Genomic DNA, 544,659 nt, shown 5'->3' with positions numbered 1-544,659 from the left:
CAGTTCTTGCCACTATGATCTTTGGTTCACATGCTTATCTCACTCATCATCCTTGATGTGAGAAGGGTCTGGGAGGAGCCCATGTGTGGGAAGGATAAACTTTGCACTTTTCCCACAGTCTCTGGCTGTCTATAGAAATCAATAAGAACTATGTTAACAGCAGCTAACGTGGATGGAACACTTACTAGACCCATTTTATAGATGAAAAATTGAGGTCCAGAAAAGTTAAGTGTCATACTCAAATTCCTAAAGTTTGTGAATGCTTCAACCAGGAATCAAACCCAAGAATGTGATTCTAGAGTCTAGTTCATAACTAATACATTAACACTGGCTTGCAGACTCTTCTTTTTCCATGTAATGCTCCACTGACAAATATCAGAACCATTCTGCCTGCCTATGGTTATGAATTTCATCTATTTGGGAAACATTGTATCACTCAACAGAGGATTCCTTAGGGGAAGAGGTTTTCCTGGAAAAGAAATTCCTGACTCTAATGTTCCAAATATTGATCAAATGCTGGGCAGCAGTAGTTTACACAGCCAAGGAGGCTGAGCTCTGAAGAGCTGAGATCTTCACAGCCTGGGAAGAAAATTCTTGTCGCCAATTAAACCAGTAAAAAGACAGAGATGGAGATGTGTCCTACATGGTCGAGTGCTAGTCTTGAGCAAAAAAGCCAAGACAGTGAGAGGTCCTGAGTTCAACCCTCAGTACCGGCACATACATACACCCACAAAAAAATCTTATCTTGGTCAGCTTAACAGCCTCAGCTTTGTCTGCTTTTCTGCTGCACAATCTTATTAATCAAAACAATGAAGGATTGCTGGCATAGGCCAACAGCTGCTTCACCAAACTTAGGCTTGAAATCAGGGAATGGGAATGGGGGAGAAAATTGATTAGAATGAGTCCGGATCCAAGTACTAGCCTGCTGGATGGAAAAACCTCTATCCTCTCTGTTTAAACCCTCAACCTATGGCTTTAACTCCTTTACTTATTTCACAAGCAAACAAAGGCTAACCTTTGCTTCTCCGAACCATTCAGCTCCCCTGTAGGAAAAAACTACTGGTATTCTGAAACAGGAATGTAGTGCCCTTCCCTGAACCGGCCAGGGTAATATCCCAGGGCAGGACCCCTTCCTAAGAATGCTAGTGTCGCCTGTCTTCACTTTACCTCTGCAATGCACAAGGCATTGATTAGGATTGATTTACCCGACATGGTGATAAGGAGCCACCATGGTCCCTAGGTGAAAGGAAACTAAGTCATAGCCAAAGTTCTCTGGAATCTCAGCGTTGCCAGTGTGGGTCAGACAGGCAGCCTTTGGAATTTTAATCAGCCCATTGACACCATGGGCTTTTCATCTGTTAACATCAGGCCATTTTTAATCTAAGCACACGGCATCTACATTCCAGGTGTGAGTTAGCAGGCTACACCAAGAAGCTTAATGATTACTAAGGATCACGTGCATTTGGACTCACCTAGCCTCACCCACCCCCCCCATTTTATAAAATGAAGATAAAAATAGATTAATTTACCATTCCTTATCTGATTATTTCCAATTCAATTCTTGCAATATTTCACCCTAATTAAAGCTCTATAAAGCTATTGAAAGATATCTAGGTATGAGTTTTACCAACTCAGGTTTTACTTAAGAACATACATAAGGGTTAATACTGACAAGTGGTTTCAACTAAAGCAGATTATTCCTGTAAAAAGAGACTCTCGTTTCTTTTTTCTTTTTCTTTCTTCCTTTCTTTCCCTTTCCTCCCTCCCTTTCTCTCTTTCGTCTCTCCCTCCCTCTCTTCTCTCTTTCTCTCTGTTTCTGTCTCTGTCTGTCTGTCTCTCTCTCTCTCCCCACCTCTCTTTCTGTTTTGGTGTCAGTCCTGGGGCTTGAACTCAGGGCCTGCTGGCTTCAACCATAATCTTTAGATCTCAGCTTCCTGAGTAGCTAAGACTACAGGTATGAGTCAAAAATGTCTGGCTTTTTTTTTCCCCTTTGTCAATACTGGGGTTTGAACTCAGGGCTTCTTACTTGCTAGGCAGGCATTCTGCTTGAGTCATGCCCCCTACCTGTATCTGCTTGAATAGGATAGGAAATCCAGAAAGTCTAATAGCATTTTCTGCTGATTTAGCAAACACTGTGCCTACTTAGTGCTTTACAGTATTAATTCCCCAAATGACTATCGTTCTTCCCATTTTAGAGATGGAGAAGCTTAGTCTCAAAGCCCCACTAGTGGATGTGTCAGGATGCACGCATCTGGCTCCAGAGTCATGCTGTGCTGCACTGGCTCTGACTACCCTGAGGAAAGACATGAGGAAATCAGGGGATTGAGGTAGAAAAGGCCCTGGAAATCACATGGGCCCTGGGTTCTCACTTCAGCCCCTCTGTCCTGAAAGATAGGTCAAGTTCACATGTATAAGGGGTTCCTAGCCACCTCAGTGGTCTCTCTGACAATGAAGGCAAATTGATGAGGTCACACAAAGGAAGGCAGGTGCCACACTGGACATGCTGACTGCATCTCCTGAATCTAAACCTTCACTGGTCCAGGGACCTTTCATCAAACTCCTCTGCCATCTCAGACCAATTGTTTTCTCAGAACAAGAACATGTGCGCAGCCCTTTTGGTCCAATCAGTTCAACACAATCATGAATCGATTTTGGGGGATGCTAGGAACAGTGAGGAATTTCATAAAAGTTCTGCTTCCATTACTAAACAAGTAGATCTTGAATTCTGCACAGTATTCTTTTGAATGGGAAGTTAAGTTGTCCATAAATCAGTGTGACTTGTTGGTATTTCACTTGCCACAAAAGAATGAGTGTGTGAGAACCAATGTCCATAAAAAAAAAAATCAATGTAGAAACTTCCGAACTCTGCCAGTACTTACAGTTACTATGGTGTCTCCATGGAAGCAGCCACAAATGCAACAGAAATGTTAACTTCAGAAAGTTTTAAAAGAATGCCGCTAGCCAATGTTATACATTTATTACCAACCCAGAGGAGGTCATTAATTTATAATACAACCTTTTTTCCCAACAGTACATTAAGAGTTATATTTGCAAAACATACATGTCAAGAAAACAAGCTATACAAGGAAAAGCATTTTGTATGGATTTTAACATTTATCAGCAAAATTTAATCCAAATTGCACAAAAATAACTACCTTCTAAAAGAAAATGCGATTTCTGGTTGACTATGAGATAAACCCAAGAGGATAGAGAAACAGAAAATAGTGACCAATAAGTGATCTTAATACAAAAGAAAGCTGATGAAGAAGTAAGATCTTAGCAGAGGAAACACTGAATCTAAGTGCTTGGCCACTTTTGAGAAGTCTGTCTTGTAACCCTGTCTGATTTATTACCTATGGTTAATAATAATAATAAATCGAAAGAAATTTCAAAAACAAAAATGTTAAATTATGCAGCATAGTTGACACAGGGTTCTCAGTTCTGCAGTGTGGTCAGTTGTATCTGTATCATTGTTATGATCCACCATGTGTTTCCCTGCCCTTAATTTTGTGAAAATACACTATGGCCCCCCAAAAGCAAAAAAGCCCCAAAAGGTCACATGATATGCTTAATGAAATTAAATTATGAAGCGACAACTTGGGATGTGTTGAGAGGTGACATGTCTTTAGCAGTAGCCAGACGTGGCTAGGGGAGAATGGATCAAGAATCCATAGTATTTTAATCCTAGCTACTCAGGAGGCTGAGATCTGAGGGTCACGGTTCAAAGCCAGCCCAAGCAAGGAAAGTCCGTGAGACTCTTATCTCCAATAAACCACTAGAAAACCGGAAGTGGCATTGTGGCTCAATCAGTAGAGCGCTCTCCTTGAGCTGAAGAGCTGAGGGACAGCGCCCAAGCCCAGAGTTCAAGCCTCACGACCAACCAAAAAAAAAAAAGAATCCATAGGATTCGAGGTGAAGAGTAGGAAGGAAGATCTAATTTTTGGAGAGCAATATTCATGTGAACAGCAGTGATTTTTGTGACAATCATGTAATCCACTCCCTGTTATTTCAAGTTATGGATAATACTCAGACTCACTGTACATATGGTGCTGGTAAATTGAATAATTGTTAGAAAGTTGCACTCCATCCACATCCTGAGCACTGTGGATTTTTCTGTGATGGTCTCATTGCAAATACAAAACCACAGATTTCAAAAAACCACAGATACAAAAAGAAGCAATTAGACTTCAGGGCCAGGCCCCTCTTGCCCTTCTAGGAGACTAGATGTTTATTCTTTGGTGACACTGAATCTAGTAGCTCTGGGCCCTGGGGTCAGCAGGCACCATGGAAGGCGGGAGTGAAGAGTCAAAACGAAATAGGGCACTTTTCCCTCCCCCTTTCCTTGTCAGATGTGCTTTTCCACCATACATGGTGGGGGCAGCAGATCGGTAAATGAACTTCTTTTCCTGCCTGAAAAATGAAAAAAAAAAAAAAAAAGAATGAAATAGGGCATCCAAATGAACCCTTCACCTCAAACAATGATCCCTGAACTAAGCTTTTCCATTTAGTCTCCTCTTGACACCTATCCAAGAGCATCCCTTTCTACCCTCCCTGAGAATCTTCTTTTTCCCCTGGTAAAACTAAATGGCCTCCAATAGAAAATGTAAAGATTGCCTTGTGAATAAAGCAAAACTATAGGAACAGAAAGCAGGTCAGTGGTAGCCAGGGGTCTGGAGAGAGCAGAGGTTAGATAAGCTTGGGGCTGGGAAGATTAGGGTGGTGAATGATTCTGTATGATACTAGAAAAAATGAGCACAGAGAACTTTATAGCACAGAGGTGTGTGTGGGGGGGGGGGTGTTGTTAATGATAATGATGATCAATCCCAGGGCCTTATATGCCGGGTAAGCACTCTACCACTTGATCCCTCATGAATTAAAAAAAATCAGATTAGAGATGCAACACAAACTGTGACTAAAGAATCTAATGTTGGCTGGGTGTCAGTTGCCCATATCTGTAATCCTAGCTACTTGGGCAGCTGAGTTCTGAGGATCACAGTTCAAAGCCAAACAGGGCAGTAAAGTCTGTGAGATTCTCACCTCCAATTAACTAGCAAAAAGCTGGACATAGAGCTGTGTCTCAAGAAGTAAAGTGCCAGTCTTCAGTGAAAAAACTAAAGGATAATGCTCAGGTTCTGAGTTCAAGCTCCAATACTATTACAAAAAAAGAAAAGAAAGAAAGAAAGAAAAAGAATATGTTGGTATTACCAACATATAAAGTAGCCTAACTAATTGAGGGGGGAGAACAGGTGTCAGCCTAGCTAATGTTTGTGTCAAGTCAGTAAGTCAGAAAGCAAAAGGAGCTACATGTAGCACCATACTTTGGTTGATAAAATTATTGCAGTTTTTAATTTGGGTGTGTGTGTGTGTGTGTGTGTGTGTGTGTGTGTGTGTGTGTGTGTGTGTGTGTGTCTGTGTGTCTGTGTGTCTGTGTGTCTGTGTGTCTGTGTGTGTCTGTGTGTGTGTATGTGTATGTGCTAGTATGGGGCTTGAACTTGGGGCTTTGAACTCTTGCTTGGCTAAAAGTTGAGCCATGATAAAGCTGTTTGCCAAAAATTATGACCCACCAATTCTGAAAACACTAGCCATGGACACTGGCACCAAATAATCAAGTAAACAGATGGTAGACGGTAGGAGGTAAGTTTTGTGCTGATGAAATGAGAGAATTCAGACAAGCAAGAGAAGGCTGGAACGGGCTGTGTTACTGGACATCAATATAAACTCATGTTTAGCTTTACATAGACGGCTAAGTAGTGGGATCTATGTACATAGGTTAATGTATATATTTCCCCAGAGCAACAAGCACATGTAGTGGCCAGATTATGGTTTCCAACATTCTGAAAACAAACAAACAATAGCAGCAACAACAACAACAAAACCAACCCAAACCATAAATATATCACTGTGATGTGAAAGAGTCAGGAACCCTAACCTGTTATCATTTCAAATTAAATTTACTTTAAATTAATTTAAATCTGGAAAGCTACAAATACTGGGAAAAGCTTTACTCTGATATTCTTTTTTTTGGGGGGGGGGGGGGAGTCCGGTCATGGGGCCTGAACTCTAGGCCTGGGTGCTGTCCCTCAGCTCTTCAGCTCAAGGCTAGCGCTCTACCACTTGAGCCACAGCGCCACTTCCGGCCCTTTTCTTTTTGCTTATGTGCTGAGGAATCGAACCCAGGGCCTCATGCTTGCAAGGCAAGCACTCTACCACTGAGCCACCTTCCCAGCCCTACTATGATATTCTGTATCTGCCTAACAGCCAACACATCAAAGGAGCATTTACCTTTCCTACCTTCCCAGAGTTCTTATCAAATAAGCTCATCTCTGCAAGGAAGAAAGACTAAAGAATGTAACAAAAGCTAGAAGGATTTTGGTTGTAAGCTATTACTGTCCATCTCTTCAGGCCATTCAACAACCAGAGAGAATCATTTACTATTATCTGAGCATTAAGACCACTCATTCACTAAAATCATTTACTACTCACCCAAACTGTCCCATTCCCCATCTCCTTATTAAAATGAGTGTCCTAGCATCTGAACATCACCACATTATTAAGTCACCACAGTCTTATGACAGTCCTAAGCACAATAGACATATACCTCCCTCTCCTATTATTCTGTCTACTATCACTTCATTCCAGCAAACTTTCAAAGGGTAAAAGAGAAGTTTTCCTTTGCTTCTACAGAAGTAAGGAAATGATGTAAGAAACAAAACACAAAAATGATAAGGTTATCAAAGACACAAGAACCAACTGAAAGAGTTCCTAAAAGTTCCTTGTTCAATTTGAGCAAGAAAATAAAGCGTTATTGGATTAGAACCCAAAGTATAAAAATAAACTCTCCACACGGCGCCGGTGGCTCACGCCTATAATCCTAGCAACTCAGAAGGCCGAGATCTGAGGATCTCAGTTCAAAGCTAGTCTGGGCAGGAAAAGTCCATGAGACTCTAATCTCCAATAAACCAGGAGAAAACCTGAAGTGGCACTGTGGCTCAAGTGGTAGAGCACTTGCCTTGATCTGAAGAACTGAGGGACAGCGCCCAGGCCCAGAGTTCCAGCCCCACAACCAACAAAATAAATGAATAAATAAATAAATATAAATAGATAATATTAAAACAAACTTTCCTTAGCCTATATTGACATAATAATTGACTAAATTATAGAAATACAAAGAAAAATATAAGTCTCCCATGCAGAAAATCCAAATAATTTAAGTAGATACTTTACCTCAAAGAGGTAGAATATAACTAGACTTCTGAAGAGGGAGGCCAGGCTCAGTGGTAAACATCTATTATCCCAGCTTCTCAGAAAGCAGTGGTAGGAGGATCCAGGTCCAAAGCCTGCCTAAGCAAAAGCGTGATACTCTCTCAGAAAAACAAACTAAAAGCAAAAAGAACTTGGCAGCATGGTTCAACTGGCAAGTGCTCGCTTAGCAAATACAAGACTACAAGTTTAATCCCCAGTATTGCAAAAAAAATCAAATTCTTTGTAAGCCACATTTCTGCACATTAATTTTAATTTGCATGTATAAACCGAATTATTTTATTTTAGTGCTACAAATTGAACCTAGGGCCTATGCACATTATGCAAGCTCTCTACTTCTTATCTTAACTACAGCCTCACTTAAGCCATTCTTTTTTTTTTTTTTTTTGTCAGTCATGAAGCTTGAACTCGGCCTGGCTGCTGTACCTCAGCTCTTCAGCTCAAGGCAAGTGCTCTACCCCTTGAGCCACAGAGCCACTTCCGGTTTTCTGGTGGTTAATTGGAAATGAAAATCTCACAAACTTTCCTGCCCCAGGCTGGCTTTGGACCTCAATCCTCAGATCTCAGCCTCCTGAGTAGCTAGGATTACAGGCCCAAGCTACTGGCACCCAGCTTAAAATTTTTTATTAAAGGAATACACAAAGAAACATTTTTTGCCTAGCACTGGTGGCTCAAGCCTGTAATCCTAGCTACTTAGAAGGCTGAGATCTGAGGACTGAGGTTCAAAGCCAGGCAAGGCAGAAAAGTCCTGTGAAACTCTTATCTCCAATTAACAGCTCAAAAACTGGAAATGGTGCTGTGGCTCACATGGTAGAGCATTAGTCTTGAGCACAAAGAGGCCTATAATCCTAGCTACTGAGAAAGATGAAATAGGAAAGATCAAGATTCAAGCTCAACCCAGGAAAAAAAGTTCTCAAGATCCCCTCTTCACCAATAGCTGGATCTGGTGGCATGCATCTGTCATTCTAACTTTATAGGAAGTATAGATAGAATCATGATCCAGGTGCATACCCACATAGGAAGTAAGACCCTATCTCAACAGTAAGCAGTGCAGGGGAATGTGGCTTAGTGGTAGAGTGCTTGCCTAGCGTGCATGATGCTCTAGGTTCAGTTCCTTAGCACCACATAATCAGAAAAGGCTGGAAGTGGCACTGTGGTTCAAATGGTAAAGTACTAGCCTTGAGCAAAAGAAGCCCAGGGATAGTGCCTAGGTCTTGAGTCTAAGCCCCAGGACTAGCAAAAAAAAAAGTAACTAGTGCCAAAAAGGACTGGAAATATGGCTCACTGGTGGATACAATATTTGCTTTGCAAATGCTAGACTAAGTTCAAACTCTAGCACTGACCAGCTGGGAAGTTGGCTCAGTGGTAGAGCGCTTGCCTTGCATGCATGAGGCTCTGGGTTCAATTCCTCAGCACCACATAAGCAAAAAGAAAAAAGCCGGAAGTGGCGCTGTGGCTCAAGTGGTAGAGTGCTGGCCTTGAGCTGAAGAGCTGAAGGACAGTGCCCAGGCCCAGAGTTCAGACCCCACAACCGAACCCAAAAAAAAAAAAAAAAAAGTCTAGCACTGACCAAAAAAACAAAAAAGTTAAATCCTCTTCTACTACATTTTTTCTTTTGCAATACTAGGGATTGAATTTGGAGCCCTGTGTTTGCTAAGCAAGTACTTGAGCCATTTACCCTCAGTCCAGACTCTTTCTTCTTTTTGCTAATTCCAGCTACTCAGGAGTAGGAAAGGAGCATCTCAAGTTTGAGGCCAGCCTGGGAAAAATTGCAAGACCCTGTTCAAAAAACAAATATGCTGGGGCTGGGAATGTGGCTCAGTGGTAGAGTGCTTGTCTAGCATGCATGAAGCCCTGGGATCAATTCCTCAGAACCACAAAAAAAAAAAAAGCCAGAAATGCCTCTGTGGCTCAAGTGGTAGAGGGTGAGCCTTAAACAAAAGAAGCTTAGGGACAGTGCCCAGGCCCTGAGTTCAAGCCCCAGGACTGGCAAAACAAAAAACAAAAAAGCAAAAAACAAAAGCATGGCAGGAACTGGTGGCTTATGCTTATAATCCTAGCTACTCAGGAGGCTGAGATCTGAGGATCAAGGTTCAAAGCCAGCCTGGGCAGGTGCTTAAGACTCTATCTCCAATTAACCACCAGAAAAGTGAAAGTGGTTCTGTGGCTCCAAGTGGTAGCACTGCTAGCATTGAGCAAAAGTGCTCAGGGACAGCACTTAGGCCCTAAGTTCAAGCCCCATGACCGACAACCAATCAAACAAAAGAGTGGAGGATCATGGGTTGCTTTACAAAAAAAAAAAAAGGTTTTTTTTCTCTAACATTATTTTGCTCATAAAGGCAGTTATTATTTTTCAATTGTGTATAAAACTGCCCCACTGTCTTCAATGATAGATGTTTAGAGAACAGTAATCACCCAGAAATGTGTATAAACATTACAATCTCCGTTCAGGTTAATTATATTCTAAAGCTCTGAAAGAGGAAGAGTATCTCAGCATGACTCATTTGCCAGTAGTAGGAAACTGCGACTTTTCATTTTATCATAATAGGCTTGAGTTTGACACACATAGAATGGCTGCATTAGAATTAAAAGTCCTGGTTCTGGGCACAAGAAACTTTGATAGTTTGTGATGATCATTTTGTCTATCTGTGATTCATAGTAAGTCATTTTTCCAATGCTACTGGAAAAATGTTCCAGTGCCCATTTGTAGCTTTTTACTCTTCCAGAGATATAATTAATATACAAATAATTAAAATCATTGGCTATTACTGCTGGCCAATTATGTTCTAACCACATTTCTTGAAGTTATCCAAGTACATAGTGACAGATCTGAAGTGAGCCTCCTCAGCCCCACTTCACATTGATCACACCAATCCACGATGAGCTTTCAGGCAGGCATTTCAAAACCTATTAGAAGACCACATTGGGGTGGGAGAAGTGCTGGGTTTTAGAAAAGGGAAAAGCATAACTATAATGCAATATATAACTGGAAGTAAACCAGCAGAGCCCACCCAAAGGATGACATGTCAAACTTACACAGATACAGAAGGCAAAGCTGCTTGCATGATTACAATTTTAAGCCCACCGCCGATATATCCAGGGCCACTCCAGTTCTGTTTTTCCTGTTTTGTCTCCCCAGAGGTTATCTTGTTTTTGTATCTTCTGCTTAACCTCACTGCCCTCCTGTCCCCAAAGGGTTAAAGAGCAATCTATTTATCACTGTTCCTCAACATTCTTTAGCTAAGTGCTCAAGCAGCTTTCCATTATAGCTCTACCACCACCTCCCTTACCTGAGGCTTTACAAACTTTTAACTTGCCCAAGTTTGTAAGAGCTTCGTTTCTTTTCCCATTTCACCAACTCCAGCCCCCAACTGAAAAAAAAAGGGAGAATGAACAATAATACTCCTTAAAGTCATATGTCTTAGATATAATGGGACAAAATCTGCTCTCCAGTTCCATTTATGGGCATTTTGTGAGACTACCTGGGCAAGAATGGCTGCCTGTTATTTTGTAAGTCACAGAGAAAAGCAAGTCTTTTGCTAGGCATCAAATCTAGGTCCTTGCTCATACTAGACAAGCACTCTATTGCTGAGTCACAGCCTCAGCCTGACAACAGCTAATTCCAGAAGCCAGAGTTGTCTGAATAGAGGGTAGCAAATGAAGTACAGCCTTCTTGGAACTTCACCACCCTTTATCCATGGCCAAGGGAAAGTCAGTTCCACCTGCTCAGTCTTTATGCCCACAAAAGCAAGGTCTAAAGAATGAAGACTAATCACCATTAAATGAAATGTCATCCTTATTCTGAACTAACAAAGGAAAAAATCTTGGCAAATTTGGCTCTGTTCTCTGGTCCAATTTGATCCAAATCACATTTAATCTCTCCTTTGGAGGAGTCAGCCTCAATCTAACAGTAGCTAGAATTAACTCAGCTTTTTGGTATGACCTGAGAGTTCATTTCACAGCCAGAATAGACCTAAACCTTCTGGTTCATTTATACAACACTTTGTGTACCAGACCATGGACTAAGTAAGTACACCATCCTATTTAATCTCTCCAAGAACTGAGGAGACACAAATTGTCCACCTTCAGAGGCAGAGACCAAGGCCAGTGAGGACAAGGTTATAAGGCTACCAGTGATAGAAAGGCTGTCCAACACCAAAGCTGACACCTTTTAACTCTTGTTACCTGTTTTTCCTAACCAGGGTTCAAAACCTTGTTGGACAAATAGAGGTCACTATATTCATCAGGCTGACCTTTGGACAGGGATGACCATGCCTTGGAAAACAGCTCACTGTACTACTTATCACTCCCTCCTTAGTCTACTTCTACCATTTACCTCTACAATCCTATCCATTCATTCCAAGACTGTGTGTGCTTTGCTATAATCCAGACACTAGATACAGCAGTGAATGAGAGACACCTTTCTTATCAAGTAGCCGCAATATTTAACTTGTTAACTTGTCTCCCCTACCAAAATAGGAGCTCCATGAGGGTGTCTCTTCAGCTCTTAAAATAGCCTCTGATACATGAGTACAACAGACCAATTTTTGCCTAAGAATTCCATCCACAGAGCAGGAAATGTGTCCAACTTACCAAACCGATTTCATTTCCATGCTTATAAGCATGGAAGTACAGTGTCTTAGTACTATTTTACACGAATAAAATCTCTAAAACAATGCTCTTTAATATACATATTTATTTTTGTCAGTGATAGGGCCTGAACTCTGGGCCGGGGCACTGTCCCTCAGCTCTTCCTCTCAAGGCTGGCGCTTTACCACTTGAGCCACAATGCCACTTCCAGCTTTTCTGCTTATGTGGTGCTGGAGGAATCGAACCCAGGGCCTCATGCATGCAAGGCAAGCACTCCGCCGCTGAGCCACCTTCCCCGCCCTAAAAAATATTTTTAAATTTATTTTTTCCTTGATAAGAATGTCTGCTAGAGTGCATCAGTGAATTCCTCTGGTCTCTGGTCCTTAGATTTAGATTTCCTTTTTGTTTTTTTTGGTGTTAGTGCTGGGGCTTGAACTTAGCACTATCTCTGAGCTTTTTTCCTCAAGGCTAGCATTCTACCACTTGAACCACAGACCCACTTCTAGCTTTTTGGTAGTTTAATGCCGAGAAGAGTCTCCTGGACTTTCCTTTGAAACCTGAAAGGCTTCAAACCATGATCCTCAGATCTCAACCTGAGTAGCTAGGATTACAGGCATGAGCCACCAGTGGCTCGCCATTGCAGTATCTTTTTAATGTTGGAAGAGTAGTTTAGTTACATTTTGTGTGTGTGTGTATGTGCCAGTCCTGGGGCTTGAACTCAGGGCCTAGGCACTGTCCCTGGGCTTTTTTTTTTTTTTGGGGGGGGGAGAGTCCGGTCGTGGGGCCTGAACTCTGGGCCTAGGCGCTGTCCCTCAGCTTTCAGCTCAAGGCTAGCACTCTACCACTTGAGCCATAGTGCCACTTCGGGCTTTTTTCTTTTTGCTTATGTGGTGCTGGGGAATCGAACCCAAGGCCTCAGGCATGCAAGGCAAGCTCTCTACCACTGAGCCACCTTCCCAGCCCTCCCTGGGCTTCTTTTGCTCAAGGTTAGCACTCTACCACTTGAGCCACAGCACCACTTCTGGCTTTTGCTGTTTATGAGGTACTGAGGAATTCAACCCAGGGCTTCATGCATGTTAAGTTTGCACTCAACCACTAAGCCACATTCCCAGGCCCTAGTCACATTTTTTGAATGTATGTATACATGTACTAGTCTTGAACTCAGGGCTTTAAGCTCATTTGGCTTTTTTGATCCAACTGGAGCTGTACCACCAAACCTCTACTTCCAGCTTTTTACCCATTATTAGGAGAAAAGTCTTACAGGTTTGTCTGCCCAGGCTGGCTTCAACCTGCCATCCTCAGATCTTAGCCTCTTGAGTAGCTAGGATCATAGGCAAGAACAACCAGTGTCCAGCTCAGTTTAATCATCCTTAAAGGTTCATTTTTCTGTGAAAAAAAAATCTAGTATAAAATGCACAATACTATCGTAGGCAGTAATTCCTATGAGCAAAAGGATTTAAAAGTTTTTTTTTATTTGTAAAAACTAAAAAACAAAAAATCTATTCAGAATTGGGTTCCTTCTTCTTCCTTCTTGACCCTTTTGAGTTGAGTCCAGGCTCAGTTCTTTCTTTGTTCTGTTCAGTTTGCTGAGTCAGCCACTCTTTCTCAAGCTGCTTCAGCATGTCTGGAGTGAGGAGTCCTTGTTTCACCAGCCTGGAAGCCAGGGAGATCTCGCTGGCACTGGTGCTGGGAGGCTCAGCAGCTTTGCCTACTGTAGTTTTAGTGCTGCGTAACCTTCTTGATTGGCTCTTCAAGGTTCCCGACAAGCTCTCCAAATTCAATAGCTTCCGTGACTCAGAGATTTTAATCAGTTTGGTGATGTTGTGCACACCATCTTGGATAATCTTATCTAGTTCTTTCTGGAGGTCTCGAACAACGCTGGCATCTGGAAACATATCCATAAATCGGTAGCTGGGAAAAGGACACAATACATTACAGTAACAGCTTTGAAAGAACTCAGCAATAGACCTACATTTTTGACACTACTAAGATTCCAAACGTTCTCTTTCTGCACACTCTGTCCAATGGCTAACCTGTATTTTTTCCCTAACACATCTGAGGATTAATTAATAGAGAGTGGGTGAGTGCTCTATCTCAGGTAATTGTGATATGATCTCCGAGGGGGCCATGCCTCTCCTTTAAGAAGCCTCTCCAAAGCATAGGTTCTCAAATTTTAAGGTACAAGTGAATAGCCTGAAGAGCTTGTTAATGTACAATTAAGTCTGGGAGGGGGACTGGGAAAGTGGCTCATGGTAGAGTGCTCGCCTTGCATGCATGAGACCCTAGGTTTAATTCCTCAGCACCACATAAGCAAAAAAAGCTGGAAATGGCACTGTGGCTCAAGTGGTAGAGTGCTAGCCTTGAGCTGAAGAGCTGAGGGACAGCACCTAGGCCCAGAGTTCAGGCCCCATGACCAACAACAACAAAAAAAGTCTGGGAGGGGCCTTTGATTCTTCAGTTCTATAAAGTTCCAAGGTGGCAGTGATGCTTTTGGTTTAAGAATCACTCTAGGTACAAGGTTGGACCCTCTCACTTGGCTATCTGAAAAAGAATCTCAAAGACTCCTGAAGGCTTTTTTTGGAATGAGCGTAAGTTAAAACTTAAATGCCTTCTGCCAAACTCCAAGCATGGGACTAGTCAGTTCAGGGCACTGGATGAGAACATGTGACTGAAGGAGCCCCCCACCTCTGGGATTAAGTTAATAGACTTCAGCTCACTCTGTTCTGTTCCATCCCATCCTGAAGGGAGGGAGACTGGCATAGGATGAGTTAACTGTCTCTCCATACTCTGCTTTTGATTAACCATTCAATATACCTGTGTCCTACAGAGGACGGGGGCAGCTGAGAATACCTCCCAGGCTGGTCCCTGTGGATTCCCTAACCTATTACCTCCCCTGCAGATTGTAACTGTGCTCTTCATGGGAGAGAAATAAAGCTTTTGTTCCTACCTATACTTAAAAAAAAAGGAAATGCTTTACTTGCAAATATGTACCTAGTTGAACATAAAACCCTAGTTTTGCCCAATAAAAAAAATTAGAGCATATAAAGGAAAAAGTGTGGTACCTCAGCCACAGGTAAAGATCCAAGACATCATGGACAGCTTCAAGATCCATAAGGTCCTTAATATTTTTAGGTGGAAGTAAAGGCCATTTGATGTATCGGCGTAACCATGCAAAGGTCAGTGGCTGATTTCTGCTAAACTGCCTGGCAAACTGAGAGAAAAGCTAGAACTCAGTAGAAGAATTAAAATTCCTTTAAGTCCATGATTAGAAAGGAAAGATGCAAAACATTAACATTAATTGTGAGAGTATTTCAGCAGAAAAGTTACTTTCCTGCTTGACACTTTTCTCTATTTTTTGTCGTGGTGGTTGTTTTGCTAGTACTGGGACTTAAACTCCGCCTCATGCTATCACTTGGCTTTTTTGTTGCTGTTTTTGCCAATCCTGGGGCTTGAACTCAGAGTCTGGGTACTGTCCCTGAGCCTCTCTGTGCTACCACTTGGGCCACAGCACCATTTCTGGCTTTTTCTTTTTGTGAGAGATAGAATTTTTGTTGTTGTTGTAGTGGGGCTTGAACTCTGGGCTTGGGCGCTGTCCTCACACTCTTCAGCTCAAGGCGAGCACTCTACCTACCGCTTGAGCCACAGCGTCACTTCCTCTCGCTTTTTCTTTTTATGTGGTACTGAGGAATTGAGCCCAGGGCTTCATGCATACTAGGCAAGCATAATATATGCATCAGAAGATGTATAAAAACTGCCAGGTATAATCCTAGCTTCTCAGTAGACAGAACTAGAGGACTGCAGATGGAGGATGACTCAAGTAAAAAGTTCACAGGAGCCAGGCACCAATGGCTCCCGCCTGTAATCCTAGCTACTCAGGAGGCTAAATCTGAGGATCTCCAATAAACCACCAGAAAACCAGAAGTGGTGCTATAGCTCAAGTGGTAGAGCGCTCGCCTTAAGCTGAAGAGCTGAGGGACAGCACTCAGGCTCAGAGTTCAAGCCCCATGACCTACAAAAAAAAAAAAAGTTCACAGGAGGCCATCTCAAGTAACAGCTGAGTACTGTGGTAGTTACCTGTCATTTCAGCTACTCAGGAGACCAAGACTGTGAGGATCATGGTTCTAGGCCGTTTACATGGTCAAAAAAGATTGCTAGACCTATCTTATATAATAAAAATATCTCAGCTATGCCGGGCGCTGGTGGCTCATGCCTGTAATCCTAGCTACTCAGGAGGCTGAGATCTGAGGATCGCAGTTCAAAGCCAGCCCGGGCAGGAGAGACCGTGAGACTCCTATCTCCAATAAACCACCAGAAAACCAGAAGTGGCGCTGTAGCTCAAGTGGTAGAGCGCTCGCCTTGAGCTGAAGAGCTGAGGGACAGCGCCCAGGCCCAGAGTTCAAGCCCCACGACCGACAAAAAAAAAAAAAAAATCTCAGCTATGTGGAAAGTGTATCATAGTCCAGGAAAGAAAATCATAGTCCAGATGGCTAGACAAAAAAGCAAGACCCTATTCAAAAAATAATGAAAGCAATAAGGCTACTAGTGGCACATGACTGTAATCCTAGCTATTCAGGAGGTTGAGATCTGAGGATCATAGTTCAAAGCCAGCTCAGGCAGAAAAGTCTAAGACTCTTATCTTCAAGTGACCAGCAAAAAGCCAGAACTAGAGACTGTGGTTCAAGTGGCAGAGCACTAGCTTTCAGGAAAAAAGCTAAGGAACAGCCAGGTACCAGTGGCTCACACCTATAATCCTAACTACTAAGGAGTCTGAGATCTGAGCATTGCGGTTCAAGCCAGTCTGGGCAGGAAAGTCCATGAGATGCTCATCTCCAATAACCACCAGAAAACTGGAAGTGGCACTGTGGCTCAGGAGGAGTGTGCTCACCTTGAGCTGAAGAGCTCAGTGACACTGCCCAGGCCCAGAGTTCAAGCCCCATGACTGACCAAAAAAAAAAAAAGCTAATGGACAGCATGCAGGCCCTAAGTTCAAGCTCAGTACTTGCAAAAAAAAAACCTACACACACACACACACACAATTTCTGTAAGAGAAAGTTCCTTTATATTTAAGTTTTTATGAAGTCTCTCATATTGCAGAGTTCTCTCCTGAAGTGTTTAATTTTGAACTAACTAGTGTTTGGATAAAACACATCAATCATGAACAACTCAGAATCAAAAGAAAAAGGCTTACCTGTAACAATGAGGAACAGACAAAAGGCTGCTTCTTGTTGATAGGAGCTGTGCAGAACACATACCTCACTCGCAGACTTAATGGAATATGCTGGATCAACTCTGCAGAAAATTTAAAATCATCCATATTGCAGACAAAGTACTGTCCATCAACTTGTGAAAAGTCTACAAAAATATCCTGGGGGGAAAGGATATATGAAATTACTAGACTGCCGGGCTACACAAGTAAAGGGCTGAAGTCTACGGAAAACCATTTTTTTAATCCAAAGCAGACTTCCAGAGAGGACTGCTTTTGGCCCCTGCCTATTCAAGTGAAAGAGATTTTTTTTCCCCATAATATTCAGAAAATTCCTCAGGACAAAACTCTCAGATACTCTGGTTTGGTTTTGTTTTGGGTCTTGTTAGGTAGCCAACAGCCAAGACTGGCCTCAAGCTCTTGATCTTCTTGTCTCCACAACACAGATTACTGGCATGTGCCACTGTGACTGCCACTCCCAGAAGACTCTGAAAGAAAGTTGCCACTACAAGATACATTTCATAGGGGCTGCACACGTCTGAATCCTGTAATCCTAACTTCTTGGGAGGCAAATATCAGAGAGCATCCAAGTTCCAAAGAAAGCACAATGGTTGGGAACAGTGGCACGTTTCTATCATCCCCAGTAACATGAGAAGCACATGGAAGCTCCAGCCAAAAGAAAAAAGGGTTGTGGGTGTGGCTTAAGTGGTAGAACATCTGTCTAGCAAATGCAAACCCTAAGTGCAAACCCCTGTACTGAAAAAAAAACAAACAAGGTGATACTTAAAAATCAATTTCCACTTACAATGAGATTAGAAAGGGTTGTATCCGGGAGATGGTAGGCAAACATTTCAATCTGCTCAGCAGTTGGATGAAGACCGGCTGCCTTTAATGAAAGGAAAAATTGTGAATTTTTTCCCCTAGTTTTTGAAAAAAGTTTTCCCATTTCAAAATAAAATCCTATGTTCAAGTGAAGTGCTCAGGAAATTAATTCCATGCCAAGAATTTAGATAAAATAGAGAAAAGGACGTACTACTTTACCATTTACTGTCAATTTTAAAAGCTGGTGACTTAATAAAAATGACAGATTGTATTCACTGAACGAAGTCCTTGACTTATGTGTTAGTCATATTTCTAAAATCTATTATGATATGATGATATATATAAGATGCTTTCCAGGACATAATGACTTTCTTTGCTTTTCTTTTTCTTTTTTTTTGGTTGGTCATGGGGCTTGAACTCTGGGCTTGGGCACTGTCCGTGTGCTCTTCAGCTCAAGGCTAGTGCTCTACCGCTTGAGCCACAGCACCACTTCCAGTTCTCTAGTGGTTTATTGGAGATACGAGTCTCCTGGGCTTTCCTGCCCAGGCTGGCTTTGAACCTCAATCCTCAGATCTCAGCCTCTGAGTAGCTAGGATTACAGGCGTGAGCCACCGGCACCCGGGCTGACAGAATTTTTTAAGTGTCACTTCTCCTTACTAAATGAAAACAAACAAGGAAAACCCAGCTGCTTTAAGTAGTGTAATAAAACTTATATACATGCACACATGACCAAGTGTCTAAACTGGAGGTAACATCTCTGTATACATATGTGCAGTTAAGAAACACCCCCAGGTAGTTGTAAGGAAAGCAGCAAGGGGAGAAAAGCAGCAAGAGATCTCATTCCTAAGGAAAGGAAGATGAATTTAAATGTAAGAAGTGAGGTACATGGGCAGGAAATAGGGTATAATTATCAAGTGCACTGTGGCTTCCTGTGAAGCTTACCATACTCTTAACAAAAGCTTTTGCACAAGTGATTCCCATCAGGGAGTATTTTTCTTATACTGTCTTTAGTGTTACTGGCAAATGGAAATGTGCCATGGAAGTGCCCAAGCTATTTTAAAGTATTTTTCTAAATGTTTAAAATATATATACTTCTGATTCAGTAACTAATATTAAGCAAAATATAATATTGTTCTTAGTGTCTCAGTGCTGGGAGTTTTTCCTAATCAAGCTCCTGCTTATTTGCTGGTCACACAAAGAAACTGTATCCCTCTACCCACAGCTGCTGCTACAATTCTAGGAAGAACTAAAGGAAAGTCAATCTGGACATCTCATTGGAACAAGGGGTCTCAATGCCTCTCCAAGACAATGAAGACGAAGGGCTTTCTTGGTACGGTCTTTATTATGCAAACTTCTCTTGGGCTCATTTCTAGGTGTCTGTCATAGGAGTCTGGGTATAATGATGTGCTTCATCTTACCTTTATTGGATCCAAAGGCCTATTCAAAATTTCCTTTAATAAACTGAGGTCTTCTCGATTCATAGTTGTCACTTCTCCTTCTTTAAACTGTGAGCTGAACCTCCCAGCTCTTCCAGCAATCTGCAGAGCTTGCGAGGTAGTGATTGGTTCTAGTTCTTTCTCTCCCTTTTCATTGATACTGGGCTTTATAAGGGAGTAAAATATGATTCTCCTTATGCTCCTGAAATAGAAATAAAAATGACCCCACAGCCTGCTTAAATCTCTGCCACCTGGGTCACCACAGAAATGTTCACTCCAACTCTAATTTAAGCTAACTTGGAAACTTGTTGCCATTTAAATATAAGGAAAAGTTTGATAATAGTTTTCTTCCCTTTGAGCAGTAATAACAATTACTATATTTACTAAAACTCATGAAACTGTACTATGGGTAAACTATATGGTATACAAATTATACTTTTAAGCTAGATAGAAAATGTCTTTTTATTATAGTAATCCTCTGTACATCACCTCTATAATAACAATTTTTTAAATGATAATAAAAAAAAAAAGAAAATGACTTTTTAAAGCTGGGTGCTAGTGGCTCATGTTTGTAATCCTAGCTACTCAGGAGGCTGACATCTGAGGATTGTGGTTCGAAGTCAGTCCATGAGACTCTTTATCTCCAATAAGCTATTCAGAAAAAGCCAGAGTGGCACTGTGGCTCAAGTGGTAGACCGCTAGCCTTGAGCACAGAGATTCAGGGACAGCACCCAGGCTCAGAATTCAAGGCCCAGGACCACAAAAAACAAAACAAAACAAAAAACTTTTTAAACAATGACCCAAATAAAGCATCTGGCTTTAAAAAATAAGCTTCACTGGGACTGGTTGTGTACCACCACAGTCCCAGGTACTCGGGAGGCCAAAACAGGAGTATCTCTTCAGCCCTGGAGTTCAAGCCCAGCAAAAAAAAAAAAAAAAAGTTAGTTGCTAAGCTGTTATTAATTCCTTTTGATTTCTGACGGTATCCCTCCTCCGTCAGCTAAGGCAGAACATGTAGGCTTAACATTGTTATCACTAAGAACAATGACTACCATACATGTATACTGACAAAGGAACTGGAAACAAAGCCAGGTAATGACAAACAACATTTAAAAGTCTTTCCACAATAGGATTTTTTTTAAATCTTAAGGTATAAGCAAGATCATACTGCAGTGTTAGGTCATTAATGCCAGCTAGAAAACTGAAAACAAAACAATGGCCATCTAGCCCACTGAATGTCCATGCTTACTGAAAACAAATTACTTACAAATTAAGCCCCATGCCAATTGCATCTGTGGCAACCAGGATTTTGCATGGATCATTAGGATCATTAAATTTTTTTGCTTGAGCAAGTTTGGTCCCTAAAATAGAAACAGTTTTTTTGTTAATTAATGTTCTCAATCTTTTACCACAACATACTAAATGTATCTGTGCTCTTTTTGGATTTATGGGTAAACTTTTACTGTTTCAAACTGCATTCCTTTAATACTCAAGAGTCCCTATCCTACTTCCACTGCTTTCAACAGCCCCTCAGGAAGCAGCTGTCCAACAGACCGCAACATTCACACAACAGTCCCTCAACACTCACTTAATAGACCCCAATACTCATGCAGTAATAGTCCTCATGCATATAAGAGTTCCTCAACATTTGCCTATCATATCTAAGGCCGCTTGGTAAATTTCAGGACTACAACTTGAGTTTACCAGGTGCATAGTTTAATGACACTTCATAAGAAAATCATAAATTCAACATTTAAAAAGTAGTTTAATAACAGCAAATGACACAGGCTATAAATGATTTAAATACTTCTATTTCCATTTTCCTAGTGGAAAATGTTTATGTCATTTAACCTATAACCTAAGCTGTGATATATTGGTACTTTATAATAGGTCACATGAAGTAAACATTTCTTTTACTACTGTGCATGTCAACATAAATGGCAAAAGTGAAGAGATTTCATATTTTTTCATGATGAAAACCAGTATTTACCAGGTGGGAGACTGCCATATATAACAGCTGATTCCAACCCTCGAATTTCAATCTGTCGACTCACAGAATAAATGTCATTCTTGCTAAAACAGACAATGCAGTCTCCAGGCCGAAGGTTATCTAAAGATTCTAGGGCACGGTCCAGAACGGAGATGGGAGTTAGCCTCTCATAGCTTTGAACCTAAATAAAGACAGGAAATGGTAAAACAACACATTCAATTTTTTGTGACTAACCACTAAGAAGCTTACAAAATAATCAATAAGGGAAAAACAAATCAAGGGAAAAACAAAAAATAATTTTGATACTGTATTACTATTATTAGTTCTCACTGATTTTTGTTTTTTGAAAGTTTTACTATAACTTGGTCAAGGAAATATGAGCTAAAGACTCCCTCACTGGTATTTATACAGTAGCAGAACGTCATACTGTGTTTCAATCCAGAATTTCTTCCCCTGAATTCTACTCTCTCACCCTAAATGCTGAGCATAAAACTAAAGCATTGGGACAATTTAAAAATATTTCTTCATCTTAATATCTTGTTGAAAAACTCCAGTAAAAGAAAAGCAGGGCTAGGAATCTGGCTTAGTGGTAGAGTGATTGCCTAGCATGCATAAGGCCCTGGGTTCGATTCCTTAGTACCACATAAACAAAAAATGAATAAAATTTTTAAAAATGAAAAGAAAAGCAGTATACAAAGAAAACTAGTAATTTGTACATGTGAAACTGTGCCTGACACTAATGGACAGTAAAACCTCCAACAGGTTAATACAACAGACTTTGGATTGGATCTCACACTTGAATGTCCCGATGGGTAATTCGATCTAAAGCAATTTGCTCACCCCAGGTTTATAAGGAAAGATGGAGATTCTCCCTTACTCTTGGAATACCTAAGGTGTCACACGTCATGGCAGCTCTGTCAGGATTTCCTGTTGTGTATAATATATATGAGAAAGAGATAGCCAGCCAGTAACTACAAGAATATGAAGTCTATGATCTAGTACCTCCACCTCCTCCCCAGTTGTGTAGAGCAGCTCAGTGACCAGATCGATAGCAGCAGATTCTCCACATAAATGAACTTCTTCAGCACAGAGTCCTGGAAATGCAGTTATTACTTTGCTTTATAGTTTAAAATTTTATAATACACAATATTTACATAGCAAAATTACTTTATCTAATAATGTGTTGGGACTTATTTTTGGTGCCAGTCCTGGGACTTGAACTCAGGGCCTAGGCACTGTCTGTCCCTGAGCTTCTTTTGCTCTAGGCTAGCACTCTACCACTTGAGCCATAAAGCCACTTTCGGCTTTTTCTGTTTATGTGGTACTGAGGAATCAAACCCAGGGCTTCATGCATGCTAGACAAGCATTCTGCCACTAAGCCACATTCCCAGCATACATAATAATGTTTTGTAACTCTACAAAATGTTTTCACAAATATCGTCTCTTGGATGCAAACCTCAAAATCACTATCTTCTAATGTGCAAAAAACATTTTTTTAAATAAATCTCAAGTCTCTTAAATTGCTCAAGGCCAAGATTTCAAGTTTATTATGGTCTTAAGCCAGCCAGGACTAGACTGTGGCATCTTGATGCTCAGTGCTGAATGCCTGTCCTATAATTACATTCTTCAAATTAGGCTCCACAGACTCAAAGTAAGGGCTGGAAGGTGAAAGTAAACCTGAGCTTCTTAACTCCTGAGCACATTCACTTCTGTCTAATTTGTAACAGGCTTCAATGTTAACTTAAAGAATGATTTTAGTTGCTTTTAAATTTGAAAACATCTGCCAGGAATCAATGGCTCGTGTCTATAATCCCAGCTACTCAGGAGACTTAACAACTGAAGATCATAGTTCAAACCCAGTCCAGGTAGGAAAGTCTGTGAGACCTTTAATCTCCAATTAACCACCAAAAAGCCAGAAGTGGGGCTATGGTTCAAGTGGCACAAAAGCTAAAGGACAGCACCCAGGCCAAATTCAAGTCCCAGTACTGACGCACACACACACACAAAAAATATGCCTTAAAATTTCACTCAAGCTGGCATAATAGTACATGCCTGTAAACCTAGCATTCAGGAGGCTAAGGCAAGAAGGATCTCAAGTTCAAGGTCACCCCTGAGCCACCCAGTGACATTCTGTCTCAAGGAAAACAAAAACAGAAAAATCACTCCAAAATCAAGCAGTAGAAATGTTTATACACATCAGTGGACTTGAAGAATCCACTTCCAAGAACCTGTCCTAAAGAAATAAACAGCCGGGCGCTGGTGGCTCACGCCTGTAATCCTAGCTACTCAGGAGGCTGAGATCTGAGGATCGCAGTTCAAAGCCAGCCCAGGCAGGAGAGACTGTGAGACTCCTATCTCCAATAAACCACCAGAAAACCGGAAGTGGCGCTGTAGCTCAAGTGGTAGAGCGCTCGCCTTGAGCTGAAGAGCTGAGGGACAGCACCCAGGCCCAGAGTTCAAGCCCCACGACCGACAAAAAAAAAAAAAGAAATAAACATACAAAAGCAAGACACTATGGCCATAACATTTTTATTGAACCATTATTAATAACGGGGAAACTGTTTAATTCCATAGAATAAGTTTTGTACTGCTCTTCAATGTAGAATATGCAGTCAATTACTATGTAATATAAAAAAATTTATAAAACAAGAGAACTGAAAAAAAAACAAAAGCCAAAGGTAGACACAAAATCCCATATTCTTAAAAAGTCACATGCATAAGAAGGAGACTGGGTGCCAGATGCTGGTGGCTCACACCTATAATCCTAGCTACTCGAGGCTAAGATCTGAGGATCGCGGTTCAAAGCCAGTCTGGCAGGAAAGTCTGTGAGACTCTTATCTCCAATTAACCACCAGAAAACTGGAAGTGGCGCTGTGGCTCAAGTGGTAGATCACTTGCCTTGAGCTGAAGAGCTGAGGGACAGTGCCCAGGCCCAGAGTTCAAGCCCTATGACCAGCCAAAACCAAACAAACAAAAAGACCGGCCTCAAGCATGCCAAAGTAGTAATAGCAATTGTGTAAAGATGGCACAATTTTTTTTTCTTGAGGTGCTGAAATTAAAATCAGGACTTCTCACAAGCCTGGAGAACACTCTACCACTAAACGACATGCTCAGCCCAGAGACTTGAACTTTGTAACTTTTAATTGCATGGTTATGCTAGCTTTATAACAGCAACAAAAAGAACTAACCATTATTAAGTAATATATATAAAAAAAAACCTCACACTTGACTGATGTTTTTGGTTGACTTTTGTCAATAAGAGGATCTAAAGACTACTATCTCATAAGGGCAACAAATAAATCTCAATGCAGACATCACAAAGCTCAGGTTTTAGAAAATTAAAATGACCAACCTAGGAGTGCTCTGGTCCAGGCCCATCCTCTGGCAGGATCTCTAATCATCTGAATTTCATCTATTACAGCCACTTCATCTTAAAACAGAAAACAAACAAAAAACAAAACCTGTCATGAGCAATATACTCTACTTAAACAATACTATGAACTAATTGCCACACCAAAATTTAAGCTTTTATCACATCATTACCAATATTGCTTACTGAGGACTTCTTTCTGGCAGACTTAAGCTAAGTGACAAAGAGTAAACTGAGGATAAGAGAAGTCGCTAGCCCAAGGTTAGACAATAACCATGGGAATGAAATTCAAACCCAGGTCATGCAGTAGTAAAGACTGCATTCCTAGCCACTCCACTGCAGAGAGAAGCCACTCCACTGTCCCAGAGCTGAAAAGCACTACATCTCCTGTTCCCCATAACCTCAGACCCAGATTATTTCCACAACAGCAAAGAAAATGAAAAAGATTTACATTTCTAGAAAAGAAGCAGAGACAGCCCCTCATTCACTGAAGAAGCTTCCTCACAAAGGAAAAGCAGGCAGCTTTCAGAAATGAAGTGGAGGGGCTGGGAAGGTGGCTCAGTAGTAGAGTGCTTGCCTTGCATGCATGAGGCCCTGGGTTCGATTCCTCAGCACATAAGCAGAAAAAGCTGGAAGTGGCGCTGTGGCTCAAGTGGTAGAGCACTAGCCTTGAACTGAAGAGCTGAGCGACAGCGCCCAGGCTGAGTTCAAGCCCCACGACTGACTAAAAAAAAAAAAAAAAAAAAAAAAGAAGTGAAGTGGAAGGCATGATTCCTCAGGATTCAGCTCTGTTCACTCTTAGGAGCTGTAAGCCTATCATGGGTAATGATCCTTATTTAAGAATCATGTATCAGCAAAGCCAATATAGCAAAATTAGTAGCTATTCTATATAGGGTGAGCAATAAATCAAGAAAATAATCTTATTCACAATAGCCTCCAAAACAGCAAAATATCTACATTAATCAAGGAAGTAAAAGGCTAAAAGGCCTCTATAATGAAAACTCTAAGACCTTGAAAAAAGTTGGGTATCAGAAGATAGAGACATTCAGTGCTGGTGGATTGACAAAATTAATACTGTAAAAATCACTATACTGCCAAAAGCAATATAAAAATTCAATGCAATACCCATTAAAAAAATCACTTATAGCCAGGCACCAGTAGCTCATGCCTGTAATCCTACTCAGGAGGCTGAGGTCTGAGGATCATGGTTCAAAGCCAGCCTGGGCAGGAAAGTCCATGAGACTCTTATCTCCTATAAACCACAAGAAAACTTGAAGTGGCATTGTGGCTCAAGTGGTAGAGTACTAGCTTTGAGCTGAAGAGCTCAGGGACAGTGCCCAGGCCCTGAATTCAAGCCCCATGACTGATTTAAAAAAAAAAAAATCCCACAGAATTACAGAAATCAATGCAAAAGTTCATATGGAGGGAAAAACTATTAGAATATTTGCCGCAAGCAAACTCTAAACCATAAAAAAAGAGTGAGACCCAAGCCCAGAGTGCAAGCCCCACGACCGACCAAAAAACAAAAACAAAAAAACAAACAAACAAAGAGTGAGAGAGAAAGAAAATGAACATACAGAAGTCTGACAACGTTTGTCCCTTTTTATCAGTGGTAGGCTCTAAATGTTTGTTTTACTAGATGTGCTAGATTCTAGATTTTAATGGCTTTCACAATAAAAAATATAATTTGTAAGTTCAATTGTATCTTCTTAAAATAGCAAACCATCATTTTTATTTGTTTTCATTTTTGCCAGTCCTGGGGCTGGAACTCAGGGCCTGGGCTCTGTCCCTGAGTCTCTTTGTGCTCAAGGCTAGTGCTCTACCACTTCAGCCACAGTGCCACTTCTGGCTTTTTCTGTTTATGTGGTACAAAGGAATCAAACCCAGGGCTTCATGCATGCTAGGCAAGCACTCTACCACTAAGGCATATTCCTAGTCACAAACCATCATTTTTAGAAAAGCATTTACGTACAAGGAGTCGTAACACTGCACATCTCAACAGTACAGGAAACATGGGCAGCTTGTCTCCCATCGGCCGCCACTGTCACACGCTCTTCGCCTGTCACCAAGTCACATGGTATGCCCTAGAATGACAAAGAAGAACCTGGACTTATTTCTATCTTGGAAACAATAGCAGAAAAAACTGCTGAGTGTTTATAATAAAGTATTCTCTCCATTATCATAAATTTGAGAGTTGAAATACAGTATTCTCAATGCTTACAGTAACAGCTACTTCTTTATATAACTTGTAAAATAAGAACTATCCCAAATCAACTAAATCCTCAGGTTAAGAACAGCATGAGAAATTGCAGTAGTCTCACTTTTTTAACTTTGTACATTTCCATACTACTAAGAATTAAATAAAATTTAAGATGTATTCTGATATACTTTAGGGCTATGGTATCTCAGGTTGAACAATCATCCCACCTTGCCCAGGATTGAAATGTCCCCAGAATGAAGGGAGAAAAGGCCAGGCAAATGTGGAGGACTGATCACTCCTAGTGGTCTGAATAGAATGAAAAATTTTTGTTTTGAGGAAAAACATTCTCAAAAATTTACGAACAGCCAGGCGCTAGTGGCTTACACCTGTAATCACAGCTACTCAGGAGGCTAAGATCTGAGGATCATGGTTCCAAGCCAGCCCGAGCAGGAAAGTCTATGAGACTCTTATCTCCAATTAACCATCAGAAAACTGTCAGTGGTGCTGTGGCTCACGTGGTAGAGCGCTAGCCTTGAGCTGAAGAGCTGAGGAACAGCGCCCAGGCCCAGAGTTCAAGCCCCACGACTGACAAAAAATAAAAATAAAAATACGAATAAAGAGCTACTGTGTATACAAATTACTCAAATTATTCAAAGAAACATAGAATGAAAATTATCTAACCCAAACTGGATAATTATAAAGCCAAAATGATACATAAATATATAAAGTAATAAAATAATATATACAACTGCTTTATTACAGTCATAATAAAATAAGCCAAAATGCAGCTTATTTGGTAAAATTATACCACAGACAACAGGCTTACTTGGTTTTGAAAAAGTGGCTTTAGTCTTTTTTTCATTAGTTCCAGTTGACAACATCAAAACTCTGTAAGGAGGGAAATAAACATTCCAACAGAGCACTGATTAGCTCTGAGGAAGTAAAGCAGTTCAAGAGGACTTTCAACTCGCCAGGAATATTTTTTTTTTTTTTGGGTCCGGTCATGGGGCCTGAACTCTGGGCCTGGGCACTATCCCTCAGCTCTTCAGCTCAAGACTAGTGCTCTACCACTTGAGCCACAGCACCACTTCCGGCTTTTTTTTCTTTTTGCATATGTGGTGCTAAGGAATTGAACCCAGGGCCTCAGGCATGCAAGGCAGGCACTCTACCACTGAGCCACTTTCCCAGCCCTCGCCAGGAATATTTTCTCTTTTCAATAAAAGTAAATAAGCCAGGTGCTAATGGCTCAAGCCTGTAATCCTAGCTACTCAGGAGGCTGAGATGTGAGGATTGTGGCTCAAAGCCAGCCCAGGCAGAAAAGTCTGTGAGACTCTTATCTCCAATTAACCACCAAAAAGCCAGAAGAGGGCTGTAGCTCAAGTGGTAGGAGCACAAAAGCTCAGGGACAGCACCCAAGCCCTGAATTCAAGCCCCTGGACCAGCACCGAAAAAAAAAAAAAAAGTTAAATAAAGCTGGGTGTGATAAGTTAGTGTGATCATAGTTATTCATGTTATTTCCTGAATTTCTATCTATATGTGAAATTTTCTTTGTCAATCACTGCATTATATACTTTTTTCTCACATTTTTTGTTTATTTTTTCAAGTCAAGGTCTCACTATGTAACTCAGGCTGGCTCACCTCAGGACTCTGCCTCTACCTGCCAACTGCTGGATATAGGCACATACCAACAAGCTCTGCTTTATTTTTCCACGTTTTAGTTTCTTTGCATTGCCATGCAGCTTAAGTACTGATGGCATGTTAGAGGTCAGCAGGCTTTTCCTTGATTACAACTTAAATTAGTGCAGTGAAATATGGTCATTTCCATTTAACAGTAAATAACTACCTATATCTTCCCCATTTTATCTTCATCACCCAAAAGAAAGCAAAAATAACAAGAAAAAAAGACCATATATCTCGTAATACACTGACAGCAGTATTACTCTTTTCGAAGATCTCATGGGCCAGTAATTTTAAAGGGCCACAATATACTCCAGACTTGGCTGAGAAGTATTTCTGGATCGCGTGGTAAGTCTTTCCACTGTTTGTGGGGCCCGAATGAAATACTATCTTCCGACGTATGGCTCTGGCTTCTGGGTACCTAAATAATGAGTAGACAAAACTGAATTTCATTTATCTGAAAATATATCTTGGCAAATAGTAACTAAGCAAAATTCCAAATAAAGCATATTCTCAACTCAAATGCAAATAAATTTCTTGGTTGTTTTCTTTTCTATACAACTCTCTTTTCCTCAGGAGTTACAAGTAAGTGTAACTGCTGTTAATAAGTTCACATCACCCCCACAGAACTAAACACGAGACTCTAAAAGCAAGCACTGGTAGGCCTCTGCACTGCCATTTATACAAATAAAACCTGTGCATCTTTTGCTTCTGGCTAGGAAGGATTAACTGATGATGGGTAGACTTGCCTATAAGCAAATGCAAAACAAGGCAACTACTTGCATGGACAAAGGCAGTCAGAAACATCTGGGAGGAGGAACGTGACCGGAGGTGGTTTTTTTTGCATTAAACAGGACATGGGGAGGTGTCATTCAAAAATACCATAGTGCCCCCTCAACAAAGCAACAGAGGCTTCAATGCAGTTGAAGCAGCTAGATTCTTCTGAGAGGGAGATGTGGAAAAGCAATAGGGTGCAGTGAAGGGAAGTTCCTGAAGTCTGTGTGGGGAATCCCTGGGGGTTGTTGGACAAGAGCTGCACTATACATGTGCCATGAGGAAATTGGAAAAGCCTAGCAAGCAGCCAACCAAGTATTTGAAAAGGAAGTCTCAAAGGGGTCTTCCAGTGCACTGCACTGCAGGAGTCTAGCTCAGCCATGGTGGAAAGGACTCATTACAAACATTCTGCTGAGACACCAGGAATGCCTAAAAAGACCTCAGGAAAATACCTGGAAGTAGGGCAACTACAGATCTGCCCTACTCAAACCAAAATTAAAGCTCAAAGGCTCAGGAGGACACTTCAATTAACAGCTTGGTTTTCTTCAGGGAAAACAACAAAATCCAAACTCTTTCTAAAAAATCTGCTTCTAGCATACAATAAGTAATATTTTTTTTGTAGGTCATGGGGCTTGCACTCTGGGCTTGGGTGCTGTTTCTGAGCTCTTCAGCTCAAGGCAAATGCTCTACCACTTCAGCCACAACTCACTTCTGGTTTTCTGGTGATTAGTTTGACTTATCTCATGGACTTTCCTGCTTGGGCTGGCTTTGAACCACAATCCTTAGATCTCAGCCTCCTGAGTAGTCAGTATTATAGGCATAAGCCTCCAGCGTCCAGCAATAATAATTATTATTATAGAAACAATCATTCATTTTTTCCAAATTAGAACCTGAACATTGTAAATCCACAGCTGAAGGAACTAACCAGTTAGGTGGTATTCTTAAGTCACTGATTTTACGTAGATCATCCTTACACTCCAACACAGGAAATATTTGTTTGGCATGTCTCAGGAAAAATGGAAATAAGTCATCCACATGGGCTAGAAAACAAAACGATACATTAACATGTACAATCCACATGCTATCCACAACTGAAACTTCGGTTTATTTAGACAAGGTCACACTATATAACCCAGGCCTGGCCCAAACACAGGAGCCAGCTTTAACCTTCTGAATATTAGGCAAACCTTTTCTTAGTAAGGTGAGTTACAGAAGCATTGCCAGGATAAAAAGGAAAGTCCTGGAGCAAGAGACCCCTTCCTTTTCTGTGTCTGTGCTTTGTCTTTCTTTACCCTCCAAACATCAATTGTATTTTGGGGAAAACAGAAAACTGGCTGTTAGCCACTATGTTTATTCCTCCAGTGCAAACTCGTAAAGATTAACACTGGTGGAAATTACACTAAAAATTAAGAGTCTAGACACATACAGAGAAAGCCAACAGTTACATGAAGAGAACTAAGGTGCAAATTTCTCTTTTTTTTTTTTATGTCGAGGACTGAACCCAGGGCCTTGCACATGCTAAGTACGTGCTCTACTACTGAGCTACACCCCTCAGCTCAGTATAAACACTTTTAAGACTTCAAAAACCACAAAGAGCCACTTTCATCATGTAAGTAAATTGACTCTTCAGCAAGTTTCCTACACATTAATAGCTCTAAGAGGAGAGTGGAGCCAAGCATTGGTGGCTCACGCGTGTAATCCTAGTTACTCGAAACTGAGATCTGAGAATTGCAGTTCAAAGCCAGCCCATGCAGTAAAGTCTGTGTGACTCTTTAACTCCAATTAACCACCAGAACACCAGAAGTAGCACTATGGCTCAAAGGTGTAGAGTGCTAGACTTGAGTGAAAAAGTTCAGGGACAGCACTCAGGCACTGAATTCAAGTCCCCTGACCCAAAAAAAAAAAAAAATGGAGAATAGGACAAGTCCCATTTGCTCTGTATCTAGGCTCCCCTCCAGACCTGGCATAAGATTAAGATCTGAGAGTCAAATACATTTAAAACTTATAACCTTAATGGGCTGAAGGTATGGCTCAGTGGTATAGTGGCTGCTTAGCAAGTTTGAGGTTGTGAGTTCAAACCCCAGTGCCAGGAAAAAAAAAGTTATAACTTGTATGTTTGTTATCCCAGCACTCAGAAGGTTGAGACAGCCTAAAGTTCAATGTCATCCTGAGCTATGTAGTGAGGATCTGCCTCAAAAAAATCAGCAAAATAAAAAGCTAACGTATCAATGGGAATAGAATGATGATGCTCTGAACTGTATCCTGAAGAAGCCAATGGCAGAACCACATGGAATCACCATGTACTAATTAATGTGATGTCAGAGCTGGTTTCAATGTGGCCATCCATGCTGACACTAGCAGAGAGCAGAAGATGACTGATCAAGGGCCCCATCTATACACAACTTAGTGACTCACTGAGGAACCAATATAAAAAGCAACAGTGACCCAGTAGGCCTCCCATGAAAGCAATGAATTACTCACAGACCCCATTCTAAAACAAGTCCTGAGAAAAATAAACATGATATATGAGAAAAAAAATGGAAAGTATATCTAAAGAATTGAAACAATTCTCTCAACACTTGCCTGCACTGAAGCAAATGTCATTCAAAACAATGTGAATGTCCACATCCAGGGAATGAGACTGCAGAATGTAATTTCTGAAGCTGATGAAAGCTTGGTGAAACAGACGAGCTGTGGAAAATATAAATCAAAGTATGTAAGATTTAGTTTTCTTTCAGTTCTCATCTTAAAATCACACACACACACACACACACACACACACACACACACACACACACACACACACACACACACACACACACACACACACACACACACCCCACATGTTATTTTGGCAGTATAGCTGATTTACTATGATCTGAACTAAAGCTGAAATCCTTGTACTATGTGGAACAAGGCTGAAGGCACAGCTCCTCTGGTGTGCAGTTGGACTCACCAGGTGAACTTTGCCAGGTGAGCTCTGCCTGGAGAAACCAAGGCCAAGAACTAGTTTATCTCTAGACCACGTACTTTTAAGAAACAACACAACTCTAGAAAGAAGCTATTGGCCTTACCATCGAGTCCATAATCAGCACCCAGTTTTTGAATTTCTTTCCTTTTATAAAACTTGTCTAAGATCTTCTTTACTTCATCTAGAAAATAAAAATTTAACATTTATTTCCTAGTTTAGACAAACATCCAAAAAGGAAAAGAAACCTGAGGATTCATTACATTAAATGTTACAAGAACTTGAAGGTTTTAGGTGATCTCTCTTCATGGGCATAGTGAGCAAAGTATATAGAAACTGAAAATCAATGCACCATTCCTGCTGTACAAAAGAGGAGTGAATGAGATGTGACAGGCTCGGAATAAATCTCCACCTTTCTCAGGCTGCTTTAGAGAATGGGCTATCCAGTATGTATAGCAAGTAGTCAGCAGCACAAACCCAACCAAAAAGACTACCAGCCTCTATGCAAACAAGAAAAACTGAGATGATCTTTAGTTTATAAATGATTGATTTTACAGAGAACATGCTATTCTTGCTTTGTTGGAGACCACATAACTATAGTCAGTAGGAAATAAGGGAAGATTTTAGTGCAATTTATACAAGAACTTCCAAACAGTCAGAATATTGAAAAGGGACTGTCCCACAAAAATAAGAGCTCCTTGTGATTGGGTGTACTCAAGCAAGGGCTAATGGCTGAATTTCAAGAGTAATAGCACAGGGATTTCTATGCTTCAAACGAGGTTGAAGTAGGTGTCTGCTGAGCTGACATACCACCATGAATCAATAATCCCCTAAGTAGAAATAATTTAAACTGAGATTGTATGAAAGTTACACATGTTAGAATACAACTGTATTATTCTGAAAAGATGAGTTTCCTCGGCCAGCCACATACACATTTCTGTGAAGAAAAGCCAAAATTGATGGTACAGTCCTTGCACCTGAAAGATAGAAAGGCAAAGTGGCCTGGATCCATGTGTATCACCCACATGCTGAAGAAATTAGGCTTGAACATAGCATCCACTTAAAAAAACTTTGCTTTATATAATGAGGAAGTTATAAAGCTGATGGTTGTCACTAGATTTTTTTCCACAGCTAATGAGAAGACAGACACCCATTCTTTGGAAGATAGGTAGCTGTCTTGATATTTTGGGGTTGTGGCTACTCTTATAGACTAAGAAGCACAATAGCTTCTTAGTATCAACAGTAGAAAAATCAGTGACAAAAAAAAGTCTTGGCAAAAGCATGAGAAAATTCTGCTTGAGAAAATTCTACCAACCTATAAGCTCAATACAAACTAAAGACAAATCACATTTATTCAGAGTTAACCTATGTTCTAAATAGCTAGGATTACAGGTGTGGAGCCACTGGGACTGGGCATATCTTACAACTCCAGTGTTATATAAGAATCATGGTATTTTTTTCAACTTAAAATAATTCAAGCCAGACATCAGTGGCTCACACCTGTAAGCCTAGCTACTCAGGAAGCTGAGATCTGAGGGTCAAGGTTCAAAGATAGCCTGGGCAGAAAAGTCATGAGACTTTCATTTCAATTAACATGGTAGAGTGCCAGCCTTAAGCAAAAAAGCTAAGGGACAGTATACCCAGAGTTCAAGTTCTAATGATGGCACAAAATAAACAACAACAACAAAAAGACTTAAAAACATGACATTTTTCATGATAATAAGTAAAAGAAATCAATCACAAAAGACCATAGATTACATATGATTTACATGCCATGTACAAAATAGGCAAATCTACAGAGACAGAATATGGATTAGTAGTTACTTAGAGCTAATAGGAGACTGGAGACTAGAAGATGAAAAGTGACTGCTAAATCAGGCATGGTCACACATGCCTAATTCAGGAGAATGAAGAAGGATCACAAATTGAGTCCAGCCTGTACTACATAGTGATAACCTGTTTAAAAAAAGGGTGGGAGAGGGAGGGCGAAAGGCACTAATTACTGACACCTGTTTCTCTAGTTACTGAGGAAGCTGAAACCTGGAGGTTCAATGTTTGAAGTCAATTTGGGCAGAAAAGTCTTCAAAACTCTACCTCCTGCCTGGTGGCTCACACCTGTAATCCTAGCTTCTCAGGAAGCTGAGATCTGAAGATCATGGTTCAAAGCCAGCCCGGGCAGGAAAGTCTGTGAGACTCTTATCTCCAATTAACCACCAGAAAACCGGGCGTGGCAAAGTGGCTCAAGTGGTAGAGTGCTTGCCTTGAGCTGAAGAGCTGAGGGACAGCACCCAGGCCCAGAGTTCAAGACCCATGACCAAAATAAAACAAAACAAAACCAAAAAAACTCCATCTCCAATGAACCACCAAAATGTCAGACTGCATGGCTCAAGTGGTAAAGTCCCAGCTGTGAGCAAGAAAGCTGAGCAAGGGGGGCTGGGAAGGTGGCTCAGTGGTAGAGTGTTTGCCTGGCATGCATCAGCACCAGATAAGCAGAAAAAAAAAAAGCTGGAAGTGGTTCTATGGCTCAAGTGGTAAAGCGCTAGCCTTGAGCTGAAGAGCTGAGGGACAGCACCCAGGCCCAGAGTTCAAGTCCCACGACCGGACCAAAAAAAAAAAAAGAAAGCTGAGCAAGAGGTTGAGGCCCTGAGTTCAAAGTACAGAAAGAAGGAAAGGAGGGAGAGAGAGAGGAAAGAAAAGAAAGGAAGGACAGGGAAGGATGGAAAAAAGAAGACAAGCAAAATATAAGGCAAAAAGTCTTAGAACTTACTACATGCCTTTAAATAATATGGAATGGGAAAATTGTTGTTTAGTGCATAAACTTGTTAAGTCCCAATTTTGCACGACAATGAGATGTTTTACAATGTCAATATACTTAACTTAGCTGAACTATACACATAAAACTGGTTGAGATCAGCAGGACATGGGGGAGGGACCCTCACACCTCTATTCCTTGCTACTCAAGAGAATGAGAGCTGCAGGACTGTGGCAGAAATGTCCGTGAGACTCCATCTCCAAAGTAACCAGAAAAATTTGTACTGGAGGAATGGCTCAAGCAGTAAAGGGCTACCCAACCAAGCAAGTCAAGAGGCAGAGTTTAAATCCCAGTACCAGAAAAAAAAAAAAAAAAAAGGCTAAGATGAAGAGGTTGACATGGCTCAAGCATGGAGGCCCTGAATTCAAACTCTAGTACCATCAGGAAAAGATTAAAGTTAACATGGTTACTTGTGTTATATTTTCAAAATAAAAACGTAAACATTATTGGGTGTTTATGAAAGTAATAACTCTAAGTAGAAAGCTTTGTGTAAACTGGCAGCAACAAGTCAGACAATAATATGTCCAATTACATTTTTAGTGCAAGTGATGTGGCTTATAAAGCTATGAAAAGCTCTCTGTTCATTTTCCAGCTCTCTCTCTCTCTCTTGCTCTTCTTTTCTAGCTCTCTCTGCTCTAGCTCTTTCCTCTCTCTTTCCCAGCCACGTGGAGTGCCAACCTTGCCTGGTCCCAGCAGGTCTACTGAATAAACCTACCCCTTACCTGAATACCACATGAGTGCTACTGTTCTTACCCCTCTCTCTGCTCTTTTCTAGCTCTTTCCTCTCTTTCCCAGCTCTCTCTCATTCCCAGGCCTTTCCCAGCCATGTGGAGTGCCAACCTTGCCTGGTCCCAGCAGGTCTACTGAATAAACCTACCCCTTACCTGAAAAAATAAATAAATAAAGCTATGAAAAACAAGACTGTCCTACAGTACAGTAAGACATGTATACTTTCAAATTACAATACAAGGCACCACTTTTGCTTGCTGAAGTGAGTGTCTGGAGGTAGTTACCAGACAGCTAGGGCCTGAAACGGGCCCATGGCATTCCTTCAGCCTCCCAGAATTTCATTTCACCAAAGGAAACCTTTCATCTTCATTAACTCAGAAGCGAAGGTGCAGTCATAGAATCTGAAAGCTCCCCTTGAAAGCATCCACACACTTCTGTCGAATCCATCAAAGTAAGCCACAGCAACTCTGCGACGCTAAGCTTTTGCTTCCTCTCTGGAGGTTGGGATGGTGAGGGTATCTACCACTTTCGGCGAGGACCTCCTTATCAAGTTCTACCTTGCATTATTGCTGGTCATCCACCTATCCGGTGGAGAGGAGGTGACGAGGAGCTGAGACTCGTTGCTCTTGGCAACCACCATGCAGCTAACAGTGTCAGGATTGTCAGTGGACAAGAGCCCTAAAAAAAAAAATAAATCCTCTGGCTGTTCACTGCTTTACCCCTTTGCCTCTTCTTAGAGGCAACAGTTCTGGAGGTCCAAGGAGGAAATAAGAAGAGTGCTAGGAAAGGCGGTGAACTTCCTGATGACTAGAAGAGTGAATCACCCCAACACAAGAAACAGAGATGAAACCATTCAAAGAGAAGCTGAAAGGGAAAGCGCCACTATAGGGCGAGAGGGTGAGGAGGAATTCCACACTCACACGCCACAGTACCCCAGAAGCCCAGACACGACCCCGGCCGCCGCGGCTCCGGCACTCACTCTTGTCCAGAGGCCTGGTCAGCTCGGCCCCGACGTCGCCATCGGCGCTGGGGCCCTGAGGTTTCACAGTCAGGGGCACGAACAAGGACGTGTTCGGGGCTTTGGAGCCACCCGACGCCGAGGAGGCGTTGAGGGCGGGAGCGCGCCCCAGCGGCCCAGGAAAGGCTCCAATGTGGACGCCAACGGTAGAGCACACGGCCGCCCGCTGGCCGGCCCGTCGCCCCACCGGGAGCCGGGCCCACAGCAGGGCACACCGGGGTAAAGACATGGAGGCCACACGCTCTAACCAAGCCTGGAAGGACCAGGGGACACGGGGGTGGGCCGTGACGAAGACGCTGCGCCTGCGGCTCGGAAAGACCCAAGGTGACCAGAGAGGTGCCTGAGCAAATTGCCTGACCAGTAAGGCAACGACGGTGCCGAGAGGCTGCTCTCCCAGTAAGGGGGAGCTCGCGGGGAGAGCTTGCTCAGCTGGTTTACGGTCCTCTCTGTCTCTAGCTCTTAGGAACAGCAGCCTCCCCGCACCGCCCCCAACCAAAAGGACTAATAACCAGCCATCTCCAGGGATGTCACTGAAGAGAGAAGGGGGCCTTGGCGAGCTGTCACGTGACGCAAACGGGCGGTCCGCCGTGCTGGGCGGTCCGCCGTGCTGGGAGGTAGTCTCTGAAGTGCCCAGGCGACGGGCGTTGCTTGCTGGCCACGCCGTGAGAGGGCGTTTGAGCTTGCCGCATTGTTAACCTCTTTCCTACTAGAGAGCAGAAATTGATCTTCCGCTTGCAAGGGTTGTGGGGAAGTTGGTTTATAGTACAGTAGACGCACGTGGACTTAAGTACACTGACTCTTAGCTGCTGGGGTGCGTCATCCTAGCAAGAGAAAAGTCGCAACCACGTGGCAAAGGTGTGTGCGGTGTCCAGGGCTAAAGATGAATTTCATTGGCATGGCGTGGGTTAATCAAGATTAAAAAAAAAAAAGGATGAATGCTGTCCAAATAGGTCATTTGCATCTGTGAAAAAAAGAGAAAGAAACCTATTGAATTTGTTTTAGCAATTGGGAAAGAGAGTGATGGAGGGATTGGATTAATTGGACTACCTTGTAAACCTGTGTGTTAAGGTAATAACCCTCCCCCATAACTAATGTATACTTTTTTAAAACTCAAAAAAAATTCCATTGATGCTTGATACCGTGTCCTCATGAAGCTGCACCATGTTCAAATTAAGCTGTTGATGGGGCTGGGAAGGTGGCTCAGTGGTAGAGCGCTTGCCTTGTGTGCGTGAGGCCCTGGGTTTGGTTCCTCAGCACCACATAAGCAGGAAAAAAAAAAAAAACAGAAGTGGAGCTGAGTCTCAATTGGTATTGCTCTAGCCTTGAGCTGAAGAGCTGAGAGACAGTACCCAGGCCCAAAGTTCAGGCCCCAGGACCAATAACAGCAATAAAAGCCGTTGATGTGCCACATCCACCTTCCTTCATACTTAAGATCTTGCTATTTAAAGGATCATAGTAATCTGTAACATTGTGTGTTTTATTGAGTCCAGTACATTTTCTACATTCTTTTTGAGACATCAGAGTTAGAGAGCAGGCCTTATTCTCAAGTTCTCATCTGGTTTGTGCTAATTGGCACATATTAACTAACATAAATACATTAGAATATTGACAGTTCCGAAAAAGAAGCAACTGTAGAGCAGTAATAACTGAAAATATATAGAGAAGTGGTAAGTAGTCAGGACAAACGATAAGTTCTAACTATGGAAAAGATATATTGAAAAAATTTAAATGCTAGTTAAGAGTTAAGGCAGGTTTCATTCTATGGCTTATGTAGTCATCACTTTTTTTGGGGGGGGAGAGGGACGGGTCAGTCTTGGGGCCTAAAATCTGGGCCTGGGTGCTGTCCCTAAGCTCAAGGTTAGCACTTTACCACTTGAGCCACAACACCACTTTGGCTTTTTCTGCTTATGTGGTGCTGAGGAATTGAACCCAGGGGCTCATGCATGCAAGCAAGCACTATACCACTGAGCCACCTTCCCAGCCCATCACATTTTTTGTAAAGAGAAATTACTTAGAAAATGCTGAGAATACTCTGGAACAAAAATATGTAGAAAAGACCATTTTAGCAATTTTAGCTGTCACTGAAGGTGGAGGATTAGTGTGTCCAAATTATGCTAGAATACAAATAGGTAGGATAGAATTTACAAAGCAATCTTTATACCATTTAGTGAGTGACTAAATATGGTAGGAGATAGCACTGAACAAGAGTGTCATCATATTTGCAAACTAGGAGCATGAGGGATAAGCCAGATGTTTTTTTATGCAGCAGCTGTTAGTTCAATGTGGTCTTCCTTTTAGTCTGACCATGTTAGTGACAATGACTTAGGACAGGCATCTAGGTGTTATGGAACTTGTACAGATAACACCTACCTAATCCCGCTCTGCTGTCTAGCTCTCTTCAGGTCCTAATAACTCTAGACAACCTGGCCCATGTCTTTTACATTAATACTGAAGTGCATGTGTTCTTATGTATCACTTTATTACATATTAGGCCCACAATTTTTCTAAAAGGGGGAATTGTTTTTTTTTTTTTTTTTTTACTTTTTTATTGTAAAGATACTATACAGAGAGTTACAGTTACATGAGCAAGGTAATGAGTACACTTCCTATTGAGCATTGTTACCCCCTCCATTGTTTTCCCCCTACCATCCCTTCCTTCCTCTACCTTCCCCAAGGTTTGTTTTTTTTTAATTGTGATCAAGTGATTATATAATTTCCCAAATTTCACAGTATTGTGGAATAATGATGCTCATTTAAAGTCACAAGTTCAGTCTAACTTTCCTGGAGCAAATTGTCTATCACAGTCTATAACGGTGTACACATATACACCATACATGTGATCAGCAGCATGGGGATATTTAGTAGTGGTTCGACCAGATGAGTGGGAGTTCTTTGTTTCTTAAGTCCTGTTAATTTTGTCGTATCACCTAACATTTTGGATTTAACATCCACTTATCAGGGAGACCATGTACCGTTTGTCTCTTTGCTCTTGGCTTACCTCGCTCAACATGATTCCTTCTAGCTCCATCCATTTCCCTGCAAATGCCATTATGTTGTCATTTCTAATGGCTGCATAATATTCCATTGTGTATAGATACCACAATTATTGGATCCATTCATCTGTGGTGGGGCATCTGGGTTGTTTCCATATCCTAGCTATTGTGAACAGTGCTGCAATAAACATGGAGATGCACGTGTCCTTGTATATTGGTTCCTGTTATTCAGGGTAGATGCCTAGAAGTGGTATGACTGGGTTGTAAGGGAGGTCAATCTTTAGCTTTCTAAGGACCCTCCAGACTGCTTTCCAAAGTGGTTGTGTAAGTGTACATTCCCACCAGCAGTGTAATAGGGTTCCTCTTTCTCCACATCCCCTCCAGCATTTGTCATTGGCTGCTTTGTGGATGTAGGACATTCTGACTGGGGTAAGGTGGTATCTCAGGGTTGTCTTTATTTGCATTTCCTTCACCACCAGGGATGATGAACATTGGGGGAATTGTTTTTTGTTTTTTGGCCAGTCCTTGGGTTTGAACTCAAAGCCTGAGCACTGTCTTTGAGCTTTTTGCTCAATGCTGATCCTCTACCATTTAAGCCACAATGCCACTTCTGGCTTTTTCTGTGTATGTGGTAATACGAATAAAAACTAGGGCTTCGCCAGGCGCCGGTGGGTGGCTCACGCCTATAATCCTAGCTACTCAGGAGGCTGAGATCTGAGGATTGCGGTTCAAGGCCAGCCAGAGCACCAAAGTCCGTGAGACTCATCTCCAATAAACCAATAGAAAACCAGAAGTGGTACTGTGGCTCAAGTGATAGAGCGCTCACCTTGAGTTGAAGAGCGCAGGGACAGTGCCCAAGCCCAGAGTTCAAGCCCCGCAACGGACAAAAAAAACAACTTCATGCATGCTAGGCAAGCACTAGCTTCATGCATGCTAGGCAAGCACTCTACCACTAAGTCACATTCCCAGCCCAAAATGGGCATTTTTATTTTCATAGTTCCATTGAGCTCTTTTGGCTTACACTTATAATCTTAGCTATTCAGGAGACAGATCTGAGGGATCTGGCTTCAAAACCAGCCAGAACAGAAAAGTCTGTAACTCTCATTCCCAATTAACTGGCAAAGTGCCAGACTGGAGGACTAACTCAAGTAGTTAATCACCAGGAATGGGCAAAAAAGTTGAGTGAGAAGCCTAAGTACATGCTCTGATACTAGCACCAAAAACAAAAAATTATCTGGAAAAGTAAGGTTCATTCATTTATTCAAATAGTTTGTGATGAATACAATATAGCAAAACACTGTGAATCCCCCAAAGACTTAAAAGTGGGAGAGTTTATTAAGTGCAGTCAGTATAGCTCCAAAGGTATGCACAGCATGTCTTAGAAGTACAAGGGGACAATTCTTTGACTTAGAAATGAAGACAGTATCATGCAAAATTTGTGAGGGTAGTTTTTCTTCCCCACCTCTACTAGTAGAAAGAACTCTCCATTTATGGGGGAAATAACAATTTAAATATTTTATATCCATGTTTTTCAACTCTAGCTTTTTAAAATTTTTTTCTGCCGGTCCTGGGGTTGAACTCTGGGCCTGGGCACTGTCCCTGAACTTTTAACACTCAGGCTAGTGCTCTACAATGTGAGCCACCATGCAATTTCCAGCTTTTTTGGAGGTTTTTTTTTTTTTTTTTGTCAGTTGTAGGGCTTGAACTCTGTGCCTGGATATTGACCCTCAGCTTAAGGCAAGCACTCTACCACTGGAGCCACAGTGCCACTTCGTTTTCTGGTGGTTAACTGGAGGTGAGTCTTATGGACTTTCCTGTCCAAGCTGGCTTTGAACTGTGATCCTCAGATCTCAGCCTCCTGAGTAGCTAGGATTAAAGTGTGAGCCACCAGCACCAGGCTTTCTGAGTAGTTTTTATTGGAGATTAGAGTCTCACAGACTTTCCTGTCCAGGCTGGCTTCAAACCACAATCCTTTTACCTCATTCTCCTGAGTAGCTAGGATTACAGGTGCGAGCCACTGGTGTGTCTTTTTCTTTTTTATGTCAATCCTGGGGCTTGAACTCAGGGCTTGGGCATTGTCCCCAACCTCTCTGTGTTCAAGGTTAGCACTTTACCACTTGAGTCACAGCGCCACTTTTGGCCTTTTATGTGGTACTTAGAAATCGAAACCAGGGCTTCATGCATACTAGGCAAGCACTCTGCCACTAAGCCACATTCCCAGCCCTCTTTTCTTTTCTTTTTGGTAGTTGTATCTTAATGCTGATGTCTGAGCCCCTGAGACTTTAATTTTATTGGTCTGGGTGGGTCCAATATGTGATAAAGATATACATTATTAAATATTGAATTCAGATTTTTTCAAATTGGTTATGCAAAAGCCTCCATGAAAAAGCATCACGTATATGACTTTTTATTTTTATTTTTTTAATTTTTTTTGGGGGGGGGTCTGGTCGTGGGGCCTGAACTCTGGGCCTAGGCGCTGTCCCTCAGCTCTTCAGATCAAAGCTAGCGCTCTACCACTTGAGCCACAGCGCCACTTCCGGCTTTTTTCTTTATGCTTATGTGGTGCTGAGGAATGGAACCCAGGGCCTCGTGCATGCAAGGCAAATGCTCTACCACTGAGCCACCTTCCCAGCCCCTGTATATGACTGTTTTAAGCCAACTAATTAGAAGTACTATGTAACTTTAATATTGAAACTAGTACTATTTATAAAAACTCATTATTAAAATTATTGATACCTGGCTGGGAAAGTGGCTCAGTGGCACAGTGCTTGCCTTGCATGCATAAGGCCCTGGGTTCGATTCCTCAGCACCACATAAGCAGAAAAACCAGAAGTGGCACTGTGGCTCAAGTGGTAGAGCGCTAGCCTTGACCTGAAGAGCTAAGGGACAGTGCTCAGGCCCAGCGTTCAGGCCCCATGGCTGACAAAAAAAAGAAAAAAATATATAATATATAGATAGATACCTAAACTATTGTAAAAATCCTATCTTTTCACAATAAAACTTAATGATATGTGAGAATAAAGCTATTTTATCAGGCAATAGCAAGCTCAATTTCTGTTTCAAATTCTTTATTATACATCATGGTTGCACAATTTGAGGTTGGTTAAGTACAATTGGTTTTCAGAATCTTGACTATTTTCTAGATTACTGCATGCAAGTGACCATGAAAATATTTGGCATTTTAAAATTTTGAAACTCTGAACAGGCACTTACATGAAAGATAACATTACCATTTATAGATGCTCCAGCACATGGTACATGGAACCTTTGGCCAGTAAAGAAGTTGGTTACTGACTTATCAAAGTGCCATAGTAGTAAAATAGGCTTAAAGAAATGTAATTTGCGTTATTTAGCTTACTCATAAGGTAAGGTTAACCAACTTGCACTGAAGTATATTAAAAAATATTGGTACAAAAACCAATGAACTTTATTAAGTGAAAGTAGTTTTCACATAGCAGGCCTCGTTTTGGTTCCCACAGTCCACATTTAGTGTATTTGCCACCAGACTCCATGCATTTGAACAGATGATTGCAATCTTTGCTATAGACACTGAATTTAGTGTTAAAGAAAAATAAGAATAGGGTGAAGTTTAAATGTGACTTTGAACTAGCTAAAGATCCACGTAACACAAAATTGTCCAGGTCTAGTTAACTATAGATGTGTCATCGGACCTGCTAAGTCCACCAACCCCGATTTTCTACTGAAAAGTAAATAAACCTGTAAAATCAAGAAAATGGTATTTGCATACACATGGCAAAAATATTTCTTAAATTAAAAAATATACATGTTTCAAAGAATTTATGGAAAAATTACATAGTTTTAATAAGTTCTAATATGCCAACATATGTCACCTCTATATTGCAACAAATGTCCTGCTGGAGAGTAGCGGAATGGCTACTTAATATGGGGGGAAAGAGTGCCACAATGACATGCCACATAATCCCTTGGCAAAAAAAATTTAATAGTTATGTTGTAGAAGACTCCAAAAAGAGATCAAATGCAAGAAGCCATGAAATGGTAGGCCCAAAACATCTACAGTGAAACATTCCACATACATTTCTGAAATGCATATGTAAAAATACAATTTTCAAGAAATATTGTGAAGGTATGTTTTAAAACTATAGAATGTAAGGGCCACTCAGATTTTATAATTGTATTTGAACATAAAAAATTAATTTTTTGCATGAAGAGAAGAGGTAATCTTAGCATGAAAAAGGAGGCCTTAAAATCAACATTATTCAGAAAGAAAGCAAAATTTACAAATACCAGCCAACTCACATGGAAATCCTTAAATGGCTATGCTAACGCATATCTGAGTGCTTATCAGTGTGCAGTAAAAAAAAAAAAAGGCAGCTTAAGAAATCTCCAGTGTTTCAAAGCACTTTTTAAAATGTACAATACATGAAAAACATTTAGTTACACTATAAAATAAAAATGCAGCACTGTAAGATAAAAGGAAGACTATTATATGTGGAATTTTGGCCTTTTTCCTGCTACAAAGCTGCAACCATCTTGAACCTGCTCAACTTAAAGGTTACAGTTTTTTGTTGTTCTTGCTTCCTCCTATTCAGTTCACATTTCAGGCTGCTCAGCAGATGCTTGTGATTCTGGAGATTCAAATCGCTGGTGAAAGTTTGTTCTCTGTTTCCTCAGTTTTTCAGGAGCTTTTCTCCACAAAATAATCTCCTAGAAAACCAAATTAATATTTTCAAGAAATTAATGTTCTCCATCATGCCTCAAATTTTCACCACAGAAATATGAACTGCAACTTATCCTCCCCAATTTCAATATTTAATATTTCAATATTTAATATTTAAATATTTAATAATTAGATTCATTCAGAAGATAAAGGACTGTTATACATTCACCAAGGGCTTAAATTTCCCATGAAGAACAAGTTCTAGAACACTTTAGTATTAAAAAAAGAGTATTAAGCCGGGCGCTGGTGGCTCACGCCTGTAATCCTAGCTACTCAAGAGGCTGAGATCTGAGGATCGCGGTTCAAAGCCAGCCCGGGCAGGAAAGACCGTGAGACTCCTATCTCCAATAAACCACCAGAAACCCGGAAGTGGCGCTATAACTCAAGTGGTAGAGCGCTAGCCTTGAGCTGAAGAGCTGAGGGACAGCGCCCAGGCCCAGAGTTCAAGCCCCACGACAAAAAAAAAAAAAGAGTATTAGAATTGGATCATCTCACGGACATTTATAACAAAAACCCCCAAATCTATTAAATAAATACAGCCATTAAAAGTAGTAACTGGATCCGGGCACTAGTGGCTTATTCCTATAATCCTAGCTACTCAGGAGGCTGAGATCTAAGGACCGCAGTTCAAAGCCAGCCAGAAAAAGTCCATGACACTTATCTCCAATTAATTGTCAGAAAACCCAGAAATGGACCTGTGGCTTAAATGGTACAGTGCTTGCTTTGGGCAAAGCTAGCTCAGGAAAGTGTCTAAGGCCCTGAGTTCAAACTCCAGGACCAACACACATGCACACGCACACACACAGTAGTAACTGGGCTAGGCACGGTGGTTCATGCCTGATGTCTAACTATTTGGAAGACAAATCAAATTTCAGTGCCAGGTTGGGTGGGAACTTAGCTAGCCCCTACCTCAACAAACCATGATGACATGTGCCTATCATCCCAGCTACACTGAAAGTATGAGTAGGAAGAATGTGGTCTGAGACCAGCCCTAGGCAAAAACACAAATCATTGTCTAACAACTGAAGCCGGGCACTGGTGGCTCACAACTATAATCCTAACTACTCAGGAAGCTGAGCTGAGGATCACAGTTCAAAGCCAGCCCAAGCAAGAAAGTCCATGAGACTTCCTCCCCGCCCCGCCCCCAACCCATTCCTGGAGCTTGAACGTGGCTTGGGCACTGTCCCTAACCTTTTTTGTGCTCAAGGCTGGTGCTCTACCACAGCGTCACTTCCAGCTTTTTCTGAGTATTTTATTGGAGGTAAGAGTCTCACGGACTTTCCTGTCTGAGCTGGCTTCAAACTGTGATCCTCAGATGTCAGCCTCCTAAATCGCTAGAATTACAAGTGTGGGCCACCAGTACTTAGCCTCCACGAGACTCTTGTCTCCAATTAACTATCAAAAGAAAAAACAAAGCTGGAAGTGGAGCTGTAGCTCAAGTGGTAGAATGCTAGTCGAGCAAAAAAAGCTCAGGGACAGTGCCCAGGACCTGTTAAAAAAACAAAAAACAAAAAAAACTTTACAAATTAGCTAACTTTATAGAGTCTTGCAGAATGATCATGGTGGAATCAATCATAATAGCTACATTTTTAATATACCTTCAGTGTTTTAGAAATGCTAATTTAATACAATAAAACTTAAAAAAAAAAAAAAAAAAAGCCAGGAGCTAGTGGCTCACGCCACCTACTCAGGAGGCTGAGATCTGAGGATTGCGGTTCAAAGCCAACCCGGGCAGGAAAGTCTGTGAAACTCTTATCTCCAATGAACCAACAGAAAACTGGAAGTGGTGCTGTCATTCAAGTGCACACTAGCCTTGAGCTGAAGAGCTGAGGGACAGCGCCCAGGCCCAGAGTTCAAGCCCCACAACAGACCAAAAAAAAAAAAGACAACTTTAAAAAGTGTACTGTCTAGGTGTTTTTAGATCTGCTGCAGAATCAAAGATCAGCATGGGTAGCACCTTACCTGCTGCTTGAAGTACCTTCTGTCTTCCTCATCAACAAGTACTAGGTTCAAAAAATACCTTACTGAAAATTTTTTATTCACATCTCTCATTGTTGGAGTTGGGTCATATCCTGCTAAAAACAATCTTATTGGAATTGATTCACCTGAAAGAAAAGAAATTTCTATTTAATGTAAATGATGATTTACAGTCACCCAAAACCTAGTATTAATTAAGCATTACAGTAAATATCAGTGTTTTGGTTCCTTATAATACAGAACAACAGCATTTCTCTGGCACTATATAATTTGGGGCCAGAAATTCTTTCTGTGGAGAGGTCTTATCCATATTTATTAGCAGCCTGGCTTCTACCAGAAACACTTATCAACATGATACCAGAAACACTTATCAACATGACATTCCAAAATCTCCACAATGTTAAATATCCCTTGGAATGAGAACCACTGCTCTAAGAAAGCCTGCCTAGCAAGCTCAAGACCCTGAGTTCAAACCCAATAAACAACAACAAAAATGTCATGATAAGCATTGCTTTAAGAATTTAAAAAAAAAAAAAAAGAAAATATTTCTTCTGAGACTTAAATACGTAGGGACACACAAAACTGTTAGCAATTACTCATTTATAAAGTTTGGAGATTGTAACAACAACAACAAAAAAAAAAGAATTAAAAAAAAATAAGCTGGGAGTCAATGGCTCACCCCTGTCATCTAGTTACTCAGGAAGCTGAGATCTGAGGATCAGGTGGTCCAAAGCCAGCCTGGAGAGGAAAATCCATGAGACTCTTATATCCAATAAACTACCCACAAAGCCAGTCGTAGAGCCCATGGAAGAGTACTAGCTTTGAGCAGAAGCAGCTCAGGGACAGCACTCAGGCCCTGAGTTCAAGCCCCAGGACTGGCAGGAAAAAAAATCAAAACTAGTTTCACACTGAATGCTCACTTACTCTTTTTTTTTTGGTCAGTTGTGGGGCTTGACCTATGGGCCTGAGTGCTGGTCCTTCAGTTCTTCAGCTCAAGGCTAGTACTCTATCACTTGAGCCACAAGGCCACTTCTGGCTTTTTCTGTTTATATGGTGCTGAGGAATCGAAGCAAGAGTCTCATGCATGAGAGGCAAGTACTTTACCACTGAGCCACCTTCCCAGCTCCTCACTTATTCTTAAACTGTCATAAACACTGCCATTGGCACTATAGAAAGTAATAAATGCAAGTGGGTACCTTTAACTGGTGCACCATCCATTATTTCATATTTGGCAATTGTTTCCGTTTCTGTAGTGGTACTGGGTCCTAATGCAGTAAGGTAAATAATGTTAATTAATTTCCAAAATATTATACCCAGCCCTGTTTCTTCATCCTATTTTCTAACACATTAATACATTTTATCTTCCTATTTTGTGAAAGTATTCATTCTTTTCTAATTTTTAATCTCTACATAACATCCTCATCACTACCAAATGCTTTACACTCTTCTTTCCAAAAGTAATACGCAATTCAGAAAGTATCATCTTCATGTAGTTCACTTAAAATATCTGGTAAACAGAACTAGAAATGCCTATCAGAATTAACAATTATATTCAGGTTTTCTCTACAACTCCAAACTGTCTTCTTGGGAAATTAATTTGAACATAGAACACCAAACTGTGTAGCTAACTAATATATATGCATAAATGTTAAGATCTACCTCCTAAGAAATTATTTGAACTCAAAACATTTAGGTGCTGGTGGCTCATGCCCATAATCTGAGCTACTTAAGAGACTGAGTTCTGAGAGGATCCCACTTCAAGGCCAGCCCAGGCAGGAAAGTTCATGAAGATGCTTATTTACAATTAACTACCAAAGGCTAGAAGTAGAACTATGGCTCAAGTGGTATGTGTCAGATTTGAGCAAAAAGAGCCAAGGGACAGCCCCAGGCCCTGAGTTCAAGCCCCATTACTGGCACAAAATAAAAAAATGTAAAGTCAATGTTAATTTATACCAAGAGCTGGGAAGTGGGGATAGCTCAGTGGTAGAACACTTGCCTACTATACAAGAGAAGGCCCTAAATTCAATCTCTAACACCAGAAAAAACAATTACATATTTGTGTGTACACATACACATTCATATATACATGACCATGCACACATTTGTTTCAGGCAAGTGCTACCATACCTACTTTGTGATTTCTTAATCTCAACTTTTCTACCTGCTAGTAAAAATTTAAGTGGTTTTAGCCAGGTGCCGGTGGCTCATGCCTGTAATCCTAGCTACTCAGGAGGCTGAGATCTAAGGATCTCAGTTAAAAGCCAGCCCAGGCACAAAAGTCTGTCAGACTCTTATCTCCAATAAACCTTTAGAAAACCAGAAGTGGAGCTGTGGCTCAAGTGGTAGAGTGCTCACCTTGAGCTGAAGAGCGCAGGGACAGCGCCCAAGCCCAGAGTTCAAGCCCCATGACCAACCAAAAAAAAACCACATTAAATTGTTTTAAGGTACTAAAACTTTAGCCAAGAGTATCTGGGAGGCTGAAACAGGAGGATCATGAGCATATGGCCAGCTGAGAGGTACATAGTGAGACCTTGACTCAAGGGAAAAAAAGAGACAAGAGTCTCACCATGCTACTCAGGCTGATCTTGAACTCACCTCAAATCATTCTCCCGCCCAAACCTCTTAAATAGCTAAGTCTAAAGGTGCATCCCCCTGCATCTCATACATTTATTGTCAAAAAAAAGCATTATTTAGCCATTTATTAAGTAACAAAGTTAGTAGGTGGATATCAATTTTATGTTTAAAGAATTTAAGATTTCCAAAGTTTTAGCCAGGCACTGCAGTGGCTTACCTGTAATCTTAGTTAGTTACTCAGGAGGCTGAGATCTGAGGATCATAGTTTGGAGCCAGCCCAAGCAGACAAACCTGATAAGACTCTTATCCCCAATTAACCACCCCAAAAAAATGGAAGTGGAGCTCTTGCTCAAGTGGTAGAATGCTAAGCCTTGTGTACAATAGCTCAAGAACACTGCCCATGGGCTAGGATGGTGGCTCAGTGGTAGATTGCTTGCCTTGCATGTACAAGGCCCTGGGTTCCATTCCTCAGTACCATATAAGCAGAAAAAGCCGGAAGTGGAGCTGAAGCTCAAGTGGTAGGATGCTAGCCTTGAGCTGAAGGACAGCATCCAGGCCCAGAGTTCAGGCGCCAGGACAGGAAAAAAAAAAAAAAAGATTTCCAAAGTTTCAACTAACATTTTATTATAAATATTTCTCAACTTACCTATTCCTGTGATCTCTTTTTTTATTAGTTGTAATTCCATGTGCTGTATTTTTATTCTTACTAATAGGAAGTAAATTTTTCCAACAATCACATCCTTTAAATGATACCTATGAGAAAAAATATATATCATTATCACTTTCAAAACAAAAATAGTGAAATAGGCTGTGAAAGGTTTTAATAGGTGCCTTTAAGATATTTAAGAATATCACTTGACAATTCATATTGTTTTAATTTCCCTCTTTTTAAAAAAAGTAACTGGCCAGGTGCCAGTTACTAGCTACTCCTAGCTAGTAACTACTAGCTACTCGGGAGGCTGAGATCTGAGAATCGAGGTTCAAAGCCAGCCATGAGACTCTTATCTCCAATAAACCAGAAAACCGGAAGTGGTGCTGTGACTCAAGTGGTAAAGCACTCATGTTGAGCTGAGGGAGAGCACCCAGGCCTAGAGTTCAAGCCCTACTACAATAAAAAAAAAGTAACTGCTTCATTATGCAAATAAGCTTTTATTTGACCATCAAAATATCTCAGCAGGAATAACTAGCTTTATTAATCATTGTCCTACTTACAACTCAGTTTTCAGAAAAGCTAAGTACTTAATGGAATTTTCCCCCTCTGGTCCTGAAGCTTGAACTCTAGGTCTGGGTACTGTAGTATGCTACCATTTGAGCCACCTTCACACTTCCAACTTTTTCTTTCTTTCTTTCTTTGGTCATGGGCCACCTTGACGCTTCCAACTCCTTCCTTCCTTCCTTCCCTTTCTTTCTTTCTTTCTTTCTTTTGTCGGTCATGGGGCCTGAACTCTGGGCCTGGGCGCTGTCCTTCAGCTCTTCAGCTTAAGGCTAGCACTCTACCATTTGAGCCACAGCTCCACTTCCAGCTTTTTCTGCTTATGTGGTATTGAGGAATCGAGCCCAAGGCCTTATGCACGCAAGGCAAGCACCCTACCACTAAGCCACCTTCCCAGCCCCTCTTGTAGATTTTTCTGTAACTAACTGGAGATAAGAATCTCACCAACTTTCCTGCCCAGGCTGGCTTTGAACTATAATCCTCAGGTATCAGCCTCCTGAGTTGCTGGGATTCCAGGCATGACCCAGTAGGCACCCAGCTTAATGGAAAAATGGTATGCTTGAATTTTTTTTTTTCTGGTTAGTCATGGGGCCTAAACTCGGTCTGGTCACTATCCCTCATCTCTTCAGCTCAAGGCTTGTGCTCTACCACTTAAGCCACAGTGCCACTTCTGGCTTTTTCTGCTTATGTGGTGCTGAGGAATTGAACCCAGGGCCTCACGCATGCAAGGCAAGCGCTCTACCACTGAGCCACCTTCCCAGCCCCCTTAAAAAAAAAAGTTTATATTTATTTATATTTTTATGTGGTATTGAGGATTCAAATCCAGGTCTCATGCATGCTAGGCAAGCACTCTACCACTATTCCCAGGCCCCCACCCTTTCTTTTTTCTGCCAGTCCTGGGGTTTGACCTCAGGGCCTGGGAGCTGTCCCTAAACTTCTTTGCTCAGGCTAGTGCTCTACCACTTGAGCCACAACTCGCCACCAGGGGCTTTTTCTGAGTAGTTTATTAGAGATAAGTCTCACAACCTTTCTGCCTGGGCTGGCTTTGAATTGTGATCCTCATATCTTAGCTTCCTGAGTAGCTAAGATAACATGCATGAACCACCAACTCCTGGCTTGAAATTTTTATTTCAAGCAAAAAGTATGATGATATTTTTCAATATTGAAAGAGATTAGTATGGTTAGTACTGAAAGTGCCAAACAGAGCAACTAACGCAAGTTATCTGGGCACAAAAAGATTAACAGGGGCAATACATTCCCATTGGACTTGCTGCTATAATATCTGATAAGCAAAAGCCATTTATAGGATCTTTAAAAGCATCTGGTAGCAAACTTGAGGATCCTACAATAATCAGAAAAAAGCTTCTTCCCAAAGCTGAATCCCAAAGTAACATTCTAAGAATCGATTAATACAATTATGTAAGTCTGAAGGGAGGCTTCAATGACAAGTTTTGAGGCAAGTGACAAATAATAAATCACATCATAGAGTAATATGGAGGATAAAAGAAGGTACACTGTTTCTTAAAAAAAAAAAAAAAAACAGAAAACTTTGTCAGGTGCTAGTGGCTCACACTTACAACCTAGCTACTCGGGGAGGCTGAGATACGAGCAACACGGTTCAGAGCCAGCCCAGTCAGCAAAGTCTGTGAGACTCTTATCTCCAATTAACTACCAGAAAACCAGAAGTAGAACTGTTGCTCAGAGATAGAGCAATAGCCTTGAGCAAAAAAAACAGCTCAGGTACAGTGCTCAGGCCCTGAGTTCAAGCCCCACAACAAAACCAAAACAACAACAACAAAACAAAACACCACATTTTTAATAAATACATACTTCCCCTTCCTTCTTTCTGAAGAGGATTATTAATAGTGGCTAAATGGTAAAAATTTTAACATCCTTCAAATTGCCAATAAATAAAATGCATTGCTTAGGTAATGTCAAAAAAACAAAAAGATTTTATTAGTTTTAAAGAAATGCCCAGGACAAAGTGATATCAAGCTATAATAAATGATTACAGATGAGCCGGGCGCTAGTGGCTCACGCCTGTAATCCTAGCTACTCAGGAGGCTGAGATCTGAGGATTGCGGTTCAAAGCCAGCCCAGGCAGGGGAGACTGTGAGACTCCTATCTCCAATAAACCACCAGAAAACCGGAAGTGGCGCTGTAGCTCAAGTGGTAGAGTGCTCACTTTGAGCTGCAGAGCTGAGGGACAGCGCCCAGGCCCAAAGTTCAAGCCCCAGGACCGACAAAAAATAAATAAATAAATAAATGATTACAGATATAATGGTACTGGTTGCCTTCTGAGACAGTGAGATCCTCTACATGAAGTAGTCAAGCAGAGTCTCATCAAGAATAGAATATAAAACACACCTGCACTGGAAGCCAAATTTTGTTAGGCTGTTAGCATCAGTTAATGCCAATTCTATCCTTAAATTGGTCAATTTACAAAGTTCTTTAAAAGTCTCCTACATTAATCTGTGAAGGGTACTTACTTTGATTTATTATATTCAAACTCTATATGTAGACAATCTTCAATACCCACTTCCATCTTAATGGAGTTGTTAACATCAGGATAAGTGGCAAGCTGGTGAACAATAAGATCATACTCTTTCACCATATCTGTCAGTCTCCTCACTATTGTCACCTTAAGAAAATACCTATAAAGTTCAATGAAAAGAGTGATAAAAAAAACACGTAATAAATTTAAGTGTTTTAAATAAGGAAGCATAAACTACTCGCTGGAACTCCTTTGGTATCAACTTACTTCATTCAAAGCATTCATGTAAAGGAGTTCCTTTCTGAGGGGATAGAGGGGTGTCCTAGAGTTTGAACCCAGGGTCTCATGCAAGGTAATCACATGCTCTATCACTAAGTTATACCCTGAGTCCTCAGTTTTGTGTGTTTATGTGGTATGTGTAGGTATGTTTAATATTCTCAACACAGAAAAAAAAATTCAATTCTAAGAAAACATTTCAGATGTATTTGAAGGGCTATCATCAAACCTACTGGTGGAAAACTCTTCATATGACTGTTCTTTTTAGGTTGTTTAATCCCTTATTAAGGCACAACTGTTTGACATTCGAGCTGTCAAACCCAGTACTCAAATGGATACAGAAAAAGCAGGCTGTTGGACTTGATGCTTTTATCTCAGGTATTTCTGGCTTTTTGCATGAAGACTTGGTGAAGAGAAAGGCCACTGGACTGGAAAATTAAAACTGGTTCCTCCTTCAGTTTGTTACTCATTCCTTTTGCACAAGTTAGTCTCTGGGTTAAGACCTTATACTGAATGAGATTTGTAAGGTAACCAATGGATCTGGAGAGTAAATAAGTTTATATAGCAAAGGACAAATAATTTACATAAAACTTCTTATGATGGGTTGATCTGAATGTATGTTAGAAAGTCCTTACTGAGCTCATCATTAGCCAGATAAAACAAAATGTGGCAGAATGTTTTAAATTTTAAGTCTTTCATTCCAGAATTGTAACTGAAAGTTCAAATAAGACATCAATAGTAGCCACTACTTTCTGACTGACTCTGCTTAGAGTTTATAATATGCACTCGTACCTCAAGCGGACATTGGCACCAATGTAAGACTCATATGGCTTTTCAACTTGCATAAATTCAAAATCATAACTTCTGCTCTGAGTCAGTTCTCCAGGTAGGGCTAGTTCTTTCACTAGATTTACAAATTCGTGAGTATTACTCTTGTCATTGAAAAGTTCTAAGATTTAAAAAAGCAAAAAGAACAGTTATATTTAGTATCTATTTCAATAAACCCAAACTTCTATCTCAAAGCAAGTAATTTTACCAAAAGAATGAAGCTGATTTGTCTCTGATAAACTAGAGCTATAATCTGAATTTAATTACCCTCATTATTATGCTCCATTTTGGCATAAATTCGAAGAAACATAACACAATGATGTTTCTACTAGAAATGAGTTTCATTCCTTCAATGTAATTATAATTAGGCCTCTCCCAATGTGAAGCTGTTTGACACATTACCAGGAATAATTTGAATATTTCTCTTTAAGACAATAATTCTGTTGTCATTTTATTGATCAAACTATAACATATACAAGAATAAAACTAACCATCAGTTAATTACTGTAACTTTCCCCTTAAGCAGGATCTCATACAAAATAGGTATGTCCACTCATTAGTGTACAGTAAAACTTAGCTAGATTTTAAACCTACACTATAAAGATATGCTTTCTTTTCTCTATCTGTGAGACTAAAATATTTATATACAGATATGTATAATTTAACCCGCTACTAAATCAAGAATGTCTTTGAAATCATGTATGAAAATGTATACAATCTGACCTAAGTCAAGGATAAATTACTCCTTTCCTTTTCATATGTAATTTTCTGTTGACAGGTGAGTCTGACTGCAGGTACACACTAGGTCAGAAAGACAAATGGCATGGGTAATTAGCAAATGAAAGATGAAGGTGATGTTGGTAATTGTAAGGCTGATGAAAAACAATGGAAGTTTCATCAAGTCAGCTGATTTATGCAACACCTTTCATTTTCAGTAATGAACCCAATAGCAAAGGCAGAATGATTCAAACATTATTCCATACAATTGAGAGACACATGATTAAATACACTGTCTCCTCTTACGCAAAATCAACTCCTTCCTTCCATAAAGTTAAGCTCTAATGAAATTATTTAACCACCACATCCAACCCTTTTGAAACTCAGTTATCAAAGAAAAAAATATGCTATTTTAAAACTCACCAATTTGACCTACAAATTCAATTCTAATTCCTTGGTGTTCTAGCCTCTTTCCAGGTTGCTTAAAGGCTAGGTTTACCTGCCAAAACATGAAATTATAAGAGATGTTAACAGTTCTTTAAGTGGGCCTACTAGATTCCTTCCAGATGAAGGCAATACAAAAGTATTTCAGATATTAGTTTATGAAGTATAAGATGCCACCACATACTTAGAGTAGGATGACCTAGTAACACCAAAAGAGGTGTAATTTATTCATACAAAATCACTAATGAACCTATTACTTATACACTTACTTAAACACCAACTTTATTAGGAAGGAATCCCTCATCATAGCTGCAAAAAGTACAAAAAGAGGGGAAACAAAGGAGGAGGCTACAAAGCGTGATAAGAAATGTACTCATTATCTTGCCCATGTAATTGTAACCCCTCTGTACAGTATTTTCACAATAAAAAATAAATTTTAAAAAAAGTACAAAAAGATTCAGAGAGCTGAGGTCATGGCTCAAGTGGTAGAGGGCCTGCATAGTAAACCTAAGGCCCCAAGTTCAAAGCCCTAGTGCCACCAAAAAAAAAAGACTCAAAAGGAAAATCCTTCAACTATTTCTGTGTTTTCTGGCCATATAATAAAGCAGTTCTAGGACTAATAGCATTTTAATATGAAGTAATCACTAATTCCAAGAACAGACCTAAAAGATCATTTTCAGTTTTCTGTAGGCAAAAATATATTGCATAATATTTGCATAATAATTGCTGTAATTCCTAACCTTAAAAGTTAATGCTTACACTGTCCAAAAAGAAATGTACTCATTACCAGACTTATTTAACTGTAACCCCTCTGTATATCACCCTTATAGTAACAATTAAAAATAAAGGAAAAGCAATGCTTATTGCTCTGAGTCTGAAACTCATCCTAAAAACATAATGTCTTCAGGTTTAAATTTTAGATATTCTTTGTCTTACATGTTTGGAATTAATATATAATGTCAGAATCCTTTAGTCATATACCTGTCGAGCAGAAACCTTAAACTTATAAATTTTGATTTAAAAAGTATCTTGTAGCTGTGTGTAGGGAATCATGCCTATAAATCCTAGCTGCTCTAGAGGCTGAGATCTGAGGATTTGCTGCTCAGATTTGTCTGTCTAGGCTGGCTTTATACCATGATCCTCGGATGTCCTGAGTAATAGCTAAGATTACAGGTGTAAGCCACCAGCACCTGGTCCTGAGAATCTTATCTACAATTAACTAGCAAAAAGCTGGAAGTAAAGTATGTCTTAAGTGTCAGATCAACAGATGTGGAAAGAAAAAGTGCAAGAGTCCTGGAGTTCAAGCTCAGTGCCAACACACACACACACCCCTTGGGTTATTAGTGCTGAAGCTCAGTGCCAACACACACACACACACACACACACACACACACACACACACACACTCTTGGGTTATTAGTGCTGAAGCTCAGTGCCAACACACACACACACACACACACACACACACACACACACACACACACCCCTTGGGTTATTAGTGCTGAAGCTCAGTGCCAACACACACACACACACACACACACCCTTGGGTTATTAGTGCTGAAGCTCAGTGCCAACACACACACACACACACACACACACACACACACACACACACACACACACACACACACACACACACACACACACACACACACACACACACACACACACACACACACACACACACACACACACACACACACCCCTTGGGTTATTAGTGCTGAGAATTAAACCCAGGGCATTGCACATGTAATACACATGCTATACCATACCACACTACATTTCTGGGCCCCTGCTTTCTTTACTATAACAAATATTGGTAATGTGATCCTAAAAAGCTTTTCTTCAGTCAATCTTCTCAAAAGATTGTTTGAGGACCAATAACAAACTACTTTTGCAGAATGGATTATTATATGTCCCCTTCTATACTTATATCTTATAGTCAATGTGAAGTTACTTGCCTTAAAAATTAACATCTCAGAAGTAAATACATGTAGTGTATCATATGATAGAATATTAAAAGTTTAATAGAATGGAAGTTTTTAATGATGTGGGAAGATGTACATGGTATGTTACATGAAAAAAGCACAGTGAATTGTATACAAGTATAATGCCAATTAAACACTTTGAAACTACACAAGGAAAAAAAAATTTTTTTTGGTTCAGATCCTGGGGCTTGAACTCAGGGTCTAGATGCTGTCCCTGAGCTTTGATGTTCAAGGCTACTACCACTTCAGCCACAGCTCTACTTATTATCTTCTTATATCTTTTTTGGTAGCTAAGTGAAGAGTCTCACAGACTTACCTGCCTAGGCTGGCTTTGAACTGATATCCTTAGATCTCAGCCTCCTGAGTAGCTAGGATTGTTAAGTGTGAACTACTAGCACCTGGTTACAAAGAAGGTTACAAAGAAAATATTCTTAAAATCAGTTGCTTCTGGAATGATTATAAGTAATTTTTTTCTCTTCTTTGTAGCTGGGTTTGTGTGTGTATATGCATGTGTGTGTATGCATGCACACGCTGTAAGACATCCCTTCTATTTATAGTCTGTATTTAATGCAAATCAATGCTGTAACATAAAAAACTAGTATGAATCAAACAATACACAAATAACAATCCAAATAGATGCACAACATTCAGGTATGAAGCAAAAGCAGATGTTCATTCATACATATTGAAACTTCAGATCTATATGATCTGGTTGCCTCTGTATAGGTTTCTACAGATATAAAAAAAATATTTGCCAGGCGCTGGTGACTCACACCTGTAATTCTAGCTACTCGGGAGGCTGAGATATGAGAATCACGGTTCAAAGCCAGCCGGGGCAGAAAGTCCATAGACTCCTAAGTCCAATAAACCAACAAAGTAGCCCTGTGGCTCCAGTGGTAGAGCACTAGCCTTGAGCTGAAGAGCTGAAGGACAGCACCCAGGCCCAGAGTTCAAGCCCCATGACCCACAGGGAGGGGAAGGGGGAGAGTTTAAGACAGCTATAGCCACATTTGATTTTTTTTAACGGTGTGTGTATCAAGACAGTTATAAAAGATTTACTACAGAATCAAAAACCCATTTTTAGGCCTGATAGCAGACAGTTTCCAAATGTTGCTATTCTGTTGCATAACTATAGCTTAACTATTTACAGTAAAGTATAAATAGTCTTAAATTTAAGGATTTTAAAGAAAGCATCAGGTCTTACTTCCCAAATGTATACTTCACAGTTTTGGCTCCTTTACATATTTTCTTTTCTAATTTCAAGATCTGTAATTGTATCTTCAAAATAGATTATTTTTAATTGTGAAACTTATCCAACACATACAGAAATCAAAAGCAGCATTTTGAAATTAGTTGAGGCCAATGCAAGTCTACTCTTTGGAATCAGTTTGGCTAAATGAATCTGATACTCTTATAATGAGACAGGGAAAATACCCTATCATTATCTTGGCACATCAATTACTACATAAAAGTCAAATATACTTCAAGCTCCAAGACCACACACACCAAATCCAAAGCCCTACAGGAAAGGAAAAAAAATTATCTTTTTGCTAGTCCTTGGACTTAAACTCAGGGCCTGGGCACTGTCCTTATACCTCTTTGTGCTTAAGGTTAACACTCTACCACTTGAGCCATAGCGCCACTTCTGGCTTTTTTTTCTTTTTTGTCGGTCATGGGGCTTGAACTCTGAGCTTGGGTGTTGTCCCTCAGTTCTTCAGCTCAAGGCGAGCACTCTCCCACTTGAGCCACAGTGCCACTTCTGGCTTTCTAGTGGTTTATTGGAGATACGAGTCTCATGGGCTTTCCTGCCCAGGCTGGCTTTGAACCACAATCCTCAGACCTCAGCCTCCTGAGTAGCTAGGCTTACAGGTGTGAGCCACTGGCGCCTGACTCTGGCATTTTTTTTTTTTTTTTAGTAGTTTACTGGAGATAAGAGTCTCACAGGGACTTTTCTGCTTGGGCTGGCTTGGAACAGTAATCCTCAGATCTCAGCCTCCTCAGTAACTAGGATTAAGGAGTAAGCACTGGCCCCCAGTTTTGGAAGGAAAAGAGAGTTCCATTTCCTTGAGAGCTGTGATGGCTTAACAATGTGAAACTATCTAAAATGAATTAAGTAGAGCACCAGTGGCTCGTGCCTCTAATCCTACTATCCATGAAGCTGAGATCTGAGAATCAAGGTTCAATGCCAGCCTGGGCAGACTAATCTGAGCAGACAAATCTGAGAAACTCTAATCGCCAATTAACAACCAAAAAGTATTAATGGAGCTGTGGCTCAAACAATATAACACTAGCCTTGAGCAAAAAAGATCAGGGGCCATAGCCAGGTCCAGAGCTCAAGCTTCAGGACAGAGAGACACACAGACACACACACATATTTTTTAAAAGTACAGATCAATTTGTAGAGTGCCCTTTGTTTTTGATATTTGACCATAATTAGAGCATTTTAGCAAGACTGTTACAGAAGAAAAGCTGTGTTCTTTTCAGAGCCTTATGTCAGAAGCACCCAGTACTAGTTCATACCTGCACTGGTGACATTAACTGTGATCTTGTTTAAATGAAGGGCATCTACCTCATTTCTCCAATTTAAAGTTACAATTTTCCCTTTGTTATTATTAATAAGGAATTTATGTGGAGAAATATGAGACTACGTATGTTTAAAAATCCATGAAAACTAAAGGCAAGGAAAACAAATCTGTATATAAAACATCTATCCTACAATAAACCAGTCTCAAAGCTCACACTAATTAAATATATGTCAATGTACTATGAACCATTTAGTGTTTAGAGACACCAAAATATCTGTATACTATTGTTACTCAATAATGTGACTATCTAAGATTATGTTCCCAAGTGCTACCAACACATCCATATCAATGAGAGAGAGTACAAAAATATTCCCTATTTAAACAATGAACCAAACAGATGCCTTTGCTCACTTTTGCAACAAAGTACAGACACGCAGTTTAGTGTGGGTGTCTTGGCATTCACACTATTACTTCACCATATTCCACAGAGCAATCTAGCCACTTTATGAAGAAAAATAAAATAGTAAAAATGTCTATAAATGGAAGAAACAGTAAAATTTGATCTCCACAATAATTTATCACTTTGAAACAAATACCAATTGCTCCCTCTTCACCTTAATGTGATCCAGTAAGCAAAATATGCTTCAGGAAGGCTATGATCAAATGGTAGTGCTTGGCTAAGCACAAGGCCCTATGTGCAACCCTTAGAACCACAAAAAAACAAAACATAAGCCAGGCGCCAGTGGCTCACGCCTGTAATCCTAGCTACTCAGGAGGCTGAGATCTGAGGATTACGGTTCAAAGCCAGCCCAAGCAGGAAAAGTCCATGAAACTCTTTTTTTTTTGGGTCCGGTCATGGGGCCTGAACTCTGGGCCTGGGCGCTGTCCCTCAGCTCTTCAGCTCAAGGCTAGCACTCTACCACTTGAGCCACAGCGCCACTTCCAGCTTTTTTCTTTTTGCTTATGTGGTGCTGAGGAATTGAACCCTGGGCCTCAGGCACGCAAGGCAAGCGCTCTACCACTGAGCCACCTTCTCAGCCCCCATGAAACTCTTATCTCCAATAAACCACCAGAAAACTGGAAGTGGTGCTGTGGCTCAAGTGGTAGAGTGCTCGCCTTGAGCTGAAGAGCTAAGGGACAGCAAGCAGGCCCAGAGTTCAAACCCCATGACCGACAAAAAACAAAAAACAAACAAAACAAACACTCACAATGGATAAGGAAAAAACAATTCCTTCTGAAAACTGAGTAAAGGAGGTAAGTTCTCTTGGTTAAAAAAGTTTTTATTTCCTGCATTTCATTAGAAATTTGAAACACAAAGCAAAGGTAAGATATCAATTAATCTGTACACAAACAATAATTTTAATGATATTTGAGGGAACTATCTTTTTAAAGAATGTCCTGGGAAAGAATTTATGGACCCTTCCCCCTCCAAAAAAAACTCCCAGATAAATTACTAGCTAAAAATATCACAATTTCAAAAACTTTACCTGAATTAATTAAACAGAATAAGATTCTGTATTTTTTTTTAAACAAGAAAAAAACTAGGCTTGATTGATTTATGGCAATACTGAGGTTTTGAACTTGGGCATTTTGTTAGGCAGGTATCTTATCATTATACAAATGTGTTACTGTATTGTACATTTTATTTATTTTTTTTTTTTTTGAGTCCAGTCGTGGGGCCTGAACTCTGGGCCTGGACGCTGTCCCTCAGCTCTTCAGCTCAAGGCTAGCGCTCTACCACTTGAGCCACAGCGCCACTTCCGGCTCTTTTCTTTTTGCTTATGTGGTACTGAGGAATTGAACCCAGGGCCTCAGGCATGCAAGGCAAGCGCTCTACCTCTGGGCCACCTTCCCAGCCCTGTATTGTACATTTTAATAAGGATGGAATACCAAGATATATTTTCCTACAGTTAAAATTTAATAATGGGGAGGTAGGGACTGGGGTGTAGCTCAGTGTCAGAGAAATTGCCTAGTATACATTAGACCCTGTGTGCACACACATGTGTACACACACAGCACATATGGGGAGGGGCAGGGGGAAGTAGCTCATCTGCAATTCTAGCTAGATCAGAAGGTAGGTGGGAAGATGGTGGTTCAACATTAGCCTAGGCAAAAAACTTCACAAAACTTCATCTTAACCAATAAAAATCTGGGCATGCTGGTAGCCATCTTTACAGCTACATAGAAACCATACATAGGAGGATCAAAGTCCAGGTCAGCTAGGGCATAAATGCAAGATCCTATCCCAAAAATAACTGAAGGAAAACAGCACAAGCATGGCTCAAATGGTAGACTGTATGAATGCTTGCCTAGTAATCACAAAGCCCTAAGTTCAAACTTAAAAATTTTTGTGGTCCTTTATATATAAATTTTAAAGGGTCATGACATAAAGAAGCTTGAAAACCTCTATAGTAATGTACTTATTTCTATATGTCACATGAAAGAAACAAAGAGACCATGTGAAGGGTGTTTTCACATTTCTTTTTTTTTTTTTTTTTTTTGGTCCGGTCGTGGGGCCTGAACTCTGGGCCTGGGCGCTGTCCCTCAGCTCTTCAGCTCAAGGCACCACTTCTGCCTTTTTTTCTTTTTGCTTATGTGGTGCTGGAGAATCGAACCCAGGGCCTCATGCATGCAAGGCAAGCACTCTACCACTGAGCCACCTTCCCAGCCCCATGTTTTCACATTTCTACATAGAATTGTATATCCTATTTATTCCAAATTATTTCCACCAATGACTATTACATTAATCCAAAGTACTTATTTTAGAATATGTAAAACAAAATCACAGCTGAGAATTGGTAATCCTAGCTACTTGGAAAACTGAGAATGGGAATAACAAGGTTGGCCCAGGGAGAAAAATTCACAAGAGTGCCTCTCTCAATACATAGCTGAATGCAGTGGAATACATCTGTCATCTTAAATTACATGGGTGGTTGAGATTGGGTGAATTACTGTTCCAGGCTACTCAGAGCAGAAAAGTCCAGGATTCTCCATAACAACAAAGAGAAGCCAGATGTAGTGGCACATGCCTGTCATCCCAGCAATAAGAAGCCTAAAATAAGCAGATCAGGGTTCAGGAATAAACCATGGCAGGAAATGAGAGTGTATCTCAAAGATAACTAGCAAGGGTGAAGTTATGGCTATGCAATAGAGTGCCAGCCTATTAAGCTTGAGGCCCTGAGTTAAAACCTTAGTTCTCTGGGCATATGGCTTAGTGGTAGAGTGCTTGCCTAGCATGCACGAAGCCCTGGGTTCCATTCCTCAGTACCACATAAACAGAAAAAGCTGGAAGTGGTGCTGTGGCTCAAGTGGTAGAGTGCACAGAGGCCCAAGAATAGAGCCCAGGCCCTGAGTTCAAGCCCCAGGACTGGCAAAAAAAAAAAAAAAAAAAGATCTCACTACTGTCAAAAAAAGAACACAATGAAACTTTTTGAAGTATTTTTCACATAGAAATGAAGATACTGTCTTATAACCTGTTTTATTCACACCAATAACTGTATAATCACAAACAAGCTACTCAACAAGGAGCTACTATTCCCTCATCTATAAAACAAAACATTAACTGTGGGTAGAAGCTACGCGGGAAGTTCTAGCTACTTGGGAGACTAGACAGAATCCTGCCTAAGCCTAGGAATTCAAGGTCAGCCTGGCAAACAGCTAAACTTTGGAGAGAGGGAGGGGGGAGGGAGAAAAGGAGAGAGAGAAACAGACACATACACATATACATCACAATACCTGTATCTCATTAAGTTCTTGAGATGTCAAGAACTTAGATAGAGCCCAATGGTGGCTCGTGTTGTAATCCTAGCTACTCCTACTCAGGAAGCTGAGATCTGAGGATCATGGTTTGAATCCAGCTGGGGCAGCAAAGTCCATGAGACTCTTATCTCCAATCAGCTACTCAGAAAAACCTGAAAGTGGCACTGTGGCTCAAGTTGTAGAGCACTAGCCTTGAACACAAAGAGGCTCAGGGACAGTGTCCAGGCCCTGAGTTATGACCAAGACCAGGAAAAAAAAAAACTTAGATGAGTCGCACTAATTCCAGATACTCAGGGGCTGAGGTCTGAGGACTGAGGTTGGAAGCCAGCCTGGCAAATAAATTTAAGAGACTCTTAACTCTAATAAATCAGCAAAAAGCCAGAATTGGAGGAAAGGTTCAAGTAGGAGAGCACCAGCATTAAGCTACACAGCTAAGCAAGACCTTAAGACCCTAGTACAGGCACATGCCTTATAGCCCAACTTAGTCCTTCAGTAGATGCTTTAGAAGGCATTGTATAAAATGACAGCTACAGCTGGGCGCCAGTGGCTCACACCTGTAATCCTAGCTACTCAGGAGGCTGAGATCTGAGGATCACAGTTCAAAGCCAGCCTAGGCAGGAAAGTTCAGGAGACTCTTATCTCCAATTAACCACCAAAAACCGGAAGTGGTATTGTGGCTCAAAGTGGCAAGGTGCTGGACTTGAGCTGTAAAAGCTCAGGGAAAGCGCCCACGTCCAGAGTTCAAGTCCCATGACCAACAAAAACAAAACTGACAGCTCCAAGCAAGTTGCTGCTCCGAGAAGATCTTCCAATAAATAACACACAAGATGAGGAAGTGAAAGACACTGATACTGATGATGCTAATTGTGCAGGCCTCTGCTAATGTGCATTTGTGTCCTAGTGGAGATGGGAGGGAAGGGATGGTAGGGGAAAAACAAAGGAGGAGGCAACAATGCTTGATAAGAAATGTACTCATTACCTTGCTCAAATGATTGTAACTCCTCTGTACAGTCTTTTCCCAAAAAAAGACTTATTAAAAAAAAAAGCTCAACAACAGCATCCAAGCCCTAAGTTCAAGCCCCAGGACCAGCAGACACACAAAAAATGTTTATAAATAAGATTTTTTTTTTAGGTGGTACTGGGGCTTGAGCTCAGGGCTTAACACTTGAACACACTCCCAGTTCTTTCACTTTCTGGTTTCACTATTTTTTCTTGCCTTTTTCCCAGGCCAACCTAGACCACATTCTTCCCCATCTCAACCTCCTGAGTAGTTATCATTACAGATATGAGTCATCAATGCCTTGCCTAGAAGATTAATAAAATTTAATTAGGCTATACCATGTAGGCTAAGTGTACAGAAGGCTGTACTACCTATATCTAAGTACATTCCACATTCACATAATGATGAAACTGCCTAAAGACACATTTGTCAAAAACATATCTCTACAAAAAAAAAAAAAAAAATGTATCCAGATGTAGGGCACCTGCTTGCAAATGTGAAAGCCTGAGTTCAAACCCTAGCAATGCCAAAAAAGAAAACAAATCACCCAGAAATGTATCCCTGTCATTAGACTACATATGACTGTATTTCAAATACACAGAAACTAAGAGATATATCCAGAATTCAATAGTAAATTTATTTCTATGATGGGATTCTGTCGGATTTACCAAACTTTTTATACATGTAGGTATTACTTTAATGCAGAAGAAAAATTATAGTGTTCCATATTTTAAATATTTTTAGCTTTTTCTCTATTCCCTAGTATTGAAGGCTAATGAGTACTAATCACATTCCCAAATGTCTAAGAATGATCTTATACATCACTGGATGAGAAAAAGGAAAAAGAAGTCTTACAGAATGTATCCTTAATATATCTGACCATGCACAGACATATTCCCAAAGTATATAGGCCCTCAATAGAATACCAAGAAATGACACCACGAGACACAATGGTAGTTCAATGAGGTACGCTACCAAGAATGACAAGGAAAGCCTTTGAATATTTTACCAGAAAATTAATCCCAATCTCTAGAACTCAACTGTTAGGGGAGAAGCATACTTTGAGGGTATCACAGCCATGTTCTGGAGAAACTAACACTAGACATAGTTACAGTCATAAACAGAAAATTTTGTGGAATTTAAACACTTTGTCCCACTTGTGGGAGTTGGGGATCAAGAGGAGAAGGAGGGTAGACAAATGAAGAAAGGGAAGAATGCAGTCTTAATACCCAATACATATCCTGTGAAACTAGGAACACTGAGGGGAGGGTTTGGGAAGGATGGGGAAATGATGAAAGGATAATATCAATCAAGATGCACTATATTCATAACTGATTTGCTCAATGGCAACTCCTTTGTACAAACTACTTAAAGATAATAAAAATATAATTATAAAAAACACTTTGCCCCTGAATCTCTTTTAGGGTTAAGAAGTTTCTCCTAAATCTGTCTGATGAATCAAAGATTTTAGCTGACCTTCAAGGGAAAAAAATGTCCATTTCTAAGAAAATCATTCAAATTTAGACATAGTACAGACCATCTTAATTTTAATATCCTACAACTAGGTACTCTCCAAACAAAAATTTACCTTTCCTGAAACAGATTCTCCATCATAGAAGAGATAGTGCTTTTCTACTTTGCCATCTTCGGTTTTCATTTCTGCCATTTTTCTGGTTTCCTCATCATTAAGGACAACATCAATCTCACAAATGGGACCAAAAAAACCTCCAAGGAAACTCTGAAATAAAAGTAAAATACTCATAATTATCATGTTTAGTTACTCACTACATTTTATAATTCAAATTTAATTACCTGTGACCTAAAGCTAAACAGACTACAAATCTGAATTTACAAGGAAATAACATATCATTCTATGTCAAACAGAACTATGTGGAACAATGTGCATAGTTTCCAAGATTGTAATTACATACAAACATTTGTTCAACGTAGATTTCATATTGTTTTACAATTTCAAGAAACTCTCTAAAGAAATGTAAAAAATCAATACTTTCAATCATTTCCATAGGTAACCATTCTAAATAATCAGATACTAATATATCAGAAACTTAGAATTTTTTTTTTTTGCCAGTCCTGGGGCTTAAACTCAGGGCCTGGGCACTGTCCCTGAGCTTCTTTTTACTCAAGGCTAGTACTTTACCACATGAGCCACAGCACCACTTCCGGCTTTTTCTGTTCATGTGCTACTGAGGAATGGAACCCAAGACTTCATGCATGCTAGGCAAGTAATCTCTCACTAAGCCACATTCCCAGCTCCCAAACAATCAGACTTACCCCTCTATCAGTCTCCCTCTTTGTCCTCCCCCTTTGCCCCCCCGCTTTTTTTTTTGCCAGTCCTGGGGCTGGCAATGCCTGAGCCACAGCACCACTTGAGCCACAACACCACGTTCAGCTTTTTCTGTGTATGTGGTACTGGGGAATAGAACTCAGGGATTCATGAATGCTAGGCAAGCACTCTACCATGAAGCCACATTCCCAGCCCTCTCCAGCCCTCCCCCAACACTTTCTGATGTCCTTTATATTTTGGTCATAGTTAGGATTTATGGAACCATGCTTATAAAATTTTACAGCAATTTCATTAGTTTCCTAATGGAAACTTCATTATGAAGGGCTTCTCTAATGTAACACATCCTGTTCAAACTTAACATAGTAGATCTGTAGTATCTGTAGTAAGTAGCACTTTCATAGTCAATAGCATTTTATTTGTATAATAAATAGCACTTTGAAGTAATTCATTTAGGCTTGAATGAGTAATTTGTATTGTATATTAAAAGAACCTCTTAGCAGAATAATGAAAAGTAAGCCTTTTTTTTCTTTTGGTTGTATTGAGGTATGAATGTAGGGCTTTTAGTTAGCTTAGGTAGGCATTGTACTGCTGAGCCAACTGGAAAAAAAAAGATACATTGTTTGCATACATGGACATGTCAAAATGAAATCCCCTTGTACAATGAATCAATGCTAAGGAAAATCAGGAAAAATTAATCACATATGTATATAAATTGTTTATCAATACTAAAACATGTTAGTTGGCAATAACCAACTAATAATTAACAGAATTCATTAACAATCTAATACTAGTTAAGTTATAGATTTTTATTTTTATTTTTGGCTGGTTCTGTGGCTTCAGCTCTGGGATTGGGCATTGTCATTAAGCTCCTTTTTGCTCAAGGCTAGCACTCTACCACTTGATCCACAATGTCATTTCCAGCTTTGTCTGGTATTAATTGGAGGTAAGAGTCTCACACACTTTCTTGCCCAGGCTGGCTTTCAACCTTGATCCCTAGATCTTAGTATCCTGAGTAGCTAGGATTACAGGTGTGAGACGCTGGTGTCCCGCTATGTTGTTTTTTTTTTTTTTGGTCAGTCTTGGGGCTTGAACTCTGGGCCTGGACGCTGTCCCTCAGCTCTTCAGCTCAAGGCAAGTGCTCTACCACTTGAGCCATAGTATCACTTCTGGTTTTCTGGTGGTTAATTGGAAATAAGAGTCTCACAGACTTTCCTGCCCGAGCTGGCTTTCAACCACAATTCTCAGACCTCAGCCTCCTGAAAAGCTAGGATTACAGATGTGAGCCATTGGTGCCAGGCTCCATTATGGATTATTTTTATCACCTATGAAAGATACACAGGTAATGAAATTTACACAGGTAACAGTCTCCTATCATGCCATCTTACATCCCTTTTTGTCTGTTTTGTTTTTGTTTTGTTTTGTTTTTTTGGTCCAGTTGTGGGGCCTGAACTCTGGGCCTGGGTGCTGACCCTCAGCTCTTCAGCTCAAGGCTAGCACTCTACCACTTAAGCCACAGCGCTACTTCCGGCTTTTTTCTTTTTGCTTATGTGGTGCTGAGGAATCGAACCCAGGGCCTCATGCATGCAAGGCAAGCACTCTACCACTGAGCCACCTTCCCAGCCCTGTTTTGTTTTTTTTTTGTTTTTTTTTTAAGATAGAGTCCAAGTCCATGTTGTTCAAGCTGGAGGAACTCAAGGGACTCAGGTTATCCTTCCAACTTAGCTGGGACTACATGTGCAAACCACTGCATGGATTCCTATAGCTCCTCCTTATGCTTCCCTACAAAAACCTAAAGCAATGTTTTTTTTTTGTTTTTTTTGGTTCCGGTCGTGGGGCCTGAACTCTGGGCCTGGGCGCTGTCCCTCAGCTCTTCAGCTCAAGGCTAGCGCTCTACCACTTGAGCCACAGCTCCACTTCCGGCTTTTTTCCTTCTGCTTACGTGGTGCTGAGGAATCGAACCCAGGGCCTCAGGCATGCAAGGCAAGCGCTCTACCACTGAGCCACCTTCCCAGCCCCCTAGAGCAATGTTTTTAAGCATTAATTTCATCATTATTATTCAATGTCTATGTTCTTTCTCCAACAACTCATCAGATTTTCCAATTTCCTTCTTGCCCTAGAATCAAGCAAAATACCTTAACTAATTCATTCATCCTCGGAATTTCAGAATGGCTATTTCCATAAGGCTTTCCCTAACTCAATAATCCAAGTTGAATTTTCTAAACTTAGGTCTCACAGGATGACTTTATTTAATCTTACTCTACTACTGGCCTTGATCATTTATCCTTTGCTCATCACTGAAGACACAATGTTAGCCAGACACTGGTGGCTCATGCCTGTAATCTTAACTACTCAGAAGGCCGAGATCTGGGCTGGGAAGGTGGCTCAGTAGTAGAGAGCTTGCCTTCCATGCCTGAAGCCCTGGGTTTGATTCCTCAGCACCACATAAGCAAAAAGAAAAAAGCCAGAAGTGGCACTGTAGCTCAAGTGGTAGAGCGCTAGCCTTGAGCTGAAGAGCTGAGGGACAGCACCCAGGCCCAGAGTTCAGGCCCCACGACCGAATTCCCCCCCCCCCCCCATAAAAAAAGGAAAAAGAAGAAAAAAGAAGGCTGAGATCTGAGGATCCTGGTGCAAAGGCAGCCCTGACAGAAAAGTCCCCCTGAGATTCTTATCTCTGATTAACCACTCAAAACCTGGAAGTGGCACTATGGCTCAAGGGGTAGAGCATGAGCCTTGAGCACGAAGAGGCTCAGGGACAGTGCTCAAGTCCTGAGTTAAAGCCCCACAACTGACCAAAAAAAAAAAAAAGTGCTAAAAGCAGTGTGGCATTCAAGCAGTTGAATGTTAAATTAATGCTTAATACACATATCAAACTAATATGGAAAAAAGTCTAATATGGAAAAAAAAGATACATACTTAAAAAAAAAACTGGCTGAAATCTGGAAGGATTGGGTAAATAAAACTAGTCCTTCTAAGCAATTAGCATTAACAGGGTAGCAAAGTCTAAAGTACTAAACTTGCATTAAGTCTCAGGTCTGTCCTTGGAGGTAGCCAGGTAACAACAAACACACAGAGCCTCCTAAGGCTCATAGGTGATAGTCACAGGTGATACTAAAATGAAGTTAAGAATGTTCTCAAATTTTAGGTTTCTTTGTTTTCATTACTCTTATATTTCTGAGGGAGGGGGGGGTCCAGTTGTGTGGCCTGAACTCTGGGCCTGGGCGCTGTCCCTCAGCTCTTCAGCTCAAGGCTAGTGCTCTACCACTTGAGCCACAGTGCCACTTCCGGCTTTTTTCTTTTTGCTTATGTGATTCTGGGGAATGGAACCCAGGGCCTCATGCATGCAAGGCAAGCGCTCTACCACTGAGCCACCTTCCCAGCCCCTCATTACTCTCATATTAACAAGTGAGATTATGGTTTCAAGAAAACTACTGAAGCTAGGCACCAGTGGTTCATGCCGGTAATCCTAGCTACTCAGGAGGCTGAGACCCTCCGATCTCAGGTAAAAGCCAGCTCAGGCAGAAAAGTCTGTGAAAGTCTTATCTCCAGTTAACAACCAGAAACTGGAAATGGTACTGTGGCTCAAGTGGCAGGGCACCTGCCTTGAGCCAAAGAGTTGAGGGATAGGGCCCAGGCCCAGAGTTCAAGCCCCATGACCAACAAAAGAAAAAAGAAAAAAAGAAAAGAACTGAATCACCACATTAGTACTTCTGACATATTCCAAAGACACATCTTTATTCTTTATGATGTGATACTTTAATCCTTCTGGCAACATTATAATTTGTAATCAGAAGACTAATTTTGACCAGAAGTATAATAACTATTTTAGAAAAGAGAGAATGAAAAACATGAAACAGAGGTTATTTGCACTACCCATTTCCAGTCAGCTTTTTTTTTTTTTTTAAAGGTAGCAACAGTTAAATCCAGAGCCTCATTTGTACTAGGAAAGCTTTCTACCACTGTGCTACAACCTCTACCCCTTTTAAAATTTTGAGACAGTGTCTCATCAAGTAGCAGACTGGTCTCAAACTTGGGATTCTCCTGCTTCAGCTTCCAAAGCAGATGAGGTTATAAACTGTGCCATCATACCCAGTACCTTAGTTGATTTCACTCTTCAATTCAAAATTTGCTCAAAATGGTAAATTTTTCAACAGTACATTTTCTCATGAGATGCATAGCAACTCAAAACTAATCAGTACTTACTAATAGCCAGAAGGGAGGGAAACTGCTGTGAGAAAACTGCAAACAGATGAAAGGCAACATTTACAAGGAGCTACCTACTTTATATGGGGAAGCAAAGTCCAACGCATTAAAAGATATGTCAAGGCCAGGTACTGACATTATCTAGCTACATTATCTACCTACTCAGAAGCCTGAGATCTGCGAATTGCAGTTCAAAGCCAGCCCAGGCAGGAAAGTCCGTTGGGACTTATCTCCAATTAACCACCATAAAATTGGACGTGGCACCATGCCTCAGAGAGATAGTATGCCAGCCTTGAGCAAAAAGAGCTGGGAGACAGAACCCAAGTCCCAAGTTCAAACCCTACAACATACAAAAAAAAAGAAAGAAAGATATTGTCAATTCTCAATGGGAATAAATGAGCTCTTCTTCCTTGAAGACACTCACATGAGTTCATCTGAGTTGCAACTTAAAAGTAGGTAACTAAATATTCATTTCCTCCTCTAACTTGATACTTTTCCTAGAGCTACTTCAAGGAAAAATATAACTATAAAAATTGTTTTACAGCTAGGCACTGGTAGCTCACACCTGTAATCCTAGTTACTTAGGAGACTGAGATCTGAGAATCAAAGTTCAAAGCCAGCCCTGGCAAGAAAGTCTATTAGACTCTTCAATTAACCACCAGAAAACCGGAAGTGGTGCTGTGGCTCAAGTGGTAGAGCGCTCGCCTTGAGCTGAAGAGCTCAGGGGCAGCAGCGCCCAGGCTCAGAGTTCAAGCCCCATGACCAAAAAAAAAGGCTACTTTTTTCCACATATACTTTATAATACATTAAATTGTCCTTGGTATTTGAAAACTGACACTTAAAAGACCAAATAATCAAAAATTACATGCAATTAAGCAAAAATTAAAACTGCCATTAAAGTTGCTAACATACACAGTTTTACAAAACTTCACAACTAAGAAACAATAAGTATTATTCTGGCATAATTTTTGGGGGGGTGTATACATGTATGAGACATGAATTCATGCTTCAAGCTCTCCCAAGACTTTCTTGCTCACAGCTCACAGGGCTTTAGCCTGACACAATTTTTAAAACCTTTTAAATTCATAGGAATTAAAAATGTATGCAAAAACTATGTGTTATATACTTTTTTTCTTGTCTGTACTAGGGACTAGGATTTAAACTTAGGGCCTGCACTTCTTCAGCTGGTGCTCTATTATTGGAACCATGTCTCTAAACTGGCTTTTGGCTGGGTTGGGGGGGAAGGAGAAGAGATCCAGGGCTTGAACTCAGGGCCTGGAAGCTGTCCATTAGCTTTTCTGCTCAAGGCTATAGCAGTCTACCACTTGAGCCCCAGCTCTACTTCTGGTTTCTTTAGTGGTTAATTGGAGGTAAGAGTCTTAAGATTTTCCTGATTGGACTGGCTTCCCACCACAATCTTCAGATTTCAGCCTCCTAGGATTATAGGCAGGAGCAACTAGATGCTGGCTTTGGCTGATTATTTGGAGATGCAGTCTCAAGAACTATACTTACAAATTGGAACACTTTAATAAATTAACTATACCCTTAAAAACTAGCAAACAAACTACTTTTAGTCACTAAGAAACCTCCAGAAAATTATGGATGCCTCGTATTTAACAAGTCAATGACAGAAAGAAAAAATACAACTTTGCTGTCGTTTTGGTGTTCTTTCTAAAGGGAAATAAAAGCTTTTTTTTGGGGGGGGGGGTTGGTTTGTATTGGTAGTATGGGTTATTTTGTTTTTGAGACAGGGTCTCATTCGGTACCTCAGGCTGTCCTGGAGCTACATAGGTAGCTCAAACTGACCTCCAACTTCTAAATGCTGAAATGACAAGCATGCACGAGCCTACCTGGCTTAACAAAAACATTCTCCACCTGAAGTCTTGCTTTCAAATATTTTATTTCAAGATCTGCATAGTCTACTATTTCAAATAAAAAAGTTATGAAATTCAATTTTGGGGAACTGGGAATGTGGGAATGTGTAGAGTACTTGCTTAGCATGCATGAAGCCCTGGGTTTGATTCCTCAGTACCACATAAACAGAAAAAGGCAGAAGTGGCCCTGTGGCTCAAGTGGTAAGAGTGCTAGCAAGCTCAGGGATAGTGTCCTGACCCTGAGTTCAAGCCCCATGACTAGGAAGGAAAGGAGGAAGGGAGGAAAGGAGGAAGGGAGGAAAGGAGGAAAGGAGGAAGGAAGGAAGGAAGGAAGGAAGGAAGGAAGGAAGGAAGGAAGGAAGGAAGGAAGGAAGGAAGGAAAAGAAAGAAATGAAGGGAGGGAGGGATGAAGGGAGGGAGGGAGGAAGGAAGGGAGGGAGGGAGGAAGGAAAGGAGGGAGGGAGGGAGGGAGGGAAGGAGGGAGGGAAGGAGAGCGAAGGAAAGAGGAGACAGCCAATTTTGTAGTTTTGGTTTTGTTTTTTTTTTGGGGGGGGGGGGGGTCGGTCGTGGGGCACTGGGCACTGTCCCTCAGCTCTCAGCTCAAGGCCAACACTCTACCACTTGAACCACAGTGTCACTTCAGGTCTTCTAGTGGTTAACTGGAGATAAGAGTCTCATGGACTTTCTTGCCCAAGCTGGCTTTTAACTGAGATCCTCAGATCTCAGCCTCCTGAGTAGCTAGGATTACAGGTGTGAGCCACCAGCGCCCATCTAATTTTGTATTTTTTTTTCAAAACCAAATTATAATACTTCTGACATATTAAATAAGTGAAATACAGGGAGAGAATAAAAATGTAAAGAGAGTTAGCATTCACTAATGTGAACTGATACCAAAATTACAGTGATTTTGAGTTCATTTAAGTTAAAGAATACTGCTCAGTTCTTTTGGAAAAGACAGCTTCAAGTTAACAATCACAGTGGATTTTTGTACTGGGGAGGTTAAGGCAGAAGGAGAGGAAGTGTCGTGTCAGGCCAGGCCAGGCCAGGTGCTCAGTGGTGAAGTACTTGCCTAATGTGGAAGGCTCTGGGTTCCAGACTCAGCACCACAACAAAAAAATTTTTTTTCCAAGGACTAGCCAATTAATAAACAAGTTGAGGCTCTTCAGTAACTTATAAATAACTACACTAAAATATATATTACTAACAAAACCTTCTGATACTTGTTTTTACAAGTTTTCTGTTAGCCTAATCCTCCCATCACTGAAGTTAGGTTAATTTAAGTTTTTGCAAATAATTTGTAAACCCTGTAGCAAGCATTAACATCTAGCAAAATTATGTATTAATATATAATCAAAAAGCTTTTTCATTCTAAGAAATTTAGTCCAGTGGCTAAAATAAAGTGGAGGGGAAATGAAATGGAGGTTTTCAGAATTTATTTCACACAACCTACACACAATGAAACAGCACATTTTCATACATACGTTGCAGATGAGTCCATCTCAATGTTTCAAAGCTTCACAATTTCATTCGTGTTTAACGAGTTACTAATTACACGCGGGCAAAAACTGGGAGGACAAGCTTTCTTTTAAAATTATAGTTAAAGAAGTCTTCCCTAACTCCCGGACAGGCAAGGTCTCCCAGTTCCTTTTTTCTCCGAATTTATCACAATTGTAATTCCACTTTAAACTCATTTATACATAAATTATTACCTCTCCCTAGACTGTAAGTTATCAAAGAGTAAGTAGTTTTGCTTCACCCGGTATACACCCAAGTATTCCTCGAATGAAAGGGAAAAAAAAGCTCTAGGAATGAACACATTTTTTTTAAAATTAAATCAATACAATTATTACCTCTGAAAAGCGGTTATTACAATACGATTTCTGCCTTTAATGTATATTCCAAATAGCTAGGGTTTTCCTTTTTTATTTTTAAATTAACTTGGCGTGGCCTTCACCAAAAGTATCTAGCCATTTCTTGAACTGGTGAACTTTAGGAAGAGGCAGAATCCAGGAGAGCACACAGTAGGTGCTCAAGGTGGACGTGCCACGGGTCCTGAGTTCGGGGCTGAGTCACACGGGGAAGGGAGGCACGCAGAGAAGCTCCCACCCACGGATCCCCACCGGGACCCCAGGATGGCTGCGACTCGGGTGTCCCCCCTGGGTGGCAGGGCAACTGCAACATCGCCGAGCGCCAACTTAGACGTATAAGGGCTCCACCAGGAAGAGAGAGAGCCAGTGGAATTGGCCGCCTCCAACTACAGAGTTTGGGGTGAACGCCGCTCCCCACGCCGACACCCTTTTCCTCCTCGTCTCTCCAGTTCTACAAGTGTCACCAGCCAGCCTCCACTGGAGGCCACGGAAGCGCAGGACGTCCACCCGTCCGGGTTAAAAAAAATATACCACAGTTTATCAAGCTCGTGACCCAGAGATAGGAATCAAGTCCTGCCAGAGTGCGGGACTGAGGGGCTCCCGGGCCCCCCAACCGCGCACGGAAGCAGCGCAGCCAGGAAGCCGCGGAGGGAGCGGCACAAGGACCGGCTACCTTGGGAGAGGAGGCGGCCGCGAGCGCCCGCGCAGGCGGGGTCCGGGTGCCCAGCCAGGGCCCCCACAGCCGGTCGAGGAAAGTGGGCAGCGGCTCCGACATGGCCCGAAGAGCTTGCCGCCGTCCGCAGGTGCTCGGGCCTGGCCCGGACCGGGAAGAGGTGGCGCCGCCCCGCTCCCCGGCCCCGTGGTAGCCAGACAGGCCTAACCCGCTCCGCGCCCAGCGCGCCCGCCCCTTCCTACTCCGACCCGGCTCCTGCCGTTGGCCGCTCCGCCGCCGCGCGCACCGAGGCCCGGACGGGAGACAGCCACGCAGGCCGCCGCGCACTCACCATTGTCAAAGCCGCCGCCGCCGCCGCGTCCCCCCCCCACTTCACTCGGCTTCCCCCAGAAGAACTCCCGGACCGGTTCCCTCCACCAGGACGCCCCGTCACGTGACCCCAGGCAGCCCACCGCACGTGACCACTGCGCTCCTTCCCGCCCCTCCCCTGCACCGGGGGCTCCGCCCGAGCCTCTCGCCCCGCCCCCCTGGCCCTGCCGGGCCCTCCAGGAAGGCCGTTTAGAGGCGGGGCTTCGTACCCCTCCTTTCGGCCGCAGGGGGCGGAGCCTCTGTGATGACGTTATGGGCGGGGCCTTAGGTAGATCGCTTTCGGCATCCCCCGTCCGGGGGGCGGGGCCCCCACCCGCTGGCTGGATCACGTGACGGGCAGTGGGGTGGTGGGGCTCCTGGGCCACGCCCAGTTCGTCCGCCCCGCGCAAGTTTTGGGGGCTAGCGAAGGAGGAGGTTCTCTTTCTCTGGACTGCTGGGTTAAAAGGGCGGCCTGCTTAGGAGACCTGCTCCCTTCCTGGGGTGGGGGGCCTTTTATCTGCCAAGGGCCATTTGGGTATTTGTAACGTCGTTTCGGGCCATAGGAAATAATCGGTTCGCGCAGATGGCCTAGAGCCGTCGAGAAGAATCTGTGTGTCCCTCCTTCTTGTGCCAAGGGATTTCCGGGATTTAGCGAGCAGATCGGCCAGCAGAAGGGTCCCCACCTCTCCTGACCGCGATGCACTCCCCTCCCCTCCTCTCCCCCATTGAGGGTTTCTGTTTTGAAAACTCCGTAGCTTTCTCGCCTCTGAAGAATAGAACAATATGAAAAAAAAAAAATCACAGAGACCCTATCCGTTGCTTCCCCAAGTCCACGGGTAGCTCGGTGACTCCTCTACTCCAGTCTGACCTTCTAGTAAGAGAGAAAGTCCCTGGAGCTGGCAAATACCGAGTGCTTAATTATGGTGCAAACCTAGAGGACCTCCAGAGAAATGCAGTATTGTTCAGGCAGCACATACACTCCAAACACAACCAAAGCAGAAAAAAAAATATCTCATATAACAGCAGCAACAACAAAGGTCTGTAAAGGAAGTCTCAAATTTGAAAGGATTGAAATTGGAGTATAGCTTCAACCAACCATGATATAATTAAACTAGATATTTAATGACATCAAAAAGCTAGAATGGGGCTGGGAAGTTGGCTCAGTGGTAGAGTGCTTGCCTCCCATGCATGAGGCCCTGGGTTCGATTCCTCAGCACCACATAAGCAGAAAAAACAAAGTGGTGCTGTGGCTCAAGAGGTAAAGCGCTAGCCTTGAGCTGAAGATGTGAAGGACAGTGCCCAGGCCCAGAGTTCAGCCCCCATGACCGGATCCAAAAAAAAAAAAAAAAAAGCTAGAATGTTCCAATATTTGGAAAGCAGGCAACATAATTCTAAACCTCTAGGTTAAAAAGAGATCAAGAAGAGGCCTGGGAATGTGGTGACATGGTAGAGCACTTGCCTAGCATGTTGGAAAACCTAGGTTCAATCCCAGCACACACACACACACACACACACACACACACACACACACAAAGAGATCAATGGGGATGTAAATAGTTTGAAGTAAAATATATTAGTTTGAACTAACATCAGAGACTGAAGTCCTAGCCTGAGCACTAGAATGCTTGTGAAGCATGTGCAAAGCCCTAAGTTCAGTTCTCGATACCCTAAAAATTCTTAAATTTGGGGGGAAAAGTGTTAAAAAATGAATATGAATATGTCTCTATGTGAGGAAGCTTCTTTGTTTGTGTACAGGAGATTGAACCCAGGACCCTCCCCCACCATGCTAAGGAAGTGCTCAACTATTTGAGCCACCACCTTGTTTGTATTTTGTTTTAAATATGGGGTCTCCTTATGTAGTCCAGGCTGGTCTCAAACTTTCCATTTCCTGCCTCTGCCTCCCAAGTGCAGGGATTACTGGTGAGTCCCATCTGACTAGGAGACCTTTTTTTGAGGGGGGGGGGGGTCCAGTCATGGGGCCTGAACTCTGGGCCTGGGCACTGTCCCTCAGCTCTTCAGCTCAAGGCTAGTGCTCTACCACTTGAGCCACAGCGCCACTTCCAGCTTTTTATATGTGGTGCTGAGAATCGAACCCAGGGCCTCAGGCATGCAAGGCACGCACTCTACCACTGAGCCACCTTCCCAGCTCATAGGAGACCTTTTTATAAACAATTTACTAGCCTCTGTTTTGTTATTGTTTCATTTTGTGGTGCCAAGTGCTCTCACTGAGTTACATCTCTAGCCTACAAGTAATTTTTTTTCTTTCTTTCTGAGGAAACTTTTTTTAAAGTAAATTAACATGTGGATAGAGAAAGCATATAATTCAATTTTGCTGTGAACTTAAAACTATGCTTTAAAAATAGCCTACTTTGGGGCCTGGGAAGGTGGCCCAGTGGTAGAGTGCAGGCCTCGCATGCATGAGGCCCTGGGTTTGATTCCTCAGCACCACATACATGGAAAAAGCTGGAAATGGTACTGAGGCTCAAGTGGTAGAATGCTAGCCTTCAGCTCAAGAGCTGAGGGACAGTGTCCAGCTCCAGTGTTCAAGCACCATGACTGGCATAAATAAGTAAATAAATAAACAGCCTGCTTTTTTAAAGCTTTTTCATCAAGTAACTTTGACCAACGCGCCCAAACAACTCAATGACAAAATGACAGTCTCCTCAAAAATTAGGTTGTGGCCAGACACCAGTGGCTCACACCTGTAATCCTAGCTACTCAGGAGGCTGAGATCTGAGGATCACAGTTCAAAGCCAGCCTGGGCAGGAAAGTCTGTGAGACTCTTTATTTCCAGTAAACCACCAGAAAACCAGAAGTCGTGCAGTGGCTCAGGTGGTAGCCTTGAGCTGAAGAGCTCAGTGAGTTTAAGCCCAAGACTGACCAAAAAAAAAAAAGAAGGTTGGTTGCCTGATATCCAGCCTGTAATATAGCTATTTAGGAGGCTGAGACTTGATAATCATGGTTCAAAGCCAGCTGAGGAAGAAAAGTCCAGGAGATTCTATCTCCAATTAGCCATCAAAATACCAGACTGGATATATGGCTTAAGGGGTAGTGTGCCAGGTATAAGCAAAGAAGACAAATGAGATTGTGAGACCCTGAGTTCAAGCTCTATGTCAACACACACACACACACACACACACACACACACACACACACACACTGTATGTTGGTCTTGGTTTGGGAGTTTGGCAGTACTGGGGTAATATCTTAGAGCCTTCTGCATGCTAGACAAGTGTTGTACCACTTGAAGCAAATGTTAATCCTTTTGGGTCACATGCTTTTTCCCAGGCTGGCCTCACACCTCAATACTCTACTTCATCTTCCTAAGTAGTTGCAATTGCAGGTATATACTACAGTGCCAAGCCCTATATGTGACTTTTCTTTATTGACTTTGTATCTTGAAGCTTTTCTAAATTTCCTTGGTGATTTCCCTCCATCTTTTTCCTCTCTCTTACTGGATCTTGTGTTTCTTTACACTGCTAGGAATTGAACCCAGAGCCTCATGCATGCTAGGCAAGCACACTTCCACTGAGTTAAATCCCCAGTCCTCCTCTTTGGTCTTCTATTAGTTATCTGCTGAACTTCCGAATTGACTTTTCTTGTTTTTCTCTCCTATTTCCCATCTATTTTTTTTTAATACTAGGCCTTGGTATATAGTCCAGGCTGGCCTCAAATTTGTCCTCTTCTTGCTAAAGCCTCCTAAGTGCTGATATTGCAAGTATGTGCTATCCTGTTCAACCTTTTTGTTCTCCCACATGATTTCCCCATCTCCTGCTGCAACACTTGGAGTGATTTTTTTAATTACCATATAATGTAGCCAGTACCTATTGTGGCCCTCAATGACCCTTGCCTTCCAGTATTTGTGCCCTTGTAAAATCCCTTCTCAAATTCGGGTGGGTTTGTGTGACCAATTGAAGTGGTGATGTATGATTTCTGAAACTGCTGCTGACTTGCTTCTTCTTGGATCCCTCAGTCATGAAGAAGTCAGATGGCCTCTCATGTATCCCAACAGAGAGGTGTTCAGACTCTGAGCCAGCTATGTGAGGTTGCCAGCTTGTGTTCTGGGAGTCCTGTTTCATTAATATATTGTCTTTGTTGAAGACACACAAAACACTAGCAATCAACATCAAGCGTTGAAAAGTGTCAATTTGAGCAGACCTCACTGGAACAATTTCTTCCATAACAAAATAGCTGAAGGGTGGGGGCGGGGCTGGGAAGGTGGCTCAGTGGTAGAGCGCTTGCCTTGCATGCATGAGGCCCTGGGTTCAATTCCTCAGCACCACATAAGCAGGGAAAAAAAAGCCAGAAGTGGCGCTGTGGCTCAAGTGGTAGAGCGCTAGCCTTGAGCTGAAGAGCTGAGGGACAACACCCAGGCCCAGAGTTCAGGCCCCACAACCGGCAAAAAAAAAAAAAAATAGCTGAAGGGTTTTTGTTGTTGTTGTTTCAGTCCTGGGGCTTGAACTCTGGGCCTGGGCACTGTCTTTGAGCTCTTCAGCTCAAAGTGAGCACACCTCTACCACCTGAGCCACAGTGCCACTTCCTGTTTTCTGGTGGTTTATTGCAGATAAGAGTCTAACAGACACCTGCCCAGGCTGGCTTTGAAAAGTAATCCTCAGATCTCAGCTTCCTGAGTAGCTAGGATTACAGGCATGAGCCACCAGCACCCAGCTCTGAATGGTTTTAAAAATAAATTTCCTACTTCTTCCAGACTAATGCTACATCATATTCAGCCATTAAAGATGGGAGTGTAGGGGCTGGGAAGGTGGCTCAGTGGTAGAACGCTTGCCTTGCATGCATGAGGCCCTGGGTTCAATTCCTCAGCACCACATAAGCAAAAAGAAAAAAGCCGGAAGTGGCGCTGTGGCTCAAGTGGCAGAGGGCTAGCCTTGAGCTGAAGAGCTGAGGGACAGCGCCCAGGCCCAGAGTTCAGGCCCCATGACTGGACCCCCTCCCCAAAAAAAGATGGGAGTGTAACTGATGAGACCTGAACCCAGAAATATCTATCAGTGGTTCTCGGAGCTGCTGGGGGTGGGGATTAGGGGGGTGTTATTTGGAGATGTCTGGAGACTTTCTGGTTTCCAGTTAGGAGGAGGAGGATTCTGGAAATCTCATGGGTATAGATCAGAAATTAAACATCTCAATAAATAGGACAGCTCTGTGCCCCCAACCTCCCCGCAGCAGAGAAACAATGTTCAAGAGGCCTATAATAATGATGAGGCTGAGAAGCTTTGGTTGCCTGAATGCCTAAATAGAGTTCTGAAAGATCAATCATATGAATATTTTAAACAGTGACTCAAATACTGAAACAGTGAACATGTCAAGAGAATGAAGACCCAGCCAGGGCTCCTGAGTGATGGATCACCCTCCCCTTAGCTGACTTAGCAACTTCCCTTATAATCATTGTGGATTGGAACAGTAAGAAATGTGCAACAGAGAAGGGAGCACAGCACTCTGCGTTTCCTCCACTACATTAGGAGTTGTAGGAAATGTTAATTCCTAATGGTTTGGTACTTAGTAAGAACAGGGAAGGGAAGTGACTATGAACGAGAGTCACTCAGAATGACAGACTGGAAGATCCCAATCCTTCACTCTCCAAAGAATCCTTAGAATTAGACAATACATAGAACTCAAAGGTAAAAGAGTAAGCATTAGAAAGAATATACACCTGCTATATGCCAGTTCCCTATGTGCCTGCTATTTGCTTCTGTCTACCTTCTTTTGTGCCTAGCAAGACTGACACATTGCATACACTAGCATTCATTCCTTACCTGGCTCCAAGCTCAAGGACAAAGCACCTAGAACATAGGTGGGATCTTGGAAATAATCGTATGAAGTAGCTATAACACACATTTTCATGATCAGAATTGTTAGGGGATCACTAGCGCCATGTAGGGAACTAACCATATCACCTATGTTTGCCCCAGTGTTCACAACTAAAGGCAAAACCTGTTAACTTATGTAAAGCTCGTAAAAATAACCCACGTTTATTGATCATTCCCTCAGTGGCATTGTTCCCAGTACTTTACATACCTTCACTTAGTTATTTGTCTCAACAAATGCTATATGATAGGTATTAATATTATTCTCCTTTTTTCCCAGTCCTGGGGCTTGAACTCCAGGCCTAGATGCTGTCTCTGAGTTCTTCTGCTCAAAGCTAACACTCTACCACTGGAGCCACAGCAGCACTTCCACCCTTTTCTGTGATTAATTGGAGATAAGAGTCTCCTGGACTTTCCTGCCCTGGCTGGCTTTGAACCGCTATCCTCGTATTTCAGCCTCCTGAGTAGTTAGGATTATGGGCATGAACTGCCAGCACCCAGCTTATTCTTCTTTTAAAGAGGAAGACACAAGCCAGGCACAGTGGTACACACCAAGAAGCTCAACACTGGGAAGCTGAGGAAGGAAGACTGGGATTGGGAGATCAATTTGGGCTATATAGGGCAGAGAGATTAAGTAACTCAACCAAGACTACCTAGTAAGTGACAGAGCTTTGAACCCAGATCATGTGGTTCCAGAATTATGCTATATGCTATATGCTCTTCAAAAAAGCTGAACTTAGATCACTGGCCTGAAGTTGTACTCCTAGTACAGAGTGAAACTGATGTTTATGCCAGGATTTGCAATTCTAAAGTGTAAACTCTGTCAGAGATAGAAGCATTTGATAGACACACACCCTTTGTCTCTCATTATATGATGCCTTGTGCTGCCTCTGGACCCTGCCAGCAAGCAGGCCATCCAGGGACAGCCCCTTAGCCTTCCACTAAAGCCAAGAGCCAAAATCAATCTTATTGGAAGGTACATAACAATAAGAAGGGGTTGGGAAGGTGGCTCAGTGGTAGAGCACTTGCCTTGCATGCATGAGACCCTGGGTTCGATTCCTCAGCACCACATAAGCAAAAAGAAAAAAGCCGGAAGTGGCGCTGTGGCTCAAGTGGTAGAGCACTAGCCTTGAGCTGAATAGCTGAGGGACAGCGCTCAGGCCCAGAGTTCAGGCCCCACGACCGGATCCCAAAAAACAAAACAGAACAGAAAAACAATAAGAACCCCAAACCAGAACATTCTGTCTTTCCTTGTGGCAAATTTATGACCTTTCTTATACATCATCAATCTAGTCTACCTATACCTCCCCTCAAGGTGAATAAAACCTAGTACTTTTGAGAACGCAAAGCAGAACATCCATTGTCTCAAAGACTCCAACTTACAGGAATCATCTTTATAACATTTTACTCAGTGACCTTGATCTTCCCCTTAATATTTCTATTGTTATTTAACAGGAATTTAGTGAAGTTTTTTCTTTAACCCGCGCTTTGGCTTGAGCTGAGGTCTTGGGCACTGTTCCTGAGCTTTTGTGCTCAAGGCTAGTGCTCTACCACTTTGAGCCACAGCACCATTTCTGGCTTTTTAGTAGTTTATTGAAGATAAGAATCTCATAGATTTTCCTGCCAAGGCTGGCTTTGAACTGCACTCCCCAGAGCTCAGCCACCTGAGGAGATAGGCTTACAGGAGTGAGCCACTGATGCCTGGATTTATTGAGTTTTTATGCCCAGTGTGTATTATTATCTATTATCATGAGACCCATTCTTGGCTCCTGTAACTATTCTAAGATAGCAGAGAAAATAACACAACTTTTAGACAATAGATGCACTGTACACATAAATAGACATACTAAATTGCATTCCCCTTGTATAACTACTCGAAAATACATATTAAAAAATAAAAAAGTATTTGTCAGGCCATTGAGTGGTAAGCATGTACCTGAAGGTGAGTAACACTGCACTAACAAAGAATGACAGCTAGTACAGCCTATTTAGTAGAGCTACCATATGACCAAACTTGTGATAGCTCATTATGATCATCTGATTTTTTTTTTCAAGGTCCAGCCTGGTAAATTAAATGGAAACACACTGGAGACTGGTATTAATGTGTTCTTTAGTTTTTGTTGTTATTTCTGTGCCAGTACCAGGGCTTGAACTCAGGGTCCTGTGCTCTTTCAGTTTTTTTGCTCATAGCTGGTACATGACTTTTTTTTTTTGGGTCCGGTCGTGGGGCGTGAACTCTGGGCTTGAGCGCTGTCCCTCAGCTCTTCAGCTCAAGGCTGGCGCTCTACCACTTGAGCCACAGCACCACTTCCGACTTTTTTTTTCCTGCTTATGTGATGCTGAGGAATCGAACCCAGGGCCTCATGCATGCAAGGCAAGCGCTCTACCAGTGAGCCACCTTCCCAGCCCTGGTACGTGACTTTTTGAGCGACAGTTCCAGTCCAGCTTTTTGTCTAGTTACTTGGAGACAGATTCTCATGGACTTTTCTATCAGGGCTGGCTTTGAATCAGCTACCAGCACCCACCTTGTTCTTTTGGTTTTTGAAGAAATTAACAAGCTCTAATACCCCCCCAAAAAAACACAAAATACTGCTTTTGATTTATCAGCAGATAGAGAAGAGCACAGCTTGCTTCTGGCTGGTCTTCCTAATTGCAATAGCTCTTATTACAATCATCAAGAAACTGAAGCTGGATATGACCACACAATCCTTAATCCCAGCATGCAAAATGCTGAAGCAGGAACATCATGAGTTCAAAGCCTAGGCTACCCAATGAGACTCTATCTCAAAACCTCCTTTTTCATCTGCAGAGAGAGAGAGAGAGAGGAGGAAGGAAAGGAAGAAGGAAGGAAGGGAAGAAGGGGGGAAGGAGGGAGGGAAGGAGAAAAGGAGGGAAAGAAAAAATGAAGGAAGGCCGGGTGCTGGTGGCTCATGCCTGTAATCCTAGCTACTCAGGAGGAAAGTTCATCTCTGATAAACCACCAGAAAACTGGAAGTGGCGCTGTGGCTCAAGTGGTAGAGTGCTAGCCTTGAGCTGAATAGCTGAGGGACAATGCCCAGGCCCAGAGTTTAAGCCCCACAACCGACAAAAAAAAAAGAAGAAGAAGGAAGGGAAAGAAGGAAAGGAGGGAGGAAGGCAGAGAGGGAGGGATATCGGTGTGGAGGTTATGCTAAATACCAAGTATTCCATTTAATTACATATTCAGGATGAGAAAATGAACACTGTAAACTAGATCTAGGCTGAGAATCCATTAAATTGAGTACTTATCACTAACAGGTAATCCAGGACTTAAAGCCCAAAGATATTTCATTATAAAAGTATCTTCTGGAGAAATAGCTGATTAAAAAAAAAAAAAGCAGTTATTTCCCAAGCATAAAACAAGACATCCCAGACAGTTTAATCCTTTGTTATACTTCTACTTTAATAGAATGACACTGGAAAGTAGACAGATGTTCAGAGAAAAAGGCAAAGCAGTCTGAGGTATGAGACCACACCTATGTTTTAATGGAGCCTTTGGTGTCTAATATTAACAACACCCCCCCCCCCCCCCCCGGTAAACAGCGTCCACTAGCTCTGTGACACCTCCACACACGAAACAGAGTCACATCCCCCGCACTCTAAACTCCCCATGTTTCCACTTACTTGTCTTTGTTTTTCAGTTTCTTGAAATTTTTATTATGAAATATCACATAAGCATTTGCTTTGAAATTTAAAATGTCAAAATCCCTGGATTCAATTTTCTTTTTTTTTTTTTTTTTTGGGTCCGGTCGTGGGGCCTGAACTCTGGGCCTGGGCGCTGTCCCTCAGCTCTTCAGCTCAAGGCTAGCGCTCTACCACTTGAGCCACAGCGCCACTTCCGGCTTTTTTCTGTTTTGCTTATGTGGTGCTGAGAAATCGAACCCAGGGCCTCAGGCATGCAAGGCAAGCGCTTTACCACTGAGCCACTTTCCCAGCCCCGGATTCAATTTTCTTTAAAGTGATTGTGTGTGTATGCATGTAGTGTGTGTGTGTGTGTGTGTGTGTGTGTGTGTGTGTGTGTGTGTGTGTGTGTGTGTGTGTGTGTGTGTGTGTGTATGCCAGTAGTAGGGCTTGAACTTGGGACTTGTGTGCCCCTGAGCTCTTTTTTTTTTTTTTCTCAAGGCTAGTGCTTTACCACTTAAACCACAGCTCTATTTGTGGTTCATTGGAGATAAGAGGCTCTTGAACTTTTCCTGTCTGGCCTGGCTTTGAACCATGATCCTCAGATTTCAGCCTCCTGAGTAGCTAGGATTACAGGTGTGAGCCACTGGCACCCAAAGAAGTGATTTTTTTTTTTTAATAGATACTAGTTAGTTTCATGATGTTGGTTGGGTATGATACCAAAAAACGACAGTATTTTCTCGAGTACTAAGATATATAACAGCATTAAAGCATGATCCTTGAAGAATTAACACAAAAAAACAAGTGACAGAATTTAGGGTTCTTTTTCAGAGGGTTTAAAATTTCTTTGAAACTTCCCCTCCCCCACAAGCCAAATGATTGATCATGGTACAGAAAGCATACTGAATACATTGCCTGGTGTCAAGGTGGGAACCCCCTCACTTTTATATAATAAAATCTTCTTCCAACCCGTTATGACCGGAGTCCACGTTGTCTAAGGGTACCTTCGTTTTGGGAGACCTAAAGTTGTAATAGAAAACATCATTTTCATCTAGGGACTGGTATTCCCATTCTCCTTCAGGTAGGAAGCCACTTCCAGAGCCTGAGCCAGAGCCGGATCCAGAACCTGATCCAGAACCTGAACCAGAACCAGATCCAGAATAGTCTTCAGAAAGAGGAAAGTCATCATTCATGCTCTGGATTCTTGTCATTCTGAAATATGAAAGAAAAAAAATACAGTAAAGTTTGATTCATAAAGACTAGAATTATTATATATATATTATACAACATATAATATAATACATATTATATAATATATCATATATTATAATATATTTAAGATAAAGAAATAATGAGGCCATTTATTTACTTAAAAGAGTTCAAAAGCGCCGGGCACTGGTGGCTCACGCCTGTAATCTTAGCTACTCAGGAGGCTGAGATCTGAGGATCGCGGTTCAAAGCCAGCCCGGGCAGGAGAGACCGTGAGACTCCTATCTCCAATAAACCACCAGAAAACCAGAAGTGGCGCTGTAGCTCAAGTGGTAGAGCACTCGCCTTGAGCTGAAGAGCTGAGGGACAGCGCCCAGGCCCAGAGTTCAAGCCCCACGACCGACCAAAAAAAAAAAAAGCTTCTGAATTAGTTAACATTTTCTATGTGTCTAAGGGTGTGTGCTCACATGTGTGCACCTATTCTAGTCTTGAACTCAGAATCTGGGCACTGTCCTTGAGATTTTTTGTTCAAGGCTAGCACTTTACCACTGGAACCATAGCTCTACTTCCAGCTTTTTATTAGCTAATTACAGATAAAAGTCTCAGAGACTTTTTTTTTTCAGTTGTGGGACTTGAACTCTGGACCTGGGTGCTGTCCCTCAGCTCTTCAGCTCAAGGTCATTTCTCTATTGAACCACAGTGCCACTTCTGGTTTTCTGGTGGTTTATTGGAGATAAGAGTTTCACAGAGGGGCTGGGAAGGTGGCTCAGTGGTAGAGCGCTTGCCTTGCATGCCTGAGGCCCTGGGTTCGATTCCTCAGCACCACATAAGCAAAAAGAGAAAAGCCGGAAGTGGCGCTGTGGTTCAGCTGGTAGAGCGCTAGCCTTGAGCTGAAGAGCTGAGGGACAGCGTCCAGGCCCAGAGTTCAGGCCCCACAACCGGACCCAAAAAAAAAAAAACAAAAAGAGTTTCACAGACTTTCCTGCCCCGGCTGGTTTTGAACCGTGATCCTTAGATCTCAGCCTCCTGAGTAGTTAGAATTTCAGGAGTGAGCCACCAGTGCCTGGCTTCTTGGGGACGTTAACACCAGGGCTGGCTTCAAATCATAATCCTCAGATCTCCTGAGTAGCTAGGATTATAGGCATCATATCTCCTGAGTACTCCTGAGTAGCTAGGATTACAGGCTTGAGTCCCCAGTGCCAGCTGAAAAGTTTTAAATCTTATTTCGTTTTGCTACAAACTATTTTATTTTGATTTTCATCAAAATGAAGGATTCTAATAGAATTCAAGTTTTTATCACCTAAGAATTCTTATTGGATGTTTCACAAGTTTTATTTGAGCTAGACACAGTTTGATTTGTGTTTGACAGTTATGACCATTAATATCTTCCTTTCCCTAATTCCTCTTTTTATTCACCACTAATTCTAAAGTATTTTTTAATTACCCCTTCCCCCCACAGAAAGCCATAGCTTAATCAAAACTATAGAAAACCTTGGCCGGACACCCTTGGCTTACACCTGTAATCCTAGCCACTCAGAGGCTGAGATCTGAAGTTTGAGGTTCAAAGCCAGCCCAGGCAAGCAAAGTCTGTAAGACTGATATCTCCAATTAACCACCAGAAAACTGGAAGTGGTGCTGTGGCTCAAGTGGTAGAGTGCTTGCCTTGAGCTGAAGAGCTGAGGGACAGCGCCCAGGCCCAGAGTTCAGGTCCCACGACTGACAAAAATCAAAAAACAAAAACAATAAATGAAAACCTTACTCTCTATCCCCAGCCCCTAAGAACCACAAATTGACTTTCTGCTTCTAGGACATTGCTTATTCTGGACAATTTATATCAATGGTATCACATAATATTAATTTCTTCTACTTCACTTAATATTTTCAAGGTTTACCTATGTATCAGTACTTCTATTTCTTTTGTTTTATTGTTGTTTTTCAGACAGGGTCTTACTATATAGCACAGCCTAGCCACAAATGTAAGATCCTCCTTCCCTAGCCTCCTGAGTGCTGACAGTAGAGGATGCCACACCTAGTTCTATTATATTCCTTTTTAATAGCCAAATAGTATTCCATTCTACTGATATTCCTCCTCCTCCTCCTCCTCCTCTTCCTCCTCCTTCTTCTTCCTCTTCTTCTTCTTCTTTTTTGCCAGTTTTGGGGCTTGAACTCAGGGCCTGGGCACTGTCCCTGAACTTCTTTTGCTCAAGGCTAGCACTCTACCACTTGATCCGCAGCACCACTTCCGGCTTTTTCTGTTTAATGTGGTACTGAGGTATTGAACCCAGGGTTTCATGTATGTTAAGCAAGCACTCTACCACTAAGCCACTTTCCCACTAATCCACATTCCCAGCCCCTCCACCTTTATTTATTCATTCAATTGATCAAATCCTATTCTATTTTAGCATGTAATATGGTAAATGAATAAAACAATCTTCAGTTATTTTTATTATGTGTTAGGGAAGAATATTCAACGCTCATTTCTGCCACCCATGAAAAAAGTTACAAAAACATAGATGGATCAGTATGTTTGCACACCTCATTGCACGTGTACATATATGGCACAGTTTGTTTGTTTTTTGTCAATCATGGGGCCTGAACTCTGGGCCTGGGCGCTGTCCTACACAGTTTTGTTTTTGTCATGGGTCTTGGTCTCTGGGCCTGGGCACTGTCCTTCTGCTCTTCAGCTCCAGTTTAGCGCTTTACCGCTTGAGCCACAGCACCACTTCTGGTTTTCTGGTGGTTTATTGGAGATAAGAGTCTCAGACTTTCCTGCCTGGGCTGGCTTTGAACCATGAATCCTCAGATCCCAACCTCCTGAGTAGCTAGGATTACAGGTGTGAGCTACTGACCCCCGGCTTATGGCACAGTTTTGTCATGTGTTGTGCAACAAAAGCCCAACTATTCAAAGTGATAGATTCAAGGAAAAACTGACAGTCCCACTGCCTGCCCACCAAGATTTCGACAGAGGTTGTGACAGCAACATCAGAGAAAAGTCCAGTCCACTTACGAGACAGGGTCAGTCCTTTCTGGGAGGATCCTGTTGGTCTCACCGGGCGGTAGATCAAACAATGGGCCCTTTTCATCAATGCAGTTGGCAGAATTGCTGTCTGGACTGCAGCGTACCCACTGGTATCTGGCCCTCCGCATAGGATACCCTGCAAACAAGGACCCACATGAGTGGTAAGGATCTCTTCTACAGCTTCTAATTGCTAAGGCCCTAGGAAGGTTTTAATTACATACTTTCTAACCTTGGCAGAAAGTAAAGTATGGCCAGCTTTAACAGAACAGCAGCACCCGCTGTGTGCTAGCCTTTTGTATATAATGTTCTTATGGCAACACTGCTATAAAATGGTGGAGAGTTAAAGACTGGAATAAGCTTTGGAGTCAGCTATCTGTAGTAATATCCAGGTTACTACGGAAACTCGAAACTTTAACTTACCTGAAACTACACACACAAACACACACACACACACACACACACACACACACACACACACTATAAACTGATCTAATAGTATCATAAGCTTATCTCATACACATACACACAAAGAACATAACCTAGCCAGGTGCAGTGGCTCATGCCTATAATCTCAGCTACTTAGGAGGCTGATATCTAGAGGATTGCAGTTCAAAGTAAGCCTAGGCAAAAATGTCTTGTGAGACTCCATCTCCAACTAACAGAAAAATGTCTGACTAGAGCTCAAGTGGTAGAGCGTCAGCCATAAGCAAACAAGCTGATTGAGGGTGTGAGGCTCTGAGTTCAAGCTCTGGAATTTAGAGGAGAAAAAAGCTGGGCACAGTGGAATGCTCCTGTAATCTCAGCTTTGTGGGAAGTTTAAATAGGAGGGTTGTCATCCATTTCAGCTTGGGCAAAAAGTGAGGCCGGGTGCCGGTGGCTCACATCTGTAATCCTAACTACTCAGGAGGCTGAGATCTGAGGATGGCCAGCCCAAGCAGGAATGTCCATGAGACTCTTACCTCCAATTAGCCACCAGAAAACCGAAAGTGGCGCTGTGGCTCAAGTGGTAGGGAACTGGCCTTGAGCTGAAGAGCACAGGGACAGCGTCCAGGCCCAGAGTTCAAGCCCCACAACAAATCCCCTCCTCCCCCCAAAAAAGTGAGACCCTATTCAAAAACTAACCAAAGCAAAAAGGACTGGGGGCATATCTCAAGTGTCAAGTGCTTGTGTAGCAGGAACACGATCCTGAGTTCAAAGCCAGGGCCACTTTCATACCAAAGACATAGACATTAGACATGTAGTAAGCACTTGATAATAATAACTGTTGTTTTTGCTTTGATTTGTGTTTGGAGACAGAATCGTGCTATGTAGCCCAGATTGGCTTTAGAATCTGCAACCCTCCCACCTCAGTCTACTGAGTACTAAGATTACAGATGTGCACCATTACAGCCTGAACTATTATCATTTTTGTATTGTTATTTCCACTTTGCACAAAGAAAAATTTACACAGAAGTCGGGATTCCAACTAGTAACTCATCCCCAAATCTGCCTTTATTCATAAAAATGAGTCAAATTCCAGTTCAGAAAAGTTGAGTACATAGGAACATCCAAGGTATTACAGAGGCCAGATCTTAGGGCTCTGTTTTAGGACTCTGCAGTGTTAAGAGTTATTAAGTTACTGGGCACCGGGAGCTTACACCTGTTCTCCTAGCTATTCAGGAGTCTGAAATCTGAGGGTCACAGTTTAATGCCAGCCAAGGCAAGAAAATCTGTGAGGCTCTTATAATCTAATTAACTATCCAAAAAAAGCCGGAAGTGGAGCTATGGCCCAACTAGTAGAGTGACAGCCTTGAGTAAAACTAAAGGGACATGAAGTCCTAAGTTCAAGCCCTAGTACTAGTGCACAGACACAGACAACACACACACATACACACATACACACACACAATTAAACGTAGATCAAAGCTTATTCTCTATGTATTCAGATTTTACAAGAAAAAGGCTACGGAGGGCTAGACAGGTTGGATTCTCTTCTTGCTTCTTTGGAATTACTAAAAAGTTTCCAAACATAGCAGTTTTCAAATTCTGCAGTTATATTGTTGACCCTTTACTATTTCAGAATGAAGTACACTCTTAATAACTCAGTGTAGCAAGAGCAGAGACCTGCTGGTGAGAAATACTACACCAGCCTTCAAATGCATCGTCTCTTCCCCACCCAAGGGCATGCTTTATTCAACAACATGATAGTATTTTGGGGGAAATGGAAGAAAATATACAAAAATGACTATGGTTATAGAGTTGGCATTTTTCTCATTTTTAAAGCAACTGTTTTAATAAATAATAGTCCTCTAAAATATAAACATTGAAAAGACCACAGTATGCGAGGGTCCAGTGGTTAACACCTGTAATCCTAGCTACTCAAGAGGCCGAGATCTTAAGTTTGAGTTTTGAAGCCAGCCAGGATATGAAAGTCTGTGAGCTCTTAATCACTTAAAAGCTAGTTGAGGAAGATGCGCTCTGTGATCTGAAAGTAGATAGGAAGACTGGAATTTAAATTCCCATCTACTACTTAGTGTCTTTCTTATTCTCAATTGATCACATGTTAAATGTGAGGAATTTTAAGGCAGAGTTCTTGTTTAAATAGATAAAAGTAATCAAACAAAAGCAAGCCTTTTCATACGGCAAGTATTAAATACATTCTAACTTATTCTTCCCCCCTCCTTAATCCCCCCACCATCCCCTTTTCTGATTCTTTTCCCTTCAGGCAGCATTAGTCTGGCATCCGGTTACTGCCTAGGAGCCTCTTGTAGGTAGGACAATGAGTGTCTTGCCCAGCAGAGGGCGATGGCTTTGCACCTCTGAGCTCTAGACCAGCCAGCACTGTCCTATGGAAAGGATGCCAACTTGACAGGGAGTCTGAAATGTTTTACAAAGTAAAAGGAAACGGGTAACATTTATTTATTTAACTCAGAATATTAAAATTCTGTTGCCAGGCCTGGGTGTCTCACAACTGTAATCCCAGCTACACCTGGGCAGGGAAGTTTACAAGACTTTTATTTCTGGCTAGAGATAGAGCTATAATAGAGTGGCAGCCTTGAGCCAAAAAGCTCAGGGACAACACTCAAGCCTTGAGTTCAAGCCCCCCCCCCCCCCCCACACACACACACAATGGTAGTCTTCAGCATGTGGGTTATCTACACTGGAGTTGCTTCCTACTGTCACTTTCACAGAGAGATAACTTCCCCTCCTTTTGCATAGTCTGAGAAGTTGCAAAAAGCTCCACGTTTACTTTCAATTTCTCCCTCAACTCAGTAGTAAACAGCAAAAGTCAACAGCAAGGATTATTATTATTATTATTATTTTGTCATCGTGGTACTTGAACTCTGGGCCTGAGTGCTATCCCTCAGCTCTTCAGCTCTAGGCTAATGTCTACCATTTGAGCCACAGTGCTACTTCCAGTGTTCTGAGTGGTTAATTGGAGATAAGAGTCTCATAGACTGTCCTGTCCTGGCTGGCTTTGAACCATGATCCTCAGATCTCAGCCTCCTGAGTAGCTAGGATTACAGGCATGAGCCATCTGCACCTGGCTAGGATTCTGTTTTAAATAAAGAAAATGTCTAGGGTTGGAGTAGGAAACTAATTCTGATCTTAAAATCCACTGACTAGTTCTGCTATGAGCCTCACACAACAGTCACAGGTTGTTTGCCAGTACAAGTGAGAGGACAGAGCCCATCTCTTCCTCCATCAGTTGGAGCTGATTCGTCCTCACTGAGAATAGGACGGTAATGTGACAGAAAATAAATGTGAAATCACTGGATAAACAGCCACACATGCGGTGGCATCCATGTCATCACTAAGATCTAGGAGACTGACAAGAACTCTTGGGCTAGTCCTGGCTCCTTGGCCATACTTCCTCTCTCCAGGGGCATCTTTGAAAATGAGAGAGAGGACTCACAGGCCTCATCCACAATCTCCCAGACCTCATGTTAACTAGACCTGCTGCCATCTGTGTACTTTATTATCTACCCCTTGCTGCTAAATTCCCACTCCTTTGTACTTAGTAGATACAGTTCAACATCATGTGTTAAATTGAATTGCATGAAAAAATATGCTATGAGCTGAATTATGTCCCTTGCAAGGTTCACACATTGAAACCCTAACCCACAATTTCTCCTAATGTGACATTATTTGGAAATAGGATTATGGTAGATGTAGTTAATTAAGATGAGGCCAGTAGGGTGGCCTCTAACCTAATCTTTTACAAGACAAGGATAGTATGCAGGGTGTGGTAGTACACACTTATAATCTCAGCACTTGGACAGCAAAGAAAGCAGTAGCTTGAGTTGAAGGCCTTCCTGGGCTAGATAATCTCTTGATTATCTGTCTCAAAAAGTCCCCTCCTCAAAAAAAAAAAAAAAAAAAAAAAAAAAGGAGAAGGTGGCATCTATAAGCTAAGGAGGAAGGAGTCAGAATGAAAACAGATTTGCCAACACCTTGATCTTAGATGCTAGACTCCAGAACTATGAGGAAATCAACTTGTGCAAATTACCCAGTCTGTGGCACTTAGTGAAGTCACCACAAGCAAATTAACACAGTAACCTAATATGGACTGAGCCTATTCATGCCAAGGAAAAGCAAGCTAAAAGCCCAGTTCATTTGATTGGCCAAACCAATGAGCTAAGAAAACAATTTATCTTAAACCATTTTTTTTTAAGATAAGGAGGGAATGTACTTGAATCACATCTGGCATCTTACGGAGGAGTGATGAAATCATGTCACAGCTCAACACAGCAGCCTCTCTGAGGTCATTAGCATTGGGTCTAGTTCCCTTGTGAGCCCTTAGAAATATGCTCCTTTTCCAGTTCCCTCATTGTCTCTTTTTTGGTTTATTTCTTTCCAACAAAGAGATGAAATCCATCAGATGATGACATAAATGCTAGTATTTTGTACACCTTCAACATGCTTCTTTCTCCATCATTTCTTTCTAATGAATATGTATAGAAGGAAAGACTTTTGGGAAGTGGCGCTGTAGCTCAAGTGGTAGAGCGCTCGCCTTGAGCTGAAGAGCTGAGGGACAGCGCCCAGGCCCAGAATTCAAGCCCCATGACTGACAAAAAAAAAAAAAAAAAAAGGAAAGACTTGTTCTCATTCTAGTTTTGCCTATAGCAATAGTCAGTGCATAATGGGAGTGTCCTAGGGAATTTTTGAAGCTCCTAAGATTTGCATAGCTCTGGGAGCTATGAGACCAACTGGTCACTAACATCTGTGTCACAGAGGGACTACATCGCTCTCAATGTTACCAGAACACATGGTCATTAGGGAATCATTACATTTAGCCGAAGATCTCCATGAGAAAAACCCAAATAAAAGTTTATTCTTTAGGTTTTATTTTATTTATTTATTTTTTGCGTCCATTCATGGGGCCTGAACTCTGAGCTTGGGCGCTGTCCCTCAGCTCTTCAGCTCAAGGCTAGCGCTCTACCACTTGAGCCACAACGCCACTTCCAGCTTTTTTCTTTTTGCTTATGTGGTGCTGAGGAATCGAACCCAGGGCCTCAGGCATGCAAGGCAAGCGCTCTACCACTGAGCCACCTTCCCAGCCCTCGTTAGGTTTTATACTATAAAAACAAACAGATTAACGGTCACATTTCAACCACATTACTTGTTTTTATTTTCCTATCTAATGTTTGCATCACTAGAAGAAAGCAATTTTTTTAACATAAATTTCCAAGATGTAAGAAATTTCTGTGAGATCATCTGGAAGATTTCGGTTCCACCGGAAGTAAGAAGATGAAGACAGTTAGAAGTCACTTTGCAGAAACAAATCCAGGACACGTGTGATGTTATGACTCAACGTTTCCTTTACCATTTTGGTGGGGGGCCGAGGGAGCAGGGGGAGGACTTGGTGTTTTTCTACCATATATTTTTGCCATCTAGTTATCAGACCAAACCCTTCTTTCTGCCTTATTTAGAACTAAATAAGGCAGAAAAAGAAATTGTACTACAGGAAAAGAAATAATACTTTTCTTAGAGATTTATTTTTTTCATTTCTTGGCCATTAAAAGCTTTTAAGCTGTGTTAGTCTGACTAAACAGCTCCAAATGATAGAGAAACATAAGAAATTATTTCCAAATGTGATGTCCTCAGAGCAACAGCTCAAATATTAACACTCTTTGGGCTTTTTTCCTTAATCTGAGGTTTGTGTTATCTATGTTTAAACATAATCAAAATTTCAGTAAAAACTAAAGAAAAAAAAAAAAAAAGCCTGATACCAGTGACTCACACCTGTAATCCTAGCTACTCAGGAAACTGAGATCTGAGGATCACGGTTCAAAGCCAGCCCAGGCAGGAAAGTCCATGAGACTCTTATCTCCAATTAACTGGAAGTGATTCTGTGGTTCAAGTGGTAGAGCGTTTGCTTTGTGCTGAAGAGCTAAGGGACAGTGCCTAGGCCCAGAGTTCAAGCCTCACAATGGACAAAAAATAAAAGGGGGGGGGCGGAATCTGGGGGAATGTGGTCTAGTGATAGAATGCTTAAGTAGCATTCATGAAGCCCTGGGTTCAATTCCTTAGTACCACATAAACAGAAAAATCCGGAAGTGATGCTGTGACTCAAGTGGTGGAGTCCTAAGTTAGCCTTGAGCAAACAGAAGCTCAGGGCCAGTGTCTAGGCTCTGAGTTCAAGCCCCAAGACTGGCAAGAAAAAGAAGTGGGGTGAGGGGCGAGAGATGCAGACATTTTTTTCAGTTAAAAAATTAGCATAGGGGCTGGGAAGGTGGCTCAGTGGTAGAGCGCTTGCCTCGCATGCATGAGGCCCTGGGTTTGATTCCTCAGCACCACATAAGCAAAAAGAAAAAAGCCAGAAGTGGCACTGTGGCTCAAGTGGTAGAGTGCTAGCCTTGAGCTGAAGAACTGAGGGACAGCGTCCAGGCCCAGAGTTCAGGCTCCATGACTGGACCCCCCCCCCCCAAAAAAAAAATTAGCATCTACCAGAGCTAAAATCATAATAACTCAAATGTGGGATTGGAATAGACACTCCCGGGAAGGTAGATATTCCAGAATATTCCATGGTGCTATCTGCATTAGACACATGAATCATTTTCTTTCTGCCTTTTCTAAGCTCTTTAAATTGAGAATCCACCCATTTTCACCCCCAAAATAAACTATGTTTCAATCATTGTGAAACTTAAAAGGCTGCACCTGTCTCAAGAGTTTAATTTTTCTTGGTACTAAACTCAGCTGAACGCAAACCATAGGATTCCACCACCCCAAATTCTTCTTTTCCTCCACTCCCATAGTATGATTCATGTGGTACCTTCAAGCGAACACCGTTATTTGCATGGTCCCTGGAGATTTCAAAGATTAGAGGGGAGCAAGATTCCCAGGTCTTACCTTGAACGGAAGATTCCAGAATCAGAACGAGCAGGAGAGCCAGGACAAGCCTACTGCCCTTGAGGATCTTGTGCATCCTGAACAGCTCAATGCAGCTCGCCAGCCCCACAATGAAGAAATACAGCAGGGTGCTCTCTGTCCCTTTTAGACAAGGCTCCAAAACCTCAAACCCTGCCCAGAACACACGTCACAATTTCCTGAACAAATAGAAAGAGATCCACATCAACACCCAGCAAGAAAGAAAAGGAAAACAGCAAAAATGACTATTCATAGCCATTATGAAACTGCACTGGACTCTCCCCAGGCCTTGCTTCTTCAAGGTTGTCTGTTTATTTTCTTTTTCCTCCCATCAAAACAGTAGACTCAGCATTCAGAGCACTTTGGTTTTCCCTTTCTTCAGGTAGCAATCTAAACAGGGCCAAGAGGCCTGCCCTACTAGATAAGTAATAGCTTCCTTCATCATCCAGCACCTTCAACACAAAACGTTCTTGCATGCTCTTTCTCATCAATGAGTACCAGGATTCCCTGAGCCGAGCTCAAAACAAGAAACTTCCATACTGAATTGTCCTCTGCCAGAAGGATTTGTCTGAGTTCACATAAGCAGTATTTTTCTCCTTGGATCCAATGTTGACATTGGATCATTGGCTCTCCCTCTACCTCAAAAATAATGATGAGGGTTTGGGGTTACAGGGGGGAGAAAAACAAAAAACGGAAGATAGAAAAAATGTTTTGCATTCCTTTTGCCCTTTTCCCCCTCTTCACAATCCGTTTCTCCTGATTTGAGTCCATGTATCTTTTTATCTTTTGGCTTAAAAAAAAAAATCAACTTTTTTTTTTTGGCAGTGTGGGGTGGGGTGGGGTTAGGGTGGGGTGGGGTTGGGGTGTCTTCTAGCCTTGAATAAGGCAGAAATCAGGACCAAGGGCAAGTTCCTCCCAACAAGGGGCTGTGAGATGTAAGAACACACACACACACACACACACACACACCTGCTTCTATAACATGTTCCTTGGTCCTGCAAAGAGGCAGATTTCTGGAAGGTTATGGTTGCACGGGAGCTGGCTAAGGGTAGCTGGTGAGGCTCCTAGTCCCTAGCCGCAAGCATATACTTTCCCTGAACTTCCTTTGAAGCTTCCGCTCTCCAATTTGGCCTGCCCGGCCTACAACCTCCCCAGACTCCAGGGAGCACACACCCACTTTCCATTTCACCCCCCATTGACCGGAGGGAGGGAGGAGTTTTCCTTCCCCGGCGTTGGGCTTCCTGCTGACTCCTTGCCATTTCCTGCGAAGGATGGGACCTCGGCGTCTAATGGCTGAGAGCTGCAGAGAGTGGGTTCTGGATTCGCCTGTCCTCAGAATCCCGGCTGCAGCCTGCCCGGGGTGGGTCTTACCACCCAGGGGGTCATCGGAATCTCCGGATTGACAAAGCCAGCCAGCCAGCTCGGCCCTCTGGAGTGGCAGTGTCAGCCTGGGTCCCTTGAAACGCCTAGCACTAAAGCAGCAGTCCTTGTGCAAAGAAAGCTCCAATATGTTTCCTGCAAGGCCCTACCCGTAGGTTAGAACCTACTAGTAGGAAATGCGGGAAAACGAGCATTCAAGGGATTTTTCTCATTTGGATACTTCTTCCCTCCAACCCCCAGTCTGGGTCATGGCAATTTCTTAAAATGTAAAAAAAAAAAATCGGATTGTATAATAAGCATTTGCTCTTCCCTACTACACTAAGACCCAACAATTTCTTTTAGCTAACAGCCTTCCTGCTGTCAGTGTCCAGGCCTCTCTTCCAGAGATAAAGGGGCAGGGCTAGGGCCTGAAGCAGAGGAAAGTCCTGGGTCTCAGCTTGTCTCACACACACACACACACACACACACACACTCTGGGTTCTATGGATAGAACCTATGGGAAGGGTTCTATGCAACAGGCACCAGGGAAAGGGGCTCACAAAAGCACATGGTAAGCTGGGTGCTGGTGGTTCATGCCTGTAATCCTAGCCACTCAGGAAGCTGAGATCTGAGGATCACAGTTCAAATCCAGCCTGGGCAGGAAAGTCCTTAAGACTCTTTTTTTTTTTTTGTCGGTTGTGGGACTTGAACTCTGGGCCTCGGCGCTGTCCCTCAGCTCTTCAGCTCAAGGCAAGCGCTCTACCACTTGAGCTACAGCACCACTTCTGGTTTTCTGGTGGTTTATTGGAGATAGGAGTCTCACAGTCTCTCCTGCCCAGGCTGGCTTTGAACCGCGATCCTCAGATCGCAGCCTCCTGAGTAGCTAGGATTACAGGCGTGAGCCCTATCTCCAATAAACTACCAGAAAACCAGAAGTGGTGCTAAGGCTCAAGTGGTAGATCACTCACCTTGAACTGAAGAGCTGAGAGACAGCTCCCAGGCCCAGAATTCAAGCTCCACGGGGTGGGGGGTGGGAGGTGTCAGGAATTGGAGACTTTTAAGGAAGAATTGGGAGAAGAAAAAAAAAAAAAAAGGCTAAATCCCTTGTCATCTCCTATCCAGAGATGACAATGTCATTCTGCCTCCAGAAATTCAAAGCTTACACACACCACATCCTAGCACATGGGGGCCCTTTTCATCTCCCTTTAATGCTTTTATTTATTTGTTTATTTATTTATTTTATTGGTCGCGGGGCTTGGACTCTGGGCCTGGGCGCTGTCCCTCAACTCTTCAGCTCTAAGCAAGTGTTCTACCACTTGAGCCACAGCACCACTTCCAGTTTTCTGGTGGTTTATTGGAGATAAGAGTTTCGTGGACTTTCCTACTTGGGCTGGCTTTGAACCATAATCCTCAGATCTCAGCCTCCTAAGTAACTAGGATTTCAGGATGAGCCACCGGCGCCTGGCCTATTGCTTTTATTTTATACAGTGCTCTGTGGTACTATGTAGCCCACTGATGTCCCCAAAACTAACTTGGTCCTTGCTTCCCACCAATCCTATAACTCATCCACTTCAGCTGGGCATTGTGATCTATGCCTATAATCCCAGCTACTTTTGAGGCAAAGGCAGGAAGACGGATGAAAGAAATTCTGGGCTGGACCTGGCAAATTATTAAGGCTCCAGCTCAAAAATAAAATACAAACTAAATAGCTTGAGGGCATGACTTAGGTACCTATAGAGTAATTTCCTAGCAAGGATCTGGGTTCAACTTCCAATTAAATTAAAAAAAAAAAAGACTACCACCTCATCTTTAAACTGTCTCTGGAATAATCTGTCCAAGTTCCTAAACTCAACAACCAAATTTCTTAAGCTTCAAATCCAACATGTATCTGAAAGTCACATTCACACACAGGCCATTCTATTTAAGCTTCTCAGTCACTAAGGAAGAGGGAAGTTCCTACCCTTAATGTGTAACCACAGGACAACAGCCAGATACATCTTCAACGGCCTTTATGTTTCAGTCTCCAGGGACTGACCACAATAACCAATTAAGTTACTACATTTTAGTGGTTGATTTGCTCCCTCCCTTTCTCTCTCTCCCCGCTTCCAAGATCTGCACTATATACTATGTATTGAAGGCTAGCCTGGAACTATAACTCTATCTTAAGATTCTTCTGCCTCTTTCCATAATTGCTGGGATTACAGGCATGCATGAACTACCATGTTCTCCACATGTTTACCAAAGAATGAAAGAATACAAAAACCCTCCATTCAAAAACACAACATCTAGTGCTAGAGAGAGTTGTTTCTCTTCTGATTTTAATGATATGTTTTGTATTTTGATGATATTTATTTGGTTGATTATATCCCCAAATTTACTGAATATACAGATTACATCAGAATACTAGAACTAAGTTATCTGAACTGAAAGAGCTCACTGAAGGCTAGCTCTAAGGAAGTTCCTAACCATACTGCTTTGAAGCAATGCTACTATATTTCAGTATCCAAGCAGAAACCAAAAAGACTTTGTTTCTCATCCTTACCACACTTTAATAATCTAGTCTCAGCTGATAATCAGGGAATACAAACCCAATATTTGCACCTTTTTCTTTTATTTCTTGTTGTTATTGTATTTGAGACAGTGTCTAAAAGGTCTAATTTGAGATGTGTTATATTTGTAAAACAAAATATTGGATTTGCAGGACCACTCAAGAAGCTGAGGCTGAGGTTCATGATTTGAAGCCAGCCGAGGCAGATAAATCCATGAGACCTATTTCCATTTAACCATCAAAAAGTCAGAAATGGAGCTGTGGCTCCAAGTGATAGAATGTTAGCACTGAACAAAGAAAGCTCAGGAATATCGAGCACTAGCCTTGACACAAAGAGGCTCAGGGAGAGCACCCAGGTACTAAGTTCAAGCCCCACAACTGACAAACAAATAAATAAATAAAAGCTCAGAACAATGCCTGGGCCCTGAGTTCAAGCCCCAGTACTGGCACAAATAAAATAAACAAAAAAGATTAGATTTGCATATAGCAGGGAAACGGAATGGAAATATTTTGGGCATTTTGTTTTGTTTTGTCTTCTAGAGACAAAGTTTTGCTATGTAGCACTGGCTGGCCTTGAACTCTGGATCTTCCTGCCTCAGTTTCCAAAGATCTGGGATTGCATGTGTTCACTTTTATACCTCTCTCTGGAATAGTATTTTGAATATGCTGTGCTGACATATATCATAAAAACATTTTCTTGTTTTTCTTTATTTTAGTTGTCATAAAAGTATATCATTTAAATTAATTTTACCTGCTGCTTTTATATCTTAAAATAACTCTTGGGTGCTGATGGCTTATTCCTATAATCCTGGCTACCCAGGAGGCTGAGCTCTAAGGATCCTGATTTGAAGCCAGCCCAGGCAGAAAAGCCCATGGTACTCTTATCTCTAATTAACAACCAAAAAGCTGGAAACGAAGCTGTGGCTCAAGTGACAGAGCTTTGAGCAAAATAACTCAGACACAAAATGCAGGCCATGAGTTCAAGCCCTAGGACTGGCACAGACTAAAAATAAACAGAACTTTTTATAGTTGTTTTTTTTTTTTTCCTAGAGCTGAGTACCAAACTCAGGGCCTTGCTCTTCCACTTAGCTAAATCCCCAACTCGCTAAGACCCAAACTCTTGCTAAGTATAGTAGTAGACACCTGCAATCCTAGCATCAACCCAGTACTGGGGAGGGTGAAGTAGGAGGGTCATGTGTTAACTGAAGTTACATAGTTAGGCCCTAGGAAAGAAAAAGGAAAGAGAGAGAGAGAGAGAGAGAGAGAGAGAGAGAGAGAGAGAGAGAGAGACAAGCAAGCTACTAAAAATTAGGATTAAAAATGGCAACCATATGAAAAATATGAAATTCTGTTTGCAGTTTGCATTATATTTCTACTGGACAACATTCATTAGAAAGTGGTGGTTCTTTTAAAGTTAAGGAAAATCTTGGTTAGGAAGGAAAGAGATACATTACCTGAGAGTTTACCTACACTTAAAAAATTGTCCCCTAAATATGCTGTCCTCAATAGAAAACATTCACACACTCTTTGGGAGAAGGCAGTAGAACAGGCAGGCACCTTCTGAGGAGTGTTTGTCACTTGCTTATCCCAACTGCCCTGGATGTGTGCATGACTTCATAGCTACCGTAAAGAAGCACGGAGAAATCTCCACACGGGTGGGATGTGGCTTTTGGCGATCTCACTCTGACCCTTGACTCTTGGGCATTCGGTGACCCCTCACAGAACCTCTCCTTTGTTCTAGAAGGGGATTTTTTTTGTCAGTCTGTTTTCCAGGCAAGCCCATCTTCCCTTTATCTTTTTTCAATTAAAAAACCCCCATACTCCATCCATCCTGAGAAAGGAAAGCAGCTCCCTGTAGCCATGGCCAGAATCCAAGTGGGGACAAAACCAAGGATGTGCCAGCCTGATCTCTCCAATCACTTCTTTGGCAATCTATGGGTTGGTGAGCACACAATTTTCCATTTCTGATCCCTCCCGCCAAAAGGTTAACTTGGCCACTTCTTTTTTTGTTTGTTAAATTGTGAAAGAACTTTTTTTTTCCCCTCACCATTTGAGTAGTACTTTCTAAATGTTCCCAATGGGCAGACTCACAGTTGCTACTTGTGGATTCTCCCTGGCAGGAAACCCCCAAAACACAGTTCCCAAAAAGCACAGGCTGCAGTGCTGCAGAGAGCAATGCGGGGGGGGGGGGGGGGGAGGCATTGCTGGGGTCTGAACGTTGAGGCAGATGCTCACTTGATATGCTCCCAGCCATTCTCAAAATTTCACCTTGAGGCGTCAGGCTCTCTGGGGGACTGACAGGAAAACATTCTCTTTTTTTACTGCATTGTCTATTTTGTCCCAAACGAAGGCTATGCTCTGCCTTTTTTTTTCCTTAGAAGCCACTGAAGTAAGAGGGGTTTGCTTTTGATATTAAAAAGATGTAATAAGGGGGCTGGGAAGGTAGCTCAGCGGTAGAGTGCATGCCTTGCAAGCATGAGGCCCTGGGTTCGATTCCTCAGCACCACATAAACAGAAAAAGCCGGAAGTGGCGCTGTGGCTCAAGTGGTAGAGCGTTAGCCTTGAGCTGAAGAGCTGAGGGACAGTGCCCAGGTCCAGAGTTCAGACCTCATGACTGGTAAAAAAAAAAAAAAAAAAAGATGTAATAAGCTGGGAGTTGGTGGCTCATACCTGAAATTCTAGGCACTAGAGAGGCTGAGATCTGAGGATCACCACTTGAAGCTAGCCCTGGCAGAAAAGTCTGTGAAATTCTTATCTCCAATTAACTGGCAAAAAGCTGGAAGTAGAGCTATGGTTCAAGTGGAAAAGTGCCAGCCTTGAGCAATGTCCAGCTAAGGGACAATGTCCAGGCCCTGAGTTTAAGCACCAGTACCAGGACACACACACATACACACACACACACACACACACAATAAATAACAAGAATAGAATAGAATAACTAGCTTATTCATCCTGGAAAGATGCTGCAATGCCATCTTATTGCTAACGTAATTTATCATGGTTACAAAGAACTCTCAGGACCTGCAGTCCTAAGGCCAGTGGGTACCCAGACATTAGCCATTTCCTTATCCAGCTTGACCACTGGGTCCAGTTTAGAGCAAAGTACTTACTCAAGGCCATGGTCTGATTGCAAAAGAACCTGGATCACAGTTATTTTCATCAGCCACATTGGTGTGATGTCTGTTGCCCAGGAAGTTGCACACAGCGGGTCCCCTGAACCCTCAGGAGGGCCTATGCAATCAGCATGGGCATGGAGCCTTCCTTCCCTTTCCTTTCCCATTCTCAAACTCCTTATCTTTTGGATGACCTCTTCCTGCTGTTTATGTTGGATTTTGTTTCTTTTAGGCTCTAGCTGTTTTGCAGGCTTGAAGCAATCTATTCCCACATGTTGCCAAAGTTCCATTCCTTACCTTCATCAAGTATTGGCTTTAATCTGTCTCACCTTGCTATGAAGCCAAGGCTGACCCCTCAATGTAGTACACCTACCCCACCCACAACATTCCCCTCCCCAGCTCTCCTTCCCTACCCTCTCCTCCTAGTGATGCTAATTCATTGCATACCCCTACCAGAATGCGAGCTTCATGGGGACAGGACCTAGGCCCACTGATGTATCTCTCCATGCCTAAAGACACCTTGGCCCAGTGGTCACTACCTGAGTGCTTGCTAGCCTTGTTCAGAATGAATGTTAGTTGTTCTTGTTGCTGAGTCTTTTACATCAAAATCAGATTCATCTGACATCAGGAAAAGTAAAGCAGTTAGTTGGTACTCAGTAAATATGGGCTGAAATGGAAATTGTTCAAAACTGTTTGTTTTTGATACCTATACTGAGGCTTGAACTCAGGACCAAAGGGCTGTCCTTTAGCTATCTTACTCAAGGCTGGCATCCTACCATTTGAGTCACATCTCCACCTCTGGCTTTTTGTGGGTTAATTGGAGATAAGGGTCTCATGGACTTTCCTTCCAGGCTGGCTTTGAATTGCAGTCCTCAGATCTCAGCCTCCTGAGTAGCTAGGATTATAGGCATGAGCCACCACTGGCTTCAAAGCTGGTTTTGATGCTTTGCAAACCTCAGAGCAAGGATCAGGAGAGGTGACCTGCTGTGCCCCTGAACAGTCCTACAGGCCCTAAAGACCCTTGGTTCTAAGTAAACTCTCACTTATATAAAATGCCTGAGAGAGGTCTGGGATGTAGCTCAGTGGTAGAGTTTGCCTGGGATCAGAGAGGCCCTGGGTTTGATCCTCTGTGTCATTTAAGTTGGGAAAGGAGAGATGATGGAAAGCATTCCTTTATCTTCTTCTTTTCCACCTCTTCCTCCTCCACTTCCTCCTCCCCTTCTTCCTCCTCCTCCTCCTCTTTCATCTGTCATGGCCTGGGTGCTGACCTTAAGCTCTTCAACTCAAGGCTAGCACTCTACCACTTGAGCCACAGCACCACTTCTGGTTTTCTGGTGGTTCATTGGAGATAAAAGTCTCATGGACTTTCTGCCCAGGCTGGCTTTGAACTGTGATCCTCAGATCTCAGCCTCCTGAGTAGCTAGGATTACAGGCATGAACCACCAGTGCCTGCCTTTCTTTTCTTCTTTGATTTTATCCTGAAACATTTTAGAATGTAAAAATAACACAATAAACTCAAACAAAATTCTGCGTGGCTAGGATGGGAATTCATTATGTACATCACTTAGTCAGTGGAAGGTAAGAGCCCAGACCATGCTGGCCCCTTTCCTCAGGGCTGGGGACAGGAAGCCAGCCTAGGGAAAGGAGCCAGGTCCCTCTAGCTGCAGAAAGAATAAGCTCAGATACACTTTGGAACACCAGGAGATTATTTTCAAGCCTTGAAAGGAACATACTGATCAGCAGTTTTCCTGCTCCACAGATGATAAGCAAGAGAAAATAAGCCTATTTTTGAGCACAGAGAGTTCAATGAGATTTTTCTAAAGTATGCCTCATTTAGAAGATCAAGCACTGGCCGACTATAGCCAGGGGTGCCAGGGAACACTAGCTCATCGTGCTTATAATCCTAGCTACCCAGGAGGCTGAGAGCTAAGGGTTATGATTCAAAGCCAAGAAGAAAAGGCTATGAGACTCTTCTACTACTTTTTTTCCACTAAAAAGCCAGAAGGGGAGCTACGGTTCAGGTGGTAGAGCACCAGCCTTGAGTGAAAAAAGCTAAGAGATAGTGCCCAGCCTCTGAATTTAAGACTCAATATTAGCACAACAAAGGAGAGGTGTGTGTGTGTGTGTGTGTGTGTATGTCTCTGTGTGTGTGTGTGTGTGTGTGTGTGTGTGAGAGAGAGAGAGACATTTTAAACTCTAGAGAGAAAAGTATCTTTCCATTAAAAAGAAAAGAGAAAACGAAGGGCTGACATTTCTTTTCCAAATTGCTGTGGATGGGGCTGGGAAGGTGGCTCAGTGGTAGAGCGCTTGCTTGCATGCATGAGGTCCTGGGTTCGATTCCTCAGCACCACATAAGCAAAAAGAAAAAAGCTGGAAGTGGTGCTGTGGCTCAAGTGGTAGAGCGCTAGGCTTGAGTTGAAGAGCTGAGGGACAGCACCCAGGCCCAGAGTTCAGGCCCCATGACTGGATCCAAAACAAAAAACAAAAAACAAAATTGCTGTGGGTTGTAAACATTAGAATTCAACTGTATGGGTGAGACTCCGTGGATTTCAACTCAGCACCTGCAATCCTGGGCATGTTATTTAACGTCCAGGAGCCTCAGTTTTCCTCTCTCTGAAATGGGATAAAATGGCACCATCCGCATGTAAATACTATGTGGACTAAACGAGCACAACCATGTGAAGACTTGGCACATGGTTACTGCAAACGATGCCAGCCACCATCAGTGCCCATTAAGTAAGCACTGTCACTACTAGGGGTAGAAGGTCCAGGAAGTCACACATCATTTCCAGACATGAGGGATGAAATAGGAGGCCAAGAGCATGAGCCTTGCACAGAAGCTGGGAAATAGCTGCTTACTTAGACAGATCAGGGAGCTAGAGGACGGGAAGCTGACACAAAAGTGTGCGGAGTTGGGAAGTCAAGAAGGAAAAACAGAAGTAAAACTTTCCCCAGAAATCTTGAGCCTCTTCTCTTTGATTGTCTTCAGAGAAGGGATCTTTCATGTGCTAGGCAGAGGGTGGGTTGTGAGATCTCACTGAGACCTCAGATAGCTCAATCAAGTTAGCCATCCCACCTCTACTCATCATGGCTGTCTGGTAAAGGGGAGGGAGCAGAGGGGACTCAGATCTCCCCCCATCTCTGTTCAGGAGGCCAGGTGTAATTATAATCACCTTACATAAAACAGGGGCAGGAGAAGTGGTAGAGCACTAGCCTTGAGCCCAAAAGCTATAGACAGTGCCCAGGCCCTGAGTTCAAACGCCAGGAGAGGTGCATGCCCGTGTGTGTGTGTGTGTGTGTGTGTGTGTGTGTGTGCGCACGCGCGCGCTTGCACGCGCTCACGCGTACACACACACACACACAAAACCAAGGACCGGGCCTGTTCTAGGCAGGGTCTAGAGTATGTGAAATCCTCTTTACAGCCCCTCCCCTTCCTCCTAAAAGCTGAGGATATCATTTAGTCCTCCAGATGGCAAAGCCCAAGGAGATCTGTCCAACCCAGGGCCACCAGAGCTCCAGCTGAGCAGTGTCTATTTAATTGCCCCCAAACTCTCCCCAGGCTGGGTAGTCAAACACCTTTACCACCACCAGAAATTTCTATTTAAGCTTCATAATCCTGTCCTCAAAAATCTCCTGGGGCGTGGCCTGTCATTTGAAAGGGTCCCCTGACAGCATCTCCACTCCTTCAGAGTGCGCATGTGTGAAGCAGAGATAGGGAAAGCCTATCACACAATCAGTGTGTGACACAAGGCCCCTGCAGAGGTCCAAGTCCAGAGATAAGCAGGCCCTCAAGACGTGTAGCTACTTGCTTCAGTCCCCAAGGAGGGTAATTATTACCTCAGGGTGGCCACACAGGATGAGGAGGGTCACCCTTGTTTGCCCATCGCAGGCCACAGAAACTAGAGTCAGGGTGGCTTCCTGCTGGGGGCCCCAGACCCCTCCACATATACCCCCTCCATCTCTACATGGTCCTGTGTGATGATGTCAGCATGTGAGCCCCTATGGGACAAGGACTGTCCACACCAGGACAATTGTGTGTGTCTGGTACACACACACACACACACACACACACGTGTTTGAGGCTCATAATTGGCCAGATCCAGCACTAACTATTAACTGCATGGTGGTGAAGAGTAGGACAGAGCGAGCTGTTCTGGTCCCCTCCAGCTCTGACAACCACCATCCAAATGCCTTGAAGAGCTATTGGCCCTCCTGCGCTCCAGTGACCATACCTGTTCCTATGGAGATGCTCTGAGGGTTGAGACAGGAAACTCTCAAAGTGCTCCATGGTGTCAGTTACCAATTCACATGACTATAGTTAGTGCCATGCTGTCAGGCCAATACATTATCTGAGACTCTATTTCTGTTTTTATAAACCAGGGATATTACCTCCCTCACAAGGCTGCTAGGAAGCCTGAAAAAGGATGTGGTGTATAAATGCATTGCTATCATAAGAGACCGGTAGCCTCTGTGTTGTACCCCCTTCTTCAGGGTGTCAAAAGAAGACACCATATACCTGTGCAATTCATTACCAGCAATCTAAATAGACTCTCCACAAACGAGGATTTGTCTGAGCTATCCTAGCAGGGATGATTCCCAGACACTATTCCCTCCAATATAATTCCAGAGTTAGTTGGGCCCCAGTGGCTTATACTTGTCATCCTAGCTACTTAAGAAACTGAGATCTGAGGCTGGGAATGTGGCTTAGTGGTAGAGTTTTTGCCTGGCATGCATGAAGCCCTGGGTTCAATTCCTCAGAACCACATAAACAGAAAAAACTGGAAGTAGCACTGTGGGGTGCCACTGTAGAGTGCTAGTCTTAAACAAAAGCTCAGGGACAGTGCCCAGGCCCTGAGTTCAAGTCCTAAGACAGGCAAAAAAAAAAAAAAAAAGCTGAGATCTGAGGACTGCCATTCAAAGCCAGCCCAGGCAGGAAAGCCCATATGACTCTGATAGCCAATGAAAAACGAGGGGAGCTATGGCTTAAATGGTAGAGCATCAGCTTTGAGCAAAAGAAACTCCTGCCCAGGCCCCAAGTGCAAGCAAGAGGGACACAAAAGAGTTATATGTCTTTATAAGAACTGTAATAAAGAGGGGGAATTCTACTCACAAGTTGTAGCCACCAGCAGAACCAAACACAACAAACACAAAAACAACAAACAGAAAACATTTCCCAGCTAGGCGCTAGTGGCTCACGCCTGTAATCCTAGCTACTCAGGAGGCTGAGATCTGAGGCTTGCTATTCAAAGCCAGCCTGGGCAAGAAAGTCCAGGAGACTCTTATTTGTAATTAACCATCAGAAAACCAGAAGTTGCCGGGCGCTAGTGGCTCACGCCTGTAATCCTAGCTACTCAGGAGGCTGAAATCTGAGGATCGCGGTTCAAAGCCAGCCCGGGCAAGAGAGACCGTGAGACTCCTATCTCCAATAAACCACCAGAAAACTGGAAGTGGCGCTGTAGCTCAAGTGGTAGAACCCTCACCTTGAGCTGAAGAGCTGAGGGATAGCGCCCAGGCCCAGAGTTCAAGCCCCACGACCGACAAAAAAAAAAAAGAAAACCAGAAGTGGTGCAGTGGCTCAAGCAGTAGAGCGCTAGCCTTGAGCTGAAGAGTGCAGGGACAGAGCCCAGGCCCAGAGCTCAAGCTCCATGACCGACAAATTAAAAAACAAACAAACAAAAATTCCCCAGAGTGGGGCTGGGAAGGTGGCTCAGTGGTAGAGCGCTTGCCTTGCATGCCAGAGGCCCTGGGTTCGATTCCTCAGTACCACATAAGCAAAAAGAAAAAAAGCCGGAAGTGGTGCTGTGGCTCAAGTGGTAGAGTGCTAGCCTTGAGCTGAAGAGCTGAGGGACAGCGCCTAGGCCCAGAGTTCAGGCCCCATGACCCAACCCAAAAAAAATTCCCCAAAGTTACCTGTGGTTCTTTTTCCATGGGAGGAATGGTGAGACTCCTTTTCTAGGTCTATGCCTGAGCAGAGTTTTATAGAGTTCAGTTCTCAGACTATCGGTGCATTTCAGATATGGGGTGGTAAACATGAGAATGTTTGGAGGGGAGGCTTTTACACTTCAGCATGTGCTACACTAACCAAACCAAACAACGTCTTATTTGCTCCTCCTTGACAAGCCAACTTGTCAAAGATCCTGACACAAAGACCCCGAGGAGGCAGAAATCATTATGGACACCATGGACAAAAGCACCAGGACCCCATGCAGGAAAAGAAGGCAGTGAACAGTTCCCTTTCCCGCCTCCCCCACTCAACTCCACAGATGGCCATGTTGAACTGGGAAGGTTCACAGGTACCTCCCCCACTCAGCTCCACAGATGGCCATGTTGAGCTGGGAAGGTTCACTCTGTGATGAACTTAACATCAGTTAGCAGTGGCTCCATTCCCCCAGCAGGGTTTGCTCTGGACTCTGAACCCAGAATGAGGTCCCTTATCTGACCAAGGCTTTTGCCTCCTTTCTTGTGGTTTTATTTACAGGTGAAAAAGGTTAGAGGTATAAATAAAGAAGTAATTTGGTTACACATAAAAAGGTTAGAGATATAAATGAGTAAGTAACTTGGTTACACATTTACTGTACTTCTTCACTAAAAAGATTGACTTACAAGCAAGCAAGATGAGAGATTCTTCGGTTCCCGTAATTCTAGTTCCAGTGCCAGAAATGACAAAACTATCCTCCTAGTGTTGGATTTTGGATTTTCCGGGTTGAGGGCTTCTCTCCCTGCCCCGCTTTTTTTCTGCAGGAGGTGTTGGTAGGGATTTTTCAGGCAAGATCTTACTATATAGCCTGGACTGGTTTTGAACTCATGATTCTACCTCAGCCTCTTGATTGCCGGGATTGTAGGTGTGGATCACAAGAGCCCACTTTTGTTTTGTGTTTTATTATTTTTGCTCTGTAGTTGTGGAAAACTGCAGTTTCATAGACTTAGTAATGCCTCTTTCTCTGCATGTCCTGTGGAGATCACTATGGTTTAAGGGTCCAACCATAGGCCACAGTGGCTCACAGATTATAAGGTCCCATTGGTCCTTAAAGACAAAAGGAACACTAACAGACTATTTCAGGAAAACATGAAATTTCCAAGATAAGCACCAGCAGCTCTTGCCTGTAACCCTAGCTACTCAGAAGGCTCAGATCTGAGGATTGTGGTTTGAAGTCAGCCTGGGCAGGAAAGTCTATGAGATGCTTATCTCCAATTAACCACCAAAAAAGCTGGAAGTAGAGCTGTGGCTCAAGTATTAGAGTAGAGCACTAGCCTTGAGCATACAAGCTCAGGGATAGTACCTAGGCCTCTAAGTTCAAGTCCCAGGATGGACACACACACAAAGTGAAAATTCTTTGGAAATCATATAACATGAATCACACGAAAAGGTCAAACAAGAAGGACACAAAAGAGTTATATGTCTTTAGAAGAACTGTAATAAAGAGGGGGAATTCTGCTCACAAGTTGCAGCCACCAGCAGAACTAAAACTTCTTCCATGTAAGGTTATATGCTAACTTTTCTGATCTCACTGGCACCTGGGGATAAACCACTCACATTTACTTCAGATGAATTCTCTAACCCTACTAACCATCCAGGAAATTCCAGACCCTCTCCTGAATACCAGGAATATAAGTTAAGGTTTAAGTTCAGCATGGATTAGATTTCCACCTTAAATATTTTTTCTAGCTTACTTAGAAATAGAAATTAGACTCCAAGTGGGGCACTGGGGGCTCATGTCAGTAATCCTAGCCACTCAGAAGGCTGAGAGCTGAGGATCGCCATTTGAAGCCAGCTGGGGCAGGAAACTTCATGAGATTCTTGTTGCCAATAAACTACTCAGAAAAAGCCAAAAGTGGTGTTATGGCTTAAGTGGCAGAGTGCTAGCCTTGAGCACAACGAAGCTTAGGGACAGGACCCAGGCCCTGAGTTCAAGCCCTAGGACTGGCAAAAAGAAAGGAAGGAACGAAGGAAGGAAAGAAGGAAGGAAGGAAGGATGGGAGAGAGGGAGAGAGGGAGAGAAAGAGAGAACGAGAGAAAGAAAGAAAGAAAGAAAGAAAGAAGGAAGGAAGGAAGGAAGGAAGGAAGGAAGGAAGGAAGGAAGGAAGGAAGAAAGGAAGGAAGAGAGGGAGAGAGGGAGAGAAAGAGAGAAAGAGAGAAAGAAAGAAAGAAAGAAAGAAGGAAGGAAGGAAGGAAGGAAGGAAGGAAGGAAGAAAGGAAGGAAGGAAGGAAGGGAGAGAGGGAGAGAGGGAGAGAAAGAGAGAAAGAGAGAAAGAAAGAAAGAAAGAAAGAAAGAAAGAAAGAAAGAAAGAAAGAAAGAAAGAAAGAAAGAAAGAAAGAAGGAAAGAAAGATAGAAAGAGAGAGGGAGGGAGGGAGGGAGGGAAGGAAGGAAAGAAGGAAGGAAGGAAGGAAGGAAGGAAGGAAGGAAGGAAGGAAGGAAGGAAGGAAGGAAAGAAGGAAGGAAGGAAGGGACTTCAGAGGCTGAGGCAGGGGAATCGCAAATTCAAGGCTAACCTGAGTTACATAGCAAAACCAAAGATGCGGCACTGGGAATGTGGCTTAGTGGTAGAATGCTTTCTTAGCATGCATGAAGCCCTGGGTTCGAGTCAGTACCACATAAGCAGAAAAAGCTGGAAGTGACGTTGTGGCTCAAGTGGAAGTGTGCTTGCCTTGAGCAAAAGAAGCTCAGGGACAGTACCCAGGCCCTGAGCTCAAGCCCTAGGACAGGCAAAAAAACAAAAAGCCCAGCTGGAAACTCAGATATTCTAGGACAAGTTTGTGAGTATATGGGGTAGGGTGGGGGTGGCATTTCTTCCTCTGAGTGCAACAGTATGGGGAAGAGACAGATGCTTTTTGGTCAAATTTACCCTTCTGGAAATATCTACACAGCAGACCTCAAGGCTATCTGCAGTGTTTTGCTGGCCTTGGGGCATTTGCCAGAGCATTTATCACACAGGGTCCCACTGCACTGTGAAGAACAGTTTACTTCATCTTAGGAAGCCTCAGTTCTGAGAGGCCCCAGAACCCAAATCACAGCTTAGTCAGTATTCTAGCATCAGTAAATAAGGAGCCCTTTCTGAAAGATTCATCTCTTCTGGTCTATATTAGATAAAGTATACAGGAAAAATCACATCCAGTTCCAGTCAGTCCTGACAATGATAAAACACCCACAAGAGCTACATACTAAGTACATCTAACTCCTTGGGCTGGCATTCTCTGGAGGGTAGCTCAGTGGCAGACCATGTGTTGGGCATGTACAAGGCCCTAGGTTCGATTCCCCAACACCAAAACAGAGCCAAACAAACCATCACAAAACACAAAATCCCCCTTGACTCAGATCAAGAATAGGGGATCCCCAATGGTGCTCAGTAGGAGTTAGATAAGTATACATTGACAAAGCCCAGGGTCCTGGGAAGGCATCTGTAAAGAATTCCTGATTACAGCCAGAAAGATCACAGAGCAGAAGCTCTGAAATGTTCGCCCCTTGGTTTCCTAACTTGCCTAGGTAATGAGGAGCTGAGGGCTTTCAGAAATCCTGGTGACAAGGGAATGAAGAACAGCCAGGAATGTGGCAAAGCAAGCAAACTGCAATGTGCATGGTAGGATCAGGGTAGGCAGCAGCCCACTGTAGGATTCTGCCCATTCTGCCATATATAGCAACATTTTCAAAATGTCATACACCCTTCCAAGAATTGCTGTTTTAATAGGCAAATGCTTTCTTGGGATTCTGATACTTGCTGAGTTGGAATCACTGAAGAACTCTGAGGACAGACTAGACCTGATTCCAGGACCTCCTGAATTAGGCCCTGGGGATCTGCTTCTGGTGTGAGCCAAGATATGGACTCTGGGTACTTCTCACTCAGGTCAAGTGTGGAGCCCTTGGAGTGCTAAGCCTCTGCCAAGGCTGCTGTGTCCCAGAAAACGAGCAGGTTGGGACTTGGTCCTTTGGCTCCTTGCTCTACTGAGGTCTCTCCTCGGCCTCTGACTGGGTGGTTTATGGGCACCCTTACTTTAGTCTTTGGTTCTGCATCTCTGTCTCTCTGTCTCTCACTCTCTCTTTATCCCTCAGTGAGAAGAGAGTTCTATACCTCACAGGGTCAAGTTTTGTCAGCCTCAAACCAACTTTACTTACAAATGAAGAGCACTTATGGAATCCAAGCATGAGAAGTGTAGCTCCCTGCTGTACCACCAGCTTACCCATGCCCTTGAATTGTTAGAGATGGCTGAGGAGCTTGGGGCGGTAAATAAAGGTACAGCCTCCTTCTCACCTTCCTTGTCTAAAAAGACTCAGGAAATAGTGCCTGGACATATTTAAAAGAAGGGAAAGAATGTACTAAACTCTGGTGGCTCACATCTATAATCCTAATTACTCAGGAGGCTGAGATCTAAGGATTGAGATGCAAAGTCAACCTAGACAGGAAAGTCCAAGAGACTTTAATCTCCAATTAACTACCAAAAAAGCTTGATGTGGAGCTGTGGCTCAAGTTGGCAGAATTCTAGCTTTGAGGGAAAAAAACAAAAAACTAAGGAATAGCACCCAGGCCCAGAGTTCAAGTCTTTTAAAAAAGAAAATTTTTTTGTTGGTCTTGGGGCTTGAACTCTGGGCCTGGGCGCTGTCCCTCAGCTCTTCAGCTCAAGGCTAGCACTCTACCACTTGAGCCACAGTGCCACTTCCAGCTTTTTCTGTTTATGTGGTGCTGAGGATCAAACCCAGGGCCTCATGCATTCAAGGCAAGCACTCTACCACTGAGCCACCTTCCCAGCCCAGAGTTCAAGTCTTAGTAACAACATAAAAAAATGGGTGGAAGGAGAGAGAATGAGACAGGGCCAATCAGAGGCTCTGGATTTGGGAAGTTCCTCAAAATAATCATTTAGTATTTTACTTTCCTTTGGCCCCAGGATTCTCCCATGACAGCAGGTTTCAATGTAAAGGAAAAATGCCTCATGCCAGCCAATGAGACAAAGGACAGGCCCTCCTCCCAGGCAATGAAACAAGGATCCATCCTCCCAGACATGTCACTGAGCTCCTAGGAGAAAGAGTGAATAGCTTGCTAGAACTCCAAGTGGATTAGGGTCCCTCTTACAGGTGAGGAAACTAAGACTCCACACATACAATAACTTGCTCCAGATCATGTATTAGGCAAGGGGAGAGTCAGGATTCAAACAAGGCTCTATCTTTAAAGACCAAGCCCTTCAGCTGGAGGGTCATCAAGCTAAGTCCTCAGTCCAGGCCTCTAGACTCTAACTCTGGTGCTTGTTCCTGATAGGTACCACACAAATGAAAGTCAAAGCCAGTAGGGGAGAAGAGAGTGAAAGTATGCAGGCCAGAGCACAGAAGGGACCATGCTTCTGAGAGAAGCCTGAAGGCAGTTCACAGCCTCCTCGTTGTCTCTGCAACATCTCAGCCTGCCCGGCCTTGAAGCCAGCTCTTCCTTTCTCTACTACTTATTTCCCTGATCTTTAGCTTGGATTTGTCCTGGCCAAAGTGACTGAGTGCTACAACACAAAGACTTGCCTAGTGGTCTTTTCCTTTTCTTTCTTTTTTTAAATTAATTTACTTTGTGGTTATTATAGAGGTGATACGCAGAGGGGTTACATTTACACACAGCAGGTAATAAGTACATTTCTTTTTTTTTGGGGGGGGTCCAGTCGTGGGGCCTGAACTCTGGGCCTGGGCGCTGTCCCTCAGCTCTTCAGCTCAAGGCTAGTAGTACTCTACCACTTGAGCCACAGCGCCACTTCCGGCTTTTTTTTCTTTCTGCTTATGTGGTGCTGAGGAATCGAACCCAGGGCCTCATGCATGCAAGGCAAGCGCTCTACCACTGAGCCACCTGCCCAGCCCCAGTACATTTCCTTTCATACAGTGTCATCTGTTCCCTCATCTCTCCCATTTCCAACCACGACTTGTATAGTTCACTTTCATCAATGTCCAGTGCACTCCACCTGCCCAGCCCCAGTACATTTCCTTTCATACAGTGTCATCTGTTCCCTCATCTCTCCCATTTCCAACCACGACTTGTATAGTTCACTTTCATCAATGTCCAGTGCACTCCACTGCGGCACTTTTTCACCCTTTTTACTCAGATTCTGTGCCCTTCTCTTTTTCTTTCTCCCCCTACCCCTTTTTGCCAATCTTGGGGCTTGAACTCAGAGCCTGAGCACTGTCCCTGAGCTTCTTTTGCTCAAGGTTAACACTCTGCCACTTGAGCCACAGCACCATTTCTGGCTTTTTCTGTTTATGTGGTGTTGAAGAATTGAACCCAGGGATTCATGCATGCCAGGCAAGCACTTTACTACTAAGCCACATTCCCAGCCCCTGATCTTTTTCTTTCTCTCTTTCTTTTTTTAAAAGCTGGGAATGTGGCGTAGTGGTAGAGTGCTTGCCTAACATGCATGAAGCACTGAGTTTGATTCCTCAGTATCACAGAAACAGAGAAAGTAGGAAATAGTGCTGTGGCTCAAGTGGTATAGTGCTAGCCTTGAGCAAAAGAAGCCCAGGCCTTGAGTTCAAGCCCCAGGACTGGCAAAAAAAAAAAAAAAGAAAGAAAGAAAAAGAAAAAAATTTTACTTTGTGCTAAACCAAGGTTCCCCTCCCGCATTTGTAGGAGAATCACAAAGTCATGTTCAGAAAAGGCATGAAAGTACAAACCTCTAGCCACTCACCAGTGTCTGCCACCTGTACCTGTCCTGCTGATGGCTGGATAAGAGGAAGGTTTCTGACCCCTGGGGATCCTGTCTTCCAGGGAAAGAGCTGGAGTCTCTGGGTATCTGACAAACTCATATAGGGAAAGCTTAACAGTCTTTTACATACAATAGGACCATTTTCAATCAGCTGATTCTCTGGTCCAACCAACAGGCTCAGAGATTGCACGTCAATGTCTACCTGACCAGAGGGCCTGACTGAGAAATCCTCCTGGAGGGGAAGGCTCTCAGCCACAGAGCCAGTGTCCTGGGTTCTTTATGGGATTAGGGTTAACTTTCTGCATTTGGGACTTAGTAAAAAGAGACTTAGAGGGCTGGGGGCATAGCTCAGTGATGGTTATTTTTCTTATTTATTTATTAGGTCTGAGACTGAGATTCAAACTCAGTATCTAAAGCTTTCACTCATTGGCTGGCACTCTACCAACCTCATCAGTAGTGGTCAGAATGTTTACCTAGCATAAGCAAGGTAATCTTTAGGAACACCTCCCCACACCCCCCCCCCCACACACACACAAAGCACTGATAAACATGCTACTCAGTAACTGACTGTAATCATGAAATTATTCCTATATTTTTAGGCATTATACTTTTCCCAATCCAAGACTCAGCTTCTCCATCTATACGATGAACTCTCTAGACTTATTTGGCCATAAGAACCCTGAATCCCTCTCACATCTCAAAGATAGTGATTTCAGAATCCCCCCCACCTGCCCACAGTTGTCTGAGATCACATATGGAAGAAAGCAGTGAACATCTCCAACCATTGTCCTAGGAAGAGATAATGGAAAGAATACCTGTCCCAGCCCAAGATACAGTCAGCCTTTTCCAAGGACAAAGGTTGCTTGGACCTGACAGGAATAAGCCTCTTAGAAAGGCAAGGGACAAGGGGCCACCATGTTCCTGGAAGTCAGCTTGAACCTTCTTCAAATGAATTCTCTCAATCAGCAAATAATGACTGGGGGAAATTCTGGGGAGGTGAGTAAGCCAGAGGAAGGCTCTGACCTCATGGAAGAGCAGATCGATCTTTGGTTGACATAAGTGAAGAAGAGAATAATGCCCATGGAATACTCCTTACTGTAGGGCTATAGAAAAGCTGACATGAGCGATTAGACCTGATATTCTACTTCATTCCCCATTAGCCAGGATGACAGATGGGCATCACCTACCCCAGCCAATGGTTAAGATGGAAGCTCTGAAATTTTTTGTCTTGGCTGGCCTTAATGATCCTCCCTCATCTCCAACTCCCAAGTAGCTAGGATTACAGGCTTGAGTCACCAAACCAGTTCATATTTAGTCTTCACAAAGGTGCAATGAATCACAAGCTTGCCTTTGGGTGTGTGTAGGTCTCTTCTTCAAATGAACTTCATTAAGGAGGAGTTGCTTATTTGTATTTTTAAAAATATTATAGCCAGGCACCAGTGGCTCACGCCTGTAATCCTAGCTACTCAGGAGGCTGAGATCTGAGGATCGTGGTTCAAAGCCAACCCGGGTAAGAAGATCTGTGAGACTCTTATCTCCAATTAACCACCAGAAAATTGGAAGAAGTAGCACTGTGGCTCAAGTGGTAGAGCACTAGCCTTGAGCTGAAGAGCTCAGGGACAGCACCTAGGCCCCAAGTTCAAACCCCATGGCTGACAAAAAAAAAAATTACAGGCTTTTCCCACAGTAATGAGCAAGAATCTAAAAATGAAAGCTATAGCTAGATAAATGAAGTGGTATTCATTTTTATTCTGTGGAAATTCCAAGAGGCAGAGAGGACTGTTGTTTCAGAGTTCAGGGCTGTTGAGAGTTCAGCCTGAGTCCTACCTGCTCTGCATTACAGTGGCATTATGATGCCAGGACAGGAGAAGGCCAGGAATATGAGTTTAGACTTGAGACAGCTTGTCCAGCTTTGCAAAGATGAGCCTGAACTTAACATTTGCTTAGCAAACTTATGAGACAGAACAAATGCATTTACAAACCAGATCAAAGAGCCAGGTCCTAAAGATCCATGGAATCACTACTCAGTCTGCATTTTGTCTCTATATTGATCAAATTTGACCATGAAATAAAAAAACTGGTTAAGGCACAAAGAAAGGGGTGGCTCTCCTTTGCTGGTGACTCACAATGGACACAGAAGAGGAATGAGCTGGTCCATCTTGAACAACAATGAGCAGGAACTGATGAGGTCCAGAGAAGGAAGGCGGGGGGAAACTTCAATCCCTGTACTCCTCTATCCCAGACTATGAACCAGGACTTTGGTGAGACCCGAATGACAATTGTTTCTCACTCAGTAACTGGAGGGTGCTAGCATGTATAAAATAAGCAGACTCAGGAAACTCAGAACCTCAGGTATGATTCCTTGGAAGCCCACCCTGGAACCCCTGCAGCCTGATGTCCTTTGGGGGGGATGGGACAGAGTCATCCCAGTTCTGACAAGGGATGTCAAAGAATCAGACATTCTTATCCTTTTCCCTTTATTTGGGAGGTAGCAGCAGCTGAGGGATGGTGGACCATTCTCCACTTATTTGTAGTACACTCCTTCGTTCGTAGTAGCCCTTCCACTAGGGCCAAGAGGAGTCCCAGAAGAGGGAAGAGGAGTCTCACCTGGTTGTGGGACTCCTGCTGTGAGAACACCACTTGCAGGCAGCTGTGAGCAAACGCCTCTGACCACTTCCCCCTCAGGTTCCAGCAAAGGTGGACACTCTGAGATCACTGTGGTTTGGTTCTTGTATTGGTCTGGTTCTGAAATCAAGAAGTCGGTGGGGGGAAGTGGCATTATGGCTCAGGGGATAGAGCACTAGCTTTGAGCTGAAGAGCTGAGGGACAGCGTCCAGGCCCAGAGTTCAAGACCCATGCCCCCCCCCCCCCAAAAAAAAGAAGAAGTCAGGGAGGAGGCTGAGAACTAGGGAGGAACCAAGGCCTCTGCTCCCTTTGGTCCTGTGTGTATTTCTAACAACTAGTATGCGCATGCGCGCGCGCGCACACACACACACACACACACACACACACACACACACACACACACACACACACACACCCATACCATTGTGAAGTGTGGGCTACCTCTACCCCCATTCTACTTCCTCCTCTCTGAGACAGTGAAGGAAAGGAGAAGGCAGGAAGGGGGGTAACATGACACCACGTTCTGCCACCATCCAGCACGTCCACTGATGGTGGGGCTGTCATGCACCTCTCTCTAGCTTGCTTGCTTGCTTTTTCTTTCTTTCTTTCTTTCTTCTTCCTTTCACCTCTCTCTCTACCTTCCTTCCTTCCTTCCTTCCTTCCTCCCTCCCTCCCTCCCTCCCTTCTTTCTTTTTCTCTTTCTTTCTTTCTCTTTCTCTCTTTCTCTCTCTCTTTCTTTCTTTCTCTCTCTCTCTTTCTCTCTTTCTCTCTCTTTCTTTCTTTCTCTCTCTCTTTCTTTCTTTCTTTCTTCCGTTGTAGGGCTTGAAATTAGAGCCTGGGTGCTAGCCCTGAGCCTCTTTGTACTCAAGGATAGTACTTTACCACTTGTGCCACAGCACCACTTCTGGTTTTTGAGTCATTTATTGGAGATAAGAGTCTCACAGGAACTGTTCTGCCTGGGCTGACTTCAAACCACAATCCTTAGATCTCAGCCTCCTGAGTAGCTAGGATTATAGGCATAAGCCACCAGTGTACAATTCTCTCTAGCTTTCTTCTTCCTCCTCCCCATCATCTTTGAATGACGTGGTCTAAGCCAGTGCACAGAATTCAGGTCACATATATGCTTTCCCTGGGGACTGGAATAACTTCCTGACCTCAAGAAGGAGAAAGGTCATGTCTCAGGACCTTGTTTCTGGTTGCTGCTAGCATGGCAGTTCAGCCATGGATGCAGATGCCCAGATCTCTTGCCATCCATAACTCTCCCTTAGACTTGAATAAAACTTTTTTTTTTCAGGCATGGGGCTTGGAACTCGGCCTGGGCGCTGTCCCTCAGCTCTTCAGCTCGGGGTGAGCGCTCTACCACCTGAGCCACAGCGCCACTTCCAATTTCTAGTGGTTTATTTCCTGCCTGGGCTGGCTTTGAACCGTGATCCTCAGATCTCAGCCTCCTGAGTAGCTAGGATTACAGGCGTGAGCCACCAGCGCCGGCCATGCTTTGTTTTTGCTGCTGGGCAGAGAGGTCAACTTCCCCATAGTGACACCACCTATTGTGTCACGCCCCATAGTGTACATGCAGTCCCCCTACATGGAGTTGGGCAGTTGGGTGGGGACAGACCAAAGACGCATTGTAAGCTCAGTCACCAAGCCTCTGGCCTCTTCTCTGGCCCAAGACCTGTTCCTCAAGCAGAGAAGGGTTCAGGGCTCAAATGAGATGGGAACGCCAGTGATTGCATGTCCACCTTCCCTACCTGAAAGGGAAATGGGCCCGAGGGCTTGCACCGGCTGCCTGGACATGGCTTCCTCTCAGCAGGAGCAGAGCAGCACAGGCCAGACGTGCGTTTCAGCCTCCCCTTGCCCCTGTTCCCTTCCCACAAAGCCTCTTAGCCTCGCTGAGCCCTAGCTGGGCCTGAGGGGCCCTGGGAAGTTGCCCCAGCTGGTTCTGCTTTGCCTGTGGCACACCGGCACCAGCCCCAGCTGGCGTGCCTTTCATCTTGGCTACTCCTAGCCCCATTCCTGGCTGGCTGAGCTCCCTGGGGTGGACTGTAGCTCACACACACGCCAAGTGTCCCTAGAGATGAACATGGTCCCTGGAGGAGGCCAATGAAAAGCAGAGCTGCCCTTTTCCTTTCTTTGGGTCTAAATGCTGCTAAATCAGAGAGGGTGGAATGTGAGGGGCAGCTTAGAGCCGGCTGAGACTCGAGAGAGCTCTTCTGACCAACAGCTCTTTTATTTTGTTTTTCTTTGCTGGTCCTGGGGCTTGAACTCAGGGCCTGGGCACCATCCCCGAGCTTCATTTGCTCAAGGCTTGAGCTCTACCACTTGAGCCACAAGCACCACTTCCAGCCTTTTCTGTGTTTATGGTACTGAGGAATCAAACCCAGGGCTTCATGCATGCTAGGCGAGCACTCTACCACTAAGCCACATTCCCAGCCCTGGCCAACTGTTCTTATTTCCTCCCTGGGGGGCCCTGACCAGGCTTGGCTGGGCAGAAGTAAAAGGCTGTACTGGGCCTCCTCTGGCCATGGTAGGCTGGTGGGGAGGGTGTGCGCTTCCTCCAAGAAATGAGAAGCAAGTTGAATGGGGGAACCCAGCCTCAGGGAGGGCTGTTTATTCATTTGTGGTCTGACCTGCAACCCCAGAGGACAAGACAGGGATTTACTGTTTCTACCACATGCCACTTTGCTTCCCATGGGGACAGGGAGCCCCCTTACTTGCTTTAGTTAGGGATCCATTGGCTGTATGAGGAACTCATAGACCCTCATGCTGAGAAGGGAGAACATTAGTGTTGAAAATTGAGCCCAGGACCTCATGCATACTAAGCACGAACTCTACCCACTTAGCCACATCCCAGTTCTGAAGCTGAAATGAGCACAATAACTATTTCAGGATTCCCACAACAACCACAAAGCGATAAGAAAATATCTGCGATTTCTCTAGGTGACAAAGTCACAGGTACTGTGGACACTGCTGTGGCTTGACATGTGTCTATATAGATAAGGGTTTATGAAATTTAAGGTGTAGTTTATTTCTGTTCAAATTCAGGGGTTCCTTTGAATTTTATCTGTACAGCTACAAGATTAAGAATTCTGAACCTAGAGGCTGGGGATGTGGCTTAGTGGAAGAGTGCTTGCCTAACATGCATGAAGCCCTGAGTTCAATTCTTCAGTACCACATACACAGAAGAGGCTGGAAGTTGCACTGTGGCTCAAGTGGTAGAGTGCGGGGCTGGGAAGGTGGCTCAGTGGTAGAGCGCTTGCCTTGCATGCCTGAGGCCCTGGGTTCCATTCCTCAGTACCACATAAGCAAAAAGAAAAAAGCCGGAAGTGGCGCTGTGGCTCAAGTGGTAGAGTGCGAGCCTTGAGCTGAAGAGCTGAGGGACAGCGCCCAGGCCCAGAGTTCAGGCCCCATGACCGGACCCAAAAAAAAAAAACAAACAAGTGGTAGAGTGCTAGCCTTGAGCAAAAAGAAGCTCAGGGACAGTGCCCAGGCCCTGAGTTCAAGGGCCCAGGACTGGCAAAAAAAAAAAGAATTCTGATCCTGGATCCTTCCATAGTCAGGTGGAAGCCTCTAGAACAGCTGTTCTCAAACCCGGCTCACAACCAAATCACCCGATGGCATCTGAACACTGGAATTGGGCTCTCAGAGTCAGTGGTTGAAAATTCCCTAAAGGAATTCAGACCTCCCAAGAAAGCAGAGAGAAAGGGACACCCCCACCCAGGACCTTGAGCCAGTCCCCAGGAGCCTGCCCACACAGAGGCTTCATCTACAGAGGGTGCTGGTATGGGCCAGGCCTGGTACTGGGCATAGGAACAGCATCCATGGAACTCAAGTCTCCTAAAAGGCTCCCAGTAGTACATCTAGCCCGTCCTCATCTTTAAGGAACTTTCTACGTCGCTGGCCACATGACTTCCAGAAGCTTTTTACAAAGATTTCCCAGCCCATCTTGTCACTACGCCTTCCAGAAAAAGGAACTGATGAGCCTTTAAAACCAGGCCGAACACTATATTGAAACCAAACTTTACAACTTGAGCAGGAGGGGGAGAGGGGAATGGGGAGTTGGGGAGGTGGGGAGGGAAGGGATGGTAGGGGGAAAACAAAGGAGGGGGTAGCAATGCTCGATAGGAAATGGACTTATTACCTTACTCATGTAACTGTAAACCCTCTGTACAGTATTTTTACAATAAAATACATAAAACAAAATAAAACACAGGCTGGTATGACTGAGAGGAAAGGGAGGTGGGTTATCATAGCATACCCCCATCTGATTCCCACACAGTGCCACACAGGCTGAGGTCCAATGTTCCAGCCACATTTTCACAAAGTGAGAAGAAATAGACGAAAAAGAAAAAGGGTAGTTTTTTTTTCTGTTTTCAGTTCTAGGCATAGGACCCAGGGCCTTGTACACACTAGGCAAATTTTCTGAGCTACAACCCAGGACCTGGGTACTGTCCTTTAGCTTTTGTGCTCAAGGCTAATGCTCTACCACTTGAGCCACAGCTCCACTTTCAATTTTTTGGGTGCTTAATTAGAAATAAGAGTCTCATGGACTCTCCTGCCTAGGCTGGCTTTAAATGCAATCCTCAGATCTCAGCCTACTGAGCCACCAGTGCCAGGCCCGACACTAATTTTAATAGTGTATTTTAACTTGAAATCTCTAACTTGTGTTTTAGTATCTACTGAGTATAAAAATTAATGAGATGTTTTATTTATTTATTTTTGGTCTTGGGGAGTGAGCCAGGGCCTTGTATAAAGCTAGCTCTTAGCTTATTCTTCGACCATAACTCTTCCATTCTGCTTTACCCTTCAGCCTGGAGTTCAGAGTAGACATGTTTCAAGCGCTTTACAGCTTCCCATAGCTGGAGGCCAGCACTCTGGATGGGGCATCAGCAAAGACTCCTCAGCATACTGGGGGGGCTTCCCATGTCCCAGGGGACCCCAAGACTTGCTGGCAGAATTGTGGGAAATCCACAGATTTCTCCAAGATTGTTGGGCCAGGATTTGGGTGCTGTTCTTTTTTTCTTTTCTTTTTTTTTCTTTAGGTCATGGGGCTTGAACTCTGGACCTGGACTCTGTCCCTCAGCTCTTCAGCTCAAGGCTAGCACTCTACAACGCCACTTTTGGTTTTCTGGTGGCCAATTGGAAATAAGAGTTTCACAGACTTTCCTGCCCAGGCTGGCTTTGAACCACGATCCTCAGATCTCAGTTTCCTGAGTAGCTAGGATTACAGGCATGAGCCACCAGCAACCCCACTCTGCTGTTCTTTTCTTCTTCAGGAGAGGGGTATTTGATTTTCAAAGGGGTCCAGGTCCCCAAAAGGCTGTACAGATGCACAGACTGAAGATGCAGTCTCCCCCTCTGCAGGACAGAAGTCTACGGTCTGAGAAAGGAGTGCCTGTGTTGGGGGAATGCAGCAGCTCATGACCCTGTGCACCAGCTCAGGGTCAGCTGACATTCTCAGCATGACATCAGCAGAGAGAGAGAGAGAGAGAGAGAGAGAGAGAGAGAGAGAGCACATGTGGCCATTTCCACAACCCCTGCCTGTAAGGGTGACACATTCTGGGCTCAACGTGGTTCACACAAGTTTTGGCAGCACGCAGCTTCCTCCTTTTGCTTTCCCATGTCACTTATACAGAGCCACCAATTCCATTGGTAGGTTTTGCCCTGCCCTGCGCCTCAGAGGCTGGTGCCTAGTAGAGACCCTTCCTGTCCACCCCCAGGCATACCTGCCAGAGAGCTCTGTGCAAAGTGACCCAGTCTAGCTGTCACTAGAATTACTTCTGGGCCCGGCACTCCTCCACTGTCTGCTGGCCAGGTGATGGTGTTCTTTGCTTTGGGTTTTTCCTGAGGGAGGGAGCTGTGGCTGAGCAAAGCTGGCCTTTGCAGTCACCTGGATATAGAAGTCACACTCTGGTCACTTCCAGCTCCATGGCCTAAGGCAAGTTTGTTAGCCCTGCGGGTTTTTATTTGGTGCCCTGAAGAATGAAGATAACATGAGATTCAATGATTCCTAGCTGAGAGGGCTCTGCCTTGTGTTTGATCCTCCCTCCTAGCCCCTGCAGCCTTCTTCCCTGTCTCTTTTGTCTAACAGAGGAGCATGCTCCAGGAGTTCCTACAAATAAGCACCCAAATGTGTCAGACTACATTTTGGTTCAAGGTTCTTCCTTGAGTTCCCTCTTTGTTTTATTTCCATCACTGGAACAAAATGCCTGAGAGAAAGCAACTTAAATAACAAAAAGGTTGTAGAGTTAGGGTCCTCATGATCCAGTCATCCCCCCAGAGCCCCATCTCTGAATACTGCTGCACTAGGGACCCAGTCTTTAACATACGGGCTTTATGTGCAAACCACCATAACCATGATACCAAAACATAGGCAGCTATACTTATTGTCTTCCTCCAAAGGATGGGAAAGACAATTTCTGCAGCCAATTTCAGCTCTGTGTGTGTGTGTGGGGGGGGGGGGGGGGAACATTGGGGTTTGAACTCAGGCCTGGGTGCTGTCCCTTAGCTTTTTCCCTCAAGGCTGGTGTTCTACCAGTTGAACCACAGCTCCACTTCCAGTTTTTTTGGTGGTTAATTGGAGATAAGAGTCTCACAAACTTTTCTGCCTGGCTTTGAATTGTGATCTTTAGATCTCAGCTTCCTGAATTGCTAAGATTACAAGTATGAACTTCAGACATCCAGCCAGTTTCAGTATCTTGACATGAACCTAAGGTCCAATCCTATGTGCAAACCCAGGCATTCAATGCTGACCTGCCACTTCCCACCCAGTCTGAGCAGAGGACCTGGGATTTCCACTGAACAGAAATGGCAATACTGACCATGACATTCTTACTGAGAGAAATGTTTTTAAGTAGGTAAATTTCCAAGTGGCAAATTGTTTCAGATACCCCCATTCTGGATTGCTCCAAAGATCTCCTAAAGAAGATGAGAGCCAAGCATGGAGCTCCCTGACTCCAAGGTACTGATGACCATTGACAGGCAGGCCAGGGGCAGCCTGGCCTTCCTGGGCATACTGATATTCCCACCCCTTCCCTTCCTCCCCTTGGGGGACTTCCACCCTAAGCAGGCCCACCTCCTCCTGGTGCCTGAACATGGCTGGACCACGCCAGCCTGAGTCCTTGTCTTCATATATGGCTTCTTTTTCTCCCTCCTGCGTCCTCCTCCTAAAATCCCACATTCTCCATTCTCCATGACGTTTCCATGTTCCTTTGTCCCCCTGAGTTTGCAGACTTCCTCCTTTGAGTTTCCAAAGCCTGGACTTCCTGCCCTTCTTCCTTGGCCCCCTAGTTCTGGAAGCTGGAAAGCCTAGGTTTCCCAGACAAAGCTTGGCACAGAAGGAATGCCCAGTAAAGCCGTACCAAGAAGTGGAAGTGGAAAATCAACTCGACTTGTGGCCCAGACCTAAGTTAGATCGGCCTGAGGACTGGGCTCATACATTGCCTGGGTAGGTCAAGTCACACTGAACTTGAAATTGCAAAAGAGAGGAAGTGAGTGTTGCTACAAAACGGCCTAACCACAGTGCACACAACTTGTTTGTTATCTGTGTGTGACGTTTTCTGGTTTCAGAAACACAGACACGCCGTCCTTTTGCAAGATCAGTGCTCTGGCCAGAAACTAAATCTCTATTGGATCAGCAGGAAATGGTGCAGGGGAAGTGGGACTTACTTGGGGAAGACCCTGTTATATTTAGAAAGACGTTTCCCCCAGTGGTCTTCTCTCCTGTAAAATGCATAACCAGATCAAGAAAGAAACAGAAAGAGAAGGGGGAAAATAAGTCCTGCACACTTGTTTCTCCTGAGCAATTATCATTTTTTTGGGGGGGGTCCGGTCGTGGGCCTGAACTCTGGGCCTGGGCGCTGTCCCTCAGCCCTTCAGCTCAAGGCTAGCGCTCCACCACTTGAGCCACAGCGCCACTTCCGGCTTTTTTCTTTTTGCTTATGTGGTGCTGAGGAATCGAACCCAGGGCCTCAGGCATGCAAGGCAAGCGCTCTACCACTGAGCCACCTTCCCAGCCCCAATTAGCATTGTTTTATTTCATGAATGACCATGTTGAATTGGGTTATTGGTCCAATTGCCATTTTCTCCTGAGTTTCAAGAAAGCTCAGCGCCAATCCTACAACCTGCCAAAGTGAGGAGTGTGTTTCTCTGTGAGTCTCTCAGGTGCCTCCATCTTCAGGATTTTCTTATCAACTGGCTGGGATTTGTCTTCAGTTCTCTGAAGGATCAGGAGGAGGGTAAGGGGACAGGGAGAAGAACCTCATCCTTGAGTAATCAGTGATATAAGTTAGTAAAGCGATAAGTAACAATAATGGCAATAATCCTGCAGAGGATAAGGTTTTACTTAGCACTTCTGTGAGGGGCCATGGTATGTGTCCACTCACTAAATCCCCCATCAGCTCCATCTGTGAAAGTACAGAAGCAGAGAGAGGTTAAGTCACAAGCCACGGTTACAATTGGTGAATGTTATGACAGGATGTAAGCCCAGGCCTAGCTGGGGCTGGAACTACAGCTCAGAGTTCATTGACCAAAACCACACATGAGGGGTAGAGAGAGGAGGTGCTGGAGTGGGGTGAACAGAGCTGGGGGCTGGAAGGTCCTCTTCCTGCAGCCTACTCTATGTTTTCCATTCATGTAGAAATCATTACTAAGTTCATCAGGCCGTGGTTGTAACTAATTCAGTCTGAGGTGCAAATTTTTTTTGTGTGTGTGGTGGTACTGGGGTTTGAACTCAGGGCCTTGCGCTTGCTAAACAGGCCCTCTACCACTTGAGTTATACCTCCTACTCTCCAGCTTTGGCTCTTCTGTCTCAGCCTCCAAATGCTGGGATTACACACATGTGCAACCATACCCAGTCTCACTAAATTCCCCATTGGCCTCAATACTGATGATGCTCATCACTTCCCTTCACACCCAGGGAGACAATGCACTGCACGCTCCCCAGGGCAACCACCGTGCAGTGCTCCCTATGGGGGCCCAGGGTGCAGCCAGGGCCTGGCATGGAGCAGGCTTGGCTGTGTGTGCAGAAGCAGCAAGGGAATGAGCAGGTTCCTGACACTTTGCAATCACGATTGACTCTGCTCAGCTGCGGCTCAGCTGCGCTGCACAGCAGCTGGGTCTCTCGTGCTTACTGGAGGAGCTAGGTGGGTTCTACCGCCAGCTCGTCATGCTGGTCCCCACTGTGCTTCTCATTTTAACCTACTGACCATAGCCTTCTGCTTAGCCCTACATCCAGGGCAAGCTCCATGACCCACACACCCCAGCCGTCCATGGAGTTAATTCAAGGCCCTGACCTCAAACAGCACACGCTCAGCCCGTCTGCTTGATTCCAGTGCAACTCCAATTCAACTCATGAATTTTACAGGGTGGATGAAGCTCGTTACTACAGTGCTCACTCAGCATGTAAAAAGTCCTGGGTTCAATCCCCATCTCATGGGCATGCATGCATAGGTGTGCACATACACAGACACACAGACAGACACACACAGACACACAGAGCGGGGAATGGGGGTGGGAACAGCAAAAACAAGAAGAAGCTCATGGACAGTGCCCAGATCTGCTCCAAGGCAGGCAGAAGAGTCAAGAGTTTTGGTGGAGCTCACACTACCTTCATATAGTGAAGGCTAGTTTCTAGCCTTGAAGAATGCTGGAGATGGGCTGGGAAGGTGGGTCAGTGGTAGAGCGCTTGCCTTGCATGCCTGAGGCCCTGGGTTCGCTTCCTCAGCACCACATAAGCAAAAAGAAAAAAGCCAGAAGTGGCGCTGTGGCTCAAGTGGGACAGTGCCCAGGCCCAGAGTTGAGGCCCCATGACCAGACCCAAAAAAAAAAAGAATGCTGGAGTTGAGGTGGGATCAAAAAGGCCCAGAGGGACTTCCCCCTGGGTGAGGACATAGGTGTATGCACATTTCATCCCCAGTGCTTTGCTTGGCCAAGTCCTGGTTTAACTGTTACAAGTTAGAAGCATTTATGTATGTGTATATACATACCTAAATTATATAGTGTATACACACACGGTGACGTAGGCCATGGAACATTTTGGTCAGTGATGAATCACATATATGATGGTGCCCTCATAAGATTATAAAAGAAACCAGGTACCTGAGGCACATGCTTGAAATACTAGCTATTCAGAAGGTTGAGATCTAGAAGATCATGGTTCAAAGCCAGCCTGGGCAGAAAGTCTTTAAGTCTCACTCTCTAAGATAAGCAGCAAAACAGTGCAGTTGGAAATGTGGCTCAAGTGGTAGACAGCCAAGCAAGCAAGCCAAGCAAGCATGAGGCCCTGAGTTCAAACCTTCCCTCTGCCAAAAAAAGAATGATGGCCCTTTGTTCCAGATCAGTCTGTGCAATTACTGTACCAATTCCTTATTTGGGTGGTTCTGGAGATCAAACCCAGCCACTTTTGCATGGTGAACAAGTAATCCACCATTGAGTCACATCCATTAATCTTTTCTTTTTAAATTTTCTTTTTGAGGCAGAGTCTCACTAAATTTCTATCATCTTCCTACCTCCGCCTCCCGAGTAGCTAAGATTACAGGCTTGTTCAGCTTGTGTAAGTACATTCTATGGTGTTGGCACAACCAACAAGACACTTCTCTGAATGTATCGCTATCTTGATGGTGGCTTATTTATTTGGGGGAAGTGTCCGTGTTACTGTGGCACTGACAAGTCTCAAATGTGCAGGGTTGTCTGGGAGAACAGAAGTTCTGGCAGAATTAATATTTCACAGGCGATCTGGAGCCAGAATTCCTCCCTCCTCAGTCTTTTCAGCCTTCAGTTGATGAGGTGAGTTCCACCCCATTGTGGATGGCTATCTATTTTATCTAAATCTACTGAAGGTTACTCTCATCCCCTAAATACCTTTACAAAACCATCTAGAACAATGTCATACAAGTGACAAGCAAGTGCTCTACCCCAAGCTCCACCCTCAGTCTGAGACCAATGCTCAACAATGAATAACTGCACCTCAGCCTAGGGAGGCTGACACACTAATGGCTACAGGAGCCCCCTGGCTTAGGCCTGGGTCTAGAGAAAAGGCAAGTTCTAGAAAGGTGTTGGAAGGCTGGACAAGGGGCACACAGGTGTGTGTATGTGTGTGTGTGTGTGGCACAATCTGTCAGGTTGTGAGGCTCTTTAGGTTAGTGAGGGCCCCTGGCATCAGAATGTGAAGGGCTGACTCAGGCTGCTGGAGTCCTAGCTGTGGGGCCATGGCCGTCTGGGAGGAAGGCCCAGCAGTGCCGCTCCACCTCGTGTCAGGAGCTGCACTCCATTCAGAGGCTGGAGTTGCTCTACTGCTCCTCCCCGAGGACAGCAATGCAATATACCTACAGAAGGGCAGGCTCCAGTGACAAATCAACTAGTCTTTGACGACTTAAAGGACCAGGCCCTCAGATGCAGCCATTCAAGAAATCCTTGCCAAAGGCCCTCCACAAAAGTTTCCTGTTGCACGTTAAGGTACAAAAGCACATCTTATAGCAGAAGAACGTTTTGTTTATTTGGATCTCTTGCCAGGCCCAGCCTGTCCTTGAACTAGCAAGCCTCCTGCCTCAATCTCTTGAACACTGACTCTGCAGCCAAAAGCCATTAAGTCTGGATAAGAGATTTTCTCATCAGGTGCTGGTAGCTCACACATGTAATCCTAGCTACCCAGGAGGCTGAGATCTGAGAATCAAAGCCAGACCCAGGCAGGAAAGTCCAAGAGACTCTTATCTCCAATTAACCACTCAAAAAACCAGAAGTAGAGTTGTGGCTCAAAGTGGTAGAGTACTAGCCTTGAGCACCTAAGCCCTGAGTTCAAGCAGAAAACAAATAAAAAATCCTAAAGAAAGAAAAAAAAAGAAATTCCCTAAGAGTTGGCATTCAATCCAGGGCAGGAAAGTCTCTTATCTCCAATAACCACCAGAAAAATGGAAGTGGTGCTGTGGCTGAAGTGTTAGAGCACTAACCTTGAGTTGATAGAGCTCAAGGACAGTGTCCAAGCCCCATGACTGACCAAAAAAAAAGTATACAGAACTTTCTAGAACTCCACTATCCAAGTTTCTAGACATTAGCATTGTTTTAAAATACTTGAAATTAAACACATATAGTGAGTTCCAAGCCAGCCTGGGTGACTTAGCAAGACAGTGTTTCAAACAAACAAGGAAACAAAGGATTGGCCAGGCATGGTGATGCATGCCTACAATCCCAGCACTTGAGCAGCTGAGGATCATGAGTTTGAGGTCAGTCTGGACTACATAGTGAGGGAGGGAGGGAGCATATTATTACAACATCTCCAAGTAACCACCAAAAGACAGTTTAACGGGCTTCCTCGTGGGAGTGGTTGGGGGGAGTAAGTAGGGAAGAATAATTCTGGGGAATATTATTTTTTTATTTTAAACTCTTGAAACTACTTTTTAAAATTAAGAGCCCCACCCCAGGCTACAATTCTCCTATCTGTGCTTCCTTTTGTCTCTGGGATGATAGGCATGCTTCCCCTCACCCAGCCATGGTCACATCAGTGTCATGAACTTTTTGACCAGGATGGCCTCAAATTGTGGTATTATGATGTCTGCCTCCCAAGTAGCTAGGATTATAAGCTTGAACTACTGCCCCTGGACTGTTCGTTTGTTTTGAGACAGGGTCTCCTTATATATATATAGTCCATGCTGACTTGGAACTCCCTAACCTCCTACCTTAGCCTCCCAAGTGCTGGGATTATGGGGAAGGGGAGGTGGGGGAGAGACAGAAACAGAGAGAATTCAGTAAATGCCACATAGCAAGATCCTGCCTAAAGCAAAAAACAAACCCAAATCCCCCAAGAATTGCTGCTTGCCTACTATTTTCCCAAACAATTTGCCTTTGCCTTCCCTCGCTTCCCTTGAGGCAACTTAGAATATTCCTCAGAGGTCACCTGGGAATTACTTTTGAGCTAAGAGACTTCCCCTTGGGCACTGAGACCCAGTATCATAGTTACCACTTCAGCCCCAGCTAGCATGCACTCAGTAGAATCCTATCAGGGCAGAGCACCAAGAAGAGGAGTGCTACGGCTCCTAGATAGCGAAAGCAGCTGGGAATGCTCATCCCCGGGCAGGATGCCGCGGGCGCCAGTCACAGGATGAACTTTCTGGGTCAGGATACCTTTCCCAGTAAGACACTGTATACATGCTCTCCCCACAGCTTCGCTCTTCTAACTCCACAGCAGGTGCTCTAGCTGCAGTGCTGTGAAGAATCAGCCGGCATTCTATCCAAGATGTTGACTCCCACAGATGTTGAGTTTTGTGGAGTTTCTGAGGGCTGGCTAGAGACTGGAAATCTGCATTTTTAAGATGTATCTCAAACGATACTGAAGCAGGAAGTTCAAGACCTTGTGTCTAGGGCTGGGAAGGTGGCTCAGTGGTAAAGCACTTGCCTTGCATGCCTGAGGCCCTGGGTTCCATTCCTCAGCACCACATAAGCAAAAAGAAAAAAGCCGGGAGTGGTGCTGGGCTCAAGTGGTAGAGCTAGCCTTGAGCTGAAGAGCTGAGGGACAGCGCCCAGGCCCAGAGTTCAGGCCCCACGACCGGACCCCCCCCCCCCAAAAAAAAAAAGAACTTGTGTCTAGGAAACAATGCCTTATACATACATAACTATTCCTAAAAATATGATCTCAAACATAGTTTATTATTTACTGTCAACAAATTATCCCATACAGAAACCCATGAGCACCCAGGACACTGCAGCCCATGTGAGAAGCAGCTTCACTAACAGCAAACAGGACTTCAAATTTGGATCCTAGTTGAGACCTATGTGTTTTCTGTGTAAAGGCAAAGTGATTAAGATCACCAGCAGAACCTCAGTGAGATGCTCACACCTATAATCTGAGCTACTCAGGAGAAGGAGATCAGGATGGTATTTCAGGCCAGCTTGAGCAAAACATCTGGGAGACTTGGTTTCAACTAACAGCTAGGTGAGGTGGCATATACCTGTCACTCCAGCTACACAAGTTAAGTATATAAAGAATCATGGTCCAAGCCAGCTAGAGAATATATAGCATTAGACCCTACTGGAAAACTTAATTAGAGCAAAAAAGGACTAGTGTGGCTCAACCGATAGAACACTACCTAGTAAGTGTCAAGTTCTGAGTTCAAACCATAGTACTGCCAACAAAGAAAAAAATATAACCAGACAAAAAGTGAGTGGGGCAATTCAAAAGGACGTGGGGGCTGGGCTGCTGAGTGGGGTTTATAGCGTGTGTCCCATCCTCTGCCGAACAGCAGCCCTCCAGCCCCTGGCAGCTACTACAATCTGTGTTTTAGGGATCTACTTGGTTCTCTAAGCACCCAGAGGTAACTCTTAGTGACTCCTTTAAAATGTATATTTCACTAGGTGCCAGTGGCTCATACCTGTAATCCTAGCTACTCAGGAGGCTGAGACCTGAAGATCATGGTTCAAAGCCAGCCCAGGCAGGAAAGTCCATGAAACTCTTTTTTTTGTTGTTGTTGGCCGTGGGGCCTGAACTCTGGGCCTGGACGCTGTCCCTCAGCTTTTCAGCTCAAGGCTAGCGCTCTACCACTTGAGCCACAATGCCACTTCCGGCTTTTTTCTTTTTGCTTATGTGGTGCTGAGGAATGGAACCCAGGGCCTCAGGCATACAAGGCAAGTGCTCTACCACTGAGCCACCTTCCCAGTCCTTTTTGGAGTAGTTTATTGGAGATAAGAGTCTCACAGAGCTTCCTGCTCAGGCTGGCTTTGAACTATGATCCTCAGATCTCAACCTCCTGAGTTGCTAGGATTACAGCTGTGTGCCACTGGCACCCAATGTAATATGTTATTTTTTTAATTAAGAAGGTAAAATTGCTTTTTACCTGTAGGATTAATAACTTTTTTCAAGTTGGGGCACTCTGCCACATCCTCAGTGAATGGAACTGCTTTCCTGGCCTGCTTGGGAAATGTTTCCATTATCGGTGAATGTGGGTTCTAGACACAGAGAAAACTAAACAACAATTTAGAAACAGAGTTTACAACTGCTGAGTATAAAAGCGCAAGTTCATGACAGAAAGCTCCCATCAAGTCTTCCACAATCAGGAAGCCTGGAGATGATTTGGTGTTCATTGTTAACATGTCTTCTATGATTTAGACCATTCTCTTTGCATCCCAGCCATTAGCTGTTGGATGAATATTAAAGAGGGTAAAAATTACCCACACGAGATGACAGCTGATGGATGGTGATGAGCCAGGATACCAGGGTAGTAACAGGAAGGCAAAACCATGAAGATAGGAGTGGAGAAAGAGAACAGTAGTTGTGAAGTGGGGGAGAGTGCTGGCCTATGGCATGGTGAAGGTTATGGCATATTTGGCAACTCACTATCAACATCTTCTCATGTTTGCTTTCCTTAACTCTACTTTTCAATCCATTCTGACAGAGAGCGTTCTTATAAAGCCTTCCTCTGTCTCCTGTAGATAAAAAGAAATTCAGTTCATGACCTTCCTGAGAGATTGCTGGCCTTGAAGAGTCTGGTTGGGTTATGGCTAGAGGGGAGATACAGAAGAGATGTCATCTCTTTGGATTTTCTTCTTGATATGTAGTTATCTGATTGTTTCCTGGAAATCCTTTTTTCCTGTCCTAGTTGTTTGATAAATCTTAAAAAATACAGGCTAGAGGTGCAACAGGAGAAATTGCGCTTAGCATGTGCAAAATGCCCTGGGTTCAATCTCCAACCCACATACACATGCACACACACAAGGCCTAATGATGATAAATAACCAAAATAGAAATAATGCATTCCATTTTTTCAAAGAGATTACATCTCTTTGAGCCCAAGGCCTGCTTGTATATTGCTGTTTGCAATATAAATACATATATGTATACTGGGCCCTTAAAAAAAAATGTCATTGTTAGTTAAGCGCCAGTGGCTCACGCCTGTAATCCTAGCTACTCAGGAGGCTGAGATCTGAGGATTGCGGTTCAAAGCCAGCCTGGGCAGGAAACTGTCCATGAGACTGTTATCTCCAATAAACCACCAGAAAACTGGAAGTGGTGCTATGGCTCAAGTGGTAGAGTACGCGCCTTGAGATAAAGAGTACAGGGACAGCGCCCAGACCCAGAGTTCAAGCCCCATGACGGGCAAAAAAAGAAGTCATTGTTACTGTAGTATATCTGAGTTTTGTTTTCATCACTCATGATTAATAACCAATTGTGATCCTCAAAAACCAGATGTGCACTTTAAAAAGCAACACGGAGAATTCAAAACAACTTCTGTATGTTTTTGTAATGCTGATTTGGACCTTGTGTGGTTTGGGTTGATTTGCCTTTTTTGTTGTTGTTGTTGTTGGTCATGGGGCCTGAATTCTGGGCCTGGGCACTATCTCTCAGCTCTTCAGCTCAAGGATAGTGCTCTACCACTTGAGCCACAACGCCATTTCCAGATTTTTCTGCTTATGTGGTGCTGAGGAATCAAACCCAGGGCCTCATGCATGCAAGGCAAGCACTCTACCACTGAGCCACCTTCCCAGCCCTGATTTCCCTTTTTTTTTGGTCAGTTGTGGGGCTTGAACTCTGGGCTTGGGCGCTGTCCCTGTGCTCTTCAGCTCAAGGCGAGCGTTCTACCGCTTGTGTCACAGAGCCACTTCTGGTTTTCTAATGGTTTACTGGAGATAAGAGTCTCATGGACTTTCCTGCCCAGGCTGCCTTTGAACCATGATCCTCAGATCTCAGCCTCCTGAGTAGCTAGGATTACAGGGGTGAGCCACCTACACCCAGCTGATTTCCCCTTATTATGGCTTCTGCCTGAGATGGTGGCTTATAAGCAATCTTATTTGAGGCATAGCTGTCCCTTCTCACAGTGCATCCAAACTAAACTGATGGAACAAGCAACTTAACTCTTCAGGATACTGACCTTGGTTCAGAGAAGTCTGCCACTCACTGAGTAGCCTTGGATGATCCACCAAGGTACCCTGGATCTCCGGGTCACGTGGGGGTAAATGGAGCTTTTGAAACAAGTGCAGAGCATGCATGTGAGCAATGATGAACAGCTCCACTGGATGGTGCTCAACAGAATTAGCTTGAATAAAAAATTCCTATGGGTCTTGAAGACATGGTAGAGGTGGTAGAGCACCATGCAATGAGTAAAATGTCAGATGCTCAGTTTGTTTGTGTGTGTGTGTGTGTGTGTGTGCGCGCGAGAGCAAATGCACATGTGTATAGTGGGGCATGAACTCAGGACCTTGTTCTCTTCATTGGCTTTCTTGCTCAAGTCTGGTGTTGTACAACCTGAGACACACCACTTCTGGCTTTTTACTGGTTATTTGAAGATAAGAGAGTCTCCCAGATTTATCTGCTCTGATTCACTTGGAACCCTCTCAGCTCTCAGGTTCATGAATAGCTAGCCAGCACCTAGACTGATGCTTAGTGTGCAAGAGTATTTTCATTGTATTTCACAGACTGCTACATGATTGGTAATATTCAGTTTTCTGTTAAGATGCATTCAATATATGTTGAGTAAGCAAAAAATTAAGGGAATGAAGAAATGAATTAATGATGACTTAAGCCTATTTGTTATCTAAACTAGCAAGACTAAGAAGTAATTTGCAAAGGATTTCCATGCCAAAGGAGGAGTTTTATCAGCTCAGTATGTAATCTTTGTCCCAGTAACTGAGTTTAGGGATAGAGGAAAAAGGAACAAAAAATTTACTTTGTGGTCTGGCAAGTGACTAACTCTGACCCAGATTCTATCATGTTAGCACACAGAAGGAGCTCCATTAACAGTTCGGTGAATGAACACATTAAAGAAGTTATTAAACTGATGATGGTTATAGAATGGCCTATCAAGGGAGGATCAGAGCAGGGCACCTGCTGTCATCAAAAGGAGCCAGGATGCACACTGGCCTCAAAAAATCTCCCTGCCCTTACCTCCTTGTAAGCCTCCTACATTTCCTTTTAAGAAAGATGTGATAAGCTGGCACCAGTGGCTCACACCTCTAATCCTAGCTACTCAGGAGGCTGAGATTGAGGGTTGTGGTTTGAAGCCAGCCCGGGCAGAAAAGTTCATGAGACTCCAGTAAACCATTCAAAAACTGTAAGTGGTGCTCTGGCTCAAGTGGTAGAGTGCTAGCCTTGAGCAAAAGAGCTCAGGGACAGTGCTCAGACCCTGAGTTCAAACCCTATGACTAACATCTTTTTTTTCCTTCCTTTCTTTCCCTCCCTCCCTCCCTTCCTCCTTTTTTCCTTCTTTTCTTCCTTCCTTCCTCTCTCCCCTTTTTTTCTTTTTCCTTTTCTTTGTTTTTTTTTGGTCCAGTCGTGGGGCCTGAACTCTGGGCCTGGGCACTGTCCCTCAGCTCTTCAGCTCAAGGCTAGTGCTCTACCACTTGAGCCACAGCACCACTTCTGGCTTTTTTCTTTTTGCTTATGTGGTGCTGAGGAATCGAACCCAGGGCCTCATGCATGCAAGGCAAGCACTCTCCCACTAAGCCACCTTCCCAGTCCCCTCCCCCCTTTTTTTTTTCTTAGTAAGGGTAATGTTACTATAGAGACCAGGCTAGCCTAGAACTAAGATCCTCCAGACCTCTGAGTGCTGGGATTACAGGAGTGCACCACCAAGCCTAGTGAAATATTAAGCAGCGATCATTTCAACTCAAGCTTAAAATGCTAAACTCACCATGATCTAAATAAAGCCCCACAAACCCCCATGTGAACACACTGATCAAACCTTTCCTCACCTCTACTTGGTTATTGATTCTTTGCCTCTCATGCACTACACATAACCCTCTAGCAAGTCCTGTGGTTTTGCTCCCAAATATATCCTGCACATATCCATCTCCATCCCTACCCCACTACCCTGCTCTCCCGAAGTCTTTCACTTGGACTAATCTTTTTTTTTTTTTTTTGCCAGTCTGGGGTTTGAACTCCCTGAGCACTGTCTTTGAGCTTCTTTTTTTGTTCAAGGCTAGCACTCTACCACTTGAGCCATGGCACCACTTCCAGATTTTTCTGTGTATGTGATACTGAGGAATTGAACCCAGGGTTTCATGCATGTTAGGCAAGCGCTCTACCACCAAGCCACATTCCTTGAATTAATAATAAAAACTAGTTTCTCTCTTTCTGCTTCTCTTCTGCTCTTCCACTCTTCCATCTTGTCTCCCCATAGAAACCATTAACCATTCTCCCCTTAAAAACTCCACATTCACATCATGCCAGTAGAAGTCTTTAGCATTACCTACAAGGTTATCTTGACTTTCTATGCCTGGATCATCCCATCCCTTAATCTTCTTCAGCCTTACCTCCTATTCTTTATTTGAAGTGTTGGGGTTTGACCTCTGGACTTTAAGGCTTGCTAGGCACCCACCTGGCTTTACTACTTGAGCCACCTCCCTAGCCCTTTTTAATTTTTTCAGTTAGCACCAATTTGCCTGGGGCCAGCCTCAGAGATCCTCCTACTTAGGCCTCCTTTGTAGCCAGGATCACAGGTATCTATCACTATACCCAGATAGCTGGTGGAGATGGGTCTTGCTAACTTTTTGCCAAGTATGGCTTTGAACCTTGATCCTCCTGATATCCACTTTCTGGGCAGCTAGGATTACAGGTGTGAGCCACTAGGCTCAGCCAAGCTAATACTTTTTTTTGTTTTTGTTTTTTGTACTGGGCTTGAACTATGACCTGGGCACTGTCCTTTTCACTTCTGGCTTTTTGGTGGCTAATTGGAAATAAGAATCTCACTGACTTTCCTGGCTGTGATACTCAGCCACTGAGTAACCAGGATTACAGGGATGAGCAACCAGTGCCTAGTTCTTTTAAAAAATTTTTTCCCTGGTTTCTGGGACTTGAATTCAGTGCTTCTAACTCTTACTCAGCGTGTTAACTTACAGCTGGCACGCTACCACTGGCTTATTGCTGATTAGCTAGGGGTGCGGTGTTAAGGACTTGTCTGCCTTTGTTAGTTTTAATACGTGATCTTCCAGGTCTTAGTCTCCCGAGTAGCTAGGATTACTGGTATAAACCAGTGAGCTTAGCCAAGTTAATACCTTTGAAGTTATCAAGAAGACCAATTTTTACAAAGCAAAAGAAAAATCAAGTTTTTCTTAGTTGAAATAAGTCAGTTTATTATATTTCCAAGGCCTTTACCCTATAGTTAATATAAACCATTTTACAACACTTTACAACAATATAACTTAGTTTTTAGTATTTTGAAAAGGGAAAGATTTCTTTGGACTTTAGTAAATATTTTAGAAAGAATAACTATAGGAAGTTATTATTTCAAATTTAGTACAGTAACAGGTTTGTCTACCAGGTATATCACCCAGTATTTTTTCTTGTGAGAAATCTAGCAAATATCAACCACCAAATAATCTATATTTAGAAATAGAGGCAAGAAATATTTATCTATATCTACATATGTATTATTATATGTATGTATATAACAATACGTGTATAACATACATGTTATTATTTTTTTTCTATTTGAGACAGATCTCAATATGTAGCTCAGGTTGGCTTTGAACTCACTATATAGCCAGGCTGGTCTCAAACTCTAGATCTCCCTGCCTCTGCCCCCCAAGATCCGAGATTACAGGCATGCAATACCATGCCTAGCACAGGGGATGCTTCTATTTAAATAGGAAACAAGCAATATAAAGTGCAAATCACATGTCACTTGAACAAGACAATTTACATAATCAGGTATAAATTATTAACTTTCTATTGCTGAGGTGGTCTGGCTGTACCCCACATTACACTGTACTCATCTGGCCCTGAGGGGAAGTGTCACAATGGAATTGGGTCTGCCTGAATACAGGAGGAAAATAAATCACCAGTAGAGAATATTTCCTATCTTAAAAATAAAAATTAAGTCAGGGCCATCTTGGTTCTGAATCTCTCCATTTTTGTTGGGAGAAGACTGACCATCTCTTTACTAAGTTCCAGCTCAACTTCAATTTCCTGGGCCGCCTCAGGGTGCTTTTCACAGTAATCGACAATAAATTTGTAATGCTCCAATGATGTTGCCAAATTCTCTAGCTCTTTCTTGGGATCAGCAGTGATGATTTTGCCATAGAGACGAGCAACGCGGAACTTAGCGAGCATGGCGGGGCGAAGAACATCCTCCCCTAGATGCTCAGGAAATACTTTATTTGGGTCCCTCAGGGAGTCTAAGAAGAGCTGGTAGTACTTCAGCGCTGACTTATTAAGGTTATTTATTTTTTTTACAATGTGTGAATCAGGATCCCTCAGCTTGTCAGCAATGGCAACCTTCAAATCCATCATATCATAATAAGCATGTGCAATCTCAAACTGAATCTGCCTGTTGATCAATAGGTAATACTGTGGATTCAGGTCCACCGTGAGGGGCTCTAACATAGCTATTCTGCGTTTATGCATCTTGCACCGTCTCTCCATGTCAGTTTCAAAGAAGGCCAGGACCTTGAACAGAGCGCTGTGGTCTTGGACAACTTCAATATGGTCAGTGACATACCCATCAATTTGGAAGAACTCTTTTGCCTCAGAGACATAGTGCTGACCGAGTAAGAAAAGTTCTCTGGCTTCTTCAAAGTCTAAAGGTCTCAAATATCTCACTTTCTCCTCCACTGCAGAGATGGCATCACACAGCTCCCCTGTTCCAAACTGCACAGCTTTCTTCCTGATGCTCTCTTCCTCATCTAGTTCCTTTTTCCGTAAAGCACGAAGTTCAGATTGTTTGTCAAAATCCAGCTCGCCTATGTTGTCCTGAAAGAGGTAAGTTATGGTTAAGTAGGATATTTATTTCCTGCTGTCCAATAAAATTTAAAAAACAAAGCTAGATATAAAGAAAACTCGGGGCTGGGAAGGTGGCTCAGTGGTAGAGCGCTTGCCTTGCATGCATGAGGCCCTGGGTTCGATTCCTCAGTACCATATAAGCAAAAAGAAAAAAGCCGGAAGTGGTGCTGTGGCTCAAGTGGTAGAACACTAGCCTCGAGCTGAAGAGCTGAGGGACAGCGCCCAGGCCCAGAGTTCAGGCCCCACAACCGGACTCCCCCCCCCCCCCCCCAAAAAAAATAAAGAGCTGAAGGACAACACCCAGGCCCAGAGTTCAGGCCCCACGACTGATAATAAAATAAAAAAAGAAAACTCTTTCTTCCCAGCCTAGCTGAGGGGGAAATTATATTTTGTTTTGGCGTTAGGGGTGGAACCACGGGACTTCAGCAAGTTAGGCAAATGTTCCACCACTGAGCTGTATTACCAGCCCACAGATGGCACTATAGTCTTCAATTTTATGTTTTTGAGACAATCTTACCATGTAGTTTAAGAATACCTTGAACTCGCAATCATCCTGTCTCAGGCTTTTGGAGTTCTGGGACTAAACGCATGCACACCAGCCTCACATTAAACTTTTTTTAAACTTCTTTCTTTCTTCCAATTATATGTATTAGAAATCAAAAAATAAGACTGGGAATGTGGCTTAATGGTTGAATGCTTGCCTAGCATGCACAAAGCCCTGGATTGGATTCCTTACTACCATATATACAGAAGCCAGAGTTGGCACTGTGGCTCAAGAGGTAGAGTGCTAGCCTTGAGCAAAAGAAGCTCAGGGACAGTGCCCAGGCCCTGAGTTCAAGCCCCAGGAAGGATTGGCAAAAAAATAAAATAAAATAAATAAATAAAATCAAGAAATAGCTGGATAGCTGGGCGCCGGTGGCTCATGCCTGTAATCCTAGCTACTCAGGAGGCTGAGATCTGAGGATCGCGGTTCAAAGCCAGCCTAGGTAGGAAGGTCCGTGAGACTCTTAGCTCCAATAAACCACTAGAAAACTGGAAGTGGCGCTGTGGCTCAAGTGGTAGAGTGCTCATCTTGAGCTGAAGAGCACAGGACAGTGCTCAAGCCCAGAGTTCAAGCCCTACGATCGACCAAAAAAAAAAGAAAGAAAAAAGAAAAAAGAAATAGCTGGCACCAGAGGCTCACATCTATAATCCTAGCTACTCAAGAGGTTAAGATGTGAGGATCACAGTTCAAAGCCAGCCCAAGCAGGAAGTCCATGAGACTCTTCTCTCCAATTAAACACAGAAGAAGATGGAAGCAGAGCTGTGGCACAAGTGGTAGAGCGCTAGCTGTCAGGAAAAGGAGCTCGAGGACAGTGCCCAGACCCTGAGTTTAAGCCCCAGAAGTGGGGAAAAAAAAAAATCAAGAAATGTGAAAAAGTATTTATTTACTTATTATTTTATTTTTTTTGTCGGTCATGGGCCTAAACTCTGGGACTGGGCGCTGTCCCTTAGCTCTTTAGCTCAAGGCTAGCACTCTACACTTGAGTCACAGCACCACACTGGCCTTTTCTGCTTATGTGGTGCTGAGGAATCGAACCCAGGGCCTCATTCATGCAAGGCAAGCACTCTACCACTAAGCCACCTTCCTAGCCCCTGAAAATGTATTTAAATACAGAAAACAGAAAAACCACTGTATAATGCCTTTTTTGATGTACTCAAACTCTTCTCTTTTCATCATGGGTCTTGAACTCAGGGTCTGGGCACTGTTCTTGAGCTCTTTTGCTCAAAGCTAGCTCTCTACCACTTTCAACTATAGCTCCACTTGTTTTTTGGGTTTTTTTTTGTCAGTCATGGGGCTTGAACTCTGGGCCTGGGCACTGTCCCTGTGCTCTTCAGTTCAAGGCGAGCGCTCTACCGCTTGAGCCACAGCACCACTTCCAGTTTTCTAGTGGTTAATTGGAGATAAGAGTCTCACGGACTTTTCTGCCCAGGCTGGCTTTGAACCATGATCCTCAGATCTCAGCCTCTTCAGTAGCTAAGAGTACAGGTGTGAGCCACTGGTGCCCGGCCCACTTCTAGTTTTTTTTATGATTAATTGGAGAGAAGAATCTCATGGAGTTTCCTGCCCAGGTTGGCTCCTGAGTAGCTAAAATTCAGGAATGAGCTACCAGTATCCAGCCATGACTACTCCTTTAAATAGGATGAATGCTACCTAAGTATTTCTAAAATTGTGAAATCCTATATACATGTGATATATTAGTAATAGTTATATTTTAGCATTATAGTGACTTCTAAAAACATTTCACAGGGATGTTAAGATTTTTGAAATGTTATTATAGAAAATGTTCTAGGTGTTCTAAAGACACTAAAAATGAAGACAATTAGATCTCCTTTCACATCTAAAGTGACCTTCCTCACTTGGTTCTTGACCAGAGGCTGAGGCCTGCCTAGCATGCGTGACGTTCAATACCCAGCATGCAAGGGGAAAAAAAGAGTAAACTCTTTTTCACCAGCAAATTTATACATTAGAACCTTCAGTGTCCAGCCTAAGGCTTTTCTTTCCTCTTCTCTTTTCACTCAATATTGCCTCCCAACTGATGACTCTAAACGTCTCCCAATGTTCTTCAACCCCAACTCTATCCTTTATCACAGGTGCTCCTGCCCTGCCTCAGCCTCACTGGCCTTTCACAGTCCTCTGACGCCACTCTCCTTCATGTCACACACTTCTAAGCATGCCGCTCCTTAAAATGGAGCAGCTTGCTTTCCCCAAGCCAAGTACCTCCTACTCATCCCTGGGAGCTGCTTCAAGTATCATCCCCCCTGCTGTCCCTTAAACCTCGGATAAAATAAAAATTTAAGTAAATACATTTACATATGTTTTAAAGAATAAACTGAAAAAAAGTTTTTCAGATAAATACACATATGGTCTAAGAATGAAGTTAAAAGAAAAAAAGAGCTGAGTGCTGGCGGCTCACACCTGAATTGCAGCCACAAAGAAGGCTGAGATCCAGAGGACTGTAGTTCAAAGCCAGCCTGGGGCCCGAGCAGAAAGTCTGTGAAACTCCCAATTCAAAAAAAACAAAAACAGGGCTGGGAAGCTGGCTCAGTGGTAGAGTGCTTGCCTTGCAGGCATGAGGCCCTGAGTTCGATTCCTCAGTACCACATAAGCAGAAAAAGCTGGAAGTGGCACTGTGGCTCAAATGGTAAGAGCTGAAGAGCTGAGGTACAGCGCCCAGGCCTAGAGTTCAGGCCCCACAATCAACACCAACACCACCAACAACAAGAAGAAAACAAAAACAAAACAAGAAAAAGCAGTGTTAGAGGTGTGGCTCAAGTGATAAGAGAGAGCAAGCCCCAGGACAGGTGTGTGGGTATGCGCACGCATGCACGCACGCGCACACACACAAAAGAATGAAAGAAAAAGAAAAAATATATAGTCCTTGAATGATGGATATGATTTTAGCAAAAACTGCAAGAGTTTCATGGTCTAAAGAGAAACCAGAGTATGATAAGTTACATTTTAAAAGGTGGTGATAGGCCAGGTACTGGTGGTTCACACCTGTAATCCTAACTATTCAGGAGGCTGAGATCTGAGGATTGCAGTTCAAAGCCAGCTCAGGAAGCTACTAGAAAACCGGAAGTGGTATTGTGGCTCAAGAGGTAGAACGCTAGCCTTGAACTTCATGAAGAGTTGAGGGACAGCGCCCAGCCCCAGAGTTCAAGCCTCACGACCAACAACAACAACAACAACAAAGTGGTGATGAGGGCAAGAAACAAATATTTGTGAGAGCATACTACATGTCTTCTTTTTTTTTTTTTTTTTTTTGTCGGTCGTGGGGCTTGAACTCTGGGCCTGGGCGCTGTCCCTCAGCTCTTCAGCTCAAGGCGAGCGCTCTACCACTTGAGCTACAGCACCACTTCCGGTTTTCTGGTGGTTTATTAGAGATAGGAGTCTCACGGTCTTTCCTGCCCGGGCTGGCTTTGAACCGCGATCCTCAGATCTCAGCCTCCTGAGTAGCTAGGATTACAGGCGTGAGCCACCAGCGCCCGGCTACTACATGTCTTCTATAATTAACTCACAATAAACTCAAAGAATCACAATCCCCATGGTAAGCTTTCATTTACGTCCTGCTCATGAAAGGAGAACAAGGTAACCTGGGCCTGCATTACCTGCATGGAAAGCTGGGCATTTTGCATGAGAGTCAAGCAGTACTTGATCCAGCATCTTGCTATCTCCCCTTTCCTCTGATGATACAGCTCTGGCACATCCCCTTCTGATTCAGGAGCTAAAAAACACATGACTGTGTAGTAAGCTCAAAGTTATAAGTGTGGTTTTTCAGTGTATACTGTATTCAATAGCACCTGGGGACACTGCTAGGTTATTTCTACAGATTGCTTTCTACATTTTTTCTTATGCTTTATTTGTATTAAAAATAATAAGGTCATAGTATGTAGCCAACTTTGAGCATAACTTTTCCTTCACACATTATACCATCAACCCTTAGAACATAACATTATCAACTCTTTAGCTTTTTTAGTATAGCATTATAAAATATCCATTAAATAAGTATTTCATACTTTAGCCCCTCTAATATAGGGAGTTCATTGTTTCTAGTTCCTTACTATTACCGACAACTTAAAACATGACAATCTTTGTGCCTAAACCTGTCTGGTTTTGAATTACAACCTTAGCACAGATTCCTATAAATGGAATTCCTAGGATGGTAAAAGAATTTACACAATTTTAAGTTTGTTTGTTTGTTTCTTTTCTTTTTTGCCAGTCCTAGGGCTTGAACTCAGGGCCTGGGCACTGTCCCTAAGCTTCTTTTGCTCAAGGCAGGCACTCTTACCACTTGAGCCACAGCACCACTTCTAGCTTTTTACTGTTTATGTGGTACAGAACTAAACCCAGGGCTTCATGCATGCTAGGCAAGCTCTCTACCACTAAGCCACATTCCCAGTCCCCAATTTTAAATTTCTTTCTTTTTTTTTTTTTTGGGTCCGGTCATGGGGCCTAAACTCTGGGCCTGGGCGCTGTCCCTCAGCTCTTCAGCTCAAGGCTAGCACTCAACCATTTGAGCCACAGCACCACTTCCGGCTTTTTTCTTATGTGGTGCTGAGGAATCAAACCCAGGGCCTCAGGCATGCAAGGCAAGCGCTCTACCACTGAGCCACCTTCCCAGCCCCAATTTTAAATTTCTTAACTAACTCTGCCCAACCATATTTAAGGTGTTTGTAGAAAGCATTCTGAAAACATTGTCACTTTTTCAGCTTTTTTCTTGCTCTTTGGTACTGAGGAATGCACCCAGAGCCCTGGCCATCTCAGCACAGATTCTTCCTGCATCCTCAGCCCCTACAACTTCTATCTTGAGAAGTAAGAACAAAATGGTGCTTTCACGGAGGCTTAGTTTATTTTTAGATAAATGTCTTTTGAGAATTCCAACTGACCTACAATTAATCCAAGACAGCAAATAAAGGAAACAAAACAATTATTCCATTTGATACTGCACGTTCTTCTAATTCTTCAGAGGCTCTGCCCTGTTCTCAATTAAAACATTTGTTTTCTTTTTGGGTGGTACTGGAGGAGTTTGAACTCAGGGCCTCCTGCCTGATAGACAGTCACTCTATCACTGGGCCATACTCCCACTACTAGTTCTTTTGGCTTTATTTTTCAGATAGGGTCTCAGGCTTTTTGTCCAGGGCTATCTGGAAGGTGATCCTCCTACTTATGTCTCCTGTGAAGCTGGGATTATAGGCCACTGCACCCAGCTCTAGAACATTCCATTTGTACAGAAACATGGTGTTTCAAAACCTAAAACCTTTTTAAGACTGCAGATTGCTCAATGATAAGTGACAAAATCATAGAATAAAAATGGCAAATTTACTGCTGAACTTGTTAAATGATTCAAATATACGTGTTAACCATGATTTTTTGCAGGCTAAACAAAACATGTTAAGTGCTGGGGATGTAGGCCCATCGTAGAGTATTTGCATAGTATACAAAAGGTCTTAGGTTCAATCCCAGCATTGCAAACAAAAAGTTAAAAAGTTAAAAGTTAAAAAAGACAGATGTGGGGCTGGGCAGGTGGATCAATGGTAGAGCGCTTATCTTGCATGCATGAGGCCCTGGGTTTGATTCCTCAGCACCACGTAAACAGAAAAAAGCCAGAAGTGGTGCTATAGCTCAAGTGGTAGAGCACTAGCCTTGAGCTGAAGAGCTGAGGGACAGAGCCCAGGCCCAGAATTCAGGCTCCATGACCAAAAAAAAAAAAAAGGACAGCTGTAAGGTCATACCACTTATATGTGTAATATTCTAAAACAAAATGTATCATCTCAATACTGGCTAAAGGAAATAGCATACAAACCCCAACTGATGAAATCCTATGAAATAACTGTATCCTCCTAAAACATTAAATGATGAAGGAGAAAGGCTGAGGACTGTACCATAGGACAGAAGAATAAGAAGGGGCTAAGAAGGGGTGACAAGAGATGGCAATCTTAAACTCTAATCCAGGACTGAAAAAAAAATTGTTATAAAGGACATTATAGAGACAATTGTTTAAAGAAAAATAAGATTCTTAAAAATTTTATCAAGTGTTTCATTTCCTGAATATTCTAACTGTTCTATGATTATGCAAGAAGGTATTCTTGTTCTTGGGAAATGTATATGCAATCATTTCTTAAATGGCCGGGCACTGGTTGCTCATGCCTATAATCCTACCTACTCAGGAGGCTGAGATCCAGGGATCACAATTCAAAGCCAGTCTGGGCAGGAAAGTCTGTGAGACTCTTATCTCCAATTAACCATGAGAAAACTAGAAGTAGAGCTGTGGCTCAAACTGGCAGAACCCTAGTCTTGAGCAAAAGAGTGTTGGGACAGCACCCAGGTCCTGAGATCAAGCCCCACAACCAACAACAACAAAAAAAAGTGACATCTAAATATTACCTCAATATGTGGCTGAAATGAGGCAAGTATTAAAATTGGTGAATTTAAGTTAAGCCTGGTGGCACACATCTGTAGTTCTAGCTATTTAAAAGGCTGTGACAGAAGGGTCACAAGGAGTTTAAGGCCAGCTTGTGTTAGACAAGACCTTGTCCAAAAAAAGCAACAACAACAACAAAAATGGTAAATTTAGTTGGGGACTATGGTAGTTTCTTGTTCTACTTTCTTAAAATTTTAAATGTTAAATATTAAAAGATTAAACATCAGGGGCTGGGAAGGTGGCTTAGTGGTAGAGTGCTTACTTGCATGCATGAGGCCCTGGGTTTGATTCCTCAGCACCATATAAGCAGAAAAAGCTGGAAGTGGTGCTGTGGCTCAAATGGTAAGAGTGCTAGCCTTGAGCTGAAGAGCTGAGGGGCAGGCAGCGCTCAGGCCTGGAGTTCAGGCCCCACGATCAGGAAAAAAAAAAAAAGATTAAAATTCAAAATAAAAAAAATTAAAGCTTATAAAGTGACCTAGGTCTATAATCCCAGAACTTGGGAGGATGGATTACATAGCAAGACCCTATCTCAAAAAACAGCTATATGAAACATGCACATGTAAACTTACTGTCTTCTGTGGCTGGAATTTTCCCAATTTGACCAAAAATAACATTAGCAGCTGATAAACAGTGTCTGGCCTCCATAAAGCATAGCTGTTGGGAAAATAAATGAGAAAAAATCTAAGTATCATGAAGTCTTATTTACAACTTATATTTGCCTATTTATATGGGAAAAACTATACTATCAGGTGAGATCCACTATGAAGGAGGCACTGTACAGGTGCTAAGCAGCAGAAAGGTATGAAAGGCACATTACAGTACTATCTGATAAAAAGATACCTCAGAGATTAAAATAACAATACCCAAATGCTTAAAAATAACGAACGGGCACAAGGATAACTATGGACTGAAAGTCAGCTGTCCTCGCATAACCAGTACGTACATGAACAGCTCTTATCCCAAATTCAAACCACGTCAGTAACACTCAGTCTAAATAACCAAAGGTCCATCACAATAAATTTTTACATTCTGTCAGAGTAATGAAGATTTAATTTTTCTACCATTCAAAGGCAAAAAGAAGAGTCTTCACACATTAAATTAATATCTAGATGTTTTAACACTATAAACATTCATGGAGTTTTGTTTTTGTTGTTGTTTGTGTCTTGAACTCTGGGCCTGGATGCTGTCGCCGAGCTTTTTGGCTCAAGGCTAGGGTTCTCCCACTTGAGCCACATCTCCACTTGTAGCTTTTTTGCTGGTTAAATGGAGATAAGAATCTCATGAACTTTCCTGCCCAGCCTTGATTTGAATGGCAATCCTCAGATCTCAGCCTCTTGAGTAGTGAGAATTACAGGCCTGCCTGAGCCATGGGTGCCTGGCAAATGGAGTTATCAGTGTGAATTAAAATAATAATGAATATGTAATTTTAAAACTGCTAACCAAGTGTTCTACAAATAGCTGTAACAGAGAAGCTACAAGCAGAGGCAGGTTTTCTGAGGGCCACAGTAGAAAGGATTCATAGGAATTAGGCTTAATTGGATGCTCAATTTCTGAGGCTTACGAATAAGAAATATAAATGAAAAGCAATTTTTATTGGTGAGGTATCTTACTAAGAATGGAACATTTGGTTGGAAAAGGTAGCTTATAACTGGCTTAGCATTAGAAACTGAAGGACGACAGAACTAATGGATCTATACAAGCATAGCAAATTGATTCTAAGGAATTCTGATGAAACAACCAAGGAGCATAAATTTGTCCCTGTGTAACAGTTCAGAAGTAGTCATAAAAACCTGGAACTATGGAAATCAGCAGAGACATTTACAATATCCACACTCCTATAGAACAGTTCATTCTGAAAGATAACTGAAATGTATCACATGCTTTTACCAAAGCCCACACATTTAACAGTTGACTTCCTCAGATAAATTCTCATTGCAGATTACCATTACATAGATAAAATTCTATCTACCACAAGATAAAATCTGCAACAAAAGGTAACATATAACTACAGTAAATTTAAATAGTATGCTCATCATCAAAAAAGAACTGAAAGCCATGGATCATGCCTATAATCCTAGCTACTCAGGAGTCTGTGATCAGCCCAGGCAAGAAAGTCCATGAGACTCCTATCTCCAGTTAAGCACCAAAAAAGGCTATAAGTGGAACTATGGCTAGGCTCTGAGTTGAAGCCTCAGGACACGGACACACACACACACACACACACACACACACACACACACACACACACACACACACACACACACACACACACACACACACACACACACACACACACACACACACACACACACACACACACACACACACACACACACACTTAATATACTAGCAGGTAACAAATTGGGCTGCATTTTCCTGTGTAGTTTATGTCACAAAATACAAGCTACTTTTCTTTTTTTTTTTAATTGTTATTATAAAGGTAATGTACAGAGGGGTTAGAGTGAAATAGGTCAATTAAAGAGGACATTTGTTTTTGGACAATATCACGCCTTCCCTTACTTTCTCCCAATTTTTCCCTCCTATCCTTGCCCACAAGTTGTATAGTTCATTTTCAACATAGTGTTAAGTGAGTACCACTGCTGTATGCATTCACCATTTGTCCCTCCATTTCTGTGCCCCAACTTACCTTCCCAAAGACAGATAAGCAAACAAGACAAGAAAACAAAAATAATATAAATAAAACCTCGTTTCCATTTCCTGGAGTTTGTTCCAATAAATATGATTTTATATGATCGGAGGCATACAACCATTGTACCTTTGTATTAAGCCACTTGTTTTTCTTTTTCTGTTTGTTTTGTTTTTGTCTGTAATGGGGTCTGAACTCTGGGCCTGGGTGCTGTCCCTGAACTCCTCAGCTCAAGGCTAGCACTCTACCACTTGAGCCACAGTGCCACTCCTGGCTTTTTCTGCTTGTGTGGTGCTGAAGAATCGAACTCAGGGCTTCATGCATGCAAGGCAAGCAAGCACTCTACCACTGAGCCCCTTCCCAGTCCTTTGTTTTTCTTTTTATCTTTATTTTTTTGCCAGTCCTGGGACTTGAACTCAGGGCTTGAGTTTCTTTTTGCTTAAGGCTAGCACTCTACCACTTCAAGCCACAGTACCACTTCTGGCTTTTTCTGTTTATGTGCACGGGGGAATCAAACTTAGGGTTTCATGCATGCTAGGCAAGCACCCTAAAAGCCACATTCCCAGCCCAAGCCACTTGTTTTTAAAGGATGGTATTGTCAGGCTATAACTGGCTCCTTTTTAGGTAACTACTTACCTTATTGATATAAAACTGTGACAAGGTAGCAGCATTAATAGCCCACTCCATAGGATGATAGGCATTGTGCTCAAGCTGTCGCTTCAGTGTGCTGTGGCAATAGTGAGCAGCCTTCTCAAACATTTCCATATGCTGGTAGACTTGAGCCAGGTAATACAGGTTATGAGTATAAACCTTCTCAAATCTGTGAAGAAAAAGTATTGTACAATGGCTTGTTTTGTTGGTCTTAGGGCTTGAATTCAGGGGCTGGGTACTGTCCCTGAGCGCTGTTTGCTCAAGGCTAGTGCTCTACCACTTTGAGCCACAGTGCCACTTCCAGTTTTCTGGTGGTTAACTGGAGATAAGAGTCTCATGGGAGCCGGGCGCTAGTGGCTCACGCCTGTAATCCTAGCTACTCAGGAGGCTGAGATCTGAGGATCGCAGTTCAAAGCCAGCCCAGGCAGGAGAGACCGTGAGACTCCTATCTCCAATAAACCACCAGAAAACTGGAAGTGGCGCTGTAGCTCAAGTGGTAGAGCGCTCGCCTTGAGCTGAAGAGCTGAGGGACAGCGCCCAGGCCCAGAGTTCAAGCCCCATGACCGACCAAAAAAAAAAAAAAGAGTCTCATGGGCTTTCCTACCTGGGCTAGTTTTGAACCATGATCCTAGGATCCCAGCCTCCTGAGTAGCTAGGGTTGCAGGTGTGAGCAACCAGTGCCCAGTTTGTAAGTAAATTTCATACGTAATTTTCTTAATCCTCCCACCAATCCTTTGAGTTGTGTCTGGTACATGTAGTTTTATGACAGGAAACAGTCTCAAATCTGACCAAGGCCATGTAACTTGTAAGTGGCAAATGGAGTAGGGTTGGGGCATAGCTCAAATGGTAAAGTGCTTGCCAAGCAAGCCCAAGGTCCTGAGTTCAAACCTCGTACTACAGGGGTTGGAGGTAATCCACCGTTTCACTTGAATGACTTCTAAGCAGCAAATGTAAGGCTTTTTTGAACTATCATTTTGTGGTAACACATGTTGATTTCTATACCAACTAACCTTTTTGATCTCTCCTGTTCAGTGAGCTTCTCTTCTTCAGGAAGAAAGTGTTCTGTCGGATCAAAAGGAGGACTCCCAATCTATGATTAAATAATAAAAGCCCTTTAAAAATTTGAACTATGAACATCAAGCACCCTCTTCTGGGGAAAAGGAGAAATCAATTTCAAGTTGCTGGGTTTTTGTTTTCTCTCTCTCTTTTGGGGGGATATACGGAGAAAGGGTTTCACTACATAATTCATGCTAACTTTGAATGCTCTATCCTCCTTCCTGCCTCAGACTCTTGAGTTCTGGGATTAAAGGTGTGTATCTGGGAATATGACTGGGAATATGGCTTGATGGTAGAGAACTTGCCTAGCATGCATGAAGCACTGGGTTCGATTCCTCAGTATCACATAAACAGAAAAAGCTGTAAGTGGCACTATGGCTCAAGTGGTAGAGTGCTAGCCTTGATCAAGGAGAGTGCCCAGGCCCTGAGTTCAAGCCCCTGGACTGGCAAAACAAACAAACAAACAAATAATGGTGTGCATTACTTCTCCCAGTGAATGTGTGAACTGTTCTTAAACTATAATTTTCTAAGTATATAGCTATAATCCTAGCACTTGAGAAGCTTGAGGCAGGATGATCATGAGTTTGGGGTGGAGGATCAAAGTGTCTACATAGACTTTACCAAAAAAAAAATCTGCTGGGCACTGGTGGCTCATGCCTGTAATCCTAGTTACTCTGGAGGCTGAGATCTGAGAATTGAGGTTCAAAGCCAGCCTGGGCAGGAAAGTCTGTCAGGTTTTTTTGTTTTGTTTTTGTTTTTTTTTTGATCCAGTCGTGGGGCCTGAACTCTGGGCCTGGGCGCTGTCCCTCAGCTCTTCAGCTCAAGGCTAGTGCTCTACCACTTGAGCCACAGCGCCACTTCCGGCTTTTTTCTTTTTGCGTATGTGGTGCTAAGGAATCGAACCCAGGGCCTCATGCATGCAAGGCAAGCACTCTACCACTGAGCCACCTTCCCAGCCCTGTGAGATTCTTATCTCCAATTAACCACCAGAAAACCAGAAGTAGTGCTGTGGCTCACGTGGTATTGCATTAGCCTTGTGCTGAAGAGCTCAGGGACAGCTCCCATGCCCAGAGCTCAAGCCCCACAACTGACCAAAAAAAAGGGGGGGGAGGCATATAATCTTACTAATATTATGATGTCATCATTTTAGAAAATGTGAGATATGTTGTTTTGTAGCCACACATCCTGATGGTTACATTAGCAAACACATTTTTTTTGGTTTGTTTGTTTTTTTGGGTCCGGTCATGGGGCCTGAACGCTGTCCCTCAGCTCTTTAGCTCAAGGCTAGCACAAAAACAAAAACAAAACAAAACAAAAAGTTGCCTAATAATTCCTTTCATGTAAAATAAAGTTTATTAAGCCAGAGTTAGTGGCTTAATATGAGCACAATATCTGAACTCTTTGAGGCACACATTCCTCTTGCTTTCTTTTAGTACTATTTTTAGTGAAATTGAAGTAGAAATTTTGAACACAAATACAAAAATACACAAGTGGTATTTGAGGATAACATTAAACTATTTCCTTGGTGATTATATTCAACTGTAGGCTACCATTATTCCCTACCCAAGGCTTATTTTTAAAAACCAAAGTCTTCACTATACAGTAATTTCAGCTATAGAAATTCTTGGGTTCACATCATTGTGAGTGAAGAATTCTTCTTTCCGCTCTTGACTACTTGCAGCCCAAATTTAAATTTTAATCTGGCATACAACATACCTCTTTCATATATTGATTATACAGAGCTTCTGACGATTCTAGGTAAGCCCGTGCAGTTTCAATTTCTTCCCTTTCAGACCATAAGATGCCCAGGTTATTCTGCAAGGTAGAGAAACAGACAACTTAAGACTTAAAGTAATATCCACAAATTGTTTTAAGAAAGGGTGAGAGAAGTAAAGTGATACAGGAGGTGAAGTTGATGAGGTACATTCTATGATTATTTCACATGGAAATGTCACAATGAATTCTCACTCTTACATAACTAATGTATGTTAATAAACAAAAATTAAAGTAGCATTTATAATTTCAGAGGATTTATTTTGGTGGGGATGGGGTTTAGACTAAGAGCTTGGAGCTTGCTAGGCTGGTCCAATATCCCTGAGCCACACCTTTAGCCCTAACACCCAAAATTTTAATGTTACTACTTACTGACTAGTAATGGAATTTGGTTAGCAATATGTTACTCATAATACTGACACACTGTGATAGACAGCTGCTAAGATAGACATACAGTGACCCCTGCCTTCTGGTACTCCTTGCGCTAATCTCTTCAGCATGAGCACGAGCAAGTAGCGATTTGCTGCTAAAAACTGGAATACGGGAGAAGTGATGGAAAATCACACTAAGATTAGGCTACAAAATACTATGGCATGCACTTATTATTTTATATAATAAAACAGGTTTACATTCTAGAGTGTTTTTGAGACAAAATCTTGCTATGTTATCCAGATTGGCCTCGAACTAATGTCCCTCTTGAGTTTTGTAATTAACCAAAGTGTACCACCATAGCTAGCTTTGAGTGTTCTTAAAATTGTTATAAAATTGCTGGGCACCTCATGTCTATGAAATCTGAAATCTGAGGATTGGGGTTCCAAGCCAGTCAGAGCAAAGATCCTTTTTTTTTTTTTTTTTTCCCTTTCCATGTGGGGCTTGAGCTCTGAGCCTGGGCACTGTCCCTCAGCAATTCAGGTCAAGGCTAGTGCTCTGCCACTTGAGCTACAGTGCAGTTTCCAGTTTTCTGGTGGTTTATTGGAGATAAGAGATCTCAGACTTTCTTGCCTGGGCTGGCTTTGAACCACAATCCTCAGGTCTCAGCCTCTGAGTAACTAGGATTACAGGCATGAGCCACCAGCTCATGACTGTAAGGTTCTTATCTTCAATTAACCAACAAAAAGCGACAGGTGGATTGCTAGCCTTGAGCAAAAAGCACAAGGATCTGAGTTCAAGTCACATGACTGGTTAACACACACAAAAAATATCCCATTAGCTGGGTGCCAGTGGCTCATGCCGTAAACCTAGCTACTCAGGAGGCTGAGATCTGAGAACCGAGGTTCAAAGCCAGCCCAGGCAGGAATATTCCTCCAATTAACAACCAGAAAATAGGAAGTGGTGCTGTGGCTCAAGTGGTAGAGCACTTGCCTTAAGCTAAAGAGCTAAAGAGCACCCAGGCCCAGAGTTCAAGCCCCACGACCGACCAAAAGAATAAAAAATAAAAAATTCCATCAAAGTCATTGATTCTTCTTTCTTCATTTTTTTCCTTATTGAGCTCTTCTTTTTGGTTTCCATTGTACTTAACTTCCTTCTGCTACCACAGATAATGCCAAGTATATTGTTGACTGAAAAGATCAGAAGGAATACCAGAGAAATTATTCCTACGCCACCAGAACCTAGTGAAGGTTTAACAATCATCTATGATGATCCTGTAGTTCCCCCAAAGACAACAGATTGAGACGATGCACTTAAATATCATGAATTCCTATGACACCAAACATTTTACCCCAAAAGTAATCTTTCATAGATTATCAAGGGAGAGTTTGATATTTTACCATGAGAAGACATTACAAATGTCAGGTGGGGTGTCACGCCTGAAAACTCAGCATCTGGGAAGCAGAAGAACCAGGATCACAAGTTCAAGGGAGCCAGGGCTATGGAGTGAGACACTGTCACAAAATAAAAATAAGTCTCAACTAAAAGACACCATTATTGTACGAACAAGAAAACACTGCCAAGAAAACTCTAATACATAGCCGATCAATTCATAAGGTTCATCTCCATTTCAAAGATACTAAAATGTGAAAGATTGTAAATTTTTTGTTCTGCTCCCAGGGCTAAAGGTCTGGGCTTTGTCCCCGAACTTTTGCGGTCGAGCCTGGTGCTGAAATCCTCAGCTCTCACTCAGTCTGCTGAGTAGCTGGGATGACAGGCGTGAGCCTCCAGCGTGGGCCACGGGCCTGGAGGCCGCCGCCCCCGCCCCTCTCACCTGCGCCTGCACGTAGAGCGAGACGCAGCAGTGCGAGAGCCGGTACCGGCTCAGCAGCCTCAGGCTCTTCACCAGGTGCTCCTCCCCGGCCGACAGCTCCTCCGTGTCGATGTGGTTCACCCCGAGGTGGAACTCGAGAACCGCCAGCCGCACGGCCCGCTGAGCGGCGGGCCCCTCGGGCTCCACGGCCTCGGTGGGCGGCCCCAGGGCGTGGTCCCCCGCGCCCAAGCCCTCGTCGGCCGAAGGCCTCTCGTCCTCATCCTCCGGCGCGGGGCCGAGCAGCGCCTTGACCTCCTCCAGCAGCGCCCGGGCGCTGTATTTGGACTTGTACGGCTCCTTCTCCGGGTTTTTATGTAATTCCACCCGCGACAGGGCCAGGGCAGCCTGGAATTTCTCGCGGATCTCGGCCCAGGGAGCGGTAGCCATAGCGGCCTCCAAACTGGGCGGCCTCGAAGCTTGCCGTCGGCCCTCCCGCCTTCCTTCTGCTTCACGACATTTCACTTACGGCTGGAGGCAGGGCGAGAGCGCTGTGGAACGGCAACCAATGAGGTCCGCCAATGGAACCGCAGTATGCTGGGGAGTGGCCAATGGGAAGGCATAGTGGTCTCTATAGCAGTTATCGCCATGGAGACAGGGCTGCCAATGACTCCTCCTCCAGGACTAACCCCGGTAGTGACTTCTCGTGACTGGATGGATTGATGGATGTGGTGTACATAAAAATGATGGGCAATCGGGCACTGGTGGCTCACGCCTGTAATCCTAGCTATTCAGGAGGCTGAGATCTGAGGATCACGGTTCAAAACCATCCGTGATACTATTTAACTCCAATTTACCACTAGAAAACCTAAGTGGAGCTCTGGCTCCAAGTGGTGAAGCACTAGCTTTGAGCAGAAGAGCTCAGGGACTGCTCCCAGTTCAAGCCCCCCAACCTACCGCACAACCGCCCCCCAAAAAAAGTTGGCAGCTCATGTCTGTAATCCTATAAAAAAAAAAGTTGTCAAGTCCCACGTCAACATACAAGCTACACATGAGGACATCCACAATGCTGACTCAAGGTATGGGAAGCATGAGGGTAAGCCAAGTCAAAAACCCCTAAAACAACAAACCCAACCAAACAAAAGAACCTCAAGACCCTCTGGCAAAAAGGCTAGACGGGATGACCCAGTTGGTAGCGCAACTCCCTAGCAAGTGTGTGAGGCCCTGAATTCAAACCCTAGTACCAACAAAAAAGAAAAACCAACCACAACTTTGTGCCTAGTAAACAACAGCAAATGCAATCCGCTGCTGGAGTGCTATGGGAAAACCTAGTCTAGAGGGAGGAAACAAATTGATACTTTTGCACCAAAATCTATGAAGTATATTTACTTCTACCATACAACTCAACCTACACAAAACGTACTAAAATGACAACCATGAAAAGATTCACATGGGCTGGGAAAGTGGCTCAGTGGTAGAGCGCTTGCCTTGCATGCCTGAGGCCCTGGGTTCAATTCCTCAACACCACATAAGCAAAAAGAAAAAAGCTGGAAGTGGTGCTGTGGCTCAAATGGTAGAGCGTGAGCCTTGAGCTGAAGAGTTGAGGGACAGTGCCCAGGCCCAGAGTTCAGGCCCCATGACCGGACCCAAAAAAAAAAAAGATTCAGTTTTTTTTCTAAGGGACCCAAAAAAAAAAAAAGATTGTTTTTTTTTCTAACAGTGAAATTAAAATGGAACCACTAAGATTGTGGGCCAGACTTGGTTAAGTGTACAATGGCATAGCCATATAGCATGTAATTATGAAAAAGTGACAGACACCAGATCTGTATTTACAGAAAGACATGCACAAAACGTTGGAGAGGGAAAACAATTCACAAAGCTGAAATGGTGACTCTATATAATAATCATGGAGCAGGGCGCCGGTGGCTCCCCCCTGTAATCCTAGCTACTCAGGAGGCTGAGATCTAAGGATCACAGTTCAAACCAGCCCTGGCAGAAAAGTCCATGAGACTCTTAACTCTAATAAACCACTAGAAAGCTGGAAGTGGCTCTGTGGCTCAACCGATAGAACACTCGCCTTGAGCTGAAGAGGCCCAGAGTTCAAGCCCCATGACCTACCAAAAAAAAAAAAACAAAAAACTAATCGTGGAAAACTGCTTTCCCAAATGGGGTTACCTGTGTGGAGTTTTTGTCCAGTTTCTTTCAGATAGGGTCTATATAGACCATTGGCCTTATGTAGCCCAGGCTGCGCTCAAACTCAATGCTCTTGCCACTGCTTCTCAGGAACTGGGATTACAGATGTGCACTTGGGTGCAGCACCTAGAAGTCTTGAACTCACAATCTTCCTACTCATCCTCTTTGCCTTGATTACCCACCATGTGCTTACTGCTAGCACTTGCTTTTTATTAATTTTTATACCTCGTTTTTGTTACTTTTATAATACAATTTTCAAGTATTTTCATTTTTAAAAAGCCACCAAACCCATAAAATATTAATATTTTTATTTTGGCATCAAAGCAGTATTTTATACATTAACTCAGTTTACTGTAAAAACATTTTATGTACAACTGCAGAGAAACCATTACACAAATTGCTAACATAAAAAATGGGTTTAATTTAAAAAGTACATTGATACATAAATTGGAAAATATTTTCTCTGTAGCAAAATGGTAACATTTCCCCATTTAAACCAATAGTAAATGAATTATGCATTTATAAATATGGTTTGAACTCTAGGATCTACAAAAAACATTAACTTCAATTACTGAAAAAGCTGTGCTGGTCAGTAGCTCATGCCTGTAATCCTAGGTACTCAGGAGGCTGAAATCCAAGGACTATGGTTTAAAGCCAGCCTATTAAGAAATCCAAGGGGATCCACCTCCAATTAACCAGAAAAAAGGTGGAATGGAGGCATGGTTCAGGTGGTAGAACAACAGCCTTGAGTGAAAAAGCTGAGTTTTGCTTGAGGCCTTGAGTTCAATCATTTGTACTAATAAAAAAACAAATCAAGGAGGTGGGATGGGGTGAGTGACAGAGGGAAGAATACTTTTCTTAAGTTGTATACTTAAAATTCCTATTAATCTTCCCTCTTTTTTATGCCTGGTCATTTTACTTTGTGCTGTTCCATAATCTACATGTTTATTTTAGCTGTTCCTTCACAAGGAGCAACCTTTTAATTTGCTTGACACATAATCCATTCTTATCCAGACTGGATATTTAGATACTATTATAACATGACCAGTATTTGGGACAAAACCAGAATCTAATAAATTATAACCCACAAGGCACATGTGGCCTACCATCAAACACCTTCCCTAACTCCCTGTAGCTTGATAAGAAGCCACAAAACACAGGAATAAAGTGAAAACTAACAAAGGAATCAGAAAATAAGTGTGAGGAGAGAGCAAGGGAAGGCCCAAAACTGTCCAAAAAGAAATGCACTTATTACCTGACTTATGTAACTATAATCTCTCTATACATCACAACAATAAAAAATGCCAAGAGAATTCTGAAAACAGGGTAGGAACCTGCCTCAGAAATCAGGATAAAGTGGCTGTCAAAGTCCCTTACTGCAAGGGGACCAAGTAGTGAAACCAGATATAGAAACAAGAGCCTGTAAAGAGTTTAGTTGTTCAAACTAGTTAAGAATGACAGACTGTCATTTAAATTTTCCTGCATAGCTTATTCTAAGACCCCCCCAGTAGAGAACTTCCAGAAACTAAGGTAAGAAGACAGTAACACCCTTTAAGCTTCTATGCTATGGAGAATGTTTTCCAAAGAAATTATGTCCAAGTCATTTGTCTAGCACTAGATTCATTTCTTCAGTTCCTGCGAAGCAACAACATAAAATAACCAAAGAGCTGTCTTAAAAAGGAGTGTCTAAGCAGTGAACACTTCTGAATGGAGAAATACTTTTAACAGAGTAGATCCTATGTTGTAGCTTAAGATCTAGGATAATGAGAAACAAAAATCAGACTATTACTACCTAAAAGTCCCAGACTGCATACTGTAAATTAACCTCTTGAACACTCATGATCCATTAAAAGAACACTTTGGCATGTACGTAATTTTTACACTCATTCCTTTCTTTGTGCTTCAGTTGTGATTATCTCCTTTCATGAAAAGAATGTTTTCAGCAGTATATAACTAAGCCCCTTGGTCTCTTAATTCCTTACAGTAGATGATGTTAACCTTTTGAAACAGCATTTACCCAGACTCTTAATTTACAAAGAAACTATGGAGCCACCACATACATTTGAATTTAAGCTTAAAAACACTGGCTTTATGTTCAAAGGTACTTCTATATACACTATTGTGAAAAATTAGATGAAGCCTGAATCACCTTGTAAAGAGAAGCTAAGTATATCAAAATGAGCACAACTATGGGTAATCCATAGAGTATATTTCATTTCCCCAAATTTAAAAGAGACAGGCATAAACTATAATACAACTCACCTAAGTCTGAAACCTCATTTCAAAACACTGCTCACCATTAATTCTCAGGAGATACAGTATAGGACACAAGGAGTAGTTGCTTGGCAAAAGGCCAAGGAATATTTAAAGAACATTATTCTTTGGGGGACAGGGAATAAAACTTTGTGAGAGGGCACATACTTAGTATATGTAAGATTCTGGGTTCAATCCCCAGCACTATGAAAAAAAAAAGATAGATTAACCTAAATACAGGAAGAAACATGATTGACTCAATCTTGTAACATACAGACAACACCTTAGAATGTAAATGCAATACAAGATGACAAGTTGAGAAAAGTGGTAGTAATAAAGATGTAAATGATAACAACCAGGTAAGACGGTTTGGATGGAGCCTGTCTCTGCAAGGGATGAAGACCAAAGGCAGAACACTTCTTTGGACTGTGTGAGAAATAGCATTCATGTGGCCCAACAGTTGTATGTCTTCTACTTCTCACTGACCAAATGCTTTACTGAAACTCCGCTTCTGCCCTCTATTACTTTGGTTGCCACCTGACTGCTGTCCCCTGAAACTTCTATTTCCGCCCCGCTGTCCCCTGAAGTTTCTGGTTCCGTTCCGCTGTCCCCTGAAACCTCGGCTGCCATCTCGCTGTCCCCTGCCACCTCGGCTGCCATCTCGCTGTCCCCTGCCGCCTCGGAATCCTTCTGGTGGCCCTTCCAGCTCTGGTTGCTCTGTGGCCACAGAGAGCTGCCAACGTCGTGAGTCATGCCATTTCTCCTGTTGAGAGAAGGTTTTGTTCTTATCTGCTCTGATTTTTACTCAATTTGGAAAAGGCATTATAAAAATATTTTTCAAAAGAGAATTGGACCCAACATAACTGTAACCCTTCTGTACATCACACTATAACAACAATAAATTCTTTTTTTAAAAAGACATAAAGACACAAATACACACATATACATAGAACAACCAGGTTGATAACTAGTGCTTTAAAGGTTGCTGGACTAGTAACAATGATCCTCTCAGCCCAAAAGCCATTGATGTCTGGAAAGACACATTTCACAACAAGAGAGAGCCCTTATCACTACATTATAGTCCAGCCAATTACTAGACTTTAACAGCAGTCAAAAGTAATGAAACAAATTAGGAGGCTGGGTGTCAATGACTTGAACCTGTACTCCTACTCAAAGAGGCTAAGCTCTGAGGATTGAGGTTCAAAGGCAGCCCATGCAGGAAAGACTCATTTCTTCTTTTTTTTTGTTTTTTTTTTTAAACTGTATTTTTTTTGTCTTTTCTTTTTTGGTACTGGGGATCGAACCCAGGACGTTGCACTTGCTAGGCAAGCACTTTGCCACTGAGCTACATCCCAGCCCGGAAAGACTCATTTCTAATTAACTACCAAAAGGCTAGCAATAAGAGCTGTGGGTCAAGTGGTAGAATGCTAGCCTTGAACAAGAAATCTAAGGGACAACTAGTGCCCAGGCCTGGAATTCAAATTTTTTATGCACACACACACACACACACACACAAGACACACAGATATACTGCAATCTTGAATTAAGATGGACAGTTTTAAAATTTATATAAAAACATGTGCAACACAGACTGACCTGTGGGGAAGCGTAGGATGGACAAAATGCAGGATCAACAAAAACATAACAGAAGAAGAAATAAAATTATAAATTTAGGGGGCTGGGAAGGTGGCTCAGTGGTAGAGTGCTTGCCTTGCATGCATGAGGCCCTGGGTTCGATTCCTCAGCACCACATAAGCAGAAAAAGAGGGAAGTGGTGCTATAGCTCAAGTGGTAGAGCACTCACCTTGAGCTGAAGAGCTGCCCAGGCCCAGAGTTCAGGCTCCACAACTGACTCAAAAATAAATTAAAAAAAAAAAGATGTGTGTGTGTGTATAAAAAATTTAGAACCTGACTTTTAGTAAAGGGATCGATTTTAGCAATTGTGTCTCATAAGTGTCTCATAAATTCTGTATTTTTATAATAAACACTTTACAATTTAGTCACATTAGCTGTTAAGTTCAAGAGCAAATACCTGTATTTCTGTGACAGCTGCAGTACGTACATCAAAACAAACACCCTAGGAAGTAAAGAAAATGAAGTTAGTCCAAGGAGAACAAACTGAATGATACTGCAAACCACAGGTATCATGTAAAAAAAAAAAAACAGATTTAATTTTTAGATGAACTTTAGATCAAGACCAACATATTGCAGCTCCCCAAAGTCCAGGGGGATTTCTAAAAGGACTAAGAAGGATCTAGAACTAGATTCTTAGCTCTAACACTGTGCAAGCCCTGAAGTAGCTATTAGCTTCTATATATACATATATATTATCACTCTAGCCATTGTCAAAGTCCTTTTAAGTTATGACAGGAAGCCAGAATGGCCTCCTCTTTGGGTGGCACAGCTGAGACTCACAGCTGTGAAGTGGAGCAGTACTTAAAAACACGTCTTGCTGGGTGCTGGTGGCTCATGCCTGTAATCCTAGCTACACAGGAGGCTGAGGTCTGAGGATCGTGATTCAAAGCCAGCCCTGGCAAGAAAATCCCTGAGACTCTTATCTCCAATTAATCACCAGAAAACTGGAAGTGGCACTGTGGCTCAAGTGGGAGTGCTAACCTTGAACTGAAGAGCTGAGAGACAGCACCCAGGCCCAGAGTTCAAGCCTTATGACCAAAACACCAAAACAAATGAACGAACAAACACAGTCTGAGAACCAGGGCCCTGGTGTCTCATCTCTGTTAATCTGGCTACTCAGGAGGCTGAGACCTGGCGTATGGAGGCTCAAAACCAACATAAGCAGAAAAGTCTGTGACACTCTATCACCAATTAACCAGCAAAAAGCCAGGCTGGAGATGTGGCTTAAGTTGCTAAGTATTAGTGATGAATAAGCCCTGTTAGCACAAAACAAGCAATCAACAACAAAAAATCCATGGCAAGGCTCTAAAACCATTACCACCTACTGATTTCCATTTTCTAACAAGAAGGGTCAACTTAAAGCAGAAAAATTAAAGATCTATTTCTAATTTATGTTTGGCCTCCTGAGATAGTGTGAGAAGTTTCCAGGATCAATCTTTGATAAGAAGTGCTTTCTCTGCCAGTCAAGGAAGCTAAGCACAACATGTCAAACTACGGCTGTACAGGCATCACTCATCTCTTTGCCATCTTTAACTGCTGTATTTTGGCTCAAGTGGTAGAACACATATCTAACAAGTCAATACACTGGATTCAAACCCCAGCTCTATCAAAACAAAACAAAAAACACAAAAATATTCCTGTTTTTTTTCCCCCTGTCATGAGGCTTGAGCTCAGGGCTAGCACTCTACCATTTGAGCCACACTTCATTTTTTTTGTTTGTTTTTTAATTGAAGATAAAAGAGTCTCAGACTTTTCTTCTTGGGCTGGCTTTGAAGCCTGATCCTTGGATCTCAGGTCCTGAGTAGCTAGGATTGTAGGCATGAGCCACCAGTGCCTGACTCCTGCAGAATTTTATGAGAAACATTCCTTCTATCCAACCATTTTACTCATCACAGGTATCATCAGGTACAGATAGATTCTGCCATTAGTGGGTCTCTTCACTCACATACTAAGTATTTCAAGTAGTAACTACAAAGCAGGATTTGTCCTAGAGTATGTCATTAGGCTTTCACTTAGGAAGCACAAACATAGCAAGGTAAAACATATCTGAATTAAAGTTACATCCTAAAAATGCTCAAGTGCAGCTATGAATGCTTGCTAACCTTGCCTAGTAAGCTTCTCATGGAGTTAAAGCTAAAAAAAGTCATTAAGAACACTAGAGGGAGAAACACTAAACAGTATACATCTAGCCTGCACTTTAGATGAGAAGACAACACACTACCTGACCATTTGGCTTATCTTTCTACAAACACAATAACTTTTGGGATAAATCTAAATTCGTTCACTATACCAGTAGTTGTCCATGTTTGACCCCATGTACCTCTAGCCCTTCAAGGATTCCACAAAGTCAAACTATTTTCACAGCCGTATTTATGCATTATCAGTCTTTTCCTCTCTCATTCTCCTATAGAGTTACAGTGAAGTCTGGAATAAGTAAGGATATGATATTTTAGTTGTAAAGGTGTAACTGAATATACATTAGTTAACATGTGGAAATGTGTAGCATTATTTGCAGAATGACTTAGAATGCAAACAGATAGTAGTCACCAGTAACCAAGTAGCAATTATCATGGAAAATATCACTCAGGGACTGAAAACTGAAGAATGTCCCATGTGAATCCCATGTGAAGGGGCAAAACACCATCCTGCATCCCTGATCACATTAAGTAAGCTATATATCACAGCAGAGGCCCTAGACTTACCAGCTTTCCCTTGAGGAAGACCATTCCCTTTATTTTGGAATCGATGCTCTCGCCTAGCTGCTCCTTAAGTTCTTTCCAAGCATAACTAATGTTTGGCATTTCAATTGAGCACTGCAGGATCATGGTCACAAAACCCTTATGGCAGAAGGGAACAGAATTAGTGCAAATAAAACTATGGAAACCAGCAAAATTCGTGCATTATATCAATGTCAATATCTGGTTGTGAGAAGTTTTGTAAACCATTACCACTGTTGGAAAATGGACAGAGTATACAAGAAATTGAATAATGTTAATTCTTAAAACTGCATGTAGATCTATAATCAGCTTACTGAAATTTAAAAATTTCAATTTATAAAAGAAAAAAAAGCATATACCTTCTAAAGTTCTAGATATGCTACTAATGTACTTATATTGCATTTATGGATATATATTTTGGGCTCTTAAGAATTAAAAAAATTACCAGTGGCTCACGCCTGTAATCCTAGCTACTCAGGAGGCTGAGATCTGAGGATCACATTCACAGCCAGCCCAGGTAGCAAAATCCGTGACTCTTTATCTCCAACAAACCACCAGAAAACTGGAAGGGATGCTGTGGCTCAAGTGGTGGAGTGCTTGCCTTGAGCTGAAGAGCTCAGGGACAGTACCCAGTCCCAGAGTTCAAGCCCCATGACCGACAAAATAAAGTAAAAAAGAATTAAAAAAAAAAAACAAGATATAATTCATATACCATAAAGTTCAGCATTTTCAAGTGTACAATTCAGTTCTGTTTATAAACCCTATTTCTAGCAGCAGTCATTGCTATTTCTCCTTGCCACCAATCATCATTGTTTGTTTTTAATCAGGAAAGTGATTTAAAAAAAATAGTACCTTTTCTTTATGAGAAAATGAAACAGGAAAATTCAAATAAACTCAAGTACTACTCAAACCCCAAATTATATACTCAAAACTTACTGCCTGTGAGTTGATTAAGGAGCGCTGATCCACTGATGTGGCACCTGAAATATGGGCCAGGGCTGCGGCCAGGGCCTCCACGGCTCCCTTCTCCTCTATGAGCTTCTCAGCTGACTGCTTGAAGTGGCTAATGGCAGTAGGAGGCACAGTATCTAAAAGCCTATGATTACAATGATAATGTGTGCAATTAGGAAAAAGTTTAGAACTTAAATAAAAAGTGTGCTTAGCTTACATTCTGATAAACCACTCTAAGTAGTTTGGCTTATCTTGGAGATTTTAAGGAATATGATAAATGATAGAGGTACTTCCTGTGCTGTGACTGATCAGATCTGATCACAGTTTACATTCCATATCTAGTTTAGTCCCCTACTTGGTAAAATGAAAACTATTTAAGTCAGCAAGTATTTGGCATTAGGTTAATTAGCAGTGGTGTTGTTAACAAGGGGACCAAGAACATTTTCTAAAATGGAAAGATGTTTGGCTGCTTAGGATCTCTTGCTGTTCTCCCAGTATAGCAAATCAATTTTAAAATGAAGACTTAGGAGACCTTATTAGTTTGTTGGGAGGTGATTATTATCTTGGCAATAGAACCCAAAAGGGCTCCAAGTTGGAAGAGATTTTCCAATACTAGAATGAGAAAGGCTGAGGCCACTGAACAGGGCTCTGCTCTAAGTTGACAGAGATTTTCTAATACTAGAATGAGAAAGGCTGAGGCCACTGAAATGCCTCTGTAACATGGCTGCCACTGGATGCTGTCTTTTTTTTTTTCTGGTTGGTCATGGGGCCTGAACACTGGGGGCCTGGGCGCTGTCCCTCAGCTCAAGGCTAACTGCCATTTGAGCCAGAGCACCACTTCCAGCCTTTTCTGTCTATGTGGTGCTGAGGAATCAAATATAGGGCCTCATGCATGCAAGGCAAGCACTCTACCACTGAGGCACCTCCTCAGCCCCTGGAAGCTGTCTCTTATAAACCACTAGCACCTGTTGTCTCCTTGCCAGCCATCTAACCCCAAATTTTCTGAACTGGCACCCTACAGAACACTGACTGCAGGACATAAAAAAGATTATTTAGAGCAAGATAAACTTAAAACAAAAGCAAAATGTAATCAAAATATAATCTGAGTACAGGTGGTGTACATCTGTAATCCTAGCTACTTAGGAAGCTGATCCTTAAGAGGATAGAGGGTTGAAGCCAGCCTGGGCAGAAAAGTCTGTAAGACTACATCTCTAAAATAACCATGCTGGAAACATGGCTCAAGTGGTAGAATACTAACCTTCAGCAAAAAAAGTTTAAGAACAGTGCCCAGGCCATGAGTTCAGTACCAAACATTCTCATTATGGCTACTTTCAGATCTTGTACTATCTCAAATTGACTGATTTATCCAGTCTGACAACGCTGTAATACCATTTACCAATACTAACCAGCCTCTGGCCTAATGTTCCAACAGTAGGCCTGCTCACCTTTTGAATAGAGAGCAAACTATTACTGCTTTCTGGGTAAGTCCTACAGGACATACTGGACCCAGTCTCCCTGCCTTTATTTTTTTGTATTTATTTATTTTTTTTTGGGTACGGGTACGGGGACTTGAACTCCAGGGTTTATATTATTTGGATTTGCATACTGGCTCAAAAGCCTGATCAGATTTTACTGTCCTGCGTAGTTAGGATTATAAGTGTGAACCAGTGGTGTCTGGCTTCCACAACTTATTTTAACAAAAACATGAATGATTTCCAAACTCAGGATTTCCTTAGCAGAGTACAACAATGTAGCTCACACTAGTCAGTACCAAGAAAATGGTTCCTGGTTTTCATGTTAACTTTACTCACCCTCAGGAGTATGCTGTACAGAGGAAACAGTAAGAGATGCTAAACAACTAAACATCTTTCCATTTGTAGACAAATAATATTCTTGCTCCCCTTGTCAGCAACATCACTGCTAGTTAACCCAATGCTAAATAATTGCTAACTTAAATAGTTTTCGTTTTATCAAGTCAGGGACTAAATTAGATGTGGAATGTAAACCATGATCTAATCTGATCAGTCAAAGCACAGGAAGTACTTCCATCATATCTGAGGTAATACTCATTAAAATCTCAAAGATAAGCCAAACTACTTATAGTGGTTTCCTTTTTGGAACAGAATTGGGCAGGGATGATTAAACTGTGCTACCTTAGCACAGTCTGAGGGTTTTAAAGAGAAGTAAGTTAGTAACTGTTTACAATGAAGAAATGAATTTTACATGATGATAATGACAGTGTTGGAAAAACTTTAGAACTTGAATTAAAAAGTGTGCATAGTTAACATTTTGAAATAAAAAGGAGGGGCTAGGAAGGTGGTTCAGTGGTAGAGTGCTTGCCTTGCATGCCAGAGGCCCTGGGTTCAATTCCTCAGCACCACATAAGCAAAAAGAAAAAAGCTGGAAGTGGCGCTGTGGCTCAAGTGGTAGAGCGCTAGCCTTGAGCTGAAGAGCTGAGGGACAGCGCCCAGGCTTAGAGTTCAGGCTCCAGGACCAGATCCCTCCACCACCACCAAAAAAAAAAAGAAATAAAAAGGAATCAGGGGCTAGAAAGGTGGCTCAGTGATAAGAGTGCTTGCCTAGCATGGATACGGCCCTGAGTTCGATTCCTCAGTACCATATAAGTAGAAAAAGCCATAAGTGGCACTGTGGCTCAAGTGGTAGAGTGCTAGCCTTGAGCTGAAGGGCTGAGGGACAGTACCCAGGCCCAGAGTTCAGGCCCCACAACCAACCAAAAAAAGGAATCAATCAAGGTACTGCACAAAAGACACAGACCAAGCACTTTGGCAATTACAGACGAACATACCTGATGGCATCTTTGCTGGAAGCTTTTATTATTTCTGTTGCAGAAGGAACACCTATTCGTTTAAATTTAATTCCCTGTACAAAAATAAATCATAACATAAAAATGACTATCAATTATTCCCATCGCATCTCTCTCTCTCACACACACACACACAGCACCCCTGTCCCCAAAATGCGATACAGTCATTAAAAAAAGTTTTCAGGGCCTGGCATGGGAGTGCAACACCCAGGAGGATGGAAGAAAGGTTAAGGGCAGCTTAAGCTATAAAGCCTGAGTATAACTTAATACACGCCCATCTAAAATATAAATGAACAAATAAACCTAAATAAGCTTTATCCTATGTAGAAAAAGTTGCAGGAATAATGTAAGGAGTTTCTGTAGATCACACAGGTCTGCTATAGCTAGCATCTTATGTTACTAGGGTAGATTTGTTAGAACCAAGAATTCAAGACTTTGTTCCACATTTTTCCTTGTTTTCTATGAACTTAATGATTTTAGTTTGAAAAGTCAAAGGGCCAGGGTCAAAGATTTCCAGAGGTGAATGCATCTCACCTCGTACCAGGGACACATGGTAACTGACAATGTGAACCATGACTTCCTGGTCTTGGTAGTGTTTACAGGACTCTCCACTGTAAAGTCCTCACTCTCTACTATGTTCTGTTCACTTTAAATAAGCCACAAAGTACAGTCTATGTAGGACAAGATTAAGCTCTACTTTCTGGAAGAATCTACAAAATTTAAATTCTTTAAGGTTGCCTGCCTCTCTTCCTCTTTTTTATGGAGGCTGAACCCCAAAGCTTTGCACATGCTTGGCAAGCACACTACCACTGGGCTGAAAGCCTTTTTCTTTTTGACTCCCCTCCCCTACTCTCCTGAGAATTCCTGTGCCCCTTAATCTGCTCAAATATTTCTGGTGTGCTCATTTGTTGCCTGAAAACTGCCTTTTAAGCACATGAAGAGTACTGTTTACAAATGCAGTTTCAAAAGGGGCATTATATCATAGGACATCATGCTAGAAACAAGTCAAATAAATTTAATAAAAATGAGTAACAATGCTGGGTGCTGGTGGCTCACGCCAGGAATCCCAGCTACTCTGGAGGTTGAGATCTGAAGATCGTGGTTTGAAGCCAGCCGAGGCAGGAAAGTCTGTGAGACTCTTACTCACAGCAAGAGGTAGCACTGTGGCTCAAGTGGTAGAGCACTAGCCTTGACCACAAAGAGACTAAGGGACAGCGCCCAAGCCCTGAGTTCAAGCCCCAGGACTGGCAAAAACAAAACAAAACAACCCACGTGCTAAATTACGAAAGAGGAAAGTAATTTTACCGCTTTTTGTTCCACTTGTACTAACTGGTATTCTTCCTTGTGCTGATAGAAGCAGATGCACACCCCTGTCCTTCCAGCTCGACCTGTGCGCCCAGAACGATGAATGTAGGATTCCACATCCTATTGAAGAAAAATATGAGTGACACAACAGAGACACATACCTAACAACCTATGCAGAGGTCAGTGAACACTCTGCATAGGAAGGAGGTCCCTTAACACTTCATTTTTTTGCATGTGTGTGCCAGTCCTGGGTATTAAACTCAGAGCTTGGGCATTATCCCTCAACTTTATTGTTCAAGGCTAACATTCTTATCACTTGAGAGCCACAGCTCCATGTCTAGCTTTTCGGTGGTTAGTAAGTCAAGACTTTCCTGCTTGGGCTGGCTTTGAACTGTGACCTCCAGAACTCAGCCTCCTAAGAAGCTAGGATTCTATGTGTGAGGCAACAGCAACCAGTTGACCCTTCAATTTAAAGCAAATGCCAATGGAAGGTGTAGAACACATCTTCAACAGCAGTCCTTTCCTATTCCTTAAGTCAATTTGCAAAGGGCACTGTCTGACAAAGCATGTATTTCCAATTGCAAGTAGCCATAATATAAATTCAAAAGAAAACAATTATAATGTATCCTATTTAATTAATTCTCTGCATCCAAGTCGTTCCATTTCAATATGGTATTTAAATAAAATAGGCTTATCCTTAACAAATTTTCTTTTAAATATTCAGAATACATAATAAATAAAAAATTGCTTCAATTCAAAGATCCTATAATCCACAAGCCTCAGTAGCTTTACCACAAGGTTACTGACTACATTTTGTCTTCTTCTAGCTTGTACATTTACATATTCCTACATCTACTTCATCTTCAAGTCCTTCTCCCCAACTTCAAGGTCTTCTCAGAATTATACTACCCTACTCTCCATGAAGACTTCCAGGCTACCTTGGCAGCAAAAGGCATCTTTCCCACTCTAGCCACTATTGTTCTTCCTCTATCAGTTCTGAAACAAAGGCAACTAAGAACCATAAGAGGTTCACTTGCAAAGTTACCTCTAATACCCTATTACACTGTTGAGATAGCTTTTATACAACTTATTTTAGACTCCCAAAGAAACAAAATCCAATCTTACAATCTAAGTATAGAACACATACCTTTGGTGGAGAACTCTGTACAACCAAATCAACTTCAGGAATGTCTAAACCACGTGCAGCGACATTGGTTGCCACCAAAACTCCAAAATCACCATTTCTAAAACCTTTCAAGGTGATTTCCCTTTGCTTCTGTGGAATGTCTCCATGTAATGACTGCGCTTCCTGCAAATCCAATAATACATCCTCAATTAAGGCTTGTAAAGACATATTTTTTGATGATTCTGCTAACAATGTGAGGCAAACGTGTCTTTATAACTTCCAAATTACAAATTACCTCAAACTCCCAATTAGTAAATCAATTATATAAAACATATTCATCAAGGGCTGGAAAGGTGGCTCAGTGGTAGAGTGTTTGCTTTGCAAGCATGAGGCCCTGGGTTCAATTCCTCAGCACCACATAAACAAAAAAAGAAAAAAGCCAGAAGTGGAGCTGTGGCTCAAGTGGTAGAGCGCTAGCCTTGAGCTGAAAAGCTGAGGGACAGTGCCCAGGCCCAGAGTTCAAGCCCCATGACTGAACCCCAAAAAAAGAACAAAAAACAAAAAAACATATTCATCAAGGCTGAAAACTCAGTCAAGAGTGATAAATCCTACTTTGTCATGAAACTTTAAGTTTGAGTCACCCATCTTTCTCCCATCTGAGATGAGACTAAACCTAAAAGCTGGAAATCATGAGATGAGTAAAAACATATATATTCAAAATGAAGATTTACTGATGGCACCAGCTTTGCAGTCATGAAAGACCAACCTGCTTCATTGCTGAACTCTGTGATAGTTCTTGGGCTTCTTTCTTGGTTTCACAGAAGATGATCGTGCGCCCCTGATGACCACTGTACACTCGGATCACATCCCCAATAACTGCTGCCCTCTCAGTCCAGTGACACTTGATAGCTAAATGCTTTAAGAGAAAAATATTTTAGTAAAGACTTGTGGAAAACTGAAGTTACCTTCTCCCTGAAGTTATCTTCTCAATTCTGGCTAAGTAATGTCTTGGTATCATAAACAACTCAATATTGACAGAGCTGAAGGGTGTCACTTTCGCATAGAGAATACAACAAAACTAAATAAGCCATCAAAGTGAAGAGTAACCTGATGTGGTCTGGCACCTTGTCCCTTCTCTTTCTCCAGAGTATCTAGCTTCTTTCTCACTTAACCACAAAATATAAGAAATGCCACTCCCGGATTCCTAAAGGAAACTAAGTAAATGGCAATAAAAGTTTCTTTAGGTCTTGTCCTTTGATCACTTAAAAAAACAATTTGTTGTCAATTACTGTATAGGTCTGTTCCTTCCGTGAAATGAATTCATCTAGGTATTGAAGCTAAGATGAAAAGTTTCAAGATAAAGCATGTGCTGTTGCCCTCTAGTGGCTAAATCCTAAGTTTAATTTCTTTATCTACATAATTCAGACATATTTAGATTCCAAATGATTCTTTTATTTAGGTTACCAGATGATGAAATATTGAAACACAGATACTATATATAACTCAAATAGAAATGCATCTTTAGTTTGCTCTACATACAAATTTAGTGCTTATTTGGACAAAGGATTTGAATTTGCCAGTCTTAATACTATCAGAGAGGAAACAAATGAGATAACTTAATACTAATTCCGGCAACTAAATAAATCATTTACCTCCACAGTTACTGCTGTTTTCTGAGTCTTTTTACCAATCAGGTCCACCTGTTCATATGTAGATTTCATGTATTTCTTAGCAACATTAAATACCCAATGAGGGCAAGTTGCAGAAAAAAGCAATGTTTGGGGATTGTCTTCAGAATCTTTGGGGGGAAAAAAAGTCAGTATGAATAATTCAAATAAGCCTACAGAGAACTCTACCACACCCTAGTCTTTAGAGGGTCCACCAGCAATCACCAGCAACCACTTGAGGCTTGCCAGGCATTGAGGACACAAAAAATGTTAACATCAAAGCTTCCCAACAACTGAAATAACCTATGTAAAGGAGTCTTCAAATAACCACCATATTCTAAACTTAATTTTGCTTTTCTGATTATTGGCTTCCACAAAAGAAATATATGCACTATACTGTAAGGTCTACCAATTGTGTAATACCAAGTCATCAAGTCTAGTAGTCACAAGTACAGATACCTAAACAAATTACCTAATAAAAAAACCAGTGTGTGTGGGGCTGGGAAGGTGGGTCAGTGGTAGAGTGCTTGCCTTGCATGCATGAGGCCCTGGGTTCGATTCCTCAGCACTACATAAGCAGAAAAAAACCAGAAGTGGAGCTGTAGCTCAAGTGATAGAGTTCTAGCCTTGAGCTGAAGAGCTGAGGGACAGTGCCCAGGCCCAGAGTTCAGGCCCACAACTGACAAAAACAAAAAACCAGTGTGTGTGTGAATTTACAATTCCATAGCTAGCCGGTCACTGATGGTTCATGCCTGAAAACTTCTTTGCTACTTAAGAGACTGAGATCTCAAGAATCACAGTTTGAGACAAGCCCAAGCAAAAGTCTACAAGATAGATATCTCCAAAATAGCTAGGAAAAAGTTGGGCTGGAGGCATAGCTCAGAGGGTGAGTACCCAAGCAAGCAACCATGAGGCCCAGGGTTCATGTGCAAAACCCTATATATTCAGCATTAAAAAATTTAAGTAAAAAAAATTCCAATTGTGAGGTCAATTATGATTTTTTTGTGTGTGTCTGTATACCTAAGAGGTATAACTTTCTCATATAAAGGATATTGCTACAATTCTCATATATTTTAAATAGCAATGAAAACTGGTAGAACTTGTTAGAGAACAATTATGACAATGCACATTAAGGAATACTATTTACAACTTTTTTTTTGGTGGGTCATTGGGCTTGGGTTGGGCACTGTCCCTGCATCAGCTCAAGGGGAGCGCTCTACCACTTGAGCCACAGTGCCACTTCTGGTTGTCTAGTGGTTTATTGGAGATAAAGAGTCCCACAGACTTTCCTGCTCAGGCTGGCTTTGAACCAAGATCCTCATATCTCAGCCTCCTGAGTAGCTAGGATTACAGGCATGAGCCACCGGTGCCCAGCAATTTAAAACTTTTCACCTAGTAACTGTACTTCTAGAAATCTGCCCTAAAGAACCAATCTATTGTTATGTGAGGTCTACTTGTATGACTAAATAAGACCTACATGGAATAATAAGGAAAACAGGTAGGTATTAGAAATCATGTAGCATTAAGCGGATTCTTTAATACATGGTTAATTTATTGTAATTAGCACACATTTAGCACATAGAACATAGAAATCAAAAGTACACCAAGGGGTAAGATGACAAGTCATTTCTCTATTCTTTTTAAAGTTTTCTTTCATCGTAGTTATGTGCCAAATCATGACATTTCAAAAACTCCCAAGCTTTTTTCCCCCCCGAATAAGCTAAACCCTTCCAATTTCCTAATGATCCATTTATCTCGCAGAAGACCACCGTTCCACTGGTCCTTCATTAGTTCAAAATTTGGGGCTTACCTTTTTTGTAGGCCACACATAAGATCTCTTCTACTTGATCTGCAAAACCCATATCCAACATCTGGTCAACTTCATCCAGCACAACATGCTTAAGCTTGGTGAGATCGAGTTTGCCGTTCTGTAGGTGGTCTTTGATTCGACCTGGGGTCCCAACCAGGATATCAATCCCATTCCGCATCCGCTCAACTATAAGGAACACCAATAAAAAGTTTTGTTGTTCACATTGGGTGCTGGTGGCTCATGCCTGTAATCCTAGCTACTCAGGAGGCTAAGATCTAAGGATCACAATTCGAAGTCAGCCCAGGCAGAAAAGTCTCTGTGAAACTTACCTCAACCACTCAAAACCTAGAAGTGGCTCTGTGGCTCAAGTGGTAACAATGCTAGCCTTGAGCACACAGAGACTTAGGGACAGTGCCCAGGCTCAGAGTTCAAGCCCCATAACCAACAAAAAATTAATCAATTAATTAATTAAATAATAGCATGCTCATCAGGTTTGGGCACCATCTCAATGTACTTTCACTCTACGGTAACCAATGAGGGTAGCGCCACTCAAGGGGCTCCTGATGCAGTGGGGAAAACTTGTAAGAAAGAACTGACAGTAAGTGTATTGAGTGACTTAACAGGAAATATTCGATTGGAGCATGATAGCATCAAGGAAGACTGACTCCCTCAAAAAGTGAAAATTAGCCAGGCGCGTGGCTCTCACCTGTAATCCTAGCTACTCAGGAGGCTGAGATCTGAGGATCACGCTTCAAAGCCAGCCCAGACAGAAAAGTCTGTAAGACTCTTATCTCCAATTAACCACCAGAAAACCAGAAGTGGTGCTATGGCTCAAGGGGTAGAGCGTTCCTTGAGCTGAAGAACGCAGGGATAGCATCCAAGCCCAAAGTTCAAGCCCCAGGACCAACAACAACAAAAAAACCTGAAAACTGTCAAAGTTTCAGACTTAGTACTAGTAAGAACCTCAAAGAACTAGGATCTTTTGTTTTTGTTTTCCTGAGGTAGGATCTTTCCATGTTACCAAGCTGGCCTCAAACTTTTGATCTTTCTGTCATGAATGCTAGGATTTTAAGCGATGTACCACCACACTTGGCTTGGAATAAGAATTTTCTATTTCATAACAGCAACTGTATGGGGCAGAAGAGACAAGATAGATGAACAAATATTCTAATAAGATATAGAAATGCTCAAGAAAAATGAGGTATTCAATAGAAATGGATGAGATAGTAGTAATATAGTTTTTTCTAAGTCAAGCTGCTATTGTAATCTAGAGATTTTTACCGGGCACTTTGCAAACATTGTTTAATTCAATCTTCCTAAGATTCCTACAGGATGGGTTTAGTAATCCTAGTTATAATAGATGAGAAAGTTGAAGTTAAACTTAGAAAGAACAGGCAAAAGACTGAAGAAACTGACAAACTGAATTCTGTCAATTTAGGTACAAAATATTAGCTCTGTAGTCTTTAAGTAAAATATTGACAGGTAACAGAAAACTCCCAAGAACCATATTTAGAACCACATTCTCACTCAAGACCATGATCCTAACCATATCTTTAAATAAGAGCCACAAAAAAACAAAACAAACAAAAAACTGTGAGCATAAACAACTAGAAGAGGTTAAAAAAAAGTGGAAGAAATCCAATCGTAGCATTTCACCTCCTACTTTTGAATACTTACTTTGACCTCCATAGGGAGTTCCACCATAAAAGCAAGCCACAGATAGCTTTTTTGTGATGTCACTGAAGTCTCTGCTGACTTGACTTGCCAGCTCTCTTGTAGGTGCAAGAACAAGTACCTGGAAGAGAAAAATGAACCACTGAAATCGAAATACTAGGTAGTATGTTACTTGATCAGTCTGGAATTCACCAGAAAGTTGAGATTGTTTTCCAAACACCATTAAATACTGCGCAATGTGTTTCAAAGGACCATAAATATAATACAGCTCTTGACAAATACACTCAGCTCATCATCACAAGAAGTAAGCATCCAAACCACGGTATTCCAGAAAGGTTACATGAAACATAAGTCTATAGGTCCTGTGCAGGCTTTCAGAGAAGAACATTCCTTGAAAATGTGAGCAAGATAGCCAGGAGCTGGTGGCTCACTCCCGTAATCCTAGCTACTAAGGAGACTGAGATCTGAGGATCATGGTTCAAAGCCAGCTGGGGCAGGAAAGTCCGTGAAGCTTTTATCTCCAATAAACCACTAGAAAACCGGAAGTGGCGCTGTGGCTCAAGTGGTACAGTGCTCGCCTTGAGCTGAAGAGCACAGGGACAGAGCCTAAGCCCAGAGTTCAAGCCCCACCACCAACCAAAAAAAAAAAAAAAAGAAAGAAAGAGAAAATGTGAGCAAGAAACTACATTCATGATGTTAGCTAATATTTTTGCTTCTACTCTAGGCTCTACTAAGTACTTAATAGGTATTATTCTGATTCAATTCTCAACACCATCTTAGAAGTAAATATAGAGGGGAAATAACTTGAATAAAGCCAAAAGACGCAACAAAAATTTTTTTCAATTAAAAAAATTAGGGCTAGGAATGGGGCTTAGGAGTAGAGTATTTGAAGCTCTAGTGCATACATGAAACCCTAGGTTCCTTTCCTCACGACCACATAAATAGAAAAGGCTGGACGTGGCACTAGGGCTCAAGTGGTAGAGTGCTACCCTTGAGCAAATGAAGCTCAGGGATAGTGCTCAGGCCCTGAGCACTACCTGGATTTAATCTGACCAGATAGTCAGATTCCAAAATATATAGATAAGTACTACTAAATATAAAAATACTTTTGCCATATAGGCAGACAAGTCAGATGTTTGTTCAAAGCTGTGAGCTTTAACTATATCCAGTATTTTAAAGGAGCTATGATTAATAATAATACAAGTTATCACAACCATGGGACAGATAGTAGTATGTAAACCACACAGTTTATGGCAGACAGCTTCATAAAAGAACTATCCTGGTTTGCCCTCAGATGAATATGTAAAATAAAAGTGGGTGTAGCTGGCTCACTCCTGATCCAGAAGTGGATCTGTGGCTCCAGTGGTAGAGCACTAGCACTGAACAAAAGCAGCTTAGGGACAGCGCCCAGACCCATGTTCAAGTCCCAGGACTGGCACTCCCCAAACCCCCCCTCAAAAAATCCACAATAAACACAATGGAGGACTCATGAGGAACCCAGTAAACTGGTAGGATATGTCAAATGAAGCCTGAAGTGTGTGTTTTAGTTACCTGAGGAGCTCGGCCTCTCTTCCTGTCTTGCAGACCACCCTGTAGTTTCTCAATCAAAGGGATGGCAAAGGAGAATGTCTTCCCAGTTCCTGTCCGTGCCTGTGCAATTAAGTCTTTTCCACTATAGACATGGTGAAATGTCTTTGCTTGTATAGGAAATAGGAAGGTCACCCCACGGGCTGTGAATAAATCAACCATGTTATTTAACATCACAGCTTCTTTTTGTGTGGTCTTGGGAATCAAACCCAAGACCTTGTGCATACTTAAACACATAATTGGCCACTGAGATATATACCTCAGCGCCAACACTGTAATTGTTTAAAACAACACCACCACCAGCCACAGTCAGAAGCATACTCATGCTTCTGGTCCTGTGCAATTAAAGAATCCCTCCTTCTGATTATAGCTACAAAGTCAGTTTCAAACATATGAAATAATGAAGAATCTAGCTCAGTGAAAATAGCAGCAAACTTTAAAGCATCATGTATAGTAACTACATATTATTTTAATAATGACAGTAAGTTAGTTGTCATCAAATCTTATCAACAGGCCAATTTGAGCTAGAAAATTTGTAATCCAGACTGTTGCACCTAAAAAAACTACTAGTGGAGTATCTAGGACCACCTAACTAGTTAATAGACAAGTTGCTAATATGAAATGAGATTAAAAAAGAAAACAATAACATGGCATCAAGTAATTATTTCATCTTGCCAGCACAGCCAATATGTTACATTTCTAAATGTAGTATTAATTTTAATGCTCATTTAAAACAGTTAAATCTCAATATACACATCCACTTAACTATATGGTCGTGTCTTCAATAAGTGTGTTTTGATTCACCTCTACAAACATGCTAGGATGCTTCCAAATATTTTCTAACATCAGAGATGATAGCTCCAAGAATATTACCTTTGAGATGCTTGATAGTCTCTTCAGATATGGGAAAATTAGAGAAAGCTCCTTCTTTTTGTTCCACGGGTATTTCCTAACAAAGAACCACAGAAGGAAATCAATAAAGACAAGTTAAAACAGTGAAAATCTAATGTAAAGCAACTCTTCTTTAAACACTAGCTTAAAAGGGGAAAAAATATAACAGAGCGGCACATCAGCTTCACTGAACATTGATGGAAACGAACTAAGCAACTCAAGGGCAGCGATGGGAGGGAGGGAAGAAGAGGGAAAGAGGCAACAGCTAACACTAAGCAAAACGAAAGAAATGTATGTTATCACCCAACCCAGAAGAAATAGTTGTACTGTCAAAGCTTGTAGAATTCACAAACTTTATAGACCAAGATAATGACAATTTGCTTTGTGAAGGCTAAAATGTGTTTGTAACTTTAACCAAGTATCACTAACCTACATACTGAAATTTATGTAACCATTTAATCTCGATAAAAAATTATTATTTAAAAAAAAAAATCACCAGCTTAAAGTTAACCAAAGGGCTGGGTGGCCAGTGGCTCATGCCTGTTATCCTAGCTACTCAGGAGACTGAGATCTGAGGATCACGGTTTGACGCCAGCCCAGACAATAGTCTGTGAGACTCCTATCTTCTATTAACCAACAAAAAGCCAGAAGTAAAGCTGTGGATCAAAGTGTAGATTGCTAGCCTTGAGCAAAAGAGTTCAGGGGCAGCTCCCAAACTCCAAGTTCTAGATGCAGGACTGGCAAAAAAAATTTTTTTAATTAAAAAAAGTGAGCCAGGTGCTGGGGCTCACCCCTGTAATCCTAACTACTCGGAGGCTGAGATCTAAGGATCACAAGTGGAGGGCTGGGAAAGTGGCTTAGTAGCACAGTGTTTGCCTGGCATGCATGAAGCCCTTGGTTCAATTCCTCAGTACCACATAAACAGAAAAAGCTGGAAGTGGCACTGTGGTTCAAGTGGTAGAGCGCTAGCCTTGTGCTAATGAAGCTCAGGGACAGTGACCTAGCCCTGAGTTCCAGCCCTAGGACTGGCAAAAAAAAAAAAAAAAAAGTGAACCAGGCTGAGAAGTTGGCTCAGTGGTAGAGAGCTTGTCTTGCATGCATGAGGCCACGGGTTTGATTCCTCAGCACCACATAAACAGAAAAAAGCCAGAAGTGGCACTGTGGCTCAAGTGGTAGGGTGCTAGTCTTGAGCTGGAGAGCTGAGGGACAGTGTCCAGGCCCAGAGTTCAGCCCCCACGACCAACAAAAAAGTAAACCAAAGGAAGCAAAATATTGTGGCACATGCTTATAATTCGAGAATTCGGAGGTTGAGTCAGCACGATTACACAGATCAAAGTCAGTTTGGCTCCACAGTGAGACTTTTTCAAAATATGGAAAGAAGTTAATTAAATCAATCAAAGATCTAGGGATATAGTTTTAGTGGTAGAACCCATGTTATGACTTCTTCTAGTAATTTCTGACTTGCAAATAAAGCAGCTTAAGAATTTACCTAACTTCAAAACTGGAAGTAGCACTGTGGCTCAAGTGGTAGAGCAGTTGCCTTGAGCTGAAGAGCTGAGGGACAGTGCCCAGGCCAAGTTCAAGCCCCAGGACTGACCAAAAAAAAAAAAGCTGGAAGTGACACTGTGGCTCAAGTATAGAGCATTTGCTTTGAACAAAAGCTCAGAGAAAGCATCCAGGCCCAGAATTCAAGCCTCAGGACAGTTAAAAGAAAAAAAAAATTGGTTATTTGCAAATGAAGCATTTTAAAACTGCAATTTTTTTTTTTTTTTGCTGGACGTGGGACCTGAACTCTTGACCAAGGCGATGTCCCTCTGCTCTTCAGCTCAAGGCTAGTGCTCTACCACCTGAGCCACAGTGCCACTTCCAGCTTTTTCTGCTTATGTGGTGCTGAGGAATCGAACCCAGGACCTCATGCATGCAAGGCAAGCACTCTGCCACTGAGCTACCTTCCCAGCCCTGCAATTTTTTTTTAGATGATGTCTCAATCATGAAGTTGAAGGTTACCACTCAGGAAGTGCTGACTTATCAACTTTCTTTCTATTAAGATAGTTTGGGTATGAAAAATGACCAAGGTTTCATTCCTAGAACTAAAGTAGGGGCAATAAGTGTAGTAATTATGTATTTTTCTGCAACAATGAAAAGTACTTATGTGCTGTCCATTACAGTGGAACTTTACCTGCTCTGTCTCACTGTTTTCTTCACTGGCAGCTTCACTGGAGTGAGAGTCAGGTTCAGAATGAGAGAGTCCATTCTTCAATTTGGGACTTTTCTCTCCAATTTCTCCATTCACTTCTTTTTCTTTCTTCATTTTCTTGGGCTTAGGAGCTTCAGAAGCCACCTCACTTTTTTGCACTTTCTTAGTTTTAGGGGAGACAACTTTCTTGTCAATGAGTTCCTTTTTCTTTTTAGCATTCTGAGTTTTAGAAGAAATACTATCATCCTGAGATGACTCCTCTTGCTTTTTTGCCTTTTTGGATTTAGGAGAACTCATATCAACTTCAGAAGACCTAGTTTTCTTTTTTTTAGTTTTAGGGGATACAGCTTCTTCCTGAATTTCTGATGACTCTTCAGTCTTCTTGAGTTTTGGCTTTTCTTTTCTAATTTTCTAAAAAAATTTAAAAAAAAATAATAATGTAGATTAAACAGAACAAGGTATCTATCTCACTTGTATGATCCATCAATTCTATATTATTTCAAGATTACTTGAAATTGAGGAACTTAATTTTCAGGCATTCCAACATTTGTTTTTTGACCTTGTGATAAGGCAAAAATCAAACTGAATGCTTTTTAGTACCATTTCTTAGTTATATGGCTATAAATACATTTCAAACATGTTTATTAGCATAGACCATCCAGACAGGCTCTTAGCAACTACTCAATTCATACTGGTTAAATCATTGTAAAACTGAATTTTCCTGACATTTCAAGTCATTCATGAGATACTCCAAGAGACTCTTATAGTTTAGAAAGTGATCAAGTACTGGCCAAAGTTAATTCAAACAGAGAAAGTTATAAATGTCCACAGACATATATGACAGAGGCTAAGCATGTTTATGTTTTTCTCCCTGCTAAAATTCCTATTAAGAAAAGAGGTAGGGGGCCAGGCGCCGGTGGCTCACACCTGTAATCCTAGCTACTCAGGAGGCTGAGATCTGAGGATGGCAATTCAAAGCCAGCCAGCCCAGGCAGGAAAATCCGTGAAACTCATATATCTCCAATAAACCACCAGAAAACCGGAAGTGGCGCTGTAGCTCAAGTGGTAGAGCGCTAGGCCTTGAGCTGAAGAGCTGAGGGACAGTGCTCAGGCCGAGTTCAAGCCCCATGACAGACCAAAAAAAAAAAAAAAAAAGAGGTAGGGGGGCTGGCAAGTTGGCTCAGTGGTAGAGTGCTTGCCTTACATGCATGAGGCCGAGGGTTAGATTCCTCAGCACCACATAAGCAGAAAAAAGCTGGAAGTAGTGCTGTGGCTCAAGTGGTAGGGTGCTAGCCTTGAGCTGAAGAACTGAGGGACAGTGCCAGCTCACATGACCGACAAAAACAAAAACAAACAAAAAACAGGTACAACAGGGAAACATAGATATGTACTTGTCTATCTCAAAAGAGCAAAATGAATTAACTTAAGGACACTATGAAACAAAATGCTATAAGAATTTATTCTAGGGTGGAGGCAGAAGAAAAAAAAAGAATTTATTCTACTATAGATATGTAAATTTTTTGTTTGTTTTTTGGTTGATCTTGGGGCCTGAATTCTGGTCCTGGGTGCTGTCCCTGAACTCTTCAGCTCAAGGCTAGCACTCTACCACTTGAGCCACAGCACCACTTCCGGCCTTTTCTGCTTATGTGGTGCTGAGGAATCAAACCCAGGGCCTCATGCATGCAAGGCAAGCATTCTACCACTGAGCCACCTTCCCAGCCCCTACTATGGATATGTTTAAAGAAAGAAAAAAAGCAAGTGGGACACAGGTGGCTCACACCTCTAATCTTTAGGTACTAAGGAGGCTGGATCTGAGGATCAAGGTTCAAAGCCAGCCCAGGCAGGAAAGTCTGTGACTTATTTCCAATTAACCACCAAACAGAGTAGAGCTATGGTTCAATGGTAGAGCATAAGCCTTGAGCCAGATAGTTTAGGGACAGTACCCAGGCCCTGAGTTCAAGTCTCAGGACCAACTCCCAAAATTCACATACTTAAAGCAAAATACACATACAAGTTACAAATCCATGGAAAAGGTAAAAAAAACCTCAAAAACAAACAATTGATTATTTCTATTACCTGAAAAGTCTGGTCCTCTCCAACTTTTCCTAACAGCAAAAACTACCAACACATTTAGGTGCTGTGGGTACCTCAGTATCTCTCTTGGTGACTCCCAAGCCAATTACAGAACTATGGGGATTCTACTGAGCTAAATTCTTTCTGCCTGACTTCAGCCTTCAAGTCACAGACAAAGGACTGAGAGTATCAGTTCAGGGGCACAACATCTGTCTTACATGCTGGAGGGCTCTGGTTCAATCTCAGCAACTTGGAAAAATTTTAAATGTAAGTCACGAAAAATACGCTAGTGTGCTGCAGAAACTTCAGTCCTTTCATCCCTTGTTGTACTGAGTAAGAGTAAGCTTCCTGTAAGTAAATGAGTATGGTCCCTCTTCTGGGCATTCTATAATTGACATATACTTTAATATCCTATACTGACTGATGAAGAGTCAGTAAATGAGAAACAGTATTTCCCTATCACCTGTAACTAATAGGTCTGTGTTCCCTGGGCCAAAATACTTCCGTATTTAAGAGCTTCCAACAGAAAACCCATGCAGATGAAAGGAAGAAAATTGGAAGCCGTGCACAATAATATAAGGAATACCTACTAACTTTATCTCAGTCTCAAATAAAGTTATATCAGTCAAAAATCATGAGGCTGGATGTTATTTTTAATGTACTTATAATGTACTATGTGATTTGTTCCTTTCATATGTTCTTCCCCCATGGTATAACCCTGTTTTCACTGTATTTGATTCCGGTACCCTGCATTTGTGAATACATTTTTCTAATTTGGGGAGGGGAAGGGAAATAACAAAATGCTCACACAAGGATACAGGCTGACCCATTGTAATAATGAGATGCACAGGACCCTATGTTAAAAATGAATTTTGGTTGGGGAAAGACAAAGGAGGGGGTAACAATGCTGGAGAGGAAATGTACACATTACCTTACTCATGTAACTGTAACCCTTCTGTACAGTATCTTTGCAATAAAAATATAATGAAAAACTTTAATGAGAAAAAAAATCATAAGGCTGCTTTGGGGATTTAGCAGTGGAAAAGCTGTTGCCTAGCAAGGGCACGGCTCTGAATTTGATTCCTAGTACTAAAAATAAGTAAATTTTAAAAAAAGTAAAAACAACCAGATGACTACCAAACTAATTTAACTTGTCACCATTCTGTAAGAAAGTAACGATGAAAGGGGTGACAATGACCAAGATGCATGTACGCATAGTCTTACTTGTGGAATTAAAACCTCTTTGTACAACTATTTTTTTAAAAGGCTTATAAAAAAAAAAAAACACACCTGCGGCACACTGATATTCTGTATAAGAAAGTAGGGCTCAGCACCACAACATTTACACTGCCATGGGAGGTAGGGGGACTTCCTTTTTGTGTATGTGCCGGTCCAGGGGCTTGAACTCAGGGCCTGGGCGCTGTCCCTTGAGCTTCTTTAGCTAACCGATAGCGATATACCGCTTGAGCCACAGCTCCACTTCGAGCTTTTAAAAATATTATTATTAATCAGATATAAGTGTCTCCCAGACTTTTCTGCCCGGGCTGGTTTCGAACAGCGATCCTCAGAATTTAGCCTTCAGAGAAGCTAGGATTACAGGCGTGAGCCACGGGCGCCTGGCCCCCTAGCTCACTAAAGGCAGGCTGCTTAAGCCGGAAACAAAATCTACTTCCCTCATTATAGGAAACTAAAATGTCAATGAAGGCTCAGCCACGTGCGGCAAGAGTTTACTTAGGATCTGGGTCGCCGAAAGCTCTGTCTTCCGTTCTAACTCCTTTCGTGGACGCTCACACCGGACGCAAAGGCTGAGCCTCAGCCTTGGGGCCTACCCGCGGACACAGCAAGCACTAACGGAGGTGCCGGTGCCCCGTCTCCCAGGACCACGTGGGCACCCGCACTCTAGGGGCTCAGATCCCGCCTCCCGCCTAGAGGAGTGTAAAAGCCGGCACGACACGTCGGCCACACGTGAGGTCGCGACGCCCGCTGGCCCGGGGCAGCCGCACTACAGGGACACCGGCCTGCAGAGCCGCACGGCCAACCTCCGGGAGGCCGAGCCTCCGCGTGTCCCGAACCCCAGGGCCCAGCGCCTGCCTTGCCCCGGGTTCCCCAAAATTACCTTCTCATTTTGCTTCCGCAGTGGCTCCATCTTTTCCACAGCCGTGTCTGATTCCAATTCGGCGTCGCTGCGGAGTTTTCCCGGCATAATTCGGCGCCAGCTGCCAAAGGCCGACCGGTCTCCTTAACCGCGTGCAGAGGAAGAGATAGTACCGTCCCGTAGGCCCACCCAGCTGTAGTCACTTCCGGTGGCACAGCACTTCCGGCGGAAGCAGCGGCTTCACGGAAGTCGGAGTTCCAGACTTTGGCGAGGAAATAGCGGCCGCTGACTACCTGGATGTCGAGCGTTGGCAGCTTGCGGCTCTTGCCCGAGGCGGCGCCCCCCGGAGGGTAGGGTGGAGGGAAGAGCCCTGCCTGGTCAATGAAGACGTCTTCATGTTGCCTGGAGAGTGCTTTTGATAGATTGCAAGGTCAGACCGGCGGCCACACGCCCGCTCCAGGATAAGAACCCGAGTTCGAAGCGTCGGCACGTTTCATTCATGCGCACGCTCATACATCTTGAGTGATCTTCCAGTCAGTTGTGAGGAACAGCGCTACTGAACTCCTAAGGAAGCTTTATAGACTATCGAGAGAGGCCCTCTTGCAAGCACTGGGCACCTAGGGTCCAGTAAAAGGGGCGCACCGTCTCATCTCGTGTGTTTCTCAGCTCTTTTGTGCCAGTTATGGGGTTTGCTCAGGGCCTGGGCACGGTTCCTGAGTTTCTCTTGCTCAAGGCTAGCGCTCTACCACCTGAGCCACAGCACCACTTCCGGCTTTGTACGTGGTGCTGAGGAATCAAACCTGGGGCCTCATGAATGGAAGACATGCACCTCTATCACCGAGCCACCTTCCCAGCACCCTATTCCCATTTTCTACCTTTTACTGTTTTGTTATTCCTCCTAATGTGATACCTCCTTGTCAAAAACAAACAAAAAACAGGTTTCATTCTTTTGCCTCTCTCCTATTCTATCAATATGAGTCCTAACATTTATCCTAAAAACTTTGTCAGTTGTGGGGGCTTGAACTCAGGGCCTGGACGCTGTCACTGACTTTTTTGGGCTCAAAGATAGTGCTCTACCCACTTTGGACCACAGCTCCACTCCTGTTTTTTAGATGGTTAATTGGAGGTAAGAGTCTCATGGCCCTTCCTGCCTGGGGATGGCTTCCAATTGCAGATCTCAGATCTCAGTCCCCTGAGTAGCTAGGATTACAGGTGTATGACACCAATGCCTGACTGAAATCTACTTTATTTTTTAATGTGTACTGCCTCTATTTAACCCAACAGTTAAGAATTATCTGTGTTGGAACCATAAGTCACTACCTAGTCTCCAGATGTGATTTCTGGACAAATAGCAAATTCTCAAGTATATGCATCATGAATTTAGGTTACTATAATCTCTATCTTGTATCACTCCTACAGCCTAGTTTTTTAAAAAATCTTTTATTTTTGTAGTCCTAAGGATTGAGCCCAATCTTGCATATGCTATTTTACTGAGCTACGTACTAGCCCTCTTACCGTCTTCTTAAGATCTCTTGGCCTCCAGTTTGACCTCTCCAATCCGGTTTCCTCTGCAGCCAATCATCTCTCTTAATACAAAAATCTAACCATGTTAAATCCTACCATTAAGGCCTCTAAATCCTTTTTTTTTTTTTTTTGCCGGTTATGGGCCTGAATTCTGGGCCTGGGTGCTGTCCCTCAGCTCTTTAGGCTCAAGGCTAGTGCTCTACCACTTGAGCCACAGCGCCACTTCCAGCTTTTTCTGCTTATGTGGTACTGAGGAAATGAACCCAGGACCTCATGCATGCAAGGCATGTACTCTACTACTGAGCCACCTGTCCAACCCATCCTTCTCTTTTTATTCCTGTCCTCTGTCTACCACATGCAAATTGTACTGAACTAACAGAAAGTCCTAAGCTGCTCTGCCTGCAAGCCTTCTAAACTCTTCTACTACTATATATATATATATATTTCATATATATATATATTTCATATATATATATATATAAAACAAAATACATCCACTTTTCTTTCTGCTGTATACTACTTGCTTTAAAAAGTCTTTCTGATTCCTAAAACCCATGTGATATACCCCAACTATGTCCTTAGCACTCCAACCCTACCTTTCTCTTAGCTTTTGTTAATCTCTATCATTATTGCTTGTCGGTACTTTTCATGAAGATAGTGACTGTGCCTGTTCACAAATATATTATTGTGATTAACAAAGCAATGGACACATAGCAGCCAGTAAGTATACGGAATAAACTTAGGATTGTGCACTACTTATATAATTTTTAATAAAATTTATTTAGAACTTAAAATGCTATACCTAATTAGCCATGCTATCAGTTTATACAACCCTTCAATGTAAAAAGGATCTTATTTTCTATCACATAACATATAGAAGGAATGATCTGAATATAAAAATATAAATACATATTTTATAGAATGTATAGAAACCTTGAGTAAGGTAAAATTGCCAAGTCTTAGAACAAATTTTTAAGACTACATTGAGAAAATTCTCAACACACAGTGAACAGAGATAATAAAAGATTTTTTCTTTATTATTCAAAGGTATAACTGGATAAGTAGATTTGTTACAACCATTCTGTTGAAATACTTTTTAAAAAAATACGACCAACTTCTTCGCAAATTGCAGACACATACCTCAACTATGATGACCTAATTTTTGGTGGATAATGTACATGATTAGGCAGAAATAGGCAAGCTCACACTTGTAGATTAACTGTCAAATGCTCAGTCAAAATTCCGTTTGTGGCCCCCACTTCTTGATCGATTTCTGTTCCCACTTCTTCTTCTACCATCTTGTCGACTTCCTGACCTGCTCCCCTGTCGACTCTGTCTACCAGACCGGCCACCAGATCGGCCACCTGACCGGCCTGATCGGCCTGATCTGCCACTTGACCACCCACTCCTTTGTCTGGAATTAGATGATGTGTTTCCATCATAGTATTCTTCAATTTCAGGTAATTTGGCAGGTACTGAGAGTATCCAGTCTGAATCATGCCAGTCTGCCTGTGAGGGGAATTAACAAGATTAATATAAATGCTAAATAGAAACCATAAGTAAGCAGTGAGTAAAGAGGCCATTTTAGGGGGGGGGGGGCAAAGGGAGTGTGTTGGGGCTTGAATCAGGGATGGACATTGTCCCCAAGTTTTTTTTCTCAAGGCTAGTGCTCTACCGCTTGAGCACAGCTCTACCTTGTTTTTTGGTGGTTAATATGGCGACTGAGAGTCTCATGGACTTTTCTCTGCTCCAGATTGCTTTGAACCACAATCCTTAGCCTCTGAAGTAGCTACGATTACAGGCATAAGCCACTGGTACCTGGCTATTTTATATCCTTTATCTCTTAGCTAAAGAACCCCTGTTTCAGGCTGGGAATGTGGTAGTGTGGCTTTGTGGCTTCATGCCTAGCATGCATGAAGCCCTGGGTTCTATTTCTCAGTACCACATAAACAGAAAAACCAGAAGTGGTGCTGTGGCTCAAGTGGTAGAGTGATAAAGCCTTGAGCAAAAGAAAGCTCAGGGACAGTTCCCAGGCCATGAATTCAAGCCCCAGGATTGGTTCAAAAAACAAAGCAAACAACCAAAAACCCTGTTTCTTAATTAAAATGTCTGCAACAAAAATGAAAACTAAAAAATAAAGCAAAAAAAGTTCATGCAATACAATTTTAGTCTCTGAAGAAGCACTCAGAATCATATCAAGACTCTAAATTCATACTCAGTTTATACATTTTGCTTGCTTGTTTTGTTTTTTTGAGACAAGATCTCACTATGTAGCCTAGACTGGCCACAAACTCACAATCCTCCTGCCTCAGCCTCTTGATTGCTAGAATTACAGGCATGCACTACCATGCCTGTTTCATACATTCTAAAAGAGATCATTCTTTACTTTGTCAGCACAGAGATATGCCACCAATAAGAAGTGAAGTATTTTGAGGAAGTATGTTTAAAGAACCAAAAAATAAAATGAAAATGTAGATCATAACACTTCCTACACCAGGCAAGAACTTAAAAAGAGGTACAAATAATTTGGAACTTGTTAGCAAAATGAGTTCCCTTCTCCACAGCTTAGCATGCTCCCTTCCTAGGCAACACAAGGCCCATGTAGTAAAGGCAGTAAATAACCAACTTCCAAACACCTTTACCTTGGGATGGCACTTCTCTGGGGCAGTTACCACCATATAAGGCAACAAGAGCCCCTTAGAGTGACCTTCAGGTCTGGGCAGTTGCAGGACCCCTTATCTACTATTTGGACAGCAGCCATAAAATCCTAGTATGCCATGATGAAGCCCCTGGCCCCACATCCAAACCAGGGTCTCCACCTCCTAGCCCCTTTTAGCCCCTCCTAAACCTCCTAGGTTATATAGTCACCTCAGACAATAGCTGGGGCTTCTTTGCACTTCTCCCTTGTGAAAAGAAGCTTGCCAGCCTCCTTTCCCGGCAATAAAGTCTAATAATCTTTTTTTTTTTTTGTCGGTCGTGGGGCTTGAACTCTGGGCCTGGGCCTGGGCGCTGTCCCTCAGCTCTTCAGCTCAAGGCGAGCACTCTACCACTTGACCTACAGCGCCACTTCCGGTTTTCTGGTGGTTTACTGGAGATAGTAGTCTCACGGTCTCTCCTGCCCGGGCTGGCTTTGAACCGCGATCCTCAGATCTCAGCCTCCTGAGTAGCTAGGATTACAGGCGTGAGCCACCAGCGCCCGGCTTTCTAATAATCTTTTTTAAGCTTACAGAACTGGTATAAACAATTCAAGATAAATAAATAAGTACTACTGACTGAGCCTATAATCCTACTTACTCAGGACACAGAGATCACTGAGTTGTGCTTTACAGCAACTCCAAGCAAAAATATCCCAACATACCATCTCCACAGATAAACTGACACTGATGGTATGCACCTGAGTTCTAGCTAAATGGCAGGGGGTATCACAATGTGAGGCTAGATTTGGGCAAAAACATGAGACATCTGAAATACAACTTAAAATCAAAAAAGGGATGGACAAATAGCTCAAGCAGAGGCCTTGTGTTCAAACACAACAACAACAACAACAAAAAAAAAAAGAGAAATCTGAAACAAGGCAAAAGGCTTGGGCTGGAAAGTTGGCTCAGTGGTAGAGCGCTTGCCTTGCATGCATGAGGCCCTGGGTTCGATTCCTCAGCACCACATAAGCAGAAAAAAAAAAAAAAGAAAAAAGCCAGAAGTGGCGCTGTGGCTCAAGTGGTAGAGTGCTAGCCTTGAGCTGAAGAGCTGAGGGACAGCGCCCAGGCCCAGAGTTCAGGCCCCATGACCAGACCAAAAAAAAATAATAAAATAAAAAAAAATAAAAAAAAAAAAAGGCAAAAGGCTTGGAATGTAGCTTAGTGCTAGAATGTTTGTCTAGCATGAAAAAGGTCCTAGCTTCAATCTCCAAGATTAGCAAAAAAAAATCAAATAAATGTGACAATGTATGAATTAGATATACTAAAGTTCAGAGAAATCTTGTTTATAACAGTAAATTTGAATAATTGAATAATTGAATACTAGAGAATAATAATTAGTAACTATATAGTCGGCATAGAAATGTTTACACAATATATACTAAATTTCTAAAAAGGCTAAAAATTGGGCTGGGATGTAGCTCAGAGGCAAAGTGCTTACCTAGAAAGTGCAACATCCTGGGTTTGATTCCTAGTACCAAAAATAAAAAGAAAAATACAGCTAAAGCTGGCACCAGTGGCTCATGTTTGTAATCCTAGCTACTTAGGCCTGTAATCCTAGCTACTCAGGAGGCTGAGGTCTGAGGATCACAGTTCAAAGCCAGCCCAGGCAGAAAGTTCATGAGACTCTTATATTTAATTAAATACCAGAAAACCAGAAGTAGAGCTGTGGCTTAACGTGATAGAAGCACATTAGGTTAAGCAAAAAAATTCAAGAAGAGTGCCCAAACCTGACCCTTCTCTCCCCTCCGCCCCCCAAAAAATTGTCTGGATAAACTTAATTTTTTATAAGTAATTTTTTAAAAGTCCTTAACATGTAGATATGTGGAAATATTTATGGGAGACATAACAGAATGCCTAGACTTTTGTCTCTAAAGACATTGAGAAAGTTGGTAAAAAAAACAAAATAAGGGAGAAAAAAAAACACACGAAAGTACTGGGGATGGGTGGCTCACACCTGTAAGCCTATTCAGGAAGCTGAGGTCTGAGGCTGAGGTTGGTTCGAAGCCAGCCCAGGCAGACAAGTCCATGAGACTCTTTATCTCCAATTAACCACAAAAGAGCCACAAGTAAAAGCTAAGGGACAGCATTCAGGCACTGAGTTTGATCCCTAGTACCAGCATGCATTATACACACACATACACACATACACACAAAACCCACAAAAATGATCAAATGCTGGGTGACGGATTTATAGGAATTCAGTATACAATTCTTTATATGTTTGAAATTATTTACAGTAAACAGTTAAGGAATTACAGTTAAGGAATTTACAGTTAAGGAATTACTGATTTATGCATGATAATAATACTATAATAATACTATGAGCTTTTCAAAACCATCTTTTATGTGTACAATACTGGGTTCAACTTAGGCCCTCATGCTCTCACTTGGTTTTTTTGCTCATTATACCTCAACTTCCAGCTTTCTGCTAGTTACTTGGAGATAATAATTGGGATTTGCCTACCTAGTCTCAACACTCAGATCTCAGTTCTCTGAGTATGTAGAATTATAGGCACAAGTCTCTGGTAGCTTGGCTTCAAAATAATCTTAATACTTACTCAAATGGGGAAGAATGGTGGAAGAGGTGATATTGGCCAAAATGTATGATACTCATAAACTGCTATGTTGAACTGAAATCCCTTTGTATGAAAAATAATAATAATTTTAAGAAGATAAATACTAAACTATTTTAGCAGATAAAAAATTAAGTAAGTTGGGTGCTGGTGGCTCATACCTGTAATCCTAGCTACTTAGGAAGTTGAGATCTGAGGATCACAGTTCAAAGCCAGCAAGAAAGTCTGTGAGAACCTTATCTCCAATTAATCACAGAATAAGCCAGAAGTGGCTCGGTGGCTCAAGTGGTACAGTGTTAGCCCTGAGCAAAAAGGAGGTCAGAGACAGCGCTCAAGCCTAGAGCTGGAGCCCCAGGATCAGCAAAAAATTAAATTAAATACCTGTAATCTTTCTGATTCAGTTGTGGGAACATCAAAGCAAACACCCTAAAAGCAAAACAAAAACATTCGCATTTAGATTCATATGCTAATTTTTACTAATAAATGAGTATTTGTAATAATCTCACATTTGCTCTAAAAAAAGAATTATATGCATTCCATGATTGTTTATACAATCAAAACAGTTAAGATAATCCATAACAACATATAACAGATTTCCTAAATCTGAGAAGTAAATATAGTATCTCATCTACTGCTAAGAGGAACCAAGAAGCTTCTCTAGAATTTTTATAGACATCAAGATTCCATAGCCCTTATAAAATGATTCTTCTAAAAAACTTATTTTAAAAATTTAGCGAGCAGCTACAGGTAAGTCAGTGGTAGAATGCTTCCCTAGCACATATAAGATGATGAGGTTCAGTACATAGCCACTACAAATATATTTTAAATAACTGAAATTTAGTGTCACAAAGTTTCTTGCATGAAAAGCTGCAATGTTATTAGATAATAAGACTGATATAACCCAAAGACATTTCCTCTGAAGTTTTGGTTGACTGTAGGTTGAAAGTTAATTTAGTACTCAACAACTGGTTATGCCTGTGGATCTTTTTATTTAACCTTTCTACATTCTTTTGTGAAGGTGTATATTTTTCTCATATTTGAATTAAATCTGTGTTGAAGAAAATATCATTATACCTTGAGAGAGCTGGTTATTTCCAATAAACAATCTAGTTAATAAATTTTAGGTTAGAATGAACCTGTGTTGTATAGGGAGATGAATAAATGAAACATGTTTTCTCAAAACCATTAGGAAAAAAATCACTAAAATGAAAATTTTAATCATACCATATGAAAATAACCTACTTCATTCATATGACTATCCTCACCAATAGTAGTTAATAGTTAACCAATAGCAACCAATAGTAGTTAAAAAACAGTATTGTCTGGCTGGGGCATGGCTGAGGTGGTAGAATGCCTGCTTAACAAACTGGAGACCCTTAAGTTAGACCCTACTACCCCCAAATAAACAAAAAAAGTTATACAATACAACAAAAATCAAAATTGTATCTACTTTAAATTATCAAGTTGTTTAAGTGTTGCAGGCATAAATTACTAAGTCCCAGAAAATAAAGATACAGTGGGGCAACAGTGGCTCATGCCTGTAATCCTAGCTACTCAGAAAGCTGAGATCCTAGGATTGCAGTTCAAAGTCAGCCCAGGCAGGAACGTCAGTGAGACTCTGATCTCCAATTAACCATCAGAAAACCAAAAGCGGCACTGTGGCTCAAGTGGTAGAGCGCTAGCCTTGAGCTGAAGAGCTGAGGGACAACGCCCAGGCGAGAGTTCAAGCCCCACAACAAAAAGAAAAAAGAAAGATACACAATCATATATGATATGTGTATCATGGCAGAAACTTAAATTACTAGGGTATTGATTAAACCTGAAGGAGAATAACTGAGAGCTCTGAATAGTTTCCTTTATATAATTCTCCAAAAAGGTAAGCAGATATATGAACCAATATTAAGAAGAAAAACCAGTAGTATTATTCATCACATCAGGCTTCAAATAAAGAAACAGAAAACGTTGGCAGTCTTTATAAACATTTTTTGGTATTGGATTAAAAATCTTTGTAAGTATTTAGAAAAATTTACCATATTTCCTTTTAAGAGGCACATTCTGGTAATTTGGGATACAGCATTATTACTCAGCTTTCTGTTAAGTTCTTTCCAAGCACAATTGATATCTTGTATTTCTTCTGGGCTTTCGAGTGTCATGGTCACAAATCCCTTAAAGAACAGAAGTAACATTACATTTGAGAAAAAATCACTAGCAAGCAAAACAGTAAAGCTCTAAGTCTGTATCCCTTCCTGACACAACTCTTCATTTTTTTTTTTTTTTGTCAGTCATGGGGCTTGAACTCTGGGCTTGGGTGTTATCCCTCAGCTCTTCAGCTCAAGGCTAGCACTCTACCACTTGAGCCACAGCGCCACTTCCAGTTTTCTAGTGGTTTATTGGGGATAAGAGTCTCACAGACTTTCCTGCCCGGGCTGGCTTTGAACCATGATCTTCAGACTTCAGCCTCCAGAGTAGCTAGGATTACAGGTGTGAGCCATCAGCGCCCAGCCAACTCTTCATTTCTTATGTGGCAACATGGCTGCTCATAACATGATTACTAAAAAAAAGTAATAATCTTTTTGAAACTGTGTTAGAAGACCACTTTTTAAACATCATTGAAAATATTCTGTGTATTACTGTTAAGACTACATAAATACTATTTAACCATTATGCTTTAAGAATTAAGTTTGGCACTGGTAATGAAGATTTAAGATTAAGAATTAAGCTTGGCACCTGTAATCCTAGTTACTCAGGAGACTGAGATCTGGAGGACTGAGGTTCAAAGCCAGCATAGGCAGGGAAATGTTCACTAGATTGCATCTTCAAAAAGTAAAGTCCTAGGGCTGGGATATAGCTCAGTGGCAAAGCACTTGCCTAGCAAGTGCAACGTCCTGGGTTCGATCCCCAGTACCAAAAAAAAAAAAAAAGACAAAAAAAAAAAAAAAGGTGAAGTCCTAGGTTCAAACCCTAGTTCTGGGGAAAGTGAGGGAGATATTGAGTATTTTACTAATTGAGATATGGATCATCAACTTTTTTTTTTTTTTTGGTCTGTCATGGGTTTTGAATCTGGACCTGGGCGCTGTCCCTGAGCTCTTTTTGCTCAAGGATATCGCTCTACCACTTTGAGCCATAGCTCTACTTACGGTTTTCTCACAGACTTTCCTATCTGAGCTGGCTTTGAACACCAATCTTCAGACCTCAGTGTCCTGAGTAGCTAGGATTACAAGTGTGAGCTACCAGCAGCTGACTGGAGCATGAACTTTTTGTTTGGGTTGGCCTTGAACCTCCCAATGTCAGCGTCCTAGGTAGCTAGGGGTAAAGCTACCATGCGAGATTTGTGAATTATGTTCCATTATCATATAGCCATCTGGAATCAGTTATATGGATACTCTCAAAAATATTAACATATCCCCTTCTCTACACATATAGAAGCCCTTACATTGCACACTACTGTGTTTACAACACAGAATCTATTGCTCAGCTGCATGGTTCCATGGCAACTACAAACCAAGAATTTTTTGTGGTACTTAACTAGCCACTATATTGAAAATGAACTATACAACTTATGGATGGTACAGGAGAGAAAACTGGGAGAGAGCAAAGGAAGGGTGACATTGTCCAAAAAGAAATGTATTCATTACCTGACTTATGCAACTGTAATCCTTCTGTATACCTCCTTTATAATAACAATTAAAAAGATAAAAATCTCACTAGACACCATGTTGAAAATGAACTGTACAACTTGAGAGTGGGGAGGGGATGGAAAATCTCAGAATGAGATTTACGCAACTATAATCCCTCTGTACATCAAGTTTTTAATAACAATAAAAAATTAAAAGCCGGCACCAATGACTCACACTTGTAATCCTAGCTACTCAGGAAGCTGAGATCTGAGCATCATGGTTCAAAGCCAGACTGGGCAGGAAAGTCTGTGAGACTTTTTTTTTTTTTTTTGCCGGTCGTGGACCTGAACTCTGGGCCTGGGCGCTGTCCCTCAGCTCTTCAGCTCAAGGCGAGCGCTCTACCACTTGAGCCACAGTGACACTTCGAGCTTTTTCTGTTTATGTGGTGCTGAGGAATCGAACCCAGGGCCTCATGCATGCAAGGCAAGCACTCTACCACTGAGCCGCCTTCCCAGCCCATGAGCCACCTTCCCAGCCCCTGTGAGACTCTTACCTCCAATAAACCACTAGAAAACCGGAAGTGGCGCTGTGGCTCAAGGGGCAGAGCGCTCACCTTGAGCTGAAGAGCGTAAGTGCCCAAGCCCAGAGTTCAAGCCCCAGGACCAACAAGAAATAAATAAAAATTAATTTTTAAAGAATACTTTGTGGTATGCAATAATCAGTACAATGCTGTGCAACGGAGGGGCTGATTTCCCTGCAGATAAACAGGTGTTTTGGGCAGAATAATTCAAATCTGGACATAGGCTAGATATTAAATGACTAATATAGAACTCTTTGTGTATGAGTGCAAGAAATGGAGCTTATTCCCCATCTCTTTTTTTGTCTGTCTCTCCCAGCTTTTTCACGCACAGCTGGTATTCTACCACTTAAACTATAATCTCTCTTTTGGTTTTATACTAGTTAACTGAAGATAGACTCAAGATTTGTCTGCTTACAATGGCTTCAAACTGAGATTCTCAGATCTCAGCTTCCTGAGTAGCTAGGATTATAGGCGTGAACCATTGGTACTTGACTAGTCCTATTACTGCTTTTCATGTACAAAAACTAAAATATGTAAGTCAATATTATTCTTTTTTGTGTGTCTGACAGTACGGGGGATTGAACTCAAGTCCTGGGAGCCATCCCTGGGCTTTGATGTCCAAGGCTAGATAGTAATCTACCACTTGAACAACAGTTCCAGTTCTGGCTTTTTAGTGGTTAATTGAAAATAAAAGTCTCAAGGAAAAGTCCTTGAGGGAAAAGTCCTTGGGGTTGGATTTGAACCATGATCTAGATCTCAGCCTCCTGAGTAGCTAGTATTACAGGCATGAGCCACTGCCATCTCGCCTGAAAATTCTTTTTTTTTTTTTTTTGTCCGTAGTGGGACTTGAACTCTGGGCCTTGGTACTGTCCCTCAGCTCTTCAGCTCAAGGCCACAGCTCTAGCACTTGAGCCATAGTGCCACTTCTGGTTTTCTGGTGGTTAATTGGATCCTCAGATCTTAGCCTCCTGCGTAGCTAGGATTACAAGCGTGAGCCACCGGTGGTCAGCTTTGGCATGAAAATTCTTATTCTTAGAAGATGAAGCTGGGTACTGGTGGCTCATACCTGTAATCCTAGTCACTCAAGAAGCTGAAATCTGAGGATCATTGTTTGAAGCCAGCCAGGGAGAAAAATCTAAGAAGACACTTATCTCCAACTAACAAGTAAAAAAAGTCAGAAGTGAAACTATGTTTCAAGTGGTACAGCATTAGCTTTGAGCAAAAAAGCTAAGGGACAGCACTCAGGACCTGAGTTTATACCCTAGTATCAGGGAAAAAGATGCATATTTAAATATTCAGAAATGATATCATGTTTCAACTTCAAATAGTTTAACAAGAAAAGCATATGCACAGCAAATATAATACTATGTTAGTAGTTGTTGAATCTAGGTGTATAGTACATGGTTATTTATTGTAGTAGTTTCTGAATTTTTCTATAGACTTGAAAACTTAGAAGGGGTGCTGTATTCTATTGAAGAGTAGAAAAAAATGTGAAGATTCAGTTTCCTTCCTTCAATCCTTTCCTCTTTTTGTCCCTCTATACAGGAAAACAACAAAACGGCAGGAAACACAATATATTTCTCCACAGTAACATTAAACATAAACAGGCTCAGCAGATCAGATTAAAAAAAAAAATCAAACCATTTATTGTCTCCAAGAAACTCATCTCACAGTATAAACACAAATTCTGAGTGAAAGGATAGAAAAAGATCTTCATGAAAATGCATCTTGAAATAAGACCAGAGTAGCCATACTGGTATCCAATAAAATAAGACTTCTCATAAAAATCAGCATGAAGAGACAGGAAATGACCCATGAAGAGGAAATCACAGTGGTTAGTATTTATGCAACAAACAATGGAGCACCTAAATACATTAAACAAACTGTCTTAAGATTCACAGAACATCACAGACCCCAACACAATAATAGTGGGAGACTTTATCTGTTTCTCTGTTTTACGTTTTTGAGACAGGATTTTACTATGTATTTCAGCCTAGACTCAAACTTCAGATCCTCCTGCCTCAGCCTCCTTAGTGCTAGGATTATAGGTAAATACCACTATGACTAGATGTGTATATTGGTCCTAGGGCTTGAACTCAGGTCCTGGACCCTGTCTGTCCCTGAGCTTTTCTGCTCGACAAGCACTCTACCACTTAGGACACAGCTCCACTTCCAAGAAACAGTTTTTTATTAAACAGAAAGTAACACGCTGAAGAATTAAATTAAATGCAATACTCAGGGGGGCTGGGAAGGTGGGTCAGTGGTAGAGCGCTTGCCTTGCATGCATGAGGCCCTGGGTTCGATTCCTCAGCACCACATAACCAAAAAGAAAAAAAAAAGCCTGGAAGTGGCACTGTGGCTCAAGTGGTAGAGCGCTAGCCTTGAGCTGAAGAGCTGAGGGACAGCGCCCAGGCCCAGAGTTCAGGCCCCACGACGGAACCCAAAAAAAAAAAAAAAAAAAAAAAAGCAATACTGAGTAATTTGTTATGCATCAATTGCTATAGGCCAGTTTTAACTTTCTAGCAACATTCACAAGTTTCTCACTCATTTTACCTTATCAGAGGTGATCAAAGATCGTGGTTCAAAGCTTGATGCTCCAGAAATATGTGCTAATGCTGCTGCCAATGCATCCACTGCCCCTTTCTCTTCAATAAGTCTTTGGGCTGATGGTCGGAAAAAATCAACCGCAGCATAAGAAACAGATGCCAGAGACCTATGGTTTAAAAATAGTACATTTTATTGATCAAGACATAGGGAGAAAAGGAAAGATAAGAGACTGAATAGGAAAGAATATTTTCATATTTTATTATAACTTTAATGTCTGCTGGGAAAACTGGTGACTAAAATTTTCTGACATTTGACTAGGAGCTTAAAGATGAATAGCCTAATACAAAGGAAAAAATTATTCAGCAAGGTCAGAAAGCATACCTGATGGCATCCATGCTTTTAGATTTAACTAAATCCATTGTAGAAGGAACACCTACACGTTTAAAAGTAATCCCCTGAAAATGAAAGAATTACATTAAAGAAAAACGGAAGTTGTTGCACTTTAATTCCTAAATTGTTATAATTTGTTGTATTTTCATTTCTTGGAGTTAACGATTTCCAAGCCATGATGAAAAGATCTGCTTTTTCTAAAAATATAAATTCCAAAAAGAGAAACAAAAATTGAATTGCCCTGAAGATATAATCATGGAAATTCATTTGCAAATAAACTGACGAAGTAGAAAAAGTCATTGATTAAATCTATTTTTTTATTATTCCATCTTGCTTTACAAAGTAGAAGAAGTACCATATAAAAACATACATCATAAAAGTAGGGAAAGCCAGATGTTGATGGCTCATGCCTGTAATCCTAGCTATTCAGGAGGCTAAGATCTGAAGATCGTGATTTGAAACCAGCTTTGGCAGGAAAGTTCATGAAACTCTTAACTCCAATTAACCAAAAGGCTATATGTGGAGCTGTGGCTCAAGTGGTAGAGCCTTCAGCACAAAACCTCAGTGTTCCTACATTCTGAGTTCAAGTCCCAGGACCAGCACAAAAAATAAAAAAATAAATAAGTAAATGAAGAGAAAAGCCTGAAATACCACCAAAAAAGTCTAAATCATTAAAAAAAAAAAAAAAAGGCTATTATGTATTAACAATACCAATTTTTTTTTTTTTACTACTACACCAAAACAATGTCACCAATCACCCATCTACAATGCTGGACTGAGATGATGGAATCATAATACTCTTCTGGTTTTAGTAATGAGAAAAATTCAAAGGAAAAATTAGAAAGTCAGCTCTTCTGTCTTCACAATAGAAACTGTATAAGACAAAAGTCTTGCAGCTAATATAAATTTAGCTCTCCACATGCTTCATGCTTCACATCCAATTTCACTTTAAAGTAAGTTGTTAGGTGGATTGATTTGTGAGAACAAATGTAGCAAGAGCTGTCTTCTAAGGCATCATTTAGACAATAAGGCTGAGATTATTTAACTTTACTTACTGCCTTTTGTTCCACATATCTTAGTTGACCTCTTTCTCTTGGTTGATAAAAACATACACAAATCCCTGTCCGGCCAGCTCTTCCGGTGCGTCCAGAGCGATGAATATAGGATTCAACATCCTAAAAATAATAAAGTACTTTTCAAAACTTATCAAGTTCTACAGTCATTCCAACATTCAAATAGTCTAAAATTTTTTTCTTTTTTTTTTTTGTGCTAGTCCTGGGGCATGAACTCAGGACCTGTCCCTAATCTATTTTGCTTAAGACTTACACTCTATCACTTGAGCCAGAGCTCCACTTCTTGCCTTTTGTGGGTAATTTATTGGAAGTAAGAGTCTTATGGACTTTCCTGTCTGGTCTGACTTTGATCCATGATCCTCAGATCTTAGTCTCCTGAGTAACCAGAATTACACGTGTGAGCCACAGGTACTCAGGTACTTTGTACTTATTAATTTTAATTTATTTGCTAGAACTTAGGATAAAAGCTCAAAAACGTTTTAATAATCTATCTCAGAGTTATCATAATCAGTTTTTTAAAATTCTTTTGTATGATTTTTGTTGGGCCAAGCTTTAGATCCAAACAGTGTAGTCAGTCATTTATGAAAGTCAATTGAACACCAAGTTACAAAAACATAGCTAAAACAAATGGCCTATCTTTCACATTCTAAACTCCACGCACTTTGTAAATAAAACATCAATTTATGAAATTGCTCTTATTTTCCCCAAATCATTCCCATTTCCTACCTGTGGAGGAGAACTTTGAATCACCAGGTCAACCTCAGGTATGTCCAAACCACGAGCAGCCACATTGGTTGCAACCAATACCTTGAAACTACCTTCTCTGAAGCCTTTCAGTGTAATTTCTCTTTGTGACTGGGCAATGTCCCCATGTAAACACTGGGCATTCTATTTAAAAAAAAAAAGGGGGGGGGGGGGGGAATGAAGCATACAGCTCATACTTACAAATAATACCATAACACAATCAGGTCTATACTCTTTTAAGCTTTATTTTTTTGTGTTTGTAGGCAACAGCACTAGAACCCAGGGACTTGTGCTCTAGTTAGGCATTTTCGTTCACTATTGGTACTCTGACCTGAGTCATGCCTCTAGTCTGGCCTGTGCTCCTTTTTGTTGTGAGCTTTGGCTATTATTTTAGAGACAGAGTGTCGAGGCTGCCCTTAAACTCAAGATTCTTGTAACTCAGGTTCCCAAGTATTAGGATTATACTCAGCTTGTGTTGCTTTTTAATGGCTTTGTTTTAAACAATTGTAACAATTCTCTTATTTTAAAAAAAATCAAATTACACCAAATGTAGGATGCAAATGTACCAATAATTTACCACTAATGATTTGGCAAATATTCTGCTAGATTCTTTTTTTTTTTTTCATGGGACTTGAACTCTGGGCCTGGGCACTGTCCCTGAGCTCTTCAGCTCAAGCTGAGTGCTCTACCACTTAAGCCACAGCGCCACTTCTAGTTTTCTGGGGGGGTAAATGGAGATAAGTCTCACGGACTTTCCTGCCAGGGATAGCTTTGAACTGTAATTCTCAGATCTCAGCCTCCTGAATAGCTAAGATTACAGGCATGAGCCACCAGTGCCCAGCTTAGATATTTTTTGGTATGTTTTTGAAGAACTGGGAGTAAAACGTGTGTGTGTGTGTATATATATACATGTATGTATTTATTTTTGGTGTCAGTCAGCCTGGGTGCTATCCCTGAGATTTTTTTTTTTTCAAGACTAGTGCTCTACACTACTTGAGCCACAGCTCTACTTCTGGCTTTCTGGTAGTTAATTATAGATAAGAGTCTTATGGACTTTTCTGACTGAGCTGGCTTCAAATTATGATCCTCAGGTAGCTAGGATTATAGGAGTGAATTTTTTTTTTTGTTATATTTCTAGATAAGGACTCATATAGTCCAGGATGGCCTTGAACTTATGATCCTCCTGCCTCTACCTTCTTATTGCTAGGATTGCAGGTTTGTACCACTATACCCACAAAACTTGTTTTTAATACAAAGTCACATTCTGTCACAAAATTTACATTTACCACCATAAATTATAATTTAAAGTATTTGTTTACTAAATGAGATCTCGGGGCTGGGAATGTGTCTTATTGGTAGAGTACTTGCCTAATATTCATGAGGCTGTAGGATCAATTCTTCAGTACCATATAAACAGAAAAGGCCAGAAGTGGCTCTGTACCTCAAGTGGTAGAGTGCTACCCGTAAGCACAAGCAGCATAGGGACGGTGCCCAGACCCTGAGTTCAAGCCCCAGGACTGGCAGAGAGAGGGTGTATGTGTGGTAAGGGGAGATATCATGCTGGGTGTGCCAGTGGCTCAAGGCCTGTAATTCTAGCTACTCAGGACAACTTTGAGATACCACCTTACCCTAGTCAAAATGACCCACATCCTAAAGTTACCCAACGACAAATGCTGGAAAGGATGTAGAGAAAGAGGAACCCTACTGCATTGCTGGTGGGAATGTACACTTATACAACCACTTTGGAAAGCAGTCTGGAGGTACCTCAGAAAGCTAAATATAGACCTCCCCTATGACCCAGCCATACCACTCCTAGGCATCTACCCTGAACAACAGGAACCAGTATACAAAGACACATAACCTCCATGTTCATTGCAGCACTGTTCACAATAGCCAAGATTTGGAAAAAACACAGATGCCCCACTGCTGATGAGTGGATCCAAAAATTGTGGTATCTACGGATATTATGCAGTCATTAGAAAGGACAAAATAATGGCATTTGCAGGGAAATGGATGGAACTAGAGCAGATTATTTTGAGCAAAGTAAGCCAAGAACAAAGAGAAAAACGGCACGTGGTCTCTCTGATATGTGGTTGCTAAAGCCAAAATAATCCAAGAAGATATGATAACGTAAATAGGACTCTAGAAACAAAGGATAGCCACCCACTTTGTGATATCATTGCTAAATGACTCCATGTTCTTGACCATATATTGGGTAGACATATGCATGCAACAGAAGGAAGCCAGAGGGGGAACAGAGTAAGTGGAAAATGGAACAACATACAATAAAGGGGCCCATCAGCTGCCCTGGACATAGAAGAAAAAGAACTAAATAACACAAAGACAGCGATGGGAAAGGAGGAATGAGAGGGAAAGGGGGAACAACTTACACTAAGCAAAAGGAAAGAAATGTAACCATCACCTGATGTGGAAGAAATAATTTGTAATGTCAAAGCTCACAGAATTCACAAACTTATAGACCATGATAAAGGCAATTTGCCTTGTGAAGGTTAAAACGTATTTGTGACTTTAAGTATCACTATTCCACAAGATTGTGAAATATGTGAAATTTATGTAATCACCTAATCTCAATTTTTATAAAAAAGTGAGAGAAGGGATGGGTTAGGAGCGACGAGTAATAATGTGCTCAAATACCTTGTACTCATATAATGTTTTGTAGAATGGGAACTTCTTTGTACAACTACTAAAAGATAATAAAAAATATAAAAAATTATTTATAACAGAACAAAAATCAAAAGACCCAGGTGTCAGTAGCTCATGCCAATTATCCTAGGTACTCAGAAGGTTGAGAACTGGGACTACAGTTTGAAGCCAGCCAGAGCATGAAAGTCTGTGAGACTCTTATTAAGCACTCAAAAAGCCAGAATTGGAGCTGTGGCTCAAATGATAGAACACTAGCTTTGAGCTACAAAAGCTCATGGCAGCACCCAGACCCTGAGTTCAAGCCCCAAGACTGGCACCAAAAATAAATTAAAAATAAAAAGAAACAGAAAGTAAGGTTAAATGACTTAAGAAAGTATATATACAAGCTTTTCGCAAATGAAGATTATGCTTGAAATAATGCAGATTTGAGTAAATAGAACAGATGCCTTAAAAATAGGAAATTTTAGCCAGGTATGGTGGTAGACAACTGGAATATCAACTACTCAAGGACCTAGAGGCAGAGGATAAAGAGCTTAAGCCAGGAACCAAGTTAGCCAGATAACCTCTCTAAAACAAAATACAAACAAAAGGGCTAGATGTGTGGCTCAACTAGTAGAGCATTTGCTTAGCATTCAGGATGCTCTTTCTGGGTTCAATCCTCAGTAACTCAAATAATAAACATACACACACAGTCCCTCTCTCTCTCCCTCTCCCTCTCTCTCTCTCTCTCTCTCTCTCTGGCATACATGTTGAAATTTTTCCAGGCACCAGTAGCTCATGCCTGTAATCCTAGCTACTCAGGAGGCTGAGATCTGAATATCACGGTTCAAAACCAATAAACCTCTAGAAAACTGGATGCAGTGCTGTGGCTCAAGAGGTAGAGTGCTAACCTTGAGCTGAAGAGCACACAGACAGCGCTCACGCCCAGAGTTCAAGCCCCACAATCAAATAACTAAATAACTAAATAAAGTCTTGAGATAAAGTGATAAAGTTAAGGAGAAAAAGAAAGTCAACCTACATATAACAAGAAGCTCTAAAGAAGAAAAATAAAACCATGTGCCAGTGGCTCACGCCTGTAATCCTAGCTACTCAGGAGGCTGAGCTCTGAGGATCACGGTTAAAAGCCAGCCCAGGCAGGAAAGTCCACCAGAAAACCAGAAGTGGCACTGTGGCTCAAAAAAAAAGAACCCCTCTGTACAGTATTTTCGGAGAAGGAGGAGGAGGAGGAGGAGAAGGAGGAGGAGGAGGAGGAGGGGGAGGAGGGAAAGCAATCAGAGAAACAAAGTACTTAACATCATACATATTCCAAGGATTAAAGATGCAGCTCAACCATAGAGCACTTGTCTAGTATACATGAGGGCAAACATGCCAGGGTCAATTCTCAGGAGCACAAGAAAAATTAAAAGTGAGTCAATCTACACATAGCAAGAATTTCTAGCTACTAAGGCTCAAAAGTGGCTAGGCTTAAAGATATAAGCCACCAACTCCTGTTTTGAGAGAGAGAGAGAGAGAGAGAGAGAGAGAGAATGTGTGTGTGTGTGTGGGATTGTTAACTCAGGGCTTCACACTTGCTAAGCAAGTGCTCTACCACTTGAGTCATACCCCCCCAGCCCTACTGATTTTTAAAGAAAATTACTTATGGGGAAAAAAATCAAATCAACATAATTCTTCATTAGTACTGGAGTCTGAACTATCTCCAACTTGTTAGGCAACCCAAGAACATTACCCCTTGAGTCATTCCCTTTTGGCTTTACTTTTTATTTCAAATAGAAGCTCAATTTTTGCACAAGGTAGCCTTGGACCACAATCCTCTAACTCATTTCATCATAGGTATCAGGTGTGTATCATCCCACTTAGCTTGTTTTACTGAGATGGGAATCTAAACTTTTGCCTAGGCTGGCCTCAAAACATGATATTCACAATCTCTACCTTCTGGCCTCCTAAATAGATTGAATTACAAACTTTAGTCACTGCACTAGTTTTTGTTGTTTTTTTTAAATATGATTTTATTGTTATTAATAAGGTGTTATACAGAGGGGTTATTTCATATTTTATACAATGTCACCCCTTATTTCACTTTCCCCCAGCCTCTCTCTCCCATCTCTGCCCAGAGTTATATAAGTCATTTTCTACATCATGTATACTGAATTGTATGATTGTGTTGTTGTTTTTTTTAATGGTACTGTGATTTGAAGTCAGGGCTTCACGTTTGCTAAGCAGGTACTCTACTACTTAACCCACTTTACCCAACACCATTTTATGTTGGTCATTTTCTAGATCACATTTTCAAAGCTTAAAAAAAGAGAACTTACAGAATTCCTTTCTAACATCACATTGAAAACCTCAAAAATACATACTTTTTTAAAAATCTATTCTGACTTCATGGATCTTCAGAGGCTGGAGACAAGTTCTTCCTGAATTAGATGCAATTCTGAGAATGACTAACAAGTTTGGTCCACAAAGAGCAGTACCATTTATTTTATATTTTGTTGGTCATGAGGCTTGAATTCAGGGCCTGGGTGCTATACCCTAAGCTTTTTCGCTCAAGCTGGTGCTCTACTACTTTAAGCCATAACTCCACTTTCGGTGTTTTAGATGTTTAATTGGGAATAAGAATCTCACAGGGACTTTCCTGCCCAGAATGGCTTTAAACTTCAATACTCGGATTTCAGCCTCCTAAGTAGCTAGCCATGAGCCATGAGCAAGAAGAGTCCCAATTTTGCTTAATAATTCATCTCCAAAGTCTCAGAAAGCATGAAAAGACTTACCTGTTTTATGTGCGGATTCATGGCCATTTCAGTTACATTCTTCTTGGTCTCACAGAAAATAATAGCCCTCCCTTCAGATCCACTGTATACTTGAAGGACATCTCCAATAACTGCTGGCCTCTGAGACCAATGGCACTGGATTGCCAAATGCTTGGAGAAAAGAAAAGGTGATATTTGTTTCATCAAAATTACCAGAAAATGATTTCTTTTATGTTTTCTATCTGGTCAAGAATTGGCCTTCCTGGGAGACTGTAAAAAAAAGACTATCTCAGCTCCATTTAAATCTTTAAGTCCAAATATTTACACAAGAAATAAAAAACAAATCTCTGGTGAAAAAAATCATAAGTGAATGAGTGGGAGACACACTGGGACTACTAAACAAAGAACTTTCTGGAATGACAAAAATGTTCAAATTGTTAAAATACCTGAGTTACTTACATTTGTGAATTCGTCAAACCTGAACAACAACTCTTCATTGAACATAATCTTTTTTTTTAAATTTCAGGCATTTACTCCAGTAACAGAAAGCTAACATGCCATATGAACACATTTAAACAAACTGCATGTAGATCTTATTAAAAAACAGAATGTGGGGGCTCAAGCAACAGAGCACTTGTCTAGCAATCCTGTGGCCCTGAGCTGAAACCCAACTACTGCCATAAAGTAATTTTTTTAAATTTAAATTCACAAATAATTTAATATAGAAAAATTAAAATCAGTTGTATATGACATTAAGTCAACAATTAACTATTTAAATTACTTATATGTGTTTGTAATGAGCACAAAGTAATTATTACAGAAGTAGTAATTTTTGAAATAGTAAAGTTTTGTCAGGCAGATATGTACAATTATGTCTAGAGATGTGCCTTCAGGTAGATTATGTGTAGTCAATAAAAGTTAATTTTTAAAAACCTCAAAATATGATAACGGAAAGAAGCCACACGCAAAATCTCATATTATATAATTAATTTTTCTTCTTTTTTTCTGCCAGTACTGGGGTTGAATTCAGTGCCTATGCTCTCTCTTAGGTTTTCTGCTCAAGGCTGAGCCACAACTCCACATCTGGTTTTTTCATAGTTAATTGGAATTAGGAGTTTCACAGAAGCCAGGCACCAGTGGCTCATGCCTGTAATCCTAGCTACTGATGATCAGGCTGAGATCTAGTGGTTCAAAGCTAGCATGGGCAGGAAAGTTTGAGCCTCTTATCTCCAATTAATCATAAAAAAAAAAGAAAAACCAAAAGTGGAGCTATGGCTCAAGTGGTCAAGGCACAAATGCTCAAGGATGGCACCCAAGCTCAGAGTTCAAGCCCCAGGACAGGCACAAAAACAGAGAATCATGGATTTTTCCTGCCTTAACTGGTTTTGAACTGAATAGCTAGGATTATAGGTCTGAGCCACGAGTGCCTAGCTTTGCATAATTACCTTTATATGAAATACCATAAGGACAGAGGAAAACATGTGGTTGCCAAAAATTGAGGAAAGGAAGAAATAGAGAGTAACTGATAAGTGGTTCCAGGGAATCCTTTTGGGTGATGAAAAAGTTTGGAACTAAATAAAATTGTGATTATACATCACAAATGTGCTAGATAATACTGAACTGTAAAAATTATTGTTTTAGTTATGTGAATTTTGACTCAATTTAAAATACTGTAAATATTATGCTCTAATTAGAGATATACATTCTTCTTATACTTATGGGGAAGTATAGTGACTTCTGAAAATTTAAATGCTGGAGTATAGTGGTAAGTCACAAGCTTAACATGTGCCAGGCCCTAGGTTTAATCTCTAGCACTTAAAAACAATAAATTAAAGCCAGGTGCCGGTGGCTCACGCCTGTAATCCTAGCTACTCAGGAGGCTGAGATCAGAGGATCACAGTTCAAAGCCAGCCCAGGCAGGAAAGTCCGTGAGACTCTTCTTTCCAATAAACCACTAGAAAACCGGAAGTGGTGCTGTAGCTCAAGTGGTAGAGTGCTCGCCTTGAGCTGAAGAGCTGAGGGACAGCACCCAAGCCCAGAGTTCAAGCCCCATGACCGACAAAACAAGACAAAATAAATTAAGTAAATCAAATAAGATGGACATATTTATATCTATATGATAAAGGAAATAATAAAACATTTAACTGGGCATAATAAAACATGCTTGCAATCCAATCACTAGAGGTTGAGACAGGAAGGTTACAGGTTCAAGGTCAGTTTGGGCTACACACATCAACACCATCTCAATAAAATAAGCAGGGCACCAATAGCTCACACCTAGCTACTCAGGAAATGAGATCAAGACTGCAGTTAGAAATCAGCCTGGGCACAAGTTCACAAGACCATCATCTCAACCAGTAGTTGGACTCAGTCAAACATGCCTATCTTCTGGTAGGTAGAAGGCTGAGATTAGGAAGACTGTGGTTCGAAGCTAGCCTGGGGGAAAAAAAGTACAAGAGACCCTATCTCAACAGAAAAAGCAGCCTGGGTTCCATTCCTCAGTACCACATAAACAGAAAAAGCCAGAAGTGGCGCTGTGGCTCAACTGGTAAAGCACTAGCTTTGAGCACAGACAGGCTCAGAGATAGAGCCCAGGCCCTGAGTTCAAGTCCCAGGACTGGCAAAAAAAAAACAAAAAACTAGGTGCTGGTGGTTCATACTAAAATCATAGCTAGTACGGAAGCTATCTAAAGATCCAGGTTTGAAGCCAGCCTGGGCAGGAAAGTCTGCAAGGCTTTTATCATCTGAAAACTGTAAGTAGAGCTGTGGTTCAAAGTGATGAACTAGCCTTGAGCACAAAAGTCCAGGGACAGTGCGCAGGCCCTGAGTTCAAGCCCCAGAACCATCTTTAAAAAAAAAAAAAACTGGGGCTGGGAAGGTGGCTCAGTGGTAGAGTGCTTGCCTTGCATGCCTGAGGCCCTGGGTTCGATTCCTCAGCACCACATAAGCAAAAAGAAAAAAGCCAGAAGTGGCGCTGTGGCTCAAGTGGTAGAGCACTAGCCTTGAGCTGAAGAGCTGAGGGACAGCGCCCAGGCCCAGAGTTCAGGCCCCACGACCAGACCAAAAAAATAAAAAAAAAAAGAATCTGAATTCGATCAAGCATCATAATGTAACTATCAACTCACAGAAAAATGAAGACAAAGAACAAGTTATATAATGTTACAGAGATACAAATCAACATAATTAAGACTGTAGAAATCTCCTACAATCAATGTTATTCCCAACAAAAAGCATAACGAAAATAAGAACCAGAAACCTGTACATTAAAAAAAAAGATCCAAGACCCATTATCAGCTAGTGACAATGAAAATATATTTGAATCTATATTGAAATTAAGAAGCAAAGTACATTAATATGAACTTGGAAAGTATGAAAAAAATTACAGTAGGGTTAGGGATGTAGCTCTGTGAGAGAACACACATTTGCACATCTGAAAGGCTCTAAGTTTGATATCAACACCAAAACCAAAAAAACTATTTTTCTTCTATTTTGACTGTTTATTTTTAAAGAGGCCTATTTATCCTTTAGAAATATATACAATTACCTGGAAGTGATGGTATACACCTATGATACCAAGTAGCAGAAGCAAGAGGATAGATTTCAAGGCTAGCCCAAGCAAGAGTTACAGTAGCAGAAAGATCCTTGTTTTCTTTTTGTGTGTGTGTGTGTTCATACGGGGGGCTTTAACTCTGGACTAGAGTGCTGACCTTGAGGTCTTTTGCTTAAAAGTTTGTGCTCTACCACTTGAACCAGAGCTCCACTTCTTTTTGGAGGTAAGAGTCTCATCGACTTTCCTACCTGGGCTGGCTAAGAACCATGATACTTAAAACAGCCTCCTGAGTAGCTAGGATTATGGGTTTTGAGCCACCACAGCCCAGCAAGATCCTTGTTAAGTAAAATAAAATGGGCTAGTACAGTGTGCTTTCCTAGCATCTCTAAGGTTCCAGTACTGATTTTTTTTTTTTTTTTAAAGAAGAAAGGCTAGGTGCTGATGGCTCATATCTATAATCCTAGCTATTTAAGAGGCTAAATCTGAGGCCTTTTGTTCAAAGCTAATCTGGGTAGGAAAGTCTAGGAGACTCTTCTCTAACTCCCAAAAAGCCAGAACTTGAGCTGTGACTCAAGTGGTAGACCATTAGCCTTGAGCAAAAAAGCTGCCAGGTGCTAGTGGCTCAAACCTATAATCCTAGCAACTAGGGAAGCTGAGTGAGATCTGAGGGTCCTAGTTTAAAACCAGGAAAGTCCCTGAGACTCTTCCTCCAATTAACTGGAAGCAGAACCGTAGCTCAAAGTGGTGGAGCACTAGTTTTGAGCAAAAGAGCTCAGGGCCAGTGCCCAGGCTGAGTTCAAGTTCCCTGACCAACAACAACAAAAAGATAACTATGTATCATTTATATTGTTTAGGTATTTTTTGTGTGTGTGTGTGTGTGTGTGTGTGTGTGTGTGTGTGTGTGTGTGTGTGTGTGTGTGTGTGTGTGTGTGTGTGTGTGTGTGTGTGTGTGTGTGTGTGTGTGTGTGTGTGTGTGTGCGTGCACATGCCTGTTTGGGGCTTGAACTACTACTGGGCCTGTGAATTGGCCCTTAGTTTTGTGCTTATTTAGTCTTTTTTTTTTGTCTTTTCTTTTTTGGTACTGGGGATCAAACCCAGAACGTTGCACTTGCTAGGTAAGCGCTTTGCCACTGAGCTACATCCCAGCCCTGTGCTTATATTATAGTCTTGTAGGCAGCTAGATGCTGATGGCTTACAATTGTAGTCCTAGTTACTTAGGAGGCTGAGATCTGAGAGTCATGGTTTGAAATCGGCTTGGGCAGGAAAGTCCCTGAGACTCTTTATCTCCAATTAACCACCAGAAAACCGGAAGTGGAGCTGTGGCCCCAAAATGGTAGAGCACCGTCCTTATGCAAAAGGGCTCAGGGACAGCTCCCAGGCCCAGAGTTCAAGCCCCAAGATCATCACCAACAAAACAAAGCTAAAGGACAATTCGCAGGCCCTGAGTTCAAGCCCCAGAACCAATGCCAAAAAAAAGAGATAAATAAATAAGCTAGAGTAAGAGACGAAAGAGAAAGGTTAAAAGGGAGAGAAAGGGAGGCAGACAATTAAATAAGGATGAAATGCTTCAAATGCAGGGGGGCAAAGAATATACCCCAAGTATAGAAAACACCATTGATAAAACTTAGTAATAGGTACATCAGATTCCTTATGTGTCCATTTATTCACTTTTTTACATACTTGAAATATCTTTAATAGTCTTTTTTACCGGTGTATTTTATAATATTTTTTTTTCTTGCCGCTAGTACTGGGTCTTGAAGTGAGGGCCTAGGCCACTGCTCTAGTTCTGGCTTTTTACTAGTTAATTGGATATTACAGTCTCAGATTTTTCTGCCCAAACTGACTTCAAACCTCAATCCTTAGATTTCAGCCTCCTGAATAGCTGGTATAGGCATGCACTACCAGTGCATGGCTATTTTTACATTCTTATGATAAAACTTTTAACCATTAGAAAATATACAAAGCTTCCTGTGACCATCAGACACTGTAACTATCCCCTTGCTCAGTTTCGCATCATTATTTGATATTTATCTTTCTTTGGTCCTGTTTTTTCCATTTATGTATACCTAAAGAACCTATTTAGCATAAGATATATATTTTTGATTTGTTGCAGTACTAAGAATTTTTTTAAATTTGGGGCTGGGAAGGTGGCTCAGTGGTAGAGTGCTTGCCTTGCATGCATGAGGCCCTCTGTTTGATTCCTCAGCACCACATAAGCAGAAAAAGCCGGAAGTGGGGCTGAGGTGCAAGTGGTAGAGTGCTAGTCTACAGCTAAAGAGCTGAGGGACAGCGCCCAGGCCCAGAGTTCAGGCCCACAACCGACCAAAAAAAAAAAAGTTTAATTTATTTTTTGGTGCCAATCCTGGAGCTTCAACTCAAGGGCCTGGGGGCTGTCTCTGAGCATTTTTTTTTTTTTAACTCAAGGCTAGTGTTCTACCACTTTAGCCACAGCTACCCCTTCAGCTTTTTTTTTTGTAGTTTATTTGTAGTTTATTGTAGTCTTATGGACTTTCCTGCCTTGGATGATCCTTAGATCTCAGCCTCCTGAGTAGCTAGGATTATAGGCTTGAGCCACCAGCTCCCAATCATTTCTGACTTTGTGATGGCTAACTGGAGATAAGAGTCTCACAGATTTCCTGCCAGACTAGCTTTGAATCACTATTCTCAGATCTCAGTAGCTAGAATATTATAGGCATATAAGCTTTTTAAAACTGTGATTCCATACAATATTCCATAATTGTTTGGGTTTTTTTCCCCATGGTACTAGGAATCAAACTCACATGATTTGGTTTATATCACTTCTTCAAATTCATTCTTTTTAACCACTGCATTATATTTTATAGATAATATACTATTATTCATTTGGCCTTCTACTTTTCCTATGTAAAATAAATATACATCTATTAAATAAAAAAATGACATATAATATACATCTGACAGTCTTAAACACTATAAATACTACCTTTAATTTAGCTTTTAAAAATATATACTCTTGGTTTCATTTTATGGAGTCACATAATCAACCTGTTCCTTAATGACTTCTTCTGACTTCTGTATTTGGAAACACATCCCCTTTCCGGAGATCCGGTAACTATTTAAACTATTTTTCAAAAATAGTTCAAGATATGTTTTTTTTTTTTTTTGGTCGGTCGTGGGGTTTGAACTCTGGGCCTGGGCGCTGTCCCTCAGCTCTTCAGCTCAAGGCAAGAGCTCTACCACTTGAGCTACAGCGCCACTTCCGGTTTTCTGGTGGTTTATTGGAGATAGGAGTCTCACGGTCTCTCCTGCCCGGGCTGGCTTTGAACTGCGATCCTCAGATCTCAGCCTCCTGAGTAGCTAGGATTACAGGCGTGAGCCACCAGCGCCCGGCATCAAGATATGTTTTGATATAGGCTGTAGCATGAGGATCTGCTTCTTTAGTGTTAACAAATTATTTCAGCACTATTTTTTGTTACATTTTAAATAATCTCTCTAGGGCTGCTTATAGGTCCTTATCTTAGGACTTGCCTGTTCACCTGCTATTATTTTTCTATTTATTATATACTGCTTCTCAGTTTTATACTATAGAAATACACATGTATCTTTCTGACTAAGGGAAAAAAGAGCTTAAGTCTAATTAGGTATCCAGAACTCCAGTTTAACTTCAAAAATGTCAAAAATAAATAAAATACCAACTAAAAACTAGTATCTATCATGCTGGGGAGCTACTTACTTCAACAGTAGTTGCAGCCTTTTGAGTCATTTTTCCAACAAGGTCAACCTGTTCATATCTGGATTTCATGTATTTTTTTGCAACTTTGTATACCCACTGTGGGCAAGTTGCAGAAAAAAGTAAAGTCTGAGGATTGTCTTCAGAATCTTAAATAAACAAAAAAAAATGCAAATGGTTTTTTTAATATCCCATGATATAATCAGCTCTTAAAAATCACCCCCAGCTTCAAAGAAATAATGAAAAATTCCAAACGTGGGGTCAATTTTTAACACACAGACTTCATTGCAACTACTAAAAGTTTCATGTTTTAGAACTGGGGCATTATGGAGACAAATGAACTCTGAAGAAAAGTGAGAATTTAAGGATGCACCCAAAAAAAAAAAATTAGCGAAAGTTAGTAAATCTCGTAATTATAAAAGATACACAGAAGAAAGCATAGGAAGCTAAACAAAGTACACAGCTGTACTTTCTTTTTTAGGGAAAGAATAACTTTAGTTTTGTTAGAATACCAGGGAACAATGTAATAAAAAATAGGAAGTAAAGAAAAACAAGCTTTTAAGATAAAACAATAAATGCTAATGTGCTTATTGCAATTAGAATATACCAGTTTTGTAGGATTCGTGGATAATATCTTCAACTTGTTCAGCAAAACCTAAATCTAACATTTGATCCACTTCATCAAGCACAACGTGGCGCAGTTTAGAAAGATCCAAACGGCCGCTTTGCAGATGATCTTTGATACGACCAGGGGTTCCAACCAAGATGTCAATACCATTTCGAATATGATTAACTATGAGAGGAGAGAAATGCCAGGAATATGTAAAAAGTAAAATATATACTTTCACCTCATTTGTTTAGATTTAAATAGGAAACACATCTTAGCACTATCATAAATATTTACTTACTTTGGCTTTGATATGATGTTCCGCCATAAAAACACGCCACACTAAGTTTTCTAGTTATATCTTTGAAATCTTTGGCTACCTGGTTTGCCAGTTCCCTTGTTGGAGCCAAAACAAGTACCTAAGAGGTTTTAAAAACAAAAGATACTTTTCTAAAGACTTATGTAAAGTCAACCTAAGAGGAGTTTTTCAGTAAGGTACTTACAGAATACAGGGCTGGGGGTGCAGCTCAGTGTTAAGCAATTGTCTAGAATACCTAAGGCACTGGGATCAATCCCCAGCACTGCAAAAACAAAACAACAGCAGCAGCAACAACAAAAGTAACCATAACAAGAACAATAGCTTATATTTATTATTTCCTACTTCTGCCAGACCTCATCCAAAAATCAGTTTCTCAGTGAAATTCCCAGATCTCTTTTTATATCCCTCCACACCTGATTGCTTTTCCTCACACTTATTCCACCTAAAATATTTCCTTATTTGCTGACTGTCTATCTTACTACTAAATTGTGGTGAGAACAACAATATAAAGGCTGGGACTTATACCAAGTGGGCCACTATATTCCTTGTATTTCAAACCAAGTCTGTACAGAACAAATACTTTATAAGTATTTAAGTAAACAAAAAAAAGTTCACTCCGTGCTGGACACTAGTACTTCACATGAAGTATTAAATTTGATTCTCACAGAAACAGTGTAAGATGGCATTATCCCAGTTTTATAGATAAGTAACTTGAGTCTTAAAGAATTTACAAGTCTTGCCCGAGATTAAATAGCTAAAAGTAGTAGAGCTAGAATCTCCAGTAATATCTTTTCAACATAAAAGCTTCTCTTAAAATACTTTTGGGAGTGTTTCCTATTTCTATTACTTTCCTAATTCCACCCAAGAAACAGAAATATCCAAACAATTTGTCTTGAAGGCCAACACAGCCATATAACACAGTGTTATATGGGATAGCTGATCCAAGAGCATTATGATTTAATTTGACTTGAGTCATGTGAATATTCTTTTAAACTGTAATATTATTTAGGGGTTTTTCAAAAAACAATCATACCTGTTCAAATTATGAGGCAGTAATTTTTCTTCATCACTTTTACAAACCTTAAAGTGCATACACGTTCTAAAAAAGTCAAATTTTAGGCTAAAATACTACCAGTATTTGTTAGTTGACTTTACTAAATTAAGACATATCTACACTATCCGAATACTACAGAAGCTAACAATTTCCTTTTAATAAGTCTTCATAAAAAAGTCAACCAGTGAAAAAAGCAATGCTGCATATTTACCAAATAAGTGAACAGCTCTTTAGAAAATTCATTGTTTAAAACCAAAGGTCAAGATCAAGCACAATGGTTCATGCCCGTAATCCTAACTACTTGGGAGGCTGAATTCAAGAGGATCCAGATTTCAGGACAATATGAATAAAAAGTTCCCAAAACTCCCCGTAAGCCAAAACAGCTGGTTGTGGTAGCAGGTGCCTGTCATTCTAGTTACACAGGTAGTAAATAGGGGTAAATAGGAGGATCACAATCCAGGCCAACCCAGGTAAAAAGTTAAGACCTGGTTTGAAAAATAACTAACAACAATGTTCAACAAGAAATGTACTCATTACCTTATGTATGTAACTGTAACCCCTCTGTACATCTGTATGTAACTGTAACCTCTCTGTACATCACCTTCACAACAAATTTAAAAAAAACAAAATTAGTAAGTAAAAAGACTAGAGATATGACTCACAGAGCACCTGCATAACAAGTTCAGGGCTGAGTGCAACCTCAGCACCTTAAAAAGAAAACCTAACTAAATCTAAGTGTACATGCTGCTAAAATAAGGTATAAGAATACAGTTATCAGAGACATATTTATAACCATATACATTAATATGCAATAACTATTACATTTAGCTTTGTTCAAAATTTCCTCATGTGAAATAAACAAATTTTTGCTTCATGGTCCAAATTTTTACTTCATGCCACAGATCTAGCTTTTCTCTCTTGGGAGTACTTGAATTAAAGACTAGTGTTATTGTAGTATATTCTTTCAGGTCATGAACATGTGTGAGACCCTGGGCTCTATCCCCAGCACCAAAAAAGAAAAAAAAAATAGTATATTCTCTCTGTCCTTTTCCATTAATGTTTACAGCTTTTACTCCCTTAGAACCGTTACCTTTGGTGAGCGGCTTTTTTTAATTGTTTCTTGATTTCTTTGGAGCCTTTCAATCAAGGGTATGGCAAAAGAGAATGTCTTTCCTGTTCCTGTTCGTGCTTGAGCAATTAAATCTTTTCCTTCATATACAGGACCAAAGGTTTTAACTTGAATAGGAAAGAGATATGTTACCCCTCGACCTGTAAAATGAGATTTCATTAAAATATTTCTTTAGACTAGCATTAGGAAAAAATATATTCATTTGAAAAATGACAATCTTGCTTCCACCATACCTGCCTGATGATTCACTACCTCATGACATTTACAGTTATTCCTACCCCAAATTATTAAAAAATTTGGTCTTAACTTTTGAGATATATGCACATATAAAGCAGAATACTGAGAAAGATGATGTAGAAATAACTGCAATTAAAGTTATCTTTCATATTTTCCTTTTGGTCAAAAAGGCAGAAGAGTTTTATAAAAACAAAACGAAACAGTATATCCATTAAAATTCACAGTACCTTTCAGAAGCTTTATAGTCTCTTCAGAAATAGAGAAATTAGAGAAGGCGCCTTCTTTCTGCTCACGTGTTAGGGACTGGCAAAATGAAATCAAAATTTATGTAGTATAGTTTATTTTCAACTTTGTTTACTATTTCTTATTTTACTAAACTAGCTAAATAATCAACTTTAGTTACTACTTACAAAAAAATGTATACATTAGCTGAGTACTGATGGCTCACTATAATCCTAGTTACTTAGGAGGCTGAGATCTAGAGGATTGCAGTTTGAAGCCAGTACAGGCAGGAAAGTCCGCCTTCTATCTCCACATAAACAACAAAAAGGGGCTGAGAATGTGGCTGAGTGGTAAAGTGCTTGCCTAGCATGCATGGAGCCCTGGATCAATTCTTCAACACCTCATAAACAAAAAAAAAAGCCAGAGGTGGCACTGTGGCTCAAGTGGTAGAGTGCTATCCCTGAGCAAAAGAAGCTCAAGGACAATGCCCAGGCCCTGAGTTCAAGCACTAGGACTGGCAAAAAAAGAAGCCAGAAAGTGGAACTGTGGCTCAACTGAAAGAGTGCTAGCCTAGACTTAAAAAAAGGGACAAGCTAGGCACTGGTGGCTCACATCTGTAATCCTAGCTACTTAGGAGGCTGAGATCTGAGGATCACAGTTCAAAGCCAGCCTAGGCAAAGAAAGTCCCTGAAATTCTTATCTCCAATTAACCACCAGAAAACTAGAAGTGGAACCGTGGTTCAAGTAGAGCGCTCGCCTTGAGCTGAAGAGCTAAGGGACAGCACCCAGCCCAGAGTTCAAGCCCCACAACCTACAAAAAAAAAAAAAAAAAAATTACAAAATTTTAAAAGCTAAGTGACAGTGCCCAGGCCCTGAGTTCAAGCCTCAGTACCTGTACATATGTATATATACTACATATATACATGCATGTATGCATACATACATACAATGCACACATATAAAAATACAAATGTTAACACTGAGACCTGAAGACTACCTAAAGTTGTTATTGTTGCAAAAACAGAAAAAACAGAAAGCAAACAACACAAGAAGTTTTTGGTTTCAGGAAGTTAGAGGCCAATTTATAAGCACATTAAGTAGGGACTAAAGGAATGACAGAAATAGTAGTAAATGACCATCAATAAATTAGAGCTGGGCACCAGTGGCTCATGCCTGTAATACTAGCTACTCAGGAGGCTGAGATCTGAGGATCAAGGTTTGAAGCCAGTCCCAGCAGAAAAGTCTGTGAGACTGTTACCTCCAATTAATCACAGAAAAAGCTGCAAGTACCACTGTGGCTTCTGTAGTAAAGGGCTAGCCTTGAGCAAAAGTAGCTCAGGGACAGTGCCCAGGCCCAGGGTTCAAGCCCTGGGACTGGCAAAATGAATGAATGAATCAATCAATCAATGAAGAGAAAAAAGGGGAGAGGGAGAGGGAGGGTAAGAGAGGGGAAAGAGGAGAGAGACAGAGGGGGAGGGAGGGATTATGATCACAAGTTTCAGGTCCACTATTTCCACACTAATAGAAAAAGTCATATGATGAAAGAAACGAGCCAAAACAAAAAAAGCTCAGATTTCAGTTGTGCTGACACTCTAGTCCAACTGAACACTGAACACTATATAGGAAATGCTAGGGAATCTACCCAAAAATGCCAAATCAGCCTATATGTCAAATATAATATTAAAAGTATCCATACCTCCTCTAGTTTATTTTCACTTGCTTTATGAGTAGAACTTTCTAAAGAAGATACTCGCTTTGATTTTTTTTCATATTCATCAATATCTCCATTTGGTAGATCTTTTCTTCTTGACTTACGGGAGATAGAGAATTCATCTGACAGTCTATTGCATCCTTCTTCAGTGTCTCCATTTAGCTTCTCTTTCATTTTGGATTTTTTGGGTTTAGGAGCATCCAGGTCATCTGTAACACCATTTTCTCTTGTTTCTGTTTTCTCATCTGATTCATAATGGTGCCTTGATTTCCTTCTATCACTCTATGGACAAAGAAACAATGACAAGAGGGTCATAAGTCTGCTTTTAAGACTTCAGAAGTCAGAGCATGACTCTCAAACCAGTTGAGCTTAATCTACAGTTATGTTGAAAACCTATCGGGCAGAAACCCAGATTAATGCCAAGTTTTACACCTTATCAGTTTACTGTCTTCGTCATCTCATTTCTTACATTCTGAAAACTCAGCCTCCTGTCCACCTCTAATCCTATCACAAAACTTTTAGGGAAATTAAATATCTCCTCAGGAAAACAATGAAACTACAAAATTATAAATTAAAACACAAAAATATCTCACATCTCTAAGAGAAAAAAATATTTATTGAGTACCTACCCAGTAATGTACAATGCATTTTCAGCTGACCTCATTTAAATTTTTGTAACAACCCTATAAGGGAAGTCCAGGTCCATAATTCCTCACCCAAAATTCTGATATCCATAAAGTTCTGAAAATTGAAAGTCTTTTTGTGACTTAATTGTAGGCAAAACCTTAGCTGATCTGAACTCATTTGATGGGAAAATTTAACCAGAAATAACATGAAACTATTTGTAATTTCTCTTTTTCCACTTAATATGACTTCTTATTTAATACTGATGTGTTTAATTGTAGGCTGCAGATGCAAAATCCTGATGGGGTGTTGTCACCCTTCTATAAATCCCCAGAATTTTGAATTCAAACACATCTAACTCCAAGAATTTTGGAGGGATAATGAACCTGTATTATTTTGCTATATTACAGATGAGCAAACAGAATTTCTCAGAGGTTAAGTATTTGCCAGAGATCCCCCTGTGGGATTTCTGCAAGTTGAGTGCTAAAAATCGAATCCAGCCCTATCTGATTTGAAAGCTTGTACTCTTTTCTTTTCATATCATGCATTCTCTCTTAACTTTGAGAAATAATAAGTTAAAGAAAAAGCAAACTAGTGGGGCCTAGTGGCTCATGCCTGTAATTCTAGCTACTCAGGAAACTGAGATCTGAGGAACAGTTTTAAGCCAGCCCAAGAAAACCTTGGAGACTCTTATCTCCAATTAGCCAGCAAAAAGCCACAAGTGAAACTATAGTTCAAGAGAAAGCACACCATGCTTGAGTGAAAAAACTAAGGGAGAGCACCAAGTCTTGAGTTCAAGCCCCAGTAATGGCACACACACACAAAAAAAAGATAACCATACAATTTTTTTAATTAATTAATTTATTTTTGGTCAGTCATGAGTCAGGAAGGCCTGGGTGGTTCCTGAGTTCTTTCACTCAATTGTAGCACTCTACCACTTTGAGCTACAGCTCTACTTCTGGTTTTCTAGCAGTTAAATGGAGATAAGAGTCTCACAGATTTTCCTGTCTGAGCTGGCTGTGAACCTCAATCCTCAGAACCCAGTCTACTGAGCTAGGAGTATTACAGGCATGAGCCACCAAAAAACACCTGACAAAACTTGTTCTTGGGGCTGGGAAGGTGGCTCAGTGGTAGAATGCTTGTCTTGCATGCATGAGGCTCTAGGTTCGATTCCTCAGCACCACATAAGCAGAAAAAGCCGGAAGTGGGGCTAATGCTCAAGTGGTAGAGTGCTAGCCTTCAGCTGAAGAGCTGAGGGACAGCGCCCAGGCCCAGAGTTCAAGCCCCACAACTAACCCAAAAAACAACAATAACAACAACAAAAATTGTTCTTTTTCCATGGTAAGGCAGTAACCTTGGAAATCTTCTAATTTGTATTTTTAATTTAGTCAATTTTAAATAGCAAACTGGTGACAGTTTTATTTATTAACTACAAGAAATTATTTGAATTTAGCAATTCAGAATGTGCCAAGTAAATTATATGGTAGCAATTTCTGACAGTAAAACCTGTCAGCATCAAAATTTTAACCACTACATGCAATATTTAAAGGGCATCAGCATATAATTTTTCCATCCATAAAATAGTTGTGAAAACATAACACATGAGAAAATGCTCTGCAGCTACATATCATTTGATCTTCAGTTAACTGGACTACACACCTCTCCAAATCAGTAAATTCTGTAGAAAATTAAGATTATTTATAGAGTTAGCCCTGGGGTTTGAACTATTCCTAGGTTCAGTACTTCAGGGAGAAAATGGAGCAAGCCAAAGTGAGACCTCTAAATTTAAGTCCAGCAACATCCCAAAGTGATGAAATACCTTATTCCACATCAGAACCACAGTACTTGAGATTCTTCATCTCCTAGGTTTTCATTACAATCTGCATGCCCTATTTATTCTCTATGTCTATTATATTTGAATAGTTCCTCTCTCCCTTCTAGGAATGCTCCTAGTTTCTGCTCTCTATGTACACTTTCATACCAGTTTCATGCCTTTTGATGCACACTCCCATACTCTCACCATTATTCTAAGGACATGTACATTGGTTACATATCTCAACATAATCAAACAAATTCTCTTCAAAAACTATGTCAATGGCCAGGCACCGGTAGCTTAAGCCTATAATCCTAGCTACTCAGAATGCTGAGACCTGAGGATCTCGGTTCAAAGCCAACCCGGCAGGAAAGTCCATGAGACTCTTATCTCCAATAAACCACCAGAAAACTGGAAGTGGCACTGTGGCTCAAGTGGTACAGCGCTCATCTTGAGCTGAAGAGCTGAGAGAACAGCGCTCAGGCCCAGAGTTCAAGCCCCATGACCAAAAAAAAAAAAAAATTTTATCAATGCCAGGCAATCTAATGGTCTACTTCTATTCACTGGTGCTCCAATCCATTTCACATCTCTGTATTTCATAAAGAGCAATCAACAAGTAGTTCTGGAAAATTTACAATGGGAAAGCTACTAAACTACAAGAATATAATGAAAATTAAGTCAGGCGCCAGTGGATCACGCCTGTAATCCTAGCTACTCAGGAGGCTGAGATCTGAGGATCGAGGTTCAAAGCCAGCCTGGGCAGGAAAGTCCGTGAAACTTTTTTCTCCAATAAACCATTAGAAAACCAGAAGTGGCGCTGTAGCTCAAGTGGTAGAGCGCTCGACTTGAGCTAAAGAGCTGAGGGACAGCACGCAGGCCCAGAGTGCAAGCCCACGACCAACAACAACAACAACAAAAGAATATAATGAAAACTAAAGGTAGATGAAATTGAGGTTATTTTCTTATGCATCTTTGGGAGACAGGTGCAGGTGGCTAATGCCTGTAATCCTGGCTACTCTGGAAGCTGAGATCTAAGGAAGAAGGTTCAAAGCCAGCCCAGGCAGGAAAGCCCATGAGAATCTTATCTCCAATTTACCACCAGAAAACCAGAAGTGGTACTGTGGCTCAAGTGCTAGCCTTGAGCAAAAAGAGCTCCAAGACAGCGTTCAAGCCCTGAGTTCAAGACTGACAAAAAAAGAAAGAAAGAGAGAGAGAGAGAGAAAAAAAAAAAAAAGAATCTTTGGGAAATATGTAGGAAAAGAAAAAAATAAAAATTTACAAGGAAGCACATGCCAACAACATGATAAAGAAAAGACAATACTGGGGGCTGGAATATAGCTCAATGGCAAAGCACTTGCCTAGCAAATATCCTAGGTGTGATCCCCAGTACCAAATAAATATATAAAAATAAAAAACGTTGCCAGGTGTCAGGGTTTACAGGCTCATGTCTATAATCCTAGCTACTCAGGAAGCTGAGATCTAAAGAACAATTCAAAGCCAGATGTGGCAGAAGAGTCTGTGAGACTCTTATCTCCAATTAATCAACAGAAAACCAGAAGTGATGCTATGACTCAAAGTGGTGGAGCACTAAACTTGAGCAAAAAAGCTCAGGGACAGTGCCCAAGGCCTGAGTTCAAGCCCCATGACCGACTCCCAAAAAAAGACAATACTAGGTACCTGTGAGTATAGCTCAGTAGTAGGGCAAAGAGGACTGAGATTGTACAGTGGGGTAGTTAGAAAAAGTATAAACTAGGCCCTGACAATAGGGGATGTGGATGCACAAGGGAAAACAAGACTTTCAAAAGGAACTAAAATAAACTGTTTAGGGATTCCATTTACAGTTAGCCATAAGTAGCTGTAGTAGTTGAATTCAGAAAGACAGAAAGCAAAGTAGTGATTGCTGTGCTGGGAGGAAAGAAAAATAAGTAGTCAGTGTTAAATGGGCCAGAGTTTCAGTTTTGGAAGATAAAGTTTGGAGACTGGTGGCAGTGATACTTGAAAAAAATGTATGTAAAGCAACAGAAGAATATACTTAAAATGAAGGTGAGAGCAAAAATTTAAAGTTCTGTATATTTACCACTATAAAAGAAACTGTAGGTTGGGGATATTGTTTCATAATAAGTGCACTTGCATCAAAAAAGGGAAAAGCCAAGTACCAGTAACTTATACCTGTAACGCTACTCAGGAGGCTAATATCTGAGAATTGTAGTTTGAAGCCAGCCTGGGCAGTGAAATCCATGAGATTCATCTCCAATTAACCACCAGAAAATCAGAAGTGGATATGTGGCTCAAAGTGGTAGAGTGCTAGCCTTGAGCAAAAGAGCTCATAGACAACACCCAGTCCCTGAGTTCAAATCCCACGACCAACAACCACAACAAAAAATCTAAAGTGGAGTTGTGACTCAACTGACAGAGTGCTAGCCTTGTGCAAAAAAAGCTCAGGACAGACTCAGGCCCTGAGTCCAAGCCCTAGAAGTAGCACACACGCACACACGCACAGGAGGCTGGTTGAGTGAAATTCCAAGTTTTACCTTTAGTGATAAATTAGAGGGCTGCTTTCTGCTCTCTAACACTATACAGAGTAAATCTTATTATTTTATCAAACTCAGCCTTCAAATACTGCTCCTTTATCCTCAGATGTTTTTTTCTCCAGGTTAAATGTCTCCTGCAAAAATTTTATCTGAGATGGGCACCAGTGGCTCTTGCTTGTAATTGTAACTACTCAGCAGAGCATGATCTGGAGATTAAGATCTGGAGGAGGGAGCAAGGTTCAAAGCCAGCCTATGCAGAAAAATTAGCCTGCAAAATAACCAGCACAAAAAAAAAAAGGCCTGGCACCAGTAGCCCACCCCTGTATTCCTAGCTAGGAGGTTGAGATCTGAGGATTGCAGCTGGAAACTAACCTAAACAGTAAAGTTGCATGAAATTTTTTTTTTTTTTTTTTTGCTGGTCATGGGGCTTGAACTCTGGGCCTGGGCTGTCCCTCAGCTCTTCAGCTCTCTACCACTTGAGCCACAACACCACTGCCAGTTTTTTCTGCTTATGTGGTGCTGAGGAATTGAACCAGGGCCTCATGCATGCAAGGCAAGCACTCTACCACTGAGCCACCTTCCCAGTCCCGCATGAAATTCTTATGTCCAATTAACAAACAGCAAAAATGCCAGAGTGGAGGCATAGCTCAAGTGGTAGAGCATAAGCTGTGAACAAGGCCCTGAGTTCAAGTCCCTGTACCGCACACATACACACACACACACACACAAACCTATTTGTGTATTTTTCAGCACTTCATCCTGTTTCTCCCTTTCCTTCCAGTCTCCTACTCCTCCACAGGCTTCTAGAGGGCAGAGAACATTTTACATACCTAAATCAACAGAGTCTGGCACCAATTAGATGCATTAAATACTTGTGGATTGAAAATACTGTCTGTAAGGGCTATTAATAATACAGCCCACAAGACCTCCCTCACAGCCAAATCCTGGCAACGCTGGCTGTGACACTATTCCTTGAGCCTGCATCAAGGACTTACCGAGGTTTGCAAGGCTAAGATCGCTTTCCTCAAGATTCTTACACAGAGGACAGGGTGACAGAAGCAACACACACTCAAGGCAATCATTTTTCCTAATTATCTTCTAAGATGGCCCGGGAAAACCAAATGACAGGCCTCGCTGCTAAAGGAAGACAAGGCAATAAAAAAACAGATTCCGCGGAGGTGGGAGTTTGGGGGGAGATTCGGGCGCCGACGCGAAGGGCTCAAGGGCCACGGGACGCAGGGCCCAAAGCCCAGAACCGTCCTTCTCCAGTCGGAACCGTGGCGACGGGAGTAATCACGAGCGACCTCCCGGGACGCCGAGGGTGGAACGAGAGGGAAGTAGCGGATGCTCCCGCCCGGTCCTGACAGGCCTTCATCAGTTCCCCTCCCCGCCCCAGTCGGCGCAGCCCAAAAGGAGGCGCGGCCCATCATCAGCTTACCTTTTGCCTCTCCTTCTTCAGGCTCTCGGACTCTTCCAGGGGTGCTTCCAGCTCCATAATGTCCCCCCACAGGAGTTTCCCAGGCATTACGGGGTGCCACTAGCCTCCCACCCGGCGCGGTGGGCACTACCACCCACCGGCGGCGACAGCGTGAAAGGAAGCGGGGGTAGGGCGGCCGCCCAGCCAGGCTCGTGCGTCACTTCCGGGAAACGCGCCGTAGGGCGGGAGAAAATAATCCCGATACTTTCGGTTTACGCTCTACCCAGCTCGCAACCTCCCAACCAATGACTGTGAGAAGACTCCAATGCCCCGCCCTTTTTCTGAAGTGATTGGCTTCTAGAATAAAACCGTGGCCAATCGCCATAAAGGATGCGCGTACTGATTAGAATGAAGGATTCGGTTTCACTCCCTTCTTTTCTATCCCCCTCCACCCCCCACCCTCCACCCCTCGGAACAGTTTTCCTTAGCGTTCCGGGAGAACCTCCAAGGTTTCCCAGCATGCACCGCGGAGGCTGAGAAGCCACCACCCCCTCCACCCTATATTCCCCACCACCACGGGTAGTGGGGGGGGGGGGGAGGAGGTGGAGAGGGGAGGGGGAGAGCCCGGCGTCTGGCACGTGGGTACTGAGGTGGGTGGGAGCGCCACGCGCAGCCTCGCCATTCGCGGCCGGAAGCGGCAGCCTCCGCCCCGCCCATTTGTGAGGGGTAGGGGGGGAGGCGTTAACGCTCAACGGCTGCGCGCGTGGCCGACGGCCTGGCGTTGAGGCTCGGTGGGGTAGGAGCGGGTCCGGCGGGCGTGAGGTTGGCGGCGAGGAGCGGCTAGGCGCTGGGCGCAGGATGCGGGCGCAGCGTTAGGCCTTGGTTCGTTTGCGTGAGAGTCTCCTCGTCTGCCATGCGTGGAAGTCTGAAGTCACACAATGGGTCGGAGCCCCGTCAGGACTGGCGAATCCTGCTCCCGAATGGATCTCAGCCACGCTGGCCTGAGAGCTGCTGTGGGAAGAGGCTTTCAGGAAGCAGTGGGTCGGGAAAGCGCAGAGACCCGCTAGAGGAAGACGGCGTGATGGCCACAGATGTTACATCACGTATGGTTTTGCTTGGCCGCAGGATGGGGATGAACTTGCCCCTGACTCGCACGAATGGCACCAAGGATAACTTTTTCCTTTTGCCGTGACAGCTACTTGGACTGTCATTCTAAGAAGCACCTTCTGAACTCTTCAGAAATACAGCCCAGCTACTCCTGAGTACCGAATCTGAACAGTGCTGGCCTCTGGAACTCGCCACCTGAGCAGAGTTACAGAGGCTTCCGCGAATACCGAATGGCTAAAACCACCTTACATTGCAGAGGCTTCGTGCAGCATTGTGCACCAGGTCCACGTCAGGGCTGGATTGTTGGAATGTAACTTTGGTACCCCGAACGCAAGAAGTGTTCAGATAATTTTTTTTTTTAAGCATCTTTCTCCCCTAGGTAATGAGAGTAATGCTTCTCTACATTTCTGCTTTTCTAAATCCTTTTGCCTCATCCCCAAGCCCATCCTAAGTCTAGCATGTTGTTGCCCTACAAGAAGATTGATGTGCACAGAAACACCGACCAAACGGGGCTAAGAATAAAAGACCCCGATGCTCTCTTTTGGTTAAACGTGGATATAGAGTTAAAAGTTTTGGCTCCTCGGGACTCTTTTTGGTATCTGCACGTATGCCAAAGCTAACAGCAACTCTGAAAAAGGACTGTCCTATTCACAAGTGCCAATAGTGTCTTTTGAATGGCCTGTGACTAGCAACGCTGGGACAAATGCTTCCTTTCTGAGCCTTTGGCCTCGGTGCTAGGTGGAAAGGGCATGGAAATCTTTGCCCAAGGAGCGGCTTACTTGGAAAATACTTGGTGCTATACCATGTTCTCAATAGACAACTTGCTCAGTCAACTAGAAAATACGAGAACAGGGATTTAAAAAAAAAATCTTGGACTAAGGGGAAGATGACATGTCATGGATGAATAATTTAAAAAATAATTCAAAATATCATGAACTCTAGGTTCTAAGCATTCTCCTGCCTCAGCTTCCTGCGTTTTCCATGCATGCACCACAATGGCAAGCTCCAAATTATTAGAACATTTTTATTTTCTGGCTATCTTCACAGATATAATTTCTTTGGCCTATTATCCTATTTACCCATGAGGTTGAGATCTGAGGATCATGGTTCGAAGCCAGCCCAGACAGGGAGGACTGAGACTCCTATCTCCCAATTGCCACAAAAAAGCCAAAAGTGGAGTTGTGGCTCAGCTGGTAGAACACTAGACTAGCCTTGAACAAAATAATTCTCACACATAGCCCCCAGGTCCTGATGAGTTCAAGCCCCACAACCAGCACCCCCCCCCCAAAAAAGTGCTTTATATGCTAGTCTCATTTCTAAATTTCTATAAAGTTCCTTGTCTTAGTCCTTACTTTATTAAACTGACTTTTAGGATATAAAAACAAGACGAACTTTCTAAATAACTTGTCTCTGGTTATTTTTGAAACTACAAGACTACATTTTAATATTTCTCCATAGAAAGTAGAAAGGTAAAAGCCATTTTTATACTGCATTTTGCATCTGCATGTCAAACTTTGGTGATGAGGAACTGAACCATTTTAAATGTTATGATAGAGAAATAATTTAAACAGTAGCTATAAATTGAGACGCTGGAAATAAGATTGAGTGTTGAGAGAGTGTAAATTGAGTGTAAATAGGAAGGAGAATTCAAGGGAAGAGAGTAACACTGCCACTGTTAGCTAGGTAACCTTGGCCAATTCAACTTTAAAATCTTGGTATTAGAGAAGCAATAGTACCAATGGTGCAGCAAATTGGGAAGATGAGCCGATAGCACAGAACTACAGAAATTGGGGTACAGAGATGTTCACACCAGCTGGAGGCTTTCACAGCATTGGAAAAGAGACATTTTTAAACATACTTATCACATGTCCCTTCATGTATGTACCTTTTAATTCAAAACATTTTTGGTGCTATAGGGTTTGAACTCAGGGCCTTGTACTTGCTAGGCTAGTTCTCTATTCCTTCAGCCACATATCTCATCCTGTTATTCCTTTAGTTAAGTCATACATATTTTGAATCCAGCTGTAGGAGTGAAAGCTTCAGTCATAACAGTTATCCCAGAAGAGGGCACTATTACCCATTACAGAAACTGCTTCTGATGAAGGGAAAATGTTTAGATTTCAAAAGGAAGAAAGCTATGTGAATGGCTAGTGGTGTGTCTTGGATACTCCCTTCTTGCTTGATATCTCTCTTTCCCATCCTGTTAGGCAACTTCCTATCTTCTCAATTCTCACATAACTGTATGAGATGGCAAAGCACAGTGCTTAAAGCACAGTCTTTTCCATTGTTTTGTTCCTGAGGGATGGGACATTTTGTAACATTTTTGTCTGCTAAATTGCATTTAGTGATAATTGATTCATGACCATCTAGGAGTAAAATACACATATAGCCTTACAATACCTGAGCACGGATTACATTTTTGAGCTGGTATATTTTCAATGACTGGCAAAGAAAATATTTTAGTTAACCAGGAGTTGGGTGAAGAAATTGCACAGTTTGTGAATATTGTAGAGTGTCAAGTTACTTTCTGAGAAATTCCTACAGTCTGAGAAGATACGCATCACTGAGGATGTTACCTCACATTACATGAATGTCTACAATGTCTAAGCCCACATGTCAGATTGTATTCCTTTTTATAGAAAAAACAGCTAAATATTTGTTAGCTAAAGACAGAAAACTTTTCCCAGATATTCCTGGATTTTTCTGGAAAGTATTTTCTTTAATCTTACCTAAGGACTAAATCTGTAATGGAATGATTCCAGATGTGACAGAAACAGGGGGCTGAATTTAGCTATGTAACTACCAGGCAAGTTTTGTGACAATATAAATACCTAAAAATACACGTAGAACTTTTGATACATTATCCCCAAACTTAAAAAAATATGGTCAGGCTGACATCATTACTATTTCCCTTTTACCATAGAAGTTTGGTAACTTGCTTCATCATACAGCTACTAAAGGTTAGAAATGGGATTCAAATTTATGTCTCCAAAGCTCAGATCATCAACCTGCCTTGAAAGAACAGTTTTCTCTTTGTAGAATAGACATAGAGCCAGGTGCTGGTGGCTCATACCTGTAATCCTAGCTACTCAAAAGGCTGAGACCTGAAGACTACTAGTTTGAAGCAAGCCCAGATAGAAAAGCCTGGTTAACTGCCAATTAAACAGCAAAAGCCTAAGTGGAGGTATGATTCAAGTGGCAAGAGTACAAACCTTGAAGGGAAAAGTTCAAACCCCAGTACTAGTACAGGAGAGACACACACAGAGAATAAATAGGCTATAATAGAAAAGAAATTGAGATTTGAGACTTCGTGGTACACACCTGTGATAGGCACTTGTAGGAAGGTGGAAGAGGAGGGAGAATTCAAGCCCAGCCTCGCCTACATAGCAAGACTAAAATAATAGAATAATAGCTGGGTTCTGGTGGCTCATGCCTATATTCCTAGCTACTTAGGAAGCTCAGATCTAAAGATCTTAGTCTGAAGCCAGCCTGGACAAGAAAGTCCAGGAAAGTCTTATCTCCAACTAACCACCAAAAAGCCAGAAGTGGAGCTGTGGTTCAATTGGTAGAGTGCTAGCCTTTGAGCACAAAAGCTCAGTAACAGCCCCAGATCCTAAGTTCAAGTTTTAAGACTGGTACAAAAAAAAAAAAAGTCAAGTGAGAGCACACAACTCAAGTTTTAAGCCAGTACCGGTACACACACAATTTAAAAACAAAATAGCCATAAAGAGCAAGTCAAGAGATGGTCCCTGGTGGCTCACACCTGTAATTCTAGCTATTCAGAGGTCTGAGCCCTAAAAGCCTGTGCAGAAAAGTTCACTAGACCATCTCCAAAATAATTAGCAAAAAAGCATCACTGAAGACATAGAGCAACAGTCTATGTAGTTCAAGGCCTTAAGTTCAAACTTTAGTAAAACAAAAAGTATCAAGAACTAAGGTTCCTTAGAACACTACAGAGGCTATGGGGAGGGGATGTAAACCACCTATTTTAAGAGAATAATCTCTGAAACAATTTAGTAGCATCTATTTCCATTGGTATTTGTGATTATATTAATTTATAGAAGGAAGTCAAATCTTTTATTCTCATAATAGGCTTCACTTAATACAGCTAAATGCAGAGTGCCAAAATGCACCCAGTATTTTTTTTGGGGGGGTCCAGTCGTGGGGCCTGAACTCTGGGCCTGGGCGCTGTCCCTCAGCTCTTCAGCTCAAGGCTAGCGCTCTACCATTAGAGCCACAGTGCCACTTCCGGCTTTCTTCTTTTTGCTTATGTGGTGCTGAGGAATCGAACCCAGGACCTCATGCATGCAAAGCAAGCGCTCTACCACTGAGCCACCTTCCCAGCCCCCACCCCCACCCCCCAGTATGTTTCTTTAGTACCTAGATGTGAGTAGAGCCAGAAATAATTTTGGATTCCTCACACATGAGGAGACTTGTTCCGGTTTCCAGTTCAAAAACTGAAGATGAAACACAGCTGTTGTGCTCCTTTTTCAAAGATTGACAGGGATAGGTGAAGAAATGGAGAACTGGTAGCAATAACTGGGATTCTTTTTTTGGGGGTAGGGGGGTGGGTCCGGTCGTAGGGCCTGAACTCTGGGCCTGGGCGCTGTCCCTCAGCGCTAGCTCAAGGCTAGCGCTCTACCACTTGAACCACAGAGCCACTTCCAGCTTCTTTTTTTTTCTGCTTATGTGGTGCTGAGGAATCGAACCCAGGGCCTCATGCATGCAAGGCAAGCGCTCTACCACTGAGCCACCTTCCCAGCCCAATAACTGGGATTCTTTTTTTTTGTTTGTTTTTTGGTCAGTTGTGGGGCTTGAACTCTGGGCCTGGGCGCTGTCCCTCAGCTCTTCAGCTCAAGAATAGCTCTCTACCACTTGAGCCACAGCGCCACTTCTGGCTTTTTCTGCTTATGTGGTACTGAGGAATCGAACTCAGGACCTCATGCATGCAAGACAAGCGCTCTACCACTGAGCCACTTTCCCAGTCCCCAATAACTGGGATTCTTACATGAGCTAACTATAAGATCCTCACTGAATCTTAGAAGCATAAGACCTTAGCCTTGGAGCTGTGGCACCTGTAATCCTAGCTACTCATGAAGCTCAGACCTGAGATCTAGGTTTGAAACCAGCAGATAAATCTGAGAAACTCTTCCAGCAAAAAGCTGGAAGTAGAGCTGTGGCTCAAGTGGTAGAACATCTGCCTTAAGCAATGAAAAAGTAAGGGACAGTGTCCAAAAACCACTGTGTTCAAGCCCTAGTACTGGCACCAAACACACACACACACATGTGCACATGTGCACACATACACACACACAGAATTCTTCAAAATACCTACTTTAGCCATTCTGTTTAGTGGGGAAAAAACTAAGATATAAAAGGATCACCAAACATCTGCTTGATTGCCCTTAATAATGAGAAACTCACTGGACGCTGGTAGCTCACGCCTGTAACCCTAGCTACTCAGGAGGCTGAGATCTGAGGTTCGGGGTTCAAAGCCAGCCCGGGTAGGAAAGTCCGTGAGACTCTTATCTCCAATAAACCACTAGAGAAGCAGAACTGGCACTGTGGCTCAAGTGGTAGAGTGCTCGCCTTGAGCTGAAGAGCTGAGGGACAGCGCCCAAGCCCAGAGTTCAACCCCATGACCGACAAAAAAAAAAAAAAAGGGAAACTCACTATTTTACAAAACCATCTGCTTCATCTTCAGATACTCAACAAACATCAAGTTCTTCATACAGAGTTGAAATCTTTCTCCAAACTTCCATTCACTGAGTCTGATTCTGTAAGACCCTTTGAAAACATGCCTCTGCCTTTACCTCCCCACAAATCTTTTCTATGCCAGATTACTTCTCTTGGTACCTTGAGTAGGGCTGCAAAAGTCCTTATGACCATAAATTTGGAAGGCCATGATAGACTAGACTGAACAGGTAACACTGAAATCTAATAATGGAAAGAATGGTCTGACCACTGCTAAACAGAAGAGCAAATCTTGCTTCCCCTCTTATGCACACCCACAATGTTTGCATGTAGCTCCCAACAGTGCTGGGCTTCACTCTGGCCTTCATTATAATTAGGAAGAGCTGGAAAGACACTTTCCAATTAGTCAATTATTCTTGAGATCTAAGACTTTTGACAACCTTAGCACACAGAAAAAAAAAAAAATCCCTTCAACCATAAGTCAGCACCACCATCCTGACATCCTGAAACCAGCCTTGATTCCACATCCAGCCAAATTCAGGGTAACTTACCATCCACTTGATCTGAAAAGGCTGCCAGATAAGATTCTGGAAAAGTTATTATATAGCTTTATGAGCAGAAATGGATGAAAATGTAAATGAATTGTTAAATGTTTGTCAGCTACCTTGAATCTTTTCTCTAAATCTCTTTAATTTTGAACTCCCTATTACACACCATCCAGCAACCATTCTTTCTAGCTCCATTATTTGATGTTTCACTGAAAGTCAGGCTATATATATATAGGTAGGAGGAACCAAACATCTACTGCAGCAGGAGTTGTAGACACTTATCAATCATATTTGTGGTCATTTGGTTCATGTTCAAGCTGGTTGAAGAAAAGATCTGGCAGCAATGATTGGATAAAAGGAATTCTTATTGCAAAGTCACAAAAATAAATTTCTAATGTTAAAGATTTTTACCAATCCTTAACAGTTTTCTGCATTTTATGTTTAAATCTAGTGAGATTCAAATAACCTACAAACTCAGTATTAGTGCAGATAAAGTCACTTACCAACTCAATATTAGTGCAGATAAAGTCACTTACTCCTGGGTAGTAAATTCACATACTATGCATTTGAAAAACCAATGAATGAAAATTGGAAACGTTTAATTGGAAAAAAGACCCATGAATCCATGTTATTTTATTGCAATCTATAAACTCCTAATAAGTTCCTAGTAAAATACAAAAAAAATGCTCTAAAATATCAAAAAGGAAAAAAGCCAGTTAGTAGAATGTGATAAGGTTAATAGTATATATGCTTGGCTTTGGAGGATTCTTATATATTCACTTAAACAGAGAGCTCCATAGTAACACTGTACATTTTTAGAAAAAGTTTCCAAAATATAATTAAACATTTATGACTGGAGTTAGTTGTAGTAGGGAATTAGATGTGAGTGTCTGACTGTTCTTTGTGCCTTCAAATTTCTTCTGAAAATTCTGTCGTCTTTTAAATTCATCCAAACTGACTGAAATATTAGATGTCAGGCTCTGTGTCCTAGAGATATTAAAAATGAAAGAATTATTGTCTTCAAAAGGTACCTGGTATGCTATTCAAACTACTATAATTTTATTTACTTTGGAGGTACTGGGAATTGAACTCAGGAACACACACTTGCTAAGCAAGTGTTCTACCACTTGAAGCATGTACCAGTTCTCATTCATTTACTTTGAAGGGCTTATATGATAAATGTAATTTGAAGGTCAAACTTAGTTTAACCTTATGGCACATTTATCAATTAAACTAAGATACATTTATCAAATAAGTTAACCTTCTGAAATATAAAGTGCTCTTTACATTTTAAAGACTACAGTATAGTATCTCAATATTTGACACTTTAAACAAGTTCTCAGATCCAATATCAAATTATACTCTAGCCAGAAAAAATGAATTCTCTGAAAAAAATTTCTATACATGCAAAGTGGCCAATATATATATCTTGCTATATAATTTACTATTTTGAGAAGATGGAAAACTATTGCATTTTTCACATTGATAATGTTCTTTTCCCAGGAACTGTAAACTCTGATCCCTATCTATCCACATGTCTTGCTTCAACCCATTCATGAAGCACGCATTCTACCACTGAGTTATACCTTAACCCTGCTATTCATTTCATATAGTGGTACTAGGATTTGAACTCAGGGCTTTGAGATACCTAGTCCTTTTTGCTTTAGTTATTTTTCAAGCCAGCCTGGACTGTAATCCAGTTATGTAGAAGGCACATAACTGAGATTACAGGTGTGATCCACCAGGGATAACTTGCTTGTTTTTTTTTTGTTGTTGTTGTTTTTTTTTTGGTCAGCCGTGGGGCTTGAACTCTGGGCCTGGGCGCTGTCCCTCAGCTCTTCAGCTCAAGGCGAGCGCTCTACCACTTGAGCTACAGCTCAACTTCCGGTTTTCTGGTGGTTTATTGGAGATAGGAGTCTCACGGTCTCTCCTGCCCGGGCTGGCTTTGAACCGCGAACCTCAGATATCAGCCTCCTGAGTAGCTAGGATTACAGGCGTGAGCCACCAGCGCCCGGCGAACTTGCTTGTTAAAGATAGTGGGGATGGGCTGAGAATGTGGCTTAGTGTTAGAGTGCCACATAACAAAAGGCTGGAAGTAGCGCCGTGGCTCAAGTGATAGAACGCTAGCCCTGAGAAAAAAAGCTCAGATACAGCTCAGAGACAGGCCCTGAATCAAGCCTCAGGACCTGGGAAAAAAAAGAAAAAGGTAGTGGGGATGAAGCTATTACTAACTCAGACTGGAGTTAGTAACTCCAGTCATAAACAGATCAGACTGTCCTAAACTTTTCTTGAAACCCACCTCCTAAGTAACTGGAACTACAAGCATGAGATACTGCACAGCCTTCACCTATCACTCTTATTTTCACATATATTTGAAAGTTATAAAGAATTTATGCTCGGGCTGGGAAGGGGGCACAGTGGTAGAGCGCTTGCCTTGCATGCCTGAGGCCCTGGGTTCCATTCCTCAGCACCATATAAGCAAAAAGAAAAAAAAAAGCCAGAAGTGGCGCTGTGGCTCAAGTGGTAGAGCACTAGCCTAGAGCTGAAGAGCTGAGGGACAGCGCCCAGGCCCAGAGTTCAGGCCCCACGACCGGACCCCCCCCCCCCCAAAAAAAAGAATTTATACTTTTTTTTCTCAAGATCTACTTTTTTACCTTGTTAGTAGGTTTCCTCAACTAAATAAATTCTAAGCTTCCTATAGGTACCAACTATATTGTTCATCTCTATCCCCCAAATCTTAGCCATAACAATTATAGTATACAGTTGGTATTCAAATGTTATTTTGTCTGTCCCTGTCTCCAGTAATTTTTTAGTAATTACACTTATAAGAATCTCAAGAAGGATATTTAAAAAGCAATTTTTTTTGTTCAGAGACTGGAACTTGAACTCGGTACTTTATATTTTGCTCCTTGGCTAGCACTCTACCAACAGAGCCATGCCTCCAAGCCCAATCCAAGCAATTTTTAAAAAGGACTTTGCTCATTTTTCAATTGCATGTAATTTCCCTGATTTGGGGCGGGGGGGGGCGGGGGGGGAAGGGTTCAGTTGTGGGGCCTGAACTCTGGGCCTGGGCACTGTCCCTGAGCTCTTCACCTCAAGGCTAGTGCTCTACCACTTGAGCCACAACGCCACTTCCAGCTTTTTTTTTTCTGCTTATATGGTGCTGAGGAATCAAACCCAGGGCCTCATGCATGCAAGACAAGCACTCTACCACTGAGCCACCTTCCCAGCCCTAGGATGACTATTTTAAAAAACTGAGTAAATGTTCATGATAAGCTATTGAGAAAAATGCAAATTAGTAACAATGAGCCAAAAAATACAGAGATCTATATATTCAGATTGAAGTGTTATAAATGAATCAAAGAAGAAAGGATTTTGAAAAAATAGGATCATTAAAGGCATTTAAAATTTTTGGTATTATTTTTCTGGGGGTGCTGGGAATTGAATCTAGAACCTCATGTCTGCATGTGCTCTACTACTAAGCTACACCCCAGGCCTCAGTACTTCTGAAATGTCCTATTATGAATATATTACTCTTATAAATCTGAGTAAAGTTATTTAAGCAAATTGATGGGGAAAACATTAGTGGAAAAGTTACATCTCTTTCTCAACCTGTATAAATTCAGAAAGGCAAGTGAAATTTTCCAACCTTAACACTCAAAGTGCTTGGTTTTTAGAAAATGTTTTCTAATTTTAGAAATAATGAAAGATTTTTGGACAAATAAAAATTGGTTCACATTAAAAATTAACTCTATCCTAGTAGATGTGATCTGATTGTAACTTTAAATTATTCATAAAAGGGTGACAATTTTTTTTTTTTTACCAGTAGTATATTCACAAGGGCAATTCACTGTGCCCTTGAGTTTAAGAGCAGCCTTGGGGGAGTGGCTAATTAGACACTTTAATGTGCACTTACCGTGGAGAATCTATTCCACTATCTCCTGCCATGCTATGGTTTTCTGTGCCTTCCAAGTGATTATGCTCATGCTGGATATCCTGAGCCAACACTGGCATATTGAAAAGTTCTAAGTTTTGTGTGAAATGTTTTCTCAATTCCTGATTCTGAAGGCTCTGACTCCAGCTAATTGGTTTCTTTCCGGTGTCAGCAACAGAACCCTGAAGGGTTTCAGTGTCAGAACTAGTTTTCCTTGCACTATAGTAATCAAATAAACTATCAGTAGGTGTGGAAGACTGTATGCATTTAGCAATGTTAGATTCTTCTTCACAGTTAAAACTAATCTGGGTCCCTAAATTTAGGACACAGCTGTCATCAGAAAGATTAAGATTGGGGCTTTCACCTGGGTTTATAAACAACCCAGTGGGTTTATAACATTCATTTCTTTTAAGCACCTCAGGCTCAATCCTACCTATTTTGCTACTATACTCATTCAGAGGTCTCTCAGCCATTTTTGGCTTTCCTAAATGATTCCACTTGCTTCCACCTGCAAAGGAATACTGAGTATGTCCAGGCAGCATTTGACACAAGTCATCAGTCTCAGAAAAGTCATCCTCCTCTAGATATAATGAACTGCAGGCCCCATCATCATCCTCCACTTCATCAGGATACAAGACATGACCATCATCAGAAAGCCTTTCATTTTCTTGATTCGCAGGCTCTGTCTCCAGGATAAATGCCTTTCTCATTAGTTCTTCTGAGTCTCTGTCCGGTCTCAAATGGCTCTCTCCAACTGGGTAATCTAAGAGACCAAGGTTTTGAAATTGATGTGTTGTTTTGTTGATTTGTCTACAAGCAGAGGATGTCAGGTCTAAAGAGGAACCTTGTGATGGGAGGATATTCTGTGTTTCTTTTCCCTCTCCCAATTTGTCAAAGTGGCTTTTCCTCAAGACTTCAGGGATTTCCTTGTTTTCTCCATTAGAGACATCACATCTCAACATGCTCTCTTTCACAGAACAGCAATGGCTGTCATTTTGTGAAGCACCACCTTGAGGGTAATTTAAGAGACTACCTCTGAAGTCATCACCAGGAGGCTGGACAGTAGAGTCAGTCATATAAGTGGACTCTGCTTTCTGTTTATCATAACATTGCTCAGCAGATGGCTGTTGGGCTTCATGATCAAAGATTCCTGAGGGATCTGAAGACCTTGTCCTTTGGAAAGGCTTTTCCTTTGGTCCAGTCTGACTAGATTTCAGATGACTGGTCTTCTGAAGGTAGTGCCCTGTGGTTATTGGGCTCCCTCGGAGAGACAAGCCTTGGAAAGGATTACTGATTCGCTTTTTGTAAATCAAGTGGGAACCTAGAACAGCTGGATTCTCGCCAGGTAGTTTCTGAACTTCTCCTTCATTGGGACTTTTAATGCCATAGGTAGGCTGGGCAGCAGGACACCTGGAGTGCTTTTCCAGTCTAATGCTTCCCTGGCTCCGGGCTTTATGTCTGCCCCTCTGAGTTTGGCCCTGCCTGCGAGGCTTTGCTGACCGACCCTGCCTCCTGGTAACTCCCTCTTTCAAAAGACATTTAGGTCTAGCTGTCAGCTTATCAGTGGAAGTACCCTGGCTATTACATTTTTTCTGTTCTTCATGGTTTTGCATTAGGAGGGTATGTTTGATTAAATTGTCAACAGTCAGCACAGGGTTAATTCTTTTGATTATCTCATGTTCAACATGTCGGGGAAGATTGTCCAAGTTATCTTCATCTCGGACAGGCCATTCTTCAGGAGGGAACTGTGCCGAGAAGCTGCTGTGCCCAGCTTTGGGCTTCTCCTTTCTGGATATACTGCGCCATAAGAAACCAAAGCCAAACTTTCTGCCTTTTTCTTTGTCTTTTGTGTATGGTAAAGATTTGGGGCTATCACAGATGTGAGTGTCTTGAGATGCTGAAACTTCCTGGTTCTGAACCAAAGGTACAGCTTCCCCTGGACTTTTTTGGCCTTTTCTAGTCACATCTGCAACACTTGTTGGGTCTTCAATGTCTTGAATGCACATGTCAGAAAAACACTGGCAGGAGGGACAATGGGAAATGGGGGCAGCCTTCTCTTTGGCCAACTCTGTACAGCTCTCCAAGTTCACCAGATAGGTCACAGAAGTAGGCACCAGGCAGTCTTCTTTTGACAGAAGTATTCTCTTATCTTCCTGGCAACTTGTATTTGTGATGAAGTAAGTCTGAGGTGTAACTATGAAGTATCCTTCTCCAGTGTGATAAATCTTCCTTTCTTTAATCAGAGCTCCTAGCGTGGTGTATAGAATATCCTGGGGTGGAATTGCAATTCCTAAAACAAACAAGTATTTTACATCAACAGATTTTGAATAAGAAATAATTTAAGAAATACCAGGTGCTGATGACTCAAGCCTATAATCCTAGCTACTCAGGAGGCTGAGATCTAAGGATCATAGTTTGAAGCCACTCCTGGCAGAAAAGTCTATGAGACTCATCGCCAATTAAACAACAAAAAGCTATAAGTGGAAATGTAGCTCAAGTGGTAAAACACCATCCAGAAGCAAAAAAAAAAAAAAAAAAAGCTGATTGAGAGAGCTGAGGTCAAATCATTTGTTTGAGTATAACACAATATTTGTAATTAAAATGCCAAAAATAATATTCATAATTTAATTAAACAATAGCTATGTAAGTTTTTCCCTAAAAAGATATATGATTAGGTTAGTGTTAGAAAAGGTTAGAAAAGAAAGCTGAGCCAGGCACTGGTGGCTCACAGCTGTAATCCTAGCTACTCAGGAGGCTGAGATCTGAGGATCATGGTTCAGAGCCAGCCCAGGCAGGAAACTCGGTAAGACTCTTATCACCAATAAACCACTAGAAAACCGGAAGTGGTGCGTGGCCCAAGTGGTAAAGCCCTCGCCTTGACCTGAAGAGAACAGGGACAGCACCCAGACCCACAGTTCAAGCCCCAACAACAAAAAAAGAAAGAAAAGAAATGAAAAGAAAAATCTAGATTTACTCAATTACAAATCCATTTTGAACTTTTGAGGAACAGAGATGTGATTCACTGTTAGGGTACATGCCTCACAAGCATGAAGTCCTAGATTCAAACTCTAGTATTGAAAAAAAAAAAAAAAGGGTAAAATGTTGAAGAAAGTGTTTGCTTTCCAATACTGAACTTTGAACTCATATTTGCTAGAATGGTGCTTAACTACTTGATTCATGCACCCCTGCCCTTTTCACTTTATTTTTCAGGTAGGGTATAGAGTTTTTTGCCCAGATCAGCCTGTATCTTACTTCTCCTATTCATGCCTCCTGTGTGGCTGGGTTGACAAGAATGACATGTGTGAGCCAGCCACCACTCTGGCTTTCTTTTTGTTGAGATAGATTTTATTAAACTCTTCCATCAAACTTTTTGCATTGGACCATGATCCTGCTGAGTAGGTGGGAATGCAGCTTAGGGGAAGTGTTTTTTGTTTGTTTATTCAGCAATACTAGGGTTTGAACTTAGGGTTTTGAGTTTGCAAAGCAGATACTACCTCAGAACCCACTTTTTCATATGCTAGTCCTGGGGCTTGAAGTCAGGGTTTGGCACTGTCCCTGAGCTGCTTTTTGCTCAAGGCTTGCACTCTACCACTTAAGCCACAGCTCCACTTCCAGCTCTTTTGGTAGTATATTAGAGATAAGTCTCACAGACTTTCCTGCCTAGGCTGGCTTCAAACCTGAATCCCCAAATCTCAGCCTCCTTAGTAGCTACAATTACAGGTCTGAGCCCATGGTGCCCAACATCTCCAGAGCTTTTTGCCTTATTTTTCAAATAGTGTCATTTTTTTGCTCAGGTGGAACCATGATCCTATTTATGCTTTTCTGTGTAGTTAGGATGACAGGCATGTACCCACCACCATTGACTGAAAATGGATATTGCAAACCTTTTGCCCAAGCTAGCCTCAAACTTGGATCCTCTTTATCTCAGCCTCCTAAGTTGCTAAGGTTACAGGCTTGAGTAACCTCACCTGGCTGGAAAGTATTATAGATAAGCAAATATGGAAAAATTTAAAAACCACTGTCTCATGACTTCAATTTTTTTTTTTTTTTTAACCAGTCCTAAGGATTGAACCCAGGGCCTGGGCAATGTCCTTGAGCTTCTATGGCTCAAGGCTAGTGCTCTATCATTTGAGCCACAGCGCCACTTCAGGCTTTTTTCTGTTTATGTGGTACTGAGAAATCAAGCCTGGAGCTTCATGCATGCTAGGCAAGCACTCTTCCACTGAGCCACATTCCCAGCCAGACTTCACTTTTTCTAAGAAAAAGCAAAGAATATATAGAATGATCTCATTTGTTATAAAAGGGATATATAGAGATACATATTTATTTAACATTTTATATATATTGTTCAAATACAATTTATTGGTGTGGAGGAGTGGTTCAAGTGGTGGAGTGCCTGCCTAGCAAGCTCCAGGCCCTAAGTTGAAACTCTTCCCTCCCCACAAAAAATACAATTCACGATAGCATACATAAGAACTACAAAAAAAAAAACTTTCACCTCTAGGAAGTGGTAGTAGAAAATTGGGAATTAGGAAGAGAGGAAAATTTTCTTTTTCACTCCATTTTTTAAAAGTCTTATTTATTGCCATAAACATTTATTTACTTTTGATGGGCTGGGAAAGTGGCTCAGTGGTAGAGCGCTTGCCTTGCATGCATGAAGCCCTGGGTTCGATTCCTCAGCACCACATAAGCAAAAAGAAAAAAGCCGGAAGTGACGCTGTGGCTCAAGTGGTAGAGCGCTAGCCTTGAGCTGAAGAGCTGAGGGACAGCACCCAGGCCCAGAATTCAGGCCCCACGACTGGACCCCAAAAAAAAAAATTATTGTTCTCAGCTGGGGTGCCGGTGAAATACCCTTACCAAATCTCTTGAGGCAGGACTTTTTCTGGCAGTGTTCTGACATAAGACTCTGTAGAATTAAATATGGATACCACCTAGGGTATCTGTAACTAAGATTATAAACAGAAACCAAATGCATGAACTACAAATTGAAAAAAAAAAACTGCTTACCTGGATAATGCTTCATCAAATGCTCCAAAAGTGATTCCTGTGTTACTACAATCTGAGCTGCATTCATATCAGATATAGCACAGCAAACAACTTCAGCCAAGGGCACAAACTGAGACTGATCTATGGGGTTCATTTGCACTGGAAAAACATCACCTAAGTAGAGATTTTAAAAATGTAGGTGATAAATCTGACAATAAGAAATGTTGCAAGCTAGGATAGTTATATAGACTAGAAGGTGGAACTGCTCTTCTTTCATCAGTCTTTATTCTGTCTGTTGAGATGACAGGTACAATAGAAAAACTAGAGAAGGAAAGGTTTACATTGTGGTCTCTACTTCTTTGAAATGTATAGCGTCTGTCACTACCCTCCAAGCAAGACAGTAAATTTCTATATGAAAGAATTCATATTCCGGTCTCTCAAAATATACACATTTTAGCCAGGTGCCAGTGGCTCACCCCCCGTAATCCTAGCTACTCAGGAGGCTGAGACCTGAGGATCGAGGTTCAAAGCCAGCCCAGGCAGAAAAGTCTGTGAGACTCTTATCTCCAATTACCCACCAGAAAACCAGAAGTAGCACTGTGGCTCAAGTGGTAGAGCACTTGCCTTTAGTAGAAGAGCTCAGAGTCAGTGCATACGTCCAAGCCCCCTGTCCCACAAAAACAAACAAACAAACAAACAATTTTCATGGCAGCTATCTGACAAAGGAAAGAGGTGGCAATGCTGCTCCTGTACTTAAGATACATAAAGTTATAAAAAGCTCAGGTAATGTCTCAAGGTTAAAAGCAAATAAAATAACCTGGCACCGATAACTCATACCTGTAATCCTAGCTCCTAAGGAGGCTGAGCTCTGAGGATTCAGTTTAAAGCCAGCTCAGTCAAAAAAAAAAAAGTCCATGTGACTTTCCCATTAATCAGCAAAAATATGGGAATGGAGATGTGGCTCAAGTGGTAGAGCACCAGCCTTGAGAAAAAAAAAAAAAGCTGAGCAAGAAAGAGTGTGAGATCCTGAGTTCAAGCCTCAGTACCAGCATAAAAATACAAATGAAGATTGGACTGGATGGATGGATAGACAGACAGATAGATCTTCTACTCCTAGTCCAGTATTGTCACCATTATACTCCTTCCTCATTGGAATGATCAGAAAGATTTGAAACAGAAAAGACCAGATGTATTTTCCAATTAGTAAGACAGACACAATACACACAAGACTATATTACCCTGGTTGGACAGAATTTAAGGATTATGATTGGAGAGTTTTAGGGGTAAAGTGAAAATAAGGCTGGAAATGTAAGCTAGGCCATATTGTCTATGTTTACTAGGAAGATAGGAGACAATTAGGGGTATAGTTTAGAAGTAGAGTACTTACCTAGCATGCACCAGGCCCTGGGGATTTGAACTCTAGCAATACACACACACACACACACACACACACACACACACACACACACACACACACAAAAAAAAAATGAATGGCAAGTCAATGCTTGGTAGAATCAGAAAGGCTGAAGGTTAATGGATTCATTGAATGGAAAGAAATCATTAACTTCCAGTTAAAAAAAAAAAAAAAAAAGAAAAAAGAGGGGCTTGGAAGGTGGCTCAGTGGTAGAGCACTTGCCTTGCATGGAAGAGGCCCTGGGTTCGATTCCTCAGCACCACATAAGCAAAAAGAAAAAAAAGCGGGAAGTGGCACTGTGGCTCAAGTGGTAGAGCGCTAGCCTTGAGCTGAAGAGCTGAGGGACAGCGCCCAGGCCCAGAGTTCAGGCCCCACAACCAGACCCCCCCCCCAAAAAAAAAAAAAAAAAGTAAAGGTCACATTAAAGGAGAAGGGAGTTGATGAGAAGTGAAGATATTAGACTCTCCTTCTAGATCAAGGCTATTCAGACCAGATATTTGAGACCAGATACTTGGTGGGCAGTAGTCCTAATAACCTAAGACTGAGGGTTTTCCTGGGACATGGGTCTTTCAGTGAGGTTACAGGGAAAGACAGGCAAATTGAGGTGGTTGGTCATCCTGGCCAGATAATTCTTCATTGACAAGGGCTGTCCTGTAAATTGTAGGCCGTCTTAACAATATCCCTGGGTTCTGCCCATTAGATGCCAGTGCATTTTCTACAGTTTCAGCAATTAGAGGAGGAAGGCATGTGAGGATGAGGATCATCCTAGTGAAAAACATCAGTCTTCTACTGGCTCAAGTAGTGGAGTGCTTGCCTCGCAAGAGCAAGGCCCTGGGTGTAATAGGCATTATTGTCAAAAAGAGAAAAAAGAAAACTAGGCCATTTATATAAGACACCCGACTGTGAAATCAATTACAAACCAGAAAAGAGCAGAAATAAGAAAGTGGATGTATGTTCTGCTCTTTTATTACTATAAAGGTTAAGTACAGAGGGGCTACAGTTACATAAGTCAGGTAATAAGTACATATATGTTTTTAAATCTCTGCACCTTTGAATGTGAAGAAGGAAAGACTAGCAAAAGTGATAAAAAAAAACAATTCTGGAACAATAAAAGTAAGACTACAAGACAGGGCTGGGAAGGTGGCTCAGTGGTAGAGTGCTTGCCTCACATGCATGAGGCCCTGGGTTTGTTCAGCACCACATAAACAGAAAAAGCCGGGTGGCATTGTGGCTCCAGTGGTAGAGCTATATCTAGCCTTGAGCTGAAGAGCTCAGGGAGTGCCCCAGGCCCAGAGTTGAAGCCCCACTGCCAAAAAAAAAAACCAAAACTGTAAGACAGGAGAGACAGGGAAATGGATACAGGTTCAGGTAGAGGAATTAGTTTTATTGTGGGAGGAGGGGGGAAAGTAGGTGTGCCAGTACTGAGACTTGAACTCAGGGCTTGGGCACTGTCTGCCACCTTTCTTACTTAAAGTTAGCACTCTACCACTTAAGCCACAGCTCCACTTCCAGCTTTTTGATGGTTAATTGGAGATAAGAGTATCATGGGCTTAAGAAATGTACTCACTATCTTGCCCATGTAATTGTAACCCCTCTGTACAGTATTTTCACAATAAAAAATAAAAAGTAAAAATAAAAAAAAAAGAGTATCATGGGATTTCCTGCCTAGGATGGCTTCAAACAGTGATCCTCAGATCTCAGCTTCCTGAGCAGCTAGTATTACAGGTATCTATCACCAGTGCCAGCTAGAGGAATTAACTTTAAAATGGGAAAGTACTTATGAGACATGAACAAAGCAGGTGTGTATGTGTGTGTAATATATATATATATATATATATATATATATATATATATATATATATATATATATTACACATACACCCACAACAATGTCATCTGATCTCTGTAAAGTTGGAGAAAGGACAAGCAAGGGAGGAGAAAATGATGGGGAAAGGCTTTGGGGAAGCTATTCTTGAGGTATACTAGAAAATAGAAAAGGAAAAGAAAGTTAGGGCCTCTGGACCAGTGAGGTGTTTCTCAGCCCTTACTTTGGGATTTGCAACCTCCACCCAAGTGCTTTGGCTCCTCAGAAGCAGATAACTGGGACAGCCAAGACAAACTCATTATGGAAGCTCACTTCACTCTTAGGGACTTCAATCATGAAGTGCCAAGTACAAATCAAGGAAATTGATTCAGACAAACAGACCCTCCTCAAGAGGTTGTTCTACTTGCACAGCATCTAGACCTTACAGCAGCTCAAGGCACTACCAGAGATGAACTGGCTGACCACTTGGCCCTTGGAAGAAACAGAGACCTTTGAAAGAGGCCACAATATCTGTCATAGATATCGTAGAAACAAACTGACCACACAAGCTATTCAGATGCTTCTGAAATTTTCTAAAAACAAAAACAAAAAACAAACCACCAAAAAGTGATATAGATGGTTAAAAATGATAGAGGATGAAGACAAATGTAAACCTTTCAAATTACAAGAGTTAAGAGATGTGTCCTCCATCTTAAAAGAGAACCCAATCCATACAAGCAAAAGACAAAAGGCCATGTCATGACAATATTTTGCTACCTCAGGTGTGAGCAAATTAGAACTATCTAGGTTAAAACCAACCCCAGGACTGACATCCAAGTTTGAATCTAGGGTTCAAGACCCTCTGCCTATGTACTCCATTAGCTAGAGAGCTAATTTACATTACTGTGGCCAACGGCAGCCCTCTTGCTGAGAGCAAAGAGGTTTCACTCACTGTGTCAGGGAGGGAAGGGTCAGTGAGCAGGGCATAAACACAAGTGTTAAGAGTGCCCATCTATCAAGTGCAAGGTCCCAGTTCAACTCCAGGACTGAATAACTAGTTCTGGGTACCGGCTAAACTCGTGAACAAGGTCACCAGGCAAGTCACACTTGCCTCCCAGTGATCCCCATGGAAGAGAAATGTACGCTGCACAGTCCACAGACCTGGCAGAGACAACTGGACCACAGATAGCTTATAGACAGTTACTCTGTAGCCAGTGACATAAAATCACAGACTACTCTGAACATTGCAATTCCCTAATCCAAGCACCCTCCAAATAGAGAGGTAGAGATACAGAGACAAAGACTACCTACAAACCAAATTTTGGTCTTTGATAATCAAGGATAAATGCAAGACAATGTTCCACAAGTCAGCTTGACAAAAACTAAGTAGAGCCAGAGAAAGAATCCCAAGGTCCTACTTCAGCACCCCTATGCCAGAGGAGGAGAAGGAAGTGGAGAACCATGCATATTCTGCTGTTTTCTCATTTGTGGGTTATATGCTGCTGTGGATTTAGGTGAGATGGCTCAAGACTTAGATGGAGTCAGCAGTGAAATCTTTGTGCTGCAAGTTAAAGAATCATGTTTCAGGAATGTGGGAACCAGCATTTGGAAATTGTGCCCTTCCTCCAGGCTTGTGGGGACACAGCTTTCTTGAGTATGACTTTTTGCTATCTTTAATCCTGTACAGGCTGAGTTGTTTTTGAAGTGTTTTTATTTTTTGAGACAAGGTCTCACTATGCAACCCAGGCTGGTCTCACTTTTGCAATCCCGCCTCACTCAGATGCCTGAGTGATGGGACCAGGTAAGCACCACCACACCCAGCATATTCCTTTTTCCGAGACTTTTAGATATATTGCTTTCCTGCGTAATGATTTGTTCTAATGAGATATACTGAAAGACTTCTGGTTTCAGCAAAGGTCTTGGTTTTTGATTTAAAAAGAAATAGGAAAAAGCAGACCTGAAGGAAACAGGAGTGTGGAGATGATTTCAGCCTTGCTTCTAGAGGGCAGGTGACAATAGGGAATGGAAATGCATGGCCACACACGCTTCTAGATCTTTCAGTACATATGAGAATCACCAGAGAATCTTGCCTAGTGTAATGTAGATTCTGATTCAGAGCCTGTGATGCTGCATTTCTAACAACTTCCCAGGGGATGTCCGAAGACAGCAAGACTATAGAGCATTCTGTGTGATGGAGGGTTACGGTGCTAAAGAAAAGCAAGGCTAAAACGTGGCCCTTGAGGTTGCAACCAGAAGGAAGTTCTATGATGCAGAAAATGCGACTGTGACCTGCATTTAACCCTCCTTGACTGTGGAGAGATCAGTATAATGAATGGTTGTGGGAAGAAGAAGGTAGTGGGTTGGGTGAGGTGTGTTAAGAGCTAATGCCAAAGCTGTCAAGTGGCCAACAGTACCATTTGCGTCTCGGTGACTAGGACACTGCTAAGCAGACATTACACATTGTTTTGTCCCCTGCTTAAGCTTCTTCATCCAGCATAGGAGGTAATCTGTGTCCTTGGAAGGGTGTACTTCTGCAGCTTGGGGCTGACTATCCCACTGGATAAATTAAACTCTTAAGACTACAGCCTGGCTTACACAAGTTAGGGTGAATGGCTACTCAATTAGCTTTTCATTAGATGATAGGTGATGACTGGACTATTCACATTCTCAAATTCCACTTTAAAATCCCACCTCTGAGCTACGGGTAACGAGTAAGCCTCACTCCCCATCTCTGCCCTTCTTTTTCACCTCTGCAACAGACATTTACTTCTCTTCTACCTTCTTCTTCAAGCAAACAAAAATATAAATTTCAAGTAGAACTTTAAATATTCTGCTTCTGTAGTATTTTATGTGTTTAGTTTATAATCAATGATTTTTAAACTTTTTTCCTCACCTCCCAGAAAACTTTCTTTCAATTGCATGGGATCTTGATTGCCTATCCTCACTGCAGAGGGAAAACAGGTACTTCATTTAACAAGAAGGTCTGAAGCATTAAATGATGAGCTAGCCTTACAGTAGTGGGGAAGCAGTGAAGGTCTGAGCCTATGACTGACCACAAAGAAAGTCTGGATACTACTACCTTGTGCACCTGTCTTGACACCACATTCTGCATCAGTGAAACAGAAGCCAGCTCTGATCTCCATTTTACTCCTGAGCCAGAACTGAAAGAACTTACATTTTTCTTCAACCCTTTAGTTTGTTTCCTTGTATCAGGGGAAAAAAGTCAAATTTCTCATGGAGCTGAGAAGTCCATATTCACCCTATGAATCTCCTTAACTCTTTCAAAATAAACGTTAGCTTTTATTCTCCAAAACCATACCTTTAGGTAACAACCAGAAATGTATGAAAAAATAAATATTTTAAGCCCCAAACTATGGGGAAAAAAACAATTTTTGGTATATTTTTAAGCCCCAAACAATTAATTTAAAAAAATATTCTAACTACCAAGTCCAAAGAAACTCTTAAATTTTTTTCCTAATTCTAACCATGCTGTGAGGATGTATCTTTTAAGAGTAAACAAATCCACTGCCAGCAAGGAAGAGCAATTGCCTTTTCATTCCTTAAAATTAATACAAACTGTACTGTAAATTAATGAAAATTGTACTGTAGAAAATGTGGTAAATTGCTTTATCTCTTCTGTAAAACTTTATCTGGACAAAGCTTAGAAAGAGGTTCTCAGTACATTTCCCTCACCTCCGTTGCTAAGATACGTCGTTCAGGTGCATAAATCAAGTTTTCTTTGTGCAAGAAAGCAGAATACATGAACAAGGGAACCTTTGTGACCAAAGTGGAGAGCATTTCCAAGTTATAGCAATGGTCTGTTTTAGTTACTGTTGTACTCCTTCAATTATTGTAATGCAAAATCAACTTCTCAGCAGAAGAGATGCACAGAAAGTTTTAGATATAACCAGATTTCACAAGAGAATCCCAGCTTCTTGACGTTATCCTCAATGCCTAGCAGTAATTAAAGAGCTCCTTTAAGTCCAGGCCTGTTCTGGTTCTTTGACCCTGGAACTAAAGCAGGAAACAGAAGGTTACAAAGAAAGTGTGGGCCACTGAGTGAATGGAAGACAGCAATGCTCTCTCTGTTTACACAGTTTTCTTGAATGCCTCAGGAACAGAAAAGGAATAGAAAAACACAAATACCAACAAAATAGATGAGACATTTGAGGCCATTTGTGTCTGATATATTTTCTGTAACAGATTTTTTGCCAGAGATTTTGGATCATTTTCTTGCTATATTCCGAAAGAATTTGATTTATTAATTTTTAAGTTATAATGACAGAAATGATGAGTTAAGACGTACTTTTTGAAAACACGCTTTTGAAAGGGGGTAATTGTAAAAAAAAAAAAAACAAACAACACTGTAAAGAAAATTAAGTATGTTTAGCACGTGGTCAGATTCTAATTAGCAAGTAAGAATATTAAAACCTCTTCACTAGAAAAACCTGGTTACATCCAGTAAGTCTAGGGCAGGCCCTGCAGCTGGCAATCCTAAAATGGTAACTAGAATCACTGTGAGATAGCCATAGAGTAATCTAATCCTAAACAACCAGTTCCCAGCTCTCAGCCCCCAGGGCCCAGTGAAAACAGCCTACAATACCCCTGGACTACAGGAGCAGACAGACTCCTAGGATTGGGAGACTTGTTCTTATGTAACCCAAGACATCATCAAAGTTCTGAGGAAAAAGGTGGTTTCTTTAGAAACAGACCTACAGGCCTCCTCTGTAAGCAAGATGAAGGCCACTAGAAAAATGAAATTATGTTGGCAGTTTGCCTTCTTTTTTTAGCCAATTAGTGCCAGCATTTTCTTTTACTGTTAGAATTATCATGCCCAGCCATTTCCTTCCTTGTACTTTGGGCTTGCTTTTGCCCTTGGGCTCCTTTTAGTTACTTCTTGCCAAGATATACAAAGTATGTGGATCTTAATGTGGATACTCTTCTGCAACCCCCTGCCTCATCTAGCCAGAAAGGACTGAGGTCCTTCTGACTATGGTATCTTCTTTACCATAGAATATCCTATGGCAAGAGGGTCTTTCCTGGTTCTACTAGCTTCTTTATATGCTTTGCTCCTTTGTTTGGTTGTTTTTTTTCAATTAGTAATTTCTTATATAAACAGTGTTATACTTTTTATGGCCACCAATTTCCTTTTATTTTGGCTTGTCATTCCCCTTGTAGTCCCATCTGTGGATCTATGGACTGTGTCTGGTATTTTCGGCCGGTGGCCATAAATTTAACCTAGAAGATTTAGGACCAGGCTCCTCTGACCATAGAATCTTCTTCTCCATTATCAATGAGAATGCCCAGAAAAAAAGGAGTCTGTGCTCACTCAAGTGACTTTCTCTTTCTGATTTACTCCAATTTGTTAATTCAAGAACATTCTTAAGTCACCTCTTAGGAAAGGGCACAACAAATAGAAAAGAAAAAGTTCCTACCCAAACGGGTAATACGGACATGAGATCACACCTACACAGAGGAAAGAAAAGGGGAGTTTGAACCCAAGAGGGCTGAGTTAGCAAAAACTCAGGCTTTGTAACTATCTCTAGGTGTGGGAAGAGAATAAGCCTCAGTGAAGGGCCTTCATATTCTTGCCTAAGGAAAGGCAGAAAACAACACAACATGGAAAGGAACAGTCTCCAGGACAAGGTACAATCTTAGGACATCTGTCTTGATCAAAAGCAACCCTTAGGTTTACTAATGAGCTCAGATCAGACACCCTTGCCAGAGAGCTCATTCTGTGATTGACAGGTGAAAGGAGAATTGTTTTAATGCCCTTCCATCTTGGCAGGAGAAGGGCACAGCTTTCGCCCTCTGCGGGCTCACACAAGGAAAAGTCACTGGCATACGGGGGACAGTGGCAAGGGGAAGGCTTAGATTCACAAGCTATCCCTGTTGCATGGCACATGAATGCCCATGGTGGTTTCTGTTCTGCCAAGCTGAAATCAGACGGGGTACCCCTGCTCAGTGAGCAGGAAGGACTCACACTCAACACTATGGAAAGATAGCCCCCACCCTCTGTGGGGAAGGGAGCTGTGGAAATAAATCAGAAATGGTGGGGACTTAGCTGATCCGCATCTCACCCAGATGCCCAGGGCAGGGGTGTTCCCCCAGAGCAGCTGATGACTGTGCCACATGGGCTTTCTAGGTAAATGAGTGAGGTGAGGAAGGCCCAGCCACTCGCTCCAGATGGGACTTTTGGGTGGCCTCATGGTATCTGGAAGTTCCTGTTTTGGCCTCTCTGGCTTGCAGAGTCTTAAAACTGGGCTTGTCTGAACCTCACAGGGGTCACTCAATCACCAGCTGCTAGTGTGACTCCAAGCCCTCACACCTTCCTCCCTCCTGTTACAGGCACCCAGAAAGGCACCTGACTCTCATTGCAGCTGTCAGCACACACACAGCTAGCTGATCACCCATCTAGACTTTGCACTGGGTCAGGAGCAGGACAAGAAAGAAGGGCATGGTTGAGGAAAGGGAAAGGACAGCAGAAGTCTATTGCAGAAACTTTTTTTTAACTCAGAATTCCACCGGGATGAGTCTCCTGGACACCACGTTGCTCTCCTTCTCCCCTAAGAGTAATCCCAAATCGGTTACCCAAAAGGGGCTTGAGAGATTCAGCCCTGAGTCACGTTAAATTCTGAGAAAATGCCTTCCTGTGAGCAGCCTGATGTGATGTGTGAAAATGGCTCACTCATTCACCTGACCCACAAAGCCCCACAAAACCTCACAAACGCAAAGGCTGAAATCTTCATTCACTTCAACAGCAATGATGAGTGTGCCCAGCGCGGGGCAGGCATAGCTCCCAAACCACCAAGGCTCTGAAAGCTGTCACTTTACAGAAGCACTGTGGGCCGCTCTGGCATCACATGGTGGAGCTGATAGGCCTGCCCAGGACAGACACTGACTTGTCAGTGGCCCAAAGTGCTCCAGGTGGGCTGCGCGTGCTCCAGAGGGCAGATGATAATCTGCCTTTGAGGCCATCCCAGTGAACAGAAGAAGCTCCAAGAAAGGTCCCCATTCCTACAGAGCTCAAGTTCAGATTAAACTGGACTCCAGCTCACCTGCCACAATGAGATGATCCTCACACCAAAGGAACAAAATCTCCCTCAACCCAAACACGGGGCTGTCCACACACAAAAAGAGATCCCAGCACTAAGGAAGAAACAAGAATATGCAGGAAAAGATAATGCAAATAAGTCTCTTTTCAATGTGGGAATAAGTCCCATGAAGCAGCTTATCCAAACCTTCTAGATAAAAGGTCTGGGTGACAGGCAAGGAGGTGACTGAGCCACGCCTGTCAAGTGGAGGAATGGGACCCACAGATCTAATAGCAGTGGAGGAAAGCAAAGAGCCAGTGTCCTTCCAGCCAAGGAAACTCTAGACCCCAGGGAATGCGGTGACAGTATTACTGAGCTGGGTTTTTCAGAACCTGCAACCTGGAACCTTCTGCTACAGTAGGAAAGCACTTCCTTGCTCTCCCAAGCCCCTCCCTGCAGGAACCCTGCTTCCAAACTACTCTCTGTGTGTCAGTGCTTTAAATGCAAACTGCTACCTGACAGCTGACCACACACAAGAAGGACTGCATTTTCCACTAACATGAAGTCCACACTGTAGGCAGGCATGCTAGGAGCAGTTGGGATGGCCTGAAAAGGATCTTGAGAGACCAAAAACAAAGTAGCCTGCAGCACTTGGTCTGAAGGTGAGAGCCCCAAAACTTACCCATGGATGGAAAGAAAGTAAGTGGTCACAATTCAGAGTCCTCTGGCCCTGTGTAACAGGGTCTGCTCCTGTGTGTGTGTGTGTGTGTGTGTGTGAGAGAGAGAGAGAGAGAGAGAGAGAGAGAGAGAGAGAGAGAGAGAGAGGGAGAGAGAGAGGGAGGGAGAAAGAGAGATTGTGCGCGTGAGCGCGGAGCACTGGCCTTTGCAGAGTTGCTTCTCCCTTTCCCTGGCATTCTAAAGTGTATGCTGGGCGATCATGATGGTAATGGTGACAGTGAAAGGGGGTGGTGTGGGGATCCTGGCCAGAACCTAGGCAAGTGTTCCACCTCTGAGCTACCCCAGCCCAGCAGGCCACATTCTGAAGAGAAGCCATGCCCAAATGATGAAAACACTAAATGCTAAGTCACCTTTCTTTACAGAACCCAGAACACCTGGTGACCTTCAGGGTACACCGGAATAAAGAATGCCTTGCCTTTTTGCTTTAATCCTGTATAGCAGCTAACACAAAGCATGTAAACGGCTATGATAGTTAGCTGGTGGGAAAGCAGTATGTTTCTAACTAGGCCCAGGAGATCAAGATTGATTGGGAGCTTCCTGTCCAAGGGGGCGGGGGGGGGGGGGGGGGGGGAATTAGCCAGGGAAAACTATCGCCTGAAAACTAGATGGAGACCACCTCCATGTAGCAGCTTGCGAGTCTTGTACTCTATCAGGTTACATTTGGAGAACTCATCCACTCACCTCCCAGGATGCCTGGCCTGAAAGGATTTGATTTGCTTCCCAGCAACTCCTCTGCTATGGAGCATTACTAGTAAGCACATGGACCCATGGCCATCAAGTGGCAACACTTGAGCAGCCTCACGTCCAACTCAGAAGCTCTAAGAATGACTTACTCTTTTTTTCCTGCTGGTATTATTTGTGGCCATTAACTTATCTCTGGACACTAGACAGTTATCAGAGACTTGAGGAAATCCATAGTAGAGCAAGAATACTTTCTTCCTTGGAGGCTAGCACAAAGGCCTACTGTAAGTCATACATATCCAGCTCTACCTGGGTATATGACTTGAACCAGTTTACCTTGGGGAAGCTACAGGCTTTCCTTGTGGAAAAGCGTTTTAACTGACTAAAGTCAAAGCCTTGGAGACTGAGGCTGAGACCTATGCAATGGGACTGACCTCTTCCTGCCCTAGGAGTTCTACAGGCAAAAGCCAGCCAAGTCTGATGGAGAGAAACTGAGTGGATTGGCTCCTAGCACCTGCTGACCTGATTAGAACTAGATGGCCAATGGAGTGGCATATTATGGAAAATTTACTAGTAGCTCACTATGGAGAAACCCAGGAGATACATAGAAGGTAGGCAGCAGAAAATAGGCTGAAAATGTCGGTGCACATAACCTTAGAGCATACAGCTACAAGGGTATAGCTAGACTTGCCCAACTCTAGAGCTGTGTGGTTGTAGTTCCAGAAAATAGGAACCCAGGACCTTGGGGACATCTCTAGGTCACAAAGCTGGTGTCTGACCCCTGCAGAGATGTGTTTACATTCCAAAAGGGTCGAGAAAGAACCCAGATCTTTGTCATCCCCTCTCCAAACAGCAAAGGCTGTCCCCCCTCTCTGACAAGGGGATAAAGGGCAATCACTTGGTCCTGTGCATAAGCAGAGAAGATTGATGCTTGTCAGTCCCATGCCTGTAGGGCACCCATCCTTGGATCCAAAGGGTTGTTAGGTGTTTTTCCCTCTGTTTTTCATGATCATCCTAGTCTCATATAATAGAGCAGCACCTCATCTTCACACACTGCAGAATGGCAGGATGAGGAACTCCATGGACAGACCCACTCCTCAGCAAAACAAAGTTGGTGCATACTGTAAAAAACACCAGTTAGTCTCTAAGGGTACATACTGAATGAGGAAATAGTCAAGAAATGCTACTCAATCTTGGTAAGACAAAAAAGAAAAAGAAGAAAGTGAGTCTGTGCCAAGTGCCACACACAGGCTGTAGCTTCAGCTCAGCCGGACATAAGCCCCTCTGGGCAGAGTGACCAAGAAGTCAGGGCTCCCTCTCCCTCAGTTCTCCATCAAGGCTTAGAGATCTGACCAGAAGAGGCCAGCCACCAAGTGTTTTCAATCCTCCTTTTCAGTCCTCTCCAACTGTAACTAAGCAGGCCAAATATCTGGGGAGTGTTGCTTGTGGTGATGGCTGGGGAGGTCTCAAGATAGAGGGACCAGATTGAGACCTCTATTCATTGTTTCCAGGTTCCTGTGACTGTCCCAGAATGAATCCATAGATAAATCCATAGACAAAGTGTTATTACAGCGCAAAATGTATGCACATATATGGTAAAGTTTGGGCTTCACAGACATGGATTGGAGGATCATTCATGATGTGGTCTTATTAGGGAGGTTGGGAACTCCAGGAAATGTCATTTCCCAGGAATTAGGTTTACTAATGTATCAAATTGATCAGGAGGACAGCTAATTTTGCAAGACCAATGATAGGGAAATGCCATTACAATGCGGCCAAAGATAGTTAGCAGTGTCTCAGTTAGTTGGCCATGTTGATTCCTTGCTCGTTTTAGGTGGTCTTGGATTTTACTGTTTGGGTAGTCACATGATTTTTTTCTAGTACAACACTTCAATTGTACAGCCTCTAGAAACCATGCAGTATGTCTTTGTTTACTTATTCCTTCTGGCTTTCCTGATGTACAGCTGAAAAATTAAGTTCCTTTTTCCTATATCCCTACCTATAAAGTCAAAGTTTTATGGCAAGAATAGCAGGCCAAGAATGGCAATGCCCTGACAGTCTTCATACTGGCTCACTTTTACTGTACAGCCTCCATCCTGCAGAGGCAAACCAAGAACACTAGCAGCTACCTTCTCCTCAATGGGGCAAGCAGTAGTTCAGTACACCCAGAGGAAGAAGTGGCTCATAAGCAAGTGTCAAAGCACTCCTCTATGGAATTGACTTTTCTTGAAACTGTATGAAGTTCAAGCCAAAGTTCAAGCATTCCTAAAAACAACAGTTCCTCAGAATTATGAGGTATAAGCCACCTAGATCTCTAGAGAGGACCAGAAAAACCAGCAGAGTCCTCCCGGGGTCAGAACACACCTAAAAGACTACAATAAAAACTATCCCTGTCAGGAGAATTGTGAATTCCAGTCCAGGTTGGGCTACACAGTAAGATTATGACTCAAAAACAAAAACCAAAAAGACTGTCCTTGCCAGAATGAAATTGAATTAAGCCACTGAGAAATTTGCCCACAGGCCTTGTTGAAAATAATGGAGTAGACATGCCAGCCACTGGTGTCTCATTCCTGTAACCTAACTACTCAGGAGGCTGAGACCTCAGGATCACAGTTTAAAGCCAGCCTGGACAGAAAAGTCCCCTTGAGACTCTTATCTCCAATTAACCACCAGAAAACCAGAAGTGGCTCAAAGTCCTAAAGTACTAGCCTTGAGCAAAGGAAGTTCAGGGACAGTGTCCAGGCCCCGATTTCAAGCCCCACAATTGACAAAAAAAAAAAGCAATCAATTGGTTATTAGCCAACATAATGGGTGTAGTATAATAGCAACTTAAACAGCATTTTTTCCTTCCTTGCTTCCTTCTGCCTGCTTTCTTTCTTCCCCCCTCTCACCGCCCCCGCCCTTTTAAAAAAATATATATTTTGGTCCAAGACAGGGACTCAAATATAGTATCTGATTCTTTCACTCATCTACTGGCACTCTACCAATTGAGGCTTTGAGGCTTTGTGTTGCCTCCTTTGCCCACACTGGCCTCAAACCCACAATGTCCTGTTTCCATGTCCTGGTACTACAGATGAATGTCACCATTCCTTGAATCAACCACCTTAACAGAGATCGGGGAAAAAGACGAGAAAGCCCTGCTAAAACCACTGTAACTGTGGACAACTATATCCCTAAGGAGCAACATTAGAAGCTTTAACTGCAGGGCACGTAGATTTCATTGCAACAGTCTCAAATCACAAGCAAGCCAATACAAACCACAGAGAAAAGAAACATTCAACATTTGCTATAAAATACTACAGGAAACACCCAGTTTTCAACAAATACAGCAGTAAACATGCAAAGAATCAGGAACATGTGATCCATATACAGGAAAAAATAAAGGCAATAAAAACTATGTGAGGGTTGGAGGTATGGCTCAGTTGATAGAGCGCTAGCCAATAAGCAAAAGCATCACATACCCAGTTTGAATCCCAATCTTGGACCAAAAAACAAAAAAACAACAAGAAAAACCACAACAATAAAAAGGGACCAAATATAAGATTTAAAGACTCCAAAGTACACATTATATTTTCAAAGAACTAAAAGAAACTGTGTTTTTAAAAAGTAAAAGAGGAGTCAGGCACTGGTGGCTCATGCCTGTAATCCTAGCTACTCAGGAGGCTGAGATCTGAGGATTGCGGTTCAAAGCCAGCCCGGGCATGAAAGTCTGTGAAACTCTTATCTCCAATGAACCAAAAGAAAACTGGAAGTGGCGCTGTTGTTCAAGCGGTAGAGCGCTCGCCTTGAGCTGAAGAGCACAGGGACAGCGCCCAAGTCCAGAGTTCAAGCCCCACAACCGTCAAGAAAAAAAAAAAAAAAAGTGAAAGAGGCTGGGTGCAAGTGGCTTATACCCATAATCCTAGCTACCAGAGCCTGAGATCTTAGGATGATAGTTGGATACCAGGCCAGGCAGGAAAGTCTGTAAGATTCTTAGCTCCCATTAACCACCAAAAAGCTGTTTGTGGAGCTGTGGCTGAAGTGATAACATGCTAGCCTTGAGCAAAAAAGCTTAGAGACAGCACCCAGGCCAAGTTCAAGCGCCAGGATTAGCAGTAATGCAACACACACACACACACACACACACACACACACACACACACACACACACACAGAGGAAACTTGCATTTTTGCCTGGGCTTACCTTGTACCATACTGTGATCCTCCAACCTATACCTCTTGTGTAGATAGTACTACAGCTATATACCACCATGCCTGGCTTATTTGTGGGGATGTGGGTCACGCATTTTCCCAAGGATGACTTTGAACCATAGTTACATTTAACTATAACTATGTTGGCTATTTTCTATCAACAAAACAAGTGGTTCACAAAGCCATTTCCTGCCACTCTGAAGGGTGTGATCCTTCATGCCCCAATGTAAAGTATTAAGAGAGTCAAATCATGACAAATACAGAAACAGCAAGATTGTCTTTCACCCAGCAGGAGTAGGTGGAGTTAACCAAGCAGACACTGTCAACAACTATGATACTGAAAAGACCTAGTTGAAAACCCAGAAACAATGTACCTCTAAAATCTATCTGTGAGAAGGCTTTAGTAAAATCAAAACAAGTCTAAGCCAGGAGCTATTGGCTTGTGCCTATAATCCTAGCTACTCAGGAGGCTGAGATTGAAGCCAACTCAGGAAGAGAGTCCTCATGAGACTCTTATCTTTAACTAACCACTCAAAAAACTGGAAGTGGGGCTGTGGCTCAAAGTGGTAGAGCATCAGCTGGGATGTAGCTCAGTGGCAAAGCGCTTGCCTAGCAAGTGCAACATCCTAGGTTACATCCCCAGTACCAAAAAAGAAGACAAAAAAAAAAAACAGTTAAAAAAAAAAAACCCAAACCACAAAGTGGTAGAATGCTAAGCGCCTTGAGAAAAACAGCCCAGGAACAGCACCTAATTCCCAAATTCAAGCCCTACAACCAACTAAAAAATATTTTTTTTAATGTTTATAACAATTGCTTATCTTATATCTGAAAACTGTAACAAGATATTAGGGGGAAATATTTACATTAAAATCTGCCTTTACAAGAAAAAATTTAGTATCATCCTTACAATTATATATTTATTTGTCTACAATTATATATTTATTTGTCTATTTTGATGCCTGTGTGTGTGTGTGTGTGTGTGTGTGTGTGTGTGTGTGTGTATGACCACTCTTGAGGCTTGAACTCAGGACCTGAGCCCTATCCCTGAACTTTTTTTGCTCAAGGCTAGCATTCTGCAATTTGATCCATTTGATTTAATTGGAGATAAGAGTGTCATGGACTTTCCTGTCTAAACTGGTTTTGAACAAGATCCTCAGATCTCAGCCTCTGAAGTAGCTTAGATTACAGGCATTGAGCCATTTTATCTTATTTTCATTGGCTTACATTAGTTAGGGGGATTGTTACATTGCCATACTTTTAGAATATTTTCCAATCCTCAACCCCATCACTCTTCGTCCTACCTTTCCCCTTCCTAAAACAATTCCAGTATATTCCTGGTTCTACATTCATAGTAGCAATAATCTATTTTGACTGTATTCATCCTCCTTGTTAGTCCCACTATTTATCTTGTTTTCAAAGCACCTAAACAAATTCTAAGAGGATATGCTTTTTTGAACTTAACACTTAAGTCTGGGGCATTTTTAACTTCATTTTAAAGTCCACATAAGACTATGTTAACAAGAAGGGCAAAACAGCCGGACACTAATGATTCATGCTTGTAATCCTAGCTACTCAGGAAGCTGAGATCTGAGGACTGTGGTTCAAAGTCAGCCTGTGCAGAAGTGTCCATGAAACTCTTATCTCCAATAAACTACTCAGAAAAAGCTGGAAGTGGCGCTGTGGCTCAAGTAGTAGAGTACTAACCTGAGCACGGAGAGGCTCAAAAACACAGTCCAGGCCCTGAGTTCAAGCCCCAGCACCAGAAAAAAAATTTTTTTACTTGGAATTCTAGAAAGTATTTATATCTAAACATTTTAGTGTTACATAAAGCACAAAATCTGAAGTCAGGTGTACTAGAACTTTCCAACTTATAATCCTAGCACTGAGGAAGTTAGCCTGGTCTACATACACTCACACAAGAATTTGTGAGACTGTGCATTTACATTCTAGGTAAAATTAATCCTAGTTATTTCATAACTAAAACACAAACTCTTTAATACTGACACATTTAATCTCTATACAAATGACTAGGTGAAAGCAATCTGCATTATTGACCTTTAAACAGTTTAACTGAGCCTCTGGAACTGGGGTAATTACCTGCATATGTGAAATCTAAGACCATCTTTTTGGAAACCTAGTATTAAATCTCACTGTGGGAAAGGTATTCTCTGCATTCATTTGAGATGACAACAGAATACAAATAAAACAGCCTGTCTATGCACTCCGGTTTAATTAAAAAAAAAAAGGATGCTTTGTTCAAAGTAACCCAAGAAATTTCTCTGATTTTAAACTGGTCTTTATCCGGTACAGAATTTCCACTAAATTTTTTAACCCCAAATTAATCCTGAACTTGTAAAAATGAAAGCATTTTGCAACAGCATTATCTGCATCAGATAGAAGAACCACTGCTAAAACCTGAATAGCTCTAATCAAATAGGTCCATTGTATTAGCACTTAAATAGCTTTAGAGAATCAACCAAAATGGAAATGAGAAGGGTTTCAGGGCAGCAAAACCAAGCCCTCCCCAGTGTCTCCCTTTCAATTTTAATAAAGTAAAAGAATGCAAACACTTTCAACCACATGTAGAAACAAAACAGTGCCAGGACTCAGGAGCTGGCTGTAGATCTGAGGGTAACTGGGTTATCTGCCTTGGATGTTAAAATTCTTTCTCAAACACAGTGATGTTTATTTGTCCCAGACAAATGGTCCCCTTCTGGGAAATGCCCTCCACTGAAACCTAATGCTTCCCTTAGAAGACTGGGCTATTCCACAGCTGGAGTCCTTGGTGATATCTTCTTTTATACTCACACTTCAACCAGTCTGGATTAGCAAGCTGGCTGCCTCCTTTTTTCAAGGGACACATCCCCTAACATCAAATAACAGTTTAGTCACAGAAGCCCTGGACCAATCATGACAGACCCAAAGATCTGGTTATTAGATAACATATGGATACAGGAAGAAGACAGGTGGTTCTGCCTGGGGATGCTCTTTGAGCCTCTGGCATGGTTCCTCCATGACCACCCACCCTCATTTTAGACAGAGATATAGATTGGTCTCTGCTGGGGGTGGGGAAATGAATAACTCAAGCAAATAGGTGTGTGTGTATGCACGCGCACATATGCATGTGCCAGTCCTAGGGCTTGAACTCAGGGCCTGGACACTGTCTCTGAGCTTTTCTGTTCAAGGCTAGTGCTGTACCACTTGAGATACAGCTCCACTTCTGGCTTATTGGTGGCTAACTGGAGATAAATAAGAATCTCACAGACTTTCCTGTCTGGACTGGCTTTGAATCTCAATTCTCAGATCTCAGCTTCCTGAATAGCTAGGATTACAGGTGTAAACTACTAACCACAGGCAATTGGCTCTTACAAAGCATTCCAAACAAGGCACACTCAGGTTCACACTTCCCTAACCGCTTTGTCCTTCAAAGTTTTCACTCTGGATATATTAATTAGATAACACCAAGTTACATGTTGGTTTTCTACTGTTGTCAAAATCAATCACTAGGGCTGAGAAGGTGGCTCAGTGGTAGAGTGCTTGCCTTGCATGCATGAGGGCCTGGGTTCCATTCCTCAGCACCACATAAGCAAAAAAGGAAAAAAGCCAGAAGTGGCCCTGTGGCTCAAGTGGTAGAGTGCTAGCCTTGAGCTGAAGAGCTGAGGACAGCGCCCAGGCCCAGAGTTCAGGCCCCCCCCCCAAAAAAAAAAAAACCAATCACTATAAGCTTAGTGATTTACAACAACACAAACTATCAGTCTACCAATTAAAAGTGTGGGCAGCTTGACTAGTGCCTTCCTTGGAGCCTCAGTGTTGGTCAGCCTGGACACTTACCTAGAGATTCTGGAGCAGATCTGTTTTCATTGTCAGAATTCCATTCCTCACTGTTGTAGGACTGAGGACTAAGGTCCCTATTTCCTCAATAGCTGTCAGATACACACCTTCCTCTGCAACTCAAAACCACCTGCATTCCTTGTCATGTTGTCCCTTTCTCACACCTCAGAGCTCTCTGATTTTCCCCTTGTGTTGAGTTACGCCTACCTCTAGGAGGAAAATTCGTTTTTAAGGACTCAGGTGATTAGATTGGGTTCATCATGTTAATCCAGAATAATCTCCCTAATTTAAAACCGATTATATCTCTAAAGTCCCTTCTTCTATGTAAGGTAACATATTCACAGATCTCAGGATTGGGATATGGGCTTTTCTTTCTTTTTTGTCGGTTGTGAGGGCTGAACTCTGGGCCTGGGTGCTGTCCCTTAGCTCTTCAGCTCAAGTCGAGCGTCCTACCACTTGAGCCACAGCACCACTTCCAGCTTTTTTCTGCCTATGTGGTACTGAGGAATGGAGCCCAGGGCCTCATGCATAGGAGACAAGCACTCTACCACTGAGGCAACTTCCCAGCCCATGGGATATGGGCATTTTTAGTGGGCCACTATACCAGCACACCAGGTAGTGAGAGGGACAGGGACAAAGAATAACAAAGGAGAAGGACAGAAGTTATAAACTGTCCTAGTCCCTATTTGGCTGTGTAGAACCATCCTTTCTTTGTCCTCCCAGCAAACCTGGGAGGTGATTTTTGAGGAGAATCTTCCTAAGATTCTAGAGGCCAAATAGGCACTGACGTCCCCATCAGCTCTCACTGCTGTCAGTTCTGGTGATTAATATAAAACACCAAACACCACTGTACAAAGCTGGAGAAGAAAACCTAGCATCCAAGTTGTCTGAAGAACAGACATATGTTTCCTATAACTTTAAAAATCAGCCTTATACTAGGAGTCCAGTTATCTGGCCAAGGAACTGGGGATTCTGATCCAGATTCTGCTACATGGACCTGAGTAAGCCAAGGACCAGGATCTGGGGGGGGGGGGGGGGGGGAGGGAGAAGGAGAGAGAGAGAGAGACAGAGAGAGAGGGAGGGAGGGAGAGAGGAAGAGAGAGGGAGAGAGAGAGGGGGAGTGAGAGAGACAGGGAGAGAGAGAGAGAGGGACAGATAGGGAGAGAGGGAAAGAGAGTATGAAAGTGTGTGTGTGTGTGTGTGTGTGTGTGTGTAGCTGAGCTAGATCAGCATTTCCAAAAATGTGCTGTGTGGAACTCATTGCACTAAATGCTCTGCAAGAAAGAATCCTGAGACTAAATGTTTGAGAAATGTTGCTTGAGAACTTCTATAATAAACATTGTTTCTTGATTGGATATGACAACAAACTACTTTATACATAGAGTCCTGCTTATTGATGCCCTTCAGTTCTAACTTCTGTTCACAATGGCCTCCCTCTGAACAACCTGCTTTCCCACCTACGTGTGCTTGTCCCATGTCCCCTACCTACAGCACTCTTCCTCATGCATCAACTGTCAAACTCCTGTCATATAAGACTACCTCAAGCCGGGCACAGGTGGCTCACACCTGTAATCCTAGCTACTCAAGAGGCTGAGATAGGAGGATCACGGTTCAAAGCCAGCCCAGGCAGGAAAGTCTGTGAGACTCTTATCTCCAATAGACCACTAGAAAAATCAGAAGTGGTGCTGTGGCTCAAGTGGTAGAGCGTTCGCTTTGAGCTGAAGAGCTGCAGGATAGTGCCCAAGACCAGAGTTCAAGCCCCACAACCGACAAAAAAAAAAAAAAAAACTACCTCAAAAATGCATGGCGCCAGTGGCTCATATGGGTAATTCTAGCTACTCAGGAGTCTAAGATCTAAGGATCATGGTTCAAAGCCAACTCAGATAAGGAAAGTCCATAAGATTCTTATCTCCAGTTAACCACCAGGAAATGTGAAGTGACACTGTGGCTCAAGTGATAGAGTACTTGCCTTGAGCTGAAGAGCTATTCCTGAGGATAGTGCCCAGGCCCAGAGTTCAAGACCCACGACTGAAAAAAAAAGTGCAAATATAGTCTTCCTTGTGTGCACCTGTGAGAAACAATGGGAGGCTAATGTGGTGTAGATTGAGTGTTCATAGTTCACTGCTACCATATGAACATAGTCTCTGGATCAGATTATTCTTTTTTCTTTCTTTCTTTTTTTTTTTTTTTTTGCCAGTCCTGGGGCTTGAACTCAGGGCCTGGCCTAAGCATGCTACCACTTGAGCCACAGCGCCACTTCCAGCTTTTTCTGTTTTATGTGGTACTGAGGAATGGAACCCAGGACTTCATGAATGCTAGGCAAGCTCTCTACCACTGAGCCACATTCCCAGACTCAGATTATTCTTTATCCAGCAAATATTTATTGAGTACCTACTGTATGCCAGTTGCCAGGAAAACAATAGTGAACAAGATACAACCCTCACCCTCAAGGGGCTTTGATGCCAGTGAAGAGCAGTGGTTGGAGGCAATTATGATCCAACATAGCATTTCCCACCTAAACATTCAGATAGTTTTGAAAGAGGCCCAGCATGAGAAAGTAAAACCAGACTTGTCCTGTGTAGTTTTAATTATCTAAAGCAGCATGGTAATAAGGGGAACCCCAAATTTCAGACAGACCTGGCTTCAAGTCCTTCACTTCTATTATTATGAGCTGAGTAACAGAGACTGGCCTCGACTATTTAATATAAATAACAACACCTGCTCAAAAGCTGTTTGACCACATCTGAAAGCATAAGATCTGGGATGCGTCAGTTCGATTGATGTTAGCACTCTTTCACTCTTTTTCTCCCAAATTAGTGAATACCACACTTTATCACCCTTGTTCTGTGTCATTATTAGTGCTGTTTCTCTTAAAACAATACTGTCAGGCATATGGATGGATTTCTTGACCATATCTAACCTTCACATGGGAGGAAACAACTTATGCTGGTAAAGCTGTACCTTGGTACCTTGTACCTTGTAGTTCATCCTTAACCAGTAATATTTTATGGTGAGTTCTTGTGGCAGATAATGTAGGTTGGCTCATTCAACACATTCCCAATAATCTTTTCCTTTGCCATCCTCTAGTATGGAGGACAGAAAGCTTAACAGTCAATTCCTAGCCTCACTCAAAACTAGCAGACATATGACACAATTGTGGCCAACACACATTTTAAAAAGATCCTTCCTCATCTTTTACCCTTTCATCCTTGATTCTTTCTTCCTGCTTGGGTCCTGAAGAGGAGGCCCATGAGGTCAAAGACCACTCATGAAGGAAGGCTAGACAAAGAGGTAGCAAGCTAGGTCTCTTTGACAGCCTTGCTGAGCTGTGCTCAGGACAGATTTACCTACCTTCAAGCCTCTTTGTTGTACAAGGTGCATTTACCTCCGTGACTGTTCCGGTCATTTTTAGAGAGCTTTCTATAATCTGCAGCAAAACACATCTTTAGCTAAAATCCCTAACTTAAAGATATTTGACCTTTGCTGCCTCTTCACATTTTCCACTGTGAGCGATATGTGCCAAAGGCTTGACCACAGCTTCTGGTTTAGTCTGATAAAACACAACCATGAGATGCTTGGCTTTTTTTTTTTTTAAACATCATCTTCACTGCTGCGAAGCATGAATGCCACATACGTGGCTATTTACAGAAAATGTGCCATGCTCCTGATGCTCTACATGTAGTACATCAAGACTACAGAAGCTTCAAGAGGCAGAAGCTTTAGCTTCTTGCACTGCTAGTTGATAACTGCTTGGGGGAAATCTATACTAAAAAGGCCAAGGAGGATTTCCTGATTGCATGTACAAATCACAAAATAGCCTGCTCTTGAATGAGTAGAGTTATGGCCATGACAACCAGAGGTACTTCAATCTTCCCTGAAGGGAAGGCTTGTGAAATGGAGACCACAAGCCAATAATAACATTAGTAGCAATGTATTAACTCAGGCAAATATGGATTTGTATTTCAGGGGTGGGGTAATCCCTGCCATTTGTTGAAGAAAACTGCCTTGGTCCTCAAAGAGTCTGGGTTCACCTCCAGTCTTTGTAGCTGAATCTGTTTAGAAATGGGTCGAGTCCAGCAGAGGCTTCCTGCTCCAACAAAGGCTAGGTTCTGTGGTAATAGGAACTGTGAGGGCATCATGAGATATACACAATGCTCCTACCTCTTATCCAGATTATGCCAAGACATATACACTCTGCCAAAAGAAAGAATCCCAGAAATCATGACCTTGCCTGCTTCTTTCCTACTGACATGGGGGTGGAGGGGTTTCAGAGCAATGAACAGGATCTGTTCCAGTGAGGAGGCCTGTCCATGACCAAAAGTGCTTCCCCGTGCTGGCCACCTTCTCTCCCAGCTTCTGTACCACAGTGGCCCAATCTGAAAAGCATCACTGAGTTTTTACATCAATGGTCCCTTTTAGGGACCCAAGACTGCCCAGCTCCAGCTGCTTTCAAGCTGATTACAGACTCTTCTGAAATATTAACTTTGAAAGATAAAACGCACATGTCAGGAAATGACTAGTGTAAATGTATTTTTACTGAGAAGCCTTTCTAGGCCTATAAAACCTTAAAGACAGGGCTGGGAAGGTGGCTCAGTGGTAGAGCGCTTGCCTTGCATGCATGAGGCCCTGGGTTCGATTCCTCAGCACTACATATGTAGAAAAAGCCGCAAGTGGCGCTGTGGCTTAAGTGGTAGAGCGCTAGCCTTGAGCTGAAGAGCTGAGGGACAACGCCCAGGCCCAGAGTTCAGGCCCTACAACCAGCAAAAAAAAAAAAAAAACCTTAAAGACAAAGTGTTCTGTTTTTTTAAGACTGCAGATTTCCTTACCTTCAACACAGAATATGGCTTCACACTTGATGCATCTGGGCAAAGGTGAAAGTACCTCAGCAGGACTTTACCCTGCCTTCCCATAACTTAAAAATCAAATGTGAAGCCGGGCGCTGGTGGCTCACGCCTGTAATCCTAGCTACTCAGGAGGCTGAGATCTGAGGATCGCAGTTCAAAGCCAGCCCGGGCAGGAGAGACCGTGAGACTCCTATCTCCAATAAACCACAAGAAAACCGGAAGTGGCGCTGTAGCTCAAGTGGTAGAGCACTCGCCTTGAGCTGAAGAGCTGAGGGACAGCGCCCAGGCCCAGAGTTCAAGCCCCACAACCGACCAAAAAAAAAAAAAAATCAAATGTGAAGTTCATGATCCCTGAGAAATCTTAAAAGAGAGTATAGGTCAAAGACTCTGATCTCTCTATGAGAACCTCATGGATCACTTGATGTTCCTGGACATCCAGAAGGTTCCTCAGAATGTGTCCAGGGGGATTCACATACAAAGCATATCTGACCTTTTCCTTGTTCTCCCTCAGACCTCACTCCCATATCCCTCTATAGTAAACTTTGTCTGGGGTTTCAATCCAGGGAAGGAGCTCCAACATCATTTTTTTGTTTGTTTTAATGCACTTGCTTCTTAGCTTATTTCTTCTCTGGCTCCCTCTACTTTTCAGGTATCTAAGCCCCAAATTTTCGAAGTATTTATGAACTATCCCCTCCCAAATCCCCACCACCACCACCAAAAAAAAAAAAAATCCTCCGATTCCTTACACTCTGAGCTATTCCCAGCTCCAGCTCACCTTTACCAACCCTGCGCCAGTCTACCTGGGGCTTCAGTCTGGTCTTCAGCCCAGTTCAGGGCATGGTTGCTGCACTACCAGATCAAAGCCAGGGGTGCTGAGCACCAGCAACATGCACTGCTGGGTCACCACTCTTGCTTCTGCCCCAGTGCCAACATGACCCATGGATGGAACCACTGGCAACAAGAGCCTCCCAATCTTTGTCTTGAAGAGTTAGGCCTTTCTACAAAAATATTGCTAAAAACATGGAACCCTTGGATAACATTTTTTACCAGAGTGTCTCTAGTGAGACACTCTAGAGAGATCTTCTTAACTAGGAAGGTGTATTTATATTTCAAAGGAAAATGAAACTCACTACCTTAGACCCACCACAGCAGATCTGGCTTCTGGGAGGATGTGCTTATATTCCAAAAGGTTAGGGGGAGAAGCCAGAATTGTCTTTGGTCTGTCTCCAAGCAACACAGGTTTTCCCTCCGTCCTCTTAGAAGAAGAAGCAGTTGCCCCTTTCTCCTGTACGTAGTCCAGGGAAAATACATTTTTCTTAGTTCTTTCCCTTCTAAGTATCCAAACTAGGGACTTTCATCACAGGTTTTCATCCAATCACCGTGGGGTAAACACTGGAGCACCGTGGGACAAACACTGTTATATTGTTTTACCATATTATGTAAATAATAATCGGTCTCGGGTCTAGAATACCTCATGGATGCCTTCAGAACAAGCCAGGTGCTGGTGCTTCACGTCTGTAAGCCTAGCTACTCAGGCTGAGATCTGTGGATCATGGTTCAAAGCCAGCCCAGGCAGGAAAGTCCCCACGAACTCTGATCTCCAATTAACTACCAAAAAATCAGAACACACTGCCGTTGCGTTACGGGAGCTGCAGTTTAAATGGCAGAGTGCTAGCCTTGGCCAAAAAAGCTCAGAGACAGTGCCCAGGCCTGAATTCAAGCCCCATGACTGACAAAAACAACAAAAAACAAACAGGTGATTAAGAGCCCACTCGTTTAATCAGTGAGGAGGATGGGATGCAGTATGTCACATGGTTTAAGAGAAGAGGCAATGAGAACCTTATGGCTAGTTAGCAAGACTTGAGCAATACCCATGGAAACTGGCACAGATCTGGGGAAAGACCAGGATCTCTGTTAGACCCAGTTTAAAACAAAGGCTTGGAAAATGCAGCCCCGATGGCACATCTAGCTCTTCCTGTCTCATCCAGGTAGTTGGAGAAATGACCCAAAATTCTTAAGAGAATTACTGGCCACAAACTTAGCAGGGCCAAGATTGTAGAGTCAAGCTGTCTTGTACAACAGCTTGCCACTCTGAGGAAGCTTCTTACCTCCCCTGTTCCTTTATTCTGTATCTACATTAGTGAATCTCCCTGAGTCAAGAGGCTATCAATAGTCTCCCTACACTGCTGGGAGATCCTAATGTTGACGATACTATGCAATATTAACCCCAACATGCCTTCGTGGTGAGGGGACTAGGACATGGGGCAGGAGGTAAAACTGAGTAATGAAGGGGAAACCCCAAAGAACACGAGCATGGGGCTGGCATCAGGTGTGTATGGACCACAGTGCTGCCTGCAAAGAGCTCATTTCCACACTTCCTAGCAGGAAGGGAACAGGACTTCTATAGATTATGATTTTATGCTTCTGAATGATGAGTTTAGTATTTATGGACGCGAGGAAGGGAAAAAGTTTTAAAAGCTGCTTTGTATTGTTTTCTGTGCTGTGTCTCAATGTAGGGCAGAAACTGACTTGGATGTAATATCCTAAAAGTGTTGGAGAGGGAGCACCAGATCTGGAAAAAGTGCAAAGAGACAATCCAAATAAACTAAAAACAGTTTATTCCATGTCCTTGCTTATCATTATCCATGGGTGGCAAAGAAGCATCTTAATCGTGAGGTCTGCAAAAAGCTGAAACTAGAACACTTCTTAAGCATCCAAAAATACTGAAAATCTTATAGGTCTCTAGGTGTGGGAACAGAACAAGCCTCAGTGAAGGGCCTTCATATTCTTGCCAAAGGAAAGGCAGAAAACAACACAACATGGAAAGGAACAGTCTCCAGGACAAGGTACAATCTTAGGACATCTGTCTTGATCAAAAGCAACCCTTAGGTTTACTAATGAGCTCAGATCAGACACCCTTGCCAGAGAGCTCATTCTGTGATTGACAGGTGAAAGGAGAATTGTTTTAATGCCCTTCCATCTTGGCAGGAGAAGGGCACAGCTTTCGCCCTCTGCGGGCTCACACAAGGAAAAGTCAATGGCATACGGGGGACAGTGGCAAGGGGAAGGCTTAGATTCACAAGCTATCCCTGTTGCATGGCACATGAATGCCCATGGTGGTTTCTGTTCTGCCAAGCTGAAATCAGACGGGGTACCCCTGCTCAGTGAGCAGGAAGGACTCACACTCAACACTATGGAAAGATAGCCCCACCCTCTGTGGGGAAGGGAGCTGTGGAAATAAATCAGAAATGGTGGGGACTTAGCTGATCCGCATCTCACCCAGATGCCCAGGGCAGGGGTGTTCCCCCAGAGCAGCTGATGACTGTGCCACATGGGCTTTCTAGGTAAATGAGTGAGGTGAGGAAGGCCCAGCCACTCGCTCCAGATGGGACTTTTGGGTGGCCTCATGGTATCTGGAAGTTCCTGTTTTGGCCTCTCTGGCTTGCAGAGTCTTAAAACTGGGCTTGTCTGAACCTCACAGGGGTCACTCAATCACCAGCTGCTAGTGTGACTCCAAGCTCTCACACCTTCCTCCCTCCTGTTACAGGCACCCAGAAAGGCACCTGACTCTCATTGCAGCTGTCAGCACACACACAGCTAGCTGATCACCCATCTAGACTTTGCACTGGGTCAGGAGCAGGACAAGAAAGAAGGGCATGGTTGAGGAAAGGGAAAGGACAGCAGAAGTCTATTGCAGAAACTTTTTTTTAACTCAGAATTCCACCGGGATGAGTCTCCTGGACACCACGTTGCTCTCCTTCTCCCCTAAGAGTAATCCCAAATCGGTTACCCAAAAGGGGCTTGAGAGATTCAGCCCTGAGTCACGTTAAATTCTGAGAAAATGCCTTCCTGTGAGCAGCCTGATGTGATGTGTGAAAATGGCTCACTCATTCACCTGACCCACAAAGCCCCACAAAACCTCACAAACGCAAAGGCTGAAATCTTCATTCACTTCAACAGCAATGATGAGTGTGCCCAGCGTGGGGCAGGCATGGCTCCCAAACCACCAAGGCTCTGAAAGCTCTCACTTTACAGAAGCACTGTGGGCCACTCTGGCATCACATGGTGGAGCTGATAGGCCTGCCCAGGACAGACACTGACTTGTCAGTGGCCCAAAGTGCTCCAGGTGGGCTGCGCATGCTCCAGAGGGCAGATGATAATCTGCCTTTGAGGCCATCCCAGTGAACAGAAGAAGCTCCAAGAAAGGTCCCCATTCCTACAGAGCTCAAGTTCAGATTAAACTGGACTCCAGCTCACCTGCCACAATGAGATGATCCTCACACCAAAGGAACAAAATCTCCCTAAACCCAAACACGGGGCTGTCCACACACAAAAAGAGATCCCAGCACTAAGGAAGAAACAAGAATACGCAGGAAAAGATAATGCAAATAAGTCTCTTTTCAATGTGGGAATAAGTCCCATGAAGCAGCTTATCCAAACCTAGATAAAAGGTCTGGGTGACAGGCAAGGAGGTGACTGAGCCAAGCCTGTCAAGTGGGAGGAATGGGACCCACAGATCTAATAGCAGTGGAGGAAAGCAAAGAGCCAGTGTCCTTCCAGCCAAGGAAACTCTAGACCCCAGGGAATGCGGTGACAGTATTACTGAGCTGGGTTTTTCACAACCTGCAACCTGGAACCTTCTGCGACAGTAGGAAAGCACTTCCTTGCTCTCCCAAGCCCCTCCCTGCAGGAACCCTGCTTCCAAACTACTCTCTGTGTGTCAGTGCTTTAAATGCAAACTGCTACCTGACAGCTGACCACACACAAGAAGGACTGCATTTTCCACTAACATGAAGTCCACACTGTAGGCAGGCATGCTAGGAGCAGTTGGGATGGCCTGAAAAGGACCTTGAGAGAACCAAAAACAAAGTAGCCTGCAGCACTTGGTCTGAAGGTGAGAGCCCCAAAACTTACCCATGGATGGAAAGAAAGTAAGTGGTCACAATTCAGAGTCCTCTGGCCCTGTGTAACAGGGTCTGCTCCTGTGTGTGTGTGTTTGTGTGTGTGTGTGTGAGAGAGAGAGAGAGAGAGAGAGAGAGAGAGAGAGGGAGGGAGGGAGAGAGAGAGATTGTGCGCGCATGCGCGTGCGCGGAGCACTGGCCTTTGCAGAGTTGCTTCTCCCTTTCCCTGGCATTCTAAAGTGTATGCTGGGCGATCATGATGGTAATGGTGACAGTGAAAGGGGGTGGTGTGGGGATCCTGGCCAGAACCTAGGCAAGTGTTCCACCTCTGAGCTACCCCAGCCCAGCAGGCCACATTCTGAAGAGAAGCCATGTCCAAATGATGAAAACACTAAATGCTAAGTCACCTTTCTTTACAGAACCCAGAACACCTGGTGACCTTCAGGGTACACCGGAATAAAGAATGCCTTGCCTTTTTGCTTTAATCCTGTATAGCAGCTAACACAAAGCATGTAAACGGCTACGATAGTTAGCTGGTGGGAAAGCAGTATGTTTCTAACTAGGCCCAGGAGATCAAGATTGATTGGGAGCTTCCTGTCCAAGGGGGGGGAAAATTAGCCAGGGAAAACTATCGCCTGAAAACTAGATGGAGACCACCTCCATGTAGCAGCTTGCGAGTCTTGTACTCTATCAGGTTACATTTGGAGAACTCATCCACTCACCTCCCAGGATGCCTGGCCTGAAAGGATTTGATTTGCTTCCCAGCAACTCCTCTGCTATGGAGCATTACTAGTAAGCACATGGACCCAGGGCCATCAAGTGGCAACACTTGAGCAGCCTCACGTCCAACTCAGAAGCTCTAAGAATGACTTACTCTTTTTTTCCTGCTGGTATTATTTGTGGCCATTAACTTATCTCTGGACACTAGGCAGTTATCAGAGACTTGAGGAAATCCATAGTAGAGCAAGAATACTTTCTTCCTTGGAGGCTAGCACAAAGGCCTACTGTAAGTCATACATATCCAGCTCTACCTGGGTATATGACTTTGAACCAGTTTACCTTGGGGAAGCTACAGGCTTTCCTTGTGGAAAAGCGTTTTAACTGACTAAAGTCAAAGCCTTGGAGACTGAGGCTGAGACCTATGCAATGGGACTGACCTCTTCCTGCCCTAGGAGTTCTACAGGCAAAAGCCAGCCAAGTCTGATGGAGAGAAACTGAGTGGATTGGCTCCTAGCACCTGCTGACCTGATTAGAACTAGATGGCCAATGGAGTGGCATATTATGGAAAATTTACTAGTAACTCACTATGGAGAAACCCAGGAGATACATAGAAGGTAGGCAGCAGAAAATAGGCTGAAAATGTCGGTGCACATAACCTTAGAGCATACAGCTACAAGGGTATAGCTAGACTTGCCCAACTCTAGAGCTGTGTGGTTGTAGTTCCAGAAAATAGGAACCCAGGACCTTGGGGACATCTCTAGGTCACAAAGCTGGTGTCTGACCCCTGCAGAGATGTGTTTACATTCCAAAAGGGTCGAGAAAGAACCCAGATCTTTGTCATCCCCTCTCCAAACAGCAAAGGCTGTCCCCCCTCTCTGACAAGGGGATAAAGGGCAATCACTTGGTCCTGTGCATAAGCAGAGAAGATTGATGCTTGTCAGTCCCATGCCTGTAGGGCACCCATCCTTGGATCCAAAGGGTTGTTAGGTGTTTTTCCCTCTGTTTTTCATGATCATCCTAGTCTCATATAATAGAGCAGTACCTCATCTTCACACACTGCAGAATGGCAGGATGAGGAACTCCATGGACAGACCCACTCCTCAGCAAAACAAAGCTGGTGCATACTGTAAAAAACACCAGTTAGTCTCTAAGGGTACATACCGAATGAGGAAATAGTCAAGAAATGCTACTCAATCTTGGTAAGACAAAAAAGAAAAAGAAGAAAGTGAGTCTGTGCCAAGTGCCACACACAGACTGTAGCTTCAGCTCAGCCGGACATAAGCCCCTCTGGGCAGAGTGACCAAGAAGTCAGGGCTCCCTCTCCCTCAGTTCTCCATCAAGGCTTAGAGATCTGACCAGAAGAGGCCAGCCACCAAGTGTTTTCAATCCTCCTTTTCAGTCCTTTCCAACTGTAACTAAGCAGGCCAAATATCTGGGGAGTGTTGCTTGTGGTGATGGCTGGGGAGGTCTCAAGATAGAGGGACCAGATTGAGACCTCTGTTCATTTTTTCCAGGTTCCTGTGACTGTCACAGAAGGAATCCATAGATAAATCCATAGACAAAGTGTTATTACAGCGCAAAATGTACGCACATAAAATGTATGGGCATTGGGGCTGGGATGGTGGGTCAGTGGTAGAGTGCTTGCCTTGCATGCAAGGCCCTGGGTTCAATACCTCATCAGCACATAAGCAGAAAAAGCCAGAAGTGGGGCTGTGGCTCAAGTGGTAGAGGGCTAATCTTGACCGGAAGAGCTGAGGGACAGCAGCCAGGTCCAGAGTTCAGGCCCTAGGACCAGCAAACAAAAAAGTGTGGGCTTCATAAGAGACAGAACAGTGTATTATATTCAAATGTTTATGGTTTGAATTACTACTCAGGTATAGGTATTATTTTGTGTTATTCTAGAGGGAATGTTCATGTATAAGCTACAGGAACCTTGGTTGTGGATGTAGCTTAGTGGCTTAGTGCTTGTCTTGCATGCATGAAGCCCTGGGTTTGAATCCTCAGCACCATATAAACTGAAAAGACCAGAAGTGGCATTGTGACTCAGGTGGTAGAGTGCTAGCCTTGAGCAAAAGAAGCGTAGGAACAGTACTCAGGCCCTGAGTTCAAATCTCAGGACTGGCAAAAGAGAAAAGGAAAAACTACAATAACATTCATGTAATGATTTTCTTGGGTCAACATTATGCATGCTTAGGGAGTGAGACATATTCATGAGTATCCATTTATCTCATAGGTGGAAATTATGCATTACTGAAGCACTAGTAATACTCTTGAGCCACTGTTATCATTTAGCCTAATTCTGAGCATAAATTTTTGCATGCAATATTTCTGCAAGTCATGTAGCACCCCATCATGCCCTTTTTTTCTGCCTGAGTATAGTATTCAATTCATTCTGTGAGTTAGGCAAGAGCTAACTTTACTCTACTGTTCCAGAGAAGAAACAATAAGGGCTTAAGTTACAGATAAGTCCTGTAAATTGCAGAATATGACAAAATAGAGGACCAGGCCATTAGATGTCTTCAGAGCCAGAGGTTCCAGTCCCAGTACTGGCACACAACAAAAGGCTAAAACCTAGTCAAGATGCATTGTACTTCTAAATTGCCATGTTGAATTGTAACCACTTTGGACAACCTCTTAATAATAATAAAAGTATAATTAAAAAAAAAAAAAACTAGGGGGGCTGGGAAGGTGGCTCAGTGGTAGAGCGCTTGCCTTGCATGCCTGACGCCCTGGGTTCGATTCCTCAGCACCACATAAGCAAAAAGAAAAAAGCTGGAAGTGGCGCTGTGGCTCAAGTGGTAGAGCGCTAGCCTTGAGCTGAAGAGCTGAGGGACAGTGCCCAGGCCCAGAGTTCAGGCCCCACGACCGGACCCCCCCCCCCAAAAAAAAAACTAGGAGGAGGCTACAATGCTTGATAAGAAATGTACTCATATCTTGCCCATGTAATTGTAACCCCTCTGTACAGTATTTTCATAATAATAATAAAAAAAAACTAGTCATAGCCAGGCGCTGGTGGCTCACACCTGTAATCCTAGCTACTCAGGAGGCTGAGATCTGAGGATTGCAGTTCAAAGCCAGCCCAAGTAGAAAAGTCCATGAGACTCTTATCTCCAAGTAACCACCAGAAAACCAAAAGTGGTACTGTGGCTGTAGTGGAACAACACTAGCCTTGAGCTGAAGAGCTGAGGGACAGCTCCCAGGCCCAGAGTTCAAGCCCCACAACCAACAAAACAAAACAAACTAGTCATATGTGAAAGAAAGAATATTGCTAACTTGACTTGTTTTGAACCCTACAGCTTCCCTACTCCCAATAGATCCTTTATACTTGCTCCCCCCACCCCCACCCCAGGTCCTAGGCATTGTCCCTGAGCCTCTCTATTCTCAAGGCTAGTGCTCCACCACTTTGAGTCACAGCTCCACTTCCAGTTTTCTGGTGCTTAGTTGGAAATAAGAGTCTCACATCCCTGTTCATCACGTTAAAAAAAAAAAAGTCTCCTCACAGTCTTTCCTGCCCAGGCTGGCTTTGAACTATGATCCTCAGATCTCAGCCTTCTGAGTAGTTAGGATTTCAGGCATGAGCCTGCCTAAGGCCCAAGAGAATTGCTAGTGAACTCACACATCATTTTCTTTTCACTTAGCTTTATTTTTTACTCACAGCCTGTGCTCTACTGCTAGAGTCATATTTCCAGTCCAGCTTGCTCATTGAAGATAAGCATTTCAAGAGTTTTTCTGTATAGGGTGGCTTTGAACTTCAATCCTCAGATCTCATACTCCTAAGTAGCTAGGATTACAGGCAAGAGTCACCAGCACCACAGTTCACAACTTCTTTTGTATTTCTGAATTGTTAAACTGGAAAAATTCAAACTCTTATCATGATTATTCCCCCGCATACATAAAAATGGTGGAGCTCTTTACTAGCATTTCTGCCACCCTCTCCTCTACTGGGGCTCATGGATGAGTGTTTTTCAACATAATACAGAACTAAAAGATGTCTTCAACAAAGATAAGAAGAACTCGCAGGGCGCCGGTGGCTCATGCCTGTAATCCTAGCTACTCAGGAGTCTGAGATCTGAGGATCACCGTTCAAACACAGCCCAGGCTGGAAAGGCCGTAAGACTCTTATCTCCAGTTAACCACCAGAAAAGTGGAAGTGGTGCTGTGGCTCAAATGGTAGAGTACTAGCCTTGAGCTGAAGAGCTCAGGGACTGTGCCCAGGCCCAGAGTTCAAGCCTCCTGACCAGGGGGGGTGGGGGGGGAAAGGATAATAAGAACTCTGATTTCTCAACAGGTTGTCCTTCAATGTAGCCCAGATCTGAATGATGTAATACCTCTGGGAGAGTCAAACTGGGATCCAAATTCAGACAACAGACATCTACTGTACCACTATGGTAAGTGTACTCTGGGAGAGCTCTGACATGAAGTATCTAGGCCAATAAGCTTAAATAAGATATGACTGTTATAGTAGAGATAACTGAGGACACTCTCAGTCTTTTAGAAAGAACATACCAAACCTAGAGGCCATACATTGACTTAGTCTTGCAGACTCCTGAAAAATTAAGGATGGATGGTCAATATGAACCTTCATTGGGCAAAGTACCCCCAACATTAGCCAAAAATTAATAGAGAGGGCAAGACTGATTGAAATATATTTTAAACATGTGGAGATGTAACAATAAAGTCTGCCCCTCTATTATTAAGCAAAAAAAAAAAAAAAAAAAATACAGAAAACTGCTGGATGCCAGTAGCTCATACCTATAATCCTAAGTATAGGAGGCTGAGATCTGAGGATCTGGAAGCAGAACTGGAGTAATAGTATTTACTCAAGTAACAGAGTACCAGATCAGTGAAAAAGCCAAGAGAGAACATGAGGCCCTGAGTTTAACCCCCAGTACTGACACATTAAAAAAAAAAAAATTACAGAAAATTGGAAGGCTGTGGACATGAACACCACTCAGCAGGAATAGCACACACAGTTTTTAACAACAGAAAATAAAAAGGCCCAAGAAGCCACTGTCTTCATTGAAAATGACTGGGATTGAAAAGCTAAAACTGGAGGCTCTACCTAAAAAGAGAAGAGGCTCCTAGGAAAGAAACAATATGGCTACTGTAACGGGTAGGTTAACTGGAAGAAATGTGGTTGGTATAGAAGTAGAAATGTGGCTTCAAGAGGTAAAGTCCTGGGGCTGGGAATGTGCTTAATGGTAGAGTGCTTGCCTACCATGTATGAAGCCCTGGATTCAATTCCTCACTACCACATAAACAGAAAAAGCCAGAAGTGGTGCTGTGGCTCAAGGCTCAAGCGGTACCGTGCTAGCCTTGAGCACAGAGAGACTCAGATAAAGTGCTCAGGCCCTGAGTTCAAGCCCCAGGACTGGCAAAAAAATAAAAGAGGTAAAGTCCCAGCCTTAAGGAACAGTGCCCAGGCCCTGAGTTCAAACCTCAGTATAACACACACACACACACACACACACACACACACACACACACACACAGAGCATGACACTAGTGGCTCTTACCTGTAATCCTAGGTAGGAGGCTAAGACCTAAGGATTGAAGGATTGTGGTTCAAAAAAGCTAGCTCAAGTAGCAAAGCCCATGAGAGTATTTATCTCCACCAAAACTATCAAAAAAGCCAGAAGTGGTGCTCTGGCTCAAATGGTAAACCCCTAGCCTTGAGTGAAAAGAAGCTCAAGGCCTATGCCCAGGCCCTGAGTTCAAGCCCTAGAACTGGTACTGGAAGGTAAACTCTCATGGAATCCTCTCATTACTGATGAAGCTCATGTTTGCTATAGCTAACTACGTTCACCAAGACTCTCATTATAGAGGAGATGTATTAACTGAATTTGTCAGGCCATACCTCAGAGGGCCAGGATTATAGCAAACAAAAAGTGACTTAGATGTACTGACTTTGTGCTCAAAGAGCCTAAAAAACAGGCAGTAATATCAAATGCTGAAATGGAATGCTCATATAATGACAGCGGAAATGCAAAATGGTAGTTACTTTGGAAAAGTTGACTACCCAATCCATATCTTGCTATTCACCCAAGATAAATGAAAACATGTGTACACTAAGACATGTACATATTGTAGCTTTATTCATAATCATTAAATCCTATTGGCAACTCCACTGTCTATAGCTGTAAATAGATGAACACAGTAGGAAACACTCACACAACTTTGCCCTAAGTGAAAACCAGACCAGAAGCCTACCTCTTACAGGACTAATTGACTAATGTATTGCAGAAAGGCACCATTACAGGAACAGTATGAACCAGGTGCTGGTGGCTCACAGCTGTAATCCTATCTACTCAGGAGGCAGAGATCTATGGATTCTGGTTTGTAGCCAGCCTGAGCAGGAAACTCCTTAAGACTCTTATCTCTAATTAACCAGCAAAAAAGCGAGAAGTAGAGCTGTGGCCCACATGGCAGAACACCAGCAGCCTTAAGTAAAAAAAGCTCAGGGACAGAGCCCAGAGTTCAAACCCCAGTTCTGACAGAAAAAAAAAAAAATCATATAGATGGTGGCCAACAGTTGGGTGATGGTTAGGACAAGGACCAACTATAAGTTACTAGTTTCATGACTTTCAGACGATAGGAATGTGCTGTAACTTCATTGAGGTGGCAGTTATAGAACTGATTAAGTTTGTCAAATCTTTCTGCATGTAAATTATGCCTCACTAAATGTCTTGAAGTCCACATTTTTTAAATTTGGACTTAAAAAATTGTAAACACAATGGGGAACAGGGACCCAAAGGTATAAGCTCAGTGGTAGAGTGCTTGCCAAATATGTCACACAGTAAAAATAGAAACAAAAATTGTAAGTAATTGCAATTATATAAGAGCAGTTCGCCAAGGGAAGGAAAAAATCAGTATTGCCTCATTGCTTCCTCCCTTCCATTGAATGGTCACAACTGATAGTTTTAGAATTGGAGAGTCAAAGACTGTTTAGTTTTCACAAGAATTTCACCAAGGGCCTCCAAATCCTTAATTAACTGCTAAAGAAATGATGCAGAGCTATGGAGCGGTGCCTTGTGCCAACAATGACCCCTTGCACATTTTCCCCAATAGATTAAAAAGTCAATTATCATAGTATGACGTTAATACTGTAAATAGTCTTGGCAGTTTCCATCTCCCCGTCTGTAAAAAATGTTAAAAAAAAAAAAAAAAAGTGCCTTTCCCTACTAGCAGGGAATGTAGCTGTACCAACCAAGTTGACCTGAGACCTGTCAACCCAGGGGATATCTAAATTCTGCTCCTACTTGGAACCTCCATTGCAGGGTAGTGGGAGAAGGACTAACATCTTCAATCAGGCCTTTCCACATCCCTGTTAATAGATCAGCTTTGGAGCAGGGCAAACATGGTGACTGCCATTTATGAGTGGAGGCCTACTCTGCCCTAAGTCACGTGGTTAATATTCATCCTGTGTCCAGTGCTCTTTCTGTGGCCTTGCTGCTACGCCTACACCTGCTTGGAGTTTCCCATTGGCTAAAGAACTAGAACACATGCCCTCCCTCTCTACTTAATGTGTGCTTCTCCTTAACCTGGTATCTGCTCATTCTTCAGAGAGGTACCACTTCTCCAGAAAGCCTTCCCTGAAACACACACACACACACACACACACACAAAACACAGAGTGCATCACATATTCATCCACCTGGCCTTTTATCTCTAAAGTCCTTAAGGTCAGGGTACAATTCTTTTGTCCCTCTGTAGTGACTGACTACTCTAGGGTTGGGCATGCATACCAACAGATGGTCCTGTGAGCAAAGCAGGCCTACTATTGTGTAGCTGCCTCACTAACTGAATTGTTCCAGATGTTTCACAAAGGGGACACAGCACTAGAGAATCCAGGTGTCTAAGAGGGCCCAGAGGCAAAGGCACAACCACCTTGTTGTGGAAAATACCTTAAGCAACTTCAATGTGGTTTTCACCTGTTCTTCCCTAGAAAAGCCACCAGAGTCCTGGAGGACTGAGAGGACTAGCCAGGGTAGCCCAGCCACTGAGCAACAAGGCTGGTTCCAAAGTCAGGCACTGGGATTGCAGTGCTGAGCACCTTGAATAGCACCAACACAGAACAACAGTGGGCTGTGGACCTGGCCAGCATCAAGAAGTCTACGAGAGATCATGAAAAAAGGGCAAAGAAGTTTTATATGTAGTAAATGCCAGACTAGTAGTAAGTAGCCTGTTGGCCTCCACAGAGATGGGCTGTCTGGAGAACAAGAATCCCAAGATGTATTCTCTTTAACCTCCATGCTAGAAGCTGATGAGTTCTCCGGACTCTAACCCAGCCACAGGATGAACATTCCTAGGTATCTTTCATAACGACTTGCCCGGCAACTATTCTCACTGGTACTCATGCAGACACTGTGGCTAAGACATTGTAGCTCAAGGTCACACAGTTACCATGGCAAGGCAGAATTTGGACCTCAGTTTTCTTGAGTAACCAAAGTGAGCTGAAAAGTGTAATCTATACTATTCCATGACTTCTTAAGTATTCAATTGCTGCTTATAATAGTAAATAATATTCCTTGGAGTTCTTCAGTATTATTGCACATGAAGTTTACAAAGACATTAAAAAGGTTCAATGCATCATACCGTGAGAGAAGAAAGATGACAAATCTGTTTAATTACCAAAAACTAAAAAGCAGCCTTTTACCTGGACAAACAAAAGGTGATGTGAGTGTGTCTGTGAAATGAAATGTCATTCAGCTTTAAAAAAGAATAGCTTGGCACCAGTGGCTCACGCGTGTAATCCTAGCTACTCAGGAAGCTAAGATCTAAGGATCCCAGTTCAAAGCCAGTCTGGGCAGGAAAGTCTGTGAGACTCTTATCTCCAATTAACCACCAGAAAGCCAGAAGTGGCAATGTGGCTCAAGTAGTAAAGCTCTCGCCTTGAGCTGAAGAGCTCAGGGACAGCGCCCAGACCCAGAGTTCAAGCCCTGGGACCAAAAAAAAAAAAAAAAGAAATGATATTCTGACACACACTACAAAATGGATGAACCCCGAAGATAAAAGAGAAGTAAGCTAGTCACATAACAAATAAATGTTCCACTTGTAAGAGGTACTTGGAACAGCCAAATTCATAGAGACAGTAGAATGATAATGAGCAAGGATGGACGAGGAAGAAGGAGGGTATGAGGAGCAACCATTTAATGGGTCAGAGTTTCGTTTGGCAATTATACAATAAAGTGAATGTACTTAATGTCACTGAATGGATACTTACAAGTAGGATGCTAATTGTTATATTAGGTCTGTTTTACTACAATTAAGGTTTTTTGTTTGTTTTTTAATCAGCTGGTGTTAGGCACTAGTTGCTCACATCTGTAATCCTGGATACTCAGAGGCTGAGCTGTGGAGGATTGTGTGGTTTGCGACCAGCCAGGGAGAGGGATTCCAATTTGGGCCTCTCTCTGGATGGAGCATCTCCTACTTTCTTTCATGGCTTTCTTTTCACTTTCAAATAAACTTACTCTATTTTTCCTTTACCAAAAAAAAAAAAAAAAGCAAGGTTCCAGTGGCTCAAGCCTGTAATCCTAGCTACTCAGGAGGCTGAGATCTGAGGACCATGGCTCTAAGCTAGCTGGGGCAGAAAAGTCCTGTGAGACTCTTATCTTCAATTAACCATTCAAAAATCAGAAGTGGCACTGTGGCTCAAAGTGAGCCTTGAGCAAAAGAGCTCAGCATCCAGGCCCTGAGTTCAAGCTCCACAACTGACAAAACAGCAGAGAAGCTGGTGTGCCCACTTCAGGAATGAACAGAGGTAAAATCCAGGTGCCTAGACTTTTGCTGAGGAGAAAGGGACAGCTCAGGCTGGGACTAGATTAGAGAGCATTGCAGTATATGTTAAAGTCTCTGGCCCTGGAATGAATGCTGTGTGAGGCTTTAGTCCCAGCTACTGGAGAGGCTGAGGCACAGGGATCGCTTGAGCCCAGCAGATTGGGGCGAGCCTAGACAACACTTATGGGACCTATCTATTTAAAAAAAAAAAGTTCTGGGCTGGGAAGGTGGCTCAGTGGTAGAGCGCTTGCCTTGCATGCATGAGGCCCTGGGTTCGATTCCTCAGCACCACATAAGCAAAAAGAAAAAAGCTGGAAGTGGCGCTGTGGCTCATAGTGGTAGAGCGGTAGCTTTGAGCTGAAGAGCTGAGGGACAGCGCCCAGGCCCAGAGTTCAAGCCCCACAACCGGACCCAAAAAAAAAAAGTTCTGGGGCTGGGAAGGTGTCTCAGTGGTAGAGTGCTTGCCTTGCATGTATGAGGCCCTGGGTTCAATTCCTCAACACCACCTAAGCAGAAAAAGCTGGAAGTGGTGCTGTGGCTCAAGTAGTAGAGTACTAGCCTTGAGCTGAAGAGCTGAGGGACAGCAGTTCAGGCTCCATGACCAACAAAAAAAAAGTTCTGAACTTTTCCCAAAAAGCTAAGGAAGCAGCAGGAAGGACTTGACCAGGTGAAGGGCAGAATCAAAGCACTGTAGATATCACGAGTGTCTAGGATACAGAATGAATGGGACGCCTAGGCCCAGAGTTCAAGCCCCACGACCAACCAAAAAAAAAAAAAAAAAACAATGAATGGGAACGTAAAGGGTCAGCCAGGAGACAGCACCACTGACAGGAGAGACAGGAGAATCTGGAATGGGTAGCAAATGGTGAACAAAAAGCCTAGCAGAGGAGGGATTAACATTGTTCAACAAAAAATGTACTCATTGCCTTACTTATGTAACTGTAATCCCTCTGTACAACACCTTTACAATACAAAGCAAAAAACAAAGCCCAGTAGAGGTAATGGAAAGGGAGGCAATCAGCCACCTGGTATTTACTGACCTCCTGGGCTGGGCAAGGGGAGGGCAATGGAATTTCAGCTAGTTTTTAGGTTACTGGCTCTTTTTCTCTCATTGGATCTCAGTGCTATATGTCAGCAAACTGTAGGTGTCTTATTCACCAGTTGCTAAATCAAAACATGAGCTAGGGGGCATGGCTCAAGTGTGGAGCACTTACCCACCAAGTGCCCTGAGTACTGCCCAACAAAGCAAATGCTGCAGACTGGTCATCAGCTTAATGACAACATACTCAGGAGAGACATCCTGCTGTGAGCCCTGCAGCTGCCCTCAGCAGAATACAATAAAAGACAACATCTGGCAGAACAAAACTAGAAAAACATAGCTGAAGATCTGGGGTGGAAAGGAGGAACAAAAAGGAGGGAGGGGGAGAATAGGGCATGTCAGCTGTTTCTGCCATTTCCTAGGACTTGGAGGGAATCTGACAACCCCCTGGGGAGTGTGGTAGCCAGTGAGAAACAGCAGGGCCTTCAAAGGAAGGGGGGGGGGGACTGATGATAAACAGAGAAGTAGGCAAGGAATTCCTGCAGAAGCAGGCATTTCACAGCCCATTTAACTTGCTGTCTGCAAAATAAGGTCATTCCAGCTTACCAGAAAAAAGGATACTCAAGCTGGAAGTGACTAGAGAATGCCAAGATCTGTCGGGAAGGAGGGAAAAATAAAACCAAGGTATTTGGTTCAGGTGACTGCCTGAATAATCTAGATACAGCCATTTTCTCTATGGCTAGACAATTTTCACCAAAGAAAAGACATTTTTAAGCCAGGTGCCTGTGGCTCACGCTGGAATCCTAGCTACTCAGGAGGCTGAGATCTGAGGATCAAAATTGAAAGCCAGGGGCTGGGAAGGTGGCTCAGTGGTAGTGCACTTGCCTTGCATGCTCGAGGCCCTGGGTTCGATTCCTCGGCACCACATAAGAAAAAAGCCGGAAGTGGCGCTGTGGCTCAAGTGGTAGAGCACTAGCCTTGAGCTGAAGAGCTGAGGGACAGCGCCCAGGCCCAGAGTTTAGGCCCCACGATCGGACCAAAAAAAAAAAAAAACAAAATTCAAAGCCAGCCCATGTAGGAAAGTCTGTACTATTCTTATCTCCAATAAACAGTAAAAATGGAAAGTGGTGCTGTGGCTCAAGTGGTAGTGCTAGCATTGAGCACAGTCCTGAGTTCCAACACCAGGACCAAAAAAGAAAAAGAGAAAGCATCACTGGACACTGATGGTTTACACCTGTAATCACAGGAGACAGGAAAATCAAGATCTAAGGCCAGCCCAAGCAAAGTCAGTACTAGACTCTATCAGAAAAGCAAACTAAAAAAGCAAAAGGAGTTGTGTGCTGGTTCTTGTATCTCTAACCCTAAATACTGAGGAGGCTGAGATTTGAGGACCAACCAAGGTTCAAAGCCAGCCTGAAACAGGGAAATCTGTGAGACTTTTTTTTTTTTTTCCTGTCATAGGGCCTGAACTCTGGGCCTGGGCGCTGTCCCTCAGCTCTTCAGCTCATGGCTAGCACTCTACTACTTGAGCCACAGTGCCACTTCTGGCTTTTTCTGCTTATGTGGTACTGAGGAATCAAACCCAGGGCCTCATGCATGCAAGGCAAGCGCTTTACGGCTGAGCTACCTTCCCAGCCCCTGTGAGACTCTTATCACCAATTAGCCACCAAAAAGCCAGAAGTAGAAGCTTGGCCTAAATGGTATAACACCAGCCTTCAGTAGAAAAGGCTAAGGAACAGCACTTAGGCCCTGAGTTCAAGACGAAATACTTGCACAAAAAAAGGAAAAAGAAACTAGAATCCCTACCCTCCAAAGACAACCATAAAGTTTAGGAATATATTCTAACCTCCCTCTACCTTTCGGTGAAAGAGCTGTCTATAATAAAGCTTTTTTACCTCACTGGTCTGATAGCAAATCAGAAGACCTTCATTCCCGTGGCATCCAGCCCTAGACAAAGAAGGAAGGAAGACTACACAGAGAAGCCAAGAAGAGATTCCTGCCTCAATCTATTGCCTCTAGGTCACAAGCATTCTGTCTGATCCTGTTTCTACATGGCTACCCATTCTTTATTGAATCTAAGCCTAGTTTTCAGTGGGTCTTTGGGTCTTTTGTGAAGGTTCCTATGTCACTCAAAATTTTGATTCTAAAACATCTATTATGCTTTTTCTCTTATTAATCTCTCTTTTGTTACAGGCATATCAGTCATGTCCAAATGACAGGGAAGCATTTTTCACTGTTCCCTGTGGCACTAATGGCTGCCTCTGACTTAGCAGAAGCCCTCTCTTATTTCAGCCCCAGGTCTAGATCCAATGCAACCTACTCACTCGGGGCAACGTAGTCTATGCTCACCCTTTGTAAGGGGGCGGGGGAACCAGAGAATGTAACCGCTAATTCAAACCAGAAAAACCCTGGACACAAAACTGAAAAGAGTTTTTCATCCAGCCTGTCTGAAAGACCCCTTTCCCCTGTGAGAACTGCTCTCAGAGCCAGAAACCTATTTCTTCATTCATATCCGCATATAAACAGAGATGAAACATGCCTATGTGGTTTTGAGGTGGCAATCAGAGAGAGCAGAGAGCACGCAAAGAAGGCTGAGGTTTAGCTGCACTGAGGAGGGCTGCCTGGGCTGTGGGGACATCCTTGGATACAAGATACACAGCATCAAGTACCTCTAGATGTCCTGATCCCTGGTCTCTGGGGACTAAAGATTTAATTGAGCCAGTGGCTCTTAATAGTTGCACCAGTAGTTCATTCAGTTGGTGCTAGTGACTCACGCCTATAATCCTAGCTTCTCAGGAGGCTGAAATCTGAGGATCTCCCAAAGTCATTTTGGGGAAGGAAAAGTCCATGGGACTCTTATTGCTGGACACTTTGATGGCCTCTGGGATTTAGTGGCCAGTGTCAGTGTCACTGGTTTAGCGTCGCAAACGAGTAGCTAGCTACCTTATGCAAACGAAATGCAGCTGTTTTATAGCAAAGGTATGGGAAATGATGCATATGGACCGCAGCAGCCGGGACTGGGGAGAGTAGCTCAACGGTAGAGCACTTGCTTGGCAAGCGCAAGGCCTTGGGTTCCATCCCCAGCAATGCCAAAAGGACAGAACACAAAACAAAACAACAAAAAGTAAAACCCGTATAGCTCTTTTCAACCCACAAGTTACCCTTTCCGAGTCTGTAACTTTAAATAAGATTCGGTGCCGCCACTCCGGCTGCCCAGGGGATGCCAGGAGAGGCAAAGCCAGCGGGAGTTGACAAATGAGGCATCTGGGTGCCGGAGGTTCAAGTGCCCTGGCTGGAGGGAAGTTCTCCCGGGTGTCTCACCACCCTCCCGGTCCCTCCCCGCCCCGGTTCCCCGTCGTCGCCGGAGCGGAGCGCGCCCATCCCTCCCAGGGGTCCCCCCCGCACGCACTCACCCACCGCGCTGATGCGGAAGCCGCGCGGGGGGCGCAGCGCGCGGAGCCGCCAGGCGTCGCGCAGCACCTGCAGGCAGGTGTGGGGCGCGTGCACCAGCAGCACCCCGCGCCGCAGCCAGCCCTGGAAGGCCAGCCGCGAGGCGGCGCGCGCCAGCCGCGCGTTCCAGAAGCAGCGCGCGTTGGCGCGACGGAAAGCACGGAACACCGCACGCCCTCCGGGCTCCGCCGGAGCCCCCGCCGCCTCCCGCGCGTCCATCCTACACAGCACCAGCGCCAGGGAGTCCGGCATCAGCTGCACCGGACCGGCCATACTGCTGCGGGAGAGTATCCGGAGCCCTCAGCCTGGCGCGGGGCGGGAGGCACAGGCACTCAGGACGCTCTCACCCGCCGGAGAAGGGAGGAGGACTGCGCGCGGCGCCCGCTGCCAGGGGAACGCGATGCAGGGGCGGGGCCTGGGGGCGCGGCCTCTGCGCGGGGCGGGGCTTCCAGGAGCGGAGCTTTGGTTTGTACAGCCCGCCCGATCTGCCCCGGCCACGCCCCCGGCCACGCCCCCCACCTTGACGGCTCCCGGGCAGCTCTCTCCAGTGGCTGCCCACTGCTGGACCAGGAGTCCCCGTCCCCGTCGCCTTGGCTTTGCGGTGGCTCGCTGCGAAAAAGACCACCACGGAAAGCCTGGGAGTGTCGTGGACACCGCAAGTTTGAGTCTAGCTTCTGTCACTTTGCCTCCCCAGTGCCCGAGCCGGCCAGGTTCTGTTGTGTTTTGTTGTTTCGGTGCGGAGGGGAAGCGCTCGGAGTAGCTCCGGCCGGCCTCCTGTCTCTGCCCCCGGAGTGCTGGGATTACAGGAGAGCTGAGACTGCGCACATAGCCTATATCCGACCACAATCCATGTGGTGAATGGTGGGTCCTGAGCTCCATGTCCTCCCCGAGGCCTTCCACAGCAGAGGCTGAAGTTGCAAGGAGGCTGTGCAGGTGAGGCCAGGTGTGAGGTGCCATGGATTTATCTTCCCTTGGTTGGCTTCAAACCTCTATGTTCAGATCTCAGCATTCTTAGTATCTAGGATTACAGATGTGAGCCACCAGCGCCCTGACCGGAGGAGACTCTTATTTTGAATTAACCATCTGGAAGTGGAGCTGTGGCTCAAATGGTTGGACATTAACCTTGGGCAAAAAAGCCAATCAAGAGCTCAAGGTCCTGAGTTCAAGCCCCAATACTGGCAGTGAGAGACAGAGGGGGGAGAATAGAGAGGGGGAGGAGGAGGAGAACCAGATAACCAAAGGGAAAGAAAGAAAACTCAACCAAAGAAAAACAAACTCATCTGTCCATCCTGTTGGACATTCAGAATTCTTCACACTCTGGGGCTGGGAAGGTGGCTCAGTGGTAGAGCACTTGCTTTGCATGCTTGAGGCCCTGGGTTCGATTCCTCAGCACCACATAAGAAAAAAGCCGGAAGTGGTGCTGTGGCTCAAGCGCAAGAGCGCTAGCCTTGAGCTGAAGAGCTGAGGGACAGCGCCCAGGCCCAGAGTTCAGGCCCCACAACCAGACCCCCCCCCTCAAAAAAAAGAATTCTTCACACTCTGACCTTAGTCCCTATTTTCTTTCTTTCTCTTTCTTCCTTCCTTCCTTGCTTCCTTCCTTTCTTTTCTTTCATTCTTTCCTTTCCTTCCTTTCCTTTGCCAGTCCTGGGGCTGGAACTCAGGGCCTGAGCACTGTCCTTGAGCTTCTTTTTGCTCAAGGCTAATACTTTATCACTTCTGGCCTTTTCTGTTTATGTAGTGCTGAGGAATCAAACCCAGGGCTTCTTGCATGCTAGGCAAACATTCTATCTCTAAGCCACATTGCCATCCCTAGTCTTTATTTTCATCATTCTCTCCCCCATTCCCATCCAGCTACACATTACATGGCTTCCAAAAAAAAAATGCTCCAGCCTTTGCTTATAGTTCTTCTACCTAGAAAACCTTTTTCCTTGTCTATCCTTTTGGCAGCCTACAAAACCCAGATTATAAAATCAGTGACACATCCTGGACCATTTCATCCACTCTCAAGCACATTGTTAACCCTTTCACAACACTTGTTTGTTGAGGGCTATAATAGTTACCTGTCTAATCAGTCAACCTAAGATTCCATCAGGGTCAGATTCCAGATACACCTCTGTGCCAATGCCTGCCACACAAGATTCAAACAGAATTAGTACAGTAATTAGTACCTGATGCTGGACATCATTGCTCCTTCATACCTTTTGCCATCATACACAAGAATGTTTCTGATCTGGAGGATGAATCTCTTGGTTATCCAATGGCTAATGCAAAGTTGCAAGGTCTAGCCTCTTCATACACCCAGACATCTGGGTTTCAGTAAGATCTGTTTACAACACACATTTATATGTAGTGTTACAGCAAAGATAACCTTTGGATTACTTGTCTCAATTTTGTTTTCAGACCAAGTTCATCTGCTATTAGTTAGGCATGGTGGTGCATATCTATAACCCTAACACTGGGGAGACTAAGGGGAGAGGATTGAGAATTTAAGGCCAAAGTCAAGATATGGCTCAAGTGGTAGTGTGCCAACCTTAGGCAAAAAAAGCTAAGAGACAGTGCCCAGGCTCTGACTTGAAGCCCTAATATGGACGCAAAACACACACAATGTAATTTAAGGGCTTCATAACAAGACCTTCTCTTTTTTTTTTGTCGATTGTGGGCCTTGAACTCTGGGCCTGAGTTCTATCCCTCAGCTCTTCAGCTCAAGGCCAGTGCTCTACCACTTGAGCTACAGCGCCACTTCTGGTTTTCTCATGGTTTATTGGAGATAAGAGTTTCACAGATGGGCTGGGAAGATGGCTCAGTGGTAAAGCGCTTGCCTTGCATGCATGAGGCCCTGGGTTCGATTCCTCAGCACCACATAAGCAAAAAGAAAAAAGCCAGAAGTGGCACTGTGGCTCAAGTGGTAGAGCGCTAGCCTTGAGCTGAAGAGCTGAGGGACAGCGCCCATGCCCAGAGTTCAGGCCCCACAACCGGACCCAGAAAAAAAAAAAAAAAAAGAGTTTCACAGGCTTTCCTGCCCTGGCTGGTTTTGAACCGTGATCCTCAGATCTCAGCATCCTGAGTAGCTAGGATTACAGGCATGAGCCACCAGCGCTGGGAGTCTGTGAGATTCTTATCTCCAATTAACCACCAAAAAGCCAGAAGTGGAACTATGGCTCAAGTGGCAGAATGCTAGCTAGTGTTGAACAAAACAAAACAAACAAAAAAACCCAACTCAGGGACAATGGCCAGGCTCTGAATGCAAGCCACAAGACCAGCAAAAAATAAAATAATAATAGACTAGGCTTTTGTTGTTGTTGTTGTTTTTAACATTTTCACTCTCTGCTACTCAAGAGGCAAAGACAGGAGAAACACAGTTTGAGGCTAGCTCATGCAGAAAGTTCACAAGACCCCATATTACTATCTTGCTGTAGCTGGGCGCTGGTGGCTCACACCTGTAATCCTAGCTACTCTGGAGGCTGGAATCTGAGGATGGTGGTTCAAAGCCAGCCCAGGCAGGAAAGTCCATGAGACTCTTGTCTCCAATAAACCACCAGAAAACCAGAAGTGGCGCTGTGGCTCAGGTAGTAGAGCTCGCCTTGAGCTGAAGAGCTCAGCGACAGTGCCCAGGCCCAGAGTTCAAGCACCATGAACGACAAAACAAAAAACAAAACAAAACAAAAAAATCTGGCTGTAGTGGTTCATATTTGTCATCCCAACTACATGCTAACCATATATAGAATTGTGGTGTAGGCTGGGGTGGGCAAAAACATTAGATCTTATCCCCAAAGTAACTAAAGCAAAAAGTGCTGGCAGGCTGACTGAAGATCCTGGATAGAAAGCATGATGTTATAAGTTCAAATCCCAGAACCACCTAAAAAGCAAACAAGTAACGATTTATTTTTTAACAGGAAATGTGAGGCTTTACTAATTTTGTGATGGTGTTGAATCAAACGGAAGAGAAGGACATTAGGGAAAGGGGTTGCTAAAGAAAAAAAAGGAAAAAAATTACACTAGTTGAAGATAGTAATAAAGACTATTCTAGATAGCCCTGACAGTGGGTTTAGGACCCACTGAAAAAGATGGGAAAAAACTGTACTCAATTCTGACTCTAGGAATACAACTGGAACAGAAAGGTAGCTGGCCTTTCTGCACTCTAGAGCCATTAAAACTAACAGCCTGTCTAACCAACAAGGGGAGACTTCATCATTCTACCACCCCATTAAACAGGGTCAGTGGGCATGTCTTAGACCCTAAAAATACTACTTCCTGAAGAAAAGCCTGTCAAGAAGGTCAGAAGCAAGTGCCCTGAAGTCTGAGTAAGTCTGCAAAGTTCTTATGTAAAACAGAAATTAGAGGGTGGGGAGAATGAATAAAGTATGGAGGCCTGAGGCAAGTTTCCAACCCAGCTTCAGAATTTTAAAGGAGCAACTGGTGTTTTTTTTTTCCAGTCAGTTCCACTACAACAGAGGGTGTAAAGCTCAGCCTCCCATCCACTGTATACTTGCAAATCCCACCAAAAATGAGCCTCATTCCAACTGCCTAGATTTCAAAGGAACTCTATTTGCAGTGAAGTCTCTGTCTCCTAGTCTTTTTTTTGGGGGGGGTGGAAAAATGCTAAGACATCAACTCCTTGCACTCTGGGGAAACTTGCTTTCCCCTTATTCTCACCTTCCTGGTTTTTTTGGTGTTTTTTTTTTTTTATGTATGTTAATTTTTTTAATTGTTTTATTGTGAAAATACTGTACAAAGGGGTTACAGTTACATGAGCAAGGTAATGAGAACATTTCTTATCCAGCATTGTTGCCTCCTCCTTTGTTTTTCCAGGTTTTTTTGTTGTTGTTTGTATGTTTGTGTTGGAACTGGTCCTGAGGCTTGAACTCATGGCCTGAGGGCTCTGAGCTTTTGGGCTCATGGCTATAGAATTCTACCACTTGAGCCACAGCTCCACTTTGGCTTTTTTGGTGTTTAATTGGAAATGAGTCTGATGGACTTTCCTGCCTGGGCTGGTTTTGAACCATCATCCTCAGATCTTAGCCTCCTGAGTAGCTATGATACAGGTATGAGCCACTGACTCCTGACTCAACTTTCCATCCTGTTTGGTGTTTTGTTTTCTCCCACCCGCCCCCCGCCCCCCGCCCAGTCATGGGGTTTGAACTCTGGGCCTAGGCGCTGTTCTTGAGCTCCTCAGCTCAAGGCAACTGCTCTACCACTAGATCCACAGCACCACTTCTGGTTTTCTGATAAGTCTAGCGGATTTTCCTGCTCAGGATCTTCAGATCTCAGCCTCTGGAGTAGCTGGGCATGAGCCACCAGCACCTGGCTGGGAATCTATCTATCTATCTATAATATATATATATATATATATATATATATATAAATATACATATTAAAATATATATATATATTTTACTTTTTTTTAAAAGCATTTTTGAATGGGGAGTAGGGGAGAATAACACTTTCTTATTTGGTTTTTGGAGACAGGGTCTTGCTTTTAGCTTTTACTAGCCTCAAATTCGTGATTCTGAAACAGGTGCAAAGCTCCTTTTCCTGAAAAGCCCTAACTTGTTGCATGGGGCCACAGAGGAACAAAAAGCAGGCAAAAAGCTTGCCATCCCAGTCTGCATTTTACATCTGTCCTTGTTGTAAGACAGTCATTTCGCAGTCACCCAGGAAAGACAGGACTAATGATAACATCTTTATAACAAGGGACTAAAATACCCCTAAGGAAGAAGAGAACCTTGCAGAGCAGTCTACCCCCAAATGAGTACAATTACCTGTAATGATGAGGGCCCAGGAGCAGGAATCAGCTCACTGACATTAGATTTTACCCCTCAAGTGATGACAGTGATGATGTCTCTAGAAGCTGGGAGCGCCAGCACTGACATAATGACCAGGCAGACTCATACCTTTCTGCCTTCTGCCCCTAGTTGTCTGTGCAAACCTACAGCTTGTGTTTGTATCCTGAAGACGGCCAAAGATGGGCTGAAGTGTTTACTTCAACTTTTCTGCAACAGCTGCTTGTGCTGTGTAATAAATCCTTTTTTGGGGGGTGGGACGGTAGCTTAGTGGTAGAGTGCTTACATTGCATGCATGAGACCCTGGGTTCAATTTCTCAGCACCACATAAGCAGAAAAAGCTGGAAGTGGCACTGTGGCTCAAGTGGTAGAGAGCTTGCTGTGAACTAAAAAGCTGAGGGACAGCACCCAGGCCCCACGATAAACCAACTACTTAACTACTGGGATTACAGGCACACTTCACCATGCCCAATCTTAACAGGAAAGAAAAATTTACATAAAATTCAAATTTCAATGTATTTTTGTCTCCTCCCTTTCATCGATCATGGGGCTTGAACTTAGGGCCTGGGCACAGTCCCTGAGCAATTTTTTTTGGCTGGACTGGCTTTGAACCATAATCCTCAGATCTAAGCCTCCTAAATAGCTTGGATTATAGGTATGAGCCACCAGTGCCTGGCTCAGTGTTTTCTTTGGAGATGGGGTTTCCCTATGTAGCCCCAGGCTGGCCTGGAACTTGATGAGTGCTTGGACAACAGGCCTTGTGTGTACCACAAAGACCTTCTTCAGTATTTTTTTTTCAGGTCCTGGGGCTTAAACTCTGGCCCTGGGCTCTGTCCCTAAACTTCTTTTGCTCAAGGCTACTGCTGTATCACTTGAACCACAGCTCCACTTCTGGCTTTTTCTGAGTAGTTTATTAGAGCTAAGTCTCATGGACCTTCTTGCCAGGGTTGGCTTTGAACTGCAATCCTCAGATGCATGCATTTGTGCTGCATTGGTGTTTGAACTCAAGGCCTGGGCACTGTCCCTTTACTTTTTTCACTCAAGGTTGGCACTTACCACTTGAGCCACAGCTCTGCTTCCAGCTTTTTTTTCTTTTTTTGTCAGCCATAGGGCTTGAACTCTGGGCCTGGGCGCTGTCCCTCAGCTCTTCAGCTCAAGACTAGAACTCTACCACTTGAGCCACAGCATCACTTCCGGCTTTTTTCTTTTTGCTTATGTGGTGCTGAGGAATCGAACCCAGGGCCTCATGCATGCAAGGCAAGCACTCTACCACTGAGCCACCTTCCCAGCCCCATGACTATTTTTTTTTTTTTAAATACGGAATACCAAACGGCCTTGAGCTCTTCTTGATCACCTTCTGTTCTCTACCATCTGAATCACACCTCCAGCCCAGCTAACCTACACCTAGCTAATGAAGACAATTTTTGTATGTATATACTGGAATATTCTAACAACATAAAACAGAGTTGGACAAAAAATATTTGGTAAATCATTTCACAAAGAATATTTTGTTTTAAATTTGAGAACACATAGCTTGCTTTTCACAACAATTTTACGAGCCAGGTATGTTGTTGATACATTCCTGTAATCCTAACATTTGGGAAGTTAATGTAGGAAGATCACCAATTTGAGGATACCCTGAGATACTAAGTCCATGTCCAAAAGCAAAGCAAAGCAAAGAAGGGGAATAAGATTGTGAGGTTGAATTCAAATTTTAGAAAAAAATATGAGTATATTTCAACTTCAGATAGTGTTCCTTTATAATGAAAAAGGAGCGAATTAGGATAGCTTTTATGTTTTGTTATGTTCTTTTAATATTCTTTTTTTTTGGTATGTATGCGGGGCTTGAACTCCGGGTCTGGGTGTTATCCCTGAGCTTCGTTCGCTCAATACCAGCATTCTACCAGTTGAGCCATACCTCCACTGCTAGCTTTTTTTTTTTGGCCAGTCCTGGCCAGACTAGTGCTCTATCACTTTGAGCCACAACTCCACTTCGTTTTCTGGAGATGAGAGATCTTGATCAGGCTGGCTTTGAACTGCAATCCTCAGATCTCAACTTCCTGAGTAGCTAGGATTACAGGTGTGATCCACCAGCATTTGGCTATATATTCACTTTATAGAAATATTTTTTGTTGGGGCTGGGAAGGTGGCTCAGTGGTAGAGCACTTGCCTTGCATGCCTGAGGCCCTGGGTTCGATTCCCCAGCACCACATAAGCAAAAAGAAAAAAGCCGCAAGTGGCGCTGTGGCTCAGGTGGTAGAGCACTAGCCTTGAGCTGAAGAGCTGAGGGACAGCGCCCAGGCCCAGAGTTCAGGCCCACTACCGGACCCAAAAAAAAAAAAAAAAAAAGAAAGAAATATTTTTCTCTTTGTGCTAGAGCTCAGAGCCTCAGTTCTCTGGCATTTCACAACTTGAACCACAGCTCCATTATGGCTTTTTGCTGGATAATTGGGAAGAGGCTTGCAGATAGGTCTGCTCAACAGGTTTTGAACCCAAAGCCTGTTGAGTAGCTAGGATTAGGCATGAGCCACTGGTGCCTGGCTTCTAGAAACATTTCAATAGCTAGGCAAGATGAATACATACAGAGTATGTATAACTTTTTCTTCTAAAAAACACCTCACTTGGCCGGGAAGGTGGCTCAGTGGTAGAGTGCTTGCCTTGCATGCATGAGGCCCTGGGTTCGATTCCTCAGCACCACATAAGCAGGAAAAAAAAAAAAAGAACTCAAACACCAAAACACCTCACTGGGATAAATAACAGATGGCTTTGGAAAATGGCTTAAGTATAGCCAAAGGCTAAAGTTCTTTTTGCTTTATGGAAAAATAGTTCAAAGTAGGTTTTCCATTAATTAAACATTTATGTTATAGCCAGAACACAGCACATGGTCTTTGTATAACCAGAGCCTGAGTCTAAGAAAGAAAATGAATGACCATTAAATATTAATTTTACATGTTGGAAATAGATTTGGTTTTCCCTGACTAAAAGAAAATAAAAAGGGTAGGCTAGAGATAACCAGCAAGGTACAACTAGAAAGCCAACATTATAAAAAGAAGGGAAAGCAAGGTTCAACTACAAAACTAATTTGGAGCTTTACTGAGGCCAGATGATGTGAAATATTGAATCTTTTTTTTTGGTCAGTAGTGGGGCTTGAACTCTGGGCCTGGGCACTGTCCTTCAGCTCTTTAGCTCAAGGCTTTTTCTGTTTATGTGGTACTGAGGAATAAAACCCAGAGCCTCATGCATGCGAGGCAAGCACTCTACCACTGAGCCACCTTCCCAGCCCCAACATATTGAGTCTTTTACCATTTACCTGGGGACTATGAAGAAAGCAAACATCTTTTAGGGGCTACATTTTCTCATTTTTAGAATAGAGAATATAAAATGACAGTTTCCCCTGCTATATCAAAATTTCAAACTCCAACATAATCTTCTAAAGAATTTGTTATTGAAGACTGATTTGCTTCTGATTAATCTTGAGGTGGAAAATTTAAAATGATCATGATTCAGTTTCAAATTCATCCTATTTAGTCTGTTTTGAGGTACTGGGGAGCTAACAGCAGGGCCTTATCCATCTGAGGGAAGCACTTCTAGTAGATACCCTGTCCCTTGGTCTCTGTAGATTAAGATTTTTTTCCTTTTTGTCCCTTCCACTTCGTCTTCCTTTCCTTTGTCAATTCTGGGGTTTGAATTCTGGGCCTCACATTTGATTGGCACACTATTTAAGCCCTGTCATAAACTGACATGTTGAACTGAAACCCCTCTTACAACTACTTAAAGCTAAAAATAAATAAATGGCCTTTAACATATCACATTTAAAATTATTCTCTGTGCTTTTATAGTTTCATCTGCCAGCAACACTAAGGTATTAGTTTACTATGGTTAGAACCAAAACAGTAGCCAAAGACAAAATTTGCATCAGATTTTGGAACTCAAAAGAACATTTTTCTTTTCTTTTTTTTGTCGGTCGTGGGGCCTGAACTCTGGGATTGGGTGCTCTCCCTCAGCTTTTCAGCTGTAGACTAGAGCTCTACCACTTGAGCATCAGTCCCACTTCGGCTTTTTCTGTTTATGTGGTGCTGAAGAATCAAACCAAGGGCCTCATGCATGCAAGGCAAGCGCTCTACCACTGAGCCACCTTCCCAGCCCCCAAAAGAACATTAAAAAAAAAAAAAAGCTTTAAATCAGGTTTCTAAATTTATAAATTAGGACAAACTCATATAAACATTCACCCTCTTTATGGTAATGAAACTGTAGTGCTAATGCAATAAAGGTGAAAAAAATTAAGTGATTATATGGCATTCTTTGATACTCCCTTTAGGGCATGAAGGACTCTAAGGCTGGTGAAATGGACCAATGTCAAGAGCACAATACAACAACTGAGCCACACATGAACCCCTCCACCCCAAATAGCTGTTAAGTTTAAATACCTTCAAAATGAACAGATGTGCTGGTAGCTCACTTTTGTAACCTAGCTACTCAGGAGGCTGAGATCTGAGGATAACAGTAGGAAGCCAGCCCAGGCAATAAAGTCCATGACACCACTTTTATCCACCAGAAAGCCAGAACTGGCTCTGGGCTAAAAGTGGTAGAGTGCTAACTTTGAGCAGAAAAAGCTCAGGGTCAGTGCCCAGAACCAACAAAAAAAAGAAAAGAAAAGAAAAAAGGAGCAGACTTTTTTTGTTTTCGTCGGTCGCGGAGCTTGAACTCTGGATCTGGGTGCTGTCCCCCCTCAGCTCTTCAGCTCAAGGCTAGTGCTCTACCACTTGAGCCATAGTGCCACTTCCAGTTTTCTAGTGGTTTATTGGAGATAAGTGTCTTACCGATTTTCCTGCCCGGGCTGGTCTTGAGCCTCAGAATACTAAGGTGATCTTTATCTGCAGACTTATGGAGGGCCCAAGTAACTAAGTTAACACGACAAAGCTTTAAAATGGGAATAAACTGTGGAATTGAAGGTTTAGCTTTAGAATTGTTGGGTTTATTTTATTCCAAATGCACTTAACGCTGGATTTGATTTTATTCAACTTGAAGTTAGGTGAGTTTACATGAACAAAACATTAACTAAGCTGGACAATGGTGACTCATGCCTGTAACATACCTTAGTTTGGAGCTTCTCCAAATGTGTTAGAAATGCAATTCTTAGGCTCTAACCTGAACCAAAGTCTGGGGTTAGGAGGCCCCAGCAATCTGTTTTAACAAGGCTTCTATGTGATTCAGATGCCTACTAGTTTGTAAACTAGTATGCTTTCCAAAGGTATGAATATATTCAGACTCTACCTTTAACAAGGATGAATAAAAAGATGATTCAGTAAGTTAAGCAGTGCTCTTATCAAATATCCCCTTGAACACACAGGAAACGTAAAAATACATGATATTTTTGTCAAAAGTACTCTAGGGCTCCAAATTTGATCTTCATTAATGTACAAACCTAAAGCTTGTTTCCAACTAGTGAACACCCAAAATTGATCAGTATCATCCACAATGTAAAAAAGTAAATGCGGGGGGGTGGGGGGGAAAAGGGGGAGAAAAGGGGAGGGGAGTTGAGAAGGGATGAGAAGAGGAAACAAAGGAGGAGGCAACAATGCTTGATGAGAAATGTACTCATTACCTTGCCCGTGCAATTGTATCCCCTCTGTACAGTATTTTCATAATAAAAAAATTTAAAAATAAATGCAGCTGGGTGCCGGTGACTCAGCTGTAATCCTAGCTACTCCAGAGGGTGAGATCTGAGGATCACAGTTCAAAGCCAGCCTAGGCAGGAAAGTCCATAAGACTCTTATCTCCAATAAACCAGCAGAAAACCGGAAGTGGCGCTGTAGCTCAAGCAGTAGAGTGCTCGCCTTGAGCTGAAGAGCTGAGGGACACTGCCCAAGCCCAGAGTTCAAGCCCTAGAACTGACCAAAAAAAAAAAGCACTAAAACCATATATTCCAGTTTGCCTTTGGCTATTCTTGGTTTATGTCTATATTATTATTATTATTATTGGTACCTTTTCTCTCAAAAGGCTCCTAATTTAGCCAATAAATTATTGGTTAATGTATTACCTGAAATATTCTCAATAATTCACTATTTTTGCTCCTTCACAGAAACAATTTGGAGCTAGGAATGTAATTCAGTGGTGGAACACTTGTCCACCTATGCATAAAGTGTGCACTTGTTCCCAGAACCAGGGCTGAGGATGTAGCTCAGTCAGTAGTGGAGCAATAAAGCCCTAGTTTTAATCCCCAGCACTAAAATAGTAATTCATCGTTTTCTTCTATGAAATTATTTAATCAGCAATAACAATATTATTTCCTCCCTCTACTATCCCAACTTTATTCTAATGTAACATGATCAGAGGTGACAATAAGCTTCTCTTTCTGCAGATCTGGACAAGGAACTCAGGACTTTACATAAGCTTAGGCAAGCTTCTACCAATGACACACATCCAGGGTGTTTTTTTTTTTTTTTTGGTAGGTCATGGGGCTTGAACTCAGGGCCTGGGAACTCTCCCTGAGTTTTTTTGTTCAAAGCTAGCACTCTACCACTTTGAACCACAGCCTACATCCAGTTTTTCTGTGGTTAGCTGGAGATAAGAGTTTCACAGACAGGGCTGAGAATGTTGCTTAGTGGTAGAGTGCTTGCCTAGCATGCATGAAGCCCTGGGTTCCATTCCTTAGTACCACATCAACAGAAAAAGCCAGAAGTGGCACTGTGGCTCAAGTGGTAACACACACACACACACACACACACACACACACTCTCTCTCTCTCTCTCTCTCTCTCTCTCACTTTCCTACCTGGAATGGCTTTGAACCATATTCCTTGTATCTCAGCCTTCTGAGTAGCTAGGATAACAGGCAAGTGCCCAGCTAGAAGATACTCTTTCTTAAAGGAGCTTTGTTATTATTATTATTGGTGGTGGTTTGGGATTTGAACTCAGGACCTTGTCCTAGGCAAGTGCTTGCTCTTATGGCTGAGCCATGGCCCTATACTTTTTCTGTGGTGGTTATTTTTGAGATAGGTCCTCATTTCCTGCCTGGGCTGTGATCTGCCGATTTTAGACTTCCTATTGTACCTAGGATAACAGGCATCTGCCACTGGGCCTACTTCTCAGTTGAGAAGGGGGTCTTATGAATTTTTCTGCCTGCCCTGGCCTTGAACACAGATCCTCCCTATTTCAGCATCCTAATAGCTAGGACTACAGTTTTAAGCTATGAGTGCCCTTCACTAATTTTTTTTTTTTTTTGGTCAGCTGTAGCCTTGAACTCTGGGCTGGGTGCTGTCCCTCAGCTCTTCAGCTCAAGGCTAGCATTCTACCACTTGAGCCACAGCACCACTTCCCATTTTCTGGTAGTTAATTGGAGATAAGAATCTCATGGACTTTCCTGCCTAGGCTGGCTTTGAACCACAATCCTCAGATCTCAGCCTCCTGAGTAGCTAGGATTACAGATGTGAGCCACGGGCACTAGGCTTCACTACTTTCTTTTAGTTAAAAGTTCATCTAGTGCTAGGTGCTAGTGGCTTACTCCTGTAATCAAGAGGCTGAAATCTGAAGACTGCAGTTCCAAGCTAGCTGGGGCAGTAAAGCCCGTGGGATTCTTTTTTTTTTTTGGTCGATCATAGGGCTTGAACTCTGGGCTTGGGTGCTGTCCTTGCGCTCTTCAGCTCAAGGAGAGTGCTCTACCACTTGAGCCACAGTGCCACTTCTGGTTTTCTAGTAGTTTATTGGAGATAAGTCTCACGGACTTTCCTGCCTGGGCTGGCTCTGAACTGCGATGCTTAGATCTCAGCCTCCTTAGCAGCTAGGAGTATAGGCGTGAGCCTGGAGTCCATGGGATTCTTATCTCTAATTAACCACCAAAGTGCCAGAAGTGGAGCTATAGCTTAAGCAGTAGAGTGCTAGCCTTGAGCACAAAAGCTTAGGGACAGCACCCAGGCAGGCCTGAGATGAAGCTCAGGGACTGGCCCAAAAAGTAAACAAAAGTTTATCTTCAATATTTTCTGTTCAGAAAACTTTCAAAATCACTTTAATATTTCATTTTACATAAAAGATAGAGAAACATTTACACAATAGCAATATAATTATCAATCAGCAATCTGGTTTTAAGAGAGGTTAAACAAGCCCTACAAACTGAAACACCAGTTTAACACAAAAGTGGTCTGCAAAAATTTGAGGTATTTTAATCCTATCTTTAGCAATGTTGATCCTATTAAGTCACATGTAACGTGGAACTATATATTCTCATATTTCACCTATTTGGAATACTTGGCCATTACTCTATCAAAATAAAATAAAGTAAAATAAAACAAAACAAGATATACTCTAATATAGCAAATATTTTTAGGAAAAGCAAAACATCCACTAAGAACTTTAAAAATACAAAACATTTAATCATCCACTAGACTTACTAAGTTTTCATGAGTAAAACTTGAAAACCAAGTATCATTTAACCCTATATTACATTATAATAAGGTTTCTCAAACTGGCATTTAGGGCTGAAAAATTCCTGGTAGAGGTATGTGTTTTATACAGCTTAGGGTATTAGGACCATCCTTAGCTTTTACCAATTATGTCAGCAGCTCTTACATAATAGTATACCTAATAGCATTTCTATCTATAGTCATTGCTAAATATACTCTGAAAGGTAACTTCATCTGCTGGTAAAAACCACTAACAAGGCATTTTGCTTTCTTTTAAATTCAACATACATCTACTGAAATTCTGAAGGAAGATTAAAAATAATAATAATAATAATAATAATTGAGGACTTAAGGCAGCATACTGACCTCTACTGGCTTGTTACTGAACTGTACATTTGATGTAACAGTTTCTTGAAAAAAAAAATCCTTTTAAATTAAAAGCAAATTGTTCTACTCTAGGAAGTCTGAACAATTAGTTGAACGCAGTACTATTACCATTAGGCTATTGATTTTATATAATCCCCAACAAATATAATCACACTAGTTGTATATTGTTTTCTAAGTGTTTAATATACTACCATCTTTCATATGGACTGATTTTTAATAAGTGCTTTTGTAAACTAACAACAAGGAGATATTTTTCGGGTGGAGAATAAGAAAAACTTGAAGAAATTAAGTAGTACGTTATTTTATGATTTGTGCTGAAAATTTTTGAATATTAAAAAACTAGTAACAGCCAGGCACGTGTTGCTCATACCTGTAATCCTAGCTACCTACTTAGGAGGTTGAGATCTGATGTTTGAAGCCAGCTCAGGCAGGATAGTAACCAGCAAAAAGCTGACAGTGGAGCTGTGGCTCCAGTGGTAGAATACTAGCCTTGAGGAAAAAAAATAAAAAGTTCAACGACAGTACCCAGGCCCTGAGTTCAAGCAAGCCGCAGGACCAGCACAAAAACTAAAACAAAACGCTAATAACAATAATTCTATAAATAAAATATTCCAGACATTTCAATAAAAGGCATTTGGTAATTAAATACTGTCAATTAAATTGATGAACTTTATTGAGCTTAAAACCATAACAAAGTTCATCCTAAAACATTTTGCAATGCAAAATTATTACACTCAAGGAGTGTTTAATAATTTGAATGCTAGAAATTACAAGCAATTTTCAAAAGCAGACTCACATTCATAAAACTTTATACATCATTTGAACTAACATATTTATACTATTAAAATCAAACATGCATCACCTTCAAACATTCTTGTATCATGATTTTATATGTACATTATTTAACAACATTCCACATCACAACACAAATATTATCATACACTTGCACCATTCTCCTTGGATTTTTGATCTTTGTCTTCATTATTTACGTTATCCTGCAAAACAACAGGATAAAGAAAAAGTACATTAGATTCTCTTAATTGAATTGAAGCCACTTTACAATGGTATTGTTACAAAATGTTTTTATTGATAAATATTAATGAATTAATCTTAATAGTTTGGTGCCAAAAATTTCCTCAATGCTATGTTTGAAACTGTTTCTTTTCATTTGTCATTCTGGGCATTTAATCCAGGAACAATCCATTACAAGTACATGCTTACACACATTCTTAATTCTTCCACTGACTGAGCTACGGGAACGCCAACCCAAAGTGAGCTTTAAGAGACACATATGGGTGCCGGTGGCTCACGTCTTTAATCCTAGCTACTCAGGAGGCTGAGATCTGAGGATCTCGGTTCAAAGCCACCCTGGGCAGGAAAGTCCATGAAACTCTTATCTCCAATAAACCACCAGAAAACCGGAAGTGGCGCTGTAGCTCAAGTGGTAGAGCGCTAGCCTTGAGCTGAAGAGCTGAGGGGGGACAGCGCTTAGGCCTACGACCACCAAAAAAAAAAAAAGACATGTAAATTATGCAGAATGGTACCTAAGTTTTAGGGAACATAATCTTTTGGAAATTACTTTTTATAAGTTTCATGAAAGATGGAATGTGGTCATTATCATTATTTGCTTCTAGGAAAAACTACAAGAGCATAGTAATATTAAAATACATTAAAAATATAGGAAATCAATTTTTTATTTTCGTTTTTTATTGTGAAAATACCATACAGAGTGGTTACAATTACATGAGCAAGGTAATGAGTACATTTCTTATCAAGCATTGTTGCCTCCTCCTTTGTTTCCCCTTCCCATCCCTTCTCATCCACCCCCCTCCCCCTGCATTTATTTTTTTACATTGTGGATAATACTGATCAATTTTGGGTGTACATTAATGAAGATCAAATTTGGAGCCCTGGAGTACTTTTTTCAACATAACATCTTGTACATCTTATTGTTGCAATGGGTCCACCTGTATCCCTATTTAAACAATTTGTTTTTCCCTTCCCCTCCCCAAATTAGGAAATCCATTTTTTTTTTTTTGGGGGTCCAGTCGTGGGCCTGAACTCTGGGCCTGGGCGCTGTCCCTCAGCTCTTCAGCTCAAGGCTAGCGTTCTACTACTTGAGCCACAGCGCCACTTCCAGTTTTTTTCTTTTTGCTTATGTGGTGCTGAGGAATCAAACCCAGGGCCTTATGCATGCAAGGCAAGCGCTCTACCACTGAGCCACCTTCCCAGCCCAGGAAATCAATTTTTAAAATGGACAAAAATAAGCAGAGTGCTAGTGGCTCACGCCTGTAATCCTGGCTATTCAAGAAAGCTGAGATCTGAGGTTTCTGGTTTGAAGCCAGCTGGGGCAAGAAAGTTATCTCCAATTAATCACCAGAAAACCAGAAATGGATCTATGGGTCAAAGTGGTAGAGCGGTAGCCCGGAGCAAGGAGAGCTCAGGGATAGTACTCAGGCCCAGGGTTCAAGCTCCATGACTGGGAAAAAAAAAAAATCCACAAAAATGTTCAAAGCACAAAATTTCTAACCTTCTTGAGAACAGTATGTATTTCATCCATTACTGTGGACAGGTTTCTGATTGTCTTGTTCAGCTGGTTTTCAAATTGCAAATTCATGTTTTCGGAAACCTTTAAATTTTCTTGTAATTGACTAAGGTCCTTTTTAACCTCTTTGAGTTCACCTGAGAGGCTTTTGTTAGAAATCTCCAAATTTAATATCGTTTTTTCATCTTCATCTGTTAAAAAAAAATAAAAAACATCATTTTAACCTCTAAATTTCCAATATAAGGCTGAAATTAAAAATATTAAAACTCTGAGCCAGTGGCTCACACCTGTAATCCTAGCTACTTAAGAGGCTGAGATTTGAGGATGGCAGTTCAAAGCCAGCCAGGGCAGGTCCATGAGACTCTTATCTCCAATAAACCACCAGAAAACCGGAAGTGGTGCTATGGCTCAAGCTGTAGAGCGCTCGCCTTGAGCTGAAGAGCACAGGGACAGTGCCCAAGCCCAGAGCTCAAGCCCCACGACTGACCAAAAAAAAAAAAAGCAAAAATATACTTGAGACTGTACACAAATAGTTAAGATTCTTAAATAAGTAATTTTTACAAACTGTAATACAAAAGGCTACAAGGAGCCAGGCTCTGGTGGCTCATGCCTGTAATTCTAGCTACTCAGGAGGCTGAGATCTGAGGATTGCAGTTCAAAGCCAGTGTGGGCAGGAAACTCTGAGAGATTCTTATCTCCAATAAACCACCAGAAAACCAGAAGTGGTGCTGTGGCTCAAGGGACAGCGCCCAGGACCAGAATTCAAACCCCAGGATCAACCAAAAAAAAAAACAAACAAAGGCTACAAGGTAAATGTCAAGCCTAGATAATAGAAAATGTATGCATGAAATATCTCAAAACGGTTTTAAAAGTATTAATAAGAACAATGCTGTCTCTCACCTGTTTTTTCTTCTAGTAGCTGTAGCTTCTGTTCTACTTCAGCTCTTACTTTTTCACTCTTCTCTAATTTTTGCAAGAGGCTTCCTACATCAACCATTGCACCATTGTACACAATGAGTCCTACATTTTCCTCTACATCCTTAAGTTCCTGTTTAACTGTTGGTGTTGGAAGTAACAACCTATTTCCTATAATATGAAAGATACTGTATCTTAGTATGGGTATTAAGTAGGGATAATATATTTAATAGAACATACTTTCAATTATTGTATTTTGTTACATATTAATAAATATATTTATTTATTGGAAATATATTATTTAAAAAGAAGACACCTGGGAGGTTGAGGTGCAAAGATCTAAAGATCAAGGATAACCTGGCAACACAGTGAAACCTATCTCTCAAAGAACAAGGCAGAGCAAAGTAAAAGCAAAAGAATGTTAATATACTCAAACCTAGCATATCCTCTTGCAGTGATTCAGACTCTTCATGGTTTTCTTCATCTTTTGAGGTATCAGTTAATTTCCGATAAAAGCACGATTCACGGAGGACTACTTTATTAAGAAGCTTCTTTACCTATTATATATAAACAAGTTAAGAAGAAATTAATAGGATGTATTTTTTTGTGGTGGAACTGGGGAGTGAACCTGGGAAACTTAGCATAGTACATAAATGTTCTGGGGGCCGGGAAGGTGGCTCAGTGGTAGAGTGTCTGCCTCACATGCATGAGCCCCTGGGTTTGATTCCTCAGCACCACATACACAGTAAGAGCCAGAAGTGGCATTTTGGCTAGTACTGTAGTACTGGTAAGAGTACTAGCCTTGAGCTGAAGAGCTGAGGGGCAGTGCCAGGCCCAGAGTTCAAGCTCCAGGACGGAAAAACAAAAAACAAAAAACAGATAAATGTTCTCCAGGCTGTGACATTTCCAGCCTGAAAACACAACCTTTGCTTCTCCTACAACAACTGTGTTTTGATTTCTACAAATGATTAATGTCTATAGAAACTGTTTCCTTGGATAGTAATTTCTTGGATAACTAATTAGGGAAATTAAGATTTTTAGTATTTTCTTTATAATTGGAGACCCAAGTTTATTCTTTCAAAAAACATTTAGTTGTTAAAGAGTATCACACTGGGGCTGGGAAGGTGGCTCCTGGGTAGAGTGCTTGACTTGCATGCATGAGACCCTGGGTTCGATTCCTCAGCACCACATAAAACAGAAAAAGCCGGAAGTGGCATGTTGGCTCAAGTGGTAGAGTGCTAGCCTTGAGATGAAATGCTCAGGGGCAGTGCCCAGGCCCAGAGTTGAGGCCCCATGACGGACAGAAAAGAAAAAAATAAATAAAAGAGCCTCATATTGACAAAAATACCAACGTACAAAAAAATGTAGAAGCGGTGCACCGGTGGTTCACACCTGTAATCCTAATAATCAGGAGGCTGAGATCTGAGGATCATGGTTCAAAGACAGCCCAGGCAGGAAAGTCCAAGATACTCTTATCACCAATAAATCGACTAGAAAACTGGAAGTGGTGCTGTGGCTCAAGCGGTAGAGTGCTCACCTTGAGCTGAAGAGTGCAGGGACAGCGCCCAAGCCCAGAGTTCAAGCCCCACAAGCAACCAAAAAAACAAACAAACAAAAAAAAGTAGAAGGATGTTGATTACAGTATGGTTTATAATTTCACAAAATAACAATTACCAGCAGATGGGAGTAAATTAATTATGTTATAGCTATAATAAAATACTATGCAACTATAAAGAATGACCTATTTTCATAAAATATACAGATTTTCTTTTCTTTCTTTTTTTTTTTGGTGGTCGTAGGGCTTGAACTCTGGGCCTGAGCACTGTCCCTCAGCTCTTCAGCTCAAGGCTAGTGTTCTATCACTTGAGCTACAGGGCCACTTCCTATTTTCATAAAATATAAAAAAATAAATAAGTATATAACTTGAAGGTAGGAATGGGAGGGGGAAAGAACTGTACTTACAACTTATAAACCCTTTGTACAACTACTTAATAATAACTAAATAAAAAAAGGGCTGGGAAGGTGACTTAATGGTAGAGTGCCTACCTAGCATGTATGAAGGCCTGGGTTCGATTCCGCAGTACCACATAAACAGAAAAAGCTGAAAGTAGCACTGTGGCTCAAAGTGGTAGAGCACTAACCTTGAGCAAAAGAAGCCCAGGGAGAGTGCCCAGGCCCTGAATTCAAGCCCCAGGACTGGCCAAAAAGACTAAAAAATTAAAATAAAAATAAATAAATAGCCGGGCGCTGGTGGCTCATGCCTGTAATCCTAGCTACTCAGGAGGCTGAGATCTGAGGATCGCGGTTCAAAGCCAGCCCGGGCAGGAGAGACCGTGAGACTCCTATCTCCAATAAACCACCAGAAAACCGGAAGTGGTGCTGTAGGTCAAGTGGTAGAGCGCTCGCCTTGAGCTGAAGAGCTGAGGGACAGCGCCGAGGCCCAGAGTTCAAGCCCCACGACCGACAAAAAAATAAATAAGTAAATAAATATATATAAAAAAGTAGAGGGCCAGACTTGAAAAAAAAACTATAAAGGGTGCAGGTATACAGCATTTGGTGGTACATTTTCTTTTTCTTTTTTTGGGTCTGGTCGTGGGGCCTGAACTCTGGGCCTGGGCACTGTCCCTCAGCTCTTCAGCTCAAGGCTAGCGCTCTACCACTTGAGCCACAGCGCCACTTCCGGCTTTTTTTCTTTTTGCTTATGTGGTGCTGGGGAATCGAACCCAGGGCTTCAGGCATGCAAGGCAAGCGCTCTACCACTGAGCCACCTTCCCAGCCCTGGTGGTACATTTATCTAATCCCAGTACTCAGAAGGTTGAAACAGGAAGACCACGAGTTTCACACTAGCATAAATTATAGTTATATTGCAGGTCTCCTTCTTCCCTTCAAAACAAAACAAAACTCTAGTCTAAGGAGAGCCAGACAAAAAGAGAGCTAAAGGCCTTAAAAAAAAAAAAAGGGCTGGGAAGGTAGCTCAGAGGTAGAGTGCATGCCTTGCAAGCATGAGGCCCTGGGTTAGATTCCTCAGCACCATATACAGAAAAAGCCGGAAGTGGCACTGTGGCTCCAGTGGTAGAGCACTAGCCTTGAGCTTAAGAGCTGAGGGACAGCACCCAGACCCAGAATTCAGGCCCCATGACCGGCAAAAAAAAAAAAAAGGTCTGGGAGTAAGGCTTAGTGGTAGAGTGCTTGTCTAGCATGCATGAAGCCATTCCTGAGTACCACATAAACAGAAAAAGCCAGAAGTGGCACTGTGGCTCAAATGGTAGAGTGCTAGCCTTGTGCAAAAGAAGCTCAGGGACAAAGCCCAGCCCCAGAGTTCAAGCCCCATGACCAAAATAGAAAAAGAAAAACAATCTATACGATGATATATTCTTCTTTTGGATAGCAAATTCTTAAAAGTTACTGGGATTTGGACTACAAAATGTGGCTCAAGTAAAATTTTAGGCATGAGTGAAAGAGAACATGAGGCCCTGAGTTTAAGCCTCAGTACTGGAAGGGAAGAAAAAAATTTACTGACTAAGGCCACTGGTGTTTCTCAGTGGTATAGCACTTGTGTAGCAGGGATGAGTGCCTAGGTTATATTCTCCAAAAGTGTGTAAGGAGGGGAAAAAAGAAAACTTGCCAAAAAAGGATTTCATTTTAAACTCATAGGATACATTACCTGAGCTCGAGAAAGATGTAGTCCAAGAGTATATAGTATTTCTTCTAAATCCTTTTCAAGAAGGTAACCACAATGGCTTTGATCAAAGTAAACAAAGGCCATTAATAGATCCCTGTTAATTGTGACCATCTGAGTCTTTTCTTTTTCCTATAGAAAATGCAAAAGATGATATATTGCATCATTTATTACTATAAAAATATATGAGACTAGCCAGGTGCCAGTGGCTCATGCCTGTAATCCTAGCTACTCAGGAGAGTGAGATCTGAGGATTGTGGTTCAAAGCCAGTCTGGGCAGGAAAGTTCCTGAGACTCTTACCTCCAATTAACCACCAGAAAACCACAAGTGGTGCTGTGACTCAAACTTGCCTTGAGCTGAAGAGCTCAAGGACAACGCCCAGCCCAGAATTCAAAACCCCAACTGACAGACACACACACAAAAGTAAGACCATGTCCATATAATAGCACTAAACTTAACCTTTTTTTTTTTAATGGTGCCTGCCCCAAGTCTTGAACTCAGGGCCTCAAGCTCTCTATGGTACTCTATGACTTGAGTCACATCTTTCGCTCTGCTTTTTGATGGTTAAATGGAGATGAGTGACTTAGACTTGACTTTTCTGCCTAGCTGGATATGAACATCAATCCTCAGATTTTAATCTCCTGAGTAACTAGGTTTATTGGCATGAGCTGTTGGCACACATTTATTGCATTTTGTTGTTTTTTGGTGGTAGTAGTCATGGGGCTTGAATTCTGGGCCTGGGCTCTGTCCTTGAGCTCTTCAGCTCAAGGCCATTGTTTTCTACCACTTGAACCACAGCGCCACTTCCCGTGTTCTGGTGGTTAATTTGAGATAAGAGTCTCAAGGACTTTCCTGTGCGGGTTGGCTTTGAACTGTGATCATTAGATCTCAGTCTCCTAAGTAGCTAGGATTTACAGTCGTAAGCCACCAGGACTCAGCTTAACATTTTTTTTGGGGGGGTGGGGGGAAATAGGTCAGTCATGGAGCTTGAACTCTGGGCCTGGGTGCTGTCCCTCAGCTCTTTAGCTCAAGGCTAACACTCTACCACTTGAGCCAAAGCACCTTTTTGTAGTACTTTACTTAAAAAGAATTTTTTTTTGACAATCTGGAGCTGGTGGCTCATACCTGTAATCCTAGCTAGTTAGGAGGCTGAGATCTAAGGATATCGTAGTTCAAAGCCAGCCCAGGCAGGAAAATCCATTAAACTCTTACTCTAATTAACCACCAAAAAGCTGGAAGTGGAGATGTAGCTCAAGTGGTAAAGCAGGAAGCCTTTAACACAAAAGATCAAAGATAGTACCCAGGGTTTCAAATACAAGCCCTAGAACTGGTATAAAAATAATAAATGAGGGGCTGGGAAGGTGGCTCAGTGGTAGAGTGCTTGCCTCGCATGCATGACGTCCTGGGTTCGATTCCTTAGTACCACATAAGTGAAAAAGCTGGAAGTGGCGCTCTGGCTCAAGTGGTAGAGAACTCTCCTAGAGCTGAAGAGCTGAGGGACAGTACCTAGGCCCAGAGTTCAAGCCCCACAACCAACAACAACAACAACAAAAAAAAAAACAAAAAAAATGAATAAAAAGAAATAAAAGAATACAATGTTCAATAACTACCTTATCTTTAGATGGCCTCTCCTTACAATATCTGTTGATATCTCTTTTGTCATCTCTTTTGTTTATTTCCTCTTCATCCCGATCTGTAAAACAAATAACAGCAGCCAGAATCCATTAATACATATCAGTATCATGAAAATGTACCTTCCACAATGAAAATGATAACCAAAAAGCAAAGTAAAAGTTCATATGTTAACATGATAAAGTGAAAATTGTTAAGTTGATTGAAAGGCAACATGTATACTTAGTGTAAGCTGGGTAGTATTAGAGAAAAATGAGTCAAGGATCTACAGTGCAATATTGAACTCTATGCAAACTGAACTTCCTCAGTTTTTCTTCAACAGCTTCTCCTTAGAACAAACACTATACTTGTGGATACCAAACGTCTACTGTAATCCGGGTGCCTGTGGCTCACATCTGTCATCAATCTACTGTATAATGTGGCTTGAACTAGTGTTAGCTATGAAGAGTCATCAGATTCTGGAAATATTTTGAAATTAAGAGCTGATGTGACTTCTTGATAAAATGAATGTAAAGTATTATAAAAAAATGACAAAGATGATTCTTGGGTGTTATCCTGAGAAACTAGAAAGATGAAATTGTGATAAAATGAACTGGGGAGGGGCTGGGAAGGTGGCTCAGTGGTAGAGCACTTGCCTTGCATGCTCAAGGCCCTGGGTTCGATTCCTCAGCGCCACATAAGCAAAAAGAAAAAAGCCGGAAGTGGCGCTGTGGCTCAAGTGGTAGAGCGCTAGCCTTGAGCTGAAGAGCTGAGGGACAGCACCCAGGCCCAGAGTTCAGGCCCCACGACCGGAACCCCCCCCCCAAAAAAAAAAAAAAAAAAAGAACTGGGGAAACAATGAACCCTCCCCGGTATAGCTAATATATGCTAACAAAAATTATTAAAAATATAGATAAAAAGAACTGAGTAAGACTAAACATTTTTTTTGGCTTTTATAAAATTTTTGGGGAAAGTGGATAGGATTTCAGTTTTAGATATGTTTATTTTGAAGTGTTTGATATCTAGAGATGAAGATGTCAAGGAGATGAATGAATATGGAAAGCTCAGAGATAAGTATGATATAAATATATGTAGATGGCATAAACACTAAAATGGACAAGACCACTAAAGCAGTAAAAGTATAAATGTAAAAGAATTGATAGCCAGCACTGGTGGCTCATGCCTGTAATCCTGGCTACCCAGGAGGCTGAAATCTGAGGATCACGGTTCAAAGCCAGACTGGGCAGGAAAGTCTGTGAGATTCTTTATCTCCAATAAACCACCAGAAAACTGGACATGGCACTGTAGCTCAAGTGGCAGAGCACTAGCCTTGTGCTGAAGAGCTCAGAGACAGTGCCCAAGCCCCACAACTGGGGGGGAAAAAAAAAGAATTGATAAAGCTCACTTTAGCAGCACATATACTAACTCTGGAATAGTACAGAGCAGATTAGCATTGCCTCAGTGCAAGGATGATGGAATGAAGCACTCCACATTTTAAAAGGAAGGAAGGAGCAGGGCATTGGTGGCTCACACCCATAATCCTAGCTCAGGAGGCTGAGATCTGAGGATCATGGTTCAACTAGCCCCAGCAGGAACATGAGACTCTCAAAGTTTGAAGCCAGCCTGGGCAAAAAGGCATCCATTTCAATAATACAGTCACCAAAGAAATGCTTTTTCAAGTTAGTCAAGATGATATATATGTCTGTTGTAGAAAAAGAATTTTGAATTTCAGGTGAACTTGGGCCACATAATAATACCATGTTTCCAGAGGGGAGGGGGTAGAAGAGGGGCAAGAAGGTGGCGATACAGGACAGGACTGTAATCCTAGCACATGGGAGATGAGAGGGTGAGGCAAAATCTGAGTTTTAGGCTGGCTGGGCTACACAGTGAGACTGTCTCAACAAAAGGATAGAACACAGTGAAACTCCTCCTGCCCCACACCCGCCCCCTCCCAAACCTAAGAAGGAATTAAAATAGAAACATACCATCTTCTTCATCCTCAGCTTCTTCTGCCTCCATTGGGTCATATTCATCTTGATTATTATCTTCTTCTGTTTCATCATCATCTTTAGAATCATCTTTTCTTTTATCTTCTTTCTACAATTTAAAATGGTCTGAATTTAAGAAAGATACCAGTTGGGCGCCAGTGGTTCAAACCTGTAATACTAGCTACTTAGGAGGCTGAGATCTGAGGATAGTTGTTCAAAGCCTGTCCAGGCAGGAAAGTCCTTGAGACTCTTATCTCCACTAAACCACCAGAAAACAGGAAGTAGCACTGTGGCTTAAGTGGTAGAGTGCTTGACTTCAGCTGAAGAGCAGAGAGACAGTGCCCAGGCCCAGAGTTCAAGCTCCATCTCTCTCTCTCTCTCTCTCTCTCTCTCTCTCTCTCTCTCTCTCTCACACACACACACACACACACACACACACACACACACGATATCAAACCAAATGAAAACAGAAAACATTAATAATATTCAATTTATTTACTTGAACAATTTCAAAACATAAATTTCTTATAACACTAAGAATCGAATAAACTATCATGTAATTAGCTGTAGATATTAATGTAGGGCTAATTGAAAGACCTAATTTCTTAAAATCTTTCAGCTTATCTTTTACATTTCTACCAAATTAATAGAAAACAACAACAACAACACTTCCCTACAACTTGTGAGGATTACAATAAAAAACTTCTGGCTAGGCCTTGGTGGCTCACATCTGTAATTTTAGCTACTCAGGAGGGTGAAATCCAGAAGATTATGGTTGGAAGCCAGCCTAGGCAGAAAAATCCGTAAGACACTTATCTTCAATAAGCTACTCAAAAAAAAGCCAGAAGTGGCTCAAGTGGTAGAGGGCTAAACCTTGAGCAAAAGAAGCTCTCAGTAACAGCACTACAGGACCAGAGTTTAAGCCCTAGGATACACACAAAAACAAGCAGAAACACCCTTCTAAAGTACATTGCAAATGGTGAAAATAATTACAGACCTTCCTTTCATCTCTGTCTTCTTTTTTGTCTTTATCATCACCTGATTTTCTCCTTTTGGGTTTTGGCTCATCATTTTCATCATCTCTCTCTTCTTTTTTATCTTTTCTCTCATCTTTTTTATTTTTCTTATCTTTTTCTTTTTTGTCCTCTTTTTCAGGAAGAGAGAGTAATGACTTGTATATCCTGACACCAAAATCCCTTTGAAGCATTTCATTGAAAAGTTCTGCAAACAATGAAACCTACAAAAAGATATAAACATTAACCCAGACAAATTCAAAACAAATACTGAATAAACCCAGCAGTTAATAATTTATCAAGCTGGGCATTGGTGGCTCACCCTGTAATCCTAGCTACTTAGGAGGGCTGAGATCTGAAGATCACAGTTCATAGCCAGCCTGGGCAGGAAACTCCATGAGACTCTTATCTCCAATAAACCACTCACAAAACCAGACTTGGAGCTGTGGCTCAAGTGGTAAAGGGCTAGCCTTTAAGTTGAAGAGCTGAGGGACAGCGCCCAGGCTCAGAGTTCAAGCCCCATGACCGACCAAAAATAACCATAGCTAACAATTATGTAGTTTTTTTAAGTCATTGATGTAAAATGAGACTCAAATTTTCAAAAGAACATATTTAAGGGCTGGGAAGGTGGCTCAGTGGTAGAGCGCTTGCCTTGCAAGCATGAGGGCTCTGGGTTCGATTCCTCAGCACCACATAAGCAAAAAGAAAAAAGCTGGAAGTGGCGCTGTGGCTCAAGTGGTAGAGCACTAGCCTTGAGCTGAAGAGCTGAGGGACAGTGCCCAGGCCCAGAGTTCAGGCCCACGACCGGATCCAAAAAATAAAAATAAAAAGAACATATTTAAAAAGTCTGTGTTCACTTGCAATAGAGCCCAGTCTAGTCTCAAAGTCATGGTCTTCTTGCCTCAGCTCTCCTCCTAGTATACAAGAGTATGACCTAGCTCAAAGAACATTTCAAAGACATAAATATAGTGAAATTTAAGTTACATAGTATAAAAAATAACACTTATATAGAAAATTTAACAGTAGAAAAGATGAGATTACTACAACCAGTAAAACTGCACAGATTTTGGCTAGGTATCATGGCAATGCTTATAATCACAACTGGGGGGGAGAGGGATAGATGAAGAACAAGGTAGGAAGATCTCCACTTTGAGATGGTACCTTGAAACAAGTAACATTTACATTAGCTAGGTATAGGAAGGCTCATGCCTATAATCACAACTACTTAGGACGCTGAGATCAAAGGACTTAAATGCAAAGCCAGCCAAAATAGACAAATATCTTAGACACTTATCTCTAATTAACCAGTAAAAAAGTGGAGGCAGGAATCAAGTGGTAGATAGCCTGCTGTGATCGCAAAGGCCAACAAGAGCACCACGCACTGAGTTCAAACCCCAGCAGGGGTATATGTGGAAATTAAAGACAAACTAATATAGCATGAATCCTCATGTCAAATATACTCTATTCATTCAAGCTTTTAATAAAATACCTACCAATTACCAGAAGTTGTGCTTGTAGGCACTGGGGATACAATATTAAGTAAACTAATCAGAAATATCTCCTTTATCTAAGAAATCTAGCAAAGAGAAGAATAAGCTAGTATTAAATTATAGAAAAGAGTAGTCACAAAGTAATCTCTCATCAGGTGAGATCTAAAAACTATCAGAACACAGCAAAGAAATGACAGAATATTTTACGTAAAAAATTTTAAACCCTAAGTAAGGAATGTGCATTATTACTATGCAGGGTGAATAGAAGAGATATAAGATACTCATGACCCTAAAATTATAAACAATTTCTATGTAAGGCTGTCAACAAACGTGATTATAAAACATCTACAAACTTGCTGGATGCCAGTGGCTCACACCTGTAATCCTATCTACTTCGGCCCAGGTAGGAAAGTCTGAGACTCCTATCTGCAATTAACCCCCAGAAAACTGGAAATGGCGCTGTGCTCAAAGTGGTAAAGTACTAGTTTTGACTAAGAAAGCTCAAGGACAGTACCCAGGCGCTGAGTTTAAGCCCCACAACCAACAAAAACAAAAAAACTTACAAATGGGGCTGGAAAGGTGGCTCAGTGGTAGAGTGCTTGCCTTGTATGCATGAGGCCCTGGGTTCGATTCTTCAGCACCACATAAGCAGAAAAAGCCGGAAGTGGAGCTGTGGCTCAATTGGTAGAGGGCTAACCTTGAGCTGAAGAGCTGAGGGACAATGCCCAGGCCCAGAGTTCAGGCCCACAACCGACAAAAAAAAAACAACCTACAAATGTGAAATGATTGACCACAGCTATCAGATGTGTATCTATGGTAAAACTATTTTACTTATCATAAGGAATAACAATACACTGAATGGTGGCAGATAATTGCTATATTAGTGAGGCAAAGGCAAGAAGATCTAGATTCTGGGGCTGGGAAGGTGGCTCGGTGGTAGAGCACTTGCCTTGCATGCATGAGACCCTGGGTTCCATTACTCAGCACCACATCAGCAGAAAAAAAAAGCCAGAAGTGGTAATGTGGCTCAAGTGGTAGAGAGCTGTAGCCTTGAGCTGAAGAGCTGAGGAGCAGTGCCCAGGCCCAGAGTTCAGGCCCCATGACTGGCAAAAAAAAAAAAGAAGATCTAGATTTTTCAGGCCAGCCTGGGCTACATGTCAAAAACCCAAGATGTAGTTAGGTGCTTATGGCTCATACCTGCAATTCTAGCTACTCAGGAAGCTGAGTCCTGGAGATTCCAGGTTTGAAAGCAGCCAGGGAAATAAAAGTCCATGAGAATTGGGCACCAATGGCTCATGCCTACAACCCTAGCTACTCAGGAGGCTGAGATCTGAGGATCACAGTTTAAAGCCAGTCCAGGCAGGAAAGTCTGTGAGCCTATTATCTTCAATTAACCTCAAGAAAACTAGAAGATGACTCTGTGGCTCAAACTGGTAGACCGCTAGCCTTGAACAAAAAAGCTCAGGGATAGCACCCAACCCTGAGTTCAAGTCCCATGTCTGACCAAAAAAAAAAAAAAAATCCATGAGATTCCATCTTCAATTAATTACCAAAAGCTGCTTTGGAGGTATGACCCAAGCACTAGAGAATCAATTGTGGTGTGCCTCATGCCTATAATCCTAGCTACACAGGAGGCTGAGATCTGGGGGTCACAGTTCAAAGTCAGCTAGGGCAGGAAAGTCTGTGAGACTCTTATCTCCAATTAAGCATCCAAAAAGTTGTAAGTGGAGCTGTGACTCAAGTGGTAGAGCACTAGTCTCAATTTAAAACAAAAGCTCAAGGACAGTACCCGGCTCTGAGTTCAAGCCCCAGCATCGGCACAAAAGAAATGTAAATAAATAGACAAATAAAAAACAAAACTAATATAAGCTAATAAAAACTTAGGCAACTGTGATTTTTGTTTCTGTAGCACTAGAGTCTAAACACAAGGCCTCATGTGTGCTAGGTGCTGACAAGGCTAATGCTGGCACTCATTACTTGAGCCTTACAACTACCTCCACGCTTCTGGCTGTTTGCTGGTTAGCTGTCAATAAGAGTCTTTGGGAATTTTCTGCTTGGGCTGGCTTTGAAACATGATCATTAGATCTCAGGCCTCCTCAATATCTAAGAACAGGCATGAGCCACCAGGGCCAGGCTTATTCTGCATTTCTTGACATGCTAACAAAAGAACACATTTCCCAAGAAATAGCCTTTGAAGCAAATGGAGCTATGGCTCTAAAGAGCTCAGAGACAGTACCCAGGCCTTGAGTTTAAGTCCCATGACTGATAAAAAACAAATAAAAAAGAAATAGCCTTAGAAAAAAAAAAGAGAATGAAACCTAACCTTGGATTAAGAATTTAGGGACTCGGGGCTGGGAAGGTGGCTCAGTGGTAGAGCGCTTGCCTTGCATGCATGAGGCCCTGGGTTGGATTCCTCAGCACCACATAAGCAAAAAGAAAAAAGCCGGAAGTGGCACTGTGGCTCAAGTGGTAGAGCACTAGCCTTGAGCTAAAGAGCTGAGGGACAGCACTCAGGCCCCACGACCGGATCCCCCAAAAAAATTTAAAAAAAAGAAGAGGAATGAATACAAAGGCATGATTCCTCTGTGCCTCTAATCATACAAAATAATATTTATTGAAATTAATTCCAAGAAATGGAAACAAAGTTTTGGGGGGTTTTCTTAGGAAAAAAAAAATTGGGCCTGGAAGGTGGCTCAGTGATAAGAGTGCTTATCTAGCATGCATGAAGCCCTGGGTTCCATTCCTCAGTACCACATACACAGAAAAAGCCAGAAGTGGCTCTTTGGCTCAGGTGGTAGAGTGCTAGTCTTGGGCAGAAGCTCAGGGACAGTGGCGCAGGTCCTGACTTCAAGCCTCAGGAATGGAAAAAAAAATTAGATTCAACAGCATGTTGGTGGCTCACTATCTGTAAACCTAGATCTGGAGGATCTTAAAAAAGTTCACTAGAGGGCTGGGAAGGTGGCTCAGTGGTAGAGCGCTTGCCTTGCATGCATGAGGCCCTGGGTTTCATCCTCAGCACCACATAAGCAAAAAGAAAAAAGCCGGAAGTGGTGCTATGGCTCAAGTGGTAGAGCACTAGCCTTGAGCTGAAGAGCTAAGGGACAGCGCCCAGAGTTCAGGCCCCATGACCAGACCCCCCCCCAAAAAAAAAAAGTTCACTAGATTCTATCTTGAGAATAAATAGCAAAAAGCTTATTAGAGGCATGAATCAAGTGATAGAATGCCAACCTAGTCAGTGTGAGGTTTAAACCCCAGTTTAAACACACACACTCCTGATATTTACAGACACATAGATAGGACATAGACGTAAGAATGAAATTAATAAAGGTGAGTCTGTAGGAAACTCTTGAGTAACAAACCAGTTGGTTTTTTCCCAGTGAGAAAGAACAACAGCAACAAAAATAATGGGGAAGATACTGATCAACATGCATGTACCATAAATTTACATGTTCACCTGAACCGCCTTTGTATAACTATTTAAAGATAATAAAAGCGATAAGTAATTTTTCAAAAAATAAATAAATTTAAGATATATTAACCAGCTGCCATTGTGGCCATTCCTTAAGTTAAACTTAAAACATTACCTCAAATGAATGTTCTTTGTTATCCTCTAATCTGTAGTCCAATAGGACACTCAAAGACATGATGCTACAATCAAATTTGCCACTTTTTGCAGCCCAATTTGGATGAACAATGATGGCTGGTTCATCTGGTAAAATGTATCTTCTTTCTCGACGCTGACGTTCCATTTCCTCTTGACGTTTTCTTTCTTCCTCCTATTGTTTGAAATTGTAAGTCATGATTTAATCTCCATGTATAACACATATGTATATAAAACATGTATATTAAGGAAAAAGGCAAAATCCTCATGACCTTTTAAGGTAATTAAATTTAGTATAAAGGATTGAAAAACAAATAAAAGCCAAGCTTCCTAAAGGTAGTAGTAGCTTTTATGGCTCCTAATTCTCTTTTATATTTTCAATTATAAGAAACTACCTACCAAGAAGGAAAAAATTTCTAACCTACACCGAGATTACACATAAACTAGAGAATTTTGAGAAAATAGAGTTGTTATATAGTCTTCGGATCTTCCTGAATTCTGACAACTAAAGTAACATACATATCCAAGCCAAAAACCATGGAGACTCTTATCTCCAGACAATCAGAAGTAGAGCTGTGGCTCAAAGTGGTAGATCTCTAGTCCTGAGTGAAAGAGTTCAGGGGGAGCACCCAGGCCCTGAGTTCAACACTCTCCCCCCACCCTGCACACTCCTCCCCTCTCCTTCTTTCCCTGCACCAAAAACCCCAGGAGCCAATGGCTCATACTTGTAATCTTAGCTACTCAGGAGGCTAAGATCTGAGAATCACAATTCAAAGCCAGCTGGGGCAAGAAAGTATGCAAGGATCTTATCTCCAATTAAGGATCTTATCTCCAATGAACCACCAAAAAACCTGAAAGTGGAGCTGTGGTTCAAGGGGTACAGTGCTAGAGCAAAGTCTTGAACAAAAGACGCTCAGGGACAGCACTTAGGCCTTGAGTTGAAGCCCTAGGACCAGCAAAATCAAACAAAAATCATCAGAGGTGTAAATACCTGCCTACTAAGTGTGAGATCCTGAGTTCAATCTTTAGTACCACCACACAAAAAGTCTGTTTTTACTACATGTAAATTATACTTCACTATAACTATATACACAAATACAACTTAAGTCATATATATTGACTTAAGAACCCCATAAAGACCAATAAGTAGCATTATTGTATACTTAAATGTTAATTACATACCTCTTTATCATCTTCAGATTTCCTATCATCCTCTTCCTCCTCCTCTTTTTCAGATTTCTCTAACTCCTTCTGTTCTTCTTTTTGTTCTTCTACTTTCAGTTGTTTTGTCAGTCGAGCTATTAACTGGGATTTTAATCCTTTGGAACTAAGAGCTCGACTTTCTAATTCTTTTCGGAGGTCATTTACCTAATTATATGCAGTGTGGAAAAAAAACACAAAAGAAAAATGGGATATCTCCAAATTGTAATTACATTCTGCCTGATGTATATTATTTTTTGTGCTAGTACTGGGACTTAAAACTCAGGCCTGGGCATTATCACTGCGCTTTTTCACTCAAGGCTGGTGCTCTACCTCTTGAGCCATAGCTCCACTTCTGGCTTTTTGGTGGTTAACTGGAGTCTCAAGGAGCGGGTGCTGCCAGGCGCCGGAGGCTCACGCCTGTAATCCTAGCTACGCAGGAGGCTGAGATCTGTGGATCTTGGTTCAAAGCCAGCCTGGGCCAGAAAGTCTGTGAAACTCTTATCTCCAATAAAACACCAGAAAACTGGAAGTGGCACTGTAGCTCAAGTGGTAGAGCGCTAGCCTTGAGCTGAAGAGCTGATGGACAGCGCTCAGGCCCAGAGTTCAAGCCCCACAACCGACAAAAAAAAAAGAAAAAGGAGCAGGTGCTAGTGGCTCATACCTGTAACCCTAGCTACTCAGGAGGCTGAAATCTGAGGACCGCAGTTAGAAGCCAGTGGAGCAGGAAAGTCATGAGCCTCATCTCTAACTAAACCACAGAAAAACCTAGAAGTGGTTTTGTGGCTAGTAGATTGCTAGCCTTGAGCAAAAGGAGCTCAGGGATACTTCCCAAGCCTAGAATTCAAGCCTCAGGACTGGCAAAAAGAAAAAAGAAAAAAAAAAAAAAACTCTCAATGGACTTTCCTTCCCAGGCTAGCAGGGAACCTGATCTGTAGATCTCAGCCAAAAAGTCCAAAGCAGAACTGTGGCTCATGTGGTAGAGTACCAGAATTGAATAAAAAAGCTAAGGGATAGGCCCTAAGTTCAAGCCCTAAGATCAGTACAAAACAAACAAAAAAACACCCCAAGAATCATAAAAGAATCCAAAACTGAAAACAAAAGTCAATTTTTCTATGCTAAATAACAAACTGTAGTAGAAAATAATATTCATCTACAGGCTCAGATGTATTAGTCACATTATAGGCAAAGAGATACAAAAGTGAAGAGACAAATGGTGCAGATATGTTGGAAAGTAGAACTAGTGAAGATTAAAGAAAGTTTTTAAGCCAGGCACTGGAGGCTCACACCTGTAATCCTAGCTACTCAGGAAGGTGAGATGTGAGGATCATAGTTCTAAGCCAGCCTGGGCAGAAAAGTCTATGAAACTTTTTTTTTTGGTCTGGTCGTGGGGCCTGAACTCTGGGCCTGGGTGCTGTCTCTCAGCTCTTCAGCTCAAGGATAACGCTCTACCACTTAAGCCACAGCGCCACTTCTACCACTTAAGCCACAGCACCACTTCCGGCTTTTTTCTTTTTGCTTATGTGGTGCTGAGGAATCGAACCCAGGGACCCAGGCATGCAAGGCAAGCACTCTACCACTGAGCCAGCTTCCCAGCCCTGAAACTCTTATCTCCACTAAACTACCAAAAAACCTAGAAGTGGTGCTGTGGCTCACGTAATTAAGAGTACTAGCCTTAAGTAAAAGAAGATCAAAGACAGTGCCCAGGTCTTGAGTTCAAACCCCAAGATCTGCAACCCCCCCCTAAAAAAAAAAAGGTTTCTAAAATGTTCTTAAAATGTTTAACTCCTGTTTAGATACATGTCTTTTGTTTTAAATTTAAACATCATGTTTCCTTTGTTTAAAAAATACATTTTTCGTTCAAAGGACAGTGCAATAGAAATTCAATATCTGGCATCGTTGGTTTTCTTGGCTTTATCCATGATAAACCTGGTATTCCTATTGATACAGTATAAAAAGAAAAAAGAAAAAGAAAAAATACATTTTTCCATCTATCTCCTTGAGTTCAAGTTACTTTAGGCACAAAAATCCTGCCTTCTCTGTCATTTCCCAAACCAAAAATCGGCATTACTAATAACACAGGCATGTGTATATCACAGGCATCCCAGATATTGAACTGATATATAGTTAACTTTCAACTCACACATACACACATACATGTACAAATATAAAAATATAATCGTTATACAAAGTTAGCAGTTTCCTCCTTGAAAAAAAATACCCTAAAGCCAGGCACTGGTAACTAATACCTATAATCTCAGGAGACTGAGAGATTTGAAGATCAAGATTCAAAGCCAGTCAGGACAGACAAATCTAGGAGACCTTTATTTCCTGTTACCAGCAGATAGCCACAAGTGAAGGCGTGGCTCAAGTGGTAGGGTCAGTCATGAGTGAAAAAGCTGAGAGCACAATGATCTAAGTTCAAGCCTCAGTACTAAGGCACACATGCATGTGCACAAACACACACAGTCCTTAGTCTAATTAACATTGCTCATTCCTATTCAGATATTTTGAAATAAAAGTTAAAAATGTTTTGCAAAGGGGCTGGGAAGGTGGCTCAGTGGTAGAGTGCTTGCCTTGCATGCATGAGGCCCTGGGTTCCATTCCTCAGCACCACATAAGCAGAAAAAGCCAGAAGTGGGGCTGATGCTCAAGTGGTAGAGTGCTAGCCTTCAGCTGAAGAGTTGAGGGACAGCGCCCAGGCCCAGAGTTCAGGCCCCGGGACTGACCAAAAAAAGAAAAAAAGAAAAAAAAAAGTTTTTCAAAGCCGGGTGCCAGGGGCTCACGCCTGTAATCCTAGCTACTCCGAAGGCTGAGATCTGAGGATCGTGGTTCAAAGCCAATCCAGGCAGGAAAGTCCGTGAAACTCTTATCTCTAATAAACACTCAGAAAACCGGAAGTGGTGCTGTAGCTCAAGTGGTAGAGCGCTTGTCTTGAGCTGAAGAGCTGATGGACAGCTCTCAGGCCCAGAGTTCAAGCCCCATAACCAACAACAAAAAAACGTTTTTCAAGATACCTTCATCGTCTTTGGATCAAGTTTAGACCAATGGGTAGGAGTGGAAATTTCTTTAGCTTCACCATCATCCTTTTCTTCTTCATCCTAACATACAAAGTTAAGAACATAATTACTATTCTAAAACTTTAAAATACAGGTAATTTATTTTTAAAAGTCTGTTGCTGATCTGTGCAAGGTCACAAATGTTTCAGATTGTCTTCTCCTAAAGTTATTATTTAGGCAAGTCCACGTACATACATTCTACCACTTTTAACTGATCACAAAGACACTCATCAGCCAATCAAAGCCAGATCTGTGAAACACAAAAGGGTGATAAATTACAACACAAAGGATATCAGGGATGCACAAACACTGCCGGTCTCCACTAACCACACAGTGTGTGATTTTGCCCCAATTTTCAAGCCACCCAAAGATTGATTTAGTGAGACCTTTGAAATATACCAAAGACGTTGCCACATAGCCTGAAATTTCAAATCTCTCAGACTTGTGGTTGTCCAATTTCAAATATCCATGACTAGAACTGATGACCGTGAAAGAGAAAATTTTTAAAATTTTAGAAAATGGCAAAATGTTTAAAATGGCTTAATACTGAATCTTGCTCAACAACTGGTCCCAGATTCCAGCAACTAGACCTATGATAAAAACAAAATTCTGTGCAACTTAAGCACAACTTAATTTCTTTTGAGGTCTCAGCACTTTAAAGTTAGCATAACAGACAGAATTTTCAGAGAAAAGAATATACAACTATACTACTGAAAGCTGGATTACCAGTCGTTGTTACCAGTTATGTTCCTCCATGTGTGTTTGTTATGTAGTGTGTGATGTGCATTTGTGCCTGTGTTCCTGTGCCTGTGAGAAGCGGAAATAGAAAAAGGGATTAGCGTTCAGTGCCTGTTCTCCATCAGCCTCCTTGCGTTCACCCTGAAGCTTCTCGACCAGCTGCTGCTTGTATCCTCGGGAGAGGGTTTCCCACTCTGAGCGGGTGGGAAGGCAATGCCAAACATCCGGGAAAAATAAAACCACTGTCTCCACATGAGCTGGAACTGTACGCCCCTTGTGGGTCTCCTCAGGGCGATGGTAGCGAATCTCTGCAAAACGGTACCTGTTGCAAGGGAAGAAGCATGTTGGAAAAAAAATTCTAATATACATTTTAAAGACCCTAGTTCACTTGTAGCACATCAAGTAAAGAAATTTTGCTGCAAGAACTTGAAGTTGGTCTAAAGAAAAAAAAAATTATAGAAGCCATAGTTCCTCTTTTGGTACATTTGTACAATATTTTATTAGGTAAAAGAATATGCTCCCACAAGGCATTTTCAAGTTTGATGACACAGCTACCCATATTTTAGAGAATACCTGAAGAAGCTGGATAGCCATTCAGATTTCATGTGCTAAAAAAAGAATATGCTCAATTAAGTCAAGAAATATACCAAAATACACACGACAAATAAGCCTCAAGAGAAAATATGGCTGAACAAAAATAACCAGCAACTACACCATTTTGTAACAAAAGAATTAAAATGAAATGAAGTTCTCTCTTGACGATCTTCTCCAGCTATACATGAAATGAAAAGTATTTTCAACATACATCCAACTTTAATAGTACAGCATAATGAAACATTTAAACTTTCAGTTTATTTGATTAGTTCTTAATCCTTTCCCCCCAAAAAACATTTTTTGGCACCAAGTAAATTTTTGCTATAAGTGGGAATTTTCTTTTGAGATTACCTGCATGATGAATGTTGCTAAAATAAGGAAGGGGAAAAGGCTGATTGAAAAGAACCTCTATGTAAACTATTACAAAAACATTTCTAATACAGAAATGAATCAATACTTACCATTGTGTGCATACACTTAGATCAATGCCTGTCAGGGCCTTACAACAACGAATAGCAGTCTTAATCAACACAGAGGGATCCTTTTCTGGGTCTGGTCCATCCAACGAAGGAGACCAGTGGCCTCCAATGGCCATGGCTTCATCCTTGCCTTTCATGCCCACTAAAAACTAAGTCAAAACAAATAATCATTTACATATATTACATATCTATTACAAATAAATACTTGAAAAGGAAAGGTACAAACTTTCCCAATATCATTTTTACTACCTCTGGTATCTGTTAGTCAAGGAAGAGTTCAGAGTTCATTGTTTTCCACACTGCATTTCAGCAATGGAATAGGATTTACACATCATAACTCATCCTTAAAATACTTCATAATAAAGAGCTATTTAAAAAAAACAAGCTATAATTTGAACTTGAACAGCATCCAAAAAAACTGAATCCCATTATCATTAACACTTTACTACAAATACATCAAAATAACAAATTAGTTATGTAAAATAAGATCTAGTCATAATCAGCAATAAGAAAAACAGCTACATGACTGACTTACTTGTACCTTCATAATATTTTATTTTGTTTTTGTTAGTCCTGGAGCTTGAACTCAGGGCCTAGGCACTGTCCCTGAGCCTCTCTGTGCTCAAGGCTAGCACTGTACCTTAATATTAAAACTTTTCATAAAATTAAAAACACGTTGCTTTAAGAATATTTAAAATCATTAAAAAATGAAGTTTTAAAATTATGTACACATACACACACATAAAAAACCCCAAAAAACTAAGATAAATGAATATACACCTAAAATTAAGATAAATGTTTCATTATACCTTAACAAGTCTAGCAGGATGCTGAAATCCGTCTCGAAGTTCTTGTGGGTCTTCAGCAAGAGCACATGACTTATGATACAAATCTTCCATACTAGGGCTAGCCATCAGCATTACCTATTATAGTCAAACAATTCAATCCTGTCAAAAGTCTAAAGCAATGTAAAAGAATGAGAAGTACTACTAAACTTACTAACTTACATATTAGATTGTTTTTAAAAACTAAAATGGAATATAATGCTATTTTAAAATGGCATTAGATACCTTATAAAGCTTTAACTTTTCAAAACATGACTTTTAGATCCATGTTTTAAAACAGAAGAAAGCTGCTAGGTACAATGGCTCAAGTCTGTAATCTACTACTACGCAGGTTTAGGCAGGAGAATCATGAATTCCAGATTAGCTATAAGGTATATAACAAAATGTTCCAAAAACAAACAAAAAACAAAATCAGCCAGGCACTGGTGGCTCACACCTGAATGCTAGGTACTCAGGAAGCTGAAATCTTAATGTTGTCATTTACTTATGCCTATAATCCTAGTTACTCAGGAAGCAAAGATCTGAGGGTCAGTGTATGAACCAGTCTGAGCAGAAAAATCCATGAGATGCTTATTTCTAGTTAATCAGAAAAAGCTGGAAATGGAAGTATAGCACTAACCTTGAGTGAAAAAAGCCAAAAGAGAGTATTAGGCCTGAAATCAAGCTCCAGTGCTAGCATGTGCACGAGTGTACACAAGCACACACATGCACACCAAAAAACAGAAAACAAAACCAATAAAAACCCCACCCCAAGCTTATCACTGGTGGCTCATACATATAATGCTAGTTGGTTAGGGGGCGAAGACTACAAAGATTAAGATTAAAGAAAAAGTCTATGAGATTATACCTCAATGCAAAGATGTTGAGCACAGCTGCATACAAAGCAGGTAAAGCTGGATGCCAGTGGCTCATGCCTGTAATCCTAGCTTTTCAGGAAGCTAAGATCAGGGACAAGCCAACAGAAAAGTGAGACTCTCATCTTTGGAAGTTAAGCAGCAAAAAGCTAGAAGTGGAGGTATGGCTCAAGTGGCAGAGTACCAACCTTGAGCAAAAAAACTAAGAGAATGCCCAGACCCTAGAGTTCAAGATCCTTTATTTACATACATAAATAAAACAAAAGCAAGCAAATGGATGGTAGCTCAGGCTCACCCTCAGGGAGGAAGCAAGACCCTACCTTAAAAATTACCAGCACAACAAAACAGGCTGGAGGCACCAGTGGACACACCTATAAACCTAGCTACTGAGGAGGCTGAGATCTGAGAATAAATTTTGAAGCCAGCTCCTGTAGTAAAGACAGTGAAACTCTTATCTCCAATTAAGCACAAAAAAGGGAGGGAGGTAGGAGAGGAAGGGGAGACAGACAGACACACACACACACACATGGGTATGCGGCTGGAGATGGGGTTCAGTGGTGAGTGATGATGGAGATCCTACTGCCTGGTAAGTGAGAAGCCCTGAACTCAACCTGCAGTAGGTGGGGGAAAGGGAACAGAGGAGAGGGAAAAGAGAAAGGAATAAAGAAAGGAAAGGGGAAGGGGGAAAGGAAGTAAGAAAGAGGAAGGGGAAGGAAGAGAGGAAACTAATGCTAAGCAACATACTTGGTATCACTCTAAAGACTATTATGTTTTTTTTTTTTGGTCCAGTCATGGGGCTTGAACTCTGGGCCTGGGCATTGTCCCTCAGCTCTTCAGCTCAAGGCTAGCGCTTTACCACTTGAGCCCAGCGCCACTTCCGGCTTTCTTTCTTTTTTTTTTTTTTGCTTATGTGGTGCTGAGGAATTGAACCCAGGGCCTCAGGTATGCAAGGCAAATGCTCTACCACTGAGCCACCTTCCCAGCCTCTCTGAAGACTATTATGTAGTACATTCACCCAATATTAAATTTTTATCTTAGGCTATAGGAAGGCATATGTAACACTCAATTTCTATGAAGTCTGAAATGTTTAAAACAATAGGTACTGTTTTATAGCTTCAGATTTGGGATAGAGAAATTAAATTAAAATTAAATTGTGGGGGCTGGGAAGGTGGCTCAGAGTGCTTGCTTTGCATGCATGAGGCCCTGGGTTCGATTCCTCAGCACCACATAAGCAGAAAAAGCTGGAAGTGGCGCTGTGGTTCAATGATAGAGTGCTAGCCTTGAGCTGAAGAGCTCAGGCCCAGAGTTCAGGCCCCACCACCACCAACAACAAAAAATTTAAATTGTGTAAATAGCCAAGATACAATCAGGCAAAGAAGAAAAACTTAGGTATTCAGGTCTTTTACCTAATCACTAGTTCCTAAAAATGTCCCATATATTGTCTTATCACTAATAACTAATAAAAAGTCAAGCTGTTATATGGTGGTGGAATACAAACCTTTGCACTGTATAAGTGGTCAGCATCCGGTGGATCAAGAATGGCCATATTTTTTTCTAAAGATTCTACTTCTCTGTGCATTACATAGAAATTGCAGTAATTTCCCAGCTGAAATGGTCTTGACAAAGGGAAAGCATCCACCCATGTAAACTGAGCATCAAAAAAGTCACTAGGTATATATAAATTCTGATAACGGCGCCTTAGTTCCATCATGTCACAACTAGGACTGAAAAACAGATAAAGTAATGAACAGCCTTAATACCAAAGGATTTACAAACATTCATTTCATACTGAAGCTAAATATATAACCCAACATAAAAATCAGCAAGATGAAAATGGACAAATATTAACAAGCTATATATCTGCAGAAAAACATGTGACTATCATATTTATGGCCAAGTGCCAGTGTCCTAGCTAATCAGGAGGCTGAGATTCAGAGACTATAGTTCAAAGCCAGACTAAGCAAAATAAGCCTAAAAGACTCCATCTCCAAAAATTAGCAGCAAAAAACCAGACTGAAGGCATGGCTCACTAGTAAAGCAAGCAAGTAAGCTGAGCAACCACAAGGCACAGAGTTCAAACCCTGGAACCAGTAATTTGTATACTCACTTTTTTGAGTTTTGAATACATTTTAAGTGCTACTTTTACTCTTCGATTTCTATGTCTACCTTGTAATTCTTTAGATAAGACCCTTCCAAATGAATTAACTGTAACCCAACTCCAGAGAACAGAACAAAAGCAGTTCTGCCTCAGTTAAAGTATGCATTAATTGAAAACATTACAGTTCATAAAAGAAATGCAGTTGGGCATCTGTGGCTCATGCCTATAATCCTAGCTACTCAAGAGGCTGAGATCTGAGAATCTCAGTTCAAAGCCAGACTGGGCAGGAAAGTCTGTGAGATTCCTATCTCCAATAAAACCACCAGAAAACCAAAGTGGTGCTGTGGCTCAAGTGGTAGAGCATTAGCCTTGAGCTGAAGAGCTCAGGGGCTGTACCCAGTCCCAGCATTCTAGCCCCACAACCACCACCAACAAAATGCATATAAGGATAACAGTACATACCCAATTAGTATCTGAGTGCCCCTCAATCAAATTTATACAATGAATAAAAAATACAATACTGGGAGCTGGGAATGTGGCTTAGTGGAAGAGTGCTTGCCTAGGATGCATGAAACTCTGGGTTCATTCAATTCCTCAGTACCACATTAACAGAAAAAGCCAGAAGTGGCTCTGTGGCTGGTGGTAGAGTGCTAGCCTTGAGCAAAAAGAAACTTAGGGATAGTGCCCAAGCCCTAAGTTTAAGCCCCACAGCTGGGGGAAAAAAAATTTTTTTTACTCTACAGTAAGCTCCTAGCTCATACATACATCCAATAAATAAATAAAGTAAATAAATCCATGTGAAAGCAAAACCCAAATGTTATTTGGAATATCCACATTCCTCATGGCCCTTACTATGTGAAAGATTATGACATATACTTGCTTACTAATAAAGAGGGTAAAGTTTTTGCCTTTTAAAATCTGGCAGGTATTTTTAAAGATGACTTCCATTTTACTAAGAAGCAAAACCTTCAAAGGATAGACAAAGGTAAATCCATCTGGGAAAAGGTGGAGAGGTACCAATTAAAAGCTTAAGAAGGGCTGGGAAGGTGGCTCAGTGGTAGAGCGCTTGCCTTGCATGGAAGAGGCCCTGGGTTCGATTCCTCAGCACCACATAAGAAAAAAGAAAAAAGCTGGAAGTGGTGTTGTGGCTCAAGTGGTAGAGCGCTAACCTTAAGCTGAAGAGCTAAGGGACAGTGCCCAGGCCCAGAGTTCAGGTCCCACGACCGGACCCAAAAAACAAAAAAACAAAACTCAAGAAGCCAGGCACCGGTGGCTCACGCCTGTAATCCTAGCTACTCAGGAGGCTGAGATTTGAGGATCGCAGTTCGAAGCCAGCCCAGGCAGGAAAGTCCGTGAAACTCATCTCCAATAAGCTACCAGAAAACCGGAAGTGGTGCTGTAGCTCAAGTGGTAGAACGCTAGTCTTGAGCTGAAGAGATGAGGGACAGCTCTCAGGCCCAGAGTTCAAGGCCCACGACTGACAAAAAATAAACAAATGAACAAACAAAAGCTTAAGAAATAAAGTGGAAAACAACCATTGATGAAAAGCTAACTATATTGTCATTATATTATTTCTTCAAAAATATAATGCCATCTATTATAATCATATAAGAAAACTTTCATTTCCACAACTAGAGATGAAAGTTTAAAATGGGGATTAGCTGGATAGGGATTGACTTAAAAGGAGTTAAGTGAACTATGAAGGTCTAACTTTTTAAAAAGCTCGAAAACTACTAAATTTCATATCCTTTGTACCTACTCTTCTCAGAATAGCACTTAATATTGGTAACAGTGGGTTAAAGCTCAGTTTCTCATAGCTGAACATGATGGTACACAACTATAATCCAACATTCAGTAGACAGAAAATTAAATTTACAGCCACTCAAAAGGCTAGCTTACAGGCAGGAGTCCTCATCCCTAACTTCTTGTTAAGCTGGGCATCTCATTAACATTTTGCCAGAATTGGTGTTGAACTACAAGCCTTCTGATCTCTACCTCCAGAGTAGCTTGGATTACAGAAAAAAGCCAATAAAATGCATTGACCACTGTTTTAAAATTTTTCTTATTATACTGGCAATTTTTTTCCAACAATCAATCTATTCATAGCTGCCAAAATATCCAGTATCATCATTTTATGGAAAATCTGTAATTGCCACATGCTGGGTATTAAGTGCTTTAGATTATAAATGCAACTTACTAGCAGTAATTCTCCAAGTTGATATGAAATTAAGCATATGGTCAGAACTTCTTAGTAATCTGCTCCAATGTTTCATTTCAAAGTCTGAATAATGTTATTTATATGAGATATACAAACACACATTATATGTCTGTTTCTATATTACAGTACACTGCCATAGCTAAAGACCAATTGGTTTATTATTTTACTACAAAAGATTATTCAAAAATTTAACATTAATCAATAGACCTGGATCTTAAATGATATTAACTTTAAGGAACAATGTTATTATGAAAGAATTTCCTCTAGAAGCCTCCTTCTGAAGTAACTGGCATTCTTTTTTTCCCCCATGCCTGATCTGGGGCTTGAATTTGTTTCCTAGGTGCTATCCCTGAGCTGTTTTGCTAAGAGTAGCACTCTACTACTTGAGCCACAGCTCTACTTCCAACTTTTTGGTGATTAACTGGAGATCAGAGTCTCATGGACTTTCCCACTAGGGCTGCTTTCAAACTGCAATCCTCAAATCTCAGCCTCCTGAGTAGCTATAGCTATATAAGCTATAAGCATGAGCCATCAGCACCAAACTAATAACTGGTATTATTAGTGGTATAGAAAAATAATGCTCTGTCAAGAAAATAATTTCAAATTACATTTGTGCCCTTAAGCAAACACACTAAATATCAGTAAGTGAATTTTGAAGAAAAGCTAATACCACACTGTATACCAAGTTAAACTATGTGACTAATAATTTAATAAATAACTGGAAGAAAAAGAACCTACCAATCTAGAGAAAACTTGGAAAACTGCACTGTGTAACGTGGAACAACACGTCGAACTCTCCGAGGTGATCGCTCTCTCTCTCTTCGAGGAGATCTCTCCCGGGAACGTTTCCTCTGAGGTGATCTTTCTCTGGATCTACGTCTTTCTCTCTCCCTTTCACGACTTAAAGCAAATTATTTTTAAATTAGTAATACTTTTAGTATTATGGAAGAGTTCTTTAATGAGATACATTTACTAGGTAATGTAAACAAAATTTCACAGAAAACTCTTAAATTGTGGCAATATATGTTATACAATTTACCATCTTTACCATTTCTAAGTGTACAGTTCAGTGATACTAGTACTTCACATTTTTGTGCAGTCCTCTCCACCATCCTAGGGCATTTTTACAACATACCTTCGGTCATCTTTCCTGTTAGGTACTTGATCCCCTCTGTCATTCCTTCCTGAAAATCTAGAAGGTGGATCTAACCTTCGTGTTGGTTGGGGCTGTGAAACTATGCGAACAGGAGGCTGCAATAAACCAGCTTTGAAAGATACAGAAAAAAATTTAACTTGTTAAAAAAAGTTCAATAGCATTAATTACATGGTTGAATTACAGAGCCAGCCAAATAACTGGAATCACTAAAACTGTTTAACTAAAGTTAGGAAAATTTACTATTATTGAAGCTGACAATGTATTACTTCATGAGTATTTCCCAAAATTGAAAGTTTAAAAACACATTTATGTTTTATTTTCTACTTCCTAGGTACAGTACAAATTTAAAATAATTATGGACAAATATGAGTCCTTCATAATCAAAGATTTAAAATGTTCACTTTCAACATTTCATCATTGTGCAAGGAATGAAGATATTTTTCTTTAAAATATGATTAATCTCATTATTTTAAAGGTTTAAAGGTCTTTAAAGTTCTCTAAGGTAAACAGAAGTACTACATTTCACAAAGTAAGAAACATGAATATGAAGCATAAATTCATTCTTCCCATTAACATGATATATGACATTCACCATTCTATAGATAAGACTATTATTCTGTTACTACTTTATGATGAAGATATTAATTCCTTGTATGTAATGCACTATTGTGTTCTTTCTTCTCTTTTTTTGGGAGAGGTAACTAGGGTTGGATCATGGGGCATACCACTTGAGCCATGCCCCAGCTTTATAGTGATCATTTGAAGTTCTGCTTGGCAATTTGTGTCAGGAAAAACTCAATTACCTGTCTCCTAAAAAAACAAAATGTTACCTTGGAAACATACAAGCAGTTTTCAATTTAGTAACATGTTCCCTGGGACTAACTGTAAAAGAAAGCAATGGAGAGCTGGGCACTGATGATTTATGCCTATAAGCCTAAACTACTTACAAGACTAAAATCTGAGAATCGCTGTTCAAAGCCAGAACAGGCAGGAAAGTCTATAAGACACATCTCCAATTGACCAGAAAAAAAGCCAGAAGTATAGGCTCAAGTGGTAGAACATCAGCCTTGAGTGAAAAACTAAGAGTGTTCTAGACATGAGTTCGAGCTCTAATACTGCCATGCACACACACTCACACACACACACAGATACACACACACAAACTCACACTCACATTCACCTTTCAAGTTAGGAGTGGTGATAGTGGTGATACATAATCCCAGAACTGGGGAAGCTGAAGTAGAAGGATCACAACAAATTTCTGATGGAAGCGGAAAAAAAGGAATCAAGTCTATAAAGTGTTATCTTTAGATTTCTATATCCCTGAAATTGTTCTCATCACTCTTAAGTAAAGTAAAACACACTTCTTCTGAAATACATTAAGGACATTTAAGTTTCCTTTCAGGTTTTCATAACTAAAAGTATATAATCATTATAACTTGTATCATTTTACGTTGGGCAGAAACAAAAAGAAAAGACATACTGAATACAATACCTTTCTGCTGTGGCTGCTGTAAGAGAGGCTGTGGCTGAGTCTGCAACAGTGGTGTAATAGAAGCTGCTGAAATCTGGGCCTGTAGAAGTGATTGAGGCTGGGGCTGAGCCTGAACACCAAATGTTGTCTGTGGTGCAATTGGCTGAAGTACAGCAGGAGGAGTCTTCAGTAAAGGCTGAGTTTGGGACTGATTCTTAAGGGGGGAAAAATTAAAAAAAGAAAAAAAAAGAAAGAAAAAATAAACTCTCTTGTAATCAGAAGACTCAATTATCAAGTTTTTATACTAACATGATTGTTTCATGTACCTGATTTGGTAGTGTTTGTATTCTTTGTGCATTCCACTTAAAAGGCATATTAGGATTATAAGTAGCTTCAACCAATACTCTGTCACCCACTTGGGGGGTTTTCCCTTTGACAGCGCTAGAAAAAAAACAGAAACTCAATTAAAAGAAGTTCCCACATATACAAAAATTTATACAAAAGAACAAGCATTTATAATACTATATGCATAGTATTTAAAGTATATACCTGAAATGAAAGCCTAGCAAGTTTTTTTTTGGTCAATCATGGGGCTGAAACTCTGGGCCTGGGGCCCTCAGCTCTTCAGCTCAAGGCAAGTGCTCTACCACAGGAGCCACAGCTCCACTTCCCATTTTTTTGACGGTTAATTAGAGATAAGAGTCTCAAGGACATTCCTGCCTGGGCTGGCTTTGAACTGCAATCCTCATATCTCAGCCTCCTGAGTAGCTAGGATTACAGGTGTGAGTTGCTGGTGCCTGGCTTCCTAGCAAGCTTTTTAAGAAAGTACATTATTGGCTGAGGTCTTGGATCAAGTAGTGTAGTGACTGTCTATCACATGGAATGCCCAGATTTCAAACCCCACAACTGTCTCCACCTCTCCCTACACTCTACCCTCCGTCCCCCAAACAAGAGGCTTGAAAAATCTTCAAAACTGAGCTGGGCACAGGGCTTGTACCTGCCATTTTAGCTACTCATGAAGCTGAAATCTGGGGAATAGTGTCCAAAGCCACTTTAGGGAGGAAAGTCTGTGAGACTCATTTACAATTAAGGACCCCCCAAAAAACAGAAGTGGATTTGTGGCTCAAGGAATAGAGCGCCTTGAGCAAGAAAGCTCAGGGACAGTACCCAGGCCCTGACTTCATGCCCCAGGACTAGTCTAATACAAATAAAAAACAAAAAAACAAAAAATCAAAACTAATGTTTTACCTTTTTTTTTTCTTTTTTGTGTTTGTGGTGCTTGAACTCTGGGCCTGGATACTGTCCCTAAGCTCTTGAGCTCCAGGTGAGTGCTCTACCACTTGAGCCATAGCAGTTTTCTGGTGGTTAATTGGAGATAAGAGTCTCATGGACTTTCCTGTCTTGGTGGGCTTTGAACCATGATCCTCAGATCTCAGCCTTCTGAGTAACTAGGATTACAGGCGTGAGCCACTGGTGCCTGGCATGTTTTACCTTCTATAAACAAACAGTATTATGTCCCCCAGTCTACAGTACTTTTCTTTTTTGTCAGTCATAGGGCCTGAACTCTGGACCTCAGCACTGTCTCTCAGCTCTTTTTTTTTGGGGGGGGGGGGTGGTGGTGGTGTGTCGGTCGTGGGGCTTGAACTCTGGGCTTGGGCGCTATCCCTGTGCTCTTTAGCTCAAGGCAAGCACTCTACCACTTGAGCCACAGCGCCACTTCCAGTTTTCTAGTGGTTTTATTGGAGATAAGAGTCTCATGGACTTTCCTGCCCAGGCTGGCTATGAACCGTGATCCTCAGATCTCAGCCTCCAGAGTAGCTAGGATTACAGGTGTGAGCCACCGGGGCGCCCAGCTGTCCCTCAGCTCTTTAGCTAAAGGCTATCACTCTACCACTTGAGCCACAGCACGTCTTCTGGCTTTTTCTGCTTATGTGGTGCTGAGGAATGGAACCCAGGGCTTCATGCGTGCAAGGCAAGTACTCTACCACTGAGCTACCTTCCCAGCCCTTACAGTACTTTTCTAATCCTAGAGTGTGATTTGCTTTGAATAAGACAGAGATTTGAAAAATAGGAAGTCCAACTAGAGAAAAATCTTGCACAGTATTATATTTCCCAAATACAATAATCCTAAGGCACATCAATAGAAACAGACTTGAAGTATCTAAGGAAGTTCAAGTTTCTTGCTACACGACTAAGCTACTTAAGTACTACTGTGAATGTTATTCCATCAATCTTTTGATCATAATATTATGCAATTAAAAAGTTAACAATCTGGGGCTGGGAAGGTGGCTCAGTGGTAGGTAGATCGCTTGCCTTGCATGCATGAGGCCCTGGGTTCGATTCCTCAGCACCACATAAGCAAAAAGAAAAAAGCCTGAAGTGGTGCTGTGGCTCAAGTGGTAGAGCACTAGCCTAAAAAAAAGTTAACAATCTGTCTCATCAGATATGTCAAACACAAGGTCAGATTTTCAAAAGCCTAATACTATTTCAACCCCCATCCAAATCCATGAGTATCAACAGAAATGTCACTTAACTCTGATAAAACATTTTAAGGAATTCACCATCAGTTATTTAATACTCAAACAAAGGCAGAGATAAAAACATAAGGCAAACTAAATGATTAAAAAAGAAGTACAAGCTAGCACCAGTAGGTCATGCTAGTAATCCTAGCTACTTAGGAGGCTGAGATCTGAAGATCATGGTTTGAAACTAGCCCAGAAAGTAAAACCTGTAAGACTTTTTTTTTTGTCATAGGGCTTGAATTCAGGGACTAGGTACTGTCCGTGAGTTTTCTTGCACAAGGCTAGTGCTCTACCACAGCCCCACTTCTGGTTTTCAGGTGGTTAACTGAAGATAAGTGTCTCAGCGACTTTCCCGCCCAGGCTGGTTTTAAACCATGACCCTTAGATCTCAGCCTCCTGAATAACTAGGATTACAGACACCAAAACCCCGCTGCCTATGAAACTATGAGCACAAAAGCCGAGAGGCAGTGGGCAGGTCCAGTAGTTCAAGCCCCAAGACCAGTACATACGTACAAATTACAGTTAAACTACAAATGCTCACCACAATTGAATACTCTATACCAAATACATGAATCTGTCAGGAGACCGATAGAAAGGATGACATTGATAAAGATACATTTTACTCATAAACTGACGTGTTAAAAATTGAAACTCGTTTGTAAAGGTAATTTTAAAAAATAAATTTAATTTTTTAAAAAAGGAAGCTATCTACCAACATCAAATAAAGTTTACCTAAGCTGAAAGAATACATCTTCATCCACAAATCCAAAGGTATCATGTAGCTTTGTAACCACTCCTGTGAAAACTCGCTGTTTCTGAGGCTGAGTTTGTTGCTGACTGGACCGTGGTGTTGGATATGATACGGTTATCTGTGCTGCAGGCTGAGGAGTAGACAGGCTAAGGCTCGTAGGCAGTGCAACCGCTGGCTAGCAAACAAAATCAATTATCACATTAAAACATTAACATAAAAATTTGTAAAAAACTAAAATAACTGGTTAGAAAGCCGGGCGCTGGTGGCTCACGCCTGTAATCCTAGCTACTCAGGAGGCTGAGATCTGAGGATCGCGGTTCAAAGCCAGCCCAGGCAGGAGAGACCGTGAGACTCCTATCTCCAATAAACCACCAGAAAACCGGAAGTGGCGCTGTAGCTCAAGTGGTAGAGCGCTCGCCTTGAGCTGAAGAGCTGAGGGACAACGCCCAGGCCCAGAGTTCAAGCCCCACGACCGACAAAAATAAATAAATAAATAAAATAAAATAACTGGTTAGAATCAAATCTGAAAAACTAAATTATTTTCAACCTATTTCATCAACAAGTTAAATAAGTGTTTTAATAGTCCATACCAAAAAAAAAAAGGTATACTAAGTTTCAAAAACATTATTTTAGTTATTGAGTAGAAATTCAAAATCCACTCCAGCAACTGGGTGCTACTGGCACTCTGTAATGCCAGCTACTCAGGAGGCTAAGATCTGAGGATCTTAATATGAAGTCAGCCTGGACAGAAAAGTCCTTAAGGTTCAATCTCCAATTAATCAGAACTGGACTCAAAGCTTAAGCAGAAGAGTGCCAGCCATTAGGAAAGAGAGTGTGAGGCTTTGAGACCAAGCCTTGGTACTGGCACCAAAAGAAAAGAACACACGCACACGCATGCATGTGCACACATACACACCAGGGTGGAAGTGTAGCTCAAGTGGCAGAGTACCAATCTTGGGTGAAAAAGCTAAGGGACAATACCCAGGTACTGAGCTCAAGCCCCAGTACTGGCAAGGGGGGGAGGGGGAGAGGAAGTCATTTCCTTTTTAAAACTGCCTAGTAGATTTCATTACAATTTCATAACATGAAAACATTCCAGGTCAGGAAACTATGGTCTCTAGGCCAAATATAGCCCATATCTTGTCTTTATACAGTTAGCAAGCAGAAAATGGCTTAAAAGAATATGTGACAAAATTCTGTTGGGTGCACAAACATATGGTAATGCTATACATTAAAATCTAGGGGCAAGCCAGGTGCGGGTGGCTCAAGTCTGTAATCCTAGCTACTCAGGAGGCTGAGATCTGGGGATCGTGTCTTAAAGCCAGCCCCAGCAGGAAGTCTGTGAGACTCTTATCTCCAATAAACCACCAGAAAATTGGAAGTGGTGCTGTGGATCAAGTGGTAGAGCGCTAGCTGGACCTGAAGAGCTGAGAGACAGTGCTCAGATCCAGAGTTCAAGCCCCATGACACCCCCCCCCCCCCCCCCGCCAAATAAAAATCACTAGTGCCTAGTGGCTCCTGTCTATAATACTAGCAACTCAGGAGACTGAGATATTAGGATGCTGGGCAGGAAAATACATAATATTCTTTTTTTTTTTTTGCTTATGTGGTGCTAAGGAATGGAACCCAGGACCTCAGGCATTCAAGGCAAGCGCTCTACCACTGAGCCACCTTCCCAGCCCTACATAAGATTCTTAACTAGAATTAAATACTAAAAAAGCCTGAGGTAGGGTTGGGAAGATGGCTCAGTGGTAGAGCACTTGCCTTGCATGCCTGAGGCCCTGGGTTCGATTCCTCAGCACCACATAAGCAAAAAGAAAAAAGCTGGAAGTGGCGCTGTGGCTCAAGTGGTAGAGCGCTAGCCTTGAGCTGAAGAGCTGAGGGACAGCGCCCAGGCCCAGAGTTCAGGCCCCACGACCGGACCCAAAAAAAAAAAAAAAGCCTGAGGTAGAGCTGTGGTTCAAGTCACAGGGCACTAGCCTTGAGTGAAAGAATTCAGGGACAGCACCCAGGCCCTGAGTTCAAGCCCCAGGACTGGCAAAAATAATAGTAATCAGCAAAATTGTGAGCACTGGTGGCTCAAACCTGTAATCCTAGCTACTCAGGAGACTGAGATCTGAGAATCACGGTTCAAAGCCAGCACCAGCAATAAAGTCCAGGAGACCCTTACCTCCAATTAACCAACAGAAAACCGGAAGTGGTACTGAAGCTCAAGTTGTAGAATACTAGCCTTGAGCTGAAGAGCTGAGGGACAGAGCTCAGGCCCAGAGTTCAAACCCCACAACCAATAACAACAAAAAGAAATAAAAGGGCTATTAGTGTGGCTCAAGCAGTAGAGCACCAGGAATAGTAAGCACAAAGCCCTGCACTCAAACACTAGTGCAAAGAGAAAAATCAAAAACAAACCAAGGAGCTGAGAACGTGGTTTAGTGGTGGAGTGCTTGCCCCTAGCATGCATGAAGTCCTGGTTTGGTTCCTCAGTAGCACATACAAAGAAAAAGCCTGAAGTGGTGCTAAAGCTCAAATGGTAGAACATTAGCCTTGAGCTGAAGAGCTGAGGGACAGTGCCCAGGCCCTGAGTTCAAGCTCCAGCACTGGCAAAAAACAAAACAAAATAAAAAACAACAAACTTCTGGTCCTCATAAATGTTAAGCATTGTCTCTCCTTCTGCACTACACCTTCAATCACTAACATGCCAATTTTTTATTATTGTTGGTCATGGGACTTGAACTCTGGGCCTGAAAGTTGAACCTCAGCTTAAGGCTAGCGCTCTACCACTTGAGCCACTGCACTACTTCCAGTTTTCTGAATGATTTATTGGAGATAAGAATTTCAGGGGCTGGGAAGGTATGGTAGAGTGCTTGCCTTGCATGCCTTAGGCCCTTAGTTCCATTCCTCAGCACCACATAACCAAAAAGAAAAAAGCCAGAAGTGGAGCTGTGGCACAAGTGGTAGAGAGCAAGCCTTGAGCTGAAGAGCTGAGGGACAGCGCCCAGGCCCAGAGTTCAGGCCCCATGACTAGACCCCCCCCCCCCCCAAAAAAAAAGAATTTCATGGATTTTCCTTCCCCGGGCTGGCTTTGAACCAAGATCCTCAGATCTCAGCCTCCTGAGCAGCTAGGATTACAGGCATGAGCCACCTGCGCCCAGGTCCATGATACTCTTATCTCCAATAAACCACCAGAAAATTGTAAGTGGTGCTGTAGCTCAAGTGGTAGAGGGCTAGCCTTGAGCTGAGGGACAGTGCCCAGGCCTAGAGTTCAAGCTCCATAACTGACCAAAAAAACAAAAACAAACAAACAAACAAAAAATACAAGAAAGAAGCTAGAGGTGCCTGGCTAGAAAGCATGAGACCCACTTCAAAACTCTAGTCCACACATGCAAAAAATAAAAAATTCTTTTATTTCCTATAAAGAAAATATGAGACAGGGTGCATAATTCAAATAGTAGGACACTTGCCTAGAGAGCGATCTAGATTTCATACCCCAATACTAAAAACGAAAATAAAAAAGGAAAAAGATAATGTGAAAGAAGCACAAATCCCTAAGTACAAACCCAAATACTACAGAAAAAGCCAAAAAAAAGTTTTAAGTTATAGTAAGATTTCATACTTTATAATAGCTTGGCATGTAAGCAAAACTCGCAAACTACCATAACACATTCCTATATTTACTTAGCAATATAAAGTCACAGAAATTTGAATGAAGATATAGGATAGAATTAAAATTTCAGTTGTCCTCTTTATTCAGATATCAAAATAAATGAATAATTAAAAACCCAGGAAACTAACCTGTGTTAAAATGGTCTGCTGAGGCTGCTGTAACTGAAAGAAATAAAAATAAAAAATAATCAATCAGAACTGCTTCACAGAAAAATACCTTTTAGGGTCGGAAATGTGGCTTAGTGGTAGAATGCCTAATATGCATGAAGCCCTGGGTTTGATTCCTCAGCACCACATAAACAGAAAAGTTAGAAGTGGCACTGTGGCTAGCCTTGAACAAAAGAAACTCAGTTACAGTCCCCAGGCCCTGAATCCAAGCCCCAGGATTGGCCAAAAAAGAAAAAATAAAGAAGAAAAAAAAGAAAAGAAGAAAATATACCTTTTGCTTTTTTTTTTTTTTTTTTTTTTGATTAGTTGTGGGACCTGGACTCTGGGCCTGGGCGCTGTCCCTCAGCTCTTCAGCTCAAGGCTACAGCATTATCACTTGAGCCATGGTGCCACTTCTGACCTTTTCTGCTTATGTGGTGCTAAGAAATCAAACCCAGGGCCTCATGCATGCAAGGCAAGCACTCTACCACTGAGCCACCTTCCCAGGCCATACCTTTTAATTTTATTGAGCCTTTTTTTGTTGTTGTTGGTGGTGGTGGTGGTCGTGGGGGCTGAACTCTGGGCCTGGGTGCTGGCTCTCAGCTCTTCAGATCAAGGCTCAAGGCTAGCACCTACCACTTGAGCCACGCACCACTTCCAGCTTTTTTCTGCTTATATGGTGCTGAGGAATCAAACCCAGGGCCTCATGCATGGGAAGCAAGCACTCTACCACTGAGCCAACTTCCCAGCCCTATTATGAGTCTTTTATGATAAAAGTCCAAGCCAGCCTTGAATTTACCATCCTCCTGTCTTATTCTTGGCAAGAGCTATGATTATAGTTCTGTACTATCAGGCCTAGCAGAAAATTGCCTCTTAAACACTACAGTTTTTTTTTTAATATATGAAAAATAACATACCATTTGTTATAAGACTAGCTATAACTTTTTAAGCATCTGCAAATCTGTAATTTGTTCCAAAGCAAGCATTTAGCTAAATTTAATTAAGTTTCACACCTGATTTCTGAGGATCCTAGTTCAATGCCAGCTTATACAGGAAAGACCATGAGACTCTCCTCTCTAATTAACCACCAGAAAACCAGAAGTGGTGCTGTGACTCAAAGTGGTAGAAAAGAAAGAGCTCAGGGATAGTGCCCAGGCCCATGACTGATCAAAAAAAAGGAAGGAAAAAAACAATAAAAAACAAAACAAAAAAAAACAAAGTCCTGGCCATCCAGTTCATATATATGCCTAAAATGAGACACACTCCTATTAAGTGGTCAGATTTGCCCTAGGCAGTTACCTAGGTATATGAGTATATACACATTGCGATATAACCTTCATGGCAACAGTAAGATCTTTTGTTTACTAGAAAGAAAACAAACTGATGTGAAGGATGAAAAATAAACTACAGAATACAAATATAAGCATAACAATCTATAAGCAGTTCTAATTCAAAACAATTTTTTTTGGGTGGGGGAGGTCGGTCATGGGACTTGAACTTGGCCTGGGCACTTCCCACAGCTCTTCAGCTCCAGAGCTCTACCACTTGAGCCACAGCACTACTTCCGATTTTCTGAGTGGTTTATTGGAGATAAGAGTCTCACAGACTTTCTTGCCAGGGCTGGCTTGGAACCGTGATCCACAGATCTCAGCCTCCTGAGTAGGTAGGATTGTAGGCCTGAGCCACCAATGCCTGGCTTAAAATAGTTTTAACCAGGGACAAGTGGCTCACACCACTCAAGCAACTCCAGAAGCTGATATGAAGATCACAGTTTCAAGCCAACCCAGGTGGGAAAGTCTATGAAACTCTAGTCTCAATTAAGCCAGAATTGAAACTGTAACTCAAGTGGTACAGTGCCAGTCTTGAGCAAGAAAAGCTCAGCAGCAGTGCCCAGGTCCTGAGTTCATGGCCCAGGATTAGCAGTAAAAAAATAAATAAATAAGCCGGGCGCTGGTGGCTCACGCCTGTAATCCTAGCTACTCAGGAGGCTGAGATCTGAGGATCGAGGTTCAAAGCCAGCCCGGGCAGGAGAGACCGTGGGACTCCTATCTCCAATAAACCACCAGAAAACCGGAAGTGGCGCTGTAGCTCAAGTGGTAGAGTGCTTGCCTTGAGCTGAAGAGCTGAGGGACAGCGCCCAGGCCCAGAGTTCAAGCCCCACGACCGACCAAAAATAAATAAATAAATAAAAAATAAATAAATAAAAATTTGGCATGGGAAATATAAACTAACCTGTTGCTGCACACTATACAAGGCCTGCTGAGGTTGTGAATATTGCTGAAAGATGAAAAAAGTCAGGTTATTCAATGAAAAATGTGTTAGTTTTATACATTCTCAAAAGTGACATTCTTGCATTATATAGTCAAAAACAAACTTTCTAGAATAGCTAAAGTTGAATTTTTTTCAAATAATATGTGAATTTTCAGTATGTAATTCTACTTTCCCATATATGCTAGGCATATAGAGTATTTTTTCTTACATGTTAACTTTTACCATGAAAAAAAGCATTAAGATAGTCACATATTCCTTGTTCTAGCTACTCAGATTTATAGTTTATGTCACACATTAACTTATTAAAAGCCCACCTGTTGCAATGCAGCTGCAGCAGCAGCAGCTTGTTGCTGTAATGCTGCAGTTTGTGTTAACTGATAGTTTGCTGGTGTTTGTGTGGTCAGGCCTGCTGCTGCCAAGGCAGTCTGCTGGGTATAAATGGTAGGAGATGCTCCAAGAAGTGATGGCTGCTGAACACCTAGTGCAGCTAAAATGACATTAAAGGGGGTGAGGAGAAATCAAGATTATTTTGCTTCCTTCCATCCATTTTCCATGAGAACTTAATTACTACGGAATTTCAGTGGTGCTGCTGAACTCAACTGAGACTAGCTAGCTACACAAGGAGACCATCACTCAAAACCAAAAAACAAACAAACAAAAAAACAACCACAAAACAACCTGGGTGCTGGTGGCTCACACCTGTAATCCTAGCTACTCAGGAAGCTGAGCTCTAAGGATCATGGTTCAAAGCCAGCCAGGGCAGTAAAGTCCATGAGACTCTTCCCTCCAATAAACCACAAGAAGTGGTACTATGGCTCAAGTGGTAGAGTGCTAACCTTGAGCTGAAGAGCTGAAGGACAGCGCCCAAGCCCAGAGTTGAAGCCCCATGACCAACAAAACAACAACAAAAAACCAGTCAGGTGCTGGTAACTCACACCTGTAATCCCAGATATTCTGGAGGTTGACATCTAAGGATCAAGGTTAGAAGCCAACCTGGGAAGGAAGTCTGTAAGTAAGACTCTTATTTCCAATAAACTGCTCAAAAAAAGCCAGAAGTGGAGCTGTCCCTCAAGTGGTAGAATACTAGCTTTGAGATGGGCCTGTAATCCTAGCTACTCAGAGGAGACTGAGATCTGAGGATTGCAGTTCAAAGCCAGCCTGGGCAGGAAAGTCCATGAGACTCTTATCTCCAATAAACCACTCAGAAAACTGGAAGTGGGACTGTGGCTCAAGTGGTACAGTTCAAACCCCAGGACTGATGACAAAAAAAAAAAAAAAAAGAATACTAATTTTGACCAAAAAGAAGCACAGGGATAGTACACAGGCCCTGAGTTCAAGCCCTAGAACTGGCACAAAAAACAAAACATACATAAAAAATAATTCAACAGTACAAAGATAAATAACCTTATTAGTACCTAGACAAAGGACCTGAATAAGTATTCCTCAAAAGTGATATAATAGCCGAGTACTGGTAGTTCACACCTGTAATCCTAGCTACTCAGGAGGCTCAGATCTGAGGATGACAATTCAAAGCTAGCCTGGGCAGGAAAGTCCATGAGACTCTTATCTCTAATTAACCACCAGAAAACCAGAAGTGGCACTGTGGCTCAAGTGGTAGAGTGCTCGCCTTGAGCTGAAGAGCTCAGAGAGCACCCAGGCCTAGAGTTCAAGCCCCACAACTGAAAAAAAAGGCAAACACAGACTAGTTATTAGTGTTCAGTGGTGCAATGCTTGCCTAGCATAAGCAATAATCTGAGTTTTGATCCCCAGCAGCAAGTGGGAGTAAGCCCATGCATTTAAACAGACATGCATGTAGGCATAAAAACAAATGGTTAACAACTGCTGATAAGGATGTGGAACACTTGCAGACTGTTCGTTGGAATGTAGATTATTAGTATCATGGAAACAGTATGGAAGTACCTCAAAAAATTAAAAATAGGGGCTGGGAAGGTGGCTCAGTGGTAGAGTGCTTGCCTTGCATGCCAGAGGCCCTGGGTTCGATTCCTCAGCACCACATAAGCAAAAACAAAAAAGCCGGAAGTGGCACTGTGGCTCAAGTGGTAGAGCACTAGCCTTGAGCTGAAGAGCTGAGGGATAGTGCCCAGGCCCAGAGTTCAGGCCCCATGACCGGACCCAAAAAAAAAAAAAAAAATTAAAAATAGAACTACCATATAATTCACCAATGGATATTCAAAAGACATGAAACCAGTACAGTCTATATTCAAAGAGTCTGCATCAACAGTATGAACCAAACTCAGGTCAAAATTTTTTAACAAGAGTACTGTGTCTATAGTGAACATATACAAACTTTTTTCTGTATAAGAATAAAGTACACCCAGGTGCTGGTGGCTCACACCTATAATCGTAGCTACTCATGAGGATGAGATCTGAAGATTGAAGTTCAAGGCCAGCCCAGGCAGGACAGTCCCCATGCAACCCTTAACTCCAATTAACCACTAGAAAACCAGAAGTGGCACTGTGGCTCCAAGTGGTAGAACACTACCCTTGACCTAAAGAGTTTAGGGACAGCGTCCAGACCCCGAGTTCAAGCCCCATGACCAACAAAAAAGAATACAATACAAAGCATTTTCAGTGTCACTTATTCAAAGATAACTTTCTTAGAATCAAACACCTCCTTGGACAATCTGCTGCAGCCTTCAAGATTATTTTTTTCTTTTAGTGCCAGGGCTGGGGCTTGAACTGAGAGCCTAGGCATTGTCCCTGAGCTTTTATGCTAAAGGCTAGCACTCCTCCACTTGAGCCACAGCTGCATTTCTGGCTTTTTGGTGTTTAATTGGAGCTGAGTTTCAAGAGTTTTCTGCCTAGTCTGAACTTTAATCCTCAGATCTAAGACTTCTGTGTAGATAGGATTACAGGTGTGAGGCACCAGCACCCTGCTCCAGATTCTTTTCTAACTAAGCCCATATGATAGAACCCAATGACTGAAAATATTTATTATCATTGACTTAATATTAAGTTGGAAGACTCTGGCTCACATCTATAATCTTAGCTACCCAGGAAGCTGAGAGTAAGAAAGAACTGGAAGATAAGTTTGAAGCTAGTATCAGCAGAAAAGTCACTAAGACTCCTGCCAAAAAGCTGGAGTTGTGCTCAAGCCTATTATCCTAGCTAATCAGAGAGGCTGAGATCTGAGGATTGCAGTTTGAAGCTAGCCCAGGCAGAAAAGTTTCATCTCTAATAAACCACTCACAAACCCAAAGTGACACTGTGGTTCAAGTGATAGAGTGCTAGGCTTGAGCACAAAGAGGCTCAGGGACAGCACCCAGGCCCTGAGTTCAAGCCCATGACTGACCCCCCCAAAAAAGAGTTAGAAGTACTATGGTAGAATGCTAGCTTGAGTAGAAAAGTGAACAAGAGTAAGAGGCCCTGAGTTCAAGCCCCAGTATTGCAAAAAGAAAAAAGAATGGCAATTTCTGTATCGTTCTTAGAAGAAACAGAATCAGAAATACAGGCACAAAGAACAAAAGTGTCATTTTCAGTGGCATGGTAAAACACCTGTCTCGTTTGTACTAAGTCCTGTGTCAATTCCCAGCAACACTAAAGGAAAAAAAAGTACTCTGAGTTGAACAACTCTGTTAAACTTTTTATACTATATGATCGATGTTATAAGTCTCCTCAAATACCGATATATCTGGAGTATTCCAGTGGTTGCTTTAAAAAAAAAGTGAAAGTGGCATCTAAACTATTATTCATTTGGGCATGTGTGTTAGTACCCAGACAAGAACTCAGGACGTGGCTGTTGCTTAACTTTCTTGCTCATGCCTGGCACTCTACCACTTGAGAATGCTATCAGTCCTATGTTAATATTTTGACGAAATCTTTATTTAGGTGGGGGTGGGGGGAGGACAGTACTGGGGTTTTAACTCAGGGCCTTGCACTTCCTAGGCAGGTGCTCTATCACTAAGCAATAACGCCAGCCCTTTCTTCTTGCTCTGGTTATTTGTATGTGCTAGTATATAGGGACTTGAAGAGCTTCAAACTCTCTCTAGCCTTTTTTTCCCCCACAGCTGGTACTCTACCACTTGAGCCATGGTTTTTCAGCATTTTACTAGGTAATTGGAGATAGTTTTTGCATCTTGATTCTCCACATTTCAGCCTCCTGAGTAACTAGGATTATAGAAGGGAGCCACTGTCTCCCAGCTATGCTCCCACATTTTGATCAGGGTGGAACCTGGCTGCAACCCAGGTGCCTGTAGGTTGTTCTTTTGTTTTGCTTTGCTTTTGACCCACTAGCTTGACACTTCTCATCCTAGGTGGAATGACAGGTGTCTGTCACCATACCCAGTTTCTTCCATTGATGGAAATACCAGTAACTCTTCTGTCCAGTCTAACATGGAACCATAATTCTCTTGATCTCAGCTACCCAGGCAGCTAGGATGACTGCATACAGCAATTGACTGAGAAGGCATCTTAAGTGCATGTTCAGACTGGCCTTGAACTGCCATCTTCCCAAACTTAACCTTCCAAGTGGAGATGATTACAGCACTTAGCTATGACTTTTTTCTTTAAATTGGGGATAGGGGAGTACCAAGGCCTGAACTCAAGGCCTTGTGCTCCTACTCCATTTTTTTGCTCACAGCCAGCTATTCCACCATGTGAGCCATACCTCTACTCTGGCATTTTGCTGGGAGGGTGGCTCAGTGATAGAGCGCTTGCCTTGCATGCATGAGGCCCTGGCATTTTGCTTTTTAAAGTGAAGATAAAATCTCACAGATTATTCTGCCAGGGCTGGATTTGAATCAAAATCCTCCTCAGCATTCTGAAACTAAGATGATGGGTACTCAGGTTGAAGAAATATTTTTACTGTGTTTTGCTTTTTCCCCTTCAAATTGTATTTGAAGCTGGTAACAGAAAATTTAGCAATTACATTTAGCTTAAAATGTTCCCAGGTACTGCTAGCACACATCTGTAATCCTAAACTACAGCCTACTGAGATCTGAGGTAGTTTGAAGCTAGCTACAGCAGAAAAGCCTTGAACTCAGGCCCTGAGTACAAGCCCTAGGACCAGCTTCCCCAAAAAAGAAGAAAAAAAATCGTATTTAGGTAGTTTGAGGTATGGCTCAAGTGATACAGTGCCAGCTGTGAGTAAAAAAGCAGCGTTCCAGGCCCCAAATTTAAGCAATAGTACTAGCATGCACACATAAACACACATGTGAAAATATACCCTTAGTTGGATGTTGCTGAGGTATGCCTATTATGATCCCAGCTCCAAAAGAGGCTGTATGTATCAGGTTGGAGAACTGTCTCAGGCAAAAATGAAAGACTCTACTTGAAAAATAACTAAAGAAAAAAAATCTCTTAAAATCAGGTACAATGCTCAAAAACCAAAAATAAATTTAACGCCGGGTGCTGATGGCTCACACCTGTAATCCTAGCTACTCAGGAGGCTCAGATCTGAGGATCTCAGTTCAAAACTAGCCTGGGCAGGAAAGTCCATGAGATTCTTATCTCCAATTAACCACCAGAGAACCAAAGTGGTGCTGTGGCTCAAATGGTACAGTGCTAGCCTTGAGCTTAAGAGCTCAGGGACAGCTCCCAAGCCCAGAGTTCAAGGCCCACAACTGACAATCACTCAGTCAATCAAGCCCTGTGCCTGTGGCTTATGCTTGTAACCCTAACTAATCAGGAGGCTGAGATTTGAGGATAGTGGTTTGAAGCCAGCCTGGGCTGGAAAGTCTGTGAGATTCTTTTTTTTTTTTTTTTTTGGGTCCGGTCGTGGGGCCTGAACTCTGGGCCTGGGCGCTGTCCCTTAGCTCTTCAGCTCAAGGCTAGCGCTCTACCACTTGAGCCACAGCGCCACTTCTGGCTTTTTTTTCTTTTTGCTTATGTGGTGCTGGGGAATCGAACCCAGGGCCTCAGGCCTGCAAGGCAAGCGCTCTACCACTGAGCCACCTTCCCAGCCCATCTGTGAGATTCTTATCTCCATAAACTACTCAAAAAAGCCAGAAATGGTGCTGTGGATCAACTTGTAGAGCACTCACCTTGAGCACAGAGAGGCTCAAGAACAGTGCCCAAGCTGAGTTCAAGCCCAAGGACCAGCAAATAATACATAAATAAATTTAACTTACACAGAAATTTGCTTAGTTCTAAAAATTCCCTCTAATGATGAGAAAATGATTAGTCACAAAAGTTAAGTCACAAAGCAAATGAGAAAATATTATTCAGCATGTAGGCCAAAATACAGCACCTCAAAGCTAGATTTTTTTTTGGGGGGGGGGGAGGGGGGTCCGGTCGTGGGGCCTGGGCACTGTCCCTCAGCTCTTCAGCTCAAGGCTAGCGCTCTACCACTTGAGCCACAGCGCCACTCCCGGCTTTTTTCTTTTTGCTTATGTGGTGCTAAGGAATTGAACTCAGGGCCTCAGGCATGCAAAGCAAGCGCTCTATCACTGAGCTACCTTCCCAGCCCCAAAGCTAGATATTTTATTTAAAGCAGTATCACTGGAACCTACTTTTAATTTTTATAAGAAAACTAAGACTGGATGCTAAAAATACTTCCCTACTCACTGAAGAGAACTGTGTGTCAGCAAAACCTCAGATTTTGAAGAATTCTGATTAATGGTATGTCCAAGACTATCCAGAAGTAATTTCAAACAGCACCAGTAGATAGTAATAAAATGCATTTTATATATTTATATGTTTACATTTGGAATATCTACAAATTACAGAAAGGGGAGACATGTTTACTATTTTTTGATAAAATCAATAAACCTTTGATGTCTCTTTTGCTCAGTCTTAAAAACTAATGTCTATAACATACATACAAATAATTACAACATAAATGTTAAGAGCTATAGATAATAAAATACTATCATACAACTACTTTATTGATACAACAGAAACATGAATTTAAAATAAAATGTATGCTGTTGAGCTAAACATGCTTAGTTTATCAAAGCATAGCAACATAAAACTTGCTTCTGGAAGCATGGAAGTTGTTAATAATTCCAGTTCCTGTTTCATCAAATCAAGTCAATTCTAAGTTTCTTATAATTTAACCTGGAGAAATATTAGATCTGAATGAAATACGATTTATGTTATTCAAGAGTAATTAAATACACTACAAAGACAAGGAATGTGGCTTAGTGGTACAGTGCTTGCCTAGCATGCATGAAGCCCTGGGTTTGATTCCTCAGAACCACATAAACAGAAAAAGTTGGAAGTGGCACTGTGGCTCAAGTGGTAGGGTGCTAGCATTGAGCACAGAGGCTCAAAGACAGTGCCCAGGCACTGAGTTAAAGCCCCAAGCCTCCCTTCCTCCTCCCCCAAATAACTAAAAAAAACGGTGAAACTATTTTAAGAGCTTGAAATATATACATTGCCCCTGCCCCCTTCATTTTGAGCTGAGTGTGGTACAAGCCTGGGTGTGGTACAAGCACTCAGGAGGTCTAGGCAGGACACCAGTTTGAGGCCAGACTGGAATATGTAATGTTTCCAAGCCAGGCTGGACAACATAGTAAATCTTCACAAATAAAGGGCACAGCATTTGGGACACATCATTTGTAAATATTCTGCCTTATCATGCACAGCCTAAATCAACACAGTCATGAGAGGGCTCCCCAGCCGCCCCCCCCCCCCCTTACCACGAGTTTACAGTAGCTGACCTGGCTGTGATACTGCAGTGGCTGTAAACTGAGTAGCCCAGGGCGGATTCTTCTGTCCTCCAAACTGAGCCATGATGCAAGGGGGAAAAAAACCTTCACTGTTTCTCTTCTATAGCAGCGATCTATTAAGAAAGGATCCATGTTTCAAAGTTCAACCTCACCAAAGGGTATCTGGAATAGTGTATCAAGGACATCCTCAATAGAAATAACTATAACATTTGAAATAAGGCAAAAAAAAAAAAATCTTTCATCAACTGAGTCGCCAAAAGTACTTTAAAAAAAAAAAAAAAGTATTAAGGGGGTAGACTTCAAAGAAAGGTACTTCCCTCCATGACTACAAACCATCACATTTAGACAGAAAACCATCTGCCGTTATCTACCTGGTGGTTAGAGTTTTATATAGGTTGCGTGTTTTTCTCTGGGCGAGGGATTGGAAACTCATCCAGTTGAAATGAAACCAATGAAGGGAAATTGGCATGAGACACACCCACCCCCAAATAAAAATAGAAGACCATTTTAGTAACGATCATCTCTACTTTCTGGAGAGGGGAGGGAGGGAGGGGGTCACCATTAAGGGTCTTCTTCTCCCCCCCCCCCCCGCCCCCGGCTCCTCCACTGAGGAGAGGTTAAGGAAAACGCATGCGTCCTTCAGAACCCTCGGAGAAGACCCTCTTCCTCCCCAGGAAGGAAATCGAGCCCAGAAACCGCGACGCTCTCGGTGCGGGCATCTCCCGGCGTGTTTGCCACCACTCCCTCCGACCGACGCGCAGGAGCGCGGCCATCCATCTTCCTCCGGCCCCAGCTTCCTGCGGGCCAGGCGCAGACCCGGGAAGAGGGGATGGGCCGCCCCAGCTTCCCGCCGGGGGAAGCGCTAACCCGGGATACTCACAGCCCGGGACTTGGCAGACGCCAGGCCTCACGGAGCGCCTCCATCCCCGCCACCCCAATCCCGGCGCCTCCCTTCACCCCTCCCCCGCCCCGGAAGCCGCCGGGCTAACACCTTGTCCGTGCGGACGAGACGGAGCGGCCTTCGGGGAGCGAGGCCGAGGGGCGCGGGCGGCCGCGGGGCCCGGAGCGCGGCGGCGGGGGAGGGGAGGCCGCGCGGGGCCTGCTCCGACCCGCACAAAAGGGACCGCGTCCCTCCCGCCTCGGTCCCACGAGAGCCCCGCCGGCGCCGGCCTGCGGCTACTGGGTCACCAAAACCGGCACCCCCAACCCTTCTGAGCATCCGCTAAGATGTTAGAAACCTTGGCTCCGCCACCCGTTGCTCTAACCACACGTTAACCAAACCTTCACCTGAGTCGAGTCCCGGCTAACACCGAAGCCATTTCAAACCCGTCAGCCGCGCGCGCATGCGCCAACTTCCCCGTCTCGTTCCACGCCGTTCCCCCACCCCAGCAGCTGAAGGGATGACGCTTACGGCCTGACGTCATACGTGCGCGCTCCCCGGCTCGCTCTCCTGAAACTCGTCCCTCGGACTACACCGCTAGAATGGGAGCGCGCCTGAGAAGTTACCTTGGCTTCGCTGAACAATGGGCGGCGACGTGCCTGGAAGCCCGCGCTGAGGAAAAAGCCTGGGAAGGAGACAAAATGGTGGTCACGTGACCTAGGCAGCCCGTCGCCATCTTGTTTTGTTTCAGCTACAATTAATTGAAAAAATATATGATGACAGCTGCTGTTTACATTGAGATATAATACATTTTAACACACAGTTCACCATATATCATGTTGGTTGCTTTAAAAATGCTGTTTTGTGCTTGTAAAGGGAGTTTTGTGTCCTCACCATGATGAGCTGCTAGGCCTCGACCTCTTGGGCTCTTGGGCTCATTTCGCCTTATCCTTCCTTAGTAGCTGGGATTATGGACGTCTGTGTCCGCTGCACCTGCGCCAGGCTGGAATTTCTTTGTCGCAGTGGGCAGGGCAAGAAAACAGAGAAACCACATTTTGAAAGGTGGAAGCGGGAGTCTTTTTTAAAAGGCTGGCCACTGCATGTCTCAAAGACCAGAAGCCAACACATACACTTGACACTGTTAGGAAATTGAACCATGAAGGCCGGAAAGGAAAGAAAGAACAAAAACAATACTAACAAACCAATTCCAGGGCTAGGATCAGCTCTGATGGAGAGCTGAAGTGGGACACCAATGGTAAGCAGAGAAGAAACAGGAGACGGGACGCGATCACAGAGACATGTGCATGGTGTCAAGGTGCCTGGGCTGCTCCAGGCCTAAATAGGGTCTGGTCAGGGTCACAGGAAACTCCAGTCCCAGGCACAGGACTGACAGGTTTAGTAACCTATAAACCAAGCCCCAGCCCCTGCCTTCAGGGATTCGGGCTCACCTATCATCTGAGAGGCTGGGATGTCACCTGCCCTGGCCATGAAGACAAGATGTCACACCCTACCATCCACCATGTGGCCAAGATGGCGCTGGCCAGACCAGATCTCCTTAGTGGTAGTACAGAAGTTTGAACTCAGGGGCTCTAACTCTGGCAAGCACTTGAGGCACACCTCCAGCCTGGCCTTTTTGCTGTTTTTTTTTTTTTGGAGACTGAGTTTCATGGACTTTTCTTCCCTTAGATGGCTTCAAACTGAGGTTTTCCATAGGGCCAGGAAAATCAGGGAGACTCTTATTTCCGAATAACAGGAAAAAAAAAAAAAAAAAAAAAAAACAGAAATGGAGCTGCTGCTCAAGTGGTAGTGTTAGCTGAGAGCAAAAAAAATAAAATCCCTCAAGGACAGCGCCCAAGTCCTGAGCGCAAGCCCCAAGACCCAACATACACACAAAGTCTCAAAGGAAATACCCTAGCAGTTATCAAAAGTAACAAATTATAGCCCTGGTCACTTATTTTTGTAAACTAAACTGGATTCTAAAATAATTCTAGGGGGCTGGGAAGGTGGCTCAGTGGTAGAGTGCTTGCCTTGCATGCATGAGGCCCTGGTTTCCATTCCTCAGCACCATATAAGCAAAAAGAAAAAAGCCGGAAGTGATGCTATAGCTCAAGTGGTAGAGTGCTAGTCTTGAGCTGAAGAGCTGAGGGACAGCACTCAAGCCCAGAGTTCAGGCCCCATGACCGAACTCAAAAAAATAATAATAATAATAATACTAGGCTGGAAATGTGTCATAGCAGTATAGTGCTTGTGTAGCATGCATGAAGCCCTGGGTTCAATTCCACAGTACCACAAAAAGTACCACAAAAAGTACCAGAAAAAGCCAGAAGTGTTGCTGTGCCTCAAGTGGTAGCCTTGAGCAAAAGAAGCACAGGATAGTACCTAAGACCTAAGTTCAAGCCCCAGGACTGGCAAAATTAAATAAATAAATAAATCTAATTTCTTCTAGTATTGAGTTATATCATTTTTTTCCCCTCCCTCCTTTTCTTATGTAGTTAATTGAAGAGTCTCATTGACTTTCCTGCCTGGGATGGCTTTGAACCTCAATTCTCAGATCACCTCACCCCTATAGCTAAGATTATGGATATGAGGCACAATTTTTCAGCTATTAATCTTTGTTTTTATTTATTTTTATTTATTTATTTTGGTGGGGGAGGTCCGGTCATGGGGCCTGAACTCTGGGCCTGGGTGCTGTCCCTCAGCTTTTCAGCTGAAGGCTAGCACTCTACCACTTGAGCCACAGCACTACTTCCGGCTTTTTTCTTTTTGTTTATGTGGTGCTGAGGAATCGAACCCAGGGCTTCATGCATGCAAGGCAAGCGCTCTATCAATGAGCCACCTTCCCAGCACCTAATCTTTGTTTTTATTTTCATAGACATTTACCTGATTAAGCCTAATGCAATAACTGCACTTGTATAATCCAGCACTCTGAGGGCTGAGACAGGAAGATTGAGTTTGAAAACACCTTGGTTTACACAGTGAAAAAGAAAATTCACCTCATGCTTGATGGCTACAACCATGGAACAAAAATCCTCACCTACTGAAAGCAAAGGAAGGATATTGTCCAAAAACAATTGAATTGCACTCATTACATGACTAAGTGAAATGGTAATGCTCTTTCTATGCAACACCTTAATAGTAATGATAAAATTATATTCTAAAAAATCCTCTAGGGCTGGTTAGGTGGCTCAGTGGTAGAGTGCTTGCCTTGCATGCATGAGTCCCTGGGTTCCATTCCTCAGCACCACATAAGCAGAAAAAGCCAGAAGTGGCTCTGTGGCTCAAGTGGTAGAGCTGAGGGACAGCGTCCAGGCCGAGAGTTCAGGCCTCACGACCAGCAATAAATAAATAAATAAATCCTCTACTAGGCTAAGTGCTGTTGGCTCACATTTGTAATCTTAGCTTCTCAGGAGTCTGAGATATGAGAATTGTAGTTCAAAGCCAGCCTGAAACTCTTACCTTAAACTAAGGACCAGAAAACCAGAAGTAGGGCTGTTGCTTACAGTGGTAGAGCACTATCCTAGACCAAAAGAGATCTGGGACAGTGCCTAGGCCATGTTCAAGCCCCAGTACGGAAAACATTAAATAAATAAATAAATAATCCTCTCCTACAACTCTCCATAGATAATCTAGATAGTCTTTAATGAACATTAAGGCTCAAGGATTAAGGCTGGTGCCTACCACCCGAGCCACAGAGCCACTTCCAACTTTTGTTGGTTAACTGCAGGTAAGCTGATAAACTTTTCTGCCATGGCTGGATTTGAAGTGGCATCCTTACATCTCAGTCTCTTAAGTAGCTAGCATTACAGTCCAGTCACTAATAAAATTCTTTTTTTTTTTTTTGTCGGTCATGAGCTTGAACTCTGGGCCCGGGCGCTGTCCTTCAGCTCTTCAGCTCAAGGCTAGCACTCTACCACTTGAGCTACAGCTCCACTTCCACTAATAAAATTCTTAAAACGAGTCATGACAAAGTGGAGGTATAACTCAGGTGGTAGAACACCAGCATTGAGTGAAAAAAAGCAAGCAAGAACCCAAGTCCCAGGGGCTGGGAAGGTGGCTCAGTGGTAGAGCACTTGCCTTGCAAGCATGAGGCTCTGGGTTCGATTCCTCAGCACCACATAAGCAAAAAGAAAAAAAGCCGGCAGTGGCGCTGTGGCTTAAGTGGTAGAGTGCTAGCCTTGAGCTGAAGAGCTGAGGGACAGTGCCCAGGCCCCAAGTTCAGGCCCCATGACCGGACCCAAAAAAAAAAAAGAACCCAAGTCCCTGAGTTCATGACCCAGTACTAGCGCTAAATTAACAAATAATAAATATTATGGAAGTGGAAAATTTAATAGCTTTACCATATAGCAAATACCTTCCACACACCCCACAGAAACAGGCTACTACATTGATAGCAAGACAACATAGGCCCAACTTAAGTCTAAGAAAGTGGTAGACAGTGTTTTAGCTGAATGTTGAGTCCCTCCTGGAAGAAGGAAGTTGATTTTAAATCCTTTAGTGGTGCACAGAAATAAAACCCTCAATTTTTAGTGAATTTGGCTGTTTCTGCTTTTGCTCTAAAAACTTCAGAGAAATAGATTTTATTCTTGAAATGTGAGACCAAGCATGGAATTGAATCAAAGTTTTCAAAAGGCCACAGAATTCTGCCCCCGCCCCTCTCCATGTTGGATTGAACCCTGGGCTTTGTACATTCTAGATCAGTGACTAGCATTCAACTACATCTCAGAGTTATGGAATATTTTTTCCATCATTGAGTAACAACTGTTATGTTGTTTTGTTGGCAGTACTGTGGATGGAATTTTTTTTTTTTTTGGGTCCGGACGTGGGGCCTGAACTCTGGGCCTGGGCGCTCTCCCTCAGCTCTGAAGGTCTGAAAGTCTCTGACTCTTATCTCCAGTGTCACCAAAGCCTGAAAGTGGAGCTGTGGCTCAAGTGGTAGAGCACTAGCCTGGAGCAAAACTGCTGAGACAGCATCCAGGCCCTGACCAGTGAAAGAGAGAAGGGAAGAAGGAAAGGAAGAAAGGAAGGAAAGAAGAAACAACAAGGGGGGGTAGGGAGGGGAAGAAACTGATCAAAACAGGGAAACAAAACCCTAATGGAGAAAGGCTAGTGATTCTAACAATGTTTTCTACCTTTGTTTTTTTCTGTCTGGAAAGAAGGAAAAGAAAACAAAGAGGTTGCTTTGATTTTCTGAAGGTCTAAGGAGCCTCCCACCTTCCCAACCCCCAGCAAGTTTTCATGAAAAACCCTGGTGCTGGGGATTAAACTAGGCCTCAAATATTCACCAGCTTTTTTGCTCATGGGTGGTGTTCTATCACTTGAGCCAAGCCTCCAATTCGATTTAATCAAATACACTGAAGGACAGAGACCTCCTTATAACTGAACAAGTAGGATTGGTAAAGGTGAAATGATTTTGCAGGGGCACATCACACCACAATCTTTACATCTCCCGTCTTTCATTTCTGTGATCTTCTGAACCCAAGAGTCCAGTCGCTGAAAAGATTAGGAAGTGGTGCTGTGAAGTGAAGTTGTGATTAGGAATTAGTCTGAAAAGGATCTCAATCTTAGTTAATGTCTTTTGTGAGTATACATCTGTGAGTGTGTGCATGCACACACAAATCTTGGCCTGGAAGCTTAGCTTTTTCTCTCAAGGCTGTCATTCTACTAGTTGAGCTATAGCTTTACTTCCCGTTTTTTTTTGGTATTTGGAGATAAATGTCTCAGACCTTCCTCTTGAGCCACAGAGACACTTCCACTTTTTTCTGCTTATGTGGTGGGGAGGAATTGAACCCAGGGCCTCATGCATTTGAGGCAAACACTCTACCACTGAGCCAACTTCCCAGCCCAGATCTCAGACTCTTAAGTAGCTAAGATTATAGTCATGAACAACAGGTGCCTGACCAAATGGCTTTAATATACTCTATCAATTAACTTTTTTGGACTTTTTGAGATAGCGTTATGGATCAAGGAGTAGAGCCTTAGTCTTGAGCAAAAGAAACTCAAGGCCAGCATCCAGGCCCTGAGTTCAAGCCCCAGTATACACCCACACCCACACATGTACACACACAGCATTGTCACCTGCAAATCAAAGTTCTCCATCATTAATATGTAGAAATCTCATTGGATGTTTCATTTTATAATGTGGTTTTGAAGATGAAAGAAAAATTAAGACCACAAGGTACAAAATAGAAGTATAAAATTTATTTAAAACCACTCACAAAGTTCTGTGTCATCAGGAATGATACAATTTGTAATAGTTTTTTCTTTTTAAAAACTCATGACAAAGATTTAAAATATATTTTCAATTACAGAATTCCTTTTGCCTTATTTAACTAGAACATTTTTTAAAAAAGGAATTTTATGCTCTAGACAAATGAGACACACAAGGAAAATATAATAAACAATTTTCACAACTATCTTTACATGTATATTTCAATACAAGTACATTTCAGTACATTTTGCTACATAAACATGAACTCATGTACAATTGCTGTGCACCAAAATTTAGCTTAATTAGATCTTTCAAGTAACATGCAATTCCAACTCACAAGTCTTCAAGTACTTTAAGGAAGTGTTCCCTTGTCTGGAGAGGACTAAAAGATTAATCATATAGTAAAATGATCACAAATGATCCCCCCCCACCCCGTACATGGTGAAGTGCTTTTTCTTTAACTGTTTTCTCATGTTAGGAACTCAATCAGATATTTTGTGTTTAGAAAGCAAATAAAAAGAATTCATTTCAATGTATGAGACATAATACAGCAGGACAGCAATAGGTTAAAACAATCTCCCAAAGTAAAAATCCAAAGGCAAAAATAAATAGTAAGTATATTCCAAAAAGAGAAGTCAGGTAGAGACCACAAATATGAACTCTGACATTGATATTTCTGGGTAGGGAATTCAACACTACTATGTTTCAATGTAAAAAATCTGACCAAAGATAATAAACATTCTGGCTCCTCCTTTAAACCAAGCCATTAATATGCTCTGTGGTAGGTAGGTCACCATATAGCATGAGAGAAAGTCAACAAGCTAGAGATTGGCGCTTAGATCTTTGCCAAGTATTCTAACATGTTTCTCTATAGGGAACACTCCATCTTTTTGCTTTTTTTTTTTTTTTTTTTTTTGAGTAACCCAAATAGCACCATCCACCCACATATCACGATTCAAAGCTGCCCTTTGTTTATACTATAAAACCATTTCTGAAAAAATATTTCTCTTAAAGCATCTATCACAACATTATCTCCATAAAGGCTAAAAAAAATATGACCATACATTGCAATAAAAATATTTCATCTTTTTGTTTAAAGAGCTGTTTTTGTAAAGTTGTATATAGTCAGCCATTCTATCATAGCACAAATAGCCATTCTGTTATAACACAAATAGAGAAAAGGAAGTTTCTAAACTTAGAAAAGTCATCAAAAAGGAGGCTTATTTGAATATTCAAGGTTGTTTGGCCAGGGTTTTTTTTTCCTTGTGACCCAAAATGTACTGATAGAAGAGTCAAAATATCCTTCCTTTTTATATAGGTTATTAAAATAACCTAGATTAATGGGTAACTAAAAACTTTACAAATACATCTCAGTATATCTCTTAACTCTCTAAGCAAACATATATTTAACATTTGACTAGCAGATTTTATGTAGCTAAAAAGAAAGCAGAACAAAAAAGACATTCAAATAATCCAAAGACTTTGCTAAAAATGGCAATCATCTTGCATTTTATTTCGAAGATCTGGGAACTAAAATTGTTAACCTAGCACCATTTCCTTCAAGAAACCTACACTGAAAGAAAAATACACTGAATTTTGATTATGAAGTGTTGCCCCTAGTCATTTTTAGGGTGATATTAAAAAAAACTATTTAGAAGAAATTATTTAGAAGACATCTCCTGTTTTACTAGTAAAGGAATATATGTATTATGAGTGTGTGTATATATATGCCTTTTCAAAAAAGGGAAAAATATCAACTATCATAAATATAAGCCCTAATGCAGAATTTTAGGGAATTTGAGGAAACATTTTTCATATGGCTAAATAATGAAAACTAAATATTTCAGAAGCATGTTTTATAAATGACATGGTTTTATATTATTTTAGATCAGGTGTGACATTTTTATCAAGGGACGGGATTCAGGAGCACTCTGCTAATTCAATTCCTGGTACAGAAATGCACTTAGCAGTCTGAATTGGTTGAATAACTGCCTGCCCTGGGATAGCTACTGGATATTTCTCATCTTCAAAATGGAAAAGATGTTCCCTATCTAACCATTTGCAGAAAAACAGCCTAAAAACCTACATAGTAGAAAACACAGTAGCCAATTGTATTATTACTGAGCTTGCTTTTAAGTTCTTCATATTAGTCATAACTTACTGACAACTGGTGTAAATAGGAGACAAGACCTATTAAAAGTATGTCTTACTTTTGAGTGGGTACAGTGTGAACCTTTAGTTGCTAATAAAAGCACCACATTCCCTCCTTACCTTCCAGACTTCCCTACAGTGCTTTAAGGAGCTTCTATTTCCTCATTAGTTTTCATTTGTGTAAATAACATTCTCATCTGGATTATAGAATAATAGTTCCTCTTACTATCTGGATGTGATGGCATACCCTTCATACCCTTGTGATCCCAGTACCTAAGTGGCAAAGGCAGGAAGATCTTAAGTTCAGGTGAACCTGAGAAATAGATACTTTGTGAATCTGAAGCCAATCAAGCAAGTTCTACGTCATGGAGAGACTCAAACTTAAAAAACAAAACAAACCCGAGTTCTCAATATAACCAATATTACCAAAGAATTTCAAAGGAGTAAATTTACATCACTACATTTAGAGGTCATGTGCCAGTAGATCATGTCTATAATCCTAGCTAATCAGGAGGCTGAGATATGAGGATTACAGTTCAAAGCCATCCTTAGCAAGAAAGTATGTGAGACTCCTATCTTCAGTTAATCACCAAAAAGCCAGAAATGGAGCTGTAGTTCAAAGTGATAGAGTGCTAGCTTTGAGCATGAATGCTCAGGTACAGTGCCCAGGCTTTGAGTTAGAGTCCTAGGAAAAGCAACCTCCCCCCCCAAAAAAATGTGATTGGGAACTAAAAAACAAACAAACAAATAAACACAAGGAAATTGTATCTGTAGATAAGATCTAATTACCAACTCAGTCTACAGTCAGAAAATTTATATGACATTCAACAAATTGGATTTTCGGAGATAGGGTCTTGTTATATAGTCCCATCAGCCTCAAACTCCTTTCCCTACCCCCTAAAAACTGGGGTAACAAGCATGTAGCATAGTACTTGGTTTAGTAATTTTTGTTTCTTCCCATCCCTGCCATTTCCCCTCCCCTCCCCAGATCAGGGGATTGAATCCAGGTCTCAAGCATTGTACTACTGGGCTATACCCCAGCCCACCACAGATTCTGAAGATGCAAGGAAAAGATTAAGGAAGTGAACAGAATGAAACTTTACTTACTGATTTTCCAGCTTCAGTAAAATGAGAAACAGAAAAAAATAACAAGCTGTGTTTCTTGTCAAGTTTATACTTTGCCAAATGGAGAATACTTTCCTATACTTGTCCTCCTAAGATGAAAATCTTTCTGACAGCTGCAAAATATATGAGAGAATGTCTTACATAAAAGCTGCTAGGGGCAGACTCTCTTTTTAGAACTAGGTCTACACTATTTACTAACAGTTTTCAAACTCATTCTAACAGAGATGAGTTATAACACCTAATTTTATTTTATAACAGTCCTATGCTGGACCAAGTTCTGTTTTAACATTAAAGGCTAATTGCAGCTAAACAAACTGAAAGATAACTAGAGACCTAACTAGGATAAGCATTATTTGGGGAAGGAGGAGGGAAATAAGGAATTGATTAATGCTGGCATCTTAAAGCTAGGAAAATTAACTTGAATGTAACAATAAGATAAAATTGACTACTATGTGGCCCTTAAAAGAGACGGGGAAATAAAGAGAAGCAAAATAGGGGATAGTTTTGGAATACTTTAGGGTATAAAAATGCCTTAGGGCAAATAATAGTAACTGGTTGATACTTAGAAAAAACAGCTACAACAAAACAAACTCATTCAAGCTGGGCACAGTGGTCTGTGCCTATAGCATTCACCTGCGTGGGAGGTAGATGGCATAAAACCAGGAAAAGTTCTAGGCCAGCCTGGGCAATATACTGAGTGAGACCTTGTCTCCAGGAAAACAAACATGAAAAAGTGAAAATTTGTAGAGTTCAATGCAGACAAACCTAATGTCCTGCATAAAAGCCAGCTCAACCACCTAAGGAAATAGATGGATTCAGTTGCTCTTCAACAAATCGAAGAAAGGAATACATGCCCAAGAATTTTAACACATCCTAAGAAAATACACCAATTCAGCTTCTGCTGACTTGCTCAGTTGCCTTCCAAAGCCTCAGATGACAAATCGTTTTGCAAAGCTGTGAAAAGCCCAACAAGGAGCATGATTTGATTTTGGATAATTCCAGATCCTTTCTGCGATCAGTAGTGATTCTATTACTTCTGCTTTGAGTGTGCTATGCTGACTTGTGAAGAAGCAAGATATTTACTAACAAGTTGAGGAGATAGGCACAATTTATGTGGAAAGCCACATCTCATCAACTGCTGGGACATGGGGGAAAGGGAGGTATTGTACGAACATCATTAGGTAATATACTGAATATAAAAAATGCAAATATCCTTCCCTTGATTATCTCAGTCTGTATATAGAATGCTATGTTCCAGGGAAAAATGAAAGTCTACCACATAAGCATTTGGTACATCCTTATCAAAATGGCCCAGTATTTTTGCCACAAAAGGATGAGTTTAACAGGACAACTTCACAGGTCAAATAAGCTCATTTCCCACACAAAGCTCATGGAACTGGCAGCAAGGAAATGTCAACTCAAATTCCTTTGTAATAGTCCCTGAAACTCTGTGCTAAGGGAGAGGAAAAGAAAAAGAAAAAAGAAAAAGAAAGCAAATTCATGGTGGTGGCAGAGTTGTACACAGCTCAAGTGTAGAGTGCTAGCCTAGAGCAAAAAGCTAAGGGACACCTTGAAGTCCTGAGTTCAAGCCCCAGTTCCAGAAAAAAAGAAAAGAAAAAATTAAAAGGTAATTGCTTTATTTTTGTACCAAAATAACTTCTCCCCCCAAAAATGCTTTTTCCCTTTTTTTTTTTTTGCTATATTTATTTTTTGTATGTTTGTATTTTTTAAGTTCTCTTAAACTCAAAATGGCCTTTAACTGTCTAGCATCTCACTACATACTGACACTGAAATCTGCTCTCTGGGCCCCAACTCAATACCTCTCACAGAGAATTTCTTACTTGATCACCTTGTTTCCTCACTCTTTTGTTAGCAATTGCTACTGACAAACTTCACAATTTTATTGAATCTAGAAAGAAAAAGTTTTCCATGCATCAATTTCTGAAGTTGAAGTTAGCTATACATAAAAGGTTGTATACATCTGCTGATTGGGTTGGCACATTCAAAGGAAATGTGCCCAACTGATCGAAGTTGTCATGCAGTATTAGAACTTCATCCAACGTAATAGGTTATTGTAGTTTGTTTAAAGACTAGGCTTGGGTAAGTTTGTTACATGCAACTGTGCAATGATAATTAGGTGACTACAAACATTAGAAAGTAGGTCACTTCATATAAATGAAGTCAGTAGCTCATTTACACAAGGGTATGTACTCAATTAATTATGAATCAGGGTTAGGTCTTAAGTAAATTGCTTATGAATCTCTTCTAGTAAAGTTCTAAATATATATATACATATACATATATATATATATACACACACACACACACATACAAGTATATTTTTTGTGCCACTCAGTACTGGGGCTTTAACTCAGGACCTGGGCACTATCCCAAAACTCTTGTGCTCAAGGCTAGCACTCTATCACAACTCCATTTCAGCTTTTTTGGTGGTTAATTGGAGATAGTCTCATGGACTTTCTTGCTTGGGGTTGGCTTCAAGCCTAGATCCTCAGATCTCAGCCTCTTGAGTAGCTAGGATTAGAGGCGTGAGCCACAAGCACACAGCCACTGGCACCCAGCTCACACTTCTATTTATTTTAACAAATGAAATTACTTCATCCACATGCAGAATGAGTAATAAAGCAGTTGGAGTTATTTAAAATGTAAACATAATACAAAAACTTACCTACAACTATATATTTTCAGATACCATCACTTTGCACCATATAGCTCAATTAGGTTTAATTGACAAGGTGTAATTGGGCACTGTGTGGATGAATTAGAAACAAAATGTAGATAAGGTTGACAAGCACCGGAAGCAGAAAAAAAAATCCCTAATAGCATTAGAAATGGAATTTTGAGGAATTTGATATCTAATGGGACTGTAACAAGTTATTCTATAATTATAGTTTATAAGATTATAAGACTCAACAAAATACAACTTGAGTACTATAAGAGGTAAGAGAATAGGTAACCATTACAGTAAGACCGATAGTATAGAAATAATGTTAGATGACAAGTCTTATGGGTGAAAATGTAATTTCAAACCAATTTATTTTCTTGCTTCATGAGAAACAGCATTTTTTAAAGCAGTGTATCCAGCATACAATCACAAATCCTACAGGACACTGAAAAACAAAACAAAACAAAAACAAAACCACAGGGCAGAGAATGAATGGGATGGTAAACTACTGAAATTCCAACAGAGTAGGAAGTGTGTGTTTCCCAAAGCTGGATTATTGATTGAGGCAGTCCACTCATCATGTTAATTACAGAAACAAAATGAAAACATTTTACTTGAAATCGGCACTTTCCCATACTTGTTTTGGTAAATTGCAACTAGCTTCACAAATTCTAACGGCCCTATTAATCAATATTGGTGTATAATGTTTAGCCATTAAGAAAGTTAAAGTCAGAAACAAATCTGAACTTACTATATATCTATGATCATGATAATTTGCTATTAAAATATGTATTTCACAAAGGAATTATTTAGGATTTAAATTTTAAGGTTTACTATGATATAGACGATAATTCAGGGGAAAACAAAATCAACAATTGAATTGCACAGGCATTCATGCACTGGAAGAATGGAAAGATGGATGGACAAAGCCATGGTGGCAATTTCATCCATTTAATCTGGTAAGGAAACAATTTCTAGGGGGAGCTAAGGCCTAAAAATCTAAAAGGGTGAATTCCTGATGTGTAAAACCAGTAAATATTTTATCGAAGCAGCTGAACAATCACTCATATACTTACATAAGAAGTGTAAGCTAAAAAAAAAAAATACATTTTTAAATGGAAATCTAAGGCACACAAAATCCTAAAACTCAATGAACACCCCATTTTACATATTCAAGAAGCAGAATTCTACTTGTATAAGATGATGGCCTATTAATGGACATTTTGTTATTTACAATCCCTTCGTATTCCTTTACTTGAATTTTGTCAAAAGCTTTAAATAGATATTTTGCACCATATATTATTTTAATAAGTTACAAATGAATTTTTCTTTAGAGAGCTTGTTGGAGCTATTTGCTTTTGCACCAAAAACGATGAGAGTTAGCAGTTGTGGGCTTCCTATGGCATTTCCAAAGGAAAAGCACCATTAGGTTTTCCTATACTCCAGAGATTCTGATAGTTTGTGTTGTAGCACCTCTGCATTTTAAAAGAATCAAGTATTTCATGGAAGGTTCTTTGTATTCTAAAGATTGTTTGGGCAATCCTTTTTGTTTTTCAATAAACCAATGGGAATGTCTATTTTCCCTATTACCTAGAACATAGGCAATTGATTTGAGTTACCATTTCCTCAAATGCAATAAGCTAAGGTCATTGAGTACATTGGCTTTTCGTGGACAAAGCCAGGTCTCTAATATCATTCCTGTCATTTAACTAGGGACCATATGTTTAAAAGTTTCAGAATGAGTTCTGAAGAAACGAGGCAAATTGAATAGGTAGATTTCTGGATCCATTTTATCATTTAATCAACTTGAAACAGTAGAAGCATTTGACTCTCCTGAATTCCATTTTGTCCTAACTCCTTCTGGAAACATCTTTCATGGGATATACTGAAAAGGCTGGGATGAAAATAATTTATTGGGGACACTGGTCCTCAATAAATCAGAAGATACCACTATTTTAGTATCCCAACACTCACTAATATTGGTGATATCTAACTCCAATTTTGAGATTGACTATTTTGTATAAGTAGCTAAAATGTAATGTGAAAGAACACATTCAAAGAACATAAACCATATATATGCTTTCAATATATATGACAGTCAACAACATGGAACTCTACACAGCAATAAATGATTTCTTTTGTATGCAAATATGCACAAACAATAGACATTAGGATTCTTCTATACTATTTCAAGTTACTTTTAAAAATAGAAAGTGCTTTTAAAATATATATTTATATATTTACAGTTTATGAACAGCCTCCAACCATTACTAACAATAACAAATAAACTTATGCAGGAAAAAAGTTTAGGAAAGAAAGAAAGCTTTTCATTGGTTTATTCAAAGGAGCATGCCAGTTTTCTAGCAATGATTGGAAGATGTCAGAACAAATGGCACCATGAAATAATAAATCAGCTTATTTTTAACTGTGTTGATGTGGTTAAGCACCAGAGGCTGTGTAGAGTTAACACTGTGTCTTGATTTTACATCACAGAACAAGAACCTGTTAAAATCCTCTAAAAATGACTTGATTCATAGTAAACAGACTTAATTTAAAGCACCAAACTGAGTGACTCTATCAAGGTTAACACCTAACCAAAACATTTCTGAATGTATTTAAAACTATAAAAATTTTATTTTTACTTAAAATGTGCACCTTCTACTAATTTTCAAAATATAGTCACAGTTAAATACCCACCCCATTCTTAAAATTTTTACCTCAGACTTGAAATGGGGGAGATGAAGATATAGTAAACCACAACATAACTTTCTTTAAACAGCACCTTGAAAAAATACACTGCACTACCAAAGGCATTATTTAAAAGGGGGTGGGAATACACCTTCAGACCCAACGGTTATAGGGCCCAGCCACGTGTGTGAGAGCGTAAGGGGAAACAGTGATAACGTTGTCATGGGTCAATGTTATTGTTTTATGAGAAGGAATTAGGCTCAATTCATTTACTCCACTTTCAGGGGACTGTTCAATACAGTTAGCTGCCAGGTCACTTGGATGAGAAATCTTCATTCTCTTATTCTTAGCTTCTTTAGCCTCAAACTTAATCTTGTTGTGTTCATAACCATGTAAGGGCAAATTCAGATTTTTGTGCTGGTAATATACAAGGGAGAGGCGACAAGGTAAAAGTCGGTTGGGGTGGATCAAAGCAGTGGTGGCATGAAGCTCTCGCCTTGCACACTCAATCAAAATGGAACCATGTGTGGGTGCTATTGCCACACCCCCAATATTGGGATCCAAGAAGATGGGCTCATTGTCTGACCAATACTCCTCGATGTCGGGCAGGTTCTCTTCATCAGCTGACAGGTCTTCAGATAGGAGAGACTCATCTGGTTCAGAATGCAGCTCATCTTCTACTACAGGACGGGAAGTGACTAATGGCAGCAGCTGGTTGGGTTGACTAGAAGTTAGCTGCTCAGCTGGACCTGTGGGAGGCTCAGAATAAGCAAGGGTATTGGCTGTGGAAAGGAGGGGGGAGCACTTGTCCAGGCTGTGAGATTCTAGTCCATCCCCCAGCACCCCTAGTAGCTTCTTTCACTGGGTGAGGAATGGATGGAATGGAGGAATACCCTTTAGGGTTGTCTGAATAACTCCAGCTATCAGCAAAAAGCTGCAAATGGAAATGTGGCTCAAGTGGTAGAGCACCAGATGAGGGAAGGTGCAGTGAGGCCAATAGGACCACAACATTTACAATCTCTCTGGATGTATGGTCTAGCACATGTTAGGCAAGTATTCTATCATTTAGTGACACTATCAACCCTATGCCCTTCAAGAATTCTTGCCCTGGGAAGCAATTAGAAATGAATGCAAAGTTTTAAATTAAATTATTATTGTTCATTGCTTAAAAGAACAAAATACTAAAAGTGATCTAAAGATATTTAGATCTTGTATGATCTGATTTTGAAAAAGAAAAAACAGTTCATTTGTTAACTGGACACCGTGGCTCAGGATTCTAACTGGCTTCTTTGTAGACAACGATTATGGGATAGGATAGCAGTTATGCAAGCTGAGCATTAAGACTTAAGACTGCATCTCAATCGATGGTTGACTATCATAGTGACACAGAGGAAGATCACAGTCTAGGTTGGTCTAGGCCTACAGAAAGATCCTAAAACCAACCAACACACTGGAAGACTCACTGAAGTGTTAGAAAACATGCTTAGCAATCCTGAGTTTAAACAAAACAAAAAGTTCTAAATTTGGGGGAGGGAGGATACATAAGATAAGAACAACAAATTGCAGAGAGTAAAGGAGTGAGCTTTGGAAAGCAGACAACAGTACATCTGAGTAAGCTTCAACAGCTCCAAGTCTGACTTAAACAGGGGACGTGACTTTATAAAAACCTTCAAGAGAACAGCACTGTGTACCGAGTAACGAGACCAATTGAAACAGATAAGTAAAGGGAAGGAAGATGTTAAACAACAACAAACATGCCTGTTACTGGGGATTGAAGTACTTGAGCTATGACCCTAACCAGAGTCTCATTAGCTGTTCCTGGGTTGGCAATGACATAGGCATGTAACTCCGCGTCTTAGTATAAGATTTTCTAAGGCAAGCCTCAGTAGCTCACGCCTATAATCCTAGCTACTCAGAAGGCTGAAATCTGAGGATATGATTCAAAGCCAGATAGGGCAGGGAAGTCCCTGAGACTTTTTTTTTGGGGGGGGGGGGGGCGGGGTGTGTGTGTGTATCAGTCGTTGGGGCCTGAACTCTGGGCCTGGGCGCTGTCCTTCAACTCTTCTGCTTAGGGCTAGCGCTCTACCCTTTGAGCCACAGTACCACTTTCAGCTTTTTCTGCTTACGTGCTGCTAAGGAATCGAACCCAGGGCTTCATGCTTGCAAGGCAAACATTCTACCACTGAGCCACCTTCCCAGTCCCATCCCTGAGACTCTTATCTCCAATTAACCACCAGAAAAATGGAAGTGGCGCGGTGGCTCAATTGGTAGAGCTCTCACCTTGAGCAGAAAAGCTCAGTGACAGCACCCAGACCCAGAGTTTAAGCCCCAAACCAACAAAAAAGAAAAAAGAAAGAAACAGAAAAAAAAATATCTTTTAAAGAGCAATGAGTTTGATTGACCTTGCTGAATGTATTTTTTAAGTCTCACGGGTAAACTTTAAAAAAAATTTTTCTTTTGTCAGTGGTGGGGCTTGAACTCAAGGCCTAGGCACTGTCCCTGAGCTCTTTTGATCAAGGTTAGCACTCTACCACTTTGAACCATCGCTCCACTTTCAGTTTTTTGAGTGGTTAATTAGAGGTAAGAGTCTAACGGAGACTTTACTGCCTCGACTGGTTTTGAACTGCCATCCTCAGATCTCAGCCTCCTGAGTAACTAGGATTATAGGCATGAGCCACTGGTGCCTAACTTTATGGGTAAACTTTTAAAACTGTAGGAAAAATATAATGCACACAGTTTCTAATATCAAGCAATCATATATAAGGATGACTGTGAAATAATGTAAGAAGCTAAAAAACGACAACCAGTGATAGGGGATGTAGTTCAGTAGAAGGGAGCTTGTCTAGCGTATTAACTTGAATGTGCTGGGTTTGATATCTAGGACCAAAAATAAAACATTTTAAAAAATGAACAATTAGGGGCTGGGAAGGTGGCTCAGTGGTAGAGCGCTTGCCTTGCATGCTCAAGGCCCTGGGTTCGATTCCTCAGCACCACATAAGCAAAAAGAAAAAAGCCGGAAGTGGCGCTGTGGCTCAAGTGGTAGAGCACTAGCCTTGAGCTGAAGAGCTGAGGGACAGTGCCTAGGCCCAGAGTTCAGGCCCCACGACCGGACCCAAAAAAAAAAAAAAGAACAATTAGCATACATATAAAGATATCAATTAGAAATGGCACAAAATGCCTAAATTATTGCTTCTTCTAAAAACTGTGTTATATGTATAAAAGTGAGAAGAACTAAGGCCTACCTAGCATATTTCTTTCTTTTTTTGTTTTGAATATGGGGAATTCTTCTTAAGTGTTAACCACATACTGTATCCCTGAGCTACATTCTCAGTACTAACCTGTAATTCTAAATTTGGAAATCAGTATAAATCCATGATGTATTCTTTTTTTTTTTTTCTTTAGACTCCTCAGAGAAATGGATGATTTTAGATATGGGTCAGCATTATATAAGCCTAGAACATTCTGCTGTTTAAAAGAATTAGGACTGTGACAATAAAAAAAGAATCCAGGTATAAGGGGTTTCTACAATTTAGATTGGGGTTAAAAATAAATACGCACTGACAATACATAAAAAAGTAAATATGCACTATGTGAGAACATTTCTGAGACTAAAATCATACTAAATTTCAGAAAGTAAGATACTAAGAAACTAACTAGTATTTTGAGAACTGAAAAATAAGCACAAATGATTAAGCAAGTAAGAGAAAAGAAAAATTGTTCAATTCACTAACAGACAAAAGAAATGACAAAATTTGTTGTAATGAAATTAACAACATAGAAAGTAAGATGTTTCTTGAATCATTACATAAGGGTTGATGTGTTTATATATAATCAATGAATCAGGCTGACAACGCCTGACCCAGGAATCAGTATTAACATCACAAAAAATAAACACAAAGCAGAATCAGACATTAGGTGATACTAGACATGAAATGTGTAAATTAGATATTAGTCCCTCTCTGGTGTTAAAAATATGACAGTAACTCTGCTCTAGCAACAACAGAAGAGAACCAATAACAGACAGAAATCCAGGACAATGATTTCTTCAATTGTTCAAATAGGCAAGACAAGGGATTAAAGAGTTTTAAGTTAGAGACATAACTAAATATAATGTCTGAGGTTTTCTTAAGATGCTCCAAAAATTAAAATAAAAAATACTTATCAGAAAAATAGAACAAGGGCTGAGAAGGTGGCTCAGTGGTAGAGCACTTGCCTTGCATGCTCAAGGCCCTGGGTTCAATTCCTCAGCACCACATAAGCAAAAAGAAGAAAGCCGGAAGTGGCGCTGTGGCTCAGGTGGTAGAGCGCTAGCCTTGAGCTGAAGAGCTGAGGGACAGCGCCCAGGCTGGGAGTTCAGGCCCCACGACCGGACCCTCCCCCCCGCAAAAAAAAAGAATAGGACAATTGTTGTGTGGTATTAGGAATCAAACCCAGGGCTTCATGCATGCTAGACAAGCACTTCATCACGGAGCATTCCACTACTTAGTCCTACAGTTTTTGAATATTGGGATTACAACCCCCATTTGATATTTTGGTATTTATCTTCTTCTAAGTATTATGACTATGAAAACTTATTTTAGGAAATACTTATTTCTAAGTATTATGACTGAAAACTTGTTTATTACAACATGGCTGTAATTACATGACTAGGAAGGAAAAAGAAATAAATGAGTTATAAATAAATAAATAAATAAGTTGGAGGTCAGTCCAAAATGCATAAAATCACTAAGATATTCTCAAGAAATTTCTAAAACTAATCCTTTTAGAACCAACCCAAAGAAATCCATTCTTCCAGTCCTTCATTAATTCACTTCATCTAGAAGAGTCAGAGTTAATTTTTGTACCTAATGATGATAAATTGGTGCGTCTGGGTATTTCAATACTGGGGTTTGAACTCAGAGCCTCGAGGCTAGGTGGTACTCTATCAATCTTTAAATTACTTTTCATATATAAGCAGTATTTTCAAGTTGCCCACTTCCTTCTTGATTTTAGTCCAACAGACATTTTAGTACTTATTTCTGGGAATTCTGGAGATTGACGTTAGGGCTTCTTGCTTGCTAGGCAGGCATTGGTATTGTATGTATCCAATCTTGTTCTTACTATTTTTTTGGGGGGGGGTGGTGGTGGAGGGTCTGGTCATGGGTCCTTAACTCTGGGCCTGGGCGCTGTCCCTCAGCTTTTCAGCTCAAGGCTAGTGCTCTACCACATGAGCCAGAGCGCCACTTCTGGCTTTTATCGAACCCAGGGCCTCATGCATGCAAGGCAAGAGCTCTACCTCTGAGCCACCTTCCCAGCCCCTTACTATTTCTTTTAGGCTGCTACTCAATTCTGAAATTAAATTAGAAATCCCTAGGAATTGTCCTTGAATTTTTTTTAACCATTTCATTTATACTTCAAAGCCTTTTCTTTTCTTTTTCTTTTTTTTAAAATTTTTTTGGTTGGTTCTGGGGCTTGAACTCTGGGGCCTGGGCTCTGTCCCTGAGCTCTTCAGCTCAAGGCTAGCGCTCTACCACTTGAGCCACAGCGCTACTTCCCATTTTTTGGTGGTTAATTGGAGATAAGAGTCTCACACAGTGGTAGAGCGCTTGCCTTGCATGCAAGAGGCCCTGGGTTCGATTCCTCAGCACCACATAATCAAAAAGAAAAAAGCCGGAAGTGGCACTGTGGCTCAAGTGGTAGAGCGCTAGCTTTGAGCTGAAGAGCTGAGGGATAGCGCCCAGGCCCAGAGGTCAGGCCCCACGATCGGACCCCCCCCCCCCAAAAAAAAAAAAAATCTCACAGACTTTCCTGCCCAGGATGGCTTTGAACCAAGATCCTCAGATCTCAGCCTCCTGAGTAGCTAGGATTAGATTTGTGAGTCACTAGTGCTCGGCTTTTCAAAGCCTTTAAATATGCTCTCTCAGTGCTATTGCCTTCAAAATTATCTCTCAACTGCAGTTTCTGCTGTGGCTGCAACTTGAGCTTTTGTTGCTCGCACTTTGCTACTTGAGCCACACCACCAGCTCCTCCACTTCTCTTCAAGTGTTGGCTTAGAATCAGATCCTCAGAGCTCAGCTATGATTACAGGTACAAGCAACTGGCCCTTGAATTCACATCTCTTATTACTCCTACCTGTTCTTTTCCCATTCAGTTACAGGTGATAATGACAGCATCATTTCAGTTTCCAATAATGTTACAGCATTTTAGACACTTTTTTTTTCTTTTGTTCCTGATCATGTGGAATCAGCTTAGGGCATGAGCTCTGTCCCTGGGCTCTGTTTGCTCAAAGCTAGCACTCTACCACTTTGAGCCACAGAGCCACTTAGAACTAGTCATCTCTCATTTTCTCACTAGCTGCTTGCTCAGGTCCATATTACAGGTTTTTAGATTATTATTATTTTTTTAAACAATCTCCCAAATTCCTTTTCCTCTAGTTTTAACCACATTTATGTACAAGATGTTTTTTGGTATTCCCTAAAATTGAAGTGACATTTTTCTGGTTCTCAGCTAAGCTGAAGACTTTACAAAGACCTGTGCAATCCAAGATGAATACCCAGCAATGCCTTCGAAATCTCATGGACCACATTTCCTACCATTCTTATCTTAGTCTCTGGTACAGCTAATCTGATCTCTTTTCTTACTTAAAATATATGATATTTCCATGTACTTGCTGTTTTTTCAGCCAGGAATAGTATTTCCCCAAATGCCCATGTTACAGGCTTTCATTTGATTTTAGACTTTACTCAAATGCGGTATTCTCAGCAACTTCCATTGGCTTTTTTTTTTGGTTGGTCGTGGGCCTTGAACTCTGGGCCTGAGCACTGTCCCTGAGCTCTTCAGCTCAAGGCTAGTGCTCAACCTTTTTGAGCCACAGCGGCATTTCTGGTTTTCTGGTGGCTAATTGGAGGTAAGAGTCTCCTGGACTTTCCTGCCCACGCTGGCTTTGAACTGTGACCCTCAGATCTCAGCCTTCTAAGTAGCTATGATTTCTGGCATGAGCCATCTGTGCCTGTCATTCATTAGCATTTTTAATTAAATGTAAATGAAAGCCTTTCACATCATTATCTCCTGTGTTTTCAAAGAGGTCAAGGCTAACCAGAGCATCATGGAGACATCTTGCCTCAATTGCCTTCCTTCCCTCCCAAACAAACAGGACAGGTAGAATTGAGAGATCAGACAAGTTAGTGATATCCTAAAAAACAAGCTGAGCATGTAATATCAGCTGGAAATAGGGAAATAGAGAGACTGCCCTAAAAAAAAAACAACAGGTTAGGACAAAAGACTATCCTAAAAAACCTAAATCAGAAAGGGAGTGGAATATAGCTCAAGTGAGAGGCCCATAGTTCAAACCCAGTACTATCACAAAAAGTGAAAAACAATCAACTAAAATAAAATACACATACACACATAACCAAAACCCCCAAAACAACCACCATTAACACTATCAAAACAAAGAGAAGAAAGGGATGAGAAATTCACGGGAAAATTATTAGGTGAAAGAAAAATAAAAAAGGAAAGAGAAAATTATGAGGAAAAAAGTGTTGGGTAACTGTTTTGTTGACCACTAGTTCTGGTAAAAAGGTAGGAATATATCAACGTCTCAATTCCAAACAAACTACATTACAATACCATGAGATTCAAGAGAAACTCATTCATATATGCACTTTTTTCTTCATAATACCTCAACCTTAAGTAAGGAAGGAGCAAGGTCAGATCCCAAGACCTTTTAATAACATAGGGACCAACCCTTACTGTGGATTTCTCTTGCTTTTTTCTTCAGGGGTTTCTCCTCCTCCACCTCGTCCAGGATCTCTGCGGAGGCCCTTGACCTCGTTTTTCCACAACGAGGCACAGGATTAACGAAACGGGTTCTTTTAGTGAGGGAGGGCTTTAGGACATGAATGGCCCCAGACTTGATCTTGGCTTCTATCCCCTCCTGGGAACCAAATTCATCAGTGTCTGCCAGTTTGTACAGGGGGAGGACATGGAACTGCTCATCCTCAGGAATGCCCTCTGGCTCGCGGTTTTTCTCTCCCAGTAATGTACAGACCTGAGAGAAGAACACAGGATGGGAAAACAGCAGACGCGTTCATGGAAGTAGCCCGTAAATTTTACTTTCAATTGATTGCTGCTAGCACATTAATTTTGGGTCAATATATTTTAATATCGCAGGCATACTGACTCAATTCGATTAGCTTCACAACTACAAATAAATGATCACTATCAAATAGCTATGCATATAGATCCATTGTGTATGTGTATGTGTGTGTTTGCATATATTTGTTTTCTTTCTCTGAAGTCAGTTTATAGTCCCAATTTGTATTTTTCAATCATGGGCTATGCTCTACCACTTGAGCCACTCCACTTATCCAGTTGATATATATATATATATATATATATATATATATATATATATTTTGGGGGGGTAGGGTGGGGTCGGTTGTGGGTCTTGAACTCTAGGTCTATGCACTGTCCCTGAGCTCTTCAGCTCAAGGTAATGCTCTACCACTTGAGCCACAGTACCACTTCCAGTTTTCTGGTGGTTAATTGGAGATAAGAGACTCACAGACATTCCTACATAGGCTGGTTTTGAACCACAATCCTCAGATCTCAGCCTCTTGAGTACCTAGGATTATAGGTGTGAGCCCCCAGCTCCCAGCCAGATGATATTTTGATACTATAAATCTCTATATTCCAACTTACTTAAGTATGAGAAGATATTTCAGTTACCATAGAACATTACTTTTGGATATTTAAGTGTACTATGAATAATTCTAACTTGCTAATGTTTCCTATAAAATTTTCATTTCTGATTTAAAAATAAAAAAACAAACAAAAAATAAAACAGCTTTTTCACTCAAGGCTGGCACTCTATTACTTGAGCCATCACTCCACTTCACAGACTGGTTTCCATCCAAGATCCTCAGATCTCAGTATCTCCAAGGAGCTAGCATGACAGCCTTGAACCAACAGCAGTAAGCATGCTTCTGTTTAACAACTGAATACTTAAAAAGATTTAAATTTCCATGACTTATTATAAAATATCTGTGTAATGCATATATATGTTTATACACACATACACACACAACTAATTGAAATAAACTTATTTCTCTGACAAATTGTGTGTTCTGCTCATTCCAATATTTTCATAGCAATAAGCAATAATCTATCTCAAAAAAATGATCCAACCAATCGGCATGAAAAATACATGACTAGTGAGGTCCTTAAATCCACATATCAAAAAGATAACCTGGGGCTGGGAAGGTGGCTCAGTAGTAGAATGCTTGCCTTGCAGGCATGAGGCCCTGCATGATTCCTTAGCACCACATAAGTAGAAAAAGCTGAAAGTGGTGCTGTGGCTCAAGTGGTAGAGTCCTCACCTTGAGCTGAAGAGCTGGGGGACAGTGCCCAGGCCCAGAGATCGGGCCGCCCTACGGACAAACAAAAAAAAAAAAAAAAAGAAAGAAAAAAAAGATAACCTGTACATAATCAGACACTTAACATCACACAGATAATAATTTCTCACAGCAACAATCTACTTACCAACTCCAGCCTAAGTAACTCAAGTACGTACCACAGTGCTTCCATTAAGCATGTTGTGAATGTCCCTGTGAGAATGGGCACAGAAGTCCAGGCAGCAAGTGACCCCAGAAAAAGGACGACCTTTCTTGGTACCAAGACGACACTCTCCAGCAACGTCTTCATATGCCACCTTAAAAAAAAAAAAAGACAGAAAGAAAGAAAAAAAAGCAGCTGAGTGCTGGTGGTTCATACCAGAAATCCTAGTTTCTCAGGAGGCTGAGATAGGAGGAATATAGTTCCAAGCCAGCCTGAGCAGGAAAGTGTGTGAAACTCTTACCTCCAACTAACCACCAGAAAACTGGAAGTGGTGCTGTAGCTCAAACTGGTAGAGCACTAGCCTTGAAAAGAGCTCAGGGACAGTGCCCAGGTCCTGAGTTCAAGCCCTACCACCAACCAAAAAAAAAAAAAAAAAAAGGGACTGGGGAAGGTGGCTCAGTGGTAGAGTGCTTGCCTTGCATGCATGAGGCCCTGGGTTCAATTCCTCAGCACCTCATAAGCAGAAAAAGCCGGAAGTGGTGCTGTGGCTCAAATGGTACAGCGCTCACCTTGAGCTGAAGAGCTGAGGGACAGCACCCAGGCACAAAGTTCAGGCCCCAGGACTGACAAAAAATAAAAACAAAACAAAAAACATATTTGAAGATAAAATCATGTAAATTATTCCATCATAACAGCAGAAGCTAGGAAGGGCGATTAAAAAAAAAAGAATAGAGACAAACACATCATGAGTACCCAATATATAGTAAAACTTTTGAAAGGTCAGAATAAAAGCAAAAAAGAAAATGCATTAATCATAGTACTTACAGATATTTGCTGAATTGACACCCTGTTGTACAAGCATGTAAGTATCATTTTTTTAAGGACAAAGACTACATATTTTTCTATATTTTGTCCTTCTTGCTCAATGTATATGGACCAGTACCATCAAAAATTGAAAACACCTGGGCACCAGTGGCTTGCATCTGTAATCCTAGCTACTCAGGAGGCTGAGATCTGAGGATCAAGGCTTGAAGCCAGTCTGAGCAGGAAAAGTCCATGAGACTCTTACCTCCAATTAGCTACCAAAAATCCAGAAGTGGAGCTGTAGTGGTAGCACACTGGCCGTGAGCAAAACAGGTCAGGGACAACACCCAGGGCCTCAGTTCAAGCCCAAGGACCAGCACACCACACCCCCAAGAAAGCTCAAATATAAACTTTGAAACTATATATGAAAGCTATATAAACAACCTCTATGAATATAAGCTGTTATGGGGGGAAAAAAGCAGGTTCTTTTGGGGTAGGGTGGGAGGAAGGATGATCTTACAAGGATAAATATATAGGGGCTAGGAATGAGGCTTAGTGGTAGAGTGCTTGCCTAGCATGTATGAAGCCCTGGGTTCGATTCCACAGTACCACATAAACAGAAAAAACTACAAGTGGTGCTGTGGCTCAGTGCTAACCTTGAACAAAAGAAGCTCAGGGACAGTGCCCAGGCCCTGAGTTCAAGCCCCAGGATTGGCAAAAAAAAAAAAAAAAAAAAAAAAAAAAGATGAGTATGTGAAAAGTAGTATATTTGCATGTATGAAAAGAGATCAAAATAGAACAATGAAACCCTTTAGAAGGGGAGGGGAATAAAGGAACCCTGAGAGAAGTATACATTGTATAGGAATGTGGATATGTTCCAATAACACACACTCTCCCTTGAATAATAATAATAATTATTATAGTAATAACCAGCGTCTGAGACTCCATCTCCGACTAATTGGCAAAAAAAGCTGGTAATAAAGCCTAGGAGTTCCAGCCAGACGCTAGTGGCTCATGCCTGTAATCCTAGGTACTTAAGAGGCTGAGATCTGAGGATCGCAGTTCAAAGCTGGGCAGGAAAGTCCGTGAGGCTCTTATCCCCAATAAAACCACCAGAAAACCGGAAATGGGGCTGTGGCTCAAGTGGTAGAGCACTTGCTTGAGCTGAAGAGCTGAGGGACAGTGGCAAGGCCCAGAGTTCAAGCCCCATGACTGACAAAAAAAAAAAAGAGTAGAAGTTCCAGAGCTTAAACCTGTCCACCCACCCCATAATAGCACCCACCCCAAAATAAATTTGCTTCAGATCGCTGTTCCAAAACATACCTGATTTTGGTAAGCCTCTGGAGCAAATTGTTCATAAACTGGAGCTAAAAATGTAGCCAAACCCTGTAAATTATCTTCAAGTATTTTCTCCTATAAGGAAAAACAGTTTATCTGGTTATTTTATAATCACATACCAGGAACTAATTGTTTGTGTATGGCTAAAGCATAAGAAATACTTTCCAGCACACAGTTGCCATTGCAGGCAATATTTTGCTTCTTTTTCTTAATCTAAACTATAAGAAATTGTCATTTTAATTAAAATTGTTCTAAACCAGCAATCCAAACAGTGTTGAGAAATGTTACTCATGTGGCTAAGAATGAGAAGCAGGCTTTGTGATAAATGAACATTCTCATCTGGAAGAGAAGATGTTGAAGAATTCAGGGTGATACAATGTGAAAAGAAAGAGCCCTATACATCATGTAAAACACATACTGGCTGAATTTCAGGGATAATGATGAAAGAGATTTTTGTAAAGGCCTCTGGATCAAAGGTGACTAATGGCACAATTGGATGTCCGCTGTCATCCATCTAACATCACAAAGACAATTAAGATTTGGTAAGAGTGAGGACTTGTAACAGGAGACTAAGACTCAGGATGCCACTTTGTACCTATCTGGGACCCCAGCACCAGGGAGGCAGAGGCAGGAGAATTTAAGCGACACCTTGGCTAAAGTTAGTGATAGGGTTCATGATACACAAGTAGGGCATCCTAGCTATTCAAGAAGCTGAGATCTGAGATATCTGAGATATCTAAGGATGGAGGTTCAAAGCCAGCCAGGGCAGAGAGGTATGGCTCAAATGGTAGAGTACTAACCTTGAGTAAAAAAGTCAAGTGAGAGAGCTATAAGGTTTGAGTTCAAGCCTTACTAGCAGCGTATTAAAAAAGAGAGAGAGGGAGGGAAATTGATGTAAGGCTGAAGTCATGCTCAAGCGGTAAAGGGCTACCTAAGATTTCCCGAGTTCAGTCTCTAATATTAGCAAAAACAAAGCAAGACAAAAACGAAACAAAACAAAACCATGGACACTCCCCCAAATCCCAAAAACAGTGTAAATAAAGTACATTCCTAAATTAGATTTTTGTGTGTATGCTGATCCTAGGGCTTGAACTCAGGGTCTGGGCACTGTACCTGAGCTTTTTTTGCTCAAGATTGGTATTCTACCACTTTAGCCACAGCTGCACTTCTGGCTTTTTTAGGTAGTTAAGTGGAGATAAGCGTCTCAGGGGCTTTCCTGCTTAGGTTGGCTTTGAACTCCGATCCTCAGATCTCATCTCAGCCTCCTGGGTAGCTTTGACACCTAGCTAGATTAAGTTTAAGAACACATTTTTCCAAGTTTCCCCTGCAATCATCCTGCCTCACCCTGAAACATAAGTGCATCTCACCATGCCTGGAAGATGAAGTTGATCCCCCCCCCTTTTTATTAGCAGTATTGGGGCTTGACCTCAGGCATATACTTTTTCACTTTTTTAAAGTTCATTATGAGATAGGCTCTTCTTCAGGATGCACCTCTTCTGTGCTTCCTGTTGAAGTGACAGAGCACCAGCACCAGCTGCAATGCTATGCAAGAGGTCCTGAGCTCAAGTCCCAGTCCTGAGCTCAAGTCCCAGTACCAGCACAAACATTCTTCTATGGGGCTGGGAGTGTGGCTTAGTGATAGAGTACTTGCCTAGCATGCATGAAACCCTAGGTTCAATTCCTCAACACCACATAATCAGAAAAGGCCAGAAGTGGTGCTGTGGCTCAAGTGGTAGCGTGCTAGCCTGGAGCAAAAGCATCTCTGGGAGAGTGCCCAGGCCCTGAGCTCAAGCCACAGGACTGGCAAAATATATATATATAATATAATATAATATAGTATAATATAATATATATTTTTTTCTATCAAGACTTAGTTAAAATATATAATTTCTACATGTATTCATTAAAAAAGTTTAAACACACATTAAACTTTTTCAAATATATTTTCTTTAGAAGATTTTATAAGTAATGTTTTACAAGCTGTAGGGTACCACCAATGAGAGTTAGGAAATTCAAGGAGTCTCATGGACTTTCCTGCCTTGGCTGGCTTCAAACTTCTGTCCTCAGATCTCATCCTCCTGAATAGCTATCTCTTTGCTTCCTACTTACAAATTCCTTTTACCTCATTTTTTCAACCCAAACTGTGTGTGTATGACAGAATGAAATAAAGGTAAATTTTCTACATATGACTGTGAATACTATGCCAATAAAAAAAAAGAAATGCAAATAAATTGCAAGCACATTAGGAATAAGTACACAGTATTAATTTCATTTCACTTTTGCTTTTTTTTTTTTACATGTTATCACAGCATTAATATATAATTTTTGATAACTTTCTACAAATCTGTGTATAGTTATCAATCTTACTTTAAATTTTACTTTTGGATACTTCCAAGTTTAGAAAACACAAATCTTCAAGGCAATTAAAAAGTAAATTCCTTTCATCCAAAAAAGAACCTGTGGAGTGACACCCCTCCCTCAGTCTACCCATCCCCAAAACAAGTCTGAGTACTCATGAATACTAATCTCTTTGCTCACCATGGCCAGGTGTTCTGGACTGATTCGTACTGGTTTCTTACTTCGTACAGGTCTCTTACTTCTTTTTACGTTACCTCCTCTTATTCTTCGATAGTAAGTCTGTGGGTAGTAAATTTGCTGTGTTTTTCAAATGTTAACAAATGGCTTTTGCTTACACTGGCTTATTTTTAGACTGGGTATAAAATTCCAGTTGTTGTTTAAAAAAAGAAATCACACACATACACACAATCTTTGCTTTTAACAATAGCCAAGGACACAACATTTGATGTTGAGGCTTTGGATCCCTATGGCTCACATCTATATCCTAGCTGCACAGTGGGCTGAGATAAAGAGAATCTTAAGCAGGATCTTTAGGAGGTTTGAAGCCAGCACAAACAGAAAAGTCCATCTCAAAAAGACTCCTATCTCCAAACCAGCAAAAATGCTGGACTAGAGTCATGGCTCAAATGATAGAGCCTCAGACAGCTGACTAAACTGAGCAGGCCCAATGCCTTGAGTTCAAGCCCCAGTTATTCCTTTATCTATCCCCCTTACCAAAAATAAAAAATAAAAACCAGGGATTGTTACTTTCTCTAAAGTGGAATTTAAAATTTCTTACAAATATTAATGTTATCGCTACATTTAGATCTCTATTTCATTAGTGTTTCAAAAGATTTAAAGAAATACATGTACAGTGTAATTTTTTAAAAAATCAAAAGGACACTTACATGTGAGAGAGAGTTGCGACCAATTTTAAATTTTTGGGGTCCACAGCTTCTACCAAATTTGCAGCCATTTAAATACATGCTCCATGAACAGCCAAAAGAGAATGAGGCTCCGCAGGTTTTTGGATTAAGTCCTTGGCATGTACAGGTACGACTGTGGATGAAATTGCAAGAGAGTGAGGGAACAAAGCAGGATAATATATGTCACAAAACTTCACACACAAAAAGCTAGTGAGAAGATTGTATCATTTACTTATTTTATGTAATCATTCACTTAAAATGTCCATTGCTTTGTGTGATTTGGAGAAACCCGAGGTGGAAAATATAAAACAGACTTGGATATATTACCTATTAACTGTTTATATTCCCCTCAACTCTTAGGTCTTAAAATTTGGAAGCCATAATTTTAAACTTCAATTAGTAATAGGACAATGGTTCATACTTACAAAGAAATAAACCCAAAGAAATATCATTCATTCTTCTAGTGTTTCTAAATTTGCATATTTAAAAATTCTAATCTGATAGATGCAATTTCTGAATACAAATACAACTCTAATATATTTACAAATTTATGAACATTTTCATAGTTCTGGGGAATGAAGTTGTCTTGTATAAGCTAGGTAAGCACCCTCAAAATGGAAGTTATCAAAGAAATTGAAAAATAATTTACATGACATGAAAAAATACTTAGGGGAGAGAAATTTATTTTGCTCGTTCTAGACACTTGAAGTCAGGGAATTAAACTTGCCAGCTTTCTTGCTTATATCACTTGAGCACTATACCACTTGAGCCCAACCTCCAGTCCAGCAGTTGGAGACTTTTCTACCTGTCTGGCTTCAACCCAAAATTATCTACTCATCTCAGCCTTTTGAAAAGAGGGGAGACATCAGCAACATAGCATATAAATAGTATTCATATTTACTGCTGAGATCTAAACACAGGTCTATAAATGCTAGGTAATCTGTCTGCCACTTTGCCACATCCATAGCTCTTAAGTTAAATATGGTGGGTCCATATGAAGAAATATATTTATTTTTAACTGAGATGACTAAATGAGGTTATCAACTTTAGAACTCATTATTGTATACCCATTAAAAAAAACTTTTAGTCTGTAAAAGATTTTGATCTCGCAAGGGTTAGGAAGGGAATATATATCTACTATAACATTTATTTTAAACATACAGACTTAGCTACGACCAGTGGCACAAACAACCCTGAAATCCTGACTACTTGGGAGGCAAAGATGGAAGTGTATAAACAATAACCTGGGCCAGTTGTGTATTTCTGTTTATTCACTGGTTTCTGACTTTGTCAACCGTAGAAACGGGAAGGATCTCAGCCCAGACCTTACTTCAAAAATATCCAACAGGGAGAAGGTGAGCAGGGTGACATTGATCAAGTTACATTACAGGTTATGAAACCTGACTTATAAATTGAAATCTCTTAGCTGGACGCCAGAAATCCTAGCTACTCAGGTGACTGAGATATGAGGATAGCGGTTCAAAGCCAGCCTGGGCAAGAAAAGTCTGAGACTCTTATCTCCAATTAACCACCAGAAAATCGGAAGTGGTGCTGTGACTCAAGTGGTAGAGAGCTTGCCTTGAGTTCAAGCCCCATGACAGACCAAAAAAAAAAAAAAAAAAAAATCTCTTTGTACAAATGCACAAACAGCTAGATGCTGGTGGCTTATACCTGTAACCCTAGCTATTCAGGAGGCTGAGATCTAAGAATTGTGATTTAAAACCAGACCAAACAGAAAAGGTCAGGCTAGGAATGCGGCTTAGTGGTAGAGTGCTCCCCTAGCATGCATGAAGCCCTGGGTTTGATATCTCAGTACCAAATACACAGAAAAAGCCAGATGTGAGGTTGTGGTTCAAGTAGTAGAGTGCTAGCCTTGAGCAAAAGAAGCTCAGGGACAGTGCTCAGGCCCTGAGTTCAAGCCTAGGACTGGCAAAAACAAACAGAAAAAGTCCGTGAGACTCTTATTACCAATTAACCACCAGAAAACTGGAAGTAGAGCTTTTACCCAAAGTAATAGAGTGCTAGCCTTGAGCAAAAGAAGACAGAGCCTAATCTCTGAGTTCAAGCCCTATAACCCCTAAACAAACAATAGACTACAATGTAATCATGTGTGCAGATGAAACACTACCAGCCAATTAAAAAAAAAAAAAAAAAAGCAATGGGCTGGGAGTGTGGCTCAGTGGTAGAGTGCTTGCCTCACATGCATGAAGTCCTGGGTTCGATTCCTCAGCACCACATAAGCAGAAAGAAAAAAGCCGGCAGTGGCGCTGTGGCTCAAGTGGTAGAGCGCTAGCCTTGAGCTGAAGAGCTGAGGGACAGCACCCAGGCCCAGAGTTCAGGCCCCACAACCGGTAGAAAAAAAAATATACTGGCTGCTGTGGCTCACACCTGTAATCCTAGGTTCTTAGTAAACTGAGACTTGAGGATTAAGGTTCAAAATCAGCCGGGGCAGCAAAGTCTGTGAGATGCTTATCTCCAATTAACCAGCAAAAAATCCAGAAGTAGAGCTGTGGCTTTTGTGGTTGAGCAGTAGTCTTGAACCCAAAAGCTTAGGGACTGTGCTCAGGCCCTTAGTTCAAGCCCCAGGACCATAGCGCACACGCACACATCGATACACCCACACCTACACAAAACCAAAACAAAAAGTGGCTGGAGTGTTGGAGTGCTTGCTTAGTGAGCATTATTATTAGGAAGTTCTGACTTCGTTCCCCACACAGAGAAAGAAAGAGGAGAAAGAGAGAAAGATAGAGACAGAGACAGAGAGAAGATAATCTAGTATTCTAAAGGTGACATTCAAAGTAACCCTAACTCACAGCCAAACTAATCTCTTTTAAACAAAATGTACATTAATTTTAGATCCACAATAGTTAAAACTGATTTTCCCATACAATACACTTAGTGGGTAGTTAATTAACAATTTACCATTAGATAATAGAGATCTGAATGTCAAAGCAGTACAAAACAGATTTGATTACTTTTCGTTGAGGGTACATCTTCGGTCTGTCGGATGACCATTGTACGACCTTAGACTGTGAGTTATCTCCGCGTACAATCTGTCAGCTAGCAGCCAAGGAACGCCTTCCCATAGCATGATGACCACCACTGTCACTGCTGTTTGACAATAGTGGCCTGGGCGCTCCCGGACCAAACAAAGAACTTTTTCTTCATTACTGCTTCTTCTTATAACCTGCAAAAGCAGAATGCATCCATCCATGCAAAACAAGCCTACTTTCTGTAAACAACTACTAAACACATCAAGGGGTCGAAGTCTATGGCCACCATCATATGATCTGTCTACCCAACTCACTTTCATAACTAACAAAAGAAGTGCAAAAACCTATGATTTGTACTTTTTGAAAAAGTTTATACAGGAACAAGAGGACTCAGTGGACAACTGACATTAGCAGGATTGCAAAGTCAAATGACAAAGGGGACTGGATATAAAAAACCTAAGAAATCTCATAGTAAATAGACAGTTGATGGGTAGATATGTAAATAGTACAGAAAGCAATTCCCTGAAATTTTCATGGCTTCTTCATGTTACCACTAGGATATATTACATTTAAGGTGATATAGCTGACTTAGTGAATTGCAAAATATAACAATTTGAAATTCTATTTTTCATGTGTCTAGTGTTCAAAAGGGTTTCTAGTTCTGTTTTTGTGGCTCACACCTGTAATCCTAACTACTAAGGAGGATGAGATCTGAGGTTGTGGTTGAAAGCCAGTCCAGAAATGGAAGGTTGGTGAAACTCTTATCTCCAATCAATCAGCAAAAATTCAGAAGCAAAGCTGTGGCTCCAGAGTGCCAGCCTTAAGTGCAGCAGTAGAGCCCCTAGACATTGTTGAAAGTAAATGATACGACTTATGGGCGTAGATGAAGACAGAGAGGGAATGGGAGAGAACGAGGGAACAGATAATACTATGCAAAAGGAAGGAAATGTATTTAATACCTGACCCGTGTAAAAGTAACATGCTGTAAATCACCTCTAAAACAACAATTAAAAAAAAAAAGAGTGCCAGCCTCAGCTGGGCACCGGTGGCTCACTCCTACAATCCTAGCTGCTTAGGAGGCTTGAGATCTGAGGATTCGGGTTCAAAGCCAACCAGGGCAAGAACATTCATGAGACTCTTATCTCCAATTTACCACCAGACAATTCCAAGTGGCACTACAGCTCAAAGTGGTAGAGCACTAGCCTTGGGCAAAAGAACTCATGGGCAGCATGTAGGCCCTGAGTTCAAGATCCAGGAGCAGGAATAAAAAAGTGCCAGCCTTGAGCAAAAACAAAAAAAAAGGTAAGGGCCAGCACCCAGACTCTGAGTTCAAGCTCCAGTACTGGCAAAGAAATAAAGGAAATAAAGGAAAATGAAAAGACAAAATGCAGCCGGGCGCCGGTGGCTCCCACCTATAATCCTAGCTACTCAGGAGGCTGAGATCTGAGGATCGCGGTTCAAAGCCAGCCAAGGCAGGAAAGTTCCGTGAGACTCTTATCTCCAATAAACCGCTAGAAAAGCAGAAGTGGTGCTGTGGCTCAAGCGGTAGAGCGCTCGCCTTGAGCTGAAGAGCACAGGGATAGCGCAAAAGCCCAGAGTTCAAGCCCCACAACCAACAAAAACAAAACAAAACAAAACAAAAAGACAAAATGTAACAGTGAAACCTGCCTGTATAACTAACCTCAGCTTAAAAAAAAAAAAAAAGCTTGGTGCCATTGGTACAGCGCCCAGCATCCTGGAGCAGGTAAAACATTTCCAAGATAGAATATCAGCCAAACAAAACCACAAGCACTTCACAACAGAAGCCTATGAGAAACATGTAAAAATGTGTTCAACAATATTAGTTGCCCAACAAAGAAAAACAATTTATAGTATTACAGATGCTGATAGGAGCCCCAAATGGTACAATCATTATGGAAAAATTAATGAAGTTACCATGGTGGTCCCAATTCTGCAAACCCAGGATTCAGGAGGCTCAAGCAGTAAGACTTTGAACATTAATGCCATCTGTGTCTAAAAACATCTTAACCATTGTCAAGATGAAAGGGAATGTCACATGACTTAGTGGTAGACGGCTTACTTATCTAGCATACTAGAGGCCTTGAATTCAGTCCCCAAGGGCAGCGAGGGTTGGGATGGCAATTTTCCTATTTATTTTTTACTCCAGTGAGTTAAAAAGTACTAAGTATCAAGGATTGGCAAACATGTGGAGAATCTTTATATTGTGCATTGAATATAAGAACTGTAAAAGTGGTTATTTTATAAAATTATTAGCAAAAACTGAACATGGCTATTTCCCAAAGTCAGCATAACTGAACTCAGAAGTGATCCAAATGCCACTGAGGAACTGGCTTCAAATTTGTGATCCTCCTCTTGGCCTTGTGACTCACTGCTTCTGGGGGAAAACAAGCTACTATGTCACGGACACATTCCAATAGTACTGAAATGGAATTAAGGTTACAGGCAACAGTGACCAAATACCTATGGCCTTGCACAAGGATCCTAGAAGTGACACTGTAAGTGAGCTCCCTCCTCCAGACAGTGATCATCTCATCAGACACCCTATGTCACAAGCACCCACTCAGCTGATGTGCATCCCAAACCCACAAAACTGTGTGATGGAATATTTATTGTCCCAAGTTGCTATATTTTGGTGTATTCTGGTTCAACAGATTATGCACACAGATTTGATCAGTTCATTCCATAGAATATGATTTAGAATCCAGCTACCATGTCCCTATCTCAAACATCCCAAAGGTTTCATGCTGCTCATAGAAAAGAATGTTGAGTTCCTTTCTATGGTCTGAAAAACCATTCCATTATCTCTGCCTGTTCTTTTGCCCTCAGCTAGTTCCATTCCTGCTTTAACTCCATTGAATTCTTCTGACATGTGTGCGTGTGTTCATGTGTGTGTGCGCATGGGTTTGTGTGTGTGTTTGTATACCAGTACTGAAGTCTGAACTCAGAGCTGGCTGCTCTTGCTCAGGTCATAGCTAGCACCCTACCCTTTAAGTCATGCCTCCAGTCTGGCTTTTTGGCTCGTTAATTGGAACTAGTTTGGCTTTCTAAACAGGTGGGATTCCATGTGTGAGGCACTAGTACCCAGCAGTGACACTATTTTTTTAAAAGAGGTGCCCTTTTCCTTGAACCCAGACATTGTACTTAATGCTGAGAAAAAGCCTCTGCTCCTTTCATTCTTTGAGAGTATTTTAATTTGCACACTTGGGCTATCTGTTACTTTGTGATACAAGTTCTCTAGGTTCCAAGGTTGGCCTTAAACTTGTGGACTCAAGTGAGTCCCTTGTCTCAGCCACAAAGAGATAGGTTATACATGAGAATCAGAGACTACAGGCATACACCACCATGCCAAGATTCAATTTTCAGCTTAAATGTTTTATCCCAAGACAAGCTTGTTAATTAGAAAACCATGGAAGGATTGTTGCTTAAAAGGGGAAAGTGAGAGAGAGAGAGAGAGAAGAAAAAGACCCCTAGCTCCCACACAACATAAAATCAGAGTTGGTCTATTGGACTAGCAGCAGTATTTTCAGAAACTCAATCCAGGCTAGGAATGGGGCTTAGTGGTAGAGTGCTTGCCTAGCGTGCATGAAGTCTGGGTTTGATTCTTCTGAACAACAGAAACCAGAAGTGGTGCTGTGGCTCAAGTGGTAGAGCTAGCCTTGAGCAAAAGAATCTCTGGGACATTGCCCAGGCCCTGAGTTCAAGCCCCAGGACTGGCAAAAAAAGAAAGAAGAAGGAGGAGGAGGAGGAGGAGGAGAGGAAGAGGAAGAATCAGCAGCAGCAGCAGTTCATTCTACCAGATATACAAGAAAAATAAAGAGACATGTAATCTATGAGAACAATTTTTTTAGTAAATGTGAGAAACCACAGAAACAGAAGGTAAAAACAGCCCTGAAGGATAACTGGGAAAAACTATAACATATTGTCTATGATAAAAATTGCGTGTTTAAACATTGTAAGAGTGTGTGCCTACCACCAAAAGCAAAACCAGAGCAAGGAAAGTCTGCTTGTATATCATCTCTCCATGAGTATATTGCTACTTCTCAAATTGATTTAAAGGAAAAGAATGATAATCAAGCCTTTACAAATACTTACCCACTTAGCGACTGGACACCCCTGAGAACTCTTTCCTTCTTTGCCTGTGTACACTACTTTTTCTAGCCTTATTGCCTTTCCTTGTTGGCCATACCTAAGTACAGTGGAAGAAAAGTACTAAATTATTGCAATATATACCTGATACCTTTAGCTTTCAACATTTAAGATACAAAAGGAGAAATGAATAAAAGTTCAAAAACTATTCCTAATTTACTTTTGTTAAATTTGTTTTTGCCAGACTATAGTGGCTCATGCTTGTAATCCTAAGTATTAAAGAGACTGAGGGGCTGGGAAGGTGGCTCAGTGGTAGAGCGCTTGTCTTGCATGCATGAGGCCCTGGGTTCGATTCCTCAGCACCACATAAGCAAAAAGAAAAAAGTTGGAAGTGGCGCTGTGGCTCAAGTGGTAGAGCACTAGCCTTGAGCTGAAGAGCTGAGGGACAGCGCCCAGGCCCAGAGTTCAGGCCCCCCCCCTCAAAAAATAAATAAATAAATAAATAAAGAGACTGAGATCTGAGGATGAGATTCAAAGTCAGCCTCTGCAGAAGTCCATGAGGCTCTTATCTCCAATTAACCACCAAAAAGCCAGAAGTAGAACTCTGGTTCAAGTAGTAGAGCACCAACCTGGAGTGCAAAAAGCTAAGGGACAATGCTCAGGTCCCTGAGTTCAACAATCCCCAATATCTGCATGCACGCGCGCGCACGCACGCACACACACACACACACACACACACACACACACACACACACACACACATACAAAAAGATCAAAAATTAAAGTTTGCTTTTGTGTGGCAGGTAATTTGTTATTCAGTTCTTATCCTTATCCTTAAAGACCTTAATAGCGAGGGACAGAAGATAAAGAGGAAGATAGTGCTTGCTGGAAATGATCATTTGAACTATTCCTACCATAGCAGTTATATAAAAGAAAGTTCCTTTGAATTTCTCAAAGAGCCTTTCCTTCCTTGAGCGGAATTTGTTGAATGAATCCCAAGACCTCATGGGAAAGTTAGGACACCTGGCCAGCTTTCTTACTTCCTGGGCCCTAAACAACATTCAAATCACACTCCATTCCCGAAGAGAACTGACCTTTAGTGAGCCAGGTACTCAGTGAGGAAGGATGAACAGGGAGGGCATCATGTTTCCTTACCTAGTCTCCATGAGTGTCCTGATGGCAGCAACATCAGGTCCTGCCCCCAAATGTGTGTAATATGGGCCTTTGTCCTTTTGTTTCCCTGTAGAAGAAATGAGATGATTAGATCCCCAAGCTTTTAGAAAATGGCATGAGGACAAGGAGGAGATGCACAGCATTTTGGCCACTTTTGAGAATTACAGTCGAAGACAACAGGTCCTATAATACAACTTGTTCCAGTCTTTCTTCCTCCAACAACCATGACAAACAAAAGTATTTTAGAGTGTGGATGTTTATTCTCTCATCTCCTATTTAAAAAGAAAAAAGTTCATTGGAGAGTGCTGGGGGGAGTGGGGGGAGAATGGAAGAGGTGACAATGATCAATGATTAAGAAGCATTGTGGGCTGGGCAGGTGGCTCAGTGGCAGAGTGCTTGCCTCGCATGCATGAGGCCCCGAGTTCGATTCCTCAGCACCACATAAACAGACAAAGCTGGAAGTGGCGCTATGGCTCAAGAGGTAGAGCACGAGCCTTGAGCTGAAGAGCAGAACCCAGGCCCAGAGTTCAGGCCCCACGACCAACCAAAAAAAAAAAACACAAAAAAAACCCCCCACAGAATTGATACCCCTCATGCAACTGCTCAATTAAAATAAGTAAATAAATTAATTAAATGTCAATAATGGAGGTGCAAATTCAAAAGTTATCCAAACTGGGTACAGGTGGCTCTCACCTGTAATCTTAGCAACTCAGGAGGTTGTTTAAAGCAAGCCTGGGCAGGAAAATCCGTGAGACTCTTATCTCCAGTTAACCACCAGAAAACTAGAATGGGTCAAATTGGTAGAACGCTAGACTTGAACAAAAAAGCTCAGGGATAGAGCCCAGGCCTAGAGTTCAAGTGCCACAACCACCACCACTACCACCACCAAGAAAAAGTTATCCGAGAACAATATATCTAAAAATATTAAAAGTTCTCTGCTAGCTGGATTCTGGTGGCTCTCAACTGGTACCTTAGCTACTTAGGAAGCTGAGGTCTGAAGGGTGAAGCTCAAAGCCAGCCTGGGCTTATCACCAATTAACCACCCCAAAAAAGCTAAAGTAGAGCTGTGGCTCAAGTGGTAAGGTGCTAGCCTTGAGCAAAAATGTTCAGAGAGCTAGGCACCAGTGGCTCATGCCTGTAATCCTAGCTACTTAGGAGGCTGAGATCTGAGGATCAAAGTTCAAACCCAGGAGGGGAGGAAAAGCCCGTAAGACTCTTATCTCCAATAAACCACTCAGAAGACAGGAAGTGGTGCAGTGGCTCAAGTGCTCATCTTGAGCTGAAGAGCTCAGGGACAGCACCCAGGCCCAGAGTTCAAGTCCCACGATCAAAACACACACACACACACACACACACACACACACACACACACACACACACACACACACACACAAAAGTTCAGAGACAGAATTCAAGCCCTTATTTCAAGCTCCAGAACCACCCCCCCCCCACACACACATACACACACTTCTCTACTGAGATCTAGTGGGCAAAGGCTTGGGATGCTGTGTACTCCTCAAAAGCACTAGATAGGGCTGGGCTGGGAAGGTGGCTCAGTGGTAGAGCGCTTGCCTTGCATGCATGAAGCCCTGGGTTCGATTCCTCAGCACCACATAAGCAAAAAGAAAAAAGCCAGAAGTGGCGCTGTGGCTCAAGAGAGAGCGCTAGCCTTGAGCTGAAGAGCTGAGGGACAGTGCCCAGGCCCAGAGTTCAGGCCCCACGACCGGACCAAAAAAAAAAAAAAGCACTAGATAGTCTCCCTGTAACAAAGCAGTATGAAGTCTAAAATGTCAATAAAAAGCCCACTCAAGGTATAATTACTCTAATATAGAGAGGTTATTAGTGTTTCCACTCCAAGGAAAGCTTTTGTCTTCAGATATGATGGTTCTCCTTGAGAAGTTACCTTTTAGCTTTTCTTCTACCCTTACAACACAAAACAATGATTAAAGGAATCTTAGGACTTAGGGCTTAAATGACAGAGCAGAAAAACCTGAGAGTTCAAGTCCAGGTACCAGTACCCAAACCAGAAGTCAAGAGTGTATAAAGTACTTCTGGGGGCTGGGAAGGTGGCTCAGTGGTAGAGTGCTTGCTTTGCATGCATGAAGCCCTGGGTTCGAACAAAAAACAAAAAACCAAAAACTTCTGGTTCCACTACAAGTATTCAATTTTGATCTTTAATATCTGGCTGGATACACTATAGCTACTTTGTTTGAGGAAAGGATTTTGAAGAGACAATCATCTATTAGAACTATTTACATAGGAAAACTAGAGTAGCTCTGGGATACTCATTTGGAATTGAAGGTAATCTTTTCAGTTGTAAAAGATATGCATAAGAAAGTGTTTAGATTTTTGAAGCCAGAGGGTGGAGATAGCAAGTTTAGCCTTAACATCGCCTGTCTACCTGTACCGGTTTGTAAATTTATATAAAAGGAAAAGAAGCCCTCCCTTTGTAGGGATGATGTGAAGCTAACATTTCAAAGGCATGGCCAAGCACCACACTTGTAGGACCAGTTGCAGAATGGAGACTTTCATTGTTATGAGCATTTTTTTTCTCCCTAGTCTAAGAACCTCTATACTGCGCCAACTCAGCTCCACTCAGTACACTGTGAGCACTTGTAGACTGTGTGCTGTTCCTGAAAGAGCCTACCCATGGATCCTGATACAAGATAGCCTGAAAAGAGAAGCAAGGAATGGAAACACATGTGAATATCGGCTGAACCTTGTATTAAAACTATAAAACTCAGTATAATACTGTTGTTTAAAAGTCAGAATAGACTTTTATTCTCCAAACTATCCTTTTTTTGTTTGTCTGTTTTGATTGGTCATGGGGCTTGAACTCTGGGCCTCGGCACTTTCTCTGAGCTCTTCAGCTCAAGGCAAGCACTCTACCACTTGAGCCACAGTGCCACTTCTGGTTTCCTCATGGACTTTCCTGTCTGGGTTGGCTTTGAACTGCAATCCTCATATTTCAGCCTCCTGAGTAGCAAGGATTACAGGTATGCGTCACTGGTGCCGGCCCAAACTATTCTTTAACTATCCGTTCTGGATGTCTTTTTCTCTTTAAGAAAGAGGAAAAGGTTGATGTTAAACTTTTAACCCAGGCAAGACTTTGAACTCAGGGCCTCATATATGGGGCTAGAAGATGCTGCTGTACCATTTGAACCATATCCCCTGCTCTTACTACTATTCTAGAAATTTTGGTGCTAGTATAAAAGGCCTGTCCTTTGTTTAGTTGGAGGGAAAAACACATAGTCTAGGTAGTTCAGGCTGGCCTTGAATTCACCATCTTTCTTCCTATTCATGTGCTAGAATTTGAGGTGTATATCACTAGGCCTGGCTGTAATTTTATTTTATTTTTTTGTGGGGGTGGGAGGGTCTGGTCATGGGGCCTGAACTCTGGGCCTGGGCGCTGTCCCTCAGCTCTTCAGCTCAAGGCTAGCGTTCTACCACTTGAGCCACAGCGCCACTTCTGGCTTTTTTCTTTTTGCTTATGTGGTGCTGAAGAATCGAACCCAGGGCCTCATGTATGCAAGGCAAGGCAAGCGCTCTACCACTGAGCCACCTTCCCAGCCCCTATTTTTGTTTTTGTTTTTTTTTTTTAAAACCATCTTTTTCACCTTTTTTTCTTTGTGATTTGAGCCCTACTTTAACTTACTGTTAGGCTAGCTAAGCCTATTGAGAAGGGGTTTAAAACACTTAACAAATTCCATCCTATTTCAGTTGAAATAAAGGTTATAAAAGCTGCAAAGGAAGCTGGGAAATTGGCTCAATGGTAGAGTGCTTGCCTCGCATGCATGAGGCCCTGAGTTCGATTCCTCAGCATCAAACAAACAGAAAAAAGCCAGAAGTGGCTCTGTGGCTCAAGTGGTAGAGTGCTAGCCGTGAGCTGAAGAGCTGAGGGACAGCACCCAGGCCCAGAGTTTAGCCCCCACGACTGACTAAAAAAAAAAGCTGCATGGCAAACCTTAATGACACAATGTATTTGATTTCCCTAATGTCAGATTTATTTTTCTTGTATTTGTGCGTTTTATGTAACTTGAGTATGGATAGTGACTAATCAGAAGTCAAGAGATCTTTACCCCACAAAAATTTTGTAGGGCTTGTAAAACTTTGATAAAACTAGTTCTAAAAAGGCTGGGCACTGGTGGCTCACACCTGTAATCTTAGCTATTCAGGAGGCTGAGATCTGAGGACTGAGATTCAAAGCCAGCCAGGGCAAGAAAGTCTGTGAGATTCTTATCTCCCATCAACCAACAGAAGACCAGAAATGGAGTTGTGGCTCAAAGTGACAGCACTAGCCTTGAGCAAAAATTTAGAGACAGATGAGTTCAAGCCCTGAATACACACACACACACACACACACACACACACACACACACACAACTAGTTTCTAAATTTTAATGACTATTCCTAAGACACACTATATTAAAACATTGATTAGAAACCAGTCAATGACTAGCACTTACTTGTAGTAGTATTGAGATAGGAAATCAAGTTTTATAAAACAAGTCTTAAGAGTTCCAGCTCTTGATTAGGATGCTAATTCCAGATACTTGTTAATTAAGTTGTAACAATGTTCACATTCACTCTATTATTTGTTCTATTCCACACACAAAAATCAGTGATTCTTTTTTTTTTTTTTGGTTGTGGGGCCTGAACTCTGGGCCTAGGCGCTGTCCCTAAGCTCTTCAGCTCAAGGCTAGCTCTGTACCACTTGAGCCACAGCGCCACTTCCAGCTTTTTCTGCTTATGTGGTACTGAAGAATTGAACCCAGGGCCTCATGCTTGCGAGGCAAGCACTCTACCACTAAGCCACCTTCCCAGCCCCCAAAATCAATGATTCTTATATAGATTAAAATTCTGTTTACTGGTTTATTATTACATATTGGTTTTTTTGGTTTATCTGTTTATTATTATTCTGTTTATTGGCAAGGCCAATAAACTTCACTTTGTCTTGAGACATCAGTGTATTTTCTACATTGGGAAGATTATCTGTTTTTCCAAATCTGCTGAAATTTCCCTTTTAATGAGCATAAGGAATATTAAAAAAAAAGTGCCACAGAAAATTAGGTAGAGTACTCCTTAGCTCATTGTAACAGAATAGAAAGGGGTAGTAATCCCATAAGAGGTGGTCATTCCACACAAGAACTTACCTTGACAGTTGCAATCTGGCCCTTCATCTTTGACCGGAGGCCCCATATTTCTTTTCCGTTTATTCATGGAGACCATGGCAGATTCTGTAGCTCCAACACTAGATGAATGGACCTCCTCTTTGCTCTTACTACTAACTACACCTGAACTTACTACATTCACATTCCTGAGAACTGGTTCTGGGTCAGCTAAAAGGATCTCACTAGGCAATGTGGGCAGACACTCCTCTGGAGTCCCACCATGTTGGAACTGTGTTTCCTTATCACTCTCCATCACATTCTCACATTGGAGAGACGAGGAGGATGGAGGCCAAGGAAGAATTTTCTGATTGACATTCACCATTGACTGTACCTGAGAATTACCAACTTTGTCTGTAAATGCTTGCCCCTTGGACTCTGTTTGGAGATGATTTGGGAATGAGTCCAATGGTTCAATCTTCATTTCTTCCTGGCTTAATTGACAATATCTCTTGAATTTAATCTGAGAAAGTGGGAGAAATAATTTACGTTTTCCAGCTGAACCAGCTTGAATCAGTGGTTTCCATTCTTTGGCAAGAGTATTTCCCAAAAGAGGAAAATCATGTGGACCAAACTGTCCAAATCTTTGAAATTTGGATGCCATCCAAATGTCATGCAACTTATTATATTCATTTGCTAACTGTTCCTGATTCTTTTGGCCATTTTCTTGAGCGTTGAGGACTGTGGACTTTTTCTTTCGATCTCTTGACTGAGTAGACTTTGCTTTCTTCTGAGTTGTGCTCTTTGGCTTTACAGACGATAAACCATGATGATTTTGTACGCTTAAAGTTGGTTTCCCTTCTTTCAGCTCTTTCTCCTGTACTTTATATGTAACAATGTTTGTTGGTGCAGTTTCAACATTCTTGTCCTCTGGATTTACATAATTACATTTAATGATCGAGGCCAGTTGTGTTAATTGTGTTGCCACATCTTCCTCAATTTGACTATGGGATACATTCTGACATGATGGGTTATGTGAATTCAAATTTTTGCTATTGTTCAGTAACAAGTTGTAATGTCCCCATTTATTAATTTGTGGCAACTGAGGCAAAGCCTTAGAACCATCTTCAAGGGTATCTCCACCTCCAACATTTTTATTGGTATCAGTTTGGGATGAATTTGATTTGGGTGTTAAAAAAGATACAACATTTTTGATTTTGGAATGCTCCTGTGGCTTTCTGAATACTTCATAAGTAGCTGAATTGATATGTGACTTGTATAGGGTACTGTGGCCATTGTATACTGTGTTGCATGAACTCTGCTTTTCCAAAGATGGACTGTGATGAGTTCTTTGTGTCCCTCCTTGAGTAATGGGGACTGGGTGGTCTTTTCTTACAGAACTTAAGATGATTTTACAACTATTCAGCAAGCTAGCTGTTCTCTGAGCTGTTCTTTCATCCTTTTCAGACTTTGATGGTGAGGAACTCTCAGATGGGGCTTCTGAGAGTTGAGTGAGGGCCTCTATGGCTACCACTTGCTCCAAAGTTAATCTCCTATCTTTTATTAGGGAGAGAAGACTTGGTTGAACTGGAGATCCATCTTTTGGTTCTTTATGTGGTTTAATCTCGGGTGTTTGAGATTGTTCAACTTCTCTCACTGAAGTAGTATGAATATTTAAGTTTGCAGAATCCTCAGATTTGTTGTTAAAGCCAGGTTTCTGTAAGATTAGCACTTGACTATCCTTGAGATGATCGTCGCTTGCACCAGAAGCAATAGGGCTTATGGCATTGTTATGGTTGGCAGTGTCTGTCAGGAATTTGAAGGAATGGTTTTCCAATGCTTTGTCCAATTCTTCAAAGTTGAATTTGTTAAATGATGCATTTGTCTCAGCTGGGATATAGTGTACATTTTCAATGCCATTTCTAATGGTGTGTGCAAATAATTTGGAAGATTCAGTTGGTTTCTGGTCATCTTTAGAGTTTCTTGAGTTTTCAGCTTCTGTTATAGGGGAACTAAAGTCTCCTTTGACCTGCTCAGTTAAATGTGCCTTCTTGTTTTCTGTCCATTTCTCCACCTCAATACCTGTCATGCTTCCTTCATTTTTAGTTACATTTTCAGGGGGAGCTGCATTCAAATCCAATCTTTGTTCTTCCCCATGACCACATTTGCTGTTTTCCATGGATTCTGACTCGGGGCCATTTACTAATTTCTTGTCAAGCTCTGCCTGCAAAATACGGAAGTGACTACTGATTATCTAAATAGAAATAAATACCACTTAATGCAATATCACTTAAATGTGAGGCCTCTGTGGACACAATGGTTACTGAGGCTACTTCTACTCTTCTAGATTCTAGAGATGCATGAACACTACTGAGAATGCCAATCAGTAGCAGATAGTCACTATGGGGGGTATTGAAACAAAGGTCAGTCTCCAGCCTCCACTAAAAGATGTGTTCAATTTGGCCTTTGATATTTAAAAACAAAATCAAATGAAACAACAACAAAAATACTGAGGCAGAGGTCCGCCCAATTATTTGCAAAAAGGAATATGGAATACTGGCCAAAGACGGTTAAGTTCCCAGGAAGACAGATGTTGGTAATCCAAAGCAGTAGTCTATATCATATTTGGACAACCGGAGCACCAGAAAGCTGAATGCCCAATGGGACCAAACAGTCCGGTGACATGCTGCCACTACCATAGCAGGAGACACTGGAGAAAGAACTGTCTCTCTGCAGGGAGGCATCCGCCACCAAAATATAGTCCCTGAGCCTCCCAAATCCTATGAGGAACCTCTGGTGTCTCAATGTGGCTAAAACATTCTTTTTTCCTTTTGCCAGTCCTGGAGCTTGAACTCAGCCTGGGTGATGTCCCTGGACTCCTTTTGCTCAAGGCTAGCACTCTATCACTTGAGCAACAACTCCATTTCTGGCTTCTTCTGAATAGTTTATTGGAGAAAAGAGTCTCAAAGACTTTCCTGCTTGGGCTGGCTTTGAACCAAGATCCTCAGCTCTCAGCCTCCTGAGTAGCTAGGATTACAGGCATGAGCTACTGACGCCCAGCTTTAAAATGCTCATTTTAAGAGATCTAATTTTCTGCCTTCACTGACTTCCCTATAGTGCACAGGACATTATAAGGATGCTTCCGGAAAATTTTAAAAGAGATAATGCTTGCAGATGAAAAAGGATTTGAAAGGTAAGCTTTTTTTGGGGGGGGTCTGGTCGTGGGGCCTGAACTCTGGGCTTGGGCGCTGTCCCTCAGCTCTTCAGCTCAAGGCTAGTGCTCTACCACTTGAGCCACAGCGCCACTTCCAGCTTTTTTTTTTATGTGGTGCTGAGGAATTGAACCCAGGGCCTCGAGCATGCAAGGCAAGTGCTCTACCACTGAGCCACCTTCCCAGCCCGCGGTAAGCTTTATCCTAATGAGTGTTCTATGATAGAAAAAGCCAGGTAGGTAGGTCTTTTACAAAGTAAATTAAAGGGGCTGGGAATGTGACTTAGTGGCAGAGTGCTTTCTTAGCATGAGCGAAGCCCTGGATTCCTCAGTACCACATAAACAGAAATAGCTGGAAGTGACACTGTGGCTCAAGTGGTAATGTGCTAGTTTTGAGCAAAAGCAGCTCAGGGACAGGGCCCAGGCCCTGAGTTCAAGCCCTTTAACTGACAAATTAAGAAATAAAGAAATAAAGAAGTGACAAACCTGGGTGCTGGTGGCTCTCGCCTGTAATCCTAGCTACTCAAAAAACTGAGATCTGAGGATTGCTGTTCCAAGCCAGCCTGGGCAGAAAAATCCCCAGGAGACTTTTATCTCCAATTAACCACTCAAAAACAGGAAGTAGCCACTGTGGCAAGTAGTAGAGCTCTAGCCTTGAGCACAAATTGGCTCAGAGACAGGGCATAAGCCCTGTTCAAGCCCCACAACAACAAATGCGGCCAGGTCCTAGTGGCTCCCACCTGTAATCCTAGCTACTCAGGAGCCTGAGATCTGAGGATTTTGATTCAAAGCCAACTCTGAGCAGCAAGTAGAGGAGACTCTGATCTCCAATAAATACTCAGAAAAAGCTGAAAGTGACACTGTGGCTCAAGTGGTAGAGCTTTGAGCAAAAGGAACTCAGGAATGGCACTGAGGCCCTGAGTTCAAGACCCAGGACCAGCCTGTGTACACACGTACAAACATACACTCTCTCCCACCCTCCCTCCGCTCTTCCCTCTCTCCACCCCCCCAGCCCCCTTAAGTTTGTGGGCTAGGAAGGTGGCTTAGAGTTAGAATACTTGCTTAGCATGCACGAAGCCCTGGGTTTCACTCCTCAGCACCATATAAACATAAAAAGCCGTAAGTGGTGCTGTGGCACAGTGGCAGAGTGCTAACCTTGAGCCAAAAGAAGCTCAGGGACAGTGCTCAGGCCCTGAGTTCAAACCCTAGGACTGGAAATTAAAAAAAGAAAAATTGTGAATGCTGGACACCAGTGATTAATGCCTGTCGTAATCCTAGCTACTCAGGAGGCTAAGACCTGAGCAGCCCAGTCCAAAGCCAGTCTGGGCAGTAAAGCCCAGGAGACATATCTCCAACTAATCACCACAAAGTCAGAAGTGAAGCTTTGTCTCAAGTGGTAGAGCACTAGCCTTGAGCAAAAGAAAAGACTCAGGGACAGGCCCAGGCCCTGAATTCAAGCTCCAGGACCAGCAAAAGGAAAAAGTAAAAATGAATAATGAGTAAATAAGAAAATAAAAATGCAACTAGGCATGATAATACATAGGACTATATGCATTTACTCAAAAGGGCTAAATAAACAAGGGTATTCTTAGGGATAGGATCTAAAGTTATAACTCCTCTGAAGAACTAAAATACAGTTTATCAAAATGAATACCAGGAAGTGGAAACATGCTTTGGTGGGGAGAGAAGGATGAATGGACCAAGGGTAAGCAAATGAAGTCATGGTATTCAATGACTATGTAACTTGAGGGTAGGGAGAGGAGGAGGAAAATGAGGGGAAAAGATGGAAGGGCTGACATTGACCAAGAAGCATTGTACTCATAACTTGACTTAAGGAATTGTAACCCCTTTGTATAACTACCTAATAATAACAATATAAAGTAAGAAATAAAAATAAGCATGAGGGCTGGAATGTGGCTTAGCTGGTAGAGTGCCTGCCTCACATGCATGAAGCCCTGGGTTCAATTCCTCATTACCACATACACAGAAAAGTCCAGAAGTGGTAGAGTGCTAGTCTGGAGAAAAACAAGTTCAGGGACAGTGCCCAGACCCTGAGTTCAAGTCCCAGGACTAGCCAAAAAAAAAAAAAAAAAATTCTTACAGGTGTTTATATCCTAGAAGCATGGCTCAAATGGTAGCCAGTCATGAATAAGAATGCAAGGCCCAACCTCAAACACTGGTACTAGCACACACAAAAAAAGCAATTATTCAGGGCTGGAAATGTGGCTTAGTGGTAGAGTGCTTGCCTAGCATGCATGGAGCCCTGGATTCCATTCCTCAGTACCACATAAAGAGAAAAAGCTGAAATGGTCTGTGGGTCAAGTGTAGAGTGCTAGACTTGAGTAAAAGAAGCTTAGGGACAGTGCCCAGGTCCTGAGTTCAAGCTCCAGGAGTGGCAAAAAGAAAAAAAATTCAATTATAGTACATATTCACAATGCCATTATTACTATTTTTTGTTTGTTTGTTTGTTTTGTTTATTGGTCATGGGGGCTGAACTCTGGACCTGGGAGCTGTTCCTCAGGTCTTCAACTCAAGTGCTCTACCACTTGAGCCACAGCACCACTCCTGGCTTTTTCTGCTTATGTGGTGCTGAGGAATCGAACTCAGGGCCTCATGCATGCAAGGGAGCAAGCACTCTACCACTGAGCCACCTTCCCAGTCCCATAATGCCATTATTAATGTCCAGCTGATGGTGACATAACTCATTTCTAAGTACCTTGGCTTAGCATATATTAGTTCTTGGGCACCCTTCCCTCCAACACACAATTAAGCAAAAACACATACGGGTGCTGGTGGCTCACACCTGTAATCCTAGCTACTCAGGAGGCTGAGATCTAAGGATTGTGGTTTGAAGCCAACTTGGGCAGCAAAGTCCATGAGACTCTTTTCTCCATAAACTATTAAGAAATGCCAGAAGTGGCATTGTGGCTCAAAAGTAGAGCACTAGCCTTGAGCAAAAGAAGTTCAAGAACAGCACCCCGACCCAGAGTTCAAGCCCCAGGACCAGCCACCAAAAAAAATAAATAAAAATACACACACACACACACACACACACACACACACACACACACACACACACACACACATATATACATGTATTTGTGTATATATGTATATATTGAATAGAAAGACCAAGACCAGGGCATGGGTGGCTCCTTAGCTACTCAAGAGGCTGAGATCAGAGGATGGAAGTTCAAAGCCAGGCCCATCAGGAAGGTATCTGAGATTCTTAGCTCCAATTAATTACAAACAACAACAACAACAACAACCAGAAATGGAGCTGTGGCTCATGGTGGCAGAACATTAGCCTTGAGCACAAAAGCTCTGGGACAGTGAGACCAGGCCCTGAGTACAAGCCCCACGACCGATGGACACACAAACCCACAGACACACACACACACAGAGAATCATAGAAAGATGAATTCTACCTAAGGAGAATTGTAAAGCTAACATTCAGGACAAAACCAGGAACAACAAACCTCGTCTTGGGAGCAAATTTGTAGAGCAGCACCATAATTTCCAGTGACTTGATCCAACACTCCTTTTCCTTCCTGAGGGCCAAAAAAGCAACATCTCTCATGGGAGGTTTGGTTGTCCTGATAGCCCACGAGCTCGGCCTACTCTGAGGGCCCTGTACTCAGCTCTTTGTGGGACTTCAAACCACAAAAAGGCAATACCAAGGGAGCACAGGCACTCACCATGTCAGGCTCGGTGAGGCGGCTGGCTCTCCTCCTCCAGAGTCCGCTGAACACCGCACACAAGTGTGGCTTCATTCTAATCTTTCCTTTGTAACCCCCAACAAAACCCCACCCTCCTCTAGCCACAGGGTCTCAGAACCCAGACAAATTCTTTTTTAACTCAGGGTGGAGTAAAGGTGGGTAAAAAGAGATAGATAGTTAAAAGAGGGAGGGACCCCAGATCCTCCAAGTTAATTTCAGAAAGAAAATGTAAATTGAGGTTTGGGTCAAAAGCTGTAGCCAGGCTCTGTAGGCTCTTGCCTATTGCCTGTAATTCTAGTTACTCTAGTGGCTGAGAACTGAGGATCCTGGTTTGAAACCAGCTTGGAAAAAAAGTCCACTAGAGTCTTTTTTTTTTTTTTTTTGGGGGGGGGGGGGTCCAGTTGTGGGGCCTAAACTCTGGGCCTGAGCGCTGTCCCTCAGCTCTTCAGCTCAAGGCTAGTGCTCTACCACTTGAGCCACAGCGCCACTTCTGGCTTTTTTTCTTTTTGCTTATGTGGTGCTGAGGAATCGAACTCAGGGCCTCAGGCATGCAAGGCAAGTGCTCTACCACTGAGCCACCTTCCCAGCCCCTCCACTAGAGTCTTACACACACACACACACACACACACACACAGCTAGAATTAGAGTTGTGGATCTACTGGGAGAGCACTAGCTTTGGGCAAAAAAAACTCAGGGCAGCGCTCACACACACACACACACACACACACACACACACACACAGCCGCAGCGCGCACACACACACACACACACACACACACACACACACACACACACACACACACACACACACACACACACACACACACAGAGCCAGAATTAGAGTTGTGGATCTACTGGGAGAGCACTAGCTTTGGGCAAAAAAAACTCAGGGCAGCGCTCTGGCCCTCACCAATCATAACTTAAACATCAGGAACATAACTTGTTTCTGTAGACTTCTTTTCCACTGAAAAGGCCTCAGTTTCTCCTGGGTTTTTACTTTTAAATCCTGAATCCTTTCTGTAGGTAAGTCTGCTCCACCGGAGATTGTAAGAAGCCCAGGCCTTTGCTAGGACAATCCCACTCAGGTTCAAGGTTAAAGCACTGAACTTCACCTCCATCCTCCACCAGATTACACATACATACACCTTTGTTTGCTTGCTTGTTTGTTTGTTACGGCAGGGCCAGTTTAGCAGCCTAGACAGACTTGATCTTCAACTTCAACAATCAGTACTTTGTTGGGCAAAAACAGTTTAAATGTTCCTTAAGATTTCATATTTGGGGGTTAGGAAGGTGGTTCAGTGGTGGAGTGTTTGCCTTGCATGCATGAGAAGCTGGGTTCGATTCCTCAGCACCATATAAGCAGAAAAAAACAGAAGTGGCGCTGTGGCTCAAGCAGTAGAGCACTAGCCTTGGGCTGAAGAGCTGAGAAACAACATCCAGGCCCAGAGTTCAGGCCCCACGATAAACCAAAAACAGGATCCGTCAGTTTTAAGCCATTCCATCTGGAATTCTCCCTCAGGATCAAAGATAATGTTCCCAGAGCAGTCCAACAGATAACTAGCTTCTTCCACAAGTCACCAAAAAAAAAAGGGCAAGGGACCATCCCTGTCCCCACAGCCTATGTAGTCTAGAGTCTCCGGTTGGTTTCTCTAGTATTTCCTCTTAAAGAGAAAACTGTCTATTTCTGTCTCAGCTTTCTAAGAACATAAGTTGTAAGATTAGTGAGTATTCAGCCATCATTTATCATCAGCACTTTGCTAAGGATTGTATGTAGAGGTGTTTACAGAAAAAAAAAAAAAAAATCAGAGACCGCTCTGGAGCCAAACTAAAGATCTACAAATCTTTCCCTCCAGACTCCTTCCTCATAGGCCATAACAAACTCAGTCTTTCCTATCTTAAGAAAACAAAACTTTCCAGGAATACTTAGCTTCCACCACACTGAAATAAACCGCTTACAACTAAAGACTGTAATTACCATCCCTCTAATGTGTGCTAGGATCCAACAACCGAGAGCCTTGGGAATACTAAGTATATGTTCTATGACTGAACTACAATCCAGACCATGGGTATTTATCTTAACAATAAATTCACAAATGAATATTTGTTTGGTTGGTCGTGGGGCTTGAACTCCGGGCCTGGGTGTTATCCCTCAGCTCTTCAACTAAAGGTAAGCACTCTACCACTTGAGCCACAGCACCACTTCTGGTTTTCTGGTGGTTAATTGGAGACAAGAGTCTCATGGACTCTCCTGCCTGAGCTGTCTTTGAACCGAGATCCTCGGATCTCTGCCTCCTGAGTAGCTAGGATTACAGGCTTGAGCCACTGGTACCCAGCTCACAAATGAATTTTTAAAAATTAAAATAAAAAATAAGGCTTACACCTGTATTCCTAGCTATTCAGGTAGCTGAGATCTGAGGATCCTGATTCCAAACCAGCCAGGGCAGGAAAGTGTATGAGACTTTTATTTCCAACTAAAAACCAGAAGTGGAGGGGGCTAAAAGGTGGCTCAGTAGTAGAGTGCTTGCTTTGCATGCATGAGGCCCTGGGATTCCTCAGCACCACGTAAGCTGAAAACGCCAGAAGTGGTGCCCTGGCTCAGGTGGTAGAATGCTAGCCTTGAGCTGAAGAGTTGAGGGACAGAGTCCAGGCCCACAGTTCAGGTCCTATGACTGAGCAAAAAACAAAACAAAACAAAACAAAAAAAACAAACAGAAGTGGAGCTGTGGTTCAAAGTGGAAGAGCACTAGCTTTGAGGGGGAGAAAAAACAAAGCTCAGGGACAATGCTCAGGCCTCAAGTTCAAGTCCAACCAAAAAAAAAAATTAAAAACAAAAAAAAAACTAGAGTTGGTCATGTGGCTTAATGGTAGAGAGCTTGCCTCACATGAATGAACCCCTGGGTTCAATTCCTCAGTACCTCATAAACAGAAAAAGCCAGGAGCAGTGTGGCACAAGTGGTAGAGTGCTAGCCTTGAGCAAAAGAAGTTCAAGGACAGTGCCCAGGCCCTGAGTTCAAACCCCAGAACTGGTTTTAAAAAAGAAAAAAGCTGGCCCCGGTAGCTCATACCTGTATTCCTCAGGAGGCTGAGATCTGAGGATTACGGTTCAAAGCCAGCCCAGGCAGGAAAGGCCGTGAGACTCTTATATCCAATTAACCAGCAGAAAACCAGAAGTGGTGCTGTGGCTCAAGTGGCAGAGCTCTAGTCTTGAGCTGAAGACCAAAAAAGAAAGCAAAAACAAAAACTTGGCCTCATTGCTTGGTGCTGGTGGCTCATGCTTGAAATCCTAGCTACCTAGGAGTCTGAGATCTGAGGTGGCTGAGTGGTAAAGTGCTTGCCTTGCATGCATAAGGCATTGGGTTCAATTCCTCAGCACCACATAAACAGAGAAAGCCAGAAGTAGCACTGTGGCTCAAGTGGTAAAGCACTTGCCTTGAGCTGAAGAGCTCAGGGACAGCTCTAAGGCCCAAAGTTCAGGCCCCACCACAGACAAAAAAAAACCCACAACAGGTTGGAAGCCAGCCAGGACAGCAAAGTCTAATCAAAGTCTTATTTCCAAGTAACCAGCAGGAAAGCCAGAAGCAGAGCTGAGGTTCAAGTGGTTGAACTCTAGCTTTAATTGAAGAAGCTCAAGGACAGCACCCAGGCTCTGAGTTCAAGACCCAAGATCAGCAAAAAAAACTCCTCACTAAATTTTTTTTTTTTCTTTTGGTCACAGACTTTCCTGCCCAGGCTGGCTCTGAATCGTGATCCTCAGATCTCAGCCTCCTGAATAGCTAGGATTACAGGCGTGAGCCACTGGCACCAGGATTCCTTACTAACAGTTTTGAGTGTTTACATGTGATGAATTCATTTTTGTACTTGGATCCAACAACTGAGATTCTTGGGAATACTAAGTACACCTTCTATGACTGAACTATACCCCAAATCCTGGGGTATAGTTAACAAAAAATTCACAAATAGATTTTTTAAAATATGTAAAGGAAACACCTTCCATGATAGAATAAACCAAGGGTGTTTCTCAACTCTGTCTTCATTGGTAAATACAATTTTAGAATAAAGTAGTAGAGTTCCTCTCATTCCTTTCTCTTTCTTCTTTTAGGGCCTCTGGCAAGTGCTCTACTAGCTTAGCAACACTTTCAGGCCCTAGTCTCATTTCAATGTATCATTTTTTCCAACATTTGTTTTAAGAAAGAAACAGAGAAAGGAAGGAAGGGAAAGAAAGAAAAGAAAAAAGGAAGGGAGAGAAAAAACAGAGAGAGAAAGAGAAAGAAAAAAGGAAAGAAAGGTTCTTTTGTACCAGACACATTTGGTAGAATTGATGCCAAAAATGAACCTAAAGATGTCCTACTTGTTTCCTCTCCCAGAACTGATTAAAAACTGAAGCGTTTCCAGGCTGCCTCACTGGTCCCATATCATGTTTCTTCTGCGCATAACATTCTTCCCCCTCAACCTGGACTCCAGTCTTTTCTTCCATCTAGGGCAGAAAAGTCTTGAGAGATTCCAGCAAAAAGCTGAACTACAGTTGTGGCACAAGGATGATGTACCAGCCTAGCAAGTAGAGGTATTAAGTTCAAACTTTAATAGCAGCAAAAGAAATGCCAGAATTAAAAAAAAAAAAAAAGGATTTTTGGCACTGGGAAGGTGGCTCAGTGGTAGAGCGCTTGCCTTGCATGCATGAGGCCCTGGGTTCGATTCCTCAGCACCACATAAGCAAAAAGAAAAAAGCCAGAAGTGGCGCTGTGGCTCAAGTGGTAGAGTGCTGGCCTTGAGCTGAAGAGCTGAGGGACAGCGCCCAGGCCCAGAGTTCAGGTCCCACGACTGGGCCCCTCCCCCCCCCCCCCCCCCCCCCGCCAAAAAAAAGATTTTGAATTCCATAGTTCCCACAGACAGTGGTTACAAAAAAAAAGAATAAATTTTAAAATCACATATATGGGAATGGTTACAGACCAACACCACTGAGTGCAGAAGATGTTTCATGAAAATAGTGTACTTTTTTGTATTTGTCATTTCCTAGCCTGGGTCCACTGACAATTTTCTGCTACTTGTTTATTTTTCTTACCTCTCTTTTTTTTTTTTCTTCTTTTTTTGTCAGTCGTAGGTCTTGAACTCTGGACCTGAGCCCTGTCCCTGAGCTCTTCAGCTCAAGGTGAGCACTCTACCACTTGAGCCACAGTGCCACTTTCAGTTTTCTGGTGGTTTATTGGAGTCTCGAGGACTTTCCTGCCCAGTCTGGCTTTGAACCACAATTCTCAGATCTCAGCTACTTGAGTAGCTAGGATTACAGGCGTGAGCCACGGGTGCCTGGCTCTTATCTTTCTTTTATAAGTTATAAAAAATTATGAACTGCCCCTAAAATTTAATTCTGGACCTCTCTGAAATGTGGCCAAACATTCTTTCTGGCCTGTTCTTAAACAATGCTGCTGGTGTGAACAAAGAACATGACAGCAATGGGAAGGAAACGGACTTCTGAGACACAAGATTCGGCACGACTACGCCTCAGCAGATGCTCTATATTTGGACATTAATAATAAAGCAATTCCTCCAAGGCCTCTTGGTATTTTACTTGCAAAACTGATTCAAGGGTGAACTAATGCATACTGGTACACACTAAGCACTACGGTGAAAATGAACTAGACAACTTGTATGTGGGGATGAGAAGGAAAAACTGGGAGAGCTAGGGAAGTGGTGACATTGTCCATAAAGAAATGTGCTCATCAACGGGCTGGGAAGGTAGCTCAGTGGTAGAGCGTTTGCCTTGCATGCCTGAGGCCCTGGGTTCGAATCCTCAGTACCACATAAGCAAAAAAAGGAAAAAAGCCGGAAGTGGCGCTATGGCTTGAGCTGAAGAGCTGAGGGACAGCGCCCAGGCCGAGTTGAGGCCCCACGACCAGACCCAAAAAAAAAAAAAAAGAAATGTGCTCATCACTTGACTCATGTAACCGTAACCCTCCGTACATCATCTTTATAATAACAATTAAAAAAGAAAACTGATTCAAACAACTCAGCTTGAGAAAACTCAATCATGGAGGCTGAGAATCTGCTTAATTACAGCCAACAAAAGGCTCTGCCAGGCGTGAGCACTCATGGCTGATACAGTCAGTAAAACTCAGGCCTACAATAGCTCACACCTATAATCCTAGCTACCCAGGAGGCTGAGATCTGAGGATCACGGTTTGAAGACAGACTCAGCAAGAAAATCCATGAAACTTTTATCTCCATAAAAAGATGACAGTGGAGGTATGGAATGAGCCAGTGAAAAAGGTAAGAGAGAATGCCCAGGACCTGAGGTCAAGCCCCAGTACTGACTCACACCATACACCGCACACCACATCTATACCCACGTCCAAACCAAGGCACCCTAATTTCAAGAGTTAACTGGAAGAAGGGTTGGAGACAGACCGTGGTAAAGCACTTGCCTCACATTAATGCCACACAGAGTTTAAAGACTCACCATTAAAAAATAGTAAGAGAGAGAGAAAGAGAACAAGAGAGGAAGGCAGGCAGGCAGGCAAGAAGAAAGGAAGAGCAAAGCAAAAACTTTATCTTTATCACGTAAATAAGGTCGCAAACTACTTGAAGGGAAGAAAGTTCCAGTAACATCATATAAAATTTAGAAAAAAAAATAAAAATCAGATATTTCTATTATTTTCCAGTATATAACCACAAGACACTTGCTAATTACAAAGAAAAAGCAATTTTACAGAGAAGAACACTTACGCCAAGTGATTAGGGCCTACGTAGGAACAAAATACATTTTAAAAATTGTCATATTGCTTCATTTAATAATTATTGCTGTGTCCTTCTGGATATCTCCTTGTGGTGTATCTGTGTCTGTGTCTTTGTGTCTCTATGAGAGCACCCATACTCTGCTGGAGTGTGCCCCCACCCCTGTTTGTCTGCTTTATTATCTGTTCGTTTGTTTCCTCACTTGTTTACTTAATAAAGCTCTGCCAAGTTACCATTGTGGGAAAAAAAAAAGTATTATTGCAAAAATGAGAGGGGTTATACAGAATCCTGCTTTAAAAATTTTGAAAGTGAAGGCTGGGAATGTGGCTTAGTGGTAGAATGCCTAGCATGCATGATGCCTTGGGTTCCATTCCTCAGCACCACATACAGAAACAGCTGGAAGTGGCTCTGTGGCTCAAGTGGTAGAGTGCTAGTTTTGAGTCAAAGAAGCTCAGGAACAGTGAGTGCCCAAGCCCTGAGTTCAAACCCCAGGACTGGCAAAAAGAAAAAGAAAAAGAAAGAAAAGTGATTAGTGGGAATGTATGAAGACTGAAATTCAGACAAAAATGTGACTCAGACAACATCTTAGCTAACACCAGGAAGTGAAGAATCTCCAATAAATATTAGGAAAAGTCACCTCGCACTACACTTAAAAAGCCTCATTATGCGTAGCTACTTGAAAGTGGTAGATTTCCTTAGACAAGGCAGATCTAGATTATTTACATTGAATTTCACTCTGCATATTGGCCTGGGGTGCCTACTGGGTCTTCCTTCTGATGTCAAAATAAGGTCTCAGGCAAAAGCCTTACTGCACAAGCTGAGTTGTCAAGTTGGGTGGAAGAGGCCTTCTGTGTCTTTGGCTTCACCCCAAGAGAGTCTCAAAGTTAGAATGGAAACTTCCAAGACATCTAGCTCACCCTTCCGGGGTAGGCCAGGACACTCGGCATTGTCAGAATGAGGGATTCTATGACCTTCGCTCACATATACAGAGTTAGAAGAAACTCCAGCCCACCAATGTGCAATGCCCTTCCTGTGACCTCCAGGAGCCATCAGCCCTTGGGGCCCTGAGGGGCCAGTCTATGTAGGGCTGGGGAGGTGGGAGCTCAGGGTGGTGCAGCCACCTGGATCTGTCAATAATGAAATCTGGCCCAAAGGCTAAACTATGTAGGGGGAGGCTAGACTGTTGTGATAAATACTTTAATGGAAAAATGAAAGAAAAGGGGCTGCACTTCCTTAGATTCTTCATTATATGGAGAATGGATGGTGGAAACTGAAAATAATTATTGAGTGTAAAAAATATTGAATCTATGTTAATACCACATTAATAATTGTTGGAAGCAACAAGCATTATTATCATTTTATTATTTGTGTGTATTTATTGTTAGGTTTTTAAAAAGAGGTAGCCGAGTAAGAACAGTACCATGCACGTGGTATTCAGGTAAGGGGTAGGTTTATTCATCGTTCTGGCTGGCACCAGGCCATCTTGGACCTCCATGCGGGGCGGGGGTGGGGTGGGGAAGCAAGGTGGGGGTGTGGGGGGGGAAAGGCCTGGGAAAGATTGCTGGGAAAGAGAGCAGGGAAAGAGAAAGAAAAGAGCTAGAAAAGAGGGCATCTGGGCCTGGGCTAGGCTTTATCTAGGGTATGGGCGGAGAAAGGTGTGGCCACATCAAATTCAGATGTGACCTCAGCGGATGCAGATGTGACTTCTTCCAGGTGTGCCAGTTGCCTAGGTAACGCAGGTACTGGGTGGAGACTTTGCTGTGAGGAGGGTGGAGCAGACCTTACCTTTATTTTTATCATTTTTATTATTATTATTATATTATTTATTATTTTATTATTTGTGGGGCTTGAACTCATGGCCTGGGGGCCTGGACACTGTTCCTAAGCTCTTTTGCTCAAGAGTAGTACTCTACCACTTTGAGCCACAGCTCCACTTCTAGTTTTCCAGTGATTAAGTGGAGATAAGCATCTCACAGACCTTCTATGCCTGGGCTGACTTTGAACTGCGATCCTCAGATCTCATCTTCCTGAGTAGCTAGGATTGCACGCGTGAGCCACCGTGCCCCGCTATTCCTAAGCTCTTTCTTTCTCAAGGCTGGCACACTAACAGTTGAGCCACAGCTCCACTTCCCGCCTTTTTGATGGTTAGTTAGATATAAGAGTCTCACTGAGGGGCTGGGAAGGTGGCTCAGTGGTAGAGCGCTTGCCTTGCATGCATGAGGCCCTGGGTTCAATTCCTCAGCACCACATAAGCATAAAGAAAAAAGCCGGAAGTGGCATTGTGGCTCAAGTGGTAGAGCACTAGTCTTGAGCTGAAGAGCTGAGGGACAGTGCCCAGGCCCAGAGTTCAGGCCCCACGACCGGACCCAAAAAAAAAAAAAAGAGTCTCACTGATTTTATCCCTGTCCAGGCTGGCTGTATCCTGTGATACTCAGATCTGAGTCTCCGGAGTAGGTAGGATTACGGGTTTGAGCTCCAGCACCCAGTGCAAGTATTAATTGATGCTAAAATTACTGTTGAAAATATAATGGAAAACAGGTATTTCCATTATCTCCATTTATTTCCCCACAAGATATCTGTTAATTAATACCAGGAAACTAATTTTACAGAAAAAAAATCTGACAGACAAAAGCCAACAGCTTGTGGGCACCAATGGCTTATTTCCTGTAATCCTAGCTACTCAAGAGGCTGAGATATGAAGATCACAGTTCAAAGCCAGCCCAGGCAGAAAAGTCCATGAGATTCTTTTTTTTTTGTCAGTCATGGGGCTTGAACACTGGGCCTGGGCGATGTCCCTAAACTCTTCAGCTCAAGGCTGGCGCTCTACCACTTGAGCCACAGTGCCACTTCTGGCTTTTTCTGTTTATGTGGTACTGAGGAATTGAACCCAGGGCCTCATGCATGCTAGGTAAGCACTCTACCACTGAGCCACCTTCCCAGCCCATGAGACTCTTATCTCTAATTAACCACCAAAAGACCAGAAGTGGTACTGTGGCTCAAGTGGTAGAGTGTTTGTCTTGAGCTGAAGAGCTCAGAGACAGCACCTGAGCCCAGAGTTCAAGCCCCACAACCGACAAAAAAAAAAAAAAAAAAAAAAGCCAACAGCTCAAAGCCTCGAGCAAAAGGCTAAGAGCACAAGGTCCTAAGATTAAGCCCCCAGTATCAACACCAAATAAAACAAACATGCATACAAAAATAGCTTAAACAAAACATACATAAAGAAGATAGCCTAAATTTAAATCATGAGGAAGCATCCTATACAATAAATTTGAGGAACATTCTATAAGCCAACTGATCAAGATTCTTCAAAGCATCAATATCATAGGAGACACACTAAGAATTCATGCAGCGGAGAGACTAAGAAACAAGGACAACTAATTGCTAATTCATAATTCTAGACAGAAGGCTAAAAGGATGTAAGTGGGAAATTTAAATTTCAAATTTACATTAGTTCTGTAAAAGAGTTAATAGCTTCAAGTGCTACTCAGGAGGCTGAGATATGAGGATCAAGGTTCAAAGCCAGCCCATACAGAAAAGTTTGTGAGACTCTTATCTCTAATTAACCACTAGAAAAATGGAAGTGGTGCTGTAGCTCAAATGGTAGAGTGATGGCCTTGAACTAAAGAGCTCAGGGACAGCATCAAGTCCCAGAGTACAAGCCCCACAACCAACCAAAAAGAAAAGTTAGTATTTAATCAAAAACTGAAGGTGTGCCTCAAGTGGTAGAGCATCAGACTTGATGCTAAATTCAAGCCTAGGTAGAGCACTCAAAAATTTTTTTACTTTTTAAAAAACTGAATTGGGGGCTGGGAAAGTAGTTTAGTGGTAGAGTGCTTGTCTTGCATGCATGAAGCCCTGGGTTCAATTCCTCGGCACCACATAAGCAGAAAAAGTCAGAAGTGGTGTTGTGGCTCAAGTGGTAGAGCACTAGCCTTGAGCTAAAGAGCTGAGGGACAGTGCCCAGGCCCAGGGTTCAGGCCCCATGACCGACAAAAAAAAAAAACTGAATTGGGCCGGGCCCTGGTGGCTCACTTGTGTTATCCTAACTACTCCTTAGGCTGAGATCTGAGGATCATGGTTCAAAGCCAGGCTGAGCAGGAAAGTCCATGGGACTCTATCTCCAGAAAACCAGAAGTGGCACTGTGGCATAAGTGGTAGGAAGCTTGCCTTGAGCTGAAGAGCTCAGGGACAGTGTGCAAGCCCAGAATTCAAGTTCCACAACCTACCATAAATATATAAATAAACAAACAAACAAACAACTAAATAAATAAACAACTAAATAAACTGAATTGGTGTTAAAATCTTGGGTTCTCTCTCTCTCTCTCTCTCTCTCTCTCTCTCTCTCTCTCTCGTCAGTCCTGGGGCTTGAACTCAGGGCCTGGGCACTGTCCCTGAGTGAGCTTCTTTTGCTACAGGCTAGCATTCTACCACTTGAACCACAGTGTGACTTGCGACCTTTTCTGTTTATGTGGTACTGAGGAATCGAACGCAGGGTTTCATGCATGCTAGGCAAGCACTGTACCACTAAAGCACATTCCCAGCTTGGTTTTGATGGTATGATGAGTTAAGGCGGGAGGATTTTTTTGGGGTGGGTGGGGTGGGTTTGAACTCAGGCCCTGGATGCTGTCCTTGACTTTTTTGCTCAAGCATAGTACTCTGCCATTCAAGCAACACCTCTGCTTCCAGCTCTTTGGTGGCTAATTGGAGAAAAGAGGCTCCTGGACTTTCCTACCCATCTGGGTTTCCACCTCAACCCTCAGGTCTCACTCTCCTGAGTAGCTAGGATTACAGGCATGAGCCAGCACTGCCTACCCAGCAAGGCAGGACTCAAACAAAATAAAACAAAAACTTACTTAGCAATTTAAACTTGCCTCTTCCTCATGCTGATTTTACAGATTCAATGTTGTATACACACACACACACATAATATAACATCCTTTTAAGGAAACCTATGCTCAGAAGTGGTGCTGTGGCTCAAAGTAGTAGAATGCTACCCTTGAGCAAAAAATCTCAGGGACAGCTCCCAGGATCAGTTCAAGCCCCATGATGGACAATAATGGAAGAAGTGAAAGAGAGAGAGAGAGAGAGAGAGAGAGATAGGGAGGGCAGGCTGGGAAGGTGGCTCAGGTGCTTGCCTTGCATGTATGAGGCCCTGGGTTCAATTCCTCAGCACCACATAAGCAGAAAAAGCCAGAAGTGGCGCTGTGGCTCAAGTGGTAGAGCACTAGCCTTGAGCTGAAGAGCTGAGGGACAGCGCCCATGCCCACAGTTCAATCCCCACGAGCGACAAAAAGGAAAGAACGACAGAAAGAGAAAGAAAGAAGGAAGGAAGGAAAGAAAGAGAGAGAGAGAGGGAGAGGGAGGGAAGGAGGGAGGGAGAGAAGGAAGGAAGGAAGGAAGAAAGGAAGGAAGGAAGGAGCCTATGCCCAATCAAGTATGATTAAACAGTGATTTTTTTTTTCCTTCGTTGTGGGGCTTGAACTCTGGGCCTGGGCTCTGCCCCTCAGCTCTTCAGCTCAAGGCGAGCGCTCTACCACTTAATCCACAGCGCCAGGGCCACAGAACCCAGGGCCTCAAGCATGCAAGGCAAGCGTTCTACCACTGAGCCACCTTCATAGCCCTAAACCGTGATTCTTGAAAGCTAACTCATTTCTGTGAGGGCAGTGTTTTTCCATAATTGACACTGCCATTTAATACATGACTATTTCTTTGTTTGAATATTAAAGATAAATTGACAGGTAACCTCCACCTGCTCTCCCAGAACTCTAGAGGCTGAGGCAGCCTCGGCTTGGAGTGGAGACCCTCTCTCCTGGCACACAACAAAGCAAAACATAACTTAAGTAGGTATTACTGAGACCTAGATCGGGTTAATAATGAAAACGATCATAGCTATCACTATGACTAAATGAAAACAAATTGCCAAAACCAGCTGTTAGCCAAGATTCAGTTTTTGGAGAACAATTGAAATTCTCACAATTGCCAGTGGAAATTCTGAAATTAAACATCCATCTATCCAATGACTCAGCATTTCCATTTCTAACTACTTATCCAAGAAAAATGAAAACATATGCGCATGCACACACACACACACACAACTTTTTAAAAAAAAGGTTCAAAACAGCTGTAATCTAGTTGTAAAAGAATGAATCCAAATATCTATTGTGAGAGTAAAAGAACAAAACATAGCTTTTTTTCTTTTCTTTTCTATTTTTTGCCAATCCTGGGGCTTGAACTCTGGACTGGGGTACTGTCCCTGAGCAATTTCCCTGAGCAGTTTTGCTCAAGGCTAGTGCTCTGCCACTTGAGCCACAGCTCCACTTCTGCCTATTTTGGTTAATAGCAGTCTCCTGGACTTTCCCACCTGGACTGGCTTTGAACTATGATCCTCAAATCTCAGCCTCCTGAGTAGCTAGGATTATAGGCAAGAAGCACTAACACTCAAGTTGGCCTTAATAGTTTTTTGTGTGTTTTGATTATTTTTGGTCAACGCTAGCACTCTACCATTTGAGCCATAGTACCACTTCTGGTTTTATCTGTTTATGTGGTACTGAAGAATCAAACTCAGGGCTTTATTCATGCTAGGCAAGCACTCTACCACTAAGCTATATTCCTAGCCCAGGCTTCATAGTTTTTAAAACCAGTCATCAAAAGCCCAGACATAGTTGGGCACTGGTGGCTCACTCCTTTAATCCTCAGGAGGCTAAGATCCCAGGATCTCGGCTCAAAGCCAGCCTAGACAGGAAAGTCTGTGAGACTTTCATCTCTAGTTAACCATCAGAAAACCAGGTGGAGCTGTTGTTCAAAGTGGTAGAGTGTTAGTTAGCCTTGAGCAAAACAGCTCTAGGACAGCACCCAGGCCTGTGTTAAAGCCCCATAATAGACAAAAAAAAAAAAAAAAGCCCAGATAATCAGTTGGGATCAGACCTGCAATTCTAGTTACTCAGGATGCTGAGATCTACTGATTAAAGTGCAAAGCCAGCCTGGGCAGGAAAGTCCCAGAAAGGGAGCTGAAGCTCAAGTGGTAGAATACAAGTCTTTTTTTTTTTTGGTTGGCCGTGGGGCTTGAACTCTGGGCCTGGGCGCTGTCCTTCAGCTCTTCAGCTCAAGGCAAGCGCTCTACCACTTGAGCTACAGTGCCACTTCCGGTTTTCTGGTGGTTTATTGGAGATAGGAGTCTCACGGTCTCTCCTGCCCGGGCTGGCTTTGAACTGCGATCCTCAGATCTCAGCCTCCTGAGTAGCTAGGATTACAGGCGTGAGCCACCAGCGCCCGGCTAGAATACAAGTCTTGTCTTGAGTGAAAAAACAAAGGGACAGCACTCAGGCCATGAATTCAAGTACCCAGTACTCACACTCTCTCTCTCACTCACTCTGTCTCTCTCTCTCTCTCTCTCTCTCTCACACACACACACACACACGGAGTACGCATAGATGGGGTGGAATATCTCAGTGGTAGTTTGCTTGCCTAGCATGTTTGAGTCCCTCGGGTCCAACATTAGCACAGCAAAACAAGAGGCGGAGGAGAAGGGGAAGAAGGGAGGGGAGAAGAGAAAGAGGACCACAAAGACAACTTTCTAAGGAAGACATTACCAATGGCCAAAGAAGATGCTAAAAATCACTAGCTACATGCAACAGCACTGTGTCTATCCAGTAAGAGAACAAAACATGAAGAAGACATTAACAAAAGTTGGCCAGAATGTGAGAAAGTGGAATATGTTCCCAGTGGAATGCAAAATGATGTAGTGCTTTTGCAAAAGTTTGGCAGTTGCAGTGAAAGTCAAACACTGAGTAAACGTATGACTTTCCCCCAGAATTGTACTCCTAGGTATCTTCTCAAAAGAAATAAAAATGTCCACAGAAAAACTTTACGTGCCAGGTGCTGGTGGATCACACTTATAAATCCTACTACTCAGGAGGCTGAGATCTGAGGCACTTGGTTGAAAACCAGCCCAGGCAGGAAAGTCAATGAGATTCCTATCTCCAATTAACCACAGAAAACCAGAAGTGGAGCTATGGCTCTATGTGGTAGAACGCTAGCAAAAACAAGCTCAAGGACCCTGACCAAGTCCTGAGTTCAGGCTCCATGACTGACAAATAACAACTACGAAAATACCTTTACATGATTTAACTATATAATCTAAAGGCAAAGGGCCGGGGGGGTGGGGGGGGGGGGTGCAGGGGATCTTAAATGTCTATCAAATGTATTTGAATGTATTTTAAAACATGTAATATACATATAGTAGAACATTATTGGAAGTGGGGAAAGAGCCAGGAGTTGGTGGCTCACATATGTAATCCTAGCTACTCAGGAGGTTGAAATATGAGGATCATAATCTGAAGCCAGTTCTTACAGGAAAAGTCCTTAACACTTATATCTCTAATTAGCTGGGGGGGGGGGGGACAATCAGGGCTTGTGCACTGTCCCTGAACTTTTTTTGCTCAAGGCTAGCACTCTACTACTTGAGCTATAGCTTTATTTCCAATATTTTGGTGGTTAATTGTAGATGAGTCGCAGGGACTTTTTTCTTGCCTGAGCTAGCTGGCTTTAAATCTGGATCCTTAGATCTCAGCATGGGAGTAGCTAGGATTACAGGCATGAGCCACTAGAGCCCAGCTTGAATTTTCTTTTAAAAATCATGCTGATCACTCTGAATTTTCCTCTGAGACAAAAATTATTGAATGAATCTTTATATGTTGCCTTTGAGTCATTGCATGCATTTTTTTTTAATATAATCAGGTTATAAGTTTCACTGAGAGATAATTTGAAAGGTAATAGGATAAGTTGTATAGGGGTTGGGAGTGTGTCTTAGTGGTGAAGTGCTTGCTTAGCATGCATGAAATCCTGGGTTCAATTCCTCAGTACCACATAAACAGAAAAGGCCCGAAGTGGTGCTGTGGCAAAAAGAAGCTCAGGGAGAGTGCTCAAGTCCTAAATTCAGGCCCAGGAAAGAAGAAGAAGAAAAAAAGATAAGTAATATAGAATTTACTTCCTGTTTCTACCAGAACATGATATGCTCTTTATTTCCTATCAATCAGGCTCCTACACAGTTGTTTCCTTTCATTAGAGCGCCAGAGTCTAGGGTGGGAGGAGTTTGTTGGCCTTGATTGATGAGTTATCTTCTACTAATTTTGTCTCCTCAGAGTTTCTCTGAATTGGGTTACAAGCTTTTTCCTCTACATCCCTAATAAAGAACTAAGATAAAGTTGTGGGGTAGATAAGAGCAAGAGCAGACAGATAAAGAAGGAATAAGGTAGATTTTGCAATGCGTTGGAATGCCAAGGCCGATCCACCTCATTCTCAAGATCGACATTGTTTCCCCTGTGCTTCAGTCAGGATACCTACATTTTTTTTTTTTTTTTGGGGGGGGTCAGGCCTGAACTCTGGGCCTGGGCGCTGTCCCTCAGCTCTTCAGCTCAAGGCTAGTGCTCTACCACTTGAGCCACAGTGCCACTTCCAGCTTTTTTCTTTTTGCTTATGTGGTGCTGAGGAATCGAACCCAGAGCCCTCATGCTTGCAAGGCAAGCGCTCTAACACTGAGCCACCTTCCCAGCCCAATACCTACATTTTGTATAGAGTAACCGAGATCAGTTTCTCAATCCAAAATTACCATCTGAAGCCGGGCGCCAGTGGCTCATGCCTGTAATCCTAGCTACTCAGGAGGCTGAGATCTGAGGATCGAGGTTCAAAGCCAGCCTGGGCAGGAAAGTCCGTGAGACTCTTATCTCCAATAAACCACTACAAAACTGGAAGTGGCGCTGTGGCTCAAGCGGTAGAGCGCTAGCCTTGAGCTGAAGAGCTGAGGGATAGTGCCCAAGCCCAGAGTTCAAGCCCTATGACTGATTAAAAAAAAAAAATTACCACCTGACTATACTCCTATAAAAGCCATAGATACTCTTCCTTATTACTCAAACATTTTATTAAGCTACTTTTGAAAGGCTACAGATATTTATCATTTCTGGACCAAAAGAATGTCTTAAACTCAGAACAAAATAAGTATTTTTGGTTAAAAATGAAATTTATTTTGTTGTTTTAATCTGTTAATAATCATAAATGGATCAAACCCAGGACTTGGTGCATTAATATTCAATGAACAATTCTCCCCCACCCCTACCTCATCCCCTCAAAAGAAAATAACTTACATTAGTTCAAAGAAAACTCCTCAAGGGCTGGGAAGGTGGCTCAGTGGTAGAGCGCTTGCCTCACATGCATGAGGCCCTGAGTTCAATTCCTCAGCACCACTTAAGCAGAAAAAGCTGGAAGTGGCACTGTGGCTCAAGTGGTAGAGCGCTCACCTTGAGCTGAAGAGCTCAGGGACAGCACCCAGGCCCGGAGTTCAGGCCACACGACCAACAAAAAAAAAAAAGAAAACTCCTCAAAACATTATGAAATTACAAAATTTAAAAGAGTAATTTAAGCCAGGCACAGGTGAAGCACAACTGTAATACTAGTTATTCAGAAGGCTCAAATATAAGGATGGCAGTTCAAAGCCAGTCCAGGCAGGTAAGTCCCAGAGACTCTTATCTCCAATAAACTACCAAAAAGCTGGAGGTGGAGTTGTGACTCAAGTGGTAGGTAGAGTGCTAGCCTTGAGCCCAAAAAACTCAGGGACAATGTCCAGGCACTGAGTTCAAACTCTAGGACTACCAGCACAAAAGGAAAAAGAAAAAATAGGCACTTAGAAGTAGAAAGACAAGCCAGGCGCCAGGTGGCTCAAGCCTGTAATCCTAGCTACTCAGGAGGCTGAGATCTGAGGATTGAGGTTCAAAGCCAGCCCAGGCAGGAAATTCTGTGAGACTCTTATCTCCAACAAACCACTAGAAAACAGGAAGTGGCGCTGTGGCTCAAGCGGTAGAGCGCTCACCTTGAGCTGAAAAGCGCAAGGAAAGTGCCCAAGCCCAGAGTTCAAGCCCCAAGATCAACAACAACAAAAAAAAAGAACTAGAAAGACAGTAAACCAAACCTAAGACAACTCACACTTGTAAGCCTGTCATTTAAGAGACTGAAGGCCAGCCTGGGCTGTGTAGTATAACTCTCAAAAATGGAACATCAAGCCAGGTACCAGTGGCTCATGCCTGTAAGCCTAGCTACTCAGGAGGCTGAGATCTGAGAATTGTGGTTCGCCCAGTCCAGACAGGAAAATCCATGAGACTCTCATCTCCAATTTACCACCAGAAAACCAGAAGTGGCACTGTGGTCAAGTGGTAGAGAGTTTGCCTTGAGTTGAAGAGCTGAGGGACAGTGCCCAGGCCCAGAGTTCAAGCCCTACCTACAACTGACCAAAAAACAACAACAAAAAACCACCACACAGAGACTAGACAGACACCACCCTTACCAGGTGTTGGATATTAACACTGTCACTTATGCTTTATATTAAATTTGTATCTTATTGCATTTGCTTGATACATTGTATCTTACAAAAATGGCTCAGCCACTGAGAGCATTCAGGTGGTTCCAGTTTTATCAATGATCTCATCAAATATCAAAGGCTTTCTTCTGATTTTTACTTTTTGTGTGTGTGTGTGCAGGTAAGGAAGCTTGAATTAGGGCCTTGGGTACCGTCCCTTAGTTTTTTCAAGCACTCTACCACTTTTGCTCCATGTTAGTGCTACTACCTCAACAGATGAAGATAGGCATACTGGCCAACATGTTTGCCATCCAGCCTATGGCAAGAAGCTTGAAAGAGGAGGATCTCATCCAGGTGAGTGAGACCCTATCTCAAAAATAACCAGCCATAACTGGGCACTGGTGACTCACATCTGCAATCCTAGCTACTCAGAAGGCTGAGATCTGAGGATCACAGCTCAAAGCCAGATAAGAAGTAACCACTAAGAGGTTGGAAATAGATCTATGGCTCAAGTGAGAGAGCACCAGCCTTGATCAAAGCCAAGTACCATTGAGAGGTTGAGTTCAAGCCCCAGTACATACACAAAAATAACCAAACAAACCAGCACAAAGAGCTGAAAGTGTGGTTCAGTGGGGGAGTGACTTCTTGTCTATCAAATATCAGATCCTCAAATAAAATCCCATCACCAATAAAAAAGAAAACACAATCAGGGTCATGAATATCCTAGGCAAACCCTCCGCCACAGAGTTACACCAAAATACTTAAACTCAATGTTTTTTTTTTCCTTCAAGCCTTCTCCAAGCTCCATAAATATCCTATTTCTCTCTCTCTCTCCCCTCTCTCTCTCTCTCTCACACACACACATTGGGTATGTACATTGGTACTATAGAACCATACTTCCAGTCCCTCATACTATTTTCTGCATTTTTTTCCAGTGAGCTAATAACTAGGGCATCCATTTATCTTCCGTTCTGTGCAGTCCCCATGTATGAATGCAGAGATCAGTTTAATCTCTGTGTTCACCCAATTACCATTTGCTAATCTCTGATTAGGTATGTAGGATCCAGAAAGCTCTGAACATTCTCCAATAAATACTCCTAGAGCGAAATATGAACTGGACAACTTACACGATATTTAAAGATGCCAGTTTACTTAGATCACTTGACTTCCAAATCAAGAGAGAATATAAAAATAGAAATACTGGGGGGGGGGGGGTAATTGTTTTTTGTTGTTGCTGGTGGGGGTGCTTATTTTTGCTTAGGGTTTTTCTTTTTTTTTTGGGGGGGGGAGTCCGGTTGTGGGGCCTGAACTCTGGGCCTGGGCCCTGTCTCTCAGCTCTTCAGCTCAAGGCTAGCACTCTACCACTTGAGCCACAGTGCCACTTCCACTTTTCTCTCTTTTTTTTTGCTTATGTGGTGCTGAGGAATTGAACTCAGGGCCTCAGGCATGCAAGGCAAGCACTCTACCACTGAGCCACCTTCCCAGCCCCTAGGGTTTTTCTTTCTTCTTCTGGGAGTGGGTAAAGGAGAAGCACAGAAGGGAAGGGAGGAAGAGTGAGCAAATGCCATCATGCTATTCAATATACAATATGTAGGAGAATAAGCCATGTACTTGTGGGCAGGGATAGGATGGGAAAACTGGAGAAAGAGAAGGAAGCAGTGACGTTTTCCAAAAAAGAAAGGTACTCATTATCTGACTAATAAAATGATAACAGCCGGACACCAATGGCTCACACCTGTAATCCTATGTATTCAGGAGGCTGAGATCTGAGGATCACAGTTCAAAGCCAGCCAGGACAAAAAATCTGTAAGCCTTATCTCAACTCAGCACCAAAAAAAATGGAAGTAGAGCTATGGTTCAAGTTGTACAGTGCTAGCTTTGAGCTCAAAAGCTCAGAGACAGGGGCTGGGAATGTGGCTCAGTGGTAGAGTGCTTGATTCTTCAGTACCACATAAACAGAAAAAGTCAGAAGTGGCACTGTGGCTCAAGTGGTAAAATGCTAGTCTTGAGCAAAAGAGGCTCAGGGATAGTGCTCAGGCCCTGAGTTCAAGCCCAGGCAAGAAAGCCTGTGAAACTCTTATCTTCTATGAACCCTCAGAAAACCAGAATCAGCGCTGCGGCTCAAAGTGGTTGAGCTCTAGCCTTGAGTGAAAGAGCTGAACTGTTCCTGAGGAAAGTGCCCAGGCTCAGAGTTCAAGGCCCTGAGCTACATTTAAAAAGAAGTCAAGAAAAGAAAAAGAAAGGAAGAAAGGAAGGAAGAGACAGAGAGAGAGAGAGAGAGAGAGAGAGAGAGAGAGAGAGAGAGAGAGAGAGAAGGGAAAAACAAAAAGGAAAAGCGAGGGTCAAAGTGCTAGAATGCTAACCTTCAGTGAAAAAGCTCATGGATAGCTCCCAGGCCCAGAGTTCAAGCCCTAGGCCAGCAAAAGAAAAAAATAAAGAGAGCGTAGGACGCCCCACACAAAGAAACCCCACCTAATACCACCCACAAACACACATACAGTATGAGGGCCAGGATTTGAAACACAAGGCGCATATATGTTCTTTAATGGATTTAAAAGAACCTGACTTTTTCTTCCTTTGGCGCTAGAAAGAATTTTTCCTCCTGCCCATCCAACCCCACTTGGCTTTCATTCACTCTGATTCTGTTTGGGATCATTCCTAGAAATCACAGCGTAGACATGAGTCTTGAGTCACTGGGAATATAAATACTTCAAGGATAAATGAATGACTACGCATGGGTGAGCTGCAGCGGTGAAGAACCCAGCCCGCACCTGCCTGAGCAGCTGAGGTAAAATATGACATTACAACTTCTGGAAAGGCAAATCGGAAGTATCCTGTGTGCCTTTGATCCTATGAGTAAACACTGCAGGAGGGACACGTGGCTTCAAGTTTTTACCGCTTTGTGGCATAATGAGACAAGGATTGTACTAGCTCGTGAAATGAAATACTCTGTGTGTGTGTGTGTGTGTGTGTGTTGTGTGTTGTGGTGTGATTCTACCACTTTACCACAGCTCCACAAGCCAGCTTTTTGCTGGTGAACAGGAGGCTAGAATCTCTTGGACTTGTCCACTTAAATTCTTTTTTTCTTCTTCTTCTGTGCTGGTATTATGGTTTGAATTTAGAACTTCATGCTCATCCTTAACTTTTTTGCTTAAGGCTAGTGTTCTACTCACTTGAGCCACAGCTCTACTTCCCGTTTCTCTGCTGATTAATTGGATATAAGAGTCTCATAAACTTTCTTGCCCAATTTGGCTTTGAACTGTAATCCTCAGATTTCAGCCTCCTAAATATATTCCTAGGTAGCCACTGGCCTCGCCAGCTGCCGAAAATCTTAATTTATGTGAACTCCTCTGTATTCTGAAATTTATTTTTTATTGAATGACTTAGGAATGACAGGTACATTTATTTATGAGTGGCAGACTGGCCTAAAGTGATTAATCATCCTGCCATAGACTCCCAAGTGCTGGGATTACGGGCATGTCCTACCACACCCGCAAAAATGGCATTCCTTATAGCCACTTTACCAACACTTTGAAATTATTCCTACTTGTCCATTCCATCCAGATGTTTCAGATTTGTTGTCCTGGACTATGGAGAACTTTAGTTGGGCACTGGGCACTGGTGACTCATGCCTGCAGTCCTAGCTACTAAGGAGACTGGACATTAGGAGGTTTGAGTCCAGCCCTGACAGAAAGGTTTGAGAGATGGAGGTGGTCATGTTTGCCATTATCCCAGCTGTGATAAAAAGGCTTAAAATAGGCAAATCACTGTCCAGGTGTACATACAGGCAAGCAGGAAAATTTCATCTCAAAAATAACCAGCACCCAGGCTCTGATTAGGGATAGGGAGGAGGAGGGAGTGGGCAGGAGCAGGAGGTTGGCAGGCTAAGGAAGAGGGTCAGTGAAACATAATCAGCTTAATTTAAAACAACAAAACCTGTTGCAATTGTTTTAAGAAAAGGAAATTATCCCAAGAATCATAGAGAAATAGAGAGTGAGGTTGATTATGATACATTGTATCTCAAAGATACTAAATTCAATTAACCAATGGTTTCCTCCATCGTGTGTGTGTGTGTGTGTGTGTGTGTGTGTGTGTGTGTGTGTGTGTGTGCGCGCGCGCGCACGTGCTTACTGGGACTTGAACTCAGGGCTGCATGCTCTCACTAGGTTTTCTTACTCATGGCTTGTGCTCTACCACCTCAGCCATAGCTCCACTTCCAGTTATTTGGTAGTTAATTGGAAATAAGAGTCCTTGGGACTTTTCTGCCTGAGCTGGCTTTCCAACCTTGATCTTCAAATCTCAGCTAGGACTACAGGTGTGAGCCACTGGTGCCCAGCCACTTTCTTTCTTTTTTTTTTTTTTTTCAGTTTAATTGGAGATAAGACTCTCATGACTTTCCTGCCTGAGCTGGCTTTGAACTATGATCCTCAGATCTCAGTCTCCTGAGTAGCTAAGCATGTAAGAACCACCAGCACCTGGCCTATGCCTTGATTTAAAAGCTACATAAGTATGGTCATAGGCAAGTGTCCAGCTAATGCTGAACAGCCCTCTGCCTTCACACTCTCTCCTCCTACATGGGGAAAGAACCAAAGAAAAGGGTTATTGCAAGATCTTGCCTTTTGGATTTTTTCTTTTCTAAATCAGCTTCTGCAGACAGTTTCCAGGTTTAATATCCACTGACATTTCTTTATATTTGCTCACCCAGTTCTTTCTAATATTGTACTACACTGTGGGTATTTTATAACCAAATAGCTAAAATAATGCCCTTGGCAGCCAAAGAAGAATAATTACAGAATGCACAAAAGTGACCCTTCCCAATGACACTCACACGTTTTGATTTCCTCTGAAATAATTTTAGATCTGCAGATAAAAATGGAAAAAATGGAATGGAGTTCTAATATAGTCCTCCCCTTTCTACACCTAATACTACCAACATCTTAACCGTCTTTGACCCACCATGCTGTGTGGATGCCACCAGCAATGTTGCTTCTGTTTGTGGGTATTTTTCTTCCTTCCTTCCCTCCCTCCATCCTTTTTTTTTTGGCAAGATCTGGGGCTTGAACTCAGGGACTGCGAGCTAGCACTCTTCCACCTGAGCCACAGCTCCACTTCTGGCTTTTTATGAGTAGTTTATTGGAGATTAGAGTCTCGTGGCTTTTTCTGCCTGAGCTGGCTTCCAATTGGGAGACCCTCAGATCTCAGCCTCCTGAGTAGCTAAGATTGTAGGCATAAGCCACCAATGCCTAGCTACCTTTCCCACTTTTCTTTTCTTTTTTTTTTTTGTCGCACAGAGTCTCTTCTGGCTTTTTCTGTTATGTGGTGCTGAGGAATCGAACCCAGGGTCTCGTGCATGCTAGTCAAGCACTCTACCACTGAGCCACCTTCCCTGCCCCCTTCCCCACTTTTCTTGAGACAGAGACTTGCATATAGCCCCGGCTGGCTTTAACTTGTGATCGCTCTGCCTGTCTCTGTCTCCAGAGTGAGGGATTAAAAGTGTGCAGCAGCCAGGCGTCGGTGGCTCATGCCTGTAATCCTAGCTACTCAGGCGGCTGAGATCTGAGGATCACAGTTCAAAGCCAGCCCGGGCAGAAAAATCCGCAAGACTCTGGGCACTCTGGGCCTGGGCGCTGTCCCTCAGCTCTTCAGCTCAAGGCTAGCGCTCTACCACTTGAGCCATAGCGCTACTTCCGGCTTTTTTCTTTTTGCTTATGTGGTGCTGAGGAATCGAACCCAGGGCCTTAGGCATGCAAGGCAAGCGCTCTACCACTGCTACCTTCCCAGCCCCTCCTGGAGACTCTTATCTCCAGTAAACCACCAGAAAAACAGAAGTGGCACTGTGGCTCAGTGGTAGAGCCCTCACCTTAACCTGAAGAGCTGAGGGACAGTGCCCAGGCCCAGAGTTCAAGCCCCACGACTAACAAAAAAGTGTACAGCATCATACTCAGCTCTGCATAGGTTTGCTGATCCAGGTCTTTGTTCCACCTGGTACACTTCCATGCCCCAGGGGGCTGACTAGGAGGTATTTCATCAGAAGGCTCCCTTTGTCTTGGGCCTCCCATTGGGACTGGGGAATAAAAGCAGTAGGAGAGCCTGACACCCCTTGGTTCATACCTGTAATCCTAACTACTCAGGAGACTGAGATCTTAGGATCGGAGTTCAAAGCCAGCCCAGGCAGGCAAGTTATAAGGCTGTTATATCTAATTAACTACCAAAAAGGCAGAAGCAGAGCTGTGACTAAAGTGCTAAGAGCATCAGCCATGAGCAAAAAGACCAAATACTTTGGCCTGGGGTTCAAGTCCAGGTCCTCTCTCTCTCTCTCTCTCTCTCTCTCTCTCTTTTTCTCTCTCTTCCCCCCCCCCAAGTCAAGGAGACTTGCAGCTCAGTGATATCATAGGCAGCAAGTAAGTCTCACCACCAATAAGGCTGGAGCTGGAAGCAGATGCTGAGCTTCCCCCTCCCTCCCCCACACACTATTGGACACCGATTGTGACCCCTGGAGTACTTTAGAGGAAATGGTCGTGTCAGCTAGAAGACAACTCAGCAAAGGAATTTGAAATTACTACTTAGAGTGTAACCTTTGAAGTATGTGGAATGAACAGAGATATAAATGTAGATAATAGGCTGTTTTGGTTTGGGGCATTACTGGAGATTCAAGCCAGGGATTTAAGCCAGCACATGCTCAGGAGCCCTGTACCAGCAGCCTCAATCCCAGCTCACTAGAGTTTCTTTGAAAGGGAGAGATCAGAGCAGGACTGAATAAGCCTTAAATTCTATATCCAATTTCCTTCATCGGGTTCTTCATATAGCTACTTCTTAATAGAGGATGAAGAGGGAAACTCACCTGCAATACTTGCAACATCCACACTGGCAAACAACAAGGGGCCCAGGATTTATGACCACTTAGGCAGCCAAAGCAAGAGGAAGCGCAGTGGCTCCCTGGCACAATGGCAAAACACATTAAAAATTATGAAAGGAGACCACATGAAAGCCATGGATTCTCCTAACTGAATCTAGACTCTAGCCCGAACATCTAGCTAGAACATTTAGCCTTCAGCTAAAAGTTGTATTCCCCTCCCCAGTCTCCAAAACTCACTTGATACCTTCTTTGGGGCTATATAATATTCTATACTTCCTATAGCTTTATTTTATATACCTTACCTTAAAATCAGAAAGTTTTTTAACATTACTATTATGCAGCAGAGAAACAAAGTTTTGTTTGACGAAAGGAAAAATAATATCTCACACTATTTTTATTTTGGTGACAGTACTGAGGCTTTTGTTTGGTTGGTTGGTTGGTTGTTTTTTTTGCCAGTCCTGGGTCTTGAACTCAGGGCCTGGGCACTATCCATGAATTTCTTTTGCTCAAGGCTAACACTCTACCACTTGAGCCACAGGGCTACTTCTGGCTTTGTCTGTGTATGTGGTACTGAGGAATCGAACCCAGGGCTTTGTGCATGCTAAGCTATATTCCCAGCCTGATTTCTGAGGCCTGAACTCAAGGCCTGAGCACTGACCCTAAGCTTTATTTATTTATTTATTTTTATTTTTAAATTTTTGCTTAAGGGTAGTTCTCTACAACTTGAGCCACAGCTCCACTTTCAGTTGTTTTTTTGTTGTTGTTTTGGTTTGGTTTTTGGCACTTAATTGGAGACTGAAGAGTCTCATGGACTTCCCTGCCTGGGCTGATTTTGAACCATGATCCTCAAATATCAGCCTCCTGAGTACCCAGGATTTTAGGTATGAGCCATCCGCACTGGGCTCTTTTTCTTTTTCTTTCTTATTTTTTGTTGGTTGTGGGGCTTGAACTCTGGGCCTGGGCACCCACAGCGCCACTTCTGGTTTTCTGGTGGCTAATTGGAAATAAGCGTCTCATGGATTTTTCCTGTCCAGGCTGGCTTTGAACCATGATCCTCAGATCTCAGTCTCCTGTGTAGCTAGGATTACAGAGAATTGTTTTTAACGTTTTAAGTGCTAACACCAGAAACCTTAACTTGACTGGGCACAGTGGTGTATACATGCAATCCATCATTTTGAGACTGAGGGAAGAGTATGGAGAGTTCCAGCCAGCTTGGGCCCTATCTCACCAAATTGTTTATAAAAAAATCAAAACAAGAAAAATGAAAAATTTTACCTTGCTCATGTAATTGTAACCCCTCTGTACAGTATTTTCACAATAAAAAAAAAAGAAAAGTGAAAAATTAATCTAAAGCTTTCCTTCCAGGGCATTTCCTTACTCTTTACTTTTTAATGTTTATTTTAATTAATTTACTTGTTTGTTTGTCAGCCATGGCGCTTGTTCAAAGCTAACACTCTACCACTTTGAGCCATGGTGCCACTTCCAGTTTTCTCATGGTTAACTGGAGACAAGAGTTTTACAGATGGGGCTAGGAAAGTGGCTCAGTGATAGAGCGTTTGCCTTACGTGCAGGAGACCCTAGGTTACATTTCTTAACACCACATAAGCAGAAAAAGCCGGAAATGGCGCTGTGGGTCAAATGGTAAAGCACTAGCCTTGAGCTGAAGAGCTGAGGGACAGTGCCCAGGCCCAGAGTTCAGGCCCCATGACTGACCAAAAAAAAAAGTTTCACAGATTCACCTGGCCAGGCTGGCTTTAAACCAAGATCCTCAGACCTTGGCATCCTGAGTGGCTAGGATTACAGGCATGAGCCACTGGTGCCTGGCTTAAATTTTTTTTTTACTGTTACTAGAAAGGTGAAGTACAGAGGGTTTATAGTTAGATAAGTCAGACAAGAATACATTTGTTTTTGGAGAATGTCACCCCTTCCCTCACACATTTCCTTACTCTTACACAATTGTTAATTAAAGAGAGAAAGTGAGATTCAATTCAGTTCTGTTTACTGGGAAACAGACAACATTGGTGTACCAATAGGCATTTACTTGAAAAAAGAAGAATTAAGTCGAGACCTAGTGCTAAAGCTTCCAAAAGCAACACATGGTATATTTACTTCTGAAACTTACTTCAGGTGACTAGACACACACTAGCAAAATAACATGGAATTAAACAGTACCCCCAAAGCCTATTCCATTCCCAAGCAAAAATGGGAAAAGATTTAGTTAGGATGAGCACCAGTGGCTCAAGCCTATAATCCTAGCTATTCAAGAGGCCTCCATCTGGAGGACCGAGCTGGGAAGCCAGCTTAGGCAGAAAAGTTCACTTGCTGTCCAGTGAACTATTTCCAAAATAATCAGTAAAAAGCCAGGCTGGAGGTGTGGCTCAAATGGTAGAGGTCCAGTCCAACAAGTATAAGGCACCTAGTTTAAACCTCCGTACTTCCAAAAAAGTTTAGCCATTAAGTCTAGTTTTTTATTAGTTTTTGCATGTAGTCTATCACTTTGTTCCCACATACACTCTTAAATTGTAAGCAAGACCTCCTGAAAATGGATACTCCCAATACAGAACATATAGAAAAAGATCTAAGTAGAGCTTTAATGATACACTTGTATAGCTGTGGGAGGGGCAGGTCTAATAGGTGAGATATATATGTATATGTGTATATATATATATATATATATATATCCTTCATATCAGTATGAATAAAAAATAGTAATTTCATTTCTCTCTAATAACCTAGACTAGACCCCATAAAATACACCAATCAATTCCATTCATTTCACAGTAGCTGACACACTGTTGACTGTACATACTTGTTGACTGATGAAAAATGGTCACTCAGGAAACACAAATTCCAGGTAGTCAGTCAAATTAGAAAGCAAGGCAAGGTTTGTTCTCAGTGTCAACATTTTCCAGTTACACAACCAGGGCAACAAATGAGGTAAAATTCTACCACATTTATAAGTCACAGTTCAACACGTTCTTCTTTGAGCACTAAAACTTTATTTGCAAAAGCTAGGATTAGGTTAAAAGACTTTTAAATTAAATATGCACAATGCAATTTTACAGACCAGTTGTTTTATTGCTTAATATTTCTTCTAGAATTAAATAAATAGGTGGCCTTCACATATAATTCCAATATACCACTTGCAATCTCAACCCCCATAAGCACCTATTTGCCAGATTCAGGCTAGCTTTGAACTTTTGGTGATACCATATGCTTTTAAATTAACCCTTCTCAATACTGTACAAAGCTCATAACAGACTGCTAGCTTCTAACCAAATTAGGTTACTGCTAAGAACTCATCAGATATTCTATACAAAATAAGGAGGACATGCATATCCTAAAAGCTCAATGAATGTTAAAAATCAGAGATGACATATTGTGAATTTAGGATTAAACAACTATCATTTGTCTATAAGATCTCAATGACCTATACATTTTACATTGAACTCAAATCTCCAAGGACCTTTTTTCCCCCTTTGGGGGAAAAAAAAAATCACACATTTAAAAATAGCATTTAATGGAAGGTCTATTAAAATCACAATGTATCCTAGCTGTCAATTTCAAGTAGCACCTCTCTCCTGGAAAGCTTTAAGTACCCACTGGTGCAAGACCAGACACAGATGTTACAAAGGGACCTCTAAGGAAAAATGAATCTTAGTCCCAACACTTTGCATATGAACTTTTCCTTGTGCAAGACTTGTGTGGAGTTGAAAAATCAAAGATGCTAATATGCACATAATGTAGTACATCAGAAAAAGGGGGTGGGGAACCCTTTGGTTGAGTGAAATTTCATTTTATCTACTGACAATCTGGAATAATTCACATCTACTATACTGCAGATTTACCCTCAACTGACAGAAAAATACTATATGAAATGGAAATATATATATATCATTTAATCAACAACTGATTACCTTTAAAACTTTGGGCTTCTTTTCCCTCTGGGACCTCTTGTTTTCTTTTATAACCTAAAAAAAAAAATCAAATTGGAAAATCAGCCTCCATTTAAGAAAAAAATATTAGCTCCCACCTCTCCCCTCCCCAATTTTTTTTTGACTATTTCTCTGTAGAAATACTGGTGCCATTTAAAAACATCCACATGTTTGCTAGCAGAACCTAAAGAGCTTATGCAAAAATGTACACTTTAAAAAAGTCACTGGGAGAGGGGGAAAAAAAATAACCCAAAACACTTGCATAAAGATGAAGGAGGGAAATACCCTTGTTTTTTTTTTTCCCCTTAAAGTCTGTCTTAATTAGCCTCTGTATTCTTCAGAGCGAAGCCCACGAGGTAGCCATCTTGCTTGGTTCTGCAGAGGAAGCTTCGACAGTGGAACAGTTCTGCAAACTGCTTTTGGTATTATTATCATGGTGTTTAAAGGCAGCCCTGGCCTGCCAGCACTGTAGACGTGCTGGGCATGCCTTTTGCAAAAACAGCCCCACAAAGAGTACAGCCAATAGCAATGCAGAACCTAGCAACTCCAAAGTGATCTTCTCAGCCCTAGCCCTTCCTAGACAAAGGATCTCCTGTGCAGCTCTGCTCCTCACCACAGGACACAGGCAGCCACAAGCTGCGACATGGAGTTCTCTGCAGAGGATCTGGTCGCGCCGAAATCACAGGAGGCTACGGCAAGGGGGGAAAAAAAAAGAAAAAAAAAAAAAGCATACAAATCCCCCAGGTCACCACCAGCACCACCAGCACCGGATCGATGGCGGAGTGTCCCAGATTAGTAACCTCTTGGTGGCTCTGAGGTCATGTCTGCATGGCGGGGGAGGGGGAGCGATGCTCTGTCTCTCAAGCCTAGGGGGGCAACTTGGGCTTGCTGAAACTCTGGAAGGTATTGTGCATTTTTACTTTATAAGGCGAGGCTAAATATTGGCGATATTTAAGGCAGGGAGGTTATGTGAGGACAGAAGAGGCTCAGCTGTTGGGCTGCTTGTCTCATTCCTCCGAACCACACCTCTCTGCGGCAGGCGCTTTGCCCAGAAACACAGCAATCTGATTTCTGTCAATAAATGTCCAATGACAAAGGCGGATTAAGAAGTAACAGTAAGCCGTGTAACGAGGAAAAGGACAGGAGAAGGGGCGGACTTGTTTAAAAGACATTTGCCACCGAGCAGTCAGAGAGAATGGATTTTCCCTTCCCGTAGACATTTCTGATGACCTTCATTTCCCAGAGAAATCTCTCCCTTAGTCTAAAGCTGACTCTCACTGGTCTCTCGGAGACAAAAGCACATTTTGTTGTTGTTGTTGTTGGGGAGGAGGGTTCCTCCTTCTTGCAAGATCATCTACTGTATGTCACCGCCAAGCATCTCCCCCTGAGCTGCCAAGCCGGTCCCACGTGCAGCCTGTCTGCACTGCAGCCTGGCTGTCAGACAGAGCCACCCACTTCCCTGGAACGGGGACAAAAGGCAGAAAAAGCCACCTTCTCTCCCGACATCTACCTGGATGGCCCCTCACTCCATGCGTAGTGTGTGGTAGGCAAGGAGAGAGTCAGCCGGCACCATAGCTAACACCTGCCAGACACTGGGAAAGGCGCACAGGAGAACTCTCCCTCCTGCTAGCCCCCTGGCGTTGCAATAGCCCAGGCTGTGGAGGATAAGAGAGACCAGGGTGAGCTGGCTGGTTTCAAGGTCACTGCCAAAAAGTAGAAGGCGGTCCCAGGGCCATCACCATCACCTTGACAGCTGCACAGATCTTGATTAGACAGAGACCTCCTCCCTCCCCCTCGCCCCCCAGTACGCACTCCCCTCCAGACTGGCAGGGCCAAAGTTTTGAGCAATTACATTTGATAGATTGGCAGCATGGCTTGCCTGACTGCTCCGCCAAAAATGGGTTCCCTACTTGTAGTTGGATCCAGAACAGATTCCCAAGAACTTGGGAAGAGCGAGGGCCGAGGGCCGGAAAGTCTGGGTTTCATCACTCCCACTTCCCAGGCTTTGGTTTTGCCACGAAAGCAAACTTTCCTTGTCCGAGGGGGAAGCCCAACATGACTTCTTTTCCTCCTTTGGCTTTTTTTTTTTTTTTCTTTTTTCTTAGGGCAGGGGACTGAAGCCAGCACCTCTTGTATGCTCAGTGCTGTGCTGATCTACAAAGGCATCATGTATACCTCCAGTCTGATCTTCCACTTATAGACCACTCTTCCATGGAGAAAAAGAAAAAAGAAACCTACTAGGTAAAATGTTCAGCTTAAACACTTGAAGAAAACCAATGGATTCTATCTAACCTAATGCATCCACTAAGCTCACACTCCAGCTGAGAGCTTTCTGGGGAAAGGAGGGGGCGGGGGCACAGTGGCAATGCTTAAAACAGTTAGAATTTCGGATTCTAAAAATTTGAAACAGGTATAAAACAACTTTATGTTTCTGTGCGTGGTAAACGTCCATTTGCATGTCTGCGAGGCTCACCCTGTGAGCAGGGTAGGATGCACTGAAAAGTCATTCCTTTTGAAGACAGAGTAATATTCCCTTGTATGTATATGCATACACATTTTAATTATTTATCCAGTCTTCTGTTGTTAAAACATTCAGACTGTGTATACCTTTGGGTTTTAGAGACTAATGCTATGAACATCAGTATACAAGAATCCCTTGGAGTCACTGTTTTCAATGACTGAGGATGTATATACTCAGTAGAATTCAATCATAGGCTAAGTCTACAGTTTACTTTTTGAAGAACTATCCCTCTTTTCTCTCCAGTAGCTGCACCACTTTACATCAGCTAGGTATTCAGAGTGCCTTACATTTCTTGGAATGATTGACTTTTTGTTATAAATTATATCCCATGCACATTTTGAATATGTGAAGGTATACATATATACTTTTTGTTGTTGTTCTGGTATTGGGGCCTGGGCACTGTTTCTTAGGTTTTCACTCAAGGCTAGCATTCTCCCACTTGAGCCAGAACTCCACTTCTGGCTTTTTGGTGGTTAATTGGAGATAAGAGTCTCAGGGATTTCCTGCCTGGGCTGGCTTTGAACATCAATCCACATATCTCAGTCTCCTGAGTAGATAGGATTACAGGGGTAAGCCACCAGCACCCAGCCCTACTTTTACTCTTTAACAGAAACCTCACCACAAAATGGTATTTGTCTATGAAATACAATATTAAATAAGCTGCATAGTGTAAATAACTAGAACCCACTAGTGACACCCGAACCCTGTCATTACGAAAGGACAAGAAATAAGTGCAGCACGGCCAACACCCTGGAAACCACAAGTGTAAGTCTACATCACATGGGAACAGAAAAGCAATTCGTTCATTATGTGTCTTCAGTTCCTCAGAAGGAAAAATGCTTCACAGATGCTAAGAAACACTGGATACTGACTGCTTCTGAAAACCTCACTTTCCTTCCTCTAAAAAGCATAAAAAGTGGCAGGAGAGAAAACAGGTAAGAGAAATGGGCTGACTATACAAATCATGGCAAAGCAGCACCAATCACTAGCAACCACGGGTGATCACCTGTTCCTCCAGGGTTATAGCGTCCCTGCTTCTCCAGGATAACAATCCTAGCATCCTATCAATGATGAGAGTCTGCAAAAACATGTTACCAGTGTAACCACTTTGCCTTAATCACACAACAGCTGTCAATCCCTTTTCTTTCTTTTTCCTTTTTGCGCTGGTCCTGGAGCTTGAAGACTTGGACATTGTCCATGAGCTTTTTTTTTTTTTTTTTTTGGGGGGGGGGGGTCCGGTCGTGGGGGTCTGAACTCTGGGCCTGGGCGCTGTCCCTCAGCTCTTCAGCTCAAGGCTAGCACTCTACCACTTGAACCACAGCGCCACTTCCGGCTTTTTTCTTTTTGCTTATGTGGTGCTGAGGAATCGAACCCAGGGCCTCATGCATGCAAGGCAAGCGCTCTACCACTGAGCCACCTTCCCAGCCCTCCATGAGCTTTTTTACTCAAGGTTAGCACTCTCCCCTTGAGCCACAGTTCCACTTCCAGCTTTTTTGGAGGTTATTTGAAGATAAGAGATTCATGAACTTTTCTGCCTGAGCTGGCTTTGAACTACAATCCTCAGATCTCAGCCTCCTGAGTTGCTAGGATTACAGAAGTGAGCCAGTGGCACCTGACATCTTTAAAGTCTTTAGAGGTCAGTGTGATTCTCTTGTTTTCTTTTCCTTTTTCTATTAATGTGGTACTGAGGGATTGAACCCAGGGCCTCATGCATGCTAAGCAAGCGCTCTACCACTAAGTCACATTTCTAGTTCCTCTTGTTTTCTTTTACTTATAAGACAAGTTCTTACTCTGTGACTTAGGCTGACCTTAAATCCTACCCTTCCTACCCCAGGATTACAGCTATATGCTACAACTTCCAACAGTCATTCTTTTACTTCTTTTACCTTTTTCCTAGGAAGTAGGGAATATGATTCACATTTCTCTGAAATCTACCAAAAGCAATAGACTATCTCTCCAAGGAAAAGTGTATTAAAATGTTATGTTGAAAGTGGTGCTGTGGCTCATGTGGTAGAGTGCTCACCTCTAGTTGAAGAGCTGAGGGCCAGTGCCCAGCCCCAGAGTTCAAGCCCCATGACCAACCAACCAACCAACAAATAAAAATGTTATGTATATATATGTATATATATATATATATATGTTTGTTTTTTTTTGGTCAGTCGTGGGGGTTGAACTCTGGGCTCAGGCGCTGTCCCTCAGCTCTTCAGCTCAAGGCTAGTGCTTTACCACTTCAGTCACAGCGCCACTTCGGTTAACTGGAGATAAGAGTCTCACGGACTTTTCCTGCCCAGGCTAGCTTTGAACTGCGATCCTCAGCTCTCAGCCTTCTGAGTAACTAGGATTACAGGCATGAGCCACCGGCACCTGGCTTCATAAACTTCTTTGTTGAATGGCAACCTCTTTGTACAACTACCTAAAGATATATCTATATCTAGACATAGATATAGATATAGATATCCAGGCATAGATATAGATTTTTTTTTTTTTTGCCAGTCCTGGGTCTTGAACTCAGGGCCTGGTCTCATCTCTGAGCTTTGTGCTCAAAGGTAGTGCTCTACCACTTGAGCCACAGTACCACATCTGGCTTTTTCAGTTTACATGGTACTGAGGAATCGAACCCAGGGCTTCATGCATGCTAGGCAAGCACTCTACCACTAAGCCACATTCCCAGCCCCTTTAAGATAATTTTAAAAAAATAAACAAATAAGCTAGAAGCCTTGAGGAAAAGAAGCTCAGGGACAGGGCCCAGACTCTGAGTTCAAGACCCAGGACTAGCAAGAAAAATAAAATAAAATAAAATAAATAAATAAACTAGAAAGACAGCCTACCAATTGGGAAAAGATCTTTACCAGCAATACAGACAAAAGGCCTAATATCCAATATATACAAGGAGTTCAAAAAACTAACCCCTCCCAAACCTAATAAGCCAATCACTAAATAGGCAAGAGAGATTTGGACTGGCCAATATTTTGCACTCTGACAACGAAAAATGTTGGCGGGGATGAGGAGAAAAAAGAACCTTACTGCACTGCTGGTGTAATGTAAACTAGTATAACCACTCTGGAAAGCAGTCTGGAGGTTCCTCATAAAACTAAATATAAACCTAGCCGGGCGCTGGTGGCTCACGCCTGTAATCCTAGCTACTCAGGAGGCTGAGATCTGAGGATCGCGGTTCAAAGCCAGCCCGGGCAGGAGAGACCTTGAGACTCCTATCTCCAATAAACCACCAGAAAACCGGAAGTGGCGCTGTAGCTCAAGTGGTAGAGCGCTCGCCTTGAGCCGAAGAGCTGAGGGACAGCGCCCAGGCCCAGAGTTCAAGCCCCACGACCAACAAAAAAAAACAACTAAATATAAACCTTCCCTACAACTCAGCCATACCACTCTGAAGCACCGACCCTGAGCATCATGAACCAGTATATAATAAGGACACCTGCCCATCCATGTTCATTGCTGCACTATTCATAATAGCCAAGATATAGAAACAACCCAGATGTACCACAATTGATGAATGGATCAAAGAATGTGGTATCAATACACATGGAATTTTACACAACCATTACAAATGATAAAATAATGTCATTTGCAGGGAAATGTATGGAACTAGAACAAATCATGTTAAGTGAGATGAGACAAGACCAGAGAGACAAACAGCGTATGTTGTCCTGATATGCAGAAGTTAGGTTTAAAACACAATGGGACATGACAAATTATACAGGATTCTAGACACTCACATACAGAGAGAAAATGAGCATAGTCTTAGGAGAAAATTACCAAGTTGTAATAACCAATGCCTCTTTGTATATATATAAAATAATATACAGGGCTGGGAAGGTGGCTTAGTGGTAGAGTGCTTGCCTTGCATGCATGAGACCCTGGGTTTGATTCCTCAGCAACACATACACAAAAAAGGCTGGAAGTGGCACTGTGGCTAAAGTGGTAGAGCTAGCCTTGAGCTGAACTGCTGAGGGACAGCGCCCAGGCCCAGAGTTCAGGCCCCATAACTGAAAAAATAAAAATAAAATAATATACATACTGAAACAAACTCCAAAGATATGAAAAAAAAAAAGATCTTTTTTTTTTCTTTCTTTTTTTTTTTTTTTGGTAAGAAATCTTGGCAGAGCTTTATTAAGTAAACAAACAAGGAAACAGACAAATGGACAAAAAAGCCAATGGAAGGGCAGGGGCACACTCCAGCGGAGTGTGGGTGCTCTCATAGGGACACAAAGACACAGACACAGATACACACAAGGAGACACAAAGAGAGACACCCAAAGGATCTTTTTCTTAATTTGCTTTTTCATTTTCTGATGACTCTGTATTCTTTACATCATATACGTTGTATACCCGTGCTCATCTGAGGGAAGTTGTGGGAAGGGCACAGAATCAGTGGAAAATGGGTGAAAAAGTACAACAATGGAGTTCATGGGCTGCACTGGACATGGATGAAAGGGAACCACGTAACTCCTGGGAGGAGATGGGCAGGAAATGGGAGAGAATGAGAAAACAGATGATACTCTGCAAAAGGCAGGAAATGTACTTATTACCTGACGTATGTAAAGGTAATCCCACTATATATCACCTCTAAAACAACAATAAAGCAATAAAAGTAAATAAATAAGATAAAAGAAAAGCATTATATTAGTAAGGCTCCAGTGGCTAACATCTGTAATCCTAGCTACTCAAGAGGCTGAGATCTAAGAACCCAGGTTCCAGCCCAGCTGAGGAGGGAAATTGTGATGTTTCTATCCAATTAACCATCAAAAAGCTAGAAGCTTAACTGGGCACCGGTAGCTCACATCTGTAATTCTAGCTACTCATTAGGGTGAGATCTGAGGATCACAGTTCAAAGCCAGCCTGGACAGGAAAGTCTGAGAGACTCTTATCTCCAATTAGCCACCAGAAAACCAGAAGTGGTTCTACAGCTCAAATGGTAGAGCGCTTACCTTGAGCTGAAGAGCTGAGGACAGTGCCCAGGCTTAGAGTTCAAGCCCTATAACCAACAAAAAAAAAACAAAAAACTGGAAGCAGAGCTGTGGCTCAAGTGGTAAGTGCCAACCTTGAGTGAAAAAAGTAAAGGGACAGTGCCCAGGCCTTGAGTTCAAGCACCAATGCAGCACAAATGCATGCATGTGCATGCACACATGTTATGTGCATTCATTCAGCTTTGAGCGGGGGGATTGCTGAAGCTTGTTCAGACTAAGAGTATTTCATGTAGCAAGTCTCCAGTCTCAATCTCCAATACTAAAAACAAACAAAATGTATTGGCGCTTGCTTTTTTAGAATGCCTGGATTGGAACAATCTTTCTGGCTCATCATCTGGAAGTTCTGACTACAAGTGCATGCTGTTGCTTTGGTGCCAGTCCTGAGGCTTAAAGTCAGGGCCTGAGCACTGTCCTGGAGCTTCCTTTTGTTCAAGGCTAGTGCTCTATCACTTGTGCCACAACTCCTCTTTCAGTTTTTTGTTTTTGCTTTTTGTGGTTAATTGAAGATAAAAGTCTCCCGGGCACCAGTGGCTCACACCTGTAATCTTAGCTAGTCAGGAGGCTGCCAGCACAGGCAGGAAAGTCTGTGAGACTCTTATCTCCAATAAACCACTAGAAAACTGGAAGTGGTGCTGTGGCTCAAGTGTAGAGCTGAAGAGCTGAGGGATAGTACCCAAGCTTAGAGTTCAAGCCCCACAACTGAAGGAAAAAAAAAAGTCTCAGGGGCTTTCCTGCCCTGGTTGGCTTCAAACTAAGATCCTCAGATCTCAACCTCCTGAGTAGCTAGGATTACAAGCATGCTAGGTTTTCTGTTTTTATGATTTCTAAGACAGCACGTGATAAGATTAGTGTTGGGATCATTTACACTAGGAACAAGCTCAGGAATTCTTGTAAACCAAAACCATGTGGAAAGTTTAACAGCACTTAAGCACTAATATAATAACAGTCATTTAAAAGTTCTGATTTTCCATGGTTGCTAAAAATACACCAAATACCAAATCTGATCTGGCAAGTGCCCACTCATTAGCTGGGAGAATTACGGAAATGCTGCCGCAATCAACATCTCCGAGGGGGTTTTCAGATACTTAACTATAAAGTTAACAGAACAGAGACTAGAGTCTCATTTGAGGGAAAGAAATGGACCTGGCTGACCAAAAATACCTTTATCATTGTCTTCGGATTTCTAAAATTGGTAGATTTTAAACCCGCCAGGCACCCATGGCACACTTCTATAGTCCTAGCTACTCAGGAGCCTGAGACCTGGAAAATCATGGTCAAGGCTAGCTAGGGCAGAAAAGTCTAAGAAACTTCATCTCCAATTAACAGACAAAAAGCCAAGCCAGAGGCTTGGCTCAAATGGTAGAATACCAGCTGTAATCAAGACAAGGGAGTAAGGTAGAGTACACACAAATGTGCATACACAAATACACACACACATATTCCTTAAGCTTATATAGTTTTGAGGGTAGAAGGAAGTGTTGGGGGATTGAACTCACAGCATGGGCTCTACTACTGAGTTGTTGCCTTGAATTTCTGTTACAGATGTCTAACAATCCTAATATTACTAGTACTTGAAAATGACCCATATAAAATGAACTCCAAAAATGTTGCTTTGAGATACTAAGCTGCTGAAATAGGAAGTATATATGCCAGTGGCTCATGCTTATAAACCTAGCTACTCAGGAGGCTCAAATCTCTGGACTGCAATAAAAAGCCAGACTGGGCAATCCTGAGTAGCTAGGATTACAGGTGTGAGCCACCAACGCCTGGCTGCTACTCTTATCTCCAATTAACCAGTAAAAAGCCAGAAATGGTGCTGTGGCTTAAGCATGGTAGTACACAAGCCTTAAGTGAAAAACTAAATGAGAGTCTAAGGCACTGAGTTTCAGTTTAAACTTCAAATACATATTGTATAAAATGAATGGTTTAAGGCTACTTTTTGTTTCTTATAACAGACATTGGAATGTAAGCAATGGAAAAATCTTGTATAAATCTTATAAAATTTCCAACATTTGTGCAGCCAACATTGGTTGAGCACCTATTGGTTGTACCTGACACTAATAAGTCCTGTCTTGGGTTTTGGAAATAAGTATCTCCTAATCTCTGCTCTCTCTGCAGGAGAATATCATGGCCTCCTTTTACAGAGACTTGGTGACAGGGCTGGGAAGGTGGCTCAGTGGTACAGTGCTTGCCTTGCATGCATGAGGCCCTGGGTTCGATTCCTCAGCACCACATAAGCAAAAAGAATAAAGCCGGAAGTGGCACTGTGGCTCAAGTGGTAGAGTGCTAGCCTTGAGCTGAATAGCTGAGAGACAGAGCCCAGGCCCAGAGTTCAGGCCCCATGACCACCACCACTACCACCACCACCACCAACAACAACAAAAGCTGGATATGTGGCTAAAGTGGTAGAGCGCTAGTCTTGAGCTGAAAAGCTGAGAGACAGTGCTCAGGCCCTCAGTTCAAGCCCCAGGACTGGAGGGGGTGGGGAAAATCAGAGACGTGGTGACAGTGGGACATAATTAAACCAAGAGAAAAAGAAAAAAAAAAAAGCAGATTTCTTTTTTGTGTCCCTCCTAAAAGGCATGAAGAACCAATGATAATTAGCCAGCATATCTGTATACATATCACAGGAATACTTATTTAACATAATTCCCTGAATTGCTTAGGTTAGTTTGATTCATTTGGAAGGGGCACCTTATTTATTTATTTGTTTGTTTGTTTATTTTATGCTTGTCCAGGGGCTTGAACAGGCAAGTGCCTATCATTTGAGCTACAGCTCAAGTGGTTATATGGAAATCAGAGTCTTACAAACTTTCCTGCCAGGGCTAGCTTTAAACCACAATGCTCAGACCTCAGCTTCCTCACTAGCTAGGATTACAGGTATGAGCCACCAACGCCCAGCTGGGGTTCCTTATTTTAGAATGGTAAGAATGTTAAAAAACTTAAGATCCTTCCCTGGAACTTTTGTGCTACTTCCAGCACAGACCCACAGGCTGACCTTTTCTAAAGAATGACTTTTTCGGGGTTGGGAAGGTGGCTCAGTGGTAGAGCGCTTGCCTTGCATGCCTGAGGCCCTGGGTTCGATTCCTCACCACCACATAAGAAAAAAGAAAAAAGCCGGCAGTGGCGCTGTGGCTCAAGTGGTAGAGCGCTAGCCTTGAGCTGAAGAGCTGAGGGACAGCGCCCAGGCCCAGAGTTCAGGCCCCACGACCGGACCCAAAAAAAAAAAAAAATGACTTTGTCAACTAAGAGGCTGACCAGTAAAAAGAGATCTACAATTAAGTTCCACAGAAAATATGCACATACCTCTCTAGTGTATCCACCTTACATAACAGTATAACCTGCATTATGCTAATGCTAGATGAAAGTGTGGGCCACTTTCATACCTTTTTCTTCCAAAGTAAGATGATATACAAGCCTGGAATGATGGTTCATGCTATGTGATCCCAGCAAATTGGAATTTCAGCTCATTGGAATCCAGTTAGTTGGAAGATGGAGGCAGGAGGAAGATCAGGTCAAGGTCAGCTGAGAGAGCATCCTAAGCAAAGTAGTTGAGAGCCTACGTCACCTACAAAATAAAGGGCTGGGAGCATAGTGTACATGATAAGAGGGCTACCTGCAAGGTGGCTAGCAAGTAGGAGGTTTTACATTTCATCTTCAGAAATAAACAAATAACACAAAAGTAGCTACTCAAGAAGCTGTGATCTGAGGATACAGGTTTGAAGCCAACCTAGGCAAGAAATCAGTGAGAAGCTCTTCTCCAATAAACCACCAAAGCTCAAATGGTAGAGTGCTAGTCTTGAGCACCCAGGCCAAGCCATAGGACAAAAATAAATAAACAAGCCAGGCACTGGTGGCTCATGTCTGTAATCCTAGCTAATCAGGAGGCTGAGATCTGAGGATCACAGTTCAAAGCCGGCCCAGGCAGAAAAGTCCTGGTGAGACTCTCTATCTCAATAACTGGAGGTGGTACTGTGACTCAAGTGGTAGAGTGCTAGCCTTGAGCACAAAGGGGCTCAAAAACAGCACGCAGGCCCTGAGTTTAAGTCCCACAACTGACAGACAGACAGACAGACAGATAGATAGGTAGAAGAAATATACACACAGAAGAGTAAGGTAAGAATTGAACTTTAAACTGATACATGCGTATAATCTCAGCAACTGGAAAGTTGAAGCAGGAGGAAAAACATGTCTGGGAAATACAGGAAGACTGGGCTACTTAGTAAGAGGCTTGCTCCCAAAAACAAAAACAAAAAAACAAGTCTTGATAAGATTTCAGAAATTAATGCTCACAAGACAGGATCAGTAAAGATCAGCTTGATTGTTGTGTTGACATATTTGGTGTTAATGCACACATGATCACTGGGCATGAGGTGGTGTTTTCTTAGAGACACTTAACTGTCCCTCTCAAAGTGCAGTAGGCTACTAAAGCTTCAGTCAAGATCCAGAGAGAATCCTTCCAGGCATAGTAAAAGAACTTGCAACATCTGCCTTCAATTGAAGGAGTTGGTAGCAAAAATATGTTCCATATGTCATATATAACATATGCCAAAATGAGATCTGGCTGTTGGAAAACACTGAGAAAAGCAATGGCCAAATGAAGCTACACCCACCCCCAAATCCCCCTATGAAGGGGAACAATGAGTGTGTCAACCACTTCTGAGACATTGCTGAATGATAGTACAAAGTACACAAAGACCCATCTATAAGACAGTGGACAAGCAGTGGTTCAATTTATATCATTTAATACCTCTCGACTTTTAGCTTTACGTATACACTATGTAGTGAGCTCGATTTCTCTAGGTGGAATTCGTATTAGGAAGGTGCTACTGTAATAAACAGCACTTCAGAGTGTTATCTAAGAGGCAGCTATTTACTCTAACCAAACATAAATAAATAATGTTTAATCTGGTACCGGAGGCTCATAATTGTAATCCTAGCTACTCAGAAAGCTGAGATCTGGTTCAAAGTTAGTTAGGGCAAAAAACCCCAAAACAAAACAACCCTTGAGACACCTATCTTCATTTAGCCAGGAAAAAAAAAAAGCTGGATATGGAGCTGTGGCTCAAGTGGTAGAGTACCAGCCTTGAGTGATAAAGCCGAGTGAGAACACCAATACGAAAGAAAAGTAAATATAATCTTTAATATTTGGGGAGCAAAAAACGTTCAACCAGAGTAAAACATAAAAAAAAATGATTTCCCTTTCAGTAGATCAACTTTCACACAGCTCAGTCTACTCATTCAAGTGATATTAATGAAATGCATGACACTGTCTCCAAATCATCTGGCTAGACTCTACCAGCTCCACACTACATTAGAAGCATATTCTACAAACAACTGTCTTTGGCTTTTGTTTGTGCACACCCTAAAAATAACTTGTGAAAGTGTGGCTGAGCCAAACAACCACTCTTTATGTCTGGTAGACACTAGTCTCTCTGTTTTTATCCCTCTACCACTAGCTAAAACAGAGGGTACAGTTCAGTGAATAACAGCCTAGCCAAAAGCAAATTCCTAACGTTATACATTTTGATTGTTTTTTCTGCATTCCTTTTCCTTCCTTCCTTCCTTCCTTTTTTCTATGTAAAAGGGAGAAGACAGGCATCTACCACTTGACCCACACCTGCAGCTCCTTTTGTGTTGGCTGTTTTGGGGAAATAGGGTTTTGTTTTAGACCAAGGCTAGCCTGGACTGTGATCTCCCTATGTATACTTCCATGAATAACGTGGGTGACAGTTAAGCACCACTGTGCACAGTCATTGGCTAAGGTAGAGTCTCAAAACCATTTTGCCTATACTGGCCTCAAACCAGGATGTTCTTAATCTTAGCCTCCAGAATAGCTGGCCTTGAAGTCACAACCTTCCTGCCTCAATCTCCTGAGTACAAGGACTAAATGTGTATGCTTTCACACAGGTCTTGAATCCATGTTAAATTCTTAATTTTGGGCTGGGAATATGGCTTAGTGGTAGAGTGCTTGCCTGGGATGCATGAGGGTTCGATTCCTTGGTACCACATAAAAAGAAGAAACAAAAATTTTAAATAGTCCCTAATTTCGATAATACAAATGAATATCCTTGCTCTTAGGAAATACACTTTCTACTATATGGGGTAAAAGAACGTCATGTTTTTAGAACTTCCTTCCAATTGACTCAGCAAGAGAGAAATGGATAAGTTGAAAAGAAGCAGGATAAAAATGTCACTGTTTGGGCAATTAGGATGAGAGACCAAATTCTCAATATTGATCTTTCCAACTTTTCTATAAATCTGAAATATTAAGCCAGGCACAGGTGGCTCATAATTGTAACCCTAGCCACTCCGGAGGCTGAAATCTGTGGATTGTGATTCAAAGCCAGCCTGGACAGGAAAATATATTTATCTCCAATAAAGACCAAAAAGCCAGAAGTGAAGTGGTAGAGCTAGCCTTGAGTAAAAGAAACTCAATGACAGAGCCCAGGGCCTGAGTTCAAATCCCAGGACTAACATTAAAAAAAAAAACCAAAAAGGGAAGGTGGCTCAGTGGTAGAGCGCTTGCCTTGCAAGCCTGAGGCGGCCCTGGGTTCGATTCCTCAGCACCACATAAGCAAAAAAGAAAAAAGCCGGAAAGTGGCGCTGTGGCTCAAGTGGTAGAGTGCTAGCCTTGAGCTGAAGAGCTGAGGGACAGCGCCCAGGCCCAGAGTTCAGGCCCCACAACCGGACCCAAAAAAAAAAACAAAAAAAACCCAAAAAACCTGAAATGTATTATACCTGTTAGGAATAGTATTTTGGATAATGATGTCTGTTTGCAATTACATCATAGATTGCAACTGTGCTAGAGATATTGCTTCTATGCATCCTTGATGTTTTGTTTTCAAGCCATTTAGTAACTGGCCATATTTGTTCTACATGGGTGAAGTGACATGAGTGAAGGAAAACTATTTGTTGTGGTGTGTGTAACAGATTTTTTTTTGGTCAGTTGTGGGACTTGAACTCTGGGCCTGGGCACTGTCCCTCAGGTCTTCAGCTCAAGGCTAACACTCTACCACTTGAACCACAGCGCCACTTCCAGCTTTTTCTGAATAGTTCGTTGGAGGTAAGAGCCTCATGGACTTTCCTGCCCAGGCTGGCTCTGAACCACGATCCTAAGATTTCGGCCTCCTAAGTAGCTAGGATTACAGGTGTGAGCCACTGGTGCCTGGCTCAGAAATATTTTTTTGAATGTGTGCAGGAACTGGGGCTTGAACTCAGGGCCTTGCGCTCTTGCTTAGCTTTTTCACTCAAGATTCTATCACTTGAGCCACAGCTCTACTTTCGACTTTTTGGTGGGTCTTTGAAAGTCTCATGAACTTTCCTGTCTGGGCTGGTTTGGAACCACAATCCTCAGATCTCAGCCTTTCCAGAGTAGCTAGGATTAAATGTTCAAGACCGGATTGGTTAAAAGGATGAGCTCTTGTTTTCCAAGGTTCAAATAGGAAACTAGAATTTTTAGACCAAAATTTAAATCAAGAGAGAGCTAGAAAAGAATGATTGAGGGTTGAACGTGTGATTCAGGTGGCACAGTACCTTCCTAGCAAACTCGAGACTCTAAATTCAAACCCCTGTACCACCTTAAAAAAAAAAAAAAAAAAAAAAACAAGGCCGGGCGCTGGTGGCTCACGCCTATAATCCTAGCTACTCAGGAGGCTGAGATCTGAGGATCGCGGTTCAAAGCCAGCCTGGGCAGGAGAGACCGTGAGACTCCTATCTCCAATAAACCACCAGAAAACCAGAAGTGGCGCTGTAGCTCAAGTGGTAGAGCGCTTGCTTTGAGCTGAAGAGCTGAGGGACAGCGCCCAGGCCCAGAGTTCAAACCCCATGAGCAACCAAAAAAACAACAACAACAAAAACACTAAAAGTATCTCAGAATTGAATAATATCCAAATATTTAATATCAACTCATTTTACAATACCTGCATTCACAGTAGGCAAAAAACTTTGAGAGTTCTAAAAAGTCTTAAAACACCATACTTGACAGGTGCTTTAAAAGTCTGGTAAACAGCCAGGTGCCAGTGTATCACACCTGTAATCCTAGCTATTCAGGAGGCTGAGATCTGAGGATTGTGGTTTAAAGCCACTCTAGGTAGAAAAATCCTTGAGGCTCTTATCTCCAATTAACCATCAGAAAACCGGAAATGGCGCTGTGGCTCAAATGGTAGAGCACTTGCCTTGAGCTGAAGAGCTCAGGGATAGTGCCAAGGCCCAGAGTTCAAGTCCCACAACCAAAAAAAAAAAAAAAAAGTGTGGTAAGCAGCACTTTTGAGTTTTAACTGAAGTTCATAAATTTTAAGTAAATTTAAGATTAAAAGATATTTCAACAATCTTAGGTTCACAAACTACAATAATAAGCAGTGTTTATATCACATTGAGTTTGCAAGTTATTTTCACTTAGCCCTCCAAAGCCCCACTACTTGTGTGCTAAAAGTTGGGTAACATTATTGTTATGCCTCCAAGGCAAAGTTTCAAGGTTAGGGATGCAGATATATTTATTTTTTCAAAAAGAGTTACCCTAGAGGCAGTGGCTCATTCACACCTGTAATCCTAGCTACTTAGGAGACTGAATTCTGAGGATTGAGATTCAAAGCCAGCCTGGGCAGGAAAGCCATGAGACTTATCTTCAACTAACCAGCAAAAAAAGCTGGAAGTGAAGCTGTGGCTCGAGTGGTAGAGTGCTAGTCTTGAGCAAAAAAGCTCAGGGACAGTGCCCAATCCCTAAGTTCAAGACATACAACTAGTAGAAAGAAAAGAAAGGCCCAGCGCCAGTGGTTCACGCCTAATTTCTAACTACTCGGGAGCCTGAGATCTGAAGATCTCGGTTCAAAGCCAGGGAGGGCAGGAAAGGCTGTGAGACTCTTATCTCCAATTAACCACCAGAAAACCAAAGTGGCACTGTGGCTCAAGTGGTAGAGTGCTAGACTTGAACTGAAGACATGAGGGACAGCACCCAGGCCCAAAGTTCAAGCCCCACAACCGACCAAAAAGAAAAAAAAAAAAAAAGGAAAGGAAGGTTTTTCCAGGTTTCAAGGCAGTTAGTGAATGTTTCACTATTAAATTTTAAGTCTATAACTTTAAAAAAAAAAAAAAAAAAGCAACTGGCCAGAATGAGGACGAATAGAAACCTTTGCAAAATAACACTGCATCAAATTTGCCTACATTTCTGTGAGAACCTGTGGAACAGGAAGTCCCGCCCCATGCTGACACCACCACCACCATGCACGCCAGGCTGTTGGGGGTGGGGGCGGGGAGTCAAAGGGCAGTGTGTGGATGGGCCACCAGCTTTAGGAAGGAGGGGGTTCTGGGAAGGAGTGAGAGGTGAGAAGCCTTAAGAGACACGCAGGAACAGGCCTGAGGGGACCGCAGAGCCAGCAGAGAGGCCTGGGGGTGGGAGGACGCCACGGGCTGGTTGGCCTGGGAGGAGGCCCGGGCAGGAACAGAGGCCCTGGGAGACCAGACTTGCATGGAGGTCTGGCAGGGTGGGACCCGGGCAGGCTGAGCAGAGAAGCCCGACTAGGGCTGAGAGGCTGGTAGAGAAGCCTGCGGAGAAGTGGAAAAGCCTCTGAGAGGCCCGCAAAGAGAGAGAGGCCTGCATAGAGTTGGAGAGGACCGTGGGAAGGAGGAAAAAGGGAAAAAAAAAAAAAAAACACTTGCCCCTTTGGAGGTTGCACTACTCCAAGTTCTGAGGTAACCCAGGACAGGGTTGCAGACCACCTAATAAAACTCCTTTGTTGGGGCTGGGAAGGTGGCTCAGTGGTAGAGCGCTTGCCTTGCATGCATCAGGCCCTGGGTTCGATTCCTCAGCACCACATAAGCAAAAAGAAAAAAGCCGGAAGTGGCGCTGTGGCTCAAGTGGTAGAGCGCTAGCCTTGAGCTGAAGAGCTGAGGGACAGCGCCCAGGCCCAGAGTTCAGGCCCCACGACCCGGGGAAAAAAAAAAACTCCTTTGTCACTTTTAAGCGTGCTCTGTGGATTTTCTCGCTCTTGGATTATTACATTTCCATTATATCCTATCATGAAAAAAACTATATTCTACTGGTCTGCAGCAGTAGTTGGAGTTCTCTACAAGACATCCTTTAGGTTGGTAAACAACATTTTACTAAAGATAAAGGGTACAAGATTAAATTGTTAGCCAGGTGCTATAGCTCTTGCCTATAATACTAGTTACTCAGAAGGCTGAGATCTGAGTATTAAGGGTTTTTTGTTTTTTTTTTGTCGGTCGTGGGGCTTGAACTCTGGGCCTGGGCGCTGGTTGTGGGGCTTGAACTCTGGGCCTGGGCGCTGTCCCTCAGCTCTTCAGCTCAAAGCAAGCGCTCTACCACTTGAGCTACAGCGCCACTTCCGGTTTTCTGGTGGTTTATTGGAGATAGGAGTCTCACGGTCTCTCCTGTCCGGGCTGGCTTTGAATCGCGATCCTCAGATCTCAGCCTCCTGAGTAGCTAGGATTACAGGCGTGAGCCACCAGTGCCCAGCTTTTTGTTTGTTTTTTTTGGGGGGTCCAGTCCCTCAGCTCTTCGGCTCAAGGCTAGCGCTCTACCACTTGAGCCACAGCACCACTTCCGGCTTTTTTCTTTTTGCTTATGTGGTGCTGAGGAATCGAACCCAGGGCCTTGAGCATGCAAGGCAAGCACTCTACCACTGAGCCACCTTCCCAGCCCATTATTTTCTAACCTAGATCATCCATCCAGACAACCATCTTACCTGCAATAAAAAACATTATTTTTTTTTTATGTTTAGCCAGTCCTGGGGCTAGAACTCTAGGCCTGGGGGGCTGTCCCTGAGCTTTTGTTCAAGGCTAACACTCTACCACCTAAGCCACAGCACCACTTATAGTTTTTTTGTGATTTATTGGAGATAAGAGTCTTACAGACTTTCCTGCCTGAACTGGCTTGGAACTACAATCCTTAGATCTCAGCCTCCTGAGTAGCTAGGATTACAAACATGAGTCACCAGCACCCAGCCCTGAGAAACTCGTATCTCCAACTAACCAGCAAAAAACTGGAGTGGAGGTATAGCTCAAGTGGTAGAACACCAGCCCTGAACAAAAAAGCCAAGTGAAAATGTAAGTCCATAGTTCAAGCCAGCACCAAAAACACATACATGCATATATATACAAAGAACAAATTTTCTCTACACAGATCATTATGTCAAGCATTACATTCCCCTGGCTCCTTAACTACTCACTTACCTCCAAAGGTATATGGGCAGAAGGTTTCTTCTTCAGCACCTCACATTTCCTCTTCTTACAGATCTGATGGCTGTTCTTTCTGTTCATGCAGTAAGTACATTCCCCACAGTTGGTCTTCTGCTGGCAGGGCCCACAGACTCCACATGGCTTTCGTTTCTTCTTCTCCGACATTGGTGGCAACGTTGTACAGGAAGAAGATGAGGTATTGACAAGGGATGTTGGCATAGACATGCCTGTGGTGTGGACATCAGCTAAGCTATTCACGTTGGCCTGAGAAGTACTTTTTTCCAATATGCTCAGACCAGTCTGAGAGAATTGGCTAATATCCACGGGTGAATGGTAAAATCCACTTTCAGGGGTGAAGGTGAACCCCTGAGTGTTAGCTGGAAGAAGGCTTACAGAAACCTGCTTCTCATTTTCTACATTGCTTGCAGCTATGACTGGAGGTATAGAACTTGGCTCTGAGTTTGATGATGATTGAGGAGTATGTCCCGAGTCCAAAGACAAAATCGGCATAGCACCCTGGACATCAAGTCCATATAAGACAGTGCCCTGGGACTCGGACCAGTTTGAGGGAGCATTGTAGGTAGCAATGGTGTTTATAGGAATAGGAAGGAAGGTAGGCAGGGCTGGGGCAGCACTCATACTCATATCAAGAGGCTCTTGTTGGTTTAGCATAGTACCAAAGATCTCTCCTTGGACTGAAATAGCACCAGGAATCTCTGGTGGGCCTGGAACCAAACCCAGGGCCTCACCATGTACTTGGTTAGCACCAGGAAATACCCATTGTGGCAGAGAACTAAAGGTCTGTCCTAGGACAGGGGTGGAATCTGGAACTTCCTGTTGATCTGGGGTAGCTTTGAAGACCTCTTGAGGATCTGGTTTAGCACCAGTGGTTTCTGGCTCTGAGCCTGCCAAGAGGAATTTTATTAGAGCAGCGGGATACATAGACCCATCAAAAGATAAGCAGTTTCTAAGGTCCATTCCAGGTGTAATCCTATTAAAATTGGAGATGAGGGGATGAACAGATGCACTTTTCATGGGATCCAGATAAGAATCAGACAGCTTAAGAGATTCTACTCGTGTACCCAAGTCTTCTACCTGAATATTAGGGGTTCTCTGATGGGTCGGTTCAGGAGTCGTTCTTTGGGGCAAAGGAGCACACACAGTCTCCTGAGCAAATGTTCCAGGGTGATGGCTGACATCACTTGGTGTCTGTTCGGAGAAGAGTCTGTCACCATCGTGATTTCCTTCCAAAGATTCAGAAAGGATCTCTGCTGCAGGCCTACTATTCATGGGAAGATTGATTTGGGAATCTTCTACTCTTTGAGACCAAGACTGGGTTGCTTCTTGGCTTTCTTGGCTCTTGCCTTTAATTAGACATTCATTTTGGATACCAATTAGATTTTCTACAGCAGAGACCATTAGGGGATCTTGGTTTGGGACTGGACCATTTTCTGAGTGCATTACTTCCATGTCATTGAGTACCTTATAGTCACACTCAAGCTGCTTTTCTGAAGTCTTTGAAGGTGGGACTTTCTTAGGTTTGCTAATAACCACCGGAGGTTGGGAGAGTCGCCTGCTAAGAGAGGTACTTCGGAGAGCCATTGTAAACCCATTGCAAGTTAAGGACTCTGGGTTCTGAAAAAGAACCTCAGTCCTCTCAGAATTCATGCGAGCTGCCCCAGATCTGGTCAGAAGGCTTCTGACTGGCACAAGTGGTTTGAGTTCTGTCTTTTTCTTAACATCTCGATCTTGAATTAATTGCTTTAATTTTCCAGGGTTCACAGTCTTCACTGAGGCTACATTCTTGTTTGCTGGCTTGGATGTCTTCTTCCCTTGGTTGTTTTTCTTCTTGTTTAGATCTTCCTTCCTGACTAATCTGGAAGGCCTTGCATGGCGGGATCGAGACATAGCTACAGAGCAGGAAGAAATAAAAGGGCACAAGAAACAGAGTCATTGGTCCTTTGGAAAGTCTTACTTCTGAGGAGAATCTGGATGTATGGCCAAGCTCATTTATATAAGTTGTTGATCTGAAATAATAAAGAAAAGAAAAATACCGAAAGTGAATATTTTTCTTATGTACTCTTTAATATGAAATACAATATTGGGGCTGGGAATGTGGCATAGTGGTAGAATGCTTATCTAGCATGCATGAAGCCCTGGGTCCCATTCCTCAGTACCACATAAACAAAAGAAGCCAGATATGGTGCTGTGGCACAAGTGGTAGAGTTCAAGCTCCACGACTGGCCAAAAATAATCAGGAAATGACAATATTTACTGCAAAAGAAAAATATAACAGACATAATAACAATACTAGAGAATACTTTTTTTTTTTCCAGCATTGAGGACCGAACCCAGGGCCTTGTGCGCGCCAGGCGGGCACCCTTCAGCTGGGCTAAACCCCCAGCCCCTAGAGAATACTTTAAACCTTGGTCTCATTACACTGCTCCTTTAGTTAGTATGGCACCTAGTGAAATTGATAAAAGTTCTTCTAATAAAATAAGCACGAGAGCATTTCTCTACATTCGAAACTACACTTACAAGGCCCTGGTTGCTCATGCTTATAAATCCTAGCTACTGGGCTGGGAAGGTGGCTCAGTGGTAGAGCGCTTGCCTTGCATGCATGAGGCCCTGGGTTCGATTCCTCAGCACCACATAAGCAAAAAGAAAAAAGCCGGAAGTGGCGCTGTGGCTCAAGTGGTAGAGCGCTAGCCTTGAGCTGAAGAGCTGAGGGACAGCGCCCAGGCCCAGAGTTCAGGCCCCACAACTGGACCCAAAAAAAAAAAAAATCCTAGCTACTCAGGAGACAGATGTGAGGATCACAGTTTGAAGCCAGCCTGGGCAGAAAATCTCACATTACCTAACAAAAACCCAAAAAGGGATCACTAGCCTTAGAGTAAAAAAGCTAGGGGACAGAGCCCAGGCCCTGAGTTCAAGCCCCAGTCCTGGAATGAACACACACACACACACACACACACACACACACACACACACACACACACACACAAAATATTATTGATGCTATTAACTGCATGATAGTAACTGCATGATAATAACACCTTGATAAATCTGTACTAAATACAAATACTAGCGAATATCTAACTTGAATTCTTGTCATCTAAACTTACTGCTTTTCCTTTTTTCTAAAAAAATTCACAATAAAAAAATGCTTGGCTTATATAACTCACACTTTGGCTGTGAAGAACTGTAGGATATTTTCTCCAAAAAACACTGCTGTTGTAGAAAACAAAAAGCATTCCAATAACAATCTCTAAGAGATGACATATTGTGAAGAATGATTTCTTATTGTGAAAAAAAAACCCATTCCAATCCCTAGAAATTTAACAATGTAAATACTTTTTTTAATCCCTTGTACCAAGATTACACTGGAGTTTAAAATTAGGAACATATAAACTAGATATTTCAACCAGCCATAAAAATTAAAATTCGTGTATACAGGCAAGCATTCTATATGCTTAATCTCTTTCTCTCTTTCTTTCTTTTTTCTTTCTTTTTTTTTTTGCCAGTCCTGGACCTTGAACTCAGGGCCTGGGTGCTGTCCCTGAGCTTCTTTTGCTCCAGGCTAGCACTCTACCACTTGAGCCACAGAGCCACTTTTGGCTTTTTCTTTTTTTGTCAGTCATGGGGCTTGAACTCTGGGCTTCTATGCTGTCCCTCAGCTCTTCAGCTCAAGGTGAACGCTCTACCACCTGAGCTACAGCACTACTTCTGGTTTTTTCTGGTGGCTTATTGGAGATGAGTCTCACAGTCTTTCCTGCCTGGGCTGGCTTTGAACCATGATCCTCAGATCTCAGCCTCCTGAGTAGCTAGGATTACAGGCGTGAGCCACCAGCTTACTTTTGGCTTTTTCTGCGTACGTGGTAATGGAATTGAACCCAAAGTTTCATGCATGCAAGGCAAGCACTCTACCACCAGGCCACATTCTCAGCCCCTGTGTTCAATCTCTTTTATCAAGATTGCCTTGATAGGGCTGGGATTGTGGCTTAGTGGTAGAATGCTTGCCTAGCATTCATGAAGCCCAGGGTTCAATTCCTCAGTACCACATAAGCAGAAAAGGCTGGAAGTGGGCGCTGTGGCTCAAGTCGTAGAGCTCTATCCTTGAGCTGAAGAGCTTAGGAACAGCTCCCAGGCCCAGAGTTCAGGTTCCAGGACTGACCCCGCTCAGCAAAAGAAACTCAGGGACAGTGCCCAGGCCCTGAGTTCAGGCCCCAGGACTAGAAAAAAAAGAAAGAAAAGAAAGAAAGAAGAAAAAGATTGCATTGATAAAAATAATTATTTGAGGAGCTGCTTGAGAGTGCTTGCCTTGCATGCATGAGGCCCTGGGTTCAATTCCTCAGCACCAGATAAAAAGAAAAAGCCAGAAGTGCTGCTATGGCTCAAGTCATAGAGTGCTAGCCTTGAGCTGAAGAGCTAAGGGACAGCGCCCAGGCCCAGACTTCAGGCCCCACACCAACCCCGACCCCCCAAAATTATTATTTTTTGAAGCTACACTAGATATTGAAATCAGCCATGAAAATTAAACTTCATACATTATAGACAGGTAATCTGTATGTAATAGAGAGTGGCACGGGATCTGTTTTAGAAAGTAATTTATAAATTGATCTCTGAATATTCTATGTATTTTTTTATATTTTTAATTGGAGTGCATTAGAGATTCAGACTTATAATTAAACTAATGGATACCACTCAAATCTTATCACAAAAAATAAAAGTAAAAAGTAACTAGAAAAGGGGCTGGGAAGGTGGCTTAGTGGTAGAGTGCTTGCCTCGCATGCATGAGGCCCTGGGTTCAATTCCTCAGCACCACATAAACAAAAAAAGCCAGAAGTGGGCGCTGTAGCTCAAGTGGTAGATCACTATCCTTGAGCTGAAGAGCTGAGGGACAGCTCCCAGGCACAGAGTTCAAGACCAAGTAACTAGAAAAGTATTGGTGTTCTATCACTTGAGCCAGCCACAGCTTTAGTTCCAGCTTTTTGGTAGTTAACTAGAGATAAGAAGTCAGGCAATGGTGACTCATACCTGTAATGCCTGTAATAATAGCTACTCAGGCTGGGCGGAACTGGCTCATGCCTGTAATCCTAGCAACTCAGGAGGCTGAGATTTGAGGAACACCATTCAAAGCAAGCCAGAGTAGAAAGTCCATGAGACTCTTATCTCCAACTAACCACCAGAAAACTGGAAGCGGCAAAGTGGCTCAAAAGGTAAGAGCTGAAGAGCTTGGGGACAGCATCCAGGCCCATAGTTCAAGCCCCATGACTGACAATTTTTTTTAAAAAATCATATATTTAGACAAGCCCTAGTGGCTCATGCCTGTAATCCTAGCTTCTCAGGAGGCTGAGACTTGGGTGTAAGGTCTGCTCCTGGATGGCTAGCAGACTCCACCCTCCCCGCAGCAAAGTCTCCACCCAGTACCTTCATTACCTAGGCAACTGGGACTCCTGGAAGAGGTCACATCTGCATCCGCTGAGGTCACATCTGAATTTGATGTGGCCACACCTTTCTCCGCCCTACCCTAGATAAGGCCTAGCGCAGGCCCAGGCTCTCTCTCTGTTCTATTCTAGCTCTCTCTCTGCTCTTTTCTAGCTCTTTTCTCTCTCTTTCCTTTCTTTCCTCTTTCTTTTGCCAGCCGCATGGAGTGCCAACCTTGCCTGGTCCCAGCAGGTCTACTGAATAAACCTACCCCTTACCTGAATACCACGTGTGTGCTGGAGCTGTTCTTACTCGGCTACCTCTTTTTAAAAACCTAACACTGGGGATCAGGGTTCAAAGCCAGCTGGGGCAGGAAAGTCCATGAGACTCTTATCTCCAATAAACCACCAGAAAAGCGGAAGTGGTGCTGTGGCTCACGTTGCAGAGCGCTACCAGCCAGCCTTGAGCTGAAGAGCTGAGAGCCTTGAGCTGAAGAGCTGAGGGACAGCGCCCAGACCCAGAGTTCAAGCCCCAGGACCAAAAAAAATAAAAAATAAAAACCATATATTTGCGTGTACCTATATACATATACTATATCCATATGTATGATTTTATTAAATGATGAAAGTCTTTCCCTAGGAAATTTTTTAAAAAATAGAGCATATGGGTGCCAAGTGGTCATGTCTATAACCCTAGCTATTTACGAGGCTGAGATCTAAGGATTGCAGTTCAAAACCAGTCTGGGCAGAAAGAGTCCATGAGACTCTTATCTCCAATTAACTACCAAAAGAAAAAAAAAGCCAAAAGTGGAGTTGTGGCTCAAGTGTTAAAGCACTAGCCTTGAGCAAAAAAGCTCAGCGACACACACACACACACACACACACACACACACACAACCAGAACAATTATTAAATTCCACCTTGCCCATCAAATGAAAGGCTGACTTCCCAAACTGTAGTAGTCCGGAAGTGGCGCTGTGGCTCCAGTGGTAGAGTGATTGCCTTGAGTTAAAGAGCTGAGGGGCAGTGCCCAGGCTCAAAGTTCAAGCCCCACGACTGACAAAAAAAGAAAAAAAAAAAAAAGGAAAAAAAATTCTGCCAAACTGCAGTAGTCTGAAAACTACAATAGTGACATGGATGTATCACAAAAACCTCTCCATCTCCATCTCTCCTTTTTCTGGATCTCCCACACTGGGAGGCAGGAAGTGGCTAAATAGCAGTAACCACCCAGCCCGCATGTCAATTTAAAATTACATAGCAATCCTCCCCACTGCCAGGGGTGGCCGAAAAAGCAGCATTTGCATACCTAGTGTAGTTGCAAAAAAGGGGGCGGGTCTCGCGGGCCCTCCTCGCCGCGGCCACGGAACCACAGAGCCCTCACACTTGACCCGACAACAGCACACTGAAGACATCTTTCTCAAAAAGGCACCTCCTGGCTCAGTTTCCTCCAGCAACTAAGTTGTGCGGAGAAAGGAAAGGGTGATCAGCGCCTCTCGCTGCGGTTCCTAGGTAGCTCTCGACCACAGGAAGTGGGAGAGCCCTAGGCACACGGCAGGGCTCTGCAGAGAAACGCGGAATGCCAGCAGATTTAGTCAAAGGCCCCTTCCATATGCAAAACAGCCCCGCAGAGCAAGGGGGGGGGGGGGCGGGTAGCAATCAGGGCCAGAGGAAAGGAAGAGAAAAGTAGGTGGAGATAGATTGGCTCTTCCAAAGACACAGGAATAAAACAAGAAAAGAGAGTGGAAAAGCCAAATGACTTGTGTAAGGACAAGATAAACTGGATCCAAAGGCTGAGGAGGAAAGACCATGGAGGGAAAGGAAGATGCGTACAGCGGGGGGGGGGGGGGGGGGGGGGAGGGAAGAGGAGGAGGGGGGAGGGGAAAGGTCAAGCCTGATAAGGAGGATTGGAGAAGGAAGAGAGAAACAAAGCACACGGAACTGGAGCTGCGCAAAGGCAAACTTCTGACCCTTCCCCTTCAGAGAGGGGGACAGCCGGGACCGCCAGGGTTAACTCATGCTCATGGTAGGCGGTGAAAGGCGGCAGACCCGAAGTGGTGAATCTGCAGAGAAAAAGGGACGCTATCCATTTTCCGTACACGTTGATTCGGAAGTTTCCATTGTAACTTAAAGTCGGAGAGGTTGACAATCTCATTTAAAAGCTCTTCATTGGAAAAGTGTAGGATTTGGGTTTTACTCTGTGTGATCCATACCCATACAATCAGAAAACACGCATACACACGCAAACCCAGGAAACACCAAAAAAAAAAAAAAATAGAAATCATGTAATCTCCCGTTTGAGATTCCTGGAAATAAAGACTGATCTCCAAACATCGCCTTGCCTACTTCTCTGCATCTACCTCGCCTCTCCCGCGGAATCGTCGACGTAAACTCCTTACATGCTCTAACTCACCCTGGTTCTGACTGGCTGAGATGTGCCTCTCCCGGATCGTTTTCGGAGGCCTAATTTTACTTGGTTTATTAGGGAGGGGAGGGTGGGATACGAGACCCCGAGCCTGCAGCTCGCTAGCGCCCCCCCTCTTCCCCGCCGGTGTGGAGCGCGCAGCTCCCACCGCCGACCCGAGGCTGCGGGCGAAGGGTTTCAATAGCTCCAGGATCTCCAAGCACATTCCAAACATTAATTCACTAATGGATCATTCTAAGGAGGTTACTAGGAGGGAGCGCAGGCAATGGCTGAGAGTGGAATTAGGGAGGAGCGGTACTTAAATGGCCGAAGCTAGAAGGAAGCAGAATGGGCTGGGGGCCCGGAGGCGGGGGGAGGAGGATTAATCCCATTTGACCAACTCAGAAATGCCGAAGGTGGGTGCTGGTTTTCTGGAGCCGGCCAAGTTCCTTCCTAACCACTACTGGTTTAAAAAGAAAAGAAAAGAAATCTACCCTTGGCGCGGTGTTCTTGGAGAAGAGAAATAGGAGGAGGTGGGGAACCAGGGAGGAAGGGAAAGTTTTAAATTAAAATTTAAATGAAGATTACAAACAGCAACATCAATAAACAGGGATCTCACCAGCCTTTCACTAGAATTGGCAGAGGCCCGGCAGGCTCCCCAGCTCCGGGGCTGGGACCGGCCGCTCACGTGCCGCACGGCCTGTCCAAGGCACCCGGCGCGGCGCACCCCGGGGCCCGCTCGCCGGATCCCGCCCAAGTGCGGGCCAGACGCGCCACCGCGCCCGCGCGGGCAGCCACCGAGTCGCCCTCCCTCAAGTCTGGAAATACTATTTTGACAGAACACAGCTTCCGTCCCCTATTGCCTTCTTCCCCAGGCCATAAAACAACTTCAGATCCACTCCTACCGTGTCTCCCCTCCCGGCCTCCACCGCAAAACCTTCGCCCCACGGCGCCTCCCAGGAACTCTCAGAGCGGCGGCGCCCAAGCAGTCCGGCCCGGGTGGAAGGAGGGAGAGAGGGAAGCGATCTCCGTGGGGGACGCTCGAGCTGGGGACAGCCTAGGCTCGCCACTCGCAAGTTGCGCAAAACTCTTGCCTCTCCAGCCGCTCCTAGGCTCCCCGGCCCCCGACCCTCCAAAGCGGCTGGCTCCGCGATCGCCAGCACGTTTAGGTATCGTTCTCTCTCCCAAGTCACACATGGCCTCCTCCAGCTCAACTTCCAGCGCAGCCGGGGATCGGGGGACCCCAGGCGTCTGCGCTGCCCGCCCCCCGCCCCACCCCGCGCCCCAGATCAGGCCTCCGGGGCGGACGACCAAGTTTCCCCCCTCACTCCCGCCGGGGGCATTGTTTACCACCACCCGCCACAAAAGCAGCCGCGGCGGCCCGGAGAAGGGGGGTGGGGGGTGTCCCGGTGGGATCGGGCCCACCCCTGCGGTCCCAGGGGAGCGGCCGATGCCTAGCCCCCCGCCACGTCCAGCCTAGGCCGAGCGCCGCCCCCCGCACCGCCATCGGGCCTCCGACCCTTCGTCCCCGATCCGCACACGCCTGCCCTCTGGCCCGGGCTCTAACTCACCACGGGCGGGCTGGGGACAGCGGGGGAGCGCGCGTGCCCCGTCTCCGAGCCCGCACCGGCCATCCCGCAAACTTTTCAACTCCCGCCGGTCCCCACAACTTCGGAGCCTGGGGCCCCAGCGGACTCGAGGAGCGAGGCAGGGCCCCCGCGAGGACACTTACCTTCCGGCGTAGTCAGGGCCCCAGCCCCCGGGGTGGGCGGCTGCTTCCCAAAGTTCCACTGCGGACGGGCAGGTAACATGGCATGACTGGGGTGGGATGGGGGGTGTCCCGGGGGGCAGACCCTGGAGCAGAGCGGGCAGCGATCGCGCGCGCCAAGCCGCGCCAGAGCGGACTTCGCGGCCACTCCCCGCCAGGTCAGCCCCCCGGAGCCGCAGTGACTCCCCAGGACAGACCTCGGGGAGTGAAGCTGGGGCTCAGCCTTAGCTGGACCCTGCACTGAGGAGTGAGAGGCAAAACGTGAGCTGGAGTTTCCCAAACCGGACCTGGACTCCCCTTGTAGACCCTCTTTTCCTTCCCTTCTCCCCTCTCCTTCCCTTTCTCCCAATATCCTACTCTCCGCGCTCCCCCTTCCCTCTTTTTCTTTTTTTCTTTTAAGGTCAAAAGAGAGTATTGAAAAGGTAGTGGAAAGGTGTTAAGATTCTCTTCTTACTCCATTTCCCACCCACCCCACCCCAGGGGCTCTCAAGCCAGCAGAAAGTTTTAAACATCTGTAAAATGAATGTTCCAGCTCGGAGTTGAGACCATTGAGCAATAATACCTGAGTTGTGCACAATGGAAAAAGGTTCTCAATACCAAAGAGAAACCAGATGAAAGTTGTGTTCCTTGATTCAGCCTGATGTCTGAAAGATCTTCATAATTGTGTGTGTATGGGAGGGGAGGAGGGTTGTGTGTGTGTGTGCTTATCTTGGGGTTTGAACTCCAGGCACTGTCCCTTAGATCTTTGACTCAAGTCTAGAGTCCTATCATTTGAGCCATAGCTCTACTTCTGTTGTTGTTTTGTTTTTTCTTTTATAATTAATTGGAGATAAAAGTCTCAAAGACTTTCCTGGCTAGACTGGCTTCAAACCACAATCCTCAGATCTCAGCCTCCTGAATAGTTAAGATTACAGGGAAGAGTCATAATGGGATGTTCAATTCAGTCCAATATTTCTTTACTGATTGACAGTGCAGGGGATTGAACATTACTCTGGTACATGCTAGGCAACCCTCTACTACTGAGTTACATCCCCACACATATTTTAATTTTTGAAACAGAATCTTTCTCCTGCTTCAATCTCCCAAATGGCTAGAATTACATTATAGCCATGCCCAGCTAATTCAATTCTGACATAATTTAGATAGCACCAGATTGCACAGGGTTAGGGTTCAGTCAGACAAGGCTGTCCCACTTACCATGTTTGGTATTACCCTATGTAATCCCAGCATTCTGGAGACCAAGAGGCAAGAGGATTGCAAATCTGAGGCCATCCTGGGCTCCACAGAGACCTTGTTTCAAAAAAGAGTGTTCTACTTGAGACACTGATTGCCATGGCCCAGGTTGTAACTCATGATATCTATAAATTGGGTTTCAAGTTTGATAAGTTGTGGGAAGATTCACACAACTCACGGACAACTTTACCTATATGAGCAGGGGAAGGAAGATTCTAAGTCCTTTCTCAGCTCACCATGATCTTTGCACTTTCACCTGTTCAGCAACCCACAAGCTTATTCCATTTCAGTGTTCAAATGTTTTTAGAGTGTAGTCTCCAAACCATAACTCCCCACCCCCCACTTTCCTGGAAGTGGGTAAGTTGACTCTGAAAGTTCCAGTTTTCTAATTATCTAATTCCTGCTGCCAAGCCCCTACCTTGATGCTTCTAAGGCCCCACCCTACATCTCTTTAACTTAAAACTCTGTTATGAGTAAGAAAATAGTTCTGAAAGACTAAAAATGTTTCTATCACTGTGAAACTTTCAACTGTCCTAGGAGTTCTGTGACAGTGTCTAGGGACTAAGAAAACACTATACAGCTGGGAGCAGGTGGTGCATGCCTGTAATCCTAGCTACTCAGGAGGCTGAGATCTGAGGATCACGGTTCAAAGCCAGCCTGGGCAGGAAAGGCCATGAGACTCTCTCCAATTAACCACCAGAAACTCGGAAGTGGCGCTGTGGCTCAAGTGGTAGAGCGCTAGCCTTGAGCTGAAGGACTCAGGGACAGCTCCCCTGCCCAGAGTTCAAGCCCCACAACTGACAAAAAAAAAAAAAAAAGAACACTATACTGGTGCAAACCTAATACCTTTTACTATTTCAAGTTTTTAACTGAAATTGAAAGAGTATCAAGAATCTTCTGGAGGGCTGGGAAGGTGGCTCAGTGGTAGAGTGCTTGCCTTGCAAGCCAGAGGCCCTGGGTTCGATTCCTCAGCACCACATAAGCAAAAAGCAAAAAGCCAGAAGTGGCGCTATGGTTCAAGTGGTAGAGCGCTAGCCTTGAGCTGAAGAGCTGAGGGACAGCGCCCAGGCCCAGAATTCAGGCCTCATGACCGGACCCCCCCCCCAAAAAAAAAACAGAATCTTCTGGAGGAATGGGCTGTAGCTCACTTATAAAGCACTGGCCTAGCTTGTGCAAAGCTATATGTTCGATCCCTAGTACTGAAAATAAGTAAAAAAAAAAAACACTCAAAGGTAGATACTCCAAGGAAATCAGATTAATATTCTGAGGGAGAAAAAAATGAAATTGAAAATATGGTTTGGGAAGAAAAGGGAAGAATTAGCATATTTTCATGGTGATTTACAGTATGAAGCTGTATTTTTACTTATGAGTATGATAATATTATCTAAAGCCATAGAGTGCCTATCAAGCAAGTGGGAAGCTCTGAGTACAAACCCCGGTACTTCCAAGGAAAAAAAAGAAAAGAAAACCTACATTATAATCAGATGCCAAAAAGAATCAATATGGAAATCAAAAACTTTCTGAGTTGTTTTTTTGTTTTTTTTTTCTATCAGTCATGGGGCTTGAACTCTGGGCCTGGGAGCTGTCCCTCAGCTCTTTAGCTCAAGGTGAGTGCTCTACCACTTGAGCCACAGCACCACTTCTGGTTTTCTGACTGGTTTATTGGAGATAAGAGACTCATGGCCTTTCCTGCCTGAGCTGGCTTTGAACTGTGATCCTCAGATCTCAGCCTCCTGAGTAGCTAGGATTACAGGTGTGAGTCACCATGTCCAGCTCCTTTCTGAGTTCTTTTTTTTGGTCGGTCTTGGGGCTTGAACTATGGGCTTGGGTGCTATCCCTGTGCTCTTCAGCTCAAGGCAAGCACTCTACCTCTTGAGCCACAGCACCACTCCCGGTTTTCTAGTGGTTTTATTGGAGATAAGAGTCTCACAGACTTTCCTGGCCCAGCTGGCTTTGAACCGTGATCCTCAGATCTCAGCCTCCTGAGTAGCTAGGATTATAGGCATGAGCCACCAGCGCCCGGCTCTTTCTGAATTGTTAAAGTAAGTATATTTTAGATACACATTCCCTGCTCCTTATGTCAAGTGTTCTCCAACAACTTCTATTTAATCTTTTTGACCCCAAATTCAATTGTTCTTTAACTACAACCAACCCCTTCTTGTATCTCTACCTCACATCTCCTTTGCCATCCATTTTCTCTACTCCTGTCTGCAGAGTAGAATTCTACTGAGGCCTTAGCTAGCTCCAAAAATCTCAAGAACTTGTCAATGAAAAAATACCACAATGGAGCAGCATTGGTTGGTGGCAATTAAAATGGAGGCCACAAAGGCCATGCCAATCAGATCTCAGTCTTGCCTGTAGCTGAACCTTTGCAACTGGCTTGTAGACATGTATACCCCTAGATGGAAGTTGACCTTTGAAACATTATGACACAATGACCTTTGCTACTACTGACCATTTCTCCCAAATTGCCTCAGACAGCACCTCGTACTTTTCTTATAAGACTATTTATTTACTTATTTATTATGGTGTCAGTCCTGGGCCTTGAAATTAGGGCCTGGGCACTGTCCCTGAGTTTTTTTCACCCAAAGCTAGTGCTCTACCACTTGAATCCCATTTCCACTTATGGTTTTTCAGTGGTTTATTTTATTTATTTTTTGTTATTTTATTTTTTTAATTGTGAAAATACCATACAGAGGGGTTACAATTACATGGGCAAGATAATGAGTACATTTCTTATCAAGCATTGTTGCCTCCTCCTTTGTTTCCCCTTCCCATACCCCCCTAACCATCCCCTTTTCAGTGGTTTATTGGAGAAGAGAGTCTTATGGACTGGCCCAGTTAGTTTTGAACTGTGATCCTCCAATCTCATTCTCTTGGGTAGCTAAGATTACAGGTGTGAGCCACTAGTGCCTGGCTTCATAAGACTGCTGCTAGCACTAACTGTAATTCCTAACAAGTGATGCCATTTCCAGCATCCTTGAGGTTTAAGATTGTAAATAAATGAAGGTGCCATTTTGCAAATCAACAGAGCACATTTTCAAGATTACTTTCATGAGTTCTTTTGGGGATTTTATTTTTTGTACTAGTGCATGGCTCATGCCTGTAATCCAAGCTACTCATGAGGCTAAGATTTGGATTGCAGCAGTTTCAAGCCAGTTTAGGAAAGTCACATGGACTTCAAACCCTGGGACCCAAGTGTGTGTGTGTGTGTGTGTGTGTGTGTGTGTGCGCGCGCGTGCGTGCGCACACACAGTCACGCACATGCACATACACACACACACATCCTTAAAGATGCAATCTATCTGTTCCTCAGCTTTCCTGTTAGTGATGTCACACCTCAGGTATGTCTGATTCCTCTCCAAGCTGAAAGGAGATATGACCACCTATGTGTATTTCCTGCCTGCCCTCTGGGACAAAATGCTCCTGACACCTTCTGGACTGGAGCTACTGGGGACTGGGCAAAGTGACAAGGCATCATGGGCTTCACCAGCATAACCAGACCTCCAAGCTTGTCTCCTGAGGACTACCCCATGGCAATGTCTACAGGCAGCCCATCATTGCGGGCCACTCTTTGGGGCAAGGGATCTCTGTATCGATGGTATAGATCTGAACAAGATCAGAAACAATATTATCAATGATTGGCCAGGTAAGGTGATCACAAAGCATCTGCCACCAAGACTTCTCTTCTGGGTCTTTCCTTGGGGGAAACTTGGCCTCCCGCACATCTGTAGGGCTAGGTGCAAAGGCACAGCCCCTATGTCTATAACCATCCAGTCAGTGAGTTGAGAGGAGTGGGTAGTTGTGTGGGCGCTGCTGCAAGGAGACCTGGAAGCGCAGGATCAGCTTGCACCGCAGCTAGCTCCCAGAAGCACTTGTCTGGTGGAAAGGGCTCAGGGACCAGCTGGACAGGATGCTGATGTCCTGGGGAAGCATTGTGGCTCCTCCACTTTGTCCCCAAGGACGTGGAAGACAGGGCCACCAGGTAAGGGTCTTAGTTTGCCCAGGTTGATCTCGCAGAGTAAATGGTGCAAAAACTGGTGATAGGAATGGATCACATCCTTAGCCTGACACCTGCCTCCCTGGTGAACTTTGTCACTGGCTTGCTTCCTTCATAGCTGTCCCAGGGATCAGTCCCCAGGAGGCTGCACCTCTGACCCCACAAGCCCCACCTCCACCAGAAAAAGGAGAAGAGCCCCCAGGGGATAGGAAGGGGGTGGAGGGGAAGAGAGGAGCAGGGGGAGGGGGGAATAGGAGGACCCTTGTGGCCTGCACTGCTGGTGTGTAATCTGGCTTGCCCAGCCCAGTTCCAGTCGGTGACACCTACCTACCTGCACGCGTTTGTTTTCGTGCCACTTCTGGGGCCTGAACTCAGGTCCTGAGAACTGTCTGTCCCCTGAGCTTTTCTCTAGGCTAGTTCTCTTCCACTTTGAGCCACAGCTAGGATTACAGGTGTGAGCCACCAGCACCTGATGCAGCTTTTTGCTCAAGGCTGGCACTGTGTCACATCTCTACTTTCAGATTTTTGCTGGTTATTTGGAGATAAGACTCTCAGAATTGTACGCCCAGCCTGACTTTAAACTGGAGTCCTGGGATCTCAGCTGAGTAGCTATAATTACAGGTGAGAACCATCAGAACCCAGGTCAAAAAATGTTTACTAAATGCTTGTCTAAGGTTTTGTCTGAGTTTTATGGTTCTAATCATTCAACTCTGTTTGCACAAATAAAGCCAAGTTGTTAGTAAACTCCAAGGTGTTGCAAACCTTAAATAATAAATAGGCTTGGGATATGGGTCAAGTGGTAGAGCACTTGTCTAGCAAAAGCAGTTTGGAGTTGAATTGCAAATACTTCCAAAAGACAATAAATACAAAAGACCTCGTACCAATTCACATAAAACAGAGGCCTGGCAATTCTTTATCCTATTCCTTTAATATAACAAGCATCTCAAAAATGTCTATCATAGCTGGGCGCCAGTGGCTCAAGCCTGTAATCCTACTACTCAGGAGGCTGAGATCTGAGGATCTCCCGTTCAAAGCGAGCCCAGGCAGGAAAGTCCATGAACCTCTTATCTCCAATAAACCACCAGAAAACTAGAAGTGGTGCTTTGGCTCAAGTGATAAAGCACTTGTCTTTTTTTTTTTTTTTTTGTCGGTCATGGGGCTTGAACTCTGGGCTTGGGATCTGTCCTTGGGCTCTTCAGTTTAACGTGAGCGCTCTACCACTTGAGCCACAGTGCCACTGCTGGTTTTCTAGTGCTTTATTGGAGATAAGAGTCTCACAGACTTTCCTGCCCGTGCTGGCTTTGAACCGTGATCCTCAAATCTCAGCCTCCAGAGTAGCTAGGATTACAGGTGTGAGCCACCATCTCCCTCAGAGCGCACGTCTTGTGCTGAAGAGCTGAAGGACAGCACTCAGGCCCAGAGTTCAAGCCCCACAACCAACAAAAAGAAAATGTCTATCGTTGCATTGTGAAGCTCTAAGGCCCTTAGGTTCTCTAGAAGTGTATTATTCAAAATCAAGTATCAGCAGAGTGTGGTGGAGACTAAAACAAGAAGATCATGAATTCTAGGCTACGAGAGGCTAGAGAGCACGGCTATCTTTTGTCTAAAATAAATAAACAAACAAACTGGCAACTAATTCCTCTAATAAACATTCTTCCTTTCTCTTCCCTCTTCCTTCTTTTTCTTTTCTTCCTCTTTCTTATTTCTATTTAATTCATTTAATTAATTAATTAATTTTTGCCAGTCCTAGGGCCTGAACTTAAGACCTGGGCACTGTCCCTGAGCTTCTTTTGCTCAAGGCTAACACTCTACCACTTGAGCCACAATGCCACTTCCAGCCTTTTCTGTTTATGTGGTACTGAGGAATCGAACCCAGGGATTCATGCATGCTAAGCAAGCACTCTACAACTAAGTCACACTCCCAACCCTCTATTTTTTTTTTTTTTTGAGATAGTGTCTTGCTATGTAGATAATTGGCATCATACTTATCCTAATATAACAGATACTTAAAAGCTAATTTTGCTAAAACAAACAAAAACGACTGATTTGTCACTTGGGCCAGAATAAACCCAAAAGATAGTTAAAAACAAGATAAAAGCGGGGCGCTGGTGGCTCAAGCCTGTAATCCTAGTTACTCCGGAGGCTGAGATCTGAGGCTTGGGGTTCAAAGCCAGCCAGGGCAGGAAAGTCTGTGAGACCCTTATCTCCAATAAACCACTAGAAAACTAGAAGTGGTGCTGTGGCTCAAGTGGTAGAGCACTAGCCTTGAGTTGAAGAGTCCAGGGACAGCTCCCAGGCCTAAAGTTCAAGCCCCATGACCAACAAAAAAAAAACAAAAAACAAAAATAAAAACCAAAAATCCCCAACAAGAGAAAAGCTTGAGAAGCCTGTCTATTTTGTGTGAGGCGTTCTCTCCTGCAGTTACCTAGCATTCACCTCAGAATTGAGGAAGAGCAGAAATAATAGATAAAAGCTAAATATCTTGTGTCAGGAATTGAAGCTCCCCACCCTCCTCCAAAGTAACATGGACTTTCTCATTGGAGCAAGGCTTGCCTGACCAATACCGAGATGAGACACCAGACCCCACCTATGACCCAGAACGTATAATAATTATGCAACCTCACTTCCTTAATTCTTCTATTTAAAACCCAGACTGCATATCTATACATGGAAGGCTGGGTGAAGTGTTTTCCTTTCCCAGGAGGAGCTATTTTGAACATTGGGCTGAGTGGCCCAACCAGACACTTGAAACCTTTGGAGTTGGGATTCTGTCCTAGAGCTCAAGTTACAGTGCCTTATACTCCCAGTGTTGACATTCCCTGCATGTCTAGCTAGGAAATGTTCTGTGATGCTGGGGATTGAACTCAGGGCTTCATGAATGCTAGTCATGAGCTCCAGCCTGAGAGTCACCTTTGTACATTATTCAGTGTTCTGCAAATAAACATGGCTTCAGTTGCAACTTAAATGGCTCAAACTTCCAAATTTATCTCTTTACTACCAACGCTTGAGCTTAGGGCCTGGGCTCTGTCCCTGAGCCTCTCTATGCTCAAGGCTAGCTCTCTACCACGTGAGCCACAGCACCACTACCAGTTTTCTGGTGGTTTTTGGAGATAAGAGTCTCACAGACTTTCCTGCACAGGCAGATTTTTTTTTTTTTTCGTCATGGGGCTTGAACTCTGGCCTCAGCTCTTCAGCTCAAGGCTACCACTCTACTACTTGAGCCACAGTGCCACTTCTGGCTTTTTCTGCTTATGTGGTGCTGAGGAATCGAACCCAGGGCCTCATGCACGCAAGGCAAGCGCTCTACCACTGAGCCACCTTTCCCAGCCCTTCCAGCTTTTTCTATTTATATGGTACTGAGGAATTGAACCCAGGGCTCTATGCATGCTAGGCAAGCACTCTACCACTAAGCCACATTCCCAGCCCCCAGGAAATCTCTTATTTCCAGGTAAATGGCTCTTAGAGCCAGGTGCTTATGGCTAGCTATAACCCAAGCTACTCAGGAGGCTGAGATCTGGGGCTCAAGTTTCAAAGCCAACCTGGGCAGCAAAGTCCTTAAGATTCTTTTTTTTTTTTTTTGTCAGTCTTGGGGCTTGAACTCTGGGCCTGAGTGCTGTCCCTCAGCTCTTCAGCTCAAGCCTACTGCTCTACCACTTGAGCTACAGAGCCACTTCTGGTTTTCTGGTCCTTTATTGGAGACAAGAGTTTCACTGACTTTCCTGCCTAGGCTAGCTTTGAACCAAGATCCTCAGATCTCAGCCTCCTGAGTAGCTAGGATTGCAGGAGTGAGCCACTGGGGCCCAGCTAGCCTGGGATTCTTATCTCTAATAAACCACCAATAAACCAGAAGCAGATTTATGACTCAGGTGATACAGCAGGAGATTTGAACAAAAAAGCGAAGGGACAACACCCGAGCCTGAGTTCAAGCCTCATTACAGGCACATATATACACACAAATGATTTATAGAGCTTTGAAAAATAGGACTTTAGGGGTGGGAATGTGGCAGAATAAACAAACAAACATTAATTTTCCCCAATTTAGAGGGGATTCGGGAAGGAAAAAACGGAGAAAATGAGGGAGGGGGTGATAGTGACTCTGTTCAAAAAGAAATATAATCGCCTGGGAATGTGGCTTAGTGGTACAGTGCTTGCCAAGCATGCATGAAGCCCTGGGTTTGATTTCTAATAAGCAGAAAAAGTCAGAAATTGTGCTGTGGCTCAAGTGGTAGAGTGCAGGCCTTGAGCAAAAGAAGCTCAGGGATAGTGTCCAGGACCTGAGTTCAAGTCCCAGGACTGGCAAAAATTAAAATAAATGGGCTGGGAAGGTAGCTCAGTGGTAGAGCGCTTGCCTTGCATGCTCAAGGCCCTGGGTTCGATTCCTCAGCACCACATAAGAAAAAAGAAAAAAGCCGGAAGTGGCTCTGTGGCTCAAGTGGTACAGTGCTAACCTTGAGCTGAAGAGCTGAGGGACAGCGCCCAGGCCCAGAGTTCAGGCCCCACGACTGGACCCCCCCAAAAAAAAATTAAAATAAACTTAAAAAGTAAAGAAATGTGCTCATTATCTGATTTATGTAACTGTAATCCCGCTATACATCACCTTTACAATAAAAAAAAAACCCCTCATTTCCCATAACACACACACACACACATACACACACAGACACACACACACACACAATTATTTTGGTGGAATTTAACCAAGTCCTTCTACTTGCTAGTAACCTCTCTACTACTGAGCTAAATCCCTGTGAGCCATCTGTGCTCCCAATATTACACATCATCATCATCATCATCATCATCATCATCATCATTTTTAAAATTTTACCAGTCCTGGGGCTCAAACTCAGTGCTGGGCTCTGTCCTTGAGAGTCTTTTGCTCAGAGCTAGCACTCTACCCCTTGAGCCACAGCGCCACTTCCGGCTTTTTCTGTTTATGTGGTACTGAGGCTTCAAGCATGCTAGGCAAGAATTTTACCACTAAGCCACATTCCCAGCCCATGATTCTTTTTTACTCTGTGTGTGTGTGTGTGTGTGTGTCTGAGTGTGAGAATGTGTGTGTGTGAATGTGTGTGCCAGTATTGAGCTTAAACTCGGACTTAGGTTCTATCCCTTAGCTTTTTCTGCTCAATTCTGGCACTCTACCACTCGGAGTCACAGTTTCATTTCCTGTTTCTTGGTAGTTAAATTGGAGATAGAAGTCTTATGGACTTTCCTGTTCAAGTTGACTTCAAAACTCAGTCCTCAGAGCTCAGCCTCCTGAATGGCTAGGATTATAAACATGAGTCACTCATTTCCAGCTAGTTGCTTGTTCTTTAGCACTAAGTATTAGTTTCTAGCTATTCACAAAGGGAAAGAGGTAAACAATTGTCTTTAACTATGCTTCTTACCATTTACCATTTGATACTGATGTCAAACAACACATTTTATCAAATACATAATCCTTGTCTTATGGAATTTACATCCTGGTGGGGGAAAATTGATAGAAACACTTAGATTTAATGTATATATATATATATATATATATATAAAATATGTCTATAAAAATTGCTGGTGTGGGCTGGGAATGTGGCTTAGTGGTAGAGTGCTTGCCTAGAATGGATGAAGCCCTGGATTCACTAAGCCCTAGGCTAGTGCTCTATCACTTGAACCATAGTGCTACTTCCGGCCCTTTTCTAAGTAGTTTATTGGAGATAAGAGTCTCAGGGCCTTTTCTGCTTGGGCTGGCTTTGAACCAGGATTCCCAGATCTCTTAGCTGTTTAACATAACAGCTAAAGTAATCCTCATTCCTATAGAACCAGTTACTAAGAAGGCTGAGATCTGAGGATTTTCCAGCTGTGAAAGACAAATCCAAGCTTGGTGCTGGTGGCTCATGCCTGTAATCCTAGCTACTCAGGAGGCTGAGATCTAGGCATCACAGTTGAAAGCCAGCCCGGGGAAGAAAGTCCTTGAGACTCTCATCTCCCAGCTAGGATTATAGCATGAACCTTTGATACCTTTGATACTCAGCTTGTCTCAGCTTTTTATTTATCATCTGTCTTTCTATTATCTATGTGCCTATCAGTAATCTATATCTATTTTTTCTCTTTTTTTGCCTATGTGGTGCTGAGGAATTGAATCCAGGGCCTCATGCATGCAAGGCAAGCGCTCTACCACTGAGCCACCTTCCCAGCCCTATATCTAATTTATTTATTGTGGCTGTTACTGGAGCTTCACACTTAGGGCTTCATATGCTTTTTTGTTGTTGTTGTTGGTCGTGGAGCTTGAATTCTGGGCCTAGGCACTGTCCCTCAGCTCTTCAGCTCAAGGTTAGCACTCTACCACTAGAGCCACAGGGCCACTTTTGGCTTTTTCTGCTTATGTGGTGCTGAGGAATTGAACCCAGGGCCTCATGCATGCAAGGCGAGCACTCTACTACTGAGCCACCTTCCCAGCCTGGTTTCACATTCTTGCTAAGCTCTGTTCACAGAAGGGACTCTACTACTTGAGTCACACCTCCATTACTGACTTTTTGTTGGTTAATTGAAGGTGGTTTCTTGGATTTGTCTTTCTGTTTCTTTTTCTTTTTTTTTTTTTTGTCAGTCATGGGGCTTGAACTCTGGCCGTGGGTGCTGTCCCTGTGCTCTTCAGCTCAAGTGAGCACTTTACCACTTGAGCCACAGCACCACTTGCAGTTTTCTGGTGGTTTATGGGAGATGAGAGTCTCAAGGACTTTCTTCCCCGGGCTGGCTTTCAACTGTGATGCCTAGATCTCAGCCTCCTGAGTAGCTAGGATTACAGGCATGAGCCACCAGCACCAAGCTTGGATTTGTCTTTCACAGCTGGAAAATCCTCAGATCTCAGCCTTCTTAGTAACTGGTTCTATAGGAATGAGGATTACTTTAGCTGTTATGTTAAGAACTGACAGCAGAGGGCAGGAGAAACAGGGAGAATATTTTGGATTAAAGTTTATTGACTGAAAATAGAATCATTATTTACTGCAGAAAGGAAACAATATGCTTGGAAAAAAATCATAAATTTAAATTTGGTTATAATGAACCGAAATTGGTGTCATTTAGATATAAAGAGAAATACTGGCATGGTGGTTTTTGACTAATCCAAGCACTTAGGGAGGAGGTGGAGGCAACATTCTGGGTTCAAATTCAGTCAAAGGTGTAGTAGAGTGGAAGCTTAGGGAAGTGAGGGAAGGATGGAACTGAGGATCAGCTGTTACTGTAAATTTTTTTTTTGGTCGGTCGTGGGGCTTGAACTCTGGGCCTGGGCGCTGTCCCTCAGCATTTCAGCTCAAGGCTAGTGCTCTACCACTTGAGCTACAGTGCCACTTCCGGTTTTCTGGTGGTTTATTGGAGATAGGAGTCTCACAGTCTTTCCTGCCCGGGATGGCTTTGAACCGCGATCCTCAGATCTCAGCCTCCTGAGTAGCTAGGATTACAGGCGTGAGCCACCAGCACCTGGCTGTTACTGGAAATTTTACACAGCTAATTAACCCTGTATCTGGTATGAGAAGAATTTAAGAAATGTAAAAGTGATATAAAAGTCTAATGGGAAGGAAACATTTGAAATTGACCCATTTCTAGGGTTAGTGTGTGTGTGTGCTGGTACCAGGGTTTGAACCCAGAACCTCATGCTCAAGGCTGTCACATTATCACTTGAGCCACACTTGCACCTCTGGTTTTGTACTGGTTAAGTGAAGGTAAGAGTCTATAGAATTTGTCAATCGGGCTGGTTCTGAACCGCGATCCTCAGATCTCAGCCTCCAGAGTCGTTGGGGTTATAGGCGAAAGCCACGGGCACCTCCAAGCGGCAGTAGGTGTCGAAGGGACTGGAGAAACCTTATCCCTCCCCAGCCTGATCAAAAAGGCGCCAAAGTGCAAAGCCCGCAGCGGGCCTGGAGGGCCTGGCCCCGCCCACACAGCCCTGCCCCCTTACGTCACCAGCACGAGGTTGAGGCGCCTGGGCGCCGCCCCCTTCTGCTTCTGGCCCCGCCTCCTCGGGCCGGCCCCTGACGTCATCATCCCGCGCGACAGCGTCCGAGTCACTTGGCCCCGCCCGCGCGGCGGCCGGCCCCAGTGTCAATGCCCGCACCAGCCATGGCCCCGGCCTGTGGTTTGTAAGTTGTCATCCGAAGCTCCCTCCCGACGTGGGCAGGTCCTGATGGCTGCAGCAGCGGCCCTGGCAGCGGCCGACTCTCCGCCCGCGGTGCCGCCGGCAGCCGGGGCTGGAGGGCCCACTGCTCGCCGAGACTTCTACTGGCTTCGCTCTTTCGTGGCTGGAGGTGGGTGTCTGCAGGCGGCACCCGGCGCTGCTGGGTGGCGTGATCCCCGGCGGGCTCGGTGCCGGCGGGTGCCAGCGGCTGCCAGCGGCCCCGATGATGTCTTCTACTGGACTTGCTTCTCTGCCCTGCTGGCTCCTTAGTGTTTTCTACTGTACCCGACTGGTGGTGACAGTCAGGTCCCGGGGAGTTGGGCCTTGGGCCCCGGGGGAGCGGCTGGGGACGGGCTAGAACTGAACCAGGAGGCATCTGTTTTGCCGGGATGGAAGAAGGGGGTTCTTTACGTGATACACTTTCTTTAATAAAGAACGAGGGTGATTGAGTGTAGTGTTGCATGTTGCTCAAAGGGTGACAAGTGGTGGTTAGCTTTCCAAAAATACTGGGAATTGTGTAAAACTATCTGCAACCAAAACTGGTTCCAAGGCGCTCTAAAAACGATGCCAGAGCTACTTGAAAAGGCCTATTGTTGTGACTGTGAAGCCAAAAGGTTCACTTTGTTTCAACGAAATTTCCTCTTGTTTTTTGTTTTGGTAGGTCGTGGGACTTGAACTCTTGGGCCTGGGCGCTGTACCTGAGCTCTTCAGCTCAAGGCTAGCCCTCTACCATTTGATCCACAGCGCCACTTCCGGTTTTTGATGATTATTTGGAGATAAGAGTCTCACAGCCTTTCCTGCCTGGGCTGGCTTTGAACCCTAATTCTCAGATCTCAGCTTTCTAAGTAGCTAGGATTACAGGCGTGAGCCACCTGTGCCTGGCTTCTCTTGAGTTCTTATAAACAAATGTTTTCATCTCTGTCCTTCTATGGTTGTTTCTCTAGGTTGTCATCACTTAATTACAAAAGGCTAGGAACAAAAAATATTTGTAGTTTGAGGACTTGTTGAAAGATAGTATCTGAAAAATATAGCAGTATTAAGAATTTAATTTGCCGGGCGCTGGTGGCTCACGCCTGTAATCCTAGCTACTCAGGAGGCTGAGATCTGAGGATCGCGGTTTAAAGCCAGCCTGGGCAGGAGAGACCGTGAGACTCCTATCTCCAATAAACCACCAGAAAACCGGAAGTGGCGCTGTAGCTCAAGTGGTAGAGCGCTCGCCTTGAGCTGAAGAGCTCAGGTACAGCGCCACTTCCGGCTCTTTTCTTTTTGCTTATGTGGTGCTGAGGAATCGAACCCAGGGCATCAGGCATGCAAGGCAAGCGCTCTACCACTGAGCCACCTTCCCAGCCCTCTTTGAGACTCTTATCTCCAGCTAACCACCAGAAAACCAGAAATGGCACTGTGGCTCAAGTGGTAGAGTGCTTGCCTTGAGCTGAAGAGCTGAGGGACAGAGGTCAGGCCCAGAGTTCAAGTCCCATGATGGACAAAACAAACTAAAAAAGTATATTCAATTATTAACAATGGAGGCTTTGAGTGCCAGCTCTACCTGCTTTTATACACAAGAGAACAAAACCGGGCACTTTACCCTTGCTGTATTTCCTCCTGAATGAGGCACTATGGGGAATAAAGAAAATAAACAAAAAGAGAAAGTAACTTTATCATATATTTGAAGGTGATGAATGCAAAGGAGACTGAGGCAGGAAATAAAGAAGTGGAAAGTATGCAGTGTCAGCTAGGATGGTTGTGGTTAGTCTTTATCATTGAGAGACTATGACTCAGTTAACTTCTGAGTGTTTTGGGGTGGGAGGGGCAGGGAGACGGGGTCTTTCTGTGTAGGCTTCAGATTCCAAGTGTGGATTACAGGCAGGTGTCTTCATACACCCACTTCCTCTACTTTGGGTTTGGGGTCTTGTTATCTTGCTCAGGCTGTTATCAAAGAACTGTCAGTTCTTCAGCTTCTGTGTAGCTGAGACTGCTGGCACACAGCTTCACACTAGACTGAGGAGATTAAAGGAATTAGGAAGTATAGCAAGTTCATATCTAAAGAAGGAGAAGCTGAAGCAAAGGTTACGTAGCCAGAGGGGGCCTAGTCTATTGAAATAGTTGCTTCAAGGACTAAGGCTGAAGATAGGTGATGTTTTTTTAGGGAAGGAAGTTAGGCAAATGATAAGAGGCAAAAAGTAAGGGCTGGCAAAAAAAAAAAAAAAAAAAGTAAGGACTGGTAAAGAGTTCTAAGACTTGGAGTGAAGTGGAGAACAATTGTAGAGTTTCAGAAGCAAAGACATGATATGACAGGGCTGCTTGCTTGTGTTGGTCCTGGGCTTTCACTCAGGCTGTGGGGCTGTGCCCCTGAGCTTTTTTGCCCAAGGCTAGAGCTCTAGTCACTTGAGCCACAGCTCCACTTTTGGATTTTTGATGATTAATTGGAGGTAAAAGTCCCTTGGACTTCTAACCCATATCCTCAGATCTCAGCTTCTTGTATATCTAGGATTACGGGTGTTAGCCACCATCTCCTGTTTTTTTTTTTTATATTTAAATGGTTGTACAAAGGGATAAAAAACTGCTTTCATTATATGGTTAATGTATACAGTTGTACATGACTAACAAGACAATACAGCATAATATAAAATCATGCATAGCCATATTTGTAGTTTAGCTTCAGTTTTGATAGTCAGGGTTGTTATTTCCATTAGTTCAGATAGGAAAATTCTAGTATGGAAACTTATGTATGGATCGTATTCAAACATTAAGTAAAGCCCATGGAAGCACTTTGCTCTGCTTTTACCCACATCTGTGGCCAGCAGTATGTGTTATGGGCCAAATACATATTTACTGAATGCATAAATGAATGAAGAATTTTGTGGTTAAAAGTTGATTGTTTCGGAGCTGGAAAGGTGGCTCAGTGGTAGAGCGCTTGCTTTGCATGCCTGAGGCCCTGGGTTCGATTCCTCAGCACCACATAAGCAAAAAGAAAAAAGCCGGAAGTGGCGCTGTGGCTCAAGTGGTAGAGTGCTAGCCTTGAGCTGAAGAGCTGAGGGACAGCGCCCAGGCCCAGAGTTCAGGCCCCACGACTGGACCCAAAAAAAAAAAAAAAAAGTTGATTGTTTCAAGTGAAAATGTCATCCAGAATAAAAGGTGGTCATTTCAAACAGTTCTGCAAATAGTATCTTGGGTTCTATCTCCACGTATTAGCAAAATTACTTGTGTTCATCAGGCAATAGGGACTGCTTTGTTCTCCTAGGATTTTTTTTTTTTTGTCAGTCCTGGGGCTTGAACTCTGGGCCTGGGTGCTGTCCCTCAGCTCTTCAACTCAAGGTGAGCACTCTGCTGCTTGAGCCACAGCGCTACTTCTGGTTTTCTAGTGGTTTATTGGAGATAAGAGTCTCACCAATTTTCCTGCCCAGGCTGGCTTTGAGCCGTGATCCTCAGATCTCAGCCTCCAGAGTAGCTAGGATTATAGGCGTGAGCCACCAGTGCCTGGCTTCTCCTAGAATTTTTTAAGTCTGACATGCTCAATTATAAAATTACAGGGAACGGGAGCCAGTTGTCCAAATATCTCTGATATGGGGCAATTCCACCCAAAGAGGCCAAGTTAAAGATTGGCGTATTTACTGACTAAAGAAATTATCTCCCTCAATGAAATGCTGTTTCTTTCTGACCTTCTAAACATTTTTTAAGGTATTGCTGGATGCTGTGCCAAAACAACTGTTGCTCCTTTGGACCGAGTAAAAGTTTTATTGCAAGCTCACAATCACCATTACAAACATTTAGGTGAGTTAATAGATGTTAAAAATAAGCATGAATGTAAAAAATATTCATCTACTTCCTTAGTTTTCAGTTGTGAAATGTAGATAGGGCACGAAAAGGAACAAAATTTGGAGCTAAAATTTGTGTGTGTATGTGCTAGTCTTGGGGCTTGAACTGAGGGCCCTAGAAGCTGTGGTACACTTTTTTGCTCAAAGCTAAGTGCCTACCACTTGAGCCAGCTCCACTTCTGGCTTTTTTTGGTGGTCAGTTGGAGATAAGAGTCTTGTGGACTTTGCTGTCAGGGCTGGCTTTGAATTGAATTTTCTGGTCTCAGACTCCTGAGTAATTAAGATTACAGGTGTGAGCCACCAGTAAGTATTTGGCTCAGAGTGCGTGCGTGCATGCGTGTGTGTGTGTGTGTGTGTGTGTGTGCGCGTGCGTGTGTGTGTGTGTGTGTGTGTGTGTGTGTGGCTCAGAGTGTGTGTGTGTGTGTGTGTGTGTGTGTATTTGCCAATCCTGGGGCTTGAACTCAGGGCCTGGGGCACTGTCCCTGAGCTTCTTTTGCTCAAGGCTAGTATTTTACCACTTGAGCCACAATGCCACTTCCAGCTTTTTCTGTTTATGTGGTACTAAGGGATGGAACCCAGGTCTTCAGGTATGCTAGGCAAGCACTCTACCACTGAGCCACATTCCCAGCCCTAGAATTAAATTTTGAAAGAAATTCCTTCCTTCCTTCCTTCCTTCCTTCCTTCCTTCCTTCCTTCCTTCCTTCCTTCCTTCCTTCCTTCCTTCCTTCCTTCCTTCCTTCCTTCCTTCCTTATATTTATTTATTTAGTGCCTGTACTGGGGCACAAAATAAAGGAAGGAGCTGAGCACAAAACAAACAAATAACAAATCAGTATTCTGTAGCACTATTCTGTAGCTGTTTTACTCAAAGGCTGGCACTCTACTTGAGCTATACCTCCTCTTCTGGCTTTTTGTTTTGTGCCCATCCTTGGGCTTGAACTCAGGTCCAGGTCTTGGGTGCTGTCCCTGAGCTTTTTTGCTCAGGGTTAGCACTCTACCACTTGAGTCACACTCCACTTTGGCTTTAGGTTTTGGTGGTTAATTGGAGATAAGGATTTCATGAAATTTCCTGCTTGGGGTTTGAACCTCAGTCCTCAGATCTCAGCCTCATGCGTAGCTAAGATTACTGGGGTGAGCCATTCATACCTTGCAATGCTTATTTTTATAGTTTAGATAGAAGATGTATTTTAAATAAATTTAGCTGATACATAATTACTGTGTGATTCCTCAAACAAAATTAAATCATGGGTGATAGCCTAGTAGTCTATATCAGTGATTGTCATGTAATTGTAATTTAGATATTCTTCTTGGCTTTAATAGTATTTTTCTTCTAAAACCTTTGTTAAAACAGGAGTACTCTCAACATTGCGTGCTGTTCCCCAAAAAGAAGGATACCTTGGATTGTATAAAGGAAATGGTGCAATGATGATTCGAATTTTTCCCTACGGTGCAATCCAGTTTATGGCATTTGAGCAGTATAAAACGGTAGTTGAATTATCTTCTTTTCTCTTTAGTGTCCTTGAATATTATGCTTGCTAACAGGTATTTGCTTTTTTTTTTTAACTTTTTCTTTTCTTGAGTCGGTACCTTGCTATGTAGCTGAGACTGACCTTAAACTCAGAAATCTTTCTCCTTAAACTCTTGAGCACTGGGATTACAGTTGTGTACCGTCATGCTCATTCTTTTTCCTTCTTTTAAATTTTTTTCAGTCAGTGCTGGGGATTGAATCCAGGACCTCAAGCATGCTAGATAAAGGTTCTATCACTTAGATGCCAAGCCTGATCCCATGATCCTCGCCCTGGATTTCCTTTCTTTCTTCCTTCCTTTTTTAATTTTTTTTTTTTTTTTTTTTGGTGCCACTCTAAGGGCGTGAACTCAGGGACTGGGATCTGTCCCTGAGTCCTTTATATTCAAGGCTAGCATTCTACCTCTTTGAGCCACAGTGCCACTTCTGGTTTTCTGGTGGTTATTTGGGCTGGCTTTGAACCTCAGTCCTTAGATCTCAGACTCCTGAGTAACTAGGATTACAGGTGTGAGTTAGTTAATAGATGCTAAAGTTAAGCATAAATGTAAAAAACATCCATCTACTTCTTTAGTTTTCAATTATGAAATGTAGTGGAAATAGAACATGAATGAGGCCCTGGGTTCTATTCCTCAGCACCATATAAGCAGAAAAATCCGGAAGTGGCACTGTGGCTCAGTGGTAGAGTGCTAGCCTTGAGTGCCCAGGCCCACAGTTCAGGCCCCAGGACCAAAAAAAAAAAAAAGCATGAAGAACACAGCTATGGAGACTGTATCTCCTGATACACTGCCCACCTTTTTATTTTTTTTTTGTTTTTTGTTTTTTGGGTCCGGTTGTGGGGCCTGAACTCTGGGCCTGAGCACTGTCCCTCAGCTCTTCAGCTCAAGGCTAGCACTCTACCATTTGAGCCACAGCACCACTTCCGGCTTTTTTCTTTTTGCTTATGTGGTGCTGAGGAATCGAACCCAGGGCCTCAGGCATGCAAGGCAAGCGCTCTACCACTGAGCCCCCTTCCCAGCCCTGCCCAACTTTTTATAATTGTGCTTTTTCTACTCTTGTTACTTGTGTTTAACTCTTTAACTAATTCTATAATTTTTTTTTTTGTTGTTGTTAGTCCTGAGGCTACAGGGCTTGGGCACTCTCCCTGAGCGCTCTTGCTCAAGGCTAGCACTTTACCAGTTGAACCACAGTGCCACTTCTTGTGTTTTTTTTTTTGTTGTTGTTGGCTGTGGGCCTTGAACTCTGGGCCTGGGCGCTGTCCTTCAGTAATTCAGCTCAAGGCGAGCCACCACTTGAGCCACAGAGCCACTTTGGTTTTCTGGTAGTTAATTGGAGATAAGAGTCTCATGGACTTTCCTGCTTGGGATGGCTTTGAACCATGATCCTCAGATCTCAGCCTCCTGAGTAGCTAGGATTACAGGTGTGAGTCACCAGCACCTGGCTTATTGTTTTATTAAGAAGTTGTACAGAGGGGCTGGGAAGGTGGCTCAGTGGTAGAGCGCTTGCCTTGCAAGCCTGAGGCCCTGGGTTCGAGTCCTCAGCACCACATAAGCAAAAAAGAAAAAAAAAAAGCCGGAAGTGGCGCTGTGGCTCAAGTGGTAGAGCGCTAGCCTTGAGCTGAAGAGCTGAGGGACAGCGCCCAGGCCCAGAGTTCAGGCCCCACAACTGGACCCAAAAAAAAAAAAAAAAAAGTTGTACAGAGTGGTTACAATTCCATGAATCCGTTAATGAGTACAGTTCTTGGACAATGTCATCCCTTCCTTTGCTTTCCCCCTGTTTCTTCTTCCTGCCCACAGTTGCATAGTTAATTTTCTACGTATTTAACTGATTCTGTTATTATTATTATTTTATTATTGTGCCAGACCTGGGGCTTGAACTCAGGGCCCAGGTGCTGTCCTTGAGCTTTTCTTGCTCAAGGCTAGTGCTCTGCTGTGTGAGCCCCAGCTCCATTTCCAGCTTTTTGGTGGTTAATTCGTGGTAATTGTCTCACAGACTCTCCAGCCCAGGCTGGCTTTGACCCACGATCCTACAATCTCAGCTTCCTAAGTGGCTAGGATTATAGGCATGAGCCATCAGCATTTGGCCTAAATTCTGTAATTAAAAAAAAGAGTCACTATTTGACAATGAAATGGGCAGCAGGTAAAACCACATGTTGTTCTGGCATATTCTGGCTTACCTAGTATTCACAAAGCACTGAGTTTGATCTCCAGCACTGCAAAAAACAAAAATAACCCAAACTATTGTGTCATTTAACAACGTATTTTTGGTTTCTAGTTAATTACCACCAAGTTGGGAGTTTCTGGTCATGTTCACAGATTAATGGCTGGATCCATGGCAGGTAAGAGTAGTATGTATATTTTCTTTTCTTTTATTTTTTTTGTTGGTCATGGGGCTTGAACTCTGGGCTTGGGCGCTGTCCCTCAGCTCTTCAGCTCAAGGTGAGCGCTCTACCACTTGAGCTACAGCACCACTTCTGGTTTTCTAGTGGTTTATTGGAGATAGGAGTCTCACGGTCTTTCGTGCCTGGGCTGGCTTTGAACCGAGATCCTCAGATCTCAGCCTCCTGAGTAGCTAGGATTATAGGCGTGAGCCACTGGCACCTGGCTTGTATATTTTATATTTGAGAACTTCTTTTTCTTTTTTTTTTTTTTTTTTCTTATGTGGTACTGAGGAACTGAACCCAGGGCCTCAGGCATGCAAGGCAAGCGCTCTACCACTGAGCCACCTTCCCAGCCCCGAGAATTTATTTTTCTGTTACTATAATTTGGTTTAAAAACATGTGAGATTGATTTATCTTTCTACACTCAGTTATAAATAATATTCAATCTAAAAAAGGGTATTTTACAGAACTTACAACTCTGTGGAAAAACTTGTTATCCGTTTGACAGTCCTATTTCTGAAAATTTATCTTTTTATTTTTTTCTTTTGGGCCACTATGGGGTTTGAATTCAGGGCCTTGCATTCTTGCTTAGCTTTTGCCTTAAAGGTTGATACTTTGCCACTTGCGTAACACTTTCACGACCAGCTTTTTGCTGATTATTAGAGATAAGAATCTTTTGGATTTATCTATCAACTGACTTGGAACATTGATCTCTAAATCTCAGCCTCCTGAATAGTTAGGATTACACACGTGAGCTGGCCGTTCCCAGCTCAAAACCTTTCCCTTTGAAAAGTAGTAAAGATAGCTGGGGGCTGGGGGCTCACACCTGTAATCCTAGCTTCTCAGGAGGCTGAGATCTGAAATTGAGGTTCAAAGGCAACCTGGGCAGGAAAGTCCATGAGACTCGTTTTTTTCCCCCAGTCCTGGGGCTTGAACTCAGGGCCTGGGCACTGTCCTTGAGACTTTGTGTGCTCAAGGCAAGCACTCTACCACTTGAGCCCCTGTGCTACTTCTGGCTTTTTCTGGTTATGTGGTACTGAGGAATCGAACCTAGGATGTGATGCATGCTAGGTAAGCACTCTACTACTAAGCCACATTTCTAGCCCCCAGGAGACTCTTATCTCCAATTAAGCATCAAAAAATTGGAAGTTGCACTGTGGCTCAAAGTGGTAGGTGCTAGCCTTGAGCAAAAGAGCTCAGGGACTGTGCCCAAGCTCTGAGTTCAAGCCCCACAAAAAACCAAAAAAAAAAAAAAGTCGGAAAGATGAGATAGAATGATGAATGAATTACATAGTGAAGACTTCATATTATTTCCTTTTCATAACATCATTATTGAATTGAAAGTTCTCTTAAATTGCATTTCATTTAAAAACAACACAATGGTTTCAGAACTTCAATTATAATTTTTTTTCTTTCCTTATATCAATCATGGGGCTTGAACTTAGGGCCTGGGCACTATCCCTGAACTCTTTTGCTAAAGCTAGTACTCTACCACTGAGCTACAACTCCACATCAGGTTGGGGGGATAACTGTAATCCTAGCTACTACTCAAGAAGCTGAAATTCGAGGATTGCTGTTCAAAGCCAGCCTGGGCAGGAAATTCCCTGAGACTCTTATCTCCAATTAACCATGAGAAAACTGGAAGTAGTGCTGTGGCTAAAGTGGTAGAGTGCTTGGATTGAGCTGGAGAGCCCAGGGACAGTGCCCAGGCCCGGAGTTAGGATTACAGGCATGAACCACCGTTGCCCAGCAAATAGATTAACTAGATTTTAAGATTCACAAGGGTATAGTGAGAATCTTTGCCATATATTCCAAGATGTAAGGTTAACATTCAAATTATTAAGCTTCTTTCAGGAATACGAAAACAACCAGACTTGGTAATTTATGTGTATGTGTGTGTGTGTGTGAGACAGTACTGGGCTTGAACTCATAGCCAAGGTGCTCTCATTAGCTGTTTGCTCAAGAGTGGTGCTCTACCATTTGAGCCATATCTCCTCTTCTGGATATTTGGTGGTTAATTGGTGATAAGCATCTCACAGATTTTCCTCTCTGAGAATAGAATAGTTAGAGTAGATAGAATTGCAAGTATAAACGGACTGGTAAGTGGCTTTTTAAAAATCTTTTTTTTTTGGTCATGGGGCCTGAACTCTGGGCCTGGGCACTGTTCCTCAGCTCTTCATCTCAAGGCTAGCACTCTATCACTTGAGCCACAGTGCCACTTCCAGCTTTTTCTGCTTGTGTGGTGCTGAGAAATCGAACCCAGGGCCTCATGCATGCAAGGCAAGCACTCTACTACTGAGCCACCTTCTCAGCCCCTAAGTCTTTTCTTTTTTTTAATGAATTTGTTTTTCAGAACTCATAATAGATTGAAACTGTACTGTTTTGTTGCTAACCATATAACTTCACAAGAAGAACTTGAAGATTTACAAACTGACTCTTATTAGATTGTTTTCCTGCTGACATATAATTGAATCATTAATGCCATTTTTGATATGAAATTAGTTTATTTGTGCCGTGGCTTGAATCTATGGCCTTATGCTTTTACTGTTTTTTTTTTTTTTTTTTGCTCAGAGCTACCATTCTACTCTTGGAGCCACAGCTATGTCTCTGGCTTTTTTTTTTTTTTTTTTGGTGGTTAATTGGAGATAAGAGTCTCTCGTGCTACTTTTCTGCCCTGGCTGTCTTTGAAATGCCGTCAATCCTCAGATCTCAGCCTCCTGAGCAGCTAGGATTATAGACATGAGCATTAGCTCATGTCTATAATGCCCAGTTCATTGAGATTACATCAACCCAATAATACTGAGAGCATTATTAGTGATAAAGAGGATGCACACACACATACACATATACAATATATATATGTACAAACTAAGTCAAAAGTTTATCCATTCAGATTTCTCCTGTGTTTCAGGTATGACTGCTGTTGTCTGTACTTATCCTCTTGACATGGTTAGAGTACGTCTAGCATTCCAGGTGAAAGGGGAACACACTTATACAGGAATCATTCATGCATTCAAGACAATTTACGCCAAGGTATTTCATCTTATCTTTCTCATTTGTTTCATGCCCTTTTGTATTTATTTTGAATGATGTCTAGATTTTTTTATTTGCAATTATTGATGATGATGGTTATGATGATGATGAAAGGTAATATTTGTGGTTCAAGTGGAGTCCTATAGTAATGTCTGTCTCCGTTGTATCACGTGCTTTCCTTCTGAGCTATTTATCATAGTGAGCACAATGTAGTCTCACTTCTCATTTTCCCTCACTCAAAGGAAGGTGGTGTCCGAGGATTTTACAGAGGCCTGATACCTACTATCTTAGGAATGGCTCCATATGCAGGTATGTAACAATCTGACTGAGTCCCAGTTTGTGTTTAAATTATGTCACCAGTTGTTGTGCGAGTGATAAACTGAAAAGATGCTATCTGAAAAATCCGTTTACTTAAAAAAGTAATGTCAATACAATTATGACCCATTTATATCCATACAATCCTGTAGTACGATGTATGAATTGTTCATGTATAATAAATCAAAATGTATTTTTATATCATTTTCTTAATATCTGAGCCAGCTATAGTTTTGTTAATGAATATATTAGAGTGATTATTAAGGGCTCCACTTTTCGTTTCTGCTGCTTGTTGTTTTGGTTTTATTTTTATTTTTGGTTTGTGGGTTTTGTTTTTGTTGTTGTTGTTGTTTTTGAAACAAGGTCTCATGTAGTCCAGGCTAGCCTTAACCAAATCCTTTTGCTGTAGTCTCTCACATCAAGGAATTATAGGCCAGTACCATTATGTACAGTTTAAAGAACATGTCAGAGGTGGGCACTGTGGCTCACATTATAAGCTGAGCTACTCAGGAGGCTATCTAAGAATTGAGGTTGGATACAAGCCCTGATAGGAAAGTCCATGAGATGCTTTATATCTAATTAACCATCAAAAAGCTGGAAGCAGGGGCTGAGAAGGTGGCTCAGTGGTTAAAGCACTTGCCTTGCATGCCTGAGGCCCTGGGTTCAATTCCTCAGCACCACATAAGCAAAAAGAAAAAAGCCGGAAGTGGCGCTGTGGCTCAAGTGGTAGAGCGCTAGCCTTGAGCTGAAGAGCTGAGGGACAGTGCCCAGGCCCAGAGTTCAGGCCCCATGACCGGACCCAAAAAAAAAAAAAAGCTGGAAGCGGAGCTATGGCTCAAATGGTAGAGCAGCCTTGAGTACAAAAACTCAAGGACAGTGCCTGCCCAAGTACTGGCATATGCACACATACACACAAAAAGAAATGGGAAAGTGTCAGTTAAAAGAAAGGATTTGAGATAGCACAGTAGTATTGCCTGTAGTCCTAGCTTCTTGGGAAGATTAAAGAAGAGGACTCTCTTTTTTTTTTTTGGGTCTGATGTGGGGCCTGAACCAACAAAAAAAAGGGGGGGGGGAGGGGCCTGGGAATGTGTCTTAGTGGTAGAGCGCTTGCCTAGCATGCATGAATGAAGCCCTGGGTTCCATTCCTTACTACCACATAATCAGGAAAAGCTGGAAGTGGTGCTGTGGCTCATATTTATCTGATTGTGGGGCTTGAACTTAGGGCCTGAGCAGTGACCCTGAGCTTTTTCATTTAAGGCTAGTTCTCTACCACTTTGATCCACAGCTCCACTTCTGATTTTCTGGTGGTTAATTGGAGAAAAGAGTCTCATGGATTTTTGCCCTAGCTGGTTTTGAACTGTGATCCTGAGATTCCCAGCCTCCTGAGTAACTAGGATTACAGGCATGAGCTACCAATGCTCAGCTTCTTTTTTAATGTATTTTTATTTCCTTTTCTTTTTTCTGCCAGGCCAGGGGTTTGAACTTGGGCCTGGGTGCTATCCCTGACTTTTTGTGCTCAAGGCTAGAGCTCTACCACTTGAGCCACAGCTCTACTTCTGACTTGGTATTGGTTATTGGAGATAAGAGTCTCATGAACTTCCCTTCCTGCACTGGCTTCAAAACTCAATCCTCAGATCCGGCCTCCTGTGTAGCTAGGATTACAAGCACGTGGCCTCTTTTTTTTTTCTTCACCAGGGTTTGAACACAGGGCCTAGTGCTTGTGAGGCATATAGTCTACCACTGAACCATTGAGCAACACCTGTTTCTGTTCTTGGTGTCAGTACCTGGGCTTGAACTCAGCACCATTTTGCTCTCCTTTGGCTTTTTCACTCATAGCTAGTTCTCTGCAGCTTGAGCTATCCTTCCAGTTTAGCATTTTTGCTAGTTAAATGGAGATAGTCTCACAGACTTTTCTTCCCAGACTTGCTTTTAACCATGATATTCTAGGTCTCAGCCTCCTAAGTAGCTGGTATTACAGGTGTGAGCCACTGGCTCCTGACTGACTCACTGGTTATTTATTTATTTTTTCCTTGAGAAATTTATTTTTATTTTGAGGAGTCTTGGAAAGCATTTTTTAAAACTCCAAATACATTCGTACACATCAGAAATGTAAACAGACTCATGATGTAGTTGAATAGAACCTGATACTGAAATGATAGACTTGTGTGTCTCAAAGTTTTTTTTTAAATTTCTTTATTGAGATTAAGTGATTACATAAACTTAAAATATTGTGGGACCTAACTGCTGGTTATTTATTTATTTATTTTTGGGTCCGGTTGTGGGGCCTGAACTCTGGGCATGGGTGCTGTCCGCCAGCTCTTCAGCTCAAGGCTAGCACTCTACCACTTGAGCCACAGCGCCACTTCCGGCTTTTTTCTTTTTGCTTATGTGTTGCTGAGGAATCAAACCCAGGGCCTCATGGATGCATGGCAAGCACTCTACCACTGAGCCACCTTCCCAGCCCCATAACTGGTTATTTTTGAGATAAGGTCTTGCTTCTTGCCTAGGCATGGGCTTGATTTGCCATCCATCTACTTTAGAATATCTGTTGTTGCTGAGATTACAGATATTTGCCACCATGTCCACGCTTCTGCTTCATCATGGAACCCTGATTTTCCCAATATCAATCTCTCACATAGTTAAGGATGACATGCATGTCACTGCACCCAAGTATGAGTTGAGAATGGCTCTAAGAGACTTTTCTGCACAGACTGGCTTTGGACCTTGATCCTAGGTTCACAGCTTCCTATATAGGTAGGATTATAGTCATGAGCCATTATGCTAGCATTTTTCTTTTCTCTCTCCCTCCTTCCTTCCCTCCCTTCCTCTCCTCTTCCCTTCAAGATAGGATCTCACTGTATAACCCAGGTGGTTCAAGCTTATGATCTTGTCTCAGCCTTCCAAGTATTAAGATTACAAATGTGCACAACCACATCCACCTGTATATTTCCTGTGAATTACTTCCATATATATATATTTAGCCTCCTTTCCTTTCCTTCCTTCCTTCTTTCCTTCCTTCTTATTTCTTCCTTCCTTCCTTCCTTCCTTCCTTTCTTCCTTTGTCAATCATGGGGCTTGAACTCTGGGCCTGGGCTCTGTCCCTGAGCTCTTCAGCTAAAGCTAGCGCTCTACCACGTAAGCCACAGGGCCACTTCTGGTTTTCTGGTGGTTAATTGGAGATAAGAATCTCACAGGTTTTCCTGCCTTGGCTGGCTTTGAACTGTGATCCTCAGATCTCAGCCTCCTGAGTAGCTAGGATTACAGGTGTGAGCCACCAGTGCAGTGCGCAGCTTGTATATTTGATTGTGTGTGTATGTGTGTGCTCACACCAGTTCTGGGGCTTGATCTCACGTTCTTGGTGCTTCTCTGAGCTTTTATTGCTGAAGGCACTATACCACTTGAGGCACAGCTCCACTAATAGCATTTGGGTGATTAATTGGAGATAAGAGTCACACATATTTTCCTTCCCAGGCTTTGAATAGTGATCCTCAGATTTCAGACTTTGAGTGGTTAGGATTACAGGCATGAGCTACATATATAGCTATATGTGGTTTTTTGTGTTTGACTTCTTTCACTGTGCATGTTTTCAAGGGTTCTCATGTTGCAGAGTATATCAGTACTTCAGTCAAGTTTATGGACAGCATTCCATTGTGTGGACATGCTGGGCTGTTACCCATTCACCGGTTGACAGGTGTTTTGGCCTTTTGGCTACTGTGAATAAAACTGTTATGAACATTCATGTATAAGATTTTGTATGGATATGTGTTTTCATTTGTCTCAAGTAGATGCTTAACTTGTCTAACGTTCCAAAAAGATTGCCACATCCTTTTCATAATGGCTGTGTCATTTTAAATTCTCACTAGCTGAAGGGGAATTCTAGTTTTGCCACATCTTTGCTAACACTTGTTATTGTCTGACTTGTGGTTTTAACCATCCTACTAGGCATCAACTATCTTGTAGTTTTAGAGTTTTTTCCTTTTCTGATTTTTTTTTTTTTTTGGTCAGTCATAGGGCTTGAACTCGGCCTGGGCACTCTCCCTAAGATCTTTATCTTTAGCTCAACGCAAGGACTCTACCACCTGAGCCACAGCACCACTTCTGGTTTTCTGGTGGTTAACTGGTGATAAGATGAAGTAGACTGCAGAGTCTCAGGGAATTTCCTTGCTGGGTTGGCTTTGAACTGTGATCCTCAGATCTCAGCCTCCTGAGTAGCTAGGACTACAGGTGTGAGCCCCTGGTATCTGGCTCCTTTTCTTTCTTTCTTTCTTTTTTTTTTTGGTCAGTGGTGGGGCTTGAACTCTGGATTTGGGCACTGTCCCTATGCTCTTCAGCTCAAGGCTAGTGCTTCTACCACTTGAACCACAGTGCCACTTCCGGTTTTCTAGTGGTCTATTGTAGATAAGAGTCTCACAGACTTTCCTGCCTGGGCTGGCTTTGAACCAAGATCCTCATATCTCAGCCTCCTGAGTAGCTAGAATTACAGGCGTGAGCCACTGGCGCCCGGCTTCTTTCTTGGTTTTTTTTTTTTTTTTTTTTGGTCGGTCATGGGGCTTGAACTCTAGGCCTGGGCACTGTTCCTCAGCTCTTCAGCTCAAGGTGAGTGCTCTCCCACTTGAGCCACAGCGCCACTTCCAGTTTTCTGAGTGGTTTATTGGAGATAAGAGTCTCGTGGAGGGCTGGGAAGGTGGCTCAGTGGTAGAGAGCTTGATTTGCATGCATGAGGCCCTGGGTTTGATTCCTCAGCACCACATAAGCAGAAAAAGCCAGTCAGGACACTGTGGCTCAAGTGGTAGAGCACTAGCCTTGAGCTTAAGAGCTGAGGACAGTGCCCAGGCCCAGAGTTCATGCCTACAACCGACAAAAAAAAAAGTCTAATGGAGTTTCCTGTCCAGGCTGGCTTTGAACTTTGATCCTCAAGTAGCTAGGATTACAGGTGTGAGCCACCAGTGCCCGGCTTCCTTTTCTACTTTTTAAAATTTTTTTGGTTGGTCATGGAGCTTGAACTCAGGGCCTGGGTGCTGTTCCTAAGCTTTTTCACCTAAGGCTAGCACTGTATAACTTTTTTTTTTTTTTTTTTGGTCAGTCGTGGGTCTTGAACTCAGCCTGGGCGCTGTCCCTAAGCTATTCAGCTCAAGGCAAGTGCTCTACCATTTGAGTCACAGCGCCACTTCTGGTTTTCTAGTAGTTTACTGGAGATAAGAGTCTCACAGACTTTCCTGCCCTGCTGACTTTGAACTGCAATCCTCAGATTTCAGCCCCTTGAGTAGCTAAGATTACAGGCATGAGCCACTGGTGCCCTGCCTTGACTGATGCTTTTTTTTTTTTGGTCGGTCATGGGGCTTGAACTCTGGGCTTGGGCGCTGTCTCTGTGCTCTTCAGCTCAAGGCGAGTGCTGTACCGCTTGAGCCACAGAGCTACTTCCAGTTTTCTAGTGGTTTATTGGAGATAAGAGTCTCACAGACTTTCCTTCCTGGGCTGGCTTTGAAGGGTGATCCTTGTATCTCTGCCTCCTGAGTAGCTAGGATTACAGGTATGAGCCACCTGGCGCCCAGCTGACTGATGCGTTTAATTAATTAATTCTAATGTTTGCTGTAGTTTTATAATATATAATGTATTAGTTTGAAGGATGTAGGGTTGTTTTTTTTTTCAGTGCTATGTTTGAATCCAGGACCTCACATGTACTATGAAAGTACTTTATCCCTGAACTACATCTCAAATCTTGATAAATATTTGAGCCTTGATTTCTTTTCCTGGGCTGGGGATGTAGCCGAGTGAGAAGCATTTGCCTAGCATGTGTGAGCACCACCAAGGAACAGAAAGGGAAGTAAAAAAGGCTAGGGGCTGGGAAGGTGGCTCAGTGGTAGAGTGCTTGCCTTGCATGCACGAGGCCCTGGGTTCAATTCCTCAGCACCACATAAGCAGAAAAAGCCAGAGGTGGCGCTGTGGTTCAAGTGGTAGATCACTTGCCTTGAGCTGAAGAGCTGAGCAACAGTAACCAGGCCCAGAGTTCAGGCCCCACGACCTACAAAAAAACAACAACAACAAAACAAAACAAAAAAGGAGGATATGACTTGGTGATGGATTTTATTAAATACCTTCTTCTCCATGTACTAAAAATGATCATTCATATAGTATTCTCCACATTGACAGATATTCTAATATTAAATGACTTTTGAATCAACCCAAACTGAGTGTGATAGAATATTTTTAGAGTTTTAGAAAACTTACTCCCTTATTATACAGCCTGTGTGGTAATAACCTCTTCAGTGAACTGACATGGAACCACAGTCCTCCACTTAGGCTCCAAGTAACTAGGATTACAAGTACTTGGCCCTCTGGACAAATCTCTATAAAATGATCTGTTATTTGTTTCTTGGGGCTGGGAGTATAGCTCTTTGGTTAAGCCTGTGCTTATGGGACACTTTTTAATCTCCAGAACCAATGAAAAACAACAACAAAAAGCCCCTTCCTGTTGTTGTTGTTGTTTTTTTTTTTTTTTGGGTCCGGTCGTAGGGCCTGAACTCTGGGCCTGGGCTCTGTTCCTCAGCTCTTCAGCTCAAGGCTAGCGCTCTACCACTTGAGCCACAGTGCCACTTCCGGCTTTTTTCTTTTTGTTTATGTGGTGCTGAGGAATCGAACCCAGGGCCTCATGCATGTAAGGCAAGCACTCTATCACTGAGCACCTTACCAGCCCCCCCTTCTGTTTTTTAAAATAGTTTTTATTGTGGGAGAATTTTTTTTTTTTTTTGCTAGTCTTGGGGCTTGAACTCAGGGCCTGGGCACTATTCCTGAGCTTCTTTTGCTCAAGTCTAGCATTCTACCACTGGAGCCACAGCACCACTTCTGGTTTTCTAGTGGTTTATTGGAGATAAGAGTTTCACAGCTTTTCTTGCCCAGACTAGCTTTGAACCATGATCCTCAGGTCTCAGCCTCCTGAGTAGCTAGGTTTATAGGCATGAGCCACTGATGCCCAGCTTCTTTTATAATTTTGAAATTGACCTTTTTTGTGTTAGTTAAAAAAATTTTTTTTGGTGCTAGTACTGGGGTTCGAAGTCATCACTTTGACATGTCCCTTAGCTTTTTCACTCAGTGCTGGTGTAGTATTATCTGAGCCACACCTCTACTTTTCACTTTTTAGTGGTTAGCTGGTTATAAAAGTCACATGGATTTTCCTGCCAACGGGTAATTTTCAGTCTAGATCTTCAGATCCCTTCAGATTTGAGCTCTTCAGGATTACAGGCATGAGGCCCTACTGGTGCTCAGAGAGTTTTATTTATTTATTTATTTTTGACAAAAGTTTTTCCTTAATTTCATATTTTTTTCGTTCTTTCTGTAGTTATTCCCCTTTTTTCTTTGTCTTTCTTTGTTTTAGCTATGTTTTTTTAAAAAAACAGGGTATTTTTAGGTTGCCTAGGCTGGCCTTGAACTTGTAGTCCAGGCTGGCTTCAAACTTGGAGTCCTCCTACCTCTGTCTGCTGAGTCCTGGAATTACAGGCATATACAACTATACCCGGCTTTCAGTTTAGTAAATATCAAGATTGGCTGAATAATGCTTAGAATATTTTAATTCAGTTCTTGTGTGTGTATATGTGCCAGTTCTGGGACTTGAACTCAGGGCCTCACACTCTCATTCTGCCTTTTCCTTCATGGTTGGCGCTCCATCAATTGAGCCATACCTCCAGTTCTGTTGTTGTTGTTGTTGTTGTTTTTTCTGGTTAATTGGAAGTAAGAGTCTCTCAGATTTTCTGCCTGGGCTTGGCTTTGAATGTCAATCCTCAGATCTCAGTTTCTTGAGTAGCTAGGATAATAAACATGAGCCACTGGTGCCCAGCTTTACATTCAATTTTTTATTTTTTATCAATTTATGACTTACTAGAAAGTTATATAACTGTTTTGTAAGCATTAACTTCATTCTGTGTTTTTAGATTCTCTGAGTTTTGTGAGCCAATATAAACATTTCTGTCATGTTCCTAATTCTTTGGAGACAAATATTTATACTACACTGAGTTAAAACAGAAATGCAGGTCTGGGAATGAGGCTGAGTGGAAGTGTGCTTGTCTAACGTGTATGAGGCCCTGAGTTAGATCCTTAGCACTGCAAAAATAGAAAAATAAGAACAAAATAATGCTGCCTTGTCACTAATGATTTTTTTTGCTTGTCTTAAAAATTTCATCATCATTGTTATTCTGTTACTATATTTACTTGTAATTATTAATCACAAATTTAACTTTTACTCATGAAACCTTGAATACCTTTCAATTCTAGTCAAATGTAGTGTGGCATTATGTTCACTAATGTGCACAATATATTAGTGTGTGAAAACCATTGCTATTGTTTTTATAGGTGCGATTTCTTTGACTTTAAGTACTTATAAACATTCATTAAATTTGTGTTTGTGTGTTTGGTTGAGCCAAACATCAGAAGTTAGGAAATGCATTGTTATTTCCTGGAGTTACTTGGTTATTATGTAGAAAGCTGCCTTTTCACAGCTCATGTTTTGTTAAGCATCATGGCGAATTTATATTTTGTTTTTCAGGTGTTTCATTTTTTACTTTTGGTACCCTAAAGAGTGTTGGGCTTTCCCATGCTCCTACCCTTCTTGGCAAACCTTCTTCAGACAATCCTAATGTCTTAGTTTTGAAAACTCACATAAACTTACTTTGTGGTGGTGTTGCTGGAGCAATAGCACAGACAATATCGTAAGTTTCCTCATCAATCTAATTCAATCAAATTAGTTTCCCCGGGGCTGGGGGCAATGGTAGAGTGCTTGCCCAGCAAGGGGGAGGCTCTAGATTCATAAAATTATGAGTACGCATTCTTCAGTTTTAGCATTGGTTCATCATTTTATTTCTACCAGATTAATAAAAAACAGAACCCCTTGTACATATGAGTATTCGTTTTTATAAATATTAAGACTTTTTCCATATTTACCTTCACATGAGCATATTATGGATACTTACATGTCAAGCTTATCATACTGTTACATGTCCAGTTACATTAACTTTCATGTCAAGTTGATCTACCCCAATTCCTATAGATTCATTTAAAAGAAAGAAGAATCGCTTAATGTAATTTTCCTCCAATTTTTTCTTATGAAGTTGCCTATGGGAAGTTTCAGAAGTTAGAGCTGTTTATTGCGTGTATATATGCGTATCAGGAGATGCAGCTTGTCTAGCATTAAAGTTTCAGAGGCCTACCTTATGCCAGGCAGTATATGAGGCATTGTAAAGTCACTGAAGGACACAGTTGCTGCCTCAATAAGCCTTATGTTTTTATTAAGACTGCAGCCATACCGTCTAACTGAGGCTGAGTAAGTAGCATATAGTGGAAATATTGATAAAGGTATTATTGTGTTAAAATACCAAAAGAGCTTGAGTAGAATCAAATAAAAAGAGGTCACAGTCCTAAAAGACAAGAACTTTTGGGAAACAGGAATAAGGAAAGCTGGATTGAGAAGGAATATCCTGAACAGCACAAAGATACAAGGAAGTAATAGTATCACAAAGACTGAAAAAAAAGTGAATAAAAGAATATCCAATGGAAAAGAAGAGATAAGTAAGGAAGCAAAGGTATGGTGTTTATTTTTGCTTGGCTGGGGAACTTATTTCATTTACAGAGACATGATCATCCCAGTTTTCTGATTCTCTGCTTGGATTATTGCTTCTTTTCTTCCACTAACTCCCTACTTAGATCCTGAAAATCCTTAAACTGCATTTTCTCCTTCTTCTTTCCTTAAACTGTGTTCTACCATACATAGACTTATAAATGTCATAGCTCCCTTCTCAGTTCTTTCCCCCATTTTTCATTTGTTTTACTTCCTTGGCCCTTAAAACCCTTCCCTTCCCTTTCTAGGTATTTTAATGATTTCTGTCTTCCTTTAACTACCTCTGCTTATCTGTGTGGATTTTAAAAAACCTCTTTTATGTAGTTTATGTAGGCCTCAAACCTGATCTTCCTGCCCTAACTTCTTGAATGCTAGGATGATAGATGTGTACCACCTTGCTCAGCTTCTGTGTGTGTGTGTGTGTGTGTGTGTGTGTGTGTGTGTGTGTGTGTGTGTGTGTGTGTGTGTGTGTGTGTGTGTGTGTGTGTGTGTGTGTGTGTGTGTGTGTGTGTGTGTGTGTGTGTGTGTACTGATATAGGGATTGAATTCAAGGCCTTGCACTCTTGTTTGACTCTCTTGCTCTCAACTGATACTCTACCACTTGAGCCAAACCTCTAGTGAAACATTTGGTAGTTAGTTAGACATAGTCTTGCAGACTTTTCTGTACCAGGATGACTTAAAACATTGGTATTGAGATCTCAGACTTCTGGTCCTTTTTTGTTGTTTTGTACTGGAGTTTGAACTCAGGCCCTTTGCTTTCTAGGCATGTGCTATGTACATCCCTTGAGTCAGGCCTCCAGCCCTTGTGTGAATTTTTTTTGTCGGTGTTGGGCTTAAACTCTGGACCTGGGTTCCTGAGCTCTTCAGCTCAGGTTGAACACTCTGCCACTTGAGCCACAGCACCACTTTTGGTTTTCTGGTGGTTAATTGGAGAGTTGAGTCCCACGGACTTTCCTGCCTGGGCTGGCTTTGAACCATGATCCTCAGATCTTAAGTAGCTCGTAAGTAGCTAGGATTACAAGCATGAGCCACCAGCACCCAGCCCTGTGTGAATTTTCAAAGGCCACTTTGTCCTGTTGACATAAATATCTTATTTCCATAATTTCACTAATTACCTCAGTGCAAATAACTAGTTCTATTTACCCCTATTACATCTCTGGCAATTTTTTTGATGTTTCTACTTGGTATTTTGCCATTGTTTCAAATTTATAATTCAAATCTTGCCTTCTTGGGGATGAGAGTATAGCTCAATGGCAGAGTGCTTGTCCAGCATGCACAAGGCCTGAGCTCCCAGCAATGCAGTATGAAACAAAATCCAAACCAAATGTTCTTATTTTCATCTTTATAAAAACCTTTAACTTTTCTAGTTATTGATAACTATCAATCTAGTAGTCCTGATGATTTGAAATAATTTTTCACATTGTATGTATCTATAAACAGTTACCAGATCTTGTGACTTTGGGAGTGGGGTGCAGTATTAGAGTTTGAACTCAGAGCCTTGTGCTATCAGCAAGTTTTCTAACAATTGAGCTACTCCACTAAATCTTGTCACTTTACTTCAGGACACTGTACAAACTGCTGTTTCTTTCCCCTGTTATTTCCCCATTTCTGGTTTTTGTCATCTTGCTTTCTCATGTTCTTTCTTTTCTAGTAATCAATTTCTTCCACCTACATACAGTTTGATGTGTGTGTATGTGTGTGTCACAGTATGAGGACTTGAACTTATTTTTCATTCAAGGCTAGCTCTCAACCATTTGAGCTACACCTCCACTTCCAGCTTTTTCGTTGGTTAACTGGATATAAAAGTCTTATAGTTTAGTCTGCTTGTGGGGGTTTGAACTACACTCTTCAGATTTCAGCCTCCTGAGTAGCTAGAATTATATGAGCTAATCAGTGCCTGGCTCCTACCTACATCTTTTATAAACAGCAACTCAATCCCTCACTTGATGTTTTTCTTTCCCATTAAGAAACTATTCCTGGGGATGCAGTTGAAATACTTGGGAGCTTCAGTGAGTTGTAGCTTATCTCCTCCATTGTTTAGTCAATATATATTTATATAATATCACTATATAAAGGATTTCATCATATCAATTTTGTGTATATTGTATATATCTTTAAAGCAGATTACTTTTTCATTCAGGCATTGCAATAATTTTTCTCTGCCCTTGAAATATAATACCTGTATCATTAATTCTGGTCCCTATGGAAGTTTTGCATTGATTTGGTGTATTGGAGGGGACTTGTTGAAAATTCCTAAGGTAGTAGTTCTCAACTGAGAATGAAGTTGACTATAGTGGACATGTATTAATTCCAGAGGCAATTCTGGTTTTTAAAACTGGGGGGAATGCTACTGGTATCTAGTGTTCAGAGGCCAAGGATGGAGTAAACATCCTGCTGTACACAGGACAGAATAAGCCAAAATGTCAGAAGTGCCAAAAGTGGATAAACCAAAACTGTATTTAAAGTTACAGCAATGGAAAGCACCTAGTTTGTTTCTTCAGGAAGTGCCATAATTTGGAGTTGAGAAATCAGTAGAACTTGATATTGTAGTGGGAGAGAAGAATCCTGTAGAGGACTCTAATAAAATTGAGTTCTTCATGTGTGTATAGGAAATAGGAATATATTATTTCCTAGTGTAGATGGGGCTTTCCATTCAATTGTTGTTGGATAGAAAATGAAAAATTATTTTAGTCTTCAAGCTTGTTTTCTTCTTTTAGCTACCCATTTGATGTAACTCGTCGGCGAATGCAACTAGGAGCTGTTCTTCCAGAATTTGAAAAGTGCCTGTAAGTTCTCCAAATATCATCATTCATTTTCTTTAGGAAATGTGATGTTTAAAGCTAGCAGGAAGAAGGAACTCAGGTCTCACCAATAGTCTGTACCTTTCATTAAAAAATAACAGCAACAATAGCAACATTTTACACTGAGGTAACTACTTTATGGGGTCTCACTCAGGCCCTAATCTCTTATTGAAATTTTTAGAATAGATCTGTTAAATAGAAATTAAACTACATGTTTAATTTAAATTTTCTGGTAGCCTTTTTTTTTTTTCTTTTAAATGCCAGTCTTAGGGCTTGAACTCAGGGCCTCGCCCTTTCCTGAGCTTCTTTGTTTAGAGTTAGTGCTGTGCCACTTGGCTTTATTTATTTATTTATTTATTTATAGTGGCTAATTGGAGATGAGTCTCATACTTTCCTGCAGAGCTGGTTTTGAACTGTGACCATCAGATCTCAGCCTTCTACATAGTTAGGATTACAGGTGTGAAAGCATTAATAAGACAGAAGTAATTCTGGGTGCTGGTGGCTCACACCTGTAATTCTAGATACTTAGTAGGCTGAGATCTGAGGATCCTGATTTGAAGCCAGCCTAAACAAATTAATTGGAGAAATTCCTATCTCCAATTAACCATAAAAAAGCTGGAACTAGGGGCTGGGAAGGTGGGTCAGTGGTAGAGCGCTTGCCTTGCATGCCTGAGGCCCTGAGTTCGATTCCTCAGCACCACATAAGCAAAAAGAAAAAAGCCAGAAGTGGCGCTGTGGCTCAAGTGGTAGAGTGCTAGCCTTGAGCTGAAGAGCTGAGGGACAGCACCCAGGCCCAGAGTTCAAGCCCCACGACCGGACCCAAAAAAAAAAAAAAAAAAAGCTGGAACTAGGGCTGGGAATGTGGCGTAGTTGTAGAGTGCTTTCCTACCATGCATGAAGCCCTCAGTACCCTCGATTCCTCAGTACCACATAATCAAAATGTAGGAAGTGGTGCTGTGGCTCAAGTGGTAGAGTGCTAGCCTTGAGCAAAAAAAGCTCAGGGACAGTGCTCAGGCCCTGAGTTCAAGCCTCAGGACTCGCAAAAAAAAAAAAAAAAAGCTGGAAGTAGTGTGGCTCAGATGGTAGAGCCACCAGGCTTCAGCAAAAAGCCAACCTAGAGATGAGGCCCTGTGTTCAAGCTCTAACTCCAGCACTAACTTTTTTTTTTTGGTCTAGCCTAGTGTTTCTAAAATATTATGACTTCAGAGTTCAATATTATTCACCCTTGAAATATTGAAGTCCAGGGAGTATTTTATACTCACAGCACATTTCAGTTTGTTTTTAGAGGTACTGGGTTTTGAACCCAGGTCTTTGTTCTTGAAAGCTAGGCACATATCAGTTTGGACTGCCACATGTGGCTAGTTGCTGCCATTATCAGATAGCTCTAGACTTTCTTAGTAATCTATAGAAATTTAGCAGCATTTTGTGTGTGTGCTTTGTTCATTCAAAATACTATTTTGAAAATTTCATCCAGATTCCCTATTGAGAGGGGACTATGACAAAGTATAGGATGTTGATCTGTAAGGAAAAGAAACAACTCTGAAATGGTCTTCATTTGTTAAATCTAAAAGATAGTCCCTTAAGCTTAGTGTTACAACAACCATGGAATAGTGCTATCAGAAAACATTATGGACAAAATTTTTAGAGGAAGTATATTATGAGCCCCAAATGTCTGTATTTGCTTGGAACAATTTGCTGTTTCATTGTGTGTTTTTTTTGTTTTGTTTTGTTTTGTTTTTGTCAATCATGGGACTTGAACTCTGGGCCTGGGCACTGTTCCTCAGCTCTTCAGCTCAAGGCTAGCACTCTACCACTTGAGCCACCGCGCCACTTCTGGTTTTTTTCTGCTTATGTGGTGCTGAAGAATCGAACCCAAGGCCTCATGCATGCAAGGCAAGCGCTCTACCACTGAGCCACCTTCCCAGCCCTCATTGTGATTTTTTAGCTTGTTGTAATACCTATCTTCCAAAACCTTTTCAAGATGGTATTATAGCATCTTTCAAAAATACTGCAATGGAGCTGAGTGTTGGTGGCTCATGCCTGTAATCCTAGTTACTTAGGGGCTGAGATCTGAGGATCACCGTTCCAAGTCTGCCAGGGCAGGAAAGTTCGTGGGACTCTTCAGTAAACCACCAGAAAACCAAAAGTGGTGCTGTGGCTCAAGTGGTAGAATGGTAGCCTTGAGCTGAATTGCTGAGGGGCAGTGTCCAGGCCCAGAGCTCAAGCCCCATGACTGACAAAAAGAAAAAAAAATACTGCCTTGGATCCTGAAATTGTCTTTTCCTGACCGGCCTAGTGATGCTATCATTTAAACTTTGTCTTTCAGTACCATGCGGGAGACTATGAAGTACGTCTATGGACACCATGGAATTCGAAAAGGATTGTACCGTGGCTTATCTCTTAACTACATCCGCTGTATTCCCTCTCAAGCAGTGGCTTTTACGACATATGAACTTATGAAACAGTTTTTTCACCTCAACTAAAAAAAAAAAAAAAAAGGCAAGAAAGGCTGTAAGACTCTTATCTCCAATTAATCACCAGAAAACCAGAAGTGGCGCTATGGCTCAAAATAGTAGAGTGCTAGCCTTGAGCAAAAAGAACTCAGGGATAGCACCCATGCCCCCAAGTTCAAGCCCCACAACCCAAAAGAAAAAAAAAATCATGGTTTGTGGTTTCTTTTCCTCAATAACCTCCCAGATGGCAAAATAAAAACAAAGTATAAAAATAATTGTGGGGTAGCATTACTTGTAGAGGAATATCAACCCTACCCTAGGAACCGTGATATTTGGTATTTAGTACTTGTTTTTGTTTGATTTTCTTTGTTTGTTTGTTTGCTTGCTTGCTTGTCTTTTGAGATCACAAAGTCTTCAGATACAGTCCAGGCTGGACTAGTACTCTTGATCCTCTTGCTTGAGCTTCCTAAATCCTGGGATTACAGTTGTCCTCCACCATGCCTAGCATTACTTTTTTTTCTTTTTAAATACGAACATATAAAGTGTGTTTGTAACATATGTTTTTTTGTTTTTGTTTTTTTTTTATTATTGATTATGGGGCTTGAACTCTGGGCCTGAGCACTGTCCCTCAGCTCTTCAGCTCAAAGCAAGCGCTCTATCACTTGAGCTACAGCACCACTTCTGGTTTTCTGGTGGTTTATTGGAGATAAGAGTCTCTTGGACTTTCCTGCCTGGGCTGGCTTTGAACCTCAATCCTCAGATCTCAGCCTCTGAGTAGGTAGGATTATAGGCATGAGCCACTGGCGCCCGGCTCGTAACATATGTTTTAATGTAAAACATTATGCCTTTTAACACTGAAAATAAGTCTTACGCTAATGCTGGCTAGTTAGGTTACTTGAAACTGTCTTAAAGTTTTATTTAGAACCAGAAGGTATTTTATAATGAGGTTGCTATTAGGGCTGGTGATGTGGCTTAGTGGTAGAGTTCTTGCTGAGCATGCACAGGCCCTGGGTTTAATTCCTTGGTACCACATGAACAAAAAAATTAATAACATTAGCTTTATCATATTTTTCCAAGCTTTTCATTGTAATGATTTTTGGAGGGATGGACTGTGTTAGCCTTACACATGCTAAGCACGTGTGCACCACTGAATTATATCTGCCGTCTGTAATTCAGTTTGACTTTCTTTTTTTCTTTTTTTTGGTGGTTATGGGGCTTGAACTCAGGGCCTGGGTGCTGTCCCTAAGCCTCTTTGTGTTCAAGGCTAGTGCTCTGCCACTTGAGCCACAGCACCACTTCTGTTTTTTGAGTGGTTAATTGGAGAGAAGAATCTCATGGGGGCGGGGGCGCTGGGAAGGTGGCTCATGGTAGAATTCTTGCCTTGCATGCATGAGGCCCTGGGTTCGATTCCTCAGCACCACATAAGCAGAAAAAGCCAGAAGTGGCACTGTGGCTGAAATTGTAGAGCACTAGCCTTGAGCTGAAGAGCTGAGGGACAGTGTCCACAACTGGCCAAAAAAAAAAAAAGAATCTCGTGGGGACTTTCCTGCCCCGGCTGGTTTCAAACCGAGATTCTCAAATCTCAGCCTCTGAGTAGCTCGATTATAGGTGTGAGCCACTGGCACCTGGACTATCTCTTTCTTTTTTTCTTTTCTTTCTTTCTTTTTTTTTTTTCTTGCTCTGCCACTTGAGCCACAGCTCTAGTTCCAGCTTTTTGCTGGTTAATTGAAGGTAAGAATCTCATGGACTTTTCTGGCCAGGCTGGCTTTGAACAAAAATCCTCAGATTCTCAGCCTCCTAAGTAGGTAGGATTACAGGCACAAGCCACTGGGATCTGTGTGTGTGTGTGTGTGTGTGTGTATGTGTGGTGTGTGTGTGTGTGTGTGTGTGTGTGAGATCTGGGGTGTGTGTATGTGTTGGCCGTGGGGCTTAAATTCTGGTCCTGTGCAATGTCCCTTAGCTCTGTAGCTCAAGGCTAGTGCTCTACCACTTTGAGCCACAGTGCCATTTCCAGTTTCCTGGTGATTAATTGGAGGAATTTCCTGCCTAGGCTGCAGATGTCAGCCTTTTGAGTAGCTGGGATTATAGGCATGAGCCACCAGTGCCCAGCCAGTGCCTGTTTTTTATTTATATTTTCCCAATGTAATACCAGGAATCTGTACTAGGGCTTAATGCATGTTAAGCGCACACTCTGCCAGTGAACTAAATCCTCAGCCCTTAAAATCACAATTTTTCAATGATTCTAGTGTGTGTGTGTGTGTGTGTGTGTGTGTGTGTGTGTAACATTGGGGGGATTAAACCCAGGGCCTTGCTTATGCTAGGCAAGTGGTTAACCTCTGAATGTCATCTCTGGCCCTGAATCTCAGTTTAGTATTAACAGAATCCTGGGTTTCACTGCAGCAAAATGATGAGAACTGAAATTTTAAGTGCTATGAAATATATCCAGCATTGAATATTACTTTTTTTTGCTTCCTATTTCTTTTTCATTGGATATAAGAACAAGCAAATTTACCTTCATTTTTAAAGTTTTTTATTTTAGTTTTTTTACCATGCTGGGCATTGAACTTGGGGACTTTGTACTAACATGTGCAAGCACTGTACCACTCACTGATATACCCCCAAACCCTTTTAATTTTTTGTAAAAAAAAAAAAAAGATGTATTTAAAAAGTATCAATTTAAAAAGTAAAAAAGTGTCATGGTTTGCTCTGTGTTATTAGCCAGGTAGTATGAGTATTTTACATCTGTTATTAGAGGTCAGTGTGAATTTCCCAAAGACAGTAATAAATATTTAATATCTTTGCTCTTAAAAAGTTACTCTGTAGGTATGTTTTGTTAAATGATTTGGTATATACTAGAATATTTAAGTGGACTATGAAATATCAATTGATGTATATTTGAGTATCAAAAAATATTTCTGAGGAATTATGTTGTAATATGAGAAGTTCTTCCATGTAAAGTAATTTTGTATACTATAAACAAGTAAAAATACAACATATGATTTGTTAACTTATATGAGAAAACTACTTAAGATTAAGATCCAATTATTGTCCTATCTTTAGAAATAGTGGTTTAGGTAAGCTGGAAATGTAGCTTAGTGGTAGCTTGCTTGACTAGCATGCGTGAGGCCCTGGCTTCTATTTCTCAGTACCAAATAAACAGAAAAAGCCAGGCGTGGTGCTGTGGCTCAAGTGGTAGAGTGCTACTAGCATTGAGCAAAAGAAGCTCAAGGTCAGTGCCCAGGCCCTGGGTTCAAGCCTCATAACCACCAAGGAAAAAAAAAATAGTGGTTTAGGCCAGATAGCTGTAATCCTAGCTACTTAGAAGGCTGAGTATTTCCAATTAACCAGCAAAATGCCAAATTTGGAAGTATGGCTCAAGTAGTTAAGCTACCAGCTGTGAACAAAAATCTAAGTGAGAGCAAGAGGCTCTGCACTTAAGCATCTAGAATTGGCAAAAACCAAAAAGCAAACAAAAAATCTCAACATCAACAAGAAAGATTTTACAGAATTGATGTGAATGTGTATGTGTGTACATCCGTGTATGTCCAACCTAGGGCTTGAACCCAGGGCCTGGATGCTGACCCTAAGCTTTTTATTTGCTTAAGGCTGGTGCTCTACCGTTTCTGGCATTTTGGTGGTTTATTGGAGGCAAGAGTCTCATAGACTTTCCTGTCTGGGCTGGCTTTTAACTCCTATCCTTCTGAGTAGCTAGGATTGATTACAGGCACGGGCCACGGGTGACCCAGCTCTCATGTGATTATTATTATTTCCTCCTCCTCCTCTCCTCTTCCTCCTCCTCCTCTACCACCTTTTCCTTCTCCTCCTCCTCCTCCTCTCTTTTGTCATTTATGAGGCTTGAACTCAGGGCTAAGGTGCTCTCCCTGAGATTTTGTGCTCAAGGCTACTGCTATACTACTTTGAGACACAGTTTTATTCCCTGTTTTCTGGTGGTTAATTGGATATAAGAGTGTCAAGGGCTGGGTGCCAGTGGTTCACGCCTATAATCCTAGCTACTCAGGAGGCTGAGATCTGAGAATTGCCATTCAAAGCCATCCTGGACAGGAATGTCTGGGAGACTCATCTCCAATTAACCACCAGAAAACTGGAAATGGTACTATGGCTCAAGTGGTAGGTAGAGTGGTAGCCTTGAGCTGAAGAGCTCAGGAACAGCACCCAGGCCCAGAGTTTAAGCCCCCCCCCCCCATCACCACCGGAAGAAAAAAATAAGTCTAATGGACTTTACTGCCCAGGCTGGCTCTGAACCATGATCCTCAGATCTCAGACTCATGAGTAGCTAGGATTATAGGTGTGAGTCATCATTGCCCATTTTCTGATGTGATTTTTAAAACATGAAAAGTAACTTGTAAGTATTATATTTCTGTGTCAATTTTTGTTTTGCATAAGAGATTTTTGTCATAAGCTGGTTTCATTTTCAAAGTCCTTATTTTAAAAAGAAATATGTATCTTTGTATGATTTTATAGGTGTTCCAGCAAGTAGAAATACCTGTGTTTCTAAAACTATTTTGTATATTTTAATTTCTGGACCACACTGTAGCTGACTAAAGGCATTAAGTCTTAAGATAATTTAAATGTTTAAAATAAGTATCTCACTTGTGTTATCAATAAAGGGGAATGACAAATATTTTTTAAGTAAAAATTTGCATTCTATGTTACAGAATTCATTGGATATTAAAATAAAATTTTATCCTTGTTTTGATGCTGTTTATTTGTTTCTTTAGTGCCAGTCCTGGGACTTGAACTCAAGCCTGGGAGCTGTCCCTAAGCTTTTGTGGGCAAGGATAGCACTCTACCACTTAAGCCATAACTCCACTTCCAGTTTTTTTGGTGTTTAATTGGAGGTAAGAATCTAACGGTCTTTCCTCCCCTGGCTGGCTTTGAACCATGATCCTCAGATCTTAGCCTCCTGAGTAGCTATGGTCACAGGCAAGAGCACAGGCATCTGGCTTATGGTTTTATTTTGTTTTTTTGGTTGGTCGTGGGGCTTGACCTCTGAGCCTGGGCACTGTCCCTCAGCTCTTCAGCTCAAGGCTAGCACTTGAGCCACAGAGCCACTTCCTATTTTCTGATGGCTAATTGGAGATAAAGAGTGTCAGGTACTTTGTTGCCTGGTTAACTTTGAACTGTAGTTCTCAGACCTCAGCCTTCCTCATGAATAGCTAGGATTATAGGCATGAGCCACCAGTGCCCAGTCTGTTCTAAATATTTTTGACACCTTAACTCAATCCTTACAATAATACTCCGAGATACCTGCTATTTAATATTTCTTTTTTATATATGGGGTTGCAGGGATCCAGGGAGATTAAATGGTAAGCCATGGATCTGTGGTTCCTACTCAGCTAGTCTCAGTCTAGAGCTTAACACAGCAGTTATCTTGTTGATATAAAATTCTAATATGTCAGCCTGCTTCTATGCCATGTCAGTGGACACAAGCCAATTTTTAAATTGATTACAGGAATATTTTTGGAAAGTGATTATGTAAAAGCAAGTAAGCATGGGAGCTATTTCAGAAAAGGCAAGGAAGTGTTTTCTTGATATGCTATGTAATACCACAAGATGACATGTAGAAAACAGAAAGGAACCAGTCAAAGAGTTACAGAGGAATAATGACCCACAGGGAGAGAAAAGCATATACAAAATCCCTGAAACAGGCAAAAGGTTGACTTCACAGAGGAATTGCTGATGTGAAGAAATCCTGGCCAGGAAAGGGGAAGCAACTGAAGGGTCTAGAGAAATAGACAAAGGCCACATTTGTAGGATGAGGTAATGATTGTGCTTTTGTTCTAAATGCAACGGAAAGCTTTTGAAGGTTTTTGATAGGGAAATAAAATTTATTAAATAAAAATTGATTAGGTGGGTGCTGGTGGCTTATGACTGTACTCAGGGGGTTGAGATTTGAGGATTGAGATTATAAACCAGCCTGGGCAGGAAAGTCTGTGAGGCTCAGAATTTCCAATAAACCACCAGAAAACCGGAAGTGGCAGTGTGGTTCAAGTGCTAGCGCCTTCGGCTTTGAGCTGAAGACCTGAGGGACAGCATTCAGGCCCAGAGTTCAAGCCCCATGACAGGCCAAAAAAAAAAAAATTGATTATTGATAAAATTTAATAAAGATCACTGTCAACAATGGTTTGAAGTTAAAACAAATCAACAAAAGGAAATAAAGTAAATGCACTAGATCTGAAGACTGGGAGGTTGGGGGTGGGGAGGTGAAGCGGGGAGAGCTGGTATGTAGCAAAGCACTAGCAAATGTAACATCCTGAGTTCGATCCCCAGTATTAATGAAGACAAAAAATAGTTAAGAGTGTGGAAAGAAGTTCAAAGCAGGAGCTGGTAGTTTTGGAAATCTAATTGTGATGCAATGGAGTTTCTCTCTTTTTTTTTTTTTTCCCTGCCAGCCCTGGAGCATGAACTCTGGGCCTGGACGCTGTCCCTCAGCTCTTCAGCTCAAGGCTAGCGCTCTACCATTTGAGCCACAGCGCCACTTCTGGTTTTCTGGTGGTTAATTGGAGATAAGAGTCTCACAACGTTCCAGCTCCGGCTGACTTTGAACCGGGATCCTCAGATCTCAGCCTCCAGGGTAGCTAGGATTACAGGCGTGAGCCACCGGCGCCCGGCTTTTTCTTTTTTTTTGGTTGGGGTGGGGCTTGAACTCAGTCTGGGCGCTGTCCCTGAGCTGCTTTTGCTCAAGGCTAGCACCCTATCATTTGAGCCAGTATCGCGTCTGGCTTTTCCCGTTTCTGTGGGGCTTCCTGCAGGCTAGGCACGCACTTCCCTTCGCCATGGGGTTTCTGACAGCTTCTAATCTCAGTTTTTCAGGGGGGAAGGAAAGGATGTCTGTCGTCCAGGATATTCCAGATTCCAAAGCTAACGGGACACCTAACTTGGAGCATCTGCAAACACGTTTTAGGGTGCAAACACGTGCTGGGCCCGGGTCGGGACATCGGCAGGGAAAGGCAGGACAATTAGATTCCGCTGAGGGAGGAAAACTTACCTGGCCTCGTGGCCGGGGCGGGCCAAGTGAGGCGCCTTCAGGTGATTGGCTGGGCCGCCCCGGTCACGTGGGACCGCGGAGGGTCTGCGCAGGCGCCGGGGTGGCGCGCGGGCTCCCGCTTCTTCCCACTCCTCAGGGTTTGGGCCCTGGCCCCCCAGGTCCTTTTGACCTGACTCGGGCGGGAGACAGGTTGCTATCCCCAAGTCCCGCATGGAGCCGCTGGACGAACTGGAGCTGCTGATGGAGAAGAGTTTCGGGGAGGAGCCTGCTACAGCGCCGACCGACCAGTGAGCGGAGCGCGTCCTGGAGTGGGGAACCGCGGGAGATTTGAATGGAAGGGGCGGGAGAGGCCGCGCTCCGGCCGGCTCGGGGCCCCGGGGTCCCCGGCAGCCCCCGGAGCCGGGGCCCGCCTCACAGGGCTTTCTTTGGGGTCACCCTCGTCCAGAACGAGAAGACTCCTGCCCCACGCTGAAGTCCTTCCCTTGATTTTACTCTGCCACGATTCGGGAGGGCCTGGGCTCCTGTTTTCCCTAGCAGAAAATGAGAAGAAAATTAAAATTGGATGGTTTTCTTGGAAGAACTAAGCCCAGGGAGAACTCTGCAGGGGCCGCTTGGGTTTGGGTTTTGTACTAGCAATATCAGCTTTATTGCTGTTTGAGACTGGGTCTGCCTAGTAACCCGGCTGGCCTTGAACTCGTGATCCTCCTGTTGTCGTCTCCTTAGAGTGCAAATACAACCATTACCCTTGGAGATCCCCTAGGCCTCACAGCAGACTTTGGAGGGGGGCAATCTTTCTTTTCCTTCCTTCCTTCCTTCCTTCCTTCCTTCCTTCCTTCCTTCCTTCCTTCCTTCCTTCCTTCCTTCCTTCCTTCCTTCCTTCCTTCCTTCTCTCTTTCCTTCCTTTCTCTCTCTCTCTCTCTCTCCCCCCCCTCCCTTTCTCTCTTTCTCTTCTTTCCTTTCCCTTCTTTACAGTCCTGGGATTTGAACTCAGGGGCTGGGTGCTGTCCCTGTGCCTCTCTGTGCTCAAGACTAGCACTCTAGCACCTGAGCCACAGTGCCACTTCTGACCTTTTCTGTTTATGTGGTACTGAAGAATTGAATCCAGGGCTTGGAAGCACTGTCTCTACCACTAAGCCACATTCCCAGCCCAGACTCTGGGAAATTTATAGCCTCAGGCTAGTTGGGAGAATTCAGTAGAACTTGTACAAAATAACAAAGTGTACAGGCTGATGACACATAACTTTAGGGGTAATGTGAAAGGTATTGGAAGTTTATAATTGGAGAGGGAATGGCTTTGGGTTTCAATTGGTCACTCACTAATTCAGTCCACTAGGAAAGAATAGTCCAAAGACGTTTTTTGTTTGTTAATTATCATGAATTAGCTATACAAGGTTGGGGGGGTTATTTTGATAGTTCTACTCAGATAAGTTTTGTTTGGATTTATGGGCAGGGACTTACACGTTCTGGGCAATTGTACAACTGAACCATATCACTAGGGTAAGAGTTTTTTGTGTTGTTTGTTTTTTCAGTATTGAGAATGAAAAGTTGTTTTGTTTTTGTGCTGGTACCAGGGCTTTAACTTAGGGCTTCTTGCTCTTACTGGGCTTTCCTGCACACAACTGGTGCTCTACTATTTGAGCCATGCCTCCAGTCTGTTATTTTGTTAATTAGAAAAGGAGCATCACAAATTTCTGCCTGGACTGGCTTTTAATTCTTCAGATTTCAGCCTTTTGAGCAGGTAGGTTTACAGTTGTGAGCCACTGACCAAGTTTTTATAATGGAAAAATTTCTAGTATATCTTTGCTTAGTTTTACCTATTTTAGCTAAAGGTCATGATGCTGATCTTTTCAGAAGAAACACATTGAATGGTTTCTTCATGGCTGTGCTAAAGTAGTTTTGTATATATTCACTTTAGATTTCAGAACAAGGTGGAAGTGTCCTTTCCTAAAACGATTCTGAGTAGAGGAATAGACAACCGCTATCTGGTGTTAACAGTGGATCTTGTACAGAATGAAGAAGGAAATTATGAAAAACACCTAGTCATCACTGCTTCCCCATCACTGGAACACAGAGAAATGTGTATCCTTAGGAATGACTGGTGAGTTTGTGTGACTCAATCACTGATACCTTCTTGTGGGTGTGTGTGGTGCTTGGTGTTGAACCCAACGCCTTGTGTATTTGAGGCAAACACTCTTTCACTCAACTATACCTTCATTTTCAGGGTGCCATCTTGAAACATCAGATGGCTTGTTTGGATGTTGCTATAATTCAATTGTTTATTTGAACATGGTTGGCTACATAAAAATTGTGGCCATTACCCAACTCTTTTTTTGGTCATGGGGCTTGAACTCAGGGCCTGGGTGTTGTCTCTGAGCTCTTTTGCTCAAGGCTTACCACTTTGAGTCACAGTGCCACTTTGTGGCCATTACCCAGCATCTCAAGTTCATTGTTCCTAAACATTGATCTTTTTTTCTTACAATTTTTATTGTCATTTGAAAAATCATATACAGATTGAGCATCCTTTATCTGAAATGCTTGAGATCAGAAATGTTTTGGATTTTTATTCATTTTAGATTTTGGAATATTTGTACTATTTGCACTAACTTTGCTTCTTTGTCTAGGCTGCAAATTAGTTTGAACTAGATAGATTCCATATTTGTTAGACCAGTTTTGTCTTCATTGATCAAGGCTTATGAAAGCTGTAAATGTGCGTTAAGTCTTAGGAATAAAAGACTTGCTGGGTGCCAGTGACAATCCTAGCTGTTCAGAAGGCTGAGATCTGAGGATTACAGTTCAAGCCAGCCTGGACAGGAAAGTCTGTGAGACTCTTATCTTCAATTAACCACCAGAAAACCGGAAGTGGGGCTGTGGCTCAAGTGGTAGAGCACTAGCCTTGAGCTGAAGAGCTCAGGGACAGCTCCCAGGCCCAAAGTTCAAGCCCCATGACTGACAAAAATAACTAAATGAAAGAAAGAAAGAAAAAGACTTAACATCAAACAAAATTCACAGTTGAAGCTATACTAGTAAAGCTTGGTGACTTTTCTGACTGACATTACTGACACGAAGCAGTTTCCTCTTCAGACTTTACAGCAAACCCTTGAGTTATGTATGTGTCCTAGCCCTAGAGCTTGAACTCTGGGCTTGGGTGCTGTCTCATAGCTTTTTTTGCTCAAGGCTAGCACTCTTAACATGAACACAGCTCCACTTCTGGCTTTTTTTTTTTTTTGTAATTAATTGGAAATAAGAGTCTCATGGATTTTTCTGCCCTGGCTGGCTTTGAAGCTCAACCCTCAGATTTCAGCCCTCTGAATAGCTAGGAGTATAGATGTGAGCCACCAGCCTCCTAGCTGGTGTTTTATTTTAAAAAGATTGAGAGGTTTAGAGACAGTGATTTCTTCTTTAGATAAAATACTTTTCTTCCCCCCAGTACTGAGGTTTGACTCAGATCCTTGACCTGGCTTTTTTGCCTTGCAATAAATTACTTTTTTTAAAGCCTTCTTCATGTTTAAATGTAGGAACATAAATAATGCTTTGTACTGTAACTTTGTTCTATTTTCAGGTGTTCTGTACCAGTAAAGCCAGGGGATATCGTTCATTTGGAGGGAGAGGTTACGTCTGATACTTGGATAATAGATGAAGATTTTGGATATTTGATTCTATATCCAGACATGCTGATTTCTGGCACAAGCATAGCCAGTAGTATTCGATGTATGAGAAGAGCTGTCTTGAGTGAAACTTTTAGGGTAAGTAATACATCTAATGTTAATATAGGGACAGAGTTTATAGAGGGACACCCTACCTTTTCTTTTTTCTGTGCTCTGGATGGAACCCAGAATCTCTCACATGTAAGGTACATACTCTACCCCTGTGCAATATCCCTAGCCTTTAAAGAACTCTTTTACATTCACTGTTTCATGTAATCCTTCTTTCAGCATTCCTACTAGGTAGATAGATGTTAATTAACATTTTACATAACTAGTAAGTGGCAGGGCTAGGATTCAAAGGCAGGTGCCTAAATTCTTTGTGTATGTGAGAGTGTGTGTGTGTTTTACTGGGGTTTGAACTCAACTGTTGGCAGACATTCTACCACTGAGCCATTTCTCTAGGTCTCGTTTGTGCTGGTTTTTTTTTTTTATAAACGTATTTTTTTATTGTGAAAATACTGTACAGAGGGGTTACAATTACATGGATAAGATAATGAATACATTTCTTATCAAGCATTGTAGCCTCCTCCTTTGTTTCCCCTTCCATCCCTTCGCATCCTCCCCCCCCCCCGTCCCCCCACCAAAGTTGTAAAGTTCATTTTTCGACATAACTTGTACATCTCATGTTGCAATGGGTCCTCCTGTATCCCTGTTTTAATGATTTGTTTTTTCCCCGTCTCCTCCACATATACCAACATCAAATACAGTGAAAGCAGGGGTTATACGATGGAGGAAGGACATACAAAGCAACAAAGATATAATCTTATAAATTTGTTAGAAACAATCGCATGAAAGATCTCTCTTTTTTTTTTTTTGTCAGTCGTGGGGCTTGAGCTCTAGGCCTGGGAGCTGTCCCTGAGCAATTCAGCTCCAGGCTCATGCTCTACCACTTGAGCCATATGTGCTGGTTATTTTTGAGATAGGGTCTCACTTCCAGCCTAGCTACATGTCTGGGTTATGATTATGATCCAATTTTTTGCTTTCTACCTTAGCCAGAATGATAGGCATGTACCATCACACCCTGCTTCTTTAGTTGAGATAGAGACTTGCAGACTTTCCGACCTGGGCTATCCTGGACCTTGATCTTCCTAATCTTAGTCTCTTAAGTAGCTAGGATGACAAGTATGAACCATCAGCACCCAGCTTATCTCAAACTATTTTTTTTTTTTTTTGGTCCGGTCCTGGGGCCTGAACTCTGGGCCTGGAGGCTGTCCCTTAGCTCTTCAGCTCAAGGCTAGCACTCTACCACTTGAGCCACAGCGCCACTTCCGGCTTTTTTCTTTTTTGCTTATGTGGTGCTGAGGAATCGAACCCAGGGCCTCATGCATGCAAGGCAAGCACTCTACCACTGAGCCACCTTCCCAGCCCTCAAACTATTTTTTTTGGTAATGGTCCTGGGGCTTGAACTTAGGACCTGAGCACTGTCTTTTTCTTTTTTTCTTAAGGCTGGCACTGTGCCACTTGAGTCACAGCTCCACTTCTGGCTTTTTGGTGGTTAGTGGGAGGTAAGAAGAATCTCCTGTCTGGGCTGGCTTTGAATTGAGATTCTCAGATCTTAGCCACTGGTACTTGGCTCACTTCTGGCTTTTTGCTGGTTAATTGGACATAAGTCTTTTTTTTTTTTTTTTTTTTGCCGGTCATGGGGCCTGAACTCTGGGCCTGAGTGCTGTCCCTCAGCTCTTCAGCTCAAGGCTAGCGCCCTACCGCTGAAGCCACAGTGCCACTTCTGGCTTTTTCTGCTTATGTGGTACTGAGGAATCGAACCCAGGGCCTCATACACGTGAGGCAAACACTCTACCACTGAGCAACCTTCCCAGTCCCACATGAGTCTTTTGGACTTCTGCCTAAACTGGCTCCAAATCTCTAGCCTCTAGGTGTCAGCTGCCTGAGTAGCTAGGATTGCAGGTGTATGTGAACCATGAGTGTCCTGTGGTAATTGTAACCAAGCATTAATATTTCGTCATTTGTCTTATCAGTGTACTTTGGCTATGATGGTTGAATAGTATGCAATGTATGTTATAAGATAGAATGCTGTATGCTTTATTTTTATAGGGCTCCGATTCAGCTACCCGCCACATGCTGATTGGCACAGTCCTCCATGAAGTATTCCAAAAGGCAATTAATAATAGTTTTGCCCCTGAAAAACTGCAAGAAATTGCTTTTCAAACCGTTCAGGAAATAAGGCATTTGAAGGAAATGTGAGTACTTGTGAGAAGACTGCAGGGACAGTTGTTTTTTTTTTTTTGGGGGGGGGGAAGGGAGGGGAGAGGAGGGGAAGAGGGGGGAAGGGGGCTTGAACTCTGGGCGCTGTCCTTCAGCTCTTAAACTCAAGGCGGGCACTCTACCACTTGAGCCACAGCTATACTTCTGGTTTTCTGAGTGTTGTTTTTTTTTTTTATAAGAGTCTCATGGACTTCCCTGTCTGGGCTGGCTTTGAACCATGATCCTCAGATCTCAGCCTCCTGAGTAGCTAAGATTACGGGTGTGAGCCACCAGAGTCCGGCTTGGCAGGAACAATTTTTTTTTTTTTGGGTCTGGTCGTGGGGCCTGAACTCTGGGCCTGGGCGCTGTCCCTCAGCTCTTCAGCTCAAGGCTAGCGCTCTACCACTTGAGCCACAGCGCCACTTCCAGCTTTTTTCTTTTTTCTTATGTGGTGGTGAGGAATCGAACCCAGGGCCTCATGCATGCAAGGCAAGCGCTCTACCACTGAGCCACCTTCCCAGCCCCTGCAGGGACAATTTTTAAACAACCTCTTGCTTAGCTTTTAGGTTTCTAGATTTAGACTTTTCAGGGTAGGTTAGTGTAACCTACAATGCAGACTGCAAGCTTGTGTGACCCTGTTACAAGTCTGTGAAGAGGTCCTGAAATGAACACAACAGGAATTCTTAGATTAACAATATCTAAATATTCTCACAGTGCTGAATAGATTCCTTACCTGTTCTCAGGGAATGTGTACTGAATATTTTTGCATTAGTTCTAGAACTAGTATGTTACTAAAAATTGTGTGAGTTTATAGTCAGCTGGAAGCAATTTCAAAGTCTAACTACTTACTTAAAGATTCTGGAAAAAGTGATAAGCATATCTCACTCTCTCTTTTTTTTTTTTTTTTCTTTACTATTATACGGGCTTGAATTCAGGGCCTGGGTGCTCTCCCTTAGTTTTTTTACTCATGGCTGATATTCTACCACTTGAGCCACAACTTCACATCTGGCTTTTTGCTTGTTAATTGAGTTTCATGGAGTCGCCTGCCCAGTTTGGCTTCAGACTGCTAATCTTAGAACTCAGCCTCCTAGATAGCTAGGATTATAGGTGTGAGCTACTGGCACCCAGCTATCTCTTATTTGTTTTGAGGTACTCTAGTTATCATATAACAGTAGAATCATGTATTTATCCTTTTGTGACTAGTTTACTTCACTTAATATTATGGTTAACTTAGCATTTGATTTCAATTTCACCTAGATTTAAGGTTCATCAATGTTGTAGCTTGTGTTAGAATTCTTTTTCTTTTGAATGCTGGACTCAAACCTTATATGTGTTGAGTGCATGTTTTATCATTTTATCCTTTTTAATGCTGAACAATATTCTTTTACATATCTAACCACATTTTAATTCACTTTAGTTAGACAATTGGATTGTCTATTTAGATTATTTTTCCTTATTTATGTTTCTATTATTTACTTACTACTGGTCCTGGGCTTGAACTTAAGGCCTGAGAGCACTGGTCCTGAGTTTTTTTGCTCAGGACTCTCTCTCTACCATTTGAGCCATCCTCTACTTCCTTATAATAATTTTCCTATATTTAATATTTTGTTTTGACAGGTACCGCTTAAACCTAAAGCAGGATGAAATATTGCAAGATATAGAGGAATATCTTCCTTCATTTTCTAAATGGGCTGGAGACTTCATGCATAAGAATACTTCATCTGACTCTCCTCAGATGCAGCTCTCTCTGTAAGAAATACATTTTATCAAGTGTTCATATTTTTAGATCCATATCCCATTCTTGATGTTGAATCAAAGTTGTTTTTTTTTTTCCTTCTTTTTAACAACTGAGTTTTAAAGAGCCAGACACAAGCCTGGTGCTGTTGGCTCACATCTATGATCCTAGCTACTTAGAAGGCTGAGATCTGAGGATTGTGGTTTGAAGCCAGCCTGGCAGGAAAGTCCATGAGACTCTTATCTCCAATTAACTACTCAGAAAAGCCAAAGTGGCACTGTGGTTCAAGTGGTAGGGTGCTATCCTTGAGTACAAAGAGGCTCAGGGACAGTACCTGGGCATTGTGTTCAAGCCCCAGGACTAGCAAGAAAAAAAAAAAAAAGCCAGATACTAGTGGTTCATGCCTGTAAAAAAAGTCCATGAGACTTTTTTTTTCCCCCTGTGGGGCTTGAACTCTGTACCTGAGTGCTATCCCTCAGCTCTTCAGCTCAAAGCGATCACTCTACCACTTAGCCACAGTCCCACTTCCAGTTTTCTGAGTAGTTTATTGGAGATAAGAGTCTCATGGACTTTCCTGCCCAGGCTGGCTTTGAACTGTGATCCTCAGATCTCAGCCTTCTGAGTAGCTAAGATTACAAGCATGAGTCAACGATGCCTGCCATGAGACTCTTGATCTCTTAATAATCTACTCAGAAAAAGCTGGAAGTGACACTGTGGCTTAAGTGGTAGTGAAACAAAGAGTTTCAGGGATAGCACCCAGGCCTGGAGTTCAGGCCCCAGGATCAGCAAAAAGTCTTACGGACTTTTCTGCCCAACCTGGCTTTAAAGGACAATCCTCAGATCTCAGCCTTCTGAGTAGCTAGGATTACAAGAACTCACCAGCCCAGAGGGTTTACATTTATAACAAGTTCTCCAGTGATGCAAAGCTCCTGTTTTAGGGACCACTCTTTAAGATTCTAAAAGAGTGTAATAAATGTGTATTAGAGCCTGTAAATATATATTAGAGCCAGAAATAATAGTGACCCTCTGTAGTCGCAGCATTTTGGATGAGGAAGCAGGAAGAATGCAAGCTTGGGCCAGTTTGGGTTATATGGTGAATTCCAGGTGAGTCTGGGTTATGTAGTGTGACCTTGTCACACAACACAAATAGAAGAAGATATGTAGATTCTTTCCTGTCCCCATATTCAGTGAAACATTCAGGGCCAACAGATGTGAAAAGAGCTTTGTTTAATTAAGAGGTTTTGTGTTCTTTTTTTTTTTTTTCCAGTCCAAGTGATGGTAGTCACAGTAATTCGACATGCAGCATTGAAGTAACAGACTCACTAGATATTGAAGAAAGCATTTGGTCTCCTAGGTTTGGCTTGAAGGGCAAAATTGATGTTACAGTTGGTGTGAAAATACATCGAGGGTCTAAAACTCATTATAAGATAATGCCACTGGAACTTAAAACTGGCAAAGAATCAAATTCTGTTGAACACCGCAGTCAGGTATTTATCTGAAGAAAATGGATGTTTAATGTATTTAAATATGTAATCTTCTTGATATCTTTTGGTTCAATTCAGGTAATTTTGTGTGTTTGTGTTTGCCAGTCCTAGGGCTTGAACTCAGGGCCTGGGTACTGTCCCTGAGCTTCTTTTGCTCAAGGCTAGCACTCTACCACTTGAGTCACAGTGCCATTTCCAGCTTTTTCTGCTTATGTGGTACTCAGGAATCAAACCCAGGGCTTCATGCGTGGTAGACAAACACTCTACCACTGAGCCACATTCCCAGCCTAGGTAGTGTTTGAGTAGTTGAGTAGTAGCTTTATGTATTTTTAAATTTGTAATGCATCATGATTTTCAGGTTGTTTTATCAATATTTATGTGCTGAATAGATAATTTTCTCCACAAGAGTAATATAACTGAATTTGTAAGCTAGTGATCCCATCTTTTTTTTTTTTTTTTGGTCTATCATGAGGCTTGAACTCTGGGCCTGGGCACTGTCCCTGAGCTCTTCAGCTCAAGGTGAGCACTCTACAACTTAAGCCATAGTGCCACTTCAGGTTTTCTGGTGGTTTATTGGAGATAAGAGTCTCAGGGATTTTCCTGCCCAGGCTGGCTTTGAACTGTGATCCTCAGATCTCAGCCTCTTGAGTAACTAGGATTACAGGTACCTGGCTTAGTGATCCCATTTCTGGCTACTAAACTACTAGTTTAAATAAATAATGCTCTAAAAGAAAATCCTTATCTGGTTAATTAGAGATAAGAGTCTCAGATTTTTCTGCTTAAGCTGGCTTTGAACCTAGATCCTCAGATCTCAGCCTCCTGAGTGGCTAGTGAGCCCACTGGTGCCCACCTACTTTCTTAACCAGCATTAAAAGTTCCACAAAGGCTTTTCTGTTTGGGAATGAAAAGTAAAGTAAGCTTGTTTTCACTTATTACTGGATTTTACAGACATTGGGAGTGGTTGGAAATACGGCTTTCTCCTGTTAAGAAGTTTTAAATTTTCAGTTGATAATACAGAAATGCTGCAATTGCAAACTAAAGACTTGTGTAAATGTAGGCCCTCTTAAGCAGGGAAAATCATGCGAAGATAGGAGACAGACTCTGAAGTCAAAGGTGTAAATAGAGGTGGGGAAGTTGCTCAGTGGTAGGAATGCTTGCTGCATGCTCGAGACCCGCTTCCATTACCAACTCCTCAAATTAAATGTACCTTTTGTAGGTGAGAGTGAAAATTCTTTAGTTAATTTTTTTTTTTTTTCTTCTGTCGTGGGACTTGAACTCTGGGTCTGGGCACTGTCCCTGAGCTCCTCAGCTCGAGGCTAGCACTCTACCACTTGAGCCACAGTGCCACTTCTGTTTTTGTGGTGGTTTATTGGAGATAAGAGTCTCACAGACTTTCCTGCCCAGGCTGGCTTTGAACTATGATCCTCAGATCTCAGCCTCCTGAGTAGTAGTACAGGCCACCAGTGCCAGGCTTTAGTTGATATTGTTAAAACTTGACTGAAATTTCTTACAAGCTAAGCATTTCAACGTCGACATCATCTGAGTTCAAGTTCTTTTTTGTGTAGGTCAATCATTGCTCCAATTTGCTGTGCTTTCAACTCAGAGAATATTACTGTGTTAAATTATATTTATTTGATAAACTTTTATCTTTACAAGGAGAGAAGCCACAATAACTTTTTTTTGGGGGGGGGGGGGTTGGTCGTGGGGCCTGAACTCTGGGCCTGGGTGCTGTCCCTCAGCTCTTCAGCTCAAGGCTAGCGCTCTACCACTTGTGCCACAGCGCCACTTCTGGCTTTTTTCTTTTTGCTCATGTGGTGCTGAGGAATCGAACCCAGGGCCTCATGCATGCAAGGCAAGCGTTCTACCACTGAGCCACCTTCCCAGCCCAGCATAACTTTGAGTGTGTGTTTGTGTGTGTGCACGCATGTGCGTGTGCTCATGCTAATCATGGGGTTTGGATTCAGGGCCTGGGCAAGGTCTTTGAGCTTCTTTTGTTCCACCACTTGAGCCATAACTCCACAACTTTTTGTTGAGTAATTTATTGGAGATAAAAGTCTCATAGACTTTGCTGCCCAGGCTGATTTTGAACTGTGATCCTCAGATTTCAGTCTTCTGTGTAGCTAGGATTACTTTTAAGAATAAAATAGAGCCAGTACCAGTGGCTCACTGGCTCATGCCTGTAATCCTAGCTAATTAGGAGGCTGAGATGCAAGGATCACAGTTCAAAGCCAGCCTGGGCAGGAAAGTCCATGAGACTCTTATCTCCAATTAACCACCAGAAAACCAGAAGTGGCTTCATAGCTGAAGAACAAAACAGTAATTTTTTTTCTTTTCTTTTTTTTTTTGCTAGTCTTGGGGTTCTAATTCAGGGCCTGGACACTGTCCCTGAGCTTCTTTTGCTCAAGGCTAGTATTCTACCACTTGAGCCACAGTGCCACTTCTGGCTTTTTCTGTTTACTGAGGAATTGAATCCAGGGCTTCATGCATGGTAGGCTAGCACTCTACCACTAAGCCACATTCCCAGCCCATAAGTTCTTTATTTAATTTAATTTTTATTTATTTTTTTTCTGTGTGGGGGATGAAGCCTATATAGCCTTTAGTATTCTAGTTAATCGTTTTTTCCACTGAGTCAACCCCTATACTTTTTAATATTAGGGGAAAAATGAGGTAATTTATTAGAGCAAGGCTCAAAAATGTTGGCATTTTTGGTTTAGGTCACTAAACCAACTGAGGGACATTGGTGAAAATGAACTACTCAAAGGCAGTGATGGGGGAGAGAGGGAATAAGAGGAGAAGAGGGAACAGCTAAGCAACAGGAAAGAAATGTACATATCACCCTATTTGGAAGAAATAATTGTAGAAATAATTGTCAAAGTTTATGGAATTCACAAACTTTATAGACCATGGTAGTGACAGTTTGCCTTGTGAAGGTTAAAATGTGTTTGTGACTTTAACAGTTTGCCTTGTGAAGGTTAAAATGTGTTTGTGACTTTAAGTATCACTATCCCACAATTCTGTGAAATTTGTGAAATTTATGTAATCAATAAAAACATTATTAAAAATGTTGGCATTAGGGCTGGGAAGTTGGCTCAGTGGTAGAGCGCTTGCCTTGCATGCCTGAGGCCCTGGGTTCGATTCCTCAGCACCACATAAGCAAAAAGAAAAAAAAGCCGGAAGTGGCGCTGTGGCTCAAGAGGTAGAGCCCTAGCCTTGAGCGGAAGAGGTGAGGGACAGCGCCCAGGCCCAGAGTTCAGGCCCCACAACCAGACCAAAAAAAAAAAAGAGAAAAAAAAAAAAATGTTGGCATTAGCCAGGTGCCGGTGGCTCAATCCTGTAATCCTAGCTACTCAGGAGGCTGAGATCTGAGGATTGAGATTAAAGCCCAGGCAGTAAAGGCAATAAAACTCTTACCTCCAATAAACCTCCAGAAAACGGGAAGTAGCACTGTGACTCAAGTGGTAGAGAGATAGCTTTGAGTAGAAGATCTGAGGGACAGCGCTCAGGTCCAAAGTTAAGTCCCATGACCAACCAAAAAAAAAGTTGGCATTTATATCACATGTATGGTATAAAAAAGCACTGGAGGGGCTGGGAAGGTGGGTCAGTGGTAGAGCGCTTGCCTTGCATGCATGAGGCCTTGGGTTTGATTCCTCAGCACCACACAAGCTAAAAGCTGGAAGTGGAGCTGTGGCTCAAGTGGTAGAGGGCTAGCCTTGAGCTGAAGAGCTGAGGGACAGCGCCCAGGCCCAGAGTTCAGGCCCCACAACCAGAACCAAAAACAAAACAAAACAAAACAAAAATTATAGGGAAATAATAGATAACAAAATGCTTAGTGTTTGTTTCCTGACCTGTTTTGCACAGGTTATTCTGTACACTCTGCTAAGCCAAGAGAGAAGAGCAGATCCAGAGGCTGGCTTGCTTCTCTACCTCAAGACTGGCCAGATGTACCCTGTGCCTGCCAAGCATCTAGATAAAAGAGGTTGAACTGGTTGCTTTGTTTTCTCTTCTCTGGGGCCCCTCCCTCTACCTTTGGGCAATAGTTTTAAACCTGACAATTAGCTTCCTATTCTTGCTCAGTGTGCTATAAATTGTAATTTGTGCTTGTAGTTTTTTTTTTTTAAAGTTGTGGGGCTTGAGCTCTTCAGCTCAAGGCTAATGCTCTACCACTTGAGCCACAGCGCCATTTCCAGCTTTTTCTACTTATGTGGTGCTGAGAAATTGAACCCAGGGCCTCATGCATGCAAGGCAAGCACTCTACCACTGAGCCACCTTCCCAGCCCCAAGTTGTTGTTTCAAGAAATTAGCAAGTGGACAAAAACTTCAAGAAAATGTCCCAGAGTATAACCTGTAATAGCTATTGTAACTTGGTGGGAAGTATAAAAAAAGTTTGTCCTCTACTCTTTGTTTCTTAATCTGAAAGTTATTATTGATAGAATAGTTGTAATGTTTTGTGAAGGTCTTTTAATGACCCACTTTCCCTGATAGAATTATTAAAGCTAAGGAACCAAATGGCGTTCTCCTTGCTGCACCGTTTCAGCATTTGTACTGGACAGAAGAGGACACAACTTGTCTCTTTGCCAGAAATCACTGAGGACAAGAAAACCTGTGAATACTGTTCACAAATAAGCAACTGTGCCCTTTATAGCAGGTAAATACTATCTTTCCAAAGCATATTTCAAGTTGAATGTGAACTGAGCTCAGAATTTAACATTGGTGGTTGGTGTGGCATTGGTGATTCCATATTGTTTGTTTTATTTTACAATGTTTTGGTATATAGTATTTATACAGTGAAGAGACTAGAAAGTTAAAAGTACTCACTTTATTTTGTGTTTTCTTTTTGTTGTATATGTGCCAGTGCTGATGTATAAACTCAGTACTGGTCACTGTCTTTTAACTTTATTTTTTTGTCGGTTGTGGGGCCTGAACTCTGGGCCTGGGTGCTGTCCCTTAGCTCTTCAGCTCAAGACTAGTGCCTTGTACTACCACTTCAACCACAGTGTCACTTTCAGCTTTTTCTGCTTATGTGGTGCTAAGGAATCGAACCCAGGGTCTCATGCATGCAAGGCAAGCACTCTACCATTGAGCCACCTTCCCAGCCCTGTCTTTTAATTTTTTCCTTCAGGTGTGTATACTGAAGTTCAGTTGCTGCTTACTGAAGGCACAATGATGGAGTGTTGAATTTCTTACACGTTCTGTTTTATAAAAAGCCATGTGGTAGCCAGGTGCTGGTGACTCATGCCTGTAATCTTAGCTACTCAGGAGGCTGATATCTGAGGATTGCTGTTTGAAGGCAACCCAGGCAGGAAAGTCCAATGAGACTCTTATCTTCAACTAATCACAGAAAAAGCCAGAAGTGACACTTGCTCAAGTGGTAGAGTGCTAACCTTCAGCAAAAGAAGTCCAGGGACAGTGCCCAGGCCCAGAGTTCAAGTCCCAAGGCCGGCAAAAAAAAAAAAAAAGAAAATAAAAAAATCCATGTGGCTTATTAGATTGTTGGAGTGACTTTTAAGGAAAAAGGCTGTGGTTGAATTGGGATAGTAATTTTAAATGTATACTTACTTTAGAAAAGGTCATTTTATAGCCAACCAGCAAAATGTTTTAAGTACCACTCCAACTTGGAGCTAGTGGGATGAACTGAAGGCCTGCGCAAACCCTCTTCCGCTGAGCGCTACCTCCTCTAACTTGCAACTTTGTCTTTAGAGCAATTGAACAACAGGTAGAGCACAGTTCAGTCCCAGAGACGATGCTGTCAAAAATAAAAGAAGAGACCCAGCATCTGAAGCTTTCACACTTGGAGTACTTCAGCATTTGGTGCCTAATGTTAACTCTGGAGTCACAATCAAAAGATAACAGAAAGAATCACCAAAATATCTGGTTACTGCCTGCTTCTGAAATGTAAGTAGTCTGCTCTATGCTGCAAAGTCCTTTTAATTTCATTAGTTAATATGATGGCAATCAAGATTCCTGACAAATAGGAGCTAGGATGTAAGCTCATTTATTCATGAAAACCCTCATGGCTGCCCATGAATTGCATCTAAGTAGAACATCATGAATCTTTATGTTCTGTGTCACAGTTGTTAGTAATAAGCTTCCCATAGGTTAAGTATGCCTCAAGAAATTGTACTTTAAAAAATGAGTAGTTAAGGAATTGGCGCTGTAGCTCAAGTGGTAGAGCACTCTCCTTGAGCTGAAGAGTGTGGGACAGTGCCCAGGCCCAGAGTTCAAGCCCCACATTGACAAAAAAAAATCCTTTTGGGAGTGGTGCTGTGGCTCAAGTAGTAGAGCGCTCACCTTGAGCTGAAGAGCTGAGGGACAGCGCCCAAGCCCAGAGTTCAAGCCCCACAACCAACCAAAAAATAAACATAAAAGTAAAAAAATGAGTAGTCAAGTCTTTATTATCAATGATATGAGTATAAATTTGAGGATATCTTTTTTTTTTTTTTGGTCAGGCATGGGGCCTGAACTCTGGGCCTGGGTGTTATCCCTCAGCTCTTCATCTCAAGGCCAACGCTCTACCTCTTGAGCCACAGCATCACTTCCAGTTTTCTGGTAATTTATTGAAGATAAAAGTCTTACAGCCTTTTCTGCCTGGACTAGCTTTGAACCTCGATCCTCAGATCTCAGCCCCTGAGTAGCTACGATTATAGGTGGGAGCCACCGACATCCAGCCTGAGGATATCTTTTTTTGTCAGTCATGGGGCTTGAACTCTGGACCTGGGCTCTATCCCTCAGTTCTTCAGCTCAAGGCTAGTGCTCTACCTCTTGAGCCACAGCACCATTTCTGGTTTTCTGAGTGATTTATTGGAGATAAGAGTCTCATGGACTTTTCCTGCCTGGGCTGGCTTTGAACTGCAGTCCTCAGATCTCAGCCTCCTGAGTAGCTAGGATTACAGGTGTGAGCCACCGGAGCCCAGCAGCCTGAGGATATCTCAAGGCAAATTTTTATGTATTGGTAGTGTTAGGAAAATGGAGGAGAAAGGAAGGAGACAGACTAGGACTCTGTTGAGGAATAGCAAGCTGCATAGCCTTCCCACAAGCTCAACCATTTGAGCCATACTCTGAGCCCTTTTTGCTTCAGATAAGATCTCAGGTTTTTGCCCAGGGCCAACAACAGCATTCAGTTCTCTTACCTAGGACCTACTTTGTAACTGGGATCACAGAGCTGTGCCAACATACCTACATTATTAGTTGAGGTGATATGGAGTCTTGGTAACTTTTCTCAAGCTGAGCTGAGAAACAGGTAAACAAATTGTGGGAAAATACAAATACAATAGGTTTACATAGGATATGAATGAAAGATTTCCTTGTCTCTCTCTTTCACAGGGAGGAGAAAGGCAACTGCATTGGAAACCTGGTCAGAATAGGACACGTACAGAGAATTTGTGATGGGCAGTACTTACATAACTTCCAGCGTAAAGGTGGTGCCATACCTCTCACCAACCTAATGACAGGTGACAGGATTATTTTAAGTGGGGAAGAGAGAACACTGTTTGCTTTGTCTAAGGGATACGTGAAGATGATTAACAAGACAACAGTAACCTGCTTATTAGACAGGTAATGAAATCCTGCTGCTTTTGATATTAGTCAATACATAATTCATGTGGCATGGTTTTTTAATATATTCTAGGAGTTACCAAGTACTGAAGAAGTAGCCTAGCATGTATGTGCACACACATGTGTTGTACAGAGATTACCACAATGAATTTTAGTTTTCATATCCTCAAAAAGAGACCTGTACCCTTCGGAATTCCCCCCATCCCCCCCATTCTTGCCAACATTTGCTGTTTGTTTTCTTGAAGGCTGCCACTTTGAGATGAGATGGAAATATTCTTTTTTTTTTTTTTTTGGGGGGGGGGGCGGTCCGGTCGTGGGGCCTGAACTCTGGGCCTGGGCGCTGTCCCTCAGCTCTTCAGCTCAAGGCTAGCGCTCTTACCACTTGAGCCACAGCGCCACTTCCGGCTTTTTTCTTTTTGCTTATGTGGTGCTGAGGAATCGAACCCAGGGCCTCAGGCAAGCGCTCTACCACTGAGCCACCTTCCCAACCCCGGAACTATTCTTTTATAGTTAAGAATGTTGAACTTTCTGTTTTTTTGTTTTTTTTTTTTAATTTGGCTTTTACCTTTATTTCTTTTTTTTTTTTTTTGTCGGTCGTGGGGCTTGAACTCTGGGTCTGGGCGCTGTCCCTCAGCTCTTCAGCTCAAGGCGAGCGCTCTACCACTTGAGCTACAGCGCCACTTCCGAACTTTTTTGTTGTTGTTGTTGGTTATGGGGCTTGAACTCTGGGCTTAGGCATTTTCCCTGGGCTCTTCAGCTCAAGGCAAGTGCTCCACCACTTCTGGTTTTCTAGTGGTTAATTGGAGATAAGAGTTTCATGGACTTTCCTACCTGGGCTGGCTTTGAACTGCAGTCATCAGATCTCAGCCTCCTGAGTAGCTAGGATTATAGGCATGAGTCATCAGTATCCAGTTGAGATTTTTGCCCTTTGTATGAGTTGTCTCTTGGTTTTGGTGATTGTTTCTTTTACTGTGCAGAAAATCTTTACGAGATTCCCAGTTGTCAGTTAGTGTTCGCATTCTCTTTAAGCATCTAGAGACTTATTCAGAAAAAAAAATTACCAGAGTTTTTTGTACATTTTCCTGCAGTAGATTTACAATTCAAATGTTGCTTTGAGCTTTTTGAACCAAGTGGAGTTGATTTTTGTACAGGGTGAGAGATAGAGAGAGGCTCAGTTTTGTCATCTGAATGTAAGTGGCCAGTTTTCTAAGCACCATTTGTTGCAGAGATTGTCTTTCCTCCACTGTATATTCTTGGTTCTTTGGTCACAAATTAGTTGGTTGTAAGTGTGTGGTTCTATTCCTAAATGTTCTGGTCTTTAGGGCTATTTTTGTGAGAGTACCAGCTGTTTTGGCTCATGTATATTTGTGTTGCTGTTTAGGAACTTGTCGGTACTCCCAGAATCAACTTTATTCAGATTAGACCAGGAAGAAAAAAATTGTGATGTAGATACTCCATTAGGAAATCTCTCTAGATTGATGGAAAACACCAATGCCAGGTTTGTAATGATGAATGAATCTAAATTCCTCCCCACTTTTATAAGGAATATTACGAAAAGTACTTCCTTTCTTTTCAGCAAAAAGCTTCGAGATTTAATCATTGACTTCCAGGAACCTCAGTTCATATCCTACCTCAGTTCTGTTCTCCCCCATGATGCAAAGGACACAGTTGCCAACATACTGAAGGGTATGCCATACCAGCACTTCCATTTTTCTTTCTTCTATTTATAAAGTAAATGACTCCATAGTTTAGATTCTGAATAGTTAATGAGATTTGAATTTATAATGATTAGACAGAAACTCTTAGAAATAGTTTGTATATGTCCTTAAAGATCATCATAAGATTGTTTTACTTTATTGCTGAACAGACTAATACAGACTGCTTTTCTTTTTCTCTTTCTTTTTTCTTTTTTTGTCAGTCATGGGGCTTGAACTTGGCCTGGGAGCTGTCCCTCAGCTCTTCAGCTCAAGGTGAGCCCTCTACCACTTGAGCCACAGCACCACTTCCGGTTTTCTGGTGGCTAATTGGAGATAAGAATCTCATGAACTTTCCTGCCTGGGCTGGCTTTGAACCGTGATCCTCAGATCTCAGCCTTCTGAGTAGCTAGGATTACAGGCATGAGCCACGGATGCCCAGCTTCTTGAGCTTCTTTTTGCTCAAGAAGAGCAAAACCACTAGAACCACAGTGCCACTTCTGTCTGATTTTTTCTGTTTAGGTGGTACTGAAAAATCAAACCCAGGGCTTCATGCATGCTAGGCAAGTGCACTACACTAAGCCATATTCCCAGCCTGAGAAGGAAAGAATTTGTTCACTGAAATTCTTTTTTTTTTTTTTTTTTTTTTTGCTGGTCCCCGGTGGTATGTCAGCATTTGTGCCCGAGGCTAGTGCTACTGCTCTACCACTTTGAGCTGCAGTGCCATTTCAGGCTTTTTGGTAGCTTATTAGAGATAAGACTTTTCCTGCTCGAGCTGGCTTTGAACCTGAATCCTCAGATCTCATCCTCTTGAGTAGCTAGGATTACAAATGTGAGCCACCAATGCCCAGCTGGAATTTAGTTTAATTTTCTTTTTCTTGTTTTGTTTTCATTTAAATGTAGGTTTGAATAAGCCTCAGAGGCAAGCAATGAAAAAGGTTCTTCTTTCCAGAGACTACACGCTCATCGTGGGTATGCCTGGGACAGGAAAGACAACCACAATATGTACTCTTGTAAGGTTCTTGTATTATTCTGAGAAACTACATATGTAGATCAGTTTCTTCTCAGTTCAAAGATTCTCATATATGATTTCAAAAGGACTAGATTTTTTTTTTTAGGACTAGATTTTAATTTTTAAAAAATCATTTTTTTGGCCAGATGCTAATGGCTCATGCCTATAATCCTAACTACTCAGATGGCTGAGATCTGAGGCTCACCATTTGAAGCCAGCCCAGAAAGAAAAATCCCAGTGAGACTCTTATCTTCTGTAAACTACTCAAAAACCAAAAATGGTGCTGTGGCTTAAGTCGTAGAGTGCTATCCTTGAACATAGGGGCAGCACTCAGGCCCTGAGTTCAAGGCCCATAACCCTCTTCCCACCCCTCCACCCCCCCAAAATCATTATTTCAATTTAAGTTTTTAGAATGATATGAGAAATAATAAAGCTGAATTACAAATAATTGCAATAAGTTTTAGATACCTTGCATTTAGAATTTCTTAAAAATCTTCCTTTTTTTTTTGTCAGTCATGGGGCTTGCCTCTGGGCCTGGGCGCTGTACTTCAGCTCCTCAGTTTTTTGTTTTTTGTTTTGTTGGTCGTGGTGCCTGAACTCTGGGCATGGGCGCTGTCCCTGGGCTCTTCAGCTCAAGGCCAGTGCTCTACCGCCACAACGCCACTTCTGGTTTTCGAATGGTTTATTAGAGATAAGAGTGTCATGGATTTTCCTGCCTGGGCTGGCTTTGAACCACGATCCTCAGATCTCAGCCTCCTGGGTAGCTAGAATTACAGGCGAGCTCTTCAGCTCTTAGCACTCTATCACTTGAGCCACAACGCCATTTCTGGCTTTTTCTGTTTTATGTGGTACTGAGGAATGGAACACAGGGCCTCATGCATGCAAGGCAAACACTCTACCACTGAGCCATCTTCCCAGCCCTTAAAGACCTTTCTGTTGGTGATGTATGATATGTCATTGTATGTTTTCTTTTCCCTTCAAAAATGAGTTAGCAATGAAATAGATTTTCTTCAAGTTGATTTTTTAAAATGTTATTAAATTTCTAAGCAGTCAATCATAATGATCATACCAACTTCTTATTAGTTGGTACTTTTTAATCATACACTTGAAAGTTTACTTATTAAACTCTATTAGCCCTTGCAATGTATTTTTTGTTGTTTTTAATATTTTTATTAGTATATATAATAAAAAGCAATGCATTAGTAATGTAATAATAATGCATATGATTTTTATAAAACATTTTTATTGTATAGTTTCCTTTTAAAGTTACTTGGCTCAGCCCTTAATGTTTCCTATTGAGCTTTCTAGCTGTGTTTGGAAAATATAAACATATTTAAAGTTGTCTGGTGTTAAAACTAATGCTGTTTTTCTTTTTCCCCCACACTAGGTAAGAATACTCTATGCCTGTGGCTTTAGTGTTTTGCTGACCAGCTATACACACTCAGCTGTTGACAATATTCTTCTGAAGTTAGCCAAGTTCAAAATAGGATTTTTGCGTTTGGGTCAGACCCAGAAGGTTCATCCAGATATCCAGAAATTTACAGAGGAGGAAATTTGCAGATCAAAGTCCATTAAATCCTTAGCTCTTCTAGAAGAACTCTACAATAGTCAAGTAAGTATACATTATTGTATGATAATACTTAATTTCTGGGTCAGGAAGGAGAGCAAAAATAGTACTCTGGGAAATTCAGTCATATTAACTAGATGTCCATATATTTATGTACTGACTGGTTTAGTGGTAGAGTATATGCTTAGCATAATATATATCTATATCTGTATCTATATATTATAGGATCAATTGATTAGTTTAGAGTTTTTTTGTATATATTTTTTATTGTAAAGATACTGTACAGAGGGGTTACAGTTACATGAGGGTTTAGAGTTTTCTTTTTTTTTTTTTTTTTTTGCCACTCCTGGGGCTTGAACTCAAGGTCTGCTGCTGCTGCTGCTGCTGCTGCTGCTGCTGCTTCTTTCTCCTTCTCCTTCTTTCTTCTTCTTCCTTCTCCTCTTCCCCCCCCCCCCCCCCCCCCCCCGCCCTTCTTTTTGTCAGTTGTGGGCCTGAACTCTGGGTCTGGGCGCTGTCCCTCAGCTCTTCAGCTCAAGGCTAGTGCTCTACCACTTGAGTCGCAGCGCCACTCCCGGCTTTTTCTGCTTATGTGGTGCTGAAGAATTGAACCCAGGGCCTCATGCATGCAAGGCAAGCACTCTACCACTGAGCCACCTTCCCAGTCCTCTTTTTTTTTTTTTTTTTGGTCCAAGATTGGCTCTTGAGCTTGGTACCTTGGTACCTGACACTTTTGCTCATTGGCTGGCACTCTGCCAACTAAATCACACCTCCAACCTTTATTCTTTTCTTTAGAAGTGAAATGAAGTGTTTAGTTTGTTATTCAATAAATAGTTGAGTATAAAGAAATTGCTCCTGGGGCTGGGAAGGTGGTTATAGCAGTCAGTGGCAGTGTATACCTATAATATCAGCACTAGGGAGGCTGAGCAGAAAATAAAAGAATTTACCAATGTTTTAGAGCTGGATATCACATGTTTCTAGCTTCTCCGGGATCTGGGCATATCACTTGAACCCAACATAATTCAGACCAGTGAACAACACAGTGAGGCAATGTGAAAATAATAAGCAGAAACAATGTTACCTAAGTGGAGTCATACCATGTGTAACCTTTAGAAATTGCATTTGTCTTATATTCAGCTCCTCTGCACGCCCAGAGTGTTATACAGATTAATAGTTTTATTTCCTTTTATCACTAGATATTGTTCTATAATGTGTTTTTATATCCATCAGCGAAAATCTGGGGGTTTAGTTTTAGGCTATTACACATAAAAGTGTTACAAGTACTCATGTACAGGGCTGGGAAGGTGGCTCAGTGGTAGAGCGCCTGCCTTGTATGCATGAGGCCCTGGGTTGGATTCCTCAGCACCACATAAGCAGAAAAAAAAAAAGCTGGAAGTGGCGCTGTGGCTCAAGTGGTAGAGTGCTAGCCTTGAGCTGAAGAGCTGAGGGACAGCGCCCAGGCCAAGAGTTCAGGCCCTACGACTGGACCCCCAAAAAAACAAAAAAAACCCAAGTACTTATGTACAGGGTTTTGTGTTTTTTTGTTTTTGTTAGTCATGGGGTTTAAACTCAGGGCCTGGGCCCTGTCCCTGAAGTGCTTTTGCTCAAGGTTAGTGCTCTACCACTTTGAGCCAGAGCTCTATTTCTTGTTTTCTGGTGCTTAATTTGAGATAAGAGTCTCACAGGGACTTTTCTGCCTAGGCTGGCTTCAAACCATCATTCTTAGATCTTAGCCTCCTAAGTAGGAAGGATTACCAGCATGGCCACTAGTGCCCAGCTTACACATAGAGTTTTGAGTAAATACAAGTGCTCCTTCCTTCCTTCTTTCCCTCCCTCCCTCGTTTATTCCCTCCTTCCCTCCTCTTTTCTTCTCTTCTTTTATCTTGTCTTGTCTTTTTTTTCCAGTCCTGTAGCTTGAATTCAGGGCCTGAGCTCTGTCCTTGAGCATCTCTGTGCTCAAGGCTAGCATTCTACCACTTGAGCTACAGTGCTACTTCCAGCTTTTTCTGAGTAGTTTATTGGAGATAAGAGTCTCACAGATGCCAGTTGCTGGTGGCTCACACCTGTATTCCTAGCTACTCCGGAGGGTGAGATCTGAGGATCACGGTTCAAAGCCAACTCAGGCAGGAAAGTCTGAGACTCTTATCTCCAATAAACCACCAGAAAACTGGAAGTGGCATTTTGGCTCACTAGCCTTGAGCTTGAAGGGATGAGGGAAAGCGCCCAGGCCCAGAGTTCAAGCCCCATGACTGAGGGGGTGGGGGAACCGCCTGTCTTTGAGATCTTTCCTTTGGCTGAAGCAGGCAGGCATTTGCTGAAGCTATTCTTGCTTTGAACTCATTGGGTTATTAGCATCGGTAGTTCTAAGCAAGGGATGTAGGAGGCAAGAAGAAAACCCAGGGATAAATTACTGTGGTGTTTATTTAGGCCTTATTCTGCCTCTCCCCTTTCCAAGTGGTCTTTGTCTCAGATATAATGTGTCAGCTCTCCATTTTTTTTGTAGTTGTTAAAAACTGGTATTGAGACCAGGGCCTTACGTATTAGGCAGGTGATCTGTTACTGAGCTATATCCCTAGCTCATGTTCCCAGGTTTTTTTTTGTTTTGTTTTGTTTTGTTTTTTGGGTCTGGTCGTGGGGCCTGAACTCTGGGCCTAGGCGCTGTCCCTCAGCTCTTCAGCTCAAGGCTAGCGCTCTACCACTTGAGCCACAGCGCCACTTTCAGCTTTTTTCTTTTTGCTTATGTGGTGCTGAGGAATTGAACCCAGGGCCTCAGACATGCAAGGCAAGTGCTCTACCACTGAGCCACCTTCCCAGCCCCTGTTCCCAGGGTTTTAATTAAGGAAACTATATCCCAGAATGGAAGTTCTAGTTGACTTTTATTTTTAAAGATTAGACAGAGTTTATTTAGTAAAGTAGGGCAATGCAGAGAAAAATAGAAAGGGAAGAAGGAGCACTCCAGTATTGATGGGTAACAGCAGAGAAACTCCAGAAACCTAATTGACATTAACAAAAAATACTTGGCAGCCCGGCACTGGCGGCTCATACCCGTAATTCTAGCACTCAGGAAGCTGAGATCTAAAGATCGCAATTGGAAGCCAGCCTAGGTAGAAAGTCCTTGGGCAGGAAAGTCTCGTGGATTTATCCAACTTAACACAGAAAAAGCTGGAAGTGACACTGTTGCTCAAGTGGTAGAGTACTACCCTTGAGAAAAGGAGCTCAAGGACAGTGCCCAGACCCAGAGTTCAAACCTTAGGACCAACCAGCAAAAAAACCCAGAAAACCAAACTAACTAACTAGCTGACTTACAGCTTCTGTGTTTGTTTCTATTTGGTAATACCCAAATGGGAGTATTGTTCCTGCTGTCAAGAAAATATACTTGACTATTATTTATTTTATGTAAGGTTTCTTTTATTTAATTTGCTTATTTTGTGCTGGTCCTGGGGCTTGAATTCAGGGCCTGTGCACTGTCCCTGAGCTGTTTTTAGCTCAAAGCTAGTGCTTTACCACTTGAGCCACAGTTCTCCTTCAGGCTTTTTGCTGGCTAATTGGAGATAAGAGTCTTATAACTTTCTTGCCCCTGTTGGCTTCCAGCTGTGATCCTCAGATCTCAGCTTTTTGAGTAGCTAAGATTACAGGCTAAGACACTGGTGCGTGAGTATAATGTAAGTTTTGGGACTTGGCTCATACCTAACCTAATTGGCTCAATCCTAACTAAGCCAGGCATGGTGGCTCATACTTGTAGTCCTAGCTACTCAGGATGCTAAGATCTGAGGATCATGGTTCAAAGCCAGCCTGGGCACTAAGTCCATGAGACTCCAATTATCTAACAACTTAAAGACAATCAGAAGCTTGGTACAAGTCGTAGAGCACCAGTTTTGAGTGAAAAAGCTAAGGGATGGCTTTCAGATCCTGAAGCTCCCTGAGTTCAAGCCCTGGTACTGCACACATACTTAAAAAAATTTCAGAATTAAAAATACTGGAGGACTCTTGCTGCTTGTAGAAACACATTTATTTTTTATTTACTTTTCCAGTCCTGGGGTTGAACTCAGGGCCTGGACACTGACCCGGAGCTTCTTTTGCTCAAGGCTAGCACTCTTCCACTTGAGCCACAGCACCACTTCCAGCTTTTTCTGTTTATGTGGTACTGAGGAATCAAACCCAGGGCTTCATGCATGCTAGGCAATACTCTACCAGTGAGCCACATTCCCAGCCCAAAACATTTATTTTTTTATCTTTAAATTTAAAAAGAAAATTAAAAAATGAGCTACGTTTCTTTTACATTTGACTAATGGATCTTTTTCTTTGTATTTTTTCTTTTTAGCTTATTGTTGCAACAACATGTATGGGAATAAACCATCCAATATTTTCCCGCAGAACTTTTGATTTTTGTATTGTGGATGAAGCCTCTCAAATTAGCCAACCAGTCTGCCTGGGCCCACTTTTCTTTTCACGGAGATTCGTGTTGGTAGGGGATCATCAACAGCTGCCTCCCCTGGTGCTAAACCGAGAAGCAAGGTAGACAGACGTTTAAGTTTTGTTTCATTATTAGAGCTGAGGTTCTCAGAGAGGGGTCATCTCGAATTCCTGTGCTCAAGCCATCTTTCTGCCCCTCATTCTACTTTAACCTCCTCAGCAGCTGGGACCTATATGCCACCCCATCCGGCCTTATGTTTCAATTGAAAACTGTCTTCTTTTTAAGGAGCACTGTGTGTATATATTGAAAAACTTGAATTTGATTTTTTTGGCAGAGCTCTTGGCATGAGTGAAAGTTTATTCAAGAGGCTAGAGAAGAATAAGGACGCTGTCGTACAATTAACTGTACAGTACAGAATGAATAGGTATTTATAAATGTTCCCTGTGAGTGGTTCTCCTGTTTGCTTTTGTCTACCAAAGCTAAGATTATTTTCTGCAATTCTCTTAGCAAAATTATGTCCTTAAGTAATAAGCTGACCTATGAAGGAAAGCTGGAGTGTGGATCAGATAAAGTGGCCAACGCTGTGATTAGCCTGCCTAACTTCAAAGACGTGAAGCTGGAGCTGGAATTTTATGCTGATTATTCTGATAGTCCTTGGCTGGTTGGAGTGTTTGAGCCAAACAATCCTGTTTGTTTTCTTAATACAGACAAGGTAAAAAGATTTTTTTTTAAAGTTTTTCCCTCTTATGCCAATATTTAAATGTCTCAGCTTGCATCAATATTCTTTGTTGGATTTTATCAATCAAGGGCAAACTAGCTCTGCTTCTGATTCCTCTACATAAAGGTTTTTTACTTCAGTTGGCTCAGGTATCTTTGGGAGATTTAGTCCAGCAATTGACTTGGTTTGGGCACTGGTGGTTCACTCTTAATGTTAAACTTTTTTTTTTTTTTTTGGGTCTGGTCGTGGGGTCTGAACTATGGGCTTGGGTGCTGTCCCTCAGCTCTTCAGCTCAAGGCTAGCGCTCTACCACTTGAGCCACAGCGCCACTTCCGGCTTTTTTTCTTTTGCTTATGTGGTGCTGAGGAATCGAACCCAGAGCCTTAGGCATGCAAGGCAAGCGCTCCACCACTGAGCCATCTTCCCAGCCCCTTAAAGTTAAACTTTTATCTCCAGAAGTGGAATGGTGGTAGAGCACTAGCCTTGAGCAAAAAAAGCTCAGGGACAGTGCCCCAGCCCAGAGTTCAAGCTCCAAGACTGGGGTTTATGTGTGCGAGCACGCACGTGCACACACAATAATAAATTGACTTTGTTTTCATCACTGGGAATTGAACCTAGGGCCTTGAGCAGGCTAAGTATCCAACCACTGAGCTATATCCCCATTCCTAAACTGGCTTTTTTTTTTTTGCCAGTTGTGGGACTTTAACTCAGGGCCTGGAAACTGTCCCTGAGCTTTTTTTGCTCAAGGCTCTACCACTTGAGCCACAGTGCCACTTCCAGCTTTTTCTGAGTATGTGGTACTGAGGAATTGAACCCAGGTCTTCCTGCAGGCTACACAAGCACCCTACTAAGCCACCTTCCCCGCCCTGACATTAAAAATGGTACTGGGGTTCGAACTCAGGGCTTAAGAGGTACTAGGCAAATATTCTGCTACTTGAGCCACGCCTTCAGTTCCTTTTGCTTTTAGTTATTTTTCAGATAGGTTTTTGAATTTTTGCCCAGAACAGGTGTGGGATCTGAATCTTTTACCCTCCTTTCTTCCAGAGTACCTGGGGAGACGGGAACACACTGACACACAGTTTACTTGTGGAGATTGAGTCTTACTAACTTCTTGGATTGGCCTTAATCCTTAATCCTATTTTTACCTCTTAAGTAAATGACCCCATGCCAACAGACAGTCCACATGGATGTTCCATACCTGTGATCCCAGCTACAAGGCAGGAATATATAAGATGACCTAGGTCTGAAGCTGACTAGACAAAAATCAAAGACCCTATCTAGAAACAAATAACTGTAAAACCACAAATGGACTGGGAACATGGCGCAAGTGGGAAAACACCTACCTAGCAAATGTAAGGCCCTGAATTCATACTCCAGTATTGTCAAAAATAAAAAGGTAAAAAAGGACTTGCTTTTAGAGCTAGAAATGGTGGCTCACACCTATAATCCTAGCACTCTAGAGGTTGAGGCAGGAGGATGGAGAAGTTGAAGGCAGCCTGGACTACTAGTGAGACCCTATCTTAAAAACAAAAGAAAAATAAAGAAGAAAGTATTTGATTTTATGTTAAAGCCTAGAAGATTGGCTTGGAGAAATTTAACAAACCATTATCATTTTGGTGGGGGTTGTGCAGGGGCATAGAGTCATATCTGAACTGTAGAGTTCTTGCCTAGAACGTACAGGCACTAAATTCAAACCCCACTACTAAAGGGGATAAAGTCTTCTGCTTTTATAAAACAGTTCTAGTTTGCTAATTGTAATTTAGCTATTTACTTCACCAGGATTGTTCTGTTCTTTATTTTTGCTACTCAGGTTGCCTCTTTCTTACCCTTAGGATTCCAAATAAGTTTTATTAAAGATGATGGAGGTTGGGGCTGGGAAGGTGGCCCAGTGGTAGAGTGCTTGCCTTGCAAGGATGAGGCCCTGGGTTCAATTCCTCAGCACCACATAAGCAGAAAAAGCTGGAAGTGGCACTGTGGCTCAAATGGTAGAGCGCTAGCCTTGAGCTGAAGAGCTGAGGACAGTGCCCAGGCCCAGAGTTCAGACCCTACAACCAACAAAAAATTAAAAAAAAAAAAAAAAAAAAAAAAAAAAAAATATATATATATATATATATATATATATGATGGAGGATGCCTAATAATAGAGCAGCCCTTGGAGAGTCAAGTAGAGCTTGGGGACCTTTTTTTTTTTTTTTTTTCTGTGTTACCTATATAAAAGTCACAAGAAAACATAAAGAGCTTTGACACTAGAGGCAGAGCTATGTTTGAATTGTGGATGTGTGGATTTATTGAGAGGTCATGAGCAAGTCACTGTCTTTTCTGTCGGATTCCTGTACAATGGGAGGGGACAGAGTAACGCATGGATGCGTGGTGTAGAGTGGGCCTTGCCAGAAGTGGCGCCTGGGTCCCTCTTTCCCGGTGTGTTGCTTCCTCAGCAGTTTACTCATGTACATGCATGTGCATACATGCGCACCAGTACTGGCGTTGAACTCATGCTCTTGTGCTATCCTTAACTTTTTCTATGAAGGTTAACACTGTCACTTCTGGCTTTTTACTGGTGAACTGGAGATAGGAGGTCTTATAGGTTTGTCTAAACTGTCTTCAAACTGGGATTCTCAGATCTCAGCCTCCTGAATAGCTAGGATTATAGTTATGAGCCACCAGCTCCTGACTCAGATTTACTAATTTTCTGTTGCTGCTTTCACCTTCTGCTATGAAGACAGCATCTTTCTTGTATCTGCAGATCTTGGAGTAAAATCTCGCTGGGAAACTGGGCATTCCCAGACCTCTTCAACTTTGGAGATGTTATAAACAAGCTACATATTTTTCTACTTAGGTTCCAGCACCTGAGCAAGTGGAAAAAAGTGGTGTGAGCAACTTAACAGAGGCCCAAATCATAGTTTTCCTGACGTCAATTTTTATTAAGGTAATTGAGAATGTTCAAGGCTAATCAGTATGCAGGTGCAGAGCACTTGTGTAATATTTGAGATCTGGGATTAACTCTGGTTTATGACGACAATGGGCCTAAAACCCATAGTGTTTATTTGGAAGAAAATTTGTCTCAGACAGGTAATTTTTTTTTTAATGGCATTTAGGGGTTCACTTGAGGATAATTTCAAAACACCCTTGAGCCAATTTGATAGGGTGTTGGCAGCTTCTATATCAGTTGTATGGAGTGAAAGGCATTCGGAAGGTGGTAGCTTTGAGTGGCAGTACATCTTTTAGGTGATATACAGATCACTATGCTCTAAAAGCTGCAGGAGCAATGGCCAAGTATTTGTTTCTTTTCTTTTATATATGATTTTTCCTTGTAAAAATACCATGCAGAGGGGTTACAGTTACATGAGTGAGGTAATGAGTACATTTCCTGTCGAGCATTGTCACCTCCTCCTTTGTTTTTCTATATAATTTTTTTTTTTTTTGGTCCAGTCGTGGGCCTGAACTCTATATAATTTTTTATTGTGATTAAGTAATTACATATATTTCACAAAGTTCAAAGTATTGTGAGATAGTGATACACATTCTAACCTTCATGAGGCAAATGGTCCTTATTGTGGTCTACAGAGTTTGTGAATTCTATGAGCTTAGACACTACAACTATTTCTTCCACATGGAGTGGTATGTACATTTCTTTCCTTTTTTTTTTTTTTTTTGGGTCCGGTTGTGGGGCCTGAACTCTGGACCTGGGCACTGTCCCTCAGCTCTTTAGCTCAAGGCTAGCGCTCTACCACTTGAGCCACAGCGCCACTTCCGGCTTTTTTCTTATGTGGTGCTGAGGAATCGAACCCAGGGCCTCAGGCATGCAAGGCAAGCGCTCTACCACTGAGCCACCTTCCCAGCCCCCATTTCTTTCCTTTTGCTTAGTGTTAGCTGTTCCCTTTGTCCCTCTCAATCCTTCCTCCCATCGCTGCCCTCGAGTTGCTTAGTTTGTTTTCATTAATGCCCAATGCAGCATTGATGGCCTCCTCTGCTGTATGTTTTCCTGTTTCCCTCTGATTCTGTGTCCTCCTCCTAGCTTCCCTCAGATGTGTGCATATATATAGCTTATATGTGGTCAACAACATGAGGTCATTTAGTAATGATTCGACAAGATGAATGGAGGTCCTATGTTTTTGTTTTTTTTTGGGTCCAGTTGTGAGGCCTGAACTCTGGGCCTGTGCCCTGTCCCTTAGCTCTTCAGCTCAAGGCTAGCGCTCTACCACTTGAGCCACAGCGCCACTTTCTGGCTTTTTTTGTTTTTTTTTGCTTATATGGTGCTGGGGAATTGAACCCAGGGCCTCAGGCATGCAAGGCAAGCGCTCTACCACTGAGCCACCTTCCCAGCCCGGTCCTATGTTTCTTGAGTCCTGTTTACGTTGTTGTATCTCCTTGCATTTTGTATTTAACATCTGCATCTCAGGGAGACCATGTGCCATTTGTCTCTTTGCTGTTGGCTTACCTCGCTTAATGAGTTTTTCTAGTTCTATCCATTTCCCTGCAAATGCCATTATTTTGTCCTTTCTAATGGCTGCCTAATATTCCATTGTATATAGGTACCACAATTTGTGGATCCATTAAGTATTTGTTTCTTTATGAGAAATGAGGATATTTATTTATTTACTTATTGCCAGTCCTTGGGTTTGAACTCTGGGCCTGGGTGCTGTCCCTGGGCTCCCTTTACTCAAGGCAAGCACTCTATCACTTGAGCCACCGCACTGCTTCTGGCTTTTTCTGGGATTATTTGGAAATAAAGAGTCTCTTGGACTTTCCTCCCCCAGGTGGGTTCAAACCATGATCCTCATCTTAGCCTTCTGAGTAACTAGAATTAAAGGCATAAGCCACTGGTTCTCCACTGGACATTGGTTTAGAGCAAATGTAATGCTTGTATACTCAGATAAGAGTACCTATTGTGAACATCAGTTGGGCAGATAATGTAAACCTGTAGCTTAATAAATTCAGTGAAGTTTAAAGGACTTAAAAATCAGGATTTTTTCATTTTAAATGTGTCCTCTTCCATAGGCTGGTTGTCATCCCTCTGATATTGGTATAATTGCACCATATCGTCAGCAGTTAAAGATCATCAATGATTTATTGGCACGTTCTTCTGTTGGGATGGTGGAAGTTAATACAGTGGACAAATACCAAGGAAGAGATAAAAGAATCATCCTGGTGTCTTTTGTCAGAAGTAATAAGGACGGAACTGTAAGTTCATTGCAGTTTTGCATTTGCTTCTGATTCCTTTGTGGCAGTTTTCTATTTCTCTGTCTGTTCCCTCTTACTTTTTGCTGGATTTTTTTTGTTTTCTTTTGGTGGTGCTAATGTTTGACCTCTGGGCCTTGCCCTTCTTAGTCAGGCCTCAAACTTTGTGCCAGTTAGGCACAAAGCAAAGCAAATAAGCAAAAATGTATACATACATGAAATTTAACATCTTAACCCATTTACACTATTATAGTTCAATAGTATTAGGATGTTCTCACTGCTCTTTAAGAGATCTACAGGTCAGGAACTTGTGATTCATTCCTGTAATCCTAGCTACTCTAGAGGCTGAGATCTGAAAATTGAGGTTCAAAGCCAGCCCAGGCAGTCCATGAGACTCCTATCTCTAGTTAACCAACAAGAAGTCAGAAGCAGAGCAGTGTCTCAAGTGGTAGAGCGCTAGCCTTGAGCACGAAAGCTCAGGAACCGCCCAGGTCCTGATTCAAGCTCTAGGACTGCCCCTCACCTCCCCGCCCCACAAAAAAAAGAAAAGAAAAGAAAATCTGTAGGAGCTCTGCAGTTTGCGAAGCTATAACTCTATCCTCTTTGCCATTGTACATCACTGTCATTCTACTTCCTATCTCTGAATGTGACTTTCTAGTGCCTTACATAAGTGTAATCATACAGTATTTGTCTTTTTGCGACTGGAGTATAGCACTTAGGTTCATTCATATTATAGCAAATAATAGCACTTCCTTTTTAAAGCTGAATAATGTTTCATTATTTAGATATATTTATCCATTTACTTTTGGATCAACATTTGGGTTGCCTTCCCTCTTGGCTACTTTACTTCCTGGATACTGCATTTGAGCCTTTTTTTTAAAAAAAAAAAACATTGTTTTGTCGGTTGCAGGGCTTGAACTCAGGGCCTGGGTGCTGTCCCTGAGTTCTTTTGCTTAAACCTAGTGTTCTACCACTTTGAGGCACAGCACCACTTTTGTTTTTTGAGTGGTTAATTGGAGTTAAGAGTCTCACAGGGACTTTTCTGCCCAGGCTGGCTTTGAACAGTGATCCTCAGAGCTCAGGCTCCTGAGTAGCTAGGATTATGGGTTTGAGCCAGTAATTCAGTGCTCAGCAGTTTTTTTTTTTGACTTTTTTTTTAACATTCTAATCAAGTAGCTTATTTCATTATAACACTTCTTAACTTCAAGATAGTAATTTACTGGCAGCTACCTAAGTGAGACTCCTTGAGCACTATCTCAGTTTGGGTAGATAAATACTATGATTAATGAATCCCAACTATAGGGGCAAAGTTACTGTATAGTAGGTCTCCAAATATACACATACATACATACATATATATATATATATATATACACACACACACACACACACACACACACACATATATATATATATACACATATACCTTCTTTTTTTTTTTTTTTGGTTGGTTGTGGGGCTTGAACTCTGGGCTTAGAAGCTGTCCCTGTGTTCTTTAGCTCAAAGCGAGCGCTCTACCACTTGAGGCACAGTGCCAGTTCTGGTTCTCTAGTGGTTTATTGGAGATAAGTCTCACCGACTTTCCTGCCCAGACTAGCTTTGAACCGCGATCCTCAGATCTCAGCTTCCTGAGTAGCTAGGATTACAGGCGTGAGCCACCGGCGCCCAGCTCCATATATATATATATATATATATATATATAAAAGGTATTTTTAAGTACCTAGGTATCTTGAAATGCAAAAGACCTCCTTTTGGTATAATATATGAGTTAGCTTAATTTCTCTGGCATTTGCCACTGTTAACTGATTTTTAATGTTTTTTTTTTTCCTTGCTTTTTTTTTTGTTGTTGTTTTATGTGGTACCAAGGAATCAAACCCACGGCCTCATACACATTCCCAGACTCTATTTGAAGCATTTTAAACACAAAGGCTTTATACTTCTAAATATGGAAATCCAGATTCTTTTGGTTTTGCTGCTTTTTTCCCTAATTCATTTTTCTTGAGTGTGTTAATACATTTATATGGCTGTTAAAATGTCCATCTTGAAACTACTTCTCTAGTCCTCATCTACTTAGTCTGCCTGGAATTTTAAACATGTTCATGAATCTTTCTTGTAGTCTATTTTAAAATTAGAGAAGCAGCCAGATGTGATGGTCATGCCTAAAATCTTAAAAAACAAAAAAGGGAGGGAGCATTTTAAGACAAAACTATGTTCTTTGTCAGAACAAGCTAAAAAAACCCAAAACTCTCAAACAATTGAAAATTATATTTTTTCAGCTTGGTGAACTCCTGAAAGATTGGCGACGTCTTAATGTCGCTATAACCAGAGCCAAACACAAACTGGTTCTGGTGGGGTGTGAGCCCTCACTGAAGCGGTACCCTCCGATGGACAAGATGCTGTCCTACCTGTCCTTGGAAAAGTCCATATCCTTGTCCTGTGTGTGTGTGTGTGTGGGGGGGGGGGTCATGTTGGCTGAGGCTACTGCGTTTATGTGCATGTATGAGTTGAGACTCAGTGTCTTGGGTTTTCTATGGGGATCGTTCACAGAGTGAGCTGGGAATGAGAAAGAGAACACTGTACAGGGAGTCATATTAAGGCAGCAGTGAGAAATGAAGGGAGAGGAGGGAGGAGGCCTATGAAATGAAAAGAGAGATAGAGAGACATTAAGACGTGGTATAAACTGTCACCCCAGGACCAGCATGCCTATGGGAGCTGCTTGTTTCTTCTGGTTCTTTCCCCACAAGCACAGGCCTAAATTGAAACCCCCACAACCACCAAAAAACAAAATGAATCTTATTGCTAAAGCATATAATTATCTGTAGAACATCATAATGATCTTCATATTTTTTGTATTCCTGTAAGCCAAAATGCAAAATATGAAATGATGTCATAAGTGGGTTTTTTTTGGTAAGTATTCTGTGTTAAATACATATTCCTTGATTCATTTTACATCATTGATCTTCCATCAAGAGAACATGAAAGTCTCTGTTACGTACTGGGGGATTTTCAAAAAAAATAAAACATCGTTGTTTTCCTGACCTTTTTGTACTTAGCAGGGGGCCTTCTAGCTAAGGTCTAATATTGTAACTTCTGTTTACTGCAATAGCAGCACTTGTTAAGCTCTAAAGTTGACTTTTACCCAAATGTTACGAATGATGTATATGTACTCTTGCATAGTTCCAGTTTTTTATTTTCTACTTTTTGACATGATCATATTAAACACAAAATTCTGTCACCATATAGGGCATTTAACCATATTTAAGAACAACTATTCTGGGTGCTGGTGGCTCACACCTGTAGTCCTAGCTACTCAGGAGGCTGAGATCTGAGAATTGAGGTTCAAAGCTAGCTAGGGCAGGAAAGATTGTGAGACTTTTATCTCTTATCTCCGATGGATCACCAGAAAACCGAAAGTGGTGCTGTGGCTCAAGCCAGCCTTGAGCTGAAGAGCTGAAGAGCTAAGGGACAGCGCCCAGGCCCAGAGTTCAAGCCCAGTACCCACAACAACAACAACAACAACAACAAAAAACAAACAGAAAAGAACAGCTATATTGCTGGATGCTGGAGGCTCCTGCCTGTAATTCTGCTCAAGAGGCTGAGATCTGAGGGCCATGGTTCAAAGCCAGCCTGGGTAGAAAAGTCCATGAGACAATTATCTCCAATAAACCACTCAGAAAAAGCCTGAAGTGGCTCTGTGGCTCAACTGGTAGACCTCTAGCCTTGAATACAGTGAGGCTCAAGGACAGTGTCCAAGCCTTGAGTTAAAAAAAAAAAAAGAACAGCTATCACCTAAACTGTGGGAAGTATATAGTTATTTCAAACTATATTTTCATATGACCTAGAAAAAATTGGATAAAACTTTTGCCAGCTTTGTATTTAACTGATAGTTGAGCTTTCCAAAAAATTTATTTATTTGATTTTTCAGTGAGAATCATGAATGATAATTTGCAAAGCTAGATAAGAAAAGTCAGTTTGTAAGTTGGGCACCAAGTGCTAAGGACACTGAGCTGTGAGAAATGAGGTTCCCATGCAGACAAATACTCAAGACTCTTATCTCCAGTTAGCTGGCAAAAAATAAAAAGTAAGAGGCATAGCTCAAGTGAAAGAGCAGCACCAGGAACCTAAGAGCTGAGCAGGAGTGCAGAAGTCAATTTGTTGCCAGGCACTGGTGGCTCATGCCTGTAATCCTAGCTACTCAGGGGGCTGAGATCTGAGGATCGGGGTTTGAAGCCAGCCTGGGCAGAAAAGTCCCCATGAGACTCTTATCTCCAATGAGCCACTCAAAAATTGGAAGTGGCACTGTGGTTCCAAGTGGTAGATTGCTAGTCTTGAGTACCAAGAGTCGCAGGGACAGCGCCTAGGCCCTAATAAGTTTAAACCCCATAAACAACAACTACTATTACAAAAGTCGACTTGTTTCTATTGTCTGACCTCAGTCTTATGCTGCTGGAACACAGATGGGATTCTTCTCTGAGTTCTGAGGTCCCCAATCCAAAGGCCATTTTTCTGAGTTCTTCTGATTTTGCTTATTAATATCAGATATGCTTTCACTTAAACCGCACTTGAAATAGTAACTTACAAACTGCCTACATTGAATGAATTCCTTATTCTCCTCTATGACTCTTTTCTAGTTTTCAGTGTTCAATATTTCAGAATTCTAGAGAATTTGATAGAAAAGAAAATAATTATTCCTCTTTAGAGATTTTTTTCCCCCTTAATTGATGACAAAGCATATCCACATTTTCACTCATGTTTGTCTCTTTAGGGGCATTGCTCAGTTGTCCCTTTTTGTGTAAAGATGTTCTGTGTCATACATTACCTCACCATGATTGTCTTTGGTTTGGGGACAGGTCAGAACTCAGGGCCTCCATGTTCCTGAGGGAAAGTCTTTTTACATTTTTTTTTAGTGGATGTTAGTTGTTCCGTTTACCTTTTGTTTTTTTAGTGACTACCTGAAGGTTTTATTTAATAAATTGTTTGTACTTCTAGCTCTTGCTGTGTTACTCATTGTTAGTAGCGACTAATGGCCGGCTTCAGCGTTGCCCAGTGTTCTTGTCAGTGGTTGTTTCAGACCGTGAGCAGGAGAGGAAGCTGCTGCCAGATGGCGTGGCATACATGCTCACTGTTATGTGTTAGATGTGAGTGCCCAGCCATTTAACTACCTGAAAGAACTAGGGCATGTCTCCTTACATAGAGTGCTAAGAATCAGAGGCTTGGGGTGTTAGCAGTTAAGCCCAGGTTGGGACTAGTGGAAGCTGACCTCTGAGCAGAATACTGTTTTGATGTTAGTAGGCAGATGTCTGACGTCACTGTGAACTTCCATATCAAAGGACTACTAGCCTATTTGAACCTTCACTTGTGAAACTGGAACTTTCACACTGGAAGACAGCATGCGGTTTGAAATGGAGGAAAAACCTGAGGAATCTCTCAAGATTTAACTGTTAGTTCCTGCAAAGCCCTCTAGTTATAGCTGCTTCTCCTACAGCTCACATTGCCTGCTCTTAGTTCAGTAACTCTGAAAGACAACTATTTTAATTTTAGCACTTGGGAGGCTGAGGGCTGGAGGACTGTGAGTTTGAGGCTAGTCTGAGCTATACAGCAAGACCCTTTCAACGGACAAATAGCTGGGTGCCAGTGGTTCATGCCTGTAATCCTAGCTACTTAAGGAGGCTGATATTTGAGGATCGCAGTTCAAAGCTAGTCCAAACAGAAAAGTCCCAGTGAGACTCCAGTTAACCACTCAAAACCTGGAAGTAGAGCTGTGGCTTCAATTGGTAGACCACTAGTCTTGAGCCAGAAGAGCTCAGGGAGAGCACCCAGGCCCTGAGTCTAAGTTTCAACATCACCACCACTACCACCAACAAAAAATCCAACAAACAAAACAACCTACTAGGGCTGGGAAGGTGGCTCAGTGGTAGAGTGCTTGCCTTGCATGCAGGAGGCCCTGGGTTCCATTCCTCAGCACCACATAAGCAGGAAAAAAAAAAAAAAAAAAAAAGCCAGAAGTGGTGCTGTGGCTCAAGTGGTAGAGAGCTAGCCTTGAGCTGAAGAGCTGAGGGACAGCGCCCAGGCCCAGAGTTCAAGCCCAGGATGGCCAAAAAAACAAACTCCCAGCCTGCTAATTTTAGAGTTATAGATAATGTCTCTGATATGTAGGTCATGATGCAGTTGAAATTTGATTGTGCAGTTGCAAGATGACCAATTCCTCCTTTTTTTGGTCCATCATGGGGCTTGAACTCTGAGCCTGGGCACTGCCTCTGAGCTCTTCAGCTCAAGGTGAGCACTGTACCACTTGAGCCACAGTGCCACTTTTGCTTTTCTGGTGGTTAATTGGAGATATGAGTCTCAGACTTTCCTGCCCCAGTTGGCTTTGAACCATGATCCTCAGATCTCAGATCCTCAGAGTAGCTTGGATTACAGGCATGAGCCACTGGCACCTGGCCAATTCCTTCTTAACCACCACCTTTTTCACCCATCAGAGTAGGAAAATCAACCTTCAAACCCTATCTTTCCCCAACTCTGGCAGAGAGACTTGCTCTCCAGCCAAACATTAAGGGCCTATATATATTTATATATATATTTGTCGGTCGTGGGGCTTGAACTCAGCCTGAGTGCTGTCCCTCAGCTCTTCAGCTCAAGGCTAGGGCTCTACGGCTTGAGCCACAGCGCCACTTCCGGTTTTCTAGTGCTTTATTGGAGATAAGAGTCTCACGGACTTTCCTGCCCAGCTTTGAACCGAGATCCTCAGATCTCAGCCTCCTGAGTAGCTAGGATTATAGGCGTGAGCCACCAGTGCCCAGCTTTAAGGATATTTTTGGCTGCCTTGTCAATAAACTTTCCACTGTAAAACTTGATTTGAGACCACCCACAGTTCTGGGTTGATATTCAGAGCTCTGTGTGATCTCACCTCCTCACCCTTGGATGTCACTTCCTCTCTCATTCCTTTTTTCCTCATCCCTTACCCTCAAGAGGTAGATCCTCCTGAAGGTCTGTTTCTGCTCTGATTCATATTTTCTGTCTCTCTGTGTGTCTCTCTCTGTGCAGGTCCTAGGACTTGAACTCAGGACTTGGGCACTGTCCCTTAGCTGTTTTGCTTAAGGCTGACACTCTACCACTTGTGCCACACTCCACTTCCATTTTCTTGGTTTTAATTAGAGATGAGTCTCACAGGCTTTCCTACTCAGGCTGACTTTGAACCTCATTTCTCAGCCTCTTGAGAAGCTAGAATTATAGGCATGAGTTACTGGTGCCCATCTTCTGATTGTTTTTTTTTCTTTCGTGTGGTGCTAGGGTTTGAGCCACACCCCTAGTCCAGTTATTTTCTGGCTTCAGCCATTATTTTTGTGGCTATTTACCAAACCTGTATCCTGCCTTTGATGCCTACCAGATTCTAGTTATAGAACGCTTTAATTTAGTTCGTATCTTCAGAATTTTTTTTTTTTTTTTTGGGTCCGGTTGTGGGGCCTGAACTTTGAGCTTGGGCGCTATCCCTCAGCTCTTCAGCTCTAGGCTAGCGCTCTCCCACTTGAGCCACAGCGCCACTTCCGGCTTTTTTCTTTTTGCTTATGTGGTGCTGAGGAATCGAACCCAGGGCCTCAGGCTTGCAAGGCAAGCGCTCTACCACTAAGCTACCTTCCCAGCCCCTTCAGAAGATTTTTTGAGTTCTTTAGATGTAGTAGTGAATCTGGAAATTTCCATTTTCATTTTTTGCCTTCTTGTGATCCCTATCTCAGTAAATACCATCTCACAGTTCCTTTAGATTAAATGTCTTGGAATAATTTTCCTTTCTTTAGAACATTTTTTGCTTTGCTTCTAATTATAGAAGAGTATATGACTTCAGTGAGGGTTTTAAACACTACAGAATTTGGAAAATGCATTTTCTTCTTCTTCTTCATCTTCTTTTTTTTTTTTTTTGTCACAGGGCCTGAACTCTGGGCCTGGGCACTATCCCTCAGCTCTTCAGCTCAAGGCTAGCGCTCTACCACTTGGGCCATAGTGCCACTTTTTCTGCTTATGTGGTGCTGAGGAATCAAAAGGCCTCATGCATGCAAGGCACGCACTCTACCACTGAGCCACCTTCCCAGCCCCAAAATTCTTTTTTTTTGGCAGTACTGGGGTTTGAACTCAGGGCTTTGCCCTCAGCTGGCAGGTGTTCTACTAATGTCATGACTCCAGTTCCTTATCTCTCCATGACTCCAGTTTTCCCCTGGGCAGGCTTTGATAGCAGTCCACCTACTTCTGTCTCCACATAACTGAGATGACAGGCATTTTTATTGGTTGAAATGGGGTTTCCCCATGCTGCCTTCAAGTCACATCCTTCTGATGACTGCCTTCTAAGCATCTGAGATTACATGTGTGAGTCACTGTACCTGGCTGGAAAATGAATTTTGGGCTCACTGCCAGTGGATCATGCCTGCAATCTTAGCTACTAAGGAGGCTGAGCGATGAGTATTGAAGTTCAAAGCCAGTCCTTGCAGAAAAGTCTGGGAGACTCATCTCCAATCAATCAGCAAAAAACCAGAAGTAGGGGTATAGCTCAAAGAGTAGGGTACCAGTTTTGAGTAAAAAAAGCTAAGGTACAACATCCAATCCCTGAGTTAAAGTATCAGTACCAGTACACAAAAAAATAAAATAAATTTTTGACAATTTATATTTTTCATGTGTAGTTGATTGGATCTGTTCATGCAGCAAGCAGCAGCAGCAGCTGGCCCATCTCTATCCTGGGTTTTCTGGGTAGATTGCTTGAGCTGTTATGCATTGAAACTAGCTTTGTGAGTCATTAGTTGTTTTTGCAAGTGTGACCTTGACAGGGAACTGGAAATGTTCCGTCTCCGAGACCGCAGCTGGGGTTATAACTTCTAGTTGCGAACTTTGTTACAGGTGGTTCAGCTTGTCCTGAACCTTGTTGTCCGTGGATCACTTCTTTTTGCCCTTGCTCTCAGATTTGTTCAGTGAGCCCTTGTCTTTGGCCCACTTTCTGGCATCTTTGTTCCTATTCAGTATTATAAAGTCCAGAAAATAGTTTCAACCATCTTGAAATTTGATACCAGCCCAGGTAGGAAAGTCCATGAGATTCTTTTTTTTTTTTTTTTTTTTTGGTCGGTCGTGGGGCTTGAACCCTGGGCTTAGGGGCTGTCCCTGTGCTCTTCAGCTCAAAGCGAGCACTCTACCACTCGAGCCACAGTACCAGTTCCAGTTTTCTAGTGGTTTAATGGAGATAAGAGTCTCATGGACTTTCCTGCCCGGGCTGGCTTTGAACTGTGATTCTCAGATCTCAGCCTCCTGAGTAGCTAGGATTACAGGCGTGAGCCACCAGCGCCTAGCTATCCATGAGATTCTTATTTCCAGTTAATTACCAAAAAGCCAGCAATGGAGCCATGGCTCAAAGTGGTAGAGTGCTAGCGTTGGGCATAAAAGCTCAGGGGACAGCACTCAGGCCCCAAGTTCAAGTCCCAGGACTGGCACCAAAAACAAAAACCCCAAATGATGTCGTCATCCTTTAGTAATTAACTGTTTGTGGTTTGATATATTATGATCTAGATTGCTGTGTTTTGTTTTTGCCAGTTCCAGGTCTTGAACTCAGGGCCTTCCGCTGAAGAGCACAGCACAGGGACAGCGCCCAGGCCCAGAGTTCAAGACCACCACCAACCAACCCCCCCCCCACCCCCCCCCCCCAAAGAAAAAAACCAACAGAATAAAACAGAATAGGGTTTACCTCGGGAAAAACTGGTTGGGGTTTGGGTCCTTTCCTGAGAGGGTGGCTGTGTTTCACACTTGATCTATGCCACTATTGATTTTATAAGTAAATCTTCTGTGCCCATACTGGGGCTTGAACTTTTGGTACTGTCTCTTAGGTTTTTGTTTGTTTTTGGTATTGTTTTCTTCTGCTCCAGGTTAGTGCTCTACCATCTGGGCCACAGCTTAAGCCATGGCTCTACTTCTGACTTTCTGGTGGTTAATTGGAGATAAGAGTCTCATGGACATTCCTGTCTAGGTTGGCTTTAAACCACAATCTTAAGATCTCAGCCTCCTGAATACCTAGATTTACAGGTATACAATGCATGAAACTGCATTTTTATCCATATATGATTAACTCAAAAATTTAAAAACAAAAAGCATAGTACTAGACCTTGATACTGGCCAAACTAATAAAGAGAAAAAACATTGC

At 42.4% G+C, this 544,659-nt stretch overlaps 12 protein-coding genes, 1 non-coding gene and 2 pseudogenes across 19 annotated transcripts; 5 read left to right on the top strand and 10 right to left on the bottom strand.

Moving 5' to 3' along the window:
• Window positions 1-13,279: 13,279 nt before the first annotated feature.
• Supv3l1 (Suv3 like RNA helicase) lies at window positions 13,280-37,119 on the bottom strand. 2 transcript variants are annotated; one of them, XM_042696499.1, is made up of 15 exons: window positions 36,811-37,119; window positions 32,397-32,474; window positions 31,906-32,013; window positions 30,248-30,362; window positions 28,801-28,969; window positions 26,644-26,755; window positions 24,654-24,731; window positions 22,304-22,395; window positions 21,302-21,482; window positions 20,579-20,672; window positions 19,294-19,513; window positions 17,859-17,939; window positions 17,039-17,215; window positions 14,913-15,061; window positions 13,280-13,761 (listed from the first exon to the last, which is right to left on the bottom strand). In XM_042696499.1, the coding sequence occupies exons 1-15, from the start codon at window positions 37,076-37,078 to the stop codon at window positions 13,350-13,352; spliced, it is 2,334 nt and encodes a 777-aa protein (XP_042552433.1). In that variant the 5' UTR covers window positions 37,079-37,119; the 3' UTR covers window positions 13,280-13,349. The 2 variants fall into 2 exon arrangements, with proteins under 2 accessions (XP_042552433.1, XP_042552434.1); XM_042696500.1 differs by lacking the exons at window positions 28,801-28,969; window positions 30,248-30,362; window positions 31,906-32,013; window positions 32,397-32,474; window positions 36,811-37,119 and adding an exon at window positions 27,698-27,858.
• A 5,770-nt stretch (window positions 37,120-42,889) lies between these two features.
• Vps26a (VPS26, retromer complex component A) lies at window positions 42,890-75,707 on the bottom strand. Its single transcript, XM_042696402.1, has 9 exons — window positions 75,588-75,707; window positions 65,925-66,074; window positions 55,044-55,119; window positions 53,868-54,024; window positions 52,795-52,959; window positions 49,739-49,845; window positions 47,715-47,783; window positions 46,504-46,646; window positions 42,890-44,528 (listed from the first exon to the last, which is right to left on the bottom strand). Exons 1-9 carry the CDS (start codon window positions 75,588-75,590, stop codon window positions 44,415-44,417), a joined length of 984 nt encoding a protein of 327 aa, XP_042552336.1. The 5' UTR covers window positions 75,591-75,707; the 3' UTR covers window positions 42,890-44,414.
• Window positions 75,708-85,795: 10,088 nt separating this feature from the next.
• Srgn (serglycin) lies at window positions 85,796-96,769 on the bottom strand. Its single transcript, XM_042696391.1, has 3 exons — window positions 96,623-96,769; window positions 89,279-89,426; window positions 85,796-86,274 (listed from the first exon to the last, which is right to left on the bottom strand). The coding sequence occupies exons 1-3, from the start codon at window positions 96,696-96,698 to the stop codon at window positions 86,007-86,009; spliced, it is 492 nt and encodes a 163-aa protein (XP_042552325.1). The 5' UTR covers window positions 96,699-96,769; the 3' UTR covers window positions 85,796-86,006.
• A 42,822-nt stretch (window positions 96,770-139,591) lies between these two features.
• LOC122122336 (kinesin family binding protein) lies at window positions 139,592-156,406 on the bottom strand. Its single transcript, XM_042696496.1, has 7 exons — window positions 155,937-156,406; window positions 153,677-153,775; window positions 151,915-151,994; window positions 150,890-151,073; window positions 148,176-148,260; window positions 144,794-144,909; window positions 139,592-140,611 (listed from the first exon to the last, which is right to left on the bottom strand). The coding sequence occupies exons 1-7, from the start codon at window positions 156,360-156,362 to the stop codon at window positions 139,736-139,738; spliced, it is 1,866 nt and encodes a 621-aa protein (XP_042552430.1). The 5' UTR covers window positions 156,363-156,406; the 3' UTR covers window positions 139,592-139,735.
• A 1,992-nt stretch (window positions 156,407-158,398) lies between these two features.
• Window positions 158,399-185,084, bottom strand: Ddx21 (DExD-box helicase 21). Of its 2 annotated transcripts, XR_006150140.1 has the most exons (16): window positions 184,932-185,084; window positions 180,725-181,153; window positions 178,528-178,603; window positions 177,619-177,797; window positions 176,071-176,188; window positions 174,394-174,579; window positions 172,569-172,714; window positions 171,683-171,832; window positions 170,938-171,099; window positions 169,791-169,910; window positions 168,468-168,541; window positions 165,647-165,806; window positions 164,696-164,830; window positions 162,391-162,435; window positions 159,507-161,121; window positions 158,399-159,279 (listed from the first exon to the last, which is right to left on the bottom strand). XR_006150140.1 is itself a non-coding variant. In XM_042696336.1 (15 exons), the coding sequence occupies exons 1-15, from the start codon at window positions 185,016-185,018 to the stop codon at window positions 160,837-160,839; spliced, it is 2,352 nt and encodes a 783-aa protein (XP_042552270.1). In that variant the 5' UTR covers window positions 185,019-185,084; the 3' UTR covers window positions 158,399-160,836. The 2 variants fall into 2 exon arrangements, 1 of the variants encoding a protein (XP_042552270.1); XM_042696336.1 differs by having other exon boundaries at window positions 158,399-161,121.
• Window positions 185,085-187,440: 2,356 nt separating this feature from the next.
• Ddx50 (DExD-box helicase 50) lies at window positions 187,441-225,202 on the bottom strand. Of its 2 annotated transcripts, XM_042696375.1 has the most exons (15): window positions 225,010-225,202; window positions 218,589-218,885; window positions 216,898-216,973; window positions 216,395-216,573; window positions 214,233-214,350; window positions 213,932-214,117; window positions 213,328-213,473; window positions 206,087-206,236; window positions 200,637-200,798; window positions 199,893-200,012; window positions 198,829-198,902; window positions 198,454-198,613; window positions 193,734-193,868; window positions 192,085-192,129; window positions 187,441-187,943 (listed from the first exon to the last, which is right to left on the bottom strand). In XM_042696375.1, the coding sequence occupies exons 1-15, from the start codon at window positions 225,094-225,096 to the stop codon at window positions 187,665-187,667; spliced, it is 2,214 nt and encodes a 737-aa protein (XP_042552309.1). In that variant the 5' UTR covers window positions 225,097-225,202; the 3' UTR covers window positions 187,441-187,664. The 2 variants fall into 2 exon arrangements, with proteins under 2 accessions (XP_042552309.1, XP_042552310.1); XM_042696376.1 differs by lacking the exon at window positions 200,637-200,798 and having other exon boundaries at window positions 225,010-225,197.
• A 7,752-nt stretch (window positions 225,203-232,954) lies between these two features.
• On the bottom strand, window positions 232,955-286,009 carry Stox1 (storkhead box 1). The gene is made up of 4 exons (XM_042696470.1): window positions 285,645-286,009; window positions 241,279-241,431; window positions 236,254-238,561; window positions 232,955-233,324 (listed from the first exon to the last, which is right to left on the bottom strand). The coding sequence occupies exons 1-4, from the start codon at window positions 285,952-285,954 to the stop codon at window positions 233,177-233,179; spliced, it is 2,919 nt and encodes a 972-aa protein (XP_042552404.1). The 5' UTR covers window positions 285,955-286,009; the 3' UTR covers window positions 232,955-233,176.
• Window positions 286,010-300,892: 14,883 nt separating this feature from the next.
• On the bottom strand, window positions 300,893-350,177 carry Ccar1 (cell division cycle and apoptosis regulator 1). 3 transcript variants are annotated; one of them, XM_042696315.1, is made up of 25 exons: window positions 350,074-350,177; window positions 348,778-348,899; window positions 341,470-341,642; window positions 341,117-341,161; window positions 338,867-338,899; window positions 335,059-335,252; window positions 332,131-332,245; window positions 331,826-332,018; window positions 330,310-330,439; window positions 329,913-330,074; window positions 326,357-326,582; window positions 323,969-324,082; window positions 323,142-323,308; window positions 322,198-322,408; window positions 321,307-321,390; window positions 318,272-318,457; window positions 317,073-317,264; window positions 311,983-312,222; window positions 310,983-311,094; window positions 308,997-309,079; window positions 307,371-307,517; window positions 304,143-304,263; window positions 303,692-303,877; window positions 302,777-302,982; window positions 300,893-301,241 (listed from the first exon to the last, which is right to left on the bottom strand). In XM_042696315.1, exons 2-25 carry the CDS (start codon window positions 348,848-348,850, stop codon window positions 301,182-301,184), a joined length of 3,453 nt encoding a protein of 1,150 aa, XP_042552249.1. In that variant the 5' UTR covers window positions 348,851-348,899; window positions 350,074-350,177; the 3' UTR covers window positions 300,893-301,181. The 3 variants fall into 3 exon arrangements, with proteins under 3 accessions (XP_042552249.1, XP_042552251.1, XP_042552252.1); XM_042696317.1 differs by having other exon boundaries at window positions 350,068-350,130; XM_042696318.1 differs by lacking the exon at window positions 350,074-350,177 and adding an exon at window positions 349,947-350,018.
• On the top strand, window positions 310,395-310,494 carry LOC122122386 (annotated as a pseudogene).
• On the top strand, window positions 320,111-320,241 carry LOC122122388 (annotated as a pseudogene).
• On the bottom strand, window positions 323,433-323,499 carry LOC122122392. Its single transcript, XR_006150153.1, has one exon. It is a non-coding gene; the product is annotated as a small nucleolar RNA SNORD98 (small nucleolar RNA).
• Window positions 349,417-350,001, top strand: LOC122122220 (translation initiation factor IF-2-like). The gene has a single exon (XM_042696300.1). It carries the CDS (start codon window positions 349,417-349,419, stop codon window positions 349,999-350,001), a length of 585 nt encoding a protein of 194 aa, XP_042552234.1.
• A 13,320-nt stretch (window positions 350,178-363,497) lies between the features above and the next one.
• Tet1 (tet methylcytosine dioxygenase 1) lies at window positions 363,498-449,242 on the bottom strand. The gene is made up of 11 exons (XM_042696453.1): window positions 447,329-449,242; window positions 428,618-428,671; window positions 392,878-395,068; window positions 387,719-387,803; window positions 386,570-386,663; window positions 382,439-382,650; window positions 379,446-379,596; window positions 376,186-376,275; window positions 374,075-374,212; window positions 372,253-372,550; window positions 363,498-365,270 (listed from the first exon to the last, which is right to left on the bottom strand). The coding sequence occupies exons 1-11, from the start codon at window positions 449,240-449,242 to the stop codon at window positions 364,675-364,677; spliced, it is 5,823 nt and encodes a 1,940-aa protein (XP_042552387.1). The 3' UTR covers window positions 363,498-364,674.
• A 20,962-nt stretch (window positions 449,243-470,204) lies between these two features.
• Slc25a16 (solute carrier family 25 member 16) lies at window positions 470,205-496,325 on the top strand. The gene is made up of 9 exons (XM_042696386.1): window positions 470,205-470,435; window positions 473,984-474,076; window positions 475,470-475,603; window positions 477,915-477,978; window positions 480,932-481,053; window positions 481,296-481,362; window positions 489,905-490,067; window positions 493,690-493,758; window positions 496,100-496,325. Exons 1-9 carry the CDS (start codon window positions 470,315-470,317, stop codon window positions 496,254-496,256), a joined length of 990 nt encoding a protein of 329 aa, XP_042552320.1. The 5' UTR covers window positions 470,205-470,314; the 3' UTR covers window positions 496,257-496,325.
• Window positions 496,326-503,347: 7,022 nt separating this feature from the next.
• Dna2 (DNA replication helicase/nuclease 2) lies at window positions 503,348-540,689 on the top strand. Of its 2 annotated transcripts, XR_006150148.1 has the most exons (22): window positions 503,348-503,522; window positions 505,151-505,333; window positions 506,795-506,978; window positions 508,992-509,137; window positions 510,759-510,890; window positions 512,144-512,363; window positions 516,219-516,336; window positions 516,843-517,005; window positions 518,058-518,252; window positions 519,681-519,911; window positions 521,293-521,409; window positions 521,488-521,597; window positions 522,509-522,618; window positions 524,005-524,229; window positions 528,503-528,696; window positions 528,930-529,019; window positions 529,103-529,307; window positions 532,150-532,239; window positions 534,312-534,494; window positions 536,768-536,914; window positions 537,442-537,636; window positions 540,679-540,689. XR_006150148.1 is itself a non-coding variant. In XM_042696553.1 (21 exons), the coding sequence occupies exons 1-21, from the start codon at window positions 503,446-503,448 to the stop codon at window positions 537,508-537,510; spliced, it is 3,189 nt and encodes a 1,062-aa protein (XP_042552487.1). In that variant the 5' UTR covers window positions 503,348-503,445; the 3' UTR covers window positions 537,511-537,816. The 2 variants fall into 2 exon arrangements, 1 of the variants encoding a protein (XP_042552487.1); XM_042696553.1 differs by lacking the exon at window positions 540,679-540,689 and having other exon boundaries at window positions 537,442-537,816.
• Window positions 540,690-544,659: the final 3,970 nt, after the last annotated feature.

Source organism: Dipodomys spectabilis, unplaced genomic scaffold (genome assembly GCF_019054845.1).
Source record: "Dipodomys spectabilis isolate Male_0828 unplaced genomic scaffold, ASM1905484v1 ptg000207l, whole genome shotgun sequence".
Classification (NCBI taxonomy): Eukaryota; Metazoa; Chordata; class Mammalia; order Rodentia; family Heteromyidae; genus Dipodomys; species Dipodomys spectabilis.
This window is presented reverse-complemented; position numbering and strand designations above follow the sequence as displayed.

Bases quoted from the DNA above. Each gene is read 5' to 3' on its own strand.
- Supv3l1 (XM_042696499.1), bottom strand. From the start codon at position 37,078: ATGTCTTTACCCCGGTGTGCCCTGCTGTGGGCCCGGCTCCCGGTGGGG. The intron at 26,756-28,800 runs GTCAGTGTATTA...TTGTCATTCTAG, and splicing joins TCGAAAAGAGTAATACTGCT to GGCATACCATGTGACTTGGT. The intron at 13,762-14,912 runs GTACCACACTTT...TCCTTTTCCCAG, and splicing joins GATCTTTACCTGTGGCTGAG to CTACCGATTTATGGATATGT.
- Ddx21 (XM_042696336.1), bottom strand. From the start codon at position 185,018: ATGCCGGGAAAACTCCGCAGCGACGCCGAATTGGAATCAGACACGGCT. The intron at 181,154-184,931 runs GTAATTTTGGGG...AAATTTTTTTAG, and splicing joins TGCGGAAGCAAAATGAGAAG to AAAATTAGAAAAGAAAAGCC. The intron at 162,436-164,695 runs GTAAGTCTAGGG...TTTACTTCCTAG, and splicing joins TCTTCCTCAAGGGAAAGCTG to GGTGTTTGTTTTGATGTACG.
- Dna2 (XM_042696553.1), top strand. From the start codon at position 503,446: ATGGAGCCGCTGGACGAACTGGAGCTGCTGATGGAGAAGAGTTTCGGG. The intron at 519,912-521,292 runs GTAATGAAATCC...GTTGCTGTTTAG, and splicing joins GTAACCTGCTTATTAGACAG to GAACTTGTCGGTACTCCCAG. The intron at 529,020-529,102 runs GTATTTATAAAT...CAATTCTCTTAG, and splicing joins GTACAGTACAGAATGAATAG to CAAAATTATGTCCTTAAGTA.
- Srgn (XM_042696391.1), bottom strand. From the start codon at position 96,698: ATGCACAAGATCCTCAAGGGCAGTAGGCTTGTCCTGGCTCTCCTGCTC. The intron at 89,427-96,622 runs GTAAGACCTGGG...CCTTGTTTGCAG, and splicing joins TCTGGAATCTTCCGTTCAAG to GGTATCCTATGCGGAGGGCC. The intron at 86,275-89,278 runs GTAAGTGGACTG...TTCATATTTCAG, and splicing joins GAAAGGACTGACCCTGTCTC to AATGACAAGAATCCAGAGCA.
- Ddx50 (XM_042696375.1), bottom strand. From the start codon at position 225,096: ATGCCTGGGAAACTCCTGTGGGGGGACATTATGGAGCTGGAAGCACCC. The intron at 206,237-213,327 runs GTAAGTAGCTCC...CTTTTCTCCAAG, and splicing joins AGGCTGCAACTACTGTTGAA to CATTTGGCAATCCAGTGCCA. The intron at 200,799-206,086 runs GTAAGTCTTTTC...TTTTTTAAATAG, and splicing joins TGAATCCGCACATAAAACAG to AATGCCCAGTGTTTACATGG.
- Ccar1 (XM_042696315.1), bottom strand. From the start codon at position 348,850: ATGGCTCAGTTTGGAGGACAGAAGAATCCGCCCTGGGCTACTCAGTTT. The intron at 330,075-330,309 runs GTATGTTGTAAA...ATTTGCTTTAAG, and splicing joins AACAGGAAAGATGACCGAAG to TCGTGAAAGGGAGAGAGAAA. The intron at 312,223-317,072 runs GTAATGTTTTAA...ATCTTTTTGTAG, and splicing joins ACAAAGAACATTCATTTGAG to GTTTCATTGTTTGCAGAACT.
- Slc25a16 (XM_042696386.1), top strand. From the start codon at position 470,315: ATGGCTGCAGCAGCGGCCCTGGCAGCGGCCGACTCTCCGCCCGCGGTG. The intron at 470,436-473,983 runs GTGGGTGTCTGC...ACATTTTTTAAG, and splicing joins TCGCTCTTTCGTGGCTGGAG to GTATTGCTGGATGCTGTGCC. The intron at 474,077-475,469 runs GTGAGTTAATAG...TTGTTAAAACAG, and splicing joins TCACCATTACAAACATTTAG to GAGTACTCTCAACATTGCGT.
- Tet1 (XM_042696453.1), bottom strand. From the start codon at position 449,242: ATGTCTCGATCCCGCCATGCAAGGCCTTCCAGATTAGTCAGGAAGGAA. The intron at 428,672-447,328 runs GTAAGTGAGTAG...TTTTTTTTTTAG, and splicing joins CTGCCCATATACCTTTGGAG to GTTATAAAAGAAAACAAGAG. The intron at 395,069-428,617 runs GTAATCAGTTGT...CGTATTTTGCAG, and splicing joins AGAAGCCCAAAGTTTTAAAG to GCAGAGCTTGACAAGAAATT.
- LOC122122336 (XM_042696496.1), bottom strand. From the start codon at position 156,362: ATGGCTACCGCTCCCTGGGCCGAGATCCGCGAGAAATTCCAGGCTGCC. The intron at 153,776-155,936 runs GTGAGAGGGGCG...TCTACCTTGCAG, and splicing joins CGCTCTACGTGCAGGCGCAG to AATAACCTGGGCATCTTATG. The intron at 151,074-151,914 runs GTTAGTTGGTAT...TTTTCTTCACAG, and splicing joins GAACAGGAGAGATCAAAAAG to ATTTGAGAAGGTTTATACTC.
- Vps26a (XM_042696402.1), bottom strand. The intron at 55,120-65,924 runs GTAAATTTTTGT...ATGTTTTGGCAG, and splicing joins GAGAATCTGTTTCAGGAAAG to GTAAACCTAGCCTTTAAGCA. The intron at 49,846-52,794 runs GTAAGTACCCTT...TTTTTCTCATAG, and splicing joins TTTGAATATAATAAATCAAA to GTATCATTTAAAGGATGTGA.
- Stox1 (XM_042696470.1), bottom strand. From the start codon at position 285,954: ATGGCCGGTCCGGTGCAGCTGATGCCGGACTCCCTGGCGCTGGTGCTG. The intron at 241,432-285,644 runs GTGAGTGCGTGC...ATCTCTACTTAG, and splicing joins CTTCCGCATCAGCGCGGTGG to GTGATGTTTTTCCAGTGCAA. The intron at 233,325-236,253 runs GTAAGTGCACAT...TAATATCTCTAG, and splicing joins AGTGGAATAGATTCTCCACG to GACACAGAGCCTGACATCTA.
- LOC122122220 (XM_042696300.1), top strand. From the start codon at position 349,417: ATGCGTCCTTCAGAACCCTCGGAGAAGACCCTCTTCCTCCCCAGGAAG.